The sequence below is a fragment of the Hemiscyllium ocellatum genome, chromosome 25 (assembly GCF_020745735.1).
Source record: "Hemiscyllium ocellatum isolate sHemOce1 chromosome 25, sHemOce1.pat.X.cur, whole genome shotgun sequence".
Classification (NCBI taxonomy): domain Eukaryota; kingdom Metazoa; phylum Chordata; class Chondrichthyes; order Orectolobiformes; family Hemiscylliidae; genus Hemiscyllium; species Hemiscyllium ocellatum.
The window spans coordinates 18,498,047-18,985,633 of record NC_083425.1 but is presented as its reverse complement, the minus strand read 5'-3'; the positions used below and the strand labels follow the sequence as shown (position 1 = coordinate 18,985,633).

At 40.1% G+C, this 487,587-nt stretch overlaps 1 long non-coding RNA gene across 1 annotated transcript; it reads left to right on the top strand.

Moving 5' to 3' along the window:
* Positions 1-552: 552 nt before the first annotated feature.
* LOC132828006 (uncharacterized) lies at positions 553-242,827 on the top strand. Its single transcript, XR_009646065.1, has 3 exons — positions 553-1,436; positions 172,529-172,581; positions 240,959-242,827. It is a non-coding gene; the product is annotated as an uncharacterized LOC132828006 (long non-coding RNA).
* Positions 242,828-487,587: the final 244,760 nt, after the last annotated feature.

The following is a 487,587-nucleotide window of genomic DNA, read 5'->3' as shown; positions in this document are numbered from 1 at the left end:
AAGGTCATCCAAAACCTCAATCTGAGCTACAAATCTTCTCAAAACTCGTCATACTGATCTGAGGAATTTTCCTGTGTTAACGTACATATGGTCACAGTGTGAAAGATCAGTGAAGAGGTTGATACACTGCTGATGCATCCCAGATATTTTTGAATTGACCTATTCATTTCACACTGGAGGAGGCTGGAACTTGAGCCCGGGTCTTTTCAGCTCGGAGACAGGGACACTAGTAATAGGTCCCCTAAATAGGTCACCTCAGAGGCTGAGTAAACCCACCTTGAACTAGCCTTGGAGAAAGAGGCTGGGTATTGTCAGGTCTCCATGCGCTTGCGCTTGCGCGCTGCCGGCCGGTCTTTGTAGTTCCTTTCGACGTTCGAACTACAATTCCCGGCGGGCGCAGCCGTGCCCGCCGAAGCCCCGCCCCCCGTTTGTCTCGGATTGGTCAATAGGTCGCGTTAGGGGGCGGGGGGAAGATGGAGAAGACTCGCGTTCAGTGGCCGCCAGTGCAGCAGGTTCGGTTGAGCGCTTGGCTTTATAGTCAGTGTAGGGTTCACCGTCACACTCAGTCGCTGCAGCCAGGCAGCCAGGCGGAGAGGGAGCTCCGCTTTCTGCAAACTACACACACAAACCTGGGGATGCAGCTCCATCCAAGAGGACACTACTCACTGGAGCTGAAAGGAAGACAGCCAGGGACAATAGCAACAGCTGCCGACTGCTCCTGACTGAACATCGAGAACGATTTTTACCCAGAATCTTTGGACCTTTGTGTATGCATTTACTACCATCCCAGATGTGACAACACTCGTAGGATTATTGGAATCCACCAGGATGGCTGGATCTGTGGATTTATTTTCAAGATAATGGATTATTTTGACCTCTTTCTTTTCTTTCCTCGCTGTCCCACACACACACACTTGGATGCTCCCCTGCACGGTTGGGAACACTGATGCGATATTGAGTTAAGATGATGGGAATCACAGATTCAAAGCACTTGCAGCTCACAAGGGACTATTGGCTCTGCTGATGGAAAATTATTGCGGGACTTTGCTCGGATTGTTGGGAGTTGGACCGTTTTCATTTGGAGGTGTTTTGGGGTGTATTCTTGTATCAGGAACATGGAAATATCATGGTCAGGATCATATAGCGTGGAGATGTGCATTGTGGTTTCTATCTGGTATTATGCGGATGGCTGTTAGGAAATTATTACCTCTTTTCCCCCTCCCCCCAAAAAAACCTGGAATATGTTGCACGCTTTTGGAATGCCCTTGCCATATGGATTAACGTCGCCATTGAGTGGGATAGATGGAACTCCGAGGATATTATATCCAGATGATGTATTGAAGACCCTGGGATGTATTAGAGGAGACGATGTGGATTTAATTCTCAGTAGGATAATGTGGATTGTTACTACGTTTTGCTTTGGTGTTGTTTAAAAGGTAAGTGTGTCTCAGTACAAAAAATGTACAGTATTGGTAATTCAGCAGGTATTGAAATCGATGACTGATTCTTTTGTTTTCAAACAACGAAGCTGTTGAAGCTGATCACTTACGTGGGCAATATCTTATTAAAATAACCCCTTATCTGGTGCCTTTCAAGATTAATGGATTACAAAGGCCCTTTGATTAAGCTTAATTGAAAGAGTGAGTGCTACAGTGGGTTATTGTGACAGTATATGGCTCCACGCACATACAATATGTTACATTGTACTGTGTTTCACTGAGTTTGTTCAAACTGGGTTTTAGCGGGTTCCTGTCTTTAACTATTTCCTCGCTGCTTGCTATGACATAAAGCATAATTAACCAGCTTCCTCCCGGCTTACGATGTACACGTGGCTCAGGTAGACTTAGGATTCTTGTGGGTCAAAAATGCTGATTTCGGATCTGAGGTTCAGCTTTGCATCCATCTTTTCATTTCCAAACGATTAAAAAATGTTTAAAGGAAAACAAAAACAAAACCCTCTGTCTTGGCCTTGAAAACGGAATCATTGTCAATGCCGCGTACCCTTTTAAAAGTGAAAATGACAAAACTTGCTTTCAGACTCGAATTTCCTCCAACTAAAATTCATTCGGTGTTCTCAGGGGCTTGAAAGTCAGCGCTTCTCACGAATAAGAATGGATTTTTGGAAACATGTTGTTTTTAAAAGAACGATTAATCGTTTTGGCATAAGCTGGCGTCACTCAGTGAAATCTCGCCGTTGTTCCTGGACAGCTTGCTCAGTAAAGCATAAGGCTAATGTGGATTTATTTCAAACGATATCTGCAAACTGTGTTATCCTCTAGCGGTTCTGGAACCAATCGAGCTGTTTTCTCTTTGTGTCTCCTGTCCCCGCACACCACACAAACATTTTACCCTTGGGTGGGGGTAGTGACCTGGTCTGAATGCCCAGAGTCAAATAGCACTCATTTCCGTTGTTGGCAACCTCCCACCAATGCACTGAGGTTTGCACATGCACCTGTCAGCGCACTGTACAGTTCAGTTTTTACAGGATGGGCAGGAGTCAGCGAATGGGAGCAGTGACCCCCCACTTCCCAACTTCAGACTTCACCGTTCGCCTGCGGATGCCAGAGGCTTTGGACTGACCGTTCTGTCTCACCACCATTGCTTCATTATACACGCCAGTCGGTTACCATCTGATTTAAGCATTTTTCAAACTCGGGATTTATAAGGGAATGCCATCTGGTGATCTCGCCAATTCAGCTTTGTTAGAATTCACAAGATATAGATTTTCCCATCTGACTGAAAAGCGCTGAAGAAATCCCTCTGTCAGAATGTGGGAGTAAACCCCTCAACCCTTTCCTTTACAATGCTTTGAGATTTGTGTTACAGTAGACAGCGTATTGATAGTGTCATTATGAATGTACAGTGCATTGTTGGGTGTTTTAATCTGCAATACTATAAATTGGTACATTTGAGACCTAACCAATCCTGAAGTCTGATTTTGTGGGTCTTGATCTGTTAGGGGAAAGTGAGGACTGCAGATGCTGGAGATCAGGGTCGAGAGTGCGGTGCTGATCTGTCTATACTGTCATGTAAGATCCCCCACCTCAAATGAAATTGACCTTTTTGCGTTTCCCTATTTGACTTCTCATGTCCCTCGCAGCACAAAAGTCATGTCTGGGGTAACATAGTATGTGTCAGCAGACCACTGAGATTTTGTTTTGGTTTCCTTTTCCTTTTTCTTTCCTGGAGCTGGGGGAAGGGATTGATGTCCCATGACCAAACACCTGTTTTTACAGGATCACAAATGAGATCTAGGATGGTTAGTCTCTTCAGTTTCTGGTCATCTAACATAAAATCTGAAAGGCTTCACACCTTGGAAACAGATTATCATGGCACCAGGTAGGTATTGTAGATTCAATCCCACACCAGTACTGAGCCTCCCTAAACTATAGTTAGTGAGAAGGTTAATTTCCTTTGGCTGTAGATCACTCATCTACATCAGATGCACATGGTTTCTTTTCTTCACTGTTAGATTTGTGTTGCTACCTTCAATTTTGTATATATTTTGTTTAGATTAGATTAGATTACTTAGTGTGGAAACAGGCCCTTCAGCCCAACCAGTCCACACCGACCCGCCGAAGCGCAACCCACCCATTCCCCTACATTTACCCCTTATCTAACACGAAGGGCAATTTAGCATGGCCAATTCACGTGACCCGCACATCTTTGGACTGTGGGAGGAAACCGGAGCACCCGGAGGAAACCCACGCAGACACGGGGAGAATGTGCAAACTCCACACAGTCACCTGAGTCGGGAATTGAACCCGGGTCTCTGGTGCTGTGAGGCAGCAGTGCTAACCACTATGCCACCGTGCCGCCTTTTGTGTGCGTGTGTGATATGAAATATATGGATGTGACTAAACTGGAGAAGTATAGATAACCATCAGTTGATGTGAGTTTAATTTTAAATGTTTATGTCACTGTAACCTATAATATGACTAACAACCTGATGTCTTGCATTGTGGGATTAATGGAAACAGTTTTCTGTCATGGAACAAAAGTACTTTGTCCAAAATACAGCTCTCCTACTCTCATCAATGAATTGTCTTCTGAACTTGGTTTGAAAACCCAATCACTCTTAGTGTAGCTACAATTTTTAATATTAGCTATTCTATATGAATTATACATTTAGCAGATGTCTGCACTTGTAAGTGCCAACCAAGTGCAACCAAAAATGATCATCACCTCCTGGACCACTGACATCATTTCACTCAGCACTTTAATGGGCTGAATGATTATGTCTTCATACAGAAGCGAAAGCTTTCATGTAGCTGGTGATTTTCCCCAGCAAATTCTTTTTGTGACAGACATAAGAAGGTGTTTGTTTTAACTTAAATATTTAAAAAAAACATGCACACATCTGTGTACTGCTGCTTAGGCACAAAGCAAATGTCATGGAAGATATTACACCTCTGAACTTGCAAATGGTCCAAACCAATCTGAGTGATTGAAAAACTGTCTTCTTTATGACAAAATAATATGTTGTGCCAGAGCAAGCGTCAACACTGGCAGCAGCAGATAACTAAAGATGTGATGCAATGGCATACAGCCAAAAGTCAAAGGTAGTTTCTCATACTGCCAGAGGAGCAGTATTGTTAAACAAGTACTTGTTGAGAAACTATTGAAAACTTGGTTTGTGTTGTTATTCCTTGTTCTGGGTAATGGAGAAAGCCTGCTTTTAGAAATTTAGCGAATATGGTCACACTGTTTTCCCAAACACATTTATTTTGCTGCCATACTCCGGTCTGTGCTGAAGTGTAAATAAAGTGTTCCAAAATTACAACATCAGCAGCACATTGTGGAACTTCCACAGCTAGAGAGAATTTAACAATATATTCATGACATGGGTGGCCCTTCTGTTGGGGGAGTTGGACATAAGATGCAAGTATCAAGTAGCTTCCTTGAACTAATTTGTGCATCCAGGCTCTGTTGACCTTGGCTGTAATCATGATTGTTAAATTGTGTCTGGAACTAGTGTTTTCCATTATTTGAAAGTATTCATTTGCTTTAGGCAACATTGCAGTTCACCAGGTTCCCTATTACCTGAAAGTGCAACTTTTGAATCAAATGATGATAGAGGGCTCTTATTTGTAATATACTTGTGAAAGGACAAATACTCTATACTTGTTTGAAAGAAGAGTTGTGATTAATCATCTTGAAAGTTCACAACAATGGTGGTTGTGTTTTGACACATTCAGGGTAAATAAACATTTCCAAATGTCACTACTACAGTATGTATAAGCCTGTTTTTCCAGTTCTGTCTCAAAGTCATTAGTCTTTCGGCAAATTAATGCAGGCAATGATAGTCTTTTCATTTTGTGAAGAATTCAGATTGTAGTTTTTTTTTAACAGGCATTGCATTACTGCTCCCACACCAATGTTGGCATAGTCCCCCATTGGACTATTAGATGCCTCTTTTCCCATAATATTTGTGTTTAGATTGAGGTTAAATGAATGATGTTTTAAATGTTAATTCATTGAAACAGTGCTGCCTTCAGCTGGACTTGGCTGATCCTAAGCATGACTTGGAAAGAAGTATTGAAAGGTCTCCAGATCTCTGACAGGAAGTCCGAGGGAATGATGTATTACATAAGAGCTGCTTGTTAAAAGAATATTTAATCCCAGACATTTGAGGTACAGAGCACCTGCACAACACCTTAAACCCGTGTCAGCATAGAAACATTTGGACAACAGCATTTTTAGAGCAATTACATTCCTTAACTCTGAGAATGCTAGAAGAAGTTTGGCACCAAAATATGAATTAGAATCCGAAGTGGCACCCCTGAAACAGAAAAGTAAGATTTTTTAAGAAAATTTTCTTTGAACCTTTTGAGGTACAAGATAGCTAAGGGTGGCTGTGGATTGCTCCACCTTTCAAAAGATTGGGATGGGCACAATTGAAATATTCTTGCAGGTACCACAAGTATGAACTGAATAATTTAAATGACTGCATCCCCAGGATTTGATGTTGGGCTAAGAACCAGGAGTAATTAAGGATTCCTTTCCACTACACTTGTGGTGACATGGGTAGCTATACTTTTTGTGTAACCTCTGTACCATATTCCTTGGGGTGATAATCATCTTTGTTAGTAGCTGTGCCTTTAGGCCAATTTTTCAATCTGAAACTTTTCAAGGTGTTTAAACCTGCAGTAGTTTTACTACAGTTAATTGCTATTGTATTTATTTTATTTTGTGTTGAAGTGTTTTTAGATATAATTTATTTGATTCCATTAAAGAAAAGCAAACATTGTCATAGCATCTCTCAATGTTTGAAATGTGTTGAAAATGTTTATGAATTATTTTGTGACTGACAACACACAGTTACTGATTACTAAAATAAATACCCCTTTGTTATAGGTAGTATCAGTCAATTTTTTATGGACAAAGTATACATCCAATCAGTCACACTTTTTTGCATGATGGCATCTTGTGTGATGTTTTTAAACTGTCACATTAAATAAGATCTAATCTTCCTTCACATCAGAGAGGAGTTATAATCATTGCAAGAGATATCTAGAAATTGCTTCATAATCTCTCTGTAAGATGCTTTGTCTGAAAATGTTGCATGAAATTCCATGTGACCTATCCACATAAATCACATATGATTAAAAATTAGTTTCTTCACATATATAAAGCACATCTGTTGTGTAGTTTTAAGTATGAGCAGATTCTAAACTTTTGTGTATGAATTGATAAAATAGATGTATGAACTCAGTGAAGTTGTGTATGTTAGAATTCCTGTTGTGTGAAAGAGAAAGTTCAGGACAGAATGCTGATTAAGTCCAATTATTTTAAGCAACATTTGGTGCTTCCCAATCTGGTGAATTCTTTTATTCTTTTAATTTTACTGGAAGCCAGGATCTTCCACAGAAATAGAGAATAGAAGAGAGAACTTTCTTTTCATATGCTTAATGATGGCCTGTTTCAGAACTGCATTTGTAGTGAGATGCTGTACTCTTCAATGGCAATAGTTTGCATTGTATTGAACAGAATTCAACAGTCCACCCAAAATTAAAGCTGGAAGGTGTTACCAGTGTGATCAGTGGGGTTGATGTTCTGAGTCTGAGCTCCATGTGGTGAGCTTTGCTTGCTGGCTGTGCATTTCAGGAAATCATCACAGGTGCACACTCTATGGGGTTTTTTTATATTTTGAAGTGGAAGGAAAATCATGGGAGCATGTCCATAATTTCCTGGCAAGATTCTGTGCCCTGATTGCACATTTGGAAAATGTGGATCTGAATACAGGATTAGAAATACTGGTGAAATGTGACAGGAATTCCAGTCCATGCAGAGCAGGTTATGTTTACAAATCATTATTGCCATATGAGTAAAAACAGGCAAGCAACATACTGGAGGGCTTTTTCTTTTCTTTTCCCTGGTTTAGGCACAGGGTTAAATAATGGTTTACCATCACACCTGTCCTGTCTGTTTGCATTATATGTGTGGTTGGGAGTGAGAAGTCGATCTCTCCAGGCATATGTCCTGTATAAGCATAAGTAACTCTAGTTGTTGACGACATTTTAAAAATTTGTGACACAATACAAATAAGTACCAGAAATATGCATAAGTTAAAATTTGGACATATCCTTTTGTATAACTTGTATGGGGAGTGATTTTAACCAATTGAGTGCAATGAGTTAAAACTGAAAAGCTTGCTACCCATTCTCATTTGGTTCCTACCAATATCCATCTTAACTGGGCATTGATCTTCAGGTGTCTATGGCACCTGTCTGACTCAGGTTGGAGTCTAATTAGTAAGTCAAGGCCATTGACACCCCATTGGCATTTTAACTACTGACTAAAATGGGTATGCCCATGCTGGTCAATGACTTGTAGTTTGCAGGAAGGAGAGGCCTTCTCAGGTAAATATTAAACTCCATCCTGGTGGTAGTAAGAGTATGACTTGAGGCCTTACAGCCTCTGGGCTGCCCAGTATTCTCTAACTATGTTAGTTGGTTATTTTTCTGTTTCCACCTAGTTTCAGATGTATGGCTTGCTGTATGGCAATATTACAATTAGCCCTGTGTGTGTTTTAAAGAAAAGTGTAATGACTCAAATTGATGCTGAGAAATGACTGGGGAAAACACTCTCTTGTCTCCTCCTTTAACCCACTCCTGTTTTAATCTTTTATTCTCCACACAACACTCTTTCAAACAAACTAACAGAAGATTACGTGAATAGAATGCGTTGCTTTGTTTTCATCCATGAGTAATACAATCCAAGGGCAACCAGTTTTTTAAAAAAATACAATTTCAAAATTTTCTTCCCCTCCCTCTCTTCAACCCTTGCAATTCTCCAGCTCAGTAAGTCTATGTGTGGCTGGATCTTAGCAGCTAGGGATTTGACAAATGTATGAAATAAGATGCTTTGTTGCCAACTGCCATTTTCGATGTGTATACACTTTTTGTCAGATCAAAAAGAACTCTAGACCCAGTCACCAGGGCCAAGAGGTTACTGTGACATTTTAAGTATACAAAGCACAAAAGAGATGCATAATCTTGAACAGCTACTTCTATACTTTGTTGAACATTAGTACAGCAAGGATTTAAAATGACTAGAAGCTAGAATAAATGTATCATCCCCAAATAACTTTTTCATCAATTAAATATCAACTTATTGGACAATCTGCCACTTTTTTTCCTCTCGCTCACTCTCTCAATCTGCAATGTTTGTGCCTAAATAAAATGAAAAGAATTCTCTGCCCTTTTTTTTCTTTCTTTTCTAGCATACCCTGCAGACAACTGAGATGGAATAACTTTTAAGCCTTTAAACCCTCTCTCTCATACAAGGTTGAGCAGGTAGTTGTGGTGGTGTCTGGAGGTTGTGGACAGATCCTGTTTTTGGAAGGGGAGAATGGATAAAGGGCTAGTGATTACACAAAGATGCTTTTAGTCCGTAGAACAGATTAACTAAGACTCGTAGAATAGGAGCTGTGTTGTAGTATGTGGGGGTTGACAGGCGAGCAGTCATATTGACTGCTTGGAAACTGACTGTATATTGGAACTCCAAAAGTTCTATTAAAAAAAACATTTTTCCACACACATTGCTTTATGAATACATTTCTGCTGCATGGAGCCGTCATAAATCTGGAGTAGAAAGAAGAAAACAGACATTGCATCTGGCATATTTACTGACTAATAATCTGCATGTAGACTGACATATCATCACCTTGTGGGATATTTCTACTGCAAACCTTTTTGCTTTTGGATACTAAAAAATTTATGACTTTTATGCAGAAAAGGAAATGGAACAGACCCATTTTGTCCCAGTTAGATGTTTTTAACACTCAATTTAAATAATCATTACCTCATCGGTTGGATTGAGCAACCAGACTTTCCTGTTTGAAAACTTTCAAATCCCGTAACCTGTACAAACAACACCAACCTTACGCACAGGTACTTGAGTCTCCCTGTAAAAGATGTATCAGCTTAGCGACATTGCAGAAGGGAAAATAACATTTTTGGCACACCGGTCTTTCATCTTAATTTCATGTTGATTCTTTAATCTTGTTGTTTAAATGTTTTCCTCTATAGCCATACACTTGAATGATTTGAAGATGAACTTATGCTGGACAGCTAGGCTGGGAGGCAGTGATGTAATGTACTGTATATGAGGTGATGCCCTCTCAAAGCATTGGAATCCACCTCCAAATATATTTTCAAAGACCAAGCACAAGTGGAGGCAAATGCAAGTGGCAGCACAGGATGCCTTTGATTGCGATGATTTCGGACGATAGGAAGTTTTTTTTTTGTTTTCCCATGTGAAGCAGACATAGACGCTCTGTTTTCATGGCATTTTAAAAAAAAAAGGACTATTTTGAAGCGTTTGTAACTGACTCAGAGTTCTCAGTTTGCAGTCTGACAGAGACCCTCTGTCAAGCTGCAGTGTATTCCTCCAGCTTCCCCTTTCCACTGACCCCCTCATTAAAATTTCTTCCAACAGGCATTTTTTTTTCTCTCTGTTTAAGAGAGGCAACTGTCTAATGCCAAGTGACTATCTGGATTGTTTTCATTGTCCGACACTCTGAAAATGTGAGTTTACAAAGAGTGCTGGAGTGTCATGTAAACTCGGTCAGGCCCTGAAAAAAAAAATCCTTTTTCCGCTGGAGACAAAGACAGACTTTGTGTCTATGAGCAGGCTCTAACAAAACAGCATTTCACGCAGGATGGTGGGCACTCTAAATCATGTTGCTCTTGACCAGTGTGAGGGCTCGCTACTGGAGCTGAGTGCTTCTGGCCAGTCTCCATTTGCCTACTTGCGTTATTTTATCTGCTTTCACACAACGACCATTTCGTCAGCTTCTTTTTTAAAACTTGACGCCTATCCCCTGCCCACCCTAACCCCAGAACCGCCTTTAGTTTCTAACCACCTTTTACTTTCTAAGGGGATTTAGTTCTGGTGAACACTTTTTTTTTCCCCTGTTCCGCAGGTGACCTCACTCATACAGGCACTATTCATTTGTGAGGTTGGTTACTTTTTGACAGGCAAAAGTATGAATTTTGCGTCCGCATCATGGTGAAACCTGATCTTCTGTATGGAGGGTGGAGGGTAAGGATGGTTAGCGATCAATTTTGCGTTCCTTGCACGGTTCAATCACCTGTGACTTTTGTATGTTATGATCTGCCTGTATTGCGCACACTTTCTTCAGTGTGCTTAGGTACATGTGACAATAATAAATTACATTAAATCAAATCAATGATTTGGAACCTAGGCTGATCTTCCATTCTTCTGAGCTAAGATCACAGCCAGTTGCAGTGCACCTACTACAGACAGTAGGTCAAACTGGAACCTTTGCGAGTCACTGTATGAATTCTGAGTTGCCACTGATGCCAATTATTTTCCACCATCCCGCCCCCACCCCCGCCATCCCGTTCAACCCTCCGTGGGGGGAGTGTTTGAGGAAATTAATCCGTTTTAAAACAAAAATCCATTGAAAATTACTGCTGTCTGTAGGAAAGAAGAAAAAAGATCATATTGGTTGTAAATAAACAGTTACAAAGGTTCACACAGGCAAAAAGCATAACATTTACATAAAATATTTTCACTGCTTGATGATGGTTATTCATAATCATGCATTGTAGTACTCTAGTTAAACAAACTGTTTTTAAAAATGTTCCAGCTCCTGAAAATCCCTGGATATAATTACAAAATACCTTTTATTCTTTGTTGACCAAGAGGGAAGAAATCTTTCTCAGAGAAACTGAAGTTTAAGTGTGCCTATGTCATCAGGTATTGAAGCTACTCTGGTGTTGAAAAATGAGTTGGTCTATCCAGTGCAAATAAACATACTGACAGCTTTTTCTGAGTAACAATGAATGAACCCTTTGCCTTCAATAGATGTTGACCTATCTGAACAATGGAGCTGTAACAGTTCTGGTACCAAGTCTGTGTTGGCCGATAAGGTTCTTTGGTTCAGAAATGTGTTGTTCACAGCAAAAGATGCAAAAGCTTAACACCAGAGTGCACAAAGTGTGTGTTTTTGTTGCCATGGCAAGTAAAGGGTAGGCGAGCCATTACAGCAATCTGCTAATAACAAACCCACCCAAATGAAAACCTAAGCAAGGGCAAAGCAGCATTAGTCCTGTGCCAGTGACTATCCTGGCACAATTGGAAACAGAACAGTTTCCATACTTGCATTAATGTCATAGCTTCAATAGCAACCCATTTCAACTCTGAGAAACTGCGATCACTGGTTTGCAAATCTGAACTGATCACAGCTTTTCTATACTCCCTCTGGTATTACATCCAAATGTAATGTAGTGTGGGAAGTAACCCCTATTTGATTCTTATTGATCCAATGAATTAATAATATTTGTGTTCAATTCTCCTTGAAAAGGCCAACAAGGGAAAAAAAAACATGTTGTTTGTAACCTGAAGTATTTTTGTGTTGAGTTTAGTCAGCTTCACATATTTAACCAGCAACTCTTGTTGTGACAAAGTTAAAAATCACACAACACCAGGTTATAGTCCAGCAGGTTTAATTGGAAGCACACTAGCTTTCGGAGCGACGTTCCTTCATCAGGTGATTGTGGAGGGCTCAAGCCTAACAGAATTTATAGCAAAAATTTACAGTGTGATGTAACTGAAATTATACATTGAAAAAATGATTGTTAGGCCTTTCATCTGTTAGAATACAGTGATAGTTTCACTACTTTCATGTGTAAATCACAAAACCTTTTTTTAAAAAGTTGCACTCTCGGGTTAGCTGTTAACAATGGTGATAGCTAGACAACATATTGAAGGTGTTGGCCCCGTGTTCTCTGTCTATGACCTGATGTTTAGATTGATTCTAATCTAAAAAGTGAGATAATGGAGTTTTACATAAATTCATGCAGTTTTTGAGCAAAGTACAATGTAACCCTGCAAGTACAAATTCACTCCACAAAATGTGTGTGCATGTGGGTCTTTGTCTGTCTGTGTGTGTGTGTGTGTGTGTGTGTGTGTGTGTTGAGTGCAGAGTGTCTTAAGTCTGTGAGGGGGTGCATGTGTTAGTGTGGGAGTGTGTGTGTCTAAGGGTGTATGTGGGTGTCTGTGTGTATGTGTCATGTGTGTGTGTGTGTGTGTGTGTGTGTGTGTAGTGCAATGGTGGTCACCTGTAATGTGACATGAACCCAAGGTCCAGGTTGAGGCTCTCCTTATGGGTACTGAACTTAGCCATCAGCCTCTGCTTGGCCACTTTTCTCTGCTGCCTGTCCCGAAGTCCACCTTGGAGGATGGCCACCCGAAGGTCTGAGTCTGAATGTCCTGGACCACTGAAGTGTTGTGACAAGACAGAGTCAAATAATACAAACTTTCTTGTGTTGTAGATTTTAACAGAACATTGTATACGGCTGATTGTTTTTTTGCATTGTGTTTGCGTTCTTATTTTCATTCCTGCTGTGTCCTCAGTAGGGGTAGTCTTTTAATAATGGATCCACTTTGGATTGACAGTCATTCAGTGTCATCTCTCCAGGTGACTTAATGGTATAGTTCAAGATACACTCTGTTATGTTGGCTTTAGATGATTTCAAAACCACACAATTTAATGCAGGCTCTGCCGGAAGTTATCTGCAACAAGTTGAGATAGCAGTGGATATTCTTGTACAGCTGGTCAAATCAATTCATAACCGGGTAATGTGTGATTAGTTATTCTCTACGGACGAATAACTGCAACAGATAGTTACTATGCACAGACAAAGTTTAAAACATCACATAACACCAGATTATAATCCAACAGGTGTGTTAGGAAGCATTAACTTTCGAAGTGCTGCTTAACCACCTGACGAAGGAGCAGTGCTCCGAAAGTTTGTGCTTCCAAATAAACCTGTTGGACTATAACCCAGTGTTGTGTGATTTTTAACTTTGTCCATCCCAGTCCAACACTGGCACCTCCAAATGATATGTACAGCCAGGCATCCTGGTGTGCAATTATGGACTGATGTATCTGTTGAGTTCTGCACATGTTGTTCAAATAAAAAGCAGGTGAACACAGGTGTTTCCAACATGATCTGTGACAGCTTGAGAGATTCTGATTGATAATTTGTTATACTGGTGAAATCTGGTGCTCAAGGATTAAGTTGTTCCACTGAGGCTAATATTGCCATCCTGAACTGGAGAAAAATCTCCTTTTTCTTTGTGTCTCACATGGTGTGGTAAAATGTATTCATTTACATAAACGATGTTAATTTTCTTGAGAGAAGTTAACAACTTACTGTCTTGTCTCCTCTGTTCCATCTATTCCCTGTACTACACTCCTTTTTTAAAAAGGAATGTTGTTTACATTAGAGCAATCCTTTTGAATACTGTTCAGAATAATAGAAATACCGTACAGTAAAAGTCCTGGCCTAGACATTGGTTGTGTTGAAGCATTTGAGTGTTTAATAATAGGACAATTCATTCATATTAATGAAGAGTGAGATGAGTTTGAGAGGAAATGAAATCCTTTCTTATCTCTATAGTACTTGGTAATATTTCTGCATGTTTTGTGATATTATTGGTGACTAACCTATGGCTTAGCAAAGTGTATTGGCTTAATTCTGTCTGACACAAGACAAGAGCAATTTCAAAAGTGTTTGTAACTCCTAAAAAGCTCAACTTTCTTTTTTTTTGAACTAACTGGAATAAAACACTAGCTTCCACATGGTTGTAGCATTATAATAGCAATAGAATGTGTTTTTATGTTTGCTGCTGATTTCATCCACATGAAATGTAAATTGCTTATGTTTTCCATATGACTAAGCAGGATTTTGGTTTTTATTCCAGCAGAACCATCCTACAGAGAGAGAGAGATTGTCTGTATCCATTCTTATTTTGTAGACACATGTGCATGTTTCTTTTGTTAATGGTGGTTAACTAATCTTCATCATCTTTCTTTAAGCTAACTGATCAAACAAATGGCTAACTTCTTCTGCACATCATCACAGACTGTCAATGGCTTTGTTGACAGATGGATTCTTGCAATAAAACTAGGGGATTTCACTGCTTCGACGAAGTCTCCATTTACGAATCAGAAAACCAGGAAAAACTCTTGTGCTTGATCTCAATGTATGGGCAGGTAGTATTGTTGCTATAGGTGACTGAGGCATTTCTGGATTGGATACAGTAAAATGGGGTCACTGTTTAGCTCTCAGCTAATTAAAACCAAAGGGACAACTATGACATCTGCAGAAACAGGAGATGCCGGGATCGACTTCATCTCTGAGCCCTTTCATAGTCACCAAAACTGCTGAGGTTTAGATATGAATGATGGGTCATCTAATGAGGGGCTGAATGCTTCAGGAGGGCCAATTGTAAAGAATAAAACCTTAAAAACTCAGAAGCTTAGCTTCTTCCAAGTGCTCCATCCAATAGCTTGACTGAATAGAAATGGAATTACAACCATCTAACTAATCTGAAGCCTGAAATCAAGGAATAAACTTGGAGAATGCTGGAGAAATTTAGCAAGTCTGGCAGCATCTATGGAGAGAGAAACAGAGTTAATGTTTCAAGTCCAGTCTGACTTTTTTCTTTTCGATATCAAGGATCAGCTTTAAATGAAATGATTTTCCAGATTTTATAAATATATTATAATTATGCCATTAGATAATCTCTTCGGTCTCATTTCAAAAATTGATGTGGAGATGCCGGTATTGGATAGGGGTGGAGAAAGTCAGAAGTCATTTTTCACCTGATAAAGGAGCAGTACTCTGAGAGCTTGTGATTTCAAACAAACACAGTTGTGTGACTTCTGACTTCATTTCAAAGTGATAATAAAACATGCAGACATTGATCAGTTATCTTGCTATACTATCTGCTGATTTTTCAGTGCTTTCCAAACAGTTGCAGATGTACACTACTGTTCACAGTGAATAAGGGGCATTTTAACTATGAATGTTTAATAGCAATTGTCACAATCTTTCGTTATGCCTGGCAGTCTCCATAATAATGAATGATGAGAAGTTTTTTTTATGCGTTTGGTACCATCCAGAACCCAAAGGTATCTGTACGTTTTGGGTTACACAGTGGTACTGACTGATGAGTGAACATAATTCATTGGTGTGTTTTCATTTTAGTCATTCAGTCTAAACATTAAGCACTTTGAAGTCCAGCACAAAACAATTGGAAATCTCTCTTCACAATGAAGCAACAATGTTTTGTGGACAGCACCTCCTGCTTTTAGTTTTGATGGTGCAACATTAATAATATTACCTATGCCAGACATTCTGAAGCCAATTCGTGCCAATGAGTCCAAAATATAATGTCAGATTTGTGGTATTTGCCCTTGTCAACCAAGAGCCATGTTGACTCTGACCATTTAATGGCTGGTTTCAACTAGGCATCCATTTTTTTTATGCAGTGAAAGTAGCACTTAGACTCAAAATAAACTCTACTCCATGAGTCATCCAGTTAACTGGAACTGGATAGATCACATATTTTACAGAATGGGTCTTTCCACCTCCTCCTTACTCCATTGTTTTCCATAGTCTGTCCATAGATGTGCTATAAATTTAAGAGTGCTCAAACATTTTGACTCCCAACATGAACTGGGATCTGACAACCAACAGCAGGAACTCCAATGTGCTGTAGAGTTGCACATTTAAATTCTGCTTCTGCAGCATATGTATGGGTGGAATGCCACCATTACTCTCTTTTTAAAAAGTTGTATTTGGTTATAAACTGTTGCGAATGTACGAAGAGATTTTAGTTGAATTAACTGCTCTTTTTTGGCACTGGTTTCACCTCAATCCTGTGTGAAATAGTTCACTAACAATGCTCTGCTTCAGCCCTCTTATAATGTACAAAGCGAGTAGAATACAAGCTTTCTATATCAAATAAGAAAAGGCCCATTTAAGCAACTTTAAAGTGTGTCAGTGCGGGGAGTTGTTGTTTATTGATGTAGCAAAACAATGTGGAGCTTGTTTGGAGAGTTATAAGCACCCAAAGAGCTAGAATGAGCCTGGGTCCAATGCGCAAACAGGCACACATATGATTAAAATATGCTGACCCTTGGGAAGAAAAAAAAGCACCTTTTGTTTCAAGAGTGAACAGCTGAGGTGTTTGTTCTGAGGGAGGGCTGCCTATACTGAGTGGCTTCCAGCTAATAACCTGCATTCTTGAGCATGGAGACTTTTAGATGAAATTGGAACAGAAAGCAAACCTAACATGGCATGAGTCTCGGGAGGGAAAAATTAATGTCAAAACTACAAAGTGAAATTTTTATATGTTCTGGGTCTGCCTTTTATTATATAGTAAATGACCATTTTCAAGTAAGTAACTTATTGAGTCAAGTCGATTATTGGGTGATTCTCAATGCAGAAGTTTTAATATAGTTTGTTATATTCTCTGGTTTGAAAGGAACACTAGATTTGGTGCAGAATCTTATGTTTTGCTGCACATTTGTCTTTGCATCATTTCAAAAGAATTTAATCATTCAGTTTAATCAAACTCTGGTGTCTTAGCTAATAATGTGGATCTCTTTTGTAAAATGGAACTACAGACGAATATGATCCCAAGTTTTAGTTTCGCATCTTTAGGCAGTTAGATGCACACCTCAACAACTGTTGGTTTAAGAAGGGATACATTGACCAGATTTCCCATTTCCTAAAAATCGGTGGCTATTGACCAAATGTGGTCCCTGTCTAAAAGGTTAATTGGGTTCAGCTATGATTCTCTTTTGTTCTCGGATAAACAGTTCCATATTCACAGAATCATCAGAATTGTTTTGGGACAGAAGGAGATCATTTGGCCCATCAAATCTGCACCAGCTCATCAAATGAGCATTATGACCTAATGTCATTCTTTTGCCCAGAGCCCTGCACAAATGTTTCTATTCATATGGTCCTCTAATGTCCTCTTGAATACCTCCAGTTGAACTTTCCTTCACCACACTTCTACACCTTGTGTTCCACGCCCTCACCACACAGTGCTCTGATACTTTTTCTCACACATTGCATTTGCTTTTTTTGCAAATTAATTTTAATTTGTCCCTTCTTAATTTTCATCTTTTAATGAATGGGAACCATTTCTCTCTGTGCATTCTGACTAGACTTCTCACAATTTGAAAAACGCTGCCAAGTCTTAAATTTCTCTTCTCTAAGAGACCTCGGTTCAGGTATTGAAAGGTGACTAGTGCATGTGTAATTGTAGGCTAACATAGACCAGTCAGCCTGGGGATAGGAGAGAAAGATGAAGAGGTAAAATTAGACATAGAATCTTTACCACTTCATGACATTGCAACTGCAGCCGTTGAGTTGGTTTTGAAGTGCAGTCGTTGTTCACATTTACCTGCACAGTTGCAGTCAATTTGTATGTTGTAACATTGCTGTTTGGCAATGGAATGAAGGACTTACTGACGACAATTAGTGATGTTGGTCAAGGATGAATCTGGTTAGGATATGGGTGAACTTTTTAGAATTTCTGTGGGAGTATATCTGTACCAATACCGGTAAATGGGGCTTTGGTATAGTCGCTCAACTGTAAGACATGCTGCACTCCTTCAATACTGCATCAGTAGGAGGAAAGTAGAATAACAATCCATCAATTTTTAGATAATTTTGTTGTGTTTTCAACTGGGTATAGATCTTGTTATTCGGGGTTCAGAAAATTCCACATCCGTGGCACGTTAGCTACTGCAGAAGTATCGCAAAGATAGAAGTGATGTATTTCCTGATTCTTTATAATTCTCAAGTTAACCACATTGAACAGCATTGTGATATAGTTGTGGTTTGAAACATGAGAGTTGACCATTGCTTTGTGGTAGTTCTGTGACCCTGGGGTTCCATCTTCTGCTCCCAGAGACTTGAGCAATTCCGTGCAGTACTGAGGCAATGCTCCATTATCGGAGGTGTCATCTTTCAGAGGAGATAGAAAACTGAGGCCTGATATCATGGTTTAACTACTTAATTAGTGTGGATGGCAAGGTTTGTGTTCTCACGAGCTTAGAAAGCTGTATGTGATATAGTTGAATAATAAAGGCATTTGATTTAGTGCAGAGACAGGTACTTTCACTTCCTGTTTTGGAGGAATACAATACAAAGGCGTGTAAACTTATAATTATATCTAGGGCAGTCAAGACTGAAATGGAGATGTGTATTTTCAAAAGGTGTGAAATTCTGGAATGTCTTTTCCCACATAATGCTGTGAGTATTGAGTCAATGTACATTTTCTGAACTGTGATTGACTAGATTTTTTGATCATGAAGCAATTTCATGAGGTCCATGTTAACATCAAATTTTATTTAGTAAGATGGCAGCAGGTTTGAATAGCCAAATGGCCATTTCCTGTTCCAGTGTTTACTCTCTGGTAGATGTGAAAGATCCTATGGCACTACTTGAAGGGCCAATACTCCTAATCTCCTGTCATATTGAACCCGTAACCAGCATTGCCAAAACATGTTCTTAGGTGATGTAGTATATGAGTCACCAGAAGGTTAGTGTACAAATCCAGCAAATAATTAAAAAAGCTAACAGAATGCTACCTTTTACTATGAGAGGAATCAATAATAAAATAAGGATGTTATGCTTCATTTATAAGGGGCATTTGTGAGATTGTACCTCAAATACAGTATGCAGTTTTGGTCTGCTTATTTATGGAAGCATGCAAATGCATTAGAGATAGTTCAGAGGTGATTTACTAGACAAAACATGGATGAGCAGATGAAAGGTTGGACAGACTGGGTCTGTTTTTTTTTGTTTCTGGAGTTTATAGGGGTGAGAGGTGAGTTGAAGTGTATAAGTTCCTGGATGTGGCAAGGATGTGGCTGGTGGATGATTTCAGACAAGGGGGCACTGTTTTTAAAATTAAGGGTCACCCATTTTAGACATCCACAAGGAGAAATTTTTTTCTCCGGAGGGTTGTGTGACTTTTGAACACTCTGCCTCATTGAATACTTTTAAGGGTAAGGTGGATGGATTATTGATAAGCAAGAGGTTATCTGGATGAGATAGGAATGTGGAATTTGAACACAAACTGAGCAGCCATGATCTCAGTGAATGATGGTGAGGGTTGAGGGGCTGACTCCCACTCCACATGTCTGTATGTCTAATCCTGTCATTATTTATGGGATCATACCTTTTGCATATTTGCCAGTGGGTACACTTCAATTCTGGCTGTGAAGTATTTTGGAATATCCTGAGGATATGAAAGATGCTAGTCAATTAACAGGCGTATTCTCCTTCTTGATTTCACACTCTGCTTTCACAAACTGTAAGATCCAATGTGGCTATCTGTTGAGGATATTGGGAGCACAGCGATGCACTATAACTTTCAAATATAGGGGCATTTGCTTCTGTTCTCTTTTGCGACCAGAGAATACTTTCAGTGTTTTCTTGGTGGCTTTGCTATCAGTGCTTAAGAGACCTTTGGTAACTAAAATTAAACTGAGCAATTGGTCTGATTGATGCAGTAGGCTTGATAATCTGATAAATGGCTTTTTCACAAATGGGATGTATTTCATTTTTGAAATGTGGCTTAAGGTCTGATCCCACTGACTTTTGCATTCATGATATATTATTTCTGACTAGAAATAGCAGGGAAAATACATTTTCAAAGTGGAGAATGCAGCTTGCATGATTTTGTTCACATCTGTTGTAAATTTTATTTATTTCTAGACACTATTTCCTTTTGATTGCTTCCCTTATCAAATTTGGATTATTCAAGGAGGCCAGTGTTAAATTGTTTATGAAAGGGCTGAAGTGGACTCTAGGTTCATGATTTGGATAATATCTCATTCCATTAAAATGATGGGGGTGTTTAATCTGACCTCCAATTGGCTGTCGCAATGTGAAGATGAAAACATTTGTGTTCAAGTGAATGTATGTGCCATCCAAGTTGCTGACTTAACTCTTCCCAGGAAGAGTTTCTTTTCCTAAATGGATAGGACAGTTTTACGTTTGGGTTACAGATGAAATGACTCAACGGCATCCTCTCTACCTTTTTTCTTTCAGTTGGTCACAGAGCCCTTCAGTGGAGTAAGTGGGTTTGTCATTGATAGGTCAACCAGAGATGCAGGGGTACAGGCTGCTGGTTGTCACAAACTAATTTAGTTCTTTTTAGTCAACCTGTTCAGAGATGTTATGACACATTTCTGGAGCAGGTGGGACTTGAACCCAGGTTTCCTTGCTCTGAGGTAAAGGAATAAAACTATTGATTTAGTTGCTTCAATGAAGTCTCAATTTCTGAATCATAAAACCTTTACATATGGTGAAGCAGGATTTTGAATTTTATTCTAGCGGAGCAATCAAGTGAACCAATATTGTGCACGATTGCAGAGATTGTAAGGGCTAGGGGTGTATGGGTGAGAGAATTGCAAACATACCACAACAGCTCTCCCAGACTATGTCATCAATTTCCAATGAAGCTTTAAACACATCCAAAAAGAGGTTGCAGGAAACTATTTCCCTCACTCATTGATAAAGGGAAGAGAATTTTGCAATTCTTTTGACTTTTAAAAACTTATTTAGATTGACAGAAAAAGTTTGTAAATGCCTTCTGTTAAGTATTAGGTAATCATCAGTTATTGCCATGCCTTCTTACTGTAATGATGTGCTTGTTCTTCAAGGGACATTTAATACTCATGCTGTTCGATCTTACATAAGTGAAATAATCCATCATTGAGTGCTTATATCAGAGTTTACCTCTCAGACTATCTATTCATACAATTCCTTTTACTTCACTCCATTTCACATTCTTTGGTTCTGCTGACACTTATTTTACTTCAGTTGCTATTTGGGAAGCTTTCCGGTGATTATAGGTGCTGAAAAGTTTCTGTTTGTGTCTTTATAAGCACTTTTCCTTTTGCGTGAAAGAAGTAAAATTAAAATGCGTGTCAAATAACCCATCGTCCAGGTTAAAAGTGATGCAGCTTCTCAGTTGCATAGTCTTTCTCTGTTCAAGTAGATTAGAAAGTGATCCACAGTTTTGCACAGGAAACCTGTTAATTTAATCAGGAATTTGTGGATTTAGCTGCTGTTGATATTGGCTTTGTTAGGATGTTGCTATTTAGCAGTAGTTGAAACATAGTGTCTTATTTGAGAAGCCTCTTTTTGTGTTGAACTGCTGCGTCTAGCAGTTCATTTCTCAAAAGATACATTATTCATGACTGTGTTTACTGCGTGGAAATGAAATGATGTTTTTATGAAGGGGATCTTTATGAATGACAGCATGGAAGGGTAGTGTTGCCGGATTTTTTTTAACAAGTGCATTTTGCATGAGGTTATGATTTGCCTTGACTTGTGAACTTGAATCTGTCCCATATTCTGACCTGTTTGGCTTCATCTGAGATGGCTGTCTGTCTTGGTTTTTGTTTGATTTACGGGGAGGAGGCCCAATTAACAGGAAAGTGAGGAGTAAAGAACGTGATGACTTGGAATCATTGTGCTCTTCAATCCACACCTAGACCTGGGCTGTCTACTGATCTGAGAGACAGCAGAGACTAAGTTTTTGCCATGCATGGCAGTCTTGTCAATGCTTCACAGTAGTCACCGCCCATACCTTCAAATGTCGTGATGTGATGGTTTGGACTCTTGATTCCCAAGCCTCTGTTGCTCACTCCCAGTCAGGATAAATGCAGCAATGCTGAATAGCAGTTGGAGAGCAAGCAACTAAAAATTGGCTAAAGGAAATTATATTACTATAAATCACTTCTTACTGGGAAAAGTAACTTGTGTCACTTTTGAAAACAGTGACTGAGGTCAGAAAACTCCTTCTATTCACTGCCCTTTTTCAACTAAAGACATTGCCCAGGAGGGGTGTGAGGGAGAGTGCAGACGCCTCCCTCTTGGGTGTGGGAGGCGAATGTAACCCCCTCTTGGAATTGAGAGTTTGGGGGTGGAGACTCCCTCCTCATGTTGGAGGATGCAGATATTTCCTTTACTTTAGGAATGGTGGGGGCAGGCAACTCACATTGTTGTGTGATTTTTAACTTTGTACACCCCAGTCCAACACCGGCATTTCCAAATCATGACCTTTAGACAGTATGAGTAAGAAAAGGAACAATCCTGGATATGGTTGTGTGTGTTTGCTTGGTGTGCTAACCCTGATGTTTGGGAAATGGAACAATATTAGACAGCCAAAGGGTTACACAGCACCTAGTGGCAAGAAGGATAGTTCCACTTCTATTGTTTCAATAATTGTTGGCAATTCTTCTCTTTCTCAGTTAATTCAGGAACTTCCATGAATCCTTCTGCAGAGGTTGGGGTGGGCCCATCTCTTGTACTGTGTGTTGTTGAAAATGGGTTTGAGAGGTGTTTCTGATATACTGTGAAGAATGATCAATAATGATACTTGATTGGGATAGAATTCTAGAGTAATCTTCACGAAGTAATAATTATTTTATGTCTGAACGTAATTTCTTTTAATATTTGTGCCTGATTAAAATAACAGGGCAATATGTAAGTTTAACTCTGACTTGGTGAGGGAGAGTCAGTGTTAACTTTATGGATCAATTGAAAGGCGATATGGAAGCTTCTCCATCTCCCCAAACTGCACGTTTTAAATAACAAGGCGAGTAGTCTCTGTAAGAATGCTACTATCCAACTGTGGCCTTCAATATTCAGATTCCTTTTATTTATGCATGCACACCTAACAGGAACGTACATCATTCCTTTTACTTTACCAGCTGAGACTGGAGATCTGATCACAGACTGGCTAACCTTCTTGCCTTAGTTGAAAACTGTGTCTTGAGCCACAGTGCCATTTGGATATAATTGTACATGCTAGCACAATTGAGGGAGGGAGGGATGTCTTCAAGGCTAATTAGACAAAAGCTAAGCCAGGTGCATATTTTGGACTGTGATAGAGTCTAGTCAATTGTACATTGGCACTGGAAAATTATTTTATTCAAAGAAGTATCTTCTGTTCTTATTGCATTCATGATACGAGCAATTTGATTTTTATTTAGATTTTGTAATAAATCCCATCACCGTACTTTTGAGTGAACGACTTGGTTCAAGTAGGGACGTGAAGTCATTGCTTATGCACTGGGGTTTGGTGAAACAGCTGAGCATCCAGTGATTTTTTTTTTCTCTATAATGAGAGCGTGATCTTAATATTAGCAATTTATTTTGAAGAAAATGTGATTAATCTGAGTCTTGGCGAAGCACTAATTGACAAGTTCTGGTGAGGACTTCCGCAGGGTCCAGGTGGTGCATCGTCTCAAAGGTAGGTAGCAGCTGGGGGAAGAGATTGCAGACTTGCAGAAGATGCTGAGCTGCCTGTCTTGGAGCTGGATTTACTTTAGTGGTGACACTTATTTACGCAGGCTGCTTTAGCAGATGTTTTTGCAGCTGTGTATGTTTGTACAACCCTGTCCTTCTCTTGCAAAGATATCCTCAGTGCTTGATATTGAAATAATATTTTAATAATCCACCCAAAATAGGAGGAACTCCCGAAAGATGTTCCACTTAAATCAAGAATTTCTTTTACAATTTTTTGGTTTAAAGTGAGGAACCTCTCTGAACTGTGATTTATGACCCGTTGAGGTTTAACCCACTTCAGTAAGTATTCATGGAGCTTCTTTTGGGAGATTGTTTCAATATAGCAAAGCCTTACCGGGAGAATTAGAAGAAATGTGAGTGAGGTGATTGGCAATCACTACTCACAATTCCTCATTGCTAGGATTATGTATATTTTGGATAAAGAAAAATGCAGAACAACACAGCCATACAATCCTAACATTGTGCCTCGTGTATTAAAGGCAGTTGCCATTATCAGCAGGTCTTGTTAAAATATGAATGAAACAGTACGGAGACAGGCAGTTGATTTCCACATAAGCAAGTGGAAAGAATATGGATTGAAAATGTGGAAATTAACCGGCTCAATAGCAAAGAAACAGTCATCAAAGAATAATGGGAAGGTAAAATTGTTGGATTTTTTTTTGTGAAAAATCTTTGTTTTACTTAAATATATATCAGAGACTTGCTACTGAAGACAAGCAAAGACATTCCAGCGTTTACAAAGATAGAATTAAATTTAGTAATCCTACCTGTTACAATCATGATTTATGGACCTTTAACTGCCTCAGTGTTTTCTGTTGGTGACCTATGGTTATGTGACTTAAGTTCACACAGTTTCCCCAACATTGTTAGCTGAAAACTTTTTTGTGAATAGCCTACCATGCTCAGCATGCACCTGTGCATACAACTTGTTAAAACTTTTATGATTGATATCAAAACCATGTATTCTAGAACTTCTTTAGAAGTCCTGCCTTGTCTTGCAGTCTGGTCTATCAGAACATTACTGAGAACCCAAATCTCACAAGGATAGTGAAAATGAGTGCAATTTGCATTTACTTAAAATATAATGTTAAGTCCAAATGTTCACATTTTATGCTGGTTAATTCTTGATTAAATAATATATGCATACTAGAGTTTGTTTGTTTGTTTACACTGTATTTTGTGTGTGAGCCAATTTTCTTGAGTAATCAATTTTCTTGAGTAATTTCAAAGTAGATGAATTCTCAATGTTGCTAATGATTGCCTCACTCAAAAGTATCAGTGCAAATAGCATTATATCCTGAAATAATCCTCTAATGCTTTTTGAGTTTGCGGGCCCATTTCTGATTAAAAGCACTGAATTTAAAGTACTTTACCAGAGGATTCTGTTAGGTATAACTAGCTGAAGAGATATGTGGTTAAAAAAAGGAAAGATCAGTAAGGATTCAAATCTGTTTTTTAAAAATATTTTCCTTTTGCGTTACTATAAAAAGTCATGCCGTGAGAGATGGACAGTGAAAGAAAGAGAGCTGCTGTTCCATACTGGGCTGTCTTATTTATTAAAGTGTGGTATGTGACGGAGCAATTTACTCACCTGTCTGCAGTGGCATGAAAAATATTCCTTATTTACCATGGATGATCTGATCATCTTTTCATTCATTCATGGGGCGTGGGTGTTGCTGGCAAGACCTGGATTTACTGCCCATCCCTAATTGTCCTTGCCGGGATCTTGAACTTTGTTACAAGTTCTCTTATGAAGAATCATGTTTTCCTGATCCATAGCGAATGTGTTCATGGCCAGATTGAAAGTCTTTTTATAATGCATTGCGCACAATATTTTTCCATCAAGGTGTCTTATACCTTTGCCACATACTGAGTGTAGTTCTGAGGAACATGCAATGCTTTTGTATTACAGATTTTACATTCTGATGTAATCTGTTTGGCTTTCTCTTGTCAATTGTTTGTGCCCTGTCACTTTTTCTTGTTTGGAAGGTTTTGATCTTTGCCCTTTCCATGAATACTGGCTCACTCCTGATATCTCATCTGGGTGGCCATCATTCATGTGTAAGACTTGACGGTACACTGGTCATGGGGAACATTTGATACTGGTCCCACTAGAAGCCTATAAATCTCCAGTCGGCAGGGCAGACTGGACAATGAGTAGTCATGAGGACTTCAGATCACTGACTAGACCTTTTATGTCTTTGCACCGAGATTATTTAACTTAACTCAGGTCAGGAACTGAAGTTTGGTGCTACCATGCCTATCTAACTCAGTGATTCATTGGACAGTGTTGCTAAACTGTTGGTGAAACTTGCTGGCAATGTTTTTATTCAATTAACCTGTAGCTTATAATGTTGAAATTTTAGAAGGGCCAAGCAACGCAACATGCACAGCAATTAGACTTGATAAAATAACAGCATTAAAAATGAGTAATATTGCTTTATGCTTTCACTGGGTAATAATACAAGTTAATAGAAAACACTCAAGCTGTCCTCTTATCACACTTCCACTTGACAAACAAAAGCTATGATTGTTTTTGTAAGCTATAAAATCAACTGAAGAAGAATCCTAGTTTATACATCAACAACCTAATACTCTGTGATATGTGTGTAATGCTGTGTGAGTATACAGGGGTAAAGTATGGGTTCTTGTAGTGCACTGCTAGTATCCCTACCTTTTTAGGCTATAAGGTCTGGGTTTGAATCCTGTTTGTCATGATCTGTACAAACATATTAATTTAAAATGATATTTTGACAGGTTCAGGACAGATTTCTTCACTTGACATTACTGGCTGACTGAATTGATTGGGGGGTGGGGGGGGTGGTAAATGAAAAGTGAATTAAAATAATCAGCCTTAAGACTTTATCTTAAGTCCTTTCAAATAACTTGTACTAATTTAGAATAAGTGACCATGTAATGTACTAATTGGCACATCTGCACCAATTGTTGTCCTTTTCACTCATTCGCTGTCACTAATGAGGCCATTTATTTGTTTTTCTCAGTTATTGCTCAACAAAATGGTCTGAATTCATAACCCCACACTGATCCCAGTCCACTTTTCAGTAGCTTTTTGTGTGTGCGTGCGAGGGTGGGGAGAATTTCAGTACAGATCCGTCACTTCTGTTCACTGACCTGAAGGAACATGCTGTGACTCAGTTAAAGGTCTTTCCCATCTATAGCACAGCATGAAATGGACATTGCTTGTTTGCTGAAGATGAGAACATGACCTTGAATTTATAATCTTTTGGCTGGATGACTTCTGTGAACCTTTCTCCTTGCTTGTGCACTCTCTCTCTCCCTCTTTCATTCTTACATGATTGCAAACGTTGAACGTTGTTTGATTTTTCAACAGGAAGGAATCAGAGCTGCCTCAATCCTCTCCTTGTCCAAGGTCCATATAAACCTCAGCAGGAACCACCTAATAGCAGGCTTGAAGCTAGGGTGAAGTCCCTTGTCACACCTTTAAATAATGGCTTCTGATACAATTGAGAAATAATGCACTCTCAGCTTTCTGGTCTATCGGCTTCTAAAGGAGTGTTTTACATTTTTGACAAGGTTTGCTTTCTGGGACAGTCTGCACTGCCATTTGCTGGCTAATGCAGCATTTTGCAAATTTTCACAAATCTTTAATTTATGCTGCCCATGTTAGACAGAGATGGGCATAATGTGGAGAAGAGTCTTGAGAGAGTCATTGTCTTGTTGCACTGTTATAAGATCCCAAGTTATTTTATTCATTGTTTTGAGGCTCAATTTTAAAAAAACCTAGTGTTGTTTTTAAGAGTTGGTTTGAGGATGAGAGAGCATTCCACTCTCCCTGTCATTAACATCTGGGGTATCTGAGGATTATGTTTACAGGAGCTTTATTGAAAATGGACTGAATTGTATCATCTTTAATCAAAGTTATTATTTCACAACTTATTTTTCTAAAGTTACAGACCAAACTATTCTTGTCACATCTGATCAATGTGGAATTATACCACATGACAACACTACAGAGCAAAGTTTGAGAGGTACGTATGTATCTCTTTGAGCTGGTCTTTTCCCTGAATGAACTGCCTGGAAGAAACCAAGGAAGTCATAAACTGAGTTAAAAACAAACTGCGCAGTGATTTACTTGTTCTGTCTGTCTGTTTTTAGCTGAGCATTTTAACGCTGTGAATCATATTTGTTTCTCTTGCTTTCCTCCTTTTTCAACAGCACGTACCCAAACTGAAGTACAAAAGCTCCTTTGTCCTGAGGCAGTGTTTAAAAACTCTTGACTTTGAATCCAGGTGGCCCACCAGCCTGAGCCTTAGGCCAGTGTTCGTCCCACTGGTCTTCCAAGAAGAAAATGTGTTTATAAACTACTTGCTGACCACTGTGAATTTGGGATTGTGAAGTTTTGATGACTAACAGTGAAGTTATTCTGGCTTATGTTGATTTGCTTTCTTGCTGTTTCAATCCTTTACCTTCCCAGCTGTCCTGTCCAGCTGGTTTACGTCTTGCACTGCCTTTCAGATGATCCTTCGAACTGTGCTCCCATCTGCTGCCTTGAATCGACAAGAACAAATTGAACAGCACTATCCTGAAAAATAGCAGTGATCCTAGCCAATATTTGTCATCGTAAAAAAAAACAGAATGTTTGATCACTACCCTGGTGTTGTGTGGGGAGTGTATTGCCCATCTCTAGTTGCCCTTGGAGGTGTTGGTGAGTTTTTTCCCTAAATCACTACTGTCCATGTGCTGTAGGTAGAGCCGCAATACCATCAGGAAGGGGATTTCTTTGTTACTCTAGCTGAAAGATTCCTGCAGTAAATGGACTGCATTCATTGCTGAGGACCTAAGATGTTGGATCTTGTTTTAATTGTCGCGTATCTCTGCCGTGTTGTGGGATCCAAGTACATTTTGTTGCGTGTTTTCCATAAAAGCATACTATTGATGTTTGAAAGCAAATGAGAGCAAAAATGAGTTTTCTCCAGTTGGGAAGAAAGGAAGCCTCCATTTCAGCACATATTGTTCCGTGTGACATTTTTAAATGTAAAGATACCAACCAGACATTGCTGTAACTGTCGCTCTTCACAAGGTTTTAGAAACTCCTGTCTTTGTCTATCCCCTTCTTTTAGGAATTCATTGAAGTAGTGCAAAAATAAATTATACTTGAATTTGCTTTGGAAGAATAATTGTTTTCAGACAGGGTTGGGAGGTAGAAGTACATGAATTGTGTTTCACATGTGATGGTCAAGAGCGTCCTCATGATTCAGGTTCTGAAATTTTTTTTCTCTCTTTGCTCTTCCAAAGCCCATTATGTTCACACTGAAAAGTAGTTGTTGAGGATGTGAATTGTAATCTAGTATTTACAAACTCTTAAATTGATTGATTAATTTTGGCCACTTGTGTTGGATTACCTCTGTGTTGAAGCCAGAACTGAGGCGAAACCTCAATTGTTATTAGCAAGATGGCTCACAGTTCACAAATAAGTCAATTAGTATTGATTTCAATGTGATTAAGATCACCGGCTGTAATGCGATGCTTTGTTTATTTTCACACACACTTCATGTTCCAATGATCCAAAGGGCTGAATGGGGGTAATCTGTGGTTCTAATTGAGGTAGTGTTTTTATACTTTTACTCTTAAGCATAAGGAATATTCCATCACACTCTAGTCTACACTCCTGATCACTGGAAGTGCTGGCTTTTAAAACATATAGTGCACCACTGCACTTAGTCTAAAGAGAATGAGTTTGAACTGCAGCACATGTAGAGAAATGTTTTAAAAGTTTTTGTTTTGGTGCAGCGGTTGTTTTGCTCATGAATACGTCCTTTTGATTTAAAGATGGCTTTGGCACAATGAATAATTGATGAATATTACTGTTCCCTAAATTTTCCCACTGAATGGACTGGACTGGAATCGTAAGACTGTGTGTGTGTGTGTGATGAAGTTACTAGCAGCTGTTGGTCCTTTTAAAATATGTCACGTTTCCATCTTTCCTTGTTGTAATTTCCTTTTAACTTGTTATGTTCTGCATGGTTGTATTCTTGTTTAATGTTTGTTGAATTTAGAATACACAACAGAGGTGATCAAATAATACATCTTTGCTCCGATCACTGTGTCTAAACTAAAATTTGTACCATAATGCAGTAAGGGACAGACTGAACAAAATCTGGATTAATTGCAGTGAGCAATTTGAGGTCCCCTAGTTTAACATAAACTGTCTCCCATCACGTCTAACATGGTTTGGTGCAGCTGACTGTGGTAAAAAAAAACTAATTCCATGCTCTTTCGAAAGAAATCATGTCTGTTATGTTCAGCTACATAACTAATGCTCGCTCTCTGGGGTGAGTCTGTGTTCCACTTTTGTTTGGAAAAGTGATGTGGCAAACATATGTACATTAAAGTCTTCAGCATATCCACAGCAGTCAGTATAAAAATAATTTTATGTAAGGACCAACTTTATTTTCATAGGAACTGAAGCGAAGTGGTATCTTGCTCCTGTCTGAGGTTCAAGTTTGTACTAGTTATTGCTGGGTGGAGTAGTGCTTTATAGTCTTCATGGGTTGTGTTTATACCATGAAGCTTCTTACGAAACAAAATGCCCAAGATCAACATTGATCATTGTGTTTGTACAGGTCGCACGCTATTGGTGTTAACAAGCTCTGGGTACCCTAGGCCCTAGCAAACAGCCTGTACAAATTTCAGGTGCACAACAGAAACGGTGTTTGCAATCGAACTTAAAGTAAACAAAGGCCAGTATTTACATAGCACTGTTCATGACCTTGGGACTTCCCCAAGATTCTTTAACAGCCAATAATGTACCATCAAAATTCAATGACTATTGTAAGGCACGAAACACAGAGCATGCTTTCACAATCAGTCGTTTTTTTTTGTGTGATGCTGTTACAAATATAAACGTTACGTGTGGATATTGTCTCTTTTTAATTTAGGATAAAATGGAGGAATGAAGGGGCCTGTGTTGTGTGACCTGTTTTGAATTCTGCTTGGCACCAGCTTGAGTGGATGAACTGTCAAAGATTATTTGGGACCTGTTTAACCAGGTCTGGGAAAAAGTAAGCTAATTTCATATTTGGACAATGGCTAAAACATTTGTGATGTCTGTGAGTAGATTGTTGTTTTCAGCTCTCTCAGGGAGGTATTTGGATTATTTTATAAATGGTTATTCTTTAAACTGTCTACTTAACTTCGACATAGAATGGAGTTGGGCATATAACAACAGCTAATTAGTATCTCCGAGGGCGAGATGGTGCACATTGCCTTGGGAATGGGCTATAGGAGGGAATTGTCAGTAGAAAGTCATTATAGGGTTTGTTTACCAGGAATTTTCCAAGATATTCCTGAAACTCCCAGGCACAATTAGTCTGCAAAAATCAGAAAGAGAGGGCGATGCAGCCAATCTTTATTAGTAACTACATGGAATTCAGGTGGGAATTCCTACACAGATTGAACAAATCAGCATGTGAGGATTTAAATGGGACTGGTTTTATTCAGTCAGGGGATGTGGGCATTACTGGGCAGCCAGCATTTATTGCCTATCCCTAGTGCCTTTATGAAAAGGTGGTGGTGGTGGTGAGTTGCCTTCTTGAACCACTGCAGTCCACGTGGTGTTGGCAGACCCACAATGCCATTGGGAGGGAGTTCCAGGAGTTGGACCCAGTGACAATGATGGAATATTCTCAAGTCAGGATGATGAGTGGCTTGAAAGAAAACTTGCAGCTGGTGGTGTTCCCATGTATCTGCAACCCTGGCCCTTCAAGATGCGAGTGTTGTGAGTTTGGAACATGCTGGCTAAGGATCTTTGGGGAATTTCTGCAGTGCATCTTGTAGATAGTACACACTGCTGCAGCTACTGCTGAGTGTCGGTGGTGGAGGGAATAGATGCTTGTAGATGTGGTACCAATCAAATGGACTGCTTTTGTCCTGTTGGAGCTGCGCCCATCCAGGTAAGCGATGGAGCATTGGTGAAACAACTGAAGATGGTTGGGCTTAGGACATTATCCTGAGAAACTCCTGCAGGGATGTCCTGGAGCTGAGAGAACTGACGTCCAAACACCACAACCATCTTCCAATGTGCCAGTAATGACTTCAACCAGTGTAGAATTTCTGCTGCACTCCCCCCACCAGTACTGATTGATTGCAGTGTTGCTAGGGCTGCTTGGTGCCAACCTCCGTCAAATACAGCAAGTTTAATGTTGATTTGAGGGTGAAATATTTAGTCTAGATACTGGGGACAGTACTCCTCCGCTGCTTTAAAATCATGACGTGGGATCTTTTACATCCATCGGAGAGGAAAATGTGGATTTTGGTTCATCATCTCATCAGTAAGGCAGCGTATCTGACAGAGCAGCACTCTGCCAGCAGTACAAATGTCAGTTGAGCTGGTCTTTCTGGGTGGGACCGTCCAAGTACATCACCTGTAACCCTTGCAGCAGTCAGCAGGGCCGGTCACTATTATATATAATCATATTGAAGGATTGATTCAGAAGAAAGTCTGTCCTTTAGGGAACTGATGTGAGACTTGCTTTCAGCAAGATATATCACTGATTCTATATTTTCCTATATTTCCAAGTTAGCATGGTGAGTGGCTTGATGGAAACCTTGCAGTTGTGATGTTTTATGTTTTCCTTCAACTTACTGGCAGAATCAGGAATATTCCCCGTCTCCATAATATTTACCGTGACCAGCACCACATATTGGCTCATACTGAGTACAAGGCCGTACATTTCCAGGATTATGTACATCCTGGAACAGGTGAAACCTATATACCTTGTACAGTGACCACATACAAGCAGCTGTAGCTATCATGCCTTATCTGCTACCCTCTGTTTCCTCTCTCTCTCACACACACACACACACACACACACACACACACACACACACACTCTGCCTGGTATTATTTGAATTGTTTTTTTAAATCAGCGTTTAGGTGGATTCACCTGATTTTTTTTTTTGCTTGTTCCTTGTGTGATCCGCACCTGAAATTGGCTGATCCTGCAACTTTTATACAATTAGCACCTAGCCATCTAGTTCAGCATGCACAAAACAAATTTGTAGAGTGGGAGAGATGGGATGGAGGTTTCAATCCCTAGGCTTATATTGTATTATGTGGACCACAGCATGGAAAATTGCTTCTTTTTCTTTTGTTTTTCTTCATTTGGTTAAGTGCAGTTGGGTGACGGGGTGTTGTAGTAACCACACCTTCTGAAACTACACTGATCAGATGCTTACGTTCTGAGGTGGGCCAAACACATTCTCTTCTTTTGGTTTTTAAAAGCATTTGCGATTGGAATGATTGGGGCTGTGGCCAGATTTTGGTTCTGCCTTGCCTGGTGCCCCCCCCAACTAAAAATGCCTTTAGTTTAACAGTGGCTGGGGCAAATGTGATGATGTTCTCCTCAATGAGCACCAAGGGCAGGTCACCGAGCTGGAAGGCATATTGTCAGCTTGTGGTCGTCACTTTGAAGGGATTGGCCTTTTTGACTCTTTCCAACCATGTCCCAGTTTGACTTGCAGAGGACTGAAGGGTCTGTTTCTCTTTTGTGTGACTCTACAATGATGACTGCTCAATGGTTTTAGTCCTGTGTCTCCAGTCTGATTTTAAACAAATGGTTCCTTTTAATGTCACATTCCTTCATTTGCAGGGTGGTTTCCATCAAAAACTTCAGAAGACTGTCAGGAGGTGCTGTGAAGTCTCTTGTGGTGCAACCACAAATGTCCATATCTCTGGACTGGGAGGCCAGGGTTCAAGTCCCATTTGCTCCTGAGGGTGTGATAGCAACTCTGAACAGGTGGTTTTCACTGTACTCTTGTACTTAAGGAGACGTGACAATAAACCTAATTCTATTCTAGAAAATATTTTTAAAAACTGTTGTCGCAGCAACTGAACCCAACAGCTTGATGTGTGGGCAATGCTGATTGTGCCGCCCTTTAGTGTTCAGGTGCGTAGTGAGCACATGGAGCAATTGCTGCAGTTGAGACGTGGAGCCCAATGAGACCTCCACTTGTGTCTGTTTGTATCAGAAGCTGTGCTGAGTTACAGACATTTGGCCCATCAGCTCACACTAAAGCCTAGAGCCAAGGTGCTGTTGGAGAAGTGACTCAGCAACAACAAAAGAAAGTAGCTGCAAGATGACTTCAAGGGGGAATGAAGGTGTGTGTGACTTGAGAGAAGCATGATCTTGTCTATAGCTTTGTTCCTTTGCTGGGTCAGAGGCAGACCATCAGTGGCCATATGACCTAACGAGACCAGAGTTCCAGTGCACCTCTGTCCTGTATGTTAGGTCAAGCAGAAAACTTCAAAATGTATTTGCTGAGTTTATTGGGGGTTTTGTTTTCCTGCCTTATCCCCATAACCCTTGATTCCACTATTTCTAAGAGCTCTATCCATCTCTTTCTTGAAAGTATCCAGAGACTTGGCCTCCACAGTCTTCTGGGGCAGAGCATTCCATACACCCACCACTCTCTGGGTGAAGAAGTTTCTCCTCAACTCTGTTCTAAATGGCCTGCCCCTTATTTTTAAGCTGTGTCCTCTGGTTCTGGACTCACCCATCAGCGCAACCGTGCTTCCTGCCTCCAGAGCGCCGATCCTTTAATCGTTTTATACGTCTCAATCAGATCCCTTCTCATCCTTCTAAACCCGTGTATACAAGCCCAGTCACTCCAATCTTTCAACATATCAGAGGGAACAGAAAATTATCAGGAAATGGTTTGTAGAACAAGGGACTTGAGGTAACCCTATGCTGCACCCCGTCAATAGCCAGAATGTCCTTCCTCAAAGTTGGAGACCAAAACTGAACACAATATTCCAAGTGTGATCTCACCAGGGCCCTGTACAACTGCAGAAGGACCTCTTTTTGCTCCTATACTCAATTCCTCTTGTTATGAAGGCCTGCATGCCATTAGCTTTCTTCACTGCCTGCTGTTCAGGAGCTAATACTTGGCTTTAGCAATCAGCAAGTGGATTGTGCTAGAAAATTCGAGAAATGCAAGAAGATTTCTTCTCCCTTGGATAGTTAATATGCACACACTTATGTAGGTCCCTTCAAGAAATGCCCATTGACATTTTCTATCATGCAAGTGTATCGATAGCATCAGCAACACTACTCTTCTCTCTCCAAAAAAAAATCATCTTAAGCATACTGTTTGGAATCTTTGCTCTTTCAAATTGACATCAATATGTAACAAATTTGATGGGTTGAGATGTTTGAGGTTCGCAGCGAGAGCTGATGAGGATAATTTAACTGATGTGGTGTGTATAAGGATTTCCAAAAGGAATTTCATCCATTGTGATACAATAAGCTTGCTGGTGAAGTTGAAACCAATGGAATAACAGGGAAGGTAGCATCATGGCTCTGGGGTTAGCAGAAAGAGTAATGGTGATTGGTTCTTTTCTATCTGGGCAGGAAGTACAGAATGCTGAGGGTTTCCCCAGGGTTTACTGCTTAAAGTCTTTGCTTTTCTTGAAGCACATTAATGGTCGTGCTGGACAAAATTTTCCATGATACAAAAGTATTGTGAACTGTGAAGTGGAAGGCTTTAAGAGGTAAACTGTGTGGCTGATGAAATGAAATGTAATATGGAGTCAGGGTGGGGGGGTGGCGGAGTAGAATAAGGAAAGGTAAAATAAAAGGGAACAAATCTCAAGGAGACTTGGTAACAGAGGCTGGGAGAATGGGTGCATAGTTTGTACAAGGTGGCATGGTGATTTAAGAAAGTATTTAAAAAGACAGACAAAATTCTGTGAATTATAAATAGATGTGCAAAAGCATGGAAGTTATGATTTTTTTAAAAGAATATTTGCATATAACACACTCGCCCAGCCTCCATTGGAGTTGTGTGTTCTATTCTGGGTACTGTGCTGTGTAGAAACAATATGAAGGGTTCAGAGAGGGAACAGAAAATGATCAGGAAATGGTTTGTAGAATAAGGGACTTGAGGTAGATATGCAGATTGGAGAAGTCGAGGTTAATCCCTGTGGAGAAGAGGAGATTTGATAGAGATGGTCAAGATCATGAAGGATCAAAGTAGATGGAGAGAAATTTCCCAGTGTCAGAAGGACACCTCATTTAAAGTAATTGGTCCCTGAGACTACACAAGGAAACCCAAACAATTGCCTGAAAGTGTGGTAGAGGCAGATACAATTGTGACCGAAAAGAAAATATTTGTTGATCTCCATGTAAAGGGTGAGGTTGTATGACTAGTTGAGCATTTCTATGGGCACAGGGAGTCAAATGGGCTCCTGAACCCCAACCATTCGCTAATTCTGTGAATGTAGTTGTTTCCAAGTTCTGGAAGGGGTGTGTGTGAGAGAGAGATGTGTGATGTGTTCAGTCTTATGAAATACTACCATCTGCTGGTCAATGTGTAAAAGTGCAGTTTTGACTTTTCAGGCACTGGTATGATTAGATTCCCTACAGTTTGGAAACAGGCCCTTCGGCCCAACCAGTCCACATCGACCCTCCAAAGAGTAACCCAACCAGACCCATTTCCCTCTGACTAAGGCACCTAGCACTATGGGCAGTTTTAGCATAGGCATTTCACTTGACTGCACATTTTTCGATTGTGGGAGGAAACTGGAGCACTCGGAGGAAACCCACACAGACATGGGGAGAATGTGCCAACTCCACACAGACAGTCACCTGAGGCTGGAATCGAACCTGGGACCCTGGCGCTGTGAGTTTTCTCTGGGTGCTCCGGTTTCCTCCCACTGTTCAAAGATGTGCGGGTCAGGTGAATTGGCCATGCTAAATTGCCCATATCGATAGATGCATTAGTAGGGAGTAGGTGAATGGGCCTGGGTGGATTACTCTTTGGAGGGTCGGTGTGGACTTGTTGGGCCGAAGGGCCTGTTTCTGCACTGTAGGGAATCTAATCTAACCTGGGGATAAGCTGATGTGTTGCACGACATATTTTGTGCATAATGTTGCCAGTATCCAAGGAGGCACAGTATTCAGTGATTAGTTTATCACCTGTATATTTTTTCTTTAAAAATCTCCTCTTGTATGAAGCCAGTATTGCATGTGGAATTATTGTTAGGGCAATAGACTTTGATCCTTTTAACAGAGTATTCCTATGTGCAAAGCTTTCAATCTTACCACTTGTAATCTGAATCTATTAGAGCACATTTACCATAGGAGTGCCTGTACTCATTCCTAACTTGTAAGGCTCCGCATTCTTGCTAGCACAGTCCAGGCAACTCTGATCGACCTGTGCTCACAGTCAGGACTGGATTTGCCCTGTTCCAGTGTCCAGTGCCTTCAGTTTTAGAAATGACCATTCTTAGTAACATCATTGATGATTGAATATCAGAGCTGATGATCTGTTACTAACTGTGTAGCTTGCCTTGTGTGTAAATGAATGTCTTAAATCTAATCTGTGCATTCAAGTATCCCACAACAACTGAAATCTTGAATGCTCCTTCTGTAGGATCCACTTGAATTTTTTTCATTAGATAAATGGTTTTGAAATCTTTTGTCCAGTTTGCATCCTGCTATCTCTGATGATCCTGGGCAGCTCCTCACCCTGGAAGACCAGCTCATTGCAGGCAGATCAAAGAGTGGTCTTCTACAAATTAATCGGCCTCCTGCAGCACTGAGTAATTATTACCTCGCTTTATGTGGAAAGAAAGACTACTTAGATTTGTTTAGGAGCTGTCAGATGTCAAAGACGTCACAAGGATATATAACCAATGCAGTATTTCTGATGTATAGCCATGAGAGAAACAAGGCCCCACAATTAAATAATGATGAGGGTAGCTCTCTTGTTGGGTTTGACAAATATTGGCCAGGACACAAGGGGCAACATTACTTTCCCTCTCTAAATAGAGCCATGGTATCATTACGCCCTCCTCAGAAGGTGGCTGGAGGTTTTGGTTTGACGTCTCACCTGACCATGCAGCACCCCCTCAGTACTGCACTGCAGACCCCATCTTGATTTTGTTTCACTCTTTAGTCTCTGGAATCAACACGCAACCATCTGAACCTGAGGCAAGAATACTCCCATTGAGTCAGCCTGGCTCAATTAATACTCTGACCCCCATTCCAATGCATACATGCTCAAAATAAGCTGCACACTATTTGGAAAGGTGGGAGATATAACGTGCATTTAAAACTTATTCGAACATTTGATTTTCAATTTGGAGTCCGTGTAGGCCCTTGCTACTTGTGACCTGTGTGACTCCTCGAATTATAATTTGCTTTTGATTGGCATTTTGTGCTGGTGTCATGAAGTTTCTGCCAGTTGAACGCTTTGTCATACAGTTGGACTAAAATGTTAAACATCACACAACACCAGGTTATGGTCTAACGGGTTTAATTGGAAGCACTAGCTTTCGGACCTCCGCTCCTTCATCAGGTCCCACAATCACCGGATGAAGGAGCAGCGCTCTGAAAGCTAGTGCTTCCAATTAAACCTGTTGGACTATAACCTGGTTGTGTGAGATTTTTAACTTTGTACACCCCAGTCCAACACCGGCATCTCCAAATGTATGACAATGATCACAATGTGAAGGATCTGTGGCAGTCTGGCACCCTCTCATGGTAAGACAAGAGACTGCAGTTTAGAACAAATTCCTGGACAATGTTTCTACTGTTTCAGAGCAGGATTGTGAGGCCATCTGCAGGATGGCCGAGAAAGTGCAATCTGTAAGTCTCTATGATCTGGCACTGTCCATAAAATGAGAAGTGCGCAATTGCTTCTCCTACCCCATCTCAAATTGTACAGGTTCTGCAATTATAACTAAATAGTATATTTAATATTGTTACTTATTTTCAACAAGTTGGCAGATATGACCGAGTCATAAATGCACGGCACGGAAACAGACCCTTCGGTCCAACCCATCCATGCTCCCCAAATATTCTAACCTAATCTAGTCCCATTTGCCAGCACTTGGCCCATATCCCTCCAAACCCTTCCTATTCATAAACCCATCCAGATGCCTTTTAAATGCTGCAATTGTACCAGCCTCCACCACTTCCTCTGGCAGCTCATTCCATACACATAACACCCTCTGTGTGGAAAAAGTTGCCCCTTACGTCTCTTTTATATCTTTCCCCTCTCATCCTAAACCTATGCCCTCTAGTTCTAGACACACCCCGCCTCCACCACCCCAAGGAGAAGACTTTGTCTATTTATCCTATCCGTGCCCCTCATGATTTTATAAACCTCTACAGGTCACCCCTCAGCCTCCGACACTCCAGGGAAAACAGCCCCAGCCTGTTCAGCCTCTCCCTATAGCTCAAATCCTCCAACCCTGGCAACATCCTTGTAAATCTTTTCTGAACCCTTTCAAGTTTCACAACATTCTCCCGATAGGAAGCACACCAGAATTGCACGCAATATTCCAAAAGTGGGCAAAAGTGAGGACTGCAGATGCTGGAAACCAGAGTTTAGATCAGAGTGATGCTGGAAAAGCACAGCAGGTCAGGCAGCATTCGAGGAGCAGGAAAATCGATGTTTCGGGCAAAAGCCCTTCACCAAGAATGGAGGCAGGAAGCCTCCAGACTGGAGAGATAAATGGGGGAGGCAGGGTTGAGGCTGGGGAGTAAGTAGCAAAGTCTATAGTAGGTGAATGGGGGTGGGGATGGTGGTGATTTCAATGTCATGATGCATATTAAATTCATTGATTGTGTGGATGGAGGGGGATAAAGGTAAGGCCTTTGCTGAAGACTGGTCGTTCGTCCTCAGTGAGGGGAAGGTCTGGGGGGGGATGGTGAAAACTCAGCAGGGCTGAGAACTAGGACCTATCACCTCCATCTCCACCCCCATTCACCTGTTGTACTCCTTGCTACTTTCTCCCCAGTCCCCCTCCATTTATCTCTCCACCCTGGAGGCTTCGTGCCTCTGTTCCTGATGAAAGGCTTTTGCCCGAAACATCAATTTTCCTGCTCCTTGGATGCTGCCTGACCTGCTGTGCTTTTCCAGCACCACTCTGATCTAAACCCATATTCCAAAAGTGGCCTAACCAATGTCCTGTACAGCTACAACATGACCTCCCAACTCCTATACTCAATGCCCTGAACAATAAAGGAAAGCAGACCAAACGCTTTCTTCACTATTCTATCTACCTGTGACTCCACTTTCAAGGAGCTATGAACCTGCACTCCAAGGTCTCTTTGTTCAGCAACACTCTCTAGGACCTTACCATTAAGTGTATAAGTCCTGCTAAGATTTGCTTTTCCAAAATGCGGCACCTCACATTTATCTGAATTAAACTTCTTCTGCCACTTCTCAGCCCATTGGCCCCTCTGAGGTAACCTTCTTCGCTGTTCACTACACTAATTTTGGTGTCATCTGCAAAGTTACCAACTATACCTCTTATATTCACATCCAACTTATTTTTATATTAAGACAAAAAGTAGTGGACCCAGCACCGATCCTTGTGGCATTCCACTGGTCACAGGCCTCCAGTCTGAAAAGCAACCCTCCATCACCACCCTCTGTCTTCTACCTTTGAGCCAGTTGTGTATCCAAATGGCTAGTTGTCTCTGTATTCCATGACGTCTAACCTTGCTAACCAGTCACCCATGGGGAATCTTGCCAAACGCCTTACCGAAGTCCACATAGATCACCGCTCTGCCCTCATCAATCCTCTTTGTTACTTCTTCAAAAATCTCAATGACGTTTGTGAGACATGATTTCCCACACACAAAGCCATGCTGACTATCCCTAATCAATCCTTGCCTTTCCAAATACATGTACACCCTGTCCCTCAGGATTCCCTCCAACAACTTGCCCACTACCGACATCAGACTCACTGGTCTATAGTTCCCTGGCTTGTCCTTACCACCCTTCTTAAACAGTGACAGCACGTTAGCCAACCTCCAGTCTTCTGGCACCTCACCTGTGACTATCGATGATACAAATATCTCCGTAAGAGGCCCAGCAATCTCTTCCCTAGCTTCCCACAAAGTTCTAGGGTACACCTGATCAGATCCTGGGGATTTATCCACTTGGATGCATTTGAAGAGTTTTTTGAATAAGGGGATATGGCGCGAGGGCAGGATTAGGTCCTTGACCTTGATGATGACATATAATCAGTTTGAGTGGTGGACCAGGTAGGGGTTGAATGACCTGCTCCTGTCTTCTATGGTTCTCTTTTCTTTTATTCACTCATGGAATGTGGGTGTCGGTGACTGGTCAGCATTTATTGCCTGTCCATATTTGCCCTTGATAAGGTGGTGGTGACCGGCAGTTCATGTCCCACAATGCCCTTAGGGAGGGAATTCCAGGATTGTGATTCAGTGACCCTGAAGGAACAGCGATATACAGCCAACTTCTTATCATTTATAGGAGCAGGAGTGTGCCCATTGATCAAATATTCCATTTGATCAAGAGATTCACGTAACCAGTGTAAAAACACACATTATGTAATAGAAATGTAATGCAGGGAGGTACACACATCACTGTTACTCTTTATTTACAAACAAATCACTTAAATAATAATACAACATTGTCAAAAAAGCTGACTGGCAGAGAGTCTTCTCACTCACATTTCTGATGAAGGGATTAGGCCCGAAACGTTGACTCTCCTGCTCCTCGGATGTTGCCTGACCTGCTGTGCTTTTCCAGCACCATCCTTTTTGACTCGCTCTCACATCCTTAACTGACTACATGGACATTGCAAAGATTGTGATAATACCTTTGGTATTTCACGGATATCATTTAACAAGAGTGCCAGTTCACGAGGTGCAGGTGAAAACAAAGTTTGCTGTATTTCCAAGTCAGGACGGTGAGTGGTCTGGAGGCGAATGTGAAGGTGGTGGTGTTCCCATGGATCTGCTGCCCTATCATTCCAGATGGAAGTGGTTGTAGGTTTGGAAGGTGCTATCAAAGGATCTTTGAGTGAATGTCTGCAGTGCATCTCATCGATAACACACACTGCTGCTACTGAGCATTGATGGTGGATAGAGTGGATGCTTCTGGATGTGGTGCCAGTCAAGCGGGAGCTGCTTTGTCCTAGATGGTGTCAAGTTCCTTGAGTGGTGTTAGTGCTACACCCATCCAGGCAAGTGGGGAGTATTCCATCATACCCCTGACTTGTGCCTTGTAGGTGGTGGACAGGCTTTGCGGAGTCAGGAGGTGAGTTACTTGCCACAGTCTCCTAGCCTCGTATCTGGATTTGGCTAGCCACTGTGTTTATGTATGGAGACCAGTTGAGTTTCTAGGTAATAGTTACTCCAGGATGTTGACAGTGGTAGATTCAGTGATTCTAACACCATTGAATGACAGGGGATGGTGTTTTGACTGCCTCTTGTTGGAGATTCATAGCCTGGCATTTGTGTGTGCGAATGTAACTTGCCACTTGTCAACCCAAGTCTGGATATTTGTCATGTACATGGACTGCATCAGTGTCGGCAGAGTCACAAACAGTGTTGAACTTTGTGCAATCATTCGCGAACATCACCACGTCAGACCTTATGATGGAGGGACAGTGGCCTCATAGAGATGTACAGCACGGAAACAGACCCTTCAGTCCAATTCACCCATACCAGATATCCTAACCTAATCTAGTCCCATTTGGCCCATATCCCTCCAAACCCTTCCTTTCATATACCCATCCAGATGCCGTTTAAATGTTGCAATTGTACCAGCCTCCACCACTTCCTCTGGCAGCTCATTCCATACACGCACCACCCTCTGCATGAAAAGGTTGCCCCTTAGGTCCCTTTTAACTCTTTTTCCCCTTTCACCCTAACCCTCTGCTCTCTAGTTTTGGACTCCCCTATTACAGGAAAAGACCTTTTTTGACTATTCACCCTATCCATGCTGCTCTTGATGTTATACAGCTCTATAAATGAGACACCTCACTCATTGGACAAAGTATATTTTAAGGCCACTCTCCTGTGCCTCATACATGTGGCTGGGTGAACTGTTCTGCAACATACTTCGACAGTTTTATAAGCAAAGCAGGTTTTACAAACAAAACCCGCAAAACCTAATTATTGTTGGTGTCTGTGAAATGGAGCTCTATGTTATCTCCAGTGGAATAGGGGCAGGGGGTCACACTCACAAGGGCAGGTGCTGGTGCAGACACAGCCATGGTGGGAAGCAGCTGATACAGGTGGATTTACCTGAGCAGACAGTCACTCAGCCCAAAGTCAATAGATGTGAAGCTGGAAGAGCCGAGCAGGTCAGACAGCAACTGAGGAGCAGGGAAGTCAGTGTTTCAGGCGGGAACCCTTTGTCAGGCTGGTTCGATGCCCACCTTCAATATATTCTTCAATATACCTTGCTTGGATTGCAATGACGCACCTGTAGAGTGGGGTGGGATTTGAACTGGGACCTTCTGGCTCAGAGTTAGGGACCGTGCCACAAAAGCCTTTGGAACTTGCACAGTGCTGGTTCAGTAGGTCACTGCACTACTTGCTCTCTGGATGAGGAGGTCTTCAACGGTACACATGCTGTTTCAAGATCAGCCATCTGATTTGCAAGCGAGATACTTTTTGACCCAGGTAGTAATGGTGGTTATAGTGTGTCTGTGTCCGTGACCTTTTTACAGAAGTTGCTGGATTTGGAAGAGGAGACGGCTGTACCCAGGAATTTTGTCATCTGTCTGCACAAATGATGCTCCAAGTGTGAGGGCTCAGTGAGGCTGAAACAAGACCGGGCAACACAGGAGTGTCCTCAGAGCAGGCACCTCCCTATAGAGACATCAGGACAGAGTGCTCCAGCAGTGACAGTGTGGCATGCCAATAGAGTATGTCAAAGAGTCATTGTCTTCCCTCCATCTCAGCCATCAGAATGCCTGAGATTTACCTGGGAGATGGTTACTGCCAACTCCTTCAACAGTGTAGAGAGACAGAGGAAAAGCGGCCCTTAGCTTTGCCTGGGAATTGGGGTTCCTATTTGTAAAGGGGGCCATTCCATGTGGCTCTGCCCAGCAGATCAATAAGGGTGAGTTACAGGAACCACAATGCATTAGAAACCACTCCCATCCCACCAGGTTGGTGAATGCCTGGGCAGCAGCTGAGATATCTTCGTCCTATAGCCATCCTCTCTCACTGCCGTCTTCCAGGCTCCATGCTGGATGGTCTGAGACAAGGGACTATCCTGGACATAGACATTGGCCTCCTGACTGCCTTCCTCAGCCTGAGGTCTGCAGACCATCTCTTGGAGGGAGCTTGGTCATCCTTTCTGGGCCTGGTACCTCCAGGTTTGTGGTCATTGTGTGGACCCAGCACAACCTCCCAGGGATGGGAGAATGCGGGCATTGCCACCAGGCACGGGGAGACCATCTGTAGGCAGCAGCCCCCACGACCGGGAAATAACTTTGGCTCCGATATAAGAGGGCGGGGAGGGACACAGTGAGAGGGAGGGCAGCGGGTAGGGGAGGGCAGCGAATAGGGAAGAGTAGTGGGTAGGGAAGGGCAGTGAGATGCTCTCATTCTGCCAGCAGCTGGGTTAATTCTCCTTAGCTAATTTCTCTCACCTGGTCATTCAGTTAGTCAGCATTTCGAGTAGGTTGGCTTCACCAGAATGTGGGGAAAAAATCAACAGAATGCTAACTAATTTATAAACAACCCACATTTTGAATTTCTCCAGTGATTTCTGCAATGTAAACTCTGGGGATGACTTTCTATGTGGGCTACTTGTCCATTTGTGTACACACACACACACACACCTCTGTGTCCAATGATCTACACTGGTTTCCCATCTTACACTGTCTCAATTTTTCAAACTTCTTATTCCTTGTTTTCACATCCTTTTGTAGTCTCTCCTCTTGCCCAGTCTGCATTATCCCCTGCAACCCCATCATTCTCTGAGATATCTGCGTTCCTCTAGCTCTCTGGTACCTCCCCAATGTTTTGTGCTGCAGAATTGCTGGTTCTAGCTGAACATTCAGCTCTGGAATGTCTTCCCTGAGCCTCTGTACCTCTTTGACTCTTCCTGCTATTAAAGTGCTCTCTACACCCGACTGCTTTAGTCCCAATGTTCCCTCACGTGGCTCGGTGTTACATTTCTGCCTTGGCTTTCCTGAGGGATGGTTTGGGACATTCCCCAGTCCTGGTGAGGGGTTCTGGCCGAAACAATGACTCCCCTGCCCCTGCTTGACCTGCTGTGCCTTCTCCAGCTCAATTGTGGGATATTTCACAATGTGATAGGCGCTCTGTAAATACAGCATCCTGATGACAGCTCAGGCGAGTGAGTTGAGATGGAGATCAGAAAGAATTTTAAGAGGAATTTGGATAGATCTTTGGTGAGAAAATTGATTTGAGGAGTATGACCAGGGTTGTGTGTGTTCTCAGTGGTGAGTCCAGCTCCTGAACTGAATGTCTTCCTGGGCCATGGTAATTGCTGTCAGTTCCTTTCTACACTCCCAAAGAGATATGATTCTTGGGAAGCACTTCAAGCTGTTCGAAGTGCACAGACTTCTCTTAAAACATCACGCTTTGATGTAGCAATCCAGAGAAACATGCTGCTGGGTCTTATCAGAACCCTTGGCACAGTGCTCATCACAATGGGGTTGCTTTCTTCTCCAATGAAGAAATAAAATAAATCCCCTGAAAAATCTTCCAGGTGGTCCCACTGTAGAAAAAGCAATTGCGAAGGGGAGAGAAAATGATGTAATTCTTTGTTTTACCAAGTGTGGCTATGTAAATGAGCGAGAGAATGCATTGCCTCAAAGTAACGGTGTCAAAAATATCCTCCTTGCCTCTGGCAAATGTTTCTCTGCCTGTTAGAGGCTGAGCCAGGATTGAACATTTCTTGTCTGTTCACAGACTGAATCCCTTTTAAACACATTCTGATTATTCTCTCTGTCTCCTTGCAAAGTAGTACCATCTAACTGGAAAAGGCACCATGACCCTCTCTTGAGGTACATTGAAAGGACACCCACTCATTGAGCCAGGCTTCTCTCTGTCTGCACTCCCTCTCTGTAATTATAGCCCTATGTGTTCTCTCGTACTTTCACTTGGCTTGTGAGTGAAAAGGGGTCTTGTAGGAGGGTTTCCCTAACTCCTGAATCGGATTGTCTTCGCTGTTCCAAGTTCTGGTTTGAAAACTTTGTGCTTAGCAGAAGTAGCCGGTGGGAAATAATGTTTCCTCAACTTGGGGATCGGGTTATGCTCAGTTGGCTGGACAGTTGGTTTGCGATGCTGGGTGATGCCGGCAGTGTGGGTTCAACTACCCATCACCGGCTTGAGTTACCCAGAAAGACCGTCCATCTCAATCTCTCCCCTGGCTGAAGGTGCAGTGACCCTCTGGTTAAACCACCTCCAGTCCTCCCCATGTCTAACGAGCAAGGAGCCCTATGGTTTCCCTGGGACTATGGGGCAGTAAGTAGGGACTGCCTTACTCTGCCACCATTGCACTCCTTAGGATAGACCCTTATCAAATATCATTCAAGTGAAATGTGTGTAGTTGTATTGATAATTGTGTGGTGTAGTGAGGTTTAATTTGCTACCACAAGTGACCTGACCATTTAATTTGGAAGCAGAGGAGTCAATCCTCTGAGAGATGCAAGAGACCGCTTCTGTCTGTGTGGGAGAGGTCAGTGGGTGAGATGAGTTGCAGAAGTATGGCTCGTCCTTTTTTATTGCCTTTTTATCCATACAATGAATGCCCCGTACGGAAATAAATGATCAGGAATGAGAATCTCAGCGAAATGAACCCTGAGACTTTCCGAAGTGTGGCTCAGAACTGTGCTGTATGTGCTGCCAGTAAAGAGTTGACTGAGCTAATGTTTTCCTGGTGGGAATGGTGTTCAGTAAATTGGGAGTCTGAGTAGGCCATTCAGCCCCTTTGAGCCTGTTCTGCTATTTGCTACAATCACAGCTGATCACATTTCAGCCTCAACTGCTCTTTGCTGCCTGCTGTCCTGTAACCTCTTGTCAATTAAAAATCCCTCTGTCTCCTCGTTCAATTGACTCAACATCCCAGCATCCGCTGCACTTTGGGGCAGTGAGTACCACAGATGCCTGATTTTTTTAAGAGCGATCACTTCTTCTGATCTCTGGTTTAAATCTGCTACCCCTCACCCTAAACCTTTTTTTGTTCTGGATTACGGCCTTCATGAGGAAACACTCTCTCTGCATCGACTCTATCAGTTCCCTTTAGCAGCCTCTACACCTCCATGAGAGCTACTTTGGAGCTTGGGATGTTTGTGAGGACTTTCAAATGAGCAGGAAGCACTGAGGCGGATTGGGAGCGGCAAATGCTGTCTTTCTTTCTTGAATTTCACCAAGGCCTGAGTGAATAACCAGGAATCTCCAGGTTGCAATGGGCCTAAATGGATTTCCCAAACCCTTGGTGGCCATCTTGACCATAAACCATAAAAGGCTGTGCATTTCCAACTATTTCTCATTCATCGCAGAGACTATAACAAATGAGTAACAAATTTGCAGAGCGACTTCCTCATTGAATGTGATTTTCTATCCCTGAGGCCGCCACTCTGTCTCATGTAGTGATTATTTGAAGCAAGCTTGGATTTAGGTAGGAGAGGGAGTTTGGGGCCTGCTGACCTAGGTTTATGCGTGACGGTGATCGTGTGGTTGTATCTCAAATCATTGTGTTTTGATCAGTTGTTTGATGAAAGCTCTCACCTGTTGTTTAAACCTGAAGGCTCCTGAGATCCAAAAGGATGTTGTTGATTGGATAATAAATTGATCTATTGATGCCCCATGTACAGTTTACTAATTGTGGTTGCTATGGTTTCAGGAAGTGAAGCTTGGAGATCCTTCTCCCCTCCAGGGTCTATCTGGTACCCCCTGCTGTTCATTGTATTTAAATATGATCTTGTTCATCATTGACACTAAATTGACAGCAAACTGCAGAGGAGAAATGGGATAAAATTCAAAGCAACTGGGCAAATAAATTTGAGATGAGTTAAAGGAGTATTGCAATTGCTGTGTAAAAACATGTCCTTAGTTGCTTACCATAAAGTTTACACTAATCAAGCTTTAGTCCAGTGGCTGAATCAGATAAACTAGGATGATATATCAATGTGGTACTATTTGTTTCATGGGGCATATTTTAAATCGTGCAATAAAGAAGAGAAGATGAGGTTGGTACAGTACAACCTCGATTATCCGAACATCAATTATCCGAATTTGGATTATCTGAATAAGATCTCAAGGACCCATTAAAAACAGCATGAGGCAACTCATTATGGCATGTATTGCCGGATAACTGAGAAATGTTCGATAAAGGGCTTGATCCTGATGAAGCATGTCCTGATGAAGGGCTTATGCCCGAAACGCCGATTCTCCTGCTCCTTGGATGCTGCCTGACCTGCTGCGCTGTTCCAGCAACACATTTTCAGCTCAGCAAATGTTCGATAAATGCTTGTTTTTGATAGATCAGTTACCGGTTAAACAGCATTATGGCATGTATTGCTGGATCTGAAAACTGTGTTGCTGGAAGAGCGCAGCAGGTCAGGCAGCATCCAAGGAGCAGGAGAATTGACGTTTCGGGCATAAGCCCTTCTTCAGGAATGAGGAAGGTGTGCCAAGCAGGCTAAGATAAAAGGTAGGGAGGAGGGAGGGGCGTTGGGAATGCGATAGGTGGAAGGAGGTTAAGGTGAGGGTGATAGGCCGGAGAGAGGGTGGGGGTGGAGAGGTCAGGAAGAAGATTGCAGGTCAAGAAGGCGGTGCCGAGTCCCAGGGTTGGAACTGAGATAAGGTGGGGGGGGGGAGGGGAAATGAGGAAGCTGGAAAAATCTGCATTCATCGCTTGTGGTTGAAGGGTTCCTAGGCTGAAGATGAGGCGCTCTTCCTCCAGGCGTCGTGTTGCCATGGTCTGGTGAAGGAGGAGGCCAAGGATCTGTATGTCCTTGGTGAAGTGGGAGGGGGAGTTAAAGTGTTCAGCCACGGGGCGTTTGGGTTGGTTGGACACCCGCACCAACCAAACCAACCGCCACGTGGCTGAACACTTTAACTCCCCCTCCCACTCCGCCTCCAACCCTCGGACTCAGCATCGCCTTCTTGACCTGCAATCTTCTTCCCGACCTCTCCGCCCCCACCCCTTCTCTGGCCTATCACCCTCACCTAACCTTCCTCCACCTATCGCATTCCCAACGCCCCTCCCCAAGTCCCTCCTCCCTACCTTTTATCTTAGCCTGCTTGGCACACCTTCCTCATTCCTGAAGAAGGGCTTATGCCCGAAACGTCAATTCCCCTGCTCCTTGGATGCTGCCTGACCTGCTGCGCTTTTCCAGCAACACATTTTTCAGCTCTGATCTCCAGCATCTGCAGTCTTGACTTTCTCCATGTATTGCTGGATAACTGAGAAATCTTTGGATAACCGGCACTATAAATTACCGCTTGTTTACAATCAGATCGATTATCCAAACAATCAACTTTCTGAACAAAATATCCCCCGTCCTGTCTCATTCAGATAATCATGGTTCTACTGTACTAGTGTCCAAAGTAACACAAATTTCTTAATCAGTGCCTCAAACTACTGTGACTTTGACAAAGGGTCAGTTAGACTCGAAACATCAGCTCTTTTCTCTCCTTACAGATGCTGCCAGACCTGCTGAGATTTTTCAGCATTTTCTCTTTTGGTTCCACAAACTACTGGGTATATCTCGCGTACTGTTTTTCACCATTCTGTGTGCAAATTAGCTGCTGCGTTTTATTGCAAGTATTCAATATAACTCAAAGTGATATGCTCATGACTTCACCACCATAATTCTGATGTGTAACCTGATGGCAGGCATGTCTCAGTCTCCATCTTCCAGGGTCCACTTGCAGCATGACCTACTGACGGAAGGGTGTAATGGTTTGTAACAGCATTGCTCAGTGTTAGCCCATACACAGCACTGACTGTAATATATGAAAATGTCGAATCTCTCAGGACGATGTTACTGTTTTTATATTATAGGAAGGAACATAAAAATCTCCTTATCGAGTAAGAGAACCTGCTGTAGGAAAGCAGGTTGTGAGGGCAGAACAGATCAGATGAAGTCACTCCTAAATATTACGTCATTACCTAACAGTGATTGCACCTCAGGATTAATACATTGCTAATAAGCTCCTCTGAGATAGGTCTGAGGTTATGAAGGTTCTATATAAATGCAGAACGTCCCTGGCTTTCAATGAATAAACAGCAAATTGAATCATCTCGAGTTGGAGATGGAACTGACCATTGCTGGAGAGGAGGGAAAATGGTTTATAAACAGCAGACAGTTTGAGTGTGTTTTTTGCCAAGAGTTAACGCGCTGATAATTTGGTCAGCAGCTGTTTGAAGAGAGGTACTTAGAGGCATGAGGTAGATACGTGGAATTGCAAGTATAATTTGAGTATTAGAGAAGCCACATTCAGACAATTGAGTTCATTTTTTTTGGTGATCTGAGAATGAAATTGACAATGGTTGCATCTTTCAGATCATTTGAGATTTGAGGATTGGTTTAGAGTATGGAGCGGTTGGAACTTGACAGGCCATTTGGTCCCACCCCACCCCTATCCGGTTTCCGTAACGACCAATCCTTCTACAACTCTCTTGTCAGGTCCACACTCCCCACCAACCCACCCTCTCCTCCCAGCACCTTCCTTGCCACCGCAGGAATTGCAAAACCTGTGCCCACATCTTCCCCCCCATCACCTCCATCCAAGGCCCCAAAGGATCCTCTCACATCCATCAGAGTTTTACCTGCACTTCCACACGTCACTACTGTGTCCGTTGCTCCCGATGCAGTCCCCTCTATACTGGGGAGATAGGATCCCTACTTGCAGAGTGCTTCAGAGAACATTTTGCATCAATCAACCCCACCTGTGGGCCTGTGGCCGAACACTTCAACTCCCCCTCCCACTCCGTCGAGGACACACAGGTCCTGGGCCTCCTCCATCGCCACTCCCTCACCATCCGAATCCTGGAGGAAGAACGCCTTATTTTCAACCTATGGACCCTCCAATCACACGAGATCAATGTGGATTTCATTAGTTTCCTCATTTCCTCTCCCCCCACCTTATCCCAGATCCAACTTTCCAACTTGGCACCAGCCTCATGACCTGTCCTCCCTTACATCTTCCTTCCTTCCTACCTATCTGCTCCACCCTCCTCTCCGACCTATCATCTTCACCCCCACCTTCATTTACCTATCGCACTCTTAGCTACTTTCCCTTCCCCCCCCCCCCCCCCCACAATTCCTGATGAAGAGCTTATGCGTGAAATGTCGACTTTTCTGCTCCTCGGATGCTGCCTGACCTGCTGTGCTTTTCCAGCACCACACACTCGACTCTGATCTCCAGCCCTTTCTTGCATTTGGTCCATTAAACTTATTCACTCTGGAGACCATTCACTGAAAAAAGGAAAGGGCAGAGGGAATTAATTATATTTTTATATGTATTTAGATAGATCTGTGTGACAGTATCCGTATGTTTGTCCTGCAATTTCCTGCAAAAGGAGTTCGGCAACTGAATTGGTTTTGCTCATGAGAAGCTTGTGTTTAACTACATTTATAATTCACACATTACACACAGTATTCTGGAGAAATTGCAGGAGTACTGCATGGAATCATTTGTCATGCAAAGAGTCCATTACAGATCAAAAGAGTGATGAGGAATTAAAGGGAGTTAAAATTCTTACAAATTTCATACTGAATTCCTGATAAGGAAAATCTTGCTGGTAGGTGAATAGTGAAACAGTTTTGATGGAACAGACAAATACTTAGCAGAAATTAACTGTCTTCAGTTTTTAGGAATTTTAATATTTTGCTTCCAGTTTTAATCTTGTACACTAGATGGCAGTAAAACTCCACACACTAAGCCCTAATCACTAGACACGCTGGTGCTGTACTCAATTAAGCAGGCTGACGTACAGACTCTCTGTTGTAATACACATGGGTTTTGTTGGAGACTTGGACCAAGTCCTGCTCATTCGCAAAACGTCCAAAAAAACCTTAAGCACAGCACTTAGTTGCACCTATCATCAAAGCTTTTTTAAAAAATAAATTTAACACCGTCTTGACTAACCTGTATTTGTTTAGGTGATCAATATTTTAAATAATTTAATTCTCACTTGTTTTGCATTGTAATATTCCCCTGAAAACACAGGGAAAAAGCGCACTGGGGCACTCTGATTCAAAAGCAATTAAGTTACGTTGAGGTTGTCTCGATCCTCGTTGACAGCACACTTCTGGTCTTGATATTCGACAATGTCACAGAGGCACACCACCACATACAACAAAGATTTACCAGAACCGAGAAGGTACAACTGTTGGGAATGACTAAATAGCCTGGGGCTCTTTTCTCTAGAAAGAGGACTGAGAGGTGGCCTGAAAACTGTCTTTAAAACTAGGAGGCACAAGACACCGGAGAAGATATTTCCATTTGTGAGGTGACCCCCAAGACTATGGGCCATAAACCTAACAGGAGAGCAAAATACTGTGGTTCCTGAAAACCTGAAATAAAAAACAGAAAATCCTGTGCAGAGAGAAAGAGTTAATATTTCAGATGGAAGATGATGGTCACTAATACATTCAGTAAAGAATGCAGGATTTTTTTTAAAAAAGCAAATTACTGCGGATGCTGGAATCTGAAACCAAAAGAGAAAATGCTGGAAAACCTCAGCAGGTCTGGCAGCATCTGTAAGGAGAGAAAAGAGCTGATGTTTCGAGTCTAACTGACCCTTTTTTAAACTTAGAGTTGTGCGAATATACCATTTTCTGAGTTGTTGAGATGAATAACATCCAAGGATATTACAGTGAAACGGGATACATCTACAAGAGAGAGATAGAGGGCTGAAGGTACACTGGACTACGTAGTGGCAACAGAATCACAGATATAGCAGGACCACTTACCTGCATGTTTTTGTTCTGTAACATTGATGCAAACCCAAACCAAACAGATTTTCTTGCTCGTGTCCCAAGTCAGCAATAAAATACTTGGTCAAAACACTCATCTAGAACATAGAACATAGAAGGATACAGCGCAGTACAGGCCCTTCGGCCCTTGATGTTGCGCCGACCGAATCCTACCTAACCTATACTAGCCCAATAACTTCCAAATGCCTATCCAATGCCCGCTTAAATGACCATAAAGAAGGAGAGTTCACCACTGATACGGGCAGGGCATTCCATGAACTCACAACCCGCTGTGTGAAGAATCTACCCCTAACATCTGTCCTATACCTACCACCCCTTAATTTAAAGCTATGTCCCCTAGTAACACCTGACTCCATTAGCGGTAAAAGGTTCCTAGTATCTACCCTATCTAAACCCCTAATCATCTTATACACTTCTATCAGATCTCCCCTAAACCTTCTCTTCTCCAATGAGAACAGCCCCAAGTGCCTCAGCCTTTCCTCATAAGATTTTCCTACCATTCCAGGCAACATCCTGGTAAACCTCCTCTGCACTCGTTCTAAAGCTTCCACATCCTTCCTATAGTATGGCGACCAAAACTGCACACAATACTCCAGATGAGGCCGCACCAGAGTCTTATACAACTGCAACATGACCTCAGGACTCCGGAACTCAATTCCTCTGCCAATAAAGCCCAGTACACCATATGCCTTCCTCACAGCACTATTTACCTGGGTGGCAACTTTCAGAGATCTGTGTACATGGACACCAAGATCCCTCTGCTCATCCACACTACCAAGTAGCCTACCATTAGCCCAGTAATCCATCTTCTTGTTACTCCTACCAAAGTGAACGACTTCGCACTTAGCTACATTGAATTCCATTTGCCACATTTCCGCCCAGCTCTGCAACTTATCTATATCCCGCTGTAACCTACCACTTCCTTCCTCACTATCCACAACTCCACCGACTTTTGTGTCATCCGCAAACTTGCTTACCCAGCTTTCAAGTCCTTCCTCTAGATCATTTATAAAGATAACAAAAAGCAATGGTCCCAAAACAGATCCTTGTGGTACACCGCTAGTAACTGCGCTCCAAGATGAACATAATCCATCAACTACTACCCTCTGTCTCCTTCCAGCCAGCCAATTCCTAATCCAAACCTCTAATGTATCCTCAATGCCATACCTCCGAAGTTTTAGCATTAGCCTACCATGGGGAACCTTATCGAACGCCTTACTAAAATCCATATACACAACATCTACTGCTTTACCCTCATCCACTTCCTTGGTCACCTTCTCAAAGAACTCAATAAGGTTTGTGAGGCACGACCTGCCCTTCACAAAACCATGCTGGCTATCCCTGATCACGTTATTCCTACCCAGATGTTCATAAATCTTATCCCTTACCATTCTCTCTAAGACTTTGCCCACCACTGAAGTCAGACTCACTGGCCTATAGTTGCTAGGGCTATCCCTACTCCCTTTCTTGAACAATGGGACCACATTCGCTATCCTCCAGTCCTCTGGTACTATTCCTGTTGACAACGACGACATAAAAATCCAGGCCAATGGCTCTGCTATCTCCTCCCTAGCTTCCCATAGGATCCTGGGGTAAATGCCATCAGGCCCAGGAGACTTATCTATATTCATCCTTTCCAATATTCCCAAAACCTCTTCCCTGCATATTTCCAGGGCATCCATTCTAATTATTTGTGATTCCATATTCACATCAGCAACAGTGTCCTGTTCCTGAGTGAATACTGATGAAAAGTACTGATTTAATGTCTCTCCAATCTCCTCCGCCTCCACACACAACTTCCCACTACTATCCTTGACTGGACCGATACCTACCCTAGTCATCCTTTTATTCTTGACATACCTATAGAAAGCCTTTGGGTTTTCCCTAATCCTACCAGCTAAAGACTTTTCATGTCCCCTTCTCGCTTCTCTTAGCTCCCTCTTTAGCTCCTTCCTGGCTACCTTATAACTCTCAATCGCCCCTACTGAACCTTCACGCCTCATCTTTACATATGCCGCCTTCTTCCCTTTCACAAGGGACTCCAATTCCTTACTAAACCACGGCTGCCTCACAAGGCCCTTTACACCATGCCTGACTGGTACATACCTATCGAGGACACGCAGTAGCTGCTCCTTGAACACTCCCCACATCTCATTAGTGTTCTTCTCTTGAAGCCTGTTTTTCCAATCCACACATCCTAAGTCATGCCTCACTGCATCATAATTTCCCTGCCCCCAGCTATAGCTCTTGCCCTGCGGCACACGATTATCCCTCTCCATCACTAAAGTAAAAGTCACCGAGTTGTGGTCACTGTCCCCGAAGTGCTCACCTACCTCCAAGTCTAACACCTGGCCTGGTTCATTACCTAGAACCAAATCCAATATAGCCTCCCCTCTTGTTGGCCTGTCGACATATTGTGTCAGGAAAGCCTCCTGCACACATTGTACAAACACCGACCCATCTAATGAACTCGAGCTATAGCTCTCCCAGTCAATATCTGGGAAGTTAAAGTCCCCCATAACAACCACCCTGCTACCTTCACTCTTTTCCTGAATCATCCTCGCAATATTATCCTCTACTTCTCTGGGACTATTAGGAGGCCTGTAGAAAACACCTAACAGGGTGACCTCACCTTTCCTATTTCTAACCTCAGCCCAAACTACCTCAGATGGCAAGTCCTCTTCCATCGTCCATTCCACTGCTGTGATACTGTCTTTGACAAGTAATGCCACGCCTCCCCCTTTTTTACCCCCATGTCTGATCCTACTAAAACATTTGAACCCTGGAACGTGCAACAGCCATTCTTGTCCCTGTTCTACCCACGTCTCTGTAATGGCCACAACATCGAAGTCCCAGGTACCAACCCACGCTGCAAGTTCACCTACCTTATTCCTTATACTTCTGGCATTGAAGTATACACACTTCAATCCACCTTTCTGGTTACAGGCACCCTCCTTAGAGATCGCTGCATTATTCCTAACCTCCCTACACTCAAGGTCCTGTACCCTAAAGCTACAGTCCTGGTTCCCATGCCCCCGCGGAGTTAGTTTAAGGGATCTCTTCAATCCCTTAAACCAACACTCGGAGATGGCTGCTATTTCCCAATAAATCTGCTTTAATTTCCAACGTACCATTTCTGTGTTTTTTGTTCTTTGCTGGGCAGGGGAGGTAATGGGAGAGGAAATGGTGAGAGAATGGTTAAGTTTTTTTTCGTTTAAAGAGCTGGCACCTGTATAATGAGCAGAATTGTTTTGTTCTGTGAGTAATATTCCACGGTTTTTGCAGTGAAATGTGACTCTTCTTTGCAGAGATAGCACGTTGTTGATTAACCAGTTTACCTGTGTATCTTAGCAAGACCGACTCCCTAGTACCTTCTGTGGATTAAATCAGTCATGGAAGAGCATTGAGAAATCAGCAACTTTAGTCATTACTCAAGACTGAGGCAAAGTGAGTAATTCACTGAAAAATGGAATGGCCAGGATCTAGTCATTCTCGTTTTAGGAATAAGATCTTTTATTTTTAAATTATTCTGTTCTGAATATGGTTGCTGTCTGCTGTCTTGCTTTTTTTCATCTCAGCACAGATAAGAAGTAACATAAAATGAAGGATTAATGGCAAGGACTCTGGGTTTGGGTGAAAATATTTGGATTGAACTGTCCATATTAAACATTACCCTGAATGCAACAAGCTGTTCGTGTCACTCAGTGCAACTAGGCTTCTTGAGTTGAAATCCAGTGGGAATTGGTGTTAGGTTAATCAAACTGCACCATTTTAGATTGGGCATGAGTTGCTGATGGTGTGTAGACAGGCTGTGTGTCCCTGAGCCTTTCACTCTCCACCCTGGGAATGGTGCTGCTCAGTTCAGAATCCTCTTCAGATTTGGTTTTCCTCCACCTCCACCTCCTTTATCACCTTCACCACCAACTCCGCCTCGTCCTCCTCCTCCTCCTCCTCCACCTCCTTTACCACCAACATCTCCTCCCTCCTCCTCGTCCTCCTCCTCGTTGTTGTTGTCGTCGTCCTCCTCCTCCTCCTCGTCCTTTATCTGAAACGCCTCTTAGTGACCGTGATTATTCTGAGCAATGCTTTACTGTTGGATTCTGCAGGAGGGTAGACCCACTCTCACTGCCCGTTGTCAGGAGTATCCCAGGGATTTACAGTCTGACAGCCCATCTGTCCATTTGGCTACACTATGAAGGTGCCAAGTCATGTTCTCATTCACTTCCACAAAACTGGATTATTTATTCAGTGCCTTTCCTGGGATCTCCTTGGGAGTCCTGCAGGATGATTTAGGATCTGTTGAGCTAATATGAAATATATGGAGGGTGTGGTATCACAGTGTGCCTCTGGGACAGCAATGCATCCCAGGCTGCATTGCCAATACCCCACGGACAATGGGAGCTCTGGCCTGTCATTTTGAGAAGGCACCTCATGTGGGGTTATTCTGGGAAAACTCGATGTGGGGTTTACCTCCCAGGGCTGCATCGGCTCTCCCGTCTGCTTCCTGCCCACCCCCTCCTGTCGGGCAAAAATGCCCCTCTGCTGCACCACCAGGAATGGTGGGCACAGCTGTTACAACACGGTGTGGGTGGGGGGAGGTAGCATTCACCAGAAATCACTGATGGGTCCATGGGCAGAGGGAGAGACTTCAGTGGTGAGTGGCAGGGAGATGGAGGATGTTCAGGAGCAGAGTTCTCATCAAACATGGAATATCCCCACCAACACCCCAGGCCCCCATCCTGCCCAATTACTCCCCCACTGCTCCCACACACCAGCAGGTCACTGCCAAACCATTGAAGATTTTGCTGAGTGAGTGCCTTCCCTGGGTGCCTAATTCCATGCCCACAGCTTGAATAGAGAAGGCAGTAGCTGAATGAAGATACTCTTAAGTGATCCTTCAATGTCTCCCGAAGGGTGTGGATTTAATTTGTGTGAGAGAAGGTGCAAGGCTCATCATCCTAGGCCCTCACTCTCTCTGGAGTGAAGTAAGATTTCAACTCTTGACTCTCCCCTGTCTTCTTTTGAACTCCTTGGGATGGCATGTGCATGCCAATGTTGGGGGTGGTGTTATTTCATTTATTATGTAAATCCTGGTACTATACCATGGGGAACCCTTGTGTAGTTGTGCTGAGCTGCTGGTCTGTTGCTGCATTTGCGGCTGGGAGTTATCATCTTAACTCAGCACAGAAACCAGTCTGTCTCTTTCTTTATTAATTTATTTTGGTGCTTTTTGGTTTTGAGCTCCTGCTGTGCTGACTGTGCGCTCCATTTACTTCCCGTTAAAGCCCGTGGTTTTGACGGTGATGCTCACTGACGCTGAGGAAGCGTGACATCTGTGCTGATCTCTGAACTTTTTAAATTTCTGCTTCCATTTCATCTCTCCCACCTTTTTTGGCAATTTCCCCATTGCCCCTCTCTCTCTCTCTCTCTCTGATCCTCTACCCACACCTTCCACTTGAATGCTGCTGGGGCTGTGTGTGTTCGATGGCATCCTGCTCGTGATCTGATTTTGAATTCTGCAGGCCCTGGATTTTGCCGGGGAATTTTGCAGTAACTACACTGGCCCCAGTATGAGGTGAGTCCGAGGCAGTGCTCCAGCCAGTGTTTGGTTGGGTTCTGGTTTGTTCTAATTGAGGAGCCCACCATGATTTTCCACATGCCCCTACATGGACATCAGCTGATCAGAGTGCAAGAGAGCTGCCTTTGATTTCTGACAGGTCAGAAACAGGCTACCAGCTTTCCCCTCTCATTACCTTTTACCTTCTTCCCTTGTCCAAACCTCTGCGCTAATTCCTGTTTTCAACAAAACAAATTTTCTCCACTGCCTGCTTTTGTTTCCCTTTGTACAGCAGCTTGTGTTGTTGCTCGTATCTCGAGTTGGCCTGGCATTGGGACAACTTCACATTTCCAGTGAGCGCCATCTTCCCTCCTCCTTGATTTTGTTGCAAAACAAGGCCTTTTAATTCCTCGTAATCCTTTTTGCTTCAAAGAAAGCCACGGCTCACTTTACTACCACAGTGTTTTGTTTTCTCCTGACGAAAGCTGTACGTATTTTATTTTTCTTCTCTTGATTGTGCTTGGTAAGCATCTTTCCCGTGTTCTGGGGTTTGTGATTGCTGCTGCTGCTGCTGCTGCTTGTCTGGACCCCACACTAGCCAAGAGAGCTCTGCTAATCTCGTGTAAATCTGCATTTCCCAGGCCTGTACTGCATCGAACAAAACTGACCCTTCAATCACCTTGCCAGCTGCCTGTGGCCAATCACCACTCCCTGTGCTTATCTTGTCTTTGATCTATTTTGATGAAAGGAGCAGCCTGTTTGTCTAATGGCTGATGCCTTTTCATATAAATTTTGAAGGGATATATTGGGTTTTATGTTCTAACACACACCTTAAGATCTCATAATACTTATTTTGCTCTGCTACAGTTTTCATTTCAACACCAACATTTTTGTCATTTGCTAAATAAACTCTGGAAGAGCGCTTTTTTTTATTAATGCTTTCGAAGGGTAGAGTTTCTGGGAGAAGGAAAATGCTTTAAAAATATTGTATCAAGCAGCTCTTGAGTTCCAACTGTCGCTGTCACTGTAACCCTTTGAACACTAAAGTCTCAGCAGCCTGAAGATCAGCAGTTAGAGAAAGGGGGCTCACTGCTGTCACATCACCATCATCTCCCCATGCACCCCCCTACTCCACCCAACCCCATTAAAGCTCCTGCCTGCCTGGATGTATGAGGCCAGAGCTTCATTGAGTGGTGATGGTCAATTAGGAAACATTCTCTCTTACTCACTCACTCACTCTCACTCTTACACCAAATACACGGTCACACATTCACACTCTCACTCTCACATGCTGTCACTCACTCACTCTCACATTCAAATACACAGTCACTCTCATTCTCACTAACTCTTTCTCACAATCTCGCTTACTCACACACATGTACATGCTCACGCTCATGTCTACACTCTCTCAGTCACATACACTCTCATTCTCTCACACACTGTCTCACACAGTTATGCACCATTCTCACACTCTGCACATGCACACACAGTCACACACCATTCCTCTCCCTCTTATACAGGCTCACTCACATTCACACGCACTTTTTTGTATAGCAGTTCATGATCCCCCAATGAAAACTGGGAGGTGGGGAGATCAATGAATACAGTTGTGGGAAAGACCATGTGGAGTTGGTGGTGGAGGAGGAACTGTTAGACTGGGAACACGGCTGCTGTAACATGTTCTTTTCTGCACGGTGACCCTTACTGTCATGAAATTTGTGAGTCCAGAGGTTTTAGCTTGTGGCTTCACTTGGTAAGTCCTGTTCTAGGGAATGAGTTAGAGCAGTGAAGGACAGAGGCATTGATGGTTACATTGGATGGCACATGAGGCTATGACATTTGACACTCTGAAACCATGCAGGATGGGTCCTGGTTTGTTCTTTTTTGTTCATTCATGGGATGTGGGTGTCACTGGCTGAGCTAGTGTTTATTATCCACCACTAATTGCCCAGAAGGTAGTTAAGAGTCAACCACATTGCTGCCAATCTGGGTTCACATGTCCAGACTAGGTAAGGACAGCAGCTTCTGTCCCTAAAGAACACTAATGAACCGGATTGATTTTTTTTTTGGACAATTGTGCACATTAGGTGGATTAGCCACAGTAAGTGGGAGACTGGTCTAGAGGTGGGGTGCTCCTTGGTGGTTCGGTGCAGTCTCGATGGGCTGAATGGTCTCTCTTCCATACAGTGGTGATTCTCTGATTCTAAGATAAGAACAGCAGAAGATGTATGGAAGGCTGGAGCTGAGGGGGATGGACAACGGGAACCTGAGGTTGAAGAATATTTCAGGGGTGAGGAAAACCCAGGGAGGGATGTGAAAAGTCACCTTGGGATGTTGTTCCATTGGTGAACAGCAAGTGAGTTCACATTGGGCTTTCTGTTTCCATTGAAGGGAAACAGTTAATTACTGGAACCATTCTTTTTTTAGAAAGGCTTAGGTTTGAGACTAAATGTGTAGACCAGTGATCCCATTAACATTTGTATAACTCATTACACTGAGTGGGAACTAATTTGGACAAATTACAGAATGGTGTGATTTCTGTGATTGAGGGGAATTTGAGACAATGCTTATTTTCCAGCTAGTGGAAGCATTAATTTCCCGAATACTAAATAACCCTCTCTGGCACTGTTTCATGGCAGCCTCACTGTGACTGCCTGGTGTTTTAACTCTATTACTGTCTACAAGTACTTGCACATGTTCCTTGTTTCCCATTGGTTTAGAGTTGGTCTGTTAATCCCTTCTGTAAATTGGATTATGTTTGTGAGTATGTATGCGTGTAAGTGTGTGTATGTGCATGCGTGTATGCCTGTGTGCGCATGTGTTATTATATGTGTATGTATGTGTGCAAATGCACGCATGTGTATGCATGCACGTGTGTGCATGCGCGCGTACCCTATCCCACCCCTGTATGTAACACATGTGTTTTCTGACTTGCCAAAATCCACATTGCACCCACAGAGCTGTGTTAGTGCAACAGCTTGTCTTTCAATGGTTTCCCCCCCCCCCCCCGCCCCTTGGGATTTGTTGAATATTACATATGTCCCATGGCTGAAGCACGCTTAGATGAACAATCTCTCTAATCTCTCGATCACCACAAGCCGAATGCTGCCTCTCGGTTCTGTTTCCTGCTTCACCTTTTCAGTGAGCTGCTCTGGAATTACCCTGCTCATACCTCACCATGCTGCAATTTAAATTTTTCAAACAAATCAAATATTGTCCAAGTGTGATTGCAAAATGCCACCTTTGTTTGTGCAGTGCAGATTAATTCTCCCAGAACAAGGACATTGGTTGCTGGTTGAGGACAGTGCAAGTCTGGGCTGGGTGTGGGCTGGGCCTAAATATTGGCTGAAGGCTGCCTGATTTCCCTTTGAAATGTTTAACGCTCAGCTCAGAGAGCCTCTGAATTGTGCAGAGGTTTCCTTTCCTGTACAGATCTTTGTATACTAAATGGAAAGCTCCTTATTTGTTGTGCTGGTACTGCTTAATTGGGTGAATAAAGAATAATTAACATTTTCCTGGTAAAACTTTAATGCAAGGTAAAGGGTGGTCAAACTTTATATGGTTGCCATATATTACAATGCAAGCCACCCACCAGGTACTGTTCTGCTTACAATACAAACAGAAAATGCTGGAGAAACTCAGCAGGTCTGGCAGCAACTGTGGAGAGAGAAAAACACTTGACATTTTGAGTCCAGTATCAGTCTTTGTCAGAACAAAGTCCAGTACGATTTTTCTGAACTCAAAATATTAATTCTGTTTTTCCGCCTTCACAGATGTTACCAGTGCTCCAGCATTTCTTTTAGTTCTCTTTGTAGATCGGCAGTGCTTGATTTTTATTCTTGTGCGTCGCTTTGAAGTTGTTTCGAGAGAATTAAAATGACAAACCCGCATTCTTGTTGGAATGAGGGAATTATGGTGTTTAGTCAGCGGCCTGTGAAGTGAGGTCCATTTCCAAGTCCAACTATTGAGACCGGGTTGGTCTGAGCTTTGGTGCTGCCGGGTTAACTGATCTTGGCGAGAGTGAGTGCAGTTCAGATCAAATCCTTGGCAGTAGCTGCCCAAGGCAGCTGATAGCTTGCCACCTGTGTAGTCAGGCAAGTGCATGCATGTATGTACACCAGATGTAAGTAGGATCAGGGCTTGGTTGTGATTGCACTCCCGCCTCCACATGAACTTTGAATACCCTCCCAGCACACCCTGTCTCGGTCCACATGTGGAGAGCTATTATTTGTGTGAAGTGCTGGAAGGCTGCCAAACACTGAGGGAACCATTCTCATGCCACAGACAGGGCCTTCTGAAGAGACAGAGCATTGCAATGCTCTGCTTATCCCACCAGTAATTCTTTTAAAATTAAATAATGCACCTTTTAAAAAAAATTCACCACAACATTCAAACTCTCATGGTGTGCACACAGCAAGCTGAAAAGTGTAGTCTGTCCTCTGTTTGTCATGTATGCTGTCTCCCTTTCTCTTTGAAAGTGTGCTCAGAAGAAAATGTGGAAATTAAGCTGTTTGTTGACGTGTGTCACATGCAGCATGCAATCGTTCCCTTGCCTTTACACTACCATCCATTCAGCCCGGGTGCTATTTCTCCCTGTTGACTCCCTCCATCCTTCACTCTGCTTCACCCTGCTCCCATTTGCCTCATTTTAGCCCTTCACCAACTTCAGCAGCCAACATCCACTCACTTCTTTCCCCAGTGTGGATGATGATAAGCTAATAATCCCCTTTATCTTCAAATTTGTCTCAAAAGTATGTTACTGGAACAAAACTTTAATGAAAATAGTTTCTCATACAACCACCATCAGTCTGCCAACTAAAATATGTCCCACTAGCGAGAATGAAGAATTAGAACTTCTGGAAATGAACTTGGAACATGGATTTTATGCAGTAGAGATGTACAGGATAAGGCTTGGAACATTGGAGTTCAGTGCTTGGCATCCTGTATGTGTGAGTCAGAGTCTGCTGTCCATTCAGCACCTTGAAGTCACATCATGGTGACTTCAAGATGTGGCTGAAATTTACTGCAAGCCAACGCAGTGTTGAGCTTCTCTGAAGCTCTGATGTTGAGCAGCCATTATGTTGAATAAGGCAATTGTTCAGACAAGACCTTGACCAAATTTCTTTTGCCTACTTTCCTTTGATAACAACATCTTTGGAGAGCACCTGAAGATTTCTATCCAAACAATGTCAGATGCCTTCCCTTTTTCTTTATTAAAAAAAAATGATATGGAGAAGATATTTCCAGAATGGACAATTTTTAAAAAAATGTTGTCAAATTCAATCCTTGATGCTTATTTCTATAAACATTCAGTAACTCCATGGTGAGTTCTGATGCCTAGTGACCGGCTAATTAACATTGACAAAAGATATGACCCTTAATAGTGGACCTGAAACACTAACCCTGCTTTCTCCCTGCTATCAGACTTGATTGTGAATAGATCTAATTCCTGGTATTGAACATGGTAGTAGACTGCAAGCCCAGTGTAGCCCTTTCCAGTCTTTGTACCAAACCTCTATGGGTTAATTGGGTGATTGTTATACAATCAGGCTTCCTTCTTTCAAATAAGAACTTCTGGACCAGCCACATCAGTTTTTGGGAAGGTTTGGGTGAGCATTGCTGGCAACGCTAGGATGTATTGTCCACCTCCCGTTGTGTTCAAGAAGCTCATGGTGGATTGCCTGCTTGAACAGCTCCAGTCTTTCAGCTGCAAGCAGACCTACAGTTCTATTCATGAAGGAGTTCACAGATTTAATGCAGCAATAATGAAGGACTGAAAATAGAATTCCAAGTTGTGCTGGTGTGTGAGTTAGTGGGAGCCTGAGAGTTGGTGATGCTGTGGCCCACCTGCTGTCCTGTCCATCCAAGCAGTCAAGGAGATCATATGTGTTGGGGAGGTGCTGTCAAAGGAGCCTTGGTGGAGTTGTTGTGGTAAATCTTGTCGAATTCTTTCAGGTAATTAATATTTTTAGTCCTGGATTTTTCCTGGCAATTTGTACGTCATGAATATGTATCATTCCCCTGTGGCTACAAGAATGGCAAATCAAACATTTCTCTCTGTGTGTGCATTGCTGGGATGCTCACAGTTCGAGACGTCCATCACTCAGACCAGACCAAAATGTGAAGAATGTTTCTTTATAAATGGTTGGAATGTATCTTAAAAATAAAAGTCCTGCTTGGCAAATATTTGAAAATGATACAGAAATGTCACCATGTGGGCAGGGCAGACATTTTCACAGTCCAAACCAAGCCAAGATTTGGCATGACTCTCTTTGCGACCGAATTGGACTGGAGCCACATTAAATCTGTGGGCTGCGTTTAAATCTGTGGGCTGCATTGTGCTGTCTCAAGTCCTCAGCCTCTCTGTTTCCTCATGCGTTTGCAGAACTGAAAACATTGACTAGATTTATAAGTGTTTAGGTGACTAGAGGTGCTGACTTGTCTTTTAGCCAAATCCACGGGTAAACACTCCAATGTTTGGATTGTACAGTACTCTCTTCCCACCACTAAATGTCACTGGTGTGTTTTGTACAAGTGGGAGAAGGTTTTGACAGCGAGAGATTGTGTACCCTGATATTTTGCTGGGCACTGTGTTCACTGAATGTTGGCCTTGCTGAAATTCAGTGTGAATAAGTGGATGGACATAAAACTGTTGTCTACTTTTCTTTTAAAACACTGAATTAAAACGTATCTTGGATTCTGCAGTTCAATTAACTTTTACCATACTACCTCTCCTTTAAGCCTTGTCGGGGCTTAGATAGGTTGCTGCATTTCAAAGGAATTCACTGTAGGTCAAGTATTTCTGAGATGTTTTCAAGAGTTTTGGTGAAGTACTATGTAAATGCAAATCTAGCTTGAAGGAGAAAGAAGTCTATAATATTTGAAAATTATTGGTGTTGTTCTGTTCCAAAAAGCTAGGAGGAAGGATAGAACTGGAACCAATCTTTACTTACTTTATAAACAGTAATTTACATAGCCACATCACAAGTATGCAGGACCTCAGGAAAGTTTAATTCTATATATATTTATATTTATAAAGGCTCAAATGAATCCCCAATTAATACCCCAAAAAATTAGCCACAATTATTAATTGTATTTCATATGTAGTTTCCTGGAGCAAAAGAGTACTGGATTCTTTTGTGAGCAATGGAATATTGTGGGACTTGTTATTTCTGAGTTAAACAACAGAAAGACTCATTTGAAGCTTCCTACATCACTTTACAACAATTAACCTTTCGCGATTGTCTCTGTAAACAGGCTCCATTTTACATTGCATAATGATGCTAAGTAAGATCATGACACTGGCATCCAGTGACTCAAACCTCCTTTTATGATGTGAGATTTTTGACTCAATTGGATTCAGGTGAGCTCTCTTGTGTTTCCCTGAGTTTGCTCAGCTTTTTGAGTTTCTTGAAAGGGTTTGGGCAGTTATGGGATGGTGGGTAGCACTCCAAATAATTCTTGTCTGTTCAATTTGGGCCCTGTCCAAATTTAAAAAAAAAAGTCAGACTATTGTACATTGATTGCAATGTTTGAGTACCTGCTGTGGGAACTGTAAAGAAACATAGATGAAGCTGTAATCCCAATCAGGCTGATCAGAGACTGTGAACTGTGCAGGCCTCCATGCTCATTGTAAGCTGAATCTAACTTCAAGAGAATGCATTTGTGATTTTAAAAATGTTTTGCCTCTGAATGACTTGTGTTTGTATCCAACACTGACCTGACCAACTGCAAACTGCCTGCCTCTTAACAGTTCATCAGAATTCAATGTATTGGGGCAGTTCTTGACACGGTTTCCTGTTGGCTTAACAAAGTTACTGCCACAATTCTGAATTGTCAAGAGACAATCGTGTTGACCACCTCTTGTGAAACAATCCTACTCAGGACCTTTTATAATACAGGCCAGCAGTTGTTTCCTGACACTACCTAGTCCTTGTGTGTATACATGGTTGATCTACAACTGAAGGGACTGCGCCAAGAAAACTCCACTTCCCCTTCGTATATCCTTTTCCCCAGATGGTTAACTGTGGGTTAGGGTTTTGGTAGGGGTCCTGTCTGGTCAGCTGAAACACCAGGGCAATTGGAGATAGAATATTCTGGAAGGCCTACCGATTGGTTTAATAGGGATAGTGCTGGATAGGCATTGGTCTCTGGAGATGTGTAAATGTCAGAATTTTTTTTTATTTTGTAACTTAATTGAAATGGGAGACTATATTTTTTTAAAAGATAAAAGAAGTGCTCCTTGCCACTGTTGGGGACTTTCCTAAAGTTCCAAAGTGCAGGAGCTTCCCCTTTTATTGGCCTCCTGTCCTGTTGTTAGAGTCAAAAAAGATAAAGCAGATAAACTCGAAACGTAAGTTTGGTTTCTGCTATTAATGATTGGAAGTTTAGGCCATTCATTAAGTGAAATGAATGTTTTTATGTATATTCTCCAGGTACGTAGCTTTTTGAAACATTTGTGTTCTCTGATGGCTGTCTAAAGATTAATGTGTACAATGCTGGTGTTCGGCAGAGCTGCAAATACATATCGGGGACTGAGAGAACCTTGCACACTGCTTCAAGTGAGCCGCTGCTTGCCGTAGTTATGACAACCAAGTTTACAGTGTTAATGGCACTGATTATGAGTTTCTCCATCCTGTCATCAGTTCTGAGACCATTTTATTAGAAGGCTCAAAGGTCCTCCCTAAGATGTTTGACCAGACATAATAGCAAGATAAAGAGGAAATTAAATTCTATAGGCGATTATTCAGTTCTGAAAGTGCATCTGGTTTTCTAAGCATTGCCAAGTACTATTAAGAGGTTGGATTCCATTACAAAAACTTCTGAGAAACTAACTGATAAATCACTTATTAGGCTGAGAATGTTAAAGCACTTCATTAATAAATGACTATAATTCCTGGTATGAAGCCAGCACAGAATACAGTGAATTTTGAGCATTTGAGGCTATAACTCAATAACTCTGGGGGAAAAGATGGTGTAGTAAGCTTTCAGTCTGATTTCGACTTATGGATAAAGGCTACTTTTATTGCAAGTTCAGTGATTGACAGACCATGGAATCAGCATTGTATTTTATGCAGCTTGCAACATTGACTGAATTAAGGCTTTCTGAACTACAGTTTGTTGCTTGGTTCTCTTCCTGTATTTCAAATATGACTCTTATCTCTGGAGTGCATGTTATAATGTTCAGACAATACAGTCAAACCCTTCTTAACTCAATCATGGCCAATATTTTTTATTGTAAAGCTCTTACTGTAGGACTGAATGCACCCACTATTACAATCGCACCAAATGTTTGCTGTGTGATTGATGTTTAGACTGAACTATCATCAGAAACTTGGGAGTTTCCCATGTGTGGAATTGTAGAAATTAGACATTTAAAGAGCCTATGATTAGGGAAATCCTAGATATTATAAATATGAGTGCATTTCCAGAACTGAATGAGTGCAGATGATGTGAAATACATGTCCATCATCTATTTACTTTTTTAACTCCTATGCTTTACATTTCTGAAACCTGTTTAAAAAGAGGAATTTATCACCATGTTCTAGGAGGCTCAATGTCCTCTGAAGTGCATGAATGAGTTAGCTGAAATATTTTCTTTGTAACATTTTGGATGCAATTGTCATTCAAAGCATATGAAAAATATGGAGCAACATAAGTGAATGTTTTACTGACTCTCACAAGGAGTGCACTGAATAGATCCAATTTTTTTTTTCTTTTTGAGATGCAGTTGTGGCAAATTACATCACTGGATAGCAAAACATTTCTGTCATTTTCTAGAATACAACCACCTAACTATAGGGGTTTTTCAGTTTGGAACAGTTTTGCACATACTGAGATTGAGGTGTGTACTTTTAAAATTGGCAAAGTACACGTTGCAGTTACTGTTGTATAAACAACTTTGGAGCAATTTACCTGTAAAAGCTCAATGTTGAAATGACTCAAGTACCTGGATGCTGTTACATAACCAATGGCTTTCTGCACTGTACCACTCTAGGCACAGACTATGTCTGGAAATTATCTTTTACCACATGTAAAAGCTTAGATGTAAATAAACCCTCCACAGTTCTTCAACTAAACTGAATCCATGTATCTCATTACTGTTATATTTAGATTTCATGAAAATTATTAGTTATCTTTCCCTATCACATGATCTGTGATATCTTCTGCAGATTCACTGCCACCAACTCTTTTGCCAGTTTTAATCTATGCTACTGATACCATGTGGGGAAAGATTTCTACGTTATGCTGTCAACAAAATCTAGGCTCAATCTTGATTAATAAAAAGATTTATTGCTGATAACTTCATTGTTTGTTAATCACATACATGATTTGTTTCTTAGGAGACATCAGGCTCAATTTAAGAATACATTTACATTGCTTCTTTAGCTATATGCTGTTAATGTTAAGCTCCGTTTTTGAAGGACTGTACATTTCGAACGCACTAATGAAAATGAACAGCAAGTAGACATGCCCAAACTCTGTGACATTGAACCATAAAACTTGAAAAATGCTGTTTTGTTAAGAAAAAGTGAAATTAATAGTGTTACTGCATTGCTTAATCATCTTCACCTCTCAGTGTTTTTATAAGGCGAGTCCTCTGTTCCAGTACTAAACATTTTAGGACTTTATGTTGAAGCAACTTCTCCTCCCACGATATCAATTTCTATACATTTTCACTTCTAATTAAACAAATAAGGAGACAGTATCATCAAGAGAAGGAGAACTGGGAGTCTACTGGGATGCTTATCCTTTACGTTGTCCAACATTCCAACACCTTTCTAGTCTTCTCTGTGAAAACAGTGCTAAAACTACCAGTGAATACTTAAAATTAGGAACATTCTGTAGAACTAACAGGACAATAAATCCGATACCCATCAAATCTATAGAAATGCCAAGTTTAATATCAACCATGTATTGTTGTATTCGTATTAAATCCTTAGTGTGAGAATGGGGGGCAGTTTAATAATCTATGACAATTTGATTCAAATTTCACTTTTGTGGCACTGGTTAAAATCGGTCACAGATGACCTTTATGCTATATGGAAAAGTTTGCATAAACCTTGAGCTATATGGAAAAGTTAAGTGTCAGTAGATTTACTATGTGTGGTGGTGTTGGCTGGATTGAGACACTGATAACCATTTGCAGAAATGCAAAGTAGAACTCACTGTTTTGTAAGTTAACTTTGCTTCAACGTCGATAGGAAAGTAACTGTATACTAAAATCAGACTCTCATGGCTTTAGTACAACTGTATTGATGATTAAATGCTGAAGCAGCTGCAATCATATCAATAAATTCTGATCATCTTGATCTAATTCAATGACTTGTTTTTAAAAACTAGGAATGCTAACCTGTAAACAATCACCAGTTGTTTCTTTCACAGAAGTATAATGTCCCTCTTGACCTCATTTGCAAAGTGTACCCTGAAAACATTGCAGCAGAAATACCTTCGATGTGGAAAAAGGATCTTTCCAGCTAAGTTAGTTTTATTTGCAAACAGACTTGTTGATAATTCTGATCTTTGTAGTTAGTTGATTTTTAGTAATGTCGGATGATTGGGTGGGTGTCTCTGAATGCACATGAGGCGCCAATGGTAATTTACGTTTATGTAAGCACCTCTTAACATAGGGAAGTATCCCTTTTAACATAGAGGAACATAGGGACAGTTCACAGCAACATTTTATCATAAAAATTTGACACTGACATTTGACACTGTTAGGAAAGGTGTCCAAAATCTTGGTCAGAGATTGGTTTCATGTGACTTCTGAAAAGAAAAGAGAAAGGGTTGAGGAGGAACTTCCAGAATTTAGGGCCGAGGTAACTGAATGTATGACCATCAGTGGTGGTGTGTTGGAAATTGGTGTGCGCAAGAATCCAGAATTCAATGAATGCAGAGTTCTGGCACGTGATGCCATGGGAACAGAATAAATTAAAGGGACAGTGAGATCATGGAAATGTTTGGAAAATTTGAGGCATTGTTGGATGGTGTGTCCATGTGTTCAGTAGATTGAGTAATTAGACTTGGTGCAAGTTAGCACAGTGATAGCAGAGTAATGGATGAGATAAAGTTTATGGAGCAACAATGGTATTTGTCCTTGTAATAATTCCTGTTCTTCTACTAAGGTGGTACGTTTGGCATGCAGAACAAGCGAATGATAATGGGCTAGTCCTAATGGAGCCATAAACATTTAGAATGCAAGAAAACCCTTCAGCCTATGCCCATCTGCACCACCTCCTCGATTTACTTTTATATCAGAGCCTTGCAGTTTCCCATTAAAAGGTTTGTTTCTGTTTCTCTGAGTGAAGATGGTGTCATACTGATCCACTGCGTTCAGCAAAGTATTTCATCCTCTAACAACTCCACTCTTCTCTAAAACCTATTCCTTACTCTCTTAAATTGATGTGCCATCACTGACTCCCTAAAGGACGAGACAATGACATGGAGTTAATTTCTTGCTTTATGTGACTGTTTGTATACTTTGTCCTTTTATATACCTTCATTTCTCATTAAAATGTAAATAAATTATATTTGGATTCTGGCACAATGCACTAAGTGTAATAAATGAACTTTTTAATAACTAATGGAATGGAAAAGTTATAATGGATCAACCTATATAGGGAATTGTTTCCATGGAAACTGGACAAATACAGCAGAAAACAGTACCAATGATTTTGATCAGAAATGCCATGAAACCCTATTGTATGTGTAATATTTTTAATTTTCACTCTTGTCAAAGATCCTTAAACAATTGCAACAATATCTGTGATGGTCAAATGGTCAAGGGGAATTAAATCGTGACTAGGCGATATGATTGGCAGGCTGGCTCGTACAGGCTTCCACAAGAGTCCAGTGCTTTAAGCTTCTGCATAATCTTCCAACGACTTCATCCAAGGTTCCGCTCTGAAATTAAAAGTTGCTAAAAGACAGTAGCTCCTTTCTTGAGTTGGGTTGATTAATGCAAAACATATCTGGTTCCTGGTGCGAGCTTCAAAAATTCTACACTAATCTCCAACAAAAAAAATTATCAAATTTGAGAATTGAGAAAACTTTTTTTTTTCAAGGTTGTCTCTTAACCTGACTGGTTCAAGAATTTTAGTATGTGTCTTGAAATTTCTTTTGAGTGTTACGGTCAGAATGAGGAATAGAAGTTTTGAGGTGGAAACTTAGTGTGTATGCTAAAGCTTGTGGTTTGAACCAAGTCATAATGAACAAGTGTAGTTTCCTAGTACTGACAGATCTCCATAACCCTACAATGAAATAAATGGTGTGTCTCAATCCACCAAATCACACGTAACAGAGAAACCTATCTCTGGTTCACCTACTGCCAGGGACCATGACAATGAGGCATGGATGCAAAATCACACCCTAAACTTGGACGATTTTAAAACACGTATCAATTAGAAGCACTTACCATCTTTGGTCTGTAAGATTTATTCTTACTAATTGTGCTACAGAAAAGCATCAGATTCCAATGAAGAATGTGAAATGTCAGTATAGCAATGAGCACTTGAAAGCTTTCTTTTAATTAAATTCTCAAAAATACCTTAAATCTGTCTGCTACTTTAATGAAATACTTGCTGGATCAGTAACTAGGGGATTAGGTTGTAGGGTCTTTATATTCTGGAGCTATGGGAATATAGTGTGACTTTTGTTACTCTATTCCTATGCGGAACAGGTACATGGAAGGTTAGAACTCTGATACTAGAGGCTTCAGCAAGCAGACAGCCAGGCCTCCCTGACGCCTCTGAGGTAAAAAGGGATTATTTTGTTAAACTTCTGCAAACCAGGATTTGGCCCATTTTATCCCATTCGTTTACACAGCCTCTGCTATTGCTATACTTTGTAAAAAGAAATGTTTATTTCGGAAATGTGCCCAAATCTCTGTGTCCTGTACCTGCCTACTGGCAAGAAGCCTGCACGAAGAGAAAATATGGAAGAATGTGAGGGATCCAGTTGACCTGAAAGCGGCCACTAAATGTTTTGAAAGGCAAAAATAAACTTTTATTGGTGCAGATTTGAAGCCAAGTGTGTGCCTGCTCTAAGCACTAGTGTTAGCTCACACTTAGACTTACATCAACAACAAGGCTTCCCAAATTTGCAAACTGTTTCAATCCAGAACAAGTTGGTTCTGGACTCTTGATTTATGGTGCAAAAACTTTTACAAGGCTCTAGTCATAAAATAGGAAGTAACGTGAATTGGACGGGAGGACATCCACCTTGGATTTTCCAATGCATATTGTTCTTGTATGAGACTCCGTGCTGAGAATAGGCTTTTTACCTCATAATATATTTCTTTCTTTTTTGGCTTCTGTCATTTTACTTGAGGTTGGGGCGGCACAGTGGCTCAGTGGTTAGCACTGCTGTCTCACAGCACCAGGGTCCCAAGTTTGATTCTAGCCTTGGGCAACTGTCTGTGTGGAGTTTGCACATTCTCCCCATGTCTGTGTGGGTTTCCTCCAGGTGCTCCAGTTTCCTCCCACAGTCCAAAGATGTGCAGGTCAGGTGAATTGGCCATGTTAAATTGCCCATAGTGTTAGGTGCATTAGTCAGAGGGAAATGGGACTGCGTGGGTTACTGTTTGGAGAGTTGGTGTGGACTGGTTAGGCCGAGGGGCCTGTTTCCACACTGTAGGGAATCTGATCTGACCACCAGAGCTGGTTAATCATCCTTCTCCATCTCCTTCTGTCAGTCACCTACTTCTCTTCCAATTACATTTCATTTATGTCATTTACTGCTGCATCTTTCTCTCTGGTTCTAGGTCTTTCAAGTAAAAGAATACTGGTAATAATTGAAATGAATATACTGGTCGTTCTGGTCCTCAAGTTTAATGTAAACAAGACAAGTTCCAACCGGTAACTCTGATTTGCTAGCTTTACTGGTTTTACCTTCTTGCTTCCCACCAGTCCTGTTCCACCATTTGCCTCATTAAATTTTCATTCCTATTTCTGTAAAAGATGACCATTATCATTCCAATCTGTTCTTGGTTACTTGCTTTGATGCCATAATTTTCATTGATCCCTTGATGGACTGGGACCTAATTTTGACATTTTTCATCGCACCGTATCTTGATTGAAGTGTCATCATCTCATTATTGTCTAATCATCATATTGATGTTGCACTTTGTAACAAAGCCAGTCTCACACTGTTTTTGTAAGTTTTTGTTTTTCTTTCAATTTCGGTGATACTTCTCTGAAGCATAGCATTCCACTTCTTCCAATCAGTTCCAATACTGCAGTGTTCATGCCAAGTAAAAACAAATGAACTGGCACCCGACTGAAGGTATTGCTAGAAAAGTATGCTTCAGAATCACCAGCAATTGTTAGAGTCATAGAGATGTACAGCATGGAAACAGACCCTTCGGTCCTGTTTTTGTCTAGATGTTTTTATCTGTTTAAGTGCACTTACTCCGATGGCACACTGACTCAATGCTGCCTCACAGCGCCAGGGACCCAGGTTCGATTCCATCCTCGGGGGATTGTCTGTGTGAAGTTTGCACGTTCTTCCCATGTCAGTGTTCTCCCACAGTCCAAACATGTGCAAATTAGGTGGATTAACTATGGGGAGTGCAGAATTACAAGGATAGGATGGGGGGGTGGGAATGAGTGAGATGCTCTCTGGAGGATTAATGTGAATCCAATGGGCAGAATGGCCTGCTTCCACATAGTAGGGATTCTATGATTCTTTCACCTACCCATGCACTACTCTCGCTCTCTTCAGACTTTTTGATTTGTTGAAATATTCAGGACCTATAATGTGCAGCACATTTCCCATTTAAGTCAGCTGGGAGGCCTAACTTGTCCAATAGAATAAGATTTTATCTCAACTGCACGTGTATCTTGCAATCTCATTCTTTTGAGCTATATTTTTGAGGATGGCTTTAAGTAAAATTGTACTCCTTGACAAAATTGGATGTTTCCATAATATAGCCTGTGAATCTGAACAGTTCAGTCTTAAGAATGTTTCTTGCAAACATAGTTGGAATCCGAAATGAAGTCAATCCCACTTACACAGTTGATGGTAGGGCCCTGGGGAGTGTTGTCAAACAGAGACCTAGTGGTGTAGATACATAGTTCCATGAAAATGGCCATCACAAGTAGACAAGGTGGTGAAGAAGACATTTGGTATGCTTGCCTTCATCGGTGAAGCATTGTGTACAGGAGTTGGCAGGTTATGTTCGGCTGTACAGACGTTGGTAAGGCTACATTTGGAGTACTGCATACAACTCTAACAGCTTTGCTATAGGAAGGATGTTGTTAAATTGGAAAGGCTGCAAAATGGATTTACAAAAATGTTAATGAGACTGCAGGGTTTGAATGATCAGAAGTGATTGGATAGGCTGGAACTTTTTCCCCTGGAGCACAGGAGGGTGAGGGTGATCTTTAGAGGTTTATAAAATTATGAGAGGCTGAGATAAGGTGAATGGCCAAGGTATTTTCCTCAGTGTTGGGGAGTCCAGAACTAGAGGGCATAGGTTTAAGGTGAGAGGCGAACAATTTAAAAGGGACTGCGAGGACAATTGTTTCACAGAAAGGGTGATGTGTATATGGAACAAACTGCCAGAAGAAGTGGTAGGGTTGAATACAATTACAATATTTAAAAAGCATTTGGACAGGTACATTGGTAGGAAAAGTTTTGAGGGGTTTGGGCAGGTAAATGGGATGAGTTCAGTTTAGGAAACCTGGTTGGTATGGATGAGATGGGCTGAAGGGTCTGTTTCCATGCTGTGTGACTGTATGACTCTGTAACTCCCCTGCTGTTTTCCCCAAGCAGTACATGTTTCATGTGATGTACTGTACTTGCTGCTCTTCTTTTGAGTGGGCTCGAATTCCTTACTTAAGAAGGAATTTCAAACTCCAGCCAGGTGATATGTGCAAAAAAAGTAATTTTAGTCACTGACATAAGAAATCTAAAACTTGGAATTTTGGAAGCATTTAGCACTGGGCAGCATTTACTGGTGAAATAATAGGCTGATTTATCAGTGTAGGTGTGGACTCCAAAGGATGCCACTTTACTTTTACTTGTCCATTCTCTATTCAGATACTCTGCCTGATTGCTTCCTATTTTCAACTTCTCTTGTGTGTTCCAGGCAACATGCTTCAGCAGAGAAGAATAATTTTTCTGTACAATTTCTGCTATCATTTTCATCCAAAGATTGTAGCCTATGGGTATACACTTTCAAAGTGTACGATTGGCTGCGAAATGCTTTGGGTCATCCTGAGATTATGAAAGGTGAATCTGATTTTTTGTTCAGTTTGAAAGCCATTTCTTTGCGGTGGTGATTTGCTGCTTATTTTGGAGGTGCTCTCCGTCACAAGCTATGAATGTAAGTGAGCTAATGGAGGTTCACAGAATATTTCTGAACCAAACCCGTTACCTGCCCTCTCCATGCATTTATCCAACACACCCCATTCTAACTTTCTGTTTCCAAGGAAAGTTTGACGTCCACACATTCAATGACCATTCAAACAGATGAATACAATTTGTTCTGATGCTTATAAAAGAAAATGTCATCTATTATTCTTCTGACTTGACCAGTTGATTCCTCTTCATTCATTGAATAGGATGCAACCCATGTAAACAGTCACAACTTGCAAGTGACCCAGTTGATGCAAATTATAAAGCTACATTTTTCCACATGAATTACACATGAAGGATACATTTTAGGTTCTTCTGTTTAGATTGCATCCCAATAGAATGTATAAAAGACTGGTGAAAGTATTGTGTATATTTAACAGCAGTGTGTGCTGTATGTTACTGAGAAACCTTATACTGAAGGCAGACTGTTACTTGCATGACCTGATTTGACTGTAAATCCACACAGCAGTTCAGCTTCTAGGGTGAAGAAAGAGAATGTGAATAATTGAAATCTGGGTTCAAATAAACCTAAAAACTTACCTCTCTTCAAAATCCAGAATTCTGGTGAAAAGGAAACAACAAAATTGTATTGTGGCGCTGGAAATCTGAAATCAAAGCAGTTGGTATTTTTCGTTCTGACAGCTTTGCCATGATCTGCTGAGTATCACCAACATTTCTTGTTTCTATCTCATAAAATTGTGCACTTTCTGTCATGAATGTAGAACTTGCCACGCAGCATTTCTTGGTCAGTTTCTTGACTTGTCACACTTACACGTCACACTTAAATTTAAGATGTAACTGATGTAGAACAGACATATGGACATACATGAAATAGTGTAGGTGGGATGGGCTTCAGATTAGTATGACAGGGTGGCGCAGCATCGAGGGCCGAAGGGTCTGTACTGCGCTGTTATGTTCTATGTTCTAACCCATGAATTCTTGCTCTGGCCTTTGCATAAGCCAAATCTTTATCTTAATATTTACTCTCTGTGCCTTATCAACTTTGAAAGTAGGAGTGTTTTTCCATTCTAACCTTGTACTTAAGTAAGTCTTAAGAAATCATTGACCTCTTTTCAGGAGTTTTTCAGATGTTAAACTGCATTATATTTTTAGCTTGAATTTTCAGGTGATTGTACACAATCTATGTACGTGAGGTATGCTGTTACTTTTTTTCCACTTTGTTGCAATTGATTATCCATTTCTGAATTTCTGCATCTAATGAAATGGTATTGCAATGCAGCAATTGCTTTGAAGAATTTGGGAAAGATATAACCCTGACTTAAGACTTTCTAGCCAGAAAAACATAGTGTTTTTTGAAGAATTTTAGCCAGACACCAAATTCTATTTATAGCTAGCGTGCCCAAATAAACTATAAGAGAATGGGAGTCAACCTGCTAGTGCTATGGCAATGAGTGACCTTCTTTCATTGCACAAGTTTTGTTTATTTTTAGTGAAGCCCATTTTGTTGCGACTCTTACGAAGAGCAGGATGAAACCTCATGTTGTGTTATGCTGCCCATTCACCTGCTAGTTTCTTGGCTGACTTTGAAAGACTTTTGGCACCTTGTGAGATCAGCCTATGGGCCTTCATTCACTATGCAAAGCTGCGGATAAGTGATAATAAAGGATATGTGGGAGTAGAGTAAATTGTGATCTGACCACAGTGGAATGAAGATTAGACCTTGTTTAATTAAGCTGCTGCTTCAATTAGAATCTTCACATTTATGTTGACTAAATTACTAAATTTCATAAATGTGTTAAATTCCACTCCCCTAAAGGAGATGAATCTCCTATTATGCCTATGGTTTCATTGGGTGCAAACAGCTGTCCGATATTTTGTGATGCTCGCCCCACACAAAACCTTCTCCTAGTTTTGTTTTCTGAGTTACCCGTACTGTTGCCTTCGTTGGGCCGTTTGACTGGTACTGATGGGTGGAGCATCTGCTTGATTGTAAACCCTTCGATAAACTCCATTCTGTGGCTGCAGAGAATGACAGCCACCGTTTTGAGGCTTTTTCGAAAACAAATGTTTTCACTGGGCTAGCTCCAAGGAAGCAATGGAAACATCATTTTCAATATACTGCTGTGGGTCACCCAGGTTTTCAGTACAAACCGGTTGGGTGGTGATTGCAAATTACCTTTTGTCATGCCCTGAAAGATAAGAGATCCAGGGCTGAAGTTTACCAGTTGACTGGGGAGGGAAGAAGGATGGCAAAATGGCAGGGAGGAGGTAGGAAGGGCATCCCATTTTCCTGCCTCTTTTTTTTTTGTTGTTGCTGCCAGCGGCAGGAAACGACAGGTTTTTATCTGTACCTGGAGATTAACCCTGGAAGCTGCCCACTGGGTTTCAGGGTGAGGTGGGTGACTTCATGAGTGACCCATGGCCCACAAAGGGGTGTCTTAACAGCATGCCATTTACTAATATGTGCAGTATTTTGCTTCTTTTCATTTTGTGTTCAACCACTTAGCACTGTGCATTGGCATGAAGGTAAACGAACAGTCCAGTAATAAAAACAGAAATAGCTGGAAAACCTCAGCAGGTCAGGCAGCATTTGTGCAGAGAAAGCGGAGTTAACATTTTGGTCAAGTGACCCTTCTTCAGAACTCAAACTGTTCTGAAGAAATTTTAACTCTGGTTTCTCTCCACAGATGCTGCCAGACCTGCTGAGGTTTTCCAGCAATACCTCTTTTTGGTGCTGACTTCCAGCACCTTCGGTTCTTTGGTTTTTCTTTTGCCATTTCGTGATGCTGGTTTTCCAGAAGTTGGGTCTAGATTTCAGAGGCGTTGGGAAGGAGTCAAATTCTCTACCATCCTGCTCCAAAGATGAACAAATTAAATGTGAGCACTTGAATGCCTTGTCCCTGATTTAGAACCATAGTCATCAGAGATGTACAGCACAGAAATAGACCCTTCGGTCCAACCCGTGCACGCCGACCAGATATCCCAACCCGACCCAGTCCCACCTGTCAGCACCCGGCCCATACCCCTCCAAAGCCTTCCTACTCATATACCCATCCAAATGCCTTTTAAATGTTGCAATTGTACCAGCCTCCACCACTTCCTCTGGCAGCTCATTCTATACACACACAACCCTCTGCGTGAAAAAGTTGCCCCTTAGGTCCCTTTTATATCTTTCCCCTCTCACCCTAAACCTATGCCCTCTAGTTCTGGACTCCCTGACCCCAGGAAAAGACTTTGTCTATTTATCCTATCCATGCCCCTCATAATTTTGTAAACCTCTATAAGATCACCCCTCCACCTCCGACACTCCAGGGAAAACAATCCCAGCCGTTCTGCTTCTCCCTATAGCTCAAATCCTCCAACCCTGGCAACATCCTTGTAAATCTTTTCTGAACCCTTTCAAGTTTCACAACATCTTTCTGATAGGAAGGAGACCAGAATTCATGCAATATTCCAACAATGGCCTAACCAATGTCCTGTACAGCTACAACATGATGTCCCAACTCCTGTACTCAATACTCTGACCAATAAAAGAAAGCATACCAAATGCCTTCTTCACTATCCTATGTACCTGCGACTCCACTTTCAATGAGCTATGAATCTGCACTCCAAGGTCTCTTTGTTCAGCAACACTCCCTAGGACCTTACCATTAAGTGTATAAGTCCTGCATTTTGGCAAACAAATCTTAGCATCACCTCACATTTATCTGAATTAAACTCCATCTGCCACTTGATCCATTGGTCCATCTGATCAAGATCCTGCTGTAATCTGAGGTAGCCCTCTTTACCGTCCACTACACCTTCAATTTTGGTGTCATCTACAAACTTACTATCATTTATATAAATGACAAAAAGTCGATCCTTGTGGCACTTCACTGGTCACAGGCCTCCAGTCTGAAAAACAATCCTCCACCACCACTCTCTATCTTCTACCTTTGAGCTAGTTTTGGATTCATATGGCTAGTTCTCCCTTGATTCTGAGAGATCTAACCCTGCTGACCAGTCTTCCATGGGGAACCTTGTCGAATGCCTTACTGATGTCCATATAGATCACATCTACCGCTTTGCCCTCATCAATCTTCTTGTTACTCCTTCAAAAAACTCAATCAAATTTGGAGGACATGATTTCCCACATACAAAGCCATGTTGACTATCCTTAATCAGTCCTTGCCTTTCCAAATACATGTACATCCTGTCCCTCAGGATTCCCTCCAGCAATTTGCCCACCACTGACGTCAGACTCATCGGTCTATAGTTCCCTGGCTTGTCCTTACCACCTTTCTTTTTTTTTAAAGATATTTTTATTAGAAATTTAATATTTTGACAGATTTACAAAAATAAACAGAACTTTCAAGCACAAACATTAATCTAAAAATAGATCTTAAATATATAATCATCAAAATTCAAAGGAATGATACTAAAGAAGAAAGAAAAACAATGAAACTTACCACCTTTCTTAAACAGTGGCACCACATTAGCCAACCTCCAGTCTTCCGGCACCTCACCTGTGACTATCGATGATACAAATATCTCGGCAAGGGACCCAGCAATCATTTCTGTAGCTTTGCACTGAGTTCTAGGGTACACCTGATCAGGTCCTGGGGATTTATTCACCTTTTATGTGTTTCAAGACATCCAGCACTTCCTCTTCTGTAAAATGGACATTTTGCAAGGTGTCACAATCTATTTCACTACTTTCTATATCTTCCACATCCTTTTCCACAGTAAATACTGATGCAAAATATTCATTTAGTATCTCCCCCATTTTCTGCGGCTCCACACAAAGGCTGCCTTGCTGATCTTTGAGGGGCTTTATTCTCTCCCTAGTTACCCTTTGTCCTTAATGTATTTGTAAAAACCCTTTAGAGTCTCCTTAACGCTATTTGCCAAAGCTATCTCCTGTCCTCTTTTTGCCCTCCTGATTTCCCTCTTCAGTATACTCCCACTGCCTTTATACTCTTTTACGGAATCATTCGATCTATCCTGTCTACACCTTACATATGCTTCCTTCTTTTTCTTAACCAAACCCTCAATTTCTTTAGTCATCCAGCATTCCCTATACCTACCAGCCTTCCCTTTCACCCTAATAGGAATATACTTTCTCTGGATTCTTGTTATCTCATTTCCGAAGGCTTCCCATTTTCCAGCCGTCCCTTTACCTGCGAACGTCTGCCCCCAATCAACTTTTGAAAGTATTTAGGCAAAAGTGAGGACCAGAGTTTAGATCAGAGTGGTGCTGGAAAAGCACAGCAGGTCAGGCAGCATCTGAGGAGCAGGAAAATCAACGATTCGGGCAAAAGCCCTTCATCCTCTATTGCTGATGAAGGGCTTTTGCCTGAAATGTCAGTTTTCCTGCTCCTTGGATGCTGCCTGACCTGCTGTGCTTTTCCAGCACCACTCTGATCTAAACTTTTGAAAGTTCTTGCCTAATACTGTCAAAATTGGCTTTTCTCCAATTTAGAGTTTCAACTTTTTGATCTGGTCTATCCTTTTCCATCACTATTTTAAATCTAATAGAATTATGGTCGCTGGCCTCAAAGTCCTCCCCCACTGACACCTCAGTCACCTGCCCAGCCTTATTTCCCAAGAGTAGGTCAAGTTTTGCATCTTCTCTAGTAGGTACATCCACACACTGAATCAGAAAATTTTCTCATACACACTTAACAAATTCCTCTCCATCTAAACCCTTAAAACTATTGCCATAGGTTTTTCTTTTTGTTAATTTTGAGAATTCAAAATTAAAGTACAGGCTTTAAAAATTAGCTATGCATCAATATCTAATTAAAATAGTGAGAAATCTTTTGAAATAAATGAAAATCACACTACTCAAGACACTGGCATCACTAATTAATGCAAATTATACTGAACTATTGCCACTTTTGTGCTGTGAAGTTGGACTGCTGTCTATGATTTAAAGCCACCTCATTCTTTTTAAAAAGCCTCAAGGCGATGAAGCATTCATCCCCTTGGCCTTGTCTGGATACAAGCCCAGGTTCCTGAGGGTGAAGGACAATGCTCAAAACCATTCTACAACCCAGTCTGTCTAATCAAAAATACTTCACTGAGAAATGAACCATTCATCTTGCACTCTCGGCAAACAAATTTTGGAATTGCTTGGTTTGATACAATTGCAAATCTTCAGTGACGTGAGAATTGCTGAACTCTGCATATTTTAAAACTTGTGTCAGATGCCATGCATGTGCCAATACTTCAAATTCAGATTCTAACCACCACAGGCTTTGGATGTTGTCTGTGAGAAACAGTGCAGACAAGTTATTTGACGTTTATTTTCAGTATTCCATACTAACCCTGGAGGGCAAACTAAACCCCTAACTATCATGGCTGTTAATTGTTTGGCTTTTTAGAGCTCTCTGTCGGCATTTAAGACATTACTACTTTCGTCTGGAGTCCCGTTGATGGCACAGGGGTGGTCTTTGGAACTGTGGGATAACGCTTGCAGTGAGACTTGTGGGAATTGCTGTCACATGTATTTGAGATCAGTTCATTCTTTCTTTCAAAGAAGTCAAGAACTGTGGCTCAAAGCACTTATACTTTCCACCCAGCTTTTAAAACCTGTGAAGTATCTCAGAGACTTGTCGCGCCTAACTTTTTTTTGTAACTTGAGATCCACAGAATATACCCATCTACACCTGGTGGCACTTGCGTTGGGTCACCTTTTAACCAAACCTGATGACAGAGTGCAGACCCAAGACGTCCTTGTTTAGTTAATCATTTGGGACAGATTAATCCTGTTTGACTCAACGTATTTGAATATCGTTGAAGTTCATGCTCTTGTCTCCTTCAATAGCAGTCCAGTGACAAATGAACCAGAAAGGTTTCTGAGGTGATTTTTTTCCATTTGTGGGTTGGTTGATGAAAATTTGGCAACAAGGAATGCTTCAGCCTATCTAAATACAATTAGTTTAGGAGAAGGAAAATATCTACCTTGGATTTGCCACTGACCATGGTGGACAGTACATGGATGCTGATAAGTACAGGACAGGGTTCAACATTTGTAAGAATGACAATATAATGCCCATATTATTCATAGGCACAATTGACATGTGTAAATAAAAGCTGGTATGAAATAGTATCCAGTATTAAGTGGAAATTAGCAAAACGTATGAGTAGGAAATATTAGGATCTGAAAAGAAAACTTGCATGAATGCTGCCTGACCTGCTACGCTTTTCCAGCAACACATTCTCGACTAGTGATGCAGATGGCAACAATGGTGGCCTAGTTGAAAAGGGCATGATGTTATCCTTGGATATACCAGGGTTGCAATTCAGCAGATATGGCTTAATGCTGCGGCCTGAAGAATTGTGGATTTTTTTGTTTCAATGGCTTCTGGCATTTGTTTCAGAAATGTTAATTCCCTGGGCCAAAAGAAATGTGTGGATGTTATGAAATTGGCATTATTTGAATAAGATAATTGTTCAGAACTGCCTGTGCCCTGTTTGTCTGTGCAGTGGATAGCAGCTGTTGTGGGTTTATGTATCCATTTGCATTCCTGTTGACTTACATTGGAAATATATGAAACAGGTGTGTTTTTTGAGGAGCAACGTCTAAGTGGTTCCATTAAATACGAGCTCGTAATGACCTGTAGGTGCGGATTAACTACAGCTGTGTGCAGCTCCACATACATGCAGTGAACTGCATGAGATCGTGTTGCTGCTGTAAGATGGTCTCTATCAGTTCTTCTCTATCACAACTTAAGTAGAATGGTAATTGAAATCTTCAGTTTACCAACACTGTCAGAGGCATTTGGGAAAGATCTCCCTCTTTTGTTTACTTAATATTATGGACCTGTCTATATTTTGTATTTGAAAAAAAGTTGATCTGGCCAGTTTGAATTGAATTGATTTGTCTTGGCTGACTCTTGTCTTCAAAGTCCTTCATCCTTCAAAACCACAAGCTGTCAATTATCACAAATCCACCTATTATCCATTTAATATCCCTCTATAGTTCTCTCTGAAATAAATCAGGTCAGTTCTCAACCTCTGATTCAACTTGTGTAACCAAATCCCATTGAATTAGTGCCCTCCTAATTTTGTACGCTTACCTTGATTCAAATAATCAGCCTGTTTCTGATACATGCTTCACACACAAGTATTTTGTCAATCGTTTTCTGAAGACAGTGACTTGCAGAGTAAATTTACATTGCATAATATCACAGGTATCAAGGATAAGAGGGATTACTTAGGGGTATTCAGGTTTGGGAGCTAGAATTAATTTTCTTCACATGTCCAGTCTCTTACCTTTTCTTACCCAAGCAAACCTGGAGACATTAAACCAACTGAAGGTTTTTCCCTATTAGTTCCCTTGTCATTATTTTCTTTCTTGCTTACTGGTCAAGTTGGAATTAAGATAGAATCAACAATTGAGTAAATCACTTCAAACTGATTCACAGAAATGTGAATGATTTAACAAATGGCTTAGATATGATGTGAAAATTAGTAAGTACACTGAAATAGCAGTAAGATGTGAGTTTTTTTGTAATTTTTTGCTCGGTGAAACACAAATCTGAAAACCTGAAGAGATTTATGTGTGTTTGTGATAGGCCTTCAGGTCACCGATGAAACTTATTCTTAACAAGAACCTGCCCATGGAGTCTCTAAAACCCATGGAGACTGTTACACTGCAACTGCCATCTGGTTTTGTGTAACCATTAAAGGGTTTTGTTCTTACTACCTGCAAGTGGCACATTAAAGCGATTTTACAGGTTGGCAATTGACTTGTCTGACACACAATGTGTCACACCTTCTAAGTTTCGAGATGCAGCTTAAGTTGGAATTTCTGGCCCAGAGGTAGGTTTGTGACTCACTGCAGCACATCATCTCTCCGGAAGAGGTAGAAGGTTTGGAGACATGAAGCTTATTTCCCAGCAAGAGAGCTCTTCTACCTGAGGATAGATGGTGGTTTGCCCTTCCAAGCATGCAATGCTTTTCTCAGACTCCCGGTGTTATGAATAAATAAATGTTAACTGATGTTTCAAAAAAAACATGGAAATGGCCACTTGTTGCTTTTTTTTTCCCTAAGAGAGATTCCTAACAAAATAACTTGAAAACATGAAAAAAAAATAAATAAAAAAGATCTGCAGATGCTGGAGATCTGAAACAGAAACAGAAATTGCTGCAGGAACTCAGCAGGTCAAGCAATGTGTGGGGAGAAAGGAGAGTTAACATTTTGGGTCCAATAGCTCCTTCTTCAGAACTCTGTTCTGCATTCTCTCCACAGCTGTTGACTTTCTTCAGCAATTTCTGTGAAGTGCTTATTTACTGGCTTTGACCAACTTGTTGAATAATCTTTCTAAAAATTTGTTTTTACGTTAATTGTTTTTTGTGTGTCTGTGGTGGAATCTGAATGTCCTTTTTTTTTCTTTTGGATTAGATTTAATTTTACTTTTGCTTTCCATAAATCTTGGCCAAAACTCCTTGGCATGATATTTAGATGTATATCTACGGAAAGTGGTTGCAAAATCCAGTGAGAATCTTGCTTGGTCCTCCAATCTAGCACTCAACCTCTTGAGCTGTTGGCTTGTCATGCACACATGGGAAATACATTATCTGTGGAAGAACTGAGCTGTGTTAGTTTATGGAAAGACTTTGGCTTGGGAGGTCGGAATTCTTTTTGATTTGAAGCCACATGTGGTCAACCAGAATCTCGGTATTCCCAGATGTGTTATTGCTCCTTCTTGAATCGAACCATCTGATGGGCACTTTTTTGTTTAGCACTCAGTTTGGTTTATTATCAATGCCTTGCACTTGTAGATGCATTTCCAAAGACTGACTAAGAGTTGCTTTCTTCTGTCCATTGTTCACGGTCAATTACCTTGCCCAAATTTCCTCGGCTCCTTGTAAACACAGTTCCATTGTACATTTTGCCGTCAATGCTCACAGGTGGTTTTAATGTTTGTGGTGCTGGACATTATTCATGTAAAAGCTATTTCTGTGGCAACAACACAACATCATTGGAGGAATGAGCTTGTGAATAAACTATTGTATTCTTCTTAGGAGTATTTTCGCAGTACAAATTCTGTAATTATATCATGCACTACTCTAATTAAGTATTAAGCAATTCTGTTTTCTGTTTGGTTTCTCCAGTCTTATTCAGGAGCGTGAAACATTCACAGGAACAGGGTGGTACAGCAAGTTGGCAGGGATGAATGTTTTGAATCCAAGTGGGCCAGTAATGTTCTCCCCTTTGCTGACTGCAAGGTTCCCTTTGTGTTGTGAATTTCTACTGGGTGTGGCCTGCAACAGAAAAATGCCTGCAGAATAGTGCAGATTGTCATTATTTTGGCACCATTGCCAAGAACACCCTGTAGACTTGCCTCTCCAGTGCCTCATCCCAAGAAGATGAGGATAAGTCATTGCATTGCCATCAGGGATGTTCTTTTTGAGGTTGGCACAGAGCAGTGGGAGATTTGCTCTGAATCTAACTTGGAATTTTTGACACCACTTATTGTGGAGATGCATTGCACTGATGATGATTTTTCAAAAATCACTAGCAATGAAGAGTTTGTGGCAGGTGCATTTATGTGGTGCACTAAAATAGGTTTTGTTTAACATGGTGTCAATAACAGAATTCTCAACTTAATGAAACCAACCTCTCAGAAAAAGGGTGATAGATGTTTGCAATGGCATTTGGTGCAAGATCTTTTGTGTGGTGATTGGAACCAAATTGACCTCATTGACTGCAAGGTCATTGATTGGGGTTGTTAACCTAGGCCAATCAGGAAAGCCCTGACTGAACAAGATAACAGGAGATTGCTTGGATGGTTTTCCTGGTGGAGGGAATGTTGAATAAAATTATTTTGCACATTGTGTTTTTACTAACTCCTTGCACTTAGACTGCATAGACACATGCGCGTATACACACACACACACACACACACACACACACACACACACACACCATGGGTGCTGGGGATAAAAATAATAAGCACTACCGCAGTTAGGCGGTAGTGTGGGGGTTAATAAAAAAGAGAAAAAAAATAAATAAAAAAAAACAAAAGTGTTAAAAAAAACTAAACAGGAAGGGCACTGCCAGTCACTGGCCACTTGGGTGTTTCCTTTCTTCCTGGTGGTGGAAATAAAAAAAAAGAAAAAAAAATAAACAGAAGTGTCTCACACAGCATTGCCCTTTGTTGAGAAGGGCACTGCTTGTCACAGGCCACTCGGGTAAATAAAAGATAACAGGAGATTGCTTGGATGGTTTTCCTGGTGGAAGGAATGTTGAATAAAATTATTTTGCACATGGTGTTTTTACTAACTCCTTGCACTTAGACTGCATAGACACATGCGCGTACACACACACACACACAAAACATTGGTGCTGGGGAGAAAAGAAGCACTACTTCTGTAAGGCAGTAGTGTTGGGCTATATTTTTCAAGATATATAAGCAGGAGATTAGAATCTCCTCTGTTCAGGCAACTGACTCTGAGCTGGCTGGCCACAGTCAGTGTACTGTGCACAAGTAAATATAGGGTGACTTGGTGATGGGATACTGACTTCTGTGCAATTATTTCAGTGGATAGTTTTAGATCTGAGATGGATACATTTTTGTTAAGTAAAGGTGTTCAATGATATGGGCAGGTATATGAAGCCAGACGACAGATTGGCCATAATGGAATGGAATGATGGAACAGGTTCAAGGGACTGAATGGCCTCCTCCTTGTCTTATGTTCCTAAGAGATATCTAATTCCAATCATCTTGGGTTCCAGTGAAATTTTAATTTGGGGAGAATTCAGTTTTGCAGAGGCAGATGATGATGGTGGAGGAGGAGTTTGAAATCTCTTTTTTAATAATGAATGAAAAGATTTTAGGGTAAATTGACTAATCCTATTCTTCTCTGCCAACATGGATTCAAAGAGAGCATATGTCAAGGCTGAGGCTTTGTAGCTCCTTGCCCTGTGCTTCTTTCGGGCATGGGAACGTGGGATTGGTGAAATTGCATTTGCAGGAGTGAAACTAAAGAAATCTGGAAATAACTAACCTATTTACAGCTTTCACAATCTCAATTATTTACAAATACTTGTAAGATTAATTAGCTTGTGTTGTTTTTAGCATTGAGTAATTAGAAAACCATTCCTGAAGTGCAAATAAAGAGTAAAGTAAGAATGACCTTCTCCTAACCCCTTCCCCAGCACGTTTTTTGTTTGTTGAAAAGTTCTTCACACCAAACAGTGTTTAGACTTGTTCCGACTGACATTGCGGCTTGCGATTTTTCTTTGTTGTTTGGGAGATGTTAATTGAAGGCAAGGTGTTTCCCACGGGGGGGTGGAGGATCAGACAGGGAGTCAGATAACAGCATGGAATTGGCAGGCACCTTGAAGCAATGTGGCTGCCAATACTTTCAATGCAGACGGGTGTGTGGCGTGGAACAGGCTGGGAAGAGAGACCGGTGAATCGGATCGTTGGATGGGAGAGCGAAAGAAAAGAGCAGCACCTCCATGGGGCTGGGGGAAGGGTGCAATTGCTGACCAGGCTACTTTTGATTTAAAAGCTGCATCCTCAATCTTTGTAATAAGAAAACTTTCACTCAATGGTTAATATGTATTGAATTGCATTGCTCACCTGATTTGTACTGCCAACAGTGAAGGTAGATCAGGGAGACAGGGAAGGTACCCTGTTTGATTCCTGGTCCATGTTGCAACAATTAAATCAGCCTCTATACCCTTGCCTTGAGAGTGAAGAATTCAGCCGTACTATTTTGGGAACACTGCCAGAAAATGCCTCATGTGAGTCCATTAGTAGCAGCGTTGGGAAGATCTCCATGATCGAATGGGCACCGTTACTTAATGTGCTGCATTATTTTTTTCTGTGGACTTCAGAGCTAAAAATGCCTGGACAAAATGGTATCTCCAAACCAACACTTGATGGCAGCAAGATCAGCCCAGCAATCTTCTGGGAGCTGACTTCCTTACTGACTACCTGTGAGCTCACTGTCCTCTGGCCAGTGTTGGGCGATTCTGCATTCTGTAGGCCCATTCAGAGAGCCAATAATATTGCAGCCTTGACAACTCCATTGGGAGAAGTGGGCTCTGCTGTGGTAGTTCAGTTGCTACCAGGTTGCCTGAGAGACACCCTTGGGGTTGGATCCAAATCTAAACCAGAACATTGAAAGCCATTAAGCCCCTTGGGACAAAGGGGAAACTTCTCTAGAGGAATTATTTGGGCTACCGATGTAGCCATTCCAGCACATGGCCCACTCCAAAAGGGATAAAGAGCTTCTGACACCAATGCTGTTCTTTAGCTGTTTCAGGAATGTCATGTTCATTGAGTTGGGCACTTCTGCATGTGGCAGGATGTTGTTAGCCCATCGATAAAATACACAAGACTACAAAAATCGCACCTAGTGAGGGGTTTTGATTAGGTGCCCAACCCTAAAAAGCTGGCAGCTGATCTGGTATCCCAGAGTGCCCAGAGAACGTTCCCTGGCAGGTAGGAAACATCATGGACTGCTCCATGATCAAGGCCAAGCAGATCCCTGCTTTTTTTTTTGGCACCCATGCTCCCCTCCTCCAACCCACCTGCATCACCCTCCGGTTGAGGAAGTTGAGCTCAATGTATCAAGGCTTATGCAATGCTTGTCCATTTTGGATGAAGTACTAACTAAAGGGAAAAATACGATTATGTCTGATCTTATTATAGGGAATGAAAGCAAGTTGCATGAATGATTCAGAATAACTTAGAGCAGAATAGCATCTAAATTATTCCAAACACACTGAAGATTAATGGATTCTGAGTTACAAAAGTACTTAAGGAAGTACTTGTATAATCAAGACTGAAAGATACTGGATTCTTTTGTCCTAAATGCAAAACATTTGGTAAATTTCAGGAAGTGCTTTAGCTGGTCAATTTGGGTGGAAATGATAGAATAGAGAACCAACAATTGTTTCACTCTTGTGAATTGGAATTGAATGGCCTGTGACTCAGCGTGTAGATTTCCAGCACTAACAACTTGCACATACTGAAGGAGAGATTTGGCAGGAGATGGTGGAAGGATAAAGGTAGTCTTAATCCCTGTTTCATAAAGACAATACTGATAATGTTTTGGTGCCAATTCATTGGCCAAACGGTAAAGATATATTGGGCATTTCTCTGCTTGTTGTTTTGCTGCTTGATCTGCTGGATGTTGAAGGATCTGCTTTGTTTTGAAGTGTTTGTTTCTTCTGAGTTGATCATGAAGTCCAGAGGGACTGCACCCTTTTGGGTGTTGCCAAGAGGTCTTCAATATTTATATATAGGTAGATGCCACCTTCAAAACATCTAATACCCAAATATTGAATCCTGAACAAGGAGGCCAGTGAGCTGACATTGTTACAGTGATGTTCCTTGTCAACTAGCTATGTGGGATGAGTCAAGCCCAAATCAATGACCTTCCAAACACAACCACTTCCATCTAGATAGAAGTGGACAGCAGATTCATGGGAACTCCACCACATACATGTTCCCATTCACTCATTATCCTGATGGGAAATACCTCTTTGGTGGGTCAAAATCCTGGAATTCCCTCCCTAATTGCATTGCGGTCAACCTCCACCAAATGTACTGTCGCAGTTTAAGATGGCAGCTCACCACCACCTTCTCAAGGGCAACTAGGCCGGCATTTCTCGCCTGTCCCCACATCCTATGGGTGAATTTTAAAAAAGGCACAAGAGAAATACTGAGAGTGTTGCAAATCTGAACTGAAAGCCCATAATGCTGGAAACTTTAATCAGGTCATCAATGTGTAACATTAACTGCATTTCTCGTTACGTACCTTTTGATAAGAAAAGATGAAGTTTGATTTTAGTGTTTGAAAAGATATGATCATATTAAAACCATGAAAGGGCAAGACCAGCAGGCAGAAGGGAACATGATCTACTTCTAGTTTATCTCTTCATTGTTGAAATCCTGGAAATACCTTCATTTGTTGGGAATATCTTAATCCCATTTCAAGATAAAGACCTGTTATAACTACTTGAGGGTAACAACATACCAGTGATGTTGAATGTCATTATAGTCATACAGCATAGAAACCGAGCCTTCTGTCCAACCATTCCATGCCAAACATAATCCCAAACTAAACTAATCCCACCTGCCTGCCCCGGACCATATCCCTCCAACGCTTTCTATTCACATACCTAACCAAATGATTTCAAATGCATTAGTTGGACTATAACCTGGTGTCGTGTTACTTCTGACTTTTGGAGGAGGTGGAGTGCAACATGTCAAAACTGGACTGTCACCTCTTGTGATTGCAAAAACATTGAATGCTGATAATGACCCGCTCAGCAGCAAACCAGTCCCTGTGGATTATGTCCCAAGCTGCAGACTGTTTTGTTTATTTCCTTTTAAAGAATACGCAAGGACATGGGTTAAAGGAATCAATTCCAGCTTTGTTGGTGTGCATTAATGGGACTAGACATTTTTGCATAAGCAGCACAGGTTTGAGCATTAGAATGATATGAAGCTCACAGTCAAAGAACTATCCCCTTGACATCTCTGTGTTGCAGGTAGAGGAAGACCCTTTCTTATAAAGTGCTGAAAACCTGACAAAAAGAAACAGGACACACAAAGGACTCTTTCTCACCCAGGACTCTGAATTTCAATCATGGGTGAAAGGAATTACAGCAGCAGAATCCCAACTAATCGATTAAAACTAAGGATTGTGGAACAGGCTGTTCAACTACCACCATCAATGCTACCAAGAACCACTACTGCAACTAGTGATAACCTTCAACTATCCACTCTTCGTGAACAATGCAGAGTCTGATCCATACTCGAAATCTATCTTTTTGAGCTCATTTCTTATTCTAATCTGTGTATATATGTTGTATTACTAATTCTTCTGCCGTTTAGTAATTAATAAAGGCACACATTCTTAACTCGGAAGTTTGGCTGAATTGGCTCCTTTTTAAAGCAAATGTGCATTTGCTTCTGGGCAGAAATGTACCCACCTAGGAAAATTAAGTTGGTTCCAGTACACTGAGGGAGGGAGTGAATAAAGAATAAGGTGGAGTCACTTCTTCACTCCTGACTTAGGAGCTTTGAGGTGGAGGTGCTGGTGTTGGACTGGGATAGACAAAGTCAAAATCTCACTGCATTGGGTTGTAGTCCAACAGGCATGAGGAACAAGTGGGGGCTCCAAAAGCTTGTGATTTCAAATAACCTGTTGGACTACAACCTAGTGTCGTCTGCCTTTTAACTTAGGAACCTAACAGTTTGGAAGTATCCCATCTGGGACAGTAATGAATTGAGGAAACTTATCTGGGGTCTTGGTTGTCGCATCCTGTCTTAAGATTGGAATTGTATAAAAAAAAGCTCAAATAAAAGTAGTTTAATGCCAATAATGGGAATGTTCAAAGCAATTTCAGAAGCTTGCTGTAGATTAGACTTTGTGACCTATTAACTTGACATAAATTTGACTGTGTGAAGAATTACAAGTAAAGAGAAAAGCCCAGCAATTCTTCAAACCTAACAAATCCAGTTGTCTGCTGAAGTCTGTCTAGTTAAGTAAATGAGCACCGATTTGTGGTTTTTGTGGAAAAGCTGGTGGAATTGCAGAGTACAATCCCTAAAAGACTACTTTAAATTCCAAGCAGAAAGAAATTTGACTTATCCTTTTTTTTAATCCATGAGGCCTAACCACAAATGAGTGGAATTGCAGGATGTAATCTCAAAATACTGGCAAAATTCCTGAGACAATTGGATTTGTTCAATAAGAAACAGCGGTCCTGCTTATGGTAGTTTACTGGATTCCTGAAGATATTGTTCTGTGACTCGAGTGCTGGAATGAATTCTGGGACGCTATGCTGAACCAGAAACTGTCTGTCTTTATTGCTGTAATTAGATGCTTACTGAATCAATTGGAAGTGAAGATGAAGAGTAGTTGGATTCAATTCTTTTGGTGAGGCAGTGATTTGTGTTCTTGCAGCCAACTTAAAAGAAAAGCTCTGTCTCTTACAGGTGTACCATTCTCCATATTCCAAGAAATGTGAAACACTTTCAGTTGGGATTTCACATGGCCACAGGGTCTGATGTTAAAACTTCTGTCTGAGAGGTTGTTTGGGATCCTGATGTCTCCAGGTCAATTTGTTATTTTGCAAGGGCAGGCCAGAGGAGAGAATGGAAAATCTGCTCGCTGCGAATTAAAGTTCCTTTTTGAATTTTCTTTATTGCTGTTAGAAATACAACTATTCATATTTATTTCAGTGAACCTGAATAGTCTGTGTATGTTAATGCTCATCTCTCTCATTTGCTTTGGGGCTAATGTAAAGTTTGTCTTGTGATGGGGTATTATCGGGCACTTGTTAATTTGCATAGAAACATGTCCATTATCTTCGTTTGATCTGGTCGTTCTTCACAAGCAACAATTTCTCCTTCATGGCTCTTCTGGTGAATTGCCTACTCACTTCCTTCACCATGATATCAGCAATTCCTGACGTGGCTGCCACCTGCCTTTCCCATTGGAGTCGGGCAAGCAACTCCCACTTCCTGGAGGTAGTCTTCATCACGCACTAGTAGTTGAGCTCATCTCCTGCCCAATAAGTACAACTCCATTCAAAAATAGTGTAAGAATGATACAACAGAGACACAGTGTCAGGTCTCAGAATTCACCTGGACCTTGGATTTCTGAGCACACTTGGAAAATGTGGTCCGAAATCTTGGTTTCAGAGCCTCACTTGAGTCCTTATTTTTACGTTGTCAGCTTTCCCTTCCCACACTAAAACAAGTTGGCTGAAGTCAACAACTTGTTCCATGTTGTCCAAACATAAATATCCACTTAAGACTCAAGCATTGATCTCGTCTTGTGCCCCAATTTTCAAACTGCTAAACACATACTAAACGGTTAGGTTATCCATCATAGAATTAACTGGACACAGCTGTTGTTGTCGTCCAGCTCTCCTTAAAGAAATGAATCCTCTCAGCTTCCAACCTTGGCAAATCTGACAAAATTACTCTTGTGTCATCTCCTTCTGCAAAAAGCATTGGTTCTCAGGAGGCAGAACCATTAGCACGCTATAAAAGCAGCTTAACTGCAGGTAATATCAGTTTCTTTACTGCACAGAACAATCTTAAGGGAACATATCTGTTGCCAGCTCCTCATAGCACAAACCTATTTTAAACAGATCGTCTTTTGTTTCAGTCTCATCACATACCCTCAGTTACCACAGAGTCCAACAATCTCTCCTTCAAACAGGCTTTTGACTTTTGGCAACAGCACAAAATAGTGATCCATCAGCATGTTGGGTGCAGGTATGTATCAAAGAAGTGACTCTGGAAGGAACTTGTAGACAGTCTGAACTTCACAGGTAAATCTACTGACAGCCAAAGGCAAAACAGAAACCTGTCTGTTTCGGTGACTAATCCTTTCATTGGCCTGTTGTTATGTTATTAAAGTAACATTTAGCGGCGCTCATTCTTGTTGCACCGTATATTTGAAATAGAACATTTCTAAATGATTTTATTTCTTCTTTTTTCTCTCTCCTAACTCCAGCCAACTTTGGAACTTCAATTGTATATTCCCCAGCATAGCAAGTCCATACCGATTTGACTTTAGTTAATTTAAGCTTATGGTCCTTTCCTCAGCCTCAGTTTATATGAACAGTTGATGGGTTAATTGCAGGAAATTTGGCGTCAAGCTGGACTAACCCCAGAAGTTTGTTTATCCCACTTCTCTTCACTCTTCTACCACCACACACCTTCTGTATCAAAATTTGCTAAGGGGAAACATGGTTGTGCAGGACTGTCAAGTGTGTGATTTGAACTCTTGAACCTTCATTTGGGAGTCTCAGCTCTGTGTTGTAGGAGCTACTGAACTGCCAATGATATTTCCAGAAGCAATAAATTAGCAAGGCCTTGATTTGCATGCATTTCAAATGTTCTAACAATGTCACAGGAAATTGAATTTGAAGAATTTATGTGTGCTAAACAGTAAAAACTATGAAAAACTAAATCTAGATGATTGTTCCCCTCATTAGTTTCTGATTTCAAGGATGGTGAATAAAGTACTTTAGTTGACTTTGTTTCCAACCAACGAAACCCTTTGAAGTGAAAGCAAAATTACTCCAATAAGAACATTTCTGTAAAATGTTGTTTCTTTTCAAGAAACATGTAATTTTTAACCATTACAGTAAATCCATTTTAAATATTAAATTTATTTTGACTGAAGTTTGTCAGTGCATCTTTTATGGAACATCTGATTATGTTGCCTTTTCAAATGTAGTGAGCTCCAAATAAAAAGATGGTGCATTGCTGGACTGCATTATTAGACTATTGAAGATAGGTGGAAAAATAGAAGGAAAGGAAATCATAAGCTTCTCCTTTGTCATAAAATAACATTTAATAACTTGGCCTTTGATTTTGGTTCCCATACAGTACATCTCCATCCATTTGTAGCATTAGAAAAATTAATTTCAGATATTATAGAATTTTCCTAAGTTTTGTTCTTGCAACATGACTTCTTTACAAGCGGCACTTTTTCTCCTTTTGATATATCACTGCTGTGAAAATTGCCAGATGGAAAACATACACCATGACATAACTGCATCCAGAAACATTTGTGCTGAATTAGCCTTGTAAAGGTTAGGGTAGAGCTTTTTTGACAGGTTGCTTCCTGTGACATAGCTATTAGTGACTTTCCAAATGAGTAGCAACAAACTTAAACTGCTTTTAAATGAGTCAGTAAGGCCATGGTAAAATGATGCTCTGAGGATTTCAATTATAACCATCAAAATAATAACATAAGCAAGGGTTTATTACAGAGTTATCATAATTGTATAAACATCAGTGGTCTTCCCTTGCCTGACTGAGTAAACATTATCCTGATAAAGTAGATTCGCTTAGAGTTTTACTGTAGACTTCTTTCTTTTCAAACCTGCCCTGAACACAAGCTCCAGATGTAGCTTTAAAGCTAATGTTACAATCCCTGTGTGGAAACCATAAACAAAAATATCCAAATTTACTGAGTGACCCCCAAATTAGTAACAAGTAATTTCACTTCTTTTGCAGCACAAATCAGAACCGAAGCAAATTGAACTTGAATTAACAAGCAAATGATACTTCAAATGGAAATGTACATTTCAGTTTCACTGAAACAGCAAGGATACAACCACAAACTTCTGCAATAACATACACCCCACATTTTGAGTTCATTTTCAACACAACAGCCAAGAGCACCTCCGTTCACAATTTGGCCATTTTTGGTAAAACACCCACCTTTATATACCCAGGAGCGATTTATTAAGCTTTATTTCAAACTGCTACATTTTAGACTGCAATATTTCCTTTCTGGCCAAACAAAATTGACAAATTCTTGAACATCATTTGCTGCTTCTCCTTGTGACAATTCTTTGTGCCCTTCTTTCTGGGTGCCTTTTGTTCTCTTTATGTCTACATCTGGCGCAGTCCCTCTTCATCATTCTAAAATCCCTCCTAAAAAGTATGTGGGTCCTTCTCCAGCACATAGATTGCTTCGGTTCAATATGGATACTCAGCATCATGCAAGAGAAGTAAAAATCATCTAGTGTTCTGCTTGTAGCTCTCCCCTGTGTCTTCAGCTTTACTTTTTGTGCCTGTCATCCACACTGGTTATTAGTACTGCTTCCAGGTCTCGGATCACCATTCACAATATTTCCATATTGAAAGCCAGTATTTCTTGCAACAAATTAAAGTTACAGTTGATCCCTTTTGTAATTCATGTAAAATCTTAAGTATTTTTCAAACATTCCTAAAATCAAATCAAGTTCTCGGTCAAAAGTTTTGTTTGTGAAATTAGCACAAGTGGCTCAGCTGAAAAAAATCCTTTCAATAACAGCATGGTTGTAAGCAGGTGTTCATTGGACAAGGGCCAGTATTTATGAATCCGTGTCCTTGTAATCAGTGGGTCATGATAATTAAACACCATCATGCCTTGTCTTGAAATTTCTGTGTAAGGAATTTGGCTTGAACACCTCTCTTCACCATGCTACTCTTTTTGTTTGCTGAAAGAAAATCCTCTGAAGTTCATTTTAATTGGATTGAGGAAAGTTTTTCTGTGTAGCAGAAGTAATCATTTCAATCTCTTTGACAAATGTACCATACTCTGTTAACACCCAACAGTGAGGAACTAACCTCACTGTAGCCAGGTTTGACTTACGTAATCCTTTGAATTAAGGATTCAAGATATTGTTAAATATTGTTTGGGACATAAACGGATCTGTCTTTATGTTAGGAATTATTTTGTTCACATTTATTAGCAACACCGCAAATCCTATGCAAAGGAAGGTAAAACCATTTCTCAGTAATGTTTTAGAAAAAAGTGTAGAAAAATTAGTAGATTAAAATTGATTGTGAATTGAATTTGAATCTGACACGCAAGGATGCAGGACATGAGTACGAGTCCTTGTCAGTACCAGAAGCCGTAAGATGTGCTGGTGTCTTGTACAAGTCTCCTAGATATACTTTGTGCAATGAGTCATTTTGATTTTGTTGGAATTAGGCAGTGTCAAGGTTTGGACATTTTCTGAAATCTTATACTCTTGAAAGGTAACAAATGAAAGGAATGTCCCAGTTCATACCTCCAGGAGCTCAGCTAGAAAAACGGGAGCTAATGTTTTAACTTTCAGATTGTAATTAATACATTTTGTTTGTAAAATTGCGATATCTTAGTTTTGTCGTTTGAGATTTGTGTGTGCTAAGATATGCCTTTCCTTTTGCTCTGCTAACATTTTTAGAACATGTTATCAACTTACACAATTCACCTGTTGTTTTTGTTGCACTAGATAAATTATAGATTGATTATTTGCCTTCCAAGCACAAGACTGTGTTTTATATCCCTAATGATTTATGGATTGAGATTTCAAAGTACATTTGGATTGATGCATTTACATGATAAACTCAACCCCTTCAAATAACATTCAGTGAGTTATTTATATAAATCTTTGCTCGTAAATAAAACCTGACACGGAATAAACAAGGATTTGTATATCACTACAATATTTTCTTTTCAAATTCAAACAGTTGTCCTGGATTGAAATTATTATACGAAAAGTTGCAGTGTGTAACTCTTTGCAATTTGTGCAGTTTTCTAAGTAACATAACGCAGTTGATTTTGGTGATGTGGGCTTTTTGTAGACATTATCTATTTATGCGTTGATTCCCATAGCTAATTGGTGCATTGTGGCTGCATTGTCACCAACAAAAAAAGACAAACCTCTAAGTGTCCCTTGGTAGCATATTCCAAATTCATGACTTCTGCCATTGAAAAGAGAAAGAGCACATGGGAACATGATCACCATCAAGTTCCTATCCAAGTCAGTCACTACTGTATCTTGGCACTCTGTAAGAGCACTGTGGCATATCTACACCAAATGGACTGCACTGATTCATCACGACCTTTTTAAGGGCAGGTAATAAGTTTTGGCCCAGCACACGTCATATTCACATCCCATGAAGAAATGATGAATTAAGAAACAAATTGTGAAGCAAGGAATATCTTCACTCCGTGGTATCCATGTGTTTTTTAAACAAAAATTCTATCTCCCTTCCTGAAAATGTCCTTTGCAAAGAAATTGGAGAATGAGACACTTTGGTAGCTTATTTGGTAGGTTTAGACCCCTTTTTTATTTAAAGAATTGAAGGTTTGGTTTGGCACTGTACACCAGAGCACCAACATGTCCTGTGAAAATATAGAATAACTGGTTGGAGCCCCTTGTTTTGAGACCCAACTATGTTGCAAGGCCAGAAGGTGTGCTTTTTTTAAAGTGGAAGGGGAATGGTTGCTGCTGAGTGGAAAGAAACTGATGGATATTCATCAGAGGTCTGTTGTGAGCCTGAATTGCTGCCTGATAATTAGAAGACATTTTGAGGTAAGATGCTCAACATAACAGTCATAGGTGATGCATGATATTGGATGTTATAAATGATAGAATAGGAGAGGAGAAAGGGAAAAGAAACATGGATGTGCGTAAATAGTAAGCTTCTTATATGCATGATGAAGCGCATAAGAATGATTGTATGCTGTATGTGGACTGTCAGGAAGAGGAAGTTAATGTGGGCAATATTCTCCCATGTCAAATTCCAGTATTGGACATGGGAGAAGAGGTTAAAATAAAAAGTTAGATGCACCTAATAGTCATAGAGAAGAAGGTGGAAGAGTGACTTTCTATCAGGTTTGTTTGTCAGTGGAATACTTGATAAAGAGATCAGTCTGGAGTCGTTTATTTTGGTTGGGAAGTGGGGTGTGAACAAAAAGGTAGTTTTAAGTGGGAAAGATAATAAATTAAAAACTGATAACTATTGCTAGTATTTTTGCATGTAATTTTGCAGTGATTTATTTTGCTCCAGCAGGCAGTGTTATGGACAAACTGAGTTTCTAAGTGCATTGTACTTTGCTAAACTGTTTTACCAAAATAATGCATTCAGAGTTTTTGTATGTTTCCTTTAACCAAAGTTCTACAAAAGGAAATCACAATCCTCATGTGAGAAATCACAAATGACTTGGCTGTAAGATTGTTTCAATCATTGATTTAAAATTAGATTTGGATGTCTGGGAACTCAGTTCAATCACCTTCCATAACTGCTTCAATTGTATGTGAGACTTCAATACTTAGTAACAATGAAAAGTGATCTTGGAATCTGCTGATAACTCCCAGTTAAACTCCAGGAGTAATGGTCATAGAAAACATTGAAACAGGAGTAGGCCATTCAGCCCATTAAGCTTGTTTTAGTTAAATCATAGCTGGTCATCTGCCTCAATGCCACTTTCCTACACGATCTCCATATCCTTTGGATATCATTGATTTCTGTCTTCAACATATTCAGTGATTTCGGTTTCAAAGGAGAGAATTCCAAAAATTCACCACCGCTGAATGATGGCATTCCTCATCATCTGTTATGTGGCCTAGCCACATCATGAGATTATATGCTCTGGTTTAAGTCTCACAGCTGAGGGAAACAAAATATTTCCCTCCATCATGTCACATTCTGTAAGAGTTTTGTAAGTTTCAATGATGTCACTCTCCATCCTTTAAAACTCCATGGCAGACTCAGCCTCCTTAATCTCTCCTCATAAAACAATCTTGCCATCCCAGAGATTAATCTGTTGAACCCAAGTTGCATTCCCTCTGTCAAGTATATTCCTCCTTGGATATTGGGACAAAAACTGGATACTATATTCCAGATCACATTGAGACTCTATATAACTACAGCAAAACATCTTTTACTCCTGTACAATGAAAGCCAACATACCATCTGTCTTCCAAGTTGCTTGTAGCACCTAAATCCTACTTTTTAGTGTTCCTGAATAAGAACAACGAGGCCCTTTGTACACCTACAGTTTCCAAACTCGCATCATTTTAAGAAATTCTGTCTTTCTGACTAAAGTGAATAATTTCACACTCCTTCATATTGTATTCCACATGTCACGTTTAGCTCATTCCCTTAGCCTGCCAAGTCCACTCGAAGATTCCTTGTTTCTCATTACAACTTGTATTCCCATCCAGTTTGGTGTCATCAGCAATATTCAAAATAATACAATTGATCCCCAAACCAAATCATTGAATCAGATTGTGAACAATTGTGAACTTCAGGTACACTACTAACAAAAACCTACCATTCTGAGAGTGATGCATTTATTCCTACTTTATGCTTTTTGTCGGTTAACCAATTCTCACTTGATGTTTGTACATTTTCCCTTATCCAACATGTTCTTATTTTATTTACTATTCTTGTGTGTTTCACCCTATCAAGAGTCTTCTGGGAATCCAAATACACCACATCCATTGGTTCTCTTTTGTCAATGCCACAAGCGATACATTAAACAAAACCCCAAGTTTGTCAAACATGATTTCCCTTTCATAAACACAGGTTGACTCTATCCAATTTTACTGTTGTTTTCTAAATATCCAGTTCTCCTTTGTAATAGATTCTAAACATTTTCCCTGCAACTGACAGGTCTGTAGCTTCCTCCTTTCAGTAATGAAGTTCCATTTGCTACTTTCTACTTTTGAGGTACCTTTCCAGAATCTATTGAATTTTGAAAGATAATCACCAATGTTTCCATTATTGCTATAACCCCCCTTCCCCCATACCACTTTTGGATAAGTTCACCAGATCCATCCGATTTATCAACGTTTAATTGTTAACTTTTCAAATACGATCTCTCTACTGCTACTAAATTCTTCCAGTTCTTTTGAATTTATTTAATTTTTCTTTCAGAAAGACAAAGGCAAAGTAACTGTTTAGTTTCTTGGCCATGTACCTAGTCTCCACTAGAGACTTTCTTGTCCTCCCATGTAACAGATACACATTTGTCCAATCTAATCTTTCCTTTGTCACATACCAAAGGAAGCCTTTCCAGGCTGCCTTAATGTTTCTTGATAACTTGCATTCGGGTTTCCTTTCCCTTTCTTAATTGATTTCCCGACCTTCCTATGTTAAGTTATAAACTGCTTGCAAACTTCAGGCTTACCTTTTTTTTCTTATAGATCTTTACAAACCACATCTAAATCAATTTATGTTGCATCATTCAGTCTTTAAATTTAATTTGCCATGACTAACTTTTATATTTGAGTGTTTCAGCCTCAGTGGAATATATATTTGTCGTAGACTGTGTGCAATATTTCATTAAGTGTTAGCCGCTGACTCTCTGCTGTCAAGTCTTTCTTATGTTTTCCAATCCACAGAGCCAACTTGCTGTACATGAAACATGGAACAGTACAACACAAGAACAGGCCCTTCAGCATCCCCCCACTACCCCTCTGGCCCCAAGTCTCTGATACTCCTGTGAAAACAATCTACATTTGTCCGATTTCTCCTTGTAGCTAATACATTTCAATGCAAGCAAAATCCTGCAAAACCTTTTCAGCATCCTCTCCAAAGTCTCCACATCCTTACTATAGTGTGGTGACCAGAACTGCATACAGTACTCCAAATGTGGTCTGACCAAAGTCTTATATTATTGCAACATGACTTGCTAACTTTTTTACCCAATGCCCTGACTAATGAAGGCAAGCATGCTGCTGTAAAAAAAAAAGACCCTGAGCTTCCAATTGCCTGCCATTTCAACATACCACCTTGTTCCCTGGCCAGCATTCCTGTCGAGGCCAGTATTCCTGTCTGAGGCTTGCTGCAGTGCTCCAGTGAAGCTGAGCATAGGCCGAAAGAATAGCACCTTGTTTTCTGCTTGGGAACTCTACAGCCTTCTGGATACCTTATCAAATTCTAAAATTTTAAGGCATGAGGCACCTTCTCTCATGTTCTTACCCCAACCCCCACACACCAGGTCTTATTACCACATGGTCTGTGATGACACACAACCCATTTTTAGCCACCAAGAGTCCCCATTATTGGCTAGTCATTCTCCTAGGCTGACCGTCATCCACTCATTTGTCTGTCCAACTGTTCTTCTCTCTCTTTGGGCACTATCTTCACCTACCATTTTACACCTTACCCCCTTCTGCGTTTAAAAAAAAGACTTTTTTTCCTCGCTATCATCAGTTCTGCAGAAGGATCACTGGACATTAACTGATTTCTCTCCACAAATGCTTCCAGATTTGCTAATGTTTTCCAGCAATTTCTGTTTTTGTTTCATACTTAATTTATTTCATCTAAGTTAGGATAGACTCTATCACATTCAAAATTAATGTGACATTTGATCATATATTGTCACTATTTCTCCAGACGCTCGTTTACAGCAAGATTAAAATTAGCCCTTTCTCACTGTACAACACTAAATCCAAAATAGCCTATCCCCAGCTGGCTCCTCAAAGTACTCCTTCAGAAACTCTGTTCATATGTGCTCCAATAAATTCATCCACTAAAGCATTAGTGCTGATTTATTTCACCTTGTGTATGTGTAAATTGAATTGATCCATTCTTACTGCATTATCCACATTTCTTTTTTTTTGATTCATACCATGCCCAGCATTATCACAACAGTTTGGTGGTTGAAAGACAACTAATGTTTTTTTGCCATTTGCTGTTTCTGAGCTTCACCCAAGTTGATTCTTGCTTGGTTTCTGAAGAATGTTGCTAAAAATCAGAAAAATGTGAATGCTAACATTTCTTTTAATAAGGAACACAGTTTGGAAAGAATAAAATGCATGAGTGACTGTAATTGTTGAGTTGGAAAGTTAAATGTAATTAAAGGAATGTTTTCTTAAGGTGTTTTGCTTTCCACAGGAAAGTTTTTTTTCCTCTTCTGACACATACTGGCCAACAATAGCTGCAGTTTAGCTTTAATTCGGTGGAACATCACCCTGAAGTCAACAGATGACACCCATAGCTATGTTTGAGGTGGCTTAGAGCTTGTCCAAAAATAACACGTCTTAGTTGAAGTGCACACCTTAAAAATAAGGTGGTGAAGGGGGCAGGTAGAGCACACAAAGGCTTCATTATTTTTAACAAACCACATAATTTTATGGTATGTAAAAAATTGCATGTACTCCTTTTGATGGTACATGGAGGCTTGCTGAGCTTTTTCTGTTTCCATGTGAAAAAGATTTTTTTTCTCTCGACTCAGCGCCTTATGTAAATAAAATAAATTCCTCCAGTGAATAGAATGTGTGTACCCTAGTTCTGCCACACGAGAGGAATCTCATATATCAAAGTTATTTAATACTGTACATTTGACATAATTCTACAACCTTTGTTGGATACCAATACTCATTTTTACATGTGGCCTTCATTCTACTTGGATCTGAAGCCTGTTGTCTGTTATACAGCCGTTCGCTAGGCGCATCTTTCTTGTTTTCAGCAGAGTTTGTCAATTAAGAGATCCACTTTGCTTGAATAAAGTCTGTGTTGCTTCAGATGGATGCTCTGTCTTACTATGAGATATTTTCTGAATGATGGTTAAATCTGTTTCTCCATAGCCTGCTCTAAAAGGTATCCACGATTCGCCTGTTTTAATGTGGAAAAGCTGAGCAACTTTTGGGGGAGACAAGAAACTGTAAACTTGGGAGTTACTGCTTCAGGCAATTTCTTTTTAAGCAAAATGTCCTTTCTGTACAAAAATACAATTTGAGTGAAAGATTTGAAGATGTTGAAACTTGCATCGCTTCACTATCTTTGCACCTTCTCGGACAGTATTGAATTCATGGAGCAGTTTTCATGGGTTTGCTTCTTATTTTGTTGACTGTCAAGTGAAGAAAGTATGTGTGTACCCTGATTCTGCCACACTGGAGGAATGTAACATGTCAAAGTTATGGCGGCACGGTGGCTCAGTGGTTAGCACTACTGACTGACAACGTCAGTGACCTGGGTTTAATTCCACCCTCTGGTGACTGTCTGTGTGAAGAACATACATTCTCTCAAGGTCTGCGTGGGTTTCCTCTGGCAGTACCAGCCTCCTACAGTCCAAAGATATGCAGGTAAGGGTAGATTGGCCATGCCAAATTGCGCATGGAGTCCAGGGATGTGCAGGTTGGGTGGATTGGCCATGGGAAGCTCAAGGTTTACAGGGATAGGGTATGGGGGTGGGCTTATGTAGGAAGCTCTTTGGAGGGTCAGCGTGGACTCGATGGGCCAAATGGCCTGCATCCACACTGTAGGAATTCTCTGAATATTTTTTATAATTCTGCAATCTGTGTAGGATACCAATTCTCATTTTTACATCCGGCCCTCTTTCTCCTTGGATACTAATCCTCATACTAGGACAAATAATTATGTGAATACATTGAATTGTAAGGAAATTTCACTTCATGATTTTAAAAAATATTTTATTGTGCTATCATTCCAACTACATCAATATAAACTCTGTATTGAATCAACTGCAGCCACTATTAGATTTATCTTTAAACAGATTTTATTTTACTCTCAAATAACATAAATCAGTTTGTGGTCAAACCCTTCAAATTTCGCTTTCTCTCTGCATCAATGTAATGTCTTACCTTAAGTTCCAGATCATTTTGAAACTTAATGGTCTGCATTAGTGAAAGATATGGTTTGCCTACCACTTATGTCAATGACAGATGCAGGAAGTCTAGAACTGTGGTGTTGTTAAAGCATGTGATTTGCATTATGGTGAGGACATGCTCTTGATTAAGGCGTTTAGGCTGAACAAGCTGTTCCCCTATAGGGGAAACCAGAGAGCAAATCACACTTACCAGTAGTGCATATCTCTTTAGAGTCTGTTTTTATAGGGCATCGCTGGCAAAAGTTCCATCCTTCATTTGGCCACACTCTGTGGAATGGAGGATCCTAAGGAGAGAAACAATAATTTTTTTTGAAAAGTATAGAATTTTTGTAACCTATATTTAAACTTGTCTGTATATTTCTTCTGATAATTTGTGATTTTAACCCTCATAATAGAGAACTAGAACCAGGCCCTTTAACCCACCATATCTATGCCGACTAACAAATATCAAGCTACACAAATCCCATTTACCTGCAGTTGTCCAATAGCATACTATGCCCTGACATTTTAAGTACTCATCCAGGTGCTGCTTATATGTTTCAAGGGTACCTGCCTCCACCACCCTCTCACTTCTATACATTTATCACCCTCTGTGTAAAAAGAACATTTCTCAGATATCGATGCCTTAAACTGATACCTTCTGGTCTTCGGCACATCTGCCATGAGGAAGAGATTGTCAAGATCTACTCTGTCTGTGTCTCTCATAGTTTTATATACCTCGGTCAGATCCCCCCTCAACCTTGTCTGCTCCAAGGAAAACAAACCCAGCCTATCCAGTCTTTCCTCATAACTGAGACTTTCCATACCAGGCATCATACTGGTGAAATTCCTCAGCACCCTCTCCAATGCAATCATATCCTTCTGACAGAATGGTGATGAGAGCTGCTTGCAATATTCGCTCAACCAATGGTTTATAAAATTATAACAATATTTCCTTGCTCTTATATTCTATCCTTTGGCTAATGAAGGCAAGCATCCTGTATGCTTTCTTTCCCTCCCAATGCTGACACCTTCAGTGATTGGACTTTTACATCAACGTCTATTTGTTCCTCAGTACTCTCTAGGGACATATTATTCATTGTCTATATCCTTCCCTTAATAGACAGACCAAAGTGCATCATCTTGCACTTATTTGGATTAAATTCCATTTGCAGTTGATTTGTCTAACTTACTAGCGGATCAATGTCAGACTGTAGCTGGAAGTGATCCTCCTCACTATCAATAACACCCCCCAAATTTCAGATCAGCTGCAAAGTTACTGATTAAACCTTCGACACCCACATCCAAGTCATTCCTGTCCATCACAAACAGCAATGGTCCTAGCACCGATCCCTGTGGTCCACTGCTGGAGCACTTCTCCTGTCATGCTGCACATTAAACCGGAGACTGTTATCCAGTTTAACATTTCAGTGCTATCCTGAGGGGGGACTGTAATAATAGAGTTCAAATTAAATGTATAGCCAAGGCTTTAGTGCACTCTCCAATGCCCTGAAACATTCCATTGGACAATTTGAATATGTTCAGGCATTTGTCCTTCAATTCATGTTACAAAACCCGGTTACCTGATCAGATGCTGTTGGTGGGATCTTTTGTGAAATCTAGTTTTTGCGTTTCCCTATGTTTTAGTGACTACCTATTGTTAGGCCAGGTGTGGAGGAATTAATTGGCTCCCCTCTTTTAAAAGCACTTGGTTACATGTAACACATATTTTATTTCTTTTTGACATTCAGCTGTACCACACAATGAATAAAAATGAAATACCAATCAAGACTAAGCTGCCAATTACAAGGTTTCCTTGTGTGAAAAAAACAAATGTCATTACTAAGTAACATGAGAAAAACGAACACAACATCAAACAGTTATACAAAGACAGATGTAAAGCTGAAAGTAAAGGGAGTGTTGAGTACCACAGGATGATAAAGAATATGAATTTTTCAAAGTTCTTAGAGTCCTTGAGTTGTTATAGTTGAATCTGAGACCTTGACTTTTTAATTGATGTCTTGTATCTTCAGCATGAGTGAAATTTGTACAATCCTCAGTGTCTTTGTGAATGGACACTTCTCCAAATTGTTTTATCATCAGCCCCTTCCCATGTCCTCCTCTCTCCTCCTCCCTCAGTCCAATAAGTCAAAGGGAGGCAGCAAACACTGTACCAGCCTCTATCAAGGGGAAAAATATACCAGTTATGGAAGGTATTCGTTCATTGAAAAAAAAATGACGTGGGAGGGAGCACTATCTCTTGGTGTTGGCAGGAATTTTTGGGCTTGTAATAGATATCTGCAAGGCATATTGGTAGAGTTACAGGAATTGAAGGAAATTGACAGACAAGTGGAAGTGTGGGGAAAAGTGGAAATTTTACCAGGTAGAGAGAGTGAGAAAGAGATGAGTAAGTCAAGAAAAAAAAGGCAGAGTCATATAAAGTGACCATTCAAAGTGAGATGGGTATGAATTGGAAAATTAGTTCATGAAATTCTCTTGATGAGAATGAGGAAACAGCAGAAACACGGTAATAAAGGAAGGAGACAAGGAGGGATTAGAATTAAGAAAGGTTCTCAATAACTACCGAGAGAATATCTTATCTGGGACTCGTGTAAGATCAAACAGTGCCACCCTTTTAATATGGAGAAGTGAGCAGATTTGAGCAGCTACTCAGTGAGAATGTTTGGCCATGAGGAAGAAGAAGGCATGTGGATTGGTAGAATTGATCCTATTTATCGAAGCAGTGCAGTATTAAATTTCTTCCTGATGGATAATTAAGAGAGTGCCAGACTTGTACATTTAAAAAGATATGTGACTCTAACTTGTCTCCTTGTCCTCCTGTTAGAGGTATTGTTTCCATTTTCAACATCAACATCACCCCAACCCAGTTTGTGGAATTGCCAACATTATCCAGCACTAGTTGCCATTAGTAAAACCAGTATTAAGATTTGTAACTGCAGGATAGCCAACAGAAAGCTCAGATTCTTGAGCAGACAAAAGCAAAAACCTCAAATGCTGAGCAATGTAATGTTGTGTTCTTTAGTCACATTTGAGACCCAAAATCAGAGGGATTTTATTTTCTAATAAATGCAATGGAAATAATTGTCTCTTGCACCAGTAATGCATTTCTTGCACGTGTCATCTTTTGGACTCTTCAGTAGATCTGCTTTACAGGATCAGAATATTTACATTTATTCCATGATGCAAACATCACATATCAATGCTAGAGAAAATGTTCTTAAATCACAAATGCTTTACTCTGTCTGTAGATGAAATTACTGTTGTTGCTAAATTTAGCATCATTATGAATATGCACCTTTTATAATATTGTGAGATCAATGATCAATGCAATGACCAGTCTGAATAACTGGTGCCAGTGGAGATTATTTAGAGAATCTGGTGTAGAATTTCTGGAGGAAAGAATTTGAAGATTGAGGCTAATCCTATGTAATTTTGAGTTTCACTTTTAGATGTTACAGCAACAGGGTATGCTGTTTAGATTAAGGTTGCAATTTTAAGATTATGTACTAAATGTGCCCATATTTACAACAGTAAAGCCAATAATTTTAAAGGACATAATTGTTTTATTAAAGGGGATGTTTATCAAGTTGTAAATCATTTAGTGACTGTTGACCAAGATGATCTGTACTGTTTATAGTTCTCCAAGAACATAATGTAATGCGTTGGCTACTTGGGAAACACTGTTGGAGTGTACTTTAAATATCAAATTAGCATTGCTGGGCAGTGCCACTTTAAATAGTACCAAGCAGATTGCCAGTTAAAATGGATATTTTGGGATTGCATGGCTTTTCTTTCTGGTTCTATAATTTTTAGAAAGCTGTAAACATTGTAATTGTTGTGTGATTTTATGAAGCGTTGACTGGTGTCAATTAGATTTTTAATGTAATTTGAAACAGGTTGGACAGGTCTGATGTTTTTAAACCTGGACTTAGCTTTGAAAAATGTGAAGGAAAGGCACATAGAGGTTGCGATGTCAATTTGCAAACAAATAATTTGTATTTATCACAGACTATGATCTAGGACTTTGCAATTGTAACACATAATTTCAAGTGAATTATCTTTGGCTGTTGATCTGACATAATCTAACAAATACTTGATTCTATGCATTCTTCATTGTGATAGTCAGAAAGCAGTGAGAATCTAATATTATTCTGGCACTGCAAAACTGTCACTGTATAGGGTGTTTTAATCTTCTGTAAATAATAATCTGTAGTTTGGAAAATTAGGTTCCTGCTTTCGAGTATGAGCCAACATTCTCTCCTTATACTTTTTTAAATGTTATTTTGTGCAGTATACATACAATTTTATTACATTCTTGTTAACACCGCTCTGATGATGGACTCTGCTTATATTTATGAAGGACATGGAAAAAACATGAAAATATAAAAACAATTTTGTACTCCCATTCTATTAAAATGCTTTTGATGTTTGATTATTGCGATTTTCAATATCTAATCCATTCAAACTCAATAAAGAAACTTTTTATATGCATTTCATGTTTTGAACATGTGCAATCTGCCTTTTCAGTCCAAACTCTCGACATGAGACATTTATAAATTACATTCTCTCGAATCTTCCTCAAAGACTTAGTTTGTACATTTGAAGGCTAATTTGTGTGTGGCTGCCTGAAAGAAGATTTGTAACTATAGACTGCTGCTCCTAAATCCTCCCCATAATCGACTGGAGGAAAATGTAATACCTTGTCAACAATTACTGAGGCACAGGAAATCATTTTACTTGTGGATGAAGGATATGCAGGTGCTGACATGACTCTGCTAGCCGAACAGATGTGCTTTCAGTGGTGGAGCAGCTGTTCATAAATTCACTGATTCATATCTGCCAGTTTGATGCACTGAACAGCAAGATATCTGCACCTCTTGAAAGCAGCACAGCACTCTCACAGTTGCTCCCTTAAATACTTTGATGGGTACACTCAGTAGTTAGCCTGGTCAGGGTCTAGGACTACAGAAAGGGGCAGTGGGATAAGGGCTTCGTAGGTGGACCACTGTAGGAGGTTATGGTATTGACTGAGATTAAACATGACAAATGACACTTTGCTACCTCTGTTCATCTGCTTCTCAATCTGTCACCTCCAGGCTTGACTATTTAATGTTTGCTGGCTGGTCTCCCATCTTTCATGCTTAGTAAACTTCAGCTCATCCAGAACCTTGCTGCCCTTATCCTACCCTGTGCCAAGACCTGCTCATCCCTTCCTATCTCCTCCTTCAGTAAAACAATCTCCCTCACCCTTGGACAATTTGCACCCCATCCACGCTTTCTTTTGTCTGATCACTCACAGCAATACCATTGATCATTGCGACTTCAAACTTATGATTTTTTTCCCGAAATACATTTGTAGAATCCCTACTGTGTGGAAAAAGGCCATTTGGCCCAACAAGTCCACACTGACCCTCCAAAGAGTATCCCACCCTAACCCATTCCCCTGTCCTATCACTTCACATTTCCCCTGACTAAGGCACCTTAACCTACACACCTCTGAACACCAATGAGCAATTTAGCTTGGCCAATTCACCAAACCTTCACATCTTTGGACTGTGGGAGGAAACCGGAGCACCCAGAGGAAACTCTCTCTCAGACACTGGGAGGATGTGCAATCTCTGCACAGACAGTCGCCTGAGGCTGGAATTGATCCTGGGTCCCTGATGCTGTGAAGCAGCTGTGCTAACCACTGAGCCACCATGCCGCCCCTCTGTCTTACCATCATTCCCCTCCAGTTTCCAAGACCCTTGAACACCTTTTCTAATTTTTGTTTAAGCATGCATTTGTTTTGCCTGATTACATCTCAAGTGCCTTAGGATGTTTTTCTACATCAAAGGCAGATATGTAAATATGATTTATTGCATTGGGCAATGTTTATAAGGGCACTTGCAGACAGTATCACACAGAAGATAATTCAAAATATTCCTTTCGTGAGCTATAACAACTCCTAAATAGAAATTCATTCACAGCCATGGATGAGGGGACAATAGGAATATCTTGAAACATAAAAGCTGCTGGTGAAACTCAGTAGGTGGGGCAGCATCTGTGGGGAGAAAGCAGAGTTGACGTTTTAAGTCTGGCAACTCTTCATCAGAACAAATCTCCAGACATGAGACAGTAACTCTTCTTTCCTCCTCACAGATGCTGCCAGACCTGCTGGGTTTCACAAACAATTTGGTTTTTTTTTCAGATCTCGCATCCAGAGTTCTTTTGTCTTTTATCCTGACTTGTCTGTTGTGGGATGAGTAATACCATTTTTCTTTCAGAAATTGGATGAACAATTAAGATCATATAATAGATGGCACGTGGGTGGGGAAATTTTAAATGTGTAAAAGAAACTTTGGGATGCAGTGGAGGAACATCTAATAATCAATTCTTACAGCCCAGTCAGTCAGTGTAGCAAATGGGGCTGCTACTGATAAGAGATGTTTATTAATTTTCTTGCTGGCTTTGCTGTACTGTACGCTATTTAAGTTTAATATAGTTTAACTCTTTGTGGTGAAAATCTGAGTACTTATTTTCCTCCTCATCACTGATGTAGTCCCATTATGATGAACATCTTTAATAATGCTAAATGCCTCCTCTCCTTGCAAAAGGAATTCCAGGCATGTAGGTTTAACTAATTTTGGATACCTATGCTTTGTATGCAAAGCATACAAAGATTTTACTCCAGAGAATAAATTCAAATAAATTTGAACGCAAACATTCCTGAAATATCGCCTGGTGGAAACTTCTCTGTTCCATTAAGTGAAGTACAGAATTAGTTTGTTAACATGGATACTGTCCAAAAGTGTAGGATCAAAAACCCAGATGAAAGTGAAATCTGTGTTGATCTTTCCCTTGTGATACTGCCCAGAAGTGTTGGCTTGCAGTGTACTAGAAACATGTTGTACCAGGACCCAGAGAATAGTGCCCAAGATTGATCTTAAGTCTCAATAAAATCAGGAAGCACAATGTGGGCAGAGTAGAATGGCATGAGTTAGGGTATTTCTTATGCTTTATAGCACCAACAGCTGGAAGGGTTTATTATTGTTCAGTTGATAACAAGCAAGGGGACTTTTTCACTCAACCTTCTGATGAATGATGAGCTTTAATTTTATTGTTGTTGTATTGCCGTAACTTTTACGTATCAGCCGGCTGTGGTGGGGAGAAAAGGTTGTTCTGCTGTTCATTCATGTTTATTGCACCAGGCACCCGAACAATCATCTTGGTCTGAGACTGCTGAGAGGGCCATGGTTAATAAAGGAATAGAGTGAGGTGCAGGGACTTGAAGAATGGTGGAATGGGAATAAATGGAGATGCTACTTCTTCATTGAGGCTACTTGTTCTGTAGCATTAAAAATGAACACCTAACAGCCACTCATACTAAAACAGCAAGAGCAGCAATTTTGGAATCACATTTCTCTTTGAGTTGTTTAACCTGAACAATAGCTGGTATTGTGAAACAATTGATGTTTGGAGAACACTGATATTTACTTTTGAAAAGTAAACCATATGGAATGTTCTTTAGGCATGGTCTGATGCAATGCAGACATCGGAAACATGATGAATTTAATGTATGAAAGTTGCTGCTACATTAATTGAGGCAGACAGTAATTTTGGTATGTGAGATGGTTAGGGAGGAGTACATCCATTGGAGGATGGCATGGATTATAAATATGGAATACATCAGTTGGCATAAACTTGCTCTTCCTGTACTGGATGTTAATATTCAGTGCTGTTCAGGAGCAGAATTGGAGGAGTATTCACAACTGTTTTCTTCTGCATTGCCCCTAATTTTTTGGTTTTTTTTTTGGGAAAATTGTCTCTTTTTATGAATATATGAACATTTGAGTTAGTAGAAGTAGGCTACTTCAGTCTGCTCCATTATTCAAGATCAAAGCTGATATATTTTCTCACAGTCCCTGATGATAAAATAAGGTGAATTTTTTTTGTTTCCTACCTGGAGTTGATTAGTGATTTTTGGACTGTCTTGAATTAACGTTGGTACTTTTCAATTAATGCTGTCATTGGATACTTGCTGGTTTGTAGGAGTTATGCTTGAGCTAGAGGTTGGGGAATGCTTACATGAAAGGAACCAAGCCAAGGGAAATTCCAAACAAAACCTGAAAGTGCTAGAGAAACTCGGCAGGTTTTGCAGCATCTGTAAAGAGAGAGTTAAAAACAGAATAATGTTTTGACTCCAGTGAGCCTTCGTGTTAACTAAAAATAGCTGGGGGAGACTGGAATTTATGACCGGTAAATATCACTGATAGGTGGTGAGGGGCAGAGGAGGTCTAGGGAGAAGATAAAGTACTTGGTCCCCAGAGCGAGAGAGAGAGAGAGAGAGAGAGAGAGCGCGCACGGGAAAAGGAATAGGCAAACAAAGGTCTGAGAGAAAGTGACAGTCTGGGTAGTGTGAGTTGTAAATAGTTGAAGGTGGATTGACTGTGCTGGGAGCAATTTGTACAAAACAGGAGCCAAGAGTGTGGGAACATGGAGGAGGATGCTCATATTCTGAAATTATCAAACTCCGTGTTGAGCCCTGAAGGCTGTAAGGTCCTGACGCAGAAGATGAGGTGTTATTCCTTTACCTTTGTATTGAGCATTTCTGGAACGCTGAAGCAAGCCTAAGCTAGAAATGTTGGCATGGGAACATGTTGCTGTGTTGAAGTATCTCCACATTTTCAGGAGACCACATTGTGAGCAGTGAATAATACCACCCTTTCACAGCTATTTTGAGTTTTGACACAGGGTCGCTGGACTCAAAATGGTAACTTTGTTTTTCTCTCTACAGCTGCTGCCAGACCTGCTGAGTTTCTCCAAAAACTTCTGTTTTAGTTTCAGATTTCCAACATCTATAATTCTTTGTTATCACACACAAAGTTCTGGATGGTTGGCTTGCATCATATGATAGCCTACTTCTCAAGATTGGCTGGCCTTAATGGAACGTGGTCTGCTTATTACAATAGAATTGAAAATACATTTCTTAATGTGCACTGAATGATTGCCATTGCTCCACCCTACCTCCCCCGACAAGAATTAATCTAGTCCACTTCTCTGTACACTGCATCCTACTGATTCACATTGCATTAAAAGTCACTGTACAAACTTACCGTTTTCCATCATTCTGAAAATGCTGGTTATCATTCCAGTATTTGAAAATTTTAAAAAATGTGAAGGCCGTAATGTCAAAGTCTTTTCTGGAAGAGCAGTCATTAGTCATCAATTTTGCTGTTCTTTATCTTCGAATTCCAGACCATATTTATTTTAGTCAACATTTGGAAAATCATAACCTGATCAAGCAGACTCTTCATGAAAGGGAAAATCATGTCCAACAACTTTATTAGAGTTTCTTAGAGGAAGGCTTAACTGGAGTGGATAGAGAGGAACCACTAGATGTGGTGTATTTAGACTTCCAGAAAATGTTCAACAAGGTACCTCAAGAAGATTAAGTCATAAGAGCCCATGATGCTGGAGGTAGTTTATTGACATGGGTAAAGAATTGGCTAAGGTTCAGGAAACAGTGAGTGGGGATAAAGGGTTCTTTTTCAGGTTGGCGATCTGTGACTAGGGTTGTTCCCAGGGATTCGTGCTGGGACTGCAACTGTTTACAATATATATTAATGACTTGGAGGAAGGAAGCAAATGATTTGCTGCCAGATTTGCAGACAATGCAAATAAAGGTAGAAAGGCAGATTGCGAGAGGATACAAAGAGTTTACAGAGACAGAGGTAAGTGGGCAAAAAGTTGACAAGTTGAGTATAACATTGGAAAATGTGAAGCTGGTCATTTAGGGAGGGAAAACAAAAACAAAAATATTATTTAAGTAGAGACATAGGAGCACTTGTGTGCTAAACCCAGCAATCTAGCACATGGCTAACAGGTCATAGGGAGGGCTAATGGAATGCTGGCCTTAATTTCAAGGGGGATTGTGAAGTCTCACTGTACCTAGTGCTGGTGAGACTGTACCTGGAGTGCGGTGGGTTGTTTTGATCCCCTTATATAAGGAAATATCATTTCATTGGAGGCAAGTTCAGAGAAGGTTCTCTTGGATGATCTCTGGTATGGACAGGTTGTCTTATGAGCAAAAGCTCAATAGACTCTACTCAATAGAATTTAGAAGAATGAGTTGTGATTTCGTTGATCCTAATGTCAGATTCTAAAGTGGCTTAGCAGGGTAAATGTTGAGAAGATGTTTTCCCTCATGTGAGATTCTAGGATGAGAGGGCATTGTCTCAAATTAAAAGGGCAACAGTTTAAGCCTGAGATGATGAGGAATTTCTTCCCAGTTTCCTTGCTACAGAGAGCTGTAGGGGTAGAGTCCTTGTGTATATTTAAGGCCAGGATAGATAGATAGATTCGCGCTCAATAGCGGAATCAAGGGTAATGGGGAAAATGCAGAAACGTGGATAAGTGGAATGTTGGATCAGGCATGATCCTGTTGAATGGCAGAGCAGTCTTGAAGGACTGTTTCTATTTCTTATGGTCTCAATAGTTTAGTGCTACTCCAAGCCAGGGTTTTTAGGATGAGTGTGAGAGAATGTTAAGATGTTTTATATTCACTTTGGGAATGATTAATATAAAATATACAAGAAACTAACTTCTTATTAAAAAAAACATAGATATATTTTGAAAACCTGTTGTTTCGCAGAGGGTTAACTTTGCAACTTTGTGGTATTGTTGAAAGAAATGTACTAAAACCAAAGCCTCCTGTTTATTTCATCGGTGTCAGAGGAAAATGCACAACAGCCTGTCCTCCGCAAGGAGGAGATGGAGCAGAGAAGATTTCTGATGAATTCTGTCCGCCTTCCTGAACAAAAGTATGTGAAATCCCTCAAAGCTTGATTTTCAAAAACAAAACCCAGAAACTTGTACAAACTGCAAAATTAATTTTAGCACTTTTGAGAAGTCAAGAGCTTGTTATAAGTAAAGGTCTTTTTGGAAAACTTTCCAGTCTCAGCAAGAGACTGTGCTACCTTCAGGCAATGGCAGCTCGAGTGTTTCGATTTTATTACATTCTGGCTCCAAGACAATGGCTGGTATGGGGACATGCTCGGTCCTGACACACTTTAATGGATTAAAATTGGATGCAGGTGCTTTTACCCAACCATCACCTGTATGTTGCCATGGAGATAATCCACACTGAAACAAAAATAGAGAGCAAACCGGTTTGACAGAAAGTGAACCTGATTTGAGAAAGGTGGGGAGGAGGTGCTGAAGGTGAGGAGAAGTGGAGGGCGGGAGGAGGAGGAGAAAAGTACAAAAGAAGCCGGGTAATAGAAAGAAGCTTTTGATTTAATACAACCCAGAGATTTTAGCCTGCATATAAAAGCATTTTTAAAACTTAATATGTTCAATAGGTATCACATCAACAGGAGTATTCCTGTGGATGTCAATGAGCTTTGAATCCTATAGATTGATCGCTTTACATTTGTTTGTGTGTGGAACCACTGCGTTTTGTGGTGGGAGAAAATGCACCAGAGTCTGAACAGCAGTCTTCTACAAGTTGTAGGTTATCAAACCCCTGCCACCTTCCCCCAAACAACAACAAATTATATTTATATAATGCCATGACTGGAAGGAGGCTTTCAAGAAGTATCTTAAAGGAAGATGAAGGAAGGTGAGGGAATTCCTGAGCTTGACGCCGAGCCAATTGAAGGACTGGCCACCGGTTTCAGAGCAGTGCAAACTGAGAATACCCAACAGACCAGAATTAGACGCATGTTTATCTCAGTGGGATTATAGGTTGGAGGAGATTATAGAGATTAAGAAGGACAGGGCCTGGGGCAGTTGGAGTTCTGAGGGGAGAGGTACTTGGAAACAAGGATGAAGCTTTTAAAATCAAGACATTGCCTGACCAGGAGCCAATATAGGTTAACAAGCACAGGGTTGATAGCAGGATGGGACTTGCTACAAGACAGAACATGGGTTGCAGGGATCATGTGGATGATCTCACATTTTTGGGGGTGGAGAACCAGCCTGGAGTACGTTGGGATCGTCAAGTCAGGAATTAACCAAAGAGTGATAGGAATTTTAGCAGCTGATGAACTGAGGTCAATATTACAGAAGTGGAAATAGAGACAGACTTGGTGATGGTGGAATATGAAGTTGGAGATTGCCATTGTGGTTATATTTGACCCCAAAATTTGTTTGGAACAGGCTGGTTTAATCTCAGACTATTGCCAGGGAGAGGAATGAAGCCCTAGATGGAACAAAGTTTGGAAAGGGGAGGGGAAGCCAATGACTAGTCTTCCTAATATTAAATTGGAGGAAATTTCTGGTCCCCCAGTGTTGAGCGTTTGAATAGAGGCGCTGATTATTTAGTGCAGTGGAAGAATTGAAAGAGGTAGGAGTGAGGAAGTACACATGGGATTAAGCTATTTTTCACTAATTGTTAATATTGACTTAATACATCAAGAAAGGAATTACATTTATGTTCTGCTTAATTGTGGTTAGTCACTGATCAGCTTGTGTGTGTGTGTGGGGGGGGGTGGGGGAGCGAGCGGGGGGTGGTGGTGAATTCATATGGTTGGTTACAATTTAGGTTTCTGGCTTTATTGCCATTATATGGGCTTAAGTTAAAAGAACTGTGAACTGACTAACGTGGGAAAACCCATTTTAAATGGACATAGCTTTTATTCAAAGATGCAGTCTATTTTAAAATGGTAACTTAGAGTTTACAATAGACCATTGTGTGTCAGTTTGTGTGGCTATTTTGAGCTTTAATTAGATTGACGTAACAAAACTAATGTGGGGTTCTTGTAGTCAAAGGATAGTGTTAGGCTTTGGAGAACATTCAGCATGTATTATATTAGAAGTGTCTTCATTTAAATTCATGCTCATTTCTTTTTTTTTAGTTTTCATCAGTGTGTCCTCCTCATGTATTTCTTTTCCTCTTTAGCAAACTGGAGTTCCTCCTATCTTGGGCAGACTATTCAGCTTCATAATAATTAGTAAATAGGTGAATGAGAGCAGTCTGGATGTCACCAAGTTTAATTTTTTTTTTGTTTTTTAACCATCATATCTTGAATATTCAATAATCAGAATCTCAGATACTGATACCTAAACTTGGAGAGTTCAATTTGCTATGCAAGTTGCATGAATCTGGCTTGCGTTGACTTGAATTTTTAAGCTTAAGGGATGATCTAGTCCATATGGTTTAAATCTGAAGTGGGCTCTGTAGGGTCAATGTAGGGCAATTCATTCCTTTTGTGAGAGAACCCAGAAAAAGAAACATAGTCTTAAAATTAGAGCCATTTTGGGAGTGAAGTTATGAAGTGCTTTTTGATAAAACAGTTGAGGCAGTTTAGAGTTCACTCCATACCACAATCAGTGAAGACTGGGGACAATATTTCATCCTCACTAACACATAACACTGGAGCCCCCCAGGGGTATGTACTCATCCCCCTACTGTACTCACTATATATCCATGACTGCATCACCAAATACCAGACAAGTGCTATTTACGATTGCTGATGACACCACCATAGTTGGTTGAGTCTCAGATGGCAATGAAGGGAGGTGGAAGACCTGGAAAAATGGTGCACTGAGAACAACCTAGCTCTCAATGCCAGCAAAATCATGGAAATTGTTATTGACTTCAGTGCAATGTTACTCATGCCCCCCCCCCCCCACATTAACAGCACAGAGGTGGAACGAGTGGAGAGTGTCAAGTTCCTAGGAGTGGTCATCCACAACAAGCTTTCTTGGACTTTTCATGTGGGCGCACTGGTTACAAAGGCCCAACAACGTCTCTTCTTCCTCAGGCAGCTGAGGAAATTTGGCAAGACAGAGAATACCCTTGCCAGCTTTTATAGGTGTGCCATAGAGAGCATTCTGTCTGGATATATCACTACCTGGTACGGCAACTGTACCATTCAAGATTGGAGATGGTTACAGAGAGTGATGAACTTGGCCCGGACAATTACAAAGGTCCACCTCCCATCTATAGAATCCATCTACCAGGCCCGCTGTCAAGGAAAGGCTGCCGACAATTCTCAAAGATCTATCCCACCCTGGCAATGCTTTTCTATGACCTCTACCACCAGGGAAAAGGTACAGAAGCCTGAACACACGCAACAGCCAGTTTTGAAACCGTTTCTACCCTGCTGTTGTTAGAATACTGATTGGACTCTCAAACTCTTAACATTCGCATGTACCTGTGTTTTTGTTTTTGCCACTGTTTACCTGTTATTTACTTATCTATGCTAGTTAACAATGTGATTTGCCCATATTGCTTGCAAGACAAAGCTTTTCACTGTGCCTTGGTACACATGACAATAAATCCAATTCAATTCAATTCAATTCACAATGCTTTGGGTCAATTAACTTTCAAGAATGAGATTAATTTTTTTTGTTGGGTAGGGATATTGAGCTGTGGTACAAAGACGATAGAATGGAATTGGGATATAATCCACTTTGAATGGTGGAATACACGAGAGGGGCGGAATAGTCTCAGTTTGTTCATGTGTTTGCTGCTTTCGTCAATGTTCTCATGCATTTTCATGAGGTCAAATTTACTTCTGAGTTACTTGCTCCATCACTAGCCCTTCTGAACTGTGCCCAAGTGGCTACTCATAAATGTTAAGTCATGAATATTGTAGGCCATTTCATTGAGTGAAGAACGTGATGGGTAAGTTTGATCCAGGCCTCAGCCCATGACTACATCAATTCATTATGCAGTTATACATTATACATTTAACAGTATTATGCATAATACACAAAAATGAGGATCAGGTAGCCCATGGCTTGTTTGTTTTTCTATACTATGCTTTTCCATACAATAACACAAGACCAATTTTAACATTTGCTGCTGTTTTCCCAGTGAGGAAAATCTCTGCAGAGTCTTAGAATGTGAACTTTATGGTGCCTTGGTTTTCTTAGATAGTAAGAATACAAAATAAAGAAGTGGTAGTAGGCCATTCAGCCCACTGAGTCTGCCCATCATTTATTCAGCTCATGATCTGTAAACTGCCTTTTCGCTCCCATAATGCTCAATTTCCTTACTGATTAAAAATGTCTATCTCAGATTTAACCACATAGCTTTGACAGCCCTCTGTGGTTTCAAACAAAAACCTCGACAGCTTCACTACTATCTTAAGAAAAATTCTTCTCTTTCTGTCTTAAATGGGTTTTAGAGTGTTTGTCAGCTGAGACATGGAAGGAATCTTTGTGATTTAAGGTTTTGATTGCCAAGTAAACAAATAGAAATCTTGACATTTTCTGCACATTATTCTCTCTATAAATATGTGCTGTACATGAACTTTCAACCTGGAAAGGAAAATCCCCATAAGTCTAGACGCCAACCTCCAACAAGAACTCGTGTGCCTTTAACACATTAAAACACCCAAAGGCGCATCACAACAGATTTATCAAATAAAGTTTGACAGTGAGTTACATAAGATATTGGGAGAGGAGCCAAAAGCTTGCCGAAAGCCGTAAGTTTTCAAAAGAATCTTAGGAGAGAGAGCCTTCAAGAGGAAAATCCAGAGTTTAGGGACTTGGAGATGAAGGCATGGCCACCAACATCAGAGCAAACAACAAGGGAGATACATAGGAAACCAGAGAATGCAGATCTCAGGAGTGAGGTGTGCAGTGTTGAGATGTAGAATTGGATAATTGCTGCAGAGAGGGATGAGGTTATGGCCAGGGATGCAGTTAAAAACAAGGATACAAATTGTTCAATTGAAATACTGCTGGACCAGCATAGGTCAGCATGGATGGTAGTGATGGACAAACCAGACTTAGTGCAAGTTTGGAAATGGGCAGAAAATTTTGAATTGGGCTGAAGGTTGTGAGGCGGTGGGGGTGGGGGGCACAGGGTTAGATACTGCCTGAGAGGGTGCCTCTACATATGTGTGTTGATTTATGAATTGTTCAGTAAGTTTGGAAAGTTTTAAAGGGAATATCTGCAAAGTTAGACTTATCAATGTGTGCAGAGGCTCTTACTCATGTATAATTCATTGTCGGCTGCACATAACCCACCACTTTGCTCACAAAAATACTAGAATTAATGCCTCAAAGGTTTTTCTGTTGCATGCTGCTTACGATCAGCAAATGTCACCTTTTTTTATTGTGGACCTTGCTTGACGACAATAATTTTTCAAATGCGTTTTTGGCTCTGAAGATCTTACATGTTGGCTCCAAATGCTCATGGGCAAAATTTTGCCAATTTTAGCACAACTCTGAATACGCGGTCATAATATGTTAAAAAAAATTGTGCTGCTGTTTTTGTTTGTATAGCACAAAGCTCAAATTATCGCTGTGAAAACATTATCATTGGCCAGCAAGAATATAGTTTGGCTCCAATGGCTGACCGTCTAGAATATGGCCAAGCTATTCGAAGTACAATCTGGTGTTTAGAACATTTAGTCTGGGAGAAGTTTGCGCTGTGCCTGATAGTTGTCGGAGTTGGCTTGAGCTGAGCTGGCTCAGATGTCACACTAGGAGACCAGCTCCGGTCCAATAACTATTTTTGTTCATCCAAACATTGCAGTGGGTAATCCGGAAAGCCACGTTGACATCCTAGCCTTGGAGGAAATGGCCGTCATGCTCCCTTGCACTCCCAGTGGGAGGTTGAGGATGCTACACATGAAGGGTAAGAAGAGGACAGAGCCCAAAAAAGGAGATCTGAGTTCGGATTTAAAAAGAGAACTTTAATGAAAGTCTGAATGCATCTGTCACAGGAAAGTCTTCAATTACTGTATACAATGAGAGTCAACTGAAAATCCCTCTTAGATTTTTAATGCAGTAGGTCAGTAGCAAGTGCAAGAATTTTACATGTATTTTTAATGTTTTCTTTTAAATGAAGGTGCAGCATATGTTTATAGGAAACCACTGAAAATTCATATGGAAAAGTGAGGTAGGTCCTTTTCCATGATTCTGTGACATGACTCCTTGAATCTGTTCCAGCAGATCCGATTGCTCCACGCTTCCAACCTACCTCTGATAACCTTTTCTCTCCTTGCTTGACATCAATCTCTACCTGAAAAATATTCAAGGATTCTACTACCATTACGTTTGAGGAAGAGAGAGCCATAGATTCACAAAATAACTTCTTCTTTCCTCTATTTTAAATGAACAACCTCTTAATTTGAAAGAGTACCTTAAGTTCTGGGCACTCTCATGAGAGAAAACATCCTTTCCACATGCACCGTGTCTTAGACTTCTTAGGATCTTGTATGCCTCAATCAATTGGTCTATTACTCTGCTAAAGCGCCCTTTGTTTTTTATGATCTCTAAGTCCTTGTTTGCTATGATCTGCCTGTACTGCTTGTAAAATAAAGCTTTTCACTGTACTAAGGTACATGTGACTACAGTAAAACAAATTGAATTCCAGTAGATACAAGCCTGGTCTGTCCAACTTTTCTTCATAAGATGATCCACTATTTCAGGTATAAATGTAGTAAGCCTTTGCTGAACTACTTCCAATGTGTTTACATCATTCTTTAAAAAGGGAGGCCAAGACTATACACAATATTCCAGATGTGATCTTATAAATATAACCGAAGCATAACCTCCCTCATTCTGTATTCCATTCTCTTTGCATTAAACAACATTTCATGAGCTTTCATATTAACCTCTGCGATTCATGTACATGGCCACCGGATTGTCTGCAATTTCGAGCTCTGCAATCTCTTGCCATTTAGATAATATGCTTCCTTACTATTCTTCCTGCTACAATGGACAATTCCACATTTTCCTACATTATGCTCCTTTTGCCAGCCCTTTGTCCACTCACTTTATGTATCTATATCTCTTTGTTTCCTCCCTTACGTCCTTGTCACCACTTATTAGCTTACCTATTTTCGTGTCATTAGCAATCTTAGAAACCATACTTTTGGCATCTTATTGAATACCTTCTAGAAATCTAAGTACAATACATTCCACAGTACATATTGCTTGCTATAAGATGCCAATTCAAATGGTTAAATATGCCTTTCACAAAACCATGCTGACTTTGCTCGATTACCTTGAACGTTTCTAAGTGCTTGCTGCAACATCTAATAAAAGTTTCTTACATTTTTCCACAATGTTAAGCTAACTGGCCTGTAATTTCCCACTTTCTGTTTTATATTTGTTACTCTGCAATCTAGTGGGAATCTAATGAAAGGAATTCTGAAAATTTAAAACCAGTGTATCACCAATCTCACAAAGCTATTTATTTTAAGACGCTTAAGATAAAGTTTATCAGGACCTGGGGCCATGTTAGCCTGCAACTCTCGCAATTTGCTCAACACCTGTTCTCTGTTGATTGTAATTTTGTTTTAGGTTTCTCTTCCCTTACATTTCATGATTGAAAACTATTTCTGGGATATTGATTTTACCCTCCATAATGAAGACAGACGCAAAGTACATGTTGTATTCATCAGCCACCTCCTTGTTTTCCATGATGAATTTATCAAACCCATTTTCTATAGAATACACACTTTCTTTGTTAACTCTTCCAAAAAAAACTACTGAAACACTAACTATCTGTTTGTTTCTTTTATTTCTAGCTGATTTTTTCTCCTTCTTTAATCTTTCCCTACTTCTCAATCCTTTTTATCATTCTTTGCTGTTTTGTATTTTGTCTAATCTTCTGACCTGTCACTATCTTTGTGTTATTACTTTAAGTTTGATCCTACCTTTAATTTTCTTTTAGTTGACCAGGGCTGGTGGTTCTCCCTTTGGACTATTTCTTTCTTTTTAGAATGTATTTGTTCTGTGTGTTCTGAGAAATCCCTGTAAATATCTACTACTTTATCTCCATTGATCTATCCCTTAATTTGCTCGTATGTTTCCATGCTGTCCCTAGATAATCACCATGCTTTTCTGACAAGCTCTTATTATTTATTTGTTTATACTCCACCCTCCTGTGTGCTTTGTGTTCAGGACCTGTACACCATTCAGACAAATGACCGCTGGCCTTTATCATTTTTGTTCTCATCGTTAATCAAGCCACTTTAAATTGTGATTTCTTGAACATTGGTCATCCCATTCCATTGTACTAATACCATCAGCAATTAACAGAGATACCCCTCCATCCTTTCCTAGCTTTCTGTCCTTCTTAACGGCCATGTACTTTGTCATCCTGCAGCAATTAATCTGTAATGGATTTGTAGCAATTGGAACCAGGTGGACCTCATTGACTATGAGGTCCTTGATAGGCCCAGGTTAACAACTCAATCAGGAAAGCCCTGGCTGACAACCAAATTTCCCCCTCTGATTCTATTTTGATTTAATCCCTACTCTCCTCCTGCACTTTTGTGATCACTTAGGCATTTCCCCTAAAGTCAAGAGTGCTGCTTGCCACTGGCCACTCGGATATCTTTTCTTCCTGGTGGTGGAAAATGAATAAAATTTTCTGTGCTAGTTGTTTCTTCACTCTGTCCTCCACCTACATGCACATGACATGGGTCTTAACGGGTTTGGAGAAGATTTGTAGCTCAGGTTGAGGCTTTGGATGTAGGTTTGCTTGCTGAGCTTGAAGGTTCATTTCCAAAAGTTTCGTCACCCTACTCAGTAACATCTTCAGTGGGCCTCAGGTGAAGCACTGCTGAAAATTCCTGCTTTCTACTTATATGTTTGGGTTTCTTTGCGTTGGTGATGTCATTTTCTGTGGTGGTGTCATTTCTGGCAGTGAAGTCACTTCTGGTTCTATTTCTCAGGGGGTGGTAGATGGGGTCGATCTTGATGTGTTAGAGTTCTGGCTGGAATGCCATGCTTCTAAGAATTCTCGTGCATGTCTTTGTTTTGTTTTGGGACTAGGACAACACATGCATCCTAGGACAAGCCAAACAAGTCACGCATGAGAATTCCTCGAAGCATGGCATTCCAACCAGAACTCTATCAGCAAACTCATCGAGTTAGACCCCATCCACCACCCCCTGAGAAAAGGAACAGGAAGTGACTTCACCACATGAAATAGCATCACCATAGGAAATGACATCACCAACCCCAAGAAACCCAAACATATAAGTAGAAAGCAGGAGTTTTCAGCAGTGCTTTGCCTGAGGCCCACTGAAGATGTTACCGAGTAGGGTGATGAAATGTCTGGAAATGAACCTTCAAACTCAGCGAGCAAACCTACATCCAAAACATGAGGTGGGTGCTGGGGAAAAATAAGCTAAAGGAAAAAACATCTAACCAGGAGATTAGAATCTCCTCGGTTCAGGGCACTGACTCTGAGCTGGCTGGCTACAGTCAGTGTGTTTTGAGACGTGATTCCTGAACCAGCTGGTCTCACAGACTGTGTATTACTGTGGGATTTTATTTGTTGAGACCTGATTCCTGAATTGGCTGATCTACACAACCAGTTTGTTACTGTTATTCCTTTTTAAGGACTGTTTTCTGAGCTGGTTGATTTTCACAATCAATGTGTTACTGTTGTTTTCTAGTTCTCACCAGGAAACTGTTGTTTCACTGGCTGGTTGCAACTTGTGTGTTACTCTTTTTTTGGTTTTCTTTTGAGAAAGGACAATGCTGATTGTGTGGTAGGGCTTAGCCCTTGCACTACGGTTTTTAGAGTCCGCCCTTTCTTTTTCGCATGTGGGAAAAAAAAGTAGAAGCTAGAGATTTAGAATCTCCTCAGTTCAAGGGACCAACACTGAGTTGGCTGGTCCTAGCCCATATACAGTGCACAAGTAAATAAAGGGTGACTTAGTGTTGGGATAGTGGCTTCTGTGCAGTTACTTCAGATAATTTTCATTCCTATTTGTCTATCAGTTTATCTGTTTTGTTTCAAATGTTATGTGTGCATTCAGATACAGAGCCTTCAGTTTAGTCCTTCTTTAAAAAGCTGGCATTCTAACTGCAGATTTATTGTTAGATTTTCACTCTCTATCCCTTCCTATCACAGTTTGTTTATTATTTCCCATATTAATACCTTTCTGTCTTGCCTTGTCTGTGGCAAAAATCTGCAATGAATCATTCTTCACCAGGTAATAACAATGTAGTGCTTTGATTAACAAAACAATTTGTAATATTACCTCATCATCTGGAATTCAAAATGAGAAAACAAGATTGTGAATCAGATATATCACACCATCCAGTTTTCAACAGTGATTAGCTGGGAGCAGTTTGGACCAGTGTGATGTAATTGTTTTTCTCCAAGCTTTGCATGGTGGACGTAACTAATTCATGTTTGAATGCAACATAACAAAGGAATAATATTGTTAATGCAGTATCTTTCACAACTTCACAATTTCTCAAGGGGGTGGGGGAAGATTTATGTGATCCTGTAAGATGGTCTCACATCTCTCCTATTGCCTTTTGAGCCAGAGATTCCCTGAAGCCAAGTTAGAATAGGGGACTCTATAGTCATAGACACAGCAGTGAAAAGTCAGAATGGTGTGTTGCCTCCATGGTGGCAGGATCAAGGATGTCTCTGAGAGGATGCAGAATGTTTTCAAAGAGGAGAGGGACTAGCAGGAGGTCATTGTACACATTGGAACCAACGACATGGGAAGGGAAAAGGATGAGATTCTGAAGGGAGAATATAGAACATTAGGCAAGAATTTAAAAAGGAGGTCCTCAAGGATTACTCCCGGTGCTACGGGTTATTGAGGGTAGGAATAGGAGGATAGAGCAGATGAATGCGTAGCTGAGGGAGTATGGGAGAAGGGTTCACATGTTTGGATCTCTTCTGGGGTAGAAGTGATCTGTACAAGAAGGATGGATTAAACCTAAATTGGAAAGGGACTATTATACTGACAGGGAGATTTGCTAGAGTTGCTCGGGAGGATTTAAACTAGTAAGTTTGGGGAGGAGGGGACCCAGGGAGATAGTGAGGAAAGAGATCAATCTGACACTGGCACTGTTGGGAAAAGGAACAGGTCAAACATTCAGGGCAGGCAGGAACAAAGCAGACGAGAAGGTAGGACTGATAAATTGAACTGCATTTATTTCCATGCAAGAGGCCTAACAGGGAAGGCAGATGAACTCCAGGCATGATTAGGAACATGGGACTGGGATATCATAGCAATTACAGAAATGTGGCTCAGGGATGGACAGGCCTGGCAGCTTAATGTTCCAGGATACAAATGCTACAGAAAGGATAGAAAGGGAGGCAAGAGAGGAAGGCTTTTTAGATTAGGAATAACATTACTGCTGTACTTAGGGACGATATTTCTGGGAATACATCCAGGGAAGTTATTTGGGTGGAACTGAGAAATAAGAAAGGGATGATCACCTTATTGGATTATACTATAGACCCCTAATAGTCAGCAGGAAATTGAGCAATAAATTTGTAAGGATATCTCCATTTATCTGTAAGAATAATATGGGAAGAGATTTTCATTTTCCAAACATAGACTGGGACTGTCATAGTATTAAGGGTTTAGATGAAGAGGAATTTGTTAAGAGTGCACTAGAAAATTTTTTGAATCGGTATGTGGATGTTCCTATTAGAGAAGATGCAAAACTTGACTGACTCTTGGGAAATAAGGCAGAGCAGGTGACTTGAGGTGTCACTGGGGGAGTACTTTGGGGCCAGCGGCCATAATTTTATTAATTTTAAAATAGTGATGGAAAAGGATAGACCAGATCTAAAAGTGGAAGTTCTAAAGTGGAGGAAGGCTAATTTTGACGGTATTAGGCAAGAACTTTGATTGGGGAGGAGATGTTCGCAGGTAAAGGGATGGCTGGAAAATGGGAAGCCTTCAAAATTGAGATAAGGAGAGTCCAGAGACAATATATTCCTGTTCGGGTGAAAGGAAAGGCAAGTGAGTGTAGGGAATGCTGGATGACTGGAGAAATTGAGGTTTTGGTTAAGCAAAAGAAGGAAAGATATGTCAGGTATAGACAGGATAAATCGAGTGAACCCTTATAGTATAAAGGCAGTCGGAGTATTCTTAAGAGGGAAATCAGGAGGGCAAAAAGGAGACATGAGATAGCTTGACAAATAGAATTAAGGGAAATCCAAAGGGATTTTATAAACCCATTAAGGACAAAAGGGTAACTAGGGAGAGAATAGGGCCCCTCAAAGATCAACAAGGCAGCCTGTTTGGAGCCAAGGAGATGGAGGAGATACTAAATAAGTATTTTGCATCAATGTTTACTGTGGAGAAGGATATGGAAGATATAGAATGTGGGGAAATAGATGGTGATGTCTTGAAAAATGTCCATACTACAGATGAGGAAGTGCTGGAAGTTAGGTGTACCCTAGAACACTGTGGGAAGCTCGGAAAGTGATTGCTGGACCCCTTGCTGAGGTATTTGTATCATTGATAGTCATAGGTGAGGTGCCACACATGCTGCCACTATTTAAGAAAGGTGGTAAGGAAAAGCCAGGGAAGTATAGATTTGTGAGCTTGACATCAGAGGTGGGCAAGTTGTTGGAGGAAATCCTGAGGGACAACAGAACATGTACCAAAACAAGTACTATCTGAGGCCATCAGATCAGCTGCAAGACAGTCTCAGAATAGACAAGCAGGAGGCTGGAAGATCACAGCAAGCTAGGCAGCATCAGGAGCTGGAGAAGTCACTGTTTCGGTTGTAACCCTCCTTCAGGACTCACAAAGACAGTCACAAAGCCAAGTTAATAGACAGCTATACCTTGAAAGTAAGAGAATGTTCCAACTTCAAGTTGACTTGACAGCCATTTCCTGACCAATGAATTTGTTGGGAATACTGTTTTTTAACATTCTTCCACTCCAGCTGAAGCAACAATTCATCTAAGAAACTACAGCTTTGGTATAAAAGAGACTGAAATCATATCCTTTTTTTGCAACTGTCTCAAATCTTTGTGTGTGTGAGTGGCATCACATTTGTGACCTTGAATGCAAATGTGATATAATAAGCAATATTCTGCCTTTAAATTCGCACCTGTTTACTGTTGCAATGATTTAAATTGGAACAGGTCTCCCATGGCAAGGAAATACATTCACCTAATTAATTAAAACACTTCATTAATGGACAACAATATGTCAAACATTGTCAGTGTCACAGTGAATGCATTTCACATACATTTTAATTAGTTGCGAGTGAAGCACATGGATGATTGTGAAGTTGTAATATAAAGACATAATTTCTTTATGTCCTTTTCTTTTCAACTGAAGTTATTGCAAATGAACAGGAGAAATTGCATGTGGATTTTCCTACTCTGCCCACTTCCCAGATTTCTTTCTTCGGCAGTTTGTTAAACACCTTTGCGATTTGACCAGCTCCAGTGTCAATTAGTTGCAGCATTGGTGTCTTGGGTAGTACTTGTAATTGATCCAAGGACATTCCACCAAAGATTTATTATTGAGCCTTGCTTTCCTCAAGCTGGCTGTTTTAACAGGTCAGTTTTAGCCACATGTTTGAATCCTGTAAATTGTTGCTTTGGGTGATATCCTGCAAAAAAAAATTGTTGATTTAAAAAAAATTTGATGGAAAGTTGGTATTGACCAAGGACAGATTTATTTTAGTTTTGAAGTTATTTGCAAATATTAACTCCTGCCGAGAGTGGAATTGCCTTACATTGCTAAGATTACTAGAGGGAAAGAAAACAAGGTCTGAGGGTCACTTGTGTAACCTGAGGGAAAATCTGTTAATACTGGATTATTACCAGAAAATTAACAGTTGTGTTTTTTTTATGAAAACCTTAGGCTATGGTCTCATAACTTTTCATTGATGAATGCAAAATAAACCGGCAGGCAGTATTTTACATACAATTTAACCTTGTTAAGATCATCGCTGATAAACTAATTTCTCCTTCAAATATGATTTTAAAGATTCCTTTTGGGGGAAATCGGTGTTTTTTTTCTCAGCCATTTTTCTGTGCAGTCTAAGTCTAAAATGGTGGCATCAATGGTCAGTCTCATCAGTAACTTAATATTTCTGCTTGAGTAGGTAAGGTTACTGCTAAATTGTAAATGCTAGCAGCCTACCGAACAGTGAGAGCATAGGCACAGGCTATTTATCCTGCCATTTGTGTTAGCTGTCTTCAAGGGGGGCTAGGCTAGTTCTGCCTTAGCCCTTTCCCTATCTAAAATTGAGGTAGCAACTATGAAGGAGTTGTACTGGAGAATTAAAAACATGATTCAGTTAATTCCATAGTAACAAATGCTAAGTACTATAGATGCTGGAGATCTGAAATGAAAACAAAATGCTGGAAAAACTCAGCGGGTCTGCCAGCCACTGTGAAGACAGAAACAGACTTAATGTCTCATTCTTCTTTGGGGTAGTCATACAAGAAGTCACACTGGTCTTGAAAGGTTACCTTTCTGTTTGCATTTCAGATACAGTCATGGAGTCATATAGCACAGAAACAGACCTTTGGGTCCAACCAGTCCACGTTGATAATTCCAAACAACTAATCCCACTTGCCTATGCTTGACACGTATTCTTCCGAATCTTTCTTATTCATGTAATTATCTCCGTGTCCTTTAAACGGTGTAACTGTGCCCAAATCCACCACTTCCTCTGGAAGTTCATTTCACACACGGACCAACTCATGTCTTTTAAAAAAAAGTTGCCCCTCATGACCTGTTTAAATCTTTCTCCTGTCACCTTTAAAAATATGTCCCCAGTCACCTACCAGCATCTGCAGTACTTTGCGTTTGAGTAATGGTTTTTTTCATTTAGTGATCCTTACTGAGAAAATGCGTGCATTTTAGGAGAGAGTAAACCAGCCTGGATATGATACCTTAGGGGTGAATAGCCTGTCCACTCCTCTGTGCAGAACCAGGTATGGGAAATTTGCTGGATGGCCAGAACCTCTTCACAGAATCCCTACTATGAGTTGTGTTTTGTATGGTTCCTGTATTAATGCATGTCATATCAGCCAACATTAGGAAATTGATGGGAAGGGTTACGTACACATGGCTGTTCTTCGTTGATAATCTACAATGGGACACAAACCTTTAAGTTCCTATCAGGTGAATATTTTGAATGCTGAATTTAATTAACAATGAAACCACCAGACAATAAATGAACAAACCTGATAAATTGTGCCTGAAACATAACTATATTAAATGTCTCTGAATTTGTGAACCTCCTTTGACAGGGATTTCAGATGCTACAAGCGGTGTAGCACCATAAAAGTTTTGAATAAAATTGAGCAAGTTTGGGAGATTTCTTTCTTGCCAGCAATTTAATTGCCCAAACTTACAGCCAGCACCCAAACTTTGAAGCAGCTGTTGTGCAATACTAAGATATTTAAGTCCCATCTCGTATTAATGTTTAATAGGATACATATGCTCTGCATGTGTAAAATTATGATGGTCAGAGAGTATTCAAATGGAGAAATCAAATACTTGGTACCAAGTTAAATTTGCCAAATTGATAGAAACCAGCACTGGACAAGATTTCCTCCTGAATCTCAGTCTCTAATTCCATACCTGAGATTTTTCTTCCTCCTATTTCAATCAGTTGCGATCTCAATGAAACACAGTAACTTGCTCAGTGACCAACTGGACTGCTGGAATTTTTCATATTTCTACCTGTTACTTTTTCCACAGTTGGTCATAGGAGAACTCTTTTTGCTTCTGTTGAGGTCCATGTGTGGAATGCAACAACATTTATATAAGTAGTGCAACTTAAAGTCTTAATTAAGTAAAGAAATCATATTCATGTATCACTTAACGCGTGTACAAGATATCCCAAAATACATTACAACTAATCGTTCACTGTCATTAAGTAGATAAACTTAAAGAACAAATTGATAATCTTGAATGTTATCCAACATATTAATGGGAGAAATCCTTGCATTTCTTTGAATGGAGCTGTAGAATGTTTTGAACAGTTAATGTGATATATATTTGACCATCTCATTCTAAGTTTGTTGCTTCTGAAAAGGCCACAAGCCCATTTTACTGCACTGACGCATCAGCTCTGATTATGAGCTCAGGTCTGTAATGACACTATAAGTCTTCTGAGTGGAGTTTGAGAATACTACCAATTGAGTTAAGTTGATGTGCATTATTTTAGTATTCACCTGAGGGTAATTCACTTGCTCTGTAAAGTAATACAGAGTCAAACAGAGGTACATTTGGTTAATAATTTCTAACCAAGCATGTTTAGCAATGACTTTCATCCCAGTCCAGTGTAATGAGCCCCCAGCAACTATTCTTGGCCTTCTATTTTCTGTTCTATATGCTGCCCATTCACAACATCATCTGCTGATTTAGTTTCAACTTTTACAGTGTTATGATGATGTCAAAGGGTTGAGCTGGTTCCACTCTTTCCCACCTTCTTGGTCAGTCACAACAGAGGTTTGAGTTGTTTATAGCTACTGCAAAATTGGCACTTTTTTAACATGAATAAGTACCTGTTAATTTTCTTCAGTGTAAAGTATGGATTTATGTTTCCTGTAGACCTAAACTTGTACCGTATTAGTTAAACGTAGTTAAAAATGGTTAAAAATGTCATGAACTGTATCTTACTGTGGCGGTAAAGGGACAATCACAAAGTTTTGCTGAATAAAAATAAAAACATGTTTATGTTCAAGAGGATAAACCGTATATTCCTGTTCCTTTTTTTATGGTCATAGTGTTCATTTCAAAAGGAAGATAAAACACGTAGTTTTTAACCTTCTCGATGTCTTTGAGGTACACATTTTAAACCTGAGACCATGGTTGGTCAGCTTTCTCCAACTGTCAGCAGGAGGGAATATTGCAGTTGGTTTTAAGCTCTTGGTTTCCTCATGTAAGAATGCATTTGGAATGCTTTCCTTTTATTGGTCAGAGCATTGAGTATAGGAGTTGGGAGAAATTGTGTGCAATGTTGGTCCCTCCTTTGGAAGGATGTTATGATACTTGAAAGGTTTTGGACAATATTTACAAGGATGTTGCCAGAGTTGGAGGATTTGAGCTGTAGTAAGAGGCTGACTGGACTGGAGCTGTTTTTCCTGGACCATTGGAGGCTGAGGGGTGATCATACAGAGATTTATAAAATCATGAGGGGCATGAATAGAGTAAATAGACAAGGATTTTTTCGCTGGGTTGGGAGAGTCAGAACTAGAGGGCAGAGGTTAAGGGTGAGCAGGGAAAAGTGACCTAACAGGCAATGTTTTCATGCAGACCGTGGTGTGTGTATGGAATGAGCTGCCAGAGGAAGTGATAGAGGTTGGCACAATTACAACAATTAAAAGGATGGATACATGAATAACAAGGGTTTAGGGGGATATAGGCCAAGTGCTGGCAAATGGGACTAAATTAATTTAAGATATCTGGTCAGCATGGACAAGTTGGACTAACTCTATGACTATGGCTGTTAATGCTGTAACTAGGTGAGGGAGAGAAAATCTTGTTCAAATTGTGTTCAATCCTTCAGTGTGAAATCCATCACTTTTGGCCAGCTGAAAGATCTCCCTGAAGATCAAGCTGGTCGGATTGGATTCCACGTCTGTGGAATTTGTTGTCAGACTTGCATATTGTAAGAATACTTCCGTCTCCAACATGTAATAATAATGGTGCAAATCAAAATAGAAGATAAGGATCTTTTTAAATGCCTCCCCTGGGAGGGGATAATTGGTTTCATTGCCGTTGGACTAATGTTTATCTCAGCTCAATGTTTTTTTGTTTAATCCACGTTGGTTTCATGAAGTGTTGTGAACCTAAGTGTGTCAGGTGATGCCTATGGCCATTTGATGTTGGTGATTTTGGTCCCTTTTTAAATTCATTTCAGTTTGTGAAAGTTGAAATCATTAAATTGCTGATGATATTCAACTCCAAGCTCTAGCGTTGGCTTTTGCATTTGGTTAAATTTACTTGCACAATGGATAGATTACTTTTAGCGACTGATGCAATGCCTTTCACTGAACAAGGACCTAGGATAGAAATACAAAATTAAAATGCGAAAGGTGCTGAAAGTCTGGAAAAAATATTGCTTAGGCTGCAGTTGAAGCATTGTGTGTAGTTGTGGTCACCACACTGTTGGAAGGATGTGATGGGACTTGAAGAGTTGCAGAGAGGATTAACCAGGTTGTTGCCTGGTATAGAACATTTTAGCTGTAAAGAGAAGCTGGATAAACTGGTGTTGGTTGATTTAGAGCAGAGAAGGCTGAAAGGAGATCTGATTGAGGTGTACAAGATTTATGAAGGGCATGGAGAGGGTGTATAAAACAGCTTTTCCTCTTAGTCGAAAAGTCAAAAAAAAAGACAGAATAATTTTAGGGTGAAAGGCAGGCGATTTATGAAAATTTAGGGAAAAAATGTCTTTCAGGCAGAGTGGTGGGCATCTGGAATGTGCTGCCTGGGAGGATAGATGAGGTGGGAAACCTCACAATGTTTAAAAAGTACTTGAATGAGTCACTTGAAATTCAAAGCTCTGGGCATAGTGCTGGAAAGTGCAATGAGTGCAGCTTTAGAGTAGCTTTGGTGTAGAATCAATGGGCTGAAGGGCCCGTTCTGTACTGTCATTCTGGAGCATAATTAGTAAATATTGGAGCTACACAACAGAGCAGACCACATCTGTGGAGATAAAAATAGATCTGAGACGTTCACTCTGCTTTTCCCTTTGCACATGCTATCCGACCTTTTTTTCAGAATTTTCTGAAAAGCAACTTTGCAAATATTGCAATAGGACAGAATGACTGACTAAATCCTAAACATTGTGTAATACATGATGATGTTTCTCCACCTCACAGAAGTTTTTGCTGAAAAGTCAACCATGATTTCAGTGCAAATTCAAAGTCTACTTTAATGAATTTTGCAAAACGGTTCTTTTGAGATTGATGTGCATTTCTTTGATTTAAGTTTTATTGGTATGAGACCACAGCCCTGAAAGCGTTTTTTTTTCCCCCCATTTTTAACGTGATCTGCCTCCTCCCATCATTACGTTCAGTCAATCACTGCATTCTGCTCTCTTTGGTCAGTCAAAACTTCCAAAGGTTCAGTCATTGCCTGTGTCACATTGACAGGGGGCCAACGTTTTAGAACGGGCTGAGGAACCCAACACCTGAATGAACTTTGATCTCCACTCCATGCTGTAACAGTGTGCTTTTGCCACACTATTTTAAGATCGAAATGTTCCATTTGGCCACAAGGCAAGCTCAGCATCAGGAAGCAGGAACTCCTGCCTGGTGCCAGCGATATCTGCTGGAGGTAGCCATTTTGGGGGCTACTGCTGCCTTGCTGAGGATCAACAGCATTGAAGGGGTTAGAAGGACCATGACGAGATGATGTACTTGGGCCATACTGGTCAGTTTCCAACAAAACATGAATAACTAAGGGAGATGAGCTTTAATTGGCATCACGGTGAACTTGACAATTGTGCATGAACATGCATCCCATTGTTGGACTGGCTGAAATAACTTTTAAAAACAGTCCAGTCCTAATTCTAGGGAGTTGCTAATTAGCAGTGAGCATACCTCCCATTCCTCCCCGCCTCAATCACCTTTGGCTGTAATTGCTAGCTATTCTGGAGGCATGGGGTCTGGGGGACGATCTCTCAGACTGTGATTTTCAAGTTGCCCCTGCACCGAGTCTTGTGGGCATGTACAGATCCAGTTCCTGGTTTTTATACCTGTTTATGCTGAGAGGCGATATTTTGGAAACCCTGACCTAAACTTAGTGGGGATTAATTCTGGAATGCACTACCTGAGAGGGGGGCTGTGGGAGCTTCAGTTGTAAATTTTCCAGGCTACAGGGAAAGAGTGACCATATAAGAGTAGTTGCGTTACTCTGCAGAGAGCTAGTGCAGAGACAACAAGCTGAATCTCACTTGCTATACTGAATCTATTCTGCAATTCATTCTATGATTTTGTTTTGGCATCTTAAGCCATGTTTTGTGGTAACTGGCATTTTTTTAAAGATAAATCGTTGAGTAAGATGCTTTTGACTCTTATATTTGGGTGTTCAAGATGCCACAGCATATGGCAGATGAGCAGTATGCGTTTTTCTGGTCTCCTGGCCAAAAATACCTACAGTACACCACATACAACTGAAACCAATTTGCTTTACTTGTTTGCTCTTTGAGACCTTGTTGGGTACAAATTGGTTTTCTTGTTTACCTACATAACATCAGTTACGACACTTTTAACTTAATTAGTCGGTTGTAAAGCGCATTGGAATGTCCTGAGCACTGAATTAAATCGACCTTCTCATTATATCATCTCCAGGTCTACACTAAGGTAGTATTTATGCAAGTGAGACGCTGCAACTTGTTTGGTGAATCTTAGGAAGCTCTAATTTGCAGATTCTTTCTGTGATAGCAATCAGATAAAAATAATTGTATGCTTGAGACAGGAAGTTATGCTGGTGATTCACTGTTGTATTGGGTGGGGAGAGGTGAGGGCTGGGGAGACATGAATGACTCATAGCAGCTGACAAACTTTTTCCACCATAACCTTGTGCAACTTGAGCTTCGGAGAGGACAGGCACACAAGTGAAAGGAGGTACTTCCCCATGCCCTTCATCCCCCCCCGTTTGAATTGTTGGTGGTAATGTTGCCCACTGGAAGCAATTGGATTGGATTGTTACATCATTATTTTAAGCTATGAGAACAGAGTTGAGAGGCAACGACTGTCTAAGGGCCTGGGTATAGTGAGGAATCAACTTTTGGTTTCTAGCCACACGCTTTCCACATTGAGGACTGAAAGAGGACAGCTAAAGTATTTTTTCTTTTTGTAAGTTTGTGTTTGAGTTATACTTAAAAACAACAAATGCTGGAGATCACAGAAGGTCAGGCAGCATCCATGGAGAGAGAATAAGCTAATGTTTTTGAGTCTAGATGAGTCTTCATCAGAAATGTACTTGTTGCTCAGAAAGCAATCCTCTGGGACTCTACAAGGAAAGCCTGGACCTGTTGAATTCTTTATATCCCACTTGCCTGTGCTGGTATCACTTCCACAACTCCCAAGTTAACCAATAAACTAGCCATGCATCCACTTCCACCTGATGCAATGGATACTCTTGCAAGCTATGTTCTCATGAAGCTCACCATTACCACCGGTCCAGCTTCATGAATGGGCTGACTGCTCGCTGGACACATGCCTGCCCAGGCTTCACATCCAATCCCATTGTCTAAGTTCTTAGGTCCAACTCATCCCAGAGTGCAGAGACAGAAAGCATACATACATCTCTGGGCAATCATGTGGAAATGGATGGATGCAGATTTCCAGTGAAAATATTTTATAAAAATTATTTTATCAATAGGCAGCTACAAATCGAACAATGAGTGTTTTGTTTACCCATTGGAGATGCACAAGTAAATCCTGATGCAGCACAGTCTTCAAATAGTCAATCTAAACAAAACACAACACGTAAACTCTGTTCAATTCCTTCCACCTCTCTCTGGAACATGTATCAAGCAAACTTGATAGTCATTCTCCCTCATAACTTTACTTTAAAAGATTGCACAGTTCATTTTTCATCTCATTTTCAAATCACGGTCAAAGTGGAGAAAACTTTAACGTTTAAATAAATAAAATTATTTTCAGAACAGAAGTAAAGCAGGAGTTAATTGTGTCTCTGTGTGTGTTTGTGTCTGCCTCTTGAGAGGTGAAATAACATGCTTGAAAATTATTCTTTCAAATAAATTTATGATCTGTAGCATAATTGTTTATCTCTCTCTTTTCTAATGTGTTGGTTGTGTGCATGGTTGAGAGTGGCTGGCTAACTGGTAGATACGTACCCTTTGGATCAGAGAATGAAAGAGATTTGACGAGCTTTTTGGAAACCAATGTTGGTCATCAGTGATGCCAGGTGGGTTTATGGGCTGCACGTAATGGTTAGAGATACTGACTAGAAGGGGCACAGTTTCTTTTTTCACTTGTGGATTGTGGGTATTGCTGGCTGGCCAGCATTTATAGCCCGTCCCTAACTGCCCTTGAGAAGGTGGTAGTGGGCTGCCTTCTTGAACCGCTGCTATCTACGTGCTGTAGGTTGACCCACAATGCTTTTAAGGAGGGAATGTGTGACTGGAAAGCAACAGTGCAATGCAGGAAAGGGAATGAAAGTAAAGCTATGGAGTACAGTCCCACCAGCAAGAAGGGAGAAATGTTGTTTGTAAAGCCAGGAGGGGGTTTAATTTTTGCATCTGCCCAGATATCTTATTAAAAACCACAATAATTTGACTATAAATATTAAATTGTTATACAATTGCATGCATATTGCTTTGCCTCTCAGTTAATTGAGAGTTTCAAAGTTGTTATTATAATGCTGTACATATAAATCTCAGCACTTTGAGTCATCACAAAGTCCAGTAATTCATTTCTCATTTGCTTGTTCTGATAGGCACATTTAAGATGCAGATAGTGAGAAGTAAAGCAGTCTTTCAGAGGTACTGAGACAATTCAGATGGATATTTCCTCATCTTCAGTGCAGTATGATATAAGGTTCAGTGCATAAAATCTTGTATTCATCTGCCAGACAACCAACTGCAATAGCACCAATGAATCCCCCAACATCAGCATCCTGGCTAGTGCCTCAGTTGAAGTTGCCACAAACTGCTGCATCTATGAGAGCAGGCCAGTGTATCCTAACAACACTTTGCAGATTCTTAAGCTGGACTTCTCAAAGCTATGACCTGCATCATCTTGGCAGAGGTTAGTGGGTGCAAGGGAAACCCCATCACAGCGATCACTGACTTGTTATGGCACAGATGGAGGCTACTTGGCCCAGCATGCCTGCTGTAATTTACGTTCTGTGACATCATGCCAATCTCCTGCCTTTTCCCTATACCCTGTACACCATTTTTATGAAAGTAATTATTCAATGCCCTCTTGAATGCCTGAATTGAACCTACCTCTGCCTCAATTCCAGCTGTGCATTCCATACTGTAATGATTCATAGAGTCATAGAGATGTACGGCATGGAAACAGATCCTTCGTTCCAACTCATCCATGAGGACCAGATATCCCAAACCAATCTAGTCCCATTTGCCAGCACTTGGCCCAAATCCTTTGAAACCCTTCCTATTCATATACCCAACCAGATGTCTTTTAAATGTGGCAACTGTACCAGCCCCCACCACTTCCTCTGGCAGCTTATTCCATACATACACCACCTCTGCATGAAAAAAATGCCCCTTGGGTCCCTCTTATATCTTTCCCTTCTCACCCTAAACCTCTAGTTCTGAACTCCCCCACCCCAGTGAAAAGACTTTGTCTATTTATCCTATTCATGCCCCTCATGACTTTAAAACTCTAAGGGGTCACCCCTCAGCCTTCGCTCCAAGGAAAATAGCCCCAGCCTATTCAGCCTCTCCCTATAGCTCAAACCCTCCAACCCTGGCAACATCCTTGGAAATCTTTTCTGAACCTTTTCAAGTTTCACAACATCCTTCCAAGAGGAAGGAGACCACAATTGGTTTGGCCACTTTTGAAATATTGTGCACAATGTCCTCTGCTGCTGCAACATGACCTCCCAACTCCTATACTCAATGCTCTGACCAATAAAGGAAAGCATACCAAATGCTGCCTTCACTCTCCTCTCTACCTGCTACTCTACTTTCAAGGAGCTGTGAACTTGCACTCCAAGGTCTGTTTGTTAGCAACAGTCCCTTGGACCTTATCATGAAATGTATAAGTTCTTCTAAGGTTTGCATTCCCAAAATACAGCACCTCACATTTATTTAAATTAAACCCCATTTGCCACTTCTTAGCCGATTGTCTCATCTGGTCCAGATCCTGTTGTAATCTGAGGTTACCTTTTTTGCTGTCCACTACACCTCCACTTTTGGTGTCATCTGCAAACTTACTAACTATACCTCTTATGTTCATATCCAAATCATTTATAGAAATGATGAAAAGTACTGGATTCAGCACCGATCCTTCTGGCACTCCACTGATCACAGGCCTCCAGTCTGAAAGGCAGCCCTCCACCACCACCACTCTCTGTCTTCTACCTTCGAGCCTGTTCTATATCCAAACGGCTTATGTGTGAAAGATATTTTTCTCCCATCATCCTTGCTTTGTTTACGCATCACTTTAAAACTGTGTCCTCTCAAACCTACTTATTTTTCTTTATTAAGTGAGAACAGCTTCTCTGTGTCTCCTCTGTCTAGCCTGCTCCTGATCTGGACCTCCTCTATCAAACCTGCAGATGAACTTCTTATCGAATCTGAAAGACGAAAACCTCCAGTTTCCACTCCAGGTTTTGCACTATCCTGACTTGGACATACAACATTCCCACCAGCAATCTTCCTAGGGGTGGACTGAGACTCCGAATCGGCTTTGCACAACACCAAGATGGGCAATCAATAATGAAGATCCAAGTTGGAGATGGATTTTGTGGCTGCACCTGCATTTTCCCACTTGTGGATTAGTACCCACTGCTTGCAGAGTTCACCAGCTCAATGGTTGCAGCCTTCCTGTAGCAATCTGGAGTGTCAATGGGGCAGGGAGCTTTATGCCCCTATGAGGGAACTGTGGGCATTTTTCCTCAGGGTGCTTCCAATTTAATTTTCCATCACAGTCCCTGACCTACCTCTCCAATGTTATTGTGGGAATATCTTCACCACAGAGAGTGCAACGGTTCAATGATGAGGCTCACCTTCTCCAGGATAACTGACAGTGAACATTACAAGCCAGACTGGCCTGCAGCACTCCTATCCTGAGAATCAATTTTGTAATGATCTTTTTGTTCCCAACAATCACCAACTCACTTGTGCTGAAATACTTGTTATTAGGTGTGTTCTTATAAACACTTAATTTCCTGTTGCTATTGTGAGTGCTATCAGAATTGGAGAATGGGAAGAGATTGTCTATCTCTCTTGTCTCATCTTATCTCTATTGAATAGAATATCCAGTTCAATGTACCTTTCTGCTTTGTTCCTCTTAGCTATGGTTAACTTATAGCTACATTGCTGACAGAAATGAAATGTTTATTAAACGTTTAAAAGGCGGTACTGCACATTACATCGCCTGAGAATGGCATAAAAGCTGACATTTTTGAACCAGAAAATCAAAGTTACCTCAGAGCTTTTCTTTTGGAAAAAAATGTTTCCCTGAGAAATCTTTCTCAGGCAGCACTTGCTCTTATCTCGCGACCTCCTATGACTGTGAATTTGTTGATGACACCAAGGTAGGTAGCAATATAAGTTTTCAAGAGGGGTGGGAAACCCTGCAAAGGGATTTAGGTAGGTTCTAATGGTGGGCAAAAGACTTGACTGGTGGAATCCATTGTGGGAAAATGTGAACTGTCCAGTGTGGCAGAAGGAATACAAAAGCATTGTTATCAGTTAGAGAGAGAATTCAGGAGTCAATGGTACAAACTGATCTGGGTGTCTTGGTATATGACTCACGAATTGTTCGTATCCAGGTACTGCAGCTGATTAGGAAAGTAAAAGGAATATTTGTGTTTACTGTAAAGGGACTGGAATATGAACATAGTGGAGTTTTATTGTCATTGTACAGGGCCAGCATGTTGATATTATTGTGTACAGTTTTGCTTATTTGATAAAAGGGTGTAATAGTTTCAGAGCAGTTCAAGGAAGGTTCACTTAACAAATTTTTGGAAAGAAAAGCTTAGCTTATCTTCAGAAGATATGTAAGATATACATCATTAGAGTTCAGAAGAGTGAGAAGTAATCATATTGAAACATATAATGGCCTGGAGAAAGGCTTGTAATGGAGTTCTCCGGGGTTGTTATTGGGACCATTACTTTCTCTGATATCTATTCACGACCTAGACCTTGGTGTGTTGGAGACAATTTCCGAGTTTGTGGTGATATGAAATTTTGAAGCATTGTAAACTTTGAAAAGTCAGTATGGAACTCCAAAAGGACATAGCCATATTAATGGAGTGGCCAGATAGGTGGCAGATGAAGTTCAATTTTGGGGAGTGTAAGGTAACCCATTTTTGGTGGGAAGCAAATGTACGCACAATATAAAATAGTGGGCTCAATTTCTCGCTCGTGCAGGGACAGAAGGACCTGGATTGTCGATGTGAATAGATCACTGAAGAAACAGGACAGTGCAGAGAACAAGTAATAAAGCATGTTGGCTGGGTATTATTATTTGGGGGCATAGCTAACAAAAAAAATAGGTTTTGCAGAATTTATATAAATACTTGTTTGACCTTAGCTGAGTATTTAGTGTGTAATGTTTGTGACTTATAAGTATTTTAATATCCTTTATTTTGAATTTTTGAATTTTGAGTGAGTGGCATATGGGTTTCCTGTCTGTCTACGAAGGGATTTATGATTAACTTGTTAATACTTCTGTGGCCGTGGTGATTTCATTTGAAAAAAACAGTCTGAGGGATGGTCTGTGAAGGTTAAAGGGAATGTATTTACATTGGAAGAGTTTACAAGTGAACAAAGTAAACAGCATAATATATCAGGCTTTCAAATAAGAGTCTCAGGATTATTTTTGAGCTTCATGAAGCAACCAAAGCTTAGAAGAAAGAATTTTATTCTCATTTTCAGGCAGTTCGCAGAAGTTTTAGCTGAAGCTGGATCAGTAAAATAGTTGCTGCTGAGAAAGGGAGGGACTTTAAAATTTAGAGGGAAAAAGGCTGCTTCCATGTCAGGATTTTAAAGTGTTCAGACCAAATGTGTTTTGCTATAACCTTGAGAGGATTATTTGAAGTTGAGAAAGTCTAACCTCAGTTGTATGAAGGCTCCAGGAATAGGCTATCAGATTCTCAAGATGGTGTATTGAAGTCAAAATTAAATTAATCTCTGCAGATGTGAAATAGAAAGAAATTCTCTTTAGTATGAGCACTGCAAAAGTGTTTATTTTGGTTAATATGATTTTATTTTACTGTGTGTTTCAAAATCTTAAAATTTGTTTAATATGCAAGTGGTTTGGTTTGTTCTATTTTATTTTAGTTTTTTTTAATAATAAACTTCTGCTTTATATTTAAACCCGAATCTGCTGTATTGTTTGCTTATGTTCCAGTAAAAGGCCACGTCACTGAAACACAAAAGCAAACAAAATATGTCCCATCAAGCCAGATTTTGGTTGGAATTCTGATTTGTGCAATAATAACATCAGCTGGGAATCTTAACCAGAGTTTTGAGCACCAGACTATAGGAAGGATATGAATACATTAGAGTGAGTACAGAAAGCTTGACAAATATGGTGCCAGGAATGAAAAACCCCAGTTATGAGGGTAGATTGGAAAGGTTGGGACTGGTCTCTTTGAAGATAAAACGACCAAATGGCGATCTGATTGATGATTTTAAAACCATGAGCAGTGTGGACAGAGTGGATACAGGTAAAATTATGTACTGATAAAAGGATTGAGAATGGGTGGGCACAGATTTAAAGTGATTTATAAATGTGATGGGAGAAAAATGTTTTCATACCTGTAGTTCAGACCTAGAATGCATTGCCTGGAAGTGTGGTAGAGGCAGAATCAATTGAGACAGTGAAGAGGGCGTAAGGCAATCATTTGAATAGTAATAATGTGCTAGAGTATGGGGAAAAGGCAGACAATGACATCGTGCTAATTGGAGAGCTGGAACAGACTTGATGGCAGGAATGGCCTACTGCAGTGTTTTTTTAAAAAAAAGTTTCTGTGGTAGAAGATCCTGACAGAATGTGAATTCTGGGAGGATGTTTCCTTCTGTGGAAAGATCTAGAATCATGGGAGACATTTTAACATTAAGGTGAAGATGAGATTTTCTTTTCTCACATAAGGTCATTTGTCTGCGGCGTTCACTTCCCCTGAGAGCTATGGATCTTGTGTCATTGAATTTATTCAAGATTGAGTTAAATTGACTTTTGATAGACAAGGGATCCAAGAGGGCAGACAGGAAAGTAGCCAAAGTACAAAGGGATCTGAGAATGCTAGTCGAGGATTCTCTAAAGGTAAACATGTAGGTTGAGTCCATGATTAAGAAAGCGAATGCAATGTTTTCTCTTATCTCAAGAGGGTTGGAATATAAAAGCAGAGATGTGCTACTGAGACTTTATAAAGCGCTGGTTAGGCCCCATTTGGAGTACTGTGTCCAGTTTTGGTCCCCACACCTCAGGAAGGACATACTGGCACTGGAACGTGTCCAGCGGAGATTCACACGGATGATCCCTGGAATGGCAGGTCTAACATATGAGCAACGGCTGAGGATCCTGGGATTATATTCATTGGAGTTTAGAAGATTAAGGGGAGACTTAATAGAGACGTACAAGATAATACATGGCTTGGAAAGGGTGGACGCTAGGAAATTGTTTCCATTAGGCGAGGAGACTAGGACCCGTGGACACAGCCTTAGAATTAGAGGGGGTCAATTCAGAACAGAAATGCGGAGACATTTCTTCAGCCAGAGGGTGGTGTGCCTGTGGAATTCATTGCCACGGAGTGCAGTGGAGGCGGGGACGCTAAATGTCTTCAAGGCCGAGATTGATAGATTCTTGTTGTCTCGAGGAATTAAGGGCTACGGGGAGAATGCTGGTAAGTGGGGTTGAAATGCCCATCAGCCATGATTGAATGGCGGAGTGGACTCGATGGGCTGAATGGCCTTACTTCCACTCCTATGTCTTATGGTCTTATGGATTTTATAACCACAAACAGATCAGCCACAATCTTATCAAATGGGTTTTTTTCCCCTGGAGTGTCGGAGACCGTGAAGTGACCTTTATGGAGGCTTATAAACTCATGTGGGGCATGGATAGGGTGAATAACCAAAGTCTTTTTTTTTTGACAGTGGGGGAGTCCAAGACTAGAGGGCATAGGTTTAAAATGAGAGGAGTAAGATTCAAAATGGACTTGAAGGGTAAGTTTTTTTTTCACTCAGAGGATGGCATGTGTATGGAATCCAGAGGAAGTGGTGGAGGAGGATTCAATTACAACATTTAAAAGGCATCTGGATGGGTATATGTGTATGAAAGGTTTAGATGGATATGGGCAAAATGCTGGCAAGTAAATGCAGGTCAGATTGTGATGTCTGGTTGTGTGGGCGAGTTGGACAGAAGGGTCAATTTCCATGCTATGTGATTCTGTGACTCTACTATTCTGTGGCAGAACAGGTTGAAAGGCCAAACAGCCGACTCCAGCTCCTAATCTGTATTCCGAAGAACTGCTCCAAATCGTAAAATTGACAGTTCTTGATGGATGTAAGAGAGATGCTGTTGTGCTTTCTTGCTGTCTATGCTTCTTTGAGTTGCTGATTAAATGGACAAAAAGCATTTCCACAATGGAGGGCAGTGTTGCTTCAAAGTAAGGAAACAATATTTGTTCCAGATTTGGAAAGGTACGTTCTTTGCTCTCAGTCCCTCTTGCACTTAGTTTTCTCAGTTCTAAATTGGGCCAGTTTCTATCTACATGCAGCTGATGGCCTTGTGCTGGGCCTGGTCTGGGATTTGACTCATTTTCAGCAGGGAAAAAATTTCAATTGCTACATATCAGTTTGCAGTGAACATATCGTCATGTTTAATCAATAGAACTGGGCCATGAGAAGGAAAACAATTGACCCATGTGTCAGAATGCTTTCAAGTTTTGTCATTCAGGTTATGGAAAACCATTTCTAGCCACAAATGTGTGAGGATTCGTGCAGTTTAATGGACTTAAGCCAGTTTTAAAGTAAGCTTCATTCATTGAGTTAGCTTTCCACGAAGGGAAAAAGTGAAAATGAAAAGGAAAATTACGTAGCAATAATTTTTGTGCCAGTATGCCATTTTAACTCTTTCAATCCCGTATCCCCTTTTCAAATATTCTTCTGAACTGCTGCAGTCCATGTCCATTGGACAGCAGTTGCTGCAGGAAGGCGGCCCACCACCACCTTCTCAAGGACAGCGAGGAGAGCACAATATATGCAGGCCCAGCCAGTGACTGCCACGTCCGCAAATGAATGAAACAAAAAACCGAAGAATTGGTTCCCAGGAGGATGCATGAGGAACTGCTGAAAAGTGAGTTCCCGCCAACTTGTTTATTGCTCTGCAGGGCAAAGAGCCATGGCTCTGCTGATTGTGAATTCCAACTGGGGTTTATAGTTTTCGTGTGTGTGGATGTGTGTGTTAGTGTTTCCATCCAATCTATTGACATGATGACATACCAGTCGACCATCGAGTACACAGTGAGTGCTTCCTGCGTGTGAGCAGGTATGCAAATGGCCTGCTTAATTGGTCCTCCGGACAATGCATTTTAAGGACGTGTCAGCTTCAATTATGGGGACGCTGTGAAAGATTTACATCGAGTTCATCAGGCATTTCTGACGATTAAAATCAGCACTCTTCATGTGTCAGCACTTGTTAGATTTGATGTAATGTTAAAGAATGCTCGAACTGCTCCAGTCTTAAACCATAATTTAATGCTCTGTTTGTACATCTGCTGTTTCTTGCAAGTGGAGATTTATCTGGAGTTTGGTGGGGTGAATCTTTCTAAATAAGATTTGTAGTCAGTGTTATTATCGATCTGCAGAGCTGGGGGTGATTATCTCATATTTGAGAATGGAATCTGTGCAGGCACAAAATGTTCGTTAGTTAACTGTTGAACATAACTATGTTGGCTCAATGACTGAGAAATCCTCTTCTCACCTTTGTTCTGACTTATTGTGCCGCCTAATGCCTTACTCGGATTCCCAATTTTAAAAGGCATTTCAAACTGGCAACTATGAAAACCCTAAAATATCTAGGTAATAAGCATTTGTCTTTTCAAATGATAGGCACGTAGTTCCTAAACTGAACAGAATATCGAGTATGTATTGAATCTCTCACATGACATATCTAGGTATATGAAAGTTGGATGCTCTGCAGGTAAAACACAATATCCTGACAATACACAGCAGGTCAGTTACCAGTTGTCAAGACTACAGGGATGTTAAAGCTTATGGATACCTGTTGGGATGCAACGGTGTTGTTTAGCAATGGAAAATAATACTCTCAAATTTCTGAATAATGGCAGTTTGCAAATCAAAGGACCACAAATTTGCTAATGATGCAATAGAAACCTTGCTACTGCTGGAAATTTGAGTTAAAAACAAATAATGCTGGAAATACTAAGCTGACCAGGCAGCATCTATGGAGAAACAGAGGCGATGTTTCAGATTGATGACCTTACATCATCAAACTGAAACGCTAAATCTTGTTTCTGTCTCCACAGTCACTGCCTAACATCCTTCCCAACGTTGTCTGTTTCCCTTCCAATTTCAACATTGACAATTTTAAGTTTGTACAAGGCAGTTAAATTTCTTCACTCATAAGACATTTGTCACAAATAGAGAAAAAAATGGTGCTTATCAAATTTTGTACCAAAAAAAAGGGAACTACTGCTGCTTCAGAACAGTTACTTGGAAGTGAGCAACAGATGATGGTGAGAATTCTGGGAGAATTGTACGAGATGTGGAGCGTGATCTTTCTGGGAGAGTTGTATGAGAGGTACAGCAGGATCTTTATGCGATGTTGGAAACCAGTCTACATTGTAAAACAAAGTCTACAAGTTGAAATGGAATTCTTCTTTGGGAGCTGTGAGTTGCCTATTAAGGGGGATTGTTGCTTGTTCACAATCTCCCATCCACAGACACTGGCATCTGACATAGAGGCGTAGAAAATAGGTGCTGGAGTAGGCTATTCAGCCCTTCAAGCCTGCTTCACCATTCATTATGATCATAGCTGATCATCCAACCCAATAACCTGTCCCTGCCCATCTCTCAGGACCTTCATTGGCACCTTCCTATTTGCACTTTGAGACATATGGCAAACTAGCTTTGCAAAGCTGCTGCAAGGACATTTTGTGTGCAGGAACAGGTAACCAGCTCACAAAATGGACTGGGCTGCATTTCAGATTTACTTGCTTTCTTCTTGCTCACTTAGCGCCTACCTCTATCCTCACTCAAATGCTCTGTTGCCTTCTGTTGCTTCTTCGCATAGTCATAGAGCATGACAGCTTGTCTTGCTGGTCAGCAGTTCTCAGTCACAGGCTCAGACATGTGTCATACGGCGCATTGCTGTGTCAATCTCACACCGACACCATACCAACAGTAGCTTACACAGTGAACACACTGATCTGAGCATGTGAACCAAGTCTAAATGGAGTAGACCTGCTGAATTCCATGGAGGCACCTGTCAGTCAGAGGTTCTGGCAGTATGTCAGGTGTCCTGTGGATGATCTGTGCCTCTGTTGTCCAGGAAGTGAGTCACATTCAGCCTTGTAGCTGTTTAGTGGCCAGTCTCCGGGTCAGTGCTGATACAACTGGGCATATGTACACATACCAGTTAGGAGTCTGGACACTTTATGTCCAAGTTATTCTGGTTTGGTTACTCAAGGGGGTGGTAGGGATTGTGTCCGTTCAACAAGGACAATGGTGAAGTGGGGTGGTGGGTGGGAAAAGGGAGCCACTGGTGCAGGAGAGAGACTGAGGAACATATTATTGGGGATTAGCGATGAGGCTAGGAGGTAGGGGAAAAATGAAAATTGTATCGGGGCAGCAGATTTAAAGGAAGGATTATGGTAAGGTGTGGGTAGGGATATGGTGATAAGGGAATGATCGCCATGATATCCAGAGAGGTTCCTGACTTCTGGCATGGTCACTTCATTTATCAGGGACAGGGGAGGAAAGGTGGGCAGGTGTTATGGATTAGCAGGGCCCATGGTAAAGTAATATGCTTTATGTGGATCCACATTTGCATGCTTGCATTTTAATTACCAGAATTGAGTTCAATGTTACATTGCCTAGAATGGACTGGCATTCACAGCATCCAGAGTACACAGGTTTACACACCAACCCCATAAGCAGATCAATGACCTTCTCTGCCCCAACCTGAGGCATTTCTTCCTCTGCCAGGTTTGTGGCAGTGAGGTGCTGACCAGCAGGCTATCCCAACTCTAATTTGGTTAACATCCCCAAATTAGTTTCTAAGTTGGTAGCAGGTGCAGGGGGCACCCTGATTGATGCCTCCTCTGAGATCCCTGAACTCTCTCCTAGGAGATGCTGGGGAACATTTTTTTGCAGGGCTGCCTATTTGACATTCAGGATTATGGATATCCCACTTGAAACTGCAAAACACAAAAGGGAGAAGGTGTCATGGTCAAGAGTCCGACATGTGCACTGACTGACAGTGGATTAGTGTAAGAGCTGCACTGGAATCAACAAGGGTTATATTCCAGGTACTTACACTGTTGGCAAGACATGAATATCTCCATATCCTTGCAGAAGGTCCTGGGTCTTCTTCTGAGAGCGCCTTACGTGTGAGGTGAGGAGCCGAATGTCATGCTCGTCATCTGCCCCTTTGTTTTCTTTTCAATTGGTCTAAGTCAAAAAGAGAGAGGAATTGACTGAGTAGTAAGTATGCGTGGCACAGCTGCTAGTGCGGTTGGGGAAAGGCAGTGAGGTGAATCAGTGGGTAGAGCATAGCATATGCAGAGTGAGATTGGCTAGCTGGCTGAGAGTGAGAGTAAAGTTGCTGCCTACATTAGTGAGAGTGGTAGAACATGAGTCTTGGTGGGACTCTACCAGGCATAGTGTATCATTTGTTTTGTATCTGGGAATCAAAATATGGGACAGTGAGTCAGACCTTGAGTAAAGAGGATAGAGAGAAGATCATAGCACTTTTGTGATAGAGCAGAGAAGGCCATTGATCTGCTTATGGGGTTGGTGTGTAAACCTGTGTACTCTGGATGCCGTGAATGCCAGTCCATTCTAGGCAATGTAACATTGAACTCAATTCTGGTAATTAAAATGCAAGCATGCAAATGTGGATCCACATAAAGCATATTACTTTACCATGGGCCCTGCTAATCCATAACAGTGCTTCAAGCTTCAAGTTGCTAACTAGACACTTGTTCAACTCTGCAATCTCATCCTTCAGAAAATTACACTTGTAGACAGCATGGACAGTGCGAAGTGTATAATCTTGTCTGACTCATTACAGTGCAGTATTAAAGAGGATCTTTCTGTTTAAAGTTTTGTCTTTAGAATGAAATATAAAACCACTATAAATTAGACATAAAAGATTCCATGATACTATTTGAAGAAGAAAATGGCAGTTGACCCAGATTTGTTACCACAATTTTTAATCAAGCCATTTTAATGATTTTGATTTAATCATTCAGTCATCTCTTTTAATGTTTTGTGGGATGTGTGTGTTGTTGTCTGGCCAGCATTTTTATTACCCATCCCTAGTTGCTCTTGACACCAACTTTGGGATCATTTTCTGTAAAAATTGGTTGTTGTCTTTGTGTGCTGTTTTATTAATGACTGAACTACAAATGTAACTAACTGATGTAGTGTTTTGGGGCACTAAGTGAAAATGAAAAATGCTAACTCAATACAAATTCTTTCTCATTACCTGTTACTTTGCTGCCCTGTCTGCTACATTTAAACTCAAACAAATGATATTCTTTGAATTACCAGCAATTGGATATTGGACAGGTACATTTTCCAAATGGCACTTTTACTTTAGTGGTGAATTATTGTCATCTTTTTAAATTATTTTGAAGCAAAGACTCTATTCCAATCCATTCTCTCACTATCAGGTAAATGTAGAAAGATTCCTCCATAGGACAATAGGAATGTCTGACCTTTTAAATGAATGTTTCACTTGAAGAGTATACTGAACTGCTCCGTGAATCAATGAGCAGATCAAATGATCTACCTTTTCATTCTAACAAAATCAACTTCAGGATCGATGTCGTTCAACAATAAGCCCATGACCTTTTATAGAGTTGCTAAGTCAGAAATCACAATTACTTCATTGACTATATATTCATTTAAACTCTTATTGATGATGAACTATTCACAGTTCAAAAGAGTTACACAATTGGAATTATATCTGTTTCATATGTTCCTCATTTTGTAAAGCTGCATAGATGAAGACTTTTATTGATTTCATAAAAGAAGCCTAGCTGAGCAAATCTTACTGGGAGGGATCATTCAGAGGCATGCTGTTCCCTGCTTAATTTAGTTTGTTTCTGCTGAAATGATTAAGCCAGTAGAAACCTAACAGATAACTTGAAAGTGATACCTTGTGTGAGATTGATACATTTTATCGTTCACATAAAAGCTTAAATCCCTAGAGACCCCTTTGTTAGGATACAATGTGGTTATTGCTATTTGTATTCACTATACCAATTGAGAAAATATCCTTGAATATTTTACAAACTCCTTTCTATGTTTAGATGCTTTTTGTGAAGCCTGTTAGCAATCACTTTTGGGAAATATTGAAGAAATCATTCTTGCCCTCAAGACTGGAAGTGTTATCAAATTGCAACCAAACCTAGCAATTCTGAGAAGAAATATTTTAGGTAGGAGTAAAAAGTTAAATTAAACACCAGTCTTGCATCTTTGACACATGGATTTAATCAAAAACATCACCTCCAGCTCTTTTAAAAACGTAAATTTTTAAAGACATCTGCATTACGACAAGATTTTCTAATTTCTTTCTAGTCATAATTTTTAAAATAAACTTTAGAAATTAGCCTCCGCGTCAACTTAAAATAAATTTGTGTGCGTGTATATATCTGCTGGGTGACTGTGTTTCTATACTGAGTAAACATGGGATAAATTCACGTTGAGACTACATCCTTCAATCATTGGAAGAGTTTGTGTTTCAAAGGTGACTTTTTCTAAAAGCAAATTACTGACGAGGCACTAAGGAATATTATTAATTCAAAAAACCTCCTTATTAATTCAAAAAACCTCCTCATTGTTCCTCAAAGTTATTTTGATTGTATTTGATGTTAATTTAGCTAGGCCTTTTCCCTTGCTAAGATATTGTAAGTAAGTCAATTATTGATTTCAGGAGTATACTAGTATGGCTCAAAACAGTGTTTAAACTGTCCTCTGGAGTGTCTGGTTATGAAGCACCATTTTGCAAACAGCAAGTTCTGAATGTAGCATTGCTTCTCTTGGCTTTGGTCCTGGATGTCACCAAAGCCTTTTCTGACTCTCTTTCATTTATGATAGCACACTTGGATTTTCACAGATTTTCACTGGTAGTGACTGAGTTAAAGAAGCCTTGGAAGGCTGGACTTCCCAGAGCGAGGAGTTGGGACTCCAAATGGAGTCATGGGCTAAACTTGAGGTGGCCATCATGTCTGGCCTAATTGTGACTGTAGACCCCCAGCAATGCGGATGATTCTCAACTGCCCTCTTGGTAAACTCAGAATGGGCAATGAATAGTGTCCTGGTCAGCGGTGACAACATCCCATGAATGAATTTTTAAAAAACCTCAGGCAGTAATGGCCGCTGTGGAATTCTGACTAAATCATAACAGCTGTACATCTGTCCTCTCACTGTGTCAAATCTTGTGGAGGGGCTGCCACAAGTTTTGAACTGGTGTCACAAAGGGAAAAAGGATGGAAGTATTGCTTTGAGAATAAATCCCTACCAGCTGCTTCAGGCTGATTAAAGAGACAAATTAAGTCAAGTCATTTTAGACTAATATTTCCTTCCATAATACAGGATAATACTTCAAGCACAAAACTCCCTCTGAAATTAGATGGTTTGTTTAAGAACTTCTGTTAGTTTCTATGTCACAAATCAATGTGTGTTTTATGACAACTAATACCATAAAGTATACAAGGGTGCAATATTTTGTGTTTCATGTCTCTCATCCAATTTTCCATTTTGCGGATGTCCAATTTGTAATCGATACTATACTCGGGGAAAGTGAGGGCTGCTGGATGCTGGAGACTGGAAACAAAGTGTGGCACTGGAAAAGCACAGCAGGTTAGGCAGCATCTGATGAGTAGAAGAGTTGACCTTTCGGGCATAAGCCCTTTATCAGGAATGACAAAGGGCTTATGTCTGAAACGTCACTCGTCTGCTCCTCAGCTGTTGCTTGACCTGCTGTGCTTTTCGAGCACCACAGTTTTCAAATCTATATGATACGGCAAATTCCAGATGTTAACTGTGCAGTGAGAAAAATGATGATCAGAATGAAGGTACTTACCTCCAAGGATGGTCTCACCTGGCCAAGTGTCCATTCCGATCCACAGGCTTTTTGAGGAGTAAGATATCATCTATACAAATACTCTTGATCTAATGGTTTGAGAAGTTGACTACTGTAGGAATATCAGTAAGTAACCAATTCTCCAATAATGTACATGGACTAATAGACTTATTTCAAAAAGAGTTATTCATGCAGGGACTGAAAGTGCTAGTGCTTCTTTTTTGCTTCTAATAGAAGATCATGCAAAAGCTTGCTATTCATCTGTTTAAAATTCATTTGTGGGACTCGGGCATTGCTGGCTGGCCAGCATTTATTACTTATCCCTAATTGCCCCTGAGAAGATGGTAGTGAGTTGCCGCCTTAAACTGCTATCCCCACATGCTGTGCATAGACCCACAATACCATAAGAGAGGAGATTCCAGATTTGTGGCCCAGTGACAGCGAAGGAATGGCAATATTTTCCAAATCAGGATGGTGAGTGGCTTGGAGGATAACTTGCAGGTGGTTGTGTTCCCTTTATCTGCTGCCCTTGTCCTTCTAAATGGAAGTGGTCATGGGTTTGGAAGGTGCTGTCTAAAGCAAACACCTGTAGTGCATCATGTAGACAGGACACACAGTTGATGCTGAGCATCAGTCATGGAAGGATGTGGATGTAGAGTCAATCAAGCGGGGGCTGCTTTGTCCTGGATAGTGTCAAGCCCCTTGAGTGTTGGAGCTGCACTCATCCAGGCAAGTGGGTGGTATTCCAATACGCTTCTGACTTGTGCCTTGTAAATAGTGAGCAGGCTTTGGGGAGTCAGGAGGTGAGGTACTCACCACAATATTCTTAGCCTGTGACCTGTTGTTTCAGCCACTGTGTTTATGTGGTGAGTCCAACTGACTGTCTGTCTGGTAAATGGTAACCAGGATGCTGATAGTGGAGGATTCAGTGATGGTAACAGCATTGAATGTCAAGGCACAGTGTTAGATTGAGATGGTTTTATTTTGTGTTACTTTACAATTATCAGCCCAAGCCTGGATATTATCCAGATCTTGTTGCATTTGAACATGGTCTGTTTCAGTATATGAGGAATCATGAATGGTGCTGAACATTGTGCAATATCACAATCATAAGCGAACATCTCCACTTTTGACCTTATGAAGGGAAGGTGATTGATGAAATAGTTGTGCCTTTTAGGTGATGGATATCTTTTTCACCCGTGCTCCTTAAATTGCTGCATTTTGTTATGTAACTTATATTAAAAACAAAGTATTAAGTAGTACTAAGGATGGAATTTTTTTTTGAAAACTGTAACTAAATTAATCTTCAACTCCTGGTCCATCTTCAGCTGTGTGAGATTACCAAAAGTGGATTTTGACTCTTTATGCAACATCATGGGAGATTAGACCAATATTGACTGAACTCAAGACTGGGCAGTAAATGTTGGCTCAGCCAGTGACATCCACATCCCATGAAGGAATATAGAAAAAAAGCCAGGTTTTATTTATTTGTTTTGGCAATGTTAGGAATGAGGTCTTTTACCATGTCAGCTAGTACGTGGTCCTGACTTTGCAGCAGAAGGTCATGCATGTCAAGTCCTATTTCAGAGACATGAGCGAAACATAAGCTAGGCTGATGTTTCAACGCAATACTGAGCAAGAGCTGTGCTATTGTAGATGCCTTTTTATTCGAATGAGCCATAACCAACACTCCATCTGCCCTCTTAGATGGATACCGAAATTCCCTGGGGCTGTTCTGAAGAATAGCAGGAGAGTTACCTCAAGTGTTTATAGCCAATATTTATCCCTCTCTTAACATGAGTAAAATGATGATCATGTTGTTTGGGAAGGTTTGCTGTGTGTAAATAGGCCACCATGGCTCCTCTGTTACAACAGTGACTGTAATTGGAAATGATGTTATTGACCTAAGTTTGGTATGCAGGGCACAATTTCAAAGTTTGCAGATGGTATGGAACTTGAAAGCTTTGAGCTTCAAAATGACACAGACAAGTTGGTGGAGTGGGCAGATAAATGGACGATGAAGTTCAATTGGAGAAATGTAAAGTGATTCATTTTGATAGGAAGAACATAGAAACAATATAAAATGAAAGGTAACAAATCACACAACACCAGGTTATACCGTAACAAGGACAGAACGCCCCTGGTGCTCACCTTCCACCCTACCAACCTTCGCTAAACCAAATCATCCGCCGACATTTCTGCCACCTCCAAACAGACCCCACCACCAGGGATATATTACCCTCCCCACCTCTTTCCGTCTACCGCAAAGACCGTTTCCTCCATGACTACCTGGTCAAGTCCACACCCCCATAAAACCCTCCCTCCCATCCTGGCACCTTCCCCTGCCACAGCAGGTATTGCAAAATGTGTGCCCACACCACCTCCCTCACCTCCATCCAAGGCCCTAAAGGAGCCTTGCACATCCATCAAAGTTTTACTTGCACATCCATCAATATCATTTATTATATCCGTTGCTCCCGATGCAGTCTCCTCTACATTGGGGAGACTGGACGCCTCCTAGCTTTCGGGAACATCTCCGGGACACCCGCACCTATCAACCACACTGCCCTGTGGCCCAACATTTCAACTCCCCGCCCACTCTGCTGAGGACATGGAGGTCCTGGGCCTCCTTCACCGCCACTCCCTCACCACCAGATGCCTGGAGGAAGAACGCCTCATCTTCCGCCTTGGAACACTTCAACCCCAGGGCATCAATGTAGACTTCAACAGTTTCCTCATTTCCCCTTCCCCCACCTCACCCCAGTTCCAAACTTTCAGCTCAGCACAGTCCCCATGACTTATCCTACCTGTCTATCTTCTTTTCCACTTATCCACTCCACCCCCCCCACCTATCACCTTCATCCCCTCCCCCACTCACCTATTGCACTCTATGCTACTTTCTCCCCACCCCCACCCTCCTCTCACTTATCTCTCCACCCTTCAGGTTCTCTGCCTGTATTCCTAATGAAGGGCTTTTGCCCGAAACATCGATTTTACTGCTCCTCGGATGCTGCCTGAACTGCTGTGCTCTTCCAGCACCACTAATCCTGAATTTGGTTTCCAGCATCTGCAGTCATTGTTTTTACCTAACACCAGGTTATAGCCCAACAGGTTTAATTGGAAACACTCACTTGATGTTGTGTGATTTGTAACGAGCACACACCTGGTGTTGTGTGATTTGTAACTTTGTAGACCCCAGTCCAACACCGGCATCTCCAAAAAATGAAAGATATAATTCTAAAGGGTCTGCAAGACCAGAGGATGTATTAAGGTGGCAGGACATTTGAGCGCAGGCTTAATGATGAAGTGTATAGTATGCTCAGCTTTGTTGACAGAAAAATAAATTATAAGAGCAAGGAGGTCATGTTGAACTTGTGCAAAATGCTAATTTGGCCTTCCCTGGGGTATTGCATCCAGTTTTTTACACTACATGCTTGAAAAGATGTGAAGGCATCGGAGAGAATGCAGAGGAGCTTAATGGGAATGCTTCCAGTGATGAGGAAATTCAGTTATGAACATAGTTTGGAGAAGTTACTGGAATGGAAATGTTAACTCTGCTTTCTCTCCACAAATGCTGCCAGACCTGCCGAGTTTTCCCAACAATTTCTGTTTCTGATTCCCAGTATTCACAGCTCTTTTGATTTTTTTTTGCGGGAGGAGGGGGGGAGATGTTAGGGCTGTTTTCCTTGGAGAAGAGAAGTCAATGAAGACATCTGATCGAGGAATTCAGAATTATGAGAAGACTGGAGAAAGTCGATCAGAGATATTGTTCCTAGGCATGGAATGGTCAAGAATTAGAGAAGACAGATTTTAAATAATTGACAAAAGAAGCAATGTGAGACTAAAATGTTTCACATAGTGATTTGTTAAGGTCTGGAATGTGAAGCCTGAGAGTGTGGTGTAGGCCGATTTAATTGAGGTGTTCAGATAGGGCTTAGATTGTTTTTTGAAAAGAAACACAAAGCAGCTATATTGGGGAGAAGGCAGAAGAGTGGGCTGAAGTGAAATACACATTCAAAGCAGGTAGTGCAGATGTGATGCAACCTAATTATTAATGTAATCTGTCGGATTATCAAAGAGCCAGATTTATCTCTGCAGATGTGTTTAATCGGCTCATCCACGATTATTTGTAAACGACCAACTTAAAAAAAAAAGACTGCGATAACAACATAGCTGTAAAATAATTTAATTTGCATTTATTTCTGTTTCCTGATGGGACAATTTTGGCACCAAGTTAATGTCATTGTAAATTCTGCTAAGTCACTGTAACAATGCAAATATTAAATGTGCTTTGTTGTCGTGCAGTATCTGTGTTCAGTGTGAAACTACCACGTTTGAATCACTGCTGTTATTTCTATCACATCATTTGACAAAGAGATAGAATGATAAAGAACAACTTTAATTTTCTTTTTTAAATCCTAGATTTAAGAAGCCTTAATATACAGTTCACTGTACTTACACACTAACTGGCAGGGGAGAGAAACCATTTGGCACAATTATATGTTAAAAACAATTGCAGTTTGGTAACTGTAGTGTTAAGCACACTGCTTCTCACACCCTCCAAGACATGAGTCCAACAAATGTTTTCTGCTGTCACTCATGCTATTGTTAAATATATTTGGGTTTTAAGGGAGGCTAGGTGCTCATCCGTCCTCCTGACCAGCTTATTAAGCAATAGGTCCAATTTATAGCCTGAGCTGTGCCAAATTTGCAAATTGGGAGTGTGGCTTAGAAGCAAAGGTGGAGGCAGAGGAAAAGAGATGGCACAAGGAGGTCTGACAGTATCTGTGGGAAAATGTGGGCGAGATGTTTTTGGTATGAAAACTTGCTCAAAACTCTTTGTCTCTTGCTTCCAAAGGTACTGTACAGCTTGCTGGAAGCTTCCAGCATTTTCTGTGTTTACTGCAGATTTTCAGCTTCTGAAGAGTTTTGCTTTTCATCCACATTAGAGAGGGTGAAGGGCATGGGATCGGGGAGAATGTGGAGAAAATGAGTAGAAGAGGAGGGAGGGGAGTGCACAGTGTTTAAGAGCGTACTAATTTTAGTGAATGTCCTTGCTTTTTTGCAAAGAATAAAATATGAAATGGAATATAGTGATCTCAATCTTAATGAGTTGTGTGCAAATCTTGTTTTGTAAAACACAATTAAATGGGCTATTTAGCCTGAAGAAAGGCTGTCCAATGGACTACATCCAACTACTGCTCAGATGTCAGCTGTGTGCTTGAAAAGAACTTTGAGAATATTCTTTGTACTGACCTCATTTGAATCACCTCATGGCTAGTTTAAGGTGCTTTTTTTTTTGCTGTGTACTAAAAACAGGGTAAACAAATTTGCACCATTTAATGTGAAAGCACATTTTAATGTCTAACAGCTGAAAAGTTTGCACATTAGCACTGCTTTGAAAATGGATCCAAGAAATTGCCATAAACTTACTCTTACTATCCAAGATTGTCACTGTCTTGGTTTTTTTCAGCATAATCCATTAGGATACATGGGAACTGGCAAACTGAGTTGTTCTCTGGCTATTATACAGGTTTGTGCCAATTTTCTACAGCAGTAGTGGGGAGGAGTGATGTTTAAACTCAGAGGCAACACCATGATTGTCTTAATTGTCCCTTATTTCAACATGGAACTGGCAAGCTGCGACTAAAGCTGCAATATGTAGATCTTAATGTGCATGGTCTTGCTATGAAACTTAAATTCTGCTTGAATGGAAAGTTCAAGATTAGTGCCTGCTTGCTAACCAATAAGAAGACAGGATTTTCATGAACTATCACCTAATTAGCATTGTGTATGTATTATGAGACATCTTACTCAGAGTTTGAGTTTGTACAGTGTCCCCTTTGTGGCCTTCTTGAGAACAGGGAAATGTAATCCGTAGTGGCAAGTGTCTTTAAAGGGGCTTGTCCTCCCACTGGTAGTCAAACCATTAACTCGATGGGTGGGCAAAGCAGTGTGTCTTGATATTTTTGCCATTATCCAATACATAGTTAAGCAGAGATGATTTTACATGTGCCTCTATATTTCAAGGCATGAATAAAGCATATTCTTGAAATAAAAAAGGAACCTAATCAATTTCTTGAGCAGCTCTGTGACTTTGTGATCTGTTCCCCGTGATGCACACCGAGACAAACATTGACCGCACCTGGAGGTCACCTTGGTGAAAGCAGCTCTTTTGTCTGCCTGAGAATTGTTGATCTTCCAGAGTAAGGAATTGACCTCGACCAAGTGTTGCAGACTGACACATTCCAAGATTCAGGAGTATGTGCTGAGGGATCCAATAAAGCTTGGGGCAGCTGCCACCGAGATGTAGTGCAGAAAGACCATTGTCTGAGGTCTTCCCGCCAAAGATAAATGGGGGTCCATTCAGTGATCGGACCCTCTTGCTGCCTCAAACCCTAGTAAATGTAGTCTTGTACAAGTCAGAGATGCCTTTGGTTTGTTTGGATACAGTCAAACTCCAATGTTTGTTTGTTTCCTTGATATGCAACTGTATAGAACCAACTGTTTTTGTGTGTGTGTGTGTGTGTGTGTGTGTGTGTGTGTGTTTATATAAAGATGTTTTTTATGAATAAAGTATATTTTTGACCTCTACTGAGTGTTGTAGACTGGCACATTCCAAGGCCCAGGATTATGTGCTGAGGGATATACTAAAAGGCTTGGGACAGCTGCTGTCAAGGCGCAGTGGGGAAAGACCACCATCTAAGGTCTTTCTGCTGAAATGAAATGGGGGTCTGTTCCATTTTCGAACCCCCTCCACCAGTGCCTCAAATATATGTAAATAATCTTGCACAAGTAAGAAATGCCTTTGGTTTGTTTGTCGGATAGAGTTATACTCCAATGTTTGTTTGTTTCTCCTTCTGCTACTGTACAGATCCAAGCTGCTTTAGGGAGTATGATGTATGTATGTCACGGTATTTTATGAATACAGTGTATTTACTGAAATAAAAAAAGAGTTCTCCAGAATGAGGAAGACCACCATGTAAGATATTTCTGCCAAAGGTAAATGGGTTTTTGTTCAATTATCAGCCCCCAACACCCACCCTCCCATCATGTGACTTAAATACATGTAAATATAGTCTTGCACAAGTGAGAAGTGCCTTTGGTTTGTTTGTTGGACAGAGTCAACCTCTAAGCTCTGTTTGTTTCTTCATATGCTACTGTACAGAACCAAACTGTTTTAGAAACTATGTATGTATATAAAGATTTTTATGAACAAAGTATACTTATGAAATTTAAAATAAAAGTGAGATGCTAATAACTAACAGCTAAATGGGATAGTAGTGTGGGGATGTTTGCAAACTCTTCACTCTGCTGCCCCCCAGGAATGTGAAACTCCACTTTTCATTTCAGTTCTCTTTAAAAGATTCCAGTGGAACTACTCTCTCTTGTCACAAATAAATTAATTGTCCAGTTTTCATTTTCAGTCATGCCTGTTTGAAGAACTGAGGCAGACATGAGTGAGCAAGAAGAATGTGAATGTGGGATAGAGTGTCAGCAGACTGAAGTTTCCTATTGCTTGATCTATTAACTGTTTACTTCCCAGTAAATTTCCAAACCATGGATGTAGTTTCCATTAAATACATTGAGCATTCTACATACAGGCTTGCATGATTAAGTGAGATTTTATTTAGCTTCAATAACAAAGGGATCACCTTTGGGTCATCTGGACCAGGAAGATTCATGGTTCTCAGTTCATGCTGAGTTCACCAAAGTCAACTAGGTCATACATAAGGGATGTTGAAAAATCTGTCCTCCTGGCTTAGTGAAAGACAGCATGGTTTCTACTACTTACTGATCTCTATACAGTGACCATTGCTGGGTGTGTGCACATGTAACACCAGTCAGGGAGAGGAGTGTGGGCTTCACTGAGATTCTCAAACAAATAGTCTGTTGTCATGAACTGTTGTGACTGGCGGAAGGCAAAGCAAAATATTCTGTAGAACCCTTGAAAACGACAAGTAGATTATCTTAGATTAGATTCCCGACAGTGTGGAGACAGGCCCTTCGGCCCAACAAGTCCACACCGACCCTCAGAAGAGTGGCCCACTCAGACCCATTTCCCTCTGACTAATGCACCTAACACAATGGGCAAGTTAGAATGGCCAATTCACCTGACCTTAGATGGTATGGTAGCAGAATGGACAGAAAGTAATAGAATTCAATGTTGGTAAATGATGTGATATATTTAAGATTTTAAAAATAGACATTATTTATACTTTGAATAGGATAAAATTGGAGAAGGTTGAAGTGCAGAGGAATTTGAAACATTGGGTTTGCATGACAGCAAAAGCAGCATCTCAAGTGGGTCAGGTCATTTAAAACAAAATGAATATTTGATTTTATAACAGCATAGGTTTCTTATCAAAAAGTCAAAACGTAATTATGAATCTATGTAAATCGACTGATGAAATGCTGTGTGAATATTTGGATACTGCATTACAGAAAAAAATGTTGATGCCCTCAAGGAATTCAGCAGATTCACAAGATCTGTTTTGTTTAATAAAGTTACTGTGATGGATCTTAAGATATGTTACTGTTTCAAAGGTACTTTAAGACTGTAAGTTGTTGTGCTTGTTATGAATGATTATAAATGTTTAGATGTGAAATTTTTGTCTATTTTGTCTATCTGACTATTACAACAAGAGTTTTTGTTGATTTTATACAGCTACTTATTTACAGCAAGATGAAGCAGTGCAGCAAGAAACTGATTTCAAAGGAAAGGAAAATTTGGTGCCTTCTACAACTGTTGGCCAACTTGCAACACATGTTTTGCACCCAAGTAGCAAGTTCAAAAATGTGTATTCTTCCAATGATTGAGGAATCTCATTCATAGGGTATGAGATTTAGGACTAAGATCAGGAGAATTTTATTTCCACTGAGGATTGAGTGTGAAATCCATTTCCAGAATCAATGATTAAAGCATAAGCCATGTCAACATTTTAAGCAGAGCTAAGATTGATGATTGGTGAGATATAGCCATACAGTATGTTCCCACGTTGGGATGACTGCTGGCGAAAATTTGGTTGGTCTGAACAGTCTATTTCCATGTTGTAATTTAAATGTAATTCTATATAATTCATGCATGACAAGTATCCATTTTGACCAGTTACAAGACAACAAATTGTGTCCAAGGCTTCAGGAGCCAACAGAGAGGGAGGAAGAAGAAAAAAAAAACTCAACAAACAAGCTACCTTTCCAGTCTTTGGAAATTATTGAGCAGACATTAATAAAGAACACTAGATGGCTTTCTGAAGAGAGAAAGAGTTAAAACCAAGTTTCAACTCTGAGTGGAGAATACATTTTTCTAATGTTGATTGTACTCCCTGTGGTGTCCAATCTCTTCTGGCATGTATAGCCCAATGGAAAGGACCTAAGTGGTTAATTGCTGGTCTCTCACTAGAACCTTCCTTATCTAATTGCTCCAATAATGTGCTGTCAGCAACTGCACCATATCATTTTAGGCAATGCAAGAGGGCAACATGTCAAAATCTTATTAATAATTTGTGTGCAAACCCATTTAATTCATACAGGACTGCAACAATGGGGAAAAGATTAGATAAGAACATGCTGCCAAGTCTTGTTACATGTAATATATCGGGTTGGGTCAAAAAACTACAGTTAATCACAATTGCATGTTGGAGGAATAGCTTTGCCAAGACTGAATTAATAGTGCAGCATTGTGCTGTACTCTGTCTCTTGTATACTGCATCGAAAACAACACATGAGGTGCATGTCAGAAATATTTCAAAGTGGACTTAGGTGGTTATAGTTTCTGCTGTGTCTTTGTAGTTGCAGGAATAATACAGACTTTGTAAAGATTTATGCTGAATTTTGAGTGCAAGAAGCTGGGACCAGAATGGTCATCAGGTAACATTCCAGGTGCAGCTTGGATATGGTTGTTTCACATCTCTGAAGGTGTTGAGAATTTCTCTTTGGCTGGTTTACTTTTTTAAAATATAAATGTTTGTTTTTTTTCAAAGAGATAAAAGAAACAACCTTTGTAAGTGTTGAATCTTTGTTTGATAACATTCTTGTGAAGCACCTTGGGCTGACTCACTACGTTAACAGCATTATTGAAATATAGTGGGAGATGAAGAAAATTATTTCCGTCATAATTTTGCTGTTATATTTGAATCGTATTGAATTTCTCTGCAAAGCTCTGCATTTACTGATGAATCAAACTGTGCATTCCCCCAGAAGATATTCCTAAGGGGTGCTTGTTAATTAAGAACCAGTTCAAATAATGCAAGCGATGTTGAAAATTCCCCCTGTGATATCTTGTCACTCTCCCCTCAAATGTATGTAGCGTATCATTATAGACATTTAGAAATGTTACATCCCCATAATAACAGGTTTCATTGCCAGATGAAATTGTTGGCAGATCTTTTGCACACAATTTCAGCGAGAACAGCCGAAAATATAAAAGACAATTTTGGGAGAAAAGTGGCTTTAAATTGCTTGCACTCCAATTTTTGGTAATGTTCTCGAAACTAATGCAAACACTACATTACATTTACCATTGAAACTGGCTGGACAAGGAACAAATTAGCACAAAGAGCTTTTTTTAAAAATTCACTCATGGGACATGGGTGTTGTTGGCTGGGCCAGCTTTTCCTGCCCGTCCCGAGTTGCCTTTGAGAACATGGTGGTGAGTGGCTGCTTTGAAACACGATGGTCCATGTGCTGTAGGAGTTGTTGAACTGAGACTAATAACCTCCCAACTCAGTTTTGCAACACGCAGTTGGCTTTCGAATGTTGCAGTACTAACTTTGTACAAACCTCACCCAGATTAAGCCTGCAGGTGCTGTCTGCACACCTGTGTAAGTTAAACAAAAGCTCCCCAGACATTACCTAGCTACTTCAAATCCTGAAACATTTGCAAAAGTTCAATTGCAGTTTATTTTTGGATGTTGTACTGCAATTCACACCTCAGTGCTTTTTACTTGCATTTGGGGAGTTGGCTTCCAGCATTATTACTTCATTAGTTCAGAGATTCCACCAGAATGTAATCTGTGGAAACTATACGGCTGCATGACTTTAACAAAAAATTGAAATCTCTTAAGAAGTCATGACGTGCAGATTTAGGAGTTCAGTAATCACAAATATTTGAAGTAGTCTAGCAAGTAGTTTAATGGGTATGATTTACAAATACCTTGTGACTGTACTAGCAATTCAAAGGTCTGGATTAATAATGTACAGAGTTCAAGTCTCATCATATAGCTAGGAAATATAAATTCAATTAATTAATCAATCTTAAATGAAAAAAAAACTGGAACCTAAAGATGATTGTGAACCTACTAGTCAAGTGTCAAAAAAAACACATCTACTGATACATTGCGGAAGGATATTTGCTGTCCTTCTCCGTAGTGTGATTCCAGACACCCACAGCAGTGTGGTTGATTGACTTTTCTCTTTCCTCTGGAATGGCCCAGCAAGCTATGCAACTGTACCAGGCCACTATTAAGTAAATCTAGCAAGGGTAAATTGGCTAAGTCACCCAAATGAGGCACTGAATGCGACAAAGGCACATCCTTCCATAGTTAGAGCCCGCAGTTGTCTTTGCTAATGTTTGGAGATTTCTGCCAATTCTGGGGCAGCTCATCCCAAGTTCCTTGAATAACATCCCAGAGATGGTACCTCAGTCATGATGGATTGGCTCAGCAAGCCTTCCACATTGACCCTGGATTCCGTAAGTTACATGGTATGAAGTCAGGCGTGAGTAAGGACCTCCTCCTGATTTTTAGACTAGATTAGTTTCCCTATAGTATGGAAACAGGCCATTTGGCCCAGTAAGTCCATACCAACCCTTCAAAGAGTAACTCACCCAGACCCATTCCCCTACCGTGTATTTATCCCTGACTAATGCACCGAACACTATGGGCAATTTAGCATGACCAATTCACCTGACCTGCACATCTTTGGATTGTGAGAAGAAACTGGAGCACCCGGATGAAACTCCACACAGACAGTTGCCTGAGACGAGAATTGAACCCGGGTCCCTGGTGCTGTGAGGCAGCAATGCTAATGACTGAGCTACCATGCCGCCAACATTTGCAGAATTCTGTCTGCCTGCCTGGTCTGAGGTGAGGCTTCTGTTCGATCAGGGTAGGTGTGGGGGAGAAGCAGCTGAAAGATGATTGTGGGATGCGAAGGCAACATGTGTTGTGGCTTTGCATTTAATGAAGAATTAATGGTTATCAAGGATATCGATGAATTCTACCAACTGTGTACCTGCGTCTGTCCAAATACTGCTTATGTCAACGTGAATACGTTATTAATGATGCATCACTTAAAAAGAATTACTTGGTTGGAATGAGAAAGTAGCACTGGAAATCCAACTGTAGCTTTCGAGAAAATGTCAGAGTGCTCAAAAAATACTATTTTGATGCTTGCACTTATATCATCTGACTTGTGAGTGAAGAAGAAAGTGAGGATTGCAGATGCTGGAGATCAGAGTCAAAAAGTGTGGCGCTGGAAAAGCACAGCCAGTCAGGCAGCGCCTGAAGAGCAGGAGAATGGATGTTTTGAGTATAAGCTCTTCTTTGGGAGTTTATGCTCGAAACGTTGACTCTCCTGCTCCTCGGATACTGCCTGACCAACTGTCCTTTGTAATAAATCCAGTGTAATAATTTTTGACTTATGACTGAAGGAGGGTGAGTTGTGTTCTGCATTTCTTTGCAAATGCCCTATTTGTAAGTTGTCACACCATTCCTATTTTGCAATGGTTAAAAGCTTAACTGAAGCAGTGAGTTTAAAAGATAATTGACTGGAAGGGGAATGTTAGCATGGGTGGTTTTTGCATTGTGTTCCCATATTATTTATCTTTATCTGACATTTATCATCTAGTAATATTTTTTGAATAGCATGGTGAAGGTTTGTTTCGAATCAAGTATCGATTTGTGATGATGCAGTGTAAATGTTGAGCCTTGTTTTTGAGTCAGGAGCCTGCTTGTCCACTTATCACCTTAGTCCTGTCATAGTTTAGACAAGTAAACCACAAGGAGGAAGTTTTGCTCAGGAAACATTCTTTCAACCTGAACTAATTTTCTCAGCTTGTTGATTTTCTTGTTCAACCATTCTATTTTTAGCGTTAGCAATGTACTGACGTATAGTCTGGACATTGAGTGTTGCAGGGCTACTATGAGTGCCATGAAGTAAGGGGCCTGACATATATTTGACATTAAAATTGTAAAACAATAGAGTTGGCATTTGTGAGTTGATGATTAGGTCTGGCACAGTTCTGCATGATGTCATGAAAAAATCCCTTTAGCAATATGCAATCATCTACACATCCTGTTCACCTGTGGAATTTTCCTTCCCTGGGGAGTTTTCCCATTATTCACACTACAGCTGAGGGCTGTGGAGTTCTCCAGTCATGAAGGGATTGATCATTCTCTGTGATCTGCCCTACTAGTTTTCATGTCTCTACTTGAGTAAGATGCTGTCCCCTGAGCTATGATCCCACAGCTTACTGGTCATTATCCCTGTGCAAATGAATGGGATCTTGATCAGATGAGCCAATGGGCTGAGGATTGGCAGATGGAGTTTAATTTAGGTAAAGGCGAGGTGCTGCATTTTGGGAAAGCAAATCTTAGCAGGACTTATACCCTTAATGGTAAGGTCCTGGGGAGTGCAGGTTCATAGCTCCTTCAAAGGAGCAGGTAGATAGGATTGCGAAGAAGGTGTTTGGTAAGCTTTCCTTTATTGGTCAGAGTATTGAGTACAGGAATTGGGAGGTCATGTTGCGACTGTATAGGACATCGGTTAGGCCACTGTTGGAATATTGTATGCAATTCTGGTCTCTTTTGTATCAGAAAGATGTTGTGAAACTTGAAAGGGGTCAGAAAAGATTTACAAGGATGTTGCCAGGGTTGGAGGATTTGAGCTGCAGGGAGAGGTTGAATAGGCTGGGGTTGTGTTCTCTGGAGTGTCAGAGGCTGAGGGGTGACCTTACAGAGGTTTATAAAAATCATTAGGGGCATAGACAGGACAAACAGACAAAGTCTTTTCCCTGGCTTGTGGGAGTCCAGAATTAGAGAGCATAGATTTAGGGTGATAGGTGAAAGATATAAAAGAGACCTAAGACGGCAACTGTTTCACGCAGAGGGTGGTATGTGTATGGAATGAACTGCCAGAGGAAGTGGTGGAGGCTGGTACAATTGCAACATTTCATAGGCCTCTGGATGGTTATATGAATAGGAAGGGTTTGGAGGGATATGGGCCGGGTGCTGGCAGGTGGGACTAGATTGGGTTGGGACATCTGGTCGGCATGGATGAGTTGGACCAAAGGATCTGTTTCCGTGCTGTACATCTCTATGACTCTATGTTGACAGGCTGTGTTTTTATGGGGACATTGCAGCCTTACCCCTCTTTGTGGTCAACTTGGAGCAGTTAAATAATCAAGAGATGGGCAGTGAAACCAGGGCCATTCCGGTCCATGTGGTTCACCTACTTGCTTTGCCTGACTTTTCCAAAATATTTGCTAGAGCCCAAAATTCCTTGAAAGAGAACAGGGAGAATATCTGGAGGATTTCGATTTGTTTCAGCTTCTGAGATGGGAGATTTTTTATTGTGATTTTATGGCTGAAACAAAGCATTTTCCCACTTTACGTTGAAAGAGGAACATCGAGGCCTAAGATTTGTTTTAATTATTTGCAAAGTAGAACAAATTGTGCTTCTTGTGCCAAGACAGGCCTTCACTGTCTACACTGTTGCCTCTGAGTTAGAAGATTGTAGGTTCAAACCCAACTCCAGAACTTGAAGACAATGAGGTTGATGCTCCAGTGCAGTACTGAGGGAGTGCTGCATGGGTGGAGATGCAATTTTTCAGGATGAGACTTTAAACCAAATTCCTGTCTGCCTTCTCAAAAATAACTCCTGGCACTATTTTGATGAAGAGCAGGGGTGTTATCTGATGTCATGGCTTCACTGTTTTTGGTTTCTGGCTGCACAAAATAGAGTTAATGTCACCCTTTCTAAATTGCATTTTACACTTCATTAAATCATGATAAAGAGGGCTAATATCATTTACTAAAAAAATTCTTGTGATCTCATTTGATTTTGGTGTCTCAAAGTATTTCTGAGATCATTGAATATGATTCAGTGATTACATACCTAGTCTTCTAAAGTGAGTTATTAGCATTTTTCCAGGAGATCGGAATTTTCAGAGAAACCCCTTACATCATGTAGTGAAATATTTTAAAGGAATATGTTGGGTAAACTGAAGTATCTACAAAAAGAAGACCATTCAATGTTTCTGTTGTGATGCACTTGAAGATCCACTTATCAAAAACTCAAGTCATCGCAATGCCATTTTGAGTATCTCAAGCCCAAGTGCAAGGATGTTGTATATTCTTATCCAGCTGCTTCCCAATTTATAAAATATATTGTTCTTTGGAAGAACTTTCAATTAATGCCATTTCCTTTCTGCTCCTATCTTCATAAACAATAATTGGTTAGTATTAAAATACTGGACTTTTATCAAATAACACCGCATAGCATTTGCATTACTGAATCATTGAGGGTGATCTCTTTTAATGTGGTTTATTTTCTGACTGTGTGTTCATCAAGGTGGGGTTTGATCATTCTGTGGAATGGGACCATTTCGCAACTTGTCATACATTAAACACAATCAGGAGTTCAATGAGTCCTGATGTTATACACCAAATATGCTTGCTCTTTAGCCTTACAGTGGAGAACTTACTTTCTTTATATCTTTGTGTCGGGGGGAAAAATGGCAATGCAAACATGAAATGTCACTCTTGTCAGTTATGTGGGGCTATTTGTGGGCTGCAAACCTCTTGCACTCTTTCTCGTGGTCCATTTAAAACTCTGCAGTGAATTATGAAAAAGACTTTGGGCAGACATGGAGTTTTTGCCGACTGAATATTGGGAAATAGGTATATCTTTCTTAAAGTAAACTTGAATCATTCAGAGCCATTGCCACAGTTAATTGTGCTTTCCCTCTGCAAGCACAATTCTGTCACAGATGCTTACATGCAGTTCACAGTTTCAAGACAACTAATTTTTCCTCTGTTCAACACTTTGCTCATGAATTAAATGTGCCTACTCCTTTTCACACCAGTGGCATTCTAAGTTACCAGTGTCTGACAACACTGTATCGACCTTCAGAAAACATTGACAATGTTCTGCAGCTTCCTTAGGCTGGTTTTTGGGTAATGATGAGCTACAACTGCCTGTGTACTTGAAACTAAAAATCCTCTGCACCCTGCACTTTTTGTATGTTCATTGAGTTATTTGTTTCTATTTCTAATGCTGAATACTAATAGCAACATCTTTCTGTTGTTGTTACTCTTTTCATTTGATATGTTAGAGGGCCTTCAGAAAACATTGACAATGTTTTCTGAAGGCCGATACAATGTAGTCAGACACTGATAACTTCGAATGCTACTGGTGTGAAAAGGAGAAGGCACATTTAATTCATGGGCAAAGTGTTGACAGAGGAAAAATGAGTTGTCTTGAAACTGTGAACTGCACGTAAGCATCTGTGACAGAATAATTCAGGGCAGGCTTCCAATCTTCACTGTGGGTGATGTTGGTAAAATCTGTTTCCCCTTTGCAATGCATCTCACCAAATCCCAGCTGAAATGTCATCAAAAATGTTTCAAAGCACTGAAGAATTTGCAAATTTCAAACTCTATTTCATTTTTTAAAGAAACACATTTAGGATTGGAATTGCTTTTTCAATAGGAAGTTGGCGTTACTGGTTACTGGCAATTCACTTTATCTTTTGAGTGAAGGATTGTTGGAGGATTTCTGATTTTCAACATTACTCATGAAAGCTTGTTCAATTCTATCATTTTTATGGAGCTTTGTGGATTTGAGGTAATGTTCTGAAATGTTCAATTAATCATTACAATGTGGAGGCACATCTCGAAGTGTGAGAAATTATAGCGTCTTTGGAACATACAAGGCTTTCCCAGGACTGGCAGTACTTTCACTGCTAGAAATTCACTGGACTGCCTGTGGTGAACTGGTGACACCAGAGTAAGAACGGGTAATAATGTGATTTGACTCTATTTGCCATTTGGGAAGGCAGCTGCCGTAATGCAAATTTATTGGCTACCTACAATCTTTTTCAAACATTTTCAATAATGTAGAGAAAAGCAAGAGAGAGGTCAAAATGCAGCAGTCATTTATAAGTATATCAATCCCTTCATGAAAAGTAACCAACTAAAATCAAAAGCAAACAGATTCCAGGCAACAGCAATATCTTAATGCTTTTCTCCCAGAGAGCACGGCTGTGAGAGTGGACACAATCTTCAGGCCCAGGTGAGAGTACATACTCTCTGAATCATGATTCCTGCAAATCCAGTAAATGTCAACTGTTCAAATCTCGATTTGAAGCTAACTCAGAAAAGACAGCAGTTCTGTCTATTGCAAAAACAGAGACAAAAGCATGTATGCTGATTCATGGATATTCCATTGAAATGAATCTATAATTTTAAATAAAAAGGAACCAGTCAGAAAGTAGTTTCTATGTTAAATGATTTCCACAAAATAGTAAATTCACATTAAACAAATTTCCTGTTATGGTCTCTTAAACCACCGATATCTAATGCTAACAATACGTGGGAAGGAAGAAAACTTGCCATTGACAGAATGAACTCAAAAAGTTGATATGGGGTGTGTGTGCACTGCCTTATAAAAGTGGCAGACCGTAATGCCTAGACTCATTTAACCTTGGGTACAATTGGCTGTTCCATTCTAGTTATCCTGCAATGAAATGTTCACGAGGCTCCAATATGTAGGACTGTAATGAGCTATCGATCTATTGTCATTGTCCCTATTTTATTTTGCCTTTCTTTTTTCCAGCATTGTGGTGATAACCTAACTATGGCCAAGACATCATATCAGCCACATTCTGTTGCAATGAAGCAAAGACATCTTCAAAAATGCAATGCAGCCACTTCCAAAAAACTAGCATTTTAACATTGCATGAATATATCCCAAAGACGTCTATGTTATGCTCTATTGGATTAGAGAAATGGAGCCGAAAGTACTTTCCAAACTAAATTTTGACACGTGGTTTCCTCTCAGCTATACCTGGCTACAGTGAGACTTTAGATGGGTTTCAAAGTCTCAAGAGTGTTTTGTTGAAGCAATTAATAACTGAATGGATGGATTGTTCAAGTTGGAATCATCAATGCTCTAAATAGGATGTATTTGAAAATCCCAACACATTGAGCTGGACAGAAGTAACTAGGAAGTTGGTGAAAGAAAATACTCCATTGATTCAACGAAATTTAGGCTGCCCCGCTGTACTTCAAGTGTAGGTCTGGAATTGCCCACGTAAGAAATTTAGATCAGTGATCATCAGGCAGACAGATGGCATCCTCCCTACTGAGTGGTCACAATTTGGCAAATGCAGAGAGGCTGAAATCTTGAAATTCTCAGAACGGTTTATCAATATTTTGATTTCATCAGGGTGTCAGAGTTATAGAGTCAAAGAGATGTACAGCACGGAAACAGACCCTTCGGTCCAACCCGTCCATGCCGACCAGATATCCTAAGCCAATCTAGTCCCACCTGCCAGCACCTGGTCCATATCCCTCCAAACCCTTCCTATTCATGTAACCATCCAGATGCCTTTGAAATTTTGCAATTGTATCACCACTTCCTCTGGCACCTCATTTCATACATGTACCACCCTCTGTGTGAAAAAGTTGCACTTTAGGTCTCTTTTATATCTTTCCCCTCTCACCCTAAACCTATGCTCTTTAGTTCTGGACTCCCCCACCACAGGAAGAGATCTTGTCTATTTATCCTATTCACGCCCCTCATGATTTTATAAACCTCTATAAGGTCACCCCTCAGCCTCCATTGCTCCAGGGAAGACAGCCCCAGCCTAATCAATCTCCCCCTATGGCTCAAATCCTCCAACCCTGGCAACATCCTTGTAAATCTTTTCTGAACCCTTTCAAGTTTCACAACATCTTTCCAATAGGATGGGGAGCAGAATTGCACACAATATTCCAACAGTGGCCTAACCAATATCCTGTACAGCCGCAACATGACCTCCCAACTCCTGTACTCAATACTCTGACCAATAAAGGAAAGCATACCAAATGCAGTCTTCACTATTCTATCTACTTTTGACCCTACTTTCAAGGAGCTATGAATCTGCACTCCAAGGTCTCTTTGTTCAGCAACACTCCCTTTGCCATTAAGTGTATAAGTTGTGCTAAAATTTGCTTTCCCAAAATGCAGCAACTCGCATTTATCTAAATTAAACTGCCACTTCTCAACCCATTGGCCCATCTGATAAAGATCCCGTTGTAATCTGAGGTAATCCTCTTCGCTGTCCACTGCAACTCCAATTTTAGTGTCATCTGCAAATTTACTAACTGTACCTCTTATACATCTAAATCATTTATTTAAATGATGAAAAGTAGTGGACCCAGCACTGCCCTGGAGAATCTTGTTAAACATCCAATCAGTGGCTCAGTGGGTTAGCATTTCTGACTCATAGCACCAGGCACAAGGGATTGATTACAGCCTTGGATAACTGGCTGTGTGGAATTTCCACCAGGTGCTCTGGTTTTCTCCCACAGTCCAACGATGTGCAGGTCAGGTGGTTTGGCAATGCCAACTTGTCTGTCTATAGGGATGTGCAGATTAGATGGATTGGTGATAAGTGCTGGATTATGGGGATGGGGTGAGGGTGAGGGGAAGCAAAGTCTAGGTGGGATGCTATTGGGAGGTCAGTGTGGACTTGATGGGCTGAATGGCCTCTTTCCGCATTGCAGGGATTTTATGATTCATCAATGAGTAACTGATTGAAAGAACAGATATTAATAGAAAAACCAATTAAAGCGCAATCTGGTCAATCAAAATAAATTCCACAAGTGATTGTATCTCCAAACTCCTGGCCTGGGCTTTGTCTACTTTCAAAAGGATAAAACAACTGGTTGAATCGGAACACTGACTTGAAACAAGCCCAATTCCTCAATGTCGTAAATTAACATGTAGCTTATTCTTAACCAGTTACACCCTTTCCCACAGCTAGGAAGTAATAAGGAGATGTAGCCTCGCAAATGAAGCAATCTCCTACATACACAAAAATTATGACTTGTTTCAGCATGCAAGGTTTGCAAGGCAGAGTGAGAGCCTTGAAAAATTGGCAAGTATGACGCGCATCTCATTTTGTACTAAGCCAAGTGGCTTTCTCTGGAAACAAATCCTATTCCAAAAGGTAGGAATGGTAGCCTTTCTTGATGTGACGGTTCAAGATGTGCTAAATCTCCAGCCCTTAGGTATTTTCATAATCAACCTGTTCAGAGACCCTATTATATACCTCTTGGGTGGATGGGACTTAAACCTGTGCATTCTTGCACAAACTACCATTTCACCAGAAGAGCCCTCCCCCAACTCTCAAAGAGGGAAAGATTGGAATGAGAAGCTGAAAAACCAATACCTGGAATCAGAAATCAATCAGCACCCATGGCAAAAGAAAGTTACATATTAATGTTCTTTGTAAAGATTCAAGGCTGGTAATTCACTTCAACTTGGAGATCTTTAAATGCTACAGAATGTTTTACTTGCTATTCTGTTGCAATTTACTATGCAGTTACTGTTGTTCTCTATTATGTGAATACAATTTTATTACTGTTGAATTGCTGTTAGTCATGGTGTCTTTTTTTAAATTCTAGGTATATTTCTGCATGACCTCAAATAAAGTGACCGAACACACCAGATGATATAGGTAAGATTGTGAATAAATGCCATATTATTACATCTGACTTCACTCCAGCTCTGTCCTGTGGGTGAACTTTTAATGGTGCTTTCCATTTTCTTTTCATTACAAGGTCCTTCCCAATCTTTGCTATGCTTTTTCCTCACCTCAGCCCTACTGCATTGGATACGCGAAGCTGATAGGAGACCACAAAGGTATTGCCCTGTGAGACAGATGGTACTAAACTCATGTAATAATAATCATAAACCGTGAGAAGGTTAGTAACAGGTTTTAGAATGTCATAGACAGACTTATGAGATGGGAAGACACATGTTAGATGACGTTTCACACTGCTAAGTGTGAAGTGATTCATTTCAGAAGGAAGAATAAGAAGAGGAAATCAAATCTAAATGGCATAATTTAAAAATGGGTGCGGAAAGAGAGAGAACATGCAAAAGCCAGGACAAACTAAGGAACTTTTTAAAAAAATCAGGAAGACAGAAAGTGCAAATGAAAGTTATGCCAAACCTTTATAAATCATGGCATAGTTTCCAACTGAAATGTTGTGCTAAATTCTGAATATCACAGTCTTGGACAGACGTCAAGGCCTTGGAAAGGAAACAAGAGGAGAGCCAGGACAATGGTACCACGGGTGTGAGACTTCAGTTGTGGGGAGAGAAATGAGAGGCTTGGATTGTTCTTGGAACAGAGAAAGTGAAGGGGTTATTCAAAGTATTCAAAGTCAAAAAAAGGGGTTTGGAAATGCAAGTTGGTGGAGGCAATTTCAAAATGTGGTTCTTATTCTTTTCCCATGGTGTTTTGAAATCAATCTTTAAACATTATTCGTAAGTCTTTTGTATTATTGTGATGGCAATAAAAATATTGTGAATGTATGTCAGAATGGTCACATGACTGGAAACTGACTGGTATGAGTACACTTTGACTGACGGACCTCTGCAAATGTAATTTAATGTCATAGTATTACTACGTATACTAATTCAGATGATGAAGCAGGACAATTGATCCTTCACATAGATACAATATTAATACCAGTCATTGCTGTTGTAGAATGGGTGAAGCATCATTGTATTTTGAAAAGTTCTCAAGCTATAGATGTCACAGCTTCACCAATATATAAATACTTTGTTCTGGAAACATCACTATATCCAGTCCTCTTTGCAATACATGTTCTCTTAACTTGAATAACAATTTACCAGGGCTTCACTTTTAAATTGTTCTCCAATAGTTAAGAATTAAATGTGGCCAATTCCATGGGAAATGATCTATGTGGCTGTTGGCAAACTATAAACTTTTAAGCGCTGAGACATTGACTCATTTCCATCATGTTGAAAGTCACCATGCGAGTACTGACTTTGTTTTAGACGGCCATAACATTCAGAATCATCCACTCACATATGTGTTTTCTACCAATCTTGTGTTTAACTGAAGGGAAGGTAGAAGCTGGCCAGATTGTGTGCTACTGTGCTTTACATTATTTTTAATTCCCAGATGTACTTCCTTCTCTGTAATACATACTAAAGCATGATTATTGCAGGTCTATACCTCCAGCTGTCACCTTACCAAACTGTAACATGTTTTTTTGCAGTCATTATTGACAGCAAGGGTTCACTTTGGGGGGTGGGGTGGGGGGAAGGGGTTCAATCTCCCTCTTGCTCTTTCCTGCTTTCCACTTAATGATTGTAGCCAATTTAATCACCTGAAGACAATTTCCCTTTGTAGGAATTTCAAACCCCTTGTGAATTTATGACAATCTGAAGCAAATTTTGAATAACATTAATCGAATCAATAACCAATATGAAACCAGTCACTGCAGCTCTAGGGGGTGCTCCAAGCTCATTAATCCAGCTTTTCTTTGCATTTTGTTGTAGCCTAGGTTATCTGTGGTGAGGTACAAAAAAAAGTTCAAGCAGAAGGGCAGTTCCAGTCAAATATATTTCATTTTTGATATAAGATGAATATTGATCTAGTTAGAAAATTCCAAAATACCTTCCTCAGCCAAGCACAGAATGTAAAAGTATTAATTCTATTGCTTCACTTCAAACTTATCCGATTCTAAAGATTGGACTTTTGTGACAGAACAGTTGTACTAACTGGGCGTCCATTACACTGACCTTTTTGTGTGAATTATAATCCTCAATAAGCAAGATTGAACTTCTTATCTGCAGGATCAAATGTCAAAATATTGTAAATGCAGTCCAACAACTGGGTAGTTACTGATAGTGATTTAATTCGGGAAATAAATGGCACCATATGTGATATGGCCGAGCTGGACTTCATCAGAAGAAAATATTTGTTTTGGAAATGCAGTAATACCTCCACACTATTGTACAGCTGCCATATGCTGCTAGTTAGTTTAACCTGTACAAAGCTGCAACACTTTCTTTGGTGAGTAATTTTATTTCCCCACTGCCAAGTGGGGAGTCTATCTGTCATCTGAATCTCTCTTGCATGCTCTCTCTTGACTTCTATTTCACTCTGTATCTCACCCTATCTCCTTCTCATGCCCTTTCCCACTCATGCCCCCTCTTTCTTTTACCACTCCCCCCCCCCAACAAATTAAAGGAACTCATGTAGAATTAAGTATAAAACTGCACTCTTTATTTATGGTGATCTGATTGCTTAACATGGGTAACTTCATAATTCAGGTGACTTTTGTCAAAATTAAACTTCAGTAAAATTGAATGATAAGACAAACTTTTTTTTCCAGATGTTGCCTAAATCAGGTGCCGTTACTAGTTTGCGATGACTTCTTTTTGGAAATCTGTTGTAGTTTGGCAAATGTCCGTACGGCCTGGTTACGGGGGAGATTTGCATCGAAAATCTCTTGGTTCGGGTGGTAACAGAAGCTGACGGACTTTATAATCTTTTGACAGAGCTTGGCATCCAACACAAATACACCATATATTAATCTAGAACAGAATAATTTTGGCTTTCAAGGGGTTAACCAGAGGGGAGAAGAAATCCGGATCTCTTGGTGTGTTTCTAATTTGTATTCTGGGCTGTCCTGAGGACTTCATTTTTTTAATCCCTTTTGATTGTTGTGGTTGAAAAGCACAGGCATTTCTTTTGTGCCAGCTCTAACATTCTTCCTCCTTGCAGTGAAGTAGCTTGTAGTTGGACTGAGGAGACAGCTTGTAAACTGAAATTAACTGTTCTGAGAATGGAAGGAGTTTGATCACAGTCCAAGTTTTCTGCCCTATATCAGCAATAGAAACTTCTGTAAGTGGATAATACTGATTTATCATGGGTAGAAGATATATAGCATATTACACCCTCTGATGCTCAGTGCAATATATCGAACAGATCTTATTTTGATGCAAGGACCTTACTGAGTTACTGAAAGACTATCTTCTACAAAACTAAGGAATTGCTTTTATCCAACAACCAGTAAATAGTTGTAAATGAAAACAATTTTTAAAGCATTTGCAATGAAGCTTAGCAGTGTCACATAATGAAAGTCACATAATGAAAGTCATTGGCTAAGTTTGCATCAGCAGTAGTTAAAGGTTTCAATTTAGAATCTGAAAGCTACAGGATGTATTGATTTGTGTTGCTGATTGCCCTATCTAGCCTGTCAGATCTAATCCCTTAGCGGTTACCTTATATTGATCAAAAAAAATTTATTATGCCACTAAACTCTTGTTTCTCTGAAGTTTTGCTTTAACTTTTTCGATTGTGCTATAACTGAGGTGATTAAAGATGATATCACTCTTCCTTGACCTCGCACGGTCTTTATCAGCATAAGACCATAACGGCAATAGGAAGTTTTAATCAGGGTTATAAAAGGACTTGTAAAATTTGGATGACATACGGATATATATTGTGCACAAGCACTGCACTAATAAGCTTACAGTTAGTGTCTGATGTGCAGATAGATGATAACTGAAGGAGTTGGAAGAGGAGAATGACTTGAGTTTCCACCTGTGATTCTTCCAACTTGTTTTCACTGATCTCTGTGTTGCTAAGTGGACGTCTATATGAAAGCTAGATACAGAAAGAAGATGAAAAGGATAAGTGATCAGGGGCAGACTTTTGCTGCCCGTGGTCTTTTAAACAGTAGCGTTGATTGAAAGTGTGAGAAAAGCAGTCTTTGCTGCTTCATTTGGATTCAGGAAAGGGCATCACAGTGCAAAAGGGAAAAGGAAGAGAATAAGACACTCAGTGCTCAAAAAGCCTATTCCGTACTAGGATGGAGTAATATCTTGTTTTTGATGCTCCTGTCATTCTCATTTCAAGCAAACTGTAATGTTCATTTTGCCATCTGATCCCTTGTAAATTAAAACAAATTGGCAACAATTTTGAGATTATTGAGGAGCTCTGTGCTGTATCCTATTTGCTCATGTCTGGCTGCTGAAACAGATGATTGCACCATGTAATTGTAGGTTTCTACCCAATGTGTTCATTGGCTTTTATCTAAGGGAAGGTGGTTTGCATTGCAGGTACCATTGAACTACAGAATCCAAACATTGTCAATGAAGTAAAACCATTATGTAAACAATGCATTTTACACCATGTTTAAGAACAGCTAAAAGCAAACCTTTTGTGTACAACTGCACAGAAATGGTAATTGGAAGTTTCATTTTGGTAACCATAAATAGATAGCAATTTGAAAATCAATTTTTCCATTTTTATTGAACCTTTTTCAAACTTTGTTTAATCTCCCTATATGAAATTGTGCAGCTTCTGTTTGGAATCCCTCAGGAGATTTCTATCCCCCTTCTACTACTACTAAGTTCTGCCAGTGCACTGCACCAACAACATACCGATGTATCCTTATTGAATATACTTCTGGTTTAGTGAATTAGGCATCCAGTCTTCTGCGAGAATTGCACAGCTTTGTCCTTGTACTGCAAGCCATATAGTAAATGCTCAGCATCAGTATTTTTAGAGTGAGCAGACAAACTAATGTGTAGGATATTTACCCTTCATTTGAATTTGACTAGATTCTGCTTGGTAAATGGGCAAACCTGCAGAACTCTGTCACTGCAAGGGTTAACCAGGACGTATAAAGTCTGGTGTATGATGTCATCAGACCTGCTCTGGTTTTGACAAGTCATTAGAACTTGTTGGTAGAGTTGAGTACATTTAATTAGCTTGAAATTTGGATTAATTGTACCTGATAAGATGTGCTTTCATCTTATTCGGAGAACTATTACCTTTGCTGGTTCGCACAGGTGACGTATTGGCAAACAATTTGAAAATTCTTGGTTCAAAATGTCAATTGCAAATGTTATAATTTAGTTACCGTATTCTACGAATCATTCAAGTGACACTTTAATGATGATCGGCTGAAACAGGAGTGACTGGGCACTTATGCTACAATTTGCTAGTATTGTAGTTAATTAAAATTGAATTAGCTTCTAATCACAGCCAATATAGTTGAAATGGTTATTGTCCAATTCTCAGCCAGGTTGTGCGATGAAAAGTCTCTCTTTAATGAGTAAATTCTGATCTCGCTTGGATTACTCATGTGCACTTTGGGTGGATACCAACCACCATTTCACAATTATTCACTCACTGTGTTGCAAAAGAATCAGTTTGGATCTGATAAATTGTTGTCTGTGATTACTAACTTCAGTGTAACTTAATCCTTTGCAGAGTGAAATAAGCTTTCAGTACAATGACTAAAAAACAATGATGTCCCTCTACCTCGTTCACCAAGGTGGACCAGGGCCATTTGAAGTTCACTGTACAATCAAGTACTAACGTTCTGAAACTCAATAGTTGCTCCGTTATCTCCATACCAGATAATTCTGTGAGAACCATCTCCTAGTCATTTAATGTTTTCCCAGCTCAGCTACTGATCATTGCCCCTGACTTTAATCCATCCTTACAAATGCCCGTTTTTGAGTATCGTTTCTGCATCTTTCTGTTTCTGAAGCACTTCAATAAGTTATGCTCCTGAAAAGCTTTATTATAGGCCTTTCTGACCTTTCCAAACACTGTCCAAGGAAGATGGGAAAGAGAGATGACAAACAAATGGATGGAGGGTTCAGTGGCATCGGGAGGTGAGGGTCGGGTGCTTTTAGAAAATGTTTCAGCCATGACTGAGGGATGTGAGGAGGACACTTTTTTACAATTTGAAATTTGGAGGTCGTCATAGCATTGAGCAGGCTGTGAGTACTGTTGTGTTGAGTTGAAAGTTATAATCAAAGTAGATCAATATTAACAGCTTTGGACTGGCACGTGCCTGGACTGAAGTACGTATAATTATGGTTCATCATATCTTTTGATTGGCCTAACCTTTATAAACACCAACTACCTAGAGCTCCACAATTTTCATCTTATTGTCCAATCTTTGCCAACCTCATTTGTCCTGTTTCTAATGGTCCTTTAGCCTTGGGCTACTTTTCACTTTGCCACCTTTGGTAGTACGGCCACCCATCTTGTCCAAGTAGCCTGGAACTTTCGCCACAATCCATATGTCTCTCAACATCCAAAACCTCTGTAAAGTCCATTGTCTCAATAGCTCCTCCACTCTGTAGTCTCCCCTTTGCAAACTTGTTCATTAGTATTTTTTTTAGATTAGACTTTTTTTTAGATTAGACTTACAGTGTGGAAACAGGCTCTTCGGCCCAACAAGTCCACACCGACCCGCCGAAGCGCAACCCACCCATACCCCTACCCCTACATTTACCCCTTACCTAACACTACGGGCAATTTAGCATGGCCAATTCACCTGACCCGCACATCTTTGGACTGTGGGAGGAAACCGGAGCACCCGGAGGAAACCCACGCAGACACGGGGAGAACGTGCAAACTCCACACAGTCAGTCGCCTGAGTCGGGAATTGAACCCGGGTCTACAGGCGCTGTGAGGCAGCAGTGCTAACCACTGTGCCACCGTGCCGCCCATATTGTCTTGTTGTTTGAGCTTACCTATTGTGAACCCTGGAATTCATAAGTGTTGTTGGGATGCCTAAGGACACTAATTATCCAATTAAAACAAAGTATTTAGGGCATAGTCGAATTGGGCTAGGAATTTGGTTAAAGACATGAATTTGGGTAAACTTTTGTGATTAAAAATGAGACTGGCATTACTCTGTTTATATTCATGCCATGTTTTACTGAAAAGTCGGAAATGAGTGAAAGCAACAAGTTGTCTCAACTAAAACAGGTTTAAGCAAATGTGAAAGTAGTTTGGGTGGGTATTATTTTTGTTTTAATCAACAAAATGTATAGTAGAGGTTGGCTATTGTAACAGGTGTGAAGGGGTCTTTCATTTCAATTGAAGGATTAGACATTTAAAATCTAATCTTTGATCTCACCATCACATTAGGATACTTTTTGCTTCTAGAATGTTTTGATGAAGTAACAAGAATTAGGAATTCAGGGTGGGAAGAAAACTGTAATCCTCCTGGCATGACATTGCAAACTATAAGCAATTACTTCAACCCTTGAATCAGTCGGATGATATTGGCAATCTACGTCAATATGGTCTGTGCATTTTTTCTCACAGTTCTCTCAGTTGGTGTATTTCGGAGTGAATGTTGCATAATAATGGGATGTGCTAGTGTTAGATGGTGTCTGGGGAAATAAAACTCGCCCTTTCAGTCACCTCCCATATGGTTAATTTGCTAATACCAGTAGAAAAGGATGACCTCAGCTGTGTTTATATTTGTTGTAGATACCAGTTATTGGGATGTGCTTTGGTGGTGGCTATTTTTTATGCAAATCTGTGCAGCAGAAGTGATATATTACTTGTTTTAGAGGTCGTTTAAACATTTAGTTTTTGAGAATTAAATGGAAATTGCAGCTCAGACACAGGCCAATCATTGACATATGCTTTACGTGAACCACTTTGCATTTTACCTTATCTAACCCGGTCCAGTATCGTTCTCAAAGAATTACATTAGGTTGCATGAAAGTTGCTGCCTCTTTGGATATCTTTGCTAACGGGCTAGTCAAATTTGAGCAATGGCAGAAAATAGGTAGCCAATGAGTGTCCTTCTGTCACATTCCCGGCCCTATTTCTTTCTCCAAATTGGACAAAGTGAAGCAGCCAATCCATAGCTGTTGAGTTACAGTCGGCCCGTCAATATTTTATCTGGCACATGAGACTTAGTGCAAATAGTCCTAATGAAATAGGACTTTTACTTGCCCAACGCTTAGGGAAAATGGTACAGTCTCTGGATTGTACCAAGAATCCTTACCACATGCCATTGTGAGTTTGAATTGACTTCAGGAGGTGAAAGAATAAATTCTCAGACTTTGACTGAACATAATGGTAGAAATAATACAGTTGTAGTGGTTGCCATCTTTAATATTCACCTTTTCATGGCAAAAATCGTAAAAATGCTCTTCTTATACCAACTTAACATGTAAAACTGACCCTTGAACCATGGTTACTTACCTTTTATTCATTCTCACAGTCGATCCCCTAATGGCCTCAGGCTGTTTTCTGAGGTGATTCAATGTAACTATGGCTCCAAATTTTGTTGAAGATAAGCCAGAATAAAGGTCATTAAAAATCATAGTGTGGAAATTCTTTTAGCCTCATTTTCTCTCAATTGAGAGGCCTGAGGTCAGCCTGAAATTGGACTTCAAGCTTCATTAACATTATTTGGGCTGCTGCCCTTTCCTGTCTTGACTACACACACAGCTCACCCATTAAGATGAATTTTGGAGCATTTGACTCATTGGCGTGCCCTTTTAGGCGGCAGCCATTTAGCAGTCCCCATCCATATCTGGAAAAGTGCCTCCTTGCTCAGGGCAGTCCAATTCACCTCTTTGAGCCCCAAACCAGATCTCAGCAGTTTCCCCAACTTCCTTCCACACCCATACCATGAACAATGGGCCTAAACAGTATTGGATCAGATCTAATTTGACTATATTGACCACAAGCACTTGGATTTCAAATTAGCTCTCAGTGAGCGTGTTTTGTTTTTTGAGCCTGTGAAACAGACATGGCAATGTCCTATTTCTACTCCAATGTATCACGTAAGGTAAAATTAGCTGCTCAAACATTCACAAGCTTCCAACTACCTAGGAGGTACAGACCAAGATATTGTCTAGTGGATTCTGAAACTGAAGCCTTGTAATTACATTTAGACATTCCTGGATAGCATTCAGAGATGCTGAGGTGATACTAATAGCTCTACACTTAGCGTCATAGAGATGTTCAGCGTGGAAACGGACCCTTCGGTCCAACCCGTCCATGCCAACCAGATATCCCAACCCAATCTAGTCCCACCTGCCAGCGCCTGGCCCATATCCCTCCAAACCCTTCATATTCACATACTAGCCTCCACCACTTCCTCTGGCAGCTCATTCCATACACGTACTACTCTCTGCCTGAAAACGTTGTCCCTTAGGTCCTTTTTATATTTTTCCCCCTCTCACCCTAAACCTATGCCCTCTAGTTCTGGACTCCCTGACCACAGGGAAAAGACTTTGTCTATTTATGCTATCCATGCCCCTCATCATTTAGTAAACCCCTATAAGGTCACTCCTCAGCCTCCGATGCTCCAGGGAAAATAGCCCCAGCCTGTTCAGGTTCTCCCCATAGCTCAAATCCTCCAATCCTGGCAACATCCTTGTAAATCTTTTCTGAACCCTTTCAAGTTTCACAACATCTTTCCGATAGGAAGGAGACCAGAACTGAACGCAATATTCCAACAGTGGCCTAACCAATGTCCTATACAGCCGCAACATGACTTCCCAACTCCTGTACTCAATACTCTGACCAATACAGGAAAGCATACCAAACACCTTTTTCACTATCCTATCGATCAGTGGCTCCACTTTCAAGGAGCTATGAACCTGCACGCCAAGGTCTCTTTGTTCAGCAACACTCCCTAGGATCTTACCATTAAGTGTCTAAGTTCTGCTAAGATTTGATTTCCCAAAATGCAGCTCTTCGCATTTATCTGAATTAAACTCCATCTGATTCTTCTCAGCCCATTGGCCCATCTGGTCCAGATCCTGTTGTAATCTGAGGTAACCCTCTTCGCTGTCCACTGCACCTCCAATTTTGGTGTCATCTGCAAACTTACTAACTGTATCTCTTATGCTTGCATTCAAATCATTTATGTAAATGACAAAAAGTAGTGGACCCAGCACCGATCCTTGTGGCACTCCACTAGTCACAGGCCCTCCAGTCTGAAAAACAACCCTCCACCACCACCCTCTGCCTGCTACCTTTGAGCCAGTTCTGTATCCAAATGGCTATTTCTTCACGGGCATTGACACCTTAAACCCCTTTGTGTTTCACAGGGGCAACTCTCATCTGTGTAGTCACCCATGAAATGGAATGGCTTACAATCTTTCCAACACACAGAATCAGCTAACTTTATCATATGTGCAAATATATGTAGTTGAATCAATAATGCATGCGCAATATGAATGGGCTGAATGAGATGCTAAATTTTGTCTAGAGAGAGAACATTACTCTTGCAACTTGAAGTTGTACGCTTTTTAATGTTTGTGTAGAGTGCCACTGGTGATCATGTTTTTACTGCTTGGTAAATGCAATCACATTAATTTCACTCCTTAGGACGCAAGTAGCTTGCTGTTCTGTGCTCTGATTGAGGCAAGTCGGGAGGTGAATTTGTACTGAATCATAGTGGTGTTGAGGAGGAGTTGGGAGATTAACAGAACGGAAACCAGATGCTTTTACTTAATGTGGCGCAGTCTCCCTGAGCAACGTTTTCTATATTTCTGCTTCTGTTATATCCACTTTACATCATAGTCAGAAATTTCAAGCCAGTGCTCCTGAAGTTGGAACAACACTCTTCAACAATCAAATGGCCAAATTAGACAAAAGTTCCAAATAAAATCAGTGTTGTCACTTTTTTTTCTAAAAGAGAATTATGGATGATGAAACTCCTGTCTCCAACAGACCAATCCATGTTTTAAACCACAATTTTGTCTGAATGTGTCTCGCAAAATGACATCATTTAGAATGACAGACCGAGCTATGAAATAGGTATTTGTTTGACAGGAAACCTTTCTGTGAGCCTCCTCCCTAACCACAGTGTTCACATCCAGATCATTTCATACCTGTGGGCTCTTTTCATTTGCGGTGACCACTTTCAAAGACAAGTTCTGGGTACTTCAACGTGACTGTAGAGACCCCTGCACTTTTAACAACAGCACCATTTTTCAAATATTGAATCATTTCCTTCCATCCACTCTCCACCCTTTGGAAACCTGCACCTTCTTCATCCAGCCAGCCTGACTTGTGTTCAAAAGCAAGCTTTTGATCATTATTTTAAACTCCGATGTCAGTGGGATCTATTTTTAAACTGATTTTAATGTGTATAATACCTTTTAAACTGGAAGCAAACATCATACAATCATACAGAGCCAGAAGTCTATTCAGCCCATCAATTCTTTGCAATAGCTATCCAATTAATCCCACTCTCCGCTTCGTTCCCCACAGCTCTGCAAATTTATACCCTTCATGGATTGATCAAATTCTTTTTGGTGGAGTTAATTTAACATGCTGCCATCAGCCAGTACATTCCACATCATAACAATTTATTCTTTTTTTGAAGACAAATGCTTCTCCTTGCTCATCTGGTTCTTTGCCAATGATCTTAAACCTGTAATCTCCTCTTGTTAGTGTGAAATTCTTATTTGCTGAATTAAAAATCCTTTGGAATTTTGAATATCGCTGTTAAATCTTCCCTTGACCTTTTCTGCTCTATTCTTAATCAACCTGTTCAGTCTTGTTACTATACACTTCAGGGGCTAGTAAGACATTTGAACTCTGACATTCTGAGAATGCCACACAAGCACCCCCCGCCCCCCCCCCCCCCACACACACACACACACACTCACTCCCTTTCTTCGCTAGCCTAAAGGAAATCATCTCTGTTTCAATGTACTCTTCATTTTGTTGACATTTCTCATGCTTAATACCATGCAGATAACTCTTCTCTGTACTTTCTCCAAGAGCTCAAATCCTTTTTAAAGGAATGTCCAGCTATGATGCCCTTGTGGCACTATCCAGTGAGGTCTAACCATTGCTATGTAAGGGTTTAGCATCACTTCCTGATGCACACAGAAATTGGATGGAGATTAGCCTCACTTCATCGCTCTCGTCTTTGTAGAATTATTTTCCAAGTTTGTTCTGGGGTGAATATTAGGACCACCATTAGAATATAATGATATCCATTAAGTTGGCTTCATTTGGTATCCTTGACACTAATCCCTGGGTCCAATCACAGTCCATGTGTATTCATTCTATTCATGTTGTGGATGTAAATGGGACATTTTCAGTTTTACTCAGCTTAGAAACTCCTACTAGGCACAGTTCTGTACATGTATTTTGCTACAAATCATGTTTTGCTGTTAACTATAACCATGTTTGTGTGAAGATGGCATATTGTAGTGATTTCTGGAGTTCATTATTAAAAGCAACTTACCTTTTATAGTAGAGGACTGGTTGCTGCTTGGAGTCTTGCTATGTTTATGCAACTGGAGGAAGGAAATGGGTGTCCATTCAAAGAACAATGGGCACATAGTTTGGAAGTCTACAGAACCAATTACCCTGGGGTTGAGGGGTGCTGTGCAGCTTTTGATTCAGGGAGCAGAACACCCATCTCGCTGACCCCAATGTGTGCACGAAGCCTCCAAAAGAGGCTATTTGTGCGTCATCCATCTCTAACTAATGATGTGACACATGAACGTCTGGTTTGAACCATATAGGTCCAGACAACAAATCTGTGAGTCACTCCATAAGGGTGATGTGCTTGCCGGAGCTGAATAGCTACAGGTGGGTGTGCAGTTGATATTATTGCCAAATGTGAGGGGGAGGTGTAATTTATGAATGATGGGTGTGAGTTCAGAGCGTGAGTTTTTGCTGTTGGATGGATGGATGGTCGGGTGTAGCTCACTTGGTAGTGTGAGAGATTGGCCATGTAATGATAAAAGATATCATTTCAAGATGCTTTCACTGACTTTAATCACACTGATGAGCCCCTTTACAATTTTTGTGGAATTGCTGCCTAATTCTTGAGGTTAGATTCTGGACATTGATCTTCCTTACCAACTGCTCTTCCTCTCTTTAAGGCAGATGTGTGAGGACCTCCCATAAGATCAGAACAAATATAAACAGGACTGGGCTTCTGAGAAAGGGTCACTGGATCCGAAACATTAACTCGGACTTCTCTCTACAGATGCCTCCAGATCTGCTGAGCTTTTCCAGCAGTTTCTGTTTTTGTTTCTGATTTTCAGCATCTGCAGTTCTTTAGTTAGGCTGTTGGGCCTCTCAAGCCTGCTCCACCATTCAATAGGATCATGGCTGATCCAACACTCCTCACATCCACTGTCCTGCCTTTTCCCCATAACCTTTGACTGATCAAGAAGCTATCTATCTCAGCCTTAAATATATATGACTCCATTCCGACAGCTCTTTGTGGCGAGGATTTCCTAAGACTCTCAACACTCTGAGAAGAAATTCCTCCTCCTCTCAATTTTAAATTGGCATCCCTTTTATTCTGAGACTGTACCGTCTGGTCCTCGTCTCTTCCATGAGGGGAAACATCCTCTCAGCATTTGCCCTGTCAAATGCTTTAAGGATCCGCCATGTTTCAATGAGATCACATTGCAGTCTTCCAAACTCCAGTGAGTAGAGTCCCAACCTATGTAGACAATCTTTCTATATCTGGGTCATCCTTGCGTACCTTCTCTGAACTGCCTCCAATGATATTACATCTTCCCTAAAGTGAGGGGAGCAAAACACCTCACAGTATTCCTGCCCCCTTTTTGGAAAGCATGAATTCTCTCTTGGACCCCATGTGGTGCCACTAGTGCCTGTGATACAGGGTTACTAAATGTTGGAGCCCTCATCCTAGCCTGGTCCACAGTTAGTGTTCCAAATTTATTGTCAGCTTTCAGTGGAGTTGGTGCAGCTTCCCTATGAGACAGACACCATGAGAGTTTGAGAACCAAATGTGCTGAGTGATCCTTCTGTTGTCAGACTTGGCAGCTAGCAACATGGTAGATGTTTAGCCTTCTGCCAAACCAGGGTAATGGGCTATCAGCATGAAATTTATGGGCTGACCATGTTTAACACAAATGCCCTGAGCAACTCACAAAAAGTAACCCTTGCCCCCAAAAAGCAGGCCAATCCAATTTAATGCGAGATAAAGATTGCCCACATTCACATACACAAGAGTTGTGCATTGCAGCAAAGTGTATTGCCTGAGAAGGTCTGCAATTCTTTGAGGTGGCGGTGAAATGTTTGAAAGCAGGATTAACATTTCAGGTCCGGTGACCTTTCCCCTGGACTCAAAACATTAATTTTGTTCGGTCTCTACAGATGCTACTAGACCTGCTGAGTTCCTCCAGCATTTTATGTTTTTGTTTCAGACTTCTAGCATTTAGAGTTCTTTGTTTTATTTGAGAGATTTCAAATGGTTGCCCACTTTTGCAAGGTGGTTATTGCTAATGTTACATGCAGGGAGAGTAACAGATTAATTTTCATATTATTAACAAATGACACTTCCACTTCAAACTTTAAGCAAAATAAATTTGTCGGTGTTGTACAATTGGAGATTTTCAAATTTGACGCCATAAAAAAAGGTCTTCATACTGCTATTTTGTGAGAATTTAAAGGCTCAGTTCATTTCTATTGTGTTTTCCTTCCCTACATTTTCACAAATAACCAATTAGGTATAATCAGTCATAAACACTTGGCAGTACACGTAGACTGTTCATGACGTGGGAATGGAGCTGGATGGTTAGTTGTTTGGAAGTACCTGACCACATGCTGATATAAATCAAATGGAAAAAAAAGTAGAGCATTATGAGCTCCACAATGTAGTTGATTAAGCATGCTGCAATTATTCAACAAATTGGTACATTTGTACATCTTATTACATCCTAAACTTGCAATATTTCAGAGCTGTTCTATGTGGTCTTCTTACTCCAAACCGATTAGTCCTTCATCACACATCTTCCACTCTGCTATCTAATCTCAGAAATACAATGTCAAGTATATATGTGTCTGTAGTTGGGTGTGAACGTGACCAAATCAATCCTAAGCTTCAGAGAAATCCTTTGAACAGGTAACATTGGGAAAACCCAAGCAATACAAGGTACTCGTTCTCTCCCCACCCCCAGTCTCTGTACCTTTCATATAGGCCATGGCCAAAATTTAATTTGCTCCCTCATTTGTGTCTCAGTAATCTTATCATCTTTAGCATTTTTCTTGTGAATGTTTTAGAAAATTCAATCATATTAATCTCTTTACTGAAATGCTGATGCTTCAGATAGCGCAGGTACACACTGAAAATTGATTTTGTTTACTTTGGAGTTGGCAAAACTGACCAGGAATTGACAGGTATATTGTTGGAAAAGGAATGTTCAACTACTTCAAAGCAATGTTTATTGACTCATAAATAAAGGTGGTAGCTGATTTCTGCTGTACAACTTCTGTAATAAGAGGCCAAATGTAATAAAAAAATACTTTGAACTTTATGACAAGGCTGAGCTACGCAAAACAGAATGTTGTGCAGACTTGTTAGTTTTAGCATTTTTAAAAAAAACATCAAATGTGGACAGGTCAATACAATACGTTTGCAGTCTTCAAAGAGACATGCCACCTCCCTGAAAGAACATTGTTTAATTAAAAGATTTTGTAAAATTTTCAAATTCCTTCTTCATCAATTAGTTGGCAAATGTTCCATGGCTCTCTACTAGCCGAGCCACTTATTCTTTTGTGGACCATTTCTTAGGGTTAGTTAAACCCAATCTCCGCCAACCATCAGTCTGGAGGATGGGAATTGGTAGTTGAGGGTTGTGGAGGGGATAAGGCTGCCTCCCCTGAATCCAGCACCTTCTTGAAAGCTTTCTGCAGTTGTCCAATGGCACCTTGGAAGGAGCTAGAGACTGAGTTAGTGGTCTTTCCTGCAAAGGACAATAGGCCGCACAGCCTGGAGGTTGGTTCATGACTTCACAGGTCATGGTGCAAACATTTCACCGCCACCTCAAAGAATTGCAGACCTTCTCAGGCAATACACTTTGCTGCAATGCACAACTCTTGTGTATGTGAATGTGGGCAATCTTTATCTCGCATTAAATTGGATTGGCCTGCTTTTTGGGGGCAAGGGTTACTTTTTGTGAGTTGCTCAGGGCATTTGTGTTAAACATGGTCAGCCCATAAATTTCATGCTGATAGCCCATTACCCTGGTTTGGCAGAAGGCTAAACATCTACCATGTTGCTAGCTGCCAAGTCTGACAACAGAAGGATCACTCAGCACATTTGGTTCTCAAACTCTCATGGTGTCTGTCTCATAGGGAAGCTGCACCAACTCCACTGAAAGCTGACAATAAATTTGGAACACTAACTGTGGACCAGGCTAGGATGAGGGCTCCAACATTTAGTAACCCTGTATCACAGGCACTAGTGGCACCACATGGGGTCCAAGAGAGAATTCATGCTTTCCAAAAAGGGGGCAGGAATACTGTGAGGTGTTTTGCTCCCCTCACTTTAGGGAAGATGTAATATCATTGGAGGCAGTTCAGAGAAGGTACGCAAGGATGACCCAGATATAGAAAGATTGTCTACATAGGTTGGGACTCTACTCACTGGAGTTTGGAAGACTGCAATGTGATCTCATTGAAACATGGCGGATCCTTAAAGCATTTGACAGGGCAAATGCTGAGAGGATGTTTCCCCTCATGGAAGAGACGAGGACCAGACGGTACAGTCTCAGAATAAAAGGGATGCCAATTTAAAATTGAGAGGAGGAGGAATTTCTTCTCAGAGTGTTGAGAGTCTTAGGAAATCCTCGCCACAAAGAGCTGTCGGAATGGAGTCATATATATTTAAGGCTGAGATAGATAGCTTCTTGATCAGTCAAAGGTTATGGGGAAAAGGCAGGACAGTGGATGTGAGGAGTGTTGGATCAGCCATGATCCTATTGAATGGTGGAGCAGGCTTGAGAGGCCCAACAGCCTAACTAAAGAACTGCAGATGCTGAAAATCAGAAACAAAAACAGAAACTGCTGGAAAAGCTCAGCAGATCTGGAGGCATCTGTAGAGAGAAGTCCGAGTTAATGTTTCGGATCCAGTGACCCTTTCTCAGAAGCCCAGTCCTGTTTATATTTGTTCTGATCTTATGGGAGGTCCTCACACATCTGCCTTAAAGAGAGGAAGAGCAGTTGGTAAGGAAGATCAATGTCCAGAATCTAACCTCAAGAATTAGGCAGCAATTCCACAAAAATTGTAAAGGGGCTCATCAGTGTGATTAAAGTCAGTGAAAGCATCTTGAAATGATATCTTTTATCATTACATGGCCAATCTCTCACACTACCAAGTGAGCTACACCCGACCATCCATCCATCCAACAGCAAAAACTCACGCTCTGAACTCACACCCATCATTCATAAATTACACCTCCCCCTCACATTTGGCAATAATATCAACTGCACACCCACCTGTAGCTATTCAGCTCCGGCAAGCACATCACCCTTATGGAGTGACTCACAGATTTGTTGTCTGGACCTATATGGTTCAAACCAGACGTTCATGTGTCACATCATTAGTTAGAGATGGATGACGCACAAATAGCCTCTTTTGGAGGCTTCGTGCACACATACAACATGGAAACAGATGCTTTGGTCCAACTCGTCCATGTCAAGCAAGTTTCCCAAACTATACCAGTCCTATTTGCCTGCATTTGGCCCATATCCCTTTAATCTTTTTCTATTCATGCGTCTGTCCAAACGTATTTTAAATGCTGGAACCGTATCTTGACATAGCACTTGGGACTAAAAGAATCAAAGAATATGGTGAAAAACAAGAATAGGTAGAGTTGAATGATTAGCTATGATCATAATGAATGGTACAGAAGACTCAAAGTGCCAAATGGCCTACTCCTACTCCTATTTTCTTTTTCTTTTGTGTTTCCTTTATGGAATACCTCACTAACCTCTGATCACAATCACACATTGAGCTTGCCTATTTGGAAGAGTTGCCTTGGTCCCTGAGTATTAGAGCTGAAAAATGTGTTGCTGGAAAAACGCAGCAGGTCAGGCAGCATCCAAGGAGCAGGAGAATCGGCGTTTCGAGCATAATCCCTTCTTCAGGAATGAGGAAGATGTGCCAAGCAGGCTAAGATAAAAGGTAGGGAGGAGGGACTTGGGGGAGGGGTGTTGGGAATGCGATAGGTGGAAGGAGGTTAAGGTAAGGGTGATAGGCTGGAGAGGTCGGGAAGAAGATTGCAGGTCAAGAAGGCGGTGCTGACTCCGAGGGTTGGGACTGAGATAAGGTGGGGTAGGGGAACTGAGGAAGTTGGAGAAATCTGCATTCATCCGTTGTGGTTGGAGGGTTCCTAGGCAGAAGATGAGGTGCTCTTCCTCCAGGCGTCGTGTTGCCATGGTCTGGCGATGGAGGAGAACAAGGACCTGCACGTTCTTGACAGAGTGGGAGGGGGTTTTAAAGTGTTCAGCCACGGGGCGGTTGGGTTGGTTGGTGCGGGTGTCCCAGAGGTGTTCTCTGAAACGTTCCGCAAGTAGGCGGCCTGTCTCCCCAATGTAGAGGAGGCCACATCGGTTGCAGTGGATGCAGTAAATGATGTGTGTGGAGGTGCAGGTGAGTTTGTGGCGGATTTGGAAGGATCCTTTGGGGCCTTGGAGGGAAGTGAGGGGGGAGATCTGGGCGCAAGTTTTGCATTTCTTGCAGTTGCAGAGGAAGGTGCCGGGAGTAGAGGTTGTGTTGGTGGAGGGTGTGGACCTGACAAGGGAGTCGCGGAGGGAGTGGTCTTTCTGGAACGCTGATGGGGAGGGGAGGGAAATATATCCTTAGTGATGGGGTCTGTTTAGAGGTGGCAGAAATGACGAAAGATGATATGATGTATCTGGAGTTTGGAGGGGTGGTAGGTGAGGACCAGTGGGGTTCTGTCCTGGTGGCGATTTTAGGGGCGGGGTTCAAAGGCGGAGGAGCGGGATGTGGTGGAGAGCATCGTCAACCACGTCTGAGGGGAAATTGCGGTCTTTGAAGAAGGAGGCCATCTGGGTTGTTCGGTATTGGAATTGGTCCTTCTGGGAGCAGATGCGGCGGAGGCGAAGGAATTGAGAATATGGGATGGCATTTTTGCCGGGGGCAGGGTGCCTGAGTATTGCAAAGTTACAGAAGGAGGCCATTCGGCATATTGTATCTCTCCAAATGAGCATCACGTGCTATTCTCTGCCTCTTCCCAGTACCCTTGTACATTATTTCTATTTAAATAACTATCTATTGCTCCCTTGAATGTCTTAACTTAACCTGTCTCCACTGCACTTCCAGGCATTCCAGCCCGAACCTCATATTTGTTTCTTTTGCAAATCCATTTAAAATCTGACACCTCTCAATCTTGAAATTGTTACCTGCAGAGGAGGAAAAAAGAACATAGAGCTTCCCTGATGCTGAATGCAACTTCCTACTTAAATTGAGGACACCCAAGATCTTTTTACCACATTAAAACGACAATATAATTGCAAGAAAATCGTTGTTAAGATGATGAGGTGGTCGAAGTTGCTGTGTAGTGCCAATGATTCTGACGTCAAGAAACTCCCTTATTATGACAACAATCTGTTGGAAAATCCAAAGCATCATTACTCTCCTGAAAATTAAACTTAAAGCCTACTTAGTAAGTACTTTTACACATCTGGCTAAATATGGAATTACAGATTAAATAACTGAATGTTTTCATCCTTTGTTTTATGATTCAGTAGCAAATGTGTTTGCTGTGACTGCAAACTGAAGGGAAAATATGAACCAGTTTCTGCAGCTGTGCTCTGAAGCTGATGTGTGTTCCAATAATTATTTACACTGTGTAGTTTCATGAATTAGAACGTAAACTCACTATCGGGGAGAAAGGTACTGATATTGTTCTAAATTAGGGCAGTTCTGTTTTTTTTAAACTAATCTCCAGTCTTACGTAGTTTCACTTGATTCATGTGTTCCAAAACCCAAAATGTAGCCTCATGAAATTGGCTGGAAAAGTTAATGAGGCTGCATTGGTGATGTACTGAGTGTATTACATAGGAAAATGTCGAACTGAGAATCTGGCCAAGTGCAGGTGTGGTTAACACAGAGTAATAACTTGTGATTTTTAACTTGTTTTCACAAAATTGTGATCAGCAAATGGAATACATTTGATTGGGTACTGTCACTAGTTCTCCTTCTTCAGAGAATAATCTGTCATTGTCTTCTGAGCGTTGTTATATCTCATGGAGAATACTGTTTACCTTTAAGAGACATGCTGATGATCCACACCTGTCTTAGATAGGGATGTGCAACCAATCATTTCACTTTGTTTTAAAGTCACTACTCCTTGAAGTTTCTCTTCATATCTCTTTATATCTCACATATCTTTGAGCTTGGATGCAAAAGTTTAATAATTTGCATAAAGCGAACAATCAATGGTTGACAACATACACCCACTCTTTTCTCAACTGATCAGAATTATAAGGGATGCATTACTTTGTTTAAACAAAAATGTTTTTTTTTGCTGAAGACCTTCCAATGATTTTGGGAATTTCAGAGCTGAAGTCAGAAGACCGTGTCCTGGAACCTTCATGTAAAAATTTAAGTTTGTTGGTCCTTCAATTCAGTTGTTGGCTTCCTGTCCATCAATGTGACATTAGCACAGTGACAATTAGCATCAAGCTGGAGAATTCCCCCCATGAAGCTCTGCCTCCTTCTCTTGTCTTTCTGAGATGTTTGTTGATTGCTTACTCCTGAGCTTACCAGACTTCTCATTGTGACATTTGAGGCTTGAAGATTGTTGTGACCCTGAGGCTTGTGAAACTGGGCGATGGGGGGAAAGGTGGGGTGACCTTCTGTTCGAGCAGAAGCACAGCTGTCATAAACTTGACACAGCTCCGCGATAGTCCTTGCTGCCTTTGAATTTGCAACCCCAAAACTTCAGCTTGGAACGTTTCAGGGAACACCTCTGGGACACCCACACCAACCAACCCAACCGCCCCGTGACTGAACACTTTAACTCCCCCTCCCACTCTGCTAAGGACATGCAGGTCCTTGGCCTCCTCCATCGCCAGACCCTGGCCACATGACGCCTGGAGGAAGAGCGTCTCATCTTCCGCCTAGGAACCCTCCAACCACATGGGATGAATGTAGATTTCTCCAGCTTCCTCATTTCCCCTCCCCCCACCTTATCTCAGTCCCAAACCCCGAATTCAGCACCGCCCTCTCGATCTGCAATCTTCTTCCCGACCTCTCCGCCCCCACCCCCTCTCCGGCCTATCACCCTCGCCCTTACCTCCTTCCACCTATCGTATTCCCAGCGCACCCCCCCCTCACCTTTTATCTCAGCCCGCTTGGCACACCAGCCTCATTCCTGAAGAAGGGCTTATGCCTGAAATGTCGATTCTCCTGCTCCTCGGATGCTGCCTGGCCTGCTGCGCTTTTCCAGCAGCACACTTTTCAACTCTAATATCTCAATATGTGTTTGTTTTTTCAATCTCCTGTGAAGTTCCTTTGGCATTTTACTACATCTGCTATAATAGATATATAAATAGAAGTTTTGAGTTTTGTAGAATTTTCCAATCCTTATAGCCCAAAAAAGAGCCCATCATGTCTTTGGCAAAAGTGAGGACTGCAGATGCTGTAAACCAGAGCTTAAATTAGAGTGGTGCTGGAAAAGCACAGCAGGTCAGGCAGCATCTGAGGAGCAGGAAAATCGACGTTTCGGGCAAAAGCCCTTCAACTCTTTGAAAAGAGTTACTCCCACACTATTTCTTCTTTCTTCATAGCCTGACAATTTTTTTGTCTTTCAAGCATTTAGCTAACTCCCTTTTGAAAGTTATGAAATAAGCTTCCTGCTGTGTTGCAAATTGTATCTGTTTCCTATGTCGACGAATTGTCTCTTGCTTTACTTTTAAGGTTCAAATATCTGAGGGACAGCTCCATTAAACAAAAGTCTCCACAAAGATATATGGCAGTATACTAAATGCCTTTGGAGAAATGCTTGCAAGATCATAGAGAAAATGAATAATTCAAATAATTCTGGTATCCCATCAATTCAATAGTTTCCAACATCTCACAAGCTGTAACCTAAAATCAAACTATTTTTCAATGAATTTTTCAATGAGCTGCGCAATAGGCATGAAAAAAATGAAAGCCCTTTGTTCAGAATTGTCTTCACTCATTAGCCAGGGTGTCAATTGGACAGCAGTTGGTTCTCGGCAGAAAATCTGACCTGACATTTTACAAAAGACACCTGAGAGCCACCTTTATGATCCTTTGGGGTTATACTTGAAACTTTGACTTCGCCACCTCCTGGCGCTGCCTGGCTTGCTATGTTCTTCTAGCCTCCTGCCTATCATCTTTGACCCTTTAAGGAATTTGCAGAATTATTCTCGATAGTCTTTCTTTAGATGGACTCCGGGATTAATATATTATTTGTCATTCTAACCAGTTTGATGAGAGAGTGCGATAAGATGTTGAGACTCATTTATGGAGTAAACCACATAAACCAAGGGATCACTAAAATGTAAAACTCCTATAACCATTTCCAAACTTCTGGCGATACTTTTAACCCAGTTGATACTGAATGCTGTTACCAGCTATCAAAATAGACTGGAAAAACATGTTGGATCTGTCAGCATCTGTAAAAAGAAAAGATGGATTAATCTTTTGGGTTATTGTTTCTGTTTGTGGAATATATCATCTGTGTCAGCAACATCCAAACTATGGGCCATATGGTGGCTCTACTATTGAAGCCCAGGAACCTTGATTCAATTTGTATTTAGATATTTTATTGAGCAGTTCATCCCATTTAGAATTCCATGCACCTGAACGTTTAAAATGTACTGAGTTCTTTTTTGGCATTGTTCTTCCATTAATTTTAAATCATTGTACCACGTGTTATTTATGTTCAGACTCTGAGATATATGAATTTTGACTTTATAGATCTTCTTGGGCTATATCTAAATATTATGTCTGTCCAAGTGGCCCATATAAAGAAAGACTTTGGATAGTGGTTATTTATGACAGTTGTCATTGCTTCATTAACATTTACTTAAAATTGGGTTAAGGCATGGTTTGTAGATTGCTGAATTCAAAATATCAACAAGCTCAAGCCTTTAGGATTGTTGGTAAGATTGCAGAAATTTTCCTACTGTGCTCAACAGATTTCAGCTGTAATTTTCCTTGGAAAAGTTAATTTGTCAGGTGGAGATTGAATGCAACAGTGTCAAAACTTTGTTTTGAAAGATTTTCAAATGACAGGTAGGAGACTGAACTTTTCTTCAGGAGATTATGTTTAGAAAGAGTCAGTGCTAATCTTTGCATGGGAAACACAGGAACTGCAATATTGGGATGAATTTTCTCTATACAAATTTAAAATCAACAACTAGGTTTTGTATTTGTATGCAAAAAACCAGTAATAATCTTATGAATGTATAACATTTAAACCCATAGGGAGATTATGGGGATGGAGAATGAATTGACAGTGGTGTTAGAATCTTGAGACTATCTGAATTGATTTTGAACTGGTTTCAGTATTTGCTGTTCTCCAATTTATCTCTGAAATGAAACTTTGTGAAAAAAAGCTTAAAATTGACTATCCAGATTGTCATCAAATTTGAGAAAATCCAGCACATGTGAAACTAAGGATAATCAATACATTTATAGAACATAGAACATAGAAAAATACAGCGCAGTACAGGCCCTTCGGCCCTCAATGTTGCGCCGACCGAATCCTACCTTACCTACACTAGCCCAATAACTTCCAAATGCCTATCCAATGCCCGCTTAAATGACCATAAAGAGGGAGAGTTCACCACTGCTACTGGCAGGGCATTCCATGAACTCACAACCCGCTGTGTAAAGAATCTACCCCTAACATCTGTCCTATACCTTCCACCCCTTAATTTAAAACTGTGTCCCCTTGTAACAGCTGACTCCATTAGCGGTAAAAGGTTCTCAGTGTCTACCCTATCTAAACCCCTAATCATCTTGTACACCTCTATCAAATCTCCCCTAAACCTTCTTTTCTCCAATGAGAACAGCCCCAAGTGCCTCACTCTTTCCTCATACGATTTTCCTACCATACCAGGCAACATCCTGGTAAACCTCCTCTGCACTCGTTCCAATGCCTCCACATCCTTCCTATAGTATGGCGACCAAAACTGCACTCAATACTCCAGATGAGGCCGCACCAGAGTCTTATACAACTGCAACATGACCTCAGGACTCCGGAACTCAATTCCTCTGCCAATAAAGCCCAGTACACCATATGCCTTCCTCACAGCACTATTTACCTGGGTGGCAACTTTCAGAGATCTGTGTACATGGACACCAAGATCCCTCTGCTCATCCACACTACCAAGTAGCCTACCATTAGCCCAGTAATCCATCTTCTTGTTACTCCTACCAAAGTGAATGACTTCACACTTAGCTACATTGAATTCCATTTGCCACCTTTCTGCCCAGCTTTGCAACTTGTCTATATCCCGCTGTAACCTGCCACATCCTTCCTCACTATCCACAACTCCACCGACTTTTGTGTCATCCGCAAACTTACTCACCCAGCTTTCAAGCCCCTCCTCTAGATCATTTATAAAGATAACAAAAAGCAATGGTCCCAAAACAGATCCTTGAGGTACACCGCTAGTAACTGCACTCCAAGATGAACCTATACCATCAACTACTACCCTCTGTCTCCTTCCAGCTAGCCAATTTCTAATCCAAACCTCTAATGCACCCTCAATGCCATACCTCCGTAGTTTTTGCATTAGCCTACCATGGGGTACCTTATCGAACGCCTTACTAAAATCCATATACACAACATCTACTGCTTTACCCTTGTCCACCTCCTTAGTCACCTGCTCAAAGAACTCAATAAGGTTTGTGAGGCACGATCTGCCCTTCACAAAACCATGCTGACTATCCTTGATCACGTTATTCCTATCCAGATGTTCATAAATCTTATCCCTTACAATTCTCTCTAAGACTTTGCCCACCACAGAAGTGAGACTCACTGGCCTATAGTTACTCGGGCTATCCCTACTCCCCTTCTTGAACAAGGGGACCACATTCGCTATCCTCCAGTCTTCTGGTACTATTCCCGTTGACAATGACAACATAAAAATCCAGGCCAATGGCTCTGCTATCTCCTCCCTAGCTTCCCAGAGGATCCTAGGATAAATGCCATCAGGCCCAGGAGACTTATCTATTTTCATCCTTTCCAGTATTCCCAAAACCTCTTCCCTACATACTTCAATGCCATCCATTCTAATCACTTGTGACTCAATATTCACACCAGCAAAAGTGTCCTTATCCTGAGTGAATACTGACGAAAAGTATTGATTTAGTGTCTCTCCAATCTCCTCCGCCTTCACGCACAACTTCCCACTACTTTCCTTGACTGGACCGATACCTACCCTAGTCATCCTTTTATTCCTGACATACCTATAGAAAGCCTTTGGATTTTCCCTAATCCTACCAGCTAAGGACTTTTCATGTCCCCTTCTCGCTGCTCTTAGCTCTCTCTTTAGATCCTTCCTGGCTACCTTATAACTCTCAATCGCCCCAACTGAACCTTCACGCCTCATCTTTACATATGCCGCCTTCTTCCCTTTCACAAGGGATTCCAATTCCTTATTAAACCACGGCTCCCTCACAAGACCCTTAACTCCATGTCTGACTGGTACATACTTATCAAGGACACTCAGTAGCTGTTCCTTGAACAATCTCCACATATCATTAGTATTCTTCTCTTGAAGCCTGTTTTTCATTGAATCATTGTGATGTGCTAAGCACAGTAGAAATATTAACCACATCCACACCATGAGGCTAATCAAAAGATTTCCATTTAGTATTTTTGATTTTGTTAAAAGTACACATTTTACACAATGTTGCTCCTTTGGAATGCAATGTTTAGCTTTTTTTAGGAAGTGTCGTCAGCTGAAAAGATTCCTGAATTTTCTTATTAAAAAAGTCAAAATGTATATGAAGATTGAAACAAAGCAATATTATAGGCAGCTCTGAAGGTAAAATAAATTGTTCTTAACTTAAAAACAATCTGAACTACTTTTGACGCTCTTGCCAAGAACTCAGTGCTGTTTCTCTGGCCCTGTTGCAATGGTGGCTAGCTGACAGAAGAGATTAGGAGGTTGGTGTTCACTGAAAAGTGACTGAAGATACTCAAACTGTTGTCTGGAGTCAGAATGAGTTGGAGTCTGAATAAAATCAAAAAGAAGAAAAACTTGATCCAAACACACAATTCCAGTTTACCAGACTTCCCTTCCCTACGTGATGACTCACTTAAACCTGTTAATGCACCATGATTCACTGGTGCGCGAACTAGGGAAGAGTTGTTACTCCTGGTGTGACCTCATGTTAAATTTACTGATACATGTGCTACTATTCATTTCTATTTTTAATGTGCTATTTATATATATTGAAATAATTGTTTCCCAGTGGATTATACTGAAGACTATCATTTCAGCCAAATGAGGGGACCCATTTCCCTCAGCATCTTGGATGTATTTACTGCTACTTTTGGGACAGTTGGTAATTTGTACAACTGCTGCAATGTAAAAACATTGAGTCAGGTTTGCTTTTAAGGATGTAATTCATCAATGTAGTGTTGTAAATCGAAGTGGGTGGGTGACAACTTCACTGCTGGTGTGTGCTGGCTAGCTAAATCTGTTAATTTACGAAACACAAGATGCAAACTATTAGCTAAAGGACATCTTTCCATTTCAGGGCTGAGGTTTTAGTTGAGTTGAAGAAAACGGCTGCAAACACTCCACTGGCCAAACCTTGTGCAGGAGGAGGACATGTCAATTCAATCTCAATGCCAAGTGCCAGCACCATTCAGATTCTTCTTGAATACCCACCAAATAAGAAAAGGCAGCAACAAGGGGGGTTCTTGAGATTCTGGTGTTACTTCTGGTTCCCTAAATTCTAATTTTATTTTCCAGTGTTTGGAATGTGATATTACATTTGTTTTATATTTATGCCATTTGAGATAAAGTGATTGAAAACTTTAGCCGGGGGATCATTTCAGAGCTTTAGAAAAATAAATTACTGACATGCTGGGTGGTGCTATTTATTTGAAAAGTAATTCTCAACAAAAGATGACTAGTTTTACTATTTTCTTGGGAATTCCCCTTGTTGAACCAAAGTCTGGGACTGTGATGATTGACCTGCAGGTGCAGATTATGATTCTGTTGTGTTGTGTAAAATCCTCACTATATTGCTAGAATTGAACTGTTCCCAGTGCTGGGGTGAACTGATCATTCCTATGTTTAGAGGCATACTTGGAACTCCATTTCTTCCCCAGCTAGTATCTTATTTTATTTCCCTTTCATTTGGGTTAAGAGTATGAGCAGTGGAACCTCAAATACTTGACCGCAGTTTGTATAATACTCACAAGGTCTAAAGGGCTCCTTGTTCAGGAACCTTGGGCCTTTAGTCGTGCAGAGTTGGTCTATAGAAACTAGCAATGTTTAGACTGGGTTGGGCAATGCCTTCAGCCACTAGTGACATGGCCTGCATTGTGTCCCATGGTGGAAAAGAAAAATGCCCATTTGGGCAGTCCCTTGTTGGACTGGAACTGACTATGAGACCGTAAGAGGTAAAATCAGAACAAGGTCATTCAGCCCATTAAGTTCACTCCACCATTCCATGAGATCATGGCTGATCTGATCATCTAAGCCCCACTTTTCTGTCTTTCCCCACCCTGATTAAAAACCTATTTACCTAAGCCTTGAATATGCTTTAATGACCCAGCCTCAACAGTCCTCTGTGGTAAAGAAGTACACAGATTCACAACCATCTGAGCAAAGAAATTCCTCCTCATCTCTCTCTCTCTCTCATATGGGTGATCCCTTACACTGAGATAATGTCTTCTGTTCCAAGACCCTCCTAGAAAGGGAAAGAACCTTTTAGCATCTACCTGTCAAGCCCAATAACTATCTTGTCTGTTTCTGAAAGGTCTGCTTTCTTCCTTCTAAACTCCATTGAGTACAAGTCCAAGCTACTCAACCTCTTATCATTAGAAAAATCTCCATATGCTGGAACAAACGAATGAACCTTCTCTGGACTGTCTCCAGTGCCAGTACATCCTCCCTTATAAAACAGTTCACAGTATTCCAGTTGTGGTCTCATGAGTGTCTTGTATATTTCAGAAGACAGGGGAGGCAATGGTCTGGTTGTATTATTGCTAGGTTGTTAATCCAGAGACGAGATAATTTTCTGGTGATCTGCCTTTGAATCTGGCCCATGGTGTAATTTGAACTCAGTGAAATCTGGTAGTAAGAGTCTCATGAAGACCCTGAATCTATTGCTGATTGTTGGAAAAAAATCATCTGGTTCCCTAATGTCCCTTCTCTTAGAGAAGGGATTTGCCATCCTCATCTGGTCTGGCCTGAATGTGACTCCAGATCCACAGCAAAATGGTTGACTCTTAACTGCTCTCTGGGCAATTAGGGATGTGTCATAAATGCTGACTTGGCCAGCGGCGCCCTCATCCTGTGAATGAATAAAAAAACTTCCTTATATTTATATTCCATTGCCTTTGAAATAAGGGCCAACATTTTGTTTGCCTTTCCTCTTATCCACTGAACCTTTTGTGATTCTTGCACTAGGATTCCTAAATTCCTTTGTACCGAATCCTTCTGCAGTCTTTCTTCATTTAAATAATATTCAGTTTCTCTATACTTGCCAAACCTCTCATTTTCCCACATTATATTCCATCTGCCAAGTTTGTGCCTGTTTCCATAACTACTCCGCATAGTTTTTTTGCTGTAGATCTTTTGTGTCATCCTCACCACTTTCCTTCACAGCCATTTTTGCGTCATTCGCAAACTTAATGATAGGCTATTCATTTCCCTTATCTAAGTCATTAATAAATATTAGAAATGATTGTGGCCCCAGCACTGAACCTTGTGATACTCTGGGTACAGTTTGCCATCTGAAAATGCCCTCCCAAGCCACATGACCGGAAGTTATAAAATGAGCCAATTTTAACAAGCTGTCTTGAATTAGCAAAAAGGGTACACATATTAATTACTATACATGACGAGAAAAAATAATGCAACATATAACACAGATTAGTAATAGGAGGTGAGTCCAACATGGCAAAACTAAAATAAATGGTTATAACAATTGGGTTCTGTTCACAAAGAGTGGATAGTTGAATGTTGCAACTCTTGTACTGGAGGTTGCAGGTCGCATTGCCATTGGTATTTGAACAGTCAGCTTTGTGATCCTTAGTTTTTCAAAGCTAAAAATCACACAACATCAGGTTATAGTCCAATAGGTTTATTTGGAAGCACTAGCTTTCGGAGCACTGCTCCTTTATCAGGTGGTTGTGGAGTGTCTGATGAAGGAGCAGTGCTCCGAAAGCTAGTGCTTCCAAGTAAACCTGTTGGATTTTTAACTTCATCCACCTCAGTCCAACTCTGGCACCTCCAAATCTTAGTTTTTCAGATGGGTTGAGATTCTGTAGCTCTGATTCCTTTTGACCATGAGTAAGTTTCCGCTTTCAGGAATATTGTCCTCTTCCCTTTTGTCTGGTCTACAGGGTTTGGAATGGTCTAGCTTTGACTGCAGTCTTTGAGTGACTAGGAGAGTGTTGAAACCCAGGCTGGTACATGCAAGAATGCTGAGTCCCACTCTCAACTTGAATTGAAATTGCCTTTTTAAACCCTGTCCTGGTGGTGTCTTTAAAGGGAAAAACACAATGTTTCTGTGATTGAGACAAAATCCAGAGGGGCAGTTTTGCTGTTGAATAAGGGTTTTTGTCATGACAAGAGATTCTAGTATATTGTTTTTTTGACTTGCCAGTCAGCTTCTTTGATTTGTGGTTGTTTGAAGTTCCCTTCACAATCCCAGGTGTGTCGTTCTGTGGATTTCTCTTTCCAGCTAGCCACTTCATTTCCATCCATGGTTGTTTTTGGATGTATACATCCTCTTTCAGAAAGCACGTTTTGAAATTACAAGTTGAATAGGTCCACAATAATTCCAGATTCTGACTCATGGCCATGATAATGGGCAGAGTCTGAACCTGCAGGTGAGCTTATTTTGAATAACTTCAAATATTGCAAAATACTTTGCAGTATGGGAGAGAACATTCCTGGATTTAGCAGTGAATGTTACTTTGGGCTCACGGTGGGGCAAGCGACTTCGGTAACAGCTGCACACAAATTTGATCACGGTTATGAGAGTTGCTCTTGTCGCACCTGAGCATCTGCAATGTAACAGGGAGAAGGAGCAGAAGCCACCGAGAGGGAAAATCCCATCTACCAAGTTGGAACTGGATTACTTCAGGCAGCTGTCAGTCAATACACCCAACATTTTTCTGTATGTGGCCTGCAGTATTTCCCCATATTCTTCCCCATGAAGGTCCTATCTAGATCCCCTACAGCAGTGATAGACTGCAATCTGCAATTGACAGAGCATCCTTCACTGGCCTGCTATTGCCTGCTCTCATCCATACAATTATCTTTGGCTTACCAGCTCTGTCCTTCTCAGCACTACCATACAAAATAAAAACATGTGAATGGGGGCAGGCCATTCAACCCCAAGAGCCTGCTCCACTGTTCAAAGATATCTTGTGCTGAAAGAGAGAGGAATTCTCCATGCCGGTGAATGTGTCTCATGCGGCTCAAGTGATTGTCTGTGATTGGAAGTAGCTGGAGCTCAGGTACAAGTCTGCCATTATTGATGTGTCTGTGATGGTGAAGTGAATTAACTCAATGTCAGGTGGGAGAGTTGAGTTCTAGGCAGTGCTACTGGATGAGTGATGGGATTTCACTGCATTGACCTGTGTGAGAGGTGGTTGACCCAGTGAATAGGTGATGTCATGTGAACATGTATTCAGTGACCTTGACCATCAATGTCAGGTTATTAAACCTCTTGCTGCCTTATCCATGGGAGAGAACCTGGGCATTGACCTCCATGGCCACCTACACCCATTCCTTTAAGAAGATATGAGGGATGGATAAATGCTGGCCTAGCGCACCCATATCCCATGAATAACTTTAAAACATTCATCTTTGAGAACTAGTTGGGCAGTCAATCACGTCTATAACTTTAGGAATCCTCTGTCTCTCTCTCTCTCTCCCTACTCTTTCACTTTATTTAACTTCGAGATACAACCAATGTCAGTGCAGGTAGCCAGCTCTGAATCTCTTCCACTGAGTTCAGTTCCCAATTGGAAAGGTACTCAACCTTCAAGGGGAGCAGTCCTGTTTCCTCTGTGAATACTGATTGACCCTAGCTGAACATCAAGATCACCAGCAGCATGGGCCTCACTCAAGCTAATGCTGCTGTCAGCTTAGTGAGAAGACAGCATCAAGTCTGGGTGCTGTCTACTTCTGTAGTAACTGTTACAGCAGGATGTGGGTGATGATTCCTTCACCCACAACACAGTGCGCACCGATGTTTGTACTTGTGCACGATGCATTCACACTATGGTCTTTGAAAGAGTGGCACAGTGTTACAATTGTATCTATTGCCTTATCTTCTAATTGTCAGAAGAGTGACTGATTCACTGAACTTGACATTTCCAGTGTCTTTCTGAATCTGGGTTTCCACAGACATTGACAAAATTGGCCCTCGCTGCAATTTTCAATGGAGCCTAACACTTGCTTGCAATTCTTTCCAGGTTTCATGACTGTTTCATGTGGCAATACTGATGTCCCAGTGGATTCAGGCCTTGCAATAACAGTGGCATCATTTACTAATGTTAGCTGTTTACTAATTTTTTAATAACAGTGATAGTCATTACAGTTGTTGCTGTATTGCGATGGACTATCAAACTTCAGGCCACTGTATATTTTTGGTTGGTGTAAAGAGTTTCTTCAGCAATAAGGAAGGCAATGGATTACTGGTATTGTCACAAACCTATTATTCCAAAGATCCAACTATTATTCTGGGGAACTGTGTTCAAATCCTGCCATGACAAACAGTGAACAATTAAAAGGTACCAGGAAACAAGAGTTTAACGATGTGCATAACACCATTGCCAATTTTTGGGCAAATATCCATCTAGTTTATGAATGCCTTTGAGCAAAGCAGACTTTACTAGTCTGACCTGCATGTGACTCCAGACCCAGAGCAATGTGATTAAAGCTTAACTGCCCTCTGGACAATTATAGATGGACATTAAATGCTGGCCTGGCTAATGACACCCATAAACTGTGAATGAATAAAAAAAAATTGAATTTACTTTATTGGCAATTTTTTTCCCAGCAAGTTTGTTTCAAAGGCTGACATTATTTACCTGTTTTAAAAAAAAAGCCTCAGAAATTGATTCAGGGAATTATTCCGATCCAGGACATCCTGGTCCTGGAAATAAACTGATCCGCCAAAAACTAACTGCTGGCCCTATAGTAATATGTCTTTGTCTCAATTGTTGGATTAAGTGCCATCCACATGGCTCACATCTGCACAATTGTACTGCTGTTAACAACTTCATCACTGTGTTACAGCGATGGGTTCCCTTGGGGACATCCATGCTGCAGAGGTGCACCATTCGTTAAGAATTATGTGTCATCTCCAGGACCTCAGAGTATTGCTGGAAATTGTTATATGTATGCATCTGGACAGAACTGGTTTCATTTCCATCTGTCACCTAATATGTAGAAGCACCACACATGGGGAACACTCCCCAAACTAGAAAGAAAAGAAAATAGCAAGGTTAAAGCTCTTTTTGAGACATATAAGTCAATGCAGCGTGTGAGAATGCAACCCGAGAATGTGACCCACACCTGAAGCAATTTCTTTATCTTCTCATCCAAGTTCATGTGGTTGCTTGGTGACTGAGAGGAAGTCTCTGTCAGGTTTCACTCCACCAGTGACCTTTGTATCTAAATCTCTGTCCGTCTGACTTTCATCTTTTTGACTTCAAGCCAGGGCCTTTGAGTCAACTGTAACTTTTTCAGATTCAGGGTCACTGCATGTCTTTGAACATTTGCCCTGCTCATATTTCTAAGCTGTTAAGGAATGTCAGAGTCCAAAGCGAAGGATCAGCTGTTTAAATAGAGAGGGATACAATCCTAATTGAATTAAAAAATATATGAAAAAGCATCTTGTCAACATCAAAATGCAATTTTAAGTAAGTTAAATCTATTGTTGCTCCTGGGCTGGGAGTGTGAAATGTTTTCTCACACCAGTTTTAAATTGGCCTGAACACAACATTGTCCAGGGCTGGTCAGGCAGCCTTTTTCAAATATCATCTCAGTCTATTTCTGTGGGACTCGAGGTATAAGTATTCAGCGTAAGTGGATCATAGCTTTATTTGTGTTATGCTGCTGTCATGTCAAGATGAACGTATAAAATGACAAGATGACTTATAAAATAAAAATGTTGATTATGCACCTGTGACTTGGGCTTGGGATTTTCTGTATGTTCAAAGCTTTATCTAAATTAAAGTTGTTATGTTGACTGTCAATTGTTTGTCTGCTTTTGCTGGCAGTTTTTACTTAAATTCTCACATTGGGAACCTTTAAGTGGAAATATTGCTTCCAAAAACGCAGGCTTTCCTACCCTAAAAATGGACCAAGGTTCAACACAGGGAAATAAAGAAAAGTTTGGCATCTTTCACAGTCAGAGACTGAAAATACTGATGTTGAAGTGTTCCGGACTCATGTGTCAAAATTTTGTCTTTTCTATTTTCCATTCTGCTTTAAAAATAAAAACCCAAAGCTGTTTGATTTGGGGGAAAAAAAAACGTACTGAGGGATTCAAACGAGAAAGCTACGACTATTCCCTGATTCTCTAAAGATCCTGAAGAGTTTCTGGAAACCTTTCAGTTTGTTGCTGAAAAGAAATGTCTGCATTTTCCATTTGCAAAGCTATCTAATGCATTTGTTTCATTGGTATCAAAGCTACATCTTGCACGCTAAATGTCCAAACATTGGCAAAAACCAGTAGGTTAGTTTGAATGTCATCAAAACCATCTCCAGACAGTCTGTCTATTTGCTGTAGATAGTATGGCACTCTTTCTGTGGGGTTTTCAGATACCAGACTAATGACTGCAACAAAGAACTTGCACATTCTCTAAATTATCTACAATAATATAACTACTGGGATTTTGTGTTCTCCTGAACCTTCTGCTTGAGCCGACTTGTCAGCCTTCGCACTGACAATGTAGCAATGAAAGAGAGAATAAGCTCAGATAATAGAAAAACTGCACCAAGAACTAAATTGATGTTATGGAATGGTCGCTTGTCACAAGCACCATGGCTTTCATGATTTTTATAAAATTACCTTATAGTTCTTCAGTTTCTGTTTTCTTTTTAACATTTCCACAGTTCGATTGTTCAGTTGTTAAAGTGTTTAAAATCGCTTGGTTTAGAGTGGAAAAAATGAGTAGGTGAGCTCCGTGGCAGTGTATGTGTAGTTGACGTGAATAAGCAGAGTCTGTTTTAGATGTCTCTCAGTTCGTGGATCAACTTCAGAAAAAGCTACCTTATCCTCTGCCGCTGGTGAAATTGTCGGTGAATTTCATTTCACGATTGTTGACAGAAGATTATGGAGGAGAGTAAAATAAGATGGTTTCAGAAGGCCCTAACACTGAATTCAGATGAAAGAACAGTGAGTCAATTACAAACAAGTTGGGGCAGCACTGTAGCTCAGTGGTTAGCACTGCTGCTTCCCAGGACCAGGGAACCGGGCTCAATTGCATCCTCCCATAGTCCATGGATATGAAAGGTAAGTGGATTGGCCATGCTAAATTGTTGTTGGTGTCAGGGATGTGTAGGCTAGACCCGTTAGTCATTGGAAATGCAATATTACAGGGAAAGGGCAGGGGAGTGGGGTTGGGTGAGATGCTCTTTCAAGGAGGCCGAATGGCCTGCATCCACACTGTAGGATTCTAAATGATGGGATTAATTTCTAAACGTCAGTTGGATATGGCAAGGAAACAACTCTAATTCTGCACTCATTGATCAATTGTTCAGCCAACTGTCTTATCTGATCAATGTCAAATAAAGGGGTATCACGCCGTTACTGTAGTAATAGCTACTGTGCATGAATGTAAGGATCTGTCTCAAAAACGCTCTCTTCTACCCTGCCTTGTATACTGTGCTATGTTCAATAAAACCAGTTAATGTTGATTCACTTGAAGGACTACTTGATCTTCATATAGTCTGTATTGATGGCATACCGGTAGTTGTATCTCTAAGGCTAGTTAATTGATGATAGCTGCAATTTTTCATTTTAAAATTGCTCATTGTTGCCTGTCTTTTTCTTTCAATGTGAGTGTTATTTTGATGTCTAATCCATAAAGCCATCTAATTATTTTAGTTACTTTTTCTATCAAAATAATAGAAGATACTATGGCATCCAGCTCATGTTGTTGAGGATTACAATTGAAGTGTAAGCAATCATTCTCCTGTACCGACAGGTATGAGGATGCCATCTGGTTATAATTATTCCATCAAAAAACAACTTTCCTTGCCCTCTATTCACATAATATAACTTTGGCATTTAGAAGAATGAGAGGAGATCTAATTGAGGTCTATAGGGTACTAAATGAGATTGACAAAGACTTAGAGAGGATGTTTCCTCATGCTGGACAATCTAGAACAAGGGGTCATAGTGTTAGGATAAGGGGTAACAGATTTAAAATCGAGGTCAGGAGAAATTACTTCTCTCAGAGTTGTGAATCTGTAGAATTCACAGCCTCAGAGTGCAATGGATGCTGGGACATTGAGTAAATTGAAGATAGTTGTAATGGGTTGAAGGGTTATGTAAAGCAAGGAGGAAAGTGGAATTGAGGCTAAGATGAGATCAGCCAAGATCATGTTAATTGGCACAGCAGTCTCAAGGGGCTGAGTTGTCTATGTCTTATGTTCTTATGCACTAAAATGGAAAGAAAAGTTTTATGTCTTCAAAACAGGGCACTAGGAGACTTGCCTTGAATGACAAGCATCGAGATTGCAACTGCCAAATGGGGTTGCAGATCTATATCATCACTCTACACGCTGTAATTTGACTATTAATTGGTCATGCTGCAAGACATGTGAATAAAAAAGGCCTTAAAGTATGTGTTCATGTGAGATGGAACAAAAAGCAGGCGTTATCTGCCTGAAGGAATGCAGCCCCTTAAGTCACATGGTGTAACTATTTAATAAATGATGCAGTTGCTCAGTTATGTACTAAACCAAATCAGCTTTATTAATTGTATTAAAATATGAACGGCTGTGTTTTAGTTTTGACCAGATAATGTACTAACTACTTTGGCACACGAGAAAAAAACATCAAATGACTCGAGCTGGTCCAGGAACCAACAGAAAACCAGCGTTACATTGTTTCTCTTTCCCAAGAGCTGCATTCTTTTTGGATAATTCATATCACATCAGCTTTAGGAACATTCATTTAATTATGAATACAATTCGAGAGCGAAAACTTCTCTTGTTGATGACTGACTCTACTATAGTGCTGTGGTGTCTTTTTAGTCTGCTTTGGAGAGTTCTTTCTCTACTGTACCTTATTGAACAAATTGGCTGCAAACTCCTAGAAATTGAATATTTAAATGCATTCAAGGCAAAGCAACATTTGTGAAGGAAGCTTCTTGCTTTAAGTTTTTTTGTAGGTTGTGAATGTGTAAGGGATGCGTGTCTTTTCAGTAATATCTTCTGAAAGTAGATAATTCAAATGGGTTTCTATTTTCTATTGTTTGTAGTGCACTAATATAATTCTCTTTAAATGGTATGACAAACTGCTCTAATTTAATTCCAGGAGGATGGAAGGAAATGATCTGCTCGAACTCTGAGGGAAGACATGGTGATATTAACCTAAAATTGTTGATTTTCCACATTATTCTGTAAGGAGCAGTCTGGGTCTGATTTCCTCAGAGCTATGCCATGGAGCTGAAATCAACAGCACTGGAATCCCACTGGTATCTCAACTCGCAAAGATGTAGTGCTTTGATGCTCCTGAATTTCTAAGAATTAGGATCACTGGTGACATACACATGCAAAGAATGCAACAGGTGCCTTCACTTTAGTGACAGAGTCTAAAATGTGAACTGTGGTACACATTGTTAGCCCAAATTTTCCACTGACTAGACAGTTGTCATTCCAGGGTGGTTAGGGATTACTTATGGGGATCCTACAGAATCCCCATCATAACAGACTCTGAAGGAATTTCTTGGAGATCCCACTGAGCAATTTGGGATCCTCTGGCTGGAATCCTCTGAAAACTCATTTTCAGTTGGAATTTGGAAGGTTCTGATGAAATTAAGAAAATAGTTACAGAGAAAATGTTAGATGGTTAAATACATAATTTAACCCCCGTCCGAAATACAGAGCTCCCTCCTTTCATAAACAAAAAAAGGAACAACTTGACAATCTCAGTGAGATTGCCACACCTCAGAAACTCTGTCTGAATATGTTTCTCTTTGAACTTCTGCTTACTTCATGGATACGGTTTGCTTGGTCCTTGGTAAATCTTAGTCATCTTTTAGTAACAATGTATTTATGTATGCACATAGCTTTGCATACTTTTGATTCATACATCTTAATAGACTGTATCACTGAACATTTTGGAAGATTGTATAAGTTAGGTGAGGTGGGAGCATTCACCAGAATGAATACAAGAATATTCAGAAACCTGTTAAAAGATCTGTATTTAAAAAAAAAAGCAACATGAGACCTGAACAACATTGTAACTGCAAAATTGTCTGCCACGAAATAAATACAGCAGTTATGAGTGCTTTTTAAATACTGTGATGTAAGAAGCATGATATATCCATATATATTTACTGCCAGTTATTTCAGAGTTTGAATTTTGAAGTAGTGACAAATGGGTTTTAATTTATGTATATGGGGTGGGGGTGGGGGGGTCAAATAATTTGTTACATTTTCTGGAGCCATGATTTTTTTAAAGACCAGTATGAGAGAGAGACTTCTGGAATGGTATCAGTTTTTTTTTCGAGTTAGGTTTTTTGCTTAAGGAAAATTTCTGTGTCATGGAAAGCTTTGTATCAGTCCTATTTGAAGTTGAATGTGTGAAACAGTTTCAATCAGAGAAAGCTGTCAGTTCAGAAAAAAATAAGGAATAAGGATTTAGTTTGGAAGTTCCAGTTCAGAAATGTTTTCCTGGAAGCCTGAAGGAATTACTGGAAGCTGAAAAAGTCTAAACTCAGTCTTTTCCTTGAGGGAACTCAAATTCATACAGCTCTCAGACTCTCAAGACTGAGAACTGAAAGTAACCACCTGGCCCAATTTTTGGTCTCATCTGATTGCTACATGTGAACTCTTGAGGCTTCCAGTGGGTAGTCTTTCAGTGCTGATTAGTAACAGTAAACTGGGGCAAAATTCCCATCCCTTTCCACCTAGTATATTGAGCTGAGTGGAGTTCACTGACCACTGTGAGTGCAGAAATTGATTAACTGGCAATCACAGAATGAATATGTGACTCTTTATATAGCATTGTCAATGAACTAGCCCTTCAAAGTGCTTATGAAAACTGCCCAACTTCTTAATAGCTGTCTAAGTCATTTCAATTTTCTTGCTTGTGGTATGTGTTATTTAAGCGTTGAGAGTATAGTGCTGGAAAAGCACATCAGGTCAGGCAGCATCCAAGAAGCAGGAGAATCATTGTTTTGGGCATAAGCCCTCCATCAGGAATCTCCTGCTCCTCGGATGCTACCTGACCCACTGTGCTCTTCCAGCACCACACTCTCGACTCTGACCTCCAGCATCAGCAGTCCTCACTTTCTCCGTGTATTGTATTAGGTAATGGTTCTGAAGAGGTTAATGTTCATGTTACATTGTCTCTGCCCATTTTCTCCTGTCACATAGTGTGTGTGGAGGCTTTGAGTTCTCCTTTAGCTTTCAGGTGAAGCAGATATCTCTGTACCAGCCCCCTAAGGTGCTAGCAATTGTGCATGACCAAATACAGTTGCACTTATTGCTACCATGCAATAAGCCTTTCAGTTATTCAAGAACAATGCCTCTCCTATACATACTCTACAGTGGTGCATCCCTTACCATTAATCACAAGATAAGTCCAAGATGAAGCAAAAAACAAAGGATTGTTGGCAGTGAATTACCTCAAACAATCCATACCCAGTACCACCTGCAGATTAGGATTGCACTGTATAATAGAATAGAGTCACTGAACAAGCCAACAGTCTGCCCATGAACTGCAAACCTGGCAAATTCAGCTTATCATTGTTAGTTATACAGAAAATTAAGGTCCCAATGGGCCCCCCTGAATTTGACCCATTCAGTATGTTGCACAGTGAGAGAAATGGTGGGAAGTAGGTTTCTCGGTCTATACGAGCAGGTAGTAGTTCAGCAATAGACAGAAAACCAGGCTTTTTGTGTTCAATGGTTCAGTTTCTATTGAGCTCATCTCTGACTTCAGAGGGATTTACCTCCTTTGGACTCTCATTTGGATGAAGCTTCCTCTTGCTGCAAACTGAGGCCTAGATAGAATAGGGAGGGAAGAAGATAAAGTAGATGGTAAGGATGATAGCGGCCTGGTGGCTCAATGGTTAGCACTGTCACCTCACAGCACCGGGGACCCAGGTTCCTTTCCACCCTCAGGCGACTGTGTCTGTGGAGTTTGAACATTTGCCCCGTGTCTACGTGGGTTTCCTCTGGTTTCCTCCCACGGTCCAAAGATGTGCAAGTTAGGTGGGTTGGCCATGGGAAATGCAGAGTTACAGGGATAGGGTAGGGGGAGTTTGTCTGGATGGCAGGTCTTCAGAAGATTGGTGTGAACTTGATGGGCCAAATGGCTTGCTTCCACACTGTAATTTTCTGTAATTCAATGAGAGATGGGGAGAAACAGAGAAGATGGAAAGGGACTGTTTGTTGGTAGAAGAGACTTAAGGACTTCTCAACAGCAGAGAGAACATTTTACACATAGCAGTTGTTTAGGGTCGATAATTCACTGCCCAAGTGTATCAGGGTGGCAGATTCATAAAAGAAATGGATGACCTCCTGAAATGAAACAAGATGTTGGACTATCGGGACTGAGTTGGGTAGTGGGGCTAGTAGAGAGCTGGCAAAGATATTTTGGGCTGAACAACCACCTCCTATGTTGCAGCTGTTATGTTTAGAAGAATAAGAACTGGGCGGCACAATGGCTCAGTGGTTAGCACTGCTGCCTTACAGCACCAGGGACCCAAGTTTGATTCCAGGGTGACTGTCTGTGTGGAGTTTGCACATCCTCTCCCTATCTGCACGTATTTTCTTTGAGTGCTCCAGTTTCCTCCCACACTTCAAAGATGTGCAGGACAGGTGAATTGGCCATTCTAAATTGCCTGTACTTAGGTGCATGAGTCAGAGGGAAATGGTTTTGGGTGGGTTACTCTTTGAGGGTCGGTATGGCCTTGTTGGGCCGAAGGGCCTGTTTCCACACTGTAGGGAATCTAATCTAAAAAAGTCCTTTAACCCATTGATTTAAAATAGATTGCATTTTAATATCTGTTCTAAATTTACATTTTAATCATTCCTTATTATGTACCTGCTTTGTACAAACTAATACTTCACAAGCCTTACTGAGGTGACGCCTTTCTTTCAAGTTTAAACTTAATTGTCTTGTTTATTTTCACATATTGCTCTATTGATTTTCTCTGCACCCTGTCCCATGTTTGCACAGGTATTGATCTTGATATATATGAGCATGACTGCAAATGTGTTGCTGGTCAAAGCACAGCAGGTTAGGCAGCATCTCAGGAATAGAGAATTCGACGTTTCGAGCATAAGCCCTTCATCAGGATGAAGGGCTTATGCTCGAAACGTCGAATTCTCTATTCCTGAGATGCTGCCTAACCTGCTGTGCTTTGACCAGCAACACATTTGCAGCTGTGATCTCCAGCATCTGCAGACCTCATTTTTTACTCGAAGATATATGAGCATGAACAAGTGCAGGATATACCAGAATTTTAATTTTATCTTTTATTCTCACTGCCTCACCCATGAATTTTTGTGGCAACTTACTTTGGCAGATTATAGGAAGGATCATTTTCACACCATAGTACATTTTTTCACAGAAATTTATGCAGCAAATTATGTCCATTTCTTGACTTGTCAATACAAGCTTGCTAATTGCTGGTCTGAATGAACACTCCAGATTTACTCAGTACTGGAATGTAGTCAGTAGTGTTTGTGTCCTTTTTTAAACTTCCAAGAATTGTAGTGAACTGAAACAGAGTATGTGCGTGGTTTCATTGGCATTTTCTAGGATAGTCTCTGACATGCCAACAGTGTTGTTTGTGTCTCGTTCTGCAAGCGAAACCGATGGTGTTACAGTGACTCTGAGAAAGTGAGGCTGGAGATCAGAGTTGAAAAGTGTGGGGCTGGAAAAGGTCAGGCAGCATCCAAGGAGCGGGAGAGTTGACGTTTCTGGCATAAGCAGGTTACAGGTGGAAATTGCTCACAAAAAAAAGACACCTGATCACTGTGCTGAACTGCTCCCGCTGACCTTTACACAAGCCAGCAATGTAATTTCCCTTTTGACAATTATCACAAGCGATTTAAAAAATGTAACAACTCATCAAATGAATCATAAATAAAAATTTTAAAGCAACTATACACATGCAATATTCTGGATGAATAGTTGTTTTAAGCTCCTTTTTTTGTTACAGGCCTCCAGTGCCAAGACACAAATGATCTCTGATCATTAATACTTTTGCTCCTTGATGCAGTGCAAAAGTAGAAGCACTCGTGTCAATCTCTTGTTAAGTGTTCCCACTCATAAAATGCACAGTATTCAGAACGAAAGCATTCAGAATCTCTTATATAATGCCTCTATTGCTTTTAAGCTCTTATCAAATAGCATTATGCCACCACACACCCATACATTGTGTAGCAATGGGAACTGAAATCTTGCTGCATATTCCTTTTATCCTATTGTCCTACAGTACTGAGAAATGTATGAACTTGTGGGAAATGAGATCTCTATGTGGAACAAGTACAAAGGAGAAGTTGAATTCCAAGGGGCAATGTGTTCTATCAGGGCCAGCTAGTTTCAGCACTGCATAGCCATGGTTTAAACATATGTCAAAGGAGCCAGAAGTTAAAACGTTGTCTCGTCAATTCTGTATGAAATGCATGACAAATGTGACCTTTCGTGTGCTCATCCTGCCCAGTTTGAGAGACTTACAGGCACTGAATGAACAGCCTTATTATCTATACAGTGCCTTTCATCTCAAACATCTTCATCTTAGTGGCTTGTTCTTCCTTTGCCGGATATGGGGGCGAATTGTTAATCAAGCCAGGTCAGAGTGGGCTTCATTTTTCTGCATTTCCAAAGACTTCTGTATCCTTCTGTTGCCACAGTAGCCAGCAAAGATTTTTTCTGATCTATTCAAGCCCTGTGCTTTTGGTGTCAATATGTTTTATAGCCAATGAAATGAAAGTCATTTGGTCACATGATTCATGTCAAGCTTTACTGCTTACATTAAAAATCTGCAGAACTGTAAGTCCATTCATAGCCTGTGCAAAAAATAGCCGGTATTGTTCAGTTATTTCTATGATTTATCTCATCGTTTCCCTTATTAATACAAATTAAAATTCTTCCATCCCTCCAATCCAGCTTTCACCACACCCAAATTAATGCTGTATACAGAATTAATTATTGGCTCCAGAAACATTCAGTTGTTTTCATCTTAATCTCTTATGCGAATACTTCAAATGAAAAATGTTATTAAATGCTACCAATTTTAATTTGAGTTATAATTGTTTGAAAAAACGTGGACTTAGCAGTGGGGCAATAGACTAGGACAAGATTTTCATGGCACTTCTTGGGTACAGTCAGATATTCAGAGAACGTCAAAGTTAAATAATCACCTGAGAGACATTTTCTTGTTTCAGGGTTTTTGTTTGACGTTAGGTAGGGAATGCCAAAACACAGTGCATATTGGTCTGAAGGATCATAGAGTGAAGGGAGCAACAAGTACTGGAGGAATGGAGCATGTCTACAGGAATGTACAATTGAAGGAAATCACAGAAGTAGGAGATGGGAAGATCATACAGAGATTCAGAAATAATGATGAGACTTTTAAAGATGGTATTCCTCCTGCCAAAATAACCATTGCTAGACCTGCTCCATTTCTCTAGCACTTCATGTTTTTACTTGAACAGGTATTTAGTGTCTATGACATCATCATTGTGCATCACCAGTGCACAAGGACTGGACATGGAGTGCCCACTGCTGCTAGCTCTCCCCAGTGTTTCTCCTCTCCCTTCGCTGTCCTGCTCACCTTCTGATCACCCCCCTCCCATTGCCCTGTCACCTTCTCCATCCTCTGCTCCCGTTATTGCTCTGCTCACCCTCTCCATCCTCCACTGCTCTCAATGCCCTGCTCACCCCCCTCTATTACCCTCACTGCCCTGTCATCCTCTGTATTCTTCACTCTTGTCATCACCTTGCTCATTCTCTCCATTCTCCCTTCCCTGCATTGCCCTGATTGCTCTCTTTCTCTGTGTCCTCACTGCCCTGCCTCACCCTCTCTATCCTCCACTCCCCTCATTGCCCTGCTTCACCTTCTCCATTCTGCCCTGCCTCACCCTCTCCATCCTCCACTCCCCTCATTGTCCTGCCTCACCTTCTCCATTCTGCACTCACCTCACTGCCCAGCCTCAGCCTCTCCATCATCCACTCCCCTTGTTGCCCTGCCTCACCATCTCCATTTTCCACTGCCCTCACCACCAACCCAGGCCCTCCATCTTTCCTCTTCTGGCTTTGCCTACTTGCCCCTTCGTTTTTCTCTTCCCTTGCTGTGTGCTCATCATCTGAACCTAATGACCACTCTTTTCAACTCTTTATAGTTGACAGTTATGATTCTGGCTAGTTTGGGTTATCTCCTTTTATACATTCAATTATGAACTCTTCTCTCAAAGCTATGACAAAACACCGTCGACTAAACAAGCCTAAACATATGTGACTTCTTCAAAGCCAGTTTTGTGTCAATAAGTGGTCTGAAATCAAGGGATCCATTTTTAATGGTATGACCCACCCGATGGAAGGGTTTGATGACCTGAACCATTTTCATTGTAGGGTCTCCTCTGTGTTCTGTTGATGAGCTGTTGTACTTCTTGTTACTTCACCAGTTTCTCTAGAGGAAATTGCCTCTGGTAAATTAAGGCAGAGGGATCAAGTTGCTGGTGAATTGTGCATGTCCAAAGCTAAGATTTGCCCATGGTTTCAATTTGTTTTGAAGTTAATGTTACACTCAGGGCAGCAAGACAGGAAACATTTATGGGGTTGTAAGCACTCAGCCTGCCACTGGAGTGATGAGAGTGGGTTGGAAGGAGTTCTCATCCTTACATTGTTCCGAATTAACTTCTGTCAGGATGCATGAAAAGCTGTGTCCAGATGGTTTTGGTAATACAATTTGTTTATTTAATGTAATAGAGGGGCAATGATAATTAGCTCACAACAACATCTTTAGAAGCAGGTCACAGATTGCCTGTCTGTCCTATTAAAAGTGGGGAGGTGCCTAGTATAGGAAACCAAGCTCAAGGGCTTATGCCCGAAACATTTACTTTCCTGCTCCTCAGAGCTGCCTGACCTGCTGCGCTTATCCAGCACCACACTTTTTGACTCGAGAACTTGATACCCTGTTATTGTAAAAGTGTTGTTACTTTCCTTGAGCTTGGTTTCCTATACCAGGCACCTCCGTACTTTTGGAAGGACCATATAGACATCACGACCTGTTTCTGTTGATGCTGCTATACGACTTGCTTGTGCTCATGTAGATGAGAGCTGCTCCCATTTTCCCATGCCTGGCTTTGTTTCTAGCACTTGATCTTGAACACAACAGAACAGCACAGATCAGGAGTATCTGTTGATGAACATGATATATGTGGCATTCGGTTAATGAAAATACATGTTATTTTCAGAGTTAATGGCATAACTTACCTCCACTATTCATGTGCTAAATTAAATATTGCTCATTCCGAATTTGAGCGCGAATATCGTAAGTATTGTCTATTTTCTGTTCCTGTCAAGTTATGATGACTTGACCCAAAAGGCTTAACAATGTTTCTGTTGATGCTTGTCACTCATTGGTTAGTTGCCTTTGAAACTGTGCATGTGAAAGTTTCGAAAAGCCTTTTCTTCGTGCTATAATCAGAGGAGCAAAAGGTTGGTAATACTCAACAGGTCAGGCAGGTACTTGGAGAGCCCAATGGTATATTAACATTTTTTCGAGGAAAAAGTGAGGTCTGCAGATGCTAGAGATCAGAGCTGAAAATGTGTTGCTGGTTAAAGCGCAGCAGGTCAGGCAGCATCCAAGGAACAGGAAATTCGACGTTTCGGGCATAAGCCTGATGAAGGGCTTATGCCCGAAAAGTTGAATTTCCTGTTCCCTGGATGCTGCCTGACCTGCTGCGCTTTAACCAGCAACACATTTTCAGCTATTAACATTTCTTGTAAGAGATTTGTGTAATAGTAAGAAAACCCATCTCCAATTGTGTAGACTTTGTAAGACTGTACCTGAAATACCCAGTGCAGTTTAGTTTCTTTTCCTAAGCATATATTTACTTTTGGAGAGTGTGTAGTGAAGGTTTATGAGATTCATTCCTGGAATGTGAAGCTGTCCTGTGTTTACAGGTGGTACAGAAGGTTTTTTTTTTGGTTTGAAGTTCAGGGAAGCGAGAGAGGATCCATTGAAATGTATTAGATTCTTCAGGAACTTGTCAGGATTGCTATTCAGGATAGATTGCTGGATGGGCACTCTAGACTGGTGTTTGTGGATCTAGCTTTTCACTTCCCAGGGTTGGAGTATGAATCAGGAACACCGCCCCCCAAGACACTACCTTTGTTCAGAAGGGAGGTGCACAATTCACGATTGAGTCAGACTCAGGCCCACTACTCCCATTGATGGGGTATGATCATTGGGTAGCCAAGTGAGAGGGTGGGCTGATTAAAACTCGACCATACATTGTTTTGTTTGTTTTAGGCCTTCTGGTCTTCACCCATCACATCCCATGACCTTCCTTGCCATTCCCCAGCTCATCCCTATTCTCAAAGGCCAATGTAATATCAAATCATACCAATCCATTACATCCTCCTTAATACCAGCTTATGTTCTGCCACCCATTCCCACTGGCCTTTATAGTCCGTGCCAACTCATGATAGCATACCCTTGTCCCTTAAATTCTCCATTTGAACTCTTTCAATACCCACTGTGAGCAGACTTCAGGAGCCATGTTGAGTTGAAGTACAATAAAGGTCTAAATGTATAAAACAGTCATCACTATACTGCAAGGGCTGTGTCTACTGCCACCGTAGCTAAAGGAGACAGACTCACTGCCTGCGCAGTAACAGTGCGTAAATTGTTACTGCTGGTGGCACCATTGGTGACAGCTTCTGTCAAAGAATAGAATCATCTGCAGCACTGAATAATACAAAGATATTTTAAGAAGTGCAGCACTTACAAAATGTGTTTTTTTTCAAATGCTGTAACTCCGCTCCAATCAATTAAATTCCAATCCTGGGGTTTACTTGCTGCTCCACTCCCAAAACTCAGTTGCTGTGCTCATGACCATCTGACACCTTCTCCTGTTCATTGCCCTGCTTCACTATTTGCCATTCCTTGTGAGTGAGGGTGCAGGGTGTTGAGGGGGAGGGAGACGGTGAGGTTCAAGAGTGGTGTGGTGTGGATGTTGGTGTGTATACATCAGACACACAATGATAATGTCATTAACACTAGTGTGCCGATGGATGGAATGGGTCTTGAGGCAGTTACTGTTGACATCAGTAGTGTCACTTCCTGTTCCAGTGCAATGACAGGAGATCACAAGTATTTTAAAAAGTGCTCCTGCACGTGCAAGTCCTTTTGAAATTTCTGAATCTCAGTTGCATAATTCTTTATACAAAAAATTCTATTCATACCCTCACAACAAAGAGATACTATTGCCTCCTTGAACTACAAATCAAATTGTGAACTTAACTGCTTTCTGAGATGATTATATAGAAAACAGCCAAGCATTCATAATGATAGACCTTGGGGGAAATATTGAATGGCTACTATAACTGCTAGAACAGAGCCTTTTCTCCTGACACAGGCAACTTCTTAATTTTTAAAACACTGTAGATGTAAGTACTTCAAATTGTGACAAATCTTCAGTCCTTAAATGCCGTTCAAGAGTCTTCATATCTCTCCTATGAATTCATGACTACTACATTTTTGAATAAGGCCCTTGCTATTGTGAAAATAGTATCTATTTGAGCTGAGTGTTGAGGTCAAATGACCCAATTAGGTTCAGGTTTCCCTCACATAATTTGTGTCCCGTGCCATTTTCCGTACTAGTGAATATGGGATCTGGCAGGGCTTCCACATTCAGGTGCTACCATCTTTAGGGGTCCAGGTAGTCTGCACAACTGTGGAAAAAATTCAAGTCATTGTCTCGGGATAGGGGGTCACCCCATTTAGGACTCCGACTAGAGGCGCGCTCTTTGCTGAGGGAATTGTAAACTTTTTAATTCCATACTCCAGTTGTGGATGCTTGGTTGATAAGACTATTTAAGTCAGAAGGGATAGATTTTTGGGCACTAATGGATTATAGGGACATGGGGAAAGTGGAGGTGTGGAGAAGATCAGCAGTGATCTTATTTAACAGTGGAGCAGGTTGAGGGGCCTATTTCCACCTCTTGTTTCTTGTGGACGTGTATGCAGATAAAGTTTCAGATCAGGCACCTCCATCAACACTATTGTCTTCGAGTCATACAGCACAGAAGTGACCTTTCTACACTAATAGAACATAGAACATAGAAAAATACAGCGCAGTACAGGCCCTTCGGCCCTCGATGTTGCACCGACCAAGGCCTACCTAACCTACACTAGCCCAATAACCTCCATATGCTTATCCAATGCCCACTTAAATTACCATAAAGAGGGAAAGTCCACCACTACTACTGGCAGGACATTCCATGAACTCACAACCCGCTGAGTAAAGAGAGTAATCCCAAGTTGTTGGCAAAACAGTCTGAATCCAGTTCAGGTGGTATCTGCAACTTGTGATATATGCAGACTTAATGGAAACATGGATTAACTGGCTACATGACCTGCACATCTCAATGTTTAATTAAGGATCCCGCAAAGCCAGGAATAAAATTGTGGACATTTCTGTTTAATGTTTCCACATTTATGCTATTCTTCTATGTTGCTTCCCTGATAAGAGGGATGAGGGATGGGAAAGGATGATTTCACAAGCATCAGCAAAATGCACTACTAACATGCCCCGCAATGTGTATGTGATACGTCTTCCAGAACTGTACAACTAGAAATGTCACTTTCCGCTGTCAGTTGACCTATTCCCCCACCTGAAATTGAGATTCTCACAGTCTCTCCTAGAGCCAGATGCTAACTTGCTAAATTCCTGAGCTGGAAGTTGTTTTGCTAAGGTGCCAAATAATTCCCTTTGGTTTTAGTTTTTCAAGTGTTAGGACACCTCTGTGTGGAATGTAGGTATGTGCAGTGATTAGAATTTGACATATTTAGCATTGACATGTAGGGCTGGTTTTATGGCATAAACTGAATTGTTTTTTCACTGTTCTGGAAGAGTAAGATTGCAAACTGATTGTCTGTCATGTAATCTCCTTCCTTAGCCTATAGTATTACCATTTGCTTTGGAGATTATTTTGGAGTTCAGTATCCTGTTTATTATGGGCATGTATTGCATTTTCTAAACCTATTTCCATATTGGAGATGTTATAGTAAAGAGTGATATAGAGCCAACATAACTTTGTCTGCCTTCTGGTGTGGCTGGGGTGTTAGAATTTATTTTTCTGTCTGTTACAGGAATCTCACTGTATTAATTCAAGAGGATCAGACAGTTGGAAACCCCAAAGTTCGAATACAACTTTAAACTCTGCCACCTATTTGCTATTTATAGAGGTCAGGGAATGTAACATAAGAAGGCTGCAGAGAAATGTGAAAAGCATCTAAGGAAGGCTGTGTGGCTTAGACCTGGGACAGTAATCAGAAAAATTGTGCACAGGGTGGGAGAAGTAGGGCAGGGAGACTAAGTTAGAGATGTGGAGAAGAGATGTGAAACAAAACTAGGTTTGTGTGTGAAGGGGAAAAGCAGGAACAACACTGAATCATGGAATATTGAATTTGTAGAGTTTCTGTGCAGGCATGGGTTTGGATAGCACAATTAAAGAGGTCCAGTGTACAAGAGCACCTCTGCATCAGAATCCTACAAAGGCTCTGTTTTTCTACTGCTGGACTGGGTATTATAAGGTGGGGACATATTAGTTCAAGTGCGAACATGGATCAATGTGACCATACCCATCTAGAATAACAATGTTGACTTGTCTAGGATTCTGACTTGTGTTCACTTATATACCAATGAGATGGATTTGGAACCAGGCAAGTGTCAGGAAAGTTTATTCATAGCCCTGGAGTCAGACAAGGCCTAACATTTTATAAAAACAAAATTTTCACATTAAAAGGATAATTGTAAAAAGATTTGGTGAAAATAAATCATTCCAATTTTTGACCAAACTATTTCCCATTTTTCTCAGCTCACTGAATCATAAATCATTGCATTATTTTTGAGTGAACCAATATTTTGTGACCCATGACAGTAAAATTGCTCTTGATGGTACATGATGTGTAGCTTGGTCCTCCCAACTCATGATCTGTTCTTTTGATGAATCTGGAATTTGCATTATCGATTACCTGCCAGAGGGGAGCATGTAGAACCTAAAATAATTCCATGGTGACCTGATCATCTAACCCATAAGGAATGTGCAGTTGCAATTGGGTTATATTGAGGTTGGGTAATTGTTAAATATTTTCTATATTCCCCAGTAGTCTACCACACATTCTCTTCATACCAAGGACTTGCTGTGAAGCTGGAACACGTTGACGGTTCAGAACTCTGTTTTGTTTTGTCAGGTGCTTTCTTTCATGGTTTGAATTTGTACTTGATAGTACTGGATGATGTGGTAAGACGTGCTGTTGCTATGGTGCATTGTCTGGCACCAAAGAGCCCTGCGTACCTTTAAGTTGAATGGATGTTATTGAGGACTTTGGCAATGAGGGGGGTATTCATGACGTAACAATTCTCAAACCTCACACTCAGTCTATTGAGAGAGATCAAATAACCACCATTTCCTGGAGGAAGGGAGTTCTGTGAGCAGACAGGAATATGCTGGAATGTTGCAAAACTTATAAGAGATCCTGTTTCTTAGGGTGATTTGATGTCACCAGTTATTTACTTTGAACGGGACACTTCTTCTGCGTGTGTTGTCCAGAAATTTCTATGGTGTAAATTTGATGTTACAAAGCCTGGATTTTTGCTACAAGTAATTTGTTTCTGTTCCTACACTGTAAAATGTGGAGATATTACAGTTATTAAGGTTTTTGCTAAAATTTAATTATCAGCAAAGCCACCATGGAAGCATGCTCATTGTCTGACTGTACTTCAAAAGTAATTGGCTGCAAAGTGCTTTGAGAGGTCTGGTGGTTATGAATGCTATACAAATGCAATTCTTTGTTTTTATATCTGCCATTCTGCTGCCACCTGCCCAGTTTTGGGCTTGACAGAAGGTGGCATGTTGAGAATGTATTTTGGCCCACAACGATTGTGAAACATTCTTTGGCTTTGCAGAGGCGATATTCTGTGTTCTGCAGCACTTTCTGTCTGCTAGAAAGTTGTTTCTATCCCCAAATATTGCAACGCTCTACTTGTCTTCTGAGGGATTATAAGAAAGCCCAGTGCACACCAATGTATTGCAGCCCATGAACTGATGGTTTGCAACAGCAAGTCGTCACATTCAGTTTTACTGCACCAAGGGATCATGTGAGGAACCGACAACCAACTAATAATGTACTTTGAATAAATTGCGATGCCTTTTGAGTGGTTTGGGAAGGAAGGTTTACAACAGCCTCAAAAGGAGCACCGCACCTTTTAATATTTATGGAATGTTTTCCAAAAAGGTGCAAGAGTCACAACTTCAAAGCAGTATTATTGCATACACTTCCAGTGTGTTGTAGAAAGCGGTTTGTTTGTGAGCTTTAATTAAATATTAAACAGAACTACGCCTGCCGATGGGAGTGGTGATTTTATTGATGGCATGATGAATCTGAGATCGTCTGATCCTTTTCATGAACTACCTGCAGGGAGAAATGCTGACAGAGGTGGTTGTGTTTTATTAGTTTGTCTGGTGAAGAGTAAACATACCTTGTTTAGAGTTCTGACACTTCTATAAACAGCAGAGCACTCTCAACAGTATCGGAAGCCTTGGGTGGAGATTATTTTTGATCTTCTGGAATAAGGTCATCAACTTTTCCCCACTTTCATGTTTAGTGGGGCTATAATGTATGATTGATTTAGTATCAACTCCTTTATCCTCTGAAGCCTTAACTAATGTGACACCTTGTGACATTAGCAAGTTGAAGATAATCCCCCATGAGCTGATTAATTTCATCACTACACAAGGCCTGTATTTTGCATACACTTGTCTTTCTGAACAGTAAAATAAAACCCAGTAATGTACAGCAACAATGACAGGATGCTTCCTGTGTGATTACTCATTAAAAAACACATCCAGTACAAGAGGTATAATTATCAATTCTTCACTCCTCCTGTTATATCTCATTCTCCTCCATTGGTGCAATGTACTTCGCACAAAATTTAAGTGGAATTCGAGTGAAGAGAAACATTTTCACTGCAGTTAAAGGAGCAAGATCCATACTTGGGGCTGGATATCATCTGGGTAACGGTGGCCCCAATGACAGATCAAAAAGTTGGGAACGTAACCTTGAGGCACTATGACTATGACTGCCTGGGGGTAGTCCTGGCTGGGTCAATGGCAAACAGACAGCTAGTAAGTTGCAGGAGGTGTGGCCACACTTGCTTTGTAGCATGGACGCTCTGGAAACATGTTAAATGGATCTGGGATTGTTGAAGCTATGCCCTGATGGAAGGGCTGGGGCTGATATTAGTGATGGGTCATGGCTTTTGCTATGTGTATGGCCATTGCTGCCAGCCACCATGCTGCCACCATCCCCCAGCCCTCAGGAAGTCTGCCAGGCAATCTCCCCGTGATGGAGGGCTCACCCCACCGCGAGTAAAATGACAGTGGGAAAAGGCCCTTCATTGGCCACCTCAATGGCATGAGACCTCTGGGCAGGAGAGCCATCCTCCATTTTCCCCACCATAGTAGGAAGATGGTGGGTCTCATTGTCCTGATTTTACACATACCCACCTCCTGTCCCATTCCTGTAAGTCTCATAACATTCACCACTTGTTTAATGAGTTTTACAAGCATCCTTGTGATTATATTAATGAAGTCAATTTTATTTATGTTCATGAGAGAGAGAGAGAGAGAGAGAACACCACAAAATGTTATTGCTGTCTGATAAGCTGGATAAGAGAAAGTGAAGACTGCAGATGCTGTAGAGTCAGAGTCAAAACACGATAGGTCAGGCAGCATCTGAGGAGCAGAAGAGTTGATGTTTCAGGCATAAGCCCCTTGTCAGAAATGTGGGGCATGGAGAGGGTGCTGAGAATTAAATAGGAGGGTGCGAAGGTAGGTGAGAAGGTGATAGGTGGATACAGATGGGGGGGGGGGGTAATTGTGAGAGTTTAGAGGGGAGGGTGGAATGGATAGGTGGGAAGGAAGATGGACAGGTCAAGAGGATGGTGCCAAGTTGGAGGGTTGGATCTGGAATGAGGTGGGGTGAGGGGAGATTTTGAAACTAGTGAAGCTGATGTTAATGCCTTGTGGTTGAAGGGTCTCAAGATGGAAGATGAGACATTTTTCCTCCAGTTGTGGATGGCTTTGATTTGGCAGTGGAGGAGGCCCAGAACTTGCATGTCCTTGGGGAGTGGGAGGGGGAGTTGAAGTGGTCGGCAACTGGCTGGTGGGTTTGTTTGGTACGTGTGCTCCAGAGATGCTCCCTTAAATACTCCACAAGTTGGTGTTCTGCCACTCTGATGTAGAGGAGACCACTAGATCTCTGCTTGATGTGAAAAGATCCTTTGGATAGTTTATTTCTCTTGTTGTTCAATACTTGTGCTGTGAGGATCCTTACTTTTATCCAGACTTCGGCATTTTTCATTCAACTTTTCTTAGCTGAGCACAAGCACTGATGTTAACCACTAACAGTCAACGTGATGGTAATGTTATAGAGTCATAGAGATGTACAGCACAGAAACAAACCCTTTGGTTCAAACCATCCATGCTGACCAGATATCCCAACCTAATCTCATTCCACCTGCCAGCCCATATCCCTCCAAACCCTTCTTGTTCATATACCCATCCAAATGCCTTTTAAATGTTGCAATTATACCAGCCTCCACCACTTCCTCTTTGCTGCATTAATCTTCCAGAGGATTGGCCTAATATTCTGGAGTTTAACATGGAGTTTAAATTCAATTAATAGAATCAGGAACTGAAAGCTAATCCACGAATGGTGAATCATCAATGAGTGCCAAAACCCATCTGATTCACGAATGTCCTTTGACAGAAGGGAATCTGCCATTCTAATCTGGCCTAACTCCAGAACCACAGCAATGTGGTTAATTCATAACTATTCTCTGAAATAGCTTGGGAGAAAGTGAGGATTGCAGATGCTGGAGATCAGAGTTGAGGGTGTGGTACTGGGAGCATCCGAGGAGCAGGAGAATTGATGTTTTGAGCATGAGCCCTTCATCTGAAATAACTTAGTAAGCTTACAGTTCAAGATATTCCCAAGCTCAATTAAGGATCGGCAATAAATTCTGGTCTCTAGCCAGCAAAGCTGATATCCCATGAACTAATAAAAGATATTTATCAGATAATTTCTGTGTCACTGACCAGATTTTGAAGAGTCACCGTGTTATCACAAACAAGAAGGAGCAAACCGAGCATTTCCAATTGAGGGACTGGTTGGGGTGACATCCTCCCAAGCACTGAGGATGTCATCTAGACAGGGGACAAAACGTCTGCAACACAAATTCCAGGCTTGGCGAACAGAACCAAACAGCTGTATTGGCTCCTGTCTGACTTCTTCTATGCATCAAATACATTTTCATTTGAAAATGGTTGGATTAGACTGCATGCATTGTCCATATTCACAGAATCATAGAATTGTTATGGCGAGAAGGAGGCCATTCAGCCCATCGTACATATATACTGAGATACATGTCACAATAAATCAAATCAAATCTCTGAGCATTATGACTCAGTGTCATTCTTGTGCCTTTTGCCCGTACCCTTGCACGTTATTTTTATTCAAATAATCACTTAATACTCTCTTGAAAGCCTCAAATGAATCTACCTCCACCATAATTCCAGGCAGTGCATCTCAGACCTGAACCATGCATAGAGTCATAGATTCATACAGCATGGAAACAGACATTTCGGCCCAACCAGTCCTCGCTGACTATAATCCCAAACTAAGCGAGTCCCACCTACCTGCGCCTGTGCCGATATCCCTCCAAACCTTTCTCATTCATGTACTGATCTATATGTCTTTTAAATGTCATAATTGTACCTGCACCCACCACTTCCTGGAAGTTCATTCCACATATGAACCACCCTCTGTGTTTAAAAAAAGGTTGCCCCTCCTGTCATTTATAAATCCTTCTCCTCTCACCTTAAGAATGTGCAGGGAAAAGATATGTGCCGTTCACCTTTTCTGTACCCCTCATTATTTTATAAATTTCTATAAGGTCACATCTCAACTTCCAGTGAAAAGTTTCTCAGCCTATCCTGTCTCTCCTTATAACTATAAACCCTCCATTCCTAGCCAAATCCTGGTAAATCTCCTTTGAACTCTTTGCAGCTTAATAATATGATTCCTATAACAGGGTGACCAGAACTGGACCCAGCAGTCCAGAAGAGGTCTCTTCAATGTCCTGCATAACCTCAAATAAAGGCCCAACTCCTATATTCAACGGTATGAGAAATGAAGGCAAACATGCGTAATGCCTTCTTTACCACCTTTATCTTTATGTGATGCAAACTTCAAAGAATTATGCCCTGAACCCCTTGGTCTACCTGTTCTACCAGACTACCCAGGGCCCTACTTTTTTATTGTATAAATCTTATCTTTAATTATTTTACCGAAATGTAATACTCGTGTGAAACTTCATTTGCCCCTCTTCAGCCCATTGACCCGATTGATCAAGATCTCTTCATAATCTCAGATAACTTCTTCACTGTCCACTATACCATCAGCCTTGGTATCATCTGCAAATGTCCACTCATGTGAAAATGTTTTTCCTCATATCACATGTGCAATTCACTTTAAATCTGTGCTTTCTCTTTCTCAATCACTTTCTCAATCCTATAGGAACAGTTACTTCCTATCGACTATATCTGGACCCCTAGTGATTTTGAAAACTTCTGTCAGACCTCCTCTTGAAGTTTCTTCTCTCTGAGGAGAACAGTCCCAACCTCTCCCATTGACACACATAACTGAAGTTGCTCATCGCTACAGCTACATTTTTGAAGTCTTTTCTACATCTTCCTTTTGTGTATGGAGTCTGAGGAGATAGGAGAGGAACTAAATGAATATTTTTCGACAGTATTCACACTGGAAAAAGACAATTTGTTGAGGAGAATACTGAGGTACAGGCTATTAGACTAGACAGAATTGGGGTGTTAGCAATTCTGGAAAGTGTAAAAATAGATAAGTCACCTGGGCTGGATAGGATTTATCCTAGGATTATCTGGGAATGTAAGGAAGGGATTGCAGAACCTTTGGCTTTGATCTTTATGTCGTCATTGTCTGCAGGAATAGTGCCAGAGACTGGAGGATAGCAAAAGCATCCCCTTGTTCAAAAATGGGAGTAGAGACAACCCTGGTAATTATAGACCAGTGAGCCTTACTTCGGTTATGGGCAAAGTGTTGGAAAGGATTATAACAGATAGGATTTATAATAATCTAGAAAGGAATAATTTGATTAGGGATAGTCAACAGAGTTTTGTGAAGGGTAGGTCATTGTCACAAACCTGACTGGGTTCTTTGAGAAGGTGACCAAACATGTGGATGAGGGTAAAGTGGTTGATGTGTATATGGATTTTAGTAAAGCATTTGTTGAAGTTCCCCACGGTAGACTATTGCAGAAAATACAGAGGCATGGGATTGAGGGTGATTTAGTGGTTTGGATCAGAAATTGGCTAACTGAAAGAAGACAGAGGGTGGTGATTGATGGGAAATGTTCATCAAAGAGTTCAGTTACTCGTGTACTGCAAAGATGTGTTTTGGGGCCACTGCTGTCATTTTTACTAATTACCTCAATGAGGACGTAGAAGGAAGGGTTAGTAAATTTGCGGATGACACTAAAGTCTGTGGAGTTGTGGACAGTGCTAAAGGATGTTGTAGGTTACTAAGGGGCATAGGTAAGATGCAGAGCAGGGCCAAAAGGTGGCAAATGGAGCTTAATGTGAAAAATTGAGTTGATTCATTTTGGATGGAGGAACAGGAATACAGAGTACTGGGCTAATGGTAAGATTCTTGGCGGAGTAGATGAGCAGAGAGAGCTCGGTTTCCATGTATATGTATATCCGAAAGTTGCCACCCAGGTTAATAAGGCTGTTAAGAAGGTGTATGGTGTGTTAGCTTTTATAGGTAGAGGGATTGAGTTTCTGAGCCATGATGTTATGTTGCAGCTGTACAAACTCTGGTGAGGCCGCACCTGAAGTATTGCGTACAGTTCTGATTGCTGCATTTTAAGAAGGATGTGGAAGCATTGGAAAGGGTGCAGAGGAGATTTACTTGGATGTTGCCTGGTATGAAGGGAATGTCAAATGGGGAAAGGCTGAGGGACTTTAAGCTGTTTTCATTAGAAGAAGGTTGGGAGGTGACTTAATAGAGACATGTAAGATGATCAGAGGATTAGATAGGGTGGACAGTGAGAGTCTTTTCCCTTGGATGGTGATGGCAAGCACGAGTGGACATTAGCTTTAAATTGATGGTTGATAGATATAGGACAGATGTCAGAGGTAGGTTCTTTACTCAGAATAGTAGGAGCATAGAATCCCCTGCCTGCAACAATGGTACACCTGTCAACTTTAAGGACATTTCAATGGTCATTGGATAAACATATGGATGATAATGCAATAATGTAGGTTAGATGGACTTCAGATTGGTTTCACAGGTCAGTGCAACATTGAGGGGTGAAGGGCCCGTTCTACGCTGTAATGTTCTATGTTCTACTGTGTGGCACAGAACTGAACATCAACTTGTCTAACAGTTGTCTTTTTAAAGTTTATTATAACCTCCTTGACCTTGTATTCTTTGTCTCTAATAATAAAGCCAAGGATACTGTGTGATCTATTACTGCTCTCTTCCTATGTCATAGAAGCACAGAAACTAGGTACATGAGTACACCATTAAGCCCTCCCAGCCTGCTCTGCCATTCAATATGATCACGGGCAGATCTGTCTCAATGCTAGACTCCTGTTTTCACTCCATTACCCCTGTTGCTTTTAATATCTAAAAATGTATCAATCCCTTTGATGAATAAATTCAGTGATGCCTTCTGTGGTGGTGAATTCCACAAGTTCACCACTTTGAGTGAAGAAATGTTTCTTTATCGCTGTCCTAAAAGGCCTACTCCATATCCTTAGACCTCTTACCCCATGTTCTAGTCTCCTCAGGAAGGGGGAACATGCTGTCTGCATCTAGTCTGTCCAGGCCTTTTAGAAGTTTACACGTTTCAATCAGATCTGCTTTAGTCCTTCCAAACTCTAGTGAATATAGGCCAGTCCTCATATGAAATTCTCTTCATCTCTGATATCAACCTATTGAACCTTTGCTGCACTCCCATAGCAGTATATTCTCTGAAAGGTAGGAAGACCAAAGCTGCTGAACATATTCTAGGGGCATCCTTACCAAGACCTTGTACAACTGGAATAAGACATTACGACTTCTGAGCTCTGATCCTCTGGCAATGAAGGCCAGTACATGATTTGTCTTCCCAATTGCTTGCTGCATTTGCTTGTTTACTTTCATTGACTGCTGTTCAAGGAAACTCAGATCCCAATACATCACCATTTAAATAATACTCTGCCTTTCTGTGTCTCATGACAAAGTATTGGTTCATATTTATCCCCATTATACTGCTCCTACTTATCTAGATCACCTGGAAGCTTCCTTGTATTTTCCTCACAAAAATATATATTGTGAGTAACTGAGGTCCAGGTACTGATCCTTGTGGTACACCACCAGTCACTGCCTTGGTGAAAGTGAGGACTGTAGTTGCTGGAGATCAGAGTCAGGATTAGAGTGGTGCTGGAAAAGCACAGCAGGTCAGGCAGCATCCGAGGAGCAGGAAAATCAACGTTTCGGGCAGGAGCAGTCACTGCCTGCCATCCCTGAAAATGACCCTTTATTCTTGCTCTCTCTTTTTTATCTGTCAACCAGTTCTCAATCCCTACCAGTACATATTACCCCGAAGCCTGTGTACTTTAATGTTGCCCACTTCTGCAGGGGCTTATCAAAAGCCTTTGTGAAATCTAAATTTTACATCCACTAGTTTTCCCTACTGTCTTGATTAGATTAGATTACTTACAGTGTAGAAACAGGCCCTTCAGCCCAACGAGTCCACACCGACCCGCCGAAGCGCAACCCACCCATATCCCTACATTTGCCCCTTACCTAACACTATGGGCAATTTAGCATGGCCAATTCACCTGGCCCGCACATCTTTGGACTGTGGGAGGAAACCGGAGCACCCGGAGGAAACCCACGCAGACACGGGGAGAACGTGCAAACTCCACACAGTCGGTCACCTGAATCGGGAATTGAACCCGGGTCTCAGGCGCTGTGAGGCAGAAGTGCTAACCACTGTGCCACCGTGCTGCCCACAGCTTCTAGCAGTTACATCCTCAAAAAAAACTCCAGAAGATTACTTATGGATTATATCCCTTTCATAAACACGTAGTGATGTTGTCTAACCTTGTTAATGCTTTCCAAGTGTTCTACTGTCACATTTTTCATAATAGACTCTCTAGTTTTCCCACTACTAATGCTAGGCTAATTGCCCAGTTATTCTCTGTTTTTTTTTCTCTCTCCTTTATTTAAATAATGTGGTTATAACTGTAGGAACAGCTTTAAGTCTCTAGAATTTTGGCAGATAACCACCAAGTTATCCACTTCCTTTTAGTATTCCTCTCTTTAGTGACCTATGCATATAACATCCTGGACCCTCTGCTCCAGCAGGCCCTTTTTTATTATACTCCTATTTTTTCTTGTCAATCCATACTCTTCCTACCGAAATGTATCACCCACATTAAACATCATCTGCCATCTATCTACCTAAACTTGTCCTTTAGGAGTTTGACACTTTCTCCTGTAAGAAGAACAGTGAGGACTGCAGATACTTGAGGTCAGAATCGCAAAGTGTGGCACTGGAAAAGCACAGCAGGTCAGGCAGCACCCGAGGAGAAGGAAAATCGACGTTTCAGGCATAAGCCCTTCATTTAGAACGTGTCGGGGAAGAGGCATTCCAGCGCTTTTCCAGCGCCACACTTTTTGACACTGTTCTCCTTACAGGTTACAATGCTTCCAGATTTTACATTGCCTTATAAACTCTGAAATAGTCCCCTGCACACCAAGAACTGGAGCACTAATATCCATTGAGCGATAGGCTGTTACCTCCAGGAATGGTTTCTTTCCTCCTTATCCCTGTGATAAATTACAGTAGAAATCTGGAATCCGGTTAATGCTGAAGTTTGATTCCTCTGCAGGTAATCCACAAGATTTGGATAAATTTATCTGTCAAGCATGCACATACCTTTAGTTCACACCCTGTACATCACTCTTACTGTCTTTTATACTAGCTGAACAAGCATTTGTAAAAACAATTTCTGCTGCTGCAGCACTTAAAGGTTGGACAGTAAATATGGTCTAACAAGTATTGCCGACATGTAGAGAACAAATGAGAAAGAAACGTATTTTTAAAGCAGATCAAACTATTTTTTTCTTTGAGAAATAAATGGTGTTGTAACAGAAAGAGAATGAGGAAGTTTCTATGCTGTCTCTAGAATGACATCCTACATGTTTTGGTTGTAGTTTGGATCATGACCTAAATTGGCATGGAAAATTTAAAGACTTTTGTTGACCACAATGAGGGAATTCCTGAGAAACTAATGTGTAGCCGCCTTTCAGTGATGATGGATAATCACTTGTGTGTTCAAATGATCTTTGGTTTGGTAAAATGCACACAGATGCATGGAGCAGATGGATAACTCGGAATATGCTGAAGGGATTGCTTTTACTTTTACTAAAAAAATGTATGTTGTGAGTCTCTGAAGCAAAAATTGGGGAATCAATTTGTCCTTTTCATGTAATCACATTGAGTCTCCTTCTTTCTTTGTGTGTAACTTGTTTTGATTTGTAGGTGGCCTTTCACAAGGGGAGGCCTTTTAATCCAGTGACACCTTTGACTTTCACCTTGGTGCTCGCTATTCAGGCAGGTTTAGTCATGTAGCACAGGATTAAGACAGCTCTTGAACAGTGAGGGACATAGTGGGACTTCTCCTCAGACTCACAAAAGGCCCCAATAAAATTTGACGGTGGAGGAGGGGTTTGCACAGAGGAAGATTAAAAGGAGCAGTTTGTACTTGCTTGTGTGAATTACTCCCCATATTGCTTTTGTGCCTCTGTTTCAACCAGCAGAAAGACCTTGGTCATGTTGTACTGACCTCAGCAGGTAATGCATTGTTAAACAGCAAGGCAGAGTGGAAAGTACTGGGTTCAGCACTTTTGCAACTGAAAATTATCTTGAATCTCGGGAAGAATTTGGCTGCACTACACAGAGAATTCAGCCAACCATCATGGCCAGTTTTCTTCAGAACTACCTGCTTGGCAGAGGCACAAGAAAGCAATATTACTTAAAGGGGCAGTGTTCCTTGGACAAGTCAGTCTGTCACAGACAAGTACTCCCCGATTCCATCGGAATATTGTCACTTGTCTTTTGACACAAAGGCGTGGCAGTTTTCTGAGAAATAGGGAGTCAAAAATTTGCCCAATTCATCCTCTAACTCTCATTTGCTAGGATTTAAATTTCACATGTTCACACATGCCAATGATTTGTGTACACTCTTCTCTGTGATAAGGGTTTGAGTGCACGATTATAGATTTTAGCAATCTCAAAAGGAGTTTCCGATGATTTGGAGAAATGTTGCACTTAATTGGAAAAGTAGATTCTAAGCTACTTGGGTTACTTCAGCATGACATTCTTATTATGTAATATGAAACAATGGACTTTTAATTTGAAAGTGGTATTTACTTTCATCTTTTATTGTAATTTGGTTTACGTGACTCACACTCTGGCACTTGCAATAAACAAACTTCTGTAACTCATTATTAATGTATCCTCTGTCTGTCTGAGGGTGTAAACTGAAGGGGAACTAGACTGAAAATTTTGTTTAGTAGATGGATGGTTTATTGACTACATAGCCAGTTTGGGAGTTATGGCCACTGTACTCCATCCATTCTTCCTGGCAATATGCTGGCAAACAATGAAAAAAATGCAGTGTTTTAACACACTATTTTTGCTATGAGAATATTGAAATACTTCAAGTATGTGTTGCATCAGTTTGAGAACACTGGATTGAATCCACAGTGACTCTCATAAAAAGGGACATAATTACATATAATGCGACAGGTGGTTATGTATGAAGCTTGTGATGCAATAAGTGAATTTCTTATTCAAGATTAGCTATTTAACAACACGAATGCCACCCTTTTAATATCCTACATTTTCCATTCCCATTTTTTGGATTGTGTTGAATGAAACTGCTTGTAAACTCTGTTCATTTCAGTTTCTTCCCCCAAGATAGTGATGGAAGAAAGTGCAGATGCTGGAGATCAGAACAGAGAGTGCGATGCTGGAAAAGCACAGCAGGTCAGATAGCATCTGAGGAGCAGGAGAATCAATGTTTTGGGCATAAGCCCTTCATCAGGAACGTCCTGACATAGGGCTTATGCCTGAGACGTCGATTACCCTGCTCCTTGGATGCTGCCTGACCTGCTGTGCTTTTCCAACACTGCACTCTTGACCCAGGCAGTGTATGTAAACCACTGACCTGATTTATCACTAATCCCCTTCTCTGTGAAGGTTAGGAGTCTGATGTCCTCAGTGAAAGTGAATGAATCCATTGTAACCAAGTTTAGGGTCTCAAAATCGTCCCATCCTCAACTGTTTCTCTGTCGCTGAGCTGAACTTTTCCATGACTTAGGCTGCAGGTTGTGTCTTTGCATCATATGGCATCTATTTGATTGTTGGGAAGTTCTCTGAGAACTTCTTTCCCCGTGGGAACAGTAAGCTCCATCTGTTTCTGTCTGCATCACCCACACCCCACCCCCCTACCCCTCCAAAGCTTGTGTCCCCTTAGCTTTTGGTGTGGTCTTGCTTGATAAGTTGCAGATTAGGTCCAGATAGTTTTTGGTGTGCAGTTTGTTTATACAGCTTACTAGTTTTCAACTCATTTTGCAGGTGTGCTGTAGCTTGAGTTTTTCAAAGCCATCAGGGAGATCAGCTCCTTATTTGCACGTGTAGCTATTGAAAAATAAACTCGGCGGTTGTTGTTCCAGCACCGAGTTAAGGTTGTCAGCTTTCTGAGAGCCTATGTGCAAGATTTTCTCAATAGGGGAATGTTCTGACATATCAGTTTTTGGCAGTTTATGGTTTGTGCTCAGTTAGTTTCGTAAAGTGCTTCTATTTCTGCTCTGACAAATTAAATGACTGTAATTTAATAGAAAGTTGTTGGATCCACCCTCTATTTTTATGTTGGAACACATGCATGGTAATATGCACAAATTTTCAGAGCAGAAAATGCCTTTGTTTTGGAAGCTGCTGGAATGAACTGGTTATGAGTGCTGGATGTGATAGCTTCCAGTGTTGGATTGATATGCTCCTTGCCAATGATTCTGTAACACATGCTCATGAAAGTTAGATTTTATATTTTTTCTCGCTTTTTATCAAATTGCAATTCCTACACTCAAATCCCCTAGGATCAATTCAAATGTCAGAGCATTATGTTGGCAGAGTGGGTGGTATCATCATAAGTACAGGCACTGTGGAAGATGCAGCTACTTTTGAGAGTGTGTTATTCTGTACTGCAGGCAGGATATTCATTGCCAAATAGCCAGCAAACTCTCAGCATGCTGGACTTGGGCTCATATCCTGCATAGGTTAAAGGTCACACAGTGGAACTATGTGACCTCATGCCAGTCATCGTCTGCACACTGCTTAATAAAATACATTTTTCTAATGTTTATTTCAGTGCTGGATAAAGCATATGAAATGCATTAAAGCCTAGTTAAAGGAATATGTGATATTCTCAGAAAGCTTATTTTTTGTCTTTCATAACCTCAAGCTGATATGCTTGTTTGCCCAAAGGTTAGTTCAGAACATACTAGTTCGTGAATTGTTCAGTACTGAAAGCATGAGTCAGAAATTTCTGATTGATTTTGTCCCTGTTGAAGCCTCTAAATCATCAGGACCTGTGGTTTGAAAATGCAGTTTACATAACCTGATACCATTTTGGTTTATCTTTTGAAAGTCGAAAATCTGGCTTGCATACTATAATTCAGGGACTATATTTCTGCTGTGAAAACTGCCAGCTGGGCAGTATCCAAGATGGCAGTAGTTGGATCAAGCTCACCATGATTTAGTTGAAACTGTCTTGGGGCACTGGATGGTGCAGTTGGGAGGGGCACTGTCTGTACTTCTGAATTTTGGGTCCATCCCAAACTAACAGCTTAAAAAAATCTCTCCCAAGCTCTAAGGGGTCTAATTGAGATTAGTTATGGAGGTTTTAACTCAGTTGTTGGTGGCACCAGTCCACACTTTACAAACAAAAATTACTCAGAATTTAGTGCCAACTGGAACCCAATTGGAGGCCTCACTAGGTTTTTAATGATGGACAATTTTGAAATATTCCAGTGATATCGTTAATATGCTTATGCCTCTTTGTCAGGGTATTAAAAGGTATCTGCTATATTAAGATAGATAGTCTCTTTGGGTTCAGTGTCTCCAAACTCTCCCTTCTGAATCCAGGTGCATCCTTCCATTCCAAATTGATAGGTAAATATCACAAGACCTGGGGATCAACACCGAGCCCTAGCAACTGTGTTAGACTATAACATTTTGTGATCACTTCACTTCCCGTTGGTAGACGAATATATTTTAGCATATGTGGTCCACCATTAAAACAACAGACACACTTATCTCAGGTTAAAAATGCATATTCCTTTGTCTCTCCCATTTACTGCATTCTTTGCTGCTGACCACAGTGTATGTATAGAGCAAGTGCTACATTTTTTTGGCAACTTGAAAGGAAAATAAATTATGCTGTGAGAAAAATCCATCACTTTTTGTCCCAGCAAAACAAAAGTTAAAACAGCTTTTTGAAAAGCTAAGTTCCAAAATGTTGACCTTTATGGAACAGCAATATTTCTTATTTACCCCTGCTTTCTACATTTAAATGCGAATCTTTATTTATATTCACTCGTAGGATGAAGTGTCTCTGGCCAACCAGCATTTATTGCTCGTCCCAAAGGATAGTGAAGAGTCAACCACATTACTGTGGGTCTGCAGTCCATCTAGTCCAGACCAGTGCCTTCCCTAAATGACATTAGTGATGGTTTTATTTAAACTGTAGTGGTACATTGTCTCTGGGAGTGCACAACAGCACACAAACAGAGAGCATGTTAAACATATACTTCTGAATTGCCTGTTGTATTGCCTAGCCAGTTGATTGATAAATGTTTATTTTATATGGAAGAGGGCAGTGGGGTTGGACTTCAGAAAGTCCCTCCACAGAGCTACCTAGTGGCTAGAGTCTAGAAGGCCAGTGAAAGCAAAATGGGGCGGGAAATGTCGATTTTGTTATTTGCCAGTAGAAAATGCAGCCAAATGAGCAGAACCAAAGTTTATGAGAACAAGGAGTAAAGTTTATGGGCAGGATGTATGTAAGAGACACCAAGATTTTTAGACGCGTTTTGATCCATGTATGCACATACAAATTTTAAGTAACTGTTGAAATAAGCAGGCGGTTTTGTCTTGAACATTTCTCCATTTTGTGTTACATTATTCTGTAACAGAGGTGTGAAAATGGTGCCATTCAGCTATTTATTGTTTTGTTTATTTAATCTGGTAATCATTCATTTGAAAAAGCAAAAATTAACTACAATGTTGAAGTGACAATGTCACTTGTCTTTTGTGGTGTAGTTTTAAGGCCGTGCCTGAGACTGTACCTTGAATACAAGGCAACTGGTCAGAGAGAAGGCAAAATCAAGAACTTTTGTCATGCTTTGGCTTCTGTAGAACTCTATTTATTGCATGTTAACACTGTATAAAACCATAATCTGAGATATCCAAGTTCCAATCATATTTTCACATTGCCAGCAGACTGTTACTCACATGTGCTTTACTCTTCAAATCTAATTCAAATCTACCTTCTATTGATCTTCAGTCTTCTATTTATCTTATTTTCTCTCCAACTCCACCCACACTGTGCTATTTACACCCTGTGCGAAACAGCTCCATCACATCATCCTAAGATTGCTTCAGGGTCCTAAAACCCTTACACAATAATTGGATAAGCAATTCAAAGACCCAGACTGATGTTCTGGGGTCAAATCCCATTGTGACAGCTTCTGACATTTAAATTCAGAATTGAAAGTCAGTCTGAATAATGATGAACATCATGTAACATTTAAAAAAAAACACACATCTGGTTCACAGATCTGCTTGCGAGAGGGAAATCTTCCAACCTTACTTAATCTGCCAGCCTGGCCGTGTGACTCCAGATCCACAGTAATGTGTTTGACTCTTAAATACCTCCTGCCATGCTCTTGTAAATGACATACTTCAAGGGAAATTAGAGATGGGAAACAAATGCCAATGTTTCATGAAAGAATAAAGAAAGAAAAAGTTAATTTTAACCAGGTAGATAAAGCAGCATTAGGGATCTAAAGAATGAAAAGTGCCGAAAACATCAGTGTATATCTTGTTAGGAATTTGTTCCTCTTTAATTGGATTTTGAAGCCCCTTGTACAGGAATTATTTATAAATACTTTGAATACTGTATTTCTAAGCTTGTAGGCAGAGGTCCAAATGGTGAGCAAACACAGTCCTTTAAATCCAATATTGCACATTAATGGTATTTAGAAAATAATTTATAAGTGCCATCTGTCTGTAGTTTTCAACTAAGTGGAAATGGAGGTAAAAGAGGTGGGGTCAACATTTGTGTCTGATGTCATCAGACCAGACCAGTGTGTATACGCACTTGTACTGATCAATGGCAAGATAGGGCACTTCTTGTAGTTGTCTTGCAGAATAATTGGAAAACAGGGGGTGAAGAATGCTATATGGAACAGTTTGATAGACAGCGGATTTTGTAATACTAGAAAAGTATGATGTGTTTTGTTATGTTGGTTCCATAAGTAAACTGAAACAGATTGATTTTTTTGATGAACTTTGAGAAGAGCTCCAAGTATCTTGGTTTGCCTATGATCCAGAAAGATGAAAGGGCAAGAGTCCCTGAGAATATGTCTGAAGGACTATCTCTTCTGAGGAAGTAGCAACAGAGGGGGAAAAAAAGAACAGAACTGCACTTAATCAGTTAGTGTCAACTGATGAATTGTTTAGAGACAAAAAACAATTCTAAAGTGCCTAGTTATTGGACATGCTTATTCCATTCAGGAAATATTGTGTTCTTTCAGGGGTTTGAATACAGAGCATATATTTCTTCAGATTTTTATCCTCCCCATTAGCCATGATCTGATCTAAACATGTATAGAGGCCTCCCAATGTAATCTCTGCATCACACCAATTGAGAACAAGTAACCTGTTTAAGAATTCGCTGACGTATCGTCTGTTGAGTTTGGCCCAAACATGCTGTCAAACAAAAGATGTCTTAAACATTTGAAACTCCAGTTATGGGAACGCTGCCTAATTTTCAGTTTGCTTGAATACAATGTTATTCTCATTGTTTGTTGGAAGTAAATGTGAGCCTGTTCTTCGAATGGTTGCAAGTAAAAACGATTAAGCTTGTTTCCCATTGAAAAGTGACTTACTAAGGAGTTCTGAGAGTATGGCCCAACCTCAGTGCCAGCAGTTTGGTGTTGGACTTCCACCTGCCCTGGGGTATACAAATACATGTTTGAACAGATTGATTTTTAAAAAAGTGATATTGTCCCACTTTGATCTCCATGACTTGATCATTTTAAGAAATGAGGGAGCAATTGGCTAGAACCAAATGTGTATGTGTAATGCTTTGAATAGGTATTGTCAATCTTACTGCGACTAAGGAAGTATAGATGTGACCAGGAAAATCTGAATCATTCAAAGCAAATGATCCAATTCAATGACATATTGGTGCTGTTAATAAGTAGTTCAACAGCATGGGCTGCATTTGTTCAGAGGTTGTACTCTTCCTTCCTCTTCTGCTTTGCCCCTCCCCTCAGCATCGAGTTGCCAGATGTACAAAGCCTTTCATTTACAAAGTACGCAGAATCTGACTGTTGAAAAGCACCACTGACTTCTCTGCGTTCCACTAAGACTCAACACTCTTAGCAGAGAAGGAGAAATGGTGGGGGGGGGGAAGGCTGGCAGGTTGCTTACTGAAAAGGAATATTTTTCTAATATGTGTCATCTGGTTTACTGAATGATTTGATCTTCATTTTGTAAATTGTATGGTTGAACCATTAAAATTGGAACTGGCATGTGCATTTTGCCCAACAAGTGCTACAGAAGATGCGTGGCTTCTATTGTATTATTTATCACAGCAGAGATCTGTATATATAATTTTGGAAGAGTTGTACTGGAAAAAGTTGAGATAAACATCTTTCTTTTCACTGACAATACGTTTTATTATGTCAGTAGTTCCATTCAAAATCAATAAAAGACAGATGGCAAACTCCACAGTCTTGTTTGCCAAATAGGTCCATAACAATTAAATCCTGCAGAAAACTCTGTGTTTGGTTTATTTGTCAATGCAACTGTCAAATGTGGCACTGAACAGCTCAGATCCAGAGCATGCAAATCCTGATGCCTGCGTCTCTGCTAGTTGACAGGGCAGTACGAAAGGTCACAGCATCTATTGGTTAGATATGTAATGCATCACTCAAGGCTGTTTCTCACTATCACTCTTTAGTTTGATATTTGTGCATGTACCTTTTGGGTGAATTCAGAATTGGGCTGAGCTGTGATGAGACTCAACAGTCCACTGATACTCTTGTGTGACAGATGAGTTCAGTCCTTTTGGGTGAGTTGACAGAGGACTGCCAACATTTGTTTGAGAACCTTCCAAACTGAGTCATCTTCAGGACCCAAGGGAGAAAATTGGAAAGAAATGTTACAGATCTACATCAGGTCTGAATCAATTTTATAAAATAATATCCAGATAATTATTTTAATTTTAGGGTCTTGCCCAGGTAGGCCATGTAAAAGCATTGCCTTTTTTTAACATGCAAACTTTATCTTATAATTTCATAGATGTGACTGACATACAATTTTATTTTACTTTTTGCACTAGCTATTCCATGTACCACCACCCAATACCTGATGATCAATAGACTGCTTATTCCTAACCTCAGTATTGGAGCTACAAGCTGTCAAATGTGACATCGTGAGCAACGTCCGCTCAGCACGGAAGGCTGAAACTCCATATTCTCTGAGAAATCTAAACAAGACACCAAGACAATGTCAAAAATCAGTGCATCATTTCAACAACTCTTCATTTTGGCCTGCATCTGCACAGTTCCACCAATGTTGGAGCTTAATTTGGCATTGGACACCATTTCTGATATAATTCCGAAAGTAATCTGCAAGTAAGGAAGATTGCTGAAAAAGTGGGGGAAAATACCACATGGACAAAATAATTTTTATGTCATTAGATCTCAGTGAGGGACCTCTTGAATGGATTTCTACAGTTCAAAATTTGACAGTTGTTTTGTGTAACTTGTCTAATGCTGAGGTTGCCAGATTAAACCTTCTGTATGAATATTATTCAAATGTGTCTGAAGAATTTTTGTCAAATAAATAGGTAATATTTATAAGTATGCTAAGGGCATTGTGTTGTAAATTCTTAATGGTTGTGGAATCTCCAATTTGGACTTGATATTAGATTAGATTAGATTAGACTTACAGTGTGGAAACAGGCCCTTCGGCCCAACAAGTCCACACCGACCCGCCGAAGCGCAACCCACCCATACATTTACCCCTTACCTAACACTACGGGCAATTTAGCTTGGCCAATTCACCTGACCCGCACATCTTTGGACTGTGGGAGGAAACCGGAGCACCCGGAGGAAACCCACGCAGACACGGGGAGAACGTGCAAACTCCACACAGTCAGTCGCCTGAGTCGGGAATTGAACCCGGGTCTACAGGCGCTGTGAGGCAGCAGTGCTAACCACTGTGCCATATCTTTGAGATTTTTTATTGTCCTTTTTAATGTAGTGAATAATAGGATTTAGTGAGCATTTTAAAAGTTTTGCTCTATAAATAAAATGAATTAACTGGCTTTGTATACTTGTGTTTTCTTATAAAACAAATTTTTATCTTGTAGTAGTTGTGTTCAATTTTATCTATTTATTAAGAGTGTGCGTCCAAATAATTATGATTACACAGTAGATTGTCTTCCCTTTTAAATCACTATCTATTTGAAATGCTTGAACCCTTTAATTTAGACAGGTTTTAAAATGACCTATCATAAAGGACTTCTGTAACTGCTAAAGAAAGCTACGTCTTTTATCGACATTCACATCTCCACTAATGTTAAATCAAATTGCCTTGGAGCACTTTAGACAAAGTTACTTTGTGATGTGCAATAACAGCTGTTACATCATAGAAAAAAAATTGATAACCCGTGAAAGATTCCTTCAAATATGTGAATTTATTTCAATAGAATTCTTGGTTCAGGATGTACAGTATCTGTCTATAATTTCTTCTGCATTATCTATATGTTATCCTACAAAAGGAAATTAGTGTTAGACAGCAATTTATTAAAGGTTTTAAACACACTAAAAATCAAAAGCTGAATTCAGCAATATAAAACCTAACTCAGTTCTATGACTTGCTGCCAATACATTTCATTCAAAATGGAGGCTGGGGGCTATATGTGATTTCATACAGATATTGACAGATAAAAATTTATTACCCTCTCAATTCGTATGTTCTTCCTTTTCAGCTATGCCCTAACATGACCAACCAAGTAATATACATAACCAAGTTTTAGTCACTAAAGCGAACTGACTTGTTGCAAAATAAAAGAACTACTGACAATCATTGCAACCTTAAAATAGTTGTTTCTGTTTGTTTTGAGTGACTACAGAAGCAATGTTTCATCATGTATTTAAAACATGTGAAGTAATTTGCTGTGAACCTTTCATTTTTATTTTGTATTTATGATTTTACTTTACAATTCGTAAAGTAAATGCATGACTTTGCACAATAAATATTTTAAGAAGAATGTGTATTTTGTTTGTCTTTATCTTTATTCAGAGTTACTTAAGAATGCTATACATTATAGTCCCAATTCATCTGGTTTGAATCCCATGTCTTTCTCAAAGCATCCATCTCTGCCTTGCTGTTCAACTTAGGGTCAAATGCTTGGCAGAAGAGAGATGGAAATGAAAAGAGAGTTTTCCAGTTTGCTCTTTTGAGTGCACTCAACCTACGGCATTGAGCATTAGTAATAGCAGACACACAGCACATTATCTACCTGCTCTCTGCATTGATGATACTGCCAAAAATATTCTGTTGGAAAATAATCACTTCTTTTATCATAATAAAGGTGCATGCATTTGGTTTTGAATGCATATGAAGTTCTTGAAAATTAAAATTTTAGAGATGGAGATAAATTAAAAATCTGCCAATAATTTGTGACTTTAACTGGGCAGTAATGTATCCTTAGCTGAGTATTGATGTTGTTGCTTCTAACTCTCAAAGTTGTGGGTTTTCCACTTGTGACTTGAGCAGACAATGCAGATCAACATTCAATTAGGAGAAAGTGAGGACTGCAGATGCTGGAGTACCAGAGTTGAAAAATGTGGTGCTGGAAAAACACAGCAGACCAGGCAGCATCTGAGGAGCAAGAGAATCGACGTTTTGGGCATAAGCCCTTCTTCAGGAAGGGCTTATGCCCGAAACATAGATTCTCCTGCTCCTCGGATGCTGCCTGGCCTGCTGTGTTTTTCCAGCACCACATTTTTCAACTGTAGATCAACATTCAGTGCAGTACTGAAGGAGAGCTGCATTGCTGACCATCTGCATTGTCTGCTCAAGTCACAAGTGATGTTTCTGCTCCAGTTTCAAAAAATGGAGTTCTTCTGCTGTCCTGGTCAACATGTAGACTTCAACCAATGTCACTTCAAAACAGGTTATTTGGTCAGGTATTCATTTGCTGTTTGTGAGACATTGCTGTGCATATATTAACCACTGTGTTCGACTCCATTACAAGTTACAACATTTCTGAAGTAGCCAATTGATTCTGTTTATTACATTGAAAGCATACCACAATAACCAATTGATTCTGCAATTGGCTATTGGGGTATGCTTTCAATGTAAAAAACAATACATAAATGAAATACTTTTATTTCTTTAATTGAGATGTCCATCAGATTGATTCAAACTTGCAACAAAGTTCAGCAAGGGAAGTTTTGAGCAGATTTTCCCATTTGTGTACATTGACATGTTGGTCATGATTTGGAGGTGCTGGTGTTGGACTGGTGTGAACAAAGTTAAAAATTGCATAACATCAGGTTATAGTCCAACACATTTATTTGGAAGCACTAGCTTTCGGAGTGCTGCTCCTTCATCAGGTGGTTGTGGAGTCTAATCACCTGATAAAGAAGCGGCACTCCAAAAGCTAGTGCTTCCAAATAAACCTGTTGGACTGTAACCTGGTGTTGTGTGATTTTTAACATGATATATGAATTTCTTCGGGTAAAACAAATGAAGGACGCAGGCGTGGAGGAGCAAATGATTTTGTGAAAACTGTCTCATGTTGCAACCTACTTCAGAAAGGGATGAAAATTGGAAGGGTACTGGAACTCTGTATTCTCCAATCTTGTTCATTATGGATAGTGACCAAACAATCCAACAGACTAAAGAATGAAAAAGTCTGGCCCAAGCAAGAATCAGAGAAATCGTTTCAATGTAAATAATCTGGTAAGCGCAATCATTTTCCAAACTTAATTGGGAGCGCTGGCATAGAGATATGCTGCTTAATAAATTTCAAAATAACAATCTAAGTTAGAAACCAAGTGGCCTCTTTTTGTAGAAAATGTTCAGGGTTTCCCTTTTTTTGTTGTTGCCAGCCTGAACTTTCCATTCATTCAATTTATTGGCAACAATTCTAATTTTTCTTAAATGCTTTTAATGGTTTTGCCAATTTAAGTGAACTCTAACCAATGAAAATATTAATTAAAATAATTCATTTAGTCAATGAGCTAAGCCACATGGAACAATGCAGTTCATACCACCTATCGGATTACTACAAACACATACAATTGTTAGATTAAAACAAGAAATAGCCCTTCTCTGCTATGGCTTTGCAACTTACCGAATGTATCAGCTGAAAAATGTAATCATGAGTACACTGGTCTTTCTTTAGTCTTGTATTCCATTTTCAAATAAGGCATGACATGTTAATATAACTTGCAACTTAGATGATTTTTATAATGGATTGCTGCATTCAGTTACTTAGTTCTTTGGAAAAAAAAAGTTAATTGACAGAATGTTCTCTTACCAACATAAACAACAGCCATGGGTCGACGTGACTAATTGCATAGCACAAATTAAATTTCAAGAGATTTAAAATCTTTTGGCAAAGGATCTGTAAATTCCTTGTTTCCCCATCAGGTAATCTGTACTGTAACACAATTCGATTATTCTAGGTAAATAATGAGGTGGGGCAAATTTTCAACTGGCACAGCGACATAATTAAGCCAGTCAGATATTTTGCAATGGATATATGACAGATTTTTGGCTGAGCACTTTTTTATCAACCCACAAAGCTGAGACCAGGGCGTACATTTGTTTTAAAAAATAACTATTCCCAATCAAGGCAGCCAACAGACTTTTAATGTAAAGATCAGAAACATAACCCAGCCTTATTACATGTTCTAATGGGAAAGTGATTTTTGTTTACCACATTTCCATTGAGCTCCCATTATTTAAGAACACTAAATGTATGTTACATCATCTAGCAAGGCCATGTTGTGGTGTTAGTATGGAATTCGACCTGTATTAGAAGCACTTTGCATTGAATGCTAACAGTTGAAATCACCTTGTTGCCTTGATACAAATGCATTGGTCTACGATCTTGACAATAATAGAAGGGAAGTGAAGGTCCGTGGTGGGGCAGTATTGGTCTAGTAAATGGCAGATTTGATTCCTGCCTGTCCCTTGAGGTAACAGTTAGATTAGATTTTTTTTTTCCCTTTCTGGCTCTTGTGACATAGTGGTAGGATCTCTACCTTTGGGTCGGAAGATCTGGGTTCAAGGCTCACCTTCCCCAGACATGTTTCAAGTTGATTAAAAATGTCTGGAAGATAAAGCTAATATTTCCAGTCTCTTGAAATCTAACAATTCCAGCATTTGAAGTGACCTATAAACATTTGCATCTTATTATGGATCATAAAAAATCAACTTAAATTCTGCTGCAGTGATTTTACCACTTTGAGCTGTAACACACACATGATTCCTTGGCAAAAATTATCATGAGATCTCTTTGTCTTCACCTACTCTCATCCTTATCCTATTCAATTTCCACTGGAGATATAAAATCAATTTCATTCATTGGGTTCCAAGCCTATTTTGCTATTTATTTCCTTCTATTAGCATTATTATCTTCTAAAGATCAAATTGGAGATGCTAAAGATTTCCCAGTTCTAAAGTTTAAAACAGATTTGCTTCTGCATTTTAATCTGCTAACTTCTTCAAAGTTTGACATTAAAGTAAATATCTGTGTAAGACATGAAATAATGTTTTTAATCTTTTTTTCACATTTGAAAAAACGCTAAAGTGTTTGTTTGAAAACAGATGATTTACAGATGGAACAACAAGGCCTCTATTGCAACGATATCATGAAAGTGAGCTTGGTGAGTTATGTGTCAATATCTTTCTAAAAGTGTGGTCTGTAGCTAGCACTTACCTGATTTTTACTGAGTAAGAATTCAAGTTAAGTGAAGAAAGTAAATTGAATTTCTTCCAGCCTTAGACAGGGTGAAAAGGCACTACTGGCGATTAGCTGATGAGTGAATTAGGTAAAACAGTTCACTAGAGCTACAAGGAGCATAACAGCAGAGTTTTTCTATAGCTTGCAAGTTGAGTGCAGATTTCAATTAGAGCGAGTTAGCTAAAGTTGAGAGGACGTGCTTTTTATTCCCCTCTCTCCACCCCCACCACCACACCCCCAACCCCCCCCTCACGCCCTTTCCCCCCCCCCCCCAAAGACACACACGCGCGTGCACCATTTTTATTTTAAACTTACTTTCTTCGACATCCAATACTTGGCTCCTACTTTAGCACAGGAGAGGGAACTGTTGGTGAGTAACTGGTAAGCCATTCCATGTGTAATACATTGTCAGCTTAGTTAAAGTAAGGCAGGGCAAGTGGAATGTACAGCCTGTGTGGAGTTTGGGGAGTCATGGACACACTATGTGCCTGAGTTGAATACATCTGCAGAAAGTATCTCTGCATAAACTTGAACTCTGTGATTAGAATCTCAAGTGGCGGTTGGTGTTACTGCCATGTATCCAGAGGTAGAGGACAATGTAAAAAACATGTTTCGAGAGGTGGTCATACTCCAGCTTAAGGCTGTGGTCAGATAAGGAATGGGTAACCACTAGACAGTCCAAGAGATGTAGGCAGGTAATACAGGAATCATTTGAGATGATCTCCAGAGGTTTGAAGAATAAGAGGTGATCTCATTGAAACTTGAAAAATTCAGACAGACCTTGACAGGATGGATATTGACAGGATATTTCCTCTGCTTGCTGACCAGGGGATATTATCTCAGTATGAGGGGAAGAAATGTCTTTGATCAGGGTGTGGTAAACGTTTGGAATTCCATACTGCAGAGGGCTATGGAATTATTTAATTATTAATTGGGTTCAAGACAAAAGTTGATAGTTTTCTGGAGACTAATGGCATTAAGGAACATGAAGATAGTGTGAGCAACTGGCATTGAGAAGCCACAGCCACAATCTAGAATGGTAGGGCATGCTTGATGGGATGAATGGTCCACTCCTGTTTCTATGTTTCTGTCCAATGTACAAAAGCTAGATTAAAGTAGCATGCATATCTCCTCATTAAGGGAAAGGATTGGTGAATGTATGGGAGACTGCTCTAATGGCTCAGCTAATTGAAAAATAGCTACTGTTGATCTCTCACAAGTAAAGTTGGGGAGCCTTGTGCAAGAGAATTAAACCATTGTGAAGTTTGTTGAATGTTGCACTTTGAGGAATCGCAAGCATGAGGGAAAGCAAAATAAAAATTGATCACATGGATCCTTGCTTTAGTTGTCCCACTCTCATCCTCAACTTATCCATGGAGAGAAATCAGCAGAGCTCAACCACAAGAATGAGGGCCAACACCAGCAAGACATTTACAGTTCCTCATGATGGGTGTGAAGAGCATGTTTGTTGGCATTTGTCTTGCTTCAGCCTGGATTAATCTTCATTAGCATTAATCATCTGAGAGGCCTACTATTAAAAGCTGAATGTTGCAGCCATTTCAGCTGACCCTGAGGAAACCACGTGCAAAGTGAACTCAGGAAAGTTGTACCCTTACATCAATTTGAAAGAAGAAATATACCCTACTGTTCCCATCTTGCATGGAACTCTTGGATTTACAACACAGAAACCAGTCTTTTCCCTATTTATGACTTGAAGAAAGGGAATTGGAGAAACCAGGCAACTTGCAAATAACTTTCTAGTTTGCAATTTAAGTGTGTAAATTAATAAATTCCTTTAAATTACCTACCAGTTCAAATATCCCCATAGAGTCATAGAGATGTACAGCATGGATGGGTTCTGTCCAACCCATCCATGCCGAACAGATATCCCAATCAAATCTAGTCCCACCTGCCAGTACCGGCCCATATCCCTCCAAACCCTTCCCATTCATATACCCATCCAAATGCCTCTTAAATGTTGCAATTGTACCAGCCTCCACCACTTCCTCTGGCAGCTCATTCCATACACGTACCACTCTCTGCGTGAAAATGTTGCCCCTTAGGTCTCTTTCATATCTTTCCCCTCTCACCCTAAATCTATGCCCTCTAGTTATGGACTCCTTGCCCCCAGGGAAAAGACTTTGTCTATTTATCCTATCCATGCCCCTCATGATTTTGTAAACCTCTATAAGGTCACCCCATCAGCCTCCAACACTCCAGGGAAAACAGCCCCAGTCTGTTCAGCCTCTCCTTACAGCTCAAATCCTCCAACCCTGACAACATCCTTGTAAATCTTTTCTGAACCCTTTCAAGTTTCACAACATCTTTCCGATAGGAAGGAGACCAAAATTGCACACAATATTCCAACAGTGGCCTAACCAATGTCCTGTACAGCTGCAACATGACCTCCAACCTCCTGTACTCAATACACTGACCAATAAAGGGGAGTATACCAAATGCCTTCTTCACTATCCTATTTACCTGCGACTCCACTTTCAAGGAGCTATGAACCTGCACTCCATGGTCTGTTTGTTCAGCAACACTCCCTAGGACCTTACCATTCAGTGTACAAGTCCTGCTAAGATTTGCTTTCCCAAAATGCAAGTTTGAGAAAATCTTGTCAGTTATTTGTATTCTATGATGGGTTATTGAGGGCTGTGCAGCGTAAAAATCATTTGAATTCATTCTCCATTGTTATCATTTAGAGTGGAAGTATTCCAATGTAGAATTGAGAGGAAAGGCAAAATAAATGGCCTCCTTCAAGAGTCCCATCCACAGGTCCCATTTAAGGCCAGTGATGACACTCCTGAATTTAGATGGTCAGTGATAGACCATCCAGACTGAATGTTTTGCAAGCCCATCATCAGAGGTGGGAAACTCCACCATGTCTGATCTTGCCCTCGCTTGATGGCTTTCTGTTTAAGTTGAAGTAACGGCGGTCAATAGATAGTAATCAGCAGATGCTAGTCAATTTCCATGAGCCCGCTAGCCATTGACTATGCTTGGCTAGAAGAGGGTTGATTTTGGTGAACAGGATCGCCAGACTGGACCAGCAATGACCTTATTTCTGAAATCAAAAGCAAGGTGAATGGTCAAGGCAAGTGATGCATATGCATAGCTGCTGATTGCACAGACTTTGACCATGTCTGATTTGAGAGCGCTTGACAGCTGTCACTTTATACAAAAGGTTGAAACATTTTCACTATTGCAATGCAGGCATTACCTAAAATAAGGGTTAAGCTCGAGAAAAGGATTAACATTTATTTACAAACTGATCAAACATCTGAATAACACCAAATCAAGATAATTAGCATTTAACAGCATGATTGAGCAGGAGGTATGCTCACATCTCATTTTCACCTGTAGAACAATTAAATACTATGCGTCTCAACAACAGGATACTACTGCCTTTGTGGCACCGGTGGTGGCTTTGCCTGACAGGAACAGTCCCAGATCAGCCAGTGAGAGGCATCGATTTTCTACCTCTCTCATGTTCCATGGGTTTCTCTTGACAAGGCTGTAATCCTGATACAGCAGATGATAGAGCGATTCTGCTTTTCTCTGAAACCGGAGGCGGCACTGGAGTACATCTGACCACTTGTCTTGCTGTCTGTCAGCACGTGGAAGTGGATTCAAAGCTATTCATTCATTTCCCACTAAAGGAAGACTGGCCATCTGTGAATGCTTTGCGAGTCCATACTGATTTGCTTTGATACTTTGTGTAATTACATGACAGCTCTGGAAGGAACAGAAGTGTGCTCGTTGCTGTATTTTATTCACAATTATTGATCTGTTTCGGAATAATACAGGAAAATGGTTACCTTTGAGCTAGAAAGGTAGAGCCTAGTCCTGAGAAGAATGTCTCAGCTACAATTCAAATGCAAAAAAAAGATTGCAAAGCCATTTTAGAATTACAGTGCTGGAAAATAAATTAGCTTTTTCATTAAATTGAAATTTTTAATTATGTGAGGAGAAAAACTGAAGCTCTTTGTGGGTCAGACCTGTATAACATTGGAATTATTTTTCTTTCTAAATTTTTCTTTGTTCAACTGTGTGTGCAGAAACCTGTCTCTATATTGAAGAGTTTCCTAGTCAAGTTATCAAGTTAGCTGCAGAATTTCAGTTCCTTATTCTGCCTTTAATGGAATACATGCTCTCTATTAATGAGGACAGAAAGATCAGAAGTCTTAGATGTTATTTGAGGGAAAAGAAACGCAAAGCTTAAAACTCCTCAAAGAAGAATTGCTTGTGGTTAACCATTAAATATGCATTTTCAATTGGACTTGATTCTTCCTCAGTGTAAATTCCTTATCCAGGGAATGATCCAGGAAGTTGCTGAAAGGAGATTGAGCATTTTTTCAGTGCTGAGAAATCTGAGAGAATATTTCCAGTTGTGGACAAGCAAATAACAAAAGACCATCAATGTAACACAGTTGCCAAGAAATTTAATAGGGAATTGACAGAAACTTCTTCACCTGGAGAGTGTTGAGAATGTGGAGCTTGTGACGACAGGGTGGGGTTGAAGATAATGGGTTACAATGATAGATATACTGAAGAAGGATGTATTAAAAGTTATCAGTAGAACATAAGCGCAATACCAAATAGTTCAACTCATTTATTTCTGTCCCATATATCCTTATGGTACGTGATGTGGACAATTGGTCAAATCTAAACACTTCAATATATCTTCAACAGATTAGCTTCCGAGGCAAAAGGAGAAAACTGGGAGCAAGGCTCAATGCCTATCTTCACAGTTAGAAAGCAAGACGGATACCTTAGGAACACAAAACTAAAGGAGAAAAAAATCTATTTTTTTTGAGCAACATTGATTGTTAAAAATAGACTGCTGAAAAAGAAGTTCAGAAAGAATGTGCAAAATCTTATAAAGATCTGAACGATGTGGTGAGACAAGTGGCAGAATCGACAAGAAGCCAGGTGAGGCCCGTCTCGATGTCAGGAACAATTTGGTCCGTCTTTAATATTTTTCAGAAGTGACGTGGCGAGTTTCTCACTCAGCAGTGGTGAGTTATCAATTAAGGGGTAATTATTACTTGTTATACACCTTGTGGGTGGCACAACTCAACCCATTAATATTCAGCTTTTTGTCTTACCAGACTTGACAGACTAGACATCGAGAAAACTCGGAATCAGAGCAGGTACCTAGCAGCTTCAGCTCTTCACTTGCACCAAAGAATCTCAATGTTAGATACCAGGCTTCAACATCACAGGATATCTCAGGCATGTTTCATTGGCATAGGCCACATGCATCTAACATCCACAAACATTGGCATTCATGAGTATCAGCCTTTAATAACCCTTATGGTAGTTCTCCGATCCACCTCCAAGACACTTCTGCACTTCAACACTGTACTGGAACTCTCATTGAAATGCTGCAGCAAGGATACTCTGTGCTAAGGAGTATGCGTCCATATTGGACTGGGCTACATCTCCGTGTCCTTTACACACTGTCACGACACTTGTTCTCTCTGAGCTGACCTGAATGATTAAGACATCCCTAGGAGAAAGTGAGGACTGCAGATGCTGGAGATCAGAGCTTAAAAATGTGTTGCTGGAAAAGTGCAGCAGGTCAGGCAGCATCAAAGGAAGAGGAGAATCGACATTTTGGGCATTAGCCCTTCTTCCTTTGATGCTGCCTGACCTGCTGTGCTTTTCCAGCAACACATTTTTAAGACCACGACATCCCTGTCTTGTCTAGTTTCGCTTTGCCTTTTTGTACTTTGGCCCCTCATCCAGAGTTACTAGGCTTACATTACTTCTAATTGACCTTTCCATTCTGCACAGACACAAAGGCTAAAATGGGTGGCAGCAGACCTCAGTCAAGTTCAGGATAGCCTTGCTCAGCGTGCCCTGGTATAATAAATCAAAGACTTCAGGATGTGGGTGGGTGAAAGGGAGAGACATAAGATGTTGCAGGCAATTGTAAGAGCAGTAGAGCATGAGGCTTGGTGAGCGTTGTCTCAGCTTTGGTACCGAGTGAGTATGAGGTATTGGACAGAAAATGGTGACCCTTGTGCTGGCAGAGTAGAGAAAGGCATTGACCTTCATCTGACAGTGATGGGCATTGCTCCAAATGGCTGAGACTGCTTTACCAGGTGGCAACCTTAGACCAGTTGGCATGGTCTAGCATTGTAGCCTTCATTGCTGGGCCTGGGGAAAGTGGAAGTCTGGTGTAATGTCCAGACTTTTGCCGCACAGCAGGACACCAAATTTCTCTTTGTCGGCCACATCCGGGCAAATGTCAGAAAGTGTGCAGGATATCCCAGGACTGACAGTCTTTATCTCGGTGCTCAGCAGCTTTTTAAAGATGTCACTGGTGCCAACGATGTTGGCCTACTCAGGGATTTCCTGGCAGTGGTGAGATGTGTGAAGAGCAAGTTGTAAGATTGGGCAAAAATCTCATGAGGGGGGTGTCATAGGGCTGGGCCAGGTAGTTAATGAGGCGACTTTGGTAAGATATGGCCTGAAATCTCACTAGGCCTCACAGGGAAGAGACATGGCAAAAATATCAACATAGATGAACGTTACTCAAAAAAAAGGTAAAATTTGGCCTAATGCTGTTAATGGGGGCAGTCTTCTAATTTGCAAACCTATAAGGATTGGACAACTGAATTAATTATGGTCAAATTTGGAATGGGAGTCCTAATACCATATATAAAAGCTAAACACTGCAGATATTGGAAATCTGAAATAAAAATAGATAATACTGAAAGTGCTCAGCAGCTCAGGCAGCAACTGCTGAATGAGAAAAAGTTATATTTCAACTCAATGAACTTTCAACAGAACCACTGAGATGTTATCTGTTATTCCAGCAGTGCCTTGAGATTTCTATTTTTTTCCTTTGCTCTGCACCAGCTACAAAGGCTAAGATAATGAAGCTGTGCTTCTTAATGGTTTCTTAGTTGCAGCATTGCATAATGGATTGTACATAATTTAACAGCTTGGTTATCTTAGCCTTTGAAGTTGGATTCAGGCATGGAACTAAGAGGTACTACTCTCCAGGATTATCAAACCAAAACATACATCATGGCAAGAATCAATCACCGTCAGATTAAAGCTGTTCAGCAAACTTTTTACGGCAAATCTCATCATCTAATATTTGGCAATGTTTGTAACTGAAGAGCAATTTTAATAGAAAAACACAAAAAAAGTCAACATTTCTATTCTCTGTTGCCTTTGATTATAATATGCTCCTGAATTGTCAATAACCTTAATCATACATACGTTTCAAATATAAATTCACAGTAGTTAGCACTACACAATTAATACAACAACCAAAATGCTTACATTGAATTACAAAATGATAGCCATAGCAATACATTGAGAAACCTCATCCATTATCGCTCACTCCTTTATTTGAAGCTGGTATTTTCTTGTAGTCTATTACATCATATGATTTGATGTCCCTCCTCTTTCAGCTAATACTTATTTCTCACTGCAAAACATATACATCTCATTCCATATTTAAATTTAAAGTTTTGCTGTCTATTTATCTATTTTTGGAACTGTAAAAAAAACACAATGTGGGGGTATATGGTGGTGATGGGGAAGAAAATAGAGTCACTTTCAGCTATAACCTGTGACTTTGACTTTCTGTTGGTGCATTAATTCCTATGTTCTTGTTTTCTTGTTTTGAGTTTTAAGATGGTTTCTAGTTATATCAGTGAAATGTTTATGACTGTCGTTCTTAGTGATGTTAATCTCCACTGCCTCTGTGAGAAAACAGGAACATTTTGGTAGAATAAGGTTACCAAGATCATGGAGGAATAATAATCTTCACCTTCATCCAATTAACTAGTGAATCAGATTATCCATTCATTATAGAACTTGCTCCATTCCTTATTCACAATTCTTAGAGGTGCACCGTGGAAAATATCCTATTTGCTTGCATCATCGTTTGCCAACTGTTTTTCCCAAGACCGCAAGAAACCTCTGAGTCATGAACACAGCCCAGTCCATCACGCAAACCTGCCCTCCCTCCATCCATTGACTCCATTTATACTTGCCACTGCCTTGAGAATGCAACCTGCATAATCAAAACCCTTCCTAACCCAGTTATACTCTCTCCCATCCATTTGGCAGAAGGCATAAAAGTTCGTACAAATAGATCCAATGAACAGCTTCTTTCCTGCTGTCATTAGACTTTTGAATAGACCTCTCAAATGTTATGATTTGGAGATGCCGGTGTTGGACTGGGGTGTACAAAGTTAAAAATCACACAACACCAGGTTATAGTCCAACAGGTTTAATTGGAAGCACACTAGCTTTCGGAGCGACGCTCCTTCATCAGGTGATTGTGATCACCTGATGAAATGTTAATTCTGATCTCAAATGTTAATTCTGATCTTTTTCTCTCTCAGCCGTAACACTGTATTCCGCAGTCTGCTCTGTGACCCTGATGCACTTTGAATGGTATGAGCTACCTGCATAGCATGCAAAACACCACTTTTGACTTTAGCTTGGTACATGTGACAACAAACAATCAATCAATCATTCTCAAAATGATCAGAAATAAATGTTGGATAAGTTCTACAATGGTGACCACATATTGATAGTAAAAGGTTCATCCCAGTGCCACCAATAGCCCACCCAGCAGAAGGCTGCTGGATGATCTCTTCTGTGATTCCCACAGTAACTCTGCATGTGCGATGATAAGAACATGGGATTTAAGTAGATTATAAATTATTGCTCTTTTAAGAAATGTGCTGTCTCTTTCTCCAAGCCAATGATAATGTGCATAAGCCTAATAGAGACTCTTTAAGTATTCTCATCATGAGACAGCAAATCATTTTCTTTAGGCATTCTGAGGGAAATTCTGAATTTAAAATATCTCGCGAATGCAGATGAAGTAATTTTTGGATAACCCACACTTTGTAAAAATTCTTGTTGGATTTAGTGGAATTTGGGATTTAATAGAGGTGAAAAGAATCCATTCCTTGGACATTTTCAAAGTATTGACCTTCCAATTATGATTCTGTAATAACAGGAGTACAGTATTAAGGACTTTCAATGCAGATTGTTGGCATTACAGCTCCCTTTCATAGTTGTCAATAGGTAATGTAGCATTTCAATTAATGATGCAAGTCCATCAACTTTTGTTGGAATTATCTAAACCTTAAAACATGGTAATTTCTGTTTTATGAAATTATACATCTACCATGCTGATAAAACCATCACAGCACTGGAAAGTCTTATTTTATGTACAGCAAAAACTGCTGGAAATGCTCAGCAAGGTGGATAGTGTGTCTGGAGAGAAGCAAAGTGAACCCTTCAGTTCAAGATTACTAAGTCACCTTTTTCCTGTATGGCAGAAGGTCCAGCATCTCTTCTCCTGTTATCCTAGCTTTCAAACACTCCTTCCATGTGAAAGAGCAATTAATTTGTACATTCTTTCAGGTTAATATATTGTATTCAGAGAGAAACTGAGAAACAGTCTTTTCACATAGTGAGCAGATTTGGAATGCACTACATGGAAATGTGGTGAAGACAGAGTCAATCAAAACATTCAAAAGGGTATTAAATTAGAATGTGGATTGGAATAATATGCAGGGGAAACAACAAAGGAAAGATACTAAATTATGACGGTCCTTTGAGAGACAGTGCAAACATGATGGGTTGATTGGTCTCCTGTACAGTAACATTGTGATTTTGTGGTCGACAATGTTGACTCTTCAGAGATCCTGCCTGATCTGCTTAGCATTATTTATTTTAATTTCAGATTTTCAATTTCTGCAATATTTTTCTTTTGCCTCACTTTCTGCACATTTGCCCTGTAGTGTAAATCAGGCCGATGTCAAATTTTATGTCAGTGCTTTGAGAGTGCCATCAGATGGCATAGCTACCAATTTGCCAGCCATGCCTTGGAGAAATCATTCCTGGAATCTTTGAAGTTGCAGACAGAGTGTAAATCAAAGCATTTTTGGCAATCATCTTTGCTCTTTGCATTTGTGGAAAAAACTACCATGGAAAGTTTAGATTGAACCTCATCACTCTTAAGTGTTTTTACTATCAATTTGTTGATTGTACAGAGTTATTAGGGGTTTATTTTGTTAGGAGAAATGAGGACTGCAGATGTTGGAGATCAGAGTTGAGAGTGTGGTGCTGGAAAGGCACAGCAGCTCAGGCAGCATCCGAGCAGCAGGAGGATCAACGTTTCAGGCATAAGCCCTGATCCAGAATTGAATCCATTGATATTCAGGAAAATATACTTTCGAATAACAGTGGACCATTCATGAGTGCTGAATGAGGAAGGTTTTCAATGTGTCACTACAGTGTGGAAACAGGCCCTTTGGCCCAACAAGTCCACACCGACCCGCCGAAGCACAACATACACATTCCCCTACATTTACCCCTTACCTAACACTACGGGCAATTTAGCATGGCCAATTCACCTGACCTGCACATCTTTGGACTGTGGGAGGAAACCGGAGCACCCGGGGAGAACGTGCAAACTCCACACAGTCAGTCGCCTGAGTCGGGAATTGAACCCAGGTCTCTGGTGCTGTGAGGCAGCAGTGCTAACCACTGTGCCACTGTGCCGCCCAAAAGTTGTAGAGCCATAGGGATGAACAGCATGGAAACAGACCCTTTGGTCCAACTTGTCCATGTCAACCAGCTATCCCAACTCAATCTAGACCCACCTACCAGCATCTGGCCCATATCCCTCCAAACCCTTCCTATTCATATACCCATCCATATAACTTTTAAATGTTGCATTTGTACCAGCCTCCACCACTTCCTCTGGCAGCTCATTCCGTACAGACACCGCCCTCTGTCTGAAAAGATTGCCCCTTAGGTCTCTTTTATATTTTTCCCCTCTCACCCTAAACCTATGCCCTCTAGTCCTGGACTCCCCGACCCCAGGAAAAAGACTTTGTCAACTTATCCTATCCATGCCCCTCGTGATTTTATAAACCTCTGTAAGGTCACCCCTCAGCCTCCGACGCTCCAGGGAAAACAGCCCCAGTCTGTTCAGCCTCTCCCTGTAGCTCAAACCCTCCAGCCCTGGCAACATCCTTGTAAATCTTTTCTGAATCTTTTCAAGTTTCACCACATCTTCCTGATAGGAAGGAGACCAGAATTGCATGCAATATTCCAACAGTGGCTTAACCAATGTCCTGTACAGCCGCAACGTGACCTTCCAATGCCTGTGCTCAATACTCTGACCTTCTTCACTATATCTACCAGCGACTCCACTTTCAAGGAGCTATGAACCTGCACTCCAAGGTCTCTTTGTTCAGCAACACTCCCTCAGACCTTACCATTAAGTGTATACGTCCTGCTAAGATTTGCTTTCCCAAAATGCAGCATCTCACATTTATCTAAATTAAACTCCATCTGCAACTTCTCAGCCCATTGGCCCATCTGATCAAGATCCCATTGTGATGTGAGGTAACCTTCTTCGCTGTCCACTACACCTCCAATTTTGGTTTCATCTGCAAACTTACTAACTGTACCTCTTATGCTCACATCCAAATTATTTATATAAATGACAAAAAGTAGTGGATTAGCACTGATCCATGTGGCACATTACTGGTCACAGGCCTCCAATCTAAAAAAAACCCTGCACCACCACCCTCTCTCTTCTACCTTTGAGCCAGTTCAGTATCCAAATGGCTAGTTCTCCCTTTATTCCATGAGATCTAACCATGCTGACAAGTTTCCCATGGGGAACCTTGTCGAACGCCTTACTGAAGTCCACATAGATCACATCTACTGCTCTGTCCTCATCAATGCTCTTTGTTACTTTTTCAAAAAACTAAATCAAGCTTGCGAGACATGACTTCCCACACACAAAGCCATGTTGACTATCTCTAATCAGTTCTTGCCTTTCCAAATACATCTATACCCTGCCCCTCAGGATTCCCTCCAACAACTTGCCTACCGTCGATGTCAGGCTCATTGATCTATAGTTCTCTGGCCCGTCCTTATCACCTTTTTAAAATAGTGGCAGCACGTTAGCCAACCTCCAGTTTTCCAGCATCTCACCTGTGACTATCAATGATACAAATATCTCAGTAAGAGGCCCAGCAATCACTTCCCTAGCTTCCCACAGAGTTCTACGGTACACCTGATCAGGTCCTAAGGATGTATCCACTTTTATGCATTTTAAGACTTCCAGCACTTTCTCCCCTGTAATATGGACATTTTCCAAGATGCCACTATTTATTTCCCTACATTCTATATCTTCCATGTCCTTTTCCATAGTAAATACTGAAGCAAAATACTCGTTTATTATCTCCCCCATCTCCTGCAGGTCCACACAAAGGCCACCTTGCTGATCTTTGAGGTGCCCTATTCTCTCCCTAGTTACCCTTTTGTTATTAATGTATTTGTAAAAACCTTTTGGATTCTCCTTAACTCTATTTACCTTTTTGCTTTCCTGATGTCCCTCTTAAGTATACTCCTACTGCTTTTATACTCTTCTAAAGATTCACTTGATCTATCCTGTCACTACCTGATATATTCTTCCTTCTTTTTCTTAACAAACCCTCAAATTTTTTAGTCATCCAGCATTCCCTGTACCTACCAGTCTTTCCTTTCATCTGAACAAGAATATACTTTTTCTGGATTCACGTTATCTCATGTCTGAAGGCTTCCGATTTTCCAGCTGTCTCCTTACCGGTGAACATCTGCCTCCAATCAACTTTTGAAAGTTTTTGCCTATTATTGTCAAAATTGGCCTTCCTTGAATTTAGAAATTCAACATTTAGATCAGGTTTATCCTTTTCCATCACTATTTTAATATGAATACAATTATAGTCGCTGGCCCCAGAGTGCTCCCCCACTGACACCTCAGTCACTTGCCCTGCCTTATTTTCCAAGAATCAGCCATATTTTGCACCTTCTCTAATTGGTACATCACATACTGAATCAGAAAATTTCCTACTGCACTCTTAACAAATTCCTCTCCATCTAAACCCTTAACCTATGGCAATCCCAGTTTATGTTTGGAAAGTTAAAATCCCCTACCATAACCATCCTATTATCCTTACAGATAATGGAGATCTCCTTACAACTTTGTTTCTCAATTTCCCTCTGACTATTAAGGAGTCTGTAATACAATCCCAATAAGGTGATACCCCTTTCTTATTTCTCAGTTCCACCCAAATAATATCCCTGGATGTATTTCTGGGAATATCCTCCACAGTACAGCTGTAATGCTATCCCTTATCAAATATGCCACTCCCCCTCCTCTCTTGCCTCCCTTTCTGTCCTTCCTGTAGTGTTTGTATCCTGAAACATCCCTGAGCCATGTCTCTGTAATTGCTATGATATCCCAGTGCCATGTTCCTAACCATGCCCTGAGTTCATCTGCCTTCCCTGTTAGGCCCCTTGCATTGAAATAAATGCAGTTTAATTTATTAGTCCTGCCTTGTTCTCTGCTTTGCTTCTGCCTGCCCTGACTATTTGACTCGTTTCTGTTCTCAACTGCACCAGTCTCAGATTTTACAGGTCACCTTTACCCCAAAAGAGCTTCCAATGAGTATTTTATGTTTCTATAAACTGGCAAATCCTGTAGGAACACATCTTGTTTATTTTACGTAATCACTGAGTTTTAAAAGGATGTTGTAATTGTTTTATCATGGTCTGTCAAACCTGTTCTGGGTTTCACAATTGCAACACTGCGATGCACTCAGATATTAATCTGGTTGTCTGCTGTACAAGTACCTAAACATTGCAATCAAAGTTGGTGGTCCCAAATGGGGCAATGGGCTATACTAAAAGGGGAGAGAATGAGAAAAAAGGAGTCAATAATAGAGACTTCTTTTATTATAAGTTGAATCCTCATTGCAACTGACTGACATGGTGTAAGATCCAATTTGCAGATTAGCTTCCACCATCCTCTTCTTTGGTAAGCATCTACTGAGGCTATTGCATTGAGGAAAACCAGCAGATGGGTTGAATGAGAGGAGGGTCTTCTCTTAAATGAGTAGTTGTTGTCTAAAAATAGCTAGTTATAAGTTACATTGGTCTAATTAACATTGCTGTTTCAATTATGCAGAAGATCTCAATGTTAGCTCTTAACTCTTTGAAAGTCGAAGCTGTTTCCATGCCCATCAAGTTGGGTGGCACTTAATGCAATCCGCACATTAATCCTTTCAGACCCTTAGATTCTTATACAATGACTTTCATTGTGTGAAATTGCATAGCTTCAGCCTCAATATCTAAAAAGAATACACTTGCATTGAGTGGTCCAATGAACGTTCACTCGGTTTCTTATTCAAACCAGTGGACAAGGGGGTGCACAATGATCATTTGGCGTATCGACTTCTACACCACTGAAGCCAGGTGCCAACTCATGGACACCTCCTTCTATTGACCCCTCAACCATGACTTCACCTCCCATCACCAAACCATCATCTCCAAGACCATCCACAACCTCATTATCTCTGGGCATGTCCCATCCACAGCCTCCAAATTCATGGTTCCAGAATCCTACACCACCCAGTTCTACCTCTTCTCCAAAATTCACAAACCTGAGAGTCCCAGTCGACCCATGGTCACTGCCTGCTCCTATCCCACCGAACCTATCTCCTCGTGTCTTGACACTGTCCTGTACTCCTTGGTCCAGGAACTCCCCACATACATCTGGGACACCGCCCACGATCTCTAACTCCTCCATGACTTTCGTTTCCCTGGCCCCCAATGCCTCATCTTCACCATGGACATCCAATCCCTCTACACCTCCATCTGCCATGGAGCAGGTCTCCAAGGCCTCATTTTTTTCTTCCTCTTTAGGCAACGCAACCAGTGCCCCTCCATCAACACACTCATTCAGTTTGCTGAACTGGTCCTCACCCTCAACAACTTCTTCTTGGAATCCTGCAACTTCCTTCAGACCATGGGCACCCACGTGCACCGCAGATATGCCTGTCTCTTCGTCAGGTACGTGGAACAGTCCATCATCCATATTTACACTGGCACCATTGCCCACCTTTTCTTCCACTACATCGATGACCGTATCAGTGCCACCTCATGTTCCCATGAGGAGTTTGAACAGTTCATCAACTTCAAGACCACATTCCACCCCTGACCTCAAGTTCACTTGTACCATCTCCGACACCTCATTCCTCTTCCTGAATGTCTCCATCTCCATTTCCAGTGACTGACTCAACACAGACATCTACTTCAAACCCACTGACCCCCCACTGCTACCTGGACTACACCTCCTCCCAACCCACCCTCCTGTAAAAATGCTATCCATTACTCCCAATTCCTCTGCCTCTGCTGTATCTACTCCCAGAAGGAGCGGTTCTACTCTAGAGCATCCCAGATGGCCTCCTCCATCAAAGCTGCAATTTCCCCTCCCATGTGGTCAACAATGCCTTCCAGCGTATCTCCTCTACTTCCCGCACCTCCATCTTTGAACCTCACACCTCTCACTACAACAAGGATAGAACTCTCCTGGTCCTCACCTTCCATCTACCAATCTCCAGAGACAGCTCATCATCCTCTGCCATTTCCGCCATCTACAGTCAGACCCCACCACCAGAGATATACTCCCTCTCCACGCTATCAGCATTCCACAGAGACCATTCCCTCCATGACTCGTTAGGTCCATGTCCCCCAACAACCCACCCTCCACTCCCAGCACCTTCCCTTGCCACTGCAAGAGGTGTTAAACCTGAACCCACACCTCCCTCCCCCCACCCCCCAACTTCCATTCAAAGCCAAAAGAATCTTTCCACATCTGGTAGAGATTTTCCTACATATCCAAACTCTTCATCTACTGTGTCCGTTGCTCTCAATGTAGTTTCCTCTACATTGGGGAGACAGGAAGTTAATTCGCGGAATGTTTCAGGGAACATCTTTGGGACACAAGGACCAAACACCACCTTGCGTCCGATGACTTCAACCCCCCTCCCCCCCCACTCTGCCAAGGACATTCAAGTCCTGGGCCTCCTCCTCTGCCAAATCCTAGCCACTTGTCACCTGGAGGAAGAATGCCTCATCTTCTGCCTTAGGACCCTCTAACCACACAGGATCAATGTCAATTTCACCAGTTTCCTCATCTCCCCTCCCTCCACTTCATCCTAGATCTAACCTTCCACTTCAGCACCGCCTTCTTAAACTGTCCCACTTGTCCATCTTCCCTCCCACCTGTTCTTTCCAGCCTCCGCTCTGACCAATCGCTGTCAACCCCCACCTGCATCCACCTATCACCTTTCCAGCTACCTTCCCCCCAGCCCCACGCCCACTCTATTCATCTCTCAGTCCCCTTTCACCTTTCTGATGAAGAATTTATGCCCGAAGTGTCGAATCCCCTGCTCCCGGATGCTGCCTGACCTGCTGTGCTTTTCCAGTGCCCCATGTTTCAACTCTGATCTCCAGCATCTGCAATTTAGAAGAATAAAAGTCAATCTCATTATCACATACAAGACTCATGCACTCTCAGCATTGAAGGGACCGTTCCTTCCATGAAATCCTGATAAACTCCTCAGTCACCCCAAACCTATGTTCCCTTTCCTATATCATGTTTCAGTGCTGGTGCGGGAGATGAAACACCTTCTCTTTTAAATCACACTTTCATACTATGTGAGGCTCCAGACGTTCTTTCCAAATAAATCTGTGTTTTACATCTCCTCCTTTCAATTTTATACCTGGCTGTCAGTACTCATGATGTGATGTAGTTGAAATTGGGAAGATCAAATGCAATCTGTCTAACCCTTTGCAGAACATTTCCATTTGGTTTGCAAGCATGGCCCTCACTTTACTTCACTAATGCATAGGAAATTATAATAAATAAGCAATTTATGATTTTTATTTCATTTTTGTGACAAGTGGTCATAGTACTAAGGGAACTCCTACACGTTGACCGCGTGGAATCCTGCCATTTTAAAACCTAGACCACGATTGGGTGGCTTTTCAAAGTGCTTATTATTTTATAGCAGAGCATGCTGCCCAGAAAACATACCTCAACAACAGTGTAATATTAGACATAGGTTATCATAAACATAGGATAACATTTTTTTTTTACAAAAATTGTTGCTGCTGCAGACAGTCTCCATTTAATTAGAACCAGATATCCAACTGTACTTGGATTCTGTCAGGTTTGCGCTGAGTTTAAGTGAAGAAATTTAGAAAGCAGCAAAATAACTCATTGAAATAAGTATCTTGCCTTCAATGTTTCATTCTAAAGCAAAGTTACAGTTCAAGTAATGAGAGGGAAGGGTTGTTTCTTCATTTTGTCTTCTTCATTTGCAAAATGATTTGAACTTGTTTTATAAGTTTCACTGTACATCTGGAGGAAAAATGACGCCCCGCTGCTTACTGTAATTGCAAATGTGCTTTGTCAGAAACCCTTAATGTGCACAAATTCATTATTTCAAATTCAAGTAAAAGTGGCGGTTGAGCTTCTGGCAGGATTAGCCTCGGTGTTTCTCCAGAGTGCGAGCTGAATTGTGAAGAGTCCTATTAAATGAGTTAGGATGTGAAAACCACACCTAGTTATAAGTGGAACATTTCTTTCTGAAGTAATAAAATATGAAGCTAAAGTAAACCTCAGGACTGCCAGAAATTGCTACATCATGAGCTGAGGAGTTATGAATTCGACAAATATATTTTCACATACAGTGGACATCCTGACAGCAATGTGCCTCTGCAAGAAGATGTCCTTCAGATGTGCATTTTCCACATCTAGAGTTCCTCACACCCTTCAGGATCATCCCTCCCAGGGTCTAAAAGATTTATCTCTTGGACATGGCTGTAAAAAAAACAGGAGAAAAATCACAGGAGGATATTAAAAATAATATGCTTAGCTCATTTGCTTTGAACATTTTCTTTTATTAGCTACAAAAAAAAAATTGGAGATGAGAAAAAAGGCTGCTCGACTGGGTGGGGCGGTTGAGGGCCGGAGGTTACGTGATGAAATATCAGGATCGTGTCCAAACAGAATTGTCAACCCTGACCCCATCCTTAAGATTTTTCTCTTTTCTCCTGCATGAGGTTTCAATGCATCCTTTTTAATTTGGTAAAACAGAGCTTTTTGGAAAAGAGCAAGCCATGTCCATTGCGTGTTCTCCAAATGGAACTGCACTAGCTGCAATCTACTGTTATATGTATTATTATACAGTTCTAAAAGCATGACAAGTACCCATCTTAACTACTGTGTAACATATTTGACAAGCAAGGGTGCGCTTCTGATATTAGACTGTATCTTTAGATTGTTTCCTTTTTGACAAAAAGAGCTGAAAGCATGCCTCAATCTCTGTACACATCAAAAATAGCAACCTGCGTACGCTTTGGTCATACAAATCCCTGAGACCAATCGGCTTCATGTTGTTGCTCCATAGAATTTGATGGTTTTCCAAATGGCAACGCACTGAAATTGCATCTATTTAGGAACTTGTTCAGTGGGTTCTGAATTTTGATGCATATTTGATTATTTGGATTTAAATGTGCATGTCTGTTTAAGAAGCTGGCCCCTGCAATGCACAGTGGGACTGCTTATTCATTTTTATTAATTCTATGCATGTGCAGAGTCACATTGGCAGGCCTTCAGTACTGACATCTGGAAGGAAGTGAGTAACAGGTGTTGTTTTTGTGATCATTTCAACTGTTTTTATGCTTTGGAGTTTTGGTGCATCCACTCTGGTCCAGTTTGATTTCCACGGCCACACAGGGCCCATCTATCCAAGTTTCATTTGTCATTTTCAAGGGGCTTTTTTCCCATAAATACCCTGTCACATACTGGGATTTCATGGAAATAACAGATACCATGAATTTCCAACATCCATGTCCAAATCTGCAACTGGAATGAATTCATTTCCGCATCTCACAGTCTATGATCTGTATGCTCTATCTGAGTCCGGCTTCCAGGAATAGTAAGCAGAGTTCCGATCTTCAATCCAATTGCCATCTCAGGAAACAACTTGGGGGGAGAGAATAAAATCTGTGCTAACTGTTTCTGAAAGGTTACAAGAAGCAGAACCCAAGAATTTTTTTTCTTTCTTTCATGTAGTGTCCAAAGGGTAGTGAACATCTTTACTCAAAGCATTGGATGTATTTGGAATAATTTAACAGGGATAATGATAGAGGCAAGATACAAGAAATGTTTGAGATACAGCTGAGCTTTAACAGCACAGAAACAAGCTATTTAGCTAATCAAGTCTGTGCCACTGTTTTTCTCTGTAGGAGCATTTAATATGACTCCACTCTTCTTTAGCTGTTCCAATTCCCTTTTAAAAATACCTAATGGATTCTGCTTCTGAGGCAGAGAATTGTATGTTTCAACCATCCCCTATACAGCAGATTCCCAGAAATTCACTGAAGGGCGAGGCAATTAATTCTTTCATTGAGGTCCCAAATAATTATTGAATTCATTATCGGATTGAAGTTCATAAAAATAGAAATGTGGTGTAGGTGATCAAACACTCAAAGGTAGGACATCAAACCCCATCATGTATGAACACTTACTGGTTATGCTCAATTACTCAGCATGATTGAAATGTCACATTTCAAGTAATTCACTTTCAAGAAAATTTAAGTACAACATTTTAAGTGAGGGTTCACTGATTTAAAGTTTGCTGGCATGCGTTATTTTACTTCGCAATATTAAAAATTAAGTTGGATATATAATGTGGAGGAATGCAAAACTGATTCTTCAATAATACAGTAGAAGCTTACTTAGAATGTTTAAAATGAAATAGAGGGGGGAGGGTTTGGGATGGCGGAGATGTAGGTTTGAAATGCAAAAGAATATGGCAGTATTGTCAGGCAACAATTTTCACAATGATATCCATAGTGGAATAGGAAGAGAGAGATTAAGCAAACTGCAAAAAAGCAGAAAATAGAGTCAAAAGGTGGGCACAAAAGGTAAAAGTACAAAATTAATGAGTCTTTACTTAAATGACTGTCATATTCGGAACAAAATCAATTAATAAATGCCACAAACAGACTTTAATTGGTATGATTGCAGAGCCACTATGAAGTCATAGTTACAAGGCAATCCAAGTTGGGAACTAAATATTGAGGGACATGTGACCTTTAAAAAGGACAGGTAGGGAGGGAAGTGTGGTGGGGTAGAGTCTTAGATTCCTACAGCACAGAAACAGAATTTTCAGTCCAACCGGCCCACATTGAACATAATCCCAAACAAAACTAATCCCACCTGCCTGTCCCTGGCCCAAATCCCTCCAAGCCTTTCCAATTCATGTATCTATCCAAATGCCTTTTAAATGTTGTAATTGTGCCCATATCTACCACTTCTTCAGGAATTTTATTCCACATGCAAACCACTCTGTGTGTCTTTTTCTAAAAGCTCTCTCCTCTCACCTTAAAAATGCATCCCCTAGTCTTGAAGTATCCCATCCAAGGGAAAAGACACAAACTTAACTCTATTTATACTTCTAATGATTTTATTGACTTTTATAAGATCACCTCTCAACGTCCTATGCTCCAGTGAAGAAAAGTCCCAATCTGGTTTCACAAGAGAGTGTCAAAAAGAAATGATCCTGGACCAAATGATGCATAATCATATCATAGAATCCCTGCTACATGTAAGTAGGTCATCTGGTCACACTGACCTCTGAAGAGCATCCCATCCAGACCCGCTCCCCCTATCCTCTCTCTGTAACCCTGCATTTCCCATGGCTAGTCCACCTATCCTGCAACCTTTGGACTGTAGAAGGAAACCAGAGAATAAGAACATAAGAACTAGAAGCAGGAGTAAGCTGTCTGACCCTTTGAGCCTATTCCACCATTCAGACTCTTTTTGTGGCCTCAGCTCCACTTATCACCCTCTCACCGTATCTCTTAATTCCTTTAGTATTCAAAAATAAATTATCTTAGCTTCAAAAACATTTACTGAAGTAATGTCAACCACTCCACAGATTCACAACCCTCTGGGGAAAGAAGTTCCTTCTCAATTCAGTCCTAAATCTGTTTCCCCTAAATTTGAAGCTATGCCCTCTTGTCCTAGCTTCACCTGCCAGAGGAAACATCCTCCCTACTTCTATCTTATCTAATCCCTTCATAATTTTATATGTTTCGATAAGATTCCCCCTCATTCTTCTAAATTCCAATGAATATAATCCCAGTCTAATCAGCCTCTTCTGCACCCAGAAGAAACCTGGGCAAACACAAAGAGAATGTGCAAACGCCACACAGACATTTGTCTGAGGCTGGAATCAAACCCAGGACCTTGACATGTGAGGTAGCGGTGCTAAACACTGAGCCACCATGTCACCAAGCGAGAGGGAGCTAACAAATAACAAAGGGATGAAGACACTGGTGAGAGTAGTCTATAGGTCCCCCCAATAGCTATTTTGTAGAGCAGAAAATAAAGCAAGAAATAATGGGGGCATGTAAAAAGGTAGTACATTAATTATGAGTGACTTTAATCTTCAAATTGGCAAGGTAACCACAAAGAAGAATTCATTGAGTGCACTTATATTAGTTTCCAAGAACAATTGTGGATCCAACCAAGATGAGCTATTTTGAATCTGAACACATGTAACAAAACTGATTTAGTAACTGATCTCAGGGCAAAAGATCTCCCAGAGAATAGTGACCATAACATTGCAGAATTTAGCATTCACTTGGAGAGTTAGAAATTTGGGTCAACAACAATGCTAAATTTAAATAAATGTAATTACATGGTGATGAATTGGTTGGAGTGGACTCAGAAAGGAGTTTAGCAGAAAAGATGGTTGATGAACAATGGAAGGTATTTAAGAAAATAGTTCTTGACTCACAGCATATCTTCCAGTGAGGAGGAAAAATATTCCAGAAGGGGAATAAACCAACCATGGCTAACTTGGGAAGTTAAGGATAATATCAAATTGAAAGAAAAAATATCAATGTGGCCAAAGGTCAGTGGTAAACCAGAGGATTATGAAAGTTTTAAAAGTCAATGGAAGATGACCAAAATAAAAAAAAGAGGTAGGAAATAAATTATGGGAGAAAACTAGTAAGTAACATAAAAAGAGACAGGCAGCACTTCTTCAAATGTATATAAAGGAAGAGGGTGGCCAGAGTAAACATAGCCCCTTATAGAATGAGACTACAGAAATAACCAGGAACCAGGAAATGGCAGAAGAGTCAAATACATAATTTGCATTATTATTTGCAATAGAAGATACTACTTACATTTGAAAAATTCAAAACAAAGGGCTAATGGACAGGAGAAAACATAATAACTATCACTGGAGAGAAAATGCTCAGATTACTAACAGGCCAAAAGCTGGTAAGTGTCTTGGATCTGATGGGTGCTATGGGACTTTAGATAGTCACTGAAGAGATAATGGATGCACTAGTAGTAATCTTCTGATAATTCTTAGATTTTGGAGAAGTCCCAGATGATTCAAAATCTGCCAATGTAAAACCTTATTCACAAAGGGAGGGAAGCAAATCGACTTTTGGTCATTTATTTCAAGGAGAATGAAGTATTAATGTTTGTGAGGTCTTGCTAAAACTATGCAAGGCACTAGTCAGACCACAATGGAATACTACGAGCAGATTTGGTTCCCTTGTCTAAGGAAAGATGTCTTGGAATTAGAGGCAGTCCAGAGAAGGTTTACTAGATTGATCCTGGATATGGGAGGATTTTCTTACGAGGAAAGGTTGAATAGGTTGGCTTTGTACTCACTGGAGTTTAGAAGGATGAGAGGCAATGTTATTGAAAAGTATCTGATTCTGAGGGATGTTATGGACCAGACCAGACCCCCTCATTTCAAGGAGGCAGCCCAGACCCTAATTTTTTTAGTTGTTTTGAGTGGATTTTCCAGGAGTGATGCAATTGGCCCGACCTCTTGGTTTTAAATAAAACAGAATTTACTTACAGACTATTGAATGAAACACAAACAAAAGAGAACCAAATTTAGAATAACCTAACCTATCTGAAAACCCAATCAACTCTATCACAACTTATTGATGTTGTTCCAAATATTTGCATCATCTCCATAAACACCCCCTTGGCAAAAAATTAAAATCAAAGACAGGTTCTTACAGGAGAGACATCAGAGAGAGAGAGAGAGAGAGAGAGAGAGGATCAGCATGGAGCTGTTTCATTGGGTCCAGCAGCTTCTCAAATAGACTGCTCATTAAAACCAACCCAAACCAAACTCTGAACTGGGAGAACTGGCCACTCCCCTTTCATTGTATAAATGTTTTAAAAGAAAGACTTAAAAGCTTTTTCTTGTAGATATTTCCAGACATTTCAGAACCTATGCCTTTACAACCTCTCTGAATAAAGGAACCAAGGACAGAATAACCTTGTTAAAAGAAGAGTCATAGGGGGCTTGAGGGATCAATGCTGAGAGATTACTTGCTCTTATGAGAGACTCTAGGACCAGAGGCAAATCCTGGAATAAATGGTCACCTATTTAGGTTAGAGATAAGTAGGAATTGCTTCTCTCAGAGGGTTGTGGATGTGTGGAATTCTGCAGAGGGCTGCAGAGACTCGATCACTAAGTATATTCAAGGCTGAAATGGATGGGGGTGTGTGGTTGGGGGGGCAGCACAGTGGCTGAATGGTGAGCACTGCTACATCACAGCACCAGGGACCTGGGTTCGATTCCAGCTCAGTTTGTACATTCTCCACGTCTCTGCATGGGTTTCCTCCACGTGCTCCAGTTACCTCCTACAGTCCAGGTATGTGCAGACTAGGTGGGTTAGCCATGGGTAATGCAAGGTTATATAGAGAGGTTGGGTCTGGGTGGGATACCCTTCAGAGGATTGGTGTGGACTTGATGGGCCGAAAAGCTTGGTTCTGCACTGTGGGGATTCTATGATTAGTCAGTTGGAGAATCAAGGCCCCATCTCACCTTCACTAGCCTATGAACTTGACTATACATTATCCTGGACCTCTGGTTGGTGTAATGTCAGCAACTAAAGCTACTTCCTGTATGCAACTTATTTTGCAACTAATCACATTTGAATTGACATCTGACGTGCATAATTAATTGATGCACAGGTGCATTCATTGAAAATGCCTCAAAAGGAATACTGAGCAGATTTGTTACCTTCAGTATCAGAATGTATAGACTTTGAAGGCAAATGTAAAGTACAGCTTTCATTCCCATGGATACAGTATGACCCTCGGATCAAGAAACAGATGATTCAGTAGAGTTGTCCTTATCATGAAATGAGTAACCGCTCTGAACCGTTCAACATCTACTGCATAGTAATGCTTTATTGTGTGTCACTGCGCTAGTACAGTCAAAACAGTTCTTTACTATCTTATTTCCTTTGCAAAGGGCTGCAAGTGCAAGCACATTACTAACAAGGCAGAGGAGGGAAATAAATGCAAATCCCAGTGAGCAAACTTTTATGATCAGTATTAGAGCAGTCACAAGCAAAATGGGAACGTGACATATTCAGTGGGATTTACACAGTAATTAACTCCCTGGTACACAGTAATGGACACTCAGCTAGTTACTCAGTTTAAAGTTTTTTGCCAGAAGTCATTACTATTGTGATTCAGCAGCTTATTTATAGTGAAAGACAATATAAGAGCTATAATTCACATTTTTTATGCCTCCATGCTTGACAGGCTTTTTGGGGATGGTGACTTAGTTTTAATGTCACTGGACTAGTGATCCAGAGGCCCAAGCTAATGCTCTAGGGTCTGGGTTCAAATCCCACTGTGTCAACCAATGGAATTTAATTTTAATTAACTTCAGAATGTAAAACTAGCCACAATAATGGTGCCATGAAACTAACATCAACTGTCATTAAAAAAAAACACGATTGGTTTCATTAATATCCATCAGTGAAGGAAATTTGCTGTCCTTACCTGTTCTAACCTATATGTGTTTAGTGACCCTCAGCAATGTGGCTAATTCTTAACTGCTCTCTAAACTAGCAAGTCATTCGGTTAAAGAATCATTAGGAATGGGAGGCATATGCTGGCCTATCAATTCACACTTACCCATTCCACGAACAAAGAAATGGGGAAAAAGAACTACTTGTGGTGGAACCATTGCTACAAAGACCTTGGCAATTAAAAAATAAAGCAGATACCACCTTTAAAAGGAACAAGGGATGGATGACAAATGCAACCTTTTGAGTTGGAATACCCAAGGAAAAGAAACAAAGTTGAATTGTGTGATTTTGACTCTTTTGTCAACACTGCTATTTTGGATTATATTCCTTGAAGTTTGGCATTTTTGTGGAGTCATCACGTGAATGTGGGTCACCAACTTTCCTATGATAGTCCTATGGGACTAAGAGAAGTAGTGAGGAAAGAGATCAATCTGAGACTGGTAGAGTTGGGAAAAGGAGCAAGTCAAACAGTCAGGGCAGGCGGAATGAAGCAGAGAACAGGGTAGGACTCATAAATTAAACTGCATTTACTTTAATGCAAGAAGCCGAACAGAGAAAGCATATTAACTCAGGCCATGGTAAGGAACATGGGACAGGGATATCACAGCAATTACAGAAACGTGGCCCAGGGATGGACAGGACAGGCAGCTTAATGTTCCAGGATACAAGGATTCTGGCTATTCCAAGATGGAGGATGGGAAACATTTCTGGCTGTAAGATCTGCTTCCTTTTTCGAGGTATTTTAGGTTTTGGAGGTGATTTCCTTGAATTCCAGGAGCAGCAATTACTGTTTTATACGCTGTTGCATTGTTTTGGAACTTTTGGAAAAAAAAAGTCAAAACAACAGCGGTTTAAAAGGGAGAAGAGCAGACAAAGGAAGCACATGGTGAGGACAGTGCAGGAGAGAGAGAGAGAAAACCTGCACAATTACCACCTTTGCTGTTTGAATTTGTGTATCGCTGGACATCAGAATGCAGCTGGGAAAATTAACTAACAGTGAAATTCACAACTAATCTTGGAGGAACTTTGGGCGAAGTTTACAGCACAGAATCAGAAAAGTTAATTGTTGTTTTAAGTCTGTCCAAGAGAAAGGCTGCAGTAGTGAGTACAGTGGGTTCTTTCTTGATTATATGTTTTTGGAGATAAGTCTCTTGATTAAACTTAAAATATAAACCATAGCTATTAATTTAACCTGGGGCAGTGTTTGTAGAGGAATAAGATGGTGTTATTTTCTGGGTCCGTAGATTGTGAAGGAGCAAAAATGGTCTTTAATAGAATGATATGTACTTCTTGTCAGATATGGGAGTTTAAGGAGAGTTTAAGGGTTACTACAGATTATATCTGCCATAAGTGCTGTTGGATGCGAATCTTATCAGATCGAGTAGATTGGTTGGAGAGACAGACAGAAGCAATGGGAATTTGCAACAGCAAGAGTGTGTGATGGATGGCAGTTATAGAAAGGGGGGAAAGTCTCAGATACAGTTACATAGATGAGTTAACTCCAGAAAGGGTAAGAGAGGTAGGCAGCTAGTGCAGGAGTCTTTTGTGGATATACCTATTTCAAACAGGTTTGCTGTTTTGGAAAATGTAGGGGGTGATGGATTCTCAGGGGAACGTAGCACGAACAGCCAAGTTTCTGGTATTGAGACTGGCTCTAATGCAACGAGGGGTATATTGGCTTCCAAGAGATCAATTGTGCTAGGGGATTCTGTAGTCAGTGGTACAGACAGATGTTTCCGTGGCCAGCAGAGGAAAAGTAGAATTGTGTGTTGTTTCCCTGGTGCCAGGATCAAGAATGTCTCAGAGAGCGTGCAGAATGTTCTCATGGGGGAGAGGGGCCAGCAGGAGGTTATTTTCCACATTGGAACCAACGACATTGGAAGGGAAAAGGTTGAGATTCTGAAGGGAGACTACAGAGAGTTAGGCAGAAATTTAAAAAAGGAGGTCCTCAAGGGTAGTAATATCTGGATTACTCCCAGTGTTATGGGCTAGTGAGGGCAGAAGTAGGAGGATAGAGCAGATGAATGCATGGCTGAGGAGCTGGTGTATGGGAGAAGGATTCACATTTTTGGATCATTGGAATCTCTTTTGGGGTAGAAGTGACCTGTAAAAGAAGGACGAATTGCACCTAAATTGGAAGGGGACTAATATACTGGCAGGGAAATTTGTTAGAACTGCTTGGGAGAATTTAAACTAATAAGGTGGGGGACCCAAAGAGATTGATCTGAGACGGGTACAGCTGAGAACAGAAGTGATCAAACAGTCAGGGCAGGTGGGGACAAGGTAGGACTAATAAATGAAACTGCATTTATTTCAATGCAAGGGGCCTAACAGGGAAGGCAGACGAACTCAGGGCATGATTAGGAACATGGGACTGGGATACCAAGCAATTACGGAAACATGGCTCAGGGATGTGCAGGACTGGCAGCTTAATGTTCCAGGATACAAATGCTACAGGAAGGATAGAAAGGGAGGCAAGAGAGGAGGGGAGTGGCATTTTTGATAAGGGATAGCATTACAGCTGTGCTGAGGGAGGATATTCCTGGAAATACATCCAGGGAAGTTATTTGGGTGGAACTGAGAAATAAGAAAGGGATGATCACTTTATTGGGATTGTATTATAGATCCCCCAATAGTCAGAGGGAAATTGAGAAACAAACTTGTAAGGAGATCTCAGCTATCTGTAAGAATTATAGGGTAGTTATGGTAGGGGATTTTAACTTTCCAAACATCGACTGGAATTGCCATAGTGTTAAAGGTTTAGATGGAGAGGAATTTTCTTAAGTGTGTACAAGACAATTTTCTGATTCAGTATGTGGATGTACCTACTATAGAAGGTGCAAAACTTGACCTACTCTTGGGAAATAAGGCAGGGCAGGTGACTGAGGTGTCAGTGGGGGAGCACTTTGGGGCCAGCGACCATAATTCTATTCATTTTAAAATAGTGATGGAAAAGGATAGACCAGATCTAAGTGTTGAAGTTCTAAATTGGAGAAAGGCCAATTTTGACGGTATTAGGTAAGAACGTACGAAAGCTGATTGGAGGCAGATGTTCGCAGGTAAAGGGACGGCTGGAAAATGGGAAGCCTTCAGAAATTAGATAACGAGAGTCCAGAGAAAATATATTCCTGTCAGGGTGAAAGGGAAGGCTGGTAGGTATAGGGAATGCTGGATGATTAAAGAAATTGAGGGTTTGGTTAAGAAAAAGAAAGAAAAATATGTCAGATATAGACAGGATAGATTGAGTGAATCCTTAGAAGAGTATAAAAAAAGTTGTATACTTAAGAGGGAAATCAAGAGAGCAAAACAGGGCATGAGATAGCTTTGGCAAGTAGAATTAAGGAGAATTCAAAGGGTTTTTACAAATATATTAAGGACAAAAGGGTAACTAGGGAGAGAATAGGGCCCCTCAAAGATCAACAAGGCGGCATTTATGTGGAGCCACAGAAAATGCGGGAGATACTAAATGAATATTTTTCATCAGCATTTACTGTGGAAAAGAATATGGAAGATATAATCTGTAGGGAAATAGATGGTGACATCTTGCAAAATGTCCAGATTACAGAGGAGGAAGTGCTGGATATCTTGAAACGGTTAAAGGTGGATAAATCTGCAGGACCTGATCAGGTGTACCCGAGAACTCTGTGGAAAGCTAGAGAAGTGATTGCTGGGCATCTTGCTAAGATATTTATATCATCGATAGTCACAGGTGAGGTGCCAGAAGACTGGAGGTTGGCTAACATGGTGCCACTGTTTAAGAAGGGCAGTAAAGACAAGCCAGGGAACTATTGACCGATGAGCCTGACCTCAGTGGTAGGCAAGTTGTTGGAGGGAATCCTGAGGGACAGGATATACATGTATTTGGAAAGGCAAGGACTGATTTGGGATAGTCAACATGGCTTTGTGTGTGGGAAATCGTGTCTCTCAAACTTGATTGAGTTTTTTGAAGAAGTAACAAAGAAGATTGATGAGGGCAAAGCGGTAGATGTGATCTATATGGACTTCAGTAAGGCGTTCGACAAGGTTCCCCATGGGAGACTGATTAGCAAGGTTAGATCTTATGGAATACAGGGGGAACTAGCCATTTGGATACAGAACTGGCTCAAAGGTAGAAGACAGAGGGTGATGGTGGAGAGTTGTTTTTCATACTGGAGGCATGTGACCAGTGGAGTGCCACAAGGATCGGTGCTGGGTCCTCTACTTTTTGTCATTTACATAAATTATTTGGATACGAGCATAAGAGGTACAGTTAGAAAGTTTGCAGATGACACCAAAATTGGAGGTGTAGTGGACAGCAAAGAGGGTTACCTCAGATTACAACAGGATCTGGACCAGATGGGCCAATGGGCTGAGAATTGGCAGATAGAGTTTAATTCAGATAAATGCGAGGTGCTGCATTTTGGGAAAGCACATCTTAGCTGGACTTATATACTTAATGATAATGTCCAAGGGAGTGTTGCTGAACAAAGAGACCTTGGAGTGCAGGTTCATAGTTCCTTGAATGTGGAGTTGCAGGTAGATAGGATAGTGAAGATGATGTTTGGTATGCTCTCCTTTATTGGTCAGAATATTGAGTACAGGAGTTGGGAAGTCATATTACGGCTGTACAGGACATTGGTTAGACCACTGTTGTGGCATTGCATGCAATTCTGGTCTCCTTCCTATTGGAAAGATGTTGTGAAACTTGAAAGGGTTCAGAAAAGATTTACAAGGATGTTGCCAGGGTTAGAGGATCTGAGCTACAGGGAGAAGCTGAATAGGCTGGGGCTGTTTTTCCTGGAGCGTCAGAGGCTGAGGGGTGACCTTATAGAGGTTTACGTGTATGGGTGGTACGTGTATGGAGGATGTGGTGGAGGCTGGTACAATTGCAACATTTAAGAGGCATTTGGATGGGTATATGAATAGGAAGCGTTTGGAGGGATATGGGCCGGGTGCTGGCAGGTGGGACTAGTTTGGGTTGGGATATCTGGTCGGCATGGACAGGTTGGACCGAAGGGTCTGTTTCCATGCTGTACATCTTTATGACTCTAGATAAATGTGTGGTGCTGCATTTTGGAAAGGCAAATCAGAGCAGGACTTATACTCTTAATGGTAAGATCCCAGGGAGTGTTGCTGAACAAAGAGACCTTGTCATTTGAAATAGGCTCATCAAAAGTGAAGCCTTTTGTCAAATCTATCCCACTATTTCACCTTGGAATGCAATGTTCACAGTTCCTTGAAAGTGGAGTTGCAGCTCGATAGGATAGTGAAGAAGGCGTTTGGTATGCTTTCATTTATTGGTCAGAGTATTGAGTACAGGAGTTGGGAGGTCATGTTGCTGTTGTACAGGACATTGGTTCGGCCACTTTTGGAATATCGTGTTCAATTCTGGTCTCCTTCCTATCAGAAGGATGTTGTGAAACTTGAAAAGGTTCAGAAAGGATTTACAAGGATGTTGCCATAGTTGGACAATTTGAGCTATAAGGAGAGGTTGAATAGGCTCTCCCTGTTTTCCCTGGAGTGTCAGAGGCTGAGGGGTGACCTTATAGAGGTTTATAAAATCATGAAGTATATGGATAGGATAAATAGTCAAGGTCTTTTCCCTGCGGTGGGCGAGTCCAGAACTAGAGGACATAGGTTTAAGGTGAGAGGGGAAAGATATAAAAGGGACATGGCCATATCATGGTGATCCATGTTGCAAAAAGAAGGCATAACTCTCATGATTTAGGAAACACATTTGCTCCCTCAGCCTCCACCACTGAAACTAGTAATCAGATTTTCTGCTAGTCTGGTCAGAGAGTCATAATCATAGAGATGTACTGCACAGAAGTAGACCCTTCAGTCCAACTTGTCCATGCTGACCATATTACCTAACCTAATTTAGTCCCATTTGTCAGCACTTGGCCCATATCCCTCCACAGCTTTCCTATTCATATACCCATTCAGATGCGATCTAAATGTGGTAATTGTACCAGCCTTCACCACTTCCTCTGGCAGTTTATTCCGTACATGCAACCACCACCCCCTGTCTTCTACCTTCTGCCAGTTCTGTATCTAAATGGCTATCATGAGATCTAACCTTCTTAATCATATTGAATGAAAGGTTCAAATTCGACTTTTCTTGTAAAGGAACTTGTTGATTTTCTCTCACATTTTCTGCCATTCCTTGCCGTATTTTCACAAAATGTATATTGTGTTCCAAAATGAAAGAAAATCACTCTCATAAATAAATCTGAAAGGCATTCACAGAGTATCTCAATATGAGGCCTACCTCTAGGTCCGGCTGATTGCAAAACTGTCATTTGAAATAGGCTCATCAAAAGTGAAGCCTTTTGTCAAATCTATCCCACTATTTCACCTCAGGAACGGGAATTATCATTCTCAATTTGCCTGCCGGTAGCCAGCTGGGATAATGTATCAAACTTGCTTGGCAGTAATAATTGTACATAGACTATTCTATTTGATCACAAACAAGGCAGTCATGCATGTCAGCCTAAAAAAAAACCAGAAGTTGACACAGCCCCAAAAAAGTTGGCAGCTCAAAAATAGCCCTGAATACAAACTTATGATGTGTGAAAACATGTGACTTGAGTGCAATGTGGGGTTTTAACTGAGCTGTGGCTGTTCTCAAAATACCTTCAATAGTATGCAAGAAACATAAGTATATGAAAGCCTGAGGGGGTTATAGGTGATGTAGGTGTAAGATTTATTTTCTAGTTGGAATCTGGAGCTCCAGTCCTCAAGGAAATTTCAACATTCGACACATTATTTGGTGCACTTTCTGTTACACTCCACACTGTATATGTCAGGTGAAATGACAATTTGCTGATTATACACTTTGATTAGTTGAACAATGCAGCATTTCTTTGTCTGTAAATGCCTTGGGATATCCTGCGATTGTGAAAGACGTACATGGTTTTCTTTTCATTCCGTCATAAGACGTGAGCATTGCTGGCAAGGCAAGCATTTGTTGCCCATTGCTGATTGTCCTTGAGAAGATAGTAGTGAGTTGTCTTCTTAAACCGTTGTAGTCTATCTGGCATAGGTACCTTTTAGAACTAGTCTTCAGGCGACAGTCCCAATTCATTAAGATTATGGAGGGGATGCAATCAAATGGCTGTACTCCTTGATGAAGAGAGTTGAGCTGGTTCCCCTCTCTCAGTTGGTTCCAACAAGGTTAATTTACAAAACAAATCGCTTCCCTGAGATATGTTTTCCCAATCTTACAATGAAAATTGAAAATTAATTTTGAAAATTGATCGGCCTTTCTTGTGTTTTTAAAAAAACATAGCTTTATGAGCTGGGAAATGCAAGAGAAAAGGAATAAAATGTGACAGATGCAGATTAAAACTGAGAATTGAGCAAAAAGATAAAAGATGTATAAATCAGTAACCTTAATCTTACAATCAAGCAATGGTGTTTCAAGTCTCTTTGAACTTCAACCATTGTGTAATAGCAATGCTGCAGTTATTTCTATGCATACCTTAAAGCTCTGTACATATGCAACTAAAACTAATGTGGTAGTCAGTACCACATCATTCAAGTTGTCAAGGGCACTTGAGCATTCTTTTGACCATTCAAGCTTCTTGCCTTTCTTTAATAAACTTGTAAACATATATTTGGAACTAACTTCCAATAAACTCCACTCAGGCTGATTGATCACGGCACTTTGTGTTTTATCGTAGGCTTAGTAAAATTCATGATGGTGTTTTTTTTCCTTCTCCAGGTGATAATAGGTGTTCAAAGTTTGGGAGAAGATTTGTAGCTCGGGTGCTCGTTGTTGTGGTTCTGTTCGCCGAGCTGGGAATTTGTGTTGCAAATTTCATCAACAGATGCTGAAGGGAAAGACAACAGAACGAGAACATGCCACAACCCAAAGGACTAGCCACACTGCCATATATAGGAGCATTTCCGAACTGACAGCCAGACTACTGCGACCACTAGGACTCATAACAGCACACAAACCAACAGCCACTCTCAGACAACAACTCACCAGAATGAAGGACCCGATACCCAGCATGAGCAAAACCAATGTAGTGAACAAAATCCTATGCAAGGACTGCACAAAACACTACATAGGACAAACAGGAAGACAGCTAACGATCCGCATCTATGAACACCAACTAGCCACGAAACGACACGACCAGCTATCCTTAGTAGCCACAGATGCAGATGACAAGCAACATGAATTTGTCTGGGACAACGCTACTATTATAGGGCAAGCCAAACAGAGAACAGCCATGAAATTCCTAGAGACATGGCACTCATCCACAAATTCTATCAACAAACACATCGACCTGGACCCAATATACCGGCCACTGCAGCGGACAGCTGGAATTGACCACCGGAAGCAGCAGAGACAAACTACTATAAATGCCGGGGGAAACACATCACAGAAGCACATCACAGGAGGCTCCCAAGCACTGAGGATGTCACCTAGACAGGGGACGAAATGTTTCCAACACAAATTCCCCGCTCGGCGAACAGAACCACAACGATAATAGGTGTTGTCCCATAGTGTGACATAAAAAAGTCACTTTTGCATTTGCAATTTTGCTTTTAGTTAAATTTATAATCAAATTGGCTCTTTGTAACCAATTAGACTGATGTTAAGTGTTGTAAATGTGCCACACAGGTCTGGCTGATTAAATCTAGTTGCCAATGTGTACAACATTGTTGCATAATCCTTTGATTATCAAATTGATTTTTTTTAAAGTTGTTGGTGCATTTTTCATTTTAAGATGGCATGACTTTACATTGATAAAGTCAATTTGGGATTGCGAAAGCTGATATTGCTTTGATTGTGTCAGTCAATGGAATTTGCAAGATTCCTTTGACAAGCCAATTTTTGGAACAAACTGCTTGTCCAATCCTCTAAACATAGTCCTCTGATCATGTATCGGATATGAATCCACATTTGTTACTGTATTGATTTTGTGATAATCTCGATATCAAATGATTTAGTTTTGGTACCATCATAATAGGTGAGCTCCACCTATTGAATCAGTTCAATATAGTCATTGTCCATCATAAACTCCATCTCTTTCGTCATGTTGGCTAACTTCCCTGGGTTGAATTATCAAGACGTTTTATGGTCAATGCCATTCCCTACATTAACACGCGATAATGTATGCTGTTTTAAGTCACTTCAGCAGTTTTCTGGGAGAAGGTATAATATTCCATCTAACTTTTCAAAGATCTCTGTATTATCCAATCTAATATTGGAGGATCAACTTTAGCCTTTTCAATTTCTCATTAATTCTCATTATTTCTCTCCTTGTTTTGCTACTGTATATACACTTCTCGTCTGACTATTCTATCTGTCTTAGTCTAATCTTAACAAATGAACATGACATGCTCATTGATTACAGTCCCCTGTCTGGAGTAGACACTATGTAATTCACAGAACTGAGTTTCTTTTCCATTTGATACAGACTGATGAATCTTGCTTTTCTCCACTGCCAGAGTCAGGTAACAGCTTGTTTCCACCGACAAACCTTGAAACTCTTGTCTTTTTGTCTGCTTTAAGTTTCATTGTTTATTGAGCATTTTTCAAATGCGTTTTGGCCAACTCATAGAGTCAGACAAGTACAGAAAGGGTCCTTCGTCCCATCGAGTCTGTACTGCTAAACACATACTACTATCTACACTGGTCCCTAAGCCTTGAATGTTGTGATACTTCAAGTGCCCATTCAAGTATCCGTGCTGTACATCTCTATGACTCTATGATTCTAAGTATTATTTTAAGATTGTGAGGTTTCCCATTTCAACTACCCTCATTGGCAGTACTTTCCAGAACCCCACCACCCTCTGGATGAAAATTGCACACCCTAAAATACAGACTACCCACAACAGGGGTATCAGCCACACCATGTCAGGCAACTGAACCGCAGTCTCCCACATGACAGACAAGGATACTAATCATGCACTAATGAGTAGCTGCTTTAATTAGCTTTCCCCAGAAACTTGACACAAAGGTCACAAGTATGGTGTCTAACTTGTGGTTTATAATTTTTAAAATTCAGTCATTTAAGTGGTCCTCTCACCTTCTGCTTATATGACAGGTCAACAGGATTAAACTCTGTGGATTCAGCCAGGACATCGATAATGGCAAACAATAACAAGAGAACTCTTTTATCCCAAACATTAGGCCAATCATGATGATAAACCTCAATCATGGTCATTAAATCTTTTCAATGACCTTCTGCAGGCTTCCCCCACTTTCTAAAATAAACTTTCGGTCTCCATATCCTTACACCTTTTACATCTTTTTGCAGCAATGACTCAATTTTCTCTCCTCTCTTCTATCCTTATTTTATAAAGCACTGAACTATACAATTGAAGGACTTTTAAAGGCCTCATTTACATGCATGTAAATGAATTTTCAGAGAACACGGCATTATGCACAGAACTTAAAAATAACACGTCAGTACAGAATGGCAAATCAAACCTAAAGCTGTACCTTGTCCTGGGCATTTCAAATACATGTATTCGAATAATAGTGTGAAGCTTCATCACATTAGTTAGTTTCAAATCAACCTGTTCAGAGATGATTTTACACACCTATGGAGCCAGAATGAGGTTTGCACCTATGCTCTCTGGATTAGAGGTAGCGACACTAACTTGTGCCATAAGAGCCCACCTTTGTTGCATAATGCAGAACATAGGGGCCTAGCTAATTAACAATCGTATAGGATAAACCACAGTACTACCTTCATAAAAAGTGGCACGTATCATGCACAACAAGGTGAAGTTTATTGCACGATAGCAATTGATACAAATTGCATTAATGAGTTAGACATAATCATAAAGTCAGTGAGGAACCCGAGATGACTTGGCTGTCTCCATTGACACTTCATGCTAGACTTCTTCTTCACCCAAAGACTGTGTGACATCTTCAGATTGGTACAGCTTACTGCAGTTTCGCCATTACCTCATTCAAAGCCATTATAGAGTCATAGAGATGCACAGCACAGAAACAGACCCTTCAGTCTAACTTGTCCATGCCGACCAGATTTCCCAACCCAATCTTGTCCCACCTGCTAGCACCCAGCCCATATCCCTCCAAACCCTTCCTATTCATATTCCCATCCAAATGCCTCTTAAATGTTGCAATTGTACCAGTCTCCACCACTTCCTCTGACAGCTCATTCCATATACGTACCACCCTCTGTGTGAAAAGGTTGCCCATCAGGTCTTTTTTATATCTTTCCCCTCTCACCCTAAAGCTATGCCCTCTAGTTCTGGACTCACCAACCCCAGGGAAAAGACTTTGTCTATTTACCCCATCCATGCCCCTAATGATTTTACAAACCTCTATAAAGTCACTGCTCAGCCTCCAACGCTCCAGGGAATACTGCCCTAGCCTATTCAACCTCTCCCTATAGCTCAAATCCTCCAACCCTGGCAGCATCCTTGTAAATCTCTTCTGAACCCTTTCAAGTTTCACAACCTCTTTCTGATAGGATGGAGACCAGAATTACATGCAATATTCCAAAAGTGGAACATTGGCCTAACCAATGTTCTGTACAGCTGCAACATGACCTCCCAACTCCTGTAGTCAATACTCTGACCAATAAAGGAAAGCATACCAAACGCCTTCTTCACTATCCTATCTACCTGCGACTCCACTTTCAAGGAGCTATGAATCTGCATTCCAAGGTCTCTTTGTTTAACAACACTCCCTAGGACCTTACCATTAAGTGTATAACTCCTGCTCAAATTTGCTTTCCCAAAATGCAACACCTTGCATTTATCTAAATTAAACTCCATCTGTGACATCTCAACCCATTGGCCCGTCTGATCAAGATCCTGTTGTAATCTGAGGAACCTTCTTCACTGTCTCACTACACCTCCAATTTTGTTGTCACCTGCAGAACTTACTAACAGTACCTCTTATGCTCACATCCAAATCATTTATGTAAATGACAAAAAGTAGAGGACCCAGCTCCGATCCTTGTGGCACTCCATTGGTCACAGTCCTCCAGTCTGAAAAACAATCTTCCACCACCACCCTCTGTCTTGTACCTTTGAGCCAGTTCTGTATCCAAATGGCTAGTTCTTCCTGTATTCCATAAGATCTAACCTTGCTAACTAATCTCTCATGGGGAACCTTGTCGAACGCCTTACTGAAGTCTGTATGGATCACGTCTACCACTCTGCCCTCGTCAATCCTCTTTGTTACTTCCTCAAAACCTCAGTCAATTTATGAGACCTGATTTCCCATGTGCAAAACCATGTTGACTATCCTTAATCAGTCTTTGCCTTTCTAAATACATATACATCCAGTCCCTCAGGATATCCTCCAACACCTTGCCCATCACCGACGTCAGGCACAGCTTAGACAACAAGACTACCAAGAGTGCAGATATCTTGGAGGGTTGTCAGAATGGAGAATACCGTGATAGAGAGGAGTGAGGCCGTGAATAGAATTACAGACGAGTTAAAATTTTAAGTTTGGGTTATTGCTCAACCAAAGGACAAAGGAACACAGGGATAACTAGTGAAAGGTTATTAGTGAATGTTCGGATACAGACACCACATGCAGCAATTTGATAACTAATCAATTTGTCTTTGTTTTTTAGGTGAGATTTATGCAGGGAGAAATGCTGACCAACAGAAAAGTTCTGCTCTTCTTTAACACAATGCTGTGGGATTTTTCCCATCCAAATGAACAAGCATTTCAGTTTAAGATTAACAACTTATCCAAAGGGATATTTGTTTTCCAATAAGATGGCAGTCCTTCAGTAGTGATGGTTTTCCTACATTATGCAGTCAAGTCCTAATTGTGACAACCTTCTGACCCAAAAGTGAGCGTCCAAGCAACTGAGCCGTAATGAAAGACCTCAAGGAGCGTGTGTGAAGATTGGTCATTAACAATATTACTGGGAATACTTGGCAATATGAAGGTGCATCTAATTTTCATGATAGGCGGGAAGAACGTTGGGGCTTTGTGAGGCCTGTATAATTTGCGTTTGACAAAGGACATGGCAACAAAGGTTTCTAACCTGCCATCAACTTACCAGGCACTGTGACCACTTGGTATGTGAGTAATGCAAATCCCAATTATGGATAATATGAGAACATTTTGACCAGTTTCATAACAGATAAACACTTGATGCAAACATTAGGAAGGTCTCTGAAGAGTTAACTTCAAATAAGACTAGAGTATGTAATGTGTGCAGAAATGTTGCGTTACATTTGAAAAGCTGATTAGAGCTGATGTTTTTGTGAAGTGCTGCTCACCACAGTAACGTCTGCAGGTTAAATCAGATTTAGTTTGGAGGAGTGGAGAACATGCTGGGGCACAGGTCGATATTATAATCTGATTTCAGTGGACGATGCTGGAGGAGAAATCTCTGCCTCACATGATGGGCTTAGCAGAGGCCTAGAGAAGCCCGTGCCAATGTCTTATAGCTTAGAATTTGCATCTACCATCAGATATCCTGAGCCGTGCGTGGGTGGCAGTTAGTGGGTGGTGAAATTAGAGAAGGATTCCTCTACAGCTCAAGCGCTAGATTTAACCCTTTGATAAACTTTCACAAATTGTTTTGAGACATTCTTCAGCATAAAGTGACTTCTTAAAGAGACTAAAGTATCCCATATCTGTCCATTCATTTTAAGTCAGCAAATTTTATTTAAAAGAATAAACGAGGGAATGGATTATTTTGATAGTTGCAGACTTGCTGCTGATTACATAAGGCCCCTTTGAAGTTCGTTATATCATTTTGCTTTGCAGTGAACAATCCACTGATTTGTAAATGCTTATCTGACTCTGACATGAAGGGTTTACTTGCACAAATTAATTCAGACCAACATTCTTCGGGAAAAGTGAGTTGGGAAAAATGTAACACCACCATTTTCCAGAAAAAGATGGAGATAAGGGTTTCTTGTCCCTTAATAGTCTTTAGTTCTGAACATACAGATGTGGTCATATTGTCTCCAAACATGCAGACTTTATGTCTAGCATATAGTGGAAGATACAACAGTGTCTCTTTTCTTTGTTGGTCGTTTTACTCATTGTTAGTTCTCAAGATTTTGAATCCCTGGGTGCTCTCCACTTTACTAAACATTAATCATATATAAATCCAGGTCAGTCAGTGCTGTCAGGTCTTTTGTGGGGCTGAGCCTCACAAATTGTCTATAAACATATGCTTTCAGCAGATTAAGTGGTGATCATGAGCAGGAATTCTGACCATTTGATTATGGTTTCTAGCAAGACTTATAATAAGGCTCTTGGCTAATAAAGCAAAACAAGTTCCCTGAAAAAAACCAACATTTCTCTTATAAATATTTCTCTTTGGAAACAAATATCGATTCAAGTTAGAACTTTACTTAAAGTGGCCAGTTACTTTATCTTTAGTATGACCTTCATGTCAGCTTCAGTTACAGCCTCATCAACTGTAATGAAGGTTTGCTCTGTAAGCAACAACATTGAAAGCCTTTTCCCCAAAAACTAGTTTAATTACATGGAGCTAATAAAGGAAATCATCCACCGTGCTAAGTAGCCAACTCTTTCAGCTATATCAGTCACCAAGCATTCTGCATATAATTGGAGCATTGCAGGCTGCTCTGTCCCATTAAGATAGATGTTTCCGTTGAAAATGTAGTAATCAATTTAAATTAAGATGACCAAGAAATGCAATTAAAAAATGGAAACATTTGTAGGATAAAAAGCAGGATTTGCAAATGGTTGAACTTTTTCTGTGCAAGCTTACTGCCCATTATAATCAGTGAGTGGCCAGATCTCCTCCCATACTCACTCTATTCATGGGCCAACTGAAGGCCAAAGAGCCAGATAATTCTGGTTTTAGAGCAGAAAATGAATCATAACATCACAAATAGGCTGGACTGTGGGGATGGAGGGGGCAATTTAGATTAAGAAGCTTCCCGTAGCCTTCTGACCTATACGCTCCCTGTTGATGAGGTCAGAGAAAATTCATCTCCAAGACCCTAAATGGAAGAATGGAACAGAGAGATCGGGGAGAACAGATTCTGAAAGAGTGGAACAAAGCTGATACAGGTTAACAAAGCCCCCAGCAAGTCCAAGAAAGCAAACAAAGCACTAGGGACTAGGAGATTTAAATTCAAAACTCTTAGACATTCAGTTATACCCATATAGATATTAGGTTTGGCCAAACTTTGACTGCCTTGGACAGTTTTGTTTTACTGTATGAGGTCCAGCGGGCAAGTGTGGGAGTTCCAAAGGAGAGTCACATAAGTTAACTTTGTTTCTATCTCCAAGATGCAGTCAGATCTGCTGTGTTTCTGTTTTCATTGCATTTAAGCGGAAGCTGAGGAAGAGGAGCATGAAAGAGTATTCTGATGGGATTAGATGAGGGAGGGGGAGAGGCTGGTGTAGAGAATGAACATGGGTATGTTGCAGTTTGGCACAATGCCCTGTCTCTGATCTGTATTTTCAATGTAATTCAATGTAAATATTAAAGTAATTGTACTTCCTTCATTTGAGTCCACTAGTATGCTTGAGTATAGGTAAATTGAAACTGTGGATTTTGAAAGCTCGTACTGGTGCATCCTGGAGGCACACAGTGGTATGCAAACAGTAGGTCAAAAACCAATTAATTTAAATGGGAAACTCTAAACGGATGTGGATAAAAATGATGAGGTCAGATTATGCCAGTAATAGGATGTTTTCTATAAAAGAAATCTGGTTTCCAGAAATTGAGTTTCCTGATTCTTAGAGAGTCTTATTCTTGTAACATCCGTACCACAACAAATAATCAAAAACATCTTTCTTGCTCCGTCCTTTCATTGGATTCATGTCGATTCAATTCTTACACTGACAAGCAGCCTCCTGTAAACTGGAACTTGCATTTTGTTTGACTTAATTCAAGGCAGAATTTTTAAAAAACACTTTCACAATCCTTGGCTATAAATCTGAAACTTGTTAAAATTAATTTTGTAGGGATCAAAACTTGTTTCTGAAAAGACCTATTGTATTAAATATAACATAAAATCTAATTGAAAAAAATAAAATATATAAAATGGTGGAGACAAGTTCAATTCGGGCATTCAAGAGGGTATTAGATAATCATTTGCACAGAAGTGATGTGCAGGATTATGGGAAAGGGTGGGTAAATAGCACAAAGCCATGAAGTTCATTTGGAGAGTTGGTGTAGCCAAGATGGGCTGAATGGCCTCTTTCTGCACTTGAACAATTTTGTGATGCACACATGAATAATTAGACCATAGGACATAAGAGCAAAAGTTGGCCAATTTTTCTTTTGAGTCTGCTTCACCTTTTAATGAAATCATGGTTGATCTGATAATCCTCAACTCAGCATTCCTGCTTTTCCACCACACCTCTTGATTCTTTTCCTGATTAAAAATTTGTCTATCTCAGCCTTGAATATATTTAAACAACCTTACAGTAAAGAATTCCTCAGATTCACAACCTTCTGAGAGAAGAAATTTCTTTTCACCTTTGTCTTAAATATGTGACTCCTTATTCTGTGACAGTGCCCTCTAGTCATAGAATCTCCAACAGAATTTACCTTGTCAAAACTCCTAAGGCTCATATATGGTCTCCTCTCATTCTTCTAAACTCTAATGAGTACAATCTGTTCAACTCCTCCTCATAAGAAATCCCTCCATACCCAGTATCAAACCAGTGAACCTTCTCTGGACTGCCTCCAATGCAAATATTTTTTAATAGATAGGGAGATCAAAAGTGTTCACAGTATTCTACGTGTGATCTGACTAGTATCTTAATGGTTCTAACAAAACTTTCCTATTTTTATACTCCATTCCCTCTAAAAGAAAGGCCAACAGCCCTCTCTATTACTTACTGAACTTGTATGCCAGCATTTTGAGTTTCATGCATGATGATCCCCAAGTTCCTCAATGCTGCAGTACTCCATAGTCTCTCTCCATTTAAATGATATTTAGCTTCTATTCTTCTCATCAAAACACAAAACTTACACTTCCTAGATTAAATTCTACATGCTAAGATTTTGCCCACTCATTTAACTATTTGTGTTATCATACCACTTGAATACATTTTTGTGTCATCTACGAACTTTACATTCAGTTTCCTCACCCAAGTCTTTAATTTATGTTATAAACAATTGTGGTCCCAGCACTGATAATTGTCGCACTGATAATTGTTGCCATCCTGAAAATTCTGTCTTTATTTCAACTCTTTGTCTTCTGTTGGTGAGCCAAACCTCTATCCATGCTAACATAAGACATCATGGGATTGCTTACCTTATTAAATAGCCTTCCATGTGGTACCGTATTGAAGGCCTTTTGAAAATCCAAATATATTGCAACTATTGGTACCTCTTTATGTATCCTGATAGTTGCCTCCTCAAATAGTTCAAATCAGACATCATTTCCCCTTCATAAAGCCATGTTGACTGTACTTGATTATATTATGTATTTCTAAATGCTCTGCTATTTCATCTTTTTAATATAGTCTAATATTTCCCAATGAATCTAACTGACCTATTCTTACTTGTATTTTGTCTCCCTCCCTTTTTGAGCAAGAGTGTTATGTTGGGAGTTATTTACTGGAAAACCTTTACCACAATGCATATTTTTCTTGCAATTTAATAATGTACTTAACTTTCCTGGTTAACCATGGTCAGTTTAACTCCTTCCTGAAATCCTTCTTCCTCTTTTCTATGAGTCATGAACCAATTTCTTAAATGTCTGCTATTGTTCATCCACCACCTTTTCTGGTAAATTCCTTTTGTGACGATGCTGTCACTTTAATAATGTTTTTTGACATTGGCTTTTTTCAAACGTGGTTATAAAGACAGAGGTACTGAACTGTGTGGATGAGAGCCTAATTTAACAATGGCTGGGGAGTGAATGTGGTGCTGGAAAAGCATAGCCAGTCAGACAGCATCCGAGGAGCAGGAGAATCGACATTTTGGGCACAAGCTCTTCTTCAGGAATTGATTCATTCAGAAACATTGATTCTCCTGATCCTTGGATGCTGCCTGATCAGCTGTGCTTTTCCAGAACCATGCTCTCGACTCTGATCTCCAGCATCTGCAGTCCTCGCTTTCTTCCTTTGGCAGGGAAATGGCCAGTTCTCCCAGTTCAGGTTTATTTTTTCTAATTTCTTTTAATTGTAACAGTGAGAAGCTGCTGCAGACCAAAGAAAGGTTCCAAGCTTCAGCAGATGGTTCCTGAAAGGCTTTCTGTCTGAAATCTCTTTAGAAGTTGCTTCCTCCTGGCTGTAAGAATCTGTGTTTGAATTTACCTTTTGCCAAGGGGAGTATTTATAAAATGTTACTGAAATTGGAACAGCTCCTTAGTGAAGTTGCTGTATTGAGTCAGTTGGGTTTTCAAATATTTAGCATATTTTAAATTCTGTTTTCTTTTGTTCATGTTTCAACTGTAGTGTTTAAATAAATTCTGTTTTGCTTAAAGCTGAGTGGTTTGACTAGCTGCAGCACACCTGGAATATCCACTTCACACCTGCCTTTAAAATAAGAAAAACTTAGGGTCTGGGGTACCTTCTTAAAATATTTTGAGGGGGTCTGGTCTGATTGGGGGTCTGTAACAGATTGGGGGCTCTTGTTATAATTTATTTTTTAGTTCCAATTTGGGATTAAGGCAGCAAGTGATAGGTGTTTGTATCTTTCGTTCCAAGTATCTGAAGGATGTTGTGAAACTTGAAAGGGCTCAGAAAAGACTTACAAGGATGTTGCCAGGGTTGGAGACTTGAGCTATAGGGAGAGGCTGAATAGGCTGGGGCTGTTTTCCCTGAAGCGTTGGAGGCTGAGGGGTGACCTTATAGAGATCTACAAAATCATGAGAGGCATGGATCAGGTAAATAGACAAAGTCTTTTCCCTGGGATGGGAGAGTCCAAAACTAAAGTGCATAGGTTTAGTGTGAGAGGGGAAAGATATAAAAGAGACCTAAGGGCAATTTTTTCACGCAGAGGGTGGTGCGTGTATGGAATGAGCTGTCAGAGGATGTGGTGGAGGCTAGTACAATCGCAACATTTAAAAGGCATCTGGAAGAGTGTATGAATAGGAAGGGTTTAGAGGGATATTGGTCGGGTGCTGGCAAATGGGACTAGATTGGGTTGGGATATCTGGTTGGCATGGACGTGTTGGACCGAAGGGTCTGTTTCCATGCTGTACATCTCTATGACTCTGTGACTCTAAATGTTCTAAAACTTATTTGAAGACTGGGTTAAATATACAAATCTCACATTTATTCTAATTGAACTTGACATGAGAAACCTTTGTTACAAACCTGCTGCATGACAATAGAAAACACTAGAAATACTCAGCAGGTCTGGCAGCATCTGTGGAGAGAAAGGCAGTGTTAAAACTTTGAGTTGAATATGACTTTTCCTTCGGAATATGTATTACCTTGCCTACATTAACTGGCGATCTCTTATCTGACTGGGAGCAAATACTTTTGGTTCAAGAGATTGATTGAATCAAACTTGTAGTCTTCTGCATGAGGCAGGTAAAGGTTAGAATTTTGCATTTCACCAACAGTGTATGTTCTGTATAATTTAGTCCCTGTTGTGGTATCAATTAAGAATAAGAAACTATTCAGCCTGTCTTGTTTATAAACTTGCTTTGCCTAAATAAGTTATTCTTGCTGTGGCAGAAGTATGCTCAATAAGCTATTGGCAAAGCCATATTGCATGTTTCTAAGATGGCAAAATGGTGACGTTTAACTCCCAAAATACATCAACTTCCATTTAAGAGTAACAGCCAAACTTTCATACTGTACTGATTTGAAATGTTTCCCTTTGCTTCATGTTTAACACAGTGAACTTCAGATTTGTTGATAGTAGGCATTCTTGGGTTGATGGTCCACTGGTTGACAAAAATCTCCATTGCTGTTGGTCCTGGTTTTGTTTTTGATTGTCCATGCCAGAAAAAGGAAAACATAATTCTTCACAGAGTGATTCTGACATTGCTTTATCAGAAGCCCACAGTTACAATTATAAGCTCATTGCCTGCACTGCCAAGAAATGAGCTCTGCACTTTACTGCAGGCAGCTGTGGATGTGATTGATTCACATCTCATAGCTCCAAATATGTTAACAGTGCCTGAAGTAAAGCGTTGAATGTTTTATCAAAGTGCAGTAAAGGAGAAGAGTATAATGTGTGTTTTATTATGTGAGACAGGGATATAAGCTGGTATTTTAATTTGGGAACTGGTATGTGAGTGAGATAATTCATTGAGGTACATGAACATTGGCAAAAGGGAAAACATAATTCACAACGTTCCAACCAGGGTCATTTCATGGAGCTCTGCTTTAATCACCTGACAACGTACTTCACTCTCCATTCTTAATGACTGTCATATGTTTTGCTATCGGAATTGTTGAATTTACATAATGTTTAATCATCCAGCATTTGTGGGTGGGTGTGCAAAATTAGAGGGCATGTTCTTGTAATGGATTCACGCCTACTAAATGCTGAAGTGAGCTGCCCAAACCTTTCCCACTTGGGATCCTGAACAGCTGCAAGAGAGAGTTCAGTCCGTTTGGGTTCCATTCAAATCAAGCTGCAGGGGCGAAAGGACAGTGTGACTGCTTAGTGCACCAGCCACTCTACACGAAAGCTGTAAAAAGCTGAAAACAAATCTGCATAAGTGAGAAGCGGCCAACACCACAAAACATAAGATATGAAAAGAACCATACTCAGGCCTACACAGCTTCTACTTCGCACCATCAGGCTGAGAATTTGACCTTTTTGAAATGTTTGTTACAGACTTTAAATGGATACCACGTGCCTCTGTTTCGGGGAATAAAGTTCTGTGCCACAAGAGAGGATGAAAACGTCTAAAGTGCAATTAATTGATTTCTCAGACTCTTTGAACACCAAGCTAAGATAAGCATCAGCCCTTGCAGATGCTAAAGTGGTGCCTGACAACTGCTTTAAGTCTCTCTCTTTCAAGTTGGAAATTCAGTTACCTTGAGCAGGGCAGGCAGCAGATATGTTCAATCATTTCAGGTGTGGGTGCCATCAGTGACTCCAGTGAAGAGGCAGTTACTTTTGATTTAGAAATAATAATTTAGCAGGAGCAGGAGTCCTTCAATAGCTTTTTCCTGCATTCAATGGCCTCTCCCTATTCCTCTTCATCCACCCCACCTGGTACTTACTTCCCTAAGGACGACGACCAATAAGGCATGTTGTCTCTCTCACACCAATAGTTCTTGTTACTAGCCATCCCTCATACAACTTGGAAAGAAGTCTAGCCAATTGCTCCAACCCATTAGATCTATATAATATACTGTTCACCCATTTCAGTGGAGCCTTTCCTATGCTGTCCTTTGAATGTGTCATTCTTATATGAGCTCTTACATCCAGTTAAAATGATTTCTTGAAAAATAAATTGAACTTCCCAATGATCTGTAGCACTGTGATATCATTGCTTTATGAATCATGTCTCCTCATTAAAATATGATGTTGCGTTGGAAGGGAATTTAAAAGTAGGACAACTCCAAACTGTTTGCATCATAATTGTTCACATCAAAGCTTTTTGCTGCTCTTGTTGCAAAGAAGCTGCTATTGTGTTTTCTGACAAGATTTTTAGCTAAAACTCCAATCAGAAAGAATCCCTTTCACCCTTAGATATTTCATGCATCACATAATATAGCAGGGAAATTACAATTGGACATTTGAGAGCCACATGGCATTTGTTTGTACAGCCTGTTTCTGTTATTCTACTAAATGTTTCTAGATCATTCAAAATGATCAATATTTCTAAAATAGTGGAAAGAAGCATTTGAGACTATTGTGTTAAAGTTAGTCCATCAGTATTGTGGCAAAAAGAGGTGTAAGACTGATTAGGGACTAAAAGGAGTCTTTGTACACCAAGACAGGAAGCATAGCATGGGGTGTTCAATGAAAACTTTGCCTTTACTAAAGAGGCAGATGCTACCCAGGCCATGACAACAGAGAACAAATCTCTGTTTTCAAGTGTTCAAAATTGATAAGGAAGAATGTTGGATAAACTATCAATACTTAAATTTGACAAGGCACCAGGACTGAATGAGACATATCCAAGGATACTGAAGGAAGCGAGATTGAAATTGTTGGCCACTAGCCAACTTTTAGTCTTCCCTAGATTCAGGGGAAGTTCCAGAGGATTGCAGCATTGCAAACACCATGCCTTTGTTCAAAAAAAAAGTTTGTAAGGATAATTCCAGCAATTACAAACTAGCCATTTTAGTTCCAGAGATAGGGAATCTTCTAGAAACAATTATTCAAGGTAGGAAATGGAAAATGGTGGGTTGACTAAGAAAAGCCAGCGTGGATTTCTTAAAGGAAAATCATGTTTCACCAACTTGCTCAATTTTTCTGAAGAAATAGCAGACGGTGGATGAAGGTAATGCTGTTGATGTGGTGTACATAGAATTCAAAAGACATTCATGATATAACAAACTTGTAAGCAAAGTTATATGTCATGGAATGCGTGGGTCAGTAGCAACATGGAGATATAATTGGCTGAGGGAAAGGAAACAGAAGGTAACGGTCAGTACTTTGCAGACTGAAGAAAGGTTTGTAATGGGGTTTTGCAGCAATTGACATTAGGATCTTTGCTTTTCCTGATATTTTTAATGATATCAATCTTAGTGTGCAGGGGACAGTCACAAAGTTTGTGAATAATACAAACCTTAGAAGACTGTAAACTGTCAGTCCAGTGGTGTCCAATATTATAAAAACTTGGAAAAGTTGGTGGAGTGAGTAGTTGAGTGGCAGGTGAAGTTCAATGAGGAGGTGTGTGAGGTGATTCATTTTGGTTGGAAGAACATGGAGAGACATTAAAAAATAAGGGTTCCATTCTAAAATGGGTGCAGGAACAGAGGGACTTCAGTGTACCTAAGTCATTAATGGTGTTGGAGCAGATACAGAGAGCAGTTACTAAAGCGTAGTTCTTGGCTTTCTTAATAGAGGTATTAGAGAACAAGAGCAAGGAGGTCATGCTGAAATTGTGTAAGTCACTAATTAGACCTCAGATGTAGTACTGTGAATGGGTCTGGCAGCTCACTACAGGAAGAAAGTGAATACATTGGAACGAGAGCAGAACAGGTTTACGAGAATGATTCTAGGGATACAAAATACAATTATGAAGATAAATGGGAGAAACACGAGGATGTTTCCCTTTGGACAGCAAAAGGCTGAGGAGATTTGATTCAGGTTTTCAAAACCATGACTGAGCTGGACAGAGCAGGTAGTGAGAATTTGTTCCTGCTCATAAAAGGATCAAGAGCAATACTGCACAGATTAAAGCATTTTCACGCAACATGTGCTCCTAGAATACATTGCCCGGAAGCATTGTGGAGGCAAGTTTAATTGAGACATTCAAGAATAGATTAGATCATTTTTGGCGTAGAAATTGAATTACAGGGATATAGAAGACAGATTGGCAGTAAGTCATAATACTCATTCGGACAGCCTGTATGAATACAATGGGCTGAATGGCCTCTTTCAGTGCTGTAACTATTCTCTGGTTCTGTGTTCAAAGGCACATTTTGAACAGTATTATTAATAAAGATATTTAGCACAATGATACCAATATATTGCAGCAGCAATCATGCTGAAGACAGTGCACTGAACCTTATTGTACTAATACAGTTTTGGGCTGGTACTCCAAATCAATCGCTCAAAAATTGCTACTACCCGATAAATACCAAGGAGAGACCTCTACTCACTAGCACTTCACACAAATGTTAAGTAGAGGTAGTTTGATTTAGAGTTTAAAAGGACACAATTTACAATCGCAGAGTATTATTCAGAGTGCAAATGGGCAGTGTTTGAAAGCAGAAATCCCCAAGCACGCACTGCAATAGTCAAAGACTGCACCATTGACATTTCCAAAATTACCTTTATTGAGGTTAATTCACATTTCAAACTAGAAGCTGGCAATGTCCTTTTTAATAAAATGTTCACTTGGATTTAAAAGAAAAAGAGTTTGTTATAGTCAGTTTGAACTATGCAATACTCAGCGCAATGAAAAGAATTCACAAGATGCAGCACTGTAAAAGTGCACCACACATGAATGAGTGGAAACTCAATACAAATATTAGCAAAATTCTGCTAAAGTTACAATGAGTCTGATTACCACTGAAAATGAAATTCAAGCGCTAATCCATATTTACGAAAATCCAGGGCCACAATTGTCTGAGAATATGTAAGGAATGTTCTAGTGAAGGGTTTCTTGCATTCCAGCCTTCATTATGGTTCCCTGTGGTTTCCTGAAACATGCAGCTGAAATGCTCCATTAGGGATGAGGTGTAAACTATGTTTCACATTGGGATCAATCTGAATGGGCCGAATTTACCTTCCTTTGCAAAGTACAAACTTTAGCTTAACTCTCAATTTGGGTTTGGCTGCTTTTGTCCCTTTCTGGGAAAAATGAGAATGGGAAGTGGCATCATTTTGGGACTATTGTTGCATCAGAAGTGTGATTTCTGAGTCACAAAAGTACTTTACAATCGGAGCCTTTATTTTTGTGTGGTACCGCATTAGCAACAATATATTTCTGTTCCCATTTTCACTGGTAGACGGAGAAAGTGACTCGCACACTTCTTTGTAAACAAATACCAATTCCTCTTTAATTAAAGTGCCTCTATACACCCATTCATTCTTCTGTTCTGAAGTCAGTAAGTCTACATGGATCCAAATTCTCACTCCTCTTCCTGTGGCAAAAAGGTGAAAGGTATAGTAAGATTGAAGATATTTTTGAGGTAAACATTTGAATGTATCAAACATCATTGTGAGCAAGGCAAAAAGTTTCTAATCTCTATGAAAATGCATATTTTATATGATAAATATTTTTCCGAAGCAGCAAGTAAGGACATTTTTTTCTGGATATTGAGTTGTATGCTGTTTTTGATAGTCAATTTTCTCAATTCCTATTTTCTGGACAGGGCTTTGACTCTTGCTGCGATTTTGTTTTGCCAGTGCTGTTGACTTCCACTATGTTGCCACTCCTTATATGTGAGATTTCACAGTGTTGACACTTTCTCTAACTGCAGAGAATATCAGAACCAAGTTCTTGATTGTTAACATGACTGAGTTGACAATACAAAATCAAACAGATTTGGTCATGGTGAAACTAAAACTTCCAATTGTGAACAAATGTCTTGTGGATGGTGAAAATGCCAGTTCCTGAACAGACTTGCAGGACAAAATGAGGCACAAACATGCAACAACATCACTTGCCCTCCCGGCTGGTTGGTTGTAATCAGGAGCAAGATTTTCCCTTTCACAACTTTGTCCAACAGCTCAAATTCTCTCTTTGTTTGAACACAGTTGAGCAAATTCAATATATGCTGGCATCTCTCTGATCTATGTAATTCAGGTAATTTCTTTAGTTTCACAAATGCATCTCTTCAAAGGCAGTTTGAAAGAAGCACACTTTCCATTATTGGCTGTAGTTGAATTAATTATTCGTTTAGGTAAAAATAAGCACAGTTGTTGCAATATTGCATTGTCAAGTATTACAGGGCTAATGTCTTAATTTTGGCTTGCCAATACAAAAAAAATCTCTTCCTCTACTAATTGAGCTGACGCACAACAGGGCTGGGTGCTAAAGATAAGCTTCCCTTACTTTCTCAAATAGCATTCTTTTAATATGAGTCTTAACATTAAGGTTTGGCTGGTTTTCCAACAATAATGGATAGAATAGTTAACCTCAATTCTACTCTGTGCCAATTTTCACACCCATCAGTACTTTGCAGCAGAAGATTCAGAATAATAAGCAAATGCAGGAACCCTTGCTTGTTTTGATCCACTCTTCAAAGTCGGGGACACTGATGTTTACTGTAGATTTCTTACTGCGCCATGAATGGAATTAATATACTCAGCATTCAGCAGGGATTTAGTTTGAAAACTTCATTATCTACATCACACCAATGCATCCAGTCATTGAACCAATAAAGGTACCCTGACTATCAACTATAAGACCAGTATTATTGTTCTACTCAAAATTATGATGGCTCAACATCAACACTTTTCTGTTGTAAATTGTTGTTTTATATATTTCTGCTGGCTGCCCCTGAAAAGCTGTTGTCATATTGCAAATGAGTCCTACCTAAAGATATCACCCAGTAGGATAATGAAACATCTGGAAATGAACCTTCCAGCTCAGCGAGCAAATCTACATCCAAAAGCTTCAGTGACAGCTTGACGCATATGTGGATGTATGACTGAAGCATTCCACACAGGTCCTCAGTAGCTCCTTGGAAGGAACCAGGTGCATAAATGTCATTTTGACAGCCACCTGGATAAGATGCCCATTCACTCCTTTATTATTGACTCTGTAGTCTGTTCCGGCACAGTCCTGAGACATCCTCAACCTGCAGTGGCACTATGCCTCACTGATTTATAAAAAATAGCATCGAGGATGAAAGACTCTGGGTCTTCTACATATCCTGTCCATCCTGAGGGGGACTTCAGCTTGCATCTCTTCGTGTGAAGGCTGTTCAGCAGCCACTGGAGGTTGTTACTCCTCCTGGAAGTGTATGTTGGAGAATGCTTATAGTTGAGGGTGAGGGGATTGCATCTTACTTCTATGCTCCTGTGCAGTGTAATAGATTTTTTATTAGCTTTGCACTTTGAGATGACTATCTTCAATCAACTCTGAAGAATATTGGGACAAAAAGAAACCACTGACTCCATCTACTCTGGGTGTGGTTGCAGTCATTTTCCATTTGTAATTCGCATTTAGGAATCACATGAATATGTGAGACAATGCAAATTGTCCTGGGCACAGTGAGTCTTCAGGTCAGCTTGGTAAACAAGGGAACCCTGACCTTCCACCTTCTTTTCTTCCGAGCAAACCCATCATGACTGATCCCCTACATGTTCCCACACACCACCTTGAATTACAACTACCACTCTCATCCTTACCTAGAAACTCTGTCCCTACAGTGTCATTCTGCTCACTATTATGTCCCACCCTCATACCCTCGAGGCTATTGTGTCAATCAGCTCTGTTAAAATCCCCCCACACAATATCTCAGGGCTTCCCAAGCACTGTCTCCCCCTTATATGTCTAATTTACCTCCTTCATCTTCCTTGTACGCTCTGCAACCCAATATGCTGCCTCCAAACCCCAGCTTTGAGTACATCTACTTCCTGACCACAGCAGTTTCCTCTTATAATCCCCATTTGACTTTCATTCCACTGACTCTAAGCTTCTGTCTTTGGCCCACCCTCTGACTGACTTGAATGGTCAGTGCTGACTGCGGATTAACTTGACAACAGGAGATGCCATTGACTGACTGCGCTTGGATCTCCTGACTGACAGTAGCTTCCCTTGACGAGACTAAGGATTAACCCCCTTCGACATGGAGTCATGGCCTTTTGGTTGATGCATATGTAGTGTGGTTGCGGTACAAGATGCTGACAGACTGTGGGTGTGACTTTAATGTAGTACAGTGCATTTGGCAACAATGACATCCTGTTGACAACCATGATGACGTGTCTGGCTTTGTGACTGTGTTCAACAATAAAGCAAGACAGAAGGAATGTAAGCCTTTAAGGTGTGGCTGAGGAGCAAAAATGGTAGTATGCAAGGCAAGGCAGGGAAGCTGTGAACATTGAAGTGGACACAAAGCCGGTGACCTTAAAGAGAGTGAGTGAACAACCCTGAGGTGCTGCCTGGTCCAATCCATGAAGTGGTTGTCATAGAGTCATAGACATGGACAGCACAGAAGCAGACACTTTGGTCCAACTTGTCCATGCCGACCAGATATCCCAACCTAATCCAGTCCCATTTGCCAGCACTTGGCCCATATCCCTCTAAACTTTTCCTATTCACGTATCCAGACTCCTCTTAAATCTTGCAATTGTACCAGCCTCTACTACTTCCTCTGGCAGCTCATTCCATACATGTACCACCCTCTGTGTGAAAAAGTTGCCCCTTAGTTCTCTTTTATATCTTTCCCCTCTCACCCTAAACTTATGCCCTCCAGTTCTGGATTCCCCAACCCCAGGGAAAAGATTTTGTCTATTTATCATATTCCTGCCCCTCATGATTTTATCACCCCTCAACCTTCGACGCTCCAGGGAAAACAGCCCCGGCCTATTCAGCCTCTCCCTATAGCTCAAATTCTTCAACCCTGGCAAAATTGTGGCACGGTGGCATAGTGGTTAGCACTGCCGCCTCACAGTGCCAGAGACCCGAGTTCAATTCCTGCCTCAGATGACTCTCTGTGTGGAGTTTGCACATTCTCCCTGTGCTCCAGTTTCCTCCCACAATCCAAAAGTGTGCAGGTTAGGTGAATTGGCCATGCGAGATAAATGTAGGGGGAATGGGTCTGGGTGGGTTGTGCTTCGGAGGGTCGGTGTGGACCTTGTTGGGCCGAAGGGCCTGTTTCCACACTGTAAGTAAGCTAATCTAAATCCTTGTAAGTTTTTTCTGAACCCTTTCAAGTTTCACAATATCCTTTCGATAGGAAGGAGACTAGAACTGCATGCAATATTCCAACAGCGGACTAATTATTGTTCTGAAAACTAGCAACATAACTTCCCAACTCCTATACTCAATGTTCTGACCAATAAAGGAAAGCATACCAAACGCCTTCTTCACTATCCTATCTGTCTGCGACTCTCCTTTCAAGGTGCGATGAACCTGTGCTCTTTGTTCAGCAACACTCCCCAGGACCTTACCATTAAGTGTATCAGTCCTGCCCTGATTTGCTTTCCCAAAATGCAGCACCTCGCATTTATCAAAATTAAACTCACCTGCCATTTCTCAGTCCATTGACCCATCAGATCAAGAACCCAATTGTAATCTGAGGTTACCTTCTTCGCTGTCCACTACACCTCCAATTTTGGTGTCATCTGCAAACTTACTAACTATACCTTCTGCGTGCATATCCAAATCATTTATATAAATGGCGAAAAGTAGTGGACCCATCACTGTCTGTCCCTACATTCAAAGAGTCCTCACAGCAGCATTCCAATGAGAGGAGCCTGAGCAGTCTGAAGTGCACTGCTGAAGTGCAGAAACATATTCTAAGTGGACTGGAGATGTACCATACTGATGTAGTGAGGCTGGTACATGTTAAATGCTAATGTGTTTGGATGGAGGTTGTGTGAAGTCACTACCTATAGCCTAAAATGTTGGTGCTGGATGCAAGAGGTCCCAACGAGCAAATAAGTGACCTAGAGTCGCTAGGTAACCAAATTTTATGTCTGGAATTGTTGCCATTGAGCAGATGGGAGAACGGAAAGCTGTGCAATAATGAGACAAGATTAACTATTAAGACCTAACAGCATAAGAAGTAGGAACAGGAGGAGGCTGTTTGGCTCTTTGAACCGACTCTGCCATTCAATAGGATCATGGCTGATCTGATACTCCTCAGGTCCAATTTATTGCCCTTTCCCCATAATACTTGCAAAAATAGAGATTGTTGGAAAAGCTCAGCAGGTCCAGCAGCATCTGGGGAGAGAAATGAGAGTTAATGTTTCGGGTTGAAGGAGCCTGCCTCAGAATCCCATAATAGTTGATTCTCTGACAGGTCAAGGACCTATCTCACTGTTAAATATACACAAGGAGTGAGCCCCCTTAGATCTCGATGTGTAAAGACACAAAATTCCTGCTCATCTCAGTGTTAAATGTGTACCCCTTAGTTCTGAGATGATGCCCTCTGATTCAAGACTGTTCCACGAGGGGAAATATTCTCTCAAGTCCCCTAACAATCCGTTTTGTTTCAATGAGATCAACTCTCATTTTTCTAAACTCCAGTGAATAGAGTCCCAACCTGTTTATCTTTTGCTCATAATAAAATTCTTCCATACCAAGGATCATCTGAGTGAACCTTCTCTGAACTGCTTCCAATTAAATAATATATTTCCTTAAGTAATATCAAAACAGCTCACAGTACTCCAGACGTCGTCCCACCAGCAGCAGTTGCAGTAAGACTTCCCCACTCTTATGCTTGAAATAAGGACCAACATTCCATTAGCCTTCCTGATTACCTGCTGCCCCTATGGTGCACTGTTTTGTGTGCAAGGACCTTCAAGCTCCTTTGTGTTGCAGCTTTCTGGAGTTTTTCTCCATGCAAGAAACACTCTGTTCTGTTGTCCTTCCTTCTAAAATGAACCAGTTCATATATTTTCATTCATAATATGATGCTAATGCATGCAAATAAGCCTTTCATTGCTCATGAACGGGAATCTCATTTTGCTTTTCAATACTTGGTTGGAAAATGAGATTTTGTTTTGCTCCTGATGTTGAGAAGCTCCTCATTGGCCACTGACATGGCAATCTGTTTCTTGCCATGGCCCTTGTCATTCAGGGATGGCAAGATTCTGCCTCATGTGTTCTAACTGATAATGTTCATTTGCACTATTATGAAGAGAATAGAACTAAAAGATCCATTCTAAAAAGTTGCGCAGAAATGCAGCACGGTGGCACAGTGGTTAGCACAGCTGCCTCACAGTGCCAGAGACCCGTGTTCAATTCCCACCTCAGGCGACTCTCTGTGTGGAGTTTGCACATTCTCCCCGTGTCTGCATGGGTTTCCTCCGGGTGCTCCAGTTTCCTCCCACAATCCAAAAAAATGTGCAGGTTAGGTGAATTGGCCATGCTAAATTGCCCGTAGTGTTAGGTGAAGGGGTAAACGTAGGGGAATGGGTCTGGGTGGATTGCGGTTTGGTGTGGACTTGTTCAGCCAAAGGCCCTGTTTCCACACTGTAAGTAATCTCATCTAAAATGCAATTTTAAAACATTGTGGGAGCTTGTCACGGTCTATTGCTATGGAGTCAGCCATTTTGGACAGAGATGAGGCAAAATTTTTTCACCCAGAGTGTGTGAAATTCCATGTCACAAAAAGCAAATGAAGCCAAAACACTATGATTTCAAGGAATTGGATACAGCACTTGGAACTAAAGGTGTCAAAGGATCGGAGGAAAAGCAGGAAAAGTTTGTAGAGTTGGGTGATCAGCCATGAGCATAAAGAATGGCAGAGCGGGCTTGAATGGACTAATCCTGCTTCTATTTTCTATGTTGTGTGCAATTGACTGTTATGGTTTCTATTTAACATGTACAAATAAAGGAACAGGAGTAGACCATTCAGCCCCTTGAGCTTTTCAGTGAGATTCATTCAATGAGGTCATAGCTCATTTGTGGCTTAACTGCATATACCAGCCTTTGGCCCACGTCCCTTAATACCTTTGCTTGACAGAAATTTATCTCAGGTTTAAAATTAACAACTGATTCTGGATCCACTGCCATTCGTGGAAAAGTTCCAAACATCTGCTAAGCTTTGTGTGCAGAAGTGCTTCCTAACATCTCTCTTGGAGCGTCTGGCACTAATTCTCAGACTATGTCCCCTATTTCTAGAATCTTCAATCAACAAATAGTTCATCCACCATGTCTTTTCCTGTTAATGTCTTGAACGCTTTGATTAAATTACTCCTTAGCCTTCTAAATTCTTGTGACAATATTTCAAAAGCTGCTTCAGTGGCTGTAAACTGCTTTTCCCTTAATTCATTCATGGAAGTCACTGGCCAGGCCAGCATTGATTGTTCATCCCTAATTACCCAGAGGACAGTCAAGGAATCAATTACATTGCTGTGGGGCTAAAGTCACAAATAGGCAAGACCAGGTCAGGTAGATTTCCTTACCCAAAGGATATTCATGAACCAGATAGACTTTTGCAACAAATGGCAATGGTTACATGGTTACTATTGGGTTAACATTTTGTTTCGGATTTTTATTGAATTCAAAATTTCAGCATTTAACATAATGGGGTTCAAACCCATGTCCTGAGAATATTAGCCTGAGGTTCTGGGTTACCAGCCTCGTGACATTACTGCTTTCCCTTTGGGACATCTTAATGTTGTGAAAATTGCTCAGTATAAGTTGTTCTTTTAAAAGTCGTAAAGAGATAATTATATAACTGAGAAGAACGAGAACACCAGACCTCTTCCTCCCCACTCCTCAACAAGGTTACATGAGCTGACTTCGCTTTAAAAATAGTACAACCACAAGATACTAATGTCTGAGTAAATATTTTACTTTGCCACTGTGGAATTTCATCAGCATCATTACAGTGTAGGGAGGTGAATGTTTTCAGCATTTCATCTTGCGTTGGAAGATTTTTCTATTTCACTGAGAAATTCTTGAAATATTTTATATCTGAGTATTGTAAGACAAAGTGACAAGGGGGAACCAGCTCCTCTCTTTTTAAACCCATCTTGATGGATAGCAGCAGTCCTTTCACTTACTTTAGCATGAAGCTATTTCTCATGTCAATTAGGTTTGTAGTTTACAAGATCAAAATGAATTAAAGGGTGTTTTTGAGTGAGAGGAAGAGGAATTTTGTTACTTACTAACTCTTAGATAAATAATAAAAGCTTGACTTTAAAAACATACATGGCATAGGTTATGAGTTGTAAAGCTTGACTATCTTACAGATTGGAAGAATAAAGGCTACACAGTTTAAAAGAAAACAAAAATAAAACAAAGAACTGTGAACTATTTTGCTGGTGAACTCAGCAGGTCTGACAGCATCGGAGGGAAGAAAGCAGATTTAGTGTTTCGACTCTGGTGACCAGCTGCCTATCCTGCTGAGTTTTGCCAACAATTTCTGATTTTGTTGACACAGTTTAAAAGTCTTAAGTCAATATTTAGCCTCAGACTATACTAATTTATTTGTTGATTGGTATCCTCAGCAATGGTGAAGCTAATAGATATCTCTGAATTTTCACTGAATGGTTATTTCCCCAATATCATCCAGTGGTTGGCAAACGTGGTGCCACTGTTTAAGAAGGGCGATAAGGACAAGCCAGGAAACTATAGACCAGTGAGCCTGATGCCGGTGATGGGCAAGTTGTTGGAGGGAATCCTGAGGGACAGGATGTACATGTATTTGGAAAGGCAAGGACTGATTCGGGATAGTCAACATGGCTTTGTGCGTGGGAAATCATGTCTCACAAACTTGATTGAGTTTTTTTGATGAAGTAACAAAGAAGGTTGATGAGGGCAGAGCAATAGCTGTGATCTATATGGACTTCAGTAAGGTGTTTGACAAGGTTCCCCATGGGACATTGATTAGTAAGGTTAGATCTCATGGCATACAGGGAGAACTAGCCATTTGGATACAGAACTGGCTCAAAGGTAGAAGACAGAGGGTGGTGGTGGAGGGTTGTTTTTCAAACTGGAGGCCTGTGACCAGTAGAGTGGCACAAGGATCAGTGCTGGGTCCTCTACTTTTTGTCATTTACGTAAATGATTTGGATACGAGCATAAATTAGTAAGTTTGCAGATGACACCAAAATTGGAGGTGTAGTGGACAGCGAAGAGGTTACCTCAGATTACAACAGGATCTTGACCAGATGGGCCAATGGGCTGAGAAGTGGTAGATGGAGTTTAATTCAGATAAATGCAAGGTGCTGCATTTTTGGAAAGCAAATCTTAGCAGGACTTAATGATAATGTCCTAGGGAGTGTTGCTGAACAAAGAGACCTTCGAGTGCAGGTTCATATCTCCTTGTAAGTGGAGTCGCAGGTAGATAGGATAGTGAAGAAGGCATTTGGTATGCATTCCTTTATTGGTCAGAGTATTGAGTACAGGAGTTGGGAGGTCATGTTGCGGCTGTACAGGACATCCGTTGGGCCACTGTTGGAATATTGCATGCAATTCTGGTCTCATTCCTATCGGAAGGATGTTGTGAAACTTGAAAGGGTTCAGAAAAGATTTACAAGGATGTTGCCAGAGTTGGAGGATCTGAGCTACAGGGAGAGGCTGAATAGTCTGGGGCTGTTTTCCCTGGAACGTCGGAGGCTGAGGGGTGATGTATTGATGTTTACAAAATTATGAGGGGCATGGATAGGATAAATAGACAATGTCTTATCCCTGGGGTTGGGGAGTCTAGAACTAGACAGCATAGGTTTAGCGTGAGAGGGGAAAGATATAAAAGAGACCTAAGGGGCAGCATTTTCACGTAGAGGGTGGTATGTGTATGGAATGAGCTGCCAAAGGATGTGGTGGAGGCTGGTACAATTGCAACATTTAAGAGGCATTTGGATGAGTATATGAATAGGAAGGGTTTGGAGGAATATGAGCCAGGTGCTGGCAGGTGGGACTAGATTGGGTTGGGAAATCTGTTTGGCATGGACTAGTTAGACCGAAGGGTCTGTTTCCATGCTGTACATCTCTATGACTCTAGACTCTAAGTGCTTTTTCAAAGATTAAGACAGGCACAGAGATAGAGATTCTTTTCTGCTACCCATAAATGTTCTTTCTCTCTGCTTTGTTGCTCAAAAGCAGCTGTTGAAATATAATTCACTATTTGTTCCTTGGTTAAGCTGGTTAAGCAGCAGGTAAGACTTTTATCTCCCAACATGTGAAATTATCGTGTAAGTTTGTATTAAAATAGGAAATCCTGTTTCAAGACAGGACTCAATTGCCTGGCTTCAATGTCTTCAAATAATTTGAGAATGGTTTTACATATTCCAAATTTGTGTTCAAGTAATCAACAGCCATTTTAGTTTATTAATTGTCCTTTTTAAAACTATTTTAGTACATGAAAAGTCTTGGGAATGACAATCAGATACTGGACATTAAAATTTGATTGTCCATATTGATGACTTCCATAACAGTATGCATCTGCAATGGACATTGGTGTTGATCACACTCGGTAATACATTTCACCTAGGACTATTTTTAATGGGGAAATCTGTTTCACAGTGAAATCATTGGAGGTTGGAAATGTCTGCATTTGTGCTGAGAACTGTTCAAAATCCTGAAAGTGGATTTCTCTTCACCGAAAATCAGGGGTTATTATTTGTTATACATGCCTATTGAGACTCACCTCTTTGCTACTGTCTCATTCAGCCTTCCCCATTCTGAAGTCCTTTTTCTCTGTCATCAAGAGATTGCTGAATGAATTTAACCTTGACTCAGATCAGACACTTGCTGAGTAGAGGAGCATGCAGGGCTCAGGACAAATCCTGAAGAGCAACATATCAGGATTGTGCCTCTAGCCTGCTGAAAATGTAGCCCTTGTTTAAAACATGGCCCACATTCCTTTAAGCTGTTGACAGAAACATCTGTAATAGCCACCTATTCTGGGAAGTGCGAAAGCCATTAATCATTGTAAGGGTTAAAAATATTAGAACGCTTTGCCGTTTGCCCTCATGGGGTTCATTTTTTTTGTTTCATGACTCAAGCAAAAGCTTCTACAATTGTTGATCTCACTTTTTTAAAGCATAGCTCTTTTGCTTGGCACTGCTGTATTTGTTGCCATAGCAACATTTATATTGCAGTGAAACTCAGTAAAGTAAATCACACCTACAAGGATTGAGATGTAAATTTTTGCTGTCAGGAGTTCTGCATTACAGATGCCAGCGGCTTATTGCCTCTCGGACATTTTCCATGAGGCAGTGGCTTTACGTTTCTTGGTTTAGTTACACTAAGTGTTACACCCAGTATCAGCTGATGTTGGACAACACACACATCTTATCCTCATGAGTAAAATATTTACAGATGAAATGGAACAAACCTGTCCTTCACTGTTTTTCCTTCTTGCATCATATATCCCTTTGTGGTTAGTATGCAGGCCACCCATGCATTTGAACCAGATGGCACAGATCTTATGGATTGAATGCCAATCAACACTTTTACAAATTGGGCACGGATCAAAGTGGAAAATTTTCTTTTGCAATGCGAGTTATGTGAGTTACCTGCCCAATAATATCATGAAGCTGAGGTCTGATCTGTCCAGCTGTCTGATGAAGCATCAGAAACTATAAACCACTGCAGTATAGTTGTTTTATGAAACACAGTTGAGCTGCTGGGTGTCTTTGTTTTGCCCATCGACCCTCTTCTGAACATATTTATTTCTCTGATAAACTGGGGTTCATTTCTGGAGAGCCATTTTCCATCTGGTGTCCTCCTAAGAGGGCTGTTCTTCATGTATGAGCTAAGACTAATCAACTTCAGGGTATTGCAGCCAAGTATGATCTTGAGTTGAACCACTGGTTGATTTACCTCTCCCTAACCCAAATTGCGAAGGCCACATTGTAGCTTCTGCTCATTATAGTGGCTGGCATCAGTCAACTTAGCATGGATCCTCCTTGATTGTGAGATCTTCCTGCGCTTTAAATTTATAATCAGCTGAACCATTCGGTAGCTCAAGTCTTTTTATTTAGAAAATGTAGAGGAACTTGATTTTATTTTTCTACTGATTTGGACAGATTTGGCATTGTGCATTTAGTGAAAGCTGTTGTTGCGAGATAGATGAACATAAGAAATAGAACCAGGAGTAATACATGCAACCGTTTGAGTGCATTCTATTGTTGACTAAGATCATGGCTTTTCTTCTATTTCACCTCCACTTTCATGGCCTTGGACAGTATGTAGTCTGATACATAATTTCTGCAGGAATGATGATCTTGAAAAGTACAAAAATTTGATTACAACATTACAAATTGACATAGACTATGGCAACTGGTGTAATATCAGTGCTCAAAATGTTAAATAAATGAGTTACAATCTACTGAAAAAATGCAAATTATCCCTCAAGAATCTAATATTTCTCCTGGCAAATGTCTTGGTGACAGGATCCAGACCTAAGCATTCTCAGGAATCGAATGCCACAGGCAGCACCTACTGGTTGAAGTAACCCGTAAAATGATTCCCATTTTATTTTCAAAGTCTTGATCCATCCTGAAGAGCAATTTTGAGGGCAAGAATTTTGGTGCAAGTGCAACAACTTGATAAGTGGCAGTACAATAATGATTTCATTGAAATAGACATTGCATGACTATGAGATAATATTGTTAAACATATGGTAAGGATTGGGGCTAACTTTCTTTTCGTCTCCATCATGCAGACCACGTGAGCCAATTATAGATAGGCCATCGTCGTATTGCTTGATGTCAGCTCATTGGACCAGGAAGTAAATCTTGACTTCATTGCTTTGAAGAGTCCTGTGCCACATTGTTTGTCTTCTGAGCCCCCAGAAAGAGGCTCAATATTAAATCTTAATCGGAAAGGGTACTGTGGAGAATTATACATGAATTGAAAGACTTTGAAAATGCAGAGGCGAGAGAAGCTAGCTTTCCTTCAAACTGAGAAAATTAAAAAGAGAGTACTTCAGAGCTATGAAAGGTTTTGAGAAAGAATGAAGAAAAACTGCTTCCACAGCAAGCACGATTATTAACTAGAGTTTGCAGAATTAAGATACTTGGCAAGAGAATGACAGGCAAGTAGAAAAGTTTATTTTTACACAGCGAGTTGTTATGATCTGGAATGCACAGCCTGAAAGGGTGTAGAAACAAATTGAATGGCAACTCTTTAAAGGGAATTAGATGCCCACTTGAAAATGAAAAGTATGCGGGGCCATCTGGGAAAAGAACAGGGAACTAATTGCAAATGACACAGGCACGATGGGCTGAATGGTCTCCATCTATGCTGTATGATTCAGTGCAAAATATAAAATGGCAGACATCAATAATGCACATTACTTTGAACAATAATTTAGGAAATAACACCATGGAACGGGGGAGGGGTGGGGTGAAATGGGCTATTTTTTTTCTGATGTGGCTTCCTTTCTTTACTTTGAAGTCAACAGAAATTAAATTTATCGGCAAATCAGAAAATGTGATGTGTCATGGGTAATGACTTCACTCATCTGTTTCCAGACACTTGCACAAACCAATATCACTCCGTGAACATATAAATACATCAAGCTCACATCATAATGTCTTGGTGATCTGATTGTCATTTTCATGGAGGTTACAGGAAAGAAGAGCATTCAGTGATTTGAAGACTGCAAATATTCCAACTTGTTCAACAAGGGATTATTTGAAGTGAACTGCCTGGATGAATCAGCATTTAATTGAAATGTGACATATGCTTAAATATTCACGAAAGCAGCTGCATTGAATACCTATGGGTATATTTCCATGGCAAATTTCCTGATTGTACTTTGACATATTGAAGAGTGAGGCAGCTTTGGAGTGTAATGATGCTGTAGTCACATGCTGACATAGTTTAACAGAGGCATGATGATTGAGCTCCCGATCTCCTGTAGACTGTGAGAGTGACCGATTGAGGTCAGACAGCAAATAATACAGAAAAGTCCAAAGGTGTGCAGGCTAGGTGGATTAGCCATGGTCAAATGAGAGGTGTGGGATGCTCTTCAGAGGGTAGTGCAGACTCGATGGGTCAAATGGCTTCTATCTGCACCGTAGGGATACTGTGATACAGCAATCTGCTGCAAAATTATTTTTCCAAATAAGGAAAAGGTAATGTCCTTGCTTTGGGATACCAAAACAAAATTAGAAGTAAGATTTCCACCTCTATCTCACATGTCCTGTACAGAGGAACATCCATAAAAATGAGCCCTTAGATTGCATCATAGCATGAAACAAAGTGGTGGATTCAAAAGTAGCTGATTTATACATCAAACAACTTCCCCACACTAATAATTACTTCCTAAAAAACGAATTCCACAATTAAATTTAAACTGTTGATATTGAAAATTTTAACATCAGCTTGCTGAGATTGAAATGTGTGGTATGAATCTACTTTCACTATTTAGCATAAGGCACATATAATGATTTCACCATTCAGCTTTGTCATAGAACCAGGGGACTGAATCGCTTTTCTAAAAGCACGCAAACTACTTAGGAAATTCTAGTGAGGATAGAGGTGGAGTAACAATGGAGCCATTCCCAGGGGAACAATCAAGACATTGCCTAATATCCCTAGTTAATAGCTCCACATGCACAAGTATAAGTATGGACCAACAGGGCTCTTTGGAATGATCCAGTGCTGAACATTCAGTGTAATTCAATGTAAATTTGGATGGGGTGTAAAACCAGAGTTTACCTGGGGAGGTGAGGACTCCATCCCAAAGGGTAAAATCCAGCCTATGGTTAATGTAATGAATGTGTTTAATGTTTTCAAAGTAAACCCTACAAGGGGACTGTCAAATTCTCCGTGTCTCTGAATTCTCTTAGAATCATCAGGATATTCTATCAATGTGCTAAATAAGATCAAGGGGAATTTTATAGAAAGGCCAGATACTGTGGATGCTGAAAAAGATCTGAAACAAAAATAGAAAATGCTAGAGAAAGTCTGCCAGCAGGTCTGGCAGGTTCTGTTGAGAGAGAATCAGAACTAGCAAACTGAATCCAGGCTTACACGTCCTATGGCTACCATGGCAGACTCATCATTTCAACTTGTTCCTGCTCTGCTGGATGTATTTCTACCTATCTTGACTCCATGTTATCCCCCTTTGTTGAGTCTGTTCCCTCATACATTCGTGATTCTTCTGATGGTTTACATTGGTTTCATAATATCCAGTTTTCTGGTGCTTGCCACCCCCTCTTCACCATAGATGTGCAATCTCGCCACTTTGCAGGCACCCTGCCTCTCTTCCTGATGAAGGGCTTTTGTCCGAAACATTGATTTTCCTGCTCCTCGGATGTTGCCTGACCCGCTGTGCTTTTCCAGCGCCGCTCTAATCTAGACTCTGGTTTCCAGCATCTGGAGGCCTGCACAGTCTCCATTATCAAGATCACTGTGCTTCACCTGGCTGAGCTCATTTGCACTATGAAGAGCTTCTCCTTTAACTCATCCAATTAGAAACAGGAGGCAGTCCTGACGAAGAGTCCTGCCAGACTCAAAATGTGAACTCTGCTTCTCTCTCCACAGATGCTGTCAGCCCTGCTGAGTTTCTCCAGCATTCTCTGTGTGTGTTTCAAGGAAATCGATGTTTGGCACAAAATATTGTTCACATACGAGGTATCAGCGTCTTTGAACTTTTGACCATCTGTCTGCATGGACCCTATTTGCATAGGAGCACCAGTCACCAAGGAAAGATGTACTGGGGAAACTCCTGCACCCAAACTTGGCTTTCTGATTTAACGCAAGCTGCTTTTATTGCAATCCTGCTGACTAAAATGTTCACCTGACACTCCAGCCTCACTGCCTTTATTCTTCCACATTCTCAAATGTACTCAGTGAGAGGCCTGACATTTCTCAGGAACATACTTCTTCAAGTTGATCTTATGCAGGAGGAGAAGCACCAGTATGCAGTATGCAGTATGCAGCCAAGAGATTAAGACAAGTAACAGAAAGCAATAGCAGTGAGCATGAAGGTAGCTGATATAATTCCATTCCTCCTGCCTTTCCACTTTTTTGATGGACTTCCAATTTTCACGTGGGCATTGATGACCTCTGAATGCACATGGAACTGAGGTTGAGAGATGCCTGGACTGATTCCATGTGAAACAGCCAAAGTAAAAATCTCTGCAGCCTCCACTTGTTGTCCTCAAACACTGCAGTGCTGTCCTTAGGGAGGTTATGCCACTTTTGCCCTGAGATTTCATGACTCTGAACCATCTGGATGTACTTTTGGAAAGTAATGACGTTAGATGTACGCTGCTTAAATGCAAGCTTACTTACCCAGGGAAATTTGCATACAACTCCTCCATCTGGTAAATGTTGCAACATTCTGGTATGACAAAACACAATGTACAACAAGCAAGTTCAGGGTAAATGCGGCGTTTTATTTAAGCTTATCCATAACATTATGTCAGCTAATATTGCCTCATTTAAAACCTCAACTTGATGACATCCATGTATTAACATACTGAGGAATTTTGAGCACAGGTTAAATATGATTATGCCCATCCTATCCTATTGTGTGAAGCATTACCCTGCCCTGTCGATCCACAGGAAAATAACTCAGACAAATCAGCATGAGATTTCTTCCAGGGCTTTGCATATTTCCAATGGGTTGTTAGACTAGTTTTGATCTGTTTTTTCTCAGAATGAATGTTTCAGTTCTTGCAATGTTTTTTAACCATGACTTCAGATCTACGGTGCTTATTACAAGGTGAAAAAAAAGGATTGAGATTGCTCAGTCATTAATTGCAAATCCTCTGTGCTACAGTCAGTTTATAAAAGCTGCACTTTACAATGATGACATGAGTGTGAAAAGATTTGAGATGAAATTTCAGATAAAGACTAGAGATAAATAGATCGATGCCTTTGGCATTAACTGAGACACATAATCTGAGATGACATGAAGGAGGAGAGGCATAGGCAAGGGGAAGGAGGAACATGATATGGCTTGGGTTTGCAGCAATGAATAACAAAAAAGGAGGAGTATCTGTTATGTTTTTCAAAACAATTTAAATGATCTATTTTTGTATTTCACAGTGATTATAATTTATGTGTGATATCTTGCAAAAGCACCAACCACAATGAAAGCTGATTATTCAATAATTATGCCATTTATTTCCTTTTCCCTCAATAATAATTGATTCCTTTCTTTCATTTGCAAAACAATTTCTCAAAACATTTAGTCAGGCTACCTCAGGTGTTTGATCTATCTGACTATGCTGTACCAGAGAGAAGACATCACTCTATTCCATTATTGAAAGTTTCTGTAAGATTCTATTAGGTTTCAATAAATGTAGTTAAATATAATCAGAATTTCCAACACACTATCTATAAACTTATTTGGATTTGTTGCACAAATTCTTGAAAGGACTCTATCATCTGAGAGCATGGTATTGAGATATGTTTAAAGAAGAGATGTAATTTCTATAGATTGTGCTTGGATTAATAAATAAATGTATTATAAAGTCATAATCATAGGGATGTACAGTATGGAAACAGACCCTTCGATCCAACTCGTCCATGCTAACCAGGTATCCTAAATTAATCCAGGCCCATTTGCCAGCACTTGGCCCATATCCCTCTAAACCCTTTATATTCATGTACTCATCCAGATGCCTTTTAAATGTTATAATTGTACCAGCCTCCACCACTTCCCCTGGCAGCTCATTCCATACATGTAATAACCTTTGCATGAAAATGTTGCCCCTTGGGTCCCTGATAAGTCTTTCCCCTCTCAACCTAAACCTTTCCCTTTGTGTTCTGGATCCTCCAAGGAAAAGACCTTGTCTATTTACCCTATCCATGCCCTTCATGATTTTATAAACCTCTATAAGGTCACCCTTCAGCGTCTGATGCTTCAGGAAAAACAGTCCCAGCTTATTCACTCTCTCCCTATAGCTCAAATATGCCAACCCTGGCAACATCCTCGTAAATTTTTTCTATATCCTTACAAGCTTCACAACATATTTTCTACAGGAGGAAGACCAGAATTGCACACAATATTCCAAAAGTGGCATAACCAATATCCTGTACAGATGCAACATGACCTCCCAACTCCTGTACTCAATACTCTGGCCAATAAAGGAAAGCATCCTAAACGCCTTCCTTACTATCCCATGTACCTGAGACTTCATTTCTCAAGGAACTATGAACCTGCACTCTAAGGACGCTTTGTTCAACAACACTCTCCAGAATATTACCATTAAGGTATTAATGCTCATCATTCTGATAGCAGTTAGGACAGTGAATAAAATATGTTGGAAGGTGTGAGAGTGGCCTAGTGTCAACCATGTGAGAAGCAACTAATAAGAATTTTAAAAAGCAGACAGTTTTTCCCAGTTAAAATCACACAACACCAGGTTATAGTCCACCCAGGTTTAATTGGAAGCATTAGCTTTCAGAGTGCTGGTCCTTCATCAGGTGGTTGTGGAGTACACAATTGTAAGACACAGAATCTATAGCAGAAGTTTACAGTGTGATGTAACTGAAATTATGCATTCAAAAATACCTTGATTGTTTGTTAAGTCTCTCATTTGTTAGAGTGACCATGTTAGTTTTACTTCTTTCATATGTAAATCGCAAAACTTTTTGTGTATGTGCGTGCGCGCTCAAGATCCCAATTGAGGCCATTCCTGTGGGTTCCGAACTTAGCTATCTGAACTAAACTGCCCAACTTTCAGAACAACTCCTCACAACCCTGTCACGGTAGGTGCTGCAAGATATGTCAGAGTGTGGACATGGATACCATCATTACGCATGGGGACACCTCCCACCTTGTACATGGCAGGTACTCATGTGACTCAGCTAATGTTGCCTATCTCATATGCTGCAGGAAAGGATGCCCTGAGGCATGGTACATTAGTGAAACCGAGCAGAGGCTATGGCAATGGATGAATGAGCACCGCACAACAATCAACAGACAGGAGTGTTCCCTCCCAGTTGGAGAACACTTCAACTGTTCAGGATGTTTGACCTCGGACCTTCAGGTGACCATTCTCCATAGGCGGACTTTAGGTCAGGCAGCAGTGAAAAATGATCGAGCAGAAGCTGATGGCTCTGTTTGGTACCCATAGGGATGGCCTCAACCAGGACCTTGGGTTCATGTCACTCTCAGATGACTACATACACACACACACACACACACACACACACACACACACACACACAATCCCCCACCCGCACGCACACACACACACACAAACCCACATGCATACATACACATATATGTTTGTGGGGTGATATTGTGCTTGCAGTTACATTGTACTTTGCTCAAAAATTGCATGAGTCCATGTAAGATTCTGTTAATTCATTTTTTTTAGATTAGAATCAGTCTAAACATTATGGCACAGATAGCAGTACACAGGGGGCTAACACCTTCAACACTTTATCTGGGCTGACACCAATTGTTAAAGTTCACCAGAGAATGTAACTTTTAAAAAAAAGGTTTTGCGATTTACGCATGAAAGAAGTGAAACTAATATGATCATTCTAACAAATGAGAGACTTAACAAACAATCAAGGTATTTTTCAATGTATACTGTAAACATTTGCTATAATTTGTTTTTGCAACTGTGTACTCCACAAACACCTGATAAAGGAGCAGAGGTCCGAAAACTAGTGCTTCCAAATAAACCTATTGGACCATAACCTGGTGTTGTGTGATTTTTAACTTTGTACACCCCAGTCCAACACCAGCATCTCCAAATCAGTTTTTCCCAGAATTTAAAAAATAAAAGCTTAAAATGTTCAATCATTCTTTAAAATTCTGTCCAATTCCATCCGAAAAGGAAACTCAAGGTTAGTCTCTGGGCTGCACATGGTTCCTACAAAGACAAATTCACACCGCAGAGACCCAGGTAATGTTCTGGAGACCCGGGTTTGAATCCTGCCATGGCAGATGGTGGAATTTGAATTCAGTAAAAACCTGGAATCAAGAGCCTGTGATGACCAGGAATCCATTGTTGATTGTTGTAAAAACCCATTTGGTTCACTAATACCCTTTAGGGAAGGAAACTGCTGTCCTTACCTGGTCTGGCTTACATGTGACTGCAGATCCACAGCAATATGGTTGACTCTTAATTGCCTTCTGGAATGGGCAATAAATGTTAGTTACCCAGCGACACCCGCATCCCGTGAATGTGCAAAGAAAATGTTTTTAAAAAAGCATGGATCAGTATTTCATCCTTGAAAAGAACTCTTGTTTATTACAAACATGTAGATTCTAGCTACAGGTAAACAATGATGAACTGTTGACATATAATTCCATTAGGTACAACTTTAGTCCACTTACAACTTCCCCTACACACACATTACAGACAAAAAAAAAGGCTGTTGTGGCTGGAGGGAAAATTTGGGAAAGTGGTTTATTGGTCCCAATACAAAAGGTTTGCTGGGATGATCATTTTGACTTGTCAGGGCATGCTGTTCATTGATCTCTCTCTTTCCATTTACTTTCATTTGCTTGCAGAGGGCACAAGGTAATTGATTCACTATTTATGAAGTTTCTGAGTTTAGCAAAAAGCAACAACTGGTAAGGGAATTTTTTTTTCAGGCTATGGGTGCTTTTTTAGTACAGAGAAAAGGGCACCACCTACTTTTCCAGAGAATCAATATTTTCTGGGCAAAGTTAAAAATTGCACAACACCAGGTTATAATCCAACTGGTTTATTTGGAGGTGAATCTTTACCTTTTACCTTTGTCCACCCCAATCCAACACCTCCAATCAACATTTTCTGGCTATCTCATTCACCCCCCCTCAAGGAGTCAATCACATTATTGTTGACAGAGAGAAGGCCTTTGTCATTTTCATCAGGTCATCGATTCCCTCAGCCAATCATTTATTTGCTGCTGATGGAATCTCATTTTGTACACACTCCCTGATGCCAATTCAGCTGCAACTAAACATTCCTCATTGGCTGAAAGGAGACAGTGTAGACAACACTTACATTAATTTGCTTTTGACAGTGTAGCAATCCCGTCAAGTGTCCTTGGTTTTCAAATAGTCCTTTTTCTATTTCAGTCCACAATCAAAAATAGAGAAAAATGAAAAGATATGCTCTTTATAAGTGCCACCATCAAGGAAGCTGCATTGAAGAGTTTAGAAGTCTTTCCATTCTTTGATAGAGTTGGCTTGCCAATCCCTACCATAGAGCACGGATTCATCATACAGAGAATGCTATTAGCCATGCTGTTATTTCTATCGCAAACAGAATTCAAAGGCTTATATTGGTGAGCTAGTCTTACTAATAGTCTTAGCTGAATACATTTTATATTGTTGTTTCTGAAGTGCATTAATGTTGTGTATGCACGTTATCAGTTTGAAATCTTGTGTGCCAATTCACTTTCCTTGCCTTTCCTGAGATGGTCTATTTTAAATATTTATTGCTTATAGTTTATTTACAAAGCTGGGGTTACATAGAGAGGTTAAAATTTGCCCTTCCTTTAGTTTAAATGTCTAGCATATTTATTTTCCTACTGCAACTGGCAACAAATCTCAGGAGGAAGACAGTAGAATCAAAAATGTGAATACAGCGCAAGCATTATTAAGGAAATAGTCTATAAATAGACTTTCAGAAGACACACTGCATTGTTGAAGCATCAAATTGAGCAATGCTAAATCAACAATTAGAACAATAAAAGAAAGAAGTCCAGAAGTTTGAAGCCATAAGAAGTAGACTTGTATAATCTCCCCCTAGTTACTATACATTGGAGGAATTGTGTGCTGTAGTAATATTGCTACCTCTAAATCAGAAACTTCAGAACATGATATTCAAGAACATAGGTGGCCAAAAAGATAGAGTATCAAGTTTATTGTGATCCAAGCTGGACAAATTAGATCCCAGAATGAAACCTTACAAGATACATCACATGTTTAATTTTTGCAATTGGTAACCATAGTCCTGAAACATATTCACATGTGGCTGCTGATGTTCTTTTGCAACACATCATAACATTATTACAAAAGTAAAAAAAAAACACAGGGGACTAACACCTTCAACATATTGTCTAGCTATCACCATTGTTAGCAGCTAACCCTAGAATGCAACTTTAAAAAGAAGGGTTTTGTGATTTACACATGAAAGAAGTGAAACTATCACTGTATTCTAACAGATGAAAGGCTTAACAGACAATCAATTATTCAAATGTATAATTTCAGTTACATCACACTGCAAATTTTTGCTATAAATTCTGTGTTACGATCGAGCCCTCCACAAATACCTGATGAAGGAGCGTCGCTCCGAAAGCTAGGGTGCTTCCAATTAAACCTGTTGGACTGTAACCTGGTGTTGTGTGATTTTTAACCAAGAAAAAAGACATAATACATAGATGTATAATAGTTAGAAAGACCTTATCACAAAGAGCAAAATTTCAACCTATTCCCTAACACTATTCCTTTCCAGATGCTGAGTTCCAGAAAAGAATAATTCCTGCCTCAGTTCTTCATATTTTGACTTTCTCCAGTCTCCTGTCTTGGACTATAGACATTATTTTGCAATCCCTTTTTGAGTCAGGTAGCATGAATCTTTCATAAATCTGATGGCCAAAACTTTTGTCACTTCTAATACCTCAAAGGTTTCTATCCAAACTCTTCATAAACAAAATACCACTTCTGTTAAGGTGACTTCTTCTGAACTGAACTGAAAAAAAACTTTGTTCTCCTGTTGCTGGGAGAAATAAAAACTATTCTCTTCTGAACTAACCTCCGGATTCTTCTGAACTGCAACTTTGAATTTCTGATCTAAAGCTGAAAAACTAAACTAATTGCCTTGATATATTTACACCATGAGTCGTAAATTCAACATATTATCCCACGCACGTCTTTTTATATTCATTCATTAGATGTGGGCATCACTAGCTTGGCTGGCATTTATTGCCCATCCCTAACAGCCCAAAGAGTAAGTAAGAGTCAACCACAGGAATTGCTGAAGAAACTCACCAGGTCTGACAGTATCAGTGGAGAGGGTGCAAAACCCTTCCCCAAACCCTATCTTCAGCATTTATGGCTTCTTTACCTGGCTACTATCAGTTTTGAAGAAGGGTCATTAGACCGAAGATATTAACTCTGCTTTCTCCCCACAAATGCTGTCAGACCTCTTAAGTTTCTCCAGCAATTTCTATTTTTGTTTCATTTTCCCAACAACTGCAGTTTGTTTTATTTCACTATAAGAGTCAACCACATTGCTGTGGATCTGGAGTCACATGTAGGCCAGACTAAGGATAGAAGATGACCTTCCTAAAAGACATTATTAAACCACATGGGTTTTTATAGCAATCGGCAATGATTACACAGTTGTCCAGCTCTTTATTCCAAATTTTATTGAATTCAAATGTTACCACCTACCATGGTGGGATTTGAACTCATGTCTCCAGATCATCAGATTGGTGTTCTAGATTACTAACCCAGTGACATTTCCAATACATCACTAACATCACTGTTAGGTTGTCTGTATTCACATAATTTCTCAGAATTGATGTATCTGGGCCATCAATTGATCCAAATGACTTTCTGACTGCTTAAAAAAAGAACTTTGCAGAACTGAGCCACACCCATCCACCTCCATTTTGAAATTAAAATCCTAAAACAAAATATGCATAAAGCTTTCATTACAACATGTGTCAATGGCAGGCAACAGGAATGAGAGAGACTCCTATTCAGTCATATGTGAAAGGCAATGGCAAACCACTGCAGGACATTGCCAAAAATAACCATAGATCAACAGAAGTCCATGGTTGTCAATGCACTTTCAGCACATGGTGCCTGAAGAGACAGATAGAGGTAAGGCACAATAAGACTAGATAGCTACATGAACCTCAGGGAAAAAATGGTGTATGCATTTATTGGATTAATTCAAGTCAATTATATTCTTTAGAAACCTTTCAGGCAAATGCAGTTGACACCTACATTTGCCCTGGAGTTCCAAAAATAGCAATGTGATGTAATTAACATTCATACCAATATCATGCAATGTGTAGCAATCATAAGCATTGCTCACTTTCAAATTGGATTTCAAATCATGTGCCCTTTACATATATCCAGTCAGTAGGCCACATCATATCCACTCTTTGCCTCCCATGTCAGCTAGACTTTGTATTTATTTGTGGATTGCTTTTCCAACTAAAGCTTTATTGACATTTTTCTCATGCTGTCTATAAAACTGGGTGAACCTATTGACTGAAAGTTATTTTGTAATGTTTTCCCTCCATATCAACATTCTGAATGATTTCTCGCTTGTCATAAGAAGAGAGTAACAGTAGCAGGTGTGCTAGACATACAGTACTTGCAATTTAACTTACAATCCTCCATCTAAATAAATGTTGTTAATCATAGCCTAAGTTTGCACACTGAGCTGACCCAATTTTAAGTGGGTGCAGTGGCCTTGTGGTATTATCAATAATCTATTACTTCAGACACCCAGATAATATTCTGGAGACCTGGATTCAAATTCCGCCATGGCAGATGGTGGAATTTGAATTCAATAAATAAGTGGAAAAGGCTCTGGGATTAAGAGCCCAATGACGATCATGAAACTGTTACCAACTGTCAGAAAAATCCATCTAGTTCATGAATATCCTTTAGGGAAGGAAATCTGTCAAACCTGGCCTGGCCTACATGCGACTCCAGACCCACAGCAATGTGGTTGACTCTTAACTGCCCTCGGAGCAGTGAGGGATAGGTAAGGAATACTGACCTAGGCGGTGACATCCACATCCATGAACAAATTTTTAAAAAATACCTCCAATTTCTGGTAGTTTGAATAGAAGCACATGATTAATTTAATTTAAATTGAAAATGCTGAAATAAAAAAAAAATCTGTGCATGGCCTTCCTACCTGTTCAAATAAAATAAAGGCAATATAAAAATTTGAAGATCTATAAGAAAATCTTCAAGAGTCAAATGACCAAAATGGAACAGGTGTGTTGAAGTGAACCTGTCAGCTGTGGGTGGGTGGGCCTTTTCAATGCATTTCATTCCTACACTTGTGTAACAAGACCTCATTTGCATTTGCAATCCATTCTCTGGAAGTGGGGTAGGTAACGGGTGGGAGGCAGTGATGGAGGGTTAACGACAGTGTCGTTACTAGTCATTGCAAAAGTCATTGCACGATGATGCACCCAACTTGAACCAGTCAATAAAACCTATGAGGACTGTTAGGGTTAGAGTTCAGGGATAGTTCACTTCCATATGTATTAGTGAAAAAGACTGACTAATTTAGTGCATATGGTTCTCTTAATAGGCTTGGTTCTGCCTTCATTGCTCGTTGAATGTTTCAAACAGCATTGCCAAATCTTTGAACTCTATTACTTTGTTAGGTTGACATTTAATTTAAGTCAAACAAAACCAATTATTTTCACAAAGGCACAAGCTTTTGAAAATGTGCTTAATATATTGGAAATTCCTTTTGAAAATAAGTGAAATGAAATGAAATAACAAAATACTTTCCTCAAATGCTTATAGAAATATATGGCAGGGTATTTGGCCAGAAGTCTCAACTACAAATAGAAATAATTTCCTCTGTTGGATTATATTCAAGTTTGGAAAAGATATGAATATTCTTATCGAATTTACTGGTTGTACTGTTGGATAATATGCTGTTGTTTAAGACAAAGGATTATCTTGCAGTTGTTATGGTTTATTGAAAATGTTGTGTCCAAAAAAATATTAAGTCACGCCGCAAAACAGTTTGTTAAGAAAGAATTGTTTTCTTCCAAATCAAGGAAGCTGTTAAGAAACCTTTTGCTGCATTGGGTTAGGAGTTGTAGCTGCTGTTTTGATGTGACCTTTGCAGAATTGTATCGAGCAGTGTGCTGGATTCATGTGCCAGCAGCACGTACTGTTTCATTAATGAATAGACTTAGCTGTTGTGACCAGAAGCAGGGCTTTTGTCATTGAAATGTAATTAACGTATCCCAAGTTCAGAATTTTGAAAATAACCTGCTTTATCCAATTTTTCAAAATGTTTTTGGACTGCAAACATTCTTAGTTCTTATCTTGGTGCACACCTCCTTTAAAAAAAGACACTTTATGTGGTATACAAAACATTATCATTGGACATTTATGCTTCTATTGTTTACTGGCAAATGTCAGGCTTGCAAGCAACCTAAAGCTAAGAAAGAAACTTATAGGTGACCAGGCTACCCACTGCCACAATTTTATGTACTTATAGATCTTCTGATACAGCTCTGCTCAAATTTTGAGAGCAGAAACATTCAAATTGTTCAAGTTTACAAAATCTAACAGTAATATCTTACATAGTTTCTCCATGCTAATGTATGTTGTATGATACTGTTACTTCATTACAAGGAAGCTACATTGACAAGACATTTCCTCTTGTCCAGCACATGTTGTGTTGCATGACCAACTCTGCACACAAAAAGGAATCTTGCAAGATGGAAACTTATGAAAGGTCAGAGAGTTTGAACAGTTTGAGAGAATTGAGCCTGACCAATCCCCCCACCCCTCCATCCCTCCATTTTTGCAGATCCTGATTTAGAAGATTTATTCTTTCTGAGCATAATGCACAGCCTATAGTCCGAGCCTTTCAGTGCCAGTAATTACATCTACTTACCAGCCAATTACTTTTGATGAAAGTTCTTGTTACAGAACTGCAACTTGGCTGCAGAGAAGTTAACTCATGATTTTTATTTGACTGATTTTTTTTTAAAAAACAATTTTCTTAATGTGTTTATTGAACTGCACCCATTTCATGTGTACTTCATTTACAGAATGCAAACCAGATGTGGATTTGATGTAATTGGGCTCTGAACAGAATGATAGTGTAAATCTACTGTAGTTGTATGCCATCTAATTCTGTTTATTAGTTTACTGAAGCAAAAGTAATATTTTTCTGATTTTTTTGAGCTATTAATGTGAGGTGCTTGTGACTGAAGTTATAATTTACTGAAAGAGATTATGACACAACTTGTGGCAGTGACCAATTATTTTATGATGTGTTATTGTGTACATCCAGTGAAAGAAAATAAGGGATTCAATCAACTTTTCATTTATCCAGCCAACCAAAAGACACTACTACGCAGAAATGTTGAATTCAAACTCAGCTCTGACCTGAACCTGATTGATTTTGGTCATTCACAAGCCCACAGGGTTGAGATTTTACCTACCACTAATGTTAATATTCTAACCTACAACTCATCCTCTGGAATAATATCTCACAATTGGAGAAGAAAACAAAAATGGGCTTGACACAAATAAGATCATGTGAAGTACAAACAACAAGTTTTGATGTCAGAAACTGAATGAAACTCTGAATTTTTAATGTTTTGTCAATATTAGGTTTAGGTGTATTTGTTTCGATTAGATTAGGTTCCCTATAGTGTGGAAACAGGTCCTTTGGCCCAACAAATCCACGCCGATCCTCTGAAGAGCAACCCAACCAGACCCATTCCCCTGCACCTAATACTATGGGTAATTTAGCATGGCCAATTCACCTAACCTGCACATCTTTGGATTGTGGGAGGAAACCAGCACACCCGGAGGAAACCCATACAGAGAGAATGTGCAAACTCCACACAAACAGTTGCCTGAGGTGGGAATTGAACCCGGGTCCCTGGTGCTGTTAGGCAGCAGTGCTAACCACTGAGCCATCATGCCATTGTCTTCTGAAGTTGTAAGTGCTAAGTAAGACACCTGTTTGAGTTTGGTAACATTGTGTAGATAAGTATTTAAGTTAGTTTGCTGAACTGGAAGATTTATTTTCAGATGTTTTGTCAGCATACTTAGATAATATGATCAATGAGAATCTCCGGTGAAGTGCTGGTGGTGTGTCCCGCCTCTCTATTTATAGGTCTTGGGTTTCTTAAGGTGGATGATGCCATTTCCGGTTCTTTTTTTTTCAAGGGAAGGGAGATATTGTGTAGATAATAGTAAGAGGATTCTTATCATCTGAGAGCCCTTCATCCTTATGATTTAATGAATCCAGCAATAGTTTAAAATTCAACCAAAGTACAAAGTACTTGTGAAGTTTAAAACATACCTTCTACAATTTTGAAGCAAATCAAGATTCTGGGGTTCCAACAAAAGGATGATTTTTGAGGTGGAATACTTCATTTTGCTGTACATCTATTTTAATTTTATTCAGAGGTTCATCATGAACAATGACAGTCAGCACAGTAGCAGCAATAGACAAACCTGTTACCATAGCAATGGTATTGGCTCGGTAATAACCAAGATGGCAGCTAGTTGATTTTTCTCAATTTCTTTTGATACATTTCAAGTGGTGCAATCTGCTTTCAGCTGCACTTTCAAAGCACTTTGAAAAAAAATTGCAAGGATTCCAGCTGACAAGCATTTTTTGATATTGACCTTCTTTGGAAGTAGAGTTCTTTGGTTTGCAATTATACCACATTATTTTAATTGCGTGTTTTGACCTTGCAGTATTGATCAGGAGACTACTTTGATTCTTTCCCCATCAGTTTTGTCCGTGTTCCCCTCAAGGCATTTGATACTTGTTGGAAATAGTTACATGGATGACAATTATCTTCTGTTGGCCTACTCTAGAGGCCCATATAAGAAATGCTGGTAAGCATTTACAGGCTAATTTGACAACAATAACTTTGGAATTTATCCTGATCACTGCTTCATTAAAAATTCCCACAAATGTACTTTGAAATGAACAGGGTTGCTGGTTCCAATCAACAATGGGAACCTTGGTCACTTTTCTTCTTGCTGACCCAGGATTACTAAGGCTAATTGGACCATTCCAATCACTGCACTGTGGTGGTTAGCTGGGGATCATAGACTGAAACATTTCTGGCCGTTATATCTCAACAACTCTCTGAATAAATCCACATAGCCATCTGGTAAGCTGATTTTCCAGATTTAATCTGTTCCTGAATGGATTTAGTACACAATATTTGCGATAAGAGTTGTATGGTTGCAATGGCCAGTACATTTGATTTGCTTTTCCAACAATTGTGTCAGCTACTTCACCGGTGTAATATCCTGACAAGAAAGCTCTGATAATTAGACTCCGGCTGCTGTGAAGCTCTGTTTGAAGTTTGTTCATGTTTATTGTTGGGCTGAATATTTAAAATAAATCATGTTGATGCTTTATTGAACTGCATCTGTTACATGTGTTCTTCATTCAAAGAATGCAATACAGCTGTGAAATGACATTGATTACACAAAGAAGCAAAAAAAGGTCGAGTAAACGTAAATACCATGTTAGGTTAATACCATCCTGTAGTCATTTTGTTCAAACCTGTGGAGTTTAATGTTAGTGAAAGGGTTAATCTAACAGAATCTGTCTTAAATGGTTGATTAGACTAAGCTGAGGGCTTCAGAATCCATGGTACACCAGTTTAAATCTCCTCTGTATCAGGATTATAGGGGTACAGATGAGAGCATACTTATTCTATTCATCGCGCCAATGACCGCACGTAGTTTTGAAAGGACCAAGAACGCTTACTGAATTTAGAATTTCACTTACTCTAAAGTCTCTCATAGCATGAGTGAGCCTAAGATACTTCTCATTATATTTCATGATCTGAATGCTTTTACTTCAGATGTCACTGTTGCAAAATTCTGATCACAGCACTACAATTCAAGTAAGAAACCCCACTACTTATTTTCAGACAATAGACAATAGGTGCAGGAGTAGGCCATTCTGCCCTTCGAGCCTGCACCACCATTCAATATGATCATGGCTGATCATCCTTAATCAGAATCCTGTTCCTGCCTTATCTCCATAACCTTTGATTCCACTATCCTTGAGAGCTCCATCCAACTCTTTCTTAAATGAATCCAAAGACAGGGCCTCCACTGCCCTCTGGGGCAGAGCATTCCACACAGCCACCACTCTCTGGGTGAAGAAGTTTCTCCTCATCTCTGTCCTAAATGATCTACCCCTATTTTTAAGCTGTGTCCTCTGGTTCGGCACTCACCCATCAGCGGAAACATGTCTCCTGCCGCCAGAGTGTCCAAACCTTTAATATTCTTATATGTCTCAATCAGATCCCCTCTCAGTCTTCTAAACTCAAGGGTGTACAAGCCCAGTCGCTCCAGTCTTTCAGTATAAGGTATTCCTGCCATTCCAGGAATTGACCTCGTGAACCTATGCTGCACTCCCTCAATAGCCAGAATGTCTTTCCTCAAATTTGAAGATCAGAACTGCACACAGTACTCCAGGTGTGGTCTCACTCGGGCCCTGTACAGCTGCAGAAGAACCTCTTTGCTTCTATACTCAATCCCTCTTGTTATGAGGGCCAGCATGCTATTAGCCTTCTTCACTACCTGCTATAACTGCATGCTTACCTTCATTGACTCATGTACAAGAACATCCAAATCTCTCTGTACTGCCCCTTTACCTAAATTGATTCCATTTAGGAAGTAATCTGCCTTCCTGTTCTTACCACCAAAGTGAATAACCAAACATCTATCCACATTAAACTGCATCTGCCATGCATCTGACCACTCACCTAACTTGTCCAGGTCACCCTGTAATCTCCTAACATCCTCATCACATTTCACCCTGCCACCCAGCTTAGTATCATCAGCAAATTTTCTAATGTTATTACTAATACCATCTTCTATATCATTAACATGTATTGTAAAACGCTGCGGTCCCAGTACTGATCCCTGCGGTATCCCATAGGTCATTGCCTGCCATTCTGAAATGGAGCCGTTTATCACTTCTCTCTGTTTCCTATCAGCCAACCAACTTTCAATCCAAGTTAGTACTTTGCCCCCAATACCATGCGTCCTAATTTTGCTCACTAACCTCCTATGTGGGACTTTATGAAAAGCTTTCTGAAACTCCAGGTACACCACATCAACTGGATCTCCCACATCTATCTTCAGAGTTACATCCTCAAAAAAGTCCAGAAGATTAGTCAAGCATGATTTCCCCTTCATAAATCCATGCTGACTCTGACCTATCCTGTTACTACTATCCAGATGTGTCATAATTTCATCCTTTATAATAGACTCCAGCATCTTTCCCACCACTGAGGTCAGACTAACTGGTCTATAATTTCCTGCTTTCTCTCTCCTACCTTTCTTAAAAAGTGGTATAACATTAGCCATCCTCCAGTCCGCAGGAACTGATCCCGAATCTATCGAATTCTGGAAAATAATCACCAGTGCATCCACGAATTCTCGAGCCACCTCCTTCAGTATCGTGGGATGTAGACCATCAGGTCCCGGGGACTTATCAACCTTCAGACCTAATAGTCTCTCCAACACCAATTCCTGGCAAATATAAATTCCCTTAAGTTCAGGTCCTTCAGCCACCGTTACCTCAAGGAGATTGCTTGTGTCTTCCCCAGTGAACACAGATCTGAAGTACCAATTCAATTCTTCTGCCATTTCTTTGTTCTCCGTAATATATCCCCTAATTTCTGTCTTCAAGGGCACCATTTTTTTGCTTTTCACATACCTAAAAAAGCTTTTACTATCCTCCTTTATATTATTGGCCAGTTTACCTTCGTACCTCATTTTTTCTCTGCGTATTTCCTTCTTAGTAATCCTCTGTTGTTATTTAAAATCTTCCCAGTCCTCCGTTTTCCCACTTAACTTTGCTATGTTATACTTTTTCTCTTTTAACTTTTTATGTTCCTTAACTTCCCTCGTCAGCCACGGCCACCCTCCTCCTAGGATCTTTCTTCCTTTTTGGAATGAACTGATCCTGCAACTTCTGCATTATGCACAGGAATATACGCCATAGTTCAAAATGGAAAATTGCTTTTTCATAGAAAAGCAGTTAATCATTTTACAGTTTGTGTTTTTAAGAAGGAAGATCATTGTGGTATCGCAAAGTATAATGTTGGATACATTGTTTTAAATAAAACTGAAATCATTCTGACTCACATTTGTCCAGTGCTTATAAAACTAAACCACTGGTTGTGTCACAATAATTTGATCTTAAGTCTCTGATCAGAAAGAATTGGTTTGGGTATATATCACTCTGTAATTCTACTACTTTCCACATCCATTATGTAAAAGAGAACATCACCACATTCATTTTTTCCTTCTTGCTTCAGAGTAAGATATTTCACCCAAGGTGCATCCCATCTCACATGTTTCACTCTGACATCAAACGTTGCATATCTTGCCACAGCCAAACCAACCCGCAAAATAGAATGGTTTGTATTTTAAAACATACAAAACAGTTTTTGATCACACATATGTCATTACTAAAGCTCCGACTCCTGTAAACACACAGAGTCATGTATGAGTATTGTGTATACACCTCAAAAGTCTTTTTCTCCCCCTTGAAATAAAAACAGTTTATATCTTGTCCTTTCCCCAAAAATATTAAAACCATACTGGTAAAAGGGTAAAATCAGATCACTTTGACCAACCAGTTTGGCATTGCATGACAGTGAATCATTAAAGTAGGGCCACTGTTGTTTTGAGTGAGGCATGCAGCCATAATGCCAAACAAAGAGAAGCAAAGAGGAATTATAAGCATAGACTGGAGCCAATATAAAGAGGTGTCCTAAAGTCTTCTGTGAACACATAACAAGCAAAAGCATAGTGAAAAGAAGAATAGGGCCAAAATGAGAATTTACATCTGGAGGCAAGGCTGACATTTAAAGGAATATTTTTCATCTTTCTTTAAGGAAGAAAGATATGCGACCCAGGATTTTGTGACAGAGGAAGGAACTCAATCAGTAGAATGGTTCAACAATGGCAGGCAGAAGAGTTGGGTAGACAGTTAGTACCTAAACTTGATAAGGCACCACTAACAGTTGAGATACACCCAAGAAGATGAAAGTGGAAATTGTAAAGGCACTGGCCACAATCTGTCAGTCTTCCCTAGACTTAGTTGAGGTGCAAGTCGGTTAGAAAACTGCAAACATTAAAGCTTAATTCAAGAAATATTGTAAGGATAAGCTTGGCAATTACAGGTCATTCAGTTTAACTTCAATAAAACCAAAAGAAATGTGGATGTTGTAAATCAGAAACGAAATAGAAATTGCTGGAAAAAGTTTAATGGTAGATGTGAAGAGAAATCAGTTATCATTTTGGGTCCAATGACCCTTCCTCAGAAGCCTGAGGAACCCTGAGAAAGGGTCACTGAACCCAAAATGCTAACTCTGATTTCTCTTCACAAGTGCTGCCAGACCTGCTGAGCTTTTCCAGCAATTTCTGTTTTTGTTTCAGTTTAACTTCAGTGTTGGGGAAGCCCCAGGAATAATTACTCAGGAGAGAATTAGTAGCTAAAACAGAAAAAAATGTGGGTTGATTAGGAAGTGACAGTGTGGGCATCTAAATGGGTTATCATGTTTGGCTAACTTGCTGGAGTTCTTTGAAGAAGTAACAAAAAGGCTTGGTGAGGGTAACAATGGTCTGATGCACATGAACGTCCAAAGGTCTTTGATACAATGTCACACAACAGACTTGTGAGGCAAGTTATAAGTCATGGAATAAAAAGGTCAGTACCGACATGAATTCAAATTATCTGACTGATAGGAAACAGACTGTGATGATCATTGGACATTTTTTTGTGTTGGAGGTACAGTTTTAATGGAGTTTCCAGTGTTTGGTACTGGGACCCTCACTTTTCCTGATGTATGTTAATGATCCAGATTTTGGTCTGCAGGGGTTATTATGAATATTTGTAGAAGACACAAAGTTCAGAAGCATTGTAAACTAATCAGAGGAAAGTGTACAGCTGCAGAAAGTCATCGACATGTTGGTGGAGTGGGCAGACTGATGACGGATGAGTATCAATGCAGAGAAGTGTTTGGTGATGAGATAGCAAAGGCATTATAAAATAGGTGGTATAATTCTAAGGTGGGGAGGTGTAGGAGCAGGCAGGTCTAGATGTAGTTCATTTGAAAGTGATTGGGCAGGTACAGAGAGCAGTGACTAAAATATACAGTATCCTCAACATTATCAATAGGGGCAGAGAATATAAGAGCATGGAAATAATGTTGAACTTGTAAAAGGCATTTACTAGACCTCAGTTGGAGCAATATGTGCACGCACCACATTATATGAAAAAATGTAAATGTATCAATTAGAGAGCAGATGCAGTTCACAAGAATGGTTCCATGAGTAAGAAACTTCAGTTATGAAGATTAATCAAAGAAGTTGCGATGGTTCTCCTTAGAGTGAAGAAGGCTAAGAAGAGATCTGATATACATGATCAAAATTATAGTTGAAAAATATGGTGCTGAAGATGCACAGTAGTTCAGGTAGCATTTGAGGAGCAGTAGAGTTGTCATTTTGGGCATAAACTCTTTATCAGGAATGGCTTATGCCTGAAACATTGATTCTCCTGCTCCTCAAATGCTGCCTGCCCTGGTGTCCTTTTCCAGCACCACAGTCTCGACTCGGACTCTCTGGCGTCTGCAGTCCCCACTTTCTCCCAGTTTTCAAAATCATGATTGGGCTGGATAGAGTAGATAGTAAGAAACTATCGTTAATAGAGCAGGAATAAGAGGGCATTGTGACCTGCAAAAGAAGCAAGGATAAAATGGGGGAAAACATTTTCACTCATCAAGTAGCATCTGCAATACACAGTCCAGAAATTTAGTGAGGGCAGATTCAACTGAGGCATTCAAGAGGGTATTGGATGCTTATCTGAATAAGAATAATTTACAAGGTTATGGGGGAAATACAAGAGATTGCAACAAAAGATGGTGCTCATATAACAAGACTAAGTAGGTATGATGGACCAAATGGCCTCCTTCTGCACCATAACAATTCAATGACACTGTGACTCTGTGAAAGTGACTTTCCAGTTCAGGGGAGTTAATGGTGTCGTAATTATGTCACTGGATTAGTAATCCAGAACCTCCAGGATGATGTTCTGAGGACATGAGTTCAACTTCCCACATGGTAAATTGTGAAACTTGAATTCAATAAAATTCAGGACACGAAGCTAGTCTACCAGTGAAAATAAAACTGTGGTTGTAAAAATCCATCTGGTTCACTAATGTCTTTTAAGAAATCTGCTAACCTTACCCAGTCTTTGACTCCAGATTCACAATAATGTGATTGATTCCCAACTGTACTCCATGCTATTTGAGCAGACACTCATACCCACAATAAAAAAAGACATCATAATGTGAAGTAGTTGGTTAACTATTATTGCACTTTTGCCAATAGAAGAACAAAGCTTGGCTAATGTCCTTGCAGATGATGGTGGAGTCTCTTTAACACTTGGATAAGAGATTGTAAAGGTAAAAATGTGCATCTATGAATAATGCTAACTGAAAAAAAATTGCAGAGCTATGTGATACTCAAAGCTGACAGGTGATATTATTATCAGGCCTGAGTGGAGGATTCTGCTTGGCCAACTCTCCCAAGTCTAATTTCAGGTAAGCGGTATGAATCTATTCACCAATGATAAGCTCAATACGAGTAGTCATTGAATCTGAAAAAAAAATTTGATGGTCTGATTGTGTTCAAGGCTGTGTGAACAGCCAGCACTCATTTCAGTTTCCCTGCTATCCCTGCTATTGATTGTAGACAATTCGAAGCAGGCATTGTGCATCTATAAAGTGGTCGCTTATTTCTAAACCTGGCAAGTGTCACTCATTAGGAATGCTATTTAATCAGTTTGGTTTTGTGGAAATTAATATGAATTCACACATTTAAATTAGTTTGCGTTCTGTGTTGTGCTGATTGATTTTAAATAATGCAGTTAGAATATTCCCAATAGCAAAAGCTCTGTATTTGCATCAGTCATAAGCACTTTTATTTGGAAATGGAGTGATTGGTGGCAGTGGATATCCTGGTAAGATTAATTGTATTAACAATGATATCTTGATTCATTTTCCAGATTTGCAAAGGTAAACTTTATTTTCCTCAAAACAAAACATTCATCTGTTCAAAGTCATGGAAGCAGTGATAACAGCAGACACCTTTAATCAGGATTACTAGATATAACATTTCTGTGCTACTTGAGACTGCAGATGGTGATTGAGAGGTAGTTTCACAAATTATAGTCAAACCATCTTTTTCTAATGTCAAACATACAATATTTTGTGAAGTTTGTTTGCTTTTTGGCTTGTTTTACTGCTACCATTTCTTCCAAAGGGTTTGTTGGGCTGTAATGTAATGTTCTATACCAGCTTGGAATAGTCTTGGCCAAATTATGCAGTTAAACAGCTGTAAAACCCTCCCTCCATCTCCTAACGCTACTGATTTCTGTCAGTGAGTGTCCATATTTGACCATGCTTGCAACTCAAGGGACTATCAGTATGGCTTCATGTTTTGGTATTCTAGACTGAGAATAATACTTGTGCCTGTTGTGCTATTTTATTCTCTCTGTAAAAGTACTGCATGCTTTGCAATTTGCGAGGCCCTGTACTTAACTGTAAAATGGATTTGAGTGATAAGCAGGCATTAGTGCTCAAAAATTAATCAATGGGTTGTAAAGCAGATGCTTCACTTCCTTTTGCACTTGGCAGTGATTGGTGGTTTGGTGTGCAAGGACTGTATTCTGTTTAATTTTTGTGAGCAACCTTCTCGTCAGTGTTCCCTTTTTAGTGTCTCACCTCGGGGTATCTTCCATCTGGAATGCAGATGTCACGGTTCAAGACTTTTAAATCAAATTGGTGTTTATTAGTGCAGTCTTATAATTAAGCCTATTTATGATGGACCAAAACATTGACTCTGGAATACAGGAGCCTGTCAGTGGTCGTCCAGAATGGTGTCTGGTCTTACAGCACACAGCAGATTTGTGAGGCCATAAAGATAATACTGGGTCAGGAAAAAGCTTTTGCAAATATCGACAACTTGTTTGAGCCTGTTGCTGATTTATAATGTCACAAGCATTAAAGCAGTCTGACAATCTAATGCTCAGTCCAACAGTATGGACACTTCGCTGTTTGTAGATTTTCCCAGCTTTTCTCATCCACAAGAACGATGAGTTCTACTGTATCAACAAAACTTTCCCCTACATCCGCCTGCTTACGTTAAGAAGCTGTTTCCTGGCCACAGTCCTTACTTCAGCAAAGATGCTGAAGTGTGAAAATTATGGCTCTGCTGATTAACCCACTTGTACAAGATGTTATCTGACAACTCATTGTTATCCTGGGCCAATTATAGTTGTGGGGTACTGTAAGGGTATGACCATTAATTCACAGTCTTTCTGGCAGAGGGAGGAGTAATGCGGCCATACTTCTGTTGCGGATTTCAGTTATATGTGTATTCTGATGTATTTCTGTTCTGGAAAGTACACAACTTTGGATGCTCAACAATGGCTCCTGCAGTAGAATAGTTTGCCATAGCATTCATCGCCAAGGAGTGAGCATCTGGTCCATGTGGTATTGAACTCCAGCAGAATTCAGCACTAATAAGAAAGCAAAAGAGAAAAGTTGGGTTGATGGGAATGGAGGGGCGGGGAGAGGGGGGTGGGGTTTGGGGGGAGCAGGTGATGTTGAAGGACACCTCAAGTTGTTGCAAATACTTTCCTGTTCTGACGGAGTGAATAAATCCAAAGCAAGTGAGACACTGGCTTTTTATGCACGTCTTTCAGATACATTACTGTTGCCCTCCAACCCCCACTACCACCTAACAGCCACCACTCCCCACCCACCATGCAGGGACTGTTTGTTTCCCACATGCAGTAAAAAAAAGTGAGAGGAAGCAACATTGTCACATCCTTTACAAACTAATTCTGCAGATTCATCTGTGTCAAGAAGGCTTGGCACAATATTGTGGCACTTTGTACAAAATATGATGCTGGCAGGAGGCTTTGTCTTCTTCTGTGACTGGGAAATAATAGGGACCAAACAGCATACTGGTAACGTAGCTACTGCATTGCACTGTGCTGGGCTTTTGTGAGGGTAGCTTTTTGACATTTCATTCAGAAATTTGGAAGGATTAAATATAAATCTGCCCAAAAGAAGTCATTGTATTGTAAACAGGGGGCCAGAGTGGTGGGATGTTGCGGGGGAGGAGGATGCTGGGCAAGTTGCTGACAACTTTATGGGGTTGCCTCCGGTCACAACTATTAGCATGTGATCAATGCAACTAAGATTTCACACACAGAACTAAGTGACCTCTCCACCACTTGAATTCAGTACATTTCTATAGCTGTGAATGCCCAAGCTCCGCATATGGTGACATCATTTTCCCTGTGGCTGATTGGCTCCCCCATCCATGGGATGACATCATCCCTGCCCCCCTCTACTACCCTTCCCATAGGATGCTGGTTGCTGTGCAGACAGCTAGTGTCCAAACTCCCATCCATGGCAAGCCAGCTTATTCTTGTCATTTTATTTCCCACAGCAAATAAAGCAAAGTACAGCTGAATTCACAAAGGTGAAGTATGTTGTCAAACCTCATTCTAAACTCTTTGAGACTGTAAGGCAAGTCAGCAGGTGCCAAACAATCCCCACAGTCCTATATCCTTTAGAATATACTTATATACTTCAGTAAGTCTCATCTTAGCTTCATCCCATTTAAAATACTTTTGTTATGTTTGTTTCCATATAACAAACTATGGTTCTTTCACTTCCATTGTGCCACCCACATATAATTTGAAGTATTTGCTTACAAAAGGGTAAGGTTTATTACATGGGCATTGGAAAAATAGCAATCTTAGAAAATACAAGATTAAATATATCCACCTCTAGCCAACAATTGGAGGCAATAAATGATAAACATATTATTAATGAGAAAAAACATTTCAAATTGTTTATAATTATTCAATAGTTGTAACACTCTAAGCACTTCAAGAATGTAGTATAAATTGATGTTTTTGCTGTCACATATTAATTAGGGCTGCTGGACTCATCATTCCAAGTGGAATTTTCCTCAACATGTGCTAATCTCTGGAATTCTATCCTGAAAGCTTTCTGCTATTACTTCTCTTATTTTTCAGCCTCCATAACAAATTCGGTAATTGTCTTTTGTAAAGCCTCAGTTTTCACTTGGCATCCATGAAATATGCATGGATACTTTTCCACATTGTCAGTGCTTTAAGGATACAAGCCATCAAATGTAGCCTTTTCCTCAGGAGTGCGAAGCTGTGCACTTACCTCGGCATGGTATGAGGAGTTTGATCTGGTCAGGTGATAAATTTAGATGACGAATGACTCTGAATTCAGAAAGCTGAGGATTGGAGTAATCAATTTAATGCTTAATTGTGCCTTGAGTGGTTTAACTTTGAAAATGCCAAAATGACCTTGCCACAACTTTGCAGAGCACAATTCCCTACAAGTTAACTATATATGCAATTAACTGATATATGCTTGTAAAATGTAAATATAAAGATGTAGGAGACTTTTTGAAGGCATAGCTTCTCTGAATATGAAAATGCTAAGAAGATTGACTTCATGCATGTGTAAGTGGGATCTGAGTCTCTAAATGTGGGAATAAGCCGCATTGATTTGCTAAATTAGCACCTCTTTCTCCAATTAGCTGGCGATATTCCACGTAGAACACCTTTAAAATGTATGCTGAAACACAACATTATTTGGCAGAATATTAGTCAAGACTTTTTGTCACCATGACCACCAAAGAAACATATACATCCCTACCTAGAATGGGTTAGATTGCATTTCAATGCATTCAATAACTAATGACTGTATTCCAGAGCACTTTAATGATAATAACAACGTGGGAATCAAAACAATTGAAATTAAGACTTGCCTCCTTCTTGGAAACAATCCAAGGTGTTTCAAGATCTAAGTGCAAAAGTAAACAGGTAAGATGAGTATTAGAAAGCCATAAAATATGATGAGAAATTTATTTCAGATGAACAGTAGCCTCAATGTATTATAACTTTTGTGAAAGATCACTGTTGGAATGAACAAATGTTTTTACCTCTGTGGGTTTGAAAATATAAAAGATTATTTGTTCTTGAGGTTTTAAGTATGAGATCACAGTTCCAGTATCTCTCTGGTTTTTAAAGAAACACATTATGTAATAGCAATCCCATTTGGCCAAATAAACTGTTTTATATCCATTCAACAATGCCGATAAATGTATATTATTTTATCAATTAAAAGAAACAAAACTTGAAACATCCTGAAAATTGCACTGGTGAGTGCACTGAGGAGAGGTTTCTGAGATGGAAGCGAGGATCAGGAAGCCAGCCTATGGAAGATCAGCTTGGAAGTAGTTGGTAATACTCGACGGAAACTTTGAATTATTGTGACTTGATCCCAGTGGAATGAATGTACAACATATAAGGAAATTTCTTATCCGTACTCTTCCAAGCACGCTTGCTCCATGCAGATATCCTGGATTGCAAATTGGATCCATGAAGCTCCAGACACAGAGCTATCTTCAGTTCTAAATCTCACAACTCAAAACTGTTGTTTTGCCGTGGGGAGCGTTTGTTGAAATATTTTACTGGTGAAGCAAATTGTAGCTAGGTATAAAACTATTAACTTACCTTTGTATTATTACAGCTGGAGGGCTTCAGCCTCAACAGTGACCATAAAAACGGATAAATATACAGTGATATGCCTTGGTTAGTGTAGATTAATATACAGTGTCTGGGTCTAAGTGAGATACTACTCTGGAGGCAGTCCAAAGGAAGTTCACTAGTTTGACCCAGGTATGAGGAGAAGTTGAGTAGTTTCACTCTGTTCTCATTTGAATTTCAATGAATAAGAGGCCGTCTTTTTGAAACATACATGTTTCTTGGGGGTGGGGGTTGGTGTTGACAGCATAGATATGGAAAGGTTTCTTCACTTTGCGGGAAAGACTACAACCAGGGCTTATGATTTCAGAGTAAGGGGTCACCTATTTACGACAGAGGTAAGGAGCAATTTCTTCTTAGAGGGTAGTGAATCCATTATCTTCTTATCATTGAGAGCTGGAGAGGCCGGGTCTTTAAGTGTATTCAAGGCTTAGATAGGCAGATTATTGATTGATCAATCAATGGTTATGGAGAAAGGGCAGGCAAATGGAGTTGAGGATTATCACATTTGCCACAATCTTGTTGAATGGTGGAGCAGACTGATTGGGCTGAATGGCCTGCTTCTGCTGCCTTATTTTGAGAGACTTTAGAAGTCCTTTCCCACAGCCCACCACGAGTAACAACTCTTGTACACAATACTCACAGGTTCAAATCCAAATACCCTTGATTAAGTTTCAGAAAATGTATCTCTTGGCAGAAAGACTTGTATTTTTATGCAGTGCCTTTTACAACCTCAGAACAGCACCAAGGGGAGTGAAGGAAGCAGTTTAAAAGCATATTTGCTGTTAAAATGAAGGAGACAGAGTGGCAAACATTCTGCACAAGATTCCACAAGTAACAATAAAATATTGACCAGGTCATCTGTTTTAGATTTTGACTGCGGGATAAATGTTGGATTTGGCATGAGGAAAACCCGTTGGTTCTTCTTCAGATATTACCATGCCATGGAATGTTTGAAATTTATCTGGTGGGGCAAATTCTCATAAAGGTGAACACTAGAGTGCAACACTTTCTCAGTAGCAATGGCATTAACCTAGGATATGTGTTCAAATTTCAGGAATGGGATTTTAGCCTTCAAAATCTCTGCTCCCACTGAGCACTCCCAACATTGGTTGGAATTTTGCCCCTTGTTGATGTGAATGGATGGTAAACAAAAAGTGAAATTACAATGCATTACATATTAATTATTTCCAATTTTCAGTTCAGTGTTTCCTCCAATGTGCACAAATGAGAAAGATGACTCAAAGAAATAAGAGAAGTCAAAGGTGCCATAGCGATTAATGCAGATGGATTGTTAACTGAGGTGGATATTATATTATTGCAAGATTCGTTGACACAATATCCTCTGAGCATATATCCTACCTTGTGAAATTTAAGATTTATTTTTCCTACAGAAGTTTAGATAATAATATCTGAATGATTCTGATTAAATGATAAGAATTAAAGGAGAGAGTTACAAAAGGTCTTTTTTGCATAGAATTTGGAATCTTTTTCTGGAAACTGTTCTTGGGATTGCATCCACTAATTCTTGGAAAAGAGAATTAAATGGTTGCTTGGAAAGGAGGAATACTTGATTGAGCATAGAGCTAGATAAGACAAGATGACTTCTGTGACAAACATGGTTGCTGAGCAGGATGGGTCATTGCACAATTATCTCAGTTTGCATGATCGGAAACAGCTTCTCATTTCCAACTGTTTTCTCAAAAAAGAGATAAATTTTAAAATTTGAAATATTTCATTGGTATACAACAAAGGGACTAGAATAATATTGTTGTCCCACTGTGGTATTTTTGAATTAATTCAAATAGTTGATGAAACTATTTCAAAAACTGTTACAACAGAGGGGTGTTACGCTCAACTGAAACTAATAGTCACAATCTTTATGCTCCAATTTATTTTTAGAAGCTAGATTTCAAAAATGTATTAATAAAAATGAGATCTGTTGATTAGGCATCAATATAGTGACATTACTTGCCCAGTCTTTAAATCTAATATTCATTTATCCCTCAATCAAAGTGAAGAAAACAGATTAACTGATTATTTGTCCTACTGTATTTTTTGGGACATTGCTGTGCAGAAATTGTCTGTGCAATTCCCTTACATTATTAAAGTTACTACAGTTCAAAGGTTAGAAGCTCAATTGGACATTCTGGTAATATAGTAGGATATATATATGATGTAATTTCAACTTATTTCCTTATTTACAACATGATTGATTGTTTTGCAAGACAAATATTGTATGACTATCCCTTTGGTTCCTCTGGCAAATGGGACTAGAATAATTTAGGATATCTTGTCGGCATGGACAAGGGTCTGTTTCCATGCTGTATATCCCTATGGCTCTCTGGTCATCTCAAGAAGTTTTATAATATACGCTCGTAACAAACTCTGGATTATCAACTGTAAATTATTTCTTAATAATTTTCTTGCATTCCTCCTCATTGAAAGCTGCATGTATGCAATTAGAGAAAAGCCACAAAATACAATCAAAATGTGATTTCACACAATAATCTCAATGAATGGTTTCACCTTGAGTACTACAAATACTGTACGGAGCCAAGGAATGATTTCAAGGCAGCAATCCAATCAGATGGCCATTATAAATAATTCAAGTATCCCTCTTGTAGTTTTTGATGCCATCTGACAGTTCAATGAAATTATGATGGCCGCAAAGTCTTTGAAAACAGAAGCAATTTCACAAAATTGTTGCCTTCATTATAATCAATAGCAGAGTCCTAATATCTCCACCCTGATTTGATTAAAACTAAGGTAAGGGCTCTGAGGCTGCTCAAAATTACTCACTAAACCATTGTTTTAAAATCCCGGTTTCGCCGCAATCAGCGGTCTGGGTGAAAATGATCCCCCACCCATACGTATGTCCGCTTCAAAAAGGTGTTTATTTTCCTCCTAAGTTTCCACACTATCTGTAAAGCGCCGAACTCAAAGCCAACCATGAGTCAATACAATTGGGCAGTACTTTATTCGATGATTTAAAAAAACACTTTGGACAAACTTGCTTAATATGTTTAGGAGTGGAAACACGATACAGGTTACATCTGAACATCGGAGGAAAGAACAGGACTAGATTTTGTCTCTTTGAGCCTGCACCACTGTTCAATAAGATCACGGCAGTTTTGATTGTGGCTTTTTGTCCACTTTTTTGCATGCCTCACCAAACGCTTTGAATCCATTTTGGATCAAAGATCTTTCACTGAATATACTCAATGACGTACTTTCCATGGCTCTCTCTGAATGTTCTCGTTACAGTGTCTAGTCCAGCACCCGCGAGTTTACTTGAAGATCTACAAAGCAGCACATTGAGTGGATACTTCCAACCGTGGATAAAACAATCAGGGAACTTGGACAATTCAACGCAGGGCTTGCTGCTGTTCCTGCCCTTCCTTAAACTTGCATGAAAGGAACCTGAGTTGTGCTGAACACAATTTTTACTTAACATTCCCAATCCAGTTTGCCCATTTTGGCTGAATTGCTCTGAAACAAGCAACAAAACCAAATTGAAAACCGCAGGACGTCACTCCTGAAGAGTTCCATGCAAAATTGGAGATGTGGTGCTGAATCACAATCTGTGATAAGTTTACAGACTGTGGAACAGGATATTATGCCATGTCAAATTACCTGCCCTCTACCTGTACATGATAGCGAACATCTCTGTAAATCACACTGAGAAATAACCTAATACTGTCAGCCCCAGGCTACAAAGTTAATGCCTTCAGCAATGCATTGAAAGTTCAACAGCACAACAGCAAGAAAAAATAATTAGAATGGAAATTCACACATAATAAAATAACAAATAATCTTCTGAATAATAACCAGTAATCTGATGTTGATGGCTAACAAATCAAGCTTTGCTGTCATGGTTTATGATTGGATTAGTATCTTATGTGTTATTGAGAGCAATCCACTATTGTGTGTTGTGTCATAGAGAGGTACCAGCTATAGCCTCTATGCCCTCGATACTGCACTCTAACTGTTAACAAGCATTATGAAATCTCCTTGTGATCAGCAAGTTTCTTCTATGAAAGGTAACGGTCCTGAATTAAATATTTAGCCTGTTGTTCTTCTCTACTGATTCTCCGATAAATGCAAGTTAACTTTGTAGGGTAATATAAGGCATGCGTTGTTTTAGTGACAGTAGAGCTTCTATGCATTGACTTACAACTGTATTTATGATGCAACTGAAGCCTGTTGCTATAGGTTGTCTTTGGGTGTGCTGTCTTAAATCAAAACCTGTATAACTTTTACACTGCATGGAAAGTGATGTTGCAATTTATCATTTCTGAATTCGTTTAGGTTTTATTAAAACCGTGTGGTTTATGGAATTGGCAGCCGAGTACCAGAGGAAACTGGGCATATGACATCACCCCTGCCCCCTCTGTTGTCCTTTCCATAGGATGCTTCGTTGCCATGCCAATGGTTAGTGATTCGGCTCTCTATCCATAGGAATGGCAGCTTATTTGCCTAGTAATGGGGGGATGGGCGGTCATTTAATCCGCTCTGTTTGAAAATCCTGTGGTAATTAATTTTCTCCTGAATTAATTAGATGAATCTTGTTGGGGGATTTACACTCCCTAGGCTACTTTTCTTTGTGTTTCATAATAACTTTGTCTAGCGTATGACAGGAATTAGAATTCAAATCATATTTTTTCGGCCTTTTCTCAGCTGCGACCTATTCAATTCGTTCAGCTATATAGCTGTCAAATAAAATTTGTTGGGAAGTTTTGTCAAACAAAAAAGCGAAGTCACTTTCATTATGTGCCCCAGCCCTGATGTAGCCTTCATTATGTGAGCATTATTTAGGTTGTGGGCTGCTTCATGCATTCGACAAGTTCCAATATATCCACAAAAGATTTTTTGAGTACACTTTTATTCTCTTCTTTACTGCAGAGAAAAGGATAAAAATGCCAAACTTATGAGCAAAAATGTGCCTACTTCAGTAGAGGTCAGTACAGAATCTTGGAAACAACTGATATTTTAACACTTTGAAGACAGCGGTTGAATTGAAATGAATACTGAATTCTATTTATGTCTGTGCAGAGACGTGTTAATGAAGAAATAATCTCATGTATTGTCACTTGTTGATGACAATCTTCAGACATAATTGAGACTGACGGCAGTCATGATCTCACAACTGCTGGGAGGGAATTCAGTTTAATATCGAAGGATGATAACTCTCCTGAGTTATTGACTTTATCTTAATATTAAAATTCTTTATAGGTTCCCTGCATGAGGGCAAATCTGATCTACAATAAAGTGACTCCACCACAGGTAGAATAAAGAAGAGAGATTCCAATCAACCCAAGCCCCAACAGGGATAAAGCCTAATCGACACTTGTCATTCATCAAACTGACGGAGACAGCATCCCCTACTCTAAAGGAGTCAGAGTCGCTGTATCAACTCATGTCTTAGAGTGAGGTGATGACCTAGTGGTATTATCACTGATCTATTAATCCAGAAATGCAGGTAAAGTTCTGAGGACCCTGGTTTGAATCCTGCTACAACAGATGGTGAAGTTTGTAATTTAATTTTTTTTTAAAATCTGGAATTAAAGAGGCTAATGATGACCATGTCAGTTGTCAGGAAAAACACATCTGGTTCAACTCATGTCCTTCTTGGAAGGAAATCTGCCGTTCATACCTGGCCTAGACTACATGTTAATCTAGACCCACAGCAATGTGGTTAACTCCTAACTGCCCTCTGGTTAATTAAGAATGGGCAATAAATGCTGGCCTGGCTAGTGATGTTCTCATTCGAAGAATGAATAAAAACTAAACCTGTGGTATTTTGCTGATTGCCAATACTGACTCTCAGGGTATCTACTTCTCCTATCAGTATGTGGCGCAGAGTGAGGGTTGTTTGAGATAGTTCGCAAATCCTCCCTTGTCTACACTGTTTAGGGCAGGCCTTCCAGTGGAGTTGCAAGTTAAGACTTTGGGATTGGAAGCTGCTGTAGAGCTCAGACTCTGACTTTAACAGCTGTGTGGCCTTTTAAAATGCTTGTTTCTTTTTCAGTTGGAGGGCATGGTCTAATTGACTATTCATGAAGATTATCTCCTGCTGTGTGATGTATATTTTGCCTGCTTTATCATCAATTGCCTTATGGGAGCAATGTGGGAAAAGGAGAAGCAAGGGTTGGTGAAGGGAGAAGGAGGTGGGGTGTTTAATAATGGGAGGAGCAGTTGAGGTGTATTAGTTGAGGGGGAGATGGGGTGTTTGGTGAGGTTTGAGGAGAGGGAGATTGGGTATAATGTCGGGGAGAGGGGGTGTTTGGTGAAGAGATGTTTTTTGACTGTGACCCTTCTAAATCTTTCTGTTGAAGTCATGATTTAATTATTGACGATGAGTCCTTGTAAGTCATTAATATCTCCGACGTGTTCTTCTTCTCCTTGACTCTAACACTAGACCACTCTAAATTTGGACCTTTCCGCTATCAATAAATTCTGAGATCTTCCCAGTGCTGTAGCCCCATATAAATTATTTCTCTGTCTCTTTTACTGTCCTTTGCTGCAATGTCTTGTGAAGCTTACTGTCATTGAGAACTTTCATTGAATCCTCATCTGTCTATACTTTGTCTAAGGCCTGCCTAATTATTAGCGATAGAGGAATAGAGGATGAACAACTGGTGAGTCTAAATAGAAGAGACATTGGCTTAGTTAACAAGATGACAAGACTGCACAAAACACTACATAGGACAAACAGGAAGACAGCTAACAACCCGCATCCATGAACACCAACTAGCCACGAAATGACACGACCAGCTATCCCTAGTAGCCATACAGTCAGATGACAAACAACATGAATTCGATTGGGACTACACCACAATTATAGGGCAAGCCAAACAGAAAACAGCCAGGGAATTCCTAGAGGCATGGCGCTCATCCACAAATTCTATCAACAGACACATCGACCTAGACCCTATATACCGGCCATTGCAGCGGACAGCAACTGACAACCGGAAGCGGCAGATTCAAACCAGTACAAATGCCGGAGGAATCAGCACAGAAGCGCTTCACAGGAGGCTCCCAAGCACTGAAGATGTCACCTAGAAAGGGGACGAAACGTTTGCAACAAAAACTCCCAGCTTGGCAAACAGAACCACAACAACGAGCACCCGAGCTACAAATCTTCTCACAAACTTTGAAGATAATTAATTTCATGGCAATAAGTACCACTCACATTACTACTTAAGCAATAAATACTTGGACTCTTGGGAGTTGTACATGTAATGATTGTAACAAGGTCAGCCAGCTGGACCTCATAGAATATGAATTTCCCATTTGGGGCTGTTAATCTGATTTAATCAGGGTGCCCTGGTTGAAAGATATAAACAGGAGTGTTCGAGATCCTGCTTATTCTGTGGAAGCTGCATCAGTGTCAAGGACTCTCCATGTGTAAATAAAAGGTGACGAAGTGATGGGATTCTTGCTTCCCTGGTGTTATTTCAGTGGTGATGAGTGGAAAAAGCACACCCCCTGAGGAAATCTGTGTGCAAAAATCATATTTGATTTGGAGTAAGCGTTTCTAGCATCATGCTGTTATTTGGGAAGTTTGACTTGTTTGATCCTGCTATTAAAGACTTGTCCCATTATATAGGAAGTATGTGTGTTTTTTTCTGCTTAAATGAAAATGGGGCAGGTGTAAAGCAACAAATAATTCTAATCGCTTGTGGATCTGCAGCTTTTTTGGTTATTAGGAACAACACTTTACCCTTCACCACCTCCCTACTCACCATCCAAGGGTCTAAACAGTCTTTCCAAGTGAAGCAGCATTTCCTCCAATCTGGTCTATTACATTTGCTACACCCAGTATAGCTTATTCTACATTGAAGAAACCAAAATTAAACTAAATGACTGCTTTGCGAATACCACCTCTAGTCTGTGCACAAACATAACCCTGACCTTCCCTTAGCCAGTTGTTTTAACAGTGTCCTGGTCGCATGCCCACTTGTTTATCTTCTGCTGCTGCATTGCTCTAGGCAATCGCAACACAAATTGGAGGAGCAACTCTTCTTCAGGCTAGACACTTTACAATCTTCTGGAATTAGTGCTGAGTTGAATGCCTTCAGATTGTGAACCCACTCCCATTCCTTTTCTTTTTAGCTTTGCTTGCAGTCAAATCCTGGAGTGGGACTTGAACCCATATCTTCTTGGTCAATGGCTACTGATACATCACAAAGCCTCCTCAGTAACACTGATGTTAACCCATATGTCTTGAGCAGTTCAATGTCAACAGTAAAGGCATGCTGATTCAGAGAAAAAAATATTCAGGCTCATTGGAATCACAAAGTAATATATCATGTAAAAGGTATTATATTAGTTTCTGCACCATGGATGAAGTTGCGATTCCCTTGCAAAACATGCTTGTGCACTAGTCATATTAAGAATGGGCAAACTTCTAGCTCATTAGCCAATGAATCATCGTTAGGACATAGAACAATACAGCACAGTACAGGCCCTTCGGCCCACGATGTTGTGCCGAACATTTGTCCTAGCTTAAGTACCTACCCAATTGCCGCTTTAAGGTCACCAATGATTCTGACGCTGCCACTCCCACAGGCAGCGCATTCCATGCCCCCACCACTCTCTGGGTAAAGAACCTACCCCTGACATCCCCCCAATACCTTCCACCCTTCACCTTAAATTTATGTCCCCTTGTAACACTCTGTTGTACACTGGGAAAAAGTCTGACTGTCTGCTCTATCTATTCTCCTGATCATCCTATAAACCTCTATCAAGTCACCCCTTATCCTTCGCCGTTCCAATGAGAAAAGGCCTAACACTCTCAACCTATTCTCCATTCCAGGCAACATCCTGGTAAATCTCCTCTGCACCCTCTCCAAAGCTTCCACATCTTTCCTAAAGTGAGGCAACCAGAACTGCACACAGTACTTCAAATGTGGCCTTACCAAGGTCCTGTACAGCTGCAATATCACCTCACGACTCTTGAATTCAATCCCTCTGCTAATGAATGCTAATACACCATAGGCCTACTTACAAGCTCTATCTACCTGAGCGGCAACTTTCAAAGAGCTATGAACATAGACCCCAAGATCCCTCTGCTCCTCCACCTTACTAAGAACCCTACCATTAACCCTGTATACCGAATTCTTATTTGTCCTTCCAAAATGGACAACCTCACACTTGACAGGGTAGAATTCCATCTGCCACTCCTCAGCCCAGCTCTGCATCAAATCTAAGTCCCTTTGCAGCTGACAACAGCCCTCCTCACTATCCACAACTCCACCTATCTTCGTATCGTCTGCAAATTTACTGACCCACCCTTCGACTCCCTCTTCCAAGTCATTAATAAAAATTACAAACAGCAGAGGACCCAGAACTGATCCCTGCGGAACTCCACTTGTAACTGGGCTCCAGGCTGAATATTTACCATCTACCACCACTCTCTGACTTTGACCGGTTGGCCAGTTCTCTATCCAATTGGCCAAATTTCCCACTATCCCATGCCTCCTGACTTTCTGAATAAGCTTACCATGGGCAACCTTTTCAAATGCCTTACTAAAATCCATGTACACTACATCCATTGCTCTACCCTCATCCACAGGCTTGGTCACCTCCTCAAAGAATTCAATAAGACTTGTAAGGCAAGACCTACCCCTCACAAATCCGTGCTGGCTGTCCCTAATCAAGCAGTGTCTTTCTGGATACTCATAAATCCTATCCCTCAGTACCCTTTCCATTACTTTGCCTACCACTGAAGTAAGACTAACTGGCCTGTAATTCCCAGGGTTATCCCGATTTCCTTTTTTGAACAGGGGCACAACATTCACCACTCTCCAGTCCCCTGGTACCACCCCCATTGACAGTGAAGATGAAAAGATCTGATTTAATTCCTCATTTTCTGCTAAATGTTTATGATACTTTTTTTTGAAAAGTGCAACCGATACTGAAAGAAAACATAAGTTGGCTGGTAACAGAAAAAGAAAGTATTTTGCATTTACGTAGAAACTTTCACAATTAGGAGTGAATCCAATGGAAATTGAGTAGGCTTCCTTCCCTTAAAACGAAGGACACTGGGTTAGTTGAAATATGCAAGGTCAAGTTTGACACATGTTTGGAATAAGTAAGGGCATCAAGTGATACTGATCAACAAACTAGTAAGTGGAATTGAGTTGCCCGTCAGCTATGATGTGTTTGAACAGGGAAATGGGTTTGAAAGGCCAAGTTCTGTTTCTAACATCAGATTTGATGTAAATAGCAACACACAATGAGCAAAAACTATGTTGGAAAAGTACGTTTTTGATTGCAATGTAGGAAATGGCATAGTCAATTTGCACACTACTAGAGTCCACAAGTAGCAAATTAGAAAATGATCAGGCAACCTCACTTGCTTTGTGATATTTGTGGAGAGCTAGATGAGACATCAGAGAGAATTCCTTGCTCTAATGCCATGAGATCTATCTTTTCCAGCTGAGTATACACCACATCTGAAAGCTGGGTTTGCTGACAATTCAATGCTTCCCCATCACTGGACTGAGAGTGTCAATTTTTGGTGTATGGTGCAAAACTCTGGAGTTCAACTTTAAATTGCAGTTTTCAGACTCATTAACAATAGTGCTACCTCTGAGCTGCACCTGATACTACTGATTAAGAGAAGGCATGTCCCAAATGAATCTCTTTAGGTTCCATGTTTTCAATGTACCTACCCTATTGTTTATATTGAGAAGTTTGCATCCAAAACATGACTTGCTTCCTCTCTAGTCTGTGTTCTGAGATGGCTGATAAGTGCAATGAGTGATCTGCAGACTCTGCTAGTCTTGAGTCAGATGATGTTTGGAAGGTTGAATGGGTGAGTGTTTGGGATGTTTCTCTGATACACTACCTTGACCTCTGTATGGTCCTGACAAAGTCTCTCCATCAATAACATATCTTCCTGGACAAACCTTCTGCATTCTAGTTATAGGCCAGAACTCCCATCGTATATACTCCCAACGTGATATAAGAAATGTGACCCAAATGACTTTGCTGGTCACACATTATTCTTCCTATTGGTTAGCCTTGTCCTTTAATATGGATGGAATTGAAACTATGTTTTGAAGTTACAAGATATAGTGTAATATATTTGTCCAGGGATTATTCTGTAATTTCCTTGTCAAGTGTAGCCCTGTGTAATTAATCTGTTTTGGTTCTTCACAAGACACTAAACATATCACTATACATACTTGCATAGCAAATAAACTCATCCATTTGACTCCCAGCAGTGTTTTAGCAGTGTACAGAAACTATAAGCCTCTGCTACCAATTAGTCTTGTGCATGTAACGAGTGATGAGATTGTGCAATTGTAGCTTGGGCCTTCACACTTGCTGTGGTCTTCACAGGTTTGGTGCAAAATTAAAAATGTTTGACACTGATGTTAAACTGTTTGCCAGTGAACTGTGTTTGGCCATTCACTCTTGGACGAAGATGCCGATCTGAATGTGCCACACTGCTTTGGAATTCCCAATCAATCTTTTAAGGAACAGTACTTCTGCTTGAATGGAGCTGCAGGTTCTGGGATCTTTTGCTTCCTTGATCTACATACAGTCAAGTGAAAAGAGATATAATGGCCTCAGAAGTGTGCAAGTGGGCTAACCAGGAATTTGATCTGACTTTCCAAAGATGTGTAAATATGTTAATCTAGAGTCAACTAAGAGTTCAGATGTCAAGTTTAGAGTGGTGCTGGAACAGCACAACAGGTCAGATAGCATCCGAGGAACAGGAAAATCGACATTTTGGGCAGGAGCCCTTTATCAGGAAGGGCTCCTGCCTGAAACATTGATTTTCCTGCTTCTTGGATGCTGCTTGACCTGCTGTGCTGTTTCAGCACCACTCGAATGTTGACTCTAATCTCCAGCAGCTGCAGTCCTCACTTTTGCCTAAGAGTTCTTACTTGAGTGGATACTTGAGGTTTTTTTTGACGCATGAGGGAGGTGAATGTCCAAAGGGTGTCTGTGTTCTATGGATCATGTTTGGCCTTCATCCAACTCTGCTCACTTTTACACTGTCAACACAATAGGGAACCAATGTGTAATTCCAGAAAACAGTCAGGGTCATAGCCTATGTTGTCAAAGACTTCATAGACCTACTTTTAGTTGTTTTTGTCAATGTGAGCATTTTATAAAGCTGCATCTGGAAACCAAGGGAACATTTGGTATGGTGCTTATTTCCTGGTTCCAGAAAGACCTCTGCCCCCTCAAGTCAATTTCTTTCTTTGAATGCTGCATTCACTTTTCAGATTGAATATTAGGTAATATTAGGTGATAAAAAATAGCTTGAAATAATTAATTCCTTAACTTTAAATAAAATATGTTAAAGTAAGAGGATCAAAGTGTATGTATGTCAGAAGTTCAAAATGGCTATATTGAGAACAGAAATTGCTGGAGAAACTCAGCAGGTCTGGTAGCATCTGCAGAGAGAAAAACAATTAATGTTTTCAGTCTGATATATTTCTTCTTCTGAATATATACTCCATAAGTAGCTGTTTGTTCATCTATAAATCGATACAAAATGTAAATGTTTCCACCTTGTACTTTCCTATTATCTGGAAATTATCAGTCATGTTGCAAGCTTCTGCAGGATATCTATGTCAAATAACTAGCAGACTTATTGTATGCTTGTTTCTGATTTCATTTAAAATCTTTAGTTAGATCATTCTAATTTGTAATATTTTTTATTCATTCACAGAATGTGGGTATCACTGGCCAAGCCAGCATTTATTACACATCACAAATTATCCAGAGTTACTATGCACTAATCACGAATGAGCACATATATAATTAATCTATCCAAATATTATTTTATGTATCTTTATGTTATTATGATCAGAAAGTAGATCCATCAACCATCTTCAGTAATCCACTCACTTTATAAGAATTCCGCAGCAAAAGAGCTTGCATGTGCCAATGCAGCTTAACTTAAAAGTCACATTTGTTTTGTTAAAACAATCAGGCGAGTTATTCCGATGAAAATTGCATTAAATCTCTTTAATCTAGGAGATATTGAAAATAGAGGAATTTAAAAAAAAACAATTGCTTTTTATTGGTCTGCTGTTCTGATTTTACGAGCCTCTGCTGAGATGTTGGGTAATGGAATTGGGCGTGCAGGCTAATGTTGCTGATTAGTAGCAGACCACATTTTACAACCATGCGAAAGCTGTTGTTGATGGCCAGTGCAAGCCTCCTTTAGGCGCCTAATTTCATTTAAATAGATTCCTTAATGGGTCTGACAGCTTTCTCATCTGTAGCCTAACCCATCAATTTGAAGCACACACAGTAAAGTACAGCTCACCTGATTTCTTAAAGGTGTATGTCAGGAGGAAAAATTAGTTTTTAAAAATTTATTCTTTCTTCATCAGAATTTTCACCAAATCCTCCTTGTTTCCAGGTTGTTTAAAGTAAGCACACTGGGGCTCCTAGTACTAGTAGGGAAAAAAAAATTCTAAGTAGTCAATCATACATCTATTTCACAAGTCTATATCACCAAACATACACTAGTCTCCCTATTCTGTACAAGGCCACAGGCTTGAATGTAATGACTTTTAAGGTTGTAAGCTATTCTACCTCAACTGTCATCTCAAGCAGTGTGTCCCATACTCTTACCACCTTATGGTTATAATTATTTTGCTTAAATTTCCATTAAAATTTAGTCTGGTGTTTTCACCAGAATTTTTATTGGTTGCGTTGACCCATGTGCATTGACTTCCCAGGAATGAACAGCTTGACATATGAGGAACAGTTAGATCTATATTCGAGATAGTTTAGAAGGATGAGGGGAATCTACTTGAAACTTTCAGACTACTGAGAGACCTGAACAGAGTAGATATTGGCACGATGTTTCCAATGGTAGGAGAGACAAGGACCCGAGCGCACAGCCTTAGAGTAAAAGGAAGACCTTTCAGAACGGAGATAAGTAGAAAGTTCTTCAACCAGAGAGTGGTGAATCTATGGAATTCCCTGACACAGATGGGAATGTAAAGAAGACTGACATAGATAGGTTCTTGATTGTAAAGGGGATCAAAGGTTAGCAAGAAGGCGGGAGAATGAGGTTGAGAAACTTATCAGCCATGATTGAATGGCAGCACAGACTCAATAGGCTGAATGGCCTAACTTCTGTTCCTACGTCTTATGCTACAAGTTCAAATCTGTGCACCACATCTTGGAACATATTGGCCCTGGAGGGAGTACAATGCAGGTTTATAAGAATGATACCTGGACTTCAGGGATTAAGATTATATAAATTAATCCTGTTTTCTCTCGAGTTTAGAGGTTAAGGGATGATCTGATCGAAATCTTTTGAGTCATTACTAGGAAGAGATGGGATGGATAAAGATAAACTGTTTCCACTGGTTGGAGATTCAGGAGAGTTGTTAGGAAGCACTTCTACACAGAAAGGGCAGTAGAGATTTGAAACTCTCTTCCAAAAATGGCTATGGATGCGGTATCAGTTGTTAATTTTAAAATTGAGAGATTTTTTTAACCAAAAATATTAAGGGATATTGTGCAAAAACAGGTATTTGGAGTCAGGCCTCAGATCAGCCATGATCTCAATGAATGGTAGAACAAACTTGTGGGGCTGAATGACCTACTCCTACTTCTATTCCTAAATTCTTATGTAAATTTGTTCTTTTTTCACTTCGAAATTATGTTCCTTCATTCACAGCCTAGACCGTTGCATGAGAGATGACCGTGCTTTGGTCATCTTTGTTTCACAGAGAGCTGCCATATGACATTGCCATTTCTTTTGAGAATTGCATTATTGTGTCTTATCTTGTGTGATGGCTCCCTGGGCGGCTTGCATGAATACTTTCCGCATTGGGACCTTCCAAGTTGCAACCCATGTCATATGCCAAATTAATTGGATGGCTATCCACAGATGCAGCAGACAAGGACTCATTATTAGCTCTTGGAAAAGAAGCAACAGCTCAACATGTCATAGAATGTTTCCAAAGAACCACTTGTAACAATGCAAAGTTTAGCAGATTGCAATTGTCCCATGTACAGAATTTTAAAACTTCTGCCCCTAGCTGACAGCAAGATACACAGTATACGGAGAAGGCACTGAGAAATGTTAAAAATGCAAGTCACCAATTCAACCATATTCTGTCAGCCAGTTGTTAGAGTGTCATAGGGATCCATTACTTACCCAATGATTTGCATTTTTGCCTGAATATTGGTATTTTTTTGCACTTGACATCTGTCTCAATAGTCATGGAAAATGCCAACAAGTACTGAAATGCATTTTGAAGTTTTATAAAAGTTGAAGCAAAAACCTATGCCTTCTCTGCAGTCTCTGATTTGAACTACTGACCAGATTCAGTACATCATCTATGACACCTGAAATTGAAGAATGGCCAAGGTTCAGATGGAATCTTCTGTAAACTGTTCAAACTTGTTGCAGCCCTGAAAAACCAGTTGAAATCACCTCTGTTCACTGTGGGATGGTTTGGGCCCTGGCATCCAGCCATTCCTGGCAGATATTTTGACTGACTCTCGAATTGGAAGGTCATACGGTCAGCCTTCTGTACCTAATCTCTCAGTTAATTTACTTTATGAACAAAGTTACAAGTTGATTCCTGATCTGTGCTGAAATATCCAACCTCAGCACAAGCTGTGACAAACTTGAGAGCTAGCTTCCTTAGCCCTTCATTAGCAAATGGAAAGTCCCATCAGGAGTTCACTCTGAGCTTGCGCGATTCTGGTTATGTGCTCAGAAAAGGATCAGATTGTGGTTGTCTGCTCAGAATAGGATGTAGTAGGATAAGTCATTAAATGACTTTGGAACAATACCCAGGGCTGAAATAAATAGTTTTGGGAAGTGACTAGCAGAATAAAGGGAACGAGTAAAGTCAGCTCATTATCCCTATTCTACAAAAAAATTAAACAAAGTAGGAGTGGACTTCACAATCTGACTGCATGTGGTAGCCATGAGAAGGATGCCATTCAACCCATCAAGTCTTCTCTGTCATTCAATGAGATCATGGCTAATCTGATAATCCTCAACTCTACTTTCCTGCCTTATTCCCATAACTCTTGATTCCCCTCCTGATTAAAAAAATCTGTTTCAATCTTGAATACATTGAACAACCCATCTTCTACGTTCTTCTAGAGTTAATAATTCCACAGATTTATTCTCCCCAAGTGAAAACATTCCTCCTCATCTCTATCCAAACTGGGTGACCCCTTACTCTGAGATTATGCCCTCTAGTCCTAGGCTGTCTTATAGAGAAAATGACTTCTCCACAATTACCCTGTCAGGTGCCCTTTAAATCGCATCTTCTCCTAAACCCCAATAAGTCCAACCCCAACCTGCTCATCCTAAGACAATCCCATCTCACCTGGGATCAGTCTAGTGAGCCTTCTCTGACCACCTCCAATGCCAAGATATCTTTCCTTAGGTTAGGGGAGTATTCTTACAGGTGTGGTCTAACTAGCATCTTGCAGAGTTTTAGCAAGACTTCTCTATTTTTATAGTATATTCGTTCTGAAATAAAGGCCAACTTTCCATATGCCTTCTCTCTTGTCTGCTGAACTTGTACACTAACGTTTTGTGATTAATGCATGAGGACTTCCAAATCCCTCTGTGCTGTAGTCTTCTGAACAGAATGTTCTATAATATAAATAGTTTATATAAATAATACTCAGCTCCTCAATTATTTCTATTGAAGTGCATAACCAATATTTTTTCATATTATATTCCATCTTCAAGCTTTGGCCCGTTTGCTTAAACTATCTATATCCCTCTGTAGAATTTTTGTGACATCCTCACTACTTGCCTTCCTACCTATATTTCTATCATTTTCAGACTTGGCTATAGAACATATAGTTTCCTCATCTGGGTTAAATTCCTCCAGAGGTACTTCAGTTTGAGAAAGATTACAGTTCACAATATTTCTCTTCAGAAATTCCTTTTCAGACATAAGTGCTGATCTTAATTGTCTAATTGAGAATTTTAACAAAGGAAAACATGAGTTTCAAAGAAAAAAAAGAGATAAGATACCATTTTGCTTGATTGCATCTTATTCTTATCACAGTTTCATGAAATGGAAGATGTTTGGTCTTACCTTTAAGCATCGACCTAACTATGGTGCATTCTGACCAACATCTTTATTGAATAGGAGTTTACACCAATAGCATTGCATTAACAAGGATACACAAATTAGGGTTGACAACAAAGGTTTTGTTTATTATTTATGGTATCACATCATTAATCACATAGCCTTCAGGACCAGAAACTTCTACAAAATTAAGCAGGTTATGCGATTTTAATATCTCCCTTGGGATGAATGCAGGTTTAATGCAAGTTCACATCAAATTCCTTGAGACAAACTTTTCCTTTTCTGTCTTGTGTCTGCCATTTCTAAAGAATGTTACAGCTACTGTACCAAAGCATGAAGCAGTTGTTTGCAGTTTTTGATATTTCAGTTTAAAATACAAATCTTTCTGTTGCTGTTTGTGTTAGCTTTGTGGGAAGTGTGATTTTTGCTCATGATATGAGAAGTAGATAGAAATAAAATTAAATGAAAAGCAAATAGGTGAGTTGGTATCAAACCACAAAAGAAATGTTATGCTGATGATCAGCTTATAGAGATAAATGTGCATTGGTTATCTTCATATAAAATTATTTGAGAAACTGCATGGCTTTAAGCTCTGCAGTTTGGTAGATCATGGAATTAACTGGCAGATTCAGTATGTCTTGTTTAAAGATTCACCATTCAACTTGTTTCTGAAATGTGGCCATTCAAAAATGGTGGTGTTATTTCAGATGATGAGCAATAAAGGGGAAAGGGAATAGGAGAGAGTGAGTTGGAAAGCGAGAGACACTATGATTTTATCTCTTTGTGACATGTAAAATCAAGCAAAAAAGCAGCTAAGAAAGGAAGGGCCGTGATGAGTCAGTTATGAAAGGCTGCATTCCCCCAGCTACGGCCCGCGGACAATCACTAATCCCCTTGAACAAAGCCTAGGGGAGGGCACATAGAGGTACGCTGACAACCATGGGAATCTGGAGTGCTATTCAACAGTAATTAACTACATCAATACAATTTGAAGCAGGGGCCGGGGAGGGCAGCCTGTGGAAACCGCATCCTGATGGACTCAGGAGAGTTTGCCATCATTATGCCTGACAAATACTTTCAGATGAGTGCTTGGCCATTGGCAGTGTTGACGTGCTTTATTAGCATTTTGTCACAATAGGAAGTTGAGCAGCAAAAAAAATAGGTGGCTGCAATAGAGATGTTGGGAACGGAGGCATATTGTTCTGTGCCCAAAGCCTAAAATATCCTTTTTTTTATGTAGTACCCACTCCCAAAAGCAGCAGGATGTGAAAAACAAAATGCTTTCCAATTGCTTATACTTTTTAGTAAGGATGTGCAACACTGCTACAATACATTTATGTACCTGATAGTTCATGGAGATTCAGAATTCAGTGCAGCCAAGTTTACTGAAATAAAAAGCAACAATATTTAGTCAAACCTTTCTTACTCCCCCCCCCCTCCAAGAAAACATAATTAGATAGGCAATTTTATAACCAAATTATCAGTGGTTCTTAATGTGTGAATTTATTTTATAACCTGGAAGATTTTCGAAAGTCAGATATAATTATTAGATTGCACATTGAAGGTTAAATGTAGAAAACTAAAATTCTCATAATATGTCAATCAAGCTGTAATGCAGTGCCAATATTCTTTAATTTATTTCTATATTTTGTTTTTTTAAAAGAAAGCCATTCTCATTTGAAAATACAGGATAAACTCACAAACTGAACTACTGAGCTTTTGATTTGAGGGAGTTGAATTTGTCATCAATAAAGATTCAAACTCAAAAATTCTTTGTGTTTCTCCTGGAATATTAACTAATTTCTGCTCACTATATCTGCTCGGACACTATTCCATTTACGGTGGACAGATTAAACATCTGGCAAGACACAGTTGATAATTACAACCATACAGTTCCTTATCTCATTGGCCATTGACTACTCAAGCTTTCACCATTGTCTTATTTTATTGCAAAAGATTAAAAGCACTGAGTGCTCTAATCATGTTGCTCAATGCCACCTTGATAGTTGGGATGTAGGCTATGTTTAGATAACACAGGTGCTGTAAAACACCTTTGAATGAAACAGATATGGAAGCAGGTCATACCACATGTAGTCAGTCCACCCAAAGGCAGATCCTTGGCTCACTGCCTGTTGATGCATCATTCTGAGCCATTTTCTTAGTTGTTTTTGTTAGGGGTTGCTTGCAATTGAATTCAACTCACAAGAAGGCAGATCCCAAGTCTACCTCTGTCTGAATGGGAATCAAACCTGCACTGTTGATGATATTCAGAATCATGCGTGAGCTGTTGAGTCAACTAAGTCAACCATCGTCCGTTTTTAAATTTCTAACATATACTTTATTCATAAAAATAGCTTTATATACATAGTCAGTAAAGCAGTATGGTTATGTACAGTAGCATATGAAGAAACAAACAAACATTGGAGTTTCTCTGTATCCAACAAACAAACCAAAGACATTGATTATTTATATGAGATTATATTTTAATCTATTTGAGGCATCAATAGGGCCCAGTAACTGAACAGGCTACAATTTAGCTTTGGCAGGAAGACCTTACACAGTGGTCTTTCCCCACTGGGCCTTGGCTATAGCTGCCCCAAGCTTTAAGGTGACCCTCAGCACGTAGTCCTGGACCTTGAAATGTGCCAGCCTGCAACATTCGGTCAGGGTCAACTCCTTGCTGTAAAAGACCAGCAAGTTTTAGGCAGACCAAAGAGTGTCTTTCACCGAGTTGATGATCTTCCAAGCGCAGTTCATGTTTGTCTTGCTGTTTGTCCCAGGGAACAGACAGTCGAGCGCAGAGTCCTGCGTCACGGAGCTGCTTGGGTTGAACCTGGACAAAAACCACTGCATCTCTTTCCTTCCTTTGCAAAGGCACATTCCAGCAGCTGACGTGTGACAGTCTCATTCCCCTCCAAAGCCACTTTAAGGGCAGTATGTGGAGGTGCAGAGAGTCCAGGCCTACATGAAGGATCCCACAGGTAATGCCATTCACACCATCAGCCAAGTGACGTAAGCTAAACATCTTCCTATGGCAGCAGCTACAGAATAGAAATTGGAAGTGTATTTCATGCCAGCATATTAACACAAATGCTGCATCTTTTATATTGTCTATAGTAATAAGGGAATAGTTATGTTTTGTGATTAGCATTAAATATTATTTTGTAAATGAACATTGTCAGGGCACAAACAGATAAGAGATCCCTATGTAGTAATGTGTTATGATAGGATGGTTTTGATTGCATCAGTCCAGGACAACAGTTAAGTGAGCATGCAGAATACCAAGTACAGTAAAAAGTATGAACATGGAAAACAAAATGGGTTTCACCCATTCTGACAGTTAATTTATAGTATGTGTGTAAAGCCTACAGTGTATGGCCAGCCCTACAGTTTTTGCATATGAACAGCAGTGACCCAGGAGAGCACTGATACCAGTTGAAAAAGATTCTTCTGTTAAAATTGTGCACAGCCAACAGAACTAATGTCTAAATGCCTGTGTTCCAAAAAAAAAAGTCTCATGCCTCAATTAACCATTAGTAAGAGTTGGAGGACAGTTGTGGTCTCCATGAAAGTAAAAACGGAAGCTGATATTTATTGCATTTTAATACTGGCTTGTTGCCACGGCTGATTCACATGCAAATTGGATGATTGGAAGAATCTAGGCCTTATTTGCATGAAAACTTGAGCCTGGAACCTAGCAGTGGGAAAGTGGGGGAGGGGAACAGAGAGCCAAAAAGAGCCAATGCAACCACAAGATTATAGATACAGATGAGTGGAGACATTTGACACATATTAGTTTATGGAATATAATGGAATATAATTCCACAGAAAAGTCCTGCATTCCCTGCAAATCATTAGTCAACTGACTCTTGAATGAGTCCAAGATTTTTGCTTCTACCAGCCTGCTTGGATGCCAAGTGTTGATGTGAGTTTGCATAAAGAAGCACTTTCTGACAAGCATTCTTAATTTTCCTTTCAGCATCCTAACCTATTTTGATCCTTATTCTATTGCCATGAAATGTATTTCAGAATCTTAACTATGCTATTTAATTGTGTGCATTCTTCTCCAAGGTCTCCTCACTGGACCTACCTCTTGGCATCTCATTTGCCCTAAATGGGTTTGCAGGAAGCTGGCTCAGGACTTAGTTGGTGTCTGAGACTTCCTGGAATTATTGAGAAAAGGGCTGAAGCCCGATTTTGCTCGGGCTGTGAAGCTGTCCGTTTTAGCACTTACTCCAAGACACCGCCTAACCTATGTCTGGAAGTGGGGGTATCATCAATTACTGACCCAGTGTTCAAGGTGGAGTTGGACCAGGGAACTGTGCCATTTTACCACATTTTCCAATTTATACTCAGATTGAACTTCTCATCCAGGATATCTGGAATTCAATGTCTGCACTTACATTTGGATTCCAGATTGTTGGATAAGCTTATTAAAGCGGAAGGAATATCTGATGGTGTAGCCATTAAAATGCTTGCTTTTCATTTCTGTATAGGATGACACCAGAATCTGCTAGACATATGTGCTGTGTTTCATTAATTTCAACTGGGCAGCTGGAAGCATGCCTTCCCTCAATAGGGTGGAGCCTCCTGTTCTTGGCGATCAATCAAACCTCTTTTTTTTGCAGCAAGTGGTTTTATTTATTTTTAAAATTAATACATTTTGTTCCCTTTTCCAGTCTTATTTATATTCCCCATCTTGTCACTAGATAAACTTGACCTTGGACAATAAACGTTATGTTTCCACATTCTTGGTTGTCACTGTGTGTGTTACACATGGGGAAGATATAGGGAATGAACCAAATCACCTTAAACTGATTCCACGCACAAGGTAAGACCATTGAAATTCTCTGGAGACCAATGATCTGCATTGATAATTAGTGAGGAATCTTTATTAGTAAAAACAAAGGCCTGGTGTTTTGAAGTATTAAGAGAATGAATGATGGGCCCTCTTGTGGCAGAGTGGTAAAATCCTTACCTGTGGCATGGGAGGTCTAGGTTCATGTCCCAGCTGTTCAAGTGGTATATGATAACCTCTGAACAGATTTATTAGAAAAGTAGTTTAAATTTTAAAAATCAAGAGAATGAATTATTGAGACCTCAGTGCTGAATATTACAGTTAACTTGTTGCAGATTTGTAAACAAATTGTAGCAAGGTAGGACAATTTGTTTTCTGTTGAGAAAACAACTAGCAAAAACTCTAATTTACGTGCAATTTTATGACGCTTTGCAACTAACTGCATGCATTATAATTGGCAGATTCAATTTGAAAAGAATTGCTGTCATTTTAATACAACAAGTGCTAGCACCTGAATGATGAAGAATGAGAACAATTTATTATTGACTTTGGAATGTTAGAAAAAGTGTAATAAAATTCATAAATCTGATATAAAACGTGCACAAACATAAATTGCGACTGTGAAATCATTGTTTTCAAAAATAATCTTCTCAATTAAGCTAGAAATAGTTACAATTTCTGAGGGGGTCTGCTTTTTGAAAAACAGCTCTCCTCTAAAATTACTTTTTGGGTGTGAGAACCAGAATGGGAAATGAAACATATAGGAAGGGTTAATTTATAAGAGTCTTTTATTCACAAACAAAGGCTGTTTTGTCATCAGTAATCCCCTACATTTATAGTTTACACAACATAATTATCCTGTTGAAAATATTTTTGGAGGTTTTGCGTCTGAAAAGCTATTTGCAGAGGAATACAGCAGTGACAGTCTAACAGATATTACTACTGTTGATAGATGGTTTTAGGGGATATGAGAGGTTGACATCAGTTTTGGCACACAGCACCTCAAGATGGCTGTGCACGGGCTTGAAGCCAGCAAGTATGTGAGCCAGCTTGCATGGCCTTAATGCAAGGCCAAGCCTCAACAAAGACGATGCCGATGGGGCTTTCTTAACAATCAGCCTTATACAGACATACCTGCTCTCATTCTGCATCACGTGGCATGAATTTCTTTGTGTAAGCTATCAAACATGCAGGTCTGATTATATGGCTGGTGAGTGCCTCAGGACAAAATCCTATATTGTCCAAAAAAAAACACACACGATGATGCTGTACTTTTAATTTTTAAGGAATTTGTTTCTGTGGCTTCCTTCAGCTGCTGTTTCAGTGGCAAAGTCTGCAATGTTTTTGCCAAACTGACTAATCAGATTGTTCAGGTTCAGAAGAAAAGTAGGTGCAGCGATGAAAAGAACATATCAAAAGAATGTTTTTAACTCTGTGAGCACTGCTCAGGAGTTATGTGAAATCAGAAACCAAGATATGAGCTCGTACATCGTGTGAATGCATAATATAATACCGTGCACTCTCATTAAACATATACTCGAGTTTATGACATAGATACTGGGCGTGCCTGCATGATACTGTATGATATTCTGGAGTCTCACCGTAGGGGAAGGTTTGTTCTCTATCCTATTAATAGCAAAATAATAAGTTCACTCGTTACAAACATATTTATCATTTTGGCACAGCAGAGGAACTCTAAACAGGTTGATTAAAAATAGTTTTAACCTGGAAGTTCGAGGTTTCTCTAGGCAAACCATGTAGATTTGCAATTATTTTCCATTAACTCTTGCAGTTGACTGAGGTGTCTATTGATGATTCATAGATGTGATAACTCTTTGATATTGATGCTGTGCTGCAATGATTGAAGTGCAACTGGAAGATTATGCCAAGTGTGAAGAGACAAGGATGGGATAAAACCTGCTTACTTTTAAACACCAGTGTTGTTCAACTTGAAACTGACATTTCAGATTTTAAAACTCAAACTTTGAAAGAAATATATACAATGAATCTAATGATATGGTACATGTTGATAAATAAATTGTACATCCATACTGTATATTATGGCCCATGTAGCTAGTATTTTCTTAATACTGTTTCACTAGTGTAAGAAGGTTGTCTTTATGAAAAGAGAGACTGTAATGAAAATAATTCAGATATCTGAAACCTTTGGTTAAGTTCTCATCTTCAAATACTATACACTGTTGAAGATTTCTACAATATATGCAATAATAATATACTTCCGTTCTTTCAGAATAGTAGCTATTGCAAGTCATTTTAGTTTGCAACTGATTTTGAGCAGTTGTTTGAAGCTTGGACATTGTTCACGTTGCTTCCTGAGCCATCAGTCTCTACGCTATCAGACTTTGCAGTGGTGTATTGCTCACTGGGAAATTTCTTGATACTTTGTGAGATGCTTGGTCAATAAAAGAGATCAGAGAGGAAACAACATGTCCATAGCCACTTTTTGAATAGCATCTCTATTTATATCAATTCATAGTTATTCTAACAGGGCTGAGGCCTTTACTGAGATGGTAGATTTGAAAATGGCAATTGCCTACTTCAGTAGGAGTTCCAAACTCTGATTTTTGGAAATTACTATTTTTGTATTTAAACAGTAACTGTGATCTGTGCCAATCAGAAAGGATTCCAAATGTCTTTCATGTTCAAATATAACATCTTTGCTGGTTTTATTTCATAGAATTGACATTCCTTACCTTGATCAGTGTGGTCAGAGAAAGACTCTGCAGCATATCACATGCTGACTTATTTTGTTTAATTCCCCAAAGCATTTCTGAATCAACCCTAACGTTATACAGTCTGTCCTCATTCTTTACAGTCACTGAGCTACAGTGACTTATTTACATATATCACTGTCAATTGACAATATGGACATGATTTGACTCCAATCTGAAACTGAACAAGCATTAAGAATGGATGAATGTCCTGATGTAAAAAAGAATTGCAAGTTTTGAAACTGTTCCCTCAAATTCATTTTAAATGTGGTTTCCTGCTGTGAATTTATCTCCAACAGGGTTTATATGTGATGCAGCACTACTTCATGTTATCTCCCTTAACATAAGAATTTGTGTGTGGATCTTGTGATGTTGAACAAACCAACAGGTTCTTGCTGAGGCATATGGGTTTCAGAATGTATAGTGATAATATATTGGTGTGAGATCCCCTGTCACTTTTAATTTTTGGTGTGTGTTGCCCTGCCATTTGAGGACATAATATATTTATGTTGTAAAAGCTTCTGATCAACTTGTTCTGTCAACATAGTGTGTAAGTTTAACAATATGGAAAGCTGGAATGTGGTGCGGGAAAAGCACAGCAGATCAGGCAGCATCCGAGGAGCAGACAATCGATGTTTTGGGCATAAGCCCTTCATCAGGACTGAAATGTTAATTCTCCTGCTCTTCGGATGTTGCTTGACCTGCTGTGCTTTTTGAGCACCACACTCTTGATTCTGATCTCCAGCATCGGCAGTCCTCACTTTTGCCCAACATGGAAAGCTTGGTCACGTTCTGAACTTAGCCCTTGACTCTGAACCTCAATGTTTTCTATTTGTTTTTCTTCTTAACACTTTCCTTGCTGTAAGTATTTTGGCGATAAACCTCTTTGTTGGTCACTTGTTTTGTGTTTTGAGTCTGACTTGGCCTTTGGAACCAGACTTCCCATGAGTGTGCCCACACATGCTTTACCGATATATAAAAAAAACTGGATGGCTTTTTGGGTAGGTGCAACAAACTACATCTGTTGCTTTAGTTGGTCAGCTTTAGTACTGTCTGCACCTAAAGCCTGTCATTGTTGTTTGATCTGTCATTATGGCTTTGTGCATGCTTCCATCTCAGGTAGTATGTCAATGATATGGTCCCTTTATCTTACACAGAAGATCCTCTCCAAAAGCTTTCATTCCTGTTGAGGTAAGCACTAACTCAATGAACCTCTCTGATAGCTCCTCTTCATAAAATTCACATTCATACTTTTTGCTGCAGCATTTTCTTATAACTGGCCAATAATCTCTTGGAATTGCCATACTTAAAACATGAGTTGGAGTCTGTTAATCCTGAAATTAGTTCTTACATTGAGTTGTTCTGAGATTATTCCAGGTCTTTTCACAATCTTCCTGAGGAGACCTAAGACATAATTTGTTAATTCTGTGAAACCTCTCCTTGCCAGTTGCAATAAAGATTGTCAGAGCTATTTTCTTCTACCACGATCACTTGGGTTCACCTCTTGCTTGTTCTATAAAATAAGACTGTGTACATTGTTTGAATACTTGTAATTCAGTAATGGCGTCAATGGATGCCCAATCAATAGTGATGTTTATGACATCCATGATTTAATCTTAAAAATGTCACATACTTCCACTGTAAGTCATGTGTCTCTGAATTGTGTAATTTCTATATTCAATAATTACTCTGTAGATTACTCTGTCCACCAAACTGGCAATGTATTATTATGATGGTAGAGAATGGAATATATTTGTGCAACTATTTCTATCTAAACTACTCCAATACCATTTTAATATTTGCACAACTACTATCACACTGGAAAAGCACCAATTATAAGATCACAAAATAGTTTGAAGAAAGGAGTCTTCTTAACCTATTTGGCCTCAACTTTACAAAATGCACACACTACTAACTTCCCAGTATGCTATGTTGCTACAATATAAGTGGGTCAAATGTACTCGTCTGAACTGGCCTTCCTGTTCATTCTACTGAGCTGTTGATCATTTGATTTGGGGAGAAAGTTATTCTTGTATTCACAATTCATCAACCTTCATGGTCAATCCTGTAATCCTTAGGAATATCTCAAAGCATCATTCCTGGTTAATTTTCTTCATCACCATAAAGTGCATACAGAATACTCATGCTGTCTCAAAAGACAGGAGAATTTTTTTTTAAACAAAGATTATTTTTGTTAATATCCAACTTTAGCTGAAATCAGTATTGAATATGCTTTGAAACCTTTTAAGGCTGAAATAGTTTTGCTTCCTGAAAATCTAAATCAAAACCCATGGCTTTGATTTATTCTTAAATTAATGTTCTGTAAAATTCAAAGATAAGAAATGTAATGGGAATAAAACAATTTTTATTGAATGACTTATGGAACCCTAGAAGAATGTAGGTTATGAACACTGATAGACTTGTTATCAGGTATTGTTTCTAGATATAAAGCAAATATAAAATAAAAACAAACTATAGCTGGCCTTAAAACATTAACTCTGCTTTGCTCTCTACAGATAATGCCAGATCTGCTCAGTTTCTTCAACACTTTTTGTTTCTGTCATAAATAATATATTTGCAACAAAAGCTCATTAAATTTCAAACTAAGGAAAAAAAATTCAAAACTTTGCAAAACAAAAGAAAACAAAACAACAGAAAAAGGAGACATCGTACTTCTTTATTAATTTTGCTGTATAGCATTAATCCAAACTCCCTTCAACTCCATGGCCACTGTGTAACATATCTGTTGCCATTAGCCTTGTGGTTATCCCAGAACTAAACCGTGCGCACAAAGGAGAAAAGCATTATGTGAGCATTCAGTTGGTTGCTTGTTGCCTTCAATCAGCAGCAAATTTATAGTAACTATTGTGTGAAGTGACTATTTAAAAATTCACACATGGGATGTGGGTATCTCTGGCTAAGCCAATATTTATTGGCCATCCCTAACTGCCCTCCAGGCAATTAAGAGTTAACCACATTACTGTGGGTCTGGAACCAGACCAGGTGAGAAAGGCAGATTTCCTTCCCGAAATTACATTGTGAACCAGATTGGTTTTTTAAAAAACATTGACAATGGTTTCATTGTCATCATTGGACCTTATCCCCAGATTCTCTTCTTTTAATTGAATTCAAAGCAGCCATCTGCCACTCTTCAAAGTGTTTGTAACTTCTGTAGAGTCATACAGAAATACAGCACAGAAAATGACTCTTCAGTCCATCATATATGCGCTGTTCAAAATAACCAGCTCACTATTCCCATTTTCAAGCAATTTGTCCATAGTCTTGTGAGTGAGTGAAGATACTAATCTTCAGCATGTATTATTCATTTTCTTTATTTTTCTAAGAAAATTAACCACTTACATAGTGTACTTAATTGATAATGGAATACAGAGAGCAATGTCAGCAATAATTTGTGAATGCAATTCATATTTCTATAAGCACACAGAAACACTCATTAACATGAACACTAGATTTGCTTTCAGGAGTAAACCATTTGGTCCATTGAACCTACTCTTCCTGTTCAATCAAAATTCTATTTAACTCAAACTCAACTAACTTTAATAACCCAGACTCCATTTCTTTCTGGAAAGAATATTTCATATTGTGTTAGGGCGCCATGGTTGGTACTGTTGCCTCACAGTGCCAGGGACCAAGGTTCACTTCCAGCCCTGAACAACTGTCTGTGTGGAGTTTACACATTCTCCCCGTGTCTGCATGGGTTTCCTCTGGTGCTCCAGTTTCCTCCCATAGTCCAAAGACATGCAGGTTAGGTGAATTGGTAATGCTAAATTGCCCATACTGTTCAGGAATGTGGAGGTTGTGTGCATTAGTCAGGGGTTAAATGTCAGGGAATAGTGGTGGGTTACTCTTTGGAGGGTTGGTGTAGATTTGCTGGGGATTCAGTGAACAGCTCCACTAGAGACAAAAAAATTATATCACATCCATCTTGAGAATGTTTTTGAAAAAAAGATCCTTTGTTATTTGGTGAGCAGAGCATATATTGTTGAATATTGTAGTTACCAGCTGATGTTGCATTCAGAATAATGTCTGCACTTTGGCACTGTAGTGTGCCCTTGTTTGATATACTGATGACTGACGTTGTACCATTTGAATATACAATAAATAGCTGTTATTACATTCATAACACAGGTTAATTTCTGAATATTGGATGCTGATATTAAATACTTCTGTATAATCAGAGGACTTTCAATTGCAACAACAAATTTATTTTATATAAAAGTGATCAGTTGATTATAATATTGGAACTTGGACACACCATAAACAATAATTCAGGTCCTGCTTTAGAATGTCTGCAGGCTGACAACGTCTATATGGCTGATCCTGCATTGTTTACTGGTCAAACAAAGCAGAACTCTCCATATGCATTGCATTCCTTTAATCATTGTCTAAAATAATAGCTCCGCGCAATATTTTAAAAGTGTTACAGTTACCTTGATCTGCAGAGAAGTGTTCTTTACACTGTGCCATTCCAATTCTAGTGAAGTACAGTTGATAGAAAACTAGAGCAATGAGAGACAAATGTCTGGATCTTATGGTGCACTGTCAAAATCTTGCATGATATCAGCATCTTTAGATTATTGCCCCAATTTTTCTAACCAGATAGACTGAAATCTAATCTCATCTAATCTATCTATTTAGTTATCTAGCTATCTGACTAAATTCCTATTTGCCTATCCATCTCCATCCCTCTGTATATTAATAGATCCATGTAACTACATGTCATTCTAAATTACGGCTGTGTATACATTGTAGATAAACAGTGAGATATAAAGATAACCATGCATTATTAGAACCTCTCCACAGTAATTGATATTATCAAACACATTACCGGTATTAAGGAGTTTTGCTTCTAAACTGTGTAATAAGAGACCACAGTTTTTATGAGCAATGATTAGAATAATTAAGAGTCAGGGATTTTATCTGAATAGGAGCTTTGTCTGTGTATAACCTACTTGAAATATATCCAGGGAAACTGAAGCAGGATGATCATTATCGGAACTAACCTGAATCAGCAGTATCCTGACTTCGTTTGTGATCTAGTAATTTGAACTACAAGCTGCTTATTAGTAACTCTAGATAATAGTTTAATAAAATGTAGGTGCTGTCTCCTTGGATTTCCAATCCCTCCCATTCTGTCACAAATTTCAAATAATTTTTTGTGTGATTTAATAACTTAATCACATTCTATTATATTTTGAATTGCATGATGAAATAGATATTCTTCTATAAACTGTCTGCCAATTTTTTTCTGGTTCAGTATAGGGGAAAAGAAAACGAAGTGGGAGTCTGTAAATTAGAAAGTATTCTGATTGCAACTGGTTTGATAAGAAAAAGCAAAGCCCAGGATATGTCTGTTTTGCTCTGTCAGCACGTCTCATACATTGCCCTCAAGGATAATCTCAGTTTGTAGGTTTGAAAGTGTTCTAGACATTGTGATTACTGGCTGACCCAGCAAAGTAAGACATGGGAAAAACAGAATGAGCAGGTGAGACGCTTTTTAAAGGTTTATGTTAGCTTAGAACATGTAAATTCCAACAACTTGGGAATTAACATCTTTTCCAAAATCTTACAATATCACTTGGAGAGCACTGATAAGTTTCAAAATCAAGACACACATGACTTTATAAATTTCTTCAGGGAATGTCAGAAATAAAAAGCAGGCTTTCAGTTTAGATTCTTGTGCATTTATAAGATTCAGAATTTGGAGCTGCAATATTTCATTTTATTCATATTCAATTCTTTTTTTCTATGCTGGCTTAATTTACTCAAATTACTCAAAATTTAATTACTGGTAGAAAGCTTATCCATTGTGATCAGCTCCTCCTTACAGGTGCAATGAAAGATGGTGAGAGGGCAAACAATTGGCCGCCACTTCTCATTACCTGTCCAATTAATTGCTGGGTGCAAACACTCATGTTGTACAATGTATAGGTCTTGAAAGGACTAATGTTCGGATTGCATTGGCTCCACCCATTCTACTGACATCACACAGCCTGTGAGTGGAGACAAGGAGTTCTATTCAAGCTTTTGGAGGGAGAAGATGTATCTGTACCAGTTTCTTAATATCTTCGTAATGAAGTCTGCCCAAATATAATACTCATTGCCTTCATACAATAAACCTTCTTGATATCCAAGATCAGTGCCTCTTCTGTAGATGATCTACAATAGTATGTCCTAGACTAATAATACTAGATAGGCCCAAGACAAAGTAGTGTTAAAGGAGGATTAGTGGAAACGACCTAGCTCTCTCAATCCTTATTCAGTACAGGTAGATAGTACTTCATCCAAAATTCTGAAATCCCATAAGTTCCAAAGTGCGAAGATATTTTTGTGAAGTCTTTTTTCTCATTAACAAGGTTGTTTGGCGTGCAAACAGTTAACCCAAGTCGACACCCACTCGATGCGTGTCACTCAGATGCGACGTGTCAGGACATGGCCCAGCACTGGCAGGCCTCTATTCTCTCTCAAGGCCCATTTTACTAAGTGAGTCTGCTCCTTCGGTAAGATTTTAAAAATAAATTCACCATCAAACTGTCACTTATTCCGAAATTCGAAAAATTCTGAATTCCGAGCATTTCGGATAAAGGATTGTGCACCTGTACAACATAGCAATAGAGGCTTGTGATGTTATTATGGCTTTAAGAGGTGTATTTTGTCTTTGGTTTTGATGAAGAAAGGTTGAAACAAAAGTGCACAGCAGTCAGCTCCAAAGCGAATAAAGTAAACAACTTGTGAGGCAAGGGCTAACTTTTAAAAAGTTGGAACAATAGAAGCAGCCTGAATGGCGTTTGGGGGAGGGGTCACGCTCCCACAGAACCAGAGATTTTATTTTTTTCATTTTAGTCTTCAGCAGCAGTTGCTGGGGTTTTGAAGCTGGATATAGAAACTCATTTATTCCTCTCTCTGTTACAGCTAAAAGCTGTGATTCTCTTAAGGCTACCTGAATTGCATGAGATAATCTATTGTACTGAATTTGCCTTTGTCAAGAGTATGCTTTTTGGGATGTTACTACATTAAAACAGTTAATTAGTAATAGTTAATATATATAGTATTCAACATTTCAATAGTTACAGTTAAGCCAGTTCCTTTCTTCTATTTTTATGTTGTCTGTATTTTAACTATAGTTATGAATAAAATGTATTTTGTTTCAAGCCTGGTAGTTGACTGATTGAATTACATCTGGAACATAACATCTTACACTTACCTTTAAAATAAGAAAAAGTTAGGGTCTAGATCCTATCTTCTTAATATATTTTGGAGGTTTAGTCTGATCTATAACAGGTGGCAAGTGCCACCAGGAATCAGAATTAGTTATTAGGAAAAATAACAGTCCCAGGGACCAACATGACGCGCTACAATTACGGCCCTTACCTGGTCATTTCAAGGACAGTTAAGTGCCTGAGCTGTAGACTGCCTGAATTGTGGGCGGCACGGTGGCACAGTGGTTAGCACTGCTGCCTCACAGCGCTTGAGACCCGGGTTCAATTCCCGACTCAGGCGTCTGACTGTGTGGAGTTTGCACGTTCTCCCCGTGTCTGCGTGGGTTTCCTCCGGGTGCTCCGGTTTCCTCCCACAGTCCAAAGATGTGCGGGTTAGGTGAATTGGCCATGCTAAATTGCCCGTAGTGTTAGGTAAGGGGTAGATGTAAGGGTTTGGGTGGGTTGCGCTTCGGCGGGTCGGTGTGGACTTGTTGGGACGAAGGGCCTGTTTCCACACTGTAAGTAATCTAATCTAATCTAAAAAAAATTACCTAAAGGTGGAGAAAATGAACCAGGCTGTCCTGACTGCTAGGTTTTGAAGGGGCTTCCATTTGCTTCAGTCTGGGGAGATTTGAGCAGAGATAGAGTAAATCGCCTGGAAAACCAATCCCCTGCCCTTAACTCTGAGCCTTTTCTCCCATGACCCATGATACCCTTAAAAGAAATCCTCTCAACCACAACTCATGCCTTTACAGTCTCAGACTCCAGTGGCGATCTCCAGATCTCAAAAACTGATTGGTTAGCTGCCTCAAACAGCATGCAATGTCAGTGGTGAGGCTCCTGATTGGCTGATATATTTTCAGACCCACACATTAATGATCTAATTAGTGCTGGGGGAGGGGAATTAGTCTCGGCTGAAGTTGCCCACCCACACACTTGGTGCTCAGAGCACTAAATCTCTGTCATTATTTCTTAATACTGGTGTTAGTGAGTTATAGAGGCAGAAGCAGAACTGTAAGTTCCAGATAATAGCATGTTTAAAACTAAATACAAGGAGTATGAAGTTTGACTCAAACATACAAAACACAAAATTTGCAAGAAAAAAATGTTTCAGGCTATTGCCATTCTCAGTTAAGACTTTTGAAGTGATTTGACTTTTTTTTTGTAAATATATTTATTAGCAATTTTTTTAACTTTACAAACATATAAAATTATTGAAAAATACAATCAATAACAAATATCAGTATAAAGAAAACACAAATTACAATACAACTACTGTCTACTAACTATTAGCCTACCCTATAATACAAAACAAACCCTAACACTGTGCAAAGCAACACCAAAAAAAAGCTAAAAAACCCCACAAAATACAGAACAGCTATGCTCGGCTCAAAGCTCCCAAACAAAAGAACAGGAGCATTGTATATATACCCGTATTAACTCAGGAGACCCCCTCCAGGGTCCAGTGCTTGACAAATCTAACCATCCTTGTTAAACTAATGCCCTAGTTAAGATAACTGACAAATCTATATCCAAATAACTCAAGTAGGGCTGCCATGTCTTATAAAAATGGTCTGTTGTGTGGTGCACCATGTTTGTAAAAAGGTTCAGGGGAATGTGCTCCATAATTAATTTATGCCATCCCAACAAGCCCGGCAGATTCTTAGACACCCAATTCATCAGAATATTTTTCTGTGCACAGTATGCAAGAATATTAAATAGTTTCTTCCCATGCCCATCCAAAGGTGGTAAATTCGGTAGACCTATGAGGAGAGATATTGGGTCTACTTTGACTTCAGTCCTCAATACCCTCCCTATCTCTCCCACCACAGCGTTCAGATTTGACTTGAACTTTGTATTTAGAATTCACTCCTTGAACCTTTCCACCTCTCATAGCATCTTTAAAAAATGCCTTTTTGTCACCTGTCCTCATGCGTCTCTTGTTGGCTGTGTCAACTTTTCATTGTTTGAATATACCCCATTGAAACATCTTAAATCATGTGCCTGTGTTTAAATCACTATATAAATGCAAGTTTGTTGCTTTCTCCTTACCTGAAGCATTGTGACCATCACATTAAACCACCACCAGTTATCTTTCTCTGATGAGTAAGGGGTCCTCTGGGGTTATGGTGACTTGACCTTTTACTTTGTTAATAGCGGCAATAACTATATTAACAAAAAAAAACAGATTTTATTCATCTAGTCTTCGTAGGTAATACATAATGATAAATTTTCCACTATTGAATAGTCCCAGTGTTGTGTTTGGACATTAACAATTTGACTAGAGATCTGTCTAATTCTGGGGACAAAAATCCTTAAGCACTGTAGCTGATATAGATGAGGCTAGCAATTCTTATAAAATTTCTCTGGAAGGTGAATAAAACTATTTTTTTAGAATTGTGTTTGTTGACAAGAGTATTTTTTCCAATCAAAGCCTTGGGATCATCACAAGAAAATGAAGGGAGATTTGGTATAATATCAAGTCTTACTGGGGTAGCTCAAGTCCCACTTTGCCTGCAGTTGTCACAAAAGTTCAAGATTTTTTAAAATCCCCAATTTACCTATTTTTCAGTCCCAGATTGACAGCCTGGATCAGATTTCTATACTTAAATTACTATTTATTAGAAGTAGTTAGACTGTAGCTATGGGTAAACAGTTTTGAACTGTTGGCATATGACACTTTTAATTAAAAGTCTAATCCCTAATAGGCTCCTGCTTACACACAAACATGAGAAAGAAAACATGGGTGTTACAGACAGGGAGGAAACTCGAAAAGCAATTCAGTGGTCTCTGTTGACAGGATCTGCTGCATTGAATCTTACACACATCAAAACATTGCCTCTTGCTCTTCCTCCTTTCAGTTTTTTGCACTGGGTTTGTTGGAGGCACAGGAGCTGGCTCACATTTCCAAAATGCCCCTGACTTATTTGTTACAAATCATATCTTAGAGATTGCTGAAGGCAAAATACACTGGTTTTCTTCAAGTTAAAAAAGTGCTCGTGGAAGTCTGAAGGCTTCTCACTCTCTTGTTCACAGCGTCAAGTTGGTCAGCTACTTGAGAACAAATCACATTGTAGTTGGCTGGTGGAAGGCAATTCTCATTGATAACTTGAAATAACTGCACCAAGTCACCCCGTGTTTCCATGTGCACAGTACACTGGATGTGACCAATCAGCTCAGAGTCAATCCCTGAAGTGAGATTCTGAATCTCCTCTTTATCTCTGTCATCCAGTGCTTCCTGGCCCAGGTTTACAACCCCAATCAAGGATCTCACAGTCAATAAGATCCACCTGGTTCCAATCACTACCTAACTGATCACAAATCCATAGACCAATCAGCTGCTTGTTGTCAACCAAAGCTTGATTTGATTTGTACATAAGCCTTCAAACCCCACTCATCTGCAAACCACACTTCCACCACCACTGAACCCAGCAGCTGTGTAACCAGTGTTTACAATGAGTCTCAGGTTACTTGCTTTCAAAACATGTGGCAATCCTTGGTTTTAATACAGTTCTTTTCTCATGTCAATCCACAATTTAAAAATACAGAAAAATAAGAAGACATGGATTTTACAATGAACTGAATCAATGTCAATCCTCTAAAGTCAGACAGAAATTTAAAAAAAATGTACCATCAGATCACTGCAGTCAGGAGAGGTCTTCAGGACGTGAGGTGATGTGTTTAGTGTAATTGAGGAGTTAGGGATTTAATGAACCTTGTTTATCTGACCAGGGATTACTGTCTTTGCACAAAAACCATTTATAGCTATTTGCTTCTACCACCTTGCCAATTACAACATTTAAAATTACACAAAGGATCTGACTGACTGTATAATTTGTTTATCAGATTGAAATGTGCACTGAAATGAAATCTTGCTTTTACATTCATTCAGCGTAATGCATCTTTAGACATTTTGAAGATTTGAAAATTTCCATTATGCACTTTGTGACAAACTATGGGTTTGCATCTGCAATCCATTTGTGTACCTTTGAGATTACATAACTTCAGCAACCAATTATCAAAATTAAAGGAATATATAGACTGCCAGGGTATAAGGAAAACGACATGTCCAAATCCTGTTTTATTCTGTCTGATTCGGAGTGAGGACATGTCTTGTTCCCACGAAAGTTCTCATTATTAAAATTGCTGCAAAAGAAATCACATAATTATAATTCAGGAATGCTTCCTCTTGGAAGAAAGCATAGTTGGTATTCTTACCTGGCAGACAGAATTGCAGCAACACAAGCATCAATACCTCAGAAGATCATCTCCATTCAACAATGTGCTTTTTCCGCTTCTCACTCATGCTTAGAAACTGTCAATTAATGCTAAAATTTAGATAATTTTAGGTTGTGGATTTGTGTACTACAGAACCTATGTTGAAATTGCCGAAAGCTATTTAATTCAAGAAGCCTGCAACCAACAAAGAAAGGCAATTTTCATTCCACCCATCTGGGATCTACCAGCTTCCAACTATGAAACAACTATGTTCTAACCAGTGTTCTTTCAGATTCTTAACTCTCCCCCACAATAACATTTGAAAGTTTGTTAAGTGAGTGACACATCCCTTAGTATTGCCTGTGCACTTATGCAGTACGACACTCATCAGAGCTATGTATAAAAGAGGTGAGAACATTAAAGTGAGGGAATCAATTAAGCTCAAGCACACTTCCAGACCCCTTTTAATGAAAAAAGAGTTGAGACATTTTAAAATCTACATTTGGAATTCTTTACTGAAGGGCATAACATTAATTTATTTGCTCATGTCATTATCTTGCTGTGAAAGTATTCTAAGGTATGTATTTCAGATGTCAATTTTTATGCAAAATAATTCACATTAAAACAAAATACTATGAACATTGGGAATCTGAAATAAAAACAGAAATGCTGAATAAACCTTTGGAGTCCCAAAGAAGGGTCATTTCGGACTCAAAACATTAATTATTTCTCTCTCTCCACAGGTGCTGCCAAACCTGCTGAGTTTCTCCAGTGTTTTCTGTTACGAAGAATTCACAGCTAAATGTTGTTTTCAACAGTATGAAGCAATGAGCTTTAAATTCCTACTGTTTTTCTTCAGCTCAGAAACCTTCTCCATAAGGGAACAACAAAATAAATATCAAGCCAGAAATTTTTTTAAATAATTAACCTCTTACCAGCCTTGGGACATACCTACATAGATCATTTCCTTCAAGAGTGTTTGACCAAGGGATTGAAAGGGTCATGAGAAATTTGCAGCTAAACATCAAAAACCTGTCTTAGACTTGCTATGGGGAAATCTTGGGAACATAGCCAGTTGTCATAAATTTATTGTTGGTATTATACGCATGTTAATAGCTCAACATTTTTGACCAAATCTCATGATCTACTAGCTTTCCGTTACCTTATCCAATCAGAATATTGATTAAGTGGATTCAGACAGTAGTCACTTCAAGGATTTTGTTTTATTATTGTGTTGTTACAGATGAATTGGTTAAAATAGTGGCTGCCAGTACTGCGAAGGCAACATTTTCTACCTTTCTTATCCAGTGTCAGGGTTAAATGCTCCCAGGTCAGAATCCACAGCATAAATGTACGCCGAAACCCCTCCCTACAGCCCTCCCAATGTATCTTAATGGATCTCAAGTCTTTGTGGAATGCCCCTTTTTGCACCAAAGTGACAGATCAGTTACAAGCAGCAAGCAAAAGGAACTTTCATCCCAGTAATTCGTTATGGATTTGGATGAGTTTTAGTGCTGAAATGACTATTCAATTATTTTAAGTTATGAGATCGGCCCTAAGAACAGAATGAAGAAAAAATGGATTGAATCTTGTAAGAAATCATGATGTTCCACCATTTTCTTTTTGACTGTCTTTCTGTTCCTTTTGGTTCTTCCTCTACCTTTATCAGACAGGATGTAGAGATGCCAGTGTTGGACTGGGTGGGCAAAGTTAAAAATCACACAACACCAGGTTACAGTCCAACAGGTTTATTTACAAGCTTTTGGACCACAGCTCTTTCATCAGATAGCGGTGGAGCAGGATTGTAAGACACAGAATCTCCACCACTACCAGATGAAGGAGCAGCAGTCCAAAAGCTAATACTTCCAAATAAACCTGTTGGACTATAACCTGGTATTGTGATTTTTAATTTTATCTGATAGGAAAGCAATAGATTTAGAAAACCCAATCATGGCTTATTCAAAGTAATGTAGCAGCCTGACGTTCTTGTGTAAGTTGCCCTGTTAAGCTCAGTGTAATTGTAACTACATTGCAGAACCTAACAGGCTTACCAACCACCAGCTAATTGAACCAATTCAATCCACATAAGAACTAGGAGCGGGAGTAGGCAATTCAGCCCCTCAGGCCTGCTCCACCCTACAATATGATTATGGCAGATGTCATTTCATTCTCAACTCCACTTTCCTGCCCATTCTTTACAAACCTTCAGCTCATTACTGACTAAAAATCTGTCTACCTCTTCCTTCGACTTACTCAATGTTCTAGCACTGCTACCACTTATCCTATAACTTTAACCTCACTTTGTAGATTGCACCACATAAAGACATATTCTTTCAACATCTACTTTGTCAATCCCCTTTAACACAATACTTGACATCACCTGATTTAAATTTTACAAATTATTCCTTATATTCTGCCATTATTTATTTTCCAAGCGAGACTTTGTGAGCCTTTGTGTACAGGTAGATAAGCACAACAACGTGTTTCCTGATACTAACCAGTTTAGTGATACTGATGCAAATCATTCATGATACGTATTAAGGAAAAGACATGGGTTGTAGCCACATTAGTGTGTTGCTATTTGTACTAGGCTGGGATGGGTGGCACAGTGGTTAGCACTGCTGCTTCACAGCGTCAGAGACCCGGGTTCAATTCCTGCCTCAGGCGACTGACTGTGTGGAGTTTGCACGTTCTCCCTGTGTCTGCGTGGGTTTCCTCCGGGTGCTCTGGTTTCCTCCCACAGTCCAAAGATGTGCAGGTCAGGTGAATTGGCCATGCTAAATTGTCCGTAGTGTTAGGTAAGGGGTAAATGTAGGGGTATGGGTGGGTTGTGCTTCGGCAGGTCAGTGTGGACTTGTTGGGCCGAAGGGCCTGTTTCCACACTGTAAGTAATCTAATCTTTCTCCCTGGAGTAATTGAAGGCTGAAGGTGACAGTATCGCAGTTTATAACATCATGAGAAGTATGGTGAATAACCAAAGTCCTTTCCCCAGCATAGGGAAGCTCAAAACTAGAGACATGGGTTCAAAATGAGAGGGGAAAGATTTAAAAGGGAAGCTGAGGCACCTTTTTCACACAGAGGGTGGCGTGTATATGGAATAAATTGCAAGAAGAAGTGGTAGAGGTGAGTACGGTTACAACATTTAAAAGATATTTGATCAGGAAAGATTTAAAGGGATGTGGGTCACACACAAGTAAGTGGGACTAGTTCAGTTTAGGAAATCTTGCTGACATGGATGAGTTGGACTGAAGTGGTCACTCAGCCTGCGTTTCTTTTCCTCAATGTAGAAGAGACCATCTTTCCCCATGCCTTCACCCAGCCCCACAAAGCTGGCCTTGTCATCACAAGGGGTTTATCTCCACATATTATTTAGTTTGCCCTCTACCCTCACCCCATCTTCTCTATAAAAAACATCCTTTTCCTAACTACCATCTGTTCCGAAGAAGGGTCACCAGACCCAAAATGCTAACTCTGATTTCTCTGCAAAGATGCTGCCAGACCTGCTGAGATTTTCCAGCAACTTCTGGTTTTGTCTAAAACATAACTGTTGATTATTTTATATAACTCAATTAGATCTCCTCTCATTCATCTACAGTATAGTCAGTATAGGCCTAAACTGCTAAAATCTCTCTTCATAAGGCAAACCTTCATCTCTATGCCAAACTATTCGAATTTTACGAGAATAATCTTTTATTTCACTGGTACTGATAATGCAAATAACGAGTGAAATCAAAAATATAAATTTTGTGCATTTAAATGATTAAAAGCAGAAAATGCTTGACAAGATGATCAGCGTGCAGAACAGGAAAGCTAGTTCATGAGAACTAGCCATTCAAGGGAACTCATTTCAAAGTTTTGTTTCAATATAATTGACTCAACTTTATCCTCCTAGTATTATTTAGAAACACAAATATTCCCATGACTTGCCTGCCATGGGATGTGGAGCTGGATGGTATATTTGCACTATCTCTCTCTGTGTCATGAATCACAAATGCACAGCCGGTTGTGAGTACTTTACATGTGTGTTAGGAAGTTCACAAATAAATAGTAGGTGTTGAGAGCTAGGCTGCAATAAAAGGAAATGAACTTTGTGAAATTGTGTCAAAGCCTTTCAAATAGTCTGTCTTTCTTATTAAAATATTTCTAAACTTTCTTGGAGAAATTATTCTTGGCGTATTAGATAGAATTACAATGGACTCAAGTTTTTTAAGAATGCTCTGAATCGTGTCAAAAATTGTTCCAAGTTAGGTAAACCACATAACAACAGAATGTTACCACACATAAAAAGGCCATTCAGCCCATTGTGTTCACACTGGCTGAATAAACTAGCCACGCATTCTAATTCCATTTGTCACCAATTGGTCATGTTTCAGGTGCAGATTCAAAACTCTTTAAATGAGTTGGAGGAATTCTACTTTAGTCACCAATTAGGCAGCAAATTCCATTACAAACAGATGAAAAAGTTTTCTTCATGTCGTCTCTAAATCTTTCATAACTAACCTCTCCACTGGAGGGAGGAGTTTGAGAGGGTTAAGTCTTCTCTTGAATTCAATGAAGTCTTCTTCAGCCTCATCTGTTCTAAGCAAAGCGACCCTCGCTCATTCAATCTTTCCTCATAACTGCAAGCCCTGGTACCATTCTTATAAATCTCTACTCTTCAAAGTCATTATTTTCTTCCTGTAATACGGTGTCCAGATTGCAGGAAAGTAAATCTCAGACCTGAATTCTTCAAAACCACATGGAGTAATGAATTATCGTGCAAAGGATATTATGATGGTGCAAGAGTGGCATGATTGAGGACAGAGAATTTGACGGAAGCCCAAGATCTGAACGAGTGCTGAGATAAAATATTTATAGTCGAGTTGTAAATGAAGAATTCTTGCAGAAGGTTTCAAGGACTGCAGCAACACTACATTGGGAGACTAATTAGAATTAGACCGCAAACATACAATATAAGCCACTGTAAATAATGTCGATACTCAGTTCTGCTGCAATATACTTTAACATACTTTATAGCATTCAACATTGAACATACCTGCAGCTTAATGAATAGAAAACACAAGCCCACTGCATTTTCAGAAAATTATGGAACTATCAGCTTTTTAGAAGCTTGTTGTCAGCTTTTGCTACTTTTCTACACTGTTATGTATTTATTCCCTTTAGATCTTGACCAAGGTTATTAATATTTGGGAACTGTTATTAATAGTAGTGCAGTGTGCTTGCACTTGTCCCTAGTTTGGTCCTCAATTTTCATTGTCAATAAGCTGTCTTTGTATTCGCCCTACCTCAGGTATGTTGGCTTACAGGCATCTTGCCTTGACATTTTTTTCTTCTACATACCTGCCCAGTTGAGATCTCATGAAACAAATCACATATGCAACTGCAACTAAGGATTATAAATATTTTTAATTCAATGTACTGGGCGTGGTTTCACATGTGGTAATTGGTAACTGAGTATAAATATTTCTTATTGAAAGTAATGGCTTGTTGGGGTAAACGTGTGTGCAAAATCAGTTTCCATAGTTGCAAACCATTGTTGCTAATGCATTTTTGTAATTTCAGTAATTCTCAATTAATTTCAGTGAAACATAAATATCTGGCAATGCAATCCATGCTATGAGCATTGGGCGTTGGTCCATCTTATTTTAACAATGTACGCATAGCCACATATAACCTATTTATAGCTGTAGTCATCTACAAAAACCAAAGTCCTATACCAGGTGGCTACCGACTGCTTTAAAATTCCTTCAAAGCAAACATTCGGTGCATTAAATCACCGAATCACTATTCATGTGATATAGATAAGTGCTGATGGAGCGTAATTTGTTATAACTACTGGTGTTATTGACTGTGTTTGTCATCCATAAGGTATAGTCATCAATTTTTGTTCATAAGTTTTGAAAAATTAATGAAACAATAGGTTCTGTGACAACAAATGTTCAACATATGGCTTGAGCACTGCGATGGAATGGAAATGCTGCTCAGTGACTAAATTTGTCCATGGTTGAGTGGTCTGACCAACACAGTGAAAGTCTGAGAAACAGAACAGCCCCAATCCAGTTATAAAGTCATTTAAGCCACAGAAGGAAGCCATTCGACTCATCAAATGCATACTAAATCCCTACAAAGCAAGCCAGTCAGCATATAATTCAGCAACTGCCTTGGCTGTCACATGATAATTATTTCAGCTAGGTATTATAGGAAAATGTGAGATTCTAACAAAGGAACATGCTTCCAGTAGCATGTCATGCTTCATGCAATCCTATCATAAGATGGAATATGAGACATTTACACTTATGATACAATGATGATATCATATGGTCTCTTAAAGGTATACTGACATAATGAGTATGAAGCAGAACATAATATGATACTTTTTCCAAACAGGTTTATGTAATTGTATATAGGAATGCATATTATTAACACACCAATAAACCTAATTCTTCCAATTCTATCCAAGTGGATAATTATATAAAATAGAGTTTCCGAGGTGAACATTTCATATTTCAATGTAATGCTTTGGAGGTTTGACAACTTGTCCTGATCTGGTCATCTTAAATCTGACTGGCCAGTTACAGGCTGTTCTTTACTGCATTTGATTGACAACTTTGTTGTCTTGTTGTTGCTCAAAGTCCACATAAAATCATTGTCGTCAGAAAGTTCTTCCTCACTCTCTTTGTACATTCTAAAGCTTGCTGTCATAAAGGATTGTGCACTTCAGTAAAATGTCTATTGTTATAAAATAGTATACAATTGAAGCAATGTAAATATAGTAACCATATTTTATGAATCAGATCAGTTTTATACTGAAGCACTTGGAATGTTATCGTGTTAAGCTCTGCATGAGTCTTGAGGTCTGTCCATTAATTGGATACTGGTAGAGTTGGCATGATAGGTAAGGAAAAATAGTGATGTGTGGGGTGGCAAGTGTTGGTATGAGTGATTATTAATTTAACAGACTATGAACAGCCATGGGGATGGGCACAGGGATATAAGATTGGCAGGGAGGACTTTAGGGTCTGTGGGTGGCTTAAGGTGACAAGCTTGACATTGAGGTATGAGGAACCATGATGGTTGGGTATGAGTGATAAGTTGACATGGAGGATGCAAGGTATCATGAGGGGTAAATACAAGGGTTGAGGTAACATGAGTTGGCATGAATAGGACAATGGGGAGTGTGTTGGAGGGAAGTGTGGAGAATGGGTGAGCTGGTCGATGGCTGGAGAGATTTTATATTTTTCATTTAAAACTTCAGTATAGTAATGGGGCACCAAAGCAGGACTGCTGACCAGTTCACCTCTGCTGTGGGCATCCTCTCCTCTCATTTTGGGAGAATGCCGAGCCTGACAACCAGGAAGCCTGACAACTCAGAATGGAATCCCAATCTCTGGGCCACCCACCAGCATCGGATTGGAGGATTAAGGAAATCTCCTGTCCCTGTGTTTCTAAAGCATGAGTAAAGTGCCAGCGAAAGTCTTGAATAACGTGTTTCCTTTCACTGCAAAACATGTTGCAGCCAAGTACAGTGCTGTGCTAATGCATTGCCTAAGATGCTACTGAGATCTGTAGAGCTGCCTTCCTCTGACAGCAGGGCATTATCAGCAGGGTAACACACAGCTATATGAATGGTACACCTTTGAGTAGTGAAACAAACATTTCTCTCTGTCTCATGGATCTACAATGTTGCCGTTTGTTAAAATCCAAGTGTGTTGAAGAGGTATTGGCAACTAAACCTCAGAGGAACACATGCTGCCAATGCATGTCTCTTAAATGACCTTTGTTTGTTTTCAGGGATGGGATGATACACAATGATGTGAGTGGGAAATCAATTTGTGGAATTGAATCCGGAGTTTTATTTATGTATCATTTCTGATTTGGGGGTCACTAGACCAGGAGCACAGTGTATCATGACATGCAACATACTACATGCTAGCAAGCAATTGGAAATCAAACCGTGTAACAATGTGACATTAATGTCTTATTTCTACAGGTTCAGTTCTGCAATCAACCTGTCCTTGTGCGTTGTGTTACCATGACCCTGAAACTCCCCCTTCGCATAAAAAAATGCAATTTTATAATGCATTAAATAATTGATTAAGTACCAAGAATGCGGATATTAAGTGTTGTAATTCAGACATTGAAGTTCACATAATACTTGGAGTTTTTAAGATGTTATCTGAACTTTGGTATTGATTGGAGCTTTTGTTTCCTCCCAGGTAAGTTATATATTTGCAGGAGGCGTTCTGATCAAAAGAAGATTAAAGCTTGCTTCACTTATTCCTAGAATGTTCCAAATTAAGACACATGTTTTGTTCTTGTTCCTTCCACTAATGTATGTTTAATCAGTACATCTGATAGAGCATTTGTGAAATTGGAGGTCCATCAAATGTTGATTGCTGAATGTCAATCAAAGCTTTTTTAAACTATGTCCATCAATTCATTTTAGCTTGAGGTAAAAAGGGGAAATGTAAACTTTACAGTTTGAGGTGAAAAGACAGTGCTTTAGGATGCACAGTCTGCCACACAATTCATGTTTATATCAGCAACAGTATTCGTAACTGCTTTCAATGGTTACAGAATGTCCCATATGCGGAGTAAAAATATGTGCTAGTACAGAGCCCATGATGAGACTTACCACTAATTGTATTTGAAAAAGCTGGAGTTAATCGGGGCTTTCCAGTCTAAGTCAAATGGTAGGCCTTGGATGCAATGACAGCCACAGGGTAGTACTACCACCCACATGAAGTGCATGATCCGAGATTGTATGCTTGACTTATTTTGAAATCCCTATCATTCCAGGGTTTGGATTTTAGGATTCCTGGAGCTCTGACAAAGTCTCTTTAAATGTTGGAAGTACTGTACTTATTTGGTCCTGGGTCATACAGAGTAGGTTTTTTTTGTAATAAGCTTGTGTAAAACAGTTTCATAAATTGATGTTCTGTAATATTTTGCTGTGTGATGTTATGTTTAATTCTTTAATAATATGCCACAAATATGACTTATGAAAACCCTTAAAATTTGCGATCAATATTTTTGCAGTGTTATCCACAGAAACATGGGATCCATGTTTAGTGTATCAACCACTATTTTATAAAGTGGTAGTTAGGTTGGAACTTTGGATATATTAGCTCTGTTTCTTTTTTTCTTTGCCCTCCTGTCAGAGGTCACAAATGAACACAAAGCAATGGAACAATTAGCACAAGCTCTTCATTCTAAATCTGTTACTAATTTTTTTCTGCGTCAGAATGTTCTCAATGACTTCCCTGCTGTCTACAACTCAGTGCACCTGAAGATGGTGCAGCAATGAAATTAGATTACAATAAAATGGAATTCACCAGCTTCTACTAAAGAAGTTGCCAGAATTCATAGCAAATCTACATGCCCTCCCAAAAAGCCATGACAGTATTTATCCTTTAGCTGCTGTTTAGGGTAATTTGGGGAAAGGTTCATATTTGTGCAGTTCTTCAGAAGAAACAGGAAGATTTAATAACAAGCTGAACCAATGCATGTACAATTAAAGATGAATTATTTTACTCTCATTCTAGACTCTCTCTGCTGGTATATAGATATACCAGCCTTAATTGAACTAAATGCACAGTGCAATTTTCAATACGATACAGTATTGTTAATATGGATCCTCATTCTATGTGACTTGATAAATAGTAATTGTGTTGCTGTGACAGCAGTTGTCACAGAATATAATGTACTTTATAATTAAAATGGAATCCACATTCAAACTTCGTCTGTCCCTGTTTTGCAACAAAAAATGTTTATTGAAAGCAAAGAAGGAGAAGAGAGTGTAATAACAATTGTAGCCATTTTCCTCAGCCTCATCTGAGCCATCAATACATCTTCCCCTGCCACAGATTACCCCTTCTGTCTCTGATCTTATTGTTTAATCATGTTATGAGTGTGAAAACAGAAGTGTCGAAGACAAATAAGCACTATCGTCTAGTGCCTATAGGGTTACATCCCATGCCTATAGGACAATGTAATCCTGTAAGTGTAAGAATAACAAAGCAATGTTCACATGGAATTTTAACTACCCAAATATTAGCTGAGTTAATTATTGCAGAAGGTAGAGAGGGTACAAAATTTTTAAATTATGTCCATTTTAGCCAGTATGTAGAAAGCCCCACAAAGGATAGAGCAGTTCTGGATCTAATATTCAGAAATGAGCTGGGGCAGGTGGAAAACATCTCAGTAGGTGAGCACTTGTGAAGATAATGACCATAACTCAATTAGATTTAGGATAGTTATGGGAAAGAGTAAAGGTGGCCATGGATAAAAGTACCAAACTGGACAAAGGTTAATTTTATTCACCTAAGGTACAATTTGGCCCATGTTTACAGGGAATAACTGCATGAAGATAGAACTGTATCAAAAGCAGTAGAAGACATTCAAGGAGAAAAATTAATAGGAGTACAGGGCAAATGTGTCTCTAAAGATGGGACCTACATTGGAGAACCATGGATGTCAAGGGGCATACAGATTGGGATTAAGAAAAAAGATCAGCTTGTGGCAGAAACAGAGGTTCTCAATATGGCAGAGTCCCAAGAGGAAGATAAAAATTGCTGGGATCCTTAAAAAAAAATTAGGAAAGCAAAGTTAGTCCATGACAAAACATTGGCAGATAAAATGAAGGAAACCCCAGATGGTCCTTTGGAAAATATGTAAAGGGCAAGAGAATAACTATGGAAAGAAAATGGATCATGCAGCTTAATAGACATAAAAAGACATAAGGCAAAAGTGAGGACTGCAGATGCTGGAAACCAGAGTTTAGATTAGAGTGGTGCTGGAAAAGCACAGCAGGTCAGGCAGCATCCGAGGAGTAGGAAAATCGGCGTTTCAGGCAAAAACCCTTCATCAGGAATAGGGCCCTTCAGGAATGTTCCTAATGAAGGTCTTTTGCCCGAAACATTGATTCTCGTATGCTTCTCATATGCTGCCTGACCTGCTTTGCTTTTCCAGCACCACTCTGATCTAAATAAAAAGACATAAACCAGTCCTTAATGAATTTGTTGTGTTAACTCTCCACAATGGAAAACAATGGCACAGGTAGGCACAGGCAAAACAATGACGCAGCCCTCCAACCTCCACATGAGACTGAGTGTGAAATATTAGAATAAATGAACACAGAAAGAGGAGAGGTACTCTGTGGTTGGCACTGCTGCCTCACAGCACCAAGATGCCAGGTTCAATTCCAGCCTCGGGCAACTGTCTGTGTGGAGTTTGCACATTCTCCCCGTGTCTGCATGGATTTTGTCCGGGTGCTCCGGTTTCCTCCCACAGTCCAAAGATGTTCAGGTGAGATGAATTGGCCATGTTAAATTGCCCATACTGTTAGGTGCATTAGTCAGAGGGAAATGGGTCTGGGCTGGTTACTCCGGAGCATCAGCGTGGACTTGTTGGGGCCGAAGGGCCTGTTTCCACACTGTAGGGAATCTAATCTATTCAAAACTGGAAAATTTAGAGTCTTAAAGTTGATAAGTCTGAGGGCCTAAACAAAGTGCATCCCAGGCTGTTGAGGGAGGAGATATCAAGGGCATCAAATTTTCTGTGCTCACAAGTGAAGATTTGATAATCTTGTCCCATTATGAAAGAGAGAGGAAAGAATTGACCAGGAAATTAAAGTACAGTTTAACCACGTGGTGGGGAAGTTATCAGAAATATTCCTGAGCTTCAGATATATAAATTTACAGAAACAATGATTAATTAGTGACAATCAGCATGGATTTGTGAAGGGAAAATTGTATGTGACAAATTCGATCAAATCTTTGAGGAAATAATCAGGAGTGTTGGAAGGGGTGCTGATGTGATTGACATGGTCTTTACCAAAGTTTTTGATAAGATCTCTCATGGAAGACAGGTCAAAAAAAGCAAAGTGGCATGTTGGATCCAAAATGGGCTGAGAGGCAGGGAGTAGTGTGATAGTACATGGATGTCTCTGTGACTAAAAGTCTGTTTCAGTGGGACTCCACAGGGCTTGGTGCTTATGCTGTACATTAATAATTTGAACTTAAATGAAGGAAGTCTGACCAAGATGTTTGCTGATGATACAAAAAATCAGTGGGGTCGTAATTTAAACTACAGAAAGATATCAATGGATTGGTCAACTGGATGGCCTAGTGGTAAATGGAGTTCAAGCTAGAAAGTTATAGCTGGACTATAAGGCAAGGAATCACACAATGAATAATAGGACTCTCGAAAGCACTGAAGATCAGATAAATCTTGAAATGTATATCCACAGATCTGTGAATGTAACATGGGAGATAAACTGGTTAAGAAGATGTGTGAGATACTTGCTTTTTTTAAGCTGAGGCACAGAATAAAAGAGCAAGAAGATTATGCTGGAACTAGACAAAATGCAGGTTTAGCTAGGATGTAGTTCCGGTCATCAGATTAGAGGAAGGATGTGATTGCATGGAGATGGTGCAGAGGATGTTACCAAGCTGCTGCCTGGGATGGAGGGTCTGACCAATGAAAAAAGATTGGACAAAGTGGGTTGTTTTTCTTTGAGTAATGGAGGTTGAGAAAGGGTGTATTAGAGGTGTACATGATTGAGGGTCATAGGTTGGATAGGAAAGCATTCTATCTCTTAGTAGAGGGCTTATTAACCATGGGACATAGATTTAAGGTGGAAGGCTGAAAGGGGAGTTAGAGACTTTTTTCTACCCAGAAGGGTTGGAATCTAGATCACACAGCCTGAAAGGATGATTGAGTCAGAAACTCACATAACATTTAAGCAGTATTTAAATATTCATTTGAATTGTCATAGTCTCATGGGCTCAGGGCCAAGAGCTGGTAAATGTGATTAGTGAAATCAGACAGTGTTGTATGTTCTGAAGAAGAGACATACCAGACTTGAAACATTAACTCTGTTTCTCTCTCTACAGATGCTACCAGGCTGCTGAGTTTCTCCATTACTTTCTGTTCTTGTATCACAAATATTAATGATTTATGTAAAGGAATGGGCAGACCTGTAATGGGGATTCTAAACCTGATAAGAATTATATTAATCCTTTTAGCTTCAAAAAACCTTTGCAACAAGAACCACTCATGAGCTCAAATTCATGACTTGGATGGGAAATAAAAAGGGATGCTGTTCCTTTAAGAAAATCGTAGTTATTATCCACATTAAGAAAAAATTCTAAAACAAAAAGAAAACTTGTGCGTATTCATCCTGTTTTCAAGGGAATGATATGAGCATGCCGGCAAGCTTAGGAAATGAGATCATTTGAACTGCTTTGTCGTTACTTTTCATGAGCTGAACTCATCACTTTAACATTTTGGTATTTCGCTTCCCTTTCCCTTTTTATTGTGAAGCTTTCTAAACTAGTCTACAGGCCATACTTTTCTAGTTCTACTGTGTCCTGCTTTCTAAAGACATTTCACAAAGGCCTGTGGTTGCCCATATCCGGAACAGAATTCTTGGCTGGATCCCACATTATCTCTCAGCGAAGAGAGAAAACAAGAATATCGCTCAGAATGTCGAAAAATGGGAATAATATATTTTGGGATATTCGCACACTATTATATTTGAACGCATTTTTTTAATGGAACAATTTACTTCAATGGTATTACAAATTTCCTGCAATGATCCCAAAAGGTTGAATAACGTCATAGCTATTTTGCTGTTCTTTTGGCTGCAAGATTCCGTTGTTAAAATTTACGGAAATTTGAATCATCCAGATCACTTGTCAGTTTGACTCGATTTGTAGGGCTGTCCTCCTTGAGCTAGTGTATATAACTCAGTGTAATGCAGAGGGAGATCTGTATGGTTATGGGTGCAGCCCAATAGGTTGAAACATTACGTTGCTTATTCTGGTGGTTGTAGCGTGTGCTGCACACCTCGTGGAACTACTCAAGAAAATGAGCAAGTTCTCCCAGTGTCAGGGTTAACATTTTCCCTTGAGCATTGAATGTGAACTTTGATTATATGTCTATCTTGGTCTTGTTTGCATTACCTGCTGTGTGCAAATGGTTGGCAAGTTGTTGACACTGCAAAAGTGACTTTAGTTCAAAGTAATCCATTGTAACATCCGGGAAATGGTTTGCAACACTTTCAGATGTGTGATTAAGACGTTCTTGTCTTTTTAATATTCCTTTTATTTCTCTGCAATTCTTGACAACTTTCAGCCATTATTCTAAAATCTTCCCATTGTAGGGCCATGGATTTCCACTGTTACTTGACTTTCACTTTGAATGCTTGCCTACAGTATTAGCATGTCTTTTGTAGAACAGTTTCAAATTTCAGGGGATAAACATTTATAGAAGTATGTTTGACAAAGGGAAATTGTTATAAATAAATGTCATTGAACACTGAGGGGTTAACATGCAAAATGTCTTCGGGAATTAAAGCCTGACTGACAGAACAAGAGGATCTGAATTCCTGTGTGCTGTGCATGTACAAACGTGCTATTGCAATTTAATCAGGCTTGCAAAGTATGGATTGGCAAAATCAAGATGACGCACAGTGATTAACAAATTAAAAATAATAACTAGGCATCCCAGGGACTCATTTTGAATGACACTCTAATCTTTTCCAGAAAGAGATCTGGGTTGTTTTCTGCTATCCTATTCAAATCAGGTGGGATGGTTGTGGAAATAGCATTAGAATGGTCCCAGAGATGATCATGGTATTTCCTGCCACATGCCCCAACCAGGACAGATCCCAGTCTCCTGATTTTCTGGTCTTCTGACCTTGGCGTTACTTGGTGATGGGACTGCCAAAAGGAAATGGCATTCCTGGGCATTGACAGAATGCTCCCTGCTGCTCATCCTTTGGGAAGAAGTGACCTCACTCAAAGAGGTCAGTATACACCCCTTTACCTTTGTTAGATTCACTCCTTCCAGAGGATTAACATTAAATACCTCTTCCACTCTTCCGTGTTATATGGCTGAGTCTTTTTGGGATGCTGCTGATTCAGCTGTAACAATATCCCTGTTACCAGGAACAAATCTCTCTTTAGGTGTCAGGGACCTTGTGGGGAGCCCTGCAATTGTCTATGTTTTTAAAATCAAGACTAGTCGAGCACATTTATTAGTTGCAAGGCCTACAAAGGAAGCACTCTTAAATTAAGCAACTTGGCTAGAGTTTGGATGACAGCAGTAAATAAAAGTGCTTAATAAAAGTCTGATTTCTACCATTGATTTTGCACATTTCTACTTGGCATTACTTCTTTCTGGCTCAGGATTTTGTTTTGCTTTTGCCACATTAGGCTTCGATCCTAAGGACCAAACCTTTGGCCATATTTATATAGTTTTAGAATACAGGTAATAAATGTATTTCAGATGAGGTCATGTTTTTTTAAAGTACAAGACAGATTGTCTCCATTTGACATAAATTAAGCTCATGCACCTCCTGTAAAAGTGGGATTCAGTACTATAAATACTATTTTAATGCCGTCTCAACTTTTTCATAAAGGCAATAGTTTGGAAGAACTTTCTTAATGTTAGCAACTGAGGCAAGCTATGCACAAGCCAATCAATAACACGTACAAAATGAGGCCAACAGTGAGCAACTCCCTCAATATAGACTGACTGCAGGAAGATACGCATAAAACGATACATGGGTTTGTCATAACTTAAGTTGCAAAACATAGTTTGGAACGGAAAAATGTGGCAGAAACTGAATGATTTCTGTCTCCGTTCCGCACAATTTGCAGTTAATGTGGAAATGTATTGTTGCTTTCTCTCTCGCTAAATCTGATGTTGAAGTATTTTGTTATCTCATTACTATGTTATTCTTCCCTCAATACATCTGGACATGTACTCCTCCCACAGGCTTTTATTTCCACCTGTCTTTCACTTCCATAGATGTTCTATCTTCTTACACTGATGTATATCGAAACAAATTAAAGTTGATGCTGGTGTATTTCTCCATCCCAAACTCAGTTCACGTTGGTACAAATTTGCCCTCCATCCACCCTGTTAATGCAGAAATTCTACTTTCGGGTATATGATGACATTCTCTTCTTCATTCTTGTTGGTTCCCTTTTTCCCTTTGTATATGTAGCAGCGCCTTACTTCATCCACATGTAGTGTTATTGGTTTTTCCATTAACATTGTTTGAAGGTAAAACCTGATTAACCTGAAAAGAGATTTTAACAAAGTTTATGTGCTTCTATTATAGAGCAGTTGTTGTGAGGCCGAGAAAACAAAGAAACAATGCTTCCAAGTTGAAAGCTGCAGTTAACCATCTCTCAGATCCTGGGACTGATTTGATTCACAGCCCCCTGTGAAGTTGTTTCACATGAGCCTGTCTTTACTTGTAAGTGGATACTGAATGCTCCTGCACTGCTCTGATAGCGGGACTTGGAGACAAATTGCTTATTCACAATGCATCCAAGTTAAGGGTATGTACATTAATAGGGGATAAATCCAGCAGTCTTACAATAATCATAAGTAGATAGATGCCAGCCCTCAGCTGATGAGTGGTGTGTAGAACTCTTCTGAATCTGTCTAATTCGTGGAATAGCCTGGCCAGATATGCCCCATAGATGAACATGGTGGCTACACAATTGTACTCCTCATGTTCCCAACTCAGTTTCTTTGGAGTTTTCCAGCTTCTTTATTAAGTTCTGGTTGACCAACAAGACCTTGTGGTCAATGCATACTAAACCCTGGTACTACCAGTTTGGGGTCTCTACCTTCATCTTGAATGCCTGGTAATAGCATGCTCAATTTCGGCTCAAGCCTTTACAAGAATTTTCATTTCTGAGTTCATGAGCTTATATTTGTTGTTTTGACAGAAAGTCATTGGAGATCTATACTCTAACTGCTCCCCCACTATTACCCATATATGGTGTTCATCGCTTTCTGGCACTAAACTCCATTAGCTCAGAAGAAGCATAATATCTCTCAGTTGCTAAGTCTTATGGGCCTTCCATTTAAACTGTGTAACTGATAGTTTCCAGTTAAGATATCATGTCTCCAATCTTAAGTATGATGCCCTAAGATCAGAGGGAACTGAGCTGAGGAGACTGAATGCTGGCTGTGGGGATTTCCTTAGCCCTGGCTTCCCTGCTGCCCAGCGATTGGAAAGCTGGGATGACTTTGGCACACAATCGGCATAGAGCCCAGCAAGGCCTGGAATCTCAACACATTTCAAAGTAGCAACATAAAGATTTCTTGGCCACCTTTATAATTGGTCAAATGTTATCAGATTTTGAGTGGTACTGGCAACCTGCTGTCTGCCTTGTATTGCACAGTGTTTTCAGGCTCTGTTACAATTCCTACTTCAGTCAGACCTTCTGGCCCTGGGACTCTATTGGAGCACTCTCCATAGCCTGGGAGAAATGCACTCATATTGCTTCAGGTGCCTGACAATGAAATATAAACAACATGACCATCCTCTGACCTCAGATCTTCTGGCAGGATCAGATGCAAGGTCACCAAAGCATGCTCCATTGCACTATTGCCCACAGAGTTTTTTTTTTAGCTGGTATATATATTTAGAAGGTAAGGTGAAACCTGTGAGAGCAATTTAATACATCGAAAACTGAGAATAGCAACTAGTATTCAAAATGTTAAATGAGTGCACTGATATACTAAAGGTAGGCACACCCACTCTTATAAAGTTCACAAAGGGTGCAGTGACATTCCAAGTTTAGCATCCATCTGGAACAATTTTAACTTTACAAGGACACCACACTTTGGACCTTGAATTTGCTCCTCACTTGTATCCAAAAGTGACCGGGTGTAATAAATTAGATGGCAAACGATTTCAGGATTTGGGAGGTTTAGTGAGCTACAAATGCAAGCAGAACACACCTGGATCTCCTCATCTTTTACAGCCTCCTATTGGTCACACAGCCTGAGCAGAATTGCACTTGCTCAAAGGTTCTGTGTGCTACTAGATTTTCAGATGCAACACATGGTTTTGCACAGAAGCCACACCAAGTATTCAACAAAATGTTTCCTTTTGACATTTTATGATTAAGAAGCAGTTTAAAATAAACAGACAAACAAATTTTGAAACTTAAGTTGAAAACGAACAGAAGTGGGAATGCTTCACATCCAGTGTCCTGAGGCACTGTAATTAGCAATTGTTGTAAGCAAATATCCCCAGAGCGTGTCATAGCAATGAATCATACATTGATATAATCCTAAAATGAATGATTTCCTCTTGTCCCTGACAGCTCTGTTTGACCTCCTCATCTGCACATCTTTCCCAGCTCAGACCTGTCATACTTTACCACCTACAAATCCTAAACTGCCACTCGAAGGTTAAAGGTGGAAGAGTTTCAGTACTGATTTGTTGCTTCAGTCAATGTTTTTCCACCTCAGGACAACTTTGATGTGTGAAGTGCAAGATGATTTTCAAATTAGTTCATGCTGAGGTGCCTTATCTGTCCTTTTAGCTTAATTAATTCTTTACCTCTATCAGTTTCTTTTGCATCAAAAACAGGCTAAAAGAAGGGCAAACCAGCAAATGTGTCGAGGCCAAATCATTGCCATGCACAAAGAATAAAGCAAAACAACTCACCTTTCAATACCTCAGCATGAAATTAGTAATATTGCTATTAGCTGAACTAATGTCTTATACATTGTATGAAGTTGTCACATTAATTGGAGTAAATTAACTTTGCATATTTTCACTTTTCCCCTTGACTAAGAAAATTAAATCATTTACATTCTTTCACTTTTTACTAAATGCTCTTACTAAATGGTTTATTAACCATGGGTGATGTGTTGGCACAGTGAGTCTAAGCATGTTAATCAAAGTTACAAATCACACAACACCAGGTTATAGTCCAACAGGTTTATTTGGAAACGCTAGCTTTTGGACCACTGCTCCTTCATCAGCTACCAGACCTATACAATGCTGCTTGAAAGCTTTTGACGAGGTCCCTCAACTTAATCTTTTGGCTGGTCCAAAAGATTAAGTTGACAAATTGAGTACAAAATTTCCTTGGTCATAGAAGACAGAGGGCAAATGTGGAGGGGTGTTTTTATGACTGGAGGTCTGTGACCAATGGATGTTCCACAAAGATCAGTGCTAGGACCTCTGTTGTTTGTAATATGCAGACATGATGTAGAAGAAGATGTCGGTCTGAATTATACATTTTCAGACAGCATGAAAATTAGTGAAGTTGTGGACAGTGAGGAAAGTTATCAAAGGATAGAGCAGAATACAGATCAGTTGGAAAGTTGGACAGAGAAATGGCAGATGGAGTTTAATTCAGACAAGGGTGTGATGATGCATTTGGGAGGACCCTTCGGAACATTCACATACAAATAAATCTTGGGACAACACAAGTGAATAAGGTGAGAAGAAGGCATGTGGCATGTGTTTGCCTGCATCGGTGGGGGAATTGAGTATAAAAGTTGCCAAGCTATGTTGCAAATGTTAAAAAAAAGCTTCAGTTACGTCACATTTGGAGTATTGTGTCTTATGCTAGTCTCCAAAAAGAATGTGGAACCTTTTGATGAGGTTGCAAAAGAGGTTTACCATGATGTTGCCTGGATTAGAATGTACTAGCTATAAGGAGAGGTTCGACAAATTGGGTGAGGTGGATAGTTGGAGTCTTTTCCTTTCCAGGGTGGAAATGTCAATTACTAGCGGGTAGAAGTTTAAGGTGAGAGGAGAAAGGTTTAAGGGGGATGTGCGACGAACATTTTTTTGTGCAGGTACCTGGAATGCAATGCCAGGAGTGGTAATAGACACAGACAAGTTAGCAAAGTTTAAAAGGCATTTCGACAGACATATGAATAGACAGGGAATAGAGGGTAGGGACCATGTGCAGGCAGTTGGGATGCATTGAAAATAGCATTGTGATCGGCACAGACATGGTGGGCTGAAGGGCCTGTAACGAGGCAAGCACATTGTATCACTTTAATATGGTCCTCATGATGGACACACTGCTGCCTCCTACACTTGAAAGATGGTGTCAGAAGAGGCACTGAAGTGAGTTTCCAGATGAGAAAAAAAATACACTTGTAGGGCTGTGAGCTTTCACTGAAAAAAATGAAGCTCATGGTTAAAAAGGCTTAAGGGAAAATGACTGCAGTTTCTCTCCTACCAGCTTCTACTGAAATGACTGGGAATATGAGACAAAACTGGAAATCCTTCCTTAAACGCAGCAGAATTATATAATAGCAACAGATTTGTCGAACTAACTAGAACAAGTGTAAGCTGTTATCACTGTTGGGAAGAGACTGTTTCAAAACTATATTAAGCTCTAAATCTCTCTGAAGAGCAAGAGAGAGAAAAAAAATACACAACAGAAGTTCACTGCAAGTGAATGTTACTAATAAACAGTACATGTTAAATTCTAGAAGAGAAAAGTGAAAAACAGTCCATTGATCAATGTGTAACATGTGAACTTTAGTCCCTTGACTACTTAATATTTTTAAATGTTATTGCTGTCCTCCACCAGGAAGGCTAAAGCGAAGTATTGACTAACCTCCTCCATCAGTTCCTAGTTTCCTACTATTATTTCCCCAGTCTCATTATCAAAATGGCCAATAGCAACTGTGGCATTTTTTTGTACTTAAAAAAGCTCTTACTGTTCATTTTTGCTCTTTGCTATTTTGTCCTCAGAGTTTATTTTATCCCTCTTTAATATTCTTTTGGCCATGTTTCCCAGTCCTCTTTTTTTTACTAATCTTTGCCATATTGTTTTTTCTCAATTTGATGTCTTTACCTTTCCTGATTAACCATACTCAGTTTGTCCCTTTCCTAGAATCTTTCTTCTCCAGTGGCATTTAGATTTTTTTATGAGTCATGGATATTTTCTTAAATATTTACCATTGTTCCTTGACTGTCTTTTCCATTAAAACTATTTTCCAGTCCACTGTAGCAAACTTTGCCTCCATTCCCATGTGATTAACCTTGTTTAACTTTAGTATGATTGTTTCTGACCCAAGTTTCTCACTCTCAAACTGAATTCTAAATTCTACCAAGTTATGATCACTGTTCCCTGGTAGATCTTTTACTCTGCAATGATTTACTAAACCTGCTCCATTTCATATGATCAAATCTAAAAACCTGATCCAAACCTTGTTATATTAATGACATGTTGAGCATGGAAATTATTCAAAAACACTCTGTACATTCATCCTTGTGGCTACCTTTGCAAACTTGATTTTCCCAATGTACTTAAAAAGAAAACTCAGAGCTGAAAATGTGTTGCTGGAAAAGCGCAGCAGGTCAGGCAGCATCCAAGGAACAGGAAATTCGACGTTTCAGGCACAAGCCCTTCATCAGGACTCAGGCTTGTGCCCGAAACGTCGAATTTCCTGTTCCTTGGATGCTGCCTGACCTGCTGCGTTTTTCCAGCAACACATTTTCAGCTCTGAAACTCCAGCATCTGCAGACCTCACTTTTTCCTCCAAAAAGAAAACTCACCCATGATTAATGTACTGCACCATATTTGTGCCGAGTGGGTAGATTACTGTGATTGCAACAACATGAATGAGCATCTGGATTTGCAAATCATAGACAGCAAACAAATGTCACACATCTCAGTGGCGGAAGTCTAAAGCTTGGGCTGATAGAGGCAAAACAAATAAACAAAAAAAAAGGTCTGACTACCCCACACCAACGATTGAAGGAATTTTGGTAAAATGACAAAAATATGCAGTGGCGAAAGTGAGGATTGCAGATAGTGGAGATTAAGTTGAGAGTGTGGTGATGGAAAAGCACAACAGGTCAGGCAGTATCTAAGGAACAGGAGAGTTGACATTTCGGGTGAAAACCCTTAATCAGGAATGAGGCTCTGAGCTGAGGGGGTGGTGAGATTAATGGGAGAAGGGTTGGACTGGGAGGAAGATAGCTAAGAGTGCAATATGTAGATGGAGGTGGGGATAATGGTGATAGGTCAGAGAGGAGTGTGGAGCAGACCAGTGGGAAGGAAGATGAACAGGTAGGATAGGTCATGAGGGTGCCCTCATTGCAAAAGATGGTTATTTGGAAGTGGAGCAAGATGAATGTAGTAGCTTTGTAAATAGATTCTGGATGCCCTTCGTAAGACAATCAATGCAAACAACATGATCTTAGTGATCTTCCTGGAGTGGAAGCCTTTTTGGATGTTCACCTAGTTTACCATTGCAGGAACACAAAGGAAGAAACCATTGCTAGCCAGAATTAAAATCAAGTGTGACTGTTTGACAGATTTCACCAGTGAACCTGAATTTGAACAAGAAAAATTACAATTAAAGTTGCCCGATGTCAGGTATCCAGTCACGTACTAACCACAAAATGTCTTTCCTTGGATCTGAAAGGTGAGAATTGCAGCAGCAAGACAGTAACCAACAGAGCACACACATTGGGTGGATTGGTCAACTCTTTGGACACGATCGTGACCAATTTATTGTCGGAAAATTGATGATTATGGCAAGTCAGGACCAAGGATGTGCGCTAGTTTTGCGGCACAGAACAAGGAACATCATTCTCAAAAACCAAGCAACAAGGCAATGCTGAAATACTGCAGTGTAAATGATGAAGTCACCTTGCAGTTTGAAGTCAATGAGACAGGAGTTAAAACAATCCAAAGGAAGCAGGGTCAATGGGTTAACCGTGTGCATTTACTCTGCTTTAATGTGGGCTGTCTTCTACTGTAGTGAGATAAAGGAAGAGATTGAATGAGATCAAAGTGGGTTGCACATCCGCTGGTGCAGGTTAGGGATATCAGGTGAGGTGCTCAAAGGCATGAGCAGGCAGTGCAGAAGCCATGATTAGTGGTGTGGGAGGTCAGAGTGGTTGAGATTGTGTGATAGAGGATATTGCATGCGATAGTGAGAGCAGCAGACCTTTAGTGGATGTTTGATGCAGTAGTGGAGGTAGGGTGAGTGTGAGGTAGCAGAGAGTTTTTGTGTGACACACATCCTGGTGCAGTAGAGGAGATCATTTCCTTCTCACAGCTGTGCTGGCTGCTACTCCTCAGATGGCCTGACCCAAGTGGTGGCCTCAGGCCATGTTCAGGTGGCATGGCATCCTTTGCCAGTCCTCCGAAAACATGACTTTGCTGCATCATCCTCTCGATCAAGGTCTCCAGGTTCCTGTTAGTGAAACATATTGTGAAATTGTGTAACTGTCTTAAATGTACAGTCTGTCTGGTCTAGAATTAATTCCATAATGCAACAAACACCAATCCGCACCCTTCACCTTTTTAGTTGTGCATTGCGCCATATTTAGGAATGTTCACAGACTACAAAGGAGGTGGGGGGGTCCTGGAACATCAGTCTCGTTCATCCAATGTCTGAGTAACATTGATTTCTCAAATGCAGCAAAAAGGAAAATCCACACACTGTCATCTGAGCGGAAAAGAGCAACTCTTTCTGGAAGCTCCCTGGTCTATATGACACTGCATTGGATATTAATGAACTAAATTATTTGAGACTGTTGCAAAAGAAGTATTTTTAAGAGAGATGACCAAAAAAACCTGGATGTCACCAAATTAAATTCTCTTCCACTTCAAATTCTCCTGTTGAACCCCTTTCAAAAGAGAATCAGTTTTAGCGAAAATTATGAACACAGATAAGATTGATTTTCCAAGAATGTATTAGCTATGGAAATGTCTCCTGCAGTTTTATGATATACACTGCCTCATTGGTAGGCTATTTATAACAATGTTGGATCTGACCTGATTCAAAATACAAAGGAAACTCAATTACCTGGTATTCAATTATCCAAATTTCGGATTATCCGAACAAGATCGCAAGGTCCCGAAGCTTGGTTAATTTGTGTTGTCCGGCATTTGATTATCTGAACATTCAATTATTTGAACATTTGATTATCCAAACAATATAGTCCCCACCCGTTTCGTTCAGATAATTGAGGTTCCCCTGTGTGTGATCAAAAATCCATGGTCCAAACTGAAGCCAGCTAACTTCAACACAATTGTCTTTTAGTGTTTGATTTGACCCTGTAAATTGAAGTCCAGTCATTTTGCCTGAGGATGAAGAGCTGGAATCTTACCACCTGAGAACTGAGCTTTGTCTTGATAATGACAACTTGTTTTACAGTTAGTGTTGCAATATCGGATCCTGTTCCAAGTGAGTAATGTTACAGGTTTTAGTTGTGGTCACAGATTCAAGAAAAGAGAGTACAATGATGACTGTTTCAGGGAATTGCTTATACTGTAATGCAAATTTCCAATATGTGTATATATTGTAACTTTATAGCCATGTGGTTTTCATTTAATTAATTACTTTAATTTCATATTTTTTTCTGAAGCTATTTCTGTTTCTCTATTTGCCAATGAGGATGTCCTTGCTAAACAGCCTAAACAGCTATGTTAAGATTCACTGAGCTATGAATACTAATATTTAATATATTACAATAGAATACAATATTCATTTTTCCCTTCTTTACTTCCTTTGATCAAGGAAGGTTTGTTTTGAAAGTTCATGCCAAACAGAACTTTAAGCAATAGCTCATCTGAATAATATAATGTATAAATGAAAAGTGTTAGGAACATGATGTTTCTAAATATAGTCCTTTAACCTGCATTGGTCACAAGAGAAGCATTTGGTTTTCATGACACAGGATAAGGATGGCTTGTTCATTCTGTTTTTTTCCAGAATAGTCCAGTCAATTCCATTCCCTTCTTCAATCTCTCAATCCCTGCATGACCCCATCATGCTGCTCTAGTATGGGTATGCTCCTGAAACGTTTACGGGAGCTGTGATTGGCCCAAAGGCAGCCCCAATCTTTACCTCAGAATCTTTGAGAACAAGCCTTTAAACTCATGGTAAGCACCTTGATGTTACCAAGGGAGATTGTGTGGCTGTGTGGTTAGTAGAATAATTCTTGTGTTATGTGAACACCTGCACTGTTGTTGTAGCATCCCTAAGCATCCTACACACCCACAATCTTCCAACCCCTATCTCTCTTATCCAATTCTTGACATGTACAGTATTTCCTCAAATCCATCACAACATTTGAGGGTGAAGGAGGAGGGGAAATACTGATGACGGAAGGAGAAATACAATTGCTTCATGGTAGTCAGGTTGAGGTGAACTGGATTGGATTGGGAGGTTTGCTGTGATGTGGAGTCTGGTGGATTTGGTAATTCTGTTTACCACTGAGTTAAACCGGAGATTAAACAGTCGAACATTTATACTTAAGTGTCTGGGTAAGTATTGCATGTCTTTCTCAAGTCAAGTATTTTTAATGCAGAAATAGGTAGATTCTTGATTACCAAAGGGGATGAAAAATTATCAGGGCTATGCAGTAATGTAAAGTTGACATTAAAATCCAATCAAATTCAAAGGGCTAAATGGTTTACTTTTGTTTCCTGTTCGCATGTTCTGCAATTCTGAGATCAGAGACACATTAGCATAGGATCCTAAGCAGTACAAATCATCCCAATTAGAAGTTTAACCTTCCTGGTAATTATAGCACCTTATACATGTGTCAGACCCTGTGTAGAGCATTGTCATGTATCACATATTCTCTCTCTTCTCTCCACGGATCTCAATTACTATTGGCACAACAACAAGAGGTTTGCTTCAGAAAACAAATGAAATAATTTTCATTTGTTGCTGAAAGATGTGTCAGAGGGTGGGAATGTGTGGGTGTACACAGACATGAAAAGATGGAAAGGCTGGTAACTAATTAAGGTACTTCTCGGATGCTGCCTGAACTGCTGTGCTTTTCCAGCACCACTCTAATCTCGACCCTGGTAATTAATTAAGGAGAATTAATGAGAAAGGTAAATTAAAGCAAGTGACAAATGGTAAGGAGAAAATTAAGTGGGAGAAAGCAAAAATGGCATTTACATAGAGTTGTTAATGTAAAATAAAATTTTTTGTGGTCCTTTGCAGAGCCATAATCGTACAAAATGATGGTGAGTAAGAGAAATAAATATTTTAAGAGAGGTAATAAAGAAAACATTATCAAGGAGGTAAGTTTTAGGACAAGACTTAAATGGAAAGAGACATGTGGAGAATTTGCAGAACTTTGGGAGGGACTCCAAAATATGAGGTCTGGATGTCTGAAGACAATGGTGGCCAAAGGGAGGGCTGATCCACGAACAGGAAGATTGAGATTGCAGAAACATAGAGCAGTGAGTGCATACAGAAATTATAACATGAGGATGAGAATTTTAAATTAAGGATTTGAACCACTGAGATCCCAGTGTAAGGATACAAGTAATGATGAGCAGGACTTGGTGCAGTTGGATTATTAATACATGACATTTGGAAGACTTATATCTACTGCAACCACTCGGACTCATAACAGCATACAAACCAACAGCCACACTCAGACAACAACTCACCAGGATGAAGGACCCGATACCCAGCTTAAGCAAACTAATAGAGTGTACAAAATCCCATGCAAGGACTGCACAAAACATTACATAGGACAAACAGGAAGACAGCTAATGATCCGCATTCATGAACACCAACTAGCCACGAAACGACATGACCAGCTATCCTTAGTAGCCACACACTCAGATGACAAGCAACATGAGTTTGACTGGGACAACATTACTATTATAGGACAAGCCAAACAGAGAACAGCCAGGGAATTCCTAGAAGCATGGCACTCATCCACTGATTCAATCAACAAGCACATCGACCTGGACCCAATATACCAGCCACTGCAGTGGACAGCTGGAACTGACAACCAGAAGTGGCAGATTCAAATCACTATAAATGCCGGAGGAAACATCACAGAAGCGCTTCACAGGAGGCTCCCAAGCACTGAGGATGTCACCTAGATAGGGGACGAAATGCCTGCAACACAAATTCCCAGCTCGGCGAACAGAACCACAACAACCTTATATTTATGGCATGCAGGACACAAGAATTCAAAAAGTTGAGTCAAGTGGTAACAGAAGCAAGAATGAAATCTTCAGCATCAGATGCACTGAGATGAGGACAGAAATAGGTCACATATCAATGTGAATCAAGACTTCTTTTACAGTGAACCTGTAGGTCAAGACAATATAGAGATTGGCTTCCAACTGAGTCAGTGGCTAGGGAAGGGGATAGGTTTAGTGATGTTTACAAAACGTGTAAAACTTGAGTAAAACTGCTTTAACTGGAGTCATTCACAGCTCATCCAAGACTCTCAGAAGTGGTCTGATGGTGGCAAGGCAATGATAGGGTCTGGGAAGGTACAGGTAGACCTGGGTCAAATTACTGCAGATGCTAGAATCTGTATTGATACCAAAAGATGCTGGAAATCACAGCGGGTCAGGCAGCAGCAATGGAGAGAGAGTCATCTAGCTTGTTAGCTTAATGTTAGCTTGCTTTCTCTCCATCGATGCTGCCTGACCCACTGAGATTTACAGGTGGAGCTGGATGTAGTCAGTAAAGCTAATGTCTTGGGTCCAATGTTGAGTATGTAAATGGATGGGTTTTGAATAACTTCCGATTCCACTTCACGCCTACAGAAGAGTAATGTAAAGAGTAATGTGTGGATGAGGAATAATGGGAGGGTTGAATTCGGCCTTGACAATTCAAGAGGTAACTATGTTGAGGTGATAAGAGAATATATTGCTGGAGATGCTTCCATTGTGATTGACGAGATCAATAATGAAAGGCAGCTGAGAAAAACAGAAGTGGTGGATCGTTTGTTGCCTGTGAAAAAGGCAATACAGAGGGTTGAAGGGATGAAAAGGAATTGTGCACCATGGTAACAGGCACAGAGGATGTCATTTTTCACAACAATTAGCACTGTGTCAGTGATATGGCAGGAACGCATCAATATTGGAGACACTCAAAAAACGTGGAGTTCTGAAAAGGTGCTGGGCATGAGTTAGGGAACTGACTTTGGAGAGCAAAGAATAAAAAAAGAATAATAGAGAAAAATATGCAACAGAAGGATATTACTACAAAACTAATTCCCTTAGTGAAATCGGAGATTACAATCTTTTTTAAAAAATCCCTCCAGCTAGTCTTAAGCAGCGACCTTTCACCCATATATACGCCTATGTGTAGAAGGAACTAAAAGATCAGTGACTGGAAGGTGGGAATGGTTAATTTAGTTAGCTTAACCTTCAGAGCTCTGATTTGTGAAATAAAATCTACGTATAATTTTCATTTCTGTGAAACAGGAAATGCATTATTCTTGTCGAAGAATAAGCCTGAAAGCCAATGAATGCGTGTGTTTAGAATATAAAATTGTGTTTTCATGATGTGAATATGAACAGGCAGTTGTCAGAGTGTGACCTACTGAACCTCTGTACAAAAACTTGTGTTATGAAATCAGGATGTAGTTTTCTAGATCATGTTGATAAGACAGAATTCCCATCTAATCAGCTCGTGGGATCAGTGCAAATCTTTCACAGGGATAACACAAACCAGCGACACTATATTAATCTGCCTCAGCTTGCCTTGACTGACTTGCTTCGCATTACCTGAGGGGAAAATGGTCTCAATCCTGGGTGATGAGATAAGCTTAGCAGGCTTGCTGGGAAGGGGATGATAGTAACCATGGCAATGATGCTGTGATCCAGGTGTTCTGAGCACTGAACCTTCTCAGCTGTACATTAGGATAGTCTCAGCATAAACTTATCTCCCGCAGGTTCCAGCAATAAAGTCTTGGTTTACTGTTTGGGTCAGATGGTGAGGATATGTTTGTCTTTCACTTATGCATGTTAAATGTGGGGCAATATCAGCAATGATTTAAAGATCATATATGCTGGCACAGCTTTGACTTCAATCCTTTTATGTAAACAATCTTGGTACATGTCTTCATTTCTGCACGTTGTCTGCAGCTCGTAAGCTTTGAAATGGCATCCCTGCCAAAACGTAATTACAATGCTTCAGTGAAGTTTACCAAGTTCAGAGTTAACAGAATTCCAACTGAAAAACTGTCAAAAGGATGTGACATCGTTTAGGAATTTTAAATGAACTGATTTTTAAAAAAGCTGTAAAATTAGTTATTCCCTTCCTCGACTGAGTTTATTAGCAAAACATATGACTGAGTTTATTAGTGCTTGGATATAATTCATGGGGAATAATGTTTGACATTTGTTTTTATATGTTGTATTCTTGACAGAATCTGAGTGACATACAGTTTGCAGAACCTTCATGTCTGGAGTTTAAACACAGATTAAGGAATGACAATAAAATAATCCATCTGTCTGACAAATATGAAAAAGCTAATGAGTTTTATTGCGGTCTCAATTGGGCTCTCAGTGAACATAATGATTAAAGTGAAATAAGATGTCACTATAGACAGAGAATCTCTTCAATCCTGTGAAGGCAGATGTGAAGGTGGAACTGGGCATGAATTCTGAGATTACAGCATTTAGATGTCCCTCCAATTTATTACACTCTTATTGGATCTGTAGCCTCAGAGACCATGGAAGTGGCCAGTAGAGAACTTGTCTTCTGGGATAATACACATGACATGTCGATGATCAAGGTCTAAAAATCAATCTTTCTTGAGGGAATGATTAACTCCATGGGCTAGTTTATTTGAAACAGTAAAACACATTTCAAATGATGAAGCAAACACTACAGCAATCTATCAGATTATCTGTGTGTACAGCTTGCATAGTCATAGAAGACTAATTACCAGATAGAGTTGCAAAGTTGTATCCACACAATGCAAAGACTCCTTAAAGTCAGCACACTCTTAAAGTCAGTGCACACATAAAGCACACTGTAGGTCGTGGCAGTAGTTGAAAGCTAGAAATGGTCCCAACTCCTGATTTTCTTCAATAGGCAGAAGATTCTACCTTCTGAGGACTACAGTTTAAACATATCACAAGGACAGATATTATAAAAAGTACACATGTCACACTGATGTAGTATGAGTGCCTGAAATTTAAGAAGATCATTGCAACATGCTGGGGGAGGTTTTGCATTGACTCCTGATTTACTATTTGTATTGAAGTGCTTTTATTCTTCTCTGACATTGAAGAATTTGCCTTCAAACATCTAGTGAGGTTTGTGATGTGGATTTCATTTCTCCCACTGTTAATCTCATTCTGTGACCCGGAGAGCCATCCAGAATTAATTATGTTGTAAAACAAAAAACCACATTAAAAATATATCAGGCAGCAAAAGATGATGTTAAAAAGCTGGTTTTATGATTCATATGTTTAATTTCACAGAAAGTAAAATGAACTTTGGGAAATTTTAAGGTTGAAATTGAAATGTGATTAAAAAAATATTATTTTAGATATCCATTTGTTTCATATTTATGGAAAGTCAAATCTGTCTTTCCATGATGAAAATAACAAATGTTTTCAAGTCAGAGACGGTGGTCAGGTGTAATTATGGTATGGTAAGTCACTAAAATTCCAGTTACATCTCATTCAACAAAAAAACAGCCTTTTCAAGAGTTTTTTTTATAGATGAGAATGAGAGTACAAAAAATGGAAGCTCACACCAGTTGATTTCAAGTGATTTTCATCTCTGAGGATCTCAACTTTTTACCCTGTGGAGGAATGAAGAAATCATATGACCACAAAAAAGAGATAATAACAGAAGTAGGCCATTCAGCCCATCAATAAGATCACAGTTGATCTGATAACCCTCAACTCCAAGAACTCCCAGGAACTTCAAGATTTCCACATCTCAGCATTTGTCATGTCAAAAGTTTCTATCAGTTTCAGAAGGGTACGAAGGCAAATACAATCAGTTTTCCCCACTTTAAAACTGCAAAATCTCACTTATTTCCTTTCCCTTAATCCTGCTTTTGAAGTACATAAAATCGCATTAATTATAGTGTGCGAGATAAGCACCATTTGCTTTCATAATTAATAATTTACTTTAAACAATGGGGAGTCATTTCATTGAATTTTATATTAAAATTGGCAATTTCCCAGCTGATAAGAATTTGGACTTGCCCACAACCAGTTTATATCACACATGAACCAGTCGCTGCTTTGTAACCATGTGGAAAATTCAATATTATGGTATTACAGATCTTTTAATTCAGCTAATACTCAGTATAATTCAGAGTGTACCAAGCCTTTGTTACAAACTTTTGTTCTATTTTTTGTTATTATTATGATGCCAACTGAACTTTACAATATTGTCTCCTTTGTTGACACTGACTACTCAGTCACTGTTTGAAATCAGAGAGAAAAGGTTGTTTAAAACCTGCTTGCCAATTTCATTGATATCTTTAAAAGATATTCATTTGAAAGACAATTCTTATCCTTCTCAGCTGTAATGAAAGTTTATTTACCATCGCCTTGCTAACAATTATGAAAGCTCAAAATACTACCTCAATTACTAGTTGGAACTTAGGTGAACGAACAAAGATGGGTAACATCATTATTGGAAAGTTGGGAATATCATGTCTCTAAATTAATACCCAGCACAGTATTGGCAATCCATAATTCCTCTATGCTATATATATATCACATTTTAATGTCTCTTGAGACAAATCAATGTCTTCAGATTTTATGAATTACAACCTTTCACACAGCTGATACAAGATGGTCTCCATTTTGATATTGTTAGGCATTCACAATCATGTGCAGTCTTTAAACACCATTTTATGTTGAGACCATGTAAATAAATGTAAATAACTATTTGCTTTCATCAGTAACAGCAACCTGAATGTACATTGAGTAACTAACAGCAACCTGAATGTACATTGAGTAACTAACATAAATAAAGACCTGTAGGTGCTTCACAAAAATGGCTGGAAAGGAAGAAGTCAGAGATGATGAAAAGCTTAGTTGGTGATTGAAGTTTTGAGTACTTCAGACAATGACAAAGAAGTGGAAAGGATTAGTGAGGGAATCCCTGAGAGTATAATCCAGGAGTTAAAGAGCTTACTATTCAGATTTGGGGTGGGCAGTGTTGTTGGAAAATGGAATTGACTACAAAAACCTGCAAGAGTAGACCAAGGACCATTTGATATCAAGGAAGTAAATTAATTTGAATGTGAACATAGGATGTAAATGTTCCAAACTCTTATCAGCTGGAAACTTGCCTGTTTATTTTAATGTATTTTAATGAAATGACTGACACTAAAATTGGAAGTGTAGTGGACAGCGAAGAAGGTTCCCTCAGATTACAACAGGATCTTGATCAGATGGGCCAATAGGCTGAGAAGTGGCAGATGGAGTTTGATTTAGATAAATGTGAGGTGCTGCATTTTGGGAAAGCAAATCTTAGCAGGACTTATACACTTAATGGTAAGGTCCTAGGGAGTGTTGCTGAACAAAGAGACCTTGGAGTGCAGGTTCAAAGCTCCTTGAAAGTGGAGCCGCAGGTAGATAGAACAGTGAAGAAGGATTTTGTTATTCTTTCCTTTATTGGTCAGAGTATTGAGTACAGGAGTTGGGAGGTCATGTTGCACGACATTGGTTAGGCCACTGTTCGAATATTGCGTGCAATTTTGATCTACTTCCTATCGGAAAGATGCTGTGAAACTTGAAAGGGTTCAGAAAAGATTTACAAGGATGTTACCAGGGTTGTAGAGTTTGAGCTATAGGAAGAGGTTGTTTTCCTTGAAGAGTTGGAGGCTGAGGCGTGACCTTATAGAGGTTTATAAAAACATGAAGGGCATGGATAGGATAAATAGACAAAGTATTTTCCCTGGGGTGGGGGAGTCCAGGAATAGAGGGCATAGGTTTAGAGTGAGAGGGGTAAGGTATGAAATAGACCTAAGGGGCAACGTTTTCATGCAGAGGATGGCATGTGTATGGAATGAGCCGCCAGAGGAAGTGATGGAGGGTAGTACAATTGCAATATTTAAAAGACATCTGGTTGGGTATATGAATAGGAAAGGTTTGGAGGGATATGGGTCAGGAACTGGTAGGTGGGACTAGATTGGGTTGCGATATCTGGTCGGCATGGATGAGTTGGACCAAAGGGTCTGTTTCCATGCTGTACATATATATGGTGGTCTCTATAAATTTAAGTGAATTACGAAGGCAAAAGGTGCTTATCCTGCATGCTCTGCACCTAATGTGACTTTAAATACTTCCAGGTCAGGGTTAAGGTTTTACTGTTGTAATGAAAGGAAGATTGTTAGCATTTACCTTAATTCCTTTCTAAAACTAACAGCAACTGATGACGTGGCAAATGCTTCGACGTGGAAATCCTGAAGTTTCTGGGAGTTATTGGAGTTGAGGGTTATCAAATTGATTTTGATCTCCTGAATGGCCTACTTCTGTTATTATGTCACTTTATGATGGTCATATGATCTTTTTATTCCTCCATCGGGTGAAATGTTGAAACCCTTAAGTGAAAATCACTCAAAATGAATTGGTGTGAACTTCCACATTTTGCAGAGGACACCAAAATGAGTGATGTAGCGGATAGCAAAGAATATTATCTCTGAGTACAATGGAACTTTGATCAGACTAGCCTAAAGGCCAAAATGTAGCAGACGGAGTTTAGATTAGATTCTCTACAGTGTGGAAACAGGCTCTTCGACCCAACCAATCCTCACCAACCCTCTGAAGAGTAACCTGCCTAGGCCCATTTCCCTCTGACGAATGCACCTAACACCATGGGCAATTTAACATGGCCAATTCACCAAGCCTGCACATCTTTGGACTGTGGGATGAAACACACACAGACACGAGGAGAATGTGCAAACTCCACACAGACAGTCGCCCGAGACTGGAATCGAACCTGGGACTCTGGTGGTGTGAGGCAGCATTGCCACTGTACCACCAGTGGTTAATTTAGATAAATGTAAAGTGTTGCATTTTGGGAAGGGAAATCAGGACTGGATTTATGCAGATAATGGTAGGGCCCTGAGGAGATTTGCTGAACAAAGACACCTAGGGGTGCAGGTGTATAATTCCTTGAAAGTCTCAGATAGACAAGGTGGTGAATAAGGCATTTGGCATGCTTGCCTTCAATGGTCAGAACATTGAATATAGAGTTGGGACATTTTGTTGCAGCTATGCAGGACATTGGTGAGGTCACTTTTAGAATACTGCATGCAATTTGGGTCACCTTTCTATACGAAGGATGTTATAGAGTCATCGAGTTGTACAACACGGAACCAGATCCTTCGATCCAACCATAATATGACCAAACTGAGCTAGTCCCATGCCTGCTCTTGGCCCCATATCCCTTCAAACATTTCTTATTCAGGTATTTATCTAGTGTCTTTTAAATGCCATAATTGTAGCCGCTTCCACCACTTCCTGTGGAAGTTCATTCCACAAGTGAACCACTCCCTGTGTAAAAGAAATTGCCCCTCGTGTCTTTTTAAAAAATTTATCTGCTTCCCTTAAAAATATGCCCCCAATCTTAAAATCCCTCACCCTAGGGAAAAGATACCTGCCATTCACCTCATCTATATCCCTCATAATTTTAAGAACCTTGATAAGGTCACCTCTAAACCTCCTATGCTCTGACGAATAAAGTGCCAGCCTATTCAACCTCTCCTTATAACTCAAACCTTGAATTCCTGACAACATTCTGGTAAATCTCTCCTAAATGCTCTCTAGCTTATTAATAACAGGGAGACCAGAAATAGACACAGTACTCCATGACAGACCTCATCAACATTCTGGATCAGTGGTGCTGGAAGAGCACAGCAGTTCAGGCAGCATCCAAAGTGCAGCGAAATCGACGTTTCGGGCAAAAGCACCTCACCAACATCCCTTACAACGTCAACATAATGTCTCAACTCCTGTACTCAAAGGTCTGAGCAATGAGGAAAGCCTGCTAAATGCCTTCTTAACCATCCTATCTATATGTGGTACAAAATTCAAAGAATTATGTATCTGAATCCCTTGGCCTGTCTGTTCTACAACACAACACAAAGTAACCATTACCTTTGAAGGGCTTTTGACCGAAACATCAGTTTTCCTGCTCCTTTGATGCTGCCTGACCAGCTGTGCTATTCCAGCACTACAATCTTGACTCTGCAGTACTCATTTTTGCTTAACACTGCACAAAGTCCTAATTTAATTATATAAGTCTTGCCTTTGTTTGTTTTATCACAATGCAGCTCTTCTTTTATCCAAATTAAACTTCATCTGCCACTCTTCAGCCCATTGACCCAATTGATCAAGATATCTTTGTAATCTTAGGGAACCTTCTTCACTATCAGCTATACCACCAATCTTACAATGAATAGATTGAAATCCCTACAATGTGGAAACAGGCCATTTGGCCCAACAAGTTCACACCAACCCCCCCGAAAAGTAACCCACCAAGACCCAGTCCCCTACTCTGTTACTCTACATTTGTCCCTGACTAAAGCTAACCTACACATCCCTGAACACTATGGGCAATTTAACATGGCCAATTCACCAAATCTGCACATCTTTGAATTGTGGGAGGAAACTGGAGCACCCGGAGGAAACACACACAGACACGGGGGGAATGTGCAAACTCCACACAGAGGATAGAATTGAGGGGCAGCAGTGCTAACTGTTTAGCCACCGTGCTGTCCCTTCTTGGTGACATCCACAAACTTAATAACCATGCTTTCTATATTCTCATCTAAATCATTTATATAAATAAATATAAATATATTTATATAAGTTGTTAACTTGAGAGAGTGCAGAAAATATTTACAAGGATGGTGCCAAGAGGGTTTGAATTACAGGAAGGGACTGAATGGGCTGGGGATTTTTCCCTAGATCATCAGAGGTTAAGGGTTGACTTTACAGAGGTTTACAAAATCATGGGGGGCATGGATAGGGTGAATAACCAAGGTAAACTTTTTTCAGAGGGGACTGTCCAAAACTAGCCATAAATTTATGGTGAGAGTGGAAAGATTTAAAAAGGGCCTGAGGAGTAATCTTTTCAAGCAGAGGATTTAATGCATATATTATGAGCTGACAGAAGTGGTGGAGTCTGGTACAATTAGAACATTCAAAAAGCATCTGTTTGAGTGTATGAATGGGAAATGTTTAGAGGAATATGGGAACAAATGCTGGCAAATGGGACGAGGTCAGATTGGGGTGTCTGGTCAACGTGGATGAATTGCACTGAAGGACTGCTTCTGTGCTCTATGACTCTATGATCTTGGGGAACCAAAATTTTATACAGGTCAGCAAGGACAAAAGTGATTCATCATTATACTTTGTACAGGTCATGATATGTGTCGAGGAGGTTTGGGCAGATTAAGCATCAGGACTGGTAACCCTCATGACATTTTTATGATAGATGAAAGGCTGAATAGGAAGGTGCTTTCATTTGTAGCACATGGGAAGCTTACATCACAGACTTGGTCATTCGACCTATCAAAACCATATCAGGTTTTATTTAAAAAAATACCCCACCGAACTGCTCTTTTCCCAGAGCCTTGCACATGTTTGTTTCTCAAGTTAATATCCAATTGACAGTTAATATTAAAACTAATTCTGATACTCTTAAGGCACATACCTGATCAGAACAATTTACTGCGTGAAAACAAATACTCCTCATTTCCATTTCTTTTACAAACTGTCCTAAACCCATCTTGGTTATTGATCCCTCCTATCTGTCATGACCTTAGTATTGCACACAATATTCCGAAAATGGCCTAAGCATGTCCTGTACAATATGACCTCCCAACTCCTATAACTCAATGCTCTAACCAATAAAAGAAAACCTTCTTCACTATCCTATCTACCTGTGACTCCACCTTCAAGGAATATGAATCTGCACTGCAAGGTTGCTTTATTCAGCAACATTCCCGAGGACCGTTTCATTAAGTGTATCAGTCCTGCCCTGATTTGCCTTTCCAAAATGCAGCACCTTGCATTTGTCTAAATTAAACTCAGGAACTAGATTAGTTTTGGATATCTGGTTGAAACAGACGAGTTGAACTAAAAGTTCTGTTTCTGTGCTGTACATCCTGATGACTCTAAGGATGTTTAGATTAGGTTCCCTACAGTGTGGAAACAGGCCCTTCGGCACAACAAGTCCACACCAATCCTCTGAAGAGTAACCCACCCAGCCCCATTTTCCTCTGACTCATGCACCTAATGCTATGGGCAATTTAGCATGGCCAATTCACCTAACCTGCACATCTTTGGACTGTGGGAGGAAACCGGAGCACCCGCAGGAAACCCACGCAGACACAGGGAGAACGTGCAAAATCCACACAGGCAGTCAGCCAAGGCTAGAATCAACTTGGGACCCTGGCGCTGTGAGGCAGCAGTGCTAACCATGGAGCCATCGTGCACACCGTGTTCCAAAGTGCTTAGAGTTCAAAACAGTGGAACAGTTTAGAAGTATGCTTTTTTCTTTAAGGTTTTTTTTAGATATTAGAAGAGTTCACAATTTGATATCTAAACAGGAGGCTTAATGGGGAAAATCTTATTGGGATGTGAGCGGTATGGGTTATGGCAAAATTTGTGGTAGAATCAGATTAGCAGTCTGGCAAGGCTGATCTCAATGTCAGGAGCATCTCACTCCATTTGTTATGCTTTTGACAAGTATGTTCCTTGCTAGCAGTGAGTTGCCAATTAAGTGGGCTTATTGATTGTAGAATGCCGAGTTGACGGTCCAACTCACCTCACTAATATTCAGCTTTATGTCTGACCAAATGAGTCAAGACATTGAGAAAACTTAGTTTGGAAACCAGATTAGATACCTGGCGACCTCAGCTCAATGTTTGCTCCTAAGGACCTCCATGTTGGATATTGACCACCAGCGTCTCAGGACATGCCAACAAGAACAGGAAAACAGATTTGATAAATGAGGAAATAGCAAAGATTTCTCATACAGTGAAGACCTGCACACCTGCAGATCATAGCACCCAGACCAGACAAAATGTGGAAAACCATTAAAAGTCTTGCAAATATAATATTTACAAAATTTTAATTGCATCAGTTGGTACCATGCTTAGCATCTGAGCCAGAAATTTGTAAATTTAAGTCTTTAGTGACTTGTACGTATAATCTATGCAGAATGAGAGTGACGCATTGTCATAAAAAGTGTTGTCTTTCAAATGAGATGTTAACCCCGGGCTTGTAAGTGTATGCAAAGCATCCCTTGAGGAAGAACACGTGAGTTCTCCTTCATGTTGTGGCTAATATTTATCCCTCAATCATCATCACTAAAACAAATTATCTGGTCATTATCTTATTGCTGTTTGCAGGGCTTCTTGTGTGAGTATATTAGCTGCCTCATTTCCTACATTCCAGTATATTACAACAGTAAACACACTTCAAAAGGACTTCAATGGTTGTAGGGTGCTTTGGGATGTTCCAGAGTCATGAAAGGTGCGAGTTAGCACAATAACTGTTTTATGTCTGTGTAATCACCCGAACTATAGAACCAGCAGCCTATATCATCACTGCATTCTTTTTCAAAGTCTTTAGATTAGACATCAGGTATGATTCTGAATGAGTACAGTCATAATCATTGATATTTGCTTTAGGCATAGGGTGTAACAATGTAACATAAGACATACGCCTAGAGATTTCATACAATTTTCAGTGTAATTTAAACATATAATCGGGCCAAGTTATATTTTTTGGCAGCTCAGTGTGGCGGAAGCTGTTTGCGTTGTGTTTCCACCCTAAAGATGATACCCCTAAATTCCCTTCAGCTTTTTGCCCCTTGCTGTGGTCTGTCCATAAAAAGCCATTGAAGGCCAGATGTACAGTAAGACCAGGTTTTCTGCTTTCACACTCGGTGTGACTTGGATTGTGAATTGCAAGGCTGAACCATTGTCAAGTACAACTGTGATTCTGGGCTTGTGATGCTATATACCATGGTAAAGTCTCAAATGAGATTTCTGTAATAGGAAGCAAGCTTTTACAGGATTTATTTTGTAGCACCATTCCTATGCAGGCCTGGATTTCATTCATACTACAGTTCATAACACAAGATCATTGTGTAAGGGTTGGTGTGTGTGTGCTGCCTTTCCAGCAATGACAGTACTGGGTAGCTAAATGTTAATATTGTGTTTCCTTTGAATATTTGTCACTGCGTCCCCATTAATTGGGAGAGTTGTTTACCTAATACTAACTGCCAACTTCTACTGTTGAGAAAGGAGACCTATAGCACAGTCTGGGTGCTAGTCTGCATCCGTAGAATCTCTCCAGTGTGGAAGCAGGCCATTTGGCCCACTGAGTCCACACTGACCCTCCTAAGAACATCCCACGGACTGACACCCCTACCCTGTCCCCATAGTTCCTATGGTTCATCTACCCAATCAACACATCCCTGGATACGATGGGTAATTTAGCATGGCCAATCCACCTAACTTACACATCTTTGGATTGTGGGAGAAAACCGGAGCAGCCAGAGGAAACCCAAGACACAGCAAGAATTTGCAGACTCCACACAGGCAGAACCCCAAGGTGGAATTGAAACCAGTGCTGTGAGGCAGCAGTGTTAACCACTGAGCCACCATATCATCCCTGTGTTCTCTCCCACATTGCTTCCAGAACTGCAGTTTATACAGCTTTTGATGTGGAGACTTCAATCCATCATTGGCTGCTTCTTTGGTGAAGATCTGATGAAACTTAAATGAAGCTGCTCTATTGATGTTGACACCAGAGAAATTCCTCAGATTTTGCTGCAAACTGGAGTGATAGATAAGAAAACCACATCTGTCAGTTGCTACATAGTTCTGGAAGTTCACCTCAGAATCAGCACGTGGATCTGATGTTCCTTAAATAGATGTTTTATCAAGTGGGTTCTAAATCCCATGCCTGTTGAGTCACCATTGGTCTTCTTCTGTATTGTATAACACCATCAAGACCTTGGAGCAACTTTGTGATGGTGTCACAGAGCCACTCCTTACCAAGCATAAATAGTGAATTGTGACCGAGTTAGTCAAGAAAAGGTTAGATAAAGACAGAAACACATAAAGGATAATCTTTTAAAAGTGTAACAAGGTTAGAGCCTGATATATCTCAGATTACCATGTGTAAAAGATTTTTTAAAATTAAAATGCAACGAACAGAATTCGAAAGAAACCTAAGTGTGGAAACCATTCTTGACATTGCCTTCACTTTGACCAGTCTGTAAATGAGCCCAAACTCAAGGATATGGGCATAAAACCACATGAAAAAAGATGATAAGACTTCAATTGGTGTTTGGCAGATCTTTTACCTTGCCCCACTCTACTGCCTTCCTTGTGCTCTGTGGCTGAGTAATGAGTGCCACTTCCTCTGTAACCATGTCTAATTCCATGCTGAGATTTGGGAATGATGAAGCAAATGACTCAGTGAGTGCATTTGAGGAGTTTGGTACAGAGGAACACAGCAGAGAGAACATTGCAGGAGCTCATGCATCGACTTTGGTCCAAGTTGGTCTTTTTTTTGTCTTCATGCTCCCTAGCCTTTTTATCATCACTTCAACTTTCAAGACAGAAATTTTGTTTCTTTCATTCCTTTTGTTCAATGTTCATAGGATGAGAATGACACTGGTTGGGTCAATGTTTATTGTCCAACCTTAATTGCCCGGGAGAAGGGAGAAGGTGGTGATGAACTGCCTTCTTAAACTGCTCAGTCCATGTTGGGTGTGACTGTTACATTCACTTATCAGCCCAAGTCTAGTTATTGTCCAGGTCTTACTGCTGATGTATTGCTTCAGTTGCAGAAGTCACAAGTAGTGTTGTGATCAGCAGTAATCAGCAAACACCCTGTTTCTGACCCGATGCTGGAAGTTAGGCAATTCTAAAACTGCTGTAGGTGTTTGGGCCTCAGACTCTATCATGAGGAATTCCTGCAGTTTTCCTTGGACTAAAATGGCTGACCGCCAACAACAGCTATCTTCCTTTGTAAGGTAAGAATCCAACCCATGGGAACATTTCCTCCCATTCCATTTGACTCCGGTTTTGTTCAGGCCCTTTTATGCCACACTTGATCAAATATAGCTTTGATGTCATGGGCAATCATTCTCACTTCACCTCTGGAATTTAGTTCATTTCTGAATGTTTGGGCCATGGCTATATTAAGTTTCAAGCTGAGATTAAAGGCTAATATATGTCCGCACAGCCAATCTGATGACTCTTGATTTACTTAGGGTTTCTCACATTCTGTCCTTTGTGAATCAACTTATTTGCATGATGCACTGGAATTCTGCTGAAATATTCTCTGGAAATAATTTCCCGTCAGTGTTAAAAGTGGAGAAACTAATTTTGTAGACTTTCTAGGCCTTTATGATTCAATGAAACTATGGACAGCACGGTGGTTCAGTAGTTTGTACTGCTGTCTCACAGCACCAGGGACGCTGATTCGGGTGACTGTCTGTGTGGAGTTTGCATATTCCTCCCGTGTCTTCATGGGTTTTCTCTGGGTACTCCGGTTTCATCCCGCAATCCGAAGATGTGTAGGTTCAGTAAAGTGGTCATGCTAAATCGCCCATTGTGTTCAGGGATGTATAAGTTATCTGCATTAGTCAGGGGTAAATGTAGAGTAATAGAGTAGGGGAATGGGTCTGGATGGGTAACTCTTCAGAAGGTCATTGTGGACTTGTTGGGCCAAAGGGCCTGTTTCCATACTGTAGGGATTCTAGGATTCAAACACAATTTTTAAGGAATAAAACTGTACCGGATACAGGCAGAATCAAAGTCACTATGGTGCCCTGGACAAATGAGAATATTCAACATTTTGAATCTACCTATGTGATTTTAATACCAGAAATGTTGTATTATTGTCTCTCTGCTGGCACAGGGTACACCTTTAAGAAAAATACTTATGATGCCTTCACCATGATATTGCATGAGAACTGATGGAATATAAGTATACTCCACCTTAAAACAGGCCATTTGAATCATGACATGCTGGTGGAAGTGTTTGTAAATTGAGTAGGTTAGGATTAGCCTAGACATTGAGGTGCTTAGGATGGTAATATACTCACAGAAGATGGAATAAACACTGACTAAATGTTCCAGTAGTGCATTAACAATATGTAGTTCTAATGTTACAGAAGCTAACAGAAGATTCACTGCTTCATATACAAATACGCTGCTGGAGGCAGAAACCCCAACCATGGTGGCAGATCAAGAAGAAATCTGATGTCCATACACAAAATTAAAATGAAAGTACACCAACATGTCCATGGCAGAAATTGTGAAGCTGAAATTATATTTGATTGCTACCTGGAAGATAGGCGTCAAACTTACAGCCAATCCTTTGTGAGATCTCTCAGTCAAGTTATATTTTTCACTTTGCAAAAGCTCTCAGCACAAATATTATGCAACTGAGCTACTGGAGCTTATAAATACTGGCCAATCATCATCAGACCATCTCTGACAATGATAAACCACATTTTTGAAGACATATGTGTCTTTTTATAAATATTTTTTCTTTGATCTCGTAAATTTCCCTATTTGAATCATCAAGCTAATACAATTAATAATATATTCCCACCATTACCAGTGTGCATATACTCAAATAACATTTGCATTTCTATCAGTAAAGCAATCAATTTGCAATTAACAGATTACAGTTGGGGCATGTGGATGTTTAAAATAGTTAGTATGCTTTCCTGTCAGCACATTTTTTAAAACTGACACTTATAGTAAACTGTAATTATTATAATATTTGATGCAGGATACGTTGTAGCCTGTCAACTCTGTTTGAGTTTCTTTTCTGCCTAGGGGCTTTTTCCTGCTAAATCTAATTCCCCACCTCTATCCCCATCTCATACTGTCTGCTCCTGACTGGTTTATTTTCTTGTTTGAAAACTGAAAGCCAATCAGCTATTGTCTTCTCAATAGGTCAGAGATTGTTCAGCATGGAGATTCTATTCATTGAACTATCTCATAATTTAACAAAGTTACTTTAGTTGACTTACAGTGAAACACCTTTGATTTCTGAATATTGTTGAAGTCTAATTAATTAAAAGAAATTTTTGATTGTTACAATATCTCTCTATCTGCTGTAGGCGAGTGCAATTTAAATAATTGTGTGTAGATCTGGAATCCACATTACAGGCAGAATGTGATTGCACTGGAGAGCATGAAGAAGAGATTTACCAGGATGTTGCCTGGGTTGGAGAGTTTGAGTTATGAAGAGAGATTGGATAGACGGGATTGTTTTCCTTAGAGCAGAAGAGATTGAGAGGGGTAAGATGTGTAAAATTATGAAGAGCATAGATAGGGTAGACAGGAAGAAATATTTCGATTTGATAGAGGGATTAATGACTGGGGCATGGATATAAAGGAAGGGGCAGAAGGTTTAGAGGAGCTGTTATGATAAAGGTTTTGCCCCAGAGGGTGGTGAAAATCTGTAAGTCTCTGCGTGTAAGGGTGGTGGAGGCAGAAACCCTCATAACATTTAAGAAGTATTTAGATGTGAACTTATGATGCCACAACATATATTGCTATAGGCCAAGTACTGGAAAATGGGACTAGAATAGTTAGGTTAGAGTTCACTTTAACACACCACCTTGTTCCATAGACAACAGCTCTGTCTCAGGCTTGCTGCAGTGTTCCAGCGAAGCTCAGTGTAAGCTGGAAGAACAGCACCTCATTTTCCGCTTGGGGACCCTGCAGCCCTCTGGACTCAATATCGAATTCAATAATTTTGGGACCTGGACTCCCCATGTCACAGCTCCTTACTGCACATACCAGGCCTTGTTATCACATAGACTGCCATCACACCACCTATTGTTAGCCACGAACAGTCTTCATTAACAGCTATTCACTCTCCCATCAGATCACAATTGACTCCTTTGTCTGTCCAACTGTTCTTCTTTCTCTCTTTGGGCTCTATCCATACCTATCATTTACTCTTTACCCCTTCCCATCAGTTCTGAGCAAGGGTCACTGGACCTGAAATAACTTTGATTTCTCTTTACAAATGGTGCCTGACCTGCTGAGCTTTTCCAGCAACTTCTGTTTTTGCTTCTGATATACGCCATCTGCAGTTGTTTCAGTTTTTATTTACATTAGTTAGGTGTTGTTTTTGACTGGTATGGATGTGATCAACCAAAAGGGTTTTTTCTTAGACGTCTATGACTCTAATGTTGAAAATAAGAGACAAGAAAATAAATAAGATCCCTGAGATATTAAGTGAAAAGACCTTGTAGCCCTCAAGCTTGAACTCATGCAGGAACAATAAGGACACCACGAACATTCCCTGTGTCACAAATGTGTATGTTTTCCAAGATGTATAATTGAAGGAAGATGGGTTTTACAGATCCTTGCAAACTGCCATCAACATATATGTATGTATGTGTGTATATATATATATATATATGTTATATATGATTTGTGCACCATTTAAGTAGCAAATATTTGAGTGAATCTCACACTCAGTTCATCAGATTGAAACTTTAATGATCCTTATTCAATGACTGGCTTTCTGCCTAATGCTGACCACAGGAAATGACATCACCAACCCACAGAAACCGAAACACATAAATAGAAAGCTGGTCAGTAACACTCCCATCAGATCATGATTGACTCCTTTGTCTGGCCAACTATTTTTCTTTCTCTCTTTGGGCTCTATCCATACCTATCGTTTACTCTTTATCCCCACCCCATCACTATCTTCATTTAATTTGCATCATCCACAAATATAATCAAAGTACTGATGACTCCTACGTGCATTGAATTGAAGATGTTAAATAACAAAAAAAGGTCTCAAATAGGTCAATCTGATACCTGAGTAGTAATATTCCAAGTGATAACAATGCCTGTACACCATCTTCTAAGATCTAATAATGAACTAATGATGTTATCTAGTATGGTGAGGAAACATCTGAAAACAAACCTTCCAGCTCAGTGAGCAAACTTATATCTAGAATATCAACCTGAGCTACAAATCTTCTCAAAACTCATTGTCAATGTTATTGAGGAGGAAATGCTAAATTGAGAGTATGTGAAGACAGAAGACATGCACATCGCATCACTTCCTCTGGTCATTGAGCATTTGCAGAACTTCCCAGCTCTTTTCATAAATTAAAATAAAATAATTCTATATGATTCCTCATAAGCCTTATTTGCTGAGGTAAAAAAAGGATTCATATTAACGAGATTTTTATTGCCTTTGTTGTGAAGCTGACTTTACTGTTCTCTCACTGTCCCATTTTAAGTCTGTACCAGCTAAAGTACACATTACTCAAGCAAATTTGCCATTCATGAACTTGAGAAATTCAGTAATAAGGGCTCCGAAATGTTTAAATATGGCTTGGAGATTGAAGGAGACAAAAAACTACTACAGGCGCTGGAATCCAAAAAAGGCAGGCAGGAGGCTGGAAGAACACAGCAAGCCAGACAGGATCAGGAGGTGGCAAAGTCGATGTTTCAGGTGTAACCTTTCCTCAGGACCTTTGGAGATTGAAAGAGCTAAGAAGTTGCTCCATGTCAATTATTCCAAATGCACTGAAACTGAATGAAGAATAATTCTGATGAAAGGTGATCGACTGTAACATTTTTTTCTCCACAGATGTTGCTCCATCTTTTTAATGGTTCATCCTTAAAATAAATAGGGCAGTAGTTTCACTAGATGTTTCACAAGGGATTTATAACTAGTTCATTATTAGATCTTAGAAGATGGTGTACAGGCATTGCTATCACTTGGAATATTACTACTCAGGTATCAAATTGACCTATTTGAGACCTTTTTTTGCTATTTAACATCTTCAATGCAATGGAGGTAGGAGTCATCAGAACTTTGGTTATATTTGTGGATGATGCAAATTGAATGAAGGTGGTAGATTCCAAGCAGAACAGGATAAACCATGGGAAGATTTTAATATTTTAACATTTTAAAATTTTCGCAGTGAAAGGATCCCAAATGAAGCTACTGAAATTGAGAGGATAGAGGATTGGATCATAAGAAGCAATTATATAAATTGAATGTAGTTTCAATGGGAAAATGAAGGTTGAGAATGTGATTGGTGATCACTGTTTCCAGGCTTTTGTAAAGATGGAATGAACTGCCAAAAGAAGTGATAGAGGCAAGTACAGTTATAACACATAAAAGACATTTTGACAGGTATGTGAATAGAAAAGGTTTAGAGCGATATGGGCCAAACACAGACAAATAGGATTAGTTTTATATGGGAACCCTAGTCAGCATGGATAAGTTGGATTGAAGAGTCTGTTTCCATGCTGTAAGACTTTAGATAATCCAGATCATCATCTGATTGTTTCATTTGTCTGGTGCACAACAATCATAGGATATGGGAACATGTTCAATATTAATCTGTAGAAACATTTAAATTATTGAGTGGTATATCCAAAGCTAAGTGCAAAACCAATAACATTATCTCGTAGCGGATGACTAATTTGAGATATGACATAACTGTCACAAGCTTGGGAGGAGCACTTGACTTTGGAGCAATGGTCTAAAGACCTTCAATGACAAGGTTGCCTTGTCTCTTAAACGAAGACTAGAAAATGATGGAAAAACCCAGCCGGTCTGGCAGCATCTGTGGTGGGAGAAACAGAATTAATGTTGCAAGACTGTTCTTCAGAACTGAAAGGGGTGGAAAATGGTTGGTTTATACTTTTGACAGAGGTGGATGAGGAGCCAGGAGAGCAGATCGTGTGGAAGCTCACTGCAAAAGATAAAGGGGTTTGCCAATTGGGGTGACAGAGATGTAAAATGTATGTAAAATGAGGTGTGAAAGAGTGAAATTGGTTCCTCTTGGCTGACAGCAATGTAAACAAGACACAAAACAAGACAAGTTCGCAGTTGGGGGGGTAATTAGTTAAAAAAAAATTGAGGAAAGTCATGTGGTCAGACTCTGAGGTTGTGGGAATTCAATATTAAATTGAGAGACTGTAAAGTATCTAAATGGAGAATGGCTTGCTCTTTCTCAAGCATGCATTGTGCTTTATTGGAATACTGCAGGCTAGGACAGACATATTAACATGAGAAACAATATGGGACAGACGTGTTAACATGAGAAAGAATATGGTGATTGAAATCAATGGTCTGGTAGTGTAGCACCGTCTACCAATCCTCCAAAAAAAATCCTCTTCTGTGCAACACCCTATCAACCAGGACCTCCCATTAGACCATCATGGTGCTAATTTCCCCCTCTGAAACCATCTTATGACTCTCCTTCACATATAGGGCAGTTTCTGAATGGCGGGGCTCATCTAACTGTTTTAAGATGCAAAGGAGAATAGTCGTTAGACAGATATCCACTCAGTGGTGGATTCTTCTGGAACTGGCACATGGCAAGATGGGACACAAATCAGATATGAGGGATGCCATGGGGTGTGGTGGACAGTGCAGAGAGTTTAGAATCATAGAATCCTTACGGTGTGGAAACAGCCTCTTTGGCCCAACAAGTCCGTACCGACCCACCGAAGAGTAACCACATCCAGACCCGTTCCCCCGCCCTATTATCCTATATTTACCCCTGACTAATGCACATAATCTACACATCCCTGAACTCTTTGGGAAATTTAGAATAGCCAATTCACCTAACCTGCACATCTTTGGATGGTTTGGTAAGGTATGGTGCAAAAACTTGCTTGGTCATGTGGTAAGATTTTTCCACAGAAACTCAACACAATGCAGACAGAGCCAAAAAAAAGTAAGATTCAACCAGTGGCTTTCTCAGTCAAAAAATTACATTTATAGAGCAAGATTTAATTTGCAAAGATGTGCAGTGAAATGTTGAGTTGTGATTCACGCAGCATATTTTATGAAATAATTGATGACGTTAACAGAATTTGGAATGGAAATACTTGTATAAATACTGAGGGGAAGAACATCAATATACAGGTTCTCCTGGGTGAAGCCAGTTCAAATAGATTCCTTCACAAAGTCTTGTCTCATTTAACTGATTGATTGTTCAGCTTGAGGTGACAGCATTTGCTGCTAGAATCATCTTTAGTTAGAGATGTGACCTTATCAGTTTTGTGCTCCTGTGAAAACCTCTCCAAGGCAGGAAGAGGACATAATGATGATGAATAGTTGCCTCACACATTGACAGGTTTCACGTTCTCAAATAAACTAATGAGGGGAGAAATGTTGCTATACTACAAGAGCAAATGCATATTTAACATTTAACATTTTGGTATGAATCTACTTTGTCAGTTTAACAGAGGTTTAAATCCATTTTTTGAAATCTTTGTACATTAAATAGATGATGCAATAACTTATACAGACATGGTAAATATCGACATGCTAATAAGTCATTGGCTTATAAATTTGGATTATGCCCAAGACTATCTATAAGGCTCATGAAACCAGCAATTGAAAAAGAGTGAATTGATGCATCTGCCATTTTATGGCGATAACAAAGAGCTACATGTGAAAGATACGCCAAAGGTTTTTTGTTGTGTGACTTTATGCTAACATCAGTTGGGCTCAACATAGACTGGTCAGGGCAAACAGTTTGGGCTGCTTAATAACACTGTCAGTAGTCTATGAATAGTAAATGCTACAATATACAGTCATCATGGTATACCAGCTCTAACCTTTCCAATACATTATTGAAAGTCTATTCCTTAAACTCTATTAATGCTAGTCAGTCTACTCCACATGCCTTTGTGCAGATGTTTTTCTCTTATTTTAACTCTGCTTTGAATGTGCTGTTTATATGCGGTGAGGAGCAACTTCATGATATCATTTCAGGGTTGCACCAGGTTCTAAAACCCTTAGACCACATCCATCTCTTCAAACTTTCTTTCCCTGCAATAAATATTGATTAAAACTTGTGTGTATTCATAAACAAATTACCTTGATTGCTTCTTTTTACAACATTGAGTGTATGTTCCTTAAATAAACCAAAGTTTTGATTTAATTCATTGGCAGGTGGGTCTGGAAAGTCTATGACACTTGAAATGAAGTTGGTAAGCGTTTCTTTTCTTAGATCAACACTGCTTGCTGAAGGGTCTTGCATTGATGGAACTGCAGGAACATCTGGAAGTTCAGTTCTTTCTTCTCAGTCATTAGCATCTGATTAAGTTGATGGTGTTAATTCTCCAAGAAAAGTCTGATGTTGTTTGTGTCCAGTAGTTGTTCCCCTTAGGAAACTTGTTTCATTACGATATTGACCTGTCCTTCAATGTTCTGTTCCAAGGTACAAATAGAGATGTTGGAGATACTTGGTGTATTCTTGAGATTGTATTCTTCAGATTGTAGTGTGTCTTCAAGAAATGGCCTCTCTGTCTAAAATGAATATATTGTTGTTATAAAGCTGGACAGATTTGACTTTGCTTTTATGTGGGTTTGGAACAATATCTGTTAAAAGATACTGTGGCAATAGATTGCATTGGATTTTGCATCCATGTTGTTAATTAAGACATATTTTCCAAAAGAGACTCTGAATGCTGTACTTTGCTTTAAGTGGTCTGCACTCTCTGTGGAACAGTCTGCGTTAAATGAATCTTTTGCTGTACAATGCTTCTTGAACAATTTTCTAGACTTTGTCTCTACTGATACCCGGACTGTCCATTCTCAGCTGAGATCTTCTTTTAGAGTTGTAGTGTCATAGAGATGTACAGCATGGAAACAGACCCTTGTGTCCAACTCATCCAGATATCCCAACCCAATCTAATCCCACCTGCTAGCACCCGGCGCATATCCCTCTAAATCCTTCCTATTCATATACCCATCCAGATGCTTTTTAAATGTTGCAATTGTACCAGCCTCCACCACTTCCTCTGGTAGCTCATTCCATTCATGTACCACCCTCTGCATGAAAAAGTTGCCCCTTAGATTTCTTTTATATCTTTCCTCTCTCACCCTAAACTTATGTCCTCTAATTGTGGACTCCCCCACACCAGGGAAAAGACTTCGTCTTATCCTATCCCTGTCCCTCATGATTTAAAAAACCTCTATAAGGTCACCCCTCAGCCTCTGACACGCCAGGGAAAGTAGCCCCAGCCTATTCAATCTCTCCCTATAGATCAAATTCTCCAACCCTGGCAACATCCTTGTAAATCTTTTCTGAGCCCTTTCAAGTTTCACAACATCCTTCCGATTGATTGAAAAGGTTTCATGACTGAGGAGCATGATATCATTGCCAGATTACTCCAGGGTCCTAAATTCCTTAGACAGCATGCCTCTGCAAACTTTCTTTCCCCATCATAACTATCAAAGAGTCCAATGATGATTCAAGTACAAATGAAAAGTCAATGTGGATCTCCATAGATACATGGTTCCAATAGTTTCATTAATTGCCTGTATGTATTTTCTACAGATTCTCCTGGAATCTGGTGTATGCCTATGGAAATATGGTCTTGCTCGTGTTCTAATTGTTCTTGAACTGTAATATTGATCAAAACCTGTCAGGAAGTTGTCAAATGTGCTTTGTTTCTCATTGATCTGATATTCATGTAACACATGATCTATTATCATGCAAAAATGTTCTAACCATTCTGAATTGTATTTGTTGTCCAACCCTGAACAAAATCTTCGGAACTGCACTTTCCACATCTTCCAGTTTACTGATTTATCAAATAAATCTTTAGGCTTGAAGTTTTCTGGTGGAAAGGTAAGTACAAGAGAATTTTGTTTCTACTATTCTAAATGCTGTTTTTGGTGTAATATTTGGTTTTTCTTCACTAATATGGTGTGTTCATAGAGATGAATTAAGATGTTCATTTTCCAATGTGGTGAAAAATTACTAAAAGATTTGTAGATAGAATCCGTCTTGAAACGTATCATTAAGGTTTATGACCATGTCAAAGATTTGTCCTTTGCATTCCTGCATTTATTCCGAATCCATAATCAAATTTTGCATTCTATTACTTTACCTTTGATATGTTATTTTTTTAGGGAGTAAAATCGATAAAACTTATTACCTACTGAAAAAACATTTGCATTTCTTGTTCAAACTGTCAAAAAAAGGAAAGGTTTAATTAGTTCCACTGTTTGAGCTCTGAAACCTCAAATTCCAAATAACAATTTTTATTCTTGATTTGTGATCCTGATTTATCTTCTTGGTTGGTAGCGAGCTTTTACTGCCCTTTCTGCTTCTTTTTAGAAGGCTTGTTTCCCTCATTAATGGTTGTAAAGGATCTTATTCAGACTAGCAATTTTTTTGTGCTATCTCTGCACATTATGTTCAGAAATTTTTTTCTCCACAGGAACTGTTTGGCTTCGTGGCATTCCTGGCTGCTCGCTGGCCTGACATCTGTATTGACAATTGCTTTTAAAATGTGATTTTTTAAAAAAGTTTTTCTCCAATCCAGTGATTTCAGGTCTGTTTCTTATTTTTGCTGCTGCCACATTTTCTGTCAGTGCCTCCTCCATCTTTTGTTGTGTAATTTAAGTTCATATCCCCAAGATAGAGTTCAAGACCGACTTGTCAAGGAGAAGGCCTGGTCAAGAACTGTGTTCTGGAATAAATATTACAATTCAGGATATCTAGAGAAATCATCTAATACTAGTCAGCCTACCCACATGCTTCTTGGTATATATTTCTTTCTTCTTCTCTTAAGTCTGTCCTTAATGTGCTATTTATCCCCAGTGAGGAACAGCTCCATGACATTATTTGAAGATTTTTCCAAGGACTGAAAGTAGTTATACAAGTCAAGAGACAGCACTTATGTTGCAAAGGGTGTGAAAATTTGCTTGGGTGCATGATGCTGGTTAGGGGTTGGTAAAATGGTGACAAGTGTTGCCCAGCAACGGCATAACATTGTAATGTGGAGGTGGGAGGAGAACATGCTCTCCCCTTGGCTTTGGCTTTGGCTAAGTGAAGACATTTAATGGGACTTCATTTTCCGTGGCAGCCTCCAGCAATCCCTTGAAGAGCAATTTGTTTTGGCCTCTATGTACTGGCAAGAGAATTTTTCAGGCAGGTCAGAAAGGGGGATAAGCTTTTGATATGCACGCTAATGGGTTGACACTGCAGATTGGTATGTTGTAGAATTGCAGCATGCGCATGCCAACACCACAGACAGCATGCATTTGGCACAGAACAAACACCTGGATGTTATACTAGGCTATCCTGCACTCAATTATCCAAGAAAGAATCAGATTTCCTAGCCCTGGCCTTTATTGCCTGTTCATATAATTCACAGGCCAAGCTTTGATAGCAATGGTAAAGAAAGCATATGCCTTCATTGGTCACAGCATTGAGTATAAGAGCTGGCAAGTCATGTTGCTGCAGTATAAGATTTTATGTATTATTGGAGTATTGTGTGCAGTTCTGGTCACCACATTACAGGAAAGATGCGGAAGCTATGGACAGGGTGCAAAAGAGCTTTGCCAGGATGTTGACTGGATGGGAGTGTATTATCGATAAAGAGAGGTTTTCAAACTTGTATTATTTCCACTAGAGTATCAAAAGCTGATCAGCGACTTGCTAGAAGTATAAAAAATTGAGAGGCATGAATAGTGTGGAGAGTGGGAGTCATTTCGGTTTAAGATGAGAAGGGAAATATTTGAAGGAGATGTATGAGGAAAATTCTTTTACACAAAGGGTTGTAGATGCCTGGATTGGGCTGCCAGTGGAGGTGGTATAGGCAGACACAACCATAACATTTAACAGGCAGTTAGACAGACACATGAAACAGGCAGGGATTGTGCAGGCTGATGGAATTAGTTTAGAATGGCATCATGGCAGGCACAAACATGATGGGCCAAAGGGCCTGTTCCAGTGCCGTGCTGTTGTATGTTCTATGTAATACATTTTACCGTTGGCAAGCAATCGCTAACAACCATGGCAGAAATGTCAGTGAGAAAATATTTCAGTAGGCCACAATTAAATGTGTTGGGTGACTTGTGTCTGCGTAACTAAGATCACAAGATGAAGTTGGAATGAAGTTTGGACTTTTCAGAATTACTTTTGACCAGACATGACTGCAATATAAAGTTTTTATTGGCATATTGCATGTGGTTGGGAGTCATTTGGAAATTACACTTGGAAAGGACATGAGGATAAAATAATACAGAGCTTAAAATAAGTTGCAACAGGAAGAACACGGTAACACTCTCTCCCAGGACGGACTTAGCCACATTCGACCAGATTTTCCAAATCCAGGTTGGACTAGAATCAAGGTTACAAGGCAACAAATGAAACTGGTCACCAAGCTCCAAGGTGAAATGCTGAGCTTTCTGACTTATTTTATGACAGGGTGGAGAGTGAAGGGTGCAGGCAAAAAATGAACTTGTTAAATGGGTGTGCTGAGGTCATCAGGGAGCATATTACAACCTTTCCTTCTGACTTCCTGAGATTTTCATGAGGCCAATGGTCTTCTCAGATCTCTCTGAACCTTAGTGACTGTGCCAGAATTGTTTCATTTGATTGAGAAACATGAAAATTTGGACAATAACAACCTATTGATCAGCAATTAAATTTTGAAAACTAACCTTTCCAGATTCTATCCCAAGTCCCAGTTCCCCATTTGCCCTGGCCACTCTAAGCGGATTAGCCATGGGAAATGCAGAGTTACGAGGATAGGGTTGTTGGATGGGTCTGGGTGGGATGCTCTTCGGAGGGTCAGTGTGGATTCAATGGGCAGAATAGCCTGCTTCCACACTGTAGGAATTCTATTCTATTCCATAAAGATGGAAGATGCATTAATTTCTTCAAGATGATTGTCAAAACAATGTTTATTTAATTCAGAATGTAGTCCACCTCTTTGATGTCTTCATTGATTTCCTCCTGTTGACTACAGTTGGTTCTGCAACAGTTCCATTCTCGTGCGATCTTGCATTATAAGAAACTAATGCAATACCCATGCCATTTAAACTGATGGGGCCAAAATTGCATTATAGCATAATAGGAAAGTTTGTATTCTACAAGTAACAGTCTAAATTCTTCAATCATGTTAAAGCCAACTTGCATTGAAGAAACATGCATTATAGCAGAACTGACCATATATGGATAGCAAACTTGTCCATAATTTGACTGTTCATAGAATCCCTACAGTATGGAAACAGGCCCTTTGGCCCAACAAATCCACACCAACTCTCTGAAGAGTAACCCACCCAGAGCCATTCCCCAACTATTCTACATTTACTCCAGACTAATGTACATAACCTACATATCCCTGAATACGATGGGCAATTTAGCATGGACAATCCACCTAACCTACATATCTTTGGACTGTGGGAGAAAATGGGAGCACCAGAGGAAACCAACGCAGACACGGGGAGAATGTGTAAACTCCACACAGTCGCCCGAGACTGGAATTAAACCCGGGTCTCTGATGCTGTGAGGTAGCAGTGCTTACCACTGAACCCCTAATCCCGTGCAAATCTCACTTCCCAGTAGGTGGCAACATAGGCAATTAGACAATTAAGCTGGTCTCCCAATTCTAGCCTACCTTTGGAAAATCTTCGCCCACATTGTTTTAATAAAAAGGAAAATTCATTTTCGTGCTGTCTTATGCTACATCCAACCTGAGGAGGCTGGTAAAAGAGAGAGAAATGCGCCTTTTGCTGTTCTAGTATCAGCTGTGGTTTAGTTTGTATCACACTCACCTCTGAAATACAAGATTCTGCATTTAAGCCCCACATCAGCACTTGAACACAAAACACAATGGTAAGTCACCAGTTAGGAGGCACTGTCATGTCAGAGGTGCTGTCCTAATTTGGGTGCAATGTTAAATCAAAGCCTCTGCCTGTCTTCAAAAGTGGATGTAAAAGATCATGTTAAGCCTTTGTGAGGAACAAGGAGGAGTTACCCAGGAGACCCTGGCCAGTATTTATCGTTCAACCAACATCGCAAAACGTTTTGGCCCCATATCTCTTGAACTGGTTTGGAATCCCTATTTTTGACCCAAATCAGACAAAATAATTATCTCCTTACCATCCAGGATAAAGCAAAATTTTGTTTGACAACACATACAGTCACAGAGATGTACAGCATGGAAACAGACCCTTCGGTCCAACTCGTCCATGCCGACCAGATATCCCAACGCAATCTAGTCCCACCTGCGAGCACTTGGCCCATATCCCTCCAGCCCCTTCCTATTCATATACCCATCCAAATGCCTCTTAAATGTTGCAATTGTACCAGCCTCCACCACTTCCTCTGGCAGCTCATTCCATACATGTACCACCCTCTCCGTGAAAAAGTTGCCCTGTTGGTCTCTTTTATATCTTTCCCCTCTCACCCTAAACCTCTGCCTCTAGTTCTGGACTCCCTGACCCCAGAGAAACGATTTTGTCTATTTATCCTATCCATTCCCTTCATAATTTTGTAAACCTCTATAGGGTCACCCCTCAGCGTCCGACGCTCCAGGGAAAACCTCTGTTCAGCGTCTCCCTGTAGCTCAAATCCTCCAACCCTGGCAACATCTTTGTAAATCTTTTCTGAACCCTTTCAAGTTTCACAACATCTTTCTGATAGGAAGGAGACTAGAATTGCATGCAATATTCCAACAGTGGCCTAACCAATGTCCTGCACAGCTGCAACATGACCTCCCAACTCCTGTACTCAATAAAGGAAAGCATACCAAACGCCTTCTTCACTATCCTATCTACCTGTGACTCCACTTTCAAGGAGCTATGAACCTACACTCCAAGGTCTCTTTGTTCAGCAACACTCCCTAGGACCTTACCATTAAGTGAATAAGTCCTGCTAAGATTTGCTTTCCCAAAATGCAGCACCTCGCATTTATTTCAATTAAACTCCATCTACCACTTCTCAGCCCATTGGCACATCTGGTCAAGATTCTGTTGCAATCTGAGGTAACCCTCTTCACTGTTCACTACATCTCCAATTTTGGTGTCATCTGCAAACTTACTAACTGTACCTCTTATGCTCGCATCCAAATCATTTATGTAAATGACAAAAAGTAGAGGACCCAGCACCGATCCTTGTCGCACTCCACTGGTCACAGGCCTCCAGTCTGAAAAACAACCCTCCACCACCACCCTCTCTCTTCTACCTTTGAGCCAGTTCTGTATCCAAATGGCTAGTTCTCCCTTTATTCCGTGAGATCTAACCTTGCTGACCAGTCTCCCATGGGGAACCTTGTTGAATGCCTTACTGAAGTCCATATAGATCACATCTACTACTCTGACCTCATCAATCCTCTTTGTTACTTCCTCAAAAAACTCAATTAAGTTTGTGAGACATGATTTCCCACGCACAAAGCCATGTTGCCTATCCCTAATCAGTCCTTCCCTTTCCAAATACATGTACATCCTGTCCCTGAGGATTCCCATCACCAGCGTCAGGCTAACTGGTTGATAGTTGGCTGACTTGTCCTTACCACCCTTCTTAAACAGTGGCACCACATTAGCCAACCTCCAGTCTTCCGGCACTTCACCTGTGACTATCAATGATACAAATATCTCAGCAAAAGGCCCAGCAATCACTTCTCTAGCTTCCCATAGAGTTCTAGAGTACACCTGATCAGGTCCTGGGGATTTTTCCACTTTTATGCATTTCAAGACATCCAGCACTTCCTCCTCTGTAATATGGACATTTTGCAAGATGTCACCATCTATTTCCCGACAGTCTATATGTTCCATATCCTTTTCCAAAGTAAATGCTGATGCAAAACACCCATTTAGTATCTCCCACATTTTCTGCAGCTCCACACAAAGGCCGCCTTGCTGATCTTTGAGGGACCCTATTCTCTCCCTAGTTACCCTTTTGTCTTTAATATATTTGTAAAAACTCTTTGGATTCTCCTTAATTCTATTTGCCAAAGCTATCTCATGTCCCCTTTTTGCCCTCCTGATTTCCCTCTTAAGTATACTCCTACTTTCTTTATACTCTTCTAAGGATTCACTCGATCTATCCTGTCTTTCCTTTACATATGCTTCCTTATTTTTCTTAACCAAATCCTCAATTTCTTTAGTCATCCAGCATTCCCTATACCTATCAGCCTTTCCTTTCACCCTAACAGGAATATTCTTTCTCTGGATTCTTGTTATCTCATTTCTGAAGGCTTCCCATTTTCCAGCCGTCCCTTTACCTGTGAACATCTGCCCCCAATCAGCTTTCGAAAGTTCTTGCCTAATACTGTCAAAATTAGCCTTTCTCCTTTTAGATCTGGTCTACCCTTTTCCATTATTATTTTAAATCTAATAGAATTATGGTCGCTGGTCCCAAAGTGCTCCCCCGCTGACACCTCAGTCACTTGCCCTGCCTTATTTCCCAAGAGTAGGTCAAGTTTTGCACCTTCTGTAGTAGATACATCCACATTCTGAATCAGAAAATTGTCTTGTACACACTTAACAAATTCCTCTCCATCTAAACCCTTAACACTATGGCAATCCCAGTCTATGTTTGGAAAGTTAAAATCCCTTTCCATAACCACCCTATTTTTCTTACAGATAGTTGAGATCTCCTTACAAATTTGTTTCTCAATTTCCCTCTGACTATTAGGGTGTCTATAATACAATTCCAATAAGGTTATCGTCCCTTTCTTATTTCTCAGTTCCACCCAAATAACTTCCCTGAATGTATTTCCGGGAATATCCTCCCTCAGCACAACTGTAACACTATCCCTTATCAAAAATGCAAACCCCCCCCCTCCTCTCTTGCCTCCCTTTCTATCCTTCCTGTAGCATTTGTATCCTGTCCATCTCTGAGCCATGTTTCTGTAATTGTTATGATATCCCAGTCACATGCTCCTATACATGCTCTGAGTTCATCTGCCTTCCCTGTTAGGCCCCTTGCGTTGAAATAAATGCAGTTTAATTTATTAATCCTACCTTGTCCCTGCCTGCCCTAACTGTTTGACTCGCTTCTGTTCTCAACTGTCTCAGTCCCAGATCGATCTCTTTCCTCACTATCTCCCTGGGGTCCCACCCCCTCACCTTACTAGTTTAAATCCTCCCGAGCTCCAGCAAATTTCCCTGCCAGTACATTAGTCCCCTTCCAATTTAAGTGCAATCTGTCCTTGTACAGGTCACGTCTACCCCAAAAGAGATTCCAATGATCCAAAAATGTGAATCCTTCTCCCGTACACCAGCTCCTCAGGCATGCATTCATCCGATCTATCCTCCTATTCCTGCCCTCACTAGCTCGTAGCACTGGTAGTAATCCAGATATTACTACTCTCAAGGACCTTCTTTTAAAATTTCTGCCTAGCTCTCTGTAATCTCCCTTCATATTGTCAACCTTTTCCCTTCCTATGTTGTTTGTTCCAATGTGGACAATGACCTCTTGCTGTCCCCTCTCCAACTTGGGAACATTCTGCACCCTCTCTGAGACATCCTTGATCCTGGCACCTGGGAAGCAACATACCATTCTGTTTTTTTTGCTGCTGGCCACAGAAACGTCTGTCTGCACCTCAAACTAGAGAATCCCCTAACACAATTGATCGTTTGGAACCCGACGTAGCCCTCATTGCATTACAGCCAGTCTCCATACCAGAAACTTAGCTGTTTGTGCTACATTCCCCTGAGAATCCATCACCCCCTACATTTTCCAAAATAACATGCCTGTTTGAAATGGATATATCCACAAAAGACTCCTGCACTAACTGCCTACCTCTCTTATCTTTCTTGGAGTTAACTCATCTATGTGACTGTATCTGAGACATTCCCCCTTCCTAACACTGCCATTTTGTTGCAGTTGCAAATTCCTCATCGCTTCTAACTGTCTCTACAACCGATCCATTCGATCTGATAAGATTCGCAACCAGCAGCATTTATGGCAGATACAATCCGCAGTAACCCTTAAACTCTCTTTAAACTCCCACATCTGACAAGAAGTACATATCATTCTATTGAAGACCATTTTTGCTCCTTCACAATCTACGAACCCAGAAAATAACACCGTCTTCTTCCTCTACAAAACACTGCCCCAGGTTATATTAATAGTTATGGCTTATATTTTAAATTTAATAAAGAGATATATCTCCAAAAACATATAATCAAGATAGAATCTATTCTACTCACTACTGCAGATTCTCTGTCGGCCACACTAAAGACAACGATTAACTTGTCTGATTCTCCAGACGCATTCACTCCCTCCACCACTGATACTCAGTCACGGCAGTATTATTCACAAGACATACTGCAGAAAATCACATAGACTTCTTAGACAGTACCTTCCAAGCCCATGACCACTAAGATCTAGAAGGGCAAGGGCAGCAGGCACATAGGAACACCACCATCAGCAAGTTCTCTCCCAAGTCACTCATCATTCGAACTTGGAAATGTATCATTGTTCCTTCAAAGTTGTTGGCTCAAAGTTCTGGAATTTCCCCCCGTCATGGTATTATGAGTCTATCTACAGCAAATGGACTGCAGCGATTCAAGAAGGCAGCACGCCACCACCTTCTCAAAGGGAGCTAGGGACAGACAACAAATGTTAGCCAGCAATATCCTTAGCCCTCACATAAGAGAAATAAAACAATCAATTGCAAAAGATCAATCCAATAAATCCTGCAAGTAGTACCAGAATGAATCTTTGCTGAAGACATGTCATTGACTGCGAGGGTGGCAGAAAAGTGACTAAGGGGATAGAGTGCCAGTTGGGTAAGTGGGTAGGATACTAGAAAAGTAAGGAGAAAATGTGGGAGAAGGGTGATGTAATATAGTGGCAGGTTAGCGGGTGAGAGAAGAGGGTGGGTCAGGTGTGGGGGAGCTACCAAAATGTTGGGGAAAGGTTGAAGTATTGGTGTGGAGAAGGTCAGTGTGAGTGGTTGGGAGAGCAGTGAGAAAATTAGTCAGGAATTAAAGAAGGGTTAATCCCTCTCATTTTTTTCCTAGCTAACTAATAAGGTAAGACAGAATATTCAAAATCCCCAACTCCAACTCAAGAGTTGGGGACCTTTTTGGAGGGTTCAAGATTCCAGATAATTGCCCATCAGAAAATAAACTTTACTGCATAGTCATTGAGTCAGGACTTCCAAAGATTCACAACACATTTCTTTTGGGCCATCGGAAGATTCAATGATCTGGGTTGTTATCTGCATTATTTTCACCTTGTTATTTCTTGGTGTTTACTGTGTGCATATTAACCTCTGCATTCCATCAGTGACAGTACTTCATATTCTATAAAGTGTTGAGATGTTTGGTGGATGTCAAAAGTGCAAGGTTTTGTTTTGTGATGATAACAAATGCACTTTATCAAGGTGTCAGCACCTTGAATAGACCGTCTTATGAGTCTCTACCACCTGATGAAGGAGCGTCACTCCGAAAACTAGTGTGCTTCCTATTAAACCTGTTGGACTATAGCCTAGTGTTTTGTGATTTTTAACTTTGTACACCCCAGTCCAACACTGGCATCTCCAAATTATGAGTCTCAATCTTCTGCTCTGTTTTTCACTTTCACCATGAGGCTGTAAGAGGCTTTCCAAAGTACTTTCTGCAAGTGTAGGACAACTTGGAAAATCACGACATAATATTAATTTTTCTCAGTTCACTAATTACTTCACTAATAGAAGCAAACTTTTACTGTTTGCCCTCCACCTTCAATGTCACTTAATTATTCAACTACAGTATATGTTAATTGGGTTTTGTCTGTCAAACTCAGAAGATAGCTGTCACTTATAAAACTTGGAATTTTTTGTACTTTGTGTGATAAATTCAGACAGATGGGCAATAGGTAACTTTGTCAAATTTTAATCTTCCTTGTGGAATATAGTGAAGAACCAATCCAGCTGGCTTCTCATGTTACACAAAACCACTTCCTTAAACCTCTGATTGGTTACACTCCCTTAGCAACCTGATAAAGGCGGTTCCCAGAATTAGGTGGCTCCCTCTTGTTTAATTTGCTTATTGAATTATCAGCCCAAGGCCAAGTGGTTACACCTTTTGTTGTTTGGTAATTTAAAGAAACAATGCACAAATGTTCTATTTCACAGATCCCTCTGACAAGTTTACATTTATAAATTATCACTTTTCATTCCAAGAAAAATCTGTGCTGAGAGCAATGAGCTGTGAACTCAAAGCTGGTGAGCAGTGCACAAAGCTGACTGCAAGCAATTTAGGGAGTTAGATAAATTTCTGTATTTATTCTAAGCCCTCGGTTGATCTTGGCTTTGTCCTGGCAGCTGAACTGGTTGTTGGAAAGTCTAGCTTAGAAGTTCAAATTTAAAGGGACCTGCCATCCTAAAAGTACATGGTAGCAATTTTTGCAGAGAAGACTAAACGTGAAGTTTTAACTATTTCCTAGCCTCTGTCATGTCTGGGAATAGCCAGGGTGATACCAGTGGGGAAATCCCATGTAAAACTGAAGTGCAGTGAGACCTGAAGGGGTCAGTTCATTATGTAGAGGGATTCAATGAATGTGCTGACCTCCACCACTTACACTGGGGGTGAACGTCATGAAGACCTTCATGTTGAAGTGAAGATCATATTTTGGAAATTTACAGACCGCTTAATCGAAAGCTGTACGGGTAGTCCCTGATTTACAAGTGTTTCACTTACAAAAGCTCATACTTATGAATGTGATTCCATACAGGATAGTAATTTTAAAGATCCAACACATGAACATTTCTCATAATTATGAACGACTCTGTTATATTGTCCTGCATTATATTCTGACTTGCTTACAAATTTGCAAACGGACGCAAGAATGGAATCCATTTGCAACCCGAGGACTGGCTGAACAATCCAAAATGAGGAAGACAACAATACAATCTTTATCATCTCTAGTCTTCAGCAAAGCTTCATGTATTAGGAGACTTGGATTCAGAACCTGTCAGCTTTAGAATGTATGAGTGTCTCTGGGCAAGTTACAGTAAATACGTGCTATAACAGGAAGCAGAATATTAATGAGGCAAGTTCGGCTGCTAACAAGGCATTTAACAAGCAATAATTCCCCTTAATTGGCAACTCGTTGCTGCCTAGCAAGCAACCCACCACGCTGCTTGTGAAAAGCAGAAAAGATTCAGCTCCCAATATTGAAATGGGCCTCATCTGACTTACTGTCCAATTCTGCCACAGATCTCGACAAAGCCTACATTACTCAGATTGCTACAAAATTCTGCCCTATAAAACTTAAACAAAAAGAAAGCAAAGGCTATTTTAATAACAAATAATTAATTTTCCTTAAATATAAGAACACGTTACCTTGAAAGATTAAAAAGTTTAGTCTAATCTTCAAACAATCTGAAATCCGCATGGAGCCTGTTGGAGAGGCTTGAGAATGTCAGTTTGGAAAACACTGCTTTTGTGAATGAATCAGAAGTGTACTGAGAGATACCCCTCAAGAAATATCCCAGAAAGTTACATCATAAAATGTTAATATGCAAGAAACATTTTAATTTCCCAGTCATAAATATTCTCTTTCTGAGAGAGGGAGTTCAGACGAGGGATTGATCTGTTCTGCAGGGTTAACTTCCATCATTGCTATTCCACTTTCTTTCATTAATAGTAAGTTGTTGTACATAAAATAATTGTGATGTGGGGGGTGGAGGGGGGAGGGGCGGGGTGGGGGCTGGTGTTCGACTGGGGGTGGACAAATCACGCAACACCGGATTTTACTCGAACAGGTCTATTTGGAAGCACTAGTTTTCAGAGCACTGCTCTTTCATCCGGTGGTTTGAAGGAGCAGTGATCTGAAAGCTAGTACTTCCAAGTAAACCTGTTGGAGTATCACATGTTGTTGTGATTTTTAACAAAATAATTGATAAGCTGTAAGAATGAATTTTGACTGCAGATTGGACTGGTGTGTTTGGGTTACAAGGGGGGTGTCTGAAGCGGGCAGCTGAGGACTGGCTTGTTTGATTAGCTGCATATAGTGATTTGAAACAGCTGGATCTTGTTGACTGTGAGATCCTTGACTGGGGTTGGTAACCTGGGCTGACCTGGAAAGCTCTAACTGACCAGTATAGTTAGAAGATCTAGATCTCCTTTGTTCAAGGGACTGGCTCTGAGCAGGGGGTTGGAGCTGGAGCAGGGGTGTTGGGAGGTGGAGTGGGAGTCGAGTGGGGGCAGTGGGGGTTGGGGCAGGGGATGGGGGTGGACTAGGCAGGATGAGAGTGGAGTAAGGGAGCCGGGGGAGTGTCAGAGGTGGTGGAGAAGGGTGGGTGGGTTTAGAGGTGGCGGAATGGGGTGGGAGTGGAGGTGGTGGAGCAGGACAGGATTTGCCATCATGAACCTAGCTGTCACATTCAGCTTCCCCATCCTCTTCTCCCTCCCTCTCCCTCTCACCCTCCCCTTCCCTTCCCTCTCCTCTGTCAGTCTTCAGAGTTTTATTGCAAATACTACTGTAGCACCAGTGAGACAATCAAATTGTAAGTTTTATATCAGATTGTGAATTTTGTATTGAAATTGGCTCCACACCTGACCAGCAGGAGCTCCACAGTAAACAATGGAGTAGTGGCATTAGATGTAGGGTAAAAGTGACCTTGGGCAGGGAAGTGAGTGTCTGATTTGAACTCCTCCCTCAATCTACACCAGCCTGATGATGGAGAGAAGGGGTTAAAGTTTCTCATCGACTTTCAGCCCACTGGCAAAATACAAATCATGTAGTTGCCTCCTTAACAAACATCAAGTGCTGTAATTTTCTCCCCTGCTTGCCCCAGCTAGGTTTTATCCTTCAAAGCTGTTTTATAACCATATGTAAGCTAAGCATTACTTATAAATGGATAAAAACACCACTTGCTTGGAAGATGTTCAATCTAAATATGTAGAAGGGGCAGTTTGGCATTAAATGGTGAAGGACGCTGTGGGAAGGAAAGATGGATATTTGGACTCAAGTAGAAATTTATTTTGTAACAAATACATAAAAGTTCCTGAATTGAAAATGCTTGATAATGCCTGAAATGCAGTAGTGTTCCAACATTAAAAGCTCACAAGAACACATAAACAAAAATGTGCAGCTATCTGTAGTTAATATATTCTTTTAATTCAAACATTTGGCTTTTCAGTTTTATTTAACAAAAAAGTAGGAAGCACAAAACAGAAACATATCATTCACACAGAGTGAATAAACTTGGAAGATATTCCATTTGTGCATAAGGAGGATTTGGCAACATAGTGAGCGTATTTAGTGATCTGAGCATGGAAAACTGGACAGTTGGGAATCATTTTGTGCTTGGATGAGCATTTTGTACTCCAGAGTTATGCTTGGATCAGGAATCCTAAACAAAAGAGATGAATGGGAAGTCTTTTAGCATACTGGAATTCTATGCTTGTATCAAATATCACTTGTCTGGAATGGTCTGGAGATGAATTGTGACTGGTTGATAAAAAGAGATTCACATTAGGGAGCCAAGACAATGAAAATCATTTGAGAAGATTTGTAAAGACTCTACTGTGCAACATGGGGATTGAAAACAGCCCACTCCAACTATTAACCACCGGTCCAAACGATCAGCGTGCTGTTACTTCTTAAAGTATCCATTATCTTGAAATTTATGTGCATATCACACCTTAGAAAATGAACATAGATGAACCAAGAATTGCTGAAATAGCTCCTAATACCTTATTGCTGAAGAGCAATCCTGATTCTAAGCCATATGGCATGTGAAAATAAATAGTTACAGAGCCTTGTAACTCAAGCTGCAAATATAAACATTCTTTCACTTGTATTGAAGGCAAAAAAAAACTGATTGAAAACCTGAAGGAAGAAATATAAATGTTGCAATCACAAAACTGGGACATTTCCAGGTGGTCAAGGTGTTCTCCTGGATAATTTACTTGATTGAAATGTAGCATTTTAAGATTTTTTTCCATTCTTTGATAAAGTTTTAATCTTAAGGCAAAAGCCTAAACATTTTAATTTTCAATTACCTCAAGGACTGATGCACCAGACGCATGCTACATTATCCTTCATCTCAGCTGTGTAGAAAGACACCTTTATCCCCCCACCTCTGACCTGGACAACACAATCCCCATCCTTTCCCAAATGGACACCCATCCTCAAGCCCTCTTAGTTCACCCTATTTCACAATTTTCTATTTCTGACCTCCTTGCTATTTAATCCAGCACTTTCTACTGATCTGAAAAGCTAGCATTCTTACTTTGCCTCTTCAATTTCATAGTTTTTGTTCCACGGCCATTTTTCATTCAACTGTTCTGGCAAACTGACACTAATCTTCACCACACTTGCCTTTCAGGTTTGCATCCTTTGAACTGCAATAGAAATAGCACTCATTTTCCCTATATGGTTCATGCTTATAGAATTCCTACAGTGTGGAAACAGGCCCTTCGGCCCAAGAAGTCCACACTAGCCCACCCAGACCCATTCTCTGACACTATTACTCTACATTTACCCCTGAGTAATGCATCTCACCTACACATCCCTGAACACTATGGGCAACTTAGCTTGGCCAATTCACTTAAACTGCACACCTTTGGACTGTGGGAGGAAACCAGAGCACCCAGAAGAAACCCACGCAGAGAATGTATAAACTTCACACAGACAGTTGCCTGAGGCTGGAATCAAACCCAGGACCCTGGCACTGTGAGATTGCAGTGTTAACCACTGAGCCATTATTTTGCCCATTGGTCTCCCCACGCTAAACTTAAAGATGGTATGTCCTTCCCTATTGTTAGAACTTCATAAAAACTCCCTCATCCCAAAATGTCATTCTGACATTCTTCAGGTTTCTACCTCCCCATGTCTCTTAATTTTGTTATGATCCCAGCTGGTGTTATTGGACACATAAGATCCCAGACTGAAAACTGTTTTGATCGATCACATATTGCTTTGATTTCAACAAGGTGGTCTGTCATTGAAATGTAAGCATGCAACATGGCAGGGTTTTCATTAACAATAAAACAGATTTATTTTAATGGAAAGAACTGAAGAATAAACCAAGTTGTTTACTTTTAACGCATATTCAAAGATTTTAACTTGCTTAAACGTACTCCGCTTCAAATAACCCTTCAGGGTTTTACCCTGGAACCTTTGGTTTGGGATCATCACGAACCTGTTACTCTAAAGTAATCTTGAGTCATAGAGTCATCGAGATGTACAGCATGAAAATAGACCCGCAGTCCAACCCGTCCATACAAACCAGATAACCCAACCCAATCTATTCCCATCTGCCAGCACCCGTCCCATATCCCTGCAAACCCTTCCCAATCATATACCCATCCAGATGCCTTTTGAATGCTGCAGTTGTACTAGCCTCCACCACCTCCTCTGGTAGCTCATTCCATACATGCACCAGCCTCTGTGTGAAAAGGATGCCCGTTAGGTCTCTTTGATATGTTTCCTCTCTCACCCTTAACCTATGCCCTCTAGTTTTGGTCTCCCCCACACCAGAAGAAAAAATGCCTTGTTTATTTATCCTATCCATGCCCCTCATGATTTTATAAGGTCAACCCTCAGCCTCCGACTGTTCAGGGAAAACAGCTCCAGCCTATTCAACCTCTCCCTCTAGCTCAAGCCCTCCAACCCTGGCAACATCCTTGTATATCTTTCCTGAACCCTTGAAGTTTCACAACATCCTTCTAATAGAAAGGAGACCAGAATTACATGCAATATTCCAACAGTGGCCAAACCAATGACCTGTACAGCCGCAACATGACCTTCCAACTCCTGTACTCAGTACTTTGACCAAAAAAGGAAAGCATACCAAATGCCTTCTTCATTATCCTATTTACCTGTGACTCCACTTTCAAGGAGCTATGAACCTGCACTCCAAGGTCTGTTTGTTCAGCAACACTCCCTAGGACCTTACCATTCAGTGTATAAGCCCTGCTAAGATTTGCTTTCCCAAAATGCAGCACCTTGCATTTATCTAAATTAAACTCCATCTGCCACTTCTCAGCCCAATGGCCCATCTGATCAAGATCCCATTGTTATCTGAGGTAAGCTTTTTCGCTGTCCACTACACCTCCAATTTTGATGTCATCTGCAAACTTACTAACTATACTTCTTAAGCTCACATCCAAATCAATAATATAAATGATGCAAATTGGTGGACCCAGCACTGATCCTTGTGGCACACCACTGGTCATAGGCCTCCAGTCTGAAAAACAACCCTCCACCACCACCTTCTCTCTTCTACCTTTGAGTCACTTCTGCATCCAAATGGCTAGTTCTCTCTGTATTCCATGAGATCTAATCTTGCCGACCAGTCTCCCATGGGGAACCTTGTCGAATGCGTTACTGAAGTCCATTTAGATCACGTCTACCACTCTGCCATCATCAATCCTCTTTGTTACTTCCTCAAAAAACTCAATCAAGTTTGTGAGACATGATTTCCCACACACAAAGGAATGTTGACGATCCCTAATCAGTCCTTGCCTTTCCTAATGCATGTGCAACCTGTCCATCAGGATCCCCACCAACAATTTGCCCACACCGACGTCCAGCTCACCGGTCTACAGTTCCCTGGCTTGTCTTTACCACCTTTCTTAAATAGTGGCACCATGGTAGCAACCTCCAGCCTCCAGTACCTCACTTGTGACTATCGATGACACAAATAAGTTTTGCTATATTCTCCTCTTCTCAGGAGCAACCATCTCCAGCCAAGGGTATCATAGATCTGTCCGAAACAATGTAAAACTAAAGAAAAAGTATCTTACTTGAAGCTATAGAGTTTTCATGTAAACTTAAAAAATCTCCTAATACTATAAATATCTAATAGACATTAAAGGAGTGTGGTTCACAATGCTAAGGTGTAAAACATCTAAGAGGCAAGGACTGATTAGGAATAGTCAACATGGCTGTGTGCGTGGGAAATCATGTCTCACCAATTTGATTGAGTTTTTTGAAGAAGTAACAAAGAGGATTGATGAGAGCAGAGTAATGGACATGATCCATATGGACTTCAATAAGGCATTCGACAAGGTTCCTCGTGGTAGACTGGTTAGCAAGGTTACATCACATGGAGTACAGGGAGAACTATCCATTTGGATACAGAACTGGCTTGAAGGTAAAAGACAGAGGGTGATGGGAGAAGGTGGTTTTTCAGACAGGCAGCTTGTGAGCAGTGGTGTGCCCCAAGGATTGGTGTTGGGTCCATTGCTTTTCGTCATTTATATGAATGATTTGGATGTGAACGTAGTTAGTAAGTTTGCAGATGACACCGAAACTGGTGGTGTAGTGGACAATAAAGAAGATTACCTCTTGGTCAGATGGGCCAATGAGCTGAGGAGTGGCAGATGGAGTATAATTTAGGTCAATGTGAGGTGCTGCATTTCGAAAGGCATACCAAAGCAGGACTTATACACTTAATGGTAAGGTCCTAGGGAGTGTTGCTGAACAAAGCGACCTTGGAATGCAGATTTATAGTTCCTTGAAAGTAGAGTCTCAGGTAGATAGAATAGTGAGCAAGGTATTTGGTATGCTTTCCTTTATTGCTCAGAGTATTGAATACAGGAGTTGGGAGGTCAAGTTGTGCTGTACAGGACATTGGTTAAGCCAATTTTTGAATATTGTGTTCAATTGCGGTCTCTCTACTTTTGGAAGAATGGTGTGAAACTTGAAATAGTTCACAAAACATCTACAAGGATATTGCCAGGGTTGGAGGGTTTGGGATATAGGGAGAGGCTGAATAGGCTGGGGCTGTTTTCGAAGGAGTGTTGGAGGCCGAGGGGTGGCCTTATGGAGGTTTATAAAATCACAAGGGGCGTGGATAGGGTAAATAAACGAGGTATTTCGCTGGGGTGGGGGAGTTCAGAACCAGATGGCATAGGTTTAGGGTGAGAGGGGAAAGACTTAAAAGAGACCTAAGGGCCAACCTTTTCAGGCAAAGGGTGATGCATGTACGGAATGAGCTGCCAGAGGATGCAGTGGAGGCTGGTACAATTACAACATTTAAATGGCATCTGGATGAGTATATGAATAGGAAGGGTTTGGAGGGATATATGCCAAGTGCTGGCAAATGGGATGAGATTAATTTAGGATAATTGGTCAACATGGATGAGTTGGACCAAAGGATCATCTCTATGATTCTACAAACAGAGCTGCCAAAAATAAATCACCATGGCTACAGGAGTACATAAAAATTACTTACTAACTTCAAACACCCAAAAATCTATATGTTACTAAACAAAACTTGAAATAAATATATTAAAAATATTTAAATCACACTGTTTATATCACAGTCAAAAAGGACAAAACCATGAATAGAAAAGTATAAATATTTAGGTCACAAAATTCCTGATATATTTCCAGATCGAGTCGGGGTGCAAATTCCTCAGAAAGTGTTGAATTTTCTTTCAAATTATTTCGTATTTGGATGAGTTTTAGGCATGTTTATACTTCATGGTCTTCTTCCTCTTCACATTATTGCAGATTCCTACTCTTAATTTAGTTTTTCAAAGGACATCAAAGCTGTGGAATGCCTGACCATACTGACTCTTTGCTCCTAAACTCTTCAGGCTTTTAAAATCAAAGCATGGTGTGATTAGCTAATCCTTATTTCCTTACCTTATCTTTTCACTGTTTTCAATCTTGATGATATTCTGCACAATAGTTCTAAGTCCAATACCTTAGTTTCTCAATGAAGAAAATGTGGCCGCACAAGTTGATAATCAATAGGGTATGTTGAACGTTGCTGCAAAAATACAGATTATCTTCTCTGTCAGAAAGACCAAATAACTCTCATACACTAAAAGCATGAGCATGTTTATACAGATCTTACTCATAAGAGTAGATAATCTTCAATTTTTTTATATATGGTTTAAAATGACTTTTGTAAAAAGCAAACAAAGTGAAAAACTCAGTTTTAACAATCTAAAAAAAAGTTGTGACTTAAATATTCTTGATCACAACTTGACCGCCACATATTGTAAACCAGCAACAAAAGTCACGTATGTGATGCTTTTTATTGTTCAGTTCAGAGCAGTTCATGAATTTAAATTACATGCTTTTACATTTGTAGAACCTTGCCAGTCTTATTTCACTCATGTTAGTAAGTTTATTATTCTCATATTTTGCAAGACAAACAACAGCTCATTTTGCCAGGAGACAATTCACTTTTATGGCATAATTATTGATGTGAAAATGATAAACTGTATTTTATTCTAATTCTATGTTGCCCCTGATTTGGCAGAATTTAGTGGAAATTTCAAATGCGGGACGAGTATAGCATATTTTATTGAGGACTTCACAAACTGCATTTTAGTAATCCACATCTGCTCAATTTGCAGTGGTGACAGCAACATCATGTTTATAATCTCCTTCAAATTAGATCTATCAGACTTGAATACATCTTCGTGAATAGGAGAACATGAATAGTTTCTCTTTATGTTTATCTATTCTCTACTGTTTTGTCAACACATTCCTATGATGTGTGTGTGTGTGTGTGTGTGTGTGTGTGTGTGTGTGTGTGTGTGTCTGCCCCCCCACCCCACCCCGTGGCTGGCTACTCATCAGCTAAGGTAAACAACCTGACCAGGAATACAAACCGATTTTTTAAAATATGCTATTCTCTTGCTTTGCTTTTGATGCCTGGGCAATCTTTAACATGAATGCTGCTGTCTTGACTAAGGTCAGTTAGTTCATTCCGCTCAGTATAACAGAATTCCAAGCTAAGCAGCATTTCCAGGACCTGAGCCAAGATCACCTTCGTTTCTCGACAAGTTTTTCTGGGGAGCAAACTGGAATGCTATCACCTTCAAATCTTTCACTAGCTTGACATTAACACTCAGACGTGGAGGTGCCGTCTTATTTTTCCTTGAGGGATTTTTGTGGTTTTAATTCCTCTTTCAAAAAACTTCCTGTAGCAAAAGAGATCATTTTTCACCTGAACAAAACAGCAGTTGTCCTCATAACAATTACCTGTCCCAGAAAGAGATGAGCTTCTTTGTGAAGTTCAAGACCGCAGTTCATAGGGAGGACAGGCTTATATAAACGTCGTCATGTCAACAACTGGGCGACAAGAGCTTTAGGGAATATGAGATGAAGTATTATGGTCTACATTCTTCCAAATCTTAGCCTCGGGCAATCTGAAAAGTTTTTTTTCACAGAAACCTTTTTTCTCTATCTCAGTATTAAACCATGCCAGCGTTCCATTGAGTTTATACCTGGTAGAAAGCAAGATTATAAATAATAAATGAATAAGAAACAAAGATTACTTTATGGTGAACAAGGTTCCTTTTATGCAATCACTGGTTTAAAAGTTGTGGAATGCATCACCAATAAATAATTACCTCTGCAAAACATTCTCCTGTGATAAATAGAATTCATTTGAAGCTGTCCATACATGAGTTATGTGGACAGACATTAAAAATTCTTGCATGTCTTTGCTTTATGGTCCAGTAGTTCTTGCTGTTTGATGTAACCGACACCTCCCAAGTCAGTGGCAAACAGCAAATGTAGATTGCCACTGTTTAAGACAGCTTTGGCAGACACCTCCAACCACTGGTACGAATAGAGTAGGAAAGAAAATTAGTCATTGATTGTCACTTCACATGTGTTTAAGAAATGGATCTCCTTCACAACGGAAGCATTAAGTGTTGATAGCCAACCTATTGTCATAATAGTAAACATTTAGAAAGCAAGTACAGTCAGCCTTAAAATAACAAGCTTTTGGTCTAAGAGGGGTCCAATAGCTGCTCTCTTCTCACGCTCCTTGTTTGACTGCAATGTGTTTTTCGAAAAGGACATGATTCCCAATTCGGTGAGTGTTTAACTGTTTACATGATGTAACTGAAAAGGCACAAGAGGTTTCCTTAGGTCTTTAAAAAAGGAAAGACCATAACTTCTATTGTATTTAACCCAGTCTGAAAAAAAAGAATATAATTCTCTGAATTTCAATCGCACTCAAATAGATTACAAAATGGGAGGAGAGACTGAGCAAAATCCAGTAAATTTAATGGAGCTTCACACTTGTTGAAGGCAGATGTAGATGACTTCTTTGCCAATTGTGCGGTGTGTGAGAGACAGAGAGTGAGACTGAAACCCATACTGAACATTTACTCCTTTCGTGTTGAATCTGTTTTCCTCATTTGCAGAAATGTTTAGATCTTGACTTGTCACATGATCTTCTCTCTGCAACTCCCCAATCACCCTAAGATGTACTCTGGATTCCAAGTACCTGGCTTAGATGTTTGAATTAAGTTTGGACACATTCCTTTCATAACACAAATCCCATTTTTTTGCTTGACCTTGAGGACAGGCATCATCAATGCCACAATCTCTTTCCTGGTTGGGCAAGGAGATAGGGGTCCAAATCTACTCCAGCTTGTGATCGAACCTCATGCCATTCACTCCAAATTGATTCTCACTGTCCACCCAGCCACTAAGCCAGTGATCGACCACACACACACACAGGCGCACACATGCACATTCAGACACACACGCACACACACATACACATACACCATTGCTGTGGCATGATACAATTTCACATACATGTTTTAGCCTGGAGCTATGCAAATCACATGGATAACTAGTAACCTCTCCTGATCTCACAGCCTGTATTTGTGCATTTCGGAAGTACTCACAGTCTTTACAAGTTGACGACTGACCTGTTTGGCTGTCATATGGATGTATTTCCTTTTGCAAATATATCCTAGAGTGGGACTTGATAGCAGAACTTCTGACCCAGAGCAGGGATGCTAATCATGGGTTATTAAGGGTCCCACTGTACAAGTGATTATGTCCAAAGGTCTGTCCCCACATACATGAGGATTCAGGCAATTGTTTGGATACCTAATTGGTAAGAGATAAATCCCTGTTCATATTCCTTCAAGGCAATTGTTCCAGCTAGACTTCGCAGAGAAAGTGGGTTTATAAATCTTAGAATATAGAAGGTAGAGTAATGCAAATATGCAGTCACCTTTGACTGTAATTTCAATTCTCTGGAATGTGGCTTTAGTCTTTCGGAAGATTCAATTACTCTGCAGTGGTTTCCAGCTGTAAAGCTCATCAAGTCACTTTTCAGAAAGCATGGTTTCTCAACAATATTTTTGGTGATGTTTTGTGCATATTGAAGTGGAGAGTGCTAGTAGAGGATGATACAAAGCTTTCTGCTCTTTTAAGTCCAAAGTTTTCCTAAGGGAGCACATTGGATTGATGCATCACAGTGAACATTAAGAATTTAGCTGTCTTGGAGAATATACCTTTAAACAAGGCTACCTTTTTTTTTCATTTTAAGTCAATGAAGGAAAATTAGGCATGTTTTACACTCTGGCTCATCCAGATGATCAGATGGAGGAAAATACTTCCTCCTCCTCTAGTGTCTAATGTCAGTGACTAGTATTCTAAAGTGAGGTGAAGTGCAGATGGAGAATAAAAGCTTTCTCCATTGGCGCTCAACGATAAGTTTTAATCCCTAAGATAAAAACATTCCTATTACACACCCATGAATGTCTTGCATTAGATATTATAGCTGTACTTGTGGCTTCTCTTGAGGGAATTGCTAAATTAACTGCAATGGATAATGCCGTGTGGTGTATTTCCTGCTTTAATGCTGCTGAAACCTTTTTATTTAAGCTTAAACACTTCTCAGGTGGCATAGAAACAAAGTTTGCTTATCCTGTGTAGAACTCAGAGTTGAAAAGACAATTATTGATCAACTGACCCACATTATCAACTACCAATTCTAATTTTTTTTTGCAAATAAGATTTAAATATTTTGAATGTAGTTTCCAAATCATTGTTACGAAAGCCATCTTTAATTTTTGCATTGTCCTGCAACAGTATTCATGTGTCAGGTTATATGTTTTACTTGCAGGTCAATGACGTGACTATTGTCTTTATAAATGCTAAACTGCCATATACATTTTGGAAGGGCAATCAATAATTAACATAAAGGTATACTGAAGGAGATGTTGCACCTGGTTTCAGGTAGTATGCTACTTTAACAGTGGGTGACATGTGTCTGTTCTGCAGCCCTATTCCTTCCACTGCTAAGTTAGCGGGGAAAATGCTTCTCCTTCCTGGTACGAATAAAGGCATTTACTCACTTGAGTATGTCAATTCATGAAGAGTTCCTGTGTAAAGTAAATTAACAATGAACGGACTTGGAAATTGGTCTTTCTCATTCAGAATTCTGCAGTGGCCCTTGCAGTTCCCAATCAGAAGTAAATATTCCACTTGTTGAAAACAAAAACCTTTCTGTGAAGTCAGAAGTGTTTTAAGTCAGAAGTGTTTTCCTGTCTCAACAAATGTTGGTCTCGCCCACCCTCAGATGTTTCATGCCATCAGGTCAAATATGGGTGAGGAAATTTCCTACTGTTTACCACCTACTGCTATCGCTCAACTGCCAAATAAGTACTCCTCCACGCTAACCAACCAACACTGAGTGGCAAGGGCGAAGGAAATAACTCCACAGAGGCTGGTATCTATCACCAAGTCACCCTTTATTTTGATTTTAGTACTGCCTCATTCAGAGTCAGCTGGCAGATGTCAGCATCTCTGACCCCACGCCCCCTTTTGTCTGTCAGCCAGGGCCCCCGATTGAAACAGATGAACAGTCCTAATGAGGAAACTCATATTCCATGAGGTGCACCTGGCTGACCTCATCCCAATCACTACAGCAGACACTTTACTTATATCCAAGAATGCCTCACTGCTGATTCAACTGGCCAACTGCTAAAAGAGAAATAGTAGGTGGTGAGAAAGTGAGTAAAGTACTGAGTTAACCTGGTCTTTACAAATCTGCTCATTATAGATGCATTCATAGGAATGCCCATCACTCACCCCTGTGGACATGCAGTGAAGGAACCCTCTAGTATATATTATGGCACTACCACCATGCTAAATGGCTTTGATTCAGATTTGATCTGGTTGTCCATAACCTCGGCATCCAAGGGGTGCTGTGGGCAGCAAAAGAATTGGATTTAATCAAGTCCCAGAATTTCATTCATTAATTACCAAGAAATAAACTCTGGAGTAAGGACAGCATGCCAGGAGCAGAACCAGGCATGGCTAAAAATGAAGTTCTCAGCTGGTAAATCTATAACACAAAATGGTTGCAAATCATCAGATACACCTTACGACCGACAGGGCTAAGTGATCCTAAAACTGACAGATTAGATAAGAGTTCAACAGTTCAATCAGACCAGACATGCATTGTAATGCACCATTAAACAACTAATGGAAGGCCCATGAATATCTGCATCATCAATGATTGCCAGTGAGTAAGATGATAAAGCTGAATTGTTTTAAACTGTTTTCAGTCATATGTGCCAATAGTTGACACATGTCAGCTTTGTCCTAAGGTCCCAGCATCACAAACGTCAGTCTTCAGCCAATATAGTTCACCACACATGACATTGAGATTTGGCTGACTTCACTTGAAACAGCAAATGCTACCAACCCCAACAACATCCCAACAGTGGTGCTCCAGAGCTAATTTTAATCCTAGCCAAATCTCGTCACTACAGCTCAAACACTGGCATCCATCCCTCAATATTGGAGCCAAGGTGAGCAAAGGCTGCAACTTCACATGATGCTGCTCCTGCCTCAGGTTTGACTTGACTCAGGATGAGTTCCGTAGATTAAGTACGAGTGAAATATCTGAATTGCTTGTAGTGCCACACATAGGCACACTCTTATCAATTTTCCACACACTTTTGCTGATGTGGACTAAAATGAACAAACAGGAAAATATCACAGATGCTAGAAATATTGAAATATTGACAGAAAATGCTGGAAATACTCAACATGCCTGACAGCATGTGAGACATGGCCTAGCTTTTTATCCTTGAGCCAGTGGCAGCAGTCAGGAAAATTCCTGGTTTGACCAATTAACTGAGGAGATGGTCCATTCTTGGCCTCCACATCTCCAATTAACAATATATGCCTCTCCATCCATATCCTCCTCATGCTTCCTCATGCTCCCAAGCCAAGGTGTGGTTCTCAAACCATCTATGCAAGAGTATGGCACTTCCATGGCAATTGTATGAAAGCAATGTACTCTGCAGTGACAGTAGAATGTATTTTTGTGAATAAAAGCTTTTTAAAAAGTAAGTTTTTAAAATAACGTTCCACTATGTTAAAAAGACCCTTTTTTAGATAGGGCGATAAATGTGTAAATTATCCATGATTTGGAGATGCCAATTTATAAAGTTCACTTTTAAAAAAAGTTTGGTGATTTACATATAAATTTGGTTATTTAAAAAGATGAGAGACTTAACAAACAATCTATGTCTTTTTCAATATATAATTTCAGTTACATCACACTGCAAACTTTTGCGATAAATTATGTGTCTTACGATCTCATATTCCACAACCACCTGAAAGCTAGTGCTTCCAAATAAACCTGTTGGACTATAACCTGATGTTGTGTGATTTTTAACTTAAATTATCCATGACCTTTAAATTTTCAATAATTGTCATTGTAGACTCTTAAAGCCTATAGCCCCTATGTAAATGAACATTATGAAATAGATATTAGGAATCAGACAGCCAGAGCTGTCAATCAAGATGGGGCTTAGGTGTTTCAAGAGAGTAATGGATGTCTGGTCTGTCAGCAAAGCCTCCTATGTATTCTTCATGGGAATGCCACAAAGCTTCACTCGAGTGACTTCTGGGATGAGAAAGTTGCATTATGTGGAGTGATAGGGTGAACCTGAGTGTAAGAAGATACCTTGATGATCACTTTGACAGGAAGAATAAAAACAGCAGAGAATTGCTTAAACAGAAAACAGCTGCAGAATTTTGTGTTGCAGATGGATTTAGTTGGTCTGGTTTTTGAGTCGCAAAAAATTAAAATACAAGTGCTAAATTGTCCATGTTGTTCTGGGATGTGCAAGGTTACAGGGATAGGATGGGGGAGGTGGGATGGGTGGGTTGCTCTTTGGCGGGGGTCAGTGTGGACTCAATTGGCTGAATGGCCGGTGTAGGAATTCTATGATTTTATGAGGTGCGGCACGTAATCTAGATGGCTAATGGGGTGTCAGCCATTATAATGAGAGGAATTTAACACTAATGATACATTAATTATAAATGAGACTATATTTCAAATATGGTGCACAGATTTGCTCTCCTTATTTAAGGAAGGATGCAAATGCATTGGAAGTGATTGAAAGGAGGTTTACAACACTAGAAGAAAAGAGGTTCTTCTGCAGCTGTACAGGGCCCTGGTGAGACCACACCTGGAGTATTGTGTGCAGTTCTGGTCTCCAAATTTGAAGAAAGACGTTCTGGCTATTGAGGGAGTGCAGTGTAGGTTCACGAGGCCAATTCCTAGAATGGCGGGACTACCTTACGCTGAAAGACTGGAGCGACTAGGCTTGTATACCCTTGAGTTTAGAAGACTGAGAGGGATCTGATTGAGGCATATAAGATTATTAAAGGTTTGGACACTCTGGAGGCAGGAAACATGTTTCCGCTGATGGGTGAGTGCCGAACCAGAGGACACAGCTTAAAAATACGGGGTAGACCATTTAGGACAGAGATGAGGAGAAACTTCTTCACCCAGAGAGTGGTGGCTGTGTGGAATGCTCTTCCCCAGAGGGCAGTGGAGGCCCAGTCTCTGGATTCATTTAAGAAAGAGTTGGATAGAGCTCTCAAGGATAGTGGAATCAAGGGTTATGGACATAAGGTAGGAACAGGATCCTGATTAAGGATGATCAGCCATGATCATATTGAATGGTGCTGCAGGCTCGAAGGGCAGAATGGCCTACTCCTGCACCTATTGTCTATTGTCTATTGATACCTAAATTGAATGGATTTTATGTTGAAAATATGTTGGATGGACTGGGTTTGATTCCACTGGTGTTTAGAAGCATATAAACATGGTTGATGCATATAGAATTGTAAATGGTCTGGACATGGTTGATGTAGAAAAGACGTTTTCACTTGTGGGTCAGTCCAGAACTAGGGGGCATATTTTAAAAAAATACAGCTAGTCCCTTCAGGACAGAGATGAGGAGAAATCTTTGGTCTCAGAGGGTTGGTTCAACCTTAAACCTCTGCTTCAGAAAGTGGTGGTGACAGGGTCAGTGAATGTTTTTAAGACTGAGTTAGATTTATTCAGCAAGGGAATCAGCAGTTATCAGGAGTAGATGGGACTATGAAATTCGAAGCACAGACAGATCAACCATGATCGTATTGAATGATGGACCAGACTCGAGGGACCAAATAGTTTATTTCTACACCTATTTTCTGCGGTTGGAAAGATGTAAATTCTGAGAGGGTGTTTTCTCTGGGTTAAGAGTTTTCATTTAAAACTTACAGAGAAGTGTTTCGCCACTTATGGCGTAGGTAAAAAGAAATTTTTTTTTGGAGGGTTGTGAAATTTTCTCCACCCTGTGAACGATGGAAGCGCAGTTGTTGAGGTAGAGATATTTGGCACTTACAAAATCAAGGAATATTAAGGTGGAAAGAGCAGGAGAGGTTCAGCCATGATTTTACTGAAGAGAGGTGCAGATTCAATGGGCTGTTGGCTTTACTGATACCCCTCTTGCTTATGCTCTTAAGAGTTCCCCACTAGACTACCAACCAGGCAGTGGATGAAAAATGTTGTTTAAATGTACAATTCAGTGTTAATTCCTAAAATACAACCTTCTTTCTTTCTTTCACCCTTTCTTTCTTTCGTCCTTCCTTCTTACAATTTTTTTCTTGCTTGAAAACATTGATAGCTTATTACGGCATTCAGTTCCACAAATGCAGCTCACATTCCTGTACCACACTGGTGTGACAATTTGCAGCTGAGTACCTCGGGACAGAGAGTAGGCCACTTGTCTGGGAGAATTTATGTGCCACAACTCTCAATATAGTCCTGACTGATTTCTATGTACCTGTCTTTTCAAAAGGAGTTAGTTGATAGTAATTAGGAGCGCAGGACCTGGTAAGTATTTTCCTCACCAACCTGAGAGATTGAATCCATCCGTTGCATCTCAGCTCATATCAAGTAAATCAATCCAAAACTGGAGATCAAATCTTGTCTCTGTACGTCTCAGCTACTGACAGCTTTAATCAGCCAAGTTGCTCAGGAGCAAAGAGCTATTTTTGTCTGTCTTCATTACTGTATAATTTGTTGGTAGTTGTAGATAGGATCATGTATTCAAAAGGCTAGACAGAAACAAACTAATGCAAAATGAATCTAAAGTTCTTCCTGACTAAAACAAACTGCTACTTCAGTTATGGTACTGATTGAAAAAGACCGAACGTTCCTCTGTTAAATTAGACACTTAGTTTTTCATTTTTCTCACTCATTCAAGAATAATATGTGGTCATGCCACTGCTAATAGAATTAATATGTTTAAAGTAAAGTTTTTTTTCACCAGAAACATTACTAATGCAGCTGTAAGTTTTTGCCATCTCCCTTGCCTTTCATTCTCCTGCTCTTTACAGCTCTCCTAAGCAGCTTTTATTCTGTCTCTACCTGTTCTCTTATTCTCTCCCTAAGGCGGGGTGTGATGAAATGTATTCAACAACAATTGCCCAGACCTGTTTAGAGATGATTTGCAGCACGTAGCTCCCTGAGCTTTCACTGAAATGAAGTTGCCAGTTGTCTACCATAAATCACTTCAGTGTGGTTTTATTTTTTCCATTGCGGATAATTAAAGTCTGCTTCGATTTTTGGCAGTTTATGAGGGTACTAGTTACATACCTTCCAACACTGCAGATTTAGATAGGTGAGTCATAATAAGGTTGAACCAGCCTTCAGATGACCTGTTCATGTCCTTCTGCTACCAATTAGTTATAGGGAAATAAATGGGCTTCTTTTTACTGATTTGACAGATATGCCAACCTACCAGGGGTGAAACCTTCAAATTTGAGCTAAAATATTTCAGCAAGTGGGATTTGTGAATCCCATCTTGTCCTGACATGGGGTGACTTTTCTCATGCAGTCTTCCACTCTCACCACAGTCATCACGTCAATCAACTCTTGTATACCATCTTTGGGTAATTGCGCATTCAAAGAGTTGGACATATTCACTATCACCAGGACCTCCCTATACACCCCTCTTTAAAGGACAAAGTGAGAACTGCAGAATTGAATGGAATCGAATTGAAATTATTGTCATGTGTACCGAGGCACAGTGAACAGCTTTGTCTTGCAAGCAATACAAGCAGGTCACAGAGTTAAGTAACATCGATCAGTAAATAATAGGTATACAGCGGCAAAGACAAGAACACAGGTACAGGCGAATGTAAAGAGTTTGTGAGTCCATTCAGTATTTTAACAACAGTAGGGTAGAAACTGTTGTGAAACCGGAGGATCAGAGAAGCTTCAAGCCTGTGAGTTTAAATACAACATCGTTCTTAGTAATTTTTGAAAGTGTGCTATTAAGCTTAAAGAATGTCGAACAATTGTAGGAAGTAGGAAACTTAGGTCTGCACGCAGGTGCTCACAGATGCTGGAGATCAGAGTCAAAAAGTGTGGCACTGGAAAAGCACAGCAGGTCAGGCAGCATCCGAGGAGCAGGAGAGTCGACATTTCGAGCATAAGAAACATTGACTGTCCTGCTCCTTGGATGCTGCCTGACCTGCTGTGCTTTTCCAGTACCATATTTTTCACCTCTATTTAAAGGCCACTGCACACCACTTCAGATGCTGCATGCTAGGAGCAATCCTTCACACTGTGTTGTTCTAGCTGCTACATTCAAGACATAGCCTAGTAGAAAGTCTCTCTTTCACTGACAGTAACCTGGAGGTGTTGATGGACAGGATGTTGGATTTGGGAGGAGAGGAGGTGGGGCAGTTCTTTTTCCAGCTGACTGCTACAGGATGCCATGCCAGCAGATCAAGCCAGCCTGGTTAGAAATTACTGCCTTGAAGGAATTGCTACCCAGCAATGCAGGAAGAAGGTGCTCCATAAGAGTAAGTGGCACCATCTTCTCCCTGCTACCTTACACACAAAAGGCCACCCTCTGACTGTACCTCAGTGCATACATTTGACCAAAATTCATGGACTACAACCCATAGTATCGAATACATCATGCCCACTCAACTGTTCTCATCTACCACATCCCCCCAAAGTGATAACACCATCTATGTACTTCCGACTCACTCACTGGGACACCTCCTCACCTCTCCTAGTCTTGTACCACCACTAATTTCCCTTCCATCCATTTCCATTCTACTCAATTCACTGTCAGTCTCATTGTAGTAAAAATTGGCAAATTTTGATAGATTGATGTTTCATAAAGCCCTGCCTGACCTGTTTGTCATTCATGGACTGAACACAGGCACAGCCTGCAGGCCCAACTCCCAGACTCCAAGAACATGGATCCCTGGACTCTGGTAGGAACAAACACTTGACTGACCATAGCAAACTGCATTGAGGGTGGGGGGGGTCGGTGGGGGTGGGTGGGGGGTGGAGGCGTGTGCCTGAAATCCGATGAGACTTTGGCAGAGATTGCCCTTCACTCAACACCATCGACTTGAAGCACATGTAGTGTAAACATGTAGCTGGCACATGCTGCAGGTGTGACTTGACATAGCATGGAACAGTACAGCTACATGTTTACCTCTTAACTATTCAGTGCTGTCTATCATAACTAGCTGCCTGCCTTTCCTCCTTATTTAAAAAAATGCACACAACAGAGGCAGTTGGCCTACTACCTAAACTCAAGACCCTGTGCACCTAGAAAGCAATATGACCTACACAGAAGCTAAATGTCAGTGCTGAGTTCAGTGAGTGTGTGCTGAGGAAGCAATGTGAAGCAAACAGAAATTGGCTGCCTCCAAGTTAGCTCAAAATGGGTAAGCATGAAGACAGCAAGCTAAGAGCCATAAAATGCATCTTGCGTAGATGTATGAGGTGTGTGTATAACCCTGTATTTGAAGCAACGTGGCAAAATCATGCATGTCGATGTCCCTGAGTTTCAAAGTCAAGTGTTGAAGGGCTAAAGTGATGTGAGGAGAGCTGGCACTGTAGTTTGGTGAGGTTGGTAGCTTAATGATGCCAATTTACATGTATGAAGGGTGGAGGCAGATGGTTTGACAAAGAGCTGCAAAGGTGCTGGTCTGAAGAGGCAAGTCCAGTTGACAAGTATTCAGTGAGTTATAGCTGGTACCTGCTCTGATTTACATGTTAGAAATTTGCGCTGTCTAGGTTCTTGGTGAAGGAGAGGAGAATTCAAAATGATATATAAGGAAGGTGAGTTGGGGCTTTAGTGTGATCCAAGGATATAGAATTAAGTACTCACTACAAGGTCGTGAGATTCTGAAATCATTAATATCCTTCAATTCAACATTGACCAGAAGCTATGCTGGGCTGGCAATGTCAGCAACAGGGTACAAAACCAAAACATGGGCTTGGCACTTTGTCACAAGTGACTCACTGCTGATCTGCCTATTATTGATAAGAATCAAGTCCAAAGTGTGTTAGAATGCTCTCTATCAAGTGTGGGTGTATGGAATTGCAACAAAATATCTGAGAAGCTTGACACTAAATTGCATCAACAACAATTTCCATTCATATTCAGAGAACATATTTTGTATAGTGTTTTATCTTATTAGTTTTTTTTTACTATGAATGACTGTCTGAGAAATTTTAGGGGACCAGCAGGGCAAGGAGCTGAATGAATTACTTCTACTCATATCTTATGTTCTTAGCATGATATTTTTAAAAAATTACTCAAAGCCAAGATGTCAGAGATGAGGTAAGTGAATAAAGTGCGGGTCAGGAATAGGAATGGGCAGACCAGTGCAGCTCTGGATATATGTAAGGGTCCTATTTCCACTTGACCATCACACAACCAGTTACAGAGCTTTTTCATCTGCAGCAAGAGCCAATCAGAATGGCATTCCTGGTGGTTATCAAGGTTATCACCTCCCTCATCTGTTACGTTCACTACATCTGAGTGTATTTAGACTCATTGATGTAGTCATCACTTCCAAAAGATGAGCTGTTTGGGAAGGAAATATCAGGAAATAGGTGCCAAGTTCACAGGCCCATCCTACAACCATTGTTAGAAATGAATAACCCTATGCCACAGAGTTCATGGGCAATAAAACATTTTTGCTGAGAGAGTACCAAGCAATTGAAAATTGTCAATTTATAACCTCCAAAACATCAGCAAAGTGAAACTGACTGAATGTAGTAGATATGCAGAATTTGAACACTTGGAAGATACAAATTTTGTAAGGATTCATTGTAATCATGACAATATAAAATATCTACACTCTGCTGCATCTGTTCAATGTGATTTACAAATCATGAGGTCTGAATAAGAGGCATGAAATAATGGTATAGAACAGAACAGGTCATGTAAATGGTGACATCTCTGAGCTAACAGGTAAACAAAACCAGCTCCAGCGTCATCAAAATATTCTTTGCCTCCTTAAGTTATTTTTCTTGAGGGCTTTTTGAGTTTCCAGTAAAAGTATGAAGGATTTTGATGCTAAGATGAGTCAGCAACACCAAACATGTGTAAGTTGTCAGTTTTTATTTGGATTGTAATGTATGTATTATACTCTAATAGTTTGAGACACTAAGAACCTATATAGAAAGGGAATGAGTTTATAATTTTCCAGTACTGCTACCAATATGGCACTACATATAGAGTGAAGTCAATTGGCAAGATGTTCCACTATTGATGATCAACACTTTTTCTGTGGAAAAAATTAGGCCAAAAGTTGGATTCTGCAAGAAGAAAATCCATAATATTGGGCCCAATTTAGAAAATTCTCATTCCAGAATCAATTGAAAGTTCCTGGCAACACTCTTGCACATCTCAATATTTTAAAATTTTTGAGCAGCATTGAAGTGATCCAACAATAGCATTATGTTGTAAATTCAGCTCAGGGTTTATAGTTAAAAGAAAATGAAAATATTAAGATAATTTTCAACTTCTGGTTGTTCAGTTCTTAGCTCATTGCTTCCAAGGCTTGCATATTACAGTGTTTAACCTGTAAAAGTAACTGCAACTGAAATAAAGCTGTGGAATTAGACAATTTAAGTTCCTTTTGCAATTTTCAGCTATGAGTGGATGACCATTCACCATGAGCACTCCATTCTGTCATACCAGATGGTGAGTCCTTCTAGTTCTGATGTCTCCTCAAAAATACTACGGCCATTGGCGAGCCTATGCTTCATGTTGCCCCATTCACACCATAGAAACACAGAAAATAGCAGCAGGAAGGCCATTTGACCCTTCAAACCTCCTTTGCCATTCAATATGATCGTGGCTGATCATCCAATTCTGTGCCCTGTTCCTGCTTTCTCCCTTTGATCTCTTTAGCCTTAAGAACTACATCTCAATCTTCTTTGAAAATATTCAATGTTTTGGCTTCAACCATTTTCTGTGGCAGAGAATTCCACAGTTCACATTGTCGAAGTAAAGACATTTGTCCTCATCTTAGTCTTAAATGACCAATCCTATATCCCTGGACTGTGATCTTTGGTCCTGGACTCCACGATGTTTGGGAACATTCTTCCAGTATTTAGCTTCTCTAGTCCTGTTAGAATTTTACTGTTTCTACGAGAACCCCTGCATTCTTCTGGACTCCAGTGGACATAGTCCTTACCTATTTCTCTTCATACATCAGTCTTGCACCTGGGATTGGCCATTTCCTCAATTTTACCAGGCCCGACTTTCTGTGATGTCACTAGCACCCCCTGCTCACCTCAGAACCATCAACTGCAATGGCATTTGTCACTTAACATTCACCACTCCTGCGATAATGTGCCCCAATATTCAAAATAGTTTGGGTATTTGGTGTAGCTGCTCTACTCTGGTGTTTTTGTTTGGAAATTGATTTTTCCCCTCTATCCTACCCACAGAAAGATGCTCACCAAGGCTTTTCTTGAAAGGTCTTGCTATAATGTTCTAGTTCATTCACCAGATGACATATTGCAAGTTACACAAAACGTCCAGGTTGAATACTTTTCACACTGTTTGCACTCTCTTGTACCGAGATTCAGTTCATGTTTTCAACAAACTAAAACAGCCCACTCAACATCCTTTGATTTTTCTTCTGTATAAAATTTCAGGAAATTCATTAGGCCCATTCCAAGAGGAATCCTTTTAGTTTTTAGTTGGCTTTAAATTGACTATTGGAATTTTTTTTGTCGTTACATAAAGCTGAAGTAAACGCTGAGCGCTGTTCAAGCAGGTGATTTTTATGTGAATAAACATGAAGTTAGTAAAAATTGTCATACAACTGAAACTCCAGTCAAACAAAGCCAACAACAAATTCTAATCAACAGCTAAAAATGAAGTTGACCTGTGCTGCTTGTATTATAGACAGAAACTTTTTGAGTTAGATTGAAATAAGTAGAAGCTACGCTTTTAGTACAACAGCTAGTTTGTGACATGCGGTGTTATCATGAATAGAAATTTACTGCAGCTGAATATTTAGATTAGATTCCCTATGGTGTGGAAAAAAGCCCTTCGGTCCAACCAGTCCACACCAACCCTCTGACGAGTAACCCACCCAGACCCAATTCACTCTGACTAATGCACCTAACACTATGGACAAATTAGCATGGTCAATTCACCTGACCTGCACATTTTTGGAGGAAACCGGAGCACCTGGAGAAAACCAACACAGACACGGGGAGAATGTGCAAACTCCACGCAGACAGTTGCCCGAGGCTGGAATTGAACTTGGGGCGCTGGTGCTGTGAGGCAGCAGTGCTAACCACTGAACCACCGTGCCACCTCAGGTCACGTTAGTCAATTATTCTACCTATTAATAAAATTAAGTCAAAAAGTGACAGCTGATTCACTCCTCTCTGTTTTTGCGGAGGTGTTAGTGCATTTAAGATACAGATCCGAGCCTTGGTTTGGATAAAACCCATCACGTAGAGAATATCACGTACACCCACACAAACAATCAATGTTCAGGAATCAGAGGTTCCTAAAGTCATGGCACCATTGCTTAATGACATCATGGAAATGCCATGTGCAGATTTTAGCAAGTGTTATCGACAGTGGGATGCACTGATTATGACACCAAAAACATCCCCAGGCTCCTGATTCATTCATTATTCAGCCAGATATAAATCTTTGGGTGCATAAAAACAAACTTGTATAATGATTGTGCAACATCATACACAACCAATGATTGACAGGTTGTTCTGAACTGCTGATGACTTTGACCTAAAGGAACACATATTATCTTGTGGTAAGAAACGAATACCTTTGTTCTTGGGGCCGTCTCAATGAGATCACAAAGCCAGTATGTAACTCAATCAGCATATTTCATCTTCCCACCAGCATGAACCATTGTAGATTTAAACTTAGTTTGCAGAAATGGTTTTGCTAATCCTAGTTAACCTTTCTTTTCAAAGAGGACTTTGTTTGCCAAAAGATGTTTTGCACTTGGATAAATGATAACGATATGGAGGTCAACCATAAGACAGCAGCATTTCTCTTCAATTCAAACTATTGGCAACCACTTCAGCCTTGTGTATCAATCACAGTGTTGAATATGTTATCAATCACTGTACTATTAATGTGCTGCCAGTTTAGTTGCCAATCTTAAGAATATTCAATAGTTCAAATCAATTAGAAGGCAAAGCCTTTTGCTTATGTTCTATGGAACTCCAATTGACTGTGTAATATATTATGATTGCTCAGTAAAAATTTCATGTCTCAAACTCATAAATGTTCTTTCTGTTTTTAGACCCTGTTGGCTACTTACCAACACAATCATCTTCCACTCAGGAAGGCAGCTTCATTTTGACTGCAGAAATCAGCAGTTCCACTCCGTGACTGGCTGACCTGAGGTCTAAACGGGGTGAGTAAGACAGTGTCACTTTTTCCTCTTATGAGTTGGAATGTCTCACTTTCATGTTGTACTCTGAGAGACCTGACAGATAACTGCCAGGAGTCAAGCACGTCTCAATTCTGCAAGAGTGGAAGTTTCCTCTGTGAGCCAAATTGTCCAGGCCTTTTGTAAAGAATAAATTTATGATGTCACTACAAATAGCGCCCAGAGTAAATCTTCCCTGAACAGATGGCACCGAGAGACAACTAAATTGTACAATTCTGAGGGAAATTCTGGGGTTAACCAATAACTTTAAGCCCTAATTCCATCTTTTATAGTTTGGTATCCTTTTATTTACATAACTGCCAAAAAAACATTCATGCACACCTATTTTTATGTGTTCACAATCCAAATTACTTCTTCTTTTAACCTTTCTACCCTTTGGGAATTCTTTCAAAATAAACTAGGCGTGCAACCATTTACAGTGCCTATTAGTTTGATTTATTGGCTGTATATAAGAAACTGTAGGAAGTTCACAGTTCTGTGGAAATCTAACCCTATTTGGGTTGTTTATGGTTAATTGCCCAGAGAAATATAGTCACAAAATCGGTAGTCAATTAATCAGTGTACGTAATCTAAACATTAACTAATGAATTGGTTTAGGAAGGTTTAATTCCAACAATACCTTTGTGATCTTAAATAGCTAGTATATAATGAATGGCTTTAAGGAATGGAAGGATTTGACTTAATATAGTATAATTCAAGATAAAAGGTGAACATATAAAGCTGCCAAAATGGATATTTTACGGTCTGCCACACAGATATCTCAGCATGTATTCAACGCATTTTAATAAAACCTTCACCTAGAAAAGAATTGCAATAGACAACCTCAGAATGAGGTCATGCTTGTCATTTCATTTAAACCAGTACAAAGAAATCATTACCATGGCCTCAGATTAAAATGCAGCAGTAACAGCTCAGTTTTCCTAAACTCAGTTATCCTTCTGCCAGAATATCCACACCCAGACTGTATTTTAATGTCATTGTGAGTTGCTGTTCATAATGCTGAGGGTTAGCAGAAACTAAAATGCTCTTGTACTTGTTAAGCAAGTGACAAAATCATACATTCCAAGGCTAGGCATAATTCTGGTTAGATGAAAAATATTTCCCTTTTATTAACTTGAGCGTGCACTTAATGGTAAATTCCAACTTTCCTGTTATGTTTTGCTTAATAACTTTTTTCCCCAAAATTTATATTCTCCTGCAGCTAGCAAGCAAAGTGTGTGCATGGGGTTAGAATGTATTTCAAACTCACTCTACATTTGGTTCTCCTAGTTACATCTTGGAAAGTTGGAGAGCTCATCAGTCCAGGCAGTGATTGAAAGTTTGGGGTCTGATGGCACTAATTTGATGCTACTTTAACTAAAATGGACAGCAATATAAATGTAGCAATATTATTTTGGGGTGATTTATTATGCATCAGAGGGAAATAAGAAGGACTTATGTTTATAATTGAAATGCTAGTTATATAGCACTAGGACAACAGTCAGTAGAGACTCTGGTTGTAAACCATTCTTGAATGCTGCTGATATTCAAAAAACCTTTGACAATGTGTTCTCTTAGTTTATTGGTCAAACTCAAACATTTGCCATTTCTGATAATAATTCCATCCCTATTTCGTACTTAAGAGTTGGCTTGCCTAAAGTTACCTATTAACTGTATTGATGTGCAATCACTCAGCAGTCACCCTGCAGGGAACAAAGAGGCTGCACACACGTAATGTTACCTTTAAGATACAGGTATGTGTGATTGCGCATCAATCTTAAAGGGGACTCTAAAAGTCAACAAGCCAGCTGTGCATAGCAAACAGACGTAGAAGGGACATTAGTCCGGCCTCTTGAAGATTTTGGAGGGAGTTTATGGGTACTGATTTACAATTGTACAATATAACTTGTGTGTCATCCATGAGTCAGCAAACTGGAAGTTGAAGGAAATTCCCATCCCTCTAATAATCTGAAAGTTCAGGAGGTTAACTCATTTTCTTAACAATCAACATATTAGATGTCTTAAGGGCTCGTTGTTAAAATTGTAAATCTACAGGACAACTCAGCTGTACAGAACAGAAGCTTTCAGATTTACAGGAGAAATTCAGTCACAATGTAGATTGATTGTGATTCCCAGAGGAAAAGGTGGCTTTGTGCACTATTCTTCACAGATAGCTTGGAAGATCATTGAGTTGGACATATAATTAACAGAGCAGGGTGCTGCCTGATCCCACTGAGTTGTGGTAAGTCTTTATAGTGCTGTGAACAAATTATTCCTCCCAGGTCTCTTGTCTAGATTATGTAAGCTGATCTGAAGACAGTGGAGGCACTGCAATTTCCTTCAGGCCCTTCAGACTAGGGCTAGTTTAGGGAAAGTGTCATTCAGCATTCTCATGCCTGATCGTTATCCCGTTACCCATAGTGAAAGTGTGTCTCAGTGCCAAGTCAAAACAGAATCCAGTTCAACCTTATTAGTTCCCATTGACAAATACCTTGTTGCCACTGATTGACTGGACTGACAAATAAAGAATGACTACTTGGGCCTTGCACTGGAGGGCAGCCAATATCTTTGGAATACACCCCCATCTCAGGGTGAGGCAATATCTTCAGAATAGGAGCACAGGAAAGATTATCACATTGTACATTTTCTATTAGCGTCGATAAATAGTTTTTGGATTTTCCATGTGAACTCAAAATGCAAAGCGGCGCCTATGAGTTTCTTAAAAATGCATTCGTTTTTCAGGTCTTTTTTTGTGAGCACCCGCTAATAATTTCCTACAAGTCTGAAATACAGCTGAAGAAGGAAACCCAAACAAAAGGGCTACTGCAACTTGGAAGTGTTTTCTGAGTTTTTAACTTGGAAAACCTCCAAGTGCAGTTGGCTATGGACAAGCAGACAAAGAACCCGGAAGCCAATTTTACAGTGGTTTTCTTTCATGTGCTTTTGTCGACTGCATTGAATGATAAAAACAACAACAATTTCAGCTTTTAATCTGTTCCAGTCTGCACCACAACCTTCTCACAAAGTTCCCAGTGCGTTTTTACGATAGTAATCAGAAATGATTGCAAAAACATGGACAACTGCTACAGCGAGGAAGGTTGCCATTCTTAAAGCACATAAAAGCATTTTGTGAAAATAAAAGGTGCAGTTTGTATCAATGATTTATGGGGATGCATATTTGTGAGTTTGGAGAGTTTTTACAGTGTTTTGTGGGACTAATGCTTTCCTTGTATGATTGCGTTAAACCCAAACTCTAAAGTTAAACTTCTTACTATTTAGAACACTACAGAAGTTAATTGCACTGTATGAACAGTATTCTCACTCACATGGTCATTAAAATGTAAATGTTGACACTGCCTGTCACTGATAATTCCCCTTAATATTTGCTATATTAATGTGCCAAAATAACAGCAGGAAACAGTTATTAAAAACATCCCCACATTTAATTCTGGAAACACTACTTCCTGTAGAAACTGACTAGAAACCAGGCTCCTTGCTTTTAACATATGCCACATGATAGAGCCAGTAATTTGCTGAAATCATGTTCTAGCTTTAGAAAATCTCTCTGCTTTTTCACCACTACCTGTGGGCTTATATTCAGAAGAAACTTGATGAGTCAGTCCATAATTCATTTGCATTTAATGATGGAGATGCTGAGAACTGGAAGATTTGTCCTGAGTTGGGTGGTAAGTGGAAAAACAGTTTGATGTTCAAACTAATCTCTCCCACTTTTCTGAGCAGCAAGCAAGCTTTCAAACTCCTGATGACTTGACAAGGCCATGCATGTATAGAAATCAAATAAGATAGGTTTGGGCTCATCTTATTAGGTGTAAAATGTTCTGAAGAGATTCTGTAATGGCTCACAAACAAACACCGGGTGACATACCTGAGGGTTACTGATCCCATAACAGCATTACATAAGAAATACCAGCAAGACCAAATCTCAAGTCTGCTCTGCTATTAAAGACAACTGTGGCTGATTATCCCCTTTAACTCTATTCTGATAACTCCTTATTCCTTAAGAGGTCAAAAATCCAATTAACTCAGTCATAAATATGTTCAACAAAGGAGCAACAAGAACCTTCAAGGGGGCTAGAGAATTCCAAAGATTTGCAACCCTTTGACTGAAGAAATTTTTTCTCATCCCATTCCTAAATATTCAACCCAATATCTGGAGACCTTATGGGCACAAGATTCCCTGCCTGGGCAATCAAGCAGCACTTTCAGAGGCTCTTGGCACACTGATAGTATTCTTGTCTCTGAGCGAGGCAACTTCAGTTTAAGCCCCATCTACTTCAGAGGTGTATCATAACATCTCTGAATAGACTAATTAAAAGAAATCTAGCAATCAACACTCCTAAGTAATTAATATTAATTGTAAATTACTAAGGCCCAAATACTAATCTCGCAGCATTCTGATTGTCACATTTGCCAATCCCAGCTTATCTTTTCTACCTCTGTCCATTAACACATTTATGATTTTCTAATCAACCTGTTCAGAGATGTTATACCAACCTCTGGAGCAATTAGGATGTGAACCTCAGTCTCCTAGCTCAGAGGTATGGACACTACTGCTCACCACAAGAGATAGGAGAAAGTGAGGACTGCAGATGCTGGAGATCAGAGCTGAAAAATGTGTTGCTGGAAAAGCGCAGCAAGTCAGGCAGCATCCAAGGAGAAGGAGAATCGACGTTTCGGGCATAAGCCCTTCTTCACGAAGAACCTCAAGAGCTTCCTATTAAAACACATCTCTATCTAAGCTCATTTATTAATCTGATGTTATAAGTCCTTACCATGCTTCTCATATTTTATTTGACACTTTATTGAATGTGTTTCAGTAATATTGGTATACCATTACCTAGACTACTTGTTATATCCTCAAAAACTTAAAATTAAATTGGTCAAATACAACATCCCTCTTATCAAATCATAATATGATTTCCCAAAGCAGGAGTTAGACTTTCTTAATAATAGATGCCAGTATTTTCCTGACAACAGATGTCAGACTAACTGGTTTATAGCTCCCAGCTTTCTCTCTTCTCAACTTTTTTGAACAGCAGTGATACATTTGCTAACTTTCAGTCAGTGGAGATCTCTCTAGAATCTGGGGAGTTGTGAAAAATCAAACCAGCTCATTCATTATCTCTACATTGATCTCATTTAGAATCCTACAAACTAGACCATCAGGTCTTGAACATTTGTCAGATTTTAATCCCTTTGGTTACTTCAACATTTTTCCTGTGCTGACATACATGACCTTATGTTTGTTTGTATTTTAGTCCCTTGGTTACTCTCTATTTCTAGTATGTAGTTTTGGGTTTTATATTGTAAAGGCAGGGAAAACATTGTTCAATGTCTCTTCCATTTTCCCTTGACAATGTCTTCCCTGCCCCTAAAGGCTCTTGAATCTTTCATTAATATTCTTGGCTAGTTTATTCTCATCTTCCATTTTTTCCCTTCGTATCAACTTTTTGGTAGCTCTTTCCTGGCTTCAAAGGCACTCCAACCCTCAGACACACTACTCTCCATATTAGAAACCTCTTTCTTCTGACTGCCTCCTCCCCCAGTCTTCAACTAATCCAACTCCACTGTGTGATATGAAGAAAGTGTTGGAAGCACTAGGTTATAGCACCTGACAACATTCTGCAACGTATCTAAGACTTGTCATCCACAACTAGTTGTCAATGTTCAACATAATTTTCAACTCCTCAAGCTCTGGAATCCAGTCAATGACCATCTCCAAGAAGAGAGAATCCAACCATTGCTCTTGACACTAAGTAGAATTCCCATTGGTGAACATCCTCCCATCAACATCCTAGGTTTTGCCATTTAACAGAAACTGAATTGGACCAGTCACATAAATACTTTGGCTACAAGATCAGCTCAAAGTCTAGACGTTCTGTGAGTAGCTTTCCTGTCTCTCCAATGCTTTCCACCATCTAAAAGGCACAAGTCAGCTCCCTGAATGAGTGTAGCTCCAGCAACATTCAACAAACTGGTCAACATTCAGGACAAAATAGTCTGCTTGATTGGCAACCCATCCACCACCCTCAGCATGCACTCCCCTCATCATTGAGGCACGGTGGCAGTAAGGTGTACCATCTTCAGGATCCACTGCAGTAATTCTTAAAGACTCCTCTGAAAATTCCTTTCAAAGCAGTGAAACTATGACCTAGCAGGAGAATGGTGTTAGAGATATTAGGGATTGGCAATAAATGCTGGCTTAGCCAATGACATTCACAGCCTATGAATGAATAAATAAAATAAATACTGTCCTTCATGTCCTCAGTAAACCATGGATAGATCTTTCGTGCTGGTTTTTGGTTTTCACAGCAAAGAATTATTGTTGAACATTTTGAATTGCTTATTTTAATGTTTCCCATTGTTTATTGCTATATCTTTTTATTTATTTACCTGATCAAGTAGAGGCAGAACTCACCTCCCCTCCTACCTGTCCACTTGATTTTGTTTAAGTTTGTGATATTTATTCAGGCCAAGGCAAGATACTTTCAAACTTAGTGTGGAATTTAATTGTGTTGCGATCACTTTTCCCACCAAGTCTTTTATTTTGAGCTTTCTAATTAACTTTGAATTGTTGCACAATACTTGATCTAAAGTAAAATCATCCTTCATTAGTTCCACAATGTATTATTTCAGGAATCGGTCACAAAGGTATTCAAGAAACCCATCATCAAGAGACATTTGCCAATTTGTTTGGAATAGTTTACATGAAGGTTAAAGGCTTTCACAATTATTACATTGCTTTTGTTATGATGCCCAACTGTTCATTTAATGTTGTTTCCATTGGTTTAACTATTGTTAAGATGCCTATAGACTACTCCCACAAGTATTAACTAAGCTTTATTATTCCTAAACGTCACCTCCTGATCTTCTGAACCAGGATTCTTTCACACTGCAAGTAAAGGAACCAAAAGCCATGAATAAAGGCCTTCAATACCGCAAGGATAAAGAGAACCATAATTCAAGATAGAAAAATGTAAACCTGATATGATCAGTAAGATGGTTCGGAATTATTATTTAACTTTTCATATTATGGCAGCAGGTCCACAACTTATTTGTTGAGCCTTTAACTTTAGGGTTTGGACACAATATTGGCTCTATTGTCTCACTTTAATGGTAAATCATTTTTCATTTAAGTAGCTTAGCAAATGGTGGACTCATATTTCTTTGAAGGCTATCTGATGATTATTTATAAATGCTGTTATTTTTGCCACATATCTGCAAATCTGGTGGGAGAGATTATCCGTGAAAAGATTGGCACTTGACAACTTTGTTTATCAAGAAAAATATTATTTTCCACGGTGTGGTATCATTAAAATCAATAGCAGAATTCTAGCCGTTAACTCCTTCTTCTTTCTGATGAAATATGATGCATAGAGATGAACAACTATAATATGTAAAAAGAAATGTGATAAAATGTCAGTATAATCCCATTTCTCTTCTTCCAACGATGGTTGTTAAGCTCCACAATGCTTCCACACTGCACATGAACCAGTCACAGCTTCGCACAAGTATCCAGCATGATCACTCCCTCACTCATCCCCAACAAGCTCAGCGGGGTCATCTTGCACTTATAAATCAAAATATTGCCCTGATGGGACTATATTCCGTTGGTGTCTGTTACCCCAATATAAATGTCATATTTAATTGGGCTTTGTCAAATTTGTGTGCAGTCAGATGAAAGATTGGCTTCTCAGTCCTGTCCTGCTTCAAAATTTACTTGCCTTTGACACATTTCAAAGCCTTAAGTGTTTGTTTTTTCCAAAAGATCAAAGTGAGAGTTAGTGGGATGAGTGCATCACAATTAATATTAGGCTGACTTACCATTGTTTTCAGTCTGTCTAAGATCCCCTACCATCTGAATGCACTGGCTTTGAAATAAAAATGTTTTTGAAAATTGAAAAAATGAACACCTATTTCTGCCATTTTCTTTCTAACATTCCACACTGTTTTGCAGTCTTCCTTGGACATGCAGCAATTGTGTCTAAGAATGCAAAAATACTGAGCAAATCTACTCTTGGGCATTCACTAGGCAGTTCTGCAGTTTAGCTACAAGGAGATGGAGAAACAAATGCCATACTGTGTTTCAGCACTATGTGCTGTATGTTCACCCAATCAGATTAGATCTGCAATTTTAGCTATAAATAAGGTTTAAAACATTCACAAATTGCAGTATTGCATTGCTGAATGCAACAAATGTAATGATATTTGATAAAATTAAGTCATTCACAGAATATCAAATAAAAACATCTGCAGTTTTCAATTGTGTTTCCTACTTAAATAAGCTATTGCATCCAATCACCTTTATGTAGAAAGAAGGAAAGGTCTTGCATTGTGTGCAGAGATTTTCTGAACAACAACTAGCTTTTGGCATTTGAAGCAAAGGGACACTATGAACATGGGGCTATTGCTTTAAAACTAATGGAAGATACAAACTTTGCTCTAATGTGACTCAAGAAAAAGTCGGTGTCATTGGTTGAATGTTGGCTGCAGTTCCAGCAGCCCCTTTGTTGTATTTTCTTTCCTTCAGAGATTTATGGGCTAGATCAGACTTGAGAACAAATGAAGAGTCGTTAGCACAATGTGTAATGCATACTAATGACAAGATACTTCTTCTGCACTCAGAGACCAAGGTCAGGTCACACAAATCTTCCCATTAGATTATGAATTGGAAACTACAATTGTTCTAATAGTGTTTACTGTAGACTGTGAGGGAGCATTTTGCATGAAGATTAGTATCAGGTATTTACTGATGGAGGTTTGAAGCAATAAAGTAGAAGCCAACAGCAGTTATTTTGATTAACCCATTTTGAAAACCATGTGAATGAATTTGGTTTTCAGATTTCTTTTTAATGCTCCATCCAGAAATGCAGCACTATAAAGTTCTTGTCCTACTAAGGGGGAGGGGGAGCAGGGTGGTCACTGGAGTTAAAAAGTTAAATCTGTTGTTTTCTGTCTATAGATATTGCCAGACCTAATGAATTTCTCTCACATTTCTATATTTGTTTCAGATCTCCAGCATGCACGGTTCTTTGTTTTGTTATATTACAAAGATCTCTGTGTGTATACACAATATATAATAATAGTCAAATTAGCACTCTTGCATCTAAAAGTTGAAGTCTTGCTCCAGGTCTACATGTAATTTAGGTTTACACTTTGATTTCATATTGTAAATATGCCATGCGGTTGGAGGTTCTGTCTGATGTATATGATGTTAGACCACAGCCCTATCCATCTATTGAGGTGAATGTAAAAAAATCTCAGAAGCATTTTTTTCTGCAGAAGAAGGAAAATTTCTTGCAATGTCCTCACCCAACATTGTCCTTCAGCCAACTCAGGTTAACTGGTAATTTATCTCATTGATGTTAGTGGAACATTGCTGCGTATGAATTAGCTACTTTGTTTGACTAAGTTAGAACGGTGAATGTGTTCAGGAGTAATTTATTGGCTGTATGGTATGCTGGGATGATCTAAGGATTCCTGGGGTCTGACTTTAGCATTTTCTACAAAATACATTTGGGCTCCCTGCATATCTGGCACAACAGGATAAAAGATGATAAAAGAATTATAAGCAAAACACATTGGCTTGAATTAGGGACCCTTTCAGTCAAATCTTTGCACAGAAGTGGTTAAGTCCTAAACTTTGTTTTTCTTTAAATGTTGTTTAACCAAACTTGCACTCATTAGTGTGTTAATGCCATACAGGAAGACTTCTATTAACGTGTAAATACTAGTTATATCACATGGTTTAAAGTTTTACTTTGCTAATTGTTTGAAACAGTTGTAATGTGAGCCAGATGAACTTCAAAAGATCTTTTTTGTACAAATGCAAGAACTAACCAAGCCGTTCTGCCATTTACTGTGCTATCTGTCATTAGTGAGTTCAGTTTTTTTTTTGAAGACCCCCTTTTCATGTGGTCTAGTTAACTTGTTGCAACATGCACTTGGCAAGGCAGCTGTTTGGACCAGGAGCCAATACTATAAAATAAACCTAATTATTTTCTGCCAGAACATGCAACCACCCTGAGTTTAATGCAAGATGTGTTCAAATCTGAGATTTCTGCCCTGATGCTGGTGTGGATGCGAGGTGTTTTTAATGGGTGTTTAATTGAATGATACAGGAAACTTGAAAAGGAAACGCACAAAAAATCGGTGACCATGATGGTAAAGTGTAGCAAAATAGTGCAGAAGACTAAAGCTTGGCTAACCTTAACTCATTGCATGCCGTTTCATCACATGTTGTTTTGCACAAAGTACTAGAGAGCAAGCAAAACTGAATGAGGGTTTCCCATGATTGAATGAGTGGCGAAGTGATGTGGTACTGAGACAAACTGATGTGAAAGATCCTGATCAGGTTTGATCTCTCATCTGTGGTGAGCTAACTGATTTAAGCCAGTATGTTTGTACTTTAGTAGAAATTTGCTTTTGTTGACATGGGCCATAAAGGGAAAAAATGTCGGCAGAGTTCTTGCTGCTGATTGCGGCCCAGTTGGACAGTCCATTTGCACACTGGTGTTGCGCAATAGCTTAGCTCCTCTGTGGAGTCCTCATGGTTGAATGCTCTGATGTAAGTACAGTACAATTGTTTGCAGAATGGCAATATGGTTTATATTTTTAAAAAAGTGAAAAAACACAACTATTTTATTGGCTAAACTCTGTTTTTTAATGAATCACAGGCACAGGCTTGGAAGTTCACACAAGCTTTCCCAATTGGTTATTTATTAAAGACAAGATGCTACACAGATAAGAAGGCCTGAGGCTGGTTTTTACTGAGTTGGCTTATCTTAGTCAGGATACAGTTCTCCAATTGACTTCATTACTTTGAAGTGACAGAGAGCAGAAGCCAGCCAGTGGTTGTAATTCCTCATTCATAATTAATAAACCAGGATGGAAAAGTAACTAAGATGCCTCTCATTGTTGACTAATCATGCCACCCAGAGAATGTGCATAAATGAAGCTTATTTATCTGAAGTACTGGAGGATAAGGGAGTCCTTGGGATTGAGGCTGGCTTGCTTCCACTCCAGTTTGTGGGTTTTGAGATTCTTGAAAAGTCCAATGAGCAACCTGATGACTCTGCCACATGGAAGGTGGTACTTGAAGGATTGGGTAGAGTTACTATTTAGAGGTTTGTGTGATCCCTCCAACATATCGACTTCATCTTTGCACATTCCAGTGTGAGCCTTGTTTATTTTCATCAGACAAAGAAAGGGATTTCCTTAAGATGGTGGCTACATTTGATTTCCTTAAGTATGCTTTGAAGATATCCCTAAAGTTTTTTTTTGCTCATCTCCTGGGAATCCCTTGCTACGACTAAGTTACAAATAGAAAACTTACTTAACATGTTTGGTATCAGGTATATGAATCACATGTCCTCCCAACAGAGCCTATCTTGAATGGTTAACACCTCAATGATGGAGATTTTAAATTGAGAGGACATTGCTGATAGACTACTGGGTTTGGAGGATCCTGCAAACACAGCAGAGATTGAATTTCTGCAGTTCTTTAAGGTGCCTGCTGTAGACTGTTCAAATTTCCAAAGCATGAAAGAGTGTGGGGATGACCATCAACCTGTTAATCATGACCTTCATCTCAGGTTTGAGATTCTTGTCCTCAAATAATGTTTACCTCAATTATCCACAGTTGAATGCTACTACAAAGTGTCAAGGAAATCAAGATAAACTGGAAGAGGGGAATGTTTCTTCATAGCGGAATTCAACCAAAACAAATATTCTGGGTATCTAAATGTTAGCTGGGCTAATTGATTTTGGAATTTACAAGCACATTAACTAGCTAATTGATCAGGAGGTTATTTTCCTTATGGTCTTCTGCACTAATTGCTATTGAGCAAACCTTTGCAAGTAAAATTCGATCGGAATCTGAGCTGGGAGGAGCAGGAGTGTTAAATATGCTGCTTCAGGATTACATGATTCGGGTTGACAACTTTTGACAGGATTACTAAACCTGATGAATTGGCAGTTCAACTGACCACCAACACACACAAAAAAAGTTTTACTACAAGCAATATGCTTGTGCGATACATTTTCCAAGGCAGAGTCATGTGTCATAATCACATTATTGGGAGACGTGCCCAGACAATTTTGACATTAAGGTTTATCAAGGAGTTAACATCCAGGTCTCAGTAACCTGCAGCAACATGAATTACATCATCTTAACTTTCTGTAACCCTGCAGGTAAAAGATTATGCTTTTTTTTCAATGATCAGGCATGTTTTATAACTTGAAAATATAATTTGAAAAAGCGGATGACTTCTTTGACAGAGGTATTAATTTGGATAACTCCAGAAAATGGATAGAGGGACTGAAACACAATTGGCATTGATCCTAAAAGAGAGGGAAGTATGCCATTGAGTGTCATTGTTGAATGTTTGGCTGATATGGTTTTATATGTATCAAAACTATATGATATAGATGGTTTTGATATTCCAGGGATGAGATATTTGACTTATATGGCAAAATTGGAAAATCATGGATTGTTGCTGTCAGAGAAGAGAGGTTTGGGAGAAGTGTTCAAAAGTCTGAGACTTCAAGATAGTAGATGAAGTGAACCTTCCCAATGGTGGAGGGTTGAAACCAAGGGGCAAAAGAACTGAAGCCGACATGAAGATAAACTTCAGTACCTGATTATGGTCTGAAATTCACTGTCCGAAAGAGTGGGTAAAGTAGATTCAATCATGGATTATTGGAGAATTATCTGAAGAGAAAATGATTGCAGGGCTGCAGTGAAAAGACAGCAAATGGAACAAACTGAATTGCTCTTTCAGAGATCCATCACAGACACGATGGTGCAAAAACAAAGTGCTGGAGCATCTCAGCTGGTCGGGCAGTATCTGTGGAAAGAGAAACAGAGTTAACCTTTCGGGTTCACTCTGCCACTTCTTCAGAACTCAGTCTTCTTCCATGTTGGAACCATTGTTACAAGCAGGTGACAAGGGATCAGGCAGCTCCCCTTTTTTAAAGTCTGCTTGGTCAGCAATTATTTCTATTTCTTCTATAATACGCAATTACAATTTAAGTAAAACTTTGGACAATGCTTTTAGCATTCTTGTTAACTGGTTATTTTTAAAATATACATGTCCAGTTTCAAGCCCATCCATTGTGCAGAGTGGATGGATACCAAGACTTAGCTGGAGGCACATGAGACCTTCAACATAAGATCCTCATAGGTGACACGGTGACTCAGTGGTTAGCACTACTGCCTTACAGCGCCAGGGACCAGGGTTCAATTCCAGCCTCAGGTCTGTGTGGAGTTTGCACATTCTCTGTGTGGATTTCCTCTGGGTGGTCTGGTTTCCTCCCACATTCCAAAAGATGTGCAGGTTAGGTAAACTGGCCATGCTAAATTGCCCGTCATGTTAGGTGCATTAGTCAGAGGTAAATGTAAGGAAATGACTCTTGGTGGGTTACTCTTCGAAGGGTCAGTGTGGACTTGTTGGGCTGAAGGACCTGTTTCCATAAGGTTGGGAACCTAATGTTCAAATCTAGAGACAGAAGATCAGCTCTCTTAACATTCCCCCTTAGTCACTTCATGGAATAAGACTTTTGTTTTCAGTTTGAGCTTGTTGGCATCTCCATTCCTCCTCCCCCCACCCCACCCCAATATCTGCCTCTCACCAATTGTGTTTTGCTTCGCCCACAGAGAGGAAGGTGGTGCATTATTTGTGTTGGGTGGGGAAGGGAAATAAACTGAGTGAGAGTGTTGGCTATTTCTATGTGTCCATTTACCTGTCCTGCTCTCCTGAGGTCCTGGATCCTCAAATCCCTCCCTCAGAATTAGAGAGAGCACATTTCTGCTCCTCACTTCCTTGAACACTTTTATCCACTCCTGCTTGATTGGAAATATTGTTCTCTTCTGTCTTCACCTCTCTGTAGACTCTCAGATCCCATTCCAGTGAGAACAAGAGATCCAGCGAGAAATGTTCTCTCCATTTCTGTGCTTGCAGCAGCAATATACACTGATGAGCCACTGTAACCTCTATCATGATATCTTTAATTGGCAATCCCTTGACAGAATGGATATGTCACCTGCCCTCCTGGAGTGGGATGTTAATACTTTGCTTGAGGAATGAGGCTCAGGATTGACCACTGCTTCATCGTTCATTGTTCAGGTTCCTAGCCTGCAAATGGTCCCAACATTGCAGCAAGGACAAAATACAGAAGACTTCACCCCTTATTTGGAAACAGACTACATTTTTTGTCAGGTATAATTGAATGGTATTCTCACTATACTAGGCAAAGTAAGGAAGTGAATAATGATTAAACAACTTTAAAACATTCATGACAATGTTATCCTTCTTGGAACTAAACTGCCATAATCTTTTTAGTGCAGCATTTTTTGAAGGTCTTAAACTGTTGCAATGTTGACATGCAATAATATTAATGCGATAGAGCATCAGAACCACATAGGACAGGCTGATGATCCCCTGGCTCTTGTTGCAATAATCTTTTACATATTTTGTCATGGGATATATATTTTCCATCATTATTCTTTCTTGGGATGCAGGCAATGCTGGCATAACTAGCATTTATTGCCTATCCCTGATTGCCCTTATAGAGCAGCTAAGAGTCAATCGCATTGATAGGAGACTGAAGTTACATGTAGGCTAGACCACGTAAGGTTGCGAGAAATGCTTCCTTAAAAAGGTATTAGTCAATAAGTAGAATTTTTACAAGAATCTAGAGGGAAATCCCTGAAATGCTTGGAAGTGAACACACTCGATATTGGAGCTCCATTTTGAAGCGCTCAGAATATTATACTGATTTTTCCTGCAAGGAATCGATGATAATTTTATGGTTACTTTTATATTCCAGAATTATTAACTGAATTTAAATTCAAGCCATGTCAAAAGAGAATCATTCTGATCTTCTCGGATTAAAAATGAAAGGACAACTACATCATCTCCTCAAATACAGTCATCCTTGTCACATCCAGTAAATGCCCCCTGTCTCCAGAATTAATGTCAATTAAGGTGTCAGTCACTTGGATAATATGGGTTTGTTCGACAATGAAGATGTGTACGGCTTTTGAAATAACTTTTCAAAATTTTAATATTTGGAAGAGGCAATGGCAGTATTAATCATAAAAATAAATTTCCATTGAATAAAAATGTTAACACATCCAGCTGAATGCACTCATTTATTTTCAAAGAGTCATTTAGCATTATGAGGATTATTGTCTTTTCAGTATTAAAGACAGAATAACATACAATTTTTCAGTGCTTGTAAAAGTATTGCAATAATGGTAATTTTTTTTGTCACCGTGATATCATTTGTGTTAAAATGTTTGCACAGTAGTGTTTATACTAGGTTAGCAACCTTGAGTTCATGAGTTTAAATCCCACCATGGCAACTGAAATTGAATTCAATAAATCTCACAAATTGTGAGCTGGCACCAGAAACAATGACCATGGAAGCTGCTGGATTGTCATAAAAACCCAATTGCTTCCCTAATGTTCTTCTGGGAATAGAACTTACCAGCCTTACCCAATTTGACCTCCATGCAAATCCAGTCCCATATACAGTACTGTGGTTGCTGAAAAATGGCATAGTGCAACTTTGTTGTAATGTGTCTTGATTAAAAGAGATGTGTTATTTCACAAAATATTAAATTTCCCTTCAAAATGCCCCCCTTGTTGGGCGGCACGGTTGCTCAGTGATTAGCACTGCTACCTCCCAGCGCCAGGGACCTGGGTTCGATTCCAGCTCAGGCGACTGTCTGTATGGTGTTTGCACATTCTCCCCATGTCTGCATGGGTTTCCTCCGGTGCTCCTGTTTCCTCCCATAGTCCAAAGATGTGCAAGGTTATGTGAATTGGCCATGCTAAATTGCCGATAGTGTTCAGGGATATGTAAGTTATGTGCATTAGTCTGGAGTAAATGTAGAACAGTAGGGAAATGGGTCTGGGTGGGTTACTTTTCAGATTGTTGGTGTGGACTTGTTGGGTCGAAGGGCCTGTTTCCATACTGTAGAGATTCTATGAACAGTCAAATTGTGGACAGGTTTGCTGTCCATGTATGATTGGTTCTGCTATAACGTGTGGAGTCTGGAGTTTGCACATTCTCCCCATGTCTGCATGGGTTTCCTCCAGGTGCTCCAGTTTCCTCCCACAATCCAAAGATGTGTAGGTTAGGTGAATTAGCCGTGCTAAATTTCCCATCATGTTCAGGGCTGTGTACGTTAGGTACATTAGTCAGGGGTAAATAAAGAGTAAGAGAATGGGTCTGTGTGGGATACTCTTCGGAGGGTTGGTATGGACTTGTTGGGCTGAAGGGTTTGTTTCCACACTGTAGGAATTCTGATTCTGATGCTATTGTAAGGCATGTAATCTGTTTAATTTGCCTTGAAAAAATGGTAATGATCCTTGTTAGTAATGTATTAAAAATGTTAATAAACAGAATTTAAAATAAATGGTGATCCTTCTTTTGACAAATCCATCATTTTTTTTAAGAAAACTGTCTGGGCCAATGGAGAAAATGGCGACACACATTGGCTCATTCGCAATTCAATTTTCCTTCCCCAAGTTCTGACCTCAAATCAAGTTGTGTAGTTACAACATAGGAAATTAAGGATACAAGGCTTGATTACATTTTAAACTTGGAAGAGACATTCATTTTAATTCCATTGTTTCTTGATGTAGTAATGCCATGAATTGATATATCACCTCAAACGAATATTTTCAGTGGAACTTCTTGAATCGATTTGAAGAGATCTTGTGAATATTTGCACAGTTGTTAACAGTAGGCTTTCCACAGTGCCAATGGATACGTGGTCTTTGCTTACATGCCATTTCTCCCACTGTGCTTATCCAGCCTAATTTTACTGTGACTATTTCATACAAGTTTAAGAAGGACTGGAATTACTGTCCACTCATAGTTTTCCACATTAGGTCATAGAGCAGCATTAAATGTGCTTCATGTTGGCATTAGCCTTGCTCCAAATATTTCAGGGTCTGTTTTTGCTTTTAAAAAAGTCCTTGGAAATAACTTGAGTTTCCCTTGGTGGGCCAGTATTCCACTCTACTCCAATTCATTTTGCCAGAAAATGGGAGTAAAATTTTATTTCATTTTCTAGCCTGGATGACACTGGACTGGAACATGGTAAATCTGAATGTGAAAAGAATTGATCATGCCATTTTATGAACAAAAGCTCTTAATAAAGAATCGGAATTGCTTTTCTTGAATCCGAGGTGTTAGTGGCATTATTGGACTCACCTTGGTATTCAAAACAGGAAATATAAGTGTATGTGCATGTGAAGTGAATTAGAAGTCCACATCAAGAATTCAGCAGAATATGCCACCAGAATGAAAGAAGTCTGACAGAATTCAGTGAAATGTTGATATTTGTTCAATTTATTTATTGTGGGAACCCCATTATATTGCTGAAACTGAGCCTGTATTTGTTCAATGAATCAGAAATTCTGTAGTTCTTGACTTAAAAAAAATATAAAAATTGACCTCTTTAACTCATAAGGATCTCCAAAAGAATTGCATTTTCAGGATGTTGAAATAAACTGTGAAAATAAGACCATAAGTCAGCCATTCAGCCCATCAAGTCTCCTCCACTATTCACTGAGGCCACGGCTAATCTGATAATCATTAACTCCATTTTCCTGCATTATCCCCATATCACTTATTTCCTTACTGATTAAAGATCTATCTCCAACTTCAACATACTTAATGACCAACCTTGACAGTCCTCAGCAGTAAAGAATTTCATGGATTCACTTCACACTGAGAAGAGGAATTCTTTCTAATCTCTGTTTTAAATGGGCAACTCCTTATTTTGAAATTGTATCTTCTGATCCTAGAGTTTCCCACAAGGTGAAACAACTTCTCTGCATCTACCATGTCAAGTGCCCTAAGAATTTTATATGCTCCAATAAGGTCAGCTTTTCAACTCCAATGAGTACAGGCCCAAGCTACTCACCTCTTCTTGCAGGAAAATCCCATCATACTTGGGATCAGTGGTGAGGAGTAGCAGATGGAGTTTAATTTAAAGAAATGTGAGATGCTGCATTTTGGGAAGGCAAATCAGGTGAGTTATACACTTAATGATAATATCCTGGGAAGTGTTGCTGAACATGGAAACCTTGGATCCAGGTTCATAGTTCCTTGAAAATGGAGTCAAGATAGATAGGATAGTGAAGAAGGTGTTTGGTATGCTTGCTTTTATTGGTCAGTGCATTGAGTATAGGAGTTGGGAGTTGGTGTTGCTGCTGTAAAGGGCATTGGTTAGGTCACTTTTGGAATACTGCCTGCAATCCTGTCTTTCTGCTACAGGAAGGATATTGTGAAACTTGAAAAGGTTCAGGAAAAATTTACAGGGATGTTGCCAGGGTTGCAGGGTTTGAACTATAGGGAGAGCTGAGGCTATTTTCCCTGCAGCGTTGGCAGTTGAGGGCTCACCTTATAGAGGTTCATAAAATCATGAGGGGCATGGTTAGGTAAATGGGCAAGGTCTTTTCCCTATGTGGGGAATCCAAAATTAGAGGGCATAGATTTAAGGTGAGAGGGGAAAGACTTAAAAGGGACCTAAGGGGCAACTTTTTTCACGCAGAGGTTGGTGCATATATGGAGTGAAATGCCAGAGGAAGTGATGGAGGCTGGTACAATTACAACATTTAAAAGGCATCAAAATAGGAAGAGTTTAGATGGATATGGGCCAAATGCTGGCAAGTGGGACAAGGTTGATTTAGGATATCTGGTCAGCATGGACATGTTGGACCGAAGGGTCTGTTTCTGTGCTGTACATCTCTATGACTATATGTCTATATGATTGATCTGTAGGCCTTGCTTAAGAAAAACTTTTGAGTATCAGTCAAGAACATTTTAAAAATTACCTCAAAATCTAGTATTTTTGAACAGAGATTTCTAGGTTCCCACTAGCTTTTATGTGTTTCTTGTTTTCACTCATGAATGGGTGCCCTCATTTGTGATTTCCCAACAACAGGAAATAAGTTCTCTGTACCTACTCTATCAAATCCTTTTGACATTTTAAGTAACTCAATTAATCTCACTTTAAAATTGAAACGTATGTGAGCGCAACCCAAGTTGAGGCATCCTGACCTCATAATTTAACCCTTTGATTACTGGGATCATTTTGGTGAATCTGTGTTGTAACCCAACCTTGTCAATTTCCAGAGGGGCAGTGCCCAAACCTGAAAACACGACTCAAGATGGGGGTCTGATGAAAGCTCTGTAGCTCATAAACATAACTTTCTTTATTTTAAAACTATAACCTTGACAGCAGACAAACTTAAAATAAAGGTGAAGACCCATATGCCTACTCCATGACCTGGATCTAAGGCTGTGCTATGACCAGGGAGTCGTCATGGCCGTCATCTTTTTTTAACTCGATGGGTCACAACAAATAGCTTTTATTGTGGTTGGGATCTTCTCAGGGTCTGAATGATGGTGCCTCTGGTGAGATATTGGTGGAATCAGGCAATTAGTGCAGCATAGTCCACCTCAACATTGGTTGGTCAGTCAGTTCCTGAGTAAGGATGCTGCCCACAGAAGGAGTGAGGAGCCAAATGTTGCACAGAACACCAGCCATCTCAACACTTCCTGCCCTCTGATGTGGGCAGTTATCCTTTGGAATGAGATGTGCAAATATTAAGGGAGATGAGAGTGGTTGATGTGGCTGCAAACTCTGACAATACACTGACTAAACTTAGACGCTCTTGCTATCTTGGAGTGTCAGAGGTCACTCTGAGAGCTGGCCCTGAGGAGGCAGGATTAATGTCATGGTCTTTTCATATATAAATAAAGCCAAATTAACTACAAGTTAAAAGAAAGCTCCAATGTCAGAAGGGAGTTGTTCATTATTCACCCATTGATTGTACTTGAAATGAAGTTAGGCATTTTGCTTCTGTATTTTGTTCAACAAAGCACAAGAGTACCTAGGGTCTAGATTAGAGTGGTGCTGGAAAAGCACAGCAGGTCAGGCAGCAGTCGAAGAGCAGGAAAATCGATGTTTTGTGCAAAAGCCCTTCATCAGGAATAGAGGCAGAGTGCCTGCAGAGTGGTGAGATAAATGAGAGGGGGATGGGGGTGGGGAGAAAATAGTATAGAGTACAATAGGTGAATGGGGGTGGGGATGGAGGTGATAGGTCAGAGAGCAAGACTCGCTACCACAGCCACATTTGCTTTCTCCTCATCTTCTGCCTCGGAACACTTCAACCCCAAGACATCAATGTGGATTTCATCAGTTTCCTCATTTCCCCTTCCCCCACCTCACCCCAGCTCCAACCTTCCAGCTCAGCACAGTCCCCATGACTTGTCCTACTGCCTATCTTCCTTTACACCTATCCACTCCACCCTCCTCTCTGACCTATCATCTTCATCCCCACCCCCCTTCACCCATTGTACTCTTTGCTATCTTCCCCCAACCTCCTCTCTGGATAGGTGGAAAGGATGATAGGCCGGTAGGACGGGTCATGAGGGCAGTGCTGAGCTGGAAGGTTGGAGCTGGAGTGAGGTGGGGGAAGGGGAAATGAGGAAACTGGTGAAATCCACATTGATGCCATGGGTTGAAGCGTTCCGAGGTGGAAGATGAGGAGAAAGCAAATGTGGCTGTGGTAGCGAGTTTGTTTCAGGACATGGTTGAAGAGCTTCAGGGCAGAGGAGATCACCTGGGGGTTGCAGTGAGAGATAGACTCCCTGAGATTCTTGTAGAGAGAGGAGGAAAATTTCTTCAAGGCAGGCATCCTTGCAAAAGGATTCGTAGCAGGGTTAAAATCAACTAGGTAAAAACAAGGACTGCAGATGCTGGAAACCAGAGTCTAGATTAGAGTGGTGCTGGAAAAGCACAGCAGGTCAGGCAGCATCCGAGGAGCAGGAAAATCGATGTTTTGGGCAAAAGCCCTCATCAGGAATAGAGGCAAGGTGCCTGCAGAGTGGAGAGATAAATGAGAGGGGGGTAGGGTGGGTAGAAAGTAGCATAGAGTACAATAGGTGAATGGGAGTGGAGATGACGGTGATAGGTCAGAGAGGAGGGTGGAGTGGATAGGTGGAAAGGAAGATGGGCAGGTAGGACAAATCATGAGGGTGGTGCTGGTTGGGTAATTATTTTGCTTGTTGACACCCTGCCTCACCAATGCAGCTATGTTCCTATCAAATCCTGGCCACGAGACAAAACTTCTCACCAACATCTTCATGTTGGCAACATCTGGATGACCCTGGTGGAGTTCAGCCAACATCTGGTGGTGACCTTTGCTCAGAACAATCACTCTTGCTTCACATAATAATATGCTGTCCTCTACTGTGATCTGGTCTCTCAGAGTCCTAAAAGGTTTCAGTTCAGGTTGAAGCAGATCTTTGGTTTCCCCATTACCACTAGCTGTTTCAGGATCGGATCCTTCCGCATCCAAAATCTGATATTGCCAGCTGTGACTGGAAATATGTCCAGAAAATTTCAAACCATTATGGTCCCTTCCAGTGGCAGTACTGCTAGTGGTGTATCTGCCAGTGGAAGGTGGCTCAATGCACCCAGATTTGCTACTCAACATCCAGGACAGTGTACCAATGTTTAATTATACACACTTAGTATTTGAGCCCACCGCTGAATTCCACCTGAAGCTATGGAAAACACTGGTCTATCCTCTTCAAGTCGACCTAGCAGGGATTGTTATTACAAATTTACATCCATAAAGGTATGGGTGGAACTTCCTGATTCCAAATATGACCGCCATACCTTCCTTCTCTATCTGAGTGTACTTATGGTCTGTATGAACCAAAGTTCTGGATGCATACACTATTGGGTGTTCCTCTCCATTGGGCCACCTAAGAGCTAATACTACCCCAATGCTGTATGAGGAGAAATCCCACCTCAATATCTAGTTCACACTTGGGACCTCTGTGTGCCAACAACTTAGAGGATGATAGCTGCTTCTTCACTTTCCTGAAAGCTATGGCTTGACTATGAGATAATTTCCAAGACTGACCCTTTTTAAAGAGTTGATGCACAGGTACCAGGATGGGGGCTGAGCTTTCCTTAATAATTCACCAACCAGAGGAAAGACTTAAGCTCTGGTACAGACATGGGATCTAGGGCATCCTTGATTGCCTCATGTAATCTTCCAATGGGTGTAACCCAATCTTGTCAACTCTGTAGCCAAAGTAGGTCACTTGGGATGCCTGGAACACACATTTTTCCCTTTTATGCTCATTTGGTAGAAACATCACAGGACCATGTCTGAGTTCTTAACTGCTCCTTATTGATCTTCCTTGTTATTAGCATGTTGTCTGGATAAATGGTGACCTGGGGTAGACCTTGTAAAATATTATCCATTGTCAATTGGAAAATTGCACAGACTGATGATCCCAAATGGGAGTCTTGTATATTGGTATAAAACCTTATGTGTATTAATTGTAGCATACTTCTGCCAACCCTAATCTAGCCGCAGTGGCAAATACTCGTGGCTCACATTCAGATTTGTGAAGGACAGTCCCCTCTGCAAGGAATAAGGTATTTATCCAGCCATGAAAATCCATTTGCTGTTTGTTTAAGATCCCCAGAAAGGCGATCCGACCTGCCAGACTTCACACTCAGTATAACCAGTGCTGTCCAACCTGCAGACTGGGCTGGTTTGATGATTCCTTCACTTTCCAGCCTTCTGATTTCTGTCTCTACTTTTGCCCGTGAGGCATATGGCACTGGGTGGGTCTTGCAGAATTGTGGAATTGCTTCGTGCTCAACATGCCAGGTTGCCTTGGCTCCTTTGATAGTCCTTAGGTCTTCCTGAAAAACTTCCAGGTATTTAATTAGGTCTTCAGTTAGGCAGCCATTCTCTCATCGAAAATGTTGAGCCCATCTTAAAAATCTTTCTCAATCAATTTCCTTAGGCCTGAGCCTTTTACTACAGGTCAGTGGTAACTGAACCAGCTGCTTCTCATAAGAGACTGAAATGAAGTTGTATCGTTAATCTGTAAAGATTCCCCCAAATAGGTTCTCAGTCTAGCCAAGGCCTTGCATAAACTTAAGAGTCAGAGTCCAGAGCAAATTTTGTTAAAGACTGGTTGCGTGGGTACTGAAACAGATGCCCTGGTATTGACCTCCATTAGAACCAGGTGACCATTTCACGATTTATTTTGATTGGTTCTGATTCGGATGCTAAACAATTTAACTGTTCCAAACTGGATATAACAGGACTTTCCCAGGGTGGGGACTCTCCTGAATACTGGCCAATGAGCTCTCTTACTCAATTTAGGTCTAGTGGGACTCTTTGACTATCTCAAATCTGCATTCCGGCAGCATAAGTGGAGGCAGTGCCTAGTGATATTAACACTAAATGGTTAATTCAAAGACCCAGGTAATGTTCTAGGGACCTGGGTTTGAATCCCGCCACAGCATGCAGTGGAATTTGAATTCAATAAATACCTGGAGTAAAGAGTTTAATCATGTCTATAAATCCTTTGTCAATTGTTGGAAGAAACCATCTGGTTCACTAATGTCCTTTAGGGAAAAGAACTGCCATCCTTACCTGGTCTGGTCTACACGTGATTTCATCCCCTCAGCAATGTGGTTGACTCTGAGGGATGGGCAATACATGCTGGCCCAGCAAGTAACGCTGTCATCCTATCAATGATTAAAGAATAAAAGAATGACAATAGCTTGCTTGCCCAGATACTGAAGAAAATTGTAACCGTTTGACTGTGCCTTGGCTTTGTTTTGAGGTTTTGCTGTGGTCTGATGTGACGTCCTTCTGCTCAGGATATGTCCAGAGTGAGGCTATCCAATTACTTTCTTTCAAGTGGTGTTCCCCAAGCTCAGTCGGACTGATGAGAGTTCCATCAGAACACATTTACAAATCATTTGCTCCACCTGCCATATTTTCCAACGACAAAGCCAGTTGTAGTGCTTGTTTGAGTCCAGTTGGGCTTCAGCTAGTCGGCACTTTTGCATGGTTACATCCCACATACCAAATGGTCTCTCAGCATCCCTTTACGGTTTAACCAAAGTCATGTGTTTCTGTCTTAACCTCGTCAATAATCGCGATATGGATTCTAGGAGTTCTCGAATTGCCAAGTAAAGTCAATAGCTTTTCAGAATTAGAGAAGTCTTTGGGTCATAAAATTCCTTAACTAAACCCATCAGCTCTTGAAAGGTTTTAGTATCTGGTGCCTCAGAGAGAGTTTGGCTCTTAATAACTGAAAATGCTGTGGGGCCACAAGCTGTCAAGAGAATTACTCGTTGCATTTCATCTGCCTCAATGTCATTTTCCCTGAAATAAAAATCACATTCTGTCCACATACTGGGCTCAGTCTTCAATGACAAGATCAGTGAGTTAAACTTCCCAAATAATGGCATGATGCCAGAAACCCTTACCTCAACTCAAAGACCACTGTTGTGAGCGTGCTTTTCTTCATCGCAACTGAAATAATTCTACAGAGACTGATATCCCGTCACCACGTTTCCCTTTATTTACACGTAGAAAATTCTTGACTTTGATCCAATTTTCTCAGATCCCGTGCTGAGTGAACAGGACATCTGACACTCCTGTTTATATCTGTCAGCCTGGGCTCCCTGGACCAGACTAACAGCCCCAATCATAGAACTCATATTCTATGGGATTGACATGGCTGACCTCGTTACAATCATTACACCAACCATATTGAATGACCTCATTGGAAATGTGTAGAGGTGAAGTCGAGATGTTGCATCCAGCATAACAACATTCAAACAATTGAACTGCTAAGCTCTTCAAGTTCTACGTGCATCGCATATAACAGGGTCTGCAGATCACAATTTGGACTTAACAGCTGTATTAGAACTCATCAAATCTGAGTAGAAGTTAGCCATCCTCAATCCTAGGGACTGTCTAAGCAGAAGGAGAATTGCCTGTAAAGAACATCCAATAGTCATAAAATGTTCTATGCAAACATAAGACTTTATTTCTTTAGTTTTAAAAGTATTATTCTCTCTTTGGTTGAATGCCATTAAGCTAATTTTTATCAAATCAAATCAGTATCTGTATTGAAGATGTATTGCCAAATTCAGAATAATCCACAATGAAAAGACATCCTCATTATTAATTCTACCTGTGCTAAATTTCGTAGGAGTTCATAATGTGCTCAGTGAAAAATGATAAAGGTTCAATAAAGTTGCATGCGTTATCCATCAAACTTGGAATATTCTGAAACCTGAACTGGTTTTTTTTCCGGAAGGAAATATCAGATTTCATCTTGTCCTGAGCACAGCAATATTTTTCTTTCCCATTCCTTCTGATCTACATTATTTGCATCATGGTTTCCATTGTATACATTTCCTTTAATAGTTTGTGCTTGCAGTAAATACTACAGCTGTATTATTGAATCAATTAACATATTGTGTAGGACTATTGTTCTTAGTACTATTGCACAAGATATCTTGGCTTTACTCATTCAATGTTAAGAGTTGGCATTATTTGAACTACTTTCAGTTGGCTTTGTATTAATTGATATTTGACCCAACGCAGCCAAAAAGGAAAACTTAGAATGACACTGAGTAGCTGTGCTGCCTTGTATTTGCAACAAAATAAAAACAAACATACTGCTTCTAATTTGCCAGTTTTTTAAAAAAACTATTGCTAGAAGCAGATGGACAAAAAGGGTAATGACCTCAGTCTGTTCAGATTGCATTGTGAACAACCTTGGACAAATTGAAAGCACGCTTTCACCAGATTGGAATGGATCTACTATCAAGTCCTCAAAGTGTTTGCCATGTTTTTATAGTGTACCTTTTCTTCCATTGTATTATCATCCATCATGACAAAGCCAGCAACACATTTTTTTCCAGAAGAGGGATGAGTTAACTTTGACACATGGACTGTTGAGTCACGTGTGTGTACTGTGGCTGCGATGCTTCCTGAAAGCAGGGAAAATAAGGGCAGATGGTGTCAAACGGTATTCCAGACTGAATGGCGCCTCATAAATCTGCCAAATGCTCATGCATTCTGTTAAACTTTACATCATGGCCAGAAATGCAGTGGGTGAATATCAGTCATTCAACCAAAAGATCATTTTAAAGAACTCTATGACTTTGCATTCTTAGACGGCATTGAAGCCACACACAAGAATTCGGATGGAATGGAAATGGTGAGATGGACTTGCAATATGTATCTGTGCCTGGCAATTCATATACTATAGATGGAGAGGTTTACCTACTCTTCCTGTTTGAATTTTTTTTTCTGACTTCAAGACGGAATCAATACAATTCTCCAAATTACTCACAAAGGAAAGGTTCAGTGAACCCCGTATTTTTTTCTAGGGCAAAAGGTCACTTATAATAGTGAGCTACTTTACATCAGTTCCTTAAATTACAGGGCATGGAGTTTGAACTTGACTTGAAGAATCTGAATTCTGCAAGCTACCGTAGTATAAGGAATATATGTTTTATAACCGAGATTGGTTGCAAATTCAATCCAAACCACACCCTGTTGTCTGATTTTTTTTTCCCCTGTTGTGAACATATGCTCCATATGAGCATTTTAAGAACACAATGCTTGGCCAATTTCAGAAGTTCCAACTTAAAAGTGAAAGTTTTTATTTTGTGTGAAGTTGGGCAGACTTAGTTTCTCAGTCTTTGTGCATATAGTGGATAGAAAGACAGATAAATAAATTAACAAATTATTATACAGTATACAATCTCCTCTCCCATCCTGTTGGCCCTGAGCGTGCATATCAACCTACCACTTCAAAGCTACCATGAGGCAAATAGTAGTTCTTGATCTGTTTTGGACTAAATAAGTGTGTTCAATATAAATTCAGAACATCTCTCCAGTGGAACCACAAGCAAAGCAAAATCTGCAGGATAAGAAAACCATCTTTCTTTTCCTCTCAACATTTTTTTGGCACAACTGTTGATTATGCATGCATTGCAAGATCTGAGATGTGCTGCTGGCCCCCCAGGCATAACTGGTAACCATCCCAATTTGCAGAATTGTGGATAGGGAGAAAATTATATTCTGCAGAATGACTGCATTACACTTGCATCATGAAATGAACACACATAATCTACCATATAGTGGTAACACTATTTAGAGAGACCCCCTGTCTTCTGTTCCAGAGAGTGGAAATTCAGAGCCAGGACAGACATGCATCATTTTTTTGTCACAATGATGTCGCAAGCAACCAACATGGTATTGCCTGGGTGTTATGAAGACAGTTGCTCAATTACATTTCCCGAGCAAACAAACAAAAGGTGTCAACCTTTAAGCTCCATTGGTACTTAAATTTCTTAAATAGGAGCCTTCATACAGGGATCAAATAGCAACTCCTGTGCCAGATTTTATGACCCTTGTCATGGTGTGTTCCTTTCTTATTGAATGTTATATCCTAAGATTGAATTGCTTCAGCTTTGTCCACTTTATAATAATTGCCGTTAAGAGTTCTGTTGACTTTAATTCTTGTAGCTGTTAGGCAATAAAAGTTGTATTCTATAAAATGTTGGGAACATTCAGTACTCAAAGATTTAATTAGTAATGGATCCATTTTTAAGCATCTAATTTAATAAATCAATGAGCTAATTACTGAGGGATATACCTTTAAACATGTGGTTTAATGAACTAAGGATTTGACAATTATGGAACCCATTACTGAATGATCATCTGATATTTTAAAACTACAACATATGCAATTCTTTAATAACTTTACTGCAGTTGTTAACATGCCACAATGAGTTTTTTTTTTAAATGTGCCAAGAGCTCAAAGCAATCACAAGCAAAGTAACTATTTACTGATGAGAAAAACATATGTAGAAAAATGCCACTTAGTGAAATCTGTTCTGGACATAGGTGGGCTTCCTATACTGAAGTCTGAATAATCCACAATACTCCCCCAGATATTCTGTAAGACTTTGGCTGTTCAAAGACATAGGGAAATAATTGTAGCGGATTAATGGAGTTTTATTAATTGGATCACATAATTTATACATTGTTCTCCGATATGTACCTGTAGGAATAAATCAAGGAAAGAAAAAAATTCATAAAGAAAATCTGAAACCAACAACAGGCACATTAGTATCTAAAAGAAAAGGCACAATTAACATTTTATTCTGCAGAGGGAATCGAAGTTTAAAATAGATTGAAAATGGTAAATAGTTTAATAAATATTAAAGCAACAATGAAGAAGTGATGTTTTTGTTTGCCTATGATTATCGTGCCTTGAGCTCACATCTATAATGTGTTGTTTCTTGGCAGTAGATATACATAGTCAGCGAGACTGATTTTCAGGACTCTGGTTCTGCTTTTTCTAAACTAAGAGTTAGGAAGCTGCCTGAAAGCATGACAAAATCACTCATTCCTACATTTCTGATCTCAGTAGATTCATAAAGCATGGTTGATCACACCATGCTCCCTAATGTCCATCACTCAGCAGTGTGGGACTGCATTTGCCTGGTTCCATTCACACATAGCCAGTCATACCCAACTGCAACAACTTCTCTTCCTCCTCTTGCACCTTGACATCTGGTGTTCTCCTTGGGTTTTCCCTTGGGTTCCCCTCTGTTTGTAGTTCATATGGTTCTTCTTAGAGATATCATCCAAAATCATGAGGTTCCACATGTATATTGATGACTTCAGATTCTACCTCATCAGTGCTCCTTTCAATCCACCACAAACTCTAAAATCCAGCACTGGATGAACAAAAAATGTCCTCAAACTACATATTGTGAAGAATGAAACTATTGTTTTCAGTCTCCTCCATAAGCTCCATTCCCACTACAGGCCCATTCCTCTCCCTAGCAGCTCCCTAGTAACGTCAAGGTAGACTGTTCACAACTTTGGTGTTAAGTATGACCCCACATTGACCACATATCCATACCATTACTAAAATTGTCTAATTCAACTCCATAATATTTCCCAATGCCCTTGCTTCAACTTGTCTGCTATTGAAGCCCTCATCCACGCCTTTATTATGTCGAGGTTTTTGATACTCCAAGACACACCTGGCTGGCCTTCTGTTTTCCATCCTTCTAAAATTTAAGATTAGTCATAACTCACCCAAAATTAGTGGGTGGGGTGAGCCTAACCTCCATCTGGTATTTCATCCTTGCAGCCTGGGGGAGGTCAGTAGAGTAGGCCAAAAATAATGATAATCTGCCTTAAAAGAAATCAAGTGCAGTTGCCAAGAAGCCACAGACCTTGGATTAAGCAAACAGAAATGTGCTCTTTGAGCCTGGGTTTTGGTGCTATAAAGCAGTTCAGAAAGGGTTAAAGAAACATGCACTTAAAACTTCTCGAGCAAAGAAATCAAAATCTTTTCATTCAAAAGGAAACATTAAGGAACAAAATGGTTAACAGCTTTCATATCTGTGGGTGTCTCTCTCCCTCTGCTCTGCTATTTCAGACATCCTGGTCTCACATGTTAATCAGTAACAATCACTAATCTACATAGCTGAAGATGACTAGCTCTGGCTGCCATTAGTCGCTCCCAGCTATCAGCGGCTGATGAAAATGGTGGATATTTAACCACCGTAGTCAGTGATCAGCCACGGTTTAATGAGAAGCCTGAAGTGGATTAAATTCCTTTCAGTGATAAGCATCAGCCTCCAGACCCGTCCATCCCTCTTGAGTAAAGCCATGAACGTCTAC